The sequence below is a fragment of the Nomascus leucogenys genome, chromosome 1a, assembly GCF_006542625.1.
Source record: "Nomascus leucogenys isolate Asia chromosome 1a, Asia_NLE_v1, whole genome shotgun sequence".
Classification (NCBI taxonomy): Eukaryota; Metazoa; Chordata; class Mammalia; order Primates; family Hylobatidae; genus Nomascus; species Nomascus leucogenys.
Genome location: NC_044381.1, coordinates 49946199 through 50522914, shown reverse-complemented (window position 1 = coordinate 50522914; position 576716 = coordinate 49946199). Strand labels below are relative to the sequence as shown.

General features: G+C 40.9%; 3 protein-coding genes, 2 non-coding genes and 1 pseudogene across 11 annotated transcripts; 3 read left to right on the top strand and 3 right to left on the bottom strand.

Moving 5' to 3' along the window:
* Nucleotides 1–104539: 104539 nt before the first annotated feature.
* FRMD3 (FERM domain containing 3) lies at nt 104540–413134 on the bottom strand. Of its 3 annotated transcripts, none has more exons than XM_030809553.1 (15): nt 412718–413134; nt 256848–256952; nt 239235–239277; nt 215865–215943; nt 209423–209520; nt 201820–201943; nt 173465–173552; nt 171744–171832; nt 170342–170405; nt 169394–169482; nt 158991–159065; nt 158627–158695; nt 150518–150642; nt 109549–110010; nt 104540–104752 (listed from the first exon to the last, which is right to left on the bottom strand). In XM_030809553.1, exons 1-15 carry the CDS (start codon nt 412862–412864, stop codon nt 104739–104741), a joined length of 1671 nt encoding a protein of 556 aa, XP_030665413.1. In that variant the 5' UTR covers nt 412865–413134; the 3' UTR covers nt 104540–104738. The 3 variants fall into 3 exon arrangements, 2 of the variants coding, with proteins under 2 accessions (XP_030665413.1, XP_030665401.1); XR_004029333.1 differs by having other exon boundaries at nt 104542–104752; nt 106765–110010; XM_030809541.1 differs by lacking the exon at nt 104540–104752 and having other exon boundaries at nt 106149–110010.
* Nucleotides 135872–136079, top strand: LOC115836213 (annotated as a pseudogene).
* Nucleotides 318769–318873, top strand: LOC115836085. Its single transcript, XR_004031089.1, has one exon. It is a non-coding gene; the product is annotated as a small nucleolar RNA U13 (small nucleolar RNA).
* A 50755-nt stretch (nt 413135–463889) lies between the features above and the next one.
* LOC115836202 lies at nt 463890–464030 on the bottom strand. The gene has a single exon (XR_004031182.1). It is a non-coding gene; the product is annotated as a U4 spliceosomal RNA (small nuclear RNA).
* An 18226-nt stretch (nt 464031–482256) lies between these two features.
* On the top strand, nt 482257–501933 carry IDNK (IDNK gluconokinase). 4 transcript variants are annotated; one of them, XM_003267452.3, is made up of 5 exons: nt 482257–482460; nt 487412–487442; nt 488107–488193; nt 499341–499384; nt 501232–501933. In XM_003267452.3, exons 1-5 carry the CDS (start codon nt 482411–482413, stop codon nt 501581–501583), a joined length of 564 nt encoding a protein of 187 aa, XP_003267500.1. In that variant the 5' UTR covers nt 482257–482410; the 3' UTR covers nt 501584–501933. The 4 variants fall into 4 exon arrangements, with proteins under 4 accessions (XP_003267500.1, XP_003267502.2, XP_003267501.2 ...); XM_003267453.3 differs by lacking the exon at nt 482257–482460 and adding an exon at nt 482475–482762; XM_030809525.1 differs by lacking the exon at nt 482257–482460 and adding an exon at nt 485926–486698.
* Nucleotides 501934–517608: 15675 nt separating this feature from the next.
* UBQLN1 (ubiquilin 1) lies at nt 517609–566082 on the bottom strand. 2 transcript variants are annotated; one of them, XM_003267455.3, is made up of 11 exons: nt 565332–566082; nt 543549–543700; nt 540528–540643; nt 537381–537643; nt 536033–536191; nt 535315–535549; nt 526828–526970; nt 523968–524051; nt 522650–522765; nt 521484–521652; nt 517609–519601 (listed from the first exon to the last, which is right to left on the bottom strand). In XM_003267455.3, exons 1-11 carry the CDS (start codon nt 565509–565511, stop codon nt 519449–519451), a joined length of 1770 nt encoding a protein of 589 aa, XP_003267503.1. In that variant the 5' UTR covers nt 565512–566082; the 3' UTR covers nt 517609–519448. The 2 variants fall into 2 exon arrangements, with proteins under 2 accessions (XP_003267503.1, XP_003267504.1); XM_003267456.4 differs by lacking the exon at nt 523968–524051 and having other exon boundaries at nt 518468–519601; nt 565332–566038.
* Nucleotides 566083–576716: the final 10634 nt, after the last annotated feature.

Here is a 576716-nt window from a genome sequence, read left to right as displayed (position 1 = left end):
ATTTGCTTTGTTTTTAACGTATCATCACAAATAGTATATTATTCAATTAGATTTTCCCAGACTGATAGCCTTGGGGAAATGTATTTTAAAACAAACAAAAAGTGGAAGAGAAGACAGCAGCCTTTCTCTACAGGGAGTTAGTTATTGAAGTATAACAGGGACAAAGTTCTGTTTGTCCAGGGGTTGTTTATGCATAGAGCCTACACCTTGGTCTCCACCATTGCCAAAATGACTCCTTTTGGGTTGTCCACAAATTAGAAGCTGGCTCAAATTAAATGAATGAAAATCTTTCAACCTCAGGATCATTCCACCTCAGAAATACAAAAGAAGCCCACATTGCTTTCCATTAAGATTCTTTCTAGATGTTTCCTGCGGAGCATGGGAACAACAGCTGCTGCTCTGGCAACAGACATGGGTCTCTAATGCCACCTTATCTGAAGATTTCTCAAACCCCAGCCTGATAGAGCCAAACATCAAGTCAAAAAGAAAAGACCTCACTATTTTGTTTCTGCAGGAAACAGAACTAATACAGAGGGCAATCAGACTCTGAAATCCCATTATCTAGGTTCCCACAAGTGATCCCACTTACCACAGGTATGAAGTTAAGCAGGTCACTTGACATTACTGTGCCCAAGTTTTCTCATCAGCAAAATGAGGAAAATAATAAGAATACACATTTACCTTGTAGAGTTGTTCTGGGGGTTAAAATAATTAATACAGATACAGTATTTAGGAAGTTCCATGCACATAATAAGAAGTATTATTATTTTTAAAAACTTATTATCAATTAATGAAATGGGGGAAGGGAAGGGCAAATTTTGGTGAAGTGCCTTGTGGCTCCTTGTACAACAGCCAGCACACCCACATCCATGGCCCTGGACCAGCTCACGTCCACTGCTGTCAGTCGGCTGCAAAGGGCCCCAGCGTGGAACAGAACCTTGTCCCCTGTGAGCCCAGGACCCCTGCAGCTTTTCACGTTCAGCTCCTGTGTGGTTAAAACCAAGCAAGCATTCATTAAAAATGTTTCAGGATCTCTTTGATCAGGGCATAATCAAAAGGGGATTTAGTAACTAATAAGATAATGGGTGAGGCCGTGAGAGAAATCACCATAGAAGCCAACAGCCGAGGTGTAAGCAGCTCAGCCAAAGGAGGAGGGAGAAAATGACTGGAGCAATTAAAACTAGTATATTTCTCCATAGGCCAGCCAGTCTCCCTCCACGCCTGTGCACTGGCCCCCCCACTCCTTGTGAGGGCCCCAGATTGCGTTAGAGAGTGGGAGGTACCTTAAGAGCCATTATGGTGCTATAGGAGCTTGTCCAGACAGCCAGCCATTATGTAGCCATTAAAAATTATATTTATAAAGAGCTTTTAATTAATTGAGAAAACAAGTAAAAATAATGACTACAAAATGTTTTATATATTTTATCACCTCCATTATGTTTCTTAAATGTTATTTTAAAGTGCTCTTTAATAAATATGTATTAATTTTATAGACTAAATAATGTTTTTTGCTAACAAGGCAAGACCAATTTATAGTGCACAAACACAGCAGTGATTTATTCTGGGGGACTGAGTGTGAAGAGATGTGTGGCAGCTTTCTAGGTAGTGGCAATATTCTCTATCTGAATGGGGTGAGGTATATGCACTTGTCAAAACTCAACAAAGGGGCCAGGCGCAGTGGCTCACGCCTATAATCCCAACACTTTGGGAGGCCGAGGCAGGTGGATCACCTGAGGTCAGGAGTTCAAGATCAGCCTGCCCAACATGGTGAAACCTCATCTCTACTAAAAATACAAAAAATTAGCTGGGTGTGGTGGCGTGTGCCTGTAATCGCAGCTACTCAGGAGGCTGAGGCAGGAGAATCACTTGAACCCGGGAGGCAGAGGTTGCAGTGGGCCCAGATTGCACCTCTGCACTCCGGCCTGGGTGACAGAGCGAGACTCTGTCAAAAAAAAAAAAAAAGGCAGCCAAGAGACCGTAACAGGAACAGCGTTCTCCCTCCCAAGGTCATGCCTAACTATAAGCTGTCCTAAAGACTCCCTCTGTAGGTGACTACTGCTTTCTTACCAGTGATGCCCCAGACCCACCTTGCTGTTCCCATCTAACGCCGGGGAGACCTGCCTTGCTGTTCCCATCTAACACTGGGGATACATACCCAGCAGTTGAATTGCCCATGCCTCATATAGCACCCTTCCCTGGTTAATCCTCACTTCTCCTAATCTCACTTCAGAAACAGCAAAAGATACAGAATTGATCCTGCTTCCTCAGCTCATCCTCAGAATCACTCACAAGGAGCCCAAACCCTCCAACAGATGCTTCCCGCCTCCTTCCCACTGAGCCGTTCTCTTTGAGTCTTCTGGAGCACCCTCACCCCACCCTCTGCTATTTCAAGTCAATAAATCTGACTTCCTCAGACTACAGGCTGGTTCCTGGTCCTCTTTAACTGATCAGGCTTCCACACTATCAACATAACAGCAAGAACAGAGTTCTTTTTTGTTTATTGCAGTAACATGTATGTAACATAGAATTTATCATTTTTACTATTTTTAAGTGTACAGTTCGGTGGCATTAAGTGCAATCACACTGTTGTGCAGCTATCACCACCATCCATCTCCAGAACTTTTCATGATTCCAAACTGAAACTCTGTACCCATGAAACACGAACACTCCCTCAGCCTTGGCAAACACCTTTCTACTTTTCGTCTTGTGAATTTGACTGCTCTAGGTACCTCATGTCAGTGGGATCATACAGTATTTGTCCTTTTGTGACTGGCTTATTTCATTTGCATAATGTCTTCAAGGTTCATTCATATTGTAGCATGTGTTCGAATTTCTGTACTTTTTAAGGCTGAATAATATTCCATTGTAGGTATGTACCACATTTCGTTTCTCCATTCATCTGTTGATGGACCCTTGAGTTGCTTCTATCTTTTGGCTATTGTGAATAATGCTGCTATGAACATGGGTGTACAAATATCTTTTCAAGTTCCTGCCTTCAATTCTTTAGGGTATTACACCCAGAAGTAGAAATGCTGGATCATATGGTAATTCTGTTTAAATTTTTTTTAGGAGAATTCAGTTATTTGACCAAATTTAATACTATTCTATGTCATAATAAATGGCCCAAACCTTCCTCTGGGATGTTTCCTCAATATAAATGAGAATATCTGTAAAGGCTATAGCTGTTCTATAAATTAGTCAGAAATGCTTACTGGTGAGATTTCAGGGTTAAGATGGTAAATAAAGCTGCTGCAGTTTCTCCCTCCTTGAAGATACAATACTATGTATCAACTGAAGATTCTGGCTCAGAGAGGAGCAACTTGGTATCTGGGGACTCCAAACTACCCTCTCCCTCCTCAAGCCCTTTTGTGAGTCAGTAAAATCCTGAAACTTATCAGTTGTTACGCAAAACTGGAGAGAAACAAACTGAACGATTATCTTTTTCTTTTCTCTGACTAGTCAGCTTTGGAAAACATACATGGGGAAAAGTGGAAAAGAGGAAGGGAACAACAGATCTAACAGTCTCAGACAAAAAGCAAAGATGGCAGAGATCCATGCTGAACTGTAGGATGCATTCCAAACCCAGGGGTAGTTAGAAAAAAACCCTGCAACAGGCCATTAGCAAAACCTGGAACCAAAAGCCAAGCCGAGGTGTTATGAAAAGATTACAAACAGTCGTGTGATAGCGTCGCCAATTGCTTCTCTTCCTTGCTGCCTGCCCAATGATGTCACACTAGGAGTGTGAAATCAGCAAAGATAGAAGCATTTACACTTCAGCAAATTGTCAAATTCTACAAATAAGGCCTGGCATTTTGTTTTGTTGGATTTTTATTTTGCTTTTTTGATGGAGGGGCAGGGCAGTGGTGGGGAGAGACAGTTTCCTGGTATACCAGTATACCAGATTGTGCACTACTTCAGCTGGGCTCTCCTCCGCACGTCACCAGCCAGGTTACAGAAACAGTGGACAAGAAACATCTCACCCACAGAGGCAGGACCGTCTAGAAGCTGGACAAGGCATGAAAACAGATTCTCCTCTAGTGCTTCCAGAAGGATCACAGCCCTGTCAGCACCTTGATTTTAGCCCACTGACATGGATTTTGGACTTAGAGCTCCAGAACCTTAATATAATAAATTTGTGTTGTTTTAAGCCATTCAGAATATGGCACTTAGTTATAGCACCAGTAAGAAACTGGTATCACTGGCTTCCCACATCTAATAACTGCACAGGGATCTCACAATTTGCTAATTTTTTCTGAATTTATTTTATCATTCTTCCCAATTTTCTTCCTTAAAATTCTTATTTTGTCATATATCATTCTGAAATCCACCATTCCCCTTTTCCAACAGTGTGGGGAATAGGTAAGCAAACATGGTTAATGAAGTCATTTTTGATTCTTTAGCCCTTTATAAGAAAGACTAACAGTAGGACCCCAGGCTCTATGAACAGATGGTCCAGGAGCAGTAGCTGCACACACAGATAAGGTTTGGAAAAGTTGCAGATGGTACATCTTCCACTAGAGAGTCACTGTGTCCATTGACATATTAAAGTCTCTGAGAAGTCCTGTGGTAAAAGAAAACACTTAGTTTTGCTCAACCCAAAGTTTCTCGAGGTTCTGTGACCTCCGATTTAATTTTTCACATAGCATGTGTTGAGATCCATGAACCAGTGCTGTGAAGGCATAGCTCAGAAATGCTGGTTTAGCAGGCAGGAAGCTGGAATCTGGATGCCTGTGGAACTGGATTTATCCGGGGCCTCCCATTGAAGAGCTATGTGGCCTAGGCACATTACTTAGCATTCATATCCTTTGTTTCCTTATATATAAAAGGAGAATAATATGTAACCTATTGCTACGGAGTAAAAGTTTCTGTACCCCAAAATTCTTATGTTGAACCCTAATCCCAATGTGATGGTACTAGGAGGTAGAGCCTTTAGGAGGTAATTAGGTCATGAAGAGGTGAAGTCCTTATGATAGGATTAATGCTCTTGTAAGAAGAGATACCAGAGCTCTCTCTATCTTTATCATGTGAGGATGCACCAAGAAGGTGGCTGTTTGCAAGCCCAAAAGAGAGCCCTCATCTGGAACCAAATCAGCCTTCACTTTGGTCTTGGACTTCCCAGCCTCCAGAATTATTAGAAATAATTTTTTGCTTTTCAAGCTACCCAGTCTATAGTATTTTATTATAGTAGCCCAAGCAGACTCAGAAATCTACCTTACAGGTTTTCCCTTGAAGGTGATTATTAAGAGGACAGACAATTGTGAGTATACCTTCCCATGCCTCAGATATAGCTCTTGATTTTCATTCCTATTACTGCTTCAGGCAGTAAAGATTAAAGTTGGTGCACTATCTACAGCTTTGCACGTTCCCTGGGAGGACTCTCAGTAGCTACCTACTGACCTGGATGGCAGCTTGAACCTTCTAGAATTCAAATAACCAACATTGTCAGACATTCTCTTTTGACTATCAGCACCAAGGCATCACGTGCAATATATTTTAATTAAATATAATTTTATTAAAAACACAATTTTATTAACAAAAAACATAATTTTCTTTTAACATATCATATTACTTTTTTTAAGTTACTAGGGCTATTATGGGCCAGAAAGACACAGAAACAGACATTGGATTCCCAGCCCTGCTTGTTTTGCAGAAAAGTTTTAGATCTTTTTATGCTCTGCACTGCTTTAGCAGATTGGTAATGCCTGTGGACCTATATCAGAATAATATTTGTAAATGAATAAAATATAATACATAAATTGTAAAGAAAACCAATTATCTTCATCTACCATTACCAAAAGTTGAAAAAATAATCTGTGATATAGTAATATATGTGCATCTTTAATGCAGTAAATAATATGAGCTAGCCACTAATCCAGTGACTACCATAGTTTTGAAGTACTGATAAGCATAAAGTACATTTTGAGACTCTGCAACAACTATAATGTTAAATTAAATTAAAATAACTATGATTTCTATTGGTGACCAAGTCACAAGTTTTGCTAATACAAGATGATTGGTTGCCTATAGTCACAGTAGAAGGAGATGCTTTTTTCTGTAGGACAGAAGTAAAAATAAATGTGGTTTTTTCCTATCCATGTTTGCAGATCTCTTGAATTTTATTTAGGGTCCCCAGGAGCCCATAGTTGAAACTTTAGCTATCCTTCTGTTAGGATAAGCTGGGAAAGGAAAGTTGAAGAGAGAGAAAAAAAGAAAAGGGCTCAATGAGAGAGAATGAGATTGAGAAACTGAGATCCCAAGTAGAAGAATTCCAGTAATGCAAATGAAAGTGTCATGTAGGGGCTGCCAGTAAGAGTGGAAAAAGAAAAGGTGGGAACAAAAAAAAAAACCAAGACTGGGAGCAAGAAAGAGAGCTTTATTTCCAAAGCGCCACAGATGGGTTAGTTACAACCCTAGTCCTGGGTCCTCGGGTGGGACAGGCAATCCTTTGTCTTTTAGGAGCTCTGAAACAGGATATTAACCACAAGGATATGGGAAACCTGGCAAGTCTACCAAGATGCATACCCCAGAACCTGCAATAGCCATTGATGCCAAAACAAATTAGGGATGATTTTCCTAATTCTTCATGCATTTCAACAACAATCAAACCTGCTAGTGATGGACAATATTTCCCATGATATTTCTTAGATGAGATGATATTTGTTCCTATTCTTTGATCTAAAACTCAAGAAATAGAGCCAGAAAACACCTGCTTACAAAGGGCTTTTTCTTTTTTCTTTTTCTTTTTTTGCAAAAACTATTTGAATGATATCCAACTTCCACTTCTACTCTATAACCTCTATAACTTATGGGAGGACATACTGCTTGAATTATGAAGCATCTTAGCAATTCTTAGCAACTCTTCTTTAAAAATAATAATGATGGCTTCAATATTATAGCTTTTATTCCATGATACTTTGTTCCTTGAACCTCATAGTGACAACGGCAGAAGGCAGTCAAATGCCTAGGCAGATGGGGCAGATCCCTGGTGAAACCCGATCTTCAAGCTGAAGACAGTTCTGGGTAAATCCTCAGACTGGATTGAGAACTCGCTTCCCATTTGGTGGCTTTCCTCTGAGTGGTCCCCACCCTTCACATATTTCATATATATCTACCCTTTCCTAATTGGATTTCTACACTGTTGTGCCCACCTTTGAGTGGTGCCTTTGTTTTAGCCTTTTTTTGCATACTCACAAACCAATCAGCATGCAGTCCCCAATTCTGAGCCCATAAAAACCCTGGACCCAGACACACTGGGAAATAAACCACCCAATTTCAGGTGGGGGGGCCACTCTGTGTCCCCTCTCCACTGAGAACTGTTCCATCACTCAATAAAATTCTTCTCTGTCCTCTTCACCCTTCAATTGTCAGCATATCCTCATTCTTCTTGGACACAGGACAAGAACTCAGGAACGACCAAATATGGGTATGAGCTATAACACAAGTGGGCTGGGGCACACCTGGCTCAACCACGGGCTGAGCCAGTGCACAAGCCAGGCACAGCCCAGGCAGGCTGAATGGGTGGGCCACCTCCTGTGGCAGGTAGCATGGCCGAGTGAGGCCCAGGCAGAGACATAGTTAGTGGAGGTTTCCAGCTGACAAAGTGATCAAGAAAAATCCTGCATTAATACACTAGTAATTTGTTAATCAATATTTCACCAAAGAGCATGATGCATATAGATATTCAGAGAAAAGTGTTCAAATCAATTAATTTTATCCTCATATAGGTTAGTTATCTTTAAACAAAAACAAAGATTAAAAATTCCATTTATCTTCTGTCATAAACTATATACTCCCTTGTCAGATAACTTTCAAATAGTGCCTTTGAGGCCAAAATGGTTCTACAATAAAAATCAATAAAAGTCCATCACTAACTTTGGGAGGCCTAGGTGGGTGGATCACAAGGTCAGGAGATCGAGACCATCCTGGCTAACATGGTGAAACCCTGTCTCTACTAAAAATACAAAAAAGTTAGCTGGGCATGGTGGGGAGCACCTGTGGTCCCAGCTACTTGGGAGGCTGAGGCAGGAGAATGGCATGAACCCGGGAGGCACAGCTTGCAGTGAGCTGAGATTACACCACTGCACTCCAGCCTGGGTGACAGAGCAAGACTCTGTCTGGAAAAAAAAAAAAAGTCCATCACTAGTGTGAGAAAGAATCTAAGTAGCTTTATTTAAAGTCAATTAAAATTAACCAATTACTGCTTTAAGTTTTTGTTATAAATAGAGAGTATTTATTTCTAACAGAATTGCACTCTTCCTGTTTAAACCAAAACTTTATAGAGGACTGTGATATTAAATAGAAGCTTGATCATTAGTTTTAGAATGTGTCTCCTTAGACTAGGCTTAACCTGAAAATAAGCATTTATGGAGAACATATGGGATGAGGAAAAATATCCAGGTAGCCATTGAAGTCACTGAAAAATTTTACCCAGTTCAATGCCTTCCTCCTCAAATCCTGGACATTTGCTCACACTCTGAACTCTCCAAGTAGAGTTGCAGATGAGAGCCAAAGGCTACAGCACTGGTTTTAATTTCTGAGTAAAGCACCATACAACCATCAAAACACACTGACTTCAAAGAAATAGGCAACACAAGGAAACAATACATCCTAAAGTACATAATAGATTTTATTTTGTTATAGGAACGATTGGAAGTTCTGCAGTATACATCTGCTGTATCCATGAGGTTCCAAGGCATGATGTGACCAAATGCTTTAATGTCACCAAATGCCTTGGTATATTTTGGCTCAGAAAAATCAGTTGCCTCGGTAATACAAACTGAAGAAAGGCAGAATGAGTTCCATGCTCAGAGATGACATTCTTTAGAGCTCACATTCTTGAAGTCGGTCTTTCTATTTCCCATTTTACCGCTGAATCTGAGATACCTAAATGGCTTTTCTGGATAATCCCATCTTTTAAAATACTTTGTAATCTATCCTTGTGTAATTTTTTTAAGACTTTATCTTTTTAGAGCAGTTTTCGTTTCACAACAAAATTGAGTGGGTGGAAGGTCTAGAGACTTTACATAAATAAAGTCAGTATTGAAACCATCTGACTCACATGGGAGCAACACACTAGCTTTTATTCATTCATTCAATCAATCATTTGTTCAATACTTATTGAGTGCCTGCTGCGTGTTAAGCACTGAGCCAAGTAGTCAGCATACAAGGAAACAAGTATAATGTTCTTGTCTTCAGTGACTCACAGCCTCATGAAAGGAAACCAATACCCAACCCAGAGAGCTTACAAATGCACAGGGTGATGAGCAATGTGTATAAGTGCTACAAAACACTGACAAAGGAGCAAATACCCAGGTTGTCCTAGTTCCTCCAAAGCTGGCAGGACCATTCAAGAATAAAAGGGACTAAATCATTTTGTCACCTAATAATTGTTGAAGGCTTACCATGTGCAAAGCACTGAACAAGTGTCCTGGACTGGCATCCTAAGTTTTGGGTTCTGGTTTTAGCTCTCACACTAGCTAGCAGTGTGATGTTTCTATAACACTCTCCCTCTAGCTCCTAGTTCCTCATCTGAAAAAAAAATGAAACAATCAGATAATGTGATCTCCTGGGTCCTTTCTAACTCTGACCCTAGGGCATTTGTTCAAACAACAGGATTTGTTCACAAATGATAGGATCATCTATGTATAAAATATTTTAAATGAACAAAAAAGTCATGTGGCCAATAAGCAATTATAGAAATGTTACAGGAAACAAATACTGTACATGGCATTAAATAAATGCCAATAACAGAGAAAAAAATCATTTTGCATCTGAGGGCAAGAAAATTATGAGATAGGTTGTTAGAGAAGAGGAGGGGTATTGTTGGATTGAAAGGAAACAATTTATCCAAAAGGCTGACTTGAGGACAGTGTCACCCAGCAGGAGCTATCCTCTAACACGGTGTACCAGATTTTCAACATATGAAAGCTAGAGGGTTAGAAGACAGCTCATCACACTGAACCCCATAATCTCAAAAATAGAAAACTTATTGATAAGTCTCTCAAAATGTGGCTATACTACCAAGAAGCCATTCAATTTGATAAGGACTCATCTCGCTCGGCGAAGATTTTCCAGGGCCATTCTGGATTGCAGTGGATCACTTCTAAATCTCTTCCAGTCTAGCTATATAAATGCCAAGAGACTCCACACAGTCATTGGCACTGATGCAGGAGTTACAGCATTAACTCTCTCTGATCCATGAAAACTAAACATCTAAATGGGTATACTCTAAGCTATATAAGATTTAAAATAATGGTACCTTTTAATATAGTCAACCCAAATCATCCCTTTGTGGCTTGCATATATGGATGTCTCCAGAATTTGTAAAGACAAATCTTTTTTGATCAGTTCATCTTTCTACCTGTAGACAACTCTGGTGTCTAAAACAACATTCCCAAAGTATGTTTCATAGAACCAATATTAAATAAAAAAGAGGGTTTGGTGATAGAACACATTTTCCAAAGATGGTATTAATAACAAGACTATTTCCCATGCTACATGTTCTTCTAGAACTTTACTACTCCCTCAACAAGATGTAGAATTGGATCCCCCTGTTCTTAAACCTGGATGGGCTTGTGACCACTTGTAATAACAGAACACAATGAAAGCAGCACTGCATAACTTCCAAGATCATGTCATAGGAGTCATGGCAGCTTCTACTTGGTGAGTTGCCACACTGGCATCAGAACTCGGAGCTACCATGTAATAGTCTTACCTGGAGAAAGCCATGCTGTGAGGAAACCCAATCTAGCCTACATAGAGAAGCCACAAGGAAAAGCTCTAACATGACAGGAAGACAGATGACCAGCAAGTCTCCAGTGGCTCTTGCCACTTGTTGTTTTGGACAGCCACCTCCTAACCTCCTAACTACAATGCTTGAAACATCCTAAGCCAGAAGAAGCACCCAGGTGAATCCTTCCCAGATTCCTGACCCATGGACACTCTAGGAGATATTAAGTGATTATTATCTTATGCCTCTAACTTTTGGGGCGATTAGTTTCACAGCAATACTAAGAGGTCTCATAACAAAATTTGGGCAAAACTAGGTTAAACCAAACTCTATAGATTTTTGCTTTCCCCTTCAGAATTTTTTCAGAGCCTTTCATTTGCTAATGAACATGTTCATCTCCAAGACTGACATTAGGATGCAGTATTCCCCAATTTATTTCCCCGAGCAACTATTTCTATAGCTATTATCAAGGGATAACTTTGGAAAATGCTGGGCTAAATTAATGCTCTCTTCTCATTTGTAGATTTCTCTCTTTCCAGTGATCTGAGCGAAAGATAATGAAGATTTTACTTTACCATGGTAATAAATTGAAAAACAAACAGCTATTGGCCCAGAAAGAGCCACCTCTTGGTAACTCTTGTGTGTGACATAAACTCATTCCAGCAGTATCACAGAGCAAACAGCATAAACTCTGAATGTCACTCACTATTTGCATTGCCAATAATAGTTCCAGGATGTACTGTTCTTCCAATGGGCTTAACAAACATTTCAATGCACTGAAATTTTCATAATCCTCTGGCTCTTCTGACTATCTTACTTTCAAACTGAAAATCTCTAAGAAAAAAGAAAGAGAGATTTTGTCCCTAACCTCTTGGAGAGGAATGAAAGAATTATGCAGAAAACTCCACTCCAGTGTAGTATCAGTTCCTTACCTGGCTTCAAAATAGAGTACTTCTCCTGTCCAGAAAATCCTGGAAGACCAAGGAAAAGGACTCCACCGCTAGTGATTAGGAAGATTTTGCTCACTTTTTAATTGTTCAAAAACCAGAGACAATATTGAAAAATTTAGAAATAGTTCATTTTTTAAATCAAATATGTGAAATGGTAATTAAGCTAAAGGAGTCAAACCTTAGTAAATATATAACAAGGGAGTATCACTTACTGATTTGATAAAAGAACAGGAGTGAGGAGTTACTCATCTGATTCCCAGTTAGTCACTACATGAATACGTCGAATGATCTAACCTATGACTCAGTTTCTCCACAAATAAAATGCCACTCTGTTTTCTAGCCCCTTTACCTAAAGTCTTGTCAAAGTTAGAGCTAGGCCCGGGATGAAGACAATGAGGCACTCCCCATCAGTGCAAAACTTAAAAGGACACCAAAAATCTCAGTAACCAAGTTAAATAATATTTAGTGCAATTGTTTTTAAAAGTCAAAATAATGCAAACAAAATCTATGATTAACAAAAGGTCAAAACTTTCAATAAAAATTTATCAGTAATACTGATTTTCCCCTTTCCCTGAGGTTCCAATATGGCTCAGAATGGTGCTCTTACTGCGCTCTAAAACTCACACAAATTGAGTTCCACCAATTCATCATATACACAGTAATTATGACAAATAAGAAACCAATGCTTATTTTAGTTCCCCCATGCAATTCAGAGGTATTCTTTTACATAGAGGTCACACTTATCTATTTATCAAAGCAAATCACTTCAGCATTCTGCACTGGTCCAAATTATGATAGTCAACATTAACAGATATCAATATAGGTATGGGTATACACATAGACATACATGTAGATATGTAGATATCTGTACAGATATCAATATTAACATACGTAGGTATACACCAAATGTACTGAAGTGGAATTTTCCCACTTACATCCAGGCATTCTGATCCCTCTTCTCTCCCTCCCTACTCTCAGCCACCTGACCAAGAGAGGTGGTTTTACTGTACTTTCACAAAGAAGTATAACAGAGAATACACGGGATAGAAACTCATGTCTTGTCCAGAAAATCCTGTGGAGAACATTTAGTCCACACCTTTTACCAAAGAGCTCTCTCATTTGATCACACTGATTGTGAACAGATTCTTTCCCCCAACAAAGAATTTGTTCCTCTTTGATCACAATAGCAAATATATATATATATATCACATAAGATATATATATCACATAAGATAGGGCCTTTGTTCAGTTTAAAGACAAAGATGGTACCAAATGAAATAAAACCTCATTACACCAGGCTTGTTACCCACAGATTGGAGCTCATAGATTTTAAAAAATTACTTCTTTCTAATTATTAATATAATATATGTCCATTACAGAAGAATAAGTAAACAAAAGAAGAAAGTAAGAGCTACCTGCAATGAGGTCATAAACTAGTGCCAGCTGCTTTAGAAAACAGTCTAGCAATTCCTCAAAATATTAAACACAGAGTTATCATATGACCCAACAATTCCACTTCTAAGGGTACACCCAAGAGAATTGAAAATAAACACATGTCTACACAAAAACTTGTACATAAATGCTCATAGCAGCATTTTCACAACAGCCAAAATGTAGAAACACCCAAATGTCCATCCACCAATGGTATCTCTATATCATGAAAATATTCAGCCATAAAAAGGAATGAAGTACTGATGCATGCTACAGTATGGATGAACTTTGAAAACCTTACGCTAAGTGAAAGAAGACAGACACAGAAGGCCACATACTGTATGATTTCACTTACATGAAACGTCCCGATTAGGGAAATTCATACAGACAGAAAGTAGATTCATGATTGTTAGGAACTGAGGAGAGGGGTAATGGGGAGTAACTGCTAGGGGGTACAGGGTTTCTTTGGGGTAGTGAAAATATTCTAAAATTAGATAGTGGTGATGGTTGCACAATTCTATGAATATACTAAAAATGCATGGATGAAGCCGGAAACCATCATTCTGAGCAAACTATCGCAAGGACAGAAAACCAAACACTGTGTGTTCTCACTCATAGGTGGGAATTGAACAATGAGAACACTTGGACACAGGATGGGGAACAGCACACACCGGGGCCCGTCGTGGGGTGGGGGGAAGGGCGAGGGATAGCATTAGGAGATATATCTAATGTAAATGACAAGTTAATGGGTGCAGCAAACCAACATGGCACATGTTTACATATGTAACAAACCTGCACGTTGTGCACATGTACCCTAGAACTTAAAGTATAATTTAGAAAATAAATAAATAAATAAAAATGCTGAATTGCACACTTTAAAAGGGTGAGTTTTATAGCATTTAATTTATATCTCCATAAACCAGCTATTTTTAAAGCCACCCATAAGTCCAAGACATAAAAATAAGTACAGTTAATATTTTCAACATTGAAAATTATCTACTGGTGGATAATTACCAGTCAATCCACTTGAAAACGGTCCCATCTGTTGTTGATGCAAACACAACCTGAATGTCTCTAAGCCCCATGCTCTGTACGCAGGAACCAATACCTGCTTTGTGCTTCACAGGTATGTTAGAGGAGAATAGGCTTCAAAATAATTTCTTCCAAGGATTTCTTCAAAAGAATTGCTCCCCTTGACCCTTAGTTAAAACTGCCTTCCCATTCTCTTGTACACATTCAGTAGCAAGTATATCAATACTGTTAGTGAAAACTCTATTAGTCAATAAGTAATTATTACAGTTTCCCTGGGAGAACAACAGCTTTACCAGGCTTATGAGAATGTAAATAAAATTTGCATACATGTGTTTATGTATATATATATATATGATATATAGTAGCAGGACTCCTTTGTCTATTTTAATTAAAGCTATAATATTAAAAATATATAAAAACAATAACAGTAAGACCATAAGTCCACCACCCTCATAAAACTGCTTTTATTTCTGCATGTATGCATATTGTCTTCTATGAACTTATAGAATTCTTTATAGTTACAATCATATAATAATTTGAATTCCGTTTTTACTTAAGAAACAGTCTTCACACATCTTTAGAATTTATTTTATTTGCATGGTTTCATAGCATACCTTTGCTCAAAGTGAAAATGCATATAACCATTCCCCTAATAGTATTGCAAATAAAGTTAGATTGAACACCTTTAATGTAGAAATAGATATTGAATACAGAAATGTTAAATATTTATACCATTTAATGTGTACATATGACCTATTTAACCTTGGCTACTTCATTAAGATAAATTTATGCATGGGGGATTATTAGCTCTTATTACAAATTACCATATTACCTTCCAAAAGGTACAAACCAATTTAAAGACCCACTGCAAGAAATATGTACCAATTCTACTACAGCCTCACTGCTATTGTATGGTATAAATTAACAATGATTTCATTTGGCATATTTGAGCTGCCCAGAGTTTATTTCACATATTTATTCTTGCAATGACAAGCTTTTAAAAGTGTACTTTCTATTTGTTCCCCCTTACTCATTTAATCATTCATATTACATATCTGCTATGTGTGAAATACAAGAAAATGTTTTTTCCTTGCATAGTTTACACTTTATTTATCCTTTAAATTTAGGTGTCTTCTTTATGGGTATAACATTTAAAAAATATTAACTATGTCAGTCCCTTGGGTTTTTTTAATTATATAAAATGTTTAAACATGTCTATTTTTGAAGCTGTCAATCATCCTTTAACAATTTATTTTACTTCTTCAAAAATGAAAGTTATTCTTCTTCCACATATTGAGCAAATGTTCTATTCTTTGTCAGTTTTTATAATTGGGTGAGATTTTTGTATGTACTTCTTTATTCCATATAGATTAAGTATGAAACATGATAAAGTAGGAATTCATCTTGGTTGTTTTACTGAAATGTTATCCTATTTCTGTAATAGCCTATATTAAACAATTCTTCCTTCTTTCATCTCTTTAAACACATACAGTTTTGCCTACATATAATTGCCTTATATTGGTATTCTCCAATCTGTGGTATTAATTAGTATTCCTACTTTTATGTAGCAAAATACTCTTTGGGGATTGTTGGTTTATGGACTGAACCTGACAGTAGATATTTAAAAAGAACATAGTCACTGGATGCAAAATGAATAAGTAAGATAGTAAGTATGTAATAAAAAGATAATCATAAAAACTGGTTAATTTGGAGAAGAGAGTTAAAAGTTGTGCAATATCTGTATTAAAAGTCAATCTTGAAAAACATGGGACATCATTTAGCATACAGAAAGCAAGACAATGGTAAATGCTGACAAAGAAAGAGAAAGAGCTAGAGGCAGCAAGACAATAACAGATGGGTTCATGCTAGGAATAAGAAAAATAGAGTGCTAGAAATAATTATCAAAAGGTGTGCTGAATGAAGTCAGAAGCTAGGTCGGCTGGGGCAGGGAGCCACTGAAAGTCCTTTTATCAGAATGATATGGAAAGGCATGAAAAGGTTATTTAGGCAGAGTCTGGGATTAGGCAGAGACAGGAGACTGGACATGCAGTAGGGAGTGGTAGATCAGCCACAAGGGATTTTTTATACATGAAGTGATTGAAAAAAAAATGAATAGAAAGCGGTAAATTCTCAGAGGCAGGAGGGAGGCAAAAGGAAGGGAGTGATGGATGTGGGTTAAGCTCTTGACAAATTATGTTTCTTAAAGAGAAAGATAAAGATTCTTAAAAGATTGACTTCCTTGGTAGAGGATATACAAACTTGAACTTTACCCTCAGAAGGAGCTAATCTATTTTAAGATATAGATACAATTTAATTTTTAGATACTTTACAAATACTAGATAGTAAGATAAATTAAATAACAACAGCAACAATTTGTCCAAGTCTACAGAATTGACGTCAGTGGTACTTATGTTAATCCGCTTTTTCCAAACATCTAAGGTCTAAAACGTCCTTGGTATGTTGCTATTCTGCCTGAATCTGTTGTCCAAATAATCCCAGCAGGCTAGTTTCAGATGGCACTGTTACTGAAAATGCCACTATTATCTTTCTTTTATGTGAGGTCCCAAGTTTACTTTTTAGATATTTCCAACTAAATGCTTTGCAATTCTTAGCCACAACATAACCCATAAACTGAAATTGTCAACAATGAAAACTGTTCTCTAAAGAAAGTATTAGAATAAGGAAGTAATCATGCTGTCAAGCAGACAAGAGGATAAAAGCAATCTTATTCTGAAAATTAATTCTGATTTAAACTTGACACCATAAAAATGCCCTAATTTGCAAACAAAGAAAAAATAATGGAATCTATTTTGAGGTGTAGAAAACATAACATATCTTGCAAATCAATAGGAGCATTTTTATTGAATGCGAAAGCATCAAGTCAGCTGTTCTAGAGCAGAGCCACTTCCTTAAAAGCAGATCACTCACTGTCTTTTCCCATAGCTCTAAACACACACTTGGCTATTTTCCTATTTGAAAGACAGCTGTATTTGTTTCATAAATCCCCTTGTGGAGCTTTGAGACCTCTTGCTCTAGCCAAGGCCTCAAAGGACTGTCTGTGAATTTTTAAGATGTCACCTGCTACAAACAAACCCCACTTCAAACCCTTAGAAGCTTTATAAAAAATAAAAACTTATGATTAGTGTCATGAAAATGATAAGACTTATCTGTGGTTGCCACCTCCTTACTCTAACAGTCTCCTCCCAGATTTAAAAAAAAAACCAACCATGAGTATTTGAACATGAAATGACACACAATTATTGACAGAGCAATCATTGGTGACAGTTTCTGCTTTGAGAGCAGGGGTCACAAAACATCAGGCTCTCTGTAAGTCTAGAAATGGCAGTGTTGCAGAATTTTTCCAGTTTGTGTCTTCCTGAATGGCAATCAGAACAAGAATGATTGGACACAGCACCCCAGCTCTTCTGCCACCTTCCTTATCATAAGAGTAGGGAGCTTATTAGACAAGCAGGATATGCCTCTTAACAGGATCCCAGAGGATGCCTGTGCACATTCATGTTTGAGAAGCACTGTACATAAAAATTTGAGATTCACTGTTCTAGCACACATTCTTCCAAAACATTGCTCTCTATACATTTGACCCTTGAACAACATGGGGGCTTGGGCTCCAACCCCGGTCCCAGCATAGTCACAAATCCACATATAACTTTTAACTCCCTAAAAACTTAACTATTAATAGCCTACTATTGAGCAGAAGCCTTACTGATAACATAAACAGTTGATTAACACATATTTTGTATGTTATAGGTATTATCTACTGTATTCTTACAATAAACTAGAGAAAAAATTGTTATTCATAAAATCATAAGGAAGAGAAAATATATTTACTATTCATTAAGTAGAAGTGGATCATTAAAAAGGTCTTCACACTTGTCATCTTCACACTGAGTAGGCTGAGGAGGAGGAAGAACAGGAGGGGTTAGTCTTGCTGTCTCAGGGGTGGCAGAGGCAGAAAAAAATCCATACATAAGTGGACCCACACAGTTCAAATCTGTGTTGTCCAAGGGTCAACTGTATAAACTAGAGCAGAAAATGTATTTTTCTGAAATTTATGCTAAAAATCTTAAGGGTCATGGAAAACAACTTCTCTCTGAATATGAAAGCATCTCATCAGTTTAATCAGTATTTGGATATTTTTAGTATTTTAGCAAATACTAAATTGGTTAGCAAATACTATATTGGTTACTAATTTCTCCTCCCACTTTAAAATACCAACATGGAGGAAAAATCACAATAGCGGTGGAAACTAAGGCTATAAATCAATGATGTTTTTAATGACTGGGAGGAATTAGTACTAACTGTAATGTAGATGGACTGTACTAAGTAATGTCTTCAGTGAGCTCATGTATGGTTCTCTGAAAGAGAGCAACACAGCCAGGAAGGCTTACCATGATGATGCTAGAGACCTATTTCCTTGAAGGGGACCTTCTTTTCTGAAGGAAGTCTCCCCTAAGAATTCCTCAGTGCTTCATTACTAGACTGATGTTGAAGCCTATAATACCCAGTCATTAAACTTGGTCATCCTGTGAGTGTACTGTACGCTGTGAGGTCAAGTCATATACAGGTGGGGACAGAAACAGGAAGCAATCCACTTTAGAGACTGAACTTCCCCACATTCTACCTCTAATGCAGCAAGACCTACATGCTGATTTAAAGCTTTTAGTCATAACTACACTGGCTCATAGATAGAAAACTAGGTAATGGGAAGAAAAGTAGTCCTGCCTCTTTGGAGTAGCGTTGAATGGGATAAAAGTCTTTCAGACATGAACAACTTAAGCTAGGGGCTTGGGTATCTGCTTGACTTCCAGCTTATATTCTGAAGAAGGAACTCTGATGGTACCTTAGTGGACAGTGAGAGAATCCAAATAGAATATGTGGGTCCTATCAGCTGGCAAACACCAGAACAGAGTCACACTTTACTCAAGGTCGAGTAATCAGGAAAATTATATAAATACAACATTTGAACATCAAAGAAAGAAATTATTGCTCTAAAGATGCAGAGAAAAATTACTCTTTTTAATACTAAGGAATCAGAAAAATAATTTAGAAAGCATTTTTATTTTCAAAAGCATAGAAGAAAATAACTTTACAAAATTAAGAAAAAATTGATGGAAATAGAAGTAACTGAGGTGCAAGTCTGATATAAAAAGGTAGATAGGGGCTCACGGCTGTAGTCTCAGCACTTTGGGAGGCCAAGGTGGGCAGATAACCTTAGGTCAGGAGTTCGAGACCAGCCTTGCCAACATGACGAACCCCTGTCTCTACTAAAAATACAAAACTTAGCTGGGTGTGGTGGTGCACACCTGTAATTCCAGCTACTTGGGAGGCTGAGGCAGGAGAATCGCTTGAACCTGGGAGGCAGAGGCTGCAGTGAGCCGAGATCATGCCATTGCACTTCAGTCTGGGCAATAAGAGCAAAATTCCATCTCGAAAAAAAAAAGGTAAATAGCAAGGCCAAAACACAAGCATAAAGAACTAAACAAATGTAAAGAAACTAATACTGCAATAGCTAATGAAAATCCTCCTCTAAGACAGTGCAGGGCAGAAGATGCATCCCAGAAAGCAGAACTGGTGAGATCAGAGACCAACTAGAAAAGCCCCATGAGAAAACAGATAAAGATTACAAGATAAAAAGAGATAGCAACAGACTACAGAGCAGAAAGGTCTCATCAGCTGGTCATTGACATCCTTGAGAAAAAAAAGAAGAAAAAATTAAGGAAGAAAAGATCTAACATACATGAAAAGGCGAGACTTCTGGCTATGGCTGAGTGAGGTCAGCAAAGCCCCTTTTTGAAAACAGCTGTAAACAAGAATCTTGAAGGATTTATGCTTTAAAAACAGCTGAACTTCAAGTAAAAACTATGGGAGTCTGAGGCGTTCTTGTCCGGGGCTGCTCCAGTTCTTTCCCCAGGCTCCTCCAGCTCGGTACTCACCAAGGTCTGCCCAGGCAGGGGACAGATATTTGTGAAGATATTTGATTTGGAGTGGTAGAGATACACGTGCCCAATGGCACTGGTGAAGGTGATGGTCTTGGTGATTAGGGAGAGGGAGGGCCAATAACTAGACTTGCCCAAGGTTGAGGTCATGACTGGAAAAAGTACATTCCTGGCTTGGGCTTGCATAGAGCTAGGGGTTGGGAGTAGGGAATAACTTTAAATAAGCACAAAGGAACTTTTTTGGATGATGGAAAATTTCTGAAACCAAAAATCATTGAAGTGTACACTTACCATGGGTACGTTTTATATGACATTTATATGCCAATACAACTGTTTTTATAAAACTATGTACAAAAGGGAAAACTTTCTAGTATGAAAGAGAGTTGGAGTCTACCGCTCTAGTGAGTTCACCATGTCCCTGGCAAAAACTAATGCCACTCAGTCTTAAACCTGTCTTGGCAATAGTTTTATTTTCATGATAAAAATTTTATAAGTGATATGATCTTATTCATGCAGGAAAAGAAAGCCAGACAGATTACTTGCAAAGAAAAAGCAATCACACTGAACTCAAGCTTCCCCTGTGGAAAAGTAAATGTTATGCTCATCAAAGGAAGAAATTTTTGGAGAATTTTAATAGAACAAGTTGAGCTCTCAGAATTATATGCCACGTTAAGATGTAGCTCTTGTCAAAGCAATCGAAATATAAGCAGGTGTGCTTATTTGATGTACAAGAATTTACAGTTGATTTCTCTGAATAACAAACTACATGCATTTTAGATAGTTTAATGTGTAAACAATATTTTTCCCATAATACTTCAAAGAAATACATCTATTGCAAAAGTTAGAGCCTGAAGTTTAACTACCTTCGGTGACAGGCAAGTAACATCAATGAAGAGAGAAGGCCAGGTGTACGACCATGATATGCCAGAGTCAGCATTTCTGGGTTTGAGTGCTGCTCTTGATATTCAGCTTTTGCAACAGAGAAACTATAGGGAGTGGTGAGGACTGCAGCAAACCAGAGAGGATTCCAGGAGCTTAACACCTCTCAAGGATGGGAACTTGTGTTGGTAGATCCTTTCATTTTTTAAGAGAAATCATGTATCTCTATTTTTACATTTAAAAACTTCAGCTTACTCATCTAAAAATAAAGGAGCTTATCAAGAATCAGTGGCTTTCATGCTGTTTTAGGATATAGAAGTCTTTCTTCAAATAGAATTCTCCATAGAACACAAAAAATATAAAACAGACATAACTAGATTATCTTTTATATCTCTCAGAGTTCTCTATGATGTTATGGGATCCCGCGTAAAAGTTAGTGAAGTAATTAATGGTCTGTTATCTAGCTGGTCAGTATCTTTAATTTATGCTGATTAAACTCATCAGTTTAGTTCAATTTAACAGGTATTAAGTGACTGTTATGGACTAGATTCTGGGCCGAAGTCATGATCTGTCCTTGAAGGATTCATGATCCCACAGTTGACAGTCAAAGATATTTATTCAGGCAGGAGTGAAGAGCAGCACAGAGGCTGAAGCAAACCCTCTTGCACAATTGCAACAAAAACAAAAATTGACAAGTGGTACCTAATTAAACTGAAGAGCTTCTGCACAGCAGAAGAAATTATCAACAGTAAACAGACAACTTACAGAATGGCAGAAAATATTTGTAAACTATGCATCCGACAAAGGTCTAATATCCAGAATCTATAAGGAACTTATAGCAACAAGGAAAAAGCAAATAACTTCATTAAAAAACAGGCAAAGGTCATGAATAGACACGTCTCAAAAGAAGACATAAAACAGCCAATAAACAGATGAAAAAATGCTCATCATCACTAATCATGTGGGAAATAAAAATCAAGACCACAATTTAATAATAATAATATTTAACTTACTGCTAATATTGTTAACATTATTGTTAAGTAATAATGTTTAACAATAGCCATTCTGTGAGATGTCATCCCACACCAATCAGAATGGCTGTTATTAAAAAGTCAAAAAAACAACAGACGCTGGCAAGGCTGTGGAAAAAAGGGAACCCTTAGACACTGTTGATGAGAATGTAAATTAGTTAAGCCATTGTGGAAAGCAGTTTGAAGATTTCTCAAATAATTTAAAAGAGAGCTACCATTCGACCCAGCAATCCCATTACTGGGTATATAACCAAACGAAAGTAGATCATTATACTAAAAAGATACTTATGCTCATATGTTCATAGCTGTATTCACCATAGCAAAGACATAGAATCGACCCAGGTGCCCATCAGTGGTAGACTGGATAAAGAAAATGGTACATACACACCATGGAATAGTATGCAACCATAAAAGAGAATGAAATCCTGTCCTTTGCAGCAACATGGCTGGAGGTGGAGGCCATAATCCTAAGCGAATTAACTCAGGAACAGAAAACCAAATTCCACATGTTCTCACTCACAAGTGGGAGCTAAACGCTAAGCATACATGGACATAAACATGGCAACAATAGACACGGTGGATTACTAGAGGGGAGAAAGGGGAGTAAGGATGGGGGCAGGGGAAGGGAGGCACGCGGTTGTGGCTTGAAAAATTATCTATTGGGTACCACAGTCACTGCCTGGTGCAATATACCCATGTAACAAATCTGCACATATATCCCCTATATCTAAAATAAAAGCTGACACGAAAGAAAGAAAGAAAGAAAGACAGAAAGAAAGAAAGAAAGAAAGAAAGAAAGAAAGAAAGAAAGAGAGAGAGAGAAAGAAAGAAAGAGAAGGAAGGAAGGAAGGAGGAAAGAAAGAAGAAAGAGAAAAAAGAAAAGAGAGAAAGGAAAAAAGAAAAGAAAATGAAAAGAAAAGAAAAGAGAAAAGAAAATCCTGCTTGAGGAGGAACAAGGGGGAGATTTCAGGCAAGGTTACATTTCCACTGTGCTTTAAAGGATGGGTTGGATTTTTCCAAGCAGAGATAGGACTGGTGATGGGTATCTGGAACAAATGTGTAGGCTGAAGAACCACACACAGGTGTGAAAGAGCACAGTACATCCAGGGAAAATTAGACAGCTGGTGCACAAAAGGAAACAGCACCCAGAAATTAAACATTCACTTGCTTACTGGTAACTGAGTTACACTAACAGCCACTCCTTACAGTATTCAGCATGAAGAAGAGATAATCCAGGGCTCAGAGTGGCATGAACTAAAATGTTGGCTTACAACTATAAAACACTTAATCAGTTATACATTTTAAATCAGAATGACAAGGATAATCTGTTACTTTAATAAGCCAAATACTGTAAAATAGTGCAAATAGCTGAAACAAATATGTACACATTTTTACACAAAATATTAATATCATGGATTTTTATTCTCATAAACATCTCTAGTCTTAATTCTGAATGTTTCTAGGATTAGTCCATTAACTTGTTTAAAAAGTTTTTTAATTATCACAAACAATTTTGAAGCTACATTTTCAAGGAATCTTTGGAGTTGCCTCTTCAATTTGCTACACAAAAAATTTCTTAACAAGATAATTATTAGTTTGAATGCAGACTGAATTCTTGTTTAAAATACAGACAGGACAGAACCTATTTATAGCTATAACAAGGACTATAAAACGTATAGAAGAAGATAATCAAACATCCATGTCTCTGGAGTGGAGTTGTACCATGACAGAATTTCCAAGTCAGATTTGAGCCCAGATCCTCCTTCCAGGGTTACTATACCACTTAAGAGAATTTTGAATTAATTTCACTCTTATATTTTTAAGGAATATCGTATTTTAATATGTATTAAATATTATATTTTCCCATTTAGCTCAAGAGACCGTAGAACTCAAAATAACCCTGAGTTCGTTTCTATTTTTTCTACCCAGTAGGGCCCTAAAATTTATTTCAATACTAAAAAGACAACTATGTAGATTCTCTATCATTTTAACCTGTCTTACCACAACTTCTAAGGTTGGTCTATTGACACAGCCTAGCATGTTTTGGTGTTAAATAAATAATAGTTCCAAGGGAGATTGTTAAGCTTAATATTAAAAAGGATCTCATATAACTTTAAAATACCTACAATTCAGTAAGATAAAAATAAAGAAGAGAGAAAATAGAAATAAAGAGGGGAAAATGGGTAAAAAAAAATAAATAAAATAAGGCCACAAGTTAGGTTAGTTTACCAAATAAAAATTATAATATCCTATGTGCTATTAAGATGTTTAATTTCACAAATTTGAGTCTGGATTCCCTAGTGGCCAAGGCAAAGAAAAAAGTAGAATCCTACTTTCCATTAAGTAATATCAAACAAGTAACTCAGAAGAATAACAAATATCCCTAGGTCTGAGTTTTTTGAGAAATTTATTTTATTTATTTATTTAAATTATCATAAACAAGATAATTTAAAATGTAGTTATAAAGAAGGATCTGCCTTAAAGTTTCATAATCTATGATATGTGAAGCAAACAAATGAAGTGCTAAAAAAGCCAAAAATAGAGTTATGGGGATACTCCTCGGAGAGCCATCTAGTAGCCCACCAGGTAAGTCCTCAAAAGACATCCATATAAAAAAGCAAGAAGTCTGTTTTTCGTAAGATGTCTCAAAACAGGGCAAGGATATAAACAATCACCAGCAATTCAGTTAACCTCTGTGGGCCTCAGTATCATCACCTGAAAAAGGGAAATATAAACAGGTGGAATAGGCTAGATCATCCCTAAGGGTCCTTCTAGAACTAAAAAAGTGTGATTCTTAATTAAACTTTTACTAATCCCCTACTATGTGCTATGTTTCTCTGGATAAAAAAGATTTCTAAACCCATACATACACACATATGTCCCTTTGAGTGTTTCATAATTTTGCTATTTTGTAGAGTAGAATTGCTGCTACTTTCTTGTTATTACAGCAAGAAAGAATCCAATATTTGCACATCAATTGAACCATGAATGTCAACAGAGAGCACACAGCCTCTGCCCTCCTAAATTGTTCATCTGTGAACTTCGGTGAAAGTTGAAAACTCTTATCGAATATTCAAATCTCTTTTTGACAGCTTCTGTCTGACCGAAATTTTCAAACTAAATTGTATGGATGTATATGCTAAACAAGGAACTTAACACCCTTCTGTTTTAAAGAGTCATTGTATCTAAAATCTCAGGAACATTTCCCACCATTACAAATCCTTAACTGAAGACACAAGTATTATGTTGGGCTTCTGAAACCTCAGGAACAAAATTAGGCAGAGCAGACAGAGTCCTCAGCAACTGGATGAGAATGATGGACGTGAAGCTAACAAAAATTAACAATCTTAGTATAAATTATAAAAGGTGATAGTAGAATCTTTAGAGCATTTTACAATATGACTATGCTCTGTACCTCCCAGGAGCCACAAACATGTAACATATACCAAATGTATGTGTGTGTGTGTGTGTATGTATATATATATATATATACATATATATATATATAATATGTATATCTCATAATATTTTCAGAGAAAATATTGGTAAACCTGGATTAGAACATTTTGCAATCACATTCTTTCCACCTCAGAAAGAACAATTATGTAACAAAAAGCATTTTCAGATCATTTTTACAGTAGCAGGAGCCTGATATTTTCAGAGTGCTTTAGGTAAGTCTTCTTGGTGACAAAAATACTATGCACAGTGCTGCTAATGACATGACTTTCTAAAGACACAAACTCTTGGTAAATTTCCAAACAAATGAAAGCACATCATTTCTGCAATAAATCTGGTGGCTACATTTCTGAGAAGGTCGGCGCATATTAAAACTGTGCAAAAATTACTTTGAGTCTATATGTAAAATAGTGTTGAAATAGGAGAGTTCCCTGACCCCCTTACAGAACATGCTACAGGGGTGTGGTGCATATGTTCAGCTGCCAGGCACTCAAACCCCTTATGGGAGGGGCAGCATGCAGATGGGACGGTGTACAAGCCAGGGTGAGCACTTTTGGGCTCTGGCCCCATGGTATTGTCTAGGGGTGGGTGCCTGCAACTCCTAAAGCCCCGGTAAGCATGTGTTACAGTGCTCCTTTAGCTCTGCCATCTGCAGACAGCTTAAATGTTAACCAGCTCAGTGCCCTTTTGGTACCCAGGTCCTTGTCTGGCATCCAGGAAGAATCAGGTTACACACAGACTTGAAGGATGGTTAATTCAGGAGGTTTTATTGAGTGGTGGAGGTGGCTCTCAGCAGGATGGAGGGGGAGCTGGAAAGGGGATGGAGTGGGAAGATAATCTTCCCCTGGAGTTTGGTCGGCCAAACTCCTCTCCGACCATCCCCAGCCAAATTCCTCTCAACACTCAGACACTCCTTCTCTGCTATGCTGCTCTTCCGTTCCTCTGCTCTTCTGCTCATCTGCTTGTGGAGCCTGGGGTTTGAGGTGTATATGGGTACAGGATAGGAGGCTATGGCAGGCCAAAAGCTAACAATTGGGTGTGAAAAGAGGAATGCCCATTCCCATCTAGGTATGAGGGTTTCCAGTCTTGAGGGTGATGCCTTTGCTGGGGAAGTGCCCTCTTCTACCCAGTATTTCCTTGCCTCCTATCTGTATCGGTGTTACCCTCTATGTTCAGAAAATCATAAAGTGTTTTTTACCTGCATAAATGTCTAATCAGATATTAAAATATCATGTGAGATATGTGTTATGGGCTGAACTGTGATCCCCCAAATTCATATTTTGAAGTTTTAATTCCCAGTGTCCCAGCATGTAAGATGGGAGAATGTTGGAGTAGGGTGAGCCCTTAATCCAATATAACTGGTATCCTCATACAAAGGGAAAATTTGGATACAAGAACACTCACTGGGAGAACACCATGTGAAGATGAAGGCAGAGACTGAGGTGATGCTTTACAAGCCAACAAACGCCAGACATTGCTAACAAACTACAAGATGGGAGAGAGGCATGGAACAGATTCCCTCTCACAGCCCTCAGAAGGAACCAACCCTGCCAGGACCTTGATCTCAGATTTAGCCCCTGGAATTGTGTGACAATACATCTCTGATATTTATGCCACTCAGTTTGTGGTTCTTTGTTACAACAGCCCTTGGAAACTGATACGACGTGGGTTAGAGTGAGACTTCTCAAAGGATATCTTTTTATATTGCGTTAATTTTTTAAGCCAAGTGAATGTAGTACCCATTCAACATAGTATATTTTTTATACAATCACATGCTAATGAGATATTGTTTCACGGGGAGCTGGGGAGAAGACAGCGAGAAAACCATTCAAATCCAGTCCACATGATTCCTCTGGCAGGGAGGGCAGAGTTGTTCTATAAAGTGGTAATGCTGAGTGCCTGGAGAACATCCCTGCATTGCTAGAAAAGCCTCTTCAGCCCACCTTCTGTCACAGCTTGGCTGGCCCCACAGCAGCAATGCAGAGTGAGAGAGCGGGGCTGATGACAAGCCACAGCAACCACCCCATCATCTTCCAAGACAAGGCAGTCAGTGATCGGGATCTGCCTCCCTAGAGACTGGAAAAACAAAAACACAAAGACCTTAAAGAGCTCCCTTTGTCAACTCCTCCAGGAAAGAGCCTGATCCCAGGTGTCCTCTTACTGGCCACAAGATTATGGCACACCAGTGGGGCAGGCATTGAAGTCCCAGTGGAAATGTCACCATACAGATATTGTGCCTGTCCTCAGGCTACTTAGAATCTAGCTGTAGAAGGCTTTCAGCAATCAAATGGTCCCATGTATAGTGGCCCTTGATTAATGCTAAAGAAATACAGCATGTGGGGAGATCATAGGGAGGCTACATTGGGGAGCTGGAGAAGGCTTTCCCCAGGAAGAGACATTACACTGAAGCAGGAAGGAGGTTGGATAATACAGGATAAAGGGGAGCATGGCACCCAGGGAGACTGCCCCAGGCAAAGGAAACGGTGTGTAAGAAGGCATTGAGGCAGGAAGGCGTGGCTTAGACAGTGAGGAAGGAGTGACCCAAGATGAGGCAGCAAGGTAGGCAGGGGCAGACTGTGCGTGGCCTGAGAGGCCACAATGAGGGCTTGAACCCAGTGGCTTTGAGAAGGATCAGATCTGAGCTTTTAAAAATCTCACTCTGGCCACCCTATGAAGCTGTGACACTGCACCATCGTACTCGAAAACCATGTTGGGTACTCAACAGCCAACCGCAGCAGATTGTTTTTAACACCCCCTCTTCTACAGGGCAGTGAGCTGTTTTACTCACAGCACTTCTAACACCAAATGTTAGGGATGGGGGATTCTATACCAATGACCAATTCCTGAATTCTTTAACACCAACAAGTCATCTACAATTCAATTCAATTCTAACACTAACTACCAGGATGTCACTTTAGACTCCATAGGTTTAAGGGCTATCCCACAAGAACACCCTCATTTCAGACACGATTAGTGAGTACCAAGTCCCCAGGTTACCCACACTTCTGCCCAACTTGGCTATAAATGGGGAGTTCCCACATCCCTTCCCCCAACTTTGACAATTTGCTACAACTCACAGAAGTTGTGCAGCACTGTACTCACTATCCCAGCTTTATTATAAAGGACATAGCTCAGGAGCAGCCAAATGGAAGAGATGCACAGGACAAGGTGTGAAGAGGGAGTGTGGAGCTGCCTTGCTCTCCAGGTGCCACCCTCCAAATCCAGAAGTTCTGAAACCCATCGTTTAGGGGTTTTTATGATGGTTTCATCATGTAGGTGAGATTGATTATTAACTCATTCTCCAGCACCTCTCCCCTCCCTGGAGGTTGAAGTGTGGTACTGAAAGTTTCAGACTTCTAATCAAAGTTTGGTCTTTCTGACAACCACCCCCATAATTAAGCTATCTATGGGCCCACCAAGAGTCATCTCATTAGAACAAAGGACACTCCTATCACTCAGGGAATTCCAAGGGATTTCAGGAGCAGCTCTGTGTCAGGAACAGGAGACAAAGACCAGATATATATTTCTTATTATACCACAAGCGCAAATTATTTTCAGTAATAATCATTATTCTCTTGAATTATTTGGTTTTAAAATAATACTTTTAAAAATACTACTCTCAACTTTAAAAGCATTATTTAACTTTAGTAAATCACTTCATGTATGAACTAAAATGAGCACACACCAAAGATATTAAACCTCATAGTTTCACCATAATAAATGTTAAACATATAAAGTCTCTGTGGTTATGTGAAATAAATTTAAGTTCTGTTTATTCATCTTTATAGTCACTGTATTCTCATTGTTTATTTTGGATCTACTGATGAAATGCTAGACTGTGTAGTTCCAGAAGAATTGGAGACAAAAACTGCAACCAAAGTGAGCTCCTCTGATCCCAAAATCATCATGAACTTAACCCTCCATATGAATGTGTATATCCAAATTCACACATGTCAGCCACTATGTAACTGGTAGCTCTCTGAGTTAATTTCCATGTAAAATACCACGTGTATTAAAGGGTATTAAAAATGAACTAATTTGAAGCTGGTATATTATTAAGACTCAATAGCAACTGCAGTAATTATATAGAACTTAGACCATCAAAAGTTGTTTTTTTTTTCCAGGGGATTAGTATTTTACTGCTGAAATTGTTGAGAATTGCCAGTGCATAATGATAATAAAAACAGACTGATTTTTAACAGGTTTTATTATTGCTTTTAAATTATTTACAGTAAATGTACCCCTTCCTGGCTATATCCTGGACAGACCTCTCTTCCAGCCCAGCCCTTGAGACACCACTGATGTGGAGAATGAATTGAAAGAGAGCAAGGAATTTCCAGGAGGCCTGTTAGGGAATTTAGGTGGTGGGACTTGGTGACTGATTGAATATGCAGGTGGGACCAGAAGCGGGCTGCGTTAGCCCCCAGCTTTCTAGATGGGCCAGCAGGTAGGAGGTAGACTTCTTGGTATGTAGGTAAGGACTGAAGCCAGAGGAATGGATGCCACTGCCTGGGGAAACAGTGTTATATAATAGTTCTAAATCTTAATGAACTCCAACAGTGAAAAAAGGACACATTGGCAAATATTATCTCCATTTTGCAACTGGAAGACCAAGAGACTGAGTAGTTATGTCACTTTCCCAAAGCAAGTTAGCAGAAGAGCCAGGATTAATTTTTGGCCTCATTCTGGGCACCCAGTTATTTAATTTAAATGCATTTTAAGAAGACACCATCCTTCCTAAAACCTCTGGAAATACTGAAAAGTAACACAAAGGCTTATGGCTCTGCTGTGCCAGGGAAAAACTTCCTACAGACGTCAGTCTCTGGCAGCTGGAATTCAGACCTGAAAAGCAGGTGGTGTGAAGGAACAATAGAAACTTTTTTTTCTTCTAGATATAGATTATTTTTTTCCAGGAAGTCCCAGAAGGTTGCCAGAGATGTAAGAGAAAGCCCAAAAACACGGCGTCGCAAAACCAAGAGGGGAAGATACTTCAAGGACCAGAGGCTGTTTGTGCTGGTGTTTGTTAATATCTCCCCAGACAGTTATCTTCCCTCCCCCAGTAAGACTATGATCTCCTTGAGAACAAGACTGAATTTTATGCCTTCTGACATTCCCAGTGCCTAACGACAGAGTGTCACTCATGGTAGGTGCCCAGTAATTGTAAGAGGATAAAGTCAGATGGGACACTAGGCTTGGAATCAATTACCTAAATCTTGACCCTGCTCTAGGAAAAACTAAATGTGTGGCCTTAATCAAATGGTTTAACTATTCTGAGGTTAGTCCAAATGGCTTCTTTTAGTTCTAAAATTTTACAGAAAGGATGACCAATTCCTGAATAATTAGCATTTTGCTCTTCATTCATGACAGTGAATCACAGATTCAAAGATAAAGAGCTGGAAGGGCCCTTATACACCATCTCTCTTCTTCTAGCCCCTCATTCTAAGGAACCCCAGGTTGAGAAAGAGACCACACCTTGGTGAAGGTGAGTTAGGATTTGATACACATCTTCTCCCTCCCAGGCCTCTGCTTAAGCCTAAAAATCCATTGCTTTAATCCACTGCCTTTCTTCATGCATGGAAATAAAATGAAAATGTTGTGTGGGGGTTTTCCAGGCTTCTCTCTTTAAAAACACCAGGTGGTTCCTTCCTTGGAATTTCACATTCATGTTCTAACATACTGAAAATGATCAATGAAGGCTACTTGATTCTCTGAATATATTATGCGCATGTGCACACACACACACACACACAAACACTCAGTGTAGACAAGGCTGAGAGTTAAAAATAACTCCAGGGGACCCAGTCAAAGAGGAGCCCCCACACATGGTTGAACTTTACCTCCCGGAACTTGACAAGGTTCTCACAATAAATATCAAAGAAAAATACCCTTGTGCTTCAATTAGAAGAAGGGGAAATGTAACCATTTTGAAATATGCCAGTGTACTCTGTTCTTCTTAGCAAGGTCTGCCCACAGGAGAAACTATTTAACCAGAACCTAAACTAATATTGTTTTACCAGAGCCTAAGTGACCTGGGAGAAAAGAAATACCCAACTCCAGCCCACTGTATCCATCCTATTCCACCTAAGGAGAAGGAAAAATACTTATGAACACTTGTACAATCCACAGTCCATAGGCATGGCCTCATAAAAGACTGAAACCTAATAGCAGGACAATAAAGCACTTATCCCCCAACACACATACACCTAATCACCACACTACTAAAGGCATGTCTACAGTAGTTCTTTTTACCCAGTAACTCATGTCCAGGTATCAAGAAAAAACGACAAGACTTACAAAAAGACAGCAGACATAGTTTGAAGAGACAGAACTAGACTCAGAAATGGCAGGGATGTAGGAATTATCAGATTGGTAATATAAAACCACAATGATTAATATGATAAGGGCTCTAATGGATAAAGTAGACAGCATGCAAGAACCAATGGGCAACATAAGCAAGGAGATGAAAATTCTAAGACAACCAAAGAGAAATTCTAGAGATCAAAAACACTGAAACAGAAATGAAGAATGCCTTTGATGGGTATGAATAGACTGGAAACTGCTGAAGGGAAAATCTCTGAGAATATCTCAATCAATGCTTCCAAAACTGAACATCAAAGAGAAAACATACCAAAAACAAAGACAACAGAGTATTCAAGAACTATGGAACAACTACAAAGTGTGGAATGTCTTGTAAAGGGAATACCAGAAGGAGAAGAAAGAGAGAAAGGAGTAGAAGAAATATTTTAAACAGTAATGACTGAGAATTTCCCCAAAGTAATGTCATAACAAATTACAGATCCAGGAAGCTCAGAGAACACCAAGAAAATAAATGCTGAAAAAATTACACCTAGGTATATCATTTTTAAACTACAGAGAATCAAAGAAAAAGAAAACGCTATTTTAAAAAACAGAGAAAACAAATCTTATTTACTTGAGAGGAAAAAAACAACCATACCAACCTAGAATTCTGTAACCTACAAAACTATCCTTCAAAAACGAAGGAGAAATAAAGACTTTCTTAGACAAACAAAAATTGAGTGGATTTGTTTTCAGTAGAGCTGCCTTTTAAGAAATGTAAAAGAAGTCATTTAGAGTAGAGAGAAGGAAAATTGTATATGTCAGAAACCCATATCTATCTACATAAAGAAAGGATGAGAATCAGAGGAGGAACAAATGAAGATAAAATAAAATTTTATTTTTCTTATTCTTAATTGACCTAACAGATAATAGTTCATTCAAAAAAAATAGCGACAACGTATTCAAGTATATATATTTGTATATGTGTGTGTATATATATATATATATGTATATGTGAAATTAATGACAGCAATGATATAAGGGATGGGAGGGAGAAATTAGTATTATTTTATTATAAGGTACTCACAGTACTTGTGAGGTTTATACTGTTTTTTGAAAGTGAATATGGATTAGTTGTAAATGTATATTGCAATGTCTAGAGCAACTGATTTTAAAAGTTAAAGAAATGAAGCATAATTGGTTTACTAAGAGAGGAGAAAAAATCAAATTAGAACCACCAAGGAAAAAAAAAAGAAGACAAATTAGGAACAAACAAAAATGGTAACAGACAATGGCAATACATATGGAAAATACAATAATATCAGTAACTTTAAACATGAATGATCTAAATGTACCAATTAAAAGAGATTGTCAGAAATATCAAGCAACACACTTTAAATATAAAGATGCAAATTGATTAAAACTAAACAAATGGAGAAAAATATACCATGTTCATACTAATCAAAGGAAGTTGGAGTAGCTATATTAATTTTGGACAGAGTAGATGACAGAGCAAGAAAAGTTATCATGAACATAAAAGGACATTGCGTAATGATAAAGGGGTTGATAACACAGGAAGACATAACAATCTTTAATGTATATGTGCCTAACATCAGAGAATCAAAATACATAAGGCAAAAAATGACAGAACTACAAGGAAAAAAAATAAATGAATCCACTATTATAGTTGGAGACTTCAACACCCCTATATTACTATTTAACAGATCCATCAAGTGGAAAATCAGTATGGACACAAACTCAACAACACCACCATCACTGGATATAATGGACATTTGTTAACTACTTCACTTAACAACAGCAGAATACACATTCTTCTCAAGCACATGTGGGACATTCACCAAAAAATAGATCATATTCTGGGCCATAGAACATACCTTAATATATTTAAAAGAATAGAAATCATACAATGTTTGCTCTCAGACCACAAAGGAATTAAACCAGAAATTAATAACAGAAAGACAGCCAGGAAATCCCAAGTCTCAGAGATTGTATAACACATTTATAAATATCCACTGGTCTAAGAAGAAGCCTCAAGAGATGCTTTAAAATATTGGAAACTGAATGAAAATGAAAAGACAACTTATCAAATTTTGTTAGCCACAAACAAAGCAGTAGAAGGAAATTTATATTAATAGTATTGTAGGCTTATATTAGAAATGAAGAAATCTAAAATCAACTATCTAAGCTCCCATCTTAGGAAACCAAAGAGGAGGAAATTAAAGCCAAAGTAAGGAAAACACCTGAAATCATAAAAATTAGAGCAAGAATCAATGAAATTAACAATGGGAAATCAATACAGAGAATCAATGAAACCAAAAGCTGGTTCTGTGAAAACTTCAGTACAATAGATAAGCCTCTACCCAAAATAACTAAGAAAAAAGTGAGATGACACAAAATACTAATATCAGAAATGAAATGAAAGAGGGGACATCACTACAGGTTGCATAGACATTAAAAGGATAATCAATAAATACATTTTTTAAAAAACCCTATGGCCACAGATTTGACAACCTAGATGAAATGGGCCAATTCCTTGAATGACACAATCTGTCAAAACTCACACAGGAAAAATTGGGTAATCTGAATAGTCCTATAATTATTAAAGAAATATAATCAATAGTTTATAATCTTCTGAAAGAGAAAACATCAGGTCAAGATGGGTTTATCTGTGAATTCTACCAAACATTTAACAGAGAAAATATACAAATCCTCTATAATCTGTTTCAGAAGACAGAAGCAGAGGAAATTCTTTTTAATTCATTCTACAAGGCCAGCATTGTCCTAATAGCAAAACTAGACAAAGACATTACAAGAAATGAAAACTACAGACCAATAGTTCTAATGAACATAGCTGTGAAAGTCCCTGACAAAATATCACCAAACTGGATACAGCAATGTATTTAAAAAATTATACACTACGACCAAGTGGAATTTTTCTAGGTATGCAAGGCTGGGAAATCCAGGTAGAGACACACTAGGAGAAAGAAGCCTGTGTCTCCTGGCAAGAACTCTTAATTACACTTGACACACAGGGTTGTCAATAGAGACTGAAAGTCACAAGAAAAGCACTGTTACACCTTTAAGTCTTCTCTAAACAACCAACCAGAAAGACAAGTCCAGGGACTAGCCGAGGACTCACTCCCACGCTGATGCAGAACCCAGACAGCCTGGGTGTAAAATAACATGTGGCGGTATGGTTTCATTGGACAGAATACATACAAGCTCTGAGTATATAGAAACTCTGCAGCTCCTCCTCCTTACCGCCTACTGCACCCCCACCCCAGCCTGGTCACCTGACAGACTGACAGAGGAATGATTTGTTTAGCTAGTGCAAAGCAAACACTTCTCCTGGCTGAGCTCTTAGGCAGAGAACTCACTCAGTGACCACCATTCACCTTTGGCTGTAGTGCAGAGGAACCCAAGGCCACTGGCACACTCAGGTAGAGCCCCAGTATCAAACCTCAACACCACTAAACAGAGCAGATCTCTTTATCTCATTTTACAGTGGAAACTGAGGTCTAAGATATGAGACTTAAAGAAAGAGAATCTCTCTTTAAAAGCACGGGTTTAAAAGCAATAGGGCCTGGTTCCAGACTCTTTGAGGTGCAAACCCTAGGTTTGCCATTTGCTAGCTATGTGATCTGGGAAAATTAATCTCCATACTTCCATTTTCTCATCTGCAAATGGGATCAAAGTAGCACTTTTTTTTTTCAGAGTTTTTGTAAGGATTTAATTAGTTAATATACTTGAAGGGCTTAGAACAGTGCCTGCCACAAAATCAGACTTTCAAGTCTCAAAATCAGGCAATTTAGGCAAAGTAAATAAGGAATGAGTAGATAACCTCAGAAGAAAAAAATCTGGTATATTAGAAAGAAGACCAGGCTTGACCTGAGTGGGTGGAAACTGGCATTTCCTGGCTGTACCACAAGTTAGCCAATGTCTCGAGTAAATCACTTGAAGTCTTTAGGCCTTTCTTTTTTTTTTAACTTGATCTAGCAATAGCAATCTCTACAGGGTTGCTATAAAATCCCATGAGATGGAGACACCAGCACGTTGTAAACTGGTGTTCTACAGAGGTTGACTATAAGCCCTCTTATTTCTTTTCTTTTTAACAGTTTTATTGACATATAACTCACACACATATAACTCACTCATTAAAAGCATACCATCAGAGTTTTTTGGTATTTTCACAGAGTTACGCAACCATTACCATATCAATTTTGGAACATTTTTATCATCCTCCAGAAGAAAATCCATATTCTTTAGCAGTAATCCCATTCCTCACATTCCCCTGAGAATCTGGTAACCATTCATCTACTTTCTGTCTATACAAATTTGCCTATTCTGGACATTTCATATAGATGGAATCATACAATGCATGATCTTTTGTGACTGGACTCTCTGACAGCATAATTTTTTCAAGATTCATCATGTATCAGTACTTACCCCTTTTACTGCTGAAAGATATTCTATTATATGGAGTCATACACCACATTTTATTATGCACCCATCAGTTGATGATATTTGAATCACTTCTAATTTTTGGCTAACAAGAATAATGCCTCAATGGACATTCATGTACAAGTTTTTGTGTGGCATATGTTTTCAGTTCTCTTGAGTGTATACCTAGAAGTGGAACTGCTGGGTTGGTCAGATTCTGTTCAAAGTTGAGGAACTGCCAAAATATTTTTGAAAGAAGGGGCACCAGAATTCCTACTAGCAGTGAATGAGGGTCCCAATTTCTGCACATCCCTATCAACACTTCTTATGATTTATTTTTTATTGTAGCCAGCATAGTGAGTATGCAATGGTATTTCACTATGGTTTTGATTACCTTGATGGTTAATGATATTAGCATCTTTTCCTGTGCTTATTGGCCATTTGTGTGTCTTCTGTGGAGCAATGTCTATCCAGGTTATTTGACTACTTTAAATTGAGTTATTTGTGGTTTTTTATTTTTATGGATACAGAATAGTTGTACATATTTATGAGGTACATGTGATATTGTGATACAACCATACAATGTGTAATGATCAAAACTGAGTAATTGGGATATCCATCACCTCATTTATCATTTGGCACAGCAAAGGAAACAACCAACAAAGTGAAGAGACAACCTATGGAATAAAAGGAAATATTTTCAAATCATCCATCTGATGAGGGATTAATAACCAGAATATATAAGGAACTCTAACAACTCAATAGCAAAAAAGCAAATACTCCAATTTAAAAATGGGCAGAAGATCTGAATAGATATTGCTCAAGAGAAGGCATACACATGCTATCAGATATATGAAAAAATGCTTAACATCATTAATCATCAGGGAAATGCAAATCAAAACCACAATGAGATATCACCTCACCCCAGTTAAAATGGCTATTATTAAAAAGACAAAAGTGACAAACATTTATCATTTATTTGTACTGGGGACATTTCAAGCCTTATCTTCTAGCTATTTTGAAATATACAATAAATTATTGTTAACTATAGTCCCCTTACTTTCCTAGTGAACACTGGATTTTATTCCTTCTATCTGCCTGTTTTCTTGTGCTCATTAACCAGCCCCTTTTTATCACATCCCTCCCTACTACCCTTCCTAGCCTCTGGCAACCACCATTCTATTTGCTACCTCCAAGAGATCATTTTTTTTTTTAGCTCCTATGTGAGTGAGAGATCTTTTTTTTTTAGCTCCTATGTGAGTGAGAACACGCAATATTTGTCTTTCACTTAACATAATGTCCTCCAGTTCAATCCATGCTGCTGCAAATGACAGGGCTTCATTTTTTTATGGCTGAAAAATTTTCCATTGTGCATATAAACCAAATTTTCTTTATCCATTCATTCACTGATAGACACTTAGGTTGATTTTATGTCTTAACTATTGTGAATGTCACTGCAATAAACATGACAGTGCAAATAATATCTCTGATATACTGATTTCCATACACACACACACATACACACACAGGAGTGGGATTGTTTGATCTTATACAGTAGCTCTATTTTTAGTTTTTTTAGGAACTTCCATACTGTTTTCCATAGTGGCTGTGCTAATTTACATTGCCACCAACAGTGTAGTCTATGAGCATTTCCTTTTCTCCATATCCTCAACAGCATTTGGGTTTTTGTTTGGTTGGTTTTTTTGTTTGTTTTGTTTGTTTGTTTTGTTTTGTTTTGTTTTTGGCTTTTGAATAATAGCCATTTTAACTGTGGGGAGATGATATCTCACTGTGGTTTTGATTTGCATCTCCTTAATGATTAGTGATTTTGAGCATTTTTTCATATACCTAATGGTCATTTGTATGTCTTCTTTTGGGAAATATCTATTCAGATCCTTTGCTCATTTTTAATTAGATTATTTATCATTCTGCTATTGAGTTGTTTGAGTTTCTTATATATTCTGGTTACTAGTCCATTGTCAGATAAGTGCTTTGCAAATATTTTCTTTTTATTTGTAGATTGTACCTTCACTTTGTTGGTTGTTTCCTTTGTTGGGCATAAGCTTTTTAGCTTGATACAATCCCATTTGTCATTTTTTTCTTTTGTTGCCTGTGCTTCTAAGGTCTAACTCAATAAATCTTTGCCCAGACCAATGTCCTGAAATGGTTCCCCAATATTTTCTTCAAGTAGTTTCCTAGATTCAGATCTTACATTTAAGTCTTTAATTCATTTTGATTTGATTTTTGATTGTGGTGAGAGATAGAGATCTAGTTTCATTCTCCCGAATATGGCTATCAGTTTTCACAGCACCTATTATTGAAGAGACTGTGCTTTCCCCAATGTATGTTACTGGCACCTTTGTCAAAATGAGTTGGCTATACATGTAAGGATTTATTTCTGGGATTTCTATTCTGTTGCATTGGTCTATGTGTCTGATTCTGTGCCAGTGCCATGCTGTTTGGGTTACTACAGCTTTGTAGTATATTTGAAGGCAGGTAATATGATGCCTCCAGCTTTGTTTTTATATTCAAGATTGCTTTGACCATTTGGGTCTTTTGAAGTTAAATACAAACTTTAGATTTAAAAAATATATATTTATGTATGTCATTGGTATTTTGGAAAAGATTTCATTGAATCTATATATCTCTTTGTGTAGTATGGATGCTAAAAATATTAATTCTTCCAGTCCATGAACATGGGATATTTTTTCTTTTTTGTGTCCTCTTCAATTTCTTTCATCAGCGTTTTACAGCTTTCATTATAGAGATTTTTTATTTCTTTGGTTAAGTTTATTCCTGGGTAATTTTTGGTAGCTATTGTACAATAAATGAGATTCCTTTCTTGATTTCTTTTTTGGATAGTTCACTATTAGCTAGTATAGAAACGCTGCTGATATCTGTATGTCAATTTTGTAGCCTCCAACTTTACTGGATTCCTTTACCAATTCTAACAGTTTTCTTTTGGTGAAGTCTTTAGGATTTTTCTAAATATTAGATCATATCACCTGCAAACAAGAATAATTTGACTTTTTCCTTTCCAATTTGGTTGCCTTTTCTGTCTTTCTTTTGTTTGATTGCTCTGGCTATGACTTCTGGTACAATGCTCAATAGAAGTAGTAAAAGTGTGCATCTTTGTCTTGTTCCAGATCTTAGATTAAAAGCTTTCAATTTTTCCCCATTCAATATGGTGCTAGATGTGAGTTTGTCATATGTGACCTTTATTATTTTGAAGTATGTTCCTTCTGTACCTAGTTTTTTGAGAGATTTTATCATGAAGAGATATTAAATTTCATTGAGTGATTTATGGAATTTATTGAAATGATTTAAATATTTATTTGCCCTTGATTCTATTAATGTGATGTACCACATTTGTTGATTTGTGTATGTTGACCCATCCTTGCATTCCTAGGATGAACCCCACTTGATAATAATGAATAATCTTTTTAATGTGTGGTTGAATTCAATTTGCTGGTATTTTATTGAAGATTTTTGCAACTATGTTCATCAATGATATTGGCCTGTAGTTTTCTTTTCTGTTGTTGTTGTGTCTTTGCCTGGTTTTGGTATCAGAATGATGCTCACCTCACAAAAATGAGTTGGGAAGTATTTCTTCTTCCTCATTTATCTGAGTTCCAGTAGAATTGGCATTAGTTCTTCTTGAAATGTTTAGTAGAATTTTGCAGTGAAGGCATCAGGTCCTGGACTTTTCTATGATGGGAAAATTTTTATTACTGTTTCTTTTTATTCATTACTGGTATTGTTCAAGTGTTCTGTTTCTTCATATTTTAATCTTGGTAAGTTGTATGTGTCTAGGAACATATCCATCTCTTTTAGGTTTTGAAATGTATTGGCATATAGTTGCTCATAATAACCTCTAATGATACTTTGAATTTCTCCTTTGTAGTATCTCTTTGTTGTCTCTGGTTTTATTTAATTTGGGTCTTCTTTTTTCTTTATTAGTCTAGTTAGTGGTTTATCAATTTTGTATGTTTTCAAAATGCCAACTTTTTGTTTCATTGAATCCTTTGTCCTTTTTTTAGTTTCTATTTTGTTTAGTTCTGCTCTGATCTGTATTCTTCTACTAATTTTGGATTTGGTGTGTTCCTGATTTTCTAGTTTTTTGAGATGTATCATTAGGTTGTTATATGAAGTCTTTCTACTTTTTTGATGTAGGCATTTATTGCTATAAACTTGCCTGTTAGCACTGCTTTGTGCCATCCTATAGGTATGGTATGTTGTGTTTCCATTTTCACTTGTTTTAAGACATTTTTATTTCTTTTTTAATTTCTTCATGACCCGTTAGTCATTCAGGAGCATGTTGCGTTCTAGTTGTTTGTATAGTTTCTAAGGTTCATCTTCTTATCAATTTCTAGTTTTTTTCCCTTCTTTTCAGAAAAGGTGCTTGATACAGTTTCTATTTCTTTGAACTTGTTGAAATTGTTTTGTGGCCTTAAGAATTGGACTACTCTACATCTTTTAATTGGATAATTTAGTCCGTTTCCATTTAACATTATTATTGATGGTAAGGACTTACTACTGTCATTTTGTTATTTTTTTCTCTGGTTGTTTTGTATGTCTTCTCTTCCTTTCTTCCTTTCCTATTGTCTTCTTTTGCGGACAAGTGATTTTCACTGGTGGTATGTTTTCTTTTTCTTTTAGTATATCTATTAATAGGTTTTTGCTTTGTGCTTACCACGAAGCTTACTAAAAACACATTATAGCTGTAGCAAATTATTTTAACAGATGACACAATGAAAAGAAACAAATAATGAAAAAAACTTTAAAAATGTACACTAACTTCATTCCCCCATTTTTTGGCTTTTTGTTTTTTATATCTTTTTATATTGTCTATCTCTTAAGAAATTGTAGTTATTATTTTTGATAGATTTCTCTTTTAGTTTTCATGCTAAAGATAGCACTAGTTGATACATCACTATTATGGCATTACAGTTTAATGAATTTGTCTGCAGATTGACTTTTACTAGTCACTTTTATACCTTAAGATGATTCATTGTTGCACATTAGCATCCTTTTCTTCCAGATTGAAGAACTCTCTTTAGCATTTCTTGTAAGATAAATTCCCTCAGCTTTTGTTTGTCTGGGAAAGTCTTTATCTCTCCTTCATGTTTGAAGTAGAGCTTTGCTGGATATAGTATACTTGGTTGAATGTTTTATTTCCTTCAGCGTTTTGAATCTGTCATCCTAATTTCTTCTGGCCTGTAAGGTTTCCACTGAGAAGTCTGCTGCCAGGTATATCAAAGCCCCTTTATATGTTATCTGCTTCTTTTCAATTGCTGCTTTTAGAGTCCTGCCATTTTCCTTAACCTTTGAGAGTTTGATTATTTTATGTCTCAGAGTAGTTTTATTTGGGTTGGATCTGCTTGATGTCTTGTGGCACCTGGATATTTTTGCCTTTCTCTGGGTTTGGAAAGTTGTTATTTCTTTGAAAAAAACTTTCTATCCCAACTTCTTTTTCTCACTACATCCTCTTTATGGCCACCGACTCAAGATTTTTCCCTTTTGAGGCTATTTTCTAGAGTTTGTAAATGTACTTTATTCTTTTGCATTGTTTTTTCTCCTCTGACTGTGTATTTTCAAATAGTCTATTTTTCAGCTCACTAATTCCTTTATTCTGCTTGATCAGTTTTGCTGCTGAGACATTCTGCTGCATTTTTCTGTTTTTCAATTTGATTTTTCAGCTCCAGGATATCTGTTTGATTTCCTTATTATTATTTCAATCTCTTTGTTAAATTTCTTTGATAGCATTCTGAATTCTTTCTCTGTGTTATCTTGAAGTTCACTGAGCTTCCTCAAGATAGCAATTTTGAATTCCCTGAGAGGTGACATATCTCTGTCACTGCAGTATTTGTTACTGGTGCCTTATTTAGTCTGTTTGGTGATGTCATATTTTCCTGAAAGTTCTTGATGCTTGTGGACTTTTGTCCATTTCTGGCATAGAAAAGTTAGGTATTTATTTTAGTCTTCACAGCCTAGCCTTGTTTGTACCAATTCTTTAGAAGGTTGATTTTTCATTCTTGATAAGGTGTTTATTTCTGTAGATAGTTGTTCAATTTGATGTTCCTACAGGAAGTTCACTTGCAGGAAGGTTCTATTTGGCCATCTTGTTCTGCCTGTCTCCCATCTTGAAATTATTAAGTGGTATGGGTTCTTTTTATATTCCATACACAAATCCAATACTAGATACATAATTTGAAAATATTTTCTGTTATTCAGTAGATTGTCTTATCGCTTCCTTAATGGTGTCCTTGGAAGCACAAAAATTTTTAAATTTGATTAAGTCCAGTTAATCTATTTTTTCTTTTGTTGCTTATGATTTTAGTGACATATCTTAGTAATCTTTGTTTAGTACAAGGTCATGAAGATTTGTCATTGTTTTATTGTGAGAGTTTTAGTTCTTATGTTCATATTTTCAATCCATTTTGAGTTAATTTTTGTATATGATATGATGGAGCCCAACTTCATTATTTTGCCTGTGGATAGCCAGTTGTCATAGTGTCATTTATTTAAAAGACTATTCTTTCTTCATTGACTTGTTTTAATACTCTTGTAAAGCATCAACTAATATAAATATAATGGTTTATTTCTGGTCTCTCTGTTCTACTCCATTGATCTATATGTCTATCTTTAAGTCCATACCACACTGTCTTGTTTATTATAGCTTTATAGTAAGTTTTTAAATTGAGAAGTGTGAGTTCTCCAACTTTGTTATTTGTTTTGAACATTGTTTTGACTATTTGGGTCCCTTAACTTTCTGTGTGAATTTAAGTATCAGCTTGTCAATAAAGAAGCCAAATGACATTTTGTTGAGCATTGATTCCACTTGCCATCTTAACAATGTTAACTCTTCTGATTTATGAACATAAGATGTCTTTCCACTTATTTAGATCTTCTTTAATTTCTTTCAACAATGTTTTCTGGTTGTAATAGTCTACTTTGCATTTATTTTGTTAACTTTATTTCTAAGTATTTTATTATTTAGATGCTTTTAAAAATATAATTGTTTTCTTAATTTCATTTTTAGGTTGTTCAATGCGAGTTTATAGAAATACAACTAAATTTTGTATTGATCTTGTATCCTATCACCTTGGAAAACTCATTTATTCGTTCTACTGGGGTGTTTAATAGTAAATTCCTTAGAATTTCTACCAAAAAAAACAGAGCATGTGATCCATGAATAGAGATAGTTTTAATTCTTCCTTTTCAATCTGAATGCCTATTATTTCTTTTTTTCTGTCCTAATTGTTCTAGCTATTATAACAGAAACAGTGAGATCAGATATCCTTGTCTTGCTTCTTTCCTAGGGGAAACCCTTCAGTCTAACACTTTTGACTACTATAATAATTATGAACTTTTCATAGACATCTTTATTCAAGCTGAGGAGGTTCTCTTCTATTCCCAGTTTGTTTAATATTTTTATCATAAATGTCGTTGGACTTTATCAGTTGTTTTTCTGCATCTATAGAGATGATCATTTGCCTTTTGTCTTTATTCTATTGATACAGCATATGACTTTAACTAATTTTTTTTTCTGATGTTAACCAACCTTGCATTCCTGTGATAAACCCTAGTAGTAGTAGTGTATAATCCTTTATATATGATGCTGGATTTGTTTTACTAGTATTTTGTTGCAGATATTTTGTGCATATTAATTTCATTTCATTGTGGTTAAAACATCCTTAGTATTATTTCAATCCTTTTTTTTTTTTTAAGACAGAGTCTCACTCTGTTGCCCAGGCTGGAGTGCAGTGGTGTGATCTTGGCTCACTGCAAGCTCCTCCTCCTGGGTTCACGCCATTCTCCTGCCTCAGTCTCCCCAGCAGCTGGGACTACAGTCGCACACTGCCACGCCCAGCTAATTTTTTGTATTTTTAGTAGAGATGAGGTTTCACCGTGTTAGCCAGGATGGTCTCGATCTCCTGACCTTGTGATCCGCCTGCCTTGGCCTCCCAAAGTGCTGGGATACAGGCGTGAGCCACCGCACCCGGCCTATTTCAATCCTTTTAAATGTACTGAGGCTTGTGCAGCTTGGTTTATACCCTAATATATGGCGTATCCTGGAAATTTTTACATCTGCACTTGAGAAGAATGTGTATTCTGCTTTTGTTATGCTAGGCAGAATGTTCTATAGATGTATGTTAGGTCTAGTTTGTGTAAAGTATTGTTCAATTATTCCATTTCCTTGTTCATATTCTGCCTAGTCATTCTATCCATTTTTGAAAGTGGAGTTTTTAAGTCTTGAACTATTGTGAAATTGTTTACTTCTCATTTCAGATCTCCTGGATTCTCCTTTATGCATTTGGAGCTCTGCTGTGCATATATGTTTATAATTGTTACATCTTCCTCATAGATTGGCCCATTTATCATTATGAAATCTTGCTGTCTACTAATGTTTTTGTTTTAATATCTGTTTGTCTCATATTAGTCTAGCCACTCTAGCTTTCTTGGTATTGTGGTTTACATGAAATAACTTTTTCACCTTTTTATTTCAATCTATGTTTCTTTATGTATAGTGTGTTTCCTATAGATAGCATATAGTTGAGTCTCTTTTTCTATCCTATCTGAAAATCTCTGCATTTTGATAGGATTATTTAATTTATCCACATTTTGTTTTCTATATATCTCATTTCTCTTTTGTTCCTCTATTACTCCTTTATTGCTTTTTTCAGCACTAAATGAATATTTATTTCTAAAGTAACATTTTAATTCCTTCAATGACTTTTTCACAATATTTAATTCCTTCCATTTTTTTCACTATATTTTAAAGTTATTTTTGGTGGTTATTTTAGTGTTTGCCATATAAATCTTAACTTATCAAAATCGACTTAAGATTTATACTAAATTCAAGTGAGACATATAAATGTTACTCCTTTATAGCTCTATCACCCTTTTCCCTTTTTTGTGCTATTATCATTATACATATTAACCTATTAATTTATATATGGTACAAACCCAACATCAAATTGTAATATTTATTACTTTATATACTTGTATGTCTTGTAAAGAAGCCAAGAGAAGAGCACAAAGCAAATACGTATTAATAGTATTTATTATAGTAATCTTCTTATTATTTCTGTTTCTCTTCATTTATTCTTACTGATTTGTATTACCATCTCTTGTCATTTTCTTACTCCAATATAGCTTTATTCCCATCACCTTCTCTGTGCTTTTATTAGTAAACATTGTATTTCTATATGTCATAGATTCCACAGTACAATTATATACATATTGTTTTGTAAAGTTGCTTTTAAATCAGTTAATAAAAGGGGAATAAATGTGCATTCTCATTGTCTTTTATAATTACATAATTACCTTTACCAGTGTTCTTTATTTATGCACGTGTGAATGGGTTCAAATTACTAGGTTGGTACAAAAGTAACTGTGGTTTTTCGCAATTAAAAGGAACAGAAAAAAATGCAATTACTTTTGTACCAACCTAAAACTGTCTAGAGTCACTTACCTGAAGAATTCCCTTTAGTATTTCTTAAAAGGTGGATTTGCTATGCTAGTAACAAATTCCTCATTTTTGTTTATCTGAGAGTGTCTGTATATCATCTTCATTTTTGGAAGACTGTCTCCTGGATATAAGGTTCTTGGTTAACAGGTGTTGTTTGTTTTTATTTTTAGAACTCCAAATATGTCATCCATTGTCTTCTGGCCTCCATTGTTTCTGCTAAAAAGTTTCTGGTAAGATGCTAATCTTATTGGATTATGTGATGTGTCATTTAGTTTTTTTTTTTTTATTTGTATGGGATGTGTCATTTAGTTTTCTCTTGCTGCTTTCAAGATTTTCTGTTTATCTTTGGCTTTCAGCAATTTTACTATGATGTGTCTGTGTGTGGGTCTTTTCGTATTATCCCATTAGAGTTTGTTGAGCTTCTTGGATATGAGATGAACATTTTCTCATGAAATTTGGGAAGTTATTATTTCTTCTGGCCACTATTTCTTCTAATATTTTTTCTAGTCTTTTTTCTAGTTCTTTCTCTCCTCTTCTTCTAGCACTCCCATTACCTGTGTGCTGGCATGCTTACCGGTTTTCTTCATTCTTTCCTTTTTCTCTGCTCTTTGGATTGCATAATCTCCATCAATATTTATTCAAGCTTACTAATTCTTTCTTTTGCCAGTAAAAATTTACTGTTAGGCCCCTGTACTGATAATTTCTAGAGACTTTAAATGGTTGTTTTTTGTTTGTTTGTTTTGTTTTTTATCATTCTCACTGGCAATTATTTTTCAATGGGGAGTGAGTTCTTACAGTTGTTCATGCTGTCATTTTAGAAGTGGACTCCCCTTCTCTGCTTTTTATTGTTTACCTCTTCAGGGGCAAAATCTCTTCTCTTCTTTAGCCCATTTGACTAGCAAAAACACCACATATCTTACCCCAAGTTACTATGCAGACACCTGCTAATTGACAAATCTTGTAGATAGTTCTTGCTTCTCTCTTCTGGCACTATGGCTCACATTCATTAATATTTGAAATTCTCCCTTCCCATAGTTTCACTATTCCAGCCACTCCCAGCCATAAAATGGCTGTCTTTCTTTCCACCTACTCTTAAGTGCTGGTGCACTCAGAAAAAGGCCCTTTCACTGTCTCTCTTCTCTTGGTACTCAAGATGCCCTGGAAGCCTCATCCACATCCATTGCTTCCACTGCTATGCATGTCTTCTAACTACCAGGGCATATCTCCAAAGCTCCCCTTAAACTCCAGCACCATGAATCCAACTGCATACTAGACATTTCTGTTGAAGTGCTCACAGACACCTTGAATTTAATAAATACATCTAAGATTGAACTCCTTTTTTTCTCCAAAGTTCATTAGTTTCTCTTATATTTCATATTCTGGTTGATTACATCCAAGTGTCCAGCCACCTAAACTAGGAATTGAGGAGCTTTCCTTAGGTCCGCCTCCATTCTCAACTCACATTATATTGTTTTTAGAAATGGGTTTCCTTCCACAATGCCCCTGCCTAGTTGAAGCTTCTGCTGTTTGCCAACTAGGCTAGCATAACCTTCCATATTCCGCTACTGCCAATCCAGTCTCTACAGGGCAAACAAAGTGATCTTTCTAAACCACAAACCTGATTATTTTACCCCTCTCCAAAACTATTGCATTAGCACCAGCATTGTCTACAACTATGTTCCCCAGCTGCAGTCATTTGATTACTACCTTCGTGACTTTTGACATAACAACCATCATCATGTTTATTTGCATAGTACTTATACCATTATTTACATACTTAGATTTATAACAAAAGGATATGTGATCTTTGAATTTGAAATATCAGTATCAGTTGTCACAGGGAAAGTATAAAAATAAATTTATAGCTATTAAAAAAAATGTTTATCTGTATACCACTAAAAGCTTCTTGAATCACAGCATTAGTACACCTACCATACTTGAGAACACACACACCCAGAGAAAAGTCATAGGAATTATATATAAAGCAAGGACTCTCAAACTTTATCTTCCACTGCATACACCCTACCCTCTAGTCCCACTAAAGTACATTTTATAGTTCAAGCATCAGGCTGTTTCCTTCCTGTGTACCTTTTTACACACTATTTATTTATATCAAGGAATGAGTATCATCATTTATTTCTTTTTAAAAAAGAAAGCCTTTAGTATCTATAGCATCAAACAAGTCCAATGGGAAAGGATAACCAACAGAGATCAAACTGCATCAAGGCAAGAACCATGTGTCTTTCATTCACCACCACATATCCTATCAACCACAGTGCCTATAGTGTATTAGGTGCATAATATTTGCTGAATAAATGTGTCTAAAAAGAAGATATACTGTAATTGCAAATAAGTTTCTCTGATAAATATTTTATATTTAAAACTATCCAGATATTTTACTAAATAAAAAAGCAAGGCCTAGTGTGTACAATATGCCACCATTTGTGTAAAACACACACACGTACAGTGACTACCTAAAAATAGAGTAAAAGTGAAGACTACCTAAAAGTGACAGTAAAAGAGGGCTTAATACTTACAATGAGACAAAAAGTGTAAACAGGAGTCATCCCAGGGCAAACCAACACATAAGCTCTCCTGGCCAAAATACTACTTGAATGTATCAGAAAATGAAGCAGATAAATTCTGAGCAACAGAACAGCACATACACCCTTAGAGAGTGCATTCATTCTAGAGAGGATGGAAACTCTTTTTCACTATATGCCTGTTTATATAACTTAAATTTCTATAATGCATATGTTAATATACCATATGCAGGTGTAATTACTTTAAGAAAATGGTTTAAGCCAAGTACAAAATTTAGGAGTCCATAACTGAGAGGAAATAATTCTGTTTTTAAAAGGTCACATAACCTGTACCTGCATATTAGGATAGTTAAAAATAATATTACCCTGCATCTTGGAATCAAACAAAAAATTAAAAGCAAGTATGTCTAAGGAGGAAATTTCAGGCTGTGAGAAGCAAGCAGATGGTAAAAGAGTAACCAACTATTTTAAATTCAACCAGGTCTCTAGGTTCAGAAAAATCACAGCAATTTTATTCAAGTCAGTATCTTGCCATAGTAAATGGGGAAGCTCCCAGAAAACTAGAAATGGGTAAACATTACTTTTTTTTTTTCAAAACATGACAAAAGGGGAAATCTTTCATAAATATTTAGTCAACAAGTATGGCATGAATCACAGAAAAATTTCTAGAGCACATTAATAAATGCACCAATCATTAAAGCTAAGAAAAGGAAAGGAGCTAGCATTTATTGTATTACTGTGCGAGGCACTGTGGTGGATGTTTAATGTTCTGTTCAATTTTAAACAGTCATTGTAAGGTAAGGGGAAATGTTGCTTTGATTGGGCAGACCTGGGTCATGTATCCACCCTTGGAAATCAGGGTATACTCAACTGAAGGAGTAATGCTTCTCCAAAGAAAAATTGGGATGCAGTTACCAAATTGGAAATGAGACTAGATATGTAAGAGGAACACTCACCTACAACATTTAGCTTTAGCTACGTTAAAAAAAAATTAAAGTATGCAGATCTCAGAAAGTAAGAGTATATGTGCAGTTCTGCTGGTCAGAATTTGTCTGCCTCATTTTCTGACACATTCAAATGATATTTTGGCCAGGAGAGCTTATGCGTTGGTTTGCTCTGGGATGGTTCCTGTTTATACTTTTTGCCTCATTTTAATTATTAGGCACCCCTTTTACACTCAAATGTGTTCTAATTTTGAGAAGTAAATTATAAGGCAATACTAGATCTTGACAAACAAGAGAACATCAGAAGGTATATGTCCAGAATGGGGAAAGCCTGATCTTAAAAAAAAAAAAAAAAAAAAAAAATGTGCTGGGAAAACTAGGGATGTTTATCCAAGAGAAAGCTAACATGAGGCTTGAGAGGCGTAAGAGTCACTGAAAGAGAAGGGCGGGGATAGAATTGTTTTGTGTGAATTCAGGAGATAAACCAGTATCATGGATAGAGTTACAAGGAGCAGATTTCATCTCTATATGGGAATGAAATTTATCAGCATCAGCTGGACTTGTTCAATCATATTGAGGAAGGACCAAAATGGAAGAGATCTTTGGATTTTGAAAGGTTTTGCTAAAAGTCATGGGATGGGATTCCCATTAGACAGATCTTCAAGAGTAGGCAGTGTAGACCTAAAGCAGGGATTAGGACAAAGCAGTAGGAAATCAAGAAACAGATTTTTAAAAGAAGATTCATCATTCTCACCTCTTTTTCCAGGCCCAACAAAATTCAGTCAATTGTGAAGCAACTCTACAATTATTAAAGGATAAAAAGAGCAGGCATTTCTATGTGTTTATTCCTCTTTGCCTTTATCTTTCTATCTGACTCTTACTTTCCTTTTGTCCTGATATCATTATCTTATAAAATAAGATTTCTTTGATTTATATGTATTTATAAACACCTCAAATTGGTTTAGGAAAAAGTAGGGAGTAAATAAGTAGAAAGTAACATAATAAAAATGGCTTTAAGTGTTTATAAACCTACTTTCTTACACACTTTGGTAAACAAAATGAAAATTCTATGGTAATATCCCATGCAGACTGCTTCTCTGCATTGATCCACTTTTGGAAACAGGAAAGCACAAGTTCCCTCTTTCCAGCATCCCCTGCTCAGAACACTCCCTGGAGTCAGAGTCCCTTCTTATTTGTGGCTACTTGAATTGCATTTCAGATGAAGGAGTCTCTGGGGTGGCGCAAAGATGACCACACGTTCTCCTTGACCATCCTGTAACCACGTGATGGCTCTAAACATTTGGCCTCATCTGCAGGATGCAAGCACAAGAGTCCCTCTCACTATAAAAAATGCCATGCCCAGTGTCTCAAACACTGCTGCATCGGGTCTGAGACACAAGTGTGCTGCTTCCAGCCTTTCAGTCTTGTTAACCCAGGGAGTTAATTATTAGCTTCAAATTCCACCCTGAGACTGTCACAAAAACTGGAATCTTTGACCAGTATCAGGTGAAGTTCAGACCAATCCATCGACATTGGCACCACATCAGAAGTGCTTTGTTTATGGTCATAAATCTTCCTTTGACTGGATCATCAAAATTGGTACTTTCCCACACACATATCAGCACTGTCATTCAACAACCAAAATTACACTGTAAATCAGAGGAAATCTGTGATTAATTAACAAAATTGCAATTTAAGTATAATTTCATTAAAACATCTTCAATAAGGCTATTTAATTCAAAAGTAATTGTCTAGTAAAGAATTACATCATCAGAATTAGTGTAAACACTTAGACAAATATATCCAAATTTTGGTTTCAATTAATCAACTACATTATCAGCAGAATGGTCAAACAGACTAGTAAAATAGAATATAAAAATCTAGTAAAAAATAAATACGTGCGAGTATTTGGGTGATTTACATTTGGTGAAAAAAGATTCTCTAACTTTGGAAAGAAAGTTAAATTTTTACTTTTGGATAAACAAAATATGATATATCCATATCATGGAATGTGCCATACCTTAGCAATGAAAAGGAATGAACTACTAATATATGCAATATATGCAACAAAAGGATGAATGTCAAAATCATCATGCCAAGTGAAAGAAGACAGACACAAAAGAGTACACATAGCTGTTACTCCATTTTTATTGCCCAAGACCGGGGTGAAGGGTGGGATAGACTGCAAATGTAAACAAGGAAACTTGGGACAGTAACAGAAATGTTCTATATTTTATTTGTGATGGCGGTTCCATGAGTGTAGCTGTCAAAGCTCATCAAATTATATTCTATATCCAATGGATCCTTTAAACGGATGCATTTTTCTTTTGTTAATTGTACTTCAATAAAGTTTAAAAAGAAAAAATCATAAAACTAATATAACTTAGATCTCACAGATACACAGATTTGTGTGTGTGTGTATATATATATACATATATATATACACAAATTTGTGTTTTTGTGGAAAACAAAATTCCTACATACTCTGTATATGGCCAAGCAGTTACAATTTTACTAGAAAATAAGCAATATATTTCACATCTTTGAACAATGTAGTATTTTTAGATAAGAGTTCCTTGTAATTTTTCCAATTCTTCCTATAAGAAAGTATATAAACTAGACATGGAGTAAACAAGGCATTGGAATACTTTTGGTATGAATACACTATAAATGAACATGAGTTTTAGAAAAACGAAAGTAATCAGCAGCGTTTTTCTTCCTACTGTTAGATAGCTTGACTTCCATTAAATCATTATTATTATCCGATTTGTTACAGTAGTCCAAAGCATTCATTATCTTTGTTTGAATTATAATCATTTTAAAAAGTGGTCAGGGCATTTGTACTACTAATAAAGTCAGTGAAATGTAAAACTTATGGAGAAAACATTGTCATTTTATTTTTAAAGCAAACTGCTGAGGAAATTAAAACTGTTCATCTCATAAGAAATGCAAAATCTCAGCTCTTAAAATGGACTGTTAGCAATTAGAGAACAGAAAGCAGTCCCTCTGGGAGGGCTTTGGTGGCCATTTGCCAATAATTAGCTTTCCTCGTATAGCAGCAGCATGTATTAGAATCACCTGGAGGGTTTGTTAAAACTCAGATGGCCAGGCCCCATGCCCAGAGTTTTCCATTTAGGTCTGGAGTGGGGCATATTTGCACTTCAACAAGTTCCCAGGAAACCCAATACTGCTGGTCTATGGACCACACTTGAAGAACAGGAGTTGCCACAGAGGAAGAGCAAAGAAGAAACTAGAATTGACAGAGGATGAGTAAAGTTTGGCCACAAGTCAATGGGGGAAGGAATGACGTTCTTGTCAATGCAAGCTATTGGCTAATCACTAAGGTAGGGCTTCAGAGGGACAAGGAAGCATTTTTACTAACTGGTGGGTAGCATTTGAGCTGTACCTTATGAGACTGGTAAAGATAGGGGAAAAGTGTACATTGGTGAAGAAGACACCGGGGGCAAAGGAACAGCCTTGGGAAGTATAGAATGTTGTCAGGGAATAACGGAGGATCTGATCAAAGGGAAAGCAGGGGTAAATAAGATGGGAGGGCGGTGTTAGCTTGTGGGGAATGCCCCTCTCCATGGCTGTGGAGGGCGTGCTGCTCCGTGGAGTGAGAAGTTCCATCTTCTGCATCATACAGCCCTACGTGGTTTTATGGGGGCTTTTTCTTTCCATTGCTGTACCATTGCCCATGCTGGTCCTCTAATGAAAAGCACCTTCTCACCATCCTTCACTCTGTCACTCAAACTCAATCTTCACTTCAAAGACAAGTTCAAGCCCTATTTCAACCTGTGTTTCTCTCTAAAGACCAAATTCACTTTGAACTGTCCCACCCCGATCTATACCTTGCTAGGCATTGCCGTTTTCTCTAAGTTACATGTATTTGACATCTCTGCAACCTATCAGAAAATTATCTTGGGATAAGGACCATGTAACCCCATAATGTCCAGTTTGGTGCCAGCTGCATAATAAGAATTGAAAAAAAAAATACTTCACTGGTTGATTGGCAGGTTACTAATACATAATCAGCAACTGTTGTTGAGGTTTTGTTTACTAGAGTGGCACACAGGCAGTTCCGGAACGTGCAGCATCAGCATCCCGTGGGAATGTGTTAGAAAGGCCCAGACCCAGGCCCTGCCCCAGACCCAGGGAATCCCAAATTGTGAGGTGGGGCCAGAAATCCGTTTTAAAACAAGCCTCTCAGGTGATTCTGATACGTCGTCAAGCTTACAAACCACTGCTTTCTACAAAGCCTGAATCCCAAAACAAGTTCACGCAGCTTATAAGGGTCTGTAGATAGCACAGTGATCATTTTTATCATTATTTTTAACGATAAAAATAATTTAAATAGGAATAAAAAATGCTTCGAAGACAAAGCATGAATAGGAAAGCTTAACAGAGGCAACACTGTGCCTAGTGCAAAATAAATACCTCCAAAATCCTTTATACGTGTCAGAGGCGGACCATTAAAGGGCCCCTGTGCTTTCTTTTTCTTTCTTTCTTTCTTTTTTTTTTTTTTTAATTTTTTTGTGGAGACACTACGGTGCTCAGGCTCGTCTCAAACTCCTGGGCTCAAGTGATCCTCCTGCCTCAGCCTTCCAAAGTCCTGGGATTGGACTCTGTGCTCTCTAAAGAAGCATAGTCAATTATCAATTCGGTGCCTTGAGAAGAAAAGTCACTTTGAAGCACGATTTCTGATAGGGAGACTTCCTGGAGCATCCTCATAGAGAGATGGCTGTGTAACCTACAGTCTGATGTTCCCAACAGCAAAACACACTTGAATGTTCCCCAAAACACAATGAGTCTCCCAAGGCTGTTTCTCAATATAGCTGATGATTGATGCAGGCCAGATACAGTGCCTCTGAGGGGACTCTCTAAGGCAAGGAGATAAGCAGCTCCTGAAGATCTGAACTCGATCCAGGGACATAATCTCAGGTGCCCAGAGGAACAGATGAACTGCAAAGCCTCAACCACTCCTCCACAAGCACACTTTCTCTCAGCTGAACTTCTGACACAAAACTGCAGCAACCCCGAGATTCCACCCAGTTAAATGCTGGGGTGCAGCCATCACGGGAGATTGCCCAGCACAGTCACGTAGCCACATGCATTGAGGAATGGGTGGCGGGGGGGCAGGGGGGTGTTAATTCCTGATTTATCCCTGCATCGTTTTCCCTTTCAACTGAGTTGAGTGTGAAGCTACAGTGATAAGTATAGGGGCTGCCTGAGCAACCATTTGCATAAGAAAGATATGCTGAAACTAACGGGAGTGGCCGTGTTTCTGTAAAATTTTATTTACAAAAACAGGTGGCTTCTAAATTTGGCTAATGATCTAAGTTTAAGAACCCCTGGTTTGAGGAGTCCTGTAATTTTCCTGCTGCCTAGGGGAAAAGCTTACAACAAACACCCAGGAGTAAGCTATTTAAAAAGCAAAGTAATCTAAATTAGGAAACTCCTTTTTCACTCATCACCCAGTCCCTTGTTAGAAATGCATCCCTACATTTCATGTTGCTTCCAGATTGATCTTTCCAAACAGCCACTCCCTGCTCAAAATCCTTTAAATGCTCTCTGTTAATTAAATGTTCCCTGTTCTGCATTATCTAAAATCTAAGCTTCTTAGTATGACATTTAAGGGACTCCCTCCACAGCAAGCCCCCAGCCTCCTCCTGCATGCTGTTCCCGCACTACTTTGCACACACAGCATGCTCACTCCTCCAAGTACCCCTTCTGCCTACTGCAAACACTGCTGTGCCCAGTATCCTGCTCCTCTTCTTCCTAACAGAATCCCCATAATGTTGGGGAAGACAATAGACTCACACACAAAAAAGCCAGTATTTCCTAGCCTACCTTATAAATAGGGGTGGCCAATGGGATATAGAAAGTCATTGGATGGGAAATGACCTATTTTTTAAAGAAAATTTTTTCTCTAAAATTTAAGGAAAAACAATCTTTAAATAGAATATATGTGTATATTTTTATTTTCAATAGATTATGATGTTTTGACATCTTAAAAAAATAAAAAAACATTTCTAGCTGGGAAGAGACTGCCTCCCACCAACACCTTGGCCAATTCTTAGAGATAGCAAAGGGTTCAGCCCCAGCATGCCCACGATCTGCAAACTAACCAACCCAGAGCCCTGCCTGCTCCATCTGGCCTGTACACCCCAGGAGAAGATATTCCTTTGCCTAAATCATCCCAGGGCCAGGCACCAGGTAACTAGAGACCATGCCCATAGCTTAGATTACTCAAATGCCCCTCAGATTACTCAAACTAGCAAGCCCTAAACTCTTCACCCAGTTTTGCCTTGCTCTTCCTATGTAAACCCCAATAAAGGCTCTGGTCTAAGCCTTCTCTCTCCTGTCTTCTGCTTCCTGACTATCTGGTATCTTTCCCATGTAGTCCTGTCTGGCGTGCCCCACCTCTTGTCTCTAAGGGCAAGTGAGTATAATATTATAATATAATATACTTTTATTTTCCTGTCTTCTCTTTTGGCCACTTCTGTCTGCCATCACATAAAAAAAATTAAAAATATGGGGTTTACTCAGACGGTAGTTGCCCTTTTGCTCTTCCCTGCTTTTTTCTTTCTTTTGTTTTTTAAATCTTCTTTCTGGAACTATCACATGATGGTTGGGGCTACTGGCACCACCTTGTAGCTTTGCAGTGACCTTGATGATAAAAGTCATGATCTAAGGATGGCAAAACAAAAACAAAGAAGAAACTAGCTCCATGATGATATTAAGTCAATTAAATCAGTCCTGGACAATCTACCTCTGAATTTCATGTCATGTGAGAGAAAAATAAAATCCTTCCTAGTTTAAGTCACTGTTATTTCAGGTCTCTGTAACCAGTTAGCCAAATGTAATCTCTAGCTGATACAATGGCCCTGTGTTTTCCTCATGCTATTCAATCTCTTGAGGGTGCCCTTCTTCCCTCTACCTTCCATTTCTCCACTTTTCAAAATGCTAATCAGTCTTCAAAATGTGGCACCAATGCCACCTCCTCCTGAATTATTTCCTCCTTCCACAGCTACTCAATACTTCGCTTTTCCCCTGTGTAACAGCAACACAAGAGCTCTATAATCCATCAGCCGTGAGACTCTAAGCACATCATTAACCTCTCCAAGGCTGACTTCCTTCATCTGCAAGACGGGGGTGGAGAAAGTTCTGATTCATATTATTATTGAGATAAATAAACGAGATATAGTACATGAAAGAGTGTAATGCCTGACACATAACTAAGTACGCAATAAATGCCCCAACGGTTACTATTATTATTATTATTGCCATTATACTTGTGTCTCCATTCATTGATTTTAGGTCTGTCTCCCTGATAGCATAAAAGTATATGACAATGACTCATCCTCGTCATATTCCCCTAGCATCTAATTTACAGGTTAGGTGGATTGATGAACAAATGAATAAACAGCAGGATTGTATTAACTAATATAATAACGGCCAGGAAGGTGTAATGTACTTGCCCAAGGACTTTCTTTAGACAAAAGAAAAATTAGAAGGCAAACTTGACAACAACATATGAACATATTCCCAGTAATAGCCCATTCATTTCAAATATTGTTTTGTCTGCTTATAGAGGCTTTTGTCACTTGCAAGTTGGTGGAAGTGATAACACACTTGTGCAACCTGAGCAAGCTCCTTGTGCAACAGAAGGGAAAGTATGCAAATCCATATTTCATCAGGCAGTAGTAGCCACTGTGAGAAATTGGCATCTCTTTTGTGTGCTTGGAATGGAACAAGAGACAATGTACCATTAAAAGGCTAGTGCAGCAGGGAAAGATCACACATCTCCAAAAGAAAAGAAATGAAATGCACTGCATTTGCACAAAACACACATACCAGACAGAGACCAGGATCTCTTTTCCTCCCTTCCACCTACCGCAGCCCAGTTCACCCACAACAGAGTCCACATCCCAGCGTTTGGAAACCAAAATGAAAAACATCAGTAGAGCAGCCTAACTTAAGATTTTAAACCCCTTGAGTTCACTACTCTGTGCCATCTTATTGGTATTAGTCAACCACAGCTCAAGGTCTTCCACATCTGTCTGTGGTGTGGTACTGTCCACAAATATTACTATGTCTGGCAAGGAGAAACCCCAGCCACAGTTCTGTGGCTCCCTGTTTGACTATGTCCCCCAGCCATAGCCCAGCCCACATGAGGGGAGGCAGCCTCAGCTACTAATGCTGGACAAAACCCTTGAATTGGTCAAAGCATCTTTGTCACCAGCTGATATGGTTTGGCTGCGTCCCCAACCAAATCTCATCTTGAATTGTAGTTCCCGTAATCCCCACATGTCGTGGGAGGGGCCCAGTGGCAGGTAATTGAATCATGGGGGCAGTTACCCCCATGCTGTTCTCATGACAGTGAGTTCTAATGACATCTGAGGGCACTTCTTGCTGCTGCCATGTGAAGAAGGATGTGTTTGCTTCCACTTCTGCAATGATTCTAAGTTTCCTGAGGTCTCCCCAGCCATGCTGCACTGTGAGTCAATTAAACCTCTTTCCTGTATAAATTACCCAGTCTTGGGTATGTCTTTATTAGCAGTATAAGAACAGACTAATACACCAGCTTTCTTGCCCCTCCCAGATCAGACGTCAGGAAGCTTTTCAGACTTTCTCATTTTAGAGATCTCTCATAATGCCACACAGAACTGGGTCTCCACTGGGAACATCTAGCTCTAAACCGTGTATTCTTTGAAAAGCTGTAATCCCAATTCAATATGGTGCCCTTCTGGGTTTCAGAGTAACTAATAAAAAATGATCATATTTCATGTTTTATTGTTGGCCAGTCTATAATCTTATATATTACATAAATAAGACAGATGTGATAAACCTGTGCTCTTGTCTCAATTCTGGAATAAATCTGAAATGCTCACTTCCAATCCAGGATCCTGTATGTTAATGCAGCAAAAATGTAATTACATCTTTTCTACAGCCTGTCCCTTTCTTTCTCATTTAAATAAACATCAATTCAACCATCAAAAATAAGAGGCAATTCAAATATTTAGTGGAGTCTTTCAAAAAATATCAAAGGGAACCCAATTCCAATACAATGTTTAAAACTTCTGCTTTGCTGTTTCTCCCTCTTTCTTCTCTCACTCTGGAGTGGCCTAGGCTCTTCTTGCTGTTCTCTCTAAGCTACTCCAAATGTTCTGCTCGCCCACTTCGCTTCCCTCCCCCTGCAGTCTGGATTAATTATTTCCTTGTACTAGCTTTATTCCTTTCTAGTATAAAATCTCAGTGGCCTATACTTTCTTGAATTCTGCAGCACTTTCCCCACAATACTGTAATTAGCAACACAAATTTCTAGGATTCAAGAAGCCAGAAACACTGTATGTACTCCTGTATTTAAAATTTGTTATCCCTGTTACATGAAGCGTCTAAACTATATGTACAATATAAGCCCCATGGAAAACGTGCTCTTTAAAATAGCAGGGAAAGTACACTATATGATTCTTTCAAAAAACTAAACCATTTTAAAATATATTTGTAAATCATAAAAGAGACCTATGAGTTATCTATTTCGTTCTGGTGGATCAATGGGCATTTGTAACACACACAGAGACAAACAAGAAAACATCTGTTCTTTGATGAGCTTCCCTCTCATTTATGCACTATCTCGAGTCTTTGAGGATTCAGGTTTACACTCTTGGCTTTTTATTTTACTTATGATTATGGATTTCACAACACTCAATATTTTTACTTTATGAAAGCTGTGCTTTTTATCTTGTGCTTAATGATGCCAACATTGCATATTAGAATTTTTTAAAGGGTATCTAAATAAGAGCAGGAACACCTGGAAAAGGCATGGCTGTTTGCCAAGGTTCCCACCTGCATTAAATCACTTGTTAATATACATAATTGCCAATGATGTACTTTAAAATCATTTTCACTCCAATTGCCAGGACTCTGCTGAAGCAATGACTGGTGAAGAAAAACTCTAAAATCCTCACTTGGTTTTGGGAAAAAAAGACACAATTCACAGACTCAGCCTCTCCCATCTACCATGTCCCATGCCCAGGAAATTACCAAGTGACTTTCCTTCTCAAGCAAGGTCTTTCCCTTTTGGAAACGCTAGGATTATTCAAAATTAAATAATAATGAGATCAGGATGTTGATTATTCACTCAATGCATGGCCTGGGTACCTTATTTTCTGTCTCCACATCTTTAGGGACATTCTTACAAACGAATGTTTCAACAGAACCTAGAAGAAGAAAAGAAATTTAGCACTTAAGGCCAAACAGAGGAAACCAAACAGTGATATATCCCTCTAGTCTAATGAGAGACTATCCCTGCTACCCCAAAGAAGCTGTAAGTAACCACATTCAATTCAAAGAAAGGAAAACCTATCCTGAGAAGTTGTGACAAGTCTGCAGATTTCAAACTTTCAATCACTGAGAAAACCAATTTGCTAACAAAGACTCCAGAAAAGATCATGGCCTTTCAGCAAACAGAAGACATCTTTGATTATGTTTTCCTATTACAGAGTGATGAACTGGCAGCCACCAATTACAATGCCCTAAGGAATAGCCTCTTCCACTTCATAGTTACCCCTTTATTATTTCTTGACAGACTAAGAATAAAAGAATACCAGGCAATGAAAAGAAGAAAGCCACTGGATGGATTCCCTCATTTCATCTGACAATTGTAAGGTATATCTTGGTCAGAATATTCAGGCATCATTTTTTAAACATTTAGAGTCTATGGAAAAGATCCACATGGTCTGTGATTAGTTATATCAAAGCTACAAGCCCCTTCCACACCAAACCTTGGAGAAAATGGAAGCTCATGATGCTTAAAAGCCTTTACCTTGACCATTCTTTTGATTTGAGGGATTACCAACTTCAAAGTATCAAACTGCTGTTCACTTCCTCTCACCTCCCTCACCCGTGTCAAAAAATGTTTTGTTTACAGTGACTTGAATGAAAACATTATTTAGAGATATTAACGTTAGGGAAAGTTGGATGAATGGTACACAGGAACTTTCTGTAGTATTTTTGCAACTTTTCTGTAAATATAAAATTATTTCACAATAATTTTTTTAAAAGTTAGATATGTGGCCAAGAAGCATATTTTAAAAAGCTCAGTAGAGAGCTGTAGATGATCATTAGAGAAATGCAAATCAAAACCACATGAGATACCATCTCACACTAGTCAGAATGGCCATTATTGAAAAGTCAAAAAATAACAGATGCTGGCGAGACTGTGGAGAAAAGGGGATGCTTATATACTGTTGGTGGGAGGGTAAATTAGTTCAATCATTGTGGAAAGCAGTGTTGTGGTTCCTCAAAGACCTAAAAACAGAACTACTGTTCAACCCAGCAATCCCACTACTAGGCATATACCCAAAGGGATATAAATCATTCTATCATAAAGACACATGCATGTGTATGTTCAGTGCAGCACTATTCACAATAGCAAAGATATGGAATCAACCCAAATGCCCATCAATGGTAGACTGGATAAAGAAAACATGGTACATATACACCGTGGAATACTATGTAGCCATAAAAAGGAATAAGACTATGCCCTTTGCAAGAACATGGATGCAGACATAGGCCATTATCCTTAGCAAATTAACACAGTAACAGAAAATCAAATACCACATGTTCTCACTTACAAGTGGGAGCTAAATGATGAGAACATGTGGACACAGAAAGGTGTACAACAGACACTGTGGCCTACCAGACAGTGAAGGGTGGAAGGAGAGAGGGGAGCAGAAAAAAATAACTATTGATAACTAGGCTTAGTACCTGGGTGATAAAATAATCTATACAACAAACCCCCATGACACAAGTTTACCTGTATAACAAACCTGCACAGGTACCCCTGAACCTAAAATAATAGTAAAAAAAAATTCCATTAAAATGCTACCTTCACCAGAAAAAAAAAGACAATGACAACAGTGATAAAGATTGCTCACTACATCACAAGCAAGGAAAGCTAATTGCTCTAGATTTATTGAAACAATGAAGAGAGCAATTTCATGCTAATATGCAAACTGATATTTTATTACCATTTCTTACAAAAATGCCTTTACTGTTGAAAAACCATGAGAATGTGTGTTGGCCAATGTGCCCAGGATTCTAGCGAGCAACAGGTTACAAGCTCCAGCAGTTAAATGAATACATCCACTTCTATGCTAGACCTCTTAGAGGTTTGAAGTACAGAATGGATGTGTTTGCATGCAGAATTGTTGGGATACTTTGCCTCTGTGAACGAAGCGCAACAAGACTAGTGGCCAACAACAGAAAATGGGATAGAGTACCATCAGACTGAGCTCCCACACGCCTTCCTGGCAGGCAGCTGTAGTGCCTGTAGGTCTCTGCCCCGCCTGTCCCAATATACCGTAACCAGCATCGCACTCCTCACATAGACCTACGCTAGGGCAATAAAGAAATCCTTCCCTGCAGTGAAAGATGAGAAAAATGAAGAGTGGGTTCACATCTTTGTCTAAAGTATAACTACCTACAGCTATGTAGAATCAGAGGAAGAAGAAAATTTAAGTACTGTGGACACTCACCCCATGAATATCTTTTCCCCAGTATCACTATGACAAATGGAATTTTATGCAGAAAATTAGAATGCCAGTAACTCTGAGTACTTCAACAAGTTTTAGAGAGAAAATCTATTACTGGAGTAAGCAGAATTCAAATCCTCTGCATAATCTGGATCAAATGGAACAGTGCCTAGCACAGTTCTTGGTGCACAACAGGCATCTAATAAATGGTAGTTTTCTTCCTCTAAGTGGCCTCATAAATATGGAGATACATATTAATATCTAAATACATGCTTGTTTGCGGTATTGAATGTGGTAACTGAGACTAGGAGAATCATATATATCTTTGAAAATAAGGACAGAGAATGTAAATCAGGCAATAAATGGCTGAAGACAAATGGTCAGGGACCGAGGGACATAGCATTTGCATATACAGGTGAAACATCTAGAATAAAGCCTGACGAAATCAAAGGCATTTTTATATTAGGTCTATTCAGCCACATTCAATAAAGCTCCCCCAAGGATCAAGCAGTCAGCCTATGAAGTTCGAGGGTAAATGAGCTTAGGTGGACTGCAAGTGAAAGAGCTTGCTAATTCTTCTCTTTTTGTAATAAACTTTTTCTTACAGAATAATTTGGATGTACAGGAAAGCAGAAAAGGTAATAAAGACAGTTCCTATATACCCCTCCCTTTGTTTTTCCTGTTACCATCTTACACTACCATGGGATATTTGTCATGACTAAGAAACAAGCATTGGCAAATTACTATTTAATAAACCCCATACTGTATTCAGATTTTATTAGTGTCTTTCCTAATGTCCTTTTCCTGTTTTAGGATTCCATCCAAGATATAACATTACCTTTAGTCTTTATGTCTTCTTAGGCTCCTCTCATCAGGGACAGCCTCTCAGGCTTTTCTTGGTTTTCATGACCTTGACACTTTGAGGAGTAATAATCAGGTATTCTGTAGACTGCTCCTCAATTTGGGTTTGTCTAATGCTTTCTGCATGGTTAGACTGGGGTCAGGTGTGGGAGGGAGAAGACTACACAGGTGCTGCACCCTTCCCTACATGAGGGGTAGAAGCTTTCAACACGACTCGTCACAGATGATGTTAGCCTTGACCACCTAGCCGCCATAGCGTTTGCTAGGCTTCTCCCCTGGAAAATCACTTTTTCCCCCTTATATACTCCAATAAGACACTAACTATAGCCCACACTCAAATCAGAAAGAAAGACTAAGTTCTGCCTCTTTATTGCATACATTAACAATTAATACATAAAATATTTGGGATTCTTCTGTAGGGAAGATTTATCTTTTCTCCCCCATTTATTTAATCACTCATTCAGTCATTTGTATCAGTATGGCCTCAGGGACATTTATTTTATACTTTCGGTTATAACCTAGTACTTCATTATTTATTTTGCTGCTCAAATTGCTCCAGCTTTGATCAGCTCTTTTCAGGATTACTCCTGTGCCCCTTTGATATGCCCCACTCTTTTGCTCTTTGAGCAATTACTTATTTTCTGATACTACAGAAGGTTATAGGTCATTTTGCATATTCCTTGCCCCAGCCCTAGAATGGCCATCTCTCCAAGGAGACCTGGTTTCTTTATCAGAGAATAGTGTTAGAAAACAAGACCCCTGCACTGAGTGCTGCCCCTCACTTTCTGCGCTCAGAGATCACACTACAACTGTCTGTGACAGGCTTGGCCTTCCTCCGGAGCATGCCCTTGGGCTGCCCGCATCTTCTTTCTGAATTGAGGTCGTCATATGTCACAGGCAACCTTTATGCCTCTGGCTTCATGCAGCTCCGTGGCAGGATTTCAGTTTGTGTAATTTCCCTGCCCTCTCTCATACCCATCACTCACCCACGGGAGGTAGTGTGAATTACCTGCTTGGGGATTTTGAAAGAGGAAACTGAGTTTGCCCAACCCCTCCAGAGTTATCTCTCTCCAATATGCCTGACAGAAGAGCAGGGGCAATGATTAGTTGTCTGACAGTCCAAAGGGTCTGGGGTATCTAATAAGCTGACAATCGGGTGAGAAAGTTAATCTCATTTATGGGTGGAGACCTAGGAGGCCCACTGTGGCCATGCTGCTAAGTCAACCAATCATTCACTCATTTGTGTGTTCCTTATTCAACAAATGCTTATTTACCTCCTACACATGCCAGGCACTAGTGCAGGCACTAGCAATACAGCAGTGGAAAAACAGACAAGAAAGAAACAGATCTTCTGCCCTCATGGAGCTTACATACCAGCAGGGAATACAGATAATAAAGAAACATAGATATGTAAGTGATACATATCTATTTTTGTGTATATATGAGTGATATAAAGAGGCAAGGCAGGTTGGCTCGGGAGAGTGCCTGGGAGGACAGAGGCAGTAAGGGATGAATTCTGACAGCCACTGACTCTGAGGGACACTGGAAGCCATTAGATGACTTTTATCAGAGGAATAATATATTTCTTCTCCTTTCTTGCTTTTTAGGAATCACTTTGATTGTCAGCCATGTTCAAAACAGCCTACTGATGGGAGTAGCGGGAAGTGGGACAGCAAAAAACAAGGGTGAAAGCAGAAGCCCAGCTGGGCAGCTCCTGGAATAATCTAGGCCAGAGAGAATGGCAGCTTGGACCCGGGGGTAGCAGTGGACACGGCACACGAAGGAGAAGAAACCTCAGATTACTCCAAGGTGTTTCGCCTGAGTGACTGGCAGGTGGAGTTGGACTTCACCAAGATGGGAGAACTACAAGAGGGGCAGGTGGAAGCGGAAAGCATCAATTGGATCAAGTGGAATTGAACATACTCAATTTGAAACATGTTAAGTGAGCAATGGAGAGGAAAGGGTTAATGTCGGGCCTGCGAAAACCTGGTCTCCCTAGAAATGTTTCCTAAGAAACGGCAGAGTTAAGATAAATGGGGAGTGTCTCTTCCACCCTTTGTTGACTGGCTCTGCACCTGGGATGGGGCAGCTGTGGGCTGGCATGTAGGTCTTAGAACTGCAAATGACTTGAATAATAGAAAACATTTATAAGAAAAAGGAACTATGGCTTCTCTGTGTCAAGGTGACCCCATAAACCCTGACTCTCATCCACAGCAGCCTTGTACACCCGAAGTGGGAGACAGGACAAAAAGGTCTAGTATGTGGGCCACTACCGGGCCCCTTGATAAGATGAGGATGCTGTGCTTGCTGAATCTCCTGCTGTGTGTCTTGCTATAAAGCCATCTAAACGTAATATTACAACCTATTTGTGTCCCATGAGTCTGATGCTGACTTGAACCCATAACCACAGCTGTGCTGCTGCATAATAAAGCAGCTATTTTAATCTCTCCTTGTCTGACTGTCTGACTCGTTTAATTCTAAAACTGGGGAGGGAAGAGGATGGTATTAATTATTGACTCCCTAAATTTCCCCATCTTGGTAGGAGTTTCCTTCAGGCTGTGATTTGTGCAAATTAATCTTTATAGCAACTCAGAAGGCAAGAAGCTAACTACAGACATGAAAATCCAACACTGTCAGAACCATTAAATCTTTACCCAACACTTGGAACCACAAAATGTCTCTAGCACTGCTCCTGTAATGATGAACATATGGTTCCCTAAACAGAAAGAAAGAGCTCTTCTTCTATGCTGGTGGTCACCAAAAACACTGAACAAAACGGCCCATGGCAAAGGCCAAGACAGACCATGCAGACAATGGTCCCACCCTCTCCTTAGAAGGCTGTGCTCTCACCAGGAGCAGAACAGTCCTTGATCACAGGAGTCAATTCACCACTGCATGAACCATCTCTATTATCACATCAACACAGGCCATGGAAACCACCGAAAGACTGATCTGCAGAGAGATTTTGCAGAGGTTCTTATGGGCATGTTGATCCCTCATCACACAGAGCTATTAGAGTTGAGCCAGACACTCCCTCCTTCCTCAAGTGTCGGTAAGAAGAAGAGCAGTAAGAGCATATTATAATGCTCTCACTTCAGGGAACAACAACATAAGCTATGACTTAACTAATTCAGGTACCAAGCTCACTGAGGCCCTGCTATGAGCTAACATTGCTTTAGACCCTGGGGATACAGCAGTGAACACAACAGACAAAATCACCTCTTCCTTCATGGAGCTTACATTCCATTGGAGTGAGACAAAAAAGATGATGATTTTTTTAAAAAAATTTATTTTGAATGGCTGGTGCCATTCAATCGTGGTTCTGTAATAAGAAATCTTTGAAGTCAAGTTTTAAAAATTCCTCCTGAGACCACAGATGCCATGAGTACTCTTCCAAGAGTGATGCTAACATTTGGGCACTTGGAGAGCCATGGCTCTCAGCTCCACTTCTTCACTCCTCCTTATCAGCTCCTCCTGTATTTTACATTTTAATTGGGGCTGGCACATGCAACTGTTCCATTTTTGCTTCCGTTAGTCTGACAGATTAGGCCAGTTGGTTTATTAACGACTTGGCCACCTACCAACAGCACAAGCACCACCGGGATAAATCCCAGTGGAGGGTCTCTCCTCTGCTTCCGCTGAGCTTGGTCTTGAAATGCTTTGAGATCTACAGCAGTAAAAGCGCAAGGAAACAATTTAATTGCTCAATGGTAGCACGGCTTTGCACTTGCTTATCAGAGAGAATCATCTTTTGGAAATTAATGTGTACATCTCCTCGATGCCATGACACACTCACAAAATCTCATCACTCTGGTCTGAGAAATATGCCTAGAACAAAATGACTTATTGGATGATTTTATTCACTTCAGTTAAGAGACCACAGCTCATTAGTCCTTTAATACAGATCTACAATATCAGGACTCCCCAAATAATGTTTTCCTTACTAAATTACCCCAAAACATATAATTTAGAAATAAGAAGGCACCTGAAAACTATGACTACATAACATTTATACCAGTTTATGCTCAAAGGAAACAGACAACCTACCATACAATTTAGGTAAAGACTACTCAATAGAATTTACCCCTTTCTCTTTCTCCTTACTGTCTAAAAACTGCAATGGCAACAGTATTGTCCCCTTGAACATGCATAAGGAAACCTCTTTCCTTATACATAATTCAGTGCCTTTCATCTCCACTCTCTGCATGTCCTTACACATGGATAGACCACCTGGCCAGCTGTCTGGATGGCAGACGCCAGGGAGCGGCCCCATTTTGTTAACTCACTGGACTGACTAAGGCAGCACCACAGGGAGATACAGAAGCCAATCAAAGAGAGGACAAACAAACTCAGGTTTCCTCCTAGCACTTAACACAGGTTGTTCATCTCAGCCCTGCAACATTTCAGGCAGTCTGACTCCTGCTTCATGAGCCTGAAAAACAGAACTAGTTCCACTCTCAGCGACCACACCACAGAGCACACTGCAGTCCCTGAGCAAGCAGAGATGCAGGAGACAAAGCCCAAAGAGATGAGAAAAGGCAGAAGGAGCAGCTTTCTGTTCCCAGGCAATTTTGAAATTTATAAATAGATGAGGGGGAGGGATAAACGTAGGGAAGGGATAAATGTAGAGAAAACATTTACTATAGAAAGAAATACAAATCTTAAATATTTAGACAATGAAAGAAGCAAAAAGAACTGCCACAAAAGCCACTCTGCATACAGGCTCATACAAGACATGACAACTGTCAAATAACTATGCTAAGCAATGAAATGCCTTCATCCCCAATTACTTTTGCTATTAATTGCAATTTCACAAAGGTTTCCAAGACCTTCCACAAGAGAAAAAAGATGCAATGCTTTTTCAAAGTTTGGCAGGAGTTTTATGTCAGGAAACAAACTGGTTTGCACATTCAGAAGTTGGAAGTTAAGAAGGTTACATTTTTCCTCACATATTTTGGAGGCATCTGGACAGCCCTAATTTAAAAAAATTGTCTTTGAAAAGCTCATAAGACAAAGTCAGCTTTATTTTCTGTTAGAGATCTGCTATAAAGAGTTAAGTATTTTTAACAAAAGAATGTGCATCTGTAGCTATGGAGTTGCTCGCACCATCGCAGCCTGTTTGTAGCGGGGATTGCTAACTAACACGGCCAGCCTGCATGTTAAGACAGCATCATCCACTAGAGGCCAGAATGAGACTGTCATGTACAGGCAAATCAAATACAGACTCAGGAAGCACCAGAGCATCAGGGAGTGACACCAATACTGTAGGTGACATGCCAGCAAAATGCACTTCTAAATTCTCTTACGCAGTTTCTTTCCACATCCAAATCAGTGGGTAAATGAGGCACTAATGGACAACATCTGTCAGCAAGAGGCTGACACTGCATTGAAGACTCAGAAACTGGAACAAAAATGGACCATTCTTTCCTGAACTGAAGTTGAGAAGGAAGGAAAAGAGGAGGCAGGGCATGGGTGCTGGCGAGAGAGAGGCCAAGGACACAAATGCATATCTGACATAGGAGGCAGGAGAGGAGAGCAGAGAAATGAGCAGGGAAAATGCCTCTGGAGTTCCTGGACCTGGAACTGGACTAGGAGCTAGTCGCAGCCTTGTGCATCAGTGGAGAACTGGTTAAAAACACACAGCACAGGCACACCATGGAGCATGATGCCGCCACCTAGCAACTGAGGTAGGCCTGTCTGTTGGTATGGAAAGACCTCTAAGACATGCTTAAGTAAGAAAGTGATAGACACTATGCTCTGTAACGACGACATCTGTGTGAATTTGTTAAGGATGCATATGCACACACATATACATAAAATCCTTCTAAAGGCCGGGTGCAGTGGCTCACGTCTGTAATCCCAGCACTTTGGGAGGCCGAGGAGGGTGTGTTTTTAACCAGTTCCCCTCCTGAGGTCAGGAGTTTGAGGCCAGCCTGACTAACATGGTAAAACCCCGTCTCCACTAAAAACACAAAAATTAGCCAGGTGTAGTGGCGGTTGCCTGTAATCCCAGCTACTTGGGAGACTGAGGCAGGAGAATTGCTTGAACCCAGGAGGCGGAGGGTGCAGTGAGCCAAGATAGTGCCATTGCACTCCAGCCTGGGCAACAGAGAAAGACTTCGTCTCAAAAAACAAAAAACTCTTCTAAAAAGATGCACAAACAAAAACAAGAAGCCTCCCAATTAGAGGCCTTGCACTTGTTGCTGGCCCTGTTCAGAAAGGCCCTTTCCCAGATCAACTCCCACTGAGTTTTTTATTCATTTACCATCTCAGCGAGACACTCCGGCCACTATATTTAAAAATCAGTCCTTCCAATGCTATTGTCTCCCTTTGCTGCCTTATTTTCCTCAAAACACCTGTCATCATCATTTTTGTCTCACTCCACTGGAATGTAAGCTCCATGAAGGAAGAGGTGATTTTGTCTGTTGTGTTCACTGCTGTATCCCCAGGGTCTAAAGCGATGTCAGCTCATAGCAGGGCCTCAGTGAGCTTGCTACATGAATTAGTAAAGTCATAGCCTATGTTGTGGTTCCCTGAAGTGAGAAAAGAGCTAGGAGTTACTCAGGTTACCAAGGAAATGACCTCCAGCTGACTTTGCTCCAAAGACAAGTCCAAGCACTCCAGAGCATCTCCTTTCTCTTAAAGGGTCATAGACTCATAGACCAGGATTTTGTACATAAAGACTTTCAATATCTGGAGTGAGTTTGATCAAAGGATCTAACAGAGAAATGCAGCTAATGTAGACCTGTGAAGGCAACAGGGCTTTCCTCCTCCTAGAAAGGCCATCCACCCCACCCAGTGATACAAGTTTGGGAGAATCCTGGAGAAGCTGGGGAAGAAGGAAACCTGCCTAGCAAGTCAGAGCAGGCTGCTCTACCCTGGCTGTTGATGGCAGAACAGAAGTCACAGCCAGACTGTCCATGTGTCCCTGTCTGGAACGCAGTTCTCCTCCACACAGCCCACCACATTCAGCCTTGAACCAAAAAGGTGCTGGAGAATGACAAGCAAAAGCCCATCCAGGGTTCTTAGCAGCGGGGAAAGCATATTCCTATCATCATGTTTTGCTGAAATAATTTTGAATTATTCCTTGGACGTAGAGGATGCCAGAGTTTGGGTATTCTCTTTGCAGAGGCCTTGGTAATGGAGGAGACACTCCCAAATAGTAAGTGGATTCTGGGGGAAGCTACTTAACCAATCTAGTGCTATTTCAGAATTTTTAAAAATATAATTGTGAGAAATGTTTTTGGAGTGAAACGTATTATCACATGTGCCAATAAAGCAGTTGGACTCAATGTAAATATTAATGGGACTTTTTTCTATTTCTCTACTCCTGACTACAAATTAGTTACATGCCTGAGATCTAATTTTACTTAATATGTAGGTAAGGACTAGTGCTTGGCATGATTTCATGCTTGGAATATGTAGGTAAGGAAAATTGCTCAGCAGGATTTCATGCTTGGTTTGTTGTCTCTTCAGTTCTATTCTCAAGTAGTTTAGCATTTTGTTTTAAATGTTTTAGCTCCTAAGGGCATGAATATATATAATAATATCTCTCTTCCCAGATTATCAGACTCATAAGTCTGACCCCTTCAAGCACCCAGAAGCCAGATCAGGACACAGATGAAAATGCTAACATAACACTGCATCATGCGGATGATTTGAAAACATGGTGACTGAGAAGTGGCTCATCCCAGATGGCTGTGGGGTCAAATACATGTCCAGTCATGGCCTTCTGGACAAGTGGCAGGCCCTGCACTCATGACGGCTCCCCATGTGCTGCTCCCTCCTAATGCCCACCAATAAATCCTACTTCCTGTCCAAAAAAAAGGAAAAACCACCCATCATAGCAACATGCACTTTGCTCCTTAAGTTCTCATTCAAAGCCTTAACTATAATTTAACACATAAGCTTAATAAGTATGTTTAATTAGTTTCTATATCTATGCAGTTTAAAATGAAAATTGGCTAAAAGACATGAGTCAAGCAGCTGCAATGACCCAGAGATGTAATAGACAATGATAACAAAAGGCAAACAGAACTATAAATAATGAACATTCATAATGAAAAACAATTGTCAAGCTAATACTGAACTACAACTAACACACATTGTAATGATAGATAGCTTTCCAATGTACTTTAAAATGAATTTAATCAGAAATGGCATTAAAAGAAAGCAGTTTTTTTTTTTTTTTTTTGAGGTGGAGTGTCACTCCGTTGCCCAGGCTGGAGTGCAATGGCTTGATCTCAGCTCACTGCAAATGTGCAAATTCAGCCTCTCGGATTCAAGCGATTCTCCTGCCTCAGCCTCCCCAGTAGCTAGGATTACAGGTGCCCACCACCACGCCTGTCTTGTTTTTTTGTCTGTTTGTTTTAATTTTTAGTAGAGATGGGGTTTTGCCATGTTGGCCAGGCTGTTCTCAAACTCCTCACCTTAGGTGATCCTCCCACCTCAGCCTCCCAAAGTGCTGGGATTACAGGCTTGAGCCACCACACCCAGCCAAGAAATTAGATTTTAAGTGTTCCCACCACAGAAAAGATAAGTATGTGAGGCACTACATATGTTAAATAGCTTGATTTGGACATTCCACAAGTATACATATATCAAAACATCATGTTGTGCACCATAATATATATAATTTTTACTTGTCAATTAACAATAAGTAAATGGACAGCAGTACTTAAAAGAAAAAGATGTACTTATTTAGATTATTCTCTTATATGGACCCAACTCTCAATTCTTAAAGCTAGCAAAATGGAAGTTATTGTATATATGGAATCTATATGTATGGATATTATATGCCCCATACATACATAATCAATAGACTATAGACAGCAATCCATTAAAAATTAGTGTGGCTTCCTACAAAATTTACATTTATTTTTACATTTATTTATTCAATAAATAAATATTGAGCACTTCTAGTTCTTAGTGAGCTAGACAGACTTGGTCCTGACCTTGTAGACCCTCCTTATGTTCTATTTCAGTCCTTTTTTTTTTTTTTGAGATGGACTCTCATTCTGTCACTCAGGCTGCAGTGCAGTGGTGCCATCTCGGCTCACTGCTACCTACACCTCCCAGGTTCAAGCAATTCTCCTGCCTCAGCCTCCCAAGTAGCTGGGATTAAAGGCACTCACCACAATACCCGGCTAACTTTGTATTTTTGGTAGAGACGGGGTTTCATCATGTTGGCCAGGCTGGTCTCAATCTCTTGACCTCAAGTGATTCATCAATCTCGGCCACCTAAAGTGATGGGATTACAGGCATGAGCCACCACACCTGGCCTATTCCATTACATTTTAGGTAAGTTCCTTGAAAGTGAAAAATAGGGTGCCTTGAGAGAAAAATAGGTAAGTAGACCAGATCTGTTCTGAAGGTGGTAGGGTGGGGGGCTCCCTTGGGGTCCTAAATTTCAGATCTGAAGAATGAGTCTCACTTAAGTAAGTGAGGAGCTGGCTATGGGTGGGCACTCCAGTCAGGAGGAACAGCAAATGCAAAAGCCCTGGGGTGAGAGGGAGTGCATGGTGCTAGCGGAACTAAGGGAGGTCCTATGGCTGGAGCAAGAGGATGAGAGGCAGGGGTGGAAACACTCGGAATGCAAAACACATGCTGATGTAGATAACCTTTATTCTACGGGCAGTGGCAATTCACTGCAGAATGCCATTCTAAAATGTTTGAAAAACTCATTTTGATGGCAGTGTGGAGAACAGATCGAAGTGAGAATCTGAGTGAGCATCTGATTGCTTAAAGGGGACAAGGCAGGTGGTGTTGCAGTCTTCCAGGGAGAGCTGATGGTTAGAAGGTGAGGATGAAGATGAATAGCTGTATTCAAAAACATTTAGGAGGTAACATTGGACAGGATTTAGAGATGGACCAAATATGGATGGTGAGGAAGAGGAAGGAGTAAGAGGCCTTGGTGTTCTGGCCTGGGCCGTTGGGAGCACTACAGGGCTGGCCACTAGATGGAGGGCATGACACAGGCACAGGGATCCCACGTAGGGTGAGGCAGGGACTGATCAATGTTATTTCAACTTGCAAAGTTTGGAGTCCTGTGAAACATTCAAATGGGTATGTCAATAAAGGTGTATGTATGTATCTGAAGTTCAGAGGCCACATCTGGGTTCAAGGTATAAGGTTCAAGCCCTTCACTTACACTGGCTATGGGTCCTAAGAACCTACAAGGATAAAAGATTTCTATTGCTAAACTCATCACTGGAGGGGAAAAAAAATGTTCCCAGGGAAAAGTGCTTTTGATAAATTTTGTTTCATAGAATTGGACCACTTATACTTTCCAAAGACATTGGATGAAATAAGAAAAATGGATTCCATGTCATAAAGCTCAAAAACACCATACAAACATGTCATCTAATAGTACATGATGACTGTAATTTAACAAGAGAAAAAATCAGCATGTTTGGCACACACAGACTAAGTACATAATAAACATTCACTGATTTGATGATGCTGATACTGATAACAATGATGACATGGGACTGTTTAACAAAATGGATATAAACATATGCCAAAAATATCATTTAGTTCTAGGATAAGTTGCTATGTACCAAATAGCCATATTGTTAATACTAGTTTTGCCAATTATAATTCTCAGAGCTCTTCCATACACTGTATTTATATAATCTTCAAAATCATCCTTTAAAGCAGGTGAGACAAATATTATATCCATTTTACAGATGACAAAACTAAATCTCAAAGAGCTTAAGAAACTCAACCAAAGATATTCAGTTAACAAGTGGCAGGGCCATGATTCATCCAAATCTTTGACTTCATTTTCTGTATGCCAACACTAGTTAAAAGGATCCCAGAAGAAACACAAAACAAAGTTGATGAAATCTTTGGAGGAGTTTACTTTAAGAAATACATCTGTGGAAGATTGCCTGAGGTCAAATACAGTATGAAAGATATAAAGGTTTTTGCCATCTTGGAAGGAGAGCAAAGCGAAGAAATGGAGAAAAGTTGAGTACTGAACTGATATCACTGTGCAGAGTTGCTAGATGAAGCACAAACAGATTTTCAGATAAGCAAGCCATACATTTTTCTGTTGTCCCACTAGTTTGAGTAGTGCTTCTATCACTTGCAATCAAAATAATACTGACCAATAAATGCAATGACATTGGACATCTCACTACATTCTCAACAAAATCCATACAACCTTCCTCTATGACTATGCTCATGCTATTTCTACCAACTGGTATTGCTTTTCTCACCTGTTGAACTCCTAGCCATCCTTCAAACACCCCCTCACTATGATCTGCAAAATGAAACCTTTACTGACTCCACCAAGACAATCACTTCTCCCTCTTTTGCTCCCCAGGCAATTTATTTGCACTTCTCTTGCAGAACTGCATCCTCTGGAGTAGGCATCTCTTCTTCCCCGGTACAGTATCTTACACATGGTAGACCTTCAATACGTAATCAATTTTACCACACTGTATAAACTGGAATACTAACTAATTTCTCAGAAGATTGCCAATGTTGAAATGTTGAAATGTTTAAAATGTTAATATTATGTGACAAAACAAAAGAACGGTCAAACCTTGGATTTTCCTCTCCACGTTTACTAGATGAACACACCGTATAGACATTTCCTAGGACCTCCTATAGCTGGTCATTCTGAATATCATTTTGGGGGCAGTAGAATATAACTACCCTAAAAATATGAAATAAGAAGTTGAAAATCCTTCACTTTTCATATTAAGCACATAGATTTTATTTTGCAGATATCATCTGTTAATTGCACTAAAAAAGGAATGTTCCTCCACCTCGTAAATCTTATAAAAATATTATAGCATATTTTAATAATTTGTATCTTCCACCATTTCAGCTATTTCTCAAAATAGCTTTGAAATGTTATATTTTACTGCTGTTCATAACAAATCATGTAACCTAGTTCCAAAAAACAAGGAAAGCGAATTCAAATAAGAATATTTTTTCATTAAGATCTAGCAAAGTGTTTTATATTCCTAATCTGGGTTTATTCTATGAAAGAAAAAGGAATTAATCTTTGTTTTTAATCTACGCAGCATTTGAACTGGAAAGGCAAATTTCTATTTTCTAATGTTGGGTTATTAAAATGTATTTCAGATGAAAGGCATAAAATGCTTATTTCCATACAAACTACAAGACAGCAGAATGAATAGAATCATCATGCTCATGGAAAATGTCAGCACCTCAGAGAGAGGGAGATCCAATCAGAAAAATGCTGTAGCTTTTACCTTTCAGAATAACGACTTACTAAGATTACTTTTAACCAGCTAATGGCTTTTGGTCTGACCAAATACAACAAATATTGGCATAGCATCTTACAGTACACACTATATGCTGATAATTACCCCCATTTGGTGTTTATGGAAAATGAAGCCTAGGGGTCTTAATAACAGTGAGTACGTGATGAAGCCAGAGGCCTGGAGGCCTGTGTCTCATCCCCAGTGGCCACGTGACAGGTTATATAAGTGCCAACAAAATTGCTGCTCTTGAGACTTTTTTGCCCAGCTCTCATTTCATACCACAGTTGCCTTCAGGCTTCCAGAAGCTGTTCACCTCCAGAGCTGCCTCTTTGGCCCAGCCTCCTCCTTGGCGATGGGCGCTCCCCTCAACTTTCATGGCTGCCTTACTCCTGCTCCCTCTAGGCCGGCCCCTTCAGACCTGCCTTTCCCTCCTGGAGATGTGATAACTGACTCTGATTCAGATAGTCTAGGCCCCTGGAAAGGTAAAGAGGAATTTCCTTCTTCTGAAAAGAGACCCCTGATCTTGCTCTGCACATGCAAATAGCAGAAATACGTCTCCAGTACACCGGCCCCATGCTCTGGTTTATGGGATGGGTCATTACTCCAAGAGAGGCTATTACAGACATCCTGCTCCAAGAGAGGCTATCATGGACATCCTGGAATGGGAAGGATCCCTTCACACCAGTTGTGAAAAAGTCCCTGGAAGTGGGATAAACTGAAGGCAGAGGCTTTTCCTTTTGCTCTCGAGTTATTTCCTTGGGTCTCCGCTCAGGGTGTCTGCACTAATCTTCTGTCCATCCCAGGTGGTGGCAACTGGTGAAACCAAGTGCTGCCCCGCATATACCATGTGCATCTGCAGTGGGTTCATGGAAGTTACCAGCGCCTGAATGTATGTGAAAGGCCACATTCTCCAGGGGGCCCTCTAACATATTCAGCGAGAGGGTGGTAACTTGAGGGGCCCGATAACTTTCAGGATGTGCTAGATCAAACTGCCTCAGAGTTATCTCAGGAGGGCTGCGTTTTTTTGTTTGTTTGTTTGTTTTTTTAAGACGGAGTCTTGCTCTGTAGCCCAGGGTGGAGCGCGGTGGTGCAATCTCAGCTCACTGCAACCTCTGCCTCTCAGCTTCAAGCAATTCTCCTGCCTCAGCCTCCCAAGTAGCTAGGATTACAGGCATGCGCCACCACACTCGGCTAATTTTTATATTTTTAGTAGAGATGGGATTTCACCAGGTTGGCAAGGCTGGTCTTGATCTTCTGACATCATGATCCACCCGTCTCGGCCTCCCAAAGTGTTGGGATTACAGGCATGAACCACTGCGCCTGGCCAAGGGCTGCTTTTAACAGAACTCTGCACACAAGTGTTCTGACCGCCTCTTGGTACACTCCCCATCAGTCTCTCCTTCTGCTCTTGTAGAGGCATGTCTCCATTCATTTTTATTGTTAATATCAATCTGGGGGGACCTTAAAGTGAACGCTATATTGCCTGATTCCTTTCTCCATCCATTGGAGCTGTCGCTGTCGCAGGGGGCTGTACACTGACCTTCAGGCAGCCTCTGGATGGGGTCTTCACCTTTGCAGTTGTCAACCAGACATCCTGCTATGGCACCCTTGGGCGTCCCTGCAGGCTTTACTCTGAACTTTGCCCTGACATCCTCCCCCAGGGGCGTGTCTCCAGGAGAGGAAACACTACTTTCCAGCACAGTGATTTCTGGCACCAGTGTGCTACCCCTTGTGGGAGATAAGAAAATTCCTGGAAACTCTCTGCATTTCCTGCCTAGAACACCCCTTCTGAGAGTTCCCTTCCCTCCCCCAGGTTCATCTAAAAGTTCCTCCTCTGAGCTGTCTGTCAGTGGATTCCAGAAGTAACCATTTCTGGGTGGGCTCTGCCCAGTCTCCTCTAAAACCTTACTATCTACATAGGTGTGTCTGAGTTGTGGCTGAACCCCGACCTCTCAGGAAACATCTCATCCTCACTGGAGTTCTGAATATGTCTATTTCCTGCTCTGTCATATTGTTGTTCAGCAGACTCTTCCTGCTTAAGACTTTTAGCAGGGGGCATGGCAGCTCCTCCCTCCCTCTCATTCCTAACTATAGTTTCTTGCCGCCCACAAGACTGATAGCCAGGAAAATTCTCCAGGAAGGAATTTGAAAATTCCGAAGACAAGGCCATTTCTGACAAGTTGTTCTGGGAGCTTAAAGGGAAGCTGTGAATATCCATTTGGGTTCCAGACTGGTCTCTGAGCAGAGGGGGAGGATCAGATGATCTCAGATAACCCTTTTTCTTATTTCCTAGAGCATTTGAACTTTGGCAAAGGTTAGACCAAGGGAGTCCTACAGAAGTTTGGGGACTTTTCAACTTGTGCTTTTTGGGAGAGCTGCACAAGAACTTCTGGGCCCAATTTATAACATGACTCAGCTTCTGTGCCTCAAGGACAAAGGCATCAGCTACCATATGGAGATGCCATTCGGTCGGGCAGCAATTTCTCTTGGGCCCCCACTGGGCTCTCTGGTCCCAGTATTGCTCTGCTTCTCCGGGAGTCACTTTGGACACTTCAAGGAGCAGAGGTTTCTTTCCATTTGCTAAATAATGAGGTAAAGCCTGAAGGCCCCTCAGCCTGAAGGTCTGATGTTCTGTGGGGTTCTCTTGAGTGTCTTGGGAAGCCATCAACACTGATTGGCTGCCATTTCTGGAAGAATCACCCTTGAGGATCCCAATGCTTTCATAGTAAGTTACACACTTGGCTCGTAAGAGCTTTAGGCCATGGGATTGAGGCATGTCTGCTTCATTCTGTGGAGAATGTGGAGTCTGTATGGGAGGTAATGGATTCATCTGCAAATTTTTAAAAAAGAGACATTTTTTAAACACATGCTGTTTCAGGCAGAAGCAACAGCATGTGTGAAGGCTTCCAGATGAGCAAATTTGGCCAGAAGAAACTGGCCCAGGCCAAGGGCTGCAGACCCCTGGAGTGGAGCGAGTCACAGTTGCTGCAAGTCATTGGAGAATCCATATGTGAGCTAAAAAAAATGCCTGAATAATAAACAAATAACACTGCAATTCATGAAATACATATTCATATGCAAATGACTTCTGAACTCAGAGAAGCTTTTTGACATTGTGTATTTTCTTAATCCTTATACTAAAAGTATAATGACAAAAAGTATAATGACTGTCATGTCACTTTTGGAGAAAAAATTTCAGGATGAAACTATGACTTTATATTAAAAAAGTCATGATCCATGTTGGCCTAGACTTAGCCTGTACCCTCCCCCTTCCCTGACCCCTGTTTAGTGTTCTCAGGCTGCATTTGACTCTATGCCCAATAGGAAATCAATCTCATAAATAAATGCATGTTTAGGTGTTGCTAAATGACAAGAAGTTATAATCTTATACACATAATGCTGATACTTAATAACACTAAATAGACACTTTCTCTGAAATATGTATTTATGCACTTTGACAAATAATTTCTGAAGACATCGTGTCTGTTCTGGAAGTAACAGATATTTGCATCATGGAATTTTCCATGAGAAAAAGGAGCCATCTATCTTAGAAGGCAAAGGAGTGATTATACATGAAAAAGAAATCCTTTCTAGCCCAGTGGCTTTTGCAATGCATTCTGCAGAGCTTCACATTTGCAAGGAAAATCAGAGATCATGACAGAAGGGGTTTGGAAGGGGCCAAGGGGACTGCAGGATTTGAAACCCTTCATGCACTTCAACTAGAGCAATTCTAGTACATTTTAAATGGCAAGACTTCCTTTAAGGAAGGGATTCAACTGCCATGAAAAAGCATTTGAAATCTTCTGTACAATATTCTTATTTTGCAGAATGGGGGACCGAGGCTTAGAATGATGAAGTGACTTCTTCAAGGTCAGCCTGGTTGAGAACAGCAAGGTCATGCATGACAAGGGCCCTGTCTCCATTGCACCACAGTAGTGGGACATCCTCAGACTGGCAGCACGCCTGCAATCCCTCATGTAGTATCATCTACCGTATCTGACCATTCCAGCTCACCATGAATGACACCTTCTACCAACGATACCACTTAGTGTCTGTACATTGCTTAGAAACTATCATGTATTGCTTCTTTACTCATGCTTATTATACTGGTCATTTTAATTTTTAATTTTTGTTTCTTGAGTTATCTAATGTTTTACAAAAATACATATTTTGAAACAACTCAAATTTACAAAATGTTGTAGGTATAGTATAAATAGGGTAATCAACCATCCCTGTTTGCCTGGAACTGAGGGGTTTCCCCGACACATGGCCAACAATGCTAAAACTGAGACTATCCCAGACAAACAAAGCTGGTCAGTCACCCCAAGTAAAAAGTCATTTTGTCCCCTTGAGAGTAAGTTGCCAACCTAATAGTCCATCATCCCTGAATAATTTAGTGTAGATTTTCTACAAACAAGGACATTATCTTTCATACTTTACAATACAGCCAGCCAAACCAGGAAAGTAACATTGATACATTATGACCATCTTATCCTGATACTCCATTCAATATTCACCAGTCGTTCCAGTAATGTCCTTTCTAGCAAAGGATTCAATTCCAATTCATGCATTGCATTTAGTTGCCATGCCTCTTTAGTCTCCTTCAATCTGGACAGATCCTCAGTCTTTCCTTGACTTAATGATGTATCTAATTTTTAAGGTAGCCACATCTAGTCTCTCTGATTTAGGGCACATATAGTAGGTTATGGGTTTTTTTCTTTTATATTTTTAGAGCACCAATAACATTTTTTAACCACGTAGAATGTGCTTCATAAATAACTGATCAACAAACGTGAAGTCAGCCAGACTCCATAACTGAAGGTAGCCATGATTCCATGGGATATTGAACTGGTTGTTCTCAGCAACAACTTGAACTCCCAAAGGTCTGGTTTTCACACTCTAACAAAGCCAAAGAATGAGAAGACTCTTTACTCTTCAGCTCTTCTTTGAAGCCAAGAACATTTCATCTAGGCTGGCCCCGATCAATAATCTCAGCAGACTGGACTAACTCATCAAGGAGTGAGATATTGGGACTGTGGAAACTAGTCCAAAGACCATATGGTTTCAACTTTTTACCCTTTTCTCATTACATTGCACATTGCCTTGCACTAACCTTATTTTTTATCAAGATGCAGATAAGGGTGTCATTAGGGCCACAGTGGAGTAAAGATGACTTGGCTATTGTCTAGGCCACTTGTGCCTGTCACTTATTAGAGATGGACACTCCGATCCAGAGAGTAGGACCACAGCTATGCCCACAAGAAGTAAGTGGCCAACTTATAAAGGAACTTGTGGCTTTTGGAAGCCCAGCGCTCTTTCCACAGCTTTCTTACTATAAACAATAACAGCATGAAGAACCATTGTCAGGAAATTGTACTCATGTATAATTAGTATCACTGTATACTTAGGACCTCAGAAATCCAAAAACTAGTACTTAAATTGAAAAAAAAAAAAACCCTTAGTGTGTGGGTGTATGCATGTGTGTGTACATATATTTATATGTATGTATATATGTATATAAAATAAGGGTCCAGTGAGATATATGAAAAATGTGTAATAACAATAACAACAACAATAATAACAGTAGCTGTTAACACATAGCACTTAATGCTCTGAAAACAGAAGCACAGATAGGTTAAGTAAGTCCCAAGGTCACATAGCTGTAGATGGAAAAGCCAGAATTTCAGCCCAAGCCTACTGGTTCTTAACTCTTGTATATATTACCTCTCACTTTTAATTATTTAGCTGGCTCTGCACTGTTACAACCAATGTATAGCTCAAGTTGTATTTTTAGAACCCAAATTGATAAGCCATTAATTCAAACACAAATAAACTAGTCTGCCCATGGAAAAGAAAATATCTAAAGCCAAACAGAAAAAAAAAAAAGTTTTACAATTATGGTTTGCAATACTCAAGAGCATGGTATACAACTGACAGTGTCAGTATATATAGATAAACAGATAGTTGCTTAATAAGCCTTTATTTCATTCCTTCTTGAATGACAGAATTTCATGTTGGACCTCTGAGCTTCACTGTGTCCATAGCTGTTCCTTGCAAGACACTGAAAACTTCCAAGAAATAAGCTTTGCTTCCCAGCCCCTCTGCAGGGTGCAGTATGTACATGCCACCTACAGGCATGAAAAAGATGCTCGCTTTCTCCAGAATAGCCAATGGGACTGCTTAGTGGGCTGTAATCCCCAAAGATTGTAGCATGCAGACTAGAAGTCAAGGGAGAGGCAAAGGGAATGGTTCAGGCAAAACTGGTGACATTGAGAGAGAGAGAGTAGGGAGAAAAGCAGCAAGGGAATTTAAGGAAAGAAAACAGAAGTGTAACCACATTAAATTAAGGGCAGGGAAAACAAGAAGAATGATACATCGGTTACAAACTGGAAATAGAGGTTGTCTTTTACTAAAAGCCAAACTACCTGTACAGCGGTAAATTATTAGAACACAAAATAGTTTCTTCTTTTAGTACGATAAACCAGGAAACAATGCACAATGCACATGTTTAAAAAAAAAAAAAAGCTAGGCACAGTGGCTCACATCTGTAATCTCACACTTTGGGAGGCCAAGGCAGGTAGATCACTTGAGGTCAGGGGTTCGAGACCAGCCTGGCCAACATGGTGAAACCCCATCTCTACTAAAAATACCAAAATTAGCCGGGCATGGTGGCATGTGCCTGTAGTCCCAGCTACTTGAGAGGCTGAAGCTGGAGAATCACTTGGACCTGAGAGGCAGAGGTTGCACCTGTGACTGCACTACAGTCTGAGCAACACAGTGAGACCTCATCTTTAAATATTAGTTAATTAAGTCGGGCACAGTGGCTCACTCCTGTAACCCAGCACTCTGGGAGGCCGAGGTGGGCTGATCACCTGAGTTCGAGGCCAGCCTGGCCAACATGGGGAAACCCCATCTCTACTAAAAATACAAAAATTAGCCAGGCATGTTGGTGTGCATCTGTAATCTCAGCTACTCAAGAGACTGAGGCATGAGAATTGTTTAAAACCCTGGAGGCGGAGGTTGCAGTGAGTCAAGATCATGCCACTGCATTCCAGCCTGGGCAACAGAGCAAGACTCTGTCTCAACAAGTAAATAAATAAATATTAATTAATTTTTTAAAATATTTAAAGAGAATGTGTGGATTCTAGAGTCAGGCAAACAATTTTGGGTTTAAATCCCAGGTCTACCATGAGCTATCAATGTCCCTTTAGGTAAATGACTCAACCTGAGTCATATGGTTTGTCTGGGTCCCCACCCAAATCTCATCTTGAATTGTAGCTCCAATAATCCCCATGTGTCATGGGAGGGATGCTGTGGGAGGTAATTGAATCATGGTGGTGGGTTTTCCCATGCTGTTCTCCTGACAGTGAATAAGTCTCAAAGATCTGATGGTTTTACAAAGGGCAGTTCCCCTGCACACACTCTCTTGCCTACTGCCATGTAAGACATAGCTTTGTTCCTCCTTCGCCTTCCACCATGATTGTGAGGCCTCCCCAGCCATGTGGAACTGATACGGACAGTAGACAGGGAAACACTGGGTAGAAGAGGGTGGTTCCCTGGCAAAGGCCCCACTCTCAAGGCTAAAGACTCGCAGCCCTAAACGAGGATAGGCATTCCTGTTTTCACACCCAAAAAGTTGCTTTTTGGACTACCATGCTCTCTATCCTGTACCCATATAAACCCTGAACCCCAGGCTCCAGAGCAGACCAGCAGACAAAGAGATGAGACAAGCAGACAGACAGCAAATGATGTGGCAGAGAAAGAGAGGAGGAACGTCTGAACACCAAGAGGAGTTGGACTGGGGGTGGTTGGAGAGGAGTTAGGCCACTGGACAGCCCAACTCCAGGGGAAGATCATCTTCCCACTCCATCCCCTCCTTCCAGCTCCCCATCCATCCTGATGAGAGCCACCTCCACCACTCAGTAAAACTTTGCATTCATCCTTCAAGCCCATGTGTGACCCGATTCTTCTGGGATGCTGGGCAAGAGCTCAGAATATTAAAAGCTGTCACACTGGCCCTCTACCCTTGCAAAAAGGCAGAGGGTCCATTGAGCTGGTTAACACTCAGCCATCTGTGGATGGCAAGGGTAAGAGAGCTTTGTAACACTGGGGCCACAGACACCCACTCCTAGACAGTAGACACTACCACAGGGCTGGAGCCTATGGTGCTCCCCTGGCTCCTGCCTGTCTGCATGCTCCCTCTTGTCAGGGGCAAGCCACACTCCTGTCACACATCCTGCTAAGGGGATCAGGGAACTCTCCCATTTCAAAACTGTGAGTCCATTAAACCTCTTTTTCTTTATAAATTACCCAGTCTCAGGTATGTCTTTACTAGCCGTTTGAGAACGGACTCATACAGTAAATTGGTACTGCAGAGAGTAGGGTGCTGCGGCAAAGATATCTGACAATGTGGAAGCAAATTTGGAACTTGGTAACAGGCAGAGTTTGGAACAGTTTGAGGAGCTCAGAAGAAGACAGGAAAATATGGGAAAGTTTGGAACTTCCTAGAGACTTCTAGGGCTCAGAAGACAGGAAGATGTGGGAAAGTTTGGAACTTCCTAGAGACTTATTGAATGGTTTTGACCAAAATGTTCATAGTGATATAGACAATAACGTCCAGGCTAATGTGGTCTCAGATGGAGATAAGGAACTTGTTGGGAACTAGAATAAAGGTCACTCTTGCTATGCAAAGAGATTGGCAGCATTTTGCCCCTGCCCCAGAGATCTGTGGAACTTTGAACTTGAGAGAGATGATTTGGGGTATCTAGGGGAAGAAATTTCTAAGTAGCAAAGTGTTCAAGAGGAAGCAGAGCATAAAAGTTCAGAAAATTTGCAGCCTGGCAATGTGATGGAAAAGAAAACCCCATTTTCTGGGAGAAATTCAAGCTGGCTGCAGAAATTTGCATAAGTAACGAGGAGCTAAATGTCAATCACCAAGACAATGGGGAAAATGCCTCCAGGGCATGTCAGAGAGCTTTGTGGAAGCCCCTCCCATCACAGGCCCAGAGACCTAGGAGGGAAAAATGGTTTCCTGAGCCAGGTCCCAGGCCCCCTTGCTGTGTGTAGCCTAGGGACTTGGTGCCCTGTGTCCCAGCTGCTCCAGCCATGGCTAAAAGGGCCCAAGATACAGCTCAGGCTGTGGCTGAGGATGCAGGCCCCAATCCTTGGCAGCTTCCATGTGGTGTTGAGCCTGTGGGTACACAAAAGCCAAGAACCGAGGTTTGGAAACCACTGCCTATCTTTCAGAGGATGTATGGAAACACCTGAACGTCCAGGCAGAAGTTTGCTGGAGGAGCAGGGCCCTCATGGAGAACCTCTGCTAGGGCAGTGTGAAAGGGAAATGTGGGGTTGAAGCCACTGAAGCCCCCACACAGAGTCCCCACTGGGGCACTGCCTAGTGGAGCTATGAGAAGAGGGCCTGTAAAATCACAAGCAAGTCAGTTAATTTCTAGATACAATGGGGGGTAAAGACACTGAATAAATATACCCTTTCCAAATGGGAGAAATTGGCCAAAACAAAGGGGCTATAGGCCCCACGTGAGTCTGAAATCCAATAGGGTAGTCATTCTCTGGACCCCAGAATGGTAGATCCACTAACAGCTTACATCATGCCCTGGAAACCTGGAAACACTGCAAACACTCAACACCAACTGTGAAAGCAGCTGGGAGGGGTTCTGTACCCTACAAAGCCACACAGGCAGAGCTGTCCAAGGTTGTGGGAGCCCACCTCTTGCATCAGCATGACCTGGATGTGAGGCATAAAGTCAAAGGAGATCATTTTGGAACTTTAAGGTTTAATGACTGCCCTATTGGGTTTCAGACTTAACATGGGACTTATAGCCCCTTTGTTTTGGCCAGTTTCTTCCATTTGGAAAGGGGGTATTTATCCAATGCTTTTACCCCCCACTGTATCTAGAAATTAACTAACTTGCTTGCGATTTTACAGGCTCATTGGTGGAAGGGATTTGCCTTGTCTCAGATGAGACTTTGGACTATGGACTTTTGAGTTAATGCTGAAATGAATTAAGACTTTGGGGGACTGTTGGGAAGGCACGATTGGTTTCAGAATGTGAGGACATGAGACTTGGGAGAAGCCAGGGGCAGAATGATATGGTTTGGCTTTGTCCCCCCACAAATATCATCTTGAATTATAGCTCCCATAATCCCCACATGTCATGGAAGGGACCCAGTGGGAGGTAATTGAATCATGGGGACAGTTTCCCCCATACTGTTCTTGTGGTGGTGAATAAGTTTCTCAAGATCTGATGGTTTTATAAAGGCCAGTTCCCTTGTACACACTCTCTTGCCTGCTGCCATGTAAGACATGCCTTTGCTCCTCCTTCACCTTCCACCATGATTGTGAGGCCTCCCCAGCCATGCGGAACTGTGAGTCCATTAAACCTCTTTTTCTTTATAAATGACCCCAGTCTCAGGTATGTCTTTATCAGCAGCGTGAGAACAGACTAATACATTCAGTTTCCTCATTCATAAAGATAGAGTTGGGGAGTAGGGAAGTGGGTCTTAAACTTTTCCTATCTCATGGTACAGGAATAAAGGGGGATAAAATATCTTAGGTGCCTGGTCCAGAAAAGGTAATTATTAATGTTACTTATGTTTCCTTCTCCTCCTAATTTATCCAATAAATGCAAAAACTCTGAGGCACTCACTGTCTTTTGCTCTTTATCCATGCATCAAACTTTCCTTGGAGCCTAATCGCATGCCAGATACATAACTTCATAAAACACATGTGGTTGTCTCTGGTCCTGTGGAACTACAGTGACAGGGGAGGGGGCAGAAATGAAACAGCTTACTGATAAATGAGTGAATGAATTTGGCTAGATTAATAGGAGTGGGTGAAAGGTAGCATGAATAAACACTCCATTAGGGAAAAAGAAAATTAAGCTAAATTCAAAGTACTGAGTATGGGCGTGGAAGCCACATCCTGGGAGTTTCTGAAATTCTCTGTGCCTCCCTTTCCTCTTCTACAAAATGGAGATAGTAATAGATGGTAACTCTTTTGGGTTACTGTGAAAAGTAAAGCAACACTCCCCTCCCTCATCCTCACCAACCCAGCATATCAACCAGTTTCCTGAGATGTCCAGATTTCCATTTGGCCTCCAGCCACCTTGAACAGCCAAACTGCCCCCAAGAAAGCACCCTGAATGTGAGGTCATCCAGGGTCCTAGGATTCCATCATATCCAGTCCAAAACTAAAAGCCCACAGACCGTGGGGGTAGGACCTGACCAGCTGAAACATGCTGACCAAGCTACCTGAAGCAACTTTGAGGTATGCCCAGGCCTCAGGGCTGTCAAGCAGAAAAACCAGCACCGCCAGCCAGGTGTGTCTCTCTCATAAAGAAAGTTGAAACAGTTTTTCCTGCTTCTGAGTAGCAAGCTCACTCCCAGATGTTTCTGAGAGCACCACCCTTGCATTCCCACCAGGCCACCTGAGAACCTGGCCTCCCACATCGGGATTCGGCTGAAGCAGCAATGTTTGAGAGAAAGGTGAGACTGGACAGTCAAGAAAGGGACAGAAAGTCGACGGTCTGGGAACTATCCCAGCGTGGACAGTTAAAGAAGCCACATACCTCTATGTCCTAACTCCTCACAGGAGGACCGTGCAAAGGCAAATTGCTAGGCAAGTAGACCTCACAGATTCTCTCAGCCGGGCAGTCGGTGAGTCTGTCCAAAGCATTTGAATCTGAAGATAAAATGTTAAGAAGAAAATCTTAGAAAAACATGTCACATATATTCTCCCCACCGAACCAAACAAAAGCAACAAAGAAACACTTAAAGTTTATTTTTAACAATGGGCGCAAGAAGTACTCAAAGTAATAAACAATAATAATAATAAAAGTTACTTCTTAGCCTGACTGTCCTGGACGAGAATCCCCTCCCCACTTGCAGGTCGGGCACTGAGTGCCTGGACAGAGAGGTAGGTCCCCCGCTTACCCCGCCCTAAGGCTGCGGAACGCGGCGCCATCGGTCGCCATGGAAACCGCGGCGGGTGGGCGGATCCTGGGCAGGTTGGCGGGCGACGCCGGAGATGCAGTTGGAGGCTGCGGGAACGCAGAGGCAAGAGAGCAACTCCTGGGTTCCCTTGACTCGCAAGGGCTTGGCCCCTGCCCGGGGTCTGGGAAAGTGAAACAGAAAGTCGCCTCCCAGCGCAGAATATTCAAATTTGCCAGATGATCAGAATCACGCTGATTTAAAACCCAAACACCTCCCTAGTTTCCCACTCCTGCCCTGCTAAATCAAAATCTCCCAGCCAGGACCCGGAATCTGGATTTAACCAGGGGCCGTTTACAGAGTCGGGAGATTGGTAGATACGAGGTTCGCCTATTCTTATTTCTCAACGCCATATCACTACCCCGTAATGGTAAAAGAATTTGCACCCCGATATCCTCCCCAGCGACTCTGAAATGGAGTGCTTGGAGCTGGAAATGCGGAGCCCATTCCGCTCCTTGCAATACTGAAAGGTGTGAGCTGATTGGAAGCGTCGCTGCTTCTTGTGGGTTTCCCACTGGGGGGCAGCCTCGTCCTTCGCTCATATTCCTTCCGCAAAGCAGAGCCGACAGTGTGGTTTCTAGCTAATTACGGCTGCAGCCTGGTTAATAATATAAGCACTTCTAGAAAGCGGAGCTTGGATGCAGAGCAGAGCCTAGGGCTGTAAATGGAAGAAGCTCTGAGCACCAATTTCTAGTTTACAGTTAGGGTTCAGAACAAAGAATCCACGCTTGTGAAGCAATAATGTTCCCCTTGAGGGGAACATTACACTGCCATTCAGTTCACGTGTGTTATTTCTCAGCCCCCTGAGCTTTATCTTTTATTGGGCAATCAGGTGGGGCTTCAGGATTGATGGAGCCAAGCGCTAGCCTTGGCTGCACCCTGGGTAACTATGAGCCTCACCTGACCACCTTCAGGAGGCAGCGTGATGGTGAGACAGGACTCGCTTCTGCACTAATGGGGATCGCCATAGCTTCAATGACTATAAAATCAGGACCTGTTGTATCTGCATAGCCTCTCATAGAGGTTTATGGGACGCTCAGCTCAATAGAGTGGGATAATCTATGGGTCTCTAATACCTCATGCATTTACTATACCTTATTTTGATAACCTGTTTATAGGTCTGACTTCTGTTATTTCATGTATAGGCATTGTCAACTTAAAATCATGAGATCTTAAATTTGGAGAGAAGACTTTATTTCTTATAACGAGTTGCAGCTTGCAGGGTGACCATCCTGACAGGTAGAAGCTAGCCTCTGGCAGAGACCAATAGCAGGCACTTCAGAGGAAAAAAGGGAGAGGTTGAGATCTATGCCCAAGGAAATTAGCTATACCTACATATTCAGTAGGTTATAGGAGAATCTTACAAATATTTATGAAGGAGTCAATACATATGCACAGAATGAACATGTATGTAATATACAATACATGTTCACTTTGGGGTGGAGACAACATTAAGATACAGTAAAATTTAGGCCACGCATATCAAATGGTGAAGCAGGGGCATGAAAGTAATCAACGCTCAGCCTCTATGAATCAGCCAGAACCGGTCTGTGGTCTCTTAGGAGAAAGTTACTGAAATCAGTCTCTTGTCCAGTCAGAGCTGTAGTTATGCCTTGTGGAGCACGAGGTCAGTTAGTCAGTGTCTGGTGGTTGGTGAGCTGCAGTTGTTTCAATATTGCTTATCTGGAGACCAGTGCTTGTTTTGCTGATTGAGAAAAAGAAAAACCTTGAAGCAGTTAGAAAATAGTTTATTCTTTAACTGTGGGGGCTGTAGGACTTAACCCTTGCCTACTACCGCCTTAGGTCTTGTTTATAATTTGATATCTTATTACCACAAAGAGACCATTCCATCAGCTTATGATCTCTATTTTAGCAACACAAAATAAGAGCAGCTTTTTCTACATCATGTAGAATGCACTTCCTCCAATTCAAACTTCCGAATCATGAATTATTGCTAAAAGGAGGTGAAAGGGCTGAGAAGGTTAGGGCCAAGTGAGCAGACCACAGTATATCCTTTGGGATCATAAATGTCATTTTACATAAGAAAGAGACCCATGGTCAAATAAGTGTGTAAAATACTTGATTAAATGTATTTCTTCACCACAGGACTTTTTTTCAGAAATTTTAGAAAGCAAATATACATTGTGACTCTTCAAGTTAAAGTTACACTTACAGCATTTCTCACATTTATTTCCTGTGAAACCTTTTTTGTACAATGACTTGCAGAGCAACTATTCCACAGAACGTACTTTGGAAAACACTAAACTGGAATACCAATGACCTCCCCAAGAGGTCTGCATAAGGTAGAATGGTAGACAGCTGTTGGACACGTCTGGTTTTCAATGTGGCAAAATAGTTTTGGGCTGTCTTCCTCAGGAGGGGGATGGGAGTAGCCTTTTGAAACAGAGTAGATAAAGAATTAATTTGGCAGAGAGGACACACTTACGTTATGTTTCAGATGCTCAACATTATTTAATTCTCAAAATGGCTGTCTCAAATGGATACCTGTTATCCCCACTTTACAAGCAACAAAACTGACATTCATGAATTAGTCAAATGCCACCTCCAAGCTCACATAGCCAGGAAGTGATAGCACTGGTATTTGGAGCCAAATCTTCTTTAGTATAGTACAGTGAAGAACGCAAGCCCAGTAGCAGGGCAGCCAGCAGGGGCTCTGGAAGAACTGATTTTGTTTTCACGGTCACTTGAGTAATTGACAAAGAGTGAGAGTAGTGGGTAGTCTGCTCTCAAATAGTGAGCAGAAGAAAGTCCCCAGTATTGTCTTTTGATGATCGACAGGGGATAATCCTTCTTTGAAAGATATATGGTCAGGAAAAATTGTGAAATTCGTTTTGCTAGAAGCTCAGTTGCAAATACAGACATATCTCAAAGATGTTGTGGGTTCGGGTTCCAGACCACTGCAATAAAGTGACTGTCACAATAAAGCAAGTCACACAAATGTTATGGTTCCCCAGTGCATGTAAAAGTTAGATTTATATGATACTGTAGTTTTTTTTAAGTGTGCAATAGCATTATGTCTTTAAAAAGTACATACTTCAATTTAAAAGTAATTTCTTGCTAAAAAATGTTGATGATCATCTGAGCCTTCAGTGAGTCATAATCTTTTTGTTGGTGGAGGGTCTTGCTTCAATATTGATGGCTGCTCACTGATTATCAGAGTGGTGGTTGCTAGAAGTTGGAGCAGCTGCAGCAATTTCTTAAAATAAGACAACAATGAAGTTTGTTTCAGCTACTGACTCTTCCTTTTATGAAAGATTTCTCTGTTTGATAGCATTTTGCCCACAGTATAACTTCTTCAAAATTGGAGTCGGTCCTCCCAAATTGTGCCACTGCCGTATCAATTAGGTTTGTTGTCATTTCGACAATGTTCACAGCACCTTCACCAGGATTCCATCTCAACAAACCGTTTTCTTTGCTTCTACATAAGAAGCAGCTCCTCATCTGTTCAAGTTTTATCATGAGATAGCCACAATGCAGTGGCACCTTCAGGTTCCGCTTGTCATTCTAGTTTCCTCACTATTTCTAACGCATCTGCAGTGCTTGTCCCCACTGAAGCCTTGAACCCAAAGTCATTCAGGATGATTGGAATCCACGTCTTCCAAATTTATGTTGATGTTGAAAATTTGATCTCCTCTCATGAATCACAATGTTCATTTTTGTTATTATTTTTATTTTAGATTCAGGGGTACATGTGTAGGTTTGTTACATGGATATATTGCATGATGGTGAAGTTTGGGCTTCAAGTGAACAAATCACCCAAATATTGAACATTCTACTCAATAGGTATAACACATGAAATCAACCCTCACCAACCCCTCTTCCACCCTCCCCCATTTTGGAATCCCTGGTGTTTGTTGTTTCCAAATTTATGTGCATGTGTACCCATTGTTTAGCTCCCACTTGTAAGTGAGAAGACACAGTATTTGATTTTCTGTTTCTGAGTTATTTCACCTAGGATAATGGCCTCCAGCTCCATCCATGTTGCTGCAAAGGGCATAAGTTCATTCTTTTAAAAAGCTGTATAGTATTCCATGGTTTCTATATACCACATTTTCTTTATCCAATCAAACATTGATGGACACTTAGGTTGATTCCATGACTTTGCTATTGATGAACATAAATGTTCTCAATGGCATCTAGAATGGTAAATCCTTTCCAGAAGTTTTTCCATTTATCCAGATCCATCAGTGGAATCACTATCCATGGAAACTATACCCTTCCAAAATTTATTTATTAAATAATAAGACTTGGAATTCAAAATTACTCCTTAATCAATGGGCTACAGAATGGATGTGATGTTAGCAGGCAAGAAAACAACACTGATCTCCTTGTACATCTCCATCAGAGCTCTTGGGTGACCAAGTGCGTTGTCAATTAACAGTAATATTTTTGAAAGAAATCTTCTTTTCTGAGCAGTAGGTCTCAATGGTGTGCTTAAAATATTCAGTAAGACATGATGAAAACAGATGTGCTCACATCCAGGCTTTGTTGTTCCATTTATAGAGCACAGGCAGAGCAAATTTAGCATAATTCTTAAGGGCTCTAAGGATTTTCTAAATGGTAAACAGCTATTGGATTCAACTTAAGGTCACCAGCTGCATTAGTCCCTAACAAGAGAGTCAGCCTGTCCTCTGAAGGTTTGAAATCAGGTATTGATTTCTCCTCTCCACCTGTGAAAGTTCTAGATGGCATCTTCTTCCAATAGATGACTGTTTTGTCTACATTGAAAATTGGTTGTTTAGTGTAGCCACCTTCATCAATGACCTTAGCTAGAGATCAATAACACTTACTGCTTCACCTTGCACATTTATGTTATGGAGATGGCTTCTTCAACTTCATGAATCAAACCATTGTTAGTTTTCAACTTTTCTTCTTCAGCTTCCGCACCCCTCTCAGCCTTCATAGACTTGAAGATCTAGGTCCTTGCTCTGGATCAGGTTTTGGCTTAAGGGAATGTTGTGGCTGGTTTGACCTTCTATCCAAAACACTAAAACTTTTTCCATCTCAGCAGTAAGGCTGTTTTGCTTCCTTATCATTAGTATATTCACTGGAGTAGCACTTGCAATTTTCTTTAAGAACTTTTTCTTTGCATTCACAACTTGGCTAACTGGTGCAAGAGGCCTAGCTATTGTCCTATCTCAGTTTTCAACATGTCTTCACCACTAGGCCTAATCATTTCTAGCTTTTGTTTTAAAGTGAGAGATGTGTAACGCTTCCTTTCACTTGAACACTTAGAGAGGTCATTGTGGGATAATTACTTGGCCTAATTTCAATATTGCTGTATCTCAGGGAATAGGGAGGCCTGGGGCAAAGGAGAAAGATGGGGGAACAGCTGGCGCTGGTCAGTGAGGCAGTCAAGACACATACATTTACTAATTAAGTTCACAGTCTTCTGTGGGTTTGGTTCGTGGTTCCCCAAAACAACTACAATGGGACATCAAAGATCGTTGATCACAGACAACCATAACAGATATAATAATAAAGTTTGAAATGTTGCGAGAATTACCAAAATGTGACACAAAGACACCAAGTGAGCACATGCTATTGGAAAAATGGCGCCGACAGACTTGTTGACGCAGGGTGTGCCTTCAAAGTAAAAAACAATATCTGCAAAGCACAATAAAGCAGAGCACAGTGGAATGAAGTATGTCTGTAAAGGAAACCTGTATGCAAGCAAAGAGGCAGAGATCAAAGGGAGCCAGTCCTACTTAAATAGAAAGTAATGTCTAAGAAGAAGATAGGGCACGTGCCTTTCTCTTGTCCTTGGAGCTATTTATGGAACTCCCCCCTGGAGGAACGTAGATGCTTTCCTTCAAGCTAGAATTAGCATGTCTGCAAAAGGATTTAGATGATCTGCTGCTGGTGGAGGAGTAGGGAAGTCCTTGTGGACTCCCATGAAGGGAGCAATTTGCACCCAACTTAAATTTGATCTGGACACAACAAGCCAAACTTTTGAAAACTTAATCCTTTGGCAGGACCTGTGGGCTAGGGGCCCAAGACCTGATGGGCATGCTGTTTAGAGAAGCCAAAAATCAGCAGTTGAAAAGAGAAACTGACTTTTATTGTGGTTGGAGCTAAAGCAATGGGCCACACCAAGAGGCTCATGGGATGGCCAACAGCCGATCGGGGCAGGATTCTGAGGCTGTGTGTCAGAAGAATTGGATGTTTGCAGCCAACTAGGATACATAAAATAGTAGAATGGAGTGAAGTCATCCACCAGAGTAAATAGGGTCTTCCTAAAATGAGAGCCTCTCCTGCCATGGGGGAGGTTAGAGGTAGGCATTTGGTAACTGCAAAAAACCTGGGATCCAGACAGATAGGTGTATTTTCATTGTGAAAAACTGTAAAGCAGAACACTCTGAGAGACCCTCTGCTTAGTCCTTCTGCCCCACATTGAAGGACTTAGCATTATTCCAATTCTGAAAAATTAAAATGCAAAGTTAGCATTGGTTATTCCTGGGGAGTAAGATTATGGGCGGTTTTTATTTTGCTCTTTGTAACTTCCTTTATCAATTCTTTATCCAGCTTACTGCCATGGATTTGGATTCTTTTCATCATCAATTGTTTTAATTGGAAAGAAGGCAGAGCCTTTTTTTTAATGAAAGACCCAAGTGAAGTGAATTTTAGAGAATAAGTGATAGAAATGTCTGGACTTTTAATGTGTGTGTGTGTGTGTGTGTGTGTGTGTGTGTACACACATACATAGAAAGAGGGAAAAACAGAAAGGCAAAGAACATTCCACTTCAGGAAGACTTAGCACAGCCCAGAGAAACTATCCCATGGAAGAGGAAGGAAGTTTCAGGGCTGATTGAACCCTCTGAAAAAGTGCCAATAGAGAAAAATATTTGAAGATGGCCTTGGCTATGTTTCCTATTCTATGGTCTTCTATATCACTTCTCCAACTCATGGGAACCAACTCACACTGGCAAGACAGAAGCTAAATTTCACTATGCTGTCTATCCCCCTAAATTCCCTCCTTTGGTACATCCCCTTTTCCAAAACCTTCCCTATAGTTCCTTCTGCTTAAAACCACTTCCTCCACCGAAGAATATGTTTACCAACCTCCTTGTTCAAGGCAGGGACACCTTTATACAATACCTTTCCTGGGCCCCATAGTTGACTGAATCTCTGAGACCCAGGTTAGCCTTCTACCAACAATCCTGACATGCTCAGCAGCATGGCGGCCACTGGAATGTCCCTGCCCCCGTGTTGCCCTAGCTTGGGCCTTCCTCTCCTCCTTCAGATAGCTCTGCCACCCCCACTCCCCCTCTCCTCTGCAGCTCAATTTAAAGACCAGAGCAGGCAAGGTCTGCAGCAGCGTCCCAGTGGATAGATCTGAAAACTGGAGGGCACAAGGCTTCTCTGCCCCCGACCCACATAATCCACTACCTAATTCACCCTTATTCTGTGGACAGAAGGCCTATCTGGCTATTGCAGCTTCCCCAGTACCACCGATGTCCATTCTGCCTGTGTTAGGGCTCCCTCCTGCTGTGCCATACTCTGTGCCCAGGAGGGCTTTCCTGTGTGTTCGGTCCACAATGGCCCCTTTCGTTCTTCAGGCATTCCATCATGCTCCCCCTCAACCCTGGATGCCAATCCTCCACATGCCCACACAGTTAACTCCTGCACCCCCAAGGTTATTTTTCAACTATCACCCCTGACTTCTGGCATCCCCCATTTTGGAATCCCCGGTGTCTATTGTTTACAACTTTATGTCCATGTGTACCCATTGTTTAGCTCCCACTTACAAATGAGAACACACAGTATTTGATTTTCTGTTTCTGAGTTATTTTACTTAGAATCATGGTCTCTAGCTCACTGAAAAAGTGAGGTCTCCCCAACCACATGCCCCAGCACTTCTCTTCCCCATCCTCACTTGTTATTTCTCTTTTGCATTTATCACTATCTGATACTTTTCTTGTGTATTTTTTATGTAATGCTTTTCTCAGAAATTTCTTATTTAGTTACTGTCTGTATCCTCCCACTAGAATTTAAGCTCCATGATAGCTAGGATTTTTATCTGCTTATTCACTGTTACATGTTTTACACCCAATGGGGAATATATATATATATATATATAGAGAGAGAGAGAGAGAGAGAGAGAGAGAGATCAGTAGCCCAGCTTCTGATCTGTTTTGTTTGTACTTTTCACTCAATTTCACACAGTGACACTGACTGCCAGGTAACTGTCCCTCAGGACATTTGTGCTTTGAGTCTGTGCAACTCTGGACCATCTCTGCAGGCTAAAAGATGTGCCTGTTGCTAAGAGGAGGAGCCCTGCAGCAGGAATCCGGTGCCAGCTGACCTGGAAGCAACCTGATCTCCAGAAAGCATCCCTGTTATACTCAAATGGGCCTTCCAGATGAGCCCTGTAAGGATATGCATGATAGCAAAAGCTCAGGAGCAAGCTCCACGCACAGCCTTTTTATATTACTGTTGTTCTTAACTTTTGACTTATTCCTTTTAGGGATCCAGCCTTTACTGTTGTTTTTAACTTTTGACTTATTCTCTTTAGGGATCCAGCCTTTCTTTGACTATGAACCTAAACGTAAGAAAGAGAAGTTTCTTGACTCCCTGAAAACGAGCCATAATGCTTTCTGAAACTGAGTCTCTTCTTCTGCTTCTGGAAACTGAGTCTAAGTGCAAAGAAATCCCTCTGTATTTTCTTGATTTCCATTCTTGATTCTCTATTTTAAAGATAAAATAGCTGTTGCTTTGTGTCTGTGTAGAGTGTGGCAAAAAGAGAGGAAACAGAAAAAGATCAAATGACCATCTCTCTCACTTTTAAAATCTCTTTTCCTTAAGGCATCCTTGAATATCTCTCTTCATTATACCCTAAAACATTTTCCCTGCAACTGATGCTATCTATCCAGCCAGTGTTTTTTTAGTGGCACCTATAATTCAAATGCATATAATCCAGAATCCAGCCCTAACTTCACACTTGAGTTTCTAGACCAACTAAACATCCCACAGGTACTTCAGGCTCACTAGATCCAACTCTAACTCATTATCTTTGCACCAAAACAGTATTTTTTAATTAAAATTTTTTTTAAAAATCATAAAAAACGCTGGCTCTATTGGAACTGAGACTGGCTAATGACATTGTCTTTCCCCACTCACCCAAACTAGGCATTTAAAAATCAACTTGACTCCCCCACTCTGACTCTATGCCAATTCTATCAGTTGCTGAGTCACTGTTTGACCCTACTCCAAGCTTCCCAATCTTCTCAGGAACCATGCTGATATCAAGACCGTGTCCTGTGGAGTATCTAATATATGTGACACCCGGAGGAGTCATTTTTTAACACCTCTCTTCTCCATACAACAAAATTATTTTCAATAATGGCCGTGAGTATGATGATAATTATGTCTTTATAATGCATGTAATTCACAATATCATACATAATTATGATTTATATATACACAAATATTGCTCAGAAAAACAAAGCAGTGAAAATGTTCTATTAAACTAAATATGTATAATCTTATATATAATTATATGTTTTTAAAATAATAAAAAGGAAATGCCTACAACTATTTTTTACTAATTTTTATATCTACCTAAATAGCTGAACTTTGATCCTTTGGTTACAGTCTGATATATTAATATTTACGTAAATGACAGTCCAATAACTAGGCTTAAATAAAACTAAAATGTCTGCGGAAGTATAGCTTAGGCAATTACTTTTTAAATTTTTTTAAATGAGATGGACTCTTGCTATGATGCGCAGGCTGATCTCAAACTCCTGAGCTCAAGCCATGCTCCCACCTCGGCCTCCGAAAGTGCTGGGATTACAGGCATGAGCCACTGCGCCCAACCTAATTTAGGCAATTACTAATGTGAGATTTTGTTTTCTTATTTGTTCTTTTGTTTGAAGACAAATAATTAACAATTAAAAAGAATACATTGCCATTTTAAAATGTTATTCATATTCAGAAAATATTTCATGTATGAAATCAAATTTGCACTTATAAAACAAAAATATTACACTTCATAGTTGGCAAACATTTTAAATTTTAAATTAAAAAATTTTAAAATTGTGATTGGGTCACACTGAATGGTGAAATTAAATGAATTCAAATCCTGTTTCTTCATCTTTGCAATCACTGTGCTATCATTGTTTCTTTCTAATCTACATAGAAATAGGTCTCACCACAGGGGTTGAAGACTCAACTGCACCGAAAGCAAGATCCAGTGTTTCCAAACTGTTAGGAGCTCTTGAAATGGATGTGGGTAGCCAAGGCTATTGTGCCAAGGGGTCTGAGAATCAACTTCCACATAGAACATTTATCAAAAGATAAATAGCACAGGACAGAGGACCAGAAAAAAGAAAGTCACTCAGAGAAAGAAATCAGGAGACCTTGCATTTGTAACTTGACTATAAGTTTGCAATATATTCCCTACTTCGAACAACTTAGAAAAAAACATTTCTTTCTCACAAACACAGTATTCTATTTTCTGATGTCTTACTATTTTGGACGTGTATCCACGTTATAGGCAACAAGATGTTTTGTTTATAAATAAATGCAGAAGAAAAATAGATCTTTTTTAGAAGCAAATTCTGGTTCTTGTTATATCTTCTGAAACTTCCAAATCCAATTTTGTTATGCATTGCCACCATGATGCTATTACTTCAGTAGAACAGGATGTCCTCAAAGAGTGAAATGGTTATGATGAGTCTAGAATGACCTGGAGGTGCCAGATTATGGGCCTTAACTCCTAGCATTTCTCAAGTAGTTACTACATATCCAAGACTCTGCTAAGGGATTTGCAAATTCTAACTTATTTTTAAATTCCACAACAGCTCTGAGATAAGTGTTGTAGTTAAACATAATTTTAAAGATGAGGATGCCAAGAATTCAGGAGATCACATGAGTTACTTAAAGTTACACCTAAGAAGAACAGGAAAGCTGAGACCAGAGCCGAGGCCATCTGGCTGGAGAGCCTGAGCTCTTAGCCATCATATTACACCGACTTTCTGTTCCAGATATGCCAGCTACTTCTATCTTTATATCAGTATCTCCTAGGCAGCAACTTTATACTCTGGCCTTTTGTCATTTTTACAGAAGCACTAATAATGATGCACAAAATTATTTTGTGTAAAAAAATTAAAATTTATGTTTTTAATAGTTTTTGTAGAATTTATTAAAATATTAATATTAATAGTTCATAATAAAATATTAAGTTACTTCATAATAGCTTATCTATTAAATAAAAGATAAAAATTTATTAGAAGTAAATATCAATGGTATAAATCAAATTATTTACTCTTTATGGACAAATATTACTTATCGCTAAAACGAAACTGGGGTCAGCATTATCTATTTTTCATTTTGATAGAATTAAGTACCGACAAAACTTGCTGACAAATAGAAATGGAAAGGCTCTTGGTTATAACAAAGCTACTCAACTCGTACTCCTCATAAAATATGTTAAAAAATAACATAGTGCACCACAACAAATACAATTTTTGCTAACGGCTTTGTTGAGCTATAATTAACATACCATAAATAATGCATAAAATTCATTGGTCTTTGTTCACAGAGTCATGCAACCATCGCAACTACATAATTCAAAAAAAAATTTTATCACCCAAAAAAGAAATTCTGTGCCTATTAGCAGTCATTCTTCATTCTCCCTACCCATGGAAATCACTAATCTACTTTCTGTCTCTATAGATTTGCCTATTCTGGACATTTTATATAAATCAAATCATGCAATAGATGGCCTTTTGCTTTTGGCTTCTTTTACTTAGCATAATGTTTTCAAAGTTCATCCATGGTGTAGTGTGTACCAATACTTTATTCATTTTTATGGAATGGATACACCACATTTGTTTATGCAATTTATGAATCGATGGACATATGGGTCGTTTCCACTTCTGTGCTATTATGCAAAGTGCTGCTATGAAAATTACCCATTTTTTTGTGTAAATATATGTTTTCTGTTCTCTTGAGTATATACCTAAGAGTGGAATTGCTGGCCTGTATGGTAACCTTATGCTTAACTTTTTGAAGAACTGCGAAACTGTTTTCCAAAGTAGAGGTAAAATTTTTCTTTTTTTTTTTTTAGTCTCGCTCTTTCGCGAGTGCAGTGGCGCGATCTCGGCTCACTGCAAGCTCCGCCTCCCGGGTTCACGCCATTCTTCTGCCTCAGCCTCCCAAGTAGCTGGGACTACAGGTGCCTGCCACCGTGCCTGGCTAATTTTTTGTATTTTTAGTAGAGACGGGGTTTCACCGTGTTAGCCAGGATGGTCTCGATCTCCTGACCTCGTGATCCACCCGCCTCAGCCTCCCAAAGTGCTGGGATTACAGGCGTGAGCCACCGCGCCCAGCCTAGTAGCTGCACAATTTTACATTTTTACCAGGAATATATGAGGGTTTCAATTTCTCCACATCCTCACCAACACTTCGTGGCCTGTCTTTTTATTATAGCCATTCTTGTGGGTGTAAAGTGGAATCTCATTGTGGCACTGATTTGCATTTCTTTAATGACTAATGATATTGGACATCTTTTCGTGTGCTTACTATCCATTTGCATATTTCCTTTACCAAAATATCTATTGTGATAACATTTCCTACTTTACAAATTGGTTATGTTTTTTATTACTGAGTTGTAAGTATTCTTTATATATTATGGGTACAAATTCCTTATCGGATGTATGATTTAAAAATATTTTCATCCCTTCAGTGTTTTGTCTTTTCACTTTTCTTGACGGTGTCTTTTAAAGCACAAAAGTTTTTAAATTTATCTATTACTATCTAATTTACCTATTTTTTATTTTGTCTCTAGTGCTTTTGCTGTCCTTAGAAACCATCCTCTCTAATCAAAGGTTACAAAGATCTGATCTTATGTTTCTTCTAAAAGTTTTGTAAATTTTATGAAACACAAGGTCTATGATTTATTTTGTGCTAATTTGTGTATACAGTGTGAGAAATTGGTCCAATTTTATGATTTTGCTCTTAGATACCAGTTGTTGAAAAGACTATTCTTTCCCCTTAGAATTGTCTTGGCATCTTGTTCACAATCGATTGTTCACAAATGCATAGTTTTGATTCTGGACTCTCAGTTCTATTTTACGGTTGTATATGTCTATCCTGATGTTGGTACCACACTGTCATGATTACTGCAGCTTTGCATTAGGTTCTGAAATTGGGAAGCGCGAGTCCTTTAACTTTGTTCTTTTTCAAGATTATTTTGGTTAGTCTGGACCTTTTACATTTCCATATAAAATTTTAGGACCAATTTGTCAATTTCTACAAAACAGGAAGCTGACATCTGCTAGGGATTGCCTGGAATCTGAAAATGAATTTCGGGAGTATTGCTATCTTAACAATATTAAGTCTTCCATCCACGAACGTGTGTTGTCCTTTCATTTGTTTAGTTCTTCTTTTTTTTCAGTGAAGTTTTGTTGTTCACAATGTACAAGTCTTGTTACAGTCAGTAGCTAGTCAGACATGAACAGGGCAGGAAACACCAGGAATGTCAGGTGAACATCAGGAGATGGTCAGGTGGTTCTTAACTGTCTTTCTAAAATAATCGGTCATAGCCAGCACCAGGGAGAGATAATCTCCCAATAGAGAGAAAAAACCTGAAACTGGCTATCAGCAGCTTCCCAAAAAGATCTCAGGAGTTGGACAAATGGGCTCAATCACGCACAATAAGAGACAAAATGGTGGAGTTTAACTGGTACATGACCTTCCTCTAGAAACTGGTAAGGGAATGTCTCAAGTGAGCATGTGTGCAATTTCAGTAAACATATTGCACATGCAGCCACACTGTGCATGCAGATAGCTCATCCCAAGGGAAGACCCAGGGGAGAAGTAATGCAAGACCCTGGAAGCATGCCAATGTATAAAATCCCAAGCCAAAAGGTCAAACAGTGCACTTGATCTCTCAAGTCCCCTGCTTGGCCCTCTTCCAAGTGTACTTTACTTCCTGTCATTCCTGCTGTAAAGCTTTTAAATAAACTGCCACTCCTGCTCTAAATCTTGCTCGGTCTCTCACTCTGTCTTATGCCCCTCAGTTGAATTCAAGTATGATAGCTATGGAGTTTTCAGAGTCTTTACTAGATTGAGGATATTTTTTCTATTCATTGTTTATTTTTTTTAATTGTGAAAGAGTGTTGGATTTTGTCAAGTGCATTCTCTGCATCTGTTGAGAGGATCATGCAATTTCTGTCCTTTATTCTACTAATATGGTATATTTCACTGATTGACTTTCATGTGTTAAACAACCTTGCATTCGTGGGATAAATCCCACTTGATCAAGGTATATAATCCTTCCCATATGTTGCTGGATTCAGTTCAATTGTATTTTTTTTTTTTTTATGGATCAGTGATAATAACTCAATCCTCTATTTGACAAAGAAGAAGGAGAAGGAAAAGGAAGAAAAAGAAAGTGGGATAAAGGATCAGAAAGGGACGAAAATAGAAAAAATTAGAGTATGACTCCAGGGTAGACCTGTTTTGTTGTCACTGAGTTGGTTGGTTGGTTTGTCTGTTGTATTTTTCATGTTTTGCCATGTTGGCCAGACTGGTCTCCAACTCCTAGCCGGAAGTGATCAACCTGCCTCGGCCCCCCACAGTGTTAGGGATTTTTTTCATCTATAGTCATAGGTTACATTTGTCAGCACTTTTGTTTTCTTGTAATATCTTTGGTTTTGGCATCAGAACGATACTGACCTCAGAGCATGGGGAATTGCCCCCTCCCTTCTGTTTTTTGGCAGTTTGTGAAGTGCTGTTTGTTTTTTAAAAGTTTGGTATAATTGACCAGTGTAGCTATCATCACCTGCACTTTTCATTGAAGAAATAATTTTTTATTACTAATTCAATCTTTTACTTGTTATAGATCTATTGCAATTTTCCATCTCTTCCTAAGTTAGTTTAGTTTGTGTCCCTCAAGAAGTTTTTCTGTTTTGTCTAGGTTAAATTGTTAATACACAGCTTTTCATAGTGTTTCCTTATATTCCTTTTTATTTCTGGAAGGTCCATAATGACATCCTCTATTTCGTTCCTGGTTTTAGTAATTTTAATACTCTCTTTTTACCTTGGTTAATCTAGCTAAAGGCTTGTTCATTTTATTGACATTTTTCATTTTAAAGAACGAACTTTTGGTTTTATAGATTTTACCTATTGTTTTTCTATTCTCTTAATCCCCAATGTAACAAAATTGAGAGGTGGGACCTTTAAAACGTGATTTGGTCCTGAGGGCTCTGTTCTCAGGAATATATTCATGTTGTTATCAAAGGAGTGGTTTCCTGATAAAAGGATGATTTTGGCCCTGTTCCCTTCTCTGTCTCTCATCTGTGTGATGCCTTCAACCATGCTATGATGCAGCAAGAAGGCCCTTAACAGATGTGTCCCCTCAATATTGAACTTCCCACTTGATCACAGTATATAATCCTTCCCACGTGTTTCTGGATTCAGTTTGCTGAGTTCAGCCTCTGGAACCACGAACCAATAAATTTCTGTTCTTTAGACATTACCCAGTCTCAGGTATTCTGTTATAGCAACACAAAATGGACTAAGACAAGTAAGTGCCCTGCTCCGCAAAGTCATTCAAGGTTCTAAGTTTCTGGCAGCTCTGACATCCTCGACTGGGAGCTTAAAGGTCACTTTAAGTGTTGACATTTAGTGACAGATGGAGGCTGACAACTAGCCAAAGGCTTGGAAGCAATATAATTACTTATTCAAATTCTATTGGCCAAGACTCAGGGATATAGCCACATTGAACTAAATAGGGTAGGGGAGAACTAGGAAATGTAGTCTAATCTTATGGCAGGAAGAAGAGGAAATGGTTTGGATGATTAGCTGCCAGCCTCTGCCATAAGAAATTTGCAAAAGTGGGGGATTTGTAGTAAAATGTGTACAGTGTATCTCCAGGCCTCTTGAGACAGGCAGAGATGTGGGAACATCTGGCCTGTTGGGGCAGACTTTCTGAAAGGCAGCTTTTTAGGTGTGATTCCTTGTACTCATTGATAGTGTTTGGTTCACATTACAGCTTATGTTCTGGGAAGAGTGTGTATGGAACATTTGGCTTCAGACAAATGCCCAGAAAGCTGACACTTCTCATTATAAATGATCAAGTTGGCTTTCTGTGAAACTGAGTCTTCAGTGTATTTAGTGTGAGTCAGTTGCTCACAGTTAAGCTGATCATTAGTGTTCTGTATGTGCAGATCATAAATGTTAAATTGAGCAGTATGAATGTAAAAACAGCATTGAGATTATTCTGTCTTCCTACCTCACATTAAACAAGAAATTATGTATTATTAATGGTAAACAAATTGAGTCCGGGCATGGTGGCTTATGCCTATAATCCCAGCACTTTGAGAGGCCGAGGTGGGCAGCTCACTTGAGGTCAGGAGTTCGAGACCAGCCTGGCCAGCATGGCGAAATCCCCGTCTACTAAAAATACTAAAATTAGCTGGACATGGTGGCACACACCTGTAATCCTAGCTACTGCGGAGGCTGAGGCATGAGAATCGCTTGAACCTGGGAGGCGGAGATTGCAGTGAGCCAAGATCACACCAATGCACTCCAGCCTGGAGAACAGAGAAAGACACTGTTTCAAAAAACAAACAACAACAACAAAAAAACAAATTGAGTATGTAGCATTAATGCCAGAAGGTCACATAAAATAATCTCTGTAATTTATACTCTCACATCAAAACACGATGTAATGAATTTTGGTGAATTTTAATCTGACTCTTGATGGGAAGTAGAACAACTATAGAGCAACAATTCTTCCCTATTTTATTTTGTCAACACTATAGAGAAACATACTGCAGGAGTTTTTGAGAGAAGGCATCTAGTTAATCAGGCAAAGTCTTACAGGTCGAGTGCCTGGAACAGTCCTAGTAACACCTGTTGCTATGACATCATCATTAAAAACATCCCCTTTTACTCCCAAAAAGAGTTCAGGTTTGAATGATAAATTATATGGTAACCCTATGAGCTGGGAGCAGTGCCTTTGTGTGGCCACCCCTCTTCAGGGTCTGGTTCACAACCTTGCAGAACCAGAAAATCAGGGTGTTAGGAAACTCAGGCTGATTGAGGAGAGGATGGGAGTTGATTCACACCAAGGAAATTCCAAGAGACGGATGCTTAAATCAGAACACTAACTTCCTAACTTATGAAGAATGTAGCTGCCAAGGGAAGTAGAAACTAATGTTAGTTTGTGTGTTCTCACCCTTGAAGGGTGGTCTCCGTGGAAAGACAATGATGATAATCATAAGTCTGTGGGTGAGAGGAATCAGGCAATGGGTGTTTTCTGGAGAAGCTGCTGGAATTTGCAAGCCATGTTTCAGTACTTGGTACCCAAAGAAAGCATACTTTTGTCCTCTAAGAGTTTTCCTTTATAACAATGAAAATGGCCTCAGTTCCCTTTCCAGAGAGAAATTTGGAATAAGCATCAACTAAAGGTAAAAGAATAGGGATGTGTGATTCCAACCAACCTTCTGTTCTTTACTAATAATAACGGATAAGCTCTCTCACACATTGGCAAGAACTGTCAGGGCTGATGTCAGTGGCAGACCATCCCCTGATGCCTGAGGTTCAGCCAGGAGCATCCTTCTCCACTCTCTCCTTGCTTGTAACATTGGAGGTTGCAGAGATCCAAAATATTCACCACCATCCCTGCCACCACCCCAGTTCCCAGTAGATAATAGATACAATGGCCAGGAGAGGGTTAAAAGCAGCTTTATTAATGGATTGGAGAGCACAGCTGGGATCTGAGACCTAAGCAAGGTTCCTTTCTTCTTCTTTGAAGTGACGGCTGCTGAGCCCACTGGGTGGGGCCAACCCAGTCACAGACGGAGGCTGGAACATGGAGAGCCGAGTCTTGGCTGAGCTCACCACAGGCAGGTTCTGCTGGGTCTGTTTACTGCATGGAGACTGGAAGCCCAAATGCAGGTCCAAGAGAAAAGGAGAGAGGGAGAGAGAAAAGAAGCAGGAGGACAAGTAAGCAGCGACCTTCAGCACATTGTCTCCACCCTGTAGAGAATGGCCCAGAGGGACTCAAGCCCCATCAACCACAACCATCCCAGAAGTCACCCCAGGGGTGGAAGACTCTCCCCAGTACTTTTTCTCCAGGGTGGGAATGTTGGTGGGAGAGTCTTCCTCTATTTGGCTAAGGAGAAAATGTAGGAATAAAGCAAGAGTTTCCTCCAGGCAGTGACATTGGGTCAGGAGTTCAATGAACTGCTCAATGAGTAAGTGGCCAAGCACCATTTTGTGTGAGCCTTTTGGGTCAGCAGACACTAACCCAAACAAAGGCACTGGCTTGAGATGCTGGAGTCAGAACTATAGGTCCATAAGCTTCCTCACATCTGAATGCTAATCACTGAATTCCTTTTCTTGCCTGTAGTCTAGAGCCTGTACTTCTAAGGACTGCCGAATAAGGCATGAGGCCACCATAGCTAAGGGCCAATTCTGCTTGACTTCTATTGTATTCCTGCAATTAAGAGAATCCCCCACCCCTTTTGTTTCATTCCAAGTAACACCTTTTGGTTTAACTGGCAGGTATGGAGTTGTTAGCTTTGTGCCAAACCTAAGCAGAAGACCTGTCAAGGCTACGCTGGGCAGAGGGGAGGATAGAAGTGGAATCGTGACCAGCCTGACCAACACGGAGGAACCCAACCTCTACTGAAAATACAAAAAATTAGCTGGATGTGGTGGTGCATGCCTGTAATTCCAGCTACTCAGGAAGCTGAGGCAGGAGAATTGCTTGAACCCAGGAGGAGGAGGTTCCGGTGAGCCGTGATCACGCCATTGCACTCCAGCCTGGCAACAAGAGCAAAACTCCATCTCAAAAAAAAAAAAGAAGTGGAATCGTGAGATTCTTCCAGGCTGCATGAACAGATAGAGAAGTTTAATGGCAAGTGTCACAGAGGTGAGTCTCATGCAGCTCTCTCTGGCGCAGGAAGGCACCCTTTTCTGGCCAGTGATGATAACATATTAATTTCTAGCACTCTGAAATCCACGCTCCTATCTGTCAGTCAGAATACCCCTCTTCTATTTTTTCTGTGCTTTTCTATTTCTCTGGTTAACTTAATATCATGAATTAGATCAAGGTTTATTTTATGTTTGAGCACATTTTCAGTGCTAGTATTCTTGCTTTGGGCCTGGATGACTTCTGCAAAGGGTTAATCTAATCTATTACCTGGGATTTTTTTTTTAATACTATCACCATTATATGTTGACCTCATTTCATGGTCCTAGAGGGAATCCTTTTATAGTTTCCAACAACCTGACTATACAACTTTAAATAAAACTGAATGATTGCAAAAAATTTTACCCCAGAGTATTTTTATTAGGGATTCCTGCCACCATATTAACATATAAAACAATCTGGATGTTGACATAGAAATGCAAATTTCACTATACAAAGGTAAGGCTCCAATCACAGTAACATGGCCCCCATATCTCTAGTATTTCAATGAAATAAACTCATTGTGAATTCACCCCGAGTTGTGTTTATAAATATTAGACAAACCACAAAATATATTCCAAATACATAACATTTTACAATATTTTTCAAGCACAAATACATACTTTACCTACATTGTTTTCATGATCCAACTTGCATTAGCACTAAAGGCAATATTGTGTGTGTATATGTATTTGCCATATAAGTGTGTGTGTATTATATATATTTATTTATATCCACAAATGTACACACAGTGGCATTTATGGAAAATTTAACCCTTTCAGGCTGTGGGTTTTACCCACCACAGTATCTGAGAGGGAGAAGAACCAATAATATGTCTCAAATTCCTCAATTAGGGCAAAATAAGCACAATTATGCATGAGGGACATATATGTTATGTCCATTCAAAGACACACATATATACAGATTCATATATAAACACACATATACCAATAATATGGAATATACATATACTCACACACTTGCTTTAAACTCTGTATCTCACTCTATAATATACTGTCCATCTGTGGAAGCAGTCTTTTCCTCATTCGATTCAGGCAACTGGTGACTATCTTCTAACAAAACTTAAATGGATGTTTCTAAAAGGCTCTGATTCTATGCCAAGCAAATGGCATTTCAAGATTCCAGTTTAACTTTTGATGGCTGTTTAAATTCAGCAGACCCTATTCTGTCAACTTCTTCACTTAAAAACATTTCTATTCAACAATGAAGTTTCCACCTAAGAGAAAAGAGATGTTAGCTGGAAATGTTAAAATAATATATTTATTACTCCTTAAGATAAATCTGCATGGTTGGATTACATGTGATATTTATACTATCATATTTTTTAAGTATTTTACAATGGAAAATATATTATTTCCATAATTTAAAAAATATTATATAATATTATTTTGAAAGACTGAGGGCCAGATGATTTGTCATAGTCAGAACTTTAGAGAAAAGTATATGACGCATGATCAGAAGGGGACTAATTTTGCGCAGACTACACTGAAGTTGCCTTATGTCAGAAAGGATGACTTAGAAGTCGTATGAGAAAAGAAGGAGAAAAACACAAATTTCAATTTCAAAGCTAGCCATCTGCAAGCTTCCAAAATAAATTGCTGAGGATTCCAATCACAGAAAATATATTTCTAAATCAGTATCAAATTTCAGGTAGTAAACAATCTTTATTTAAAAAGCAAAATAAATCACTGAAAGCATACAGGAAAGGAAACCCCTCAAACTTAATGGCAAATATATATCATTTGCTCGACTGCAGGCTTCACGAACTGAGTTTCAAAACTTATTTCCAAAATTAAATGTCCAGTGAAGCACTCAGAGCTCCACTGAGTGAGTGGAAATGGAATGCCCAATTTAGAAATCATGCTAATGATAGGGTTGGAATGTCATTAGCTAGAGAGAGCGATTCCAAGTGGGCCCTGTATCTTTGTACATTAAGGCAGTGGAATGTTTTCAATCCACGGAGAAGCTCTATGCTCCATGGCATAAGCTCTAGACTCTTATCTTTCTCCCACATAACACAGTATCAGCAGGTAGTCTGCATGGGAAGGCATCAGTACGTTGCTGATGGTACAATGCTCTAGTACCTTCCTTGATACCATTAAATAGTTGGATTAAATCCTTTCCATCATGGATTTAATGGTATCAAGGAAGGTACTAGAGCACTGGTCCCCTCTACAGTCTGGTTAGGGTCATGTCACTACTTTACCCAGGCTGAACTGGTAGGTCGTCTCATGAGGCCTCTCCAGTTTCTCTATGGAAGTCAAATTTTAAAACAACTGGGAAAGGAAAAGAGTATAATGACCACCGCAAAACATGATCACGGACACGTATCAAAAAGCCATTCATATTCTCTCTCTCTGTCTCTCTCACACACACACACACACACACACTCACAAACAAACATGCTTTTGAAGTTCCTTCTACAGAATCACAACAAATGGCATGAGGGATTAAAATATTTACCTTAAAGTTTCTCCACTTTTATTTAGATCCACTTAAACATGTTCATGTTAACTTGGACAGCGAGTGCATCACTGAACGCTGGCATCACCATCACTTTCATAAAATAGACCATTCGCCTGCCACCATTTGCCTGCCAGCCTCATCAGAACTCATTTTTGCCACTTTCCATTTCTCCAGTTCCTATCTGCCTTCACTCTTGGGTTAATGTACACTGATATGCGACTGACTAGCACATCTGTTACCTTTTTTCCTTTAAACTCTCACTTTCTTTTTAAAACATCTGTTTCTCCAGCCAAAATATACGGACAGAATACAAATGAAAATAACAAGTCCTCTTGTCCAAATACTTTGAAAAATGGACCACCCTGAGTCCACTTGATGCTCTCAGTTTCTACATCCTCCAGTTCCATCCTCTGTTTTAGCAGCTTACTTACTGTAGTGCCTTTCTACCCATTTTCTATCTCCTATGCAGATCATAACAAATTATGGTATTGTTCAGCCAAAAATATTTTTAAAAACAAAGTAGCGCCAAAACATTAAAAAAATTCTGATATACCTTTTGTGCATTAGTCTTACAATCTGTACACATAAATAACTCCAGGAGGTTTCTTTTTTTTTTTTTTTGCTAAAAATTTACCAAAATAGTTTGAACACATAAAAATATTTTTAAAAAAACAGAACCAAAAACCCAGCATAAATTTAGTTGTATAGGCATTGGTTAGAGGACGCTGTTTTCACTAAGGATTATATTCAACAACTTTCTCTTGAGTTTTTACTAAAATTCTGATTCTGAACCTTATAGCTTATAATGGTGCCAACTATTAGAAATGGGAAAATCTAATCCAATGTATCATGTATTATGATATAATAGATGAAGGGTATGTCTACACTATAATAAAAAATAAACATACTTTTGGTTATTTAAAGACCATCTTCCTAACCTGTAACTAAGATAACTGTATTTGATTTAAACTTATTTAAGTGCAGTGAATTATGGAAAGCTAAAGGTTTGAATAATCAATTATGAGTAAGGAACACCTGTTGACAGCCCCGTGACCCTTCAGAACCAGGCATTTGCTGAAAAAAAAAAAAAAATCACTACCATTGAATATAGCCCTTAGTCACGTGAGAGATTAACTTCATGAGCAACCCAGCATGTAGAGGATGAGGTGGACTTTCCCAGCCACCCACTCCTTGAGGGGACAGTAGTATTCATAGTGAAACTGCTCAAACTCTGGTGTCTGGCGGATTTCGCATAAGAAGGAGAGATCAATACCTGACTCCAAAAGGAGGAGGAGCAGGGGAAATACAAAGAGCAGCAGTCCCAGGCCCACCACAAGGAGCCTGGAAAAACTCTTGACCAGTGGGTTCACCCGAATATGGCCAGTCAGAATGTCATAGCTCCACGACAAAGCACGGCGAGCCTCCTTCAGCTCCTCTTCTTCAGCAATCAAAAAGGCGTTTTCATCTGCTTCCAGATCCTCAAATGAATCTGTGTCTTCTCTTTCCAACTCAAGCCTGGAAGGACAGTCAAAGAGCATGTCAATCTCATCGTCATCCACAGGGGTGGGGAGCAAGCTGGCACTTGGGTTGTACACTAGTTCAGAGATGGTTAAAGGTTCTTCTTTTATTTTATCTTCCTCTTCACTAGGGGGATCTTCATACTCCCGGGCTGCCTTCACTGGGGAGCTGGAGATCAAGGGAGCAGAAATGTTCTCCTCTTTAGGCAATGGAACACCTGTAAAGAGACATTTTTTTTCTAAATTTAAGATTTCAGATTTTCCCACAAAAATCTGCAGGAAGAAACAGAAAAACAAAAAACTAATGGGATACAAGCAATCTATGAAATTATTCTGTGGTATCCTAAGTTTTAACAAAGTCGCATTATAGTAAAAGACCCTGTACCACAAGTTCAAAGGTCAACATGCTAAACTCAAACTAACCAACACTTCTCAAATGGTTGGCAATATTTACAACATTTAGGTGTGCAATTTTGATCTGCAAACCTTGAACCTTGGCCATGTTTGCTTGAATAAAATGACAATAAATTCACTATTATAATTATGAGCACTGTTTTTTTAGAGGTCAACAATATCACCCAATATAATATGATAGTAAAACTACAGAATCTGTCATTCAATGACAATCTCTTTATTATTCTGATGTATTGCTTTCTAGTCTTCATTCTAGACACAATTTTGTGTTCTAGTTTTATATATTTGCAATCATATTATATACCCAAGCTTAAATCATGCTCCGCTCCTTGCATTTAAAATTTTAACATAAATATTTTCTATGTTTAAACAAATTCCCATTGGTATTATTTATAGAAGCTGCCACATTTTTTATTTAGTTATGCAATAAATTAGTTGCCTATTGTCAAACATTTAGATCGCTTTGCAGTTGTAAGGAGAAAATGCTATAAGAGACATCTTTACATATAAAGCTTTTTTTCCCCTCTTGTTTTAGTTCATTTGCTATAGATAGATGCTGGAAGGGAAATTGCTTAATCAAAGGGTAAGAACTTTTTCTAATGTTTATTGAGAGAGAGGTGTTTCTCAATGCCTCATTTTACTGATGGGAAATCGAGTTACCTATGGTCTAACTCCGCTAATTTTGAGTCTTGGATCCACAGTGGGAAGTAAAGTTAGCATCAAAGAAGTGTCCTCCAGGATGGATCTACCATACAATCAAAATGGCAGCCAGGTGCATTTAGGGAATCATAAACCAGCTTTCAATGAATGTATTATGTGATTTTTCTCTCTTCAAGGTGTAGAGGCCTAACTTACTGGTTTTATCATTCAAAAATCAACAGATATTTCATGATAGCTCTAGTCTGATAGCACTGAGAAGTCCAAATGAAAAATACCATAAAAATACAAGAAATATACAAAAGGTCAACAAGCACATGAAAGTATGCTGAACATCATTAATCATTAGGGAAATGCAAGTCAAAACCACAATAAGATGCCACTTTATGCCTACTCATATGGCAACAGCTTTTTTAAAAACTGAAAATAACAAGTGTTGGTGAAGATGTGAAGACATTAGAACCCTGCATATTGCCAGTAAAACTATAAATGGTTCTGGCCATTGTGAGAAAAAAATTGACAGTTCCTCAAAAAATCAAACATAAATTTATCAGATGACCCAGCAATACCACTCCCAGGTATATACTCCAAAGACTTGAAAACAGGTACTCAGAATGCTGGGACCCAAGCTGGCCAATTAGAGGCAGCTGTGGTCTGCAGCGCTCATGGAGATGAAAAGGGGCTAGTAAATACAGCACCTTCAACTGAGATACCCAGGTTCTCACATTGGGACTGACTGGGCAAACAACTCAACCCACAGAGAATAAAGAAAAGCAAAAGAGGGGGTGATGGCCCACCTGGAAGATGCACAGAAGCAAAGGAGACCCCACCCCCACCCCCAGCCAAGTACAGTGTTGAGTGATTGTGTGACCCCACCCAGGAAACCACACTTCTCCTTTGGATCTTTGCAACCTGCGGATCAGGAGATGCCCTCGTGAGCCCAGGCCACCAGGGCCTCGGGTCTGATACACAGAGCTGTGTGGAGTCTCGGCAGAGCAGCCACTCAGGCACACACAGAGACCCAGGAGTTTTACATACTCTGGCCCCAGGATCCCTGGCAAGGCAGGAAAACTATCTGTACATATCCCTAGGAAGGTGGTTGAATCCAGGGACCCAGGTGGCCTTATTCTGTGGGCCCCACTTCCATGGCACCTCACAAGTCAAGGCCCACTGGCTTGGAATCCCAGCCAGCTAATGGCAGTAGGTTGGAGTCTGCTTGAGATGGGTCCAAGTTCCTGGGGAAAGGGATGGCTACCATCTATGCAGCTTAGTTGACTCAGCTGCTCCAGCCTGTTGGCTGTGGAGAACAGAGAGAGACCAGAAGAGGAAGGGTACCCCACAATGCAGCAATGCTGTCTTGCCAGATTGTGGCTGGACAGCTTCCTTAAGTGGGACCCCAATCCATTTCTCCTCACTGGATAGGACTTCCTTGTGGGGGCTTCACCCATTCCAGCCAGGGTTCTACAGACAGAGCTTTGCTCTCTCCCTGAGATGGAGCTCCCAGGGGAAGGGGCAGCCACCATTTCTGTGGTTTGGTCCACTCAGCTGTTCCAGCCTGCCTGCTTTGGAAATAGAGGCAGTCTGAATGAGAAAGGATCCTGGCCAATGGAGCACACATGCTCCACCAAAAACAGGTCAGACTGCTTCTTGGGGTGGGTCTGTGAGCCCAGTCCTACTGACTGAATGGGACCTCACAACAGGCGGTCTCCAGCCACCTCCTCCAGGTGCATGCAGGCCAGCAACAAGTCAGTACACCCCTGGAATGGAGGTTCCAGTGGAAGAAGCTGGCTGCCATCTTTGCTGTTACATGGCCTTCACTGGTGATACCTACAGGGATAGAAGAAACTAAGGCAACTGGAGTCTGAAGCAGAGCCCCAGCAAACTGCAGCAGCCCTAGAGTAGAGTGGCCTGACTGTTAAAAGAAAAACAAGCAAACAGAAAAGAACAACATCAACAAAAAAGACTCCACAAAAAATTCATTCAAAGGTCAGCAACCACAAAGATCAAAGATAGATAAGCCCACAAAGATGAAAAGAATCAATGCAAAAACACTGAAAACTGAAAAAAACATAATGCCTCTTCTCATCCAAATGACCGCAATACCTCTCTAGCAAGGGCACAGAACTGGGCTAAGGCTCAGATGGATGAATTGACAGAAGTAGGCTTCAGAAGGTGGGTAATAATGAACATCACTGAGCTAAAGGAGTATGTTCTAACCCAATGCAAAGAAGCTAAGACTCACGATGATACAATACAGGGGCTGATAGCCAGAATAGCCAGGTTAGAGAGGAACGTAATGGACCTGATAGAGCTGAAAAACACAACACGAGAACTTCACAATGAAATCACAAGTATCAATAGCAGAATAGACCAAGTTGAGAAAAGAATCTTAGAGCTTGAAGACTATCTTTCTGAAATAAGACATGCAGACAAGAATAGAGCAAAAGGAATAAAAAATAATGAACAAAACCTCCAAGAAATATGCGATTATGTAAAGAGCCTGAACCTATCCCTGATTCTGATTGAGGTAACTGAAAGATACAGGGAGAATGGAACCAAGTTAGAAAATATACTTCAGGATATCATCCAGGAGAACTTCCCCAACCTAGCGAGACCTGCCAACATTCAAACTCAGGAAATGCGGAGAACCCCAGTACATTACTCCACAAGAAGATCATCCCCAAGACATAGAATCAGCAGATTCTCCAAGTTCAAAATGAAAGAAGATATGTTAAGGGCAACCAGAGAGAAAGGCCGGGTCACCTACAAAGGGAAACTCATCAGACTAACAGCAGCTCAGCAGAAACCCTACAAGCAAGAAGAGATTGGGGGCCAATATTCAACATTCTGAAAGAAAAGAACTTCCAACCCAGAATTTCGTCTTTGGCCAAACTAAGCTTCATAAGTGAGGGAAAAACAAGATTCTTTTTAGAAAAGCAAATGCTGAGGGAATTTGTCACCACTGTACCAGCCTTGCAAGAGCTCCTGAAGGAAGTACTAAATATGGAAAGGAAAAACCATTTCCAGCCACTACAAAAACACACTGAACTACACAGACTGGTGACACTATGAACCAACCATATAAACAAGTCTGCAAAATAACCAACTAGCATCATGACAGGATCAAATTCACACATAACAATACTAACCTTAAATGTGGGCTAAATGCCCCAAGTAAAAGAAACTGAATGGCAAACTGGGTAAAGAGCCAAGACCCATCAATATGCTGTCTTCAAGAGACCCATCTCATGTGCAAAGACACACATAGGCTCAAAATAAAGGGATGAAGGAAAATGTACCAAGCAAATGGAAAACAGAAAAAAAGCAGGGGTTGCAATCCTAGATTCTGACAAAACAGACTTTAAACCAACAAAGATCAAAAAAGACAAAGGAGGTCATTACATAACAATAGAGTTCAACAGGAAGAGCTAACTATCCTAAATATATATGCACCCAATACAGGAGCACCCAGATTCATAAAGCAAGTGCTTAGAGACCTACAAAGAGACTTAGACTCTACACAATAATAGTGGGAGACTTTAACACTCCATTGACAATATTAGATAGATCATGGAGACAGAAAATTAACAAAGATATTCAGGACCTGAACTCAGCTCCAGATCAAGTGGACATGGTAGATATCTACAGAACTGTCCACCTAAATTAAAAAGAAGATATATTCTCATTGCCACATGAGGCTTACTCTAAAATTGATCACATAATTGGAAGTAAAACACTCCCCAGGAAATGCAAAGGAACTGAAATTGTAACAGTCTGTCAGCCCACAGTGCAATCAAATTAAAACTCAAGATTAAGAAATTCATTCAAAACCACACAACTACATGGAAATTGAACAACCTGTTACTGAATGACTCTTGGGTAAATAATGAAATTAAGGCAGAAATCAAGAAGTTCTTTGAAACTAATGAGAACAAAGAGACAATGTACTAGAATCTCTGGGATTCCAGCTAAATGTACTAGAATCTCTGGGATTCCAGCTAAAACAGCATTAAGCTGGAAATTTATAGTGCCCACATCAAAAAGCTAGAAAGATCTCAAAAACAAACAACCCCATCAAAAAGTGGGCGAAAGATATGAACAGACACTTCTCAAAAGAAGACATTAATGCAGCCAACAGACACATGAAAAAATGCTCATCATCACTGGTCATCAGAGAAATGCAAATCAAAACCACAATGAGATACCATCTCACACCAGTTAGAATGGCGATCATTAAAAAGTCAGGAAACAACAGGTGCTGAAGAGGATGTGGAGAAATAGGAACACTTTTACACTGTTGGTGGGACTGTAAGCTAATTCAACCATTGTGGAAGACAGTGTGGCAATTCCTCAAGGATCTACAACTAGAAATACCATTTGACCCAGCCATTCCATTATTGGGTATATACCCAAAGGATTATAAATCATGCTGCTATAAAGACACATGCACACATATGTTTATTGCGGCACTATTCACAGCAACAAAGACTTGGAACCAACCCAAATGTTCATCGATGATAGACTGGATTAAGAAAATGTGGCACATATACACCATGGAATACTATGCAGCCATGAAAAAGGATGAGTTCATGTCCTTTGTAGGGACATGGATGAAGCTGGAAACCATCATTCTCAGCAAACTATCACAAGGACAGAAAACCAAACACCACATGTTCTCACTCATAGGTGGGAATTGAACAACGCGAACACTTGAACACAGGAAGGGGAACATCACACACTGGGGCTTGTCATGGGGTGGGGGGAAGGGGGAGGGATAGCATTAGGAGATATACCTAATGTAAATGACAAGTTAATGGGTGCAGTACACCAACATGGCACATGTATACATATGTAACAAACCTGCATGTTGTGCACATGTACCCTAGAACTTAAAGTATGATAATAAAAAAAAAATAATAAAAGAAACTCTCAAAAACAACTGAGAGGAATCACTGGGTTTTTATGTATTTTTAATATTTTAAAAATATTTCAAATTTATAATAAAGTTGTAAGAATTGCACAATAAAATTCCAAATAGCTTTCACTTACAAAAACAAAAAACAAAAAGCTAGAAAGATCTCAAGTTAACAATGTAACATCTCGACTAAAAGAACTAGAGAACCAAGAACAAACAAACCCCAAAGCTAGCACAAGACAAGAAATAACCAAGATCAGAGAGAACTGAAGGAGACAGAGGCACAAAAAAAAATTCAAAAAGTCAACATATCTAGATGCTGAATTTTAGAAAAAAATAAACTAGATAGACTGCTAGCTAGACTAATAAAGAAGAAAAAATAGAAGAGTCAAATAAACACAATCTGAAATGGTAAGGGGGATATCACCACTGACCCCACAGAAATACAAACAACCATCAGAAAATACTACAAATACCTCTATGCACATGAACTAGAAAATCTAGAAGAAATGGATAAATTCCTGGACACATACACCTTCCCAAGACTGAACCAGGGAGAAACTGAATATCTGAACAGATCAATAACGGTTCTGAAATTGAGGCTGTAATAAGTAGCCTACCAATAAAAAACAGCCCAGGACAAGACGGATTCAGAATTGAAACTGAATTCTACCAGAGGTACAAAGAAGAGCTGGTATCATTTATACTGAAAGTATTCCTAAAAGATGAAAAGGAAAGACTTTTACCTAACTCATTTATGAGGCCAGCATCATCCTATACCAAAACCTGGCAGAGATACAATGAAAAAAGTAAACTTCAGGCCAATATCCTTGATGAACATTGATGCAAAAATCCTCAATAAAATACTGGCAAACTGAATCCAGCAGCATATCGAAAGGCTTATCCACCACAGTCAAGTTGGTTTCATTCCCAGGATGCAAGGTTGGTTCAACATACACAAATCAATAATTGTAATTCATCACATAAACAGAGCTACAGACAAAAAACACATGATTATCTCAATATATGCAGTAAAGGCCTTCAATAAAATTCAACTTTCCTTCATGTTAAAAACTCTCAATAAACTAGGTAATGAAGGAACATACCTCAAAATGATAAGAGCCATATGTGATAAACCCACAGCCAATATCATACTAAATGGGCAAAAGCTGAAAGCATTCCCCTGAAAACCAGCACAAGACAAGGATGCCCTCTTTCACCACTCCTATTTGACATAGTATTGGAAGTTCTGGCCAGTGCAATCAGGCAAGAGAAGGAAATAAAGCATATTCAAATATGAAGAGAGGAAGTCAAATTATCTTTATTTGACATGATCCTATATCTAGAAAACCCCATCGTCTCAGCCCCAAATCTCCTTAAGCTGATAAGCAACTTCAGCAAAGTCTCAGGATATAAAATCAATGTGCAAAAATAGCTAGCATTCCTATACACCAACAACAGGCAGGCAGAGAACCAAATCGTGAATAACCTCCCATTCAAAATCGCTGCAAAAAGAATAAAATACCTTGAAACACAGCTAACAAGGGAAGTGAAGGACCTCTTCAAGGAGAACTACAAACCACTGCTCAAAGAAATCAGAGATGACACAAATGGAAAAACATTCCATGCTCACGGATAGGATGACTCAATATTGTGAAAATGGCCATACTGCCCAAAGTAATTTAGAGATTCAATGCTATTCCCATTAAACTACCACTGAGATTCTTCACAGAATTAAACAAAAATATTTTAAAATTCATATGGAACCAGAAAGAGCCCAAATAGCCAAGACAATCCTAAGCAAAACGAACAAAGCTGGAGGCATCATGCTACCTGACGTCAAACTATACTACAAGGCTACAGTAACCAAAACAGCATAGTAATGGTATAAAAACAGACACATAGACCAATGGAACAGAATAGAGAACTCAGAAGTAAGACTGCACACCAACAACCACTTGATCTTCAAAAAACTTGACAAAAACAAGCAATGAGGAAAGGACTCCCTATTTAATAAATGGTGCTGGAAGTGCTGGCTAGACATATGTAGAAAATTGGAATTGGACCCCTTCCTTACACCATGTACAAAAATTAACTTAAGATGGATTAAAGACTTAAATGTAAAACCCAAAACTATAAAAAACCTAGAAGAAAATCTAGGCAACACCATTCAGGACATAGGCATGGGCAAAGATTTCATGACGAAAATGCCAAAAGCTATTGCAACAAAAGCAAAAATTGACAAATGGGATCTAATTAAACTAAAGAGCTTCTGCACAGCAAAAGAAACTATCACCAGAGTAAACAGATAACCTACCAAACGGGAGAAAATTTTTGCAATCTATCCATCTGACAAAGGTCTAATGTCCAGAGTCTACAAGGAACTTAAACAAATTTATCAGGAAAAAAAAAAAAAACCATTACAAAGTGGGCAAAGGATATAAACAGACACTTCTCAAAAGAAGACATGCATGTGGCCAACAAACATATGAAAAAAAAAAGCTCAACATCCCAGATCATTACAGAAATGCAAATCAAAACCACAGTGAGATATGAGATATCATCTCACACCAGCCAGAATTGTTTTCATTAAAATGTCAAAAAATGACAGATGCTGTCAAGGTTGCAGAGAAAAAGGAGCATTTTTACACTGTTGGTGGGAATGTAAATTGGTTCAACTATTGTGGAAGACAGTGTGGCGATTCCTCAAAGACCTGGAGGCAGAAATACCATTTGACCCAGCAATCCCATTACTGGGTTTATACCCAAAGGAATATAAATCATTCTATTATAAAGTTACATGCATGTGTATGTTCACCGCAGCACTATTCACAGTAGCAAAGACATGGAATCAAACTAAATGCCCATCCATGATAGGCTGGATAAAGAACATGTGGTACATATATACCATGGAGTACTATGCAGCCATAAAAAGGAACGAGATCATGTCCTTTGCAGGGACATGAATGGAGTTGGAAGTCATTATCCTCAGCAAACTAATGCAGAAACAGAAAACCAAACACCACATGTTCTCACTTATAAGTCGGAGCTGAATGATGAGAACACATGGACATATCGGGAGGAACAACACACACTGGGGCCTGTCGGCAGGGGGTTGGGGGAGGGAGAACATCAGGAGGAATGCATGCTGAGCCCTAGGTGATGGGATGACCTATGTAGCAAACCACCATGGCACACATTTACCTATGTAACAAACCTGCACATCCTGCACATGTACCCTTGAAATAAAAAGTTGAGGGGAAAAAAATCTTGAGTGTAAACTGTAAAACACAAGCCTTGCAAGTATTTTGAAATTAAAATGGCTTCTTTTTATATTTTCTGGTTGCTAATTCTGGATAAATTAATTAAAGCCAAATTTCTCTCTTTCTCTAAAAAAAAAAGGAATTTCCAAAGACACCAAAACATAAATTAGTAAGATTGTCTACACTGCTTCACTAAATTTAATTTACTTCATCCATATCCAAGAAGCCTCCTGAATATATTCAGAAAGCTCAGTTAATAAGTTTAATAATTTTTGTTTTAGAAGTGAAATGACAGTGATTTAGAAAAAGGAAATTGCTTTCAAATTTATATAATTATACAGCCCAATTAAAATAGATAATAGCTATGAAGTTTCTCACCCATAGAAAACACTCAATAATGTTAACTAATATTACCTTTTAGTGTGGCAATATAACTATGTTTTTATACCATTGTTGGCATTATTTAATTTGAAGAAATACTGTATAAAATGAAATTGCAATAATCAAAAGATACTGATGGAAAAGATTGCCCCTTGATGACAGAGTGCCTGCCATGTACAGTCAAGCAGGTTGGACACTGCTCATTCCCATCTGCACCACTCATGTAAGCCCCAATACAATAGCATGCCCTAAAGATATGTCAGGCATCACAACACAACCTACTCAGCAGCTACTGATAGATGCTATTACTAGAAAAGCTGTTCTTCATCTCATTACTGAAGCAAAATATAGAGACCTTTTCAGTGCACAGTAAAATTAATTGTAACTGAAAATGGAATGAGCAGTGCTCACATTCACATTCAGAAACCAGCCTCTCTGTTAACTCTGAGCATATTTGCAACAGAATCCAAATGCTACAGCTGAGGTTTCCAGCAGCTTGTACGTGCACAAAACAGCTAAAGAGCCTGGCTAACAGCCCTTGTCTAGTTTGCCTGTGGGTGATGATCTCTATGATGGAAGCAATGAAATATTGGGTGTCAGCAGAACAAATGCCTTAAAATGAGGATACTAATGACCCTTAACTATCTCACAAGGCTGTGGAAAGGATCAAAGCGTCAAGAAAAGAAAAATGAGAGAAAGCACTTTGGGGACAATATGGTGACATCAGAATATAATGAATCATCTGCAATTTGCACTTAACTTTGCTAACCTCCTAAGTAAAAACTGGAATCTGGGTGCCTTGGGGTAACTCTAAACCCATATGGCAATGTCTTTCCTATGTGAAATCTGCCACTGTCATTGCTGTCATCTGGCTGAAAACAAACTGGTTCACTTTGCAGCAGACATTTCTTCAGCCTTACTTCCTGCTCTCTCCCCCGTGAGCATGAGGCCTATCTTCAGGCTAGGAGGCTTTGGTGGGTGGCATCATTAGGAACCACCATACTAGTTCCCTTGGAGGCACCCTGAGACAGCCCATGCTGGCATCCAACTACAGAATGCCCATTAAACCAACTATGGAATACCCATTAAACCTCCAGAGCAGTGGTACAAAGAAAGCACCACCATTCAGCTGGGAGGAAGGTGTTTTAGAACATAATAGAGGCTTTTGTAGATGCCACAATGATTGGAGGGGCTAGTGTCATTTGATGGGCAGGGGTCAGGGATGGCAGACATGCTGAAATGTGTAGGATAATTTCACGAAATGAAGAATTATCTTGTATACCACACAACTTTCAAATGTCAAATATCAGATATTATCCATACAGATGAAACACCTATTTATAATGATCTGAATCTAGAATCTACCTCTGTTTTACATTTAAACAAAAAGCATTTGGGGTATGATTTTAACATATTTTAAGTTTTTCAGGTATACAACCACTGGGTAAAATGAGGGAAGATCTTTGCTGAGGATTTAGCAGTTCAGAATATCACATCATCATCGGGGATGCTAAGGAGTTGAGTTGCCTACATCATGGCACATATCACCACCCTGCATCTGTTGGGTGGTTCCCTTGATGCCCATTTCCCCCTTATTCAAAGCATCTCACACTTTGATTCTGCCTCCTAGTGAGTCATGCTTGAGAAAAACCCTTGGAAATTCTTATTATAAATAATTTTCTCCTAATTTCTCCTTATATTACAGTTAGAGCATTATTTTGACTTAGTTAAGTGTAGGTAGACTGTGTTTTCTAAAAGTTACACCTCAGGATGGTAGCGAGAACATTACAAGGTTTTTGTTTTTTAGGGGGACACTGGACCTGAAAGTGTGACAACCACAGCTCAAGCACATGTGAAATTGTCAGGTCTCTATAGATGTCTCATAGTTGTTACTAACCAGACCCATTCCTCCTGAGGTGGGCTAAACTGAGTGATCTAATGTTGATCATCTTGGCAATACTTGCTCTGGGAGGCATGCTGTACTCTTGAATTCAGGGTAAAAAGGAGAAAGGTGAAGGAAGAGTGGGAGAGGAAAAAAGAGCAGATCACCACTCCACTTCTGGAAAATACGATGGAGTGAAAAGAGCGGTGGCCTAAGACACCTGGACTCAGGTTCCCAGCTAAGCCACAGCTATCTGAACAACATTAGGCATGCCACTTCAGTTCTATAGTCTTGGACTTTTTACCTGCAAAATGGACCAGACCCTCCCCAGTCCAGCATTCTGTGGCTCCATCTTAGACTATGTCTGTCTATAAACTGTCCTACTTAAAGTTCTATGTAGAAAGAGAAAAGGAGACAAGGGCACTAAGATTTTTAATAAATGTCTACTCGGCTGGATACTTTAAATATATGAGCATGTGATATTCATAAGAGTCATGAGAAAAATGAGGCATAGGCAAGTTAAGGTCACAAAGCTAGGAAGCAACAGAGCAGAGGTTTGTATCCATGCCTGTCTGATTCTAAAGCCCATGCTTTCTCCAAACTTACCATGTTGGCTGAAGAGAAGGAGATCTGAGAAGGCCGGAGAGACTCTCACTTCTTAACTAAGGGAGAAGAAGCTTCTCTGTTACTGGCCCCATTTCATCTGCTGAACCCATGGTGTCCTTACATGTAGGGTGCCCATTCATCCCCATTTGCCTGGAAAAGTCCCACTCTATGTCTGTCGTAGCGTCAGTATGGCAGTATTGTTAAAATTCCCTTTTCACTCTCAAATAAATTTTATGATCACTTAATTATAAGTAAGCTCTCCTGTGATGGTATCACAGCCAATATAGAAGCCACACACATACACGAAAACCACTGGCTGTTGTGGGACTTAATGACTTAGGTTAGAAATAAAATAAACTTTATTACTATACTCTCTACATGTTCTATCAGTCCCTCAAATGTTTTCTATTCACAATAAGCAGCATGCAGACTTCTAAAATTTAGTAAGATAGTATACCATTAACCTCACATTTGACTCCTTTATCTCTCCTTTTTGAAAGATAAAGTTTAATACTTCAAGCGAAACTCCTGTCCCATGGGTTTAAAGAAAAATCCTAAGAATGACATTTACTTTTCTAGATGAGAGTTTTTACTTTCAGCAATGGACACTGCAGAAGATCTAATACTACAAATGTTCCTGGTGCCTCTGAATATCTTTGGGAGTCACCAATTCATTCTATTAAAAACCTATGAAGAATCATTCCAGTGACTCAGGAAAGTATCCACAAAACGAAACTTAGACACACACACACACACACACACACACACACACATAGCAGATCCTAATACTCTCCCATCGCTGCTCCCCAGCTGAAATCTGGAACACTGCCTCCCATGTAAACATCTTCTCCCGGCACTCAGGGCTGCCAGCATAGGCTGGCATTCTTCTCGTTCTTCTTTCCCCATCCTTAGGTTTCATCCTTGCAGACTAAACTCTCTCTTCTCCAAGTAGCCATCATTTGCCAGCCTCTCGGTTATGCCTCTACTTTTGCTGACCATCTTGACACCATGGTCAGTTGCTCCCCCCACCTGCTGAAATGGCTCTCACAAAGTCTCCAATGATCATCATATTGCTAAAGCCAATGAGTGTTTTCTTCTGTCCTCCTACAGATCACTCGACCTCTGAGGTTCCATACTCTCTTGGTTTCCATCCAATGATTCTAAGTTACCTCTGTCTTCACAGTCTCTTCACTACTTGTGATGGCCTAAACTCTCTGCTCTTCTTGCTCTGTACCCTCTTTCTTGGTGTTCCAACCATATTTATGGCTCCAATATGCTACTACAGTATTGTTCAACCTGGTACTACAGGTCACCAGTGTCCCTTAAGGTTCTGCCAGCTGTCCCTTGAAAAGAGTGTTCCATGGTCAGCTAAGTTTGGGAAGCTGTGCACACTCTATCACTCTTTTGGATATTACCATCAAGGTTAAAAATCCAAACTCTGAAGTCACCTTTCTGGGTTTGAATCCTGGCCTTGTACTAATTGCCACCGACAGTTTCTTAATTACCTAATTGTGCTATTCCCAGTTTCCTCATCTGTAAAATGGGGAAAATTTCAGCACATACTGCATGCGGATATTGTGTGGAGAGGAATACCTGAGTTAATACATGTAAAGTGCCTGACACTGGTAAGCACTCAATAATATTACTACTAGTATATACAAATGGCTACAAGGTCCTGAATAGAAGAAATCAGTTTCATGTAACTCAATATTTCCCAAATTAATTCTCCCAGAGAACATAGAACATAACTTAGTTTGGAAAATCCACGTTGCTGAATCTCTGGTCTATCTCAACTCAGAACCCTCCAGGGAGATTTACCAGTCAACTGTACATAGGAACATCAACTTCAATACATCCAAACCCAAATGCATCATCTCCCTCCCAACTCTTTCCCTCCAGTAACACTCACTATGTAGTAAATGGCACCATCTTTTCTTCAGTTTCTTATATCAGCAATCCAAGGATTGGCCAAATTACTTCTTCTCATGCACTGCTCACATCTGTCATTAACTTCTGCAAACTCTGCCACCTTCTTCATTTTCAAAGCTATCCCTGCCTCTCCATTCTTATCACTTCTTAACTGGATGATAGCAATGGCTTCCTAACTGGTTTCCTTGATTTCAGTCCAGCTTCTTGTAAGTTGTTTCCAGAATAATCATTTTTAAATGCCTAATTATGTATATCAGTCCTCTTCTCAAAAGGTTTCTCAGCCTTTCAGGTTAAATATTAAATTAAACTCTTTGGCCTGGTACAAAAAGCATTACTCTACCACATATGCTTCCTCCGTGCCCACCTATTGAGGGGTTCCCATATGTGTCATGCTATGTCATGCCTCTGTGTCTTTACACAGACTGCTACCTCTTCCTGGAATGTCCTCTGCACCCAGACAGCTCTTACTCATCCTCTAAGACCCTATGTGTTATGTCCTCTGGGAAGGCTCTCCTATCCCCCACTCCCAGACTGAGATATATGCTACTTATCTGGTACTTTTCGTGGTTGACCCCTTATGGCCCATTTCTCTCCAAATGATTAGTCTAAGCCAGTCATGGTAATTCCAGTCTCTTGGTCACATTTGGTTTTAAAACGGGCATATGGGCCAACTCTGAAAATAAAAATTGAAGGGGAAGAGGGGGGGCGCCTGAGGGGATGGATTTTTGAGAAAGGTTTTTACTTCTAAGAAGATCATCGTGGAACGGTACAGACTCCTCGTCTCTTGACATTGTTGTAACTGAAAGAAACAGCAGAAACTGGCAGCCATCCTATGGTGCTGACAGCAACCGCATGAGGGGAAGCTTGGCTGACTGAGAAGAGTGATGTAGAGATAAAATGAAACTGATTCTCAACCCTGGAATCCTCTCGACTCTGGACTTGTCTTGGATAATAAATCACCGTATTATTTAAACCAGTGCTAATTAGAATTCCTCATTACTTGCTGATGATGGCATCCTAACTGATGCAGCTTTCATACTGTCTTGTGGATCTCTTTATCTTCACAGTCAGTCATTACACTGTGCTGCAGATTTATTATGGGTTTTTCCATTAAAATTTTATCTCCTGAAAGGCAGGGACTTGAAATATCTACTAGAGAATTGTAGAAATCACTATATGTCATGGCAAACATTATATAATAGCAAAATGTTGGAAGAATTCCCACCAAAGTCAGGAACATTACAAAGAATTATCACCACACATCAGTATTGGCCCTAGATAGTGCAATATGATGAAGACAAAAAATAAGAAGTGTAAATATTGGAAAGTAAGGCACAAAACTCTAGTTCCAGATAATAGAATTATCTACATAGAAAAGAGATGAAAATAAAACGGGACAGTTAATAAGAGTTTTAAAAGGTGTTAGAATGCAAGATCAACATATTAAAGCAGGTGGTTTACTGCATAGAGCAGAGACAATATAAAAAATGATAATGGAAAGTATCATTCAAAATAGCCAAACGCACAAATTAAAATAGCCATATATATCCAGGAATATCCATAACAAGAAGTCTGAAAAACTTGCATGAGGACAATGTTAAAATATAACAAAGTAGCATAAAAGAAAATCTCAATAAATAGAAAAACATAATATTGTTCCTGAATAGGGGGCCTTGATACATTGAAAATTCAGCTCTCCTCTCATTAATCTAAAATTTGATGCAATTTCAATAGAAATCCCAACACACTTTCAAAAAAGACAAATGGTAAATATACACATTAATAATCAAAAACCTCTGGATAATAAATCAGTGAGCACATCCAGACAATGGAATATTATTCAGTGCTAAGAAATGCCATGAAAAGCTATAAAGGAACCTTATATGCATATTATTAAGTGAAAGAAGCCAGTCTGAAAAGACTGCATATTGTATGATTCCAACTAATTGACATTCTGAAAAAGGCAAAATTATGAATATCATAAAAAGACCAGTGGTTGCCAGGAATTAGGGGAAGAGAGAGAGAAATAGGTGGAACACAGAACTTTTAGGGCAGTCAAACTATTATGTATGATACCACAGGGGTAGATACATGCCATTAAACATTTGTCCAAACCCAAAGAATGTACACCACCAAGGTGAACCCTAACACAAACTATCAACTTTGGATAGTCATGATGTCTCAATGCAGGCTCATCAAGTGTAACAAATGTACTTCTCTCGTGTGGGATGTTGATGATGGGGGAGGCTGAGCATGTGTGAGGGAAATTCCCCATATGTGGAAAATTTCTATGCCTTCCTTTTAATTTTACTGTGAACCTAAAAATCACTCTAAAAGTATAACTTCCTTTAAAAAAAAGCAATGCAGGAGAAACCTGACCTACCTGATATTAAAACTATACTGTACAGTAATGGAGCAGGAATAATAAAAGATATAATTCAGAACTATACCACTTAATATAATGGAAAATTCGTTTATGAAAAAGTTTTGCAAAAAGTTGCTAACCAATTGTGGGGGGAGGGGGAAGGTATATCCCTATACCATGTCATGCACGTGTAAAAATTCCTAAGAAGATAAAGGGTTAAACTGAAAAAAAATTAGATACCACATGAAATTGCCAATTTTGAAGGTCATAAGCAGTTATTATCAGCAATTTCATATAGTTCAAGTAAATGCATTAATTATGAAGAATAAAAACAGGAAACACTTTTATAATCTTGGCATGGGGAAAACTAACATAAAAAAAGAAATGAAACCTAAAATATACAAAAAGCAAATAGTTTGCACATATACAAGTTCTCTGTGCATATAAAAAGTGCCTGTGTCGGCCAGGCGCGGTGGCTCATGCCTGTAATCCCAGCACTATGGGAGGCCGAGATGGGTGGATCACGAAGTCAGGAGATCGGGACCTTCCTGGCTAACACGGTGAAACCCCGTCTCTACTAAAAATACAAAAAATTAGCTGGGCGTGGTGGCAGGCGCCTGTAAACCCAGCTACTCGGGAGGCTGAGGCAGGAGAATAGTGTGAACCCGGGAGGCAGAGCTTGCAGTGAGCCAAGATGGTGCCACTGCACTCCAGCCTGGGCGACAGAGCAAGACTCTGTCAAAAAAAAAAAAAAAAAAAAAAAAAAAAAAACAAAAAACAAAAAACAAGTGCCTGTGTCATAAAGTTAACATTACATAAAAATTGAAAGCCAAGAACCAATTAGGAGAGAAAACATTAACATTTGTAAAATATAAAGGATTAATATTCACATTATAAAAGAAATACTACAATCTATAAGGAAAGGACAAAAACACAACAGAAATGTACTAAGTAAACAAATAGGCAGTTCTCCAAAGAAGAAATGAAAATACACAATTATTTGAAAAGATCCTCATCTTCACTGATAAAAACGATATGCAAATTAAAACAATGAAATCTCGTTTTTCTTTCAACCATTTTGCAAAACTTTTAAGAAACTGGCCATATCAGGGTGAGTGATTATGTGGGGGAATAGACAAGCTCATACTCACCTTGTTAGTATTTGCTTTTAGAGGATAGTTTGCCCATTTCCATTAAAAGTTACAATTCGTATATCCTTCAACCCAACAATTACACTTTGAAGCATCTATTAAAGAGAAATGCCTCTGTATACATATGCATTGCAGTACCATCTGTTACAGCCAAAAAACGAGCCATAACCATTTCCAACAATAATTTGGTAATTAAATAACTGAGTTATTATATCTTTATATTACCTAATATTATCCAGCCATTTCTAAAAAGGATGTATATTAATATGTATGGATATGGAAAGTCCTTCAAGTCATATGATAAAGTAAGAAAACTAATTCTGCAATACTATATCTTGAACAATCCCATTTATAAAAAAAAAATCCTATATCCCATGTGGCAATATTCATAGATCAACTATTGGGAGTATTAATGGAAAGCATCTATATATTTGTTCTTTTAAAAAATCTTTTATATAAGAACACATCATGTATTACTTATGTCATTATACAAATATAATCAACTTCATCACAATTCACTTAGAAGTCAGTTTCACATGTGTGCATGAGATATAGCCAATTGCAGACATTTCTCAGGTTGTATTTTGTTTTAATCAATTGGTAAAAACCACACTTACGCATATAGCCACAGCTTCTTTCTTGCTGTAAGCTCTAACTTTTTAAGTTCCTATTTCAATTCCTATTTCCCTCAAGCACCATAAAATAACAAAATATATTTACAATGAAAAGGAAATTGGCAGAAGGTCAGTTCCAATTCTTTGGCTGATATTTTGAGTAACGCTCTGCCTTGAGGATAAAGTGGCGCTCTGCCTCACCCCAGCAAGCAAGCACACCTGAGCTCAGACCCTTTCAACAATGAAAGCAGGGGGAGCGTGTTGTGATCATCCATTCTGCCTTCTCCCTAATCTTCTCACGTTACGGAACAATCTGGAGGTACACACCACCACTGCCTCCCTCTCCCTCCTGACTCACTGCTGACTAGGGTGTAATTTGTATTTATGACAACTTTATATCATTTGGAACACACCCTCCTGTTTCCCCTTTGCACTGGCTTGCTCACCCTCCTTCCCACTTGTCTCTGCTTTTCTTCCTTCCTCTCTCTCTTTTCATCCTTATCAAAAACATCTGACACCAAATTCACCCTGGGCTTCTCTCCACCAGCAGTGAGCAGGAAGCTGGAAGCCCGCACACTTCAGGCACAGGATGACAGCCCAGGGCACCACACATACCAGTGTTCCGAGCTGTGACCTTGGAGCCGAGTCTCAGCAGACGAACAAACACATTACTGTTGCAGTGGTTCACCATGTGCAATTGGAGGCTTCGTCGAGTCTGGATCTTGACCAAGCATTTTGCCATACTGGTTATTCCAATCCCCTTGGTCTCCTCGGCCTGTCATGGCCCAGGGCAGCCTTTCCCTAATGGTCCATTCTGTTTTAAAGGACCTAGGCAGGACCCACTGAATGAATCAAATGTCAGGTTCCTAATGCGGCCAACAGAAATAACTCATGAGGGATCAGCATTGGGAGGGGAGGAGGGAGGCGACGCTATTTTTAAACTTTCCACTCACTCTTCTAACAAACAATGAAAGATTATGCATCACCCTACTCTAGCCTTTCTAAACCTTCCAGACCAAAACAGAGGACCCTGTCCAAACGCCTCATGATTTCCTAAGAATCAAATGTCCCCAAAAGATGACAACTGGATAATTCCATAATGGAGAAATAACCCACTTTTTCTTCTAAAAATTGCTCCTCCAGCCTTTATTATATTCTAGAGCAGTACTGTCCAGTAAGATTATAACACAAGCCACTTCGAAGAGGGAAAAAAAGCATTTAAAAAGCAAAATAAATGTATTACAATTAATTTTAATAATGTGTTTTATTTGAAATCGAGATATTCAAATAGTATCTCAACATGTAGTAATATCAAAATTTATTAATAATTAATCAACTCTTATTAATAAAGAGTTTGCATTCTTTTTTGGGACTAAGCCTTTGGAATTAGTGTGTGTTGCACACTGCACATGTATAGCACATCTCAATTCGAACCAGCCCCAATTCATGTGTTCAGTAGCTACATATGGTTGCTGTCATGGTGAGCTCAGCTCTTTTCAAAGTGCTGAATTCCTCACATGCCTTATCTCCATCTCATAACAATGTTAATATTTTCTTCACTTTACAGATAAGGAAACAACAACTTAGAGAGAGTAACTGACCTGACCACAATCACGAAGTTAGTAAGTGGCAAAGCCATGATTTGAACCTAGGCTTCCAATTAATATCGGCTGACTAAAGTATTGTTTTAAATGCAGGTGCCATGCAACCACTACATCCTGACTTTTCATGAAAAGGATGAGAAGAAAAAATTTTCCTCACACAATTTCAACACGCCTGCATACATTCTTCTACTTTAAATATCTGTCACCAAAAGATGATTTTCTAATAATCCTCTATGAAACAAAGGTTTATTCAGAGCAGGAATTGAAATTCCATGTTGTTATGCATCAATATAAAATTGATTTAGCATTTCTGGAAAGCAAATTAGCAAAATATATGGAGTTTTATATAGCTGTGGTATTCTTTGAACCAGAAATTCCACTTTTAAGAATTAACCCTGAGAAAATAATCAGAAATGCTGACAAAAATCTTTCGACAAAGATGTTCATCAGAGTATCATTTATTATAGCCAAAAATGTTTTTTAAGTCAACCTATATTTCCAGTGAGAAAATGGTTAAATACATGTGATGAAATATTGCACAGACATTAAAATTCATGTTTAGAAGAATTTAATGATGTGAGAAAATGCTTGCAATATACTACTAAATGAAAAAAGCATCTTTATATAAATGGTGTGGCATCGACTGTGTAAAACTGAACACAGGAAAAATGTAAGACCAGACAGTAAATCCCAGAAGGGAAAAAGGGTGTTGCCAGCCATGCACTGCAGCTGAGGTGGGGCAGGCCACTTCCAGGGACCTCAATGGGCCCCCCACTCCCCTCTCCTGGGTGAGCAGCCTCCAGTGTGGCACAGGAGTTCCTACTCTCACAGGAGTTAGTTAATTTTCAACCCTGAAGACTGAAAGGAAAATATCCCTAAAAGTTCTCAAAATCTTCAACCCTTTGCAATTCCCCCTGATAATATAATTCTGAGCAGAATCCCCAGGTATAAAACAGATAGACTGATGCAAAGGTGGGGCCCAGGACTAGTACCTACTACACCTCCCTCACTAGTCACCAACAGTGGTTCTTGAAGAACTACTAAAAATCTTTAGGACACTGAAGAACAAATCTGAAAATCACTGTTCACGATAAATCACTACTTTGCAGTAACACACGATGAATTTCATAGATTAACGGGGGCTCATTTGCGTGGCAGTAGGCCATGGCTCAATACTGAGGAAATCTCCCTTTGGCCTGTCTGAAGGGAATACAGATAAATCTTTATGTTTATCATCATGTTAAAACAACATAGGACCTGACAGCTCACTTGAAACAAACAGACCTTCCAAAAACAAAAGAGAAAACAAGCAAAAAACCTGAAACAAAACTATCACCATATTTTATTTCTGTTCTTTTCTACCAGGATAGTTATTCTCCATAATTCTCAAGCTTAACATCTCACCATTGTTTCAAATGCTTCCTTCCTACCTTTCATTTTAAAAGTATTATTATCTTTGGGAGGCCGAGGCCGGCAGATCACTTGAGATCAGGAGTTCAAAACAAGCCTGACCAACATGTTGAAACTCCATCTCTATTAAAAATACAAAAAAATTAGCCAGGCATGGTGGCGGGCACCTGTAATCCCAGGTACTCGGGAGGCTGAGGCAGGAGAATTGCATAAACCCGGGAGGTGGAGGTTGCAGCAAGCCGAGATCTCACCGCCGCACTCTAGCCTGGGAGACAGAGTGAGACTCTGTCTCAAAAAACAAAAGTATTATTATTATTTTACTATAAACAAACAAAGTATTATTATTATTTTAACTATAGCCAGTCATAATATTTAGCATTTCACATGTTTTTCACTTTTCCCTCTCTTAACCCTGCTCTCACTCTTTATGCTACTTTTCAGAGATCATAAGTAGATTCCTTTACTCTTGCTTTTTATCGATCTTCTCATTTCATGGAGAAAGATAAGCTAGCAAGACAAGCATTCTATATTGCCTCAGCCATTTCTCTCTACCTTGTCTGACTCTGCCCACAGTGGTGGCTACCTTTCAAGAGGAACAAGAAAAGAGAGGTGGGAATATGGAACCAAGCCAAAGATTCTGCAGGATCCTGCACAGTGAGCATTGTTCGGGCCACTGTGCTCAACTGAACAGTATCAGTAGCACAACATTTGGATGCCCTTGAATACTGTTCCTGTTCCAATTCATTTGTTTGTTTGAGAATTGGGAATGCATGTCTGGGCAGTGACAAGAGGCCAAAGAAAGCAGAAGATGTGTGAAGAGGAGAATCGATTTTCCATAATGAGATGTCAGAAACACTGCTTGCTAAGTCAGCCTGAAACCAAAGAAGAAGAATGGCATTCAGTGATAAGAACTGTTCATGGGCCTGAATTCCATGGCTGCTCCTGCACAAACCACCGGACACAGATCCGGGGAAAGGGGACAGACTTGCCTCTGCTTTGTGAGTGGCTAGAAGTTACTGGACATCTCGGAGCCCTGGTGCCTTGACTGTAAAATGGAGACAACAACTCCTCTCATGGTTGTTATGACAAGGAAATGAGAGATACATATCAAGTGCCTAACATAGAGCTGGTTCCTATGAACCAGAACTTACTAAGCAATTGTAGAAGGCAAGATTTAAAGCACAGACTTTGGAGCAGTCCTTGGGTTCCAATCCTGGCTGCATCATTTATCATCTCTGAGCCTCAGTTTCCACATCTGTAACAAGAGCTTTCATTTTACAGATGTAAAAGCAGTGTGTACCTCCAAAGGTGGTTGTGAGGATTAATCAAGTTAATACACATGGCATTCTCAGATCAGTGCCTTACACGGCAATTTACTCAATAAATGTTAGCAATTTTTTTTCAATACATGGTCATTTTTTTTTTGGTCTCTTTTAACTGCTCAAGAGGAAGACCGTGAGGATTTTAAATAGCCTGGATTCTCTTCCTTCTGTCAACTATATGTCTTAACATACTATTATGAGTTACTCCTCCTCAATAGTAGCAGTATTGCTGGTTGTGAGGAGTTAACCCGGCCATGCCTATTACCTTGGGAAACCTACAGAAGCCTGCTGAATGCAATTTTCTATCTGCAAAATGGTAAGGATACTGGCTGTTTACATGACTGGGTTCCTGACATGGAATTTAATAAATACTAACTATAATTATATCATCATCAATATCATGCAATTTATCTACATTAGTAACCAACAGACTTGACAAGTATAGTGGAGTCAGCCATTAGTTAAAATAGTTTGTGAGATTCACTGAAATTTTAGCTAACTGCTAGCTCCAAGTGGAAAGATAATAAAATAGTATTACATTCATTAAATGTTCTTTGTAATCAGGTTAGACATTAAGTATCCATTATAAAGAGTCCTTGGGACTAACACTACCTCAGAGGACTTTTTAAAGATTGTATTAATTTAATAAAATATATAAACAATAATTTTAATAATATATTTATGATAGGAGGGGTATATTCTTGGGTATACAGTAAAAAGAAAGGGAAGCTGTTCCCAACATCACTGAGAGACAGGACCACATGGTCAGGTAATCAACCATTTGTATAATTTAATTTCCTTGTTTGGAAAGTGAGACAACAGTATCTGTTCTATCCAATTCAAAGAAATGGTCATGAGTGTCAAATTATGATAACTTACATGAAAAAAACCCTGGAAACACATAAGATGCTTTGGCATATTAGACACTGTTCCTCTTACGATTTCCCCTATCAGACTGAATGTTTCCTGCCTGTAAGCTGAGATCACTGCTCTCTGGGGCCCAGCATCACCTTGTAGAGTCAGGGGAAAGGTCAATAAAGATCCTCTGGAGAATACAGTTGCAGACAAAGTACAGTTCAAGCAGCACAGCTGGGCTTTCTTCAACACCACTGTTCTCAGTAGCTCTAAGACCTCCTTATCATGACTTACTTCCTTGTATTTTCCTGACTCTCTAACTTATTTATAAACGGAAAAGAGCACATCATTCAAAGCAGTTAGTTAACTTAGGTAAGGAAAGCCAACAAGCATGCTTGTGACTCAAGATAGTTGCTCTTGTTAAGTCACTGCTCCTATGTTATAAAGAATGCATGCAGTTCCTCACCCCTCTCCAAGAAATTGACTGTAAGATTTATGCACAAAGTGTCAAAATTATCATATTCTGCTCCAATAGGATAACATTTAAATGCAATTTAAAATAAAATTAGAACAAAAATACAAAAAAAGTCACTTCGTGTTTTTTTTTTGTTTTTTTTTTTGAGACAGGGTCTTGCTCTGTCACCCAGGCTGGAGTTCAGTGGCCCATCCATAGCTCACTGCAGCCTCGACCTCCTGGGTTTCAGAGTGATCCTCTTGCCTCAGCCTGCCAAGCAGCTAGGACTGTAAGTACACGCCATCACATTTGGATAATTTTTTACATTTTTTTATAGAGATGGCATCTCACTAGGTTTCTCAGGCTGGTCTTGAACTCCTAGCCTCAGGGATCTTCCCACCTCAGCCTCCAAAAGCACTAAGGATTACAGGCATGAGCCATCATGCCTGGCGCATTTGTTCTTTTTAAATGATATAAAAAGCCTGATGCATTATAAATATGCACAGTACTTATTATGAGTTCTCAGTGGAAGCAAATTAGAACTCTGGATTTTGTGTTTTACTCTACAATACAGGACTTATATTTAATCTTAGGGCTTTGGGTCAGGACCAGAAGAGTCAGCTAGATTGAGTCCTCTCCCTTCAGTCATCTATCCCTTATTGAGCAGTCCCCAAGGGCAGGGCACCACTTAGGCTGGACATTTAAACTGACAGTTAGAAAGAGGTGTTTTAAGTACCCTGAGGAAGAAATAAACAGAGGAGAAAACTATTAATGCCATGTCATGTCAAGAGCCAAGAAATATGTCATAGAGGAGAAGCCACTCGAGAAATCAGTATCAATTTACCTGGTGCAGCAAGGAAAAGAAAAAAGAACAGCCAGAGCAAGAGAACCAGCACGAGAAGGAAGGAATTGGCACAGACAGGTGGTGCAGGAAGGAGAAGCTTTGTCTGAGAGAGAAGGATGAGAGGGTCCAGGCAGGACAAAAGGCCTTGCAGGGAACTAAGGCTGGAGAGGAGGGTGGAGGCCAGTGTGTGAGGAACCACTGGCCCCACTGTATGGGATTGGACTCTCCATGCAGTCAATGGCCAGGTTCTAGAAACTACTTCCAGCAAAGTCTGCAGCAGGAGTTCAGGGGATGGGCTACAGGGAGATCAATAAGAAAGATGTTGCAATGTTCCAAGAAAGAGAAGAAGAGGAGATAGCAGGGAACAGGTGGTTAGGACTTCTTCTGAGATAGAATTCATAGGACTCTGGTGTCTCAGTAGACATGGAGTGTGGGGAAGGGTAACAAGGCAAGGGTGGCTTCCAGGCCTCTGGTTGGGACAGCTGTGTACACAGTGATTTAATCAACCAAGTCAGCAGGAGCAGGTTTGAGACTGGGTTTTGGAGAAAGAAGAAAGTCATGAGTGGAGTTGCAAACACATTAAGCTTGATGCGTTAAATGTGAGCTGTTATGTGCCCTCCAGGTGGAGGTGTCCAATAAGCAGCCGAAAGCACAGAGCAGTAGCATGGGACCGAGCTGTCGGCATGGAGGTCAGGATCACTTTACTCTGTGAAAACACTATGCCTGGGATTCCGACTTCCTTCTCTCCACTTCTCTGCCTTGTCTGTCTCCAAATACCAATGAAGAACAAAAACAGTATTTTGAAATACTGATCAATGAGCTTCTCCTTCCACCTGTGCTTACAAAATTCCTGAAGGCCTTCTAGTGGTCCCTAGCCTAGGCAGCAAAACTAGCCCACCCAAAAATAAAACAATGACCATGAATAGCTGATCACTAATTTCACAAGTCATTGCTCCAAGGCAGAAAGACCTCCTCCCCGATCTGCAGATGGGACAAAATAATCTGAAGGGAAAAGTGAGGAAGCCACAAGTAGAGATGGTGAGGTAAGGGACCCCCAACCTCTAAGGATCAAGCACCATATACTGTGAACATCATTACGCAACAAGCCACCCATAGACTGTGCAGCAAGATAATTGTCTATCTCCTCTCTGATTTACCTACAATAAGAAACACCCTTACACTCAACAGCCCATGGTACGCTAAACCCTCATGAATAAAACTAGGGCCTGAATACCTATGGTTTACTCCAACTATAGGGGCGGGAGTAACATGAAGGGAAACCTTCCATAGCTGTCCATGGATGAAACCAGCTGAAAAGCTCCCATAGAGACCAGACAGGGAATCTCACAACTATAATGCGTTCTTCAGAAACATGCATGAGGAATTCTCTTGTAGTATAATTTAAATTATCTCAGCTTTGCACAGTGGCAGTATTGTAGCCAGTGAGGTTTATCCGAGGCGCAATTATTGGCTAATTAAACTATCTCACTGACCAAGGCTACCTATAACTCATATAAACAAAGTGTTTTTCCTTTATCTTGGTTGAACCTAGGGCTTAAGAATTCCTTGATGTTCCATGACTTGGAAACATCAAGGAAATCTATTGATGGTAAACTTTTATCAGATGCCAATGTAGTCTCCCAAGATTTCCTGGAGGGGAAATGGATGACAATGCTGAACTTACTGACTCCAATTAGAACAGCCTGTTTTGGTTCCTGTGTAATACTCTCAAGAAAGAGTCTACTTCCCTTGTCCCCATACAGGATGAATTTGTTTCTCCATCACTTCTGCTTTATTATTTCACTCCCTCCAGACATAAGTCACAATTAAAGATAAAGCATTTTTCTCTGAGTAAAGGAAATTACATTATATTACATAAATAAATGAAGCTTTAATTTTGTTCTCCATATTTCTCAACAGCTTTGCAGATGGTATTAAGAAACAGAGCATCTGTGTCTCCCTGTGGAAAAACCCAGGCTCTTCTGGAACTGTGGGCTCCTTGTGTTGCTGTCATGTAATCAAGAAGCTAAAGGTAGCAGAACCCAATCCTTATACCCAAAACACTAGTCAAGGGCATCTTTCTGTCTTCCATCTAGCTATGACTCAAAAAGAGAAGAGCAAATGGTCACTACATGCAAAACAAGTTGCCAATCACCATAGGTTTTGTCTTTCAAATTATCAAATATATATATACATGCTGAGACAGAGTTTCACTCTTGTTGCCCAGGCTACAGTGCAATGGTGCAATTTCAGCTCACTGCAACCTCCACCTCCCAGGTTCAAGTGATTCTCATGCCTCAGCCTCCCGAGTAGCTGGGATTACAGGCGCCCGCCACCATGCATGGCTAATTTTTGCATTTTCAGTAGAGATGGGGTTTCACCATGTTAGTCAAGCTGGTCTCAAACTCCTGACCTCAGGTGATCCGCCCAAAAGTGCTGGGATTACAGGTGTGAGCCACCACACCCAGCCAAATTATCAAATATTTTTTAAAAGTGTTATATCCAGTTTTCGCAGGGCTACAATGAGAGATATTCTCAGATACAGTTCGGTGGGATGTGTGGAGGAAAGATGGTAATAAATATTTTTGCATATTTATGTGGTAGAATATTGTATGTTCATTGAATCTAAAATTATAGAAGAATATTTAATGTAATGAGAAATATTCATGTTATGTTGTGAAATGAAAAAGCAGATTATAAAATAGCATCTCTAGTATATTTTTGTTGAAATTATGAAAATTGTCAGTAATATATAGATGGATTCTACACATTGATAACAGTTTTAGTATTAGGTGGTTTTTAAATTTTTATTTGTGTTTCTGTATTTTCCAGATTTTCTACAATGACTATGGTATTTTTTTCAAGAGATGGAGTCTCACTCTGATGCCCAGCCTGAAGTGTAATGGTATGATCACGGTTTACTGTAGCCTCAAATTCCCAGGCTCAAGTGATCCTTCCACCTCAGCCTCTTGAGTAGCTGGGCCTACGGGCACATGCCATTACCCTTGGCAATTTTATTTTTGGTAGAGACAGAGTTTTGCCATGTTTCCCAGGCTGGTCTCAAACTCCTGAGCTCAAGTGATACTCCTGCCTCGGCCTCCCAAAGTGCTAGGAGTATAGGCATGAGCCATCACACTTGGTCTAGTATTGCTTTTGATTTCACACTAAAAAACATAACAAGAGAGCATGCTTGACTTCTGGCAAACCCTAATACCAGGAGAATATTCTACTTGTATGCTTTCTTTTATATAAATAAATGCTGTCCTGGTTGCATTTAGAATCCATACATTCATTCATTCATTTGTTCATTAATTCAGCAAATATTAGTTTAGCTCTTACTTTGTACCGGAATATCCCTAAATGCTGGGAACAGTGACGGAAACAAGGTAAAGTCCTTGCTCTTTTGGAGCTGGTGTTTTAGCTATGGAAGGCAGTCAACAAACAGGAAGACAATCAAACAAGTGAGACAGTGTTTGATAGCGTCAGGTGCTCTGAAGAAAATAAAACAGGGTGATAGCATGAGAGGGAGCAAACAGGTAGATTGGAGGAATTACACAGAATTAGGCACTGAGGGAAGACCTTCCAAGGAGCTGAAATTTGAGCTAAAATTTAAAGAAAAGAAATAGCCATACAAAGACCAGAGAGAAGACCCTCCTGGGTGGGGGAAACAGCTCTTGCAAAGGTCCTTGAGATTGCCCTGAGCTCAGCCTATTCAAGGGAGAATGGGAAACAGTCTGAGGGGTGGGCAGGAGGCAAAGCAAGCAGGGCTTCATAGGCCAGGGGAAGGAGCTGAGATTTTAACATAACTAGATCTGAGCTCCACTTACCAAAATAATCCCCTGGCTACTGTATGGAAAATCTGGATGAAGGAGGAGTGAATAGGAGTGAAAGCAGAGAACCCCTCAGGCGATAACTGCACATCCAGTAGACAGAGATGAGGGGCTGCACATGGCTTGGGTGGCCATGGAAATACATTTGGGTTATACCGAAAAGGTTAGGATTTTGCAGATGGATTTGACAATTCAATGTCTTATGACCACTGGGCAATGGGAGAAGTTTGATGGTAAAGGCAAGCATTTACAAGTCTGACTCTACTAAGAGCCTGTTCTGGAAACAGAACATGGCCCCAGGGGACATAAGACGTGAAGGATGACCCATGTGGACTGTCAATCAGCAAGCAGGGGCACGTCTCCAGCCACAGGGTCAGAGTCAGAAGCACGGTCTAGCCCCAGAGACAAGGGCCATCAAGGTCCTGGGGGAGCAGAGTGCTGGGGGTGGGGGCGGGGACCAGGGCAGGGACTCCGGAAAGGGAAGAAGGCAGGCATGAGAGCCAGAGAGCAGGACAGAGCAACAGAGATAGCAAACTAAGGGCCCATCCAAAGGGCTGGGCTTGGGCTTCTCAGTTCCCTCCCCAGTAAGGGTACAATTGGTCCTAGAGCTGGGGTGGGGCCAAGCCTGTATTTAAGGGCCAATTTGTTCAGCTAGGCCAAGGTGCTAGGCAGGTACTGAGAAGGCCACAGATAACAAAGGATGCTCTATTTTTTAAATATGGATAACCCTTTCCTTAATAACAAAATTTCCCGCCTATGTTCCGATTATCAAGTGAGTCATTCTGAAAACCCTGTTTATTTCTCTTTCACCCAAAGCATCTGCCCATTATCACATTTCTAATGTTGAAGTGGAGATATGAGGATTTTAAAAGTTCCCAATTGGATGCCTCTAAAGGAAGTGAGGGCTCTTTCAAGTAAGAAACACTCATTTTATATTACCTTTTAAGCTAGCTGTTATTAATTTTCAATTTTATGCTAGAAATTTGCAACTCACAAAAAGAAAGGGAAAAAGTTAAACCCTGCTTTTAAATATCATTGTTCCCCATTTTTCATGTCTCAGTTACCACACTTAAAAAGAAGATGGCACCATTTGACCAAGGAATCTCATTACTGGGTATATACCCAAAGGAATATAAATCATTCTATTATAAAGATACAGGCAAGTGTGTGTTCATTGCAGCACTATTCACAATAGCAAAAAATCAACCCAAATCCCCATCAATGAGAGACTGGATAAAAAAAAAGTGGTACATATATACCATGGAATACTATGCAGCCATAAAAAAGAACAAGATCATGTCCTTTGGAGGGACATGGACGGAGCTGGAAGCCATTAGCTTCAGAAAACTAACATGGGAACAGAAAACCCCACACCAAATGTTCTCACTTGTAAGTGGGAGCTGAACAATGAGAACACATGGACACAGAGAGGGGAACAACACACACTGGGGCCTGTCAGCAGGGGGTCGGGGGAGGGAGAGCATCAGGATAAATAGCTAATGTATGTAAGGCTTAATACCTAGGTGAGGTAATAAGGTGATAGGTGCAGCAAACCACCATGGCACACGTTTACCTATGTAACAAACATGCGCGTTCTGTACATGTATCCTGGAACTTTAAATTAAAATTTTCTAAAAAAGTAAAATAAAACTGTCTTTCACAGAATAAAAAGCAAGAAAGAAGATGGCTATACCTTTTGCTTTCAAAAGCAATGACCAATGATCTAAAACCATGTAAATAAGAACAGCAGCAATCTGGAGAAAGAATTATTAAAGAACAATCAGAGTGGAGAAGAAACTCAGAAATAATCTCATCGTGTGTTACAGAACAGAAAATAAGATCTAGGTCATATCAATGTCCAGCATGTGCCAGATAAGAAGTAAATGTTAATCAAGTGAACAAATGAATGAACAAAGCTTGGCCCTCTCATTCTCTGTCCAATGGTCTTCCCGCCACCAGAGAATCCCCATTAATATTGTATTCGGTGTCCACTGAAGTGCAGTCCAGCACCTGTATATATTGGGGACTTAGGGGGTCACCATACGATGCTTGAATGAGAGTGACACAGCACCTACCCAATAGCTTGGCAAAAGCCCTGACTGTGTTTGGGTGACTCACCCTGGTTTACCGGAGTGATAGACCAAAAGCATGTAAAATGGCATGTCACCACCGTAACTAGAGCAGACAGTTCTCACATCTATTTTGGAATCTAGGGCTTTGGCATGAACAGAGATTTCAGAGTTTCAAAAACATATCACCCCCACCCCTTTTCATTTTGGTAGACTCATCTTCAAAATCTAGAGCAGCTGTTTCCAAATCTTCTTTTGGGGAAAAAATGTTTGTACATACAAATAACTGCATATTTATTTATAAATTAGATACATGTATATCTGTCATTGTATATCTGCACATTATAAAACCTATACAATAGAAATTTTATGAAGAGGTGATAAAAATAAAATATCGGTAGAAGTCTGAATAATTTCTTCCTCCACCCCAGTGGATCATTGTATGTACCCTGCTCTGGAAGCCACAGCTCTAGGACCTCCAATTCAACATCTGCCAAACCAGGAAGGACACTGCACTCCTCTGTTTACGGCATTGAGCGTACACTCCCAAGACTCAGCCTTGAGCCAGCTGACCAGAGCCTCTTCTCTGAACCTTGCCTGCATCGCCTCAGATCTACTATAAAGAGCCCACCTAAACGAATGGTAACCAGCACACACTGCCCAACACTTTCTCTCGTTTAAGTGGCACTGGATCTTAAGAGAAGGGAGGAGACGGAGGGAGAGGCTCTGAGATCCTGTCTCAATTTAAGCTTGGGGATTGCAAAGAACATCTACTTAACACTCACTACCAACCCACTGACAAAAATGCAAGAAAATAGAACCCCATGCATCTAAAACTCAGAAAATTCTAGCTTCTGCTTTCTAGCAACAATAGGTTTAGTAATATTTTCACCTTTCCTCTTCTGTGGTTTGTTAGGGAAGTGGTGAGAGTGTTTATTTATCTAAGTCCCAAGCAAAATGTCTTCCCCTCCGCAGACCACACTCTGGCTGTCACAGCTGGTCACACAACACTCTCCTCTGGCTCAAATCCCAGCCCTCAAGGACTATGACTAGACTACTTCCTAGGACACTTGACTGACTTATTTTTTCACCCTAGCCAAGTCCTTTGAAGCAATTAATTATTATTAAGTGGGGTAGCAAAATGCTCACCTGAACAGGAGGAATGATTTGGGAAGCTCTGCTACTGAATTGCTTCCACAAAGACAGCCACTCTTAACACAGACTGTAAGCAAATGAGTAATTAGAACTAGCCCTGGAGTGAGTCATTCCTTATTTAATGAATTCAACTTTAAAATCAGAACATGATTCCCAGAAGCGAGCGAGCTTCCTGTGGGAAGTCTGTTTCCCCTGCAGCCTGGCTCTACTAAGAATTCTGTTTGCTGCAACACACTCGGTCCCCAGCCTTCTCACCACTCCTTCTAGGGTGATGGAAGTCTCTGAGGAGTCAGCAGGTCCTGGCATGCTGTGCTGGAAAACCAAAGCCTTGCACCCTGTCCTCTATACACAGGAGCTCTTCTCATTGAACCACAGAGATCACCCATACTTAAATAAAATATGTTGTCTCTTTTGATCATTCATTTGCTATAATTGAAAAATAGATGTAGTTCCTTAGTTACCCATTCTGTTTCAGCAAGAAGGAGTTGAGCCATTTTATCTGTCTTCAACGTCATCTAAGATAGCTGGGCCAGGAATCTGAGTATAAGGATGTAATCCCAGCTTTCCAGAATACTTACCCAACCATGTAACATTGGGCAAATTTTCTCACCTCTCTAGGCTTTCCCATTTGTAGAAGAATCCTGAGGGTATGTGCTAGATCAGAGGCCAGCAAACATTTTCTATGAAGGCTTAGATTGTACATTTTAAGCTTAGCTGGCGAAATTTTAAAACTTAAAAGTTGAAGGTGGTTCAAAAGAGGCAAAATGGAGGATATTATATAGGTACTTTTATCATCATCTAAAACGTAACTGTTCACTTGAAGGCCAGAAATAAATGGTGCTGGGCCCACCACAGGCTATATGTTGCTAACACTTGTGCAAGACCTTCTTCAACATTCCCTTTAACTCTCAAAAGCTATGAAAAATATTCCTGTCCCCAAGTTCCCATTCTCATAGTAAAAAGACCTCAAGCCACAGTCTTGGATTTTTTTTTTTTTTTTTTTTTTACCTTGACATTCAGCAAGAGAATCAGAGTTAAGAGCTAGAAAGCATTTGAGTGGTGCTCAAATCCAATCTTCTTGTTTTGTGGATGAGGAAAATGAAGCTCTGAAAGGTGGATAGTCTTGTCTGTGGTCACCTGGCTGCTTGGCAGAGGAGCCAACACCAGGTTTCATCTGAGACATTAATGTAGAAAGACAGGAGCCACCTGAACCACTGCTATGCTTCCACTGTGGAATGCTGTATTTCATAAAATGAACTATTTGTGGAGAATTAGCCAACTACAAAATTGAAATGATGCACACTACTGGTGTCTTAAGATGTAAAATACAAAATGTTTGCAAGATAAGGTGCACTGAGTTTGCATCAGGAACAAGGCACTGAGCTTCCTTACAACACAGTAAACACTCAAAATTTCAAAGTCCCCTTTCAAGTGATATAAACTTCTCACGAGTACTTAAGTTGTCAGTAAATACAAAAAAAAAAAAAAGAAAAAGAAAAAACCCAGAGTTCTAAAGACGAGAATAGCTCCAAAGAAAAACACAAAAGAAAAGGTAAAAAGCTTTTGAAAAGACTGCAAAATAGGAATCTGCAGAGCGTGCTCAGGCCTTTATGTTCTCAAGCTGTTCTTGGCATCTCCTACCCTAGAGGAGTTGCCGACCCAAACTGTGGTGCTGTCTTCAAGAATCCAATAGGTGTTGGCCAGGCGCGGTGGCTCACACCTGTAATCCCAGCACTTTGGGAGGCCAAGGCGGGTGGATCATGAGGTCAGGAGATCGAGACCATCCTGGCTAACATGGTGAAACCCTGTCTCTACAAAAAATACAAAAAAAATTAGTTGGGCGTGGTGGCAGGTGCCTGTAATCCCAGCTACTCAGGAAGCTGGGGCAGGAGAATGGTGTGAACCCGGGAGGCAGAGCTTGCAGTTAGCCGAGATCGCACCACTGCACTACAGCCTGGGTGACAGAGCGAGACTCCATCTCAAAATAATAATAATAATAATAATAATCCAATAGGTGTGATAATTCTGTTTATTTTGCTAATCCAATACTGCAATTATAAACAAAAACAGGAGCTGCCTTCTGTTCTGTGGAGGCATCCTAGCTCCTGCAGAAGCAACTCCAGCTACTATGTGCTTATCAGCAGCTGGAGACTATAGATGCCATTAAATGAGAATGTTCAGGATAGTCCAAGTGTGTGCAATGCGAAAATGATGCTTAAAACAGCACTTTTTATGAGTTCCTTCTAATTTAGGACATTTAACCCATTTGTCTGTATTTGTGTTAAATATGTTCCCAATTCATTGTTTGATCTCCAGTTCAATTTCTGATGTGTTTTCATGCACTAGTGTTTTCCACATTAAATAAACAAAGCAGGAATTTTAAGAATTTAGTATATTGGATAACTGCAACTGCATTAAAATGCATAGGGAAGAAATTGCTAATGCATTAACACTGATTTCCTCTACGAGGGGGCAAGCTAGGATGTTATTTTTTTTTCTCATTTATGCTTTTTTGTGATTTCTGAATTTTTTAGAAGATGATGTACTAACTTTATAATGAAAAATAAAGCAAACAGCAATCACAAAACCCTGTGGTAGGGACAAGTCTAATTAGAACTGGGGTTGGTCATCACCAGATAGCAGGAACCATAAGGGAAAAGGTGATTCCACAGGATTCGTAAACAGCTTCTGTTTCATGGGACATAACACAAAAGAAATTTCAAAAACGCCACTGCAGCCCAGGCATGGTGGTTCACTCCTGTAATCCCAGCACTTTGGGAGGCCAAGGCAGGCAGATCACAAGGTGAAGAGATCAAGACCAACCTGGCCAACGTGGTGAAACCCCATCTCTACCAAAAATACAAAAATTAGCTGGGTATGGTGGCATGTGCCTGTAGACCCAGCTACTTGGGAGGCTGAGGCAAGAGAATTGCTTGAACCCAGAAGGCAGAGGTTGCAGTGAGCTGAGATTGTGCCACTGCACTCCAGCCTGGCAACAGAGCAAGACTCCGTCTCAAAACAAACAAACAAACAAACAAAACGCAGTGCATCACTGCTAATGCATCTGTCCTGACACATCTGAGCCAAAGGGAAGAAATGGCTTAGCATCTGGGGGAAAATGGTGGGAAGAAAGACACCGAAGCAGTGAGAAAAGGGTAAATTTGTCTGAGCCATGACCATGGAACTACACAAAGGGAGAAAAGAGGGAGGAGAATGTCCATGTCAGACAGGCAGGGAGGAAGACCAAACCTGGTAGAGGGTAAGATAAGGAACTCACCATGGTATAACCACAGCAGCCTTGGGCTGTCAGAGACTTCGCCAGTGACAGATCGGAGCAACTGTGTAGTGCATGAAAGGCATACGCATAGACAATGCAGCAGCCCCACCAGTCACCTGTTATGTGTTTGGGTGGAGGGTGGGTGGGACCAAGAGTATGGCATGCCTGATGGATGAGGACAATACTCTTTTTATATGCACAAAATGCCTTTGCATGTTCACACACAGACTTTCTAGAATTTCAATGAAACCACCTTAAGCCATCTATGGTTAGGGCAAGACATTGTAAGCAACCCTTTAAACACCCCTGCCTCTGCCTTCCACACACACTTGCCATCACATGCACAACACATACATGCACTCACATATACACTTGGCACAAACACACGCAAACACAGACACAAACATTTACAGGGATGGTGCTAAAGGGTGGCTTGTGAGAGTTAGTTTTACCATTCTCTTAATTTCCATCTATTCTTCAATAAAGATACTTTCTCGATCATATGCAAAAGCAGCTTCACATGACCCTTTAATCTAACACCCATTGCAATCCCCAAGACCCTCCTTTATAAAAAGTCTGGTGTCTCCACTGTGCTTTCATTTTGCCAGTAAGGGGAAAACAAACATTTTCAACTCTTATTTATTATAGTTGTACCTACCAAGCATGGCTTTTCTACCATGTTTATGCCAGCCTGCACCACTGCTATGGCAGACACCAGTGATCTTCATTGTGTGTCTGTAATTGCCAGTTACCAAGTCTCACATGATTAATTTCACTCCCCTTCTCTACTACAATCCAGCATTCTTCCATAATGAGAACATATACTCTACCGATAAAACGCAGAAGCTCAGTGCTATCTCCACTATGGGGAACCTGCTCCATTTTGCATGTAAATTTATTCAGATTAATGACTCCTTAAAATGTCATTTTCACCTAGAACAATTCCCACTGTAATTTTTTTCTTCTCCAGAAATTCTCATAAGCTCTAAGTGGCACTCTTCAAATGGTTCGCCATTCTCATCTGAAGTTTTCCACAGCACTAGTTCTCTCAGATCCTGTAACCAAGCAACTTTTGGGTGGGCTTTGAAAACGTTCCCGTTGCCCAGTGGTGCCTAGGAACTGATTTTGTTTTTTCTCCATCCTGACACAGCCAACTTGAGACCTAATCCTCCAGCTGTCATATGGCTGAATGAGGTCACACGTTTTCCCAGAACACCACTGCATTAATCTGGGCAATAATACTCTGCCCAGCTGTCTTTGAGAAACTTGAAAAAAATGGAAAAAGCTTGTCTGATAAATGGGTGGTCATGACCCCAGAGGGCCATGGCAGTGGCAGAGATGTCCCCACTAATCACACTATTTAAGACAAGGTGACAGGACATTCCCATGACTTCATAGAAATAGAGATTCCATAAGTTAAGACTTTCTTCTCCCAATCTGATTTTTAAAAAATTTTTAATTAGAGAACACTTTTTTTTTTTTTTTTGAGACAGAGTTTTGCTCTTGTTGCCCAGGCTGGAGTGCAATGGCATGATCTCAGCTCACTGCAACCTCCACCTCCCAGGTTCAAGCAATTTTCCTGCTTCAGCCTCCCAAGTAGCTGGGATTACAGGCATGTGCCACCACGCCCAGCTAATTTTGTATTTTTAGTAAAGACGGGGTTTCACCATGTTGGTCAGGCTAGTCTCGAACTCCTGACCTCAGGTGATCCACCCGCCTCAGCCTCTGAAAGTGCTGGGATTACAGGTGTGAGCCACTGCGCCCAGCCATTAGACAACACTTTTAACAGGGCTCAACCCGCTGATCTTGACCCGTTTACAAATCTAGTTCCAAAATATGTGATTTGAAACCCCCAGACAAGAATCTGAACCAGTATATCCAGATGGGGAACAGTGATAACAAAGGTAAGTAGTGACGTTGAGTCTCCACCACTCTGTGTTTGAAGCTCTGAGAAGCAACAGTATTATGTAACTCTCTCAATGGCTCCAACAACTCAACGAAGTCATGCTGGCCATGGACTCCCTGTGTGATGCTGACACACCACGGAAACATTACTGGGTCTCTGTAGTCTCATCTTTAACATAAAGAGGTTGAAGTGTTTTCAACTCAATGTCTCTGAGAAAAGAGCAGGACCCAGACGGTAGGAGTCCACAGGCTATGTCCCTACCATGTAACCAGCGACCCTGTCTCCACAACTCTGCCTCTTACTATGCCTTGTATGCACTGCCTTCTCTCTAGTTGCATTCTCTCTGCCTGCTTCAGCCCTTGCATATCTATTCCCTGGGCTCCTCCAGTGGTTCCTGTGTAGTCTGTGCCTCCAACCCAGTGGTTTCTAACCAGAGAACTATTTTGCTCCCCAGGGGAAATTCGGCAGTATCTGGAGACATTTTTCATTGTCAAGACTGGTGGGGTCCCTCTGGCATCTACTGGGTAGAATCCTACAATGCACAGGAATCCCACAAAAAGAACTGTCTAGCTCAAGAGGTCAGTGGCTCTAAGGTTGAAAACCTCTGCTCCAGCCATATCCGCCTCTAATCCATTCTCTACACATCACCAGAGTGATATAAAATACAACTCCCATGCCACTGATATCATTCCCATACCTGAAATCCCTCAATGCCTCCCAGCTGCTCTCAGGTTAAAGTCTAAATTCTCCTGCAAGTCACATGAGGCCCATAATCTGGCCCTCTCCTACCTTTCTACCTCACCTTCACCATCCCCCAGAACGCTCTTCCCTGAAACCACACTCACACCTCGTGCAGGTGAAACAGACCACTCCATTACCAAATTTCCTGTCCATCTCTCCCATTTATTCCTTAGCCCACTGATTTTATGTCAGACACTCCAATGGGACTAAAAAGGAACAAATGCCCTCAAGGCAGCTCAAGGCACTGATATCCAGTGGGGCACACAGAAAAGTGGGCACACAATTCAATCAGCAGAGGCAGAACTTTGTCATTGCCTCTGTGATCCCACTGCCATCTCCCCAGTGGGCTGTGAGCCTCCAGAAGAGAGAGCATCTTCATGTCTTCATCTGTATAGTCCACAAGAACTTGGACATGGTAAGTGTGGTCTACAGGGTGTACAACTTGTATTTGTCACAATTGTTACATTAAGGAATGAATGAATTCCTAGCCCCTTTAAGTTTGGCTCTAGCACAGAAATAAAAAGAAATGAAATATTAAAATATAGAGATGAAACAAAATTCTTCATAGTGCATGCACTCAAAAGCCCAGAAACAAGGCCCATTCACAAAGATGAAAACATCTTCTTTGTTTAGAGCTCTAATCTGTCTCTCTTCTCTTTATAAATCTGACAAGTGTAAATCTATATAATAGGTATCTATCTAATGAAATGCCTGAATCCCACTGCTTGACACTCAAAGACAAGAGCCATGGAGCAGAATTTGACTAGTAACAGAGGTACAATGGTAACCAGAACACAGAGCTATGTCTCCAGTGGATATCATACTTTGAATTTTGTGGTACCTAAGATAATTTTGCTCTTACTCTAAATTGAGAGAATCACTGTATTTATTGAAAAATTAACAATATTGTTGTTTCTACTTCTCTTGCTTTTTAATTGAGTCCGTATCCTGAAAGTTGTTATGACTTGTCTGAACTTTAAAACCCACAAAGATGTTCTGTCAAGGGACAAATCTCCTGGAGAAAATAATTTGATTAGATATTGATAGAGCTACTGTGGACTTTTGAAGAGAGAGAGCTATCAGTTTGGCTTTACAGCTGGTAAAATAATTTAAGATGGTTCTTTAAAACAACTGGGAAAATTGAAAAGGTAGCTTATGCATTCCTATCCTGTCATGAGATTCTTTAAATTCTTTTGCAGTTAATTATAATGGTTTGTCTATTGTCCATACAGTTGCTATGTCAAAAACACACCTAGTATTTAGCAGTGGAACCTCATTATAGAAAATGGAGCAAAACAGATGTCCCTAACTGAATGGGATGAAGAGTATGGAGAAAAGTTTGACCAGGTTCCCTTTCACATCTTGGGGGATCACAAGGCAGCAGGCCTAGGCTTCCATATTCCCCATAATAATCATTCAACCCATCTGGGCCTCCAAATTGCATTCCCATCTAAGCTTCTATCTTTGCAGACAAGGTACAGTCACAATTCCAGTTGTGAGATGTCCCTTCTCTTTTCTTCTCTATTAGCCACACCCTCCTTCATTTAAACTTGGGATAATCATGACCTTCAGAAAAAACGATTTTCACTCAAAGCAATATTCCAAGCATATAGGAAGAAACTCAGAAAACCCTTAGTGATCAGAAATTAAAACTGCTTTTCTTTCATTTGCAAAACACACAAAAGCAGATAATCTGCTGAAAAACACAGACAAGCAACATGGACCCAGAGGCCCTTAGGCTAAGGAAATTAATTTGGCATGGAACTTACAGAGTTCATTGTTAAGACAGATAACAAAAGCCATTTATAACAAGAGTGTTCTCATTATCATCATCTCTTGTAGCCCAGTTGAAGACAAGTAGTGTCTTCTAAGATCCCATCTTTCATACTTTGCACACTTTTCCTCCACCCATAGAATTTTGGGCATCCAGTTGCCCAGTTCTCCTTCTAACCATCAAAGCTGCCTTTCAGGAAAAGATTTACTAGAATTTTTTATATGTCATTGCAAATTGGTTCCTGCTACCTATCTGAAGGGTATCTGCTTTCCAAGCCATACCCTTATTATAGACTAAAAAGTTTTCTCCTGTGAAATAAATTCTTGACTTGAAGCTGGTGGTGAGGGTGATCTTTTGGGGACAGAGTGATCTGCCCTCTTGAAACTGCCCAGTATCCAGATTTTCAACGATGAAACCAGAATCACAAAGTTAAGAAAAAGCATGTTTGTATCCAAAGGTGCCAAGAAGTTTATTTTGTGTGCATTTGTTTTCAATTTAATTAATTTCATCAAGTTAATTTAAACAAATCTTTGAAATTAATAAAATGTGAGATGTCTGCAGGTGTTTGTGGCAAGCATTGTGGTGAGATTCTTCCCTGAAGTGAGAGTCCTTAAAAACAAAGATGCCTAGAAACACACATATTATTATTATCTTTAAAAATATAACAAATGTGGGGGTTGCAGTGGGCACTTCACGTTTTTTTAGCTTGTATCAAAACTGCTGGACAATGTAAATGAAGGTTCAAGAACAAGAAGCCTGGTGGGAATAAATAGGATGACGAGTGTAGAGATACTTGTGAAGAACTCTTTACTGCCACCAATTTAATTGTGATTACAGTGGCAGACATCACCATCCAATAGAACTTTCAGTGATAGAGGAAATTATCTCAGTCTCAGTGTCCAGTATGGCAGCCACCAGCCACATGTGGCTATTGAGCACTGGGAATCTGGCTAGTGTGACTGAGGAAATGGCTTTTTAATTATAATGAATTTAAACTTAGTTTAATACAGCCACACATGGCTAATGGTTACCGTACTGGACTGGTGTAGGTCTAACACCATTAGTCTTTTCATATATAATTTTAGAAATACTTTATACCAGTGAACTCTCTCCAAGGGAAACTAATAGAGCTCCCAGTATAATACAGCCTTCCAGCTGCAAAAAGGTTATTTACTAAAAACATAGTTTACGGCTCACTCCACCCCATACACTAATCAATCACCCATCATATGCAGAATTGGTGCCTCCGTTGTTTTTTCCAGAGAGAGCCTGCAGCACCAGCATTTGGGATGAAGAGACAGACTTACCCTCACCCAGAGGAGGTTCTTCTTCTTGCTCACTGGGGGAAGGAAGCAGGGGCTGCAGGGGTTCCATGTTAATGATGAGCTGTTTGTTCAAGGAGTGGGAACTGCGGCTCTGAGTAATGTTGGCTCTGAAAACAGACACAAGCCAGACAGGATTGGTTTCCATCACAAATGCTGGCCTCTCCATCTCAGCGGGCCGCCCAAGCTACCACTTTGTGTCTATAAGGAACTACCTCCAGACACAGAGTGAATTGAGCCAATATTAAAGATGAGCTAACGTTCAAGATAAACGGCCCTTTCTGCTCTTAAGGTCCTGACCAAATGTCCCTATGTTCTACTGCAACCCAACGAAAGAAAATACATTTCCCAATACATCACTAGCCCTGAGCATGCTAGGTGACAGCCTGGGCGTTTTTTAAAAAAAGAAAGAAGAAACAAAAAGACATGGGAGGTAGCTAGCACTGAACTAGATATGCAGAAAGGTGAATGAAGGGCATGGCTCAGAGAAATTTAACAACCACAAACAAACAAAAACAAAAACCCCTGCCAGACAGATGGTGCAGATGTTCTACAGCTATAAGCTATCTTTGTGTTGCTGGATGTCCAATGTTTAATATCAGTGTTTAATATTCTCAAAGTTACACCCTACTAACTGGCCATGGCTCTGTTTCCTCCTCTGGAAAGGAGCATGCAGGTGTGTCTGGCTGAGACCAGCAACAGATGGCAAGGAAACTGTGCAGGTATCTCGTTAAGCCTATTGGTTGGCAGCTGGGGAGCCCGCTTGCCCTACCTGCTGCAGAGATACTAGCTACTTGCCCTAGTCTGCCTGCAGGTGGATGTTTGCTCACCCTTCCCCACTCCCCATGCTTCCTGTCAAAACCAAAACCAGTGCATACTTTAAAAAGGAGTCAAATGTTGCCTTCCCCTGGAAGCCTTCCCAGATTGCTCCTCCCAGTGCACACAGTCTCTCTCTCTCTCTCCCTTCCTCTCCCTGTCTTTGACTACTTTCTCTTCTTTCATAACTCACTGCATTTTCACCTCTGTCTCTCTCTAGTTATTGGTGTACTGATCATCCCCACCTCGATAAGCACCTTAAGGGCAGAGACTGAGCCAGCCATACTCGTGCATCTCACTTGGCATCTTGTGAAAATGTGTTCAGGTTTGAAACTGAAGTGCACCGAATGCAATCCTGGCTTGACATATGTTGCCATTTCAGCCTGGTCAGCGTGTTCCCTAGACCGGCTGACAGGACTACCTTCTAGCCTGAGTGTTTCTGTTGGGCAACAGGAGTGGGGAAAAGCAAGATGCCTGCTACCATCTTGAATTAAAAGCTCCCATGGCTGGCATGGGCTAGAAAGGAAATTTATGAGGACTTGCTTAGCCATGGAGTCCTTTTCTTCATTATTTCATTTTATAGCCATTTACTCTGCAGCTGATATATACGAATTGGACATTCTGCTTTGTTCCAGAGAACCGTAGTCCCCACCTTAAGTAACTCACTGTCTAGAACCATAATTTTTAAGCTTTCTGGTCTGAGACCTACATTAATAAATATTTTTCTCTTTTTTTTTTTGAGACAGAGTCTCGCTCCGTCACCTAGGCTGGAGTGCAGTGGTGCAATCTCGGCTCACTGCAACCTCTGCCTCCTGGGTTCAAGCGACTCTCCTGCCTCAGCCTCCCGAGTAGCTGGGACTACAGGTGTGTGCCACCACGCCCAGCTAAATTTTTGTATTTTTAGTAGAGATGGGGTTCACTGTGTTAACCAGGATGGTCTTCATCTTCTGACCTCGTGATCCGCCCATCTCGGCCTCCCAGAATGCTTGGATTACAGGCTTGAGCCACTACGCCCAGCCCCAAGAAACACATTTTATATAATCTCCCTGTACCCAAACACACACAGGAAGAAGCACAACTTAAATTAATGTCTTATGGAATAATAGTCACATATCTATGTATAATCCACTATTTTAAAATTCTACTTCATTTTAAGTCCTGGTCTTGATCACTACTTTATTTCATAACTACCCCTGACTTTTTATTTTTTTATTTTTTATTTTTGAGATGGAGTCTCACTCTGTCGCCTAGGCTGGAGTGCAATGGCGCGATCTCGGCTCACTACAACCTCCGCCTCCTGGGTTCAAGTGATTCTCCTGCCTCAGCCTCCCGAGTAGCTGGGATTACAGGCATCTACCACCATGCCCAGCTAATTTTTGTATTTTTAGTAGAGATAGTGTTTCACCATGTTGGCCAGGCTGGTCTCACACTCCTGACCTAAGGTGATCACCCACCTTAGCCTCCCAAAATGCTGGGATTACAGGCGTGAGCCACCACACCCAGCCACATGACTCCTTTATGTGCTGTAGCCACAGCTGAAACACCATGCCTCTCACGAAGGTGACTGATGGCCAGGGTCCCATGGGAGCACCAAGGAGGGGCACTTAATCCTGTGTGAGTGAGGAGAGAGCCAGGAGTGACCTCCCAAGGGAGGCGAGGCCTGCAGCTGTTCTGGTGAGCACAGTGCTTCCTACAGGGAAAGAACCCTAGATAGAGAAATCTTTACAAAAGGAAGGATGGGAGGGAGGGAGGAAGGGAGGGATAAAAATTCGCCATGAGCAGTTTCTTCTTTTATTGTGAAGGGTTCTCAGTTTTTGAGCTCTCCTGGGATTTCTTCTGGCCATGGCCACTCATGACTATGATTCTAGCTCTGCAAAGTATAACATTCTGTCATTCCTGTGTGGACTGTGTAGCTTTCTGACCTCTGAAAAGCCCATCCATCCATTCTTGCGCGTGCAATTCTGAATTGCTCTACTCCACCTCTGACCGTCCATGCCAGCTGGACTGGCTGCTGTTCCTATCCCCAGGAATCACTGCTTATGCTACAACGATGGGCCCTCGGTGAGACTTTATGAGCTTATTTTGCTCCCCATCAGACCTCCTTCCAACATTCTTCAGCTGGAGATACGAAGCATCCTGCTGCCCCCAACCCACAACATTGCAATGTCCAGACAATTGCATAGCTCTAAGACAGGCTGGGTTCACCAGGCTGATATCCCAGGTATAAGCCTGCCTTGGCATTAGATGGCCAGGAGGATGCCAGCTCGGCCCCTACATTCACAGGCTCCTGTTGCTCTATTGTAGCAGAGGCCCATGGCCAGGGACAGGGGCATAGAGGATGTGCCTTGTATTAGACCAGGTGACTCCTGCAGTGGATTACAACCCTGAGACTCTCCAATCATATGACTCAGAGAAGAACATTTCTTCCCTGATAAGTATGACTCAGATAAACTCAAAGGTGGATACAACTAGGGATTTCCCTGGAGCACAAAGAATCCAGGGCTCCCAGCCCAATGTGTGGCACTTTGACAGCCTGGGGGAAAGAGTCAGCAACATTATAAAACAACAGGCCAAGTCTCCCACCTTTCACTATTGTGATGCCCTGAATGTCTGTGTTCCCTTAAAATTCATTTGTTGAAACCTAATCTCCAATGTAATGGTATTAAGAGGAGGGGCCTTCAGGAGGTGATTAGGTCATGATCACATGAATAGAATTAGTATCCTTATAAAAGAGGTCTGAGAGAGCTTGCTTCCCCCTTCTGCCATGTGAGGACACAGCAAGAAGGCACTATCTATGAGGAAGCAGGTGTTTGCCAGATGCTGAATCTGCTGGTGTCTTGATCTTGGACTTCCCAGCTTCTAAAACTGTGAGAAATAAATTTCTGTTGTCTATAAGCCACCCGGCCTATGGTATTTTGTTATAGCAACCCAACTGGACTAATAAATCTACCAACTCCTTTAAACTAAAGATTACACCTTCTTACCTAATTCTCTCTTTAAACTTTTTAAAGGTGCCAACTGATCCTGGCTTCATTCAAAGCAAGAGACTGCCAGCCCAATTGAACTAATGACAAATATAATATCCAAATTTGAATGGCCATCTTCTTTTCATTTGCGAAGTTGTTTGTATAAACTTTACCTCATCTTTTTCTCTTAGTGTGTCTTGCCTGTAAGACAGGCAAGGTAAATATCATATTTGCAGATGAGAAAACTGAGACTCAGGGAGCTTATGTAATGTGACTAAAGATGCTTATATGGGCAAACTTAGGACTCAAAGCTCAAAGCCAGATAATCTGATTCCTGGTCCAAGGCTTTTGCTATGCTGCACACTGCCTTTCTGCATGATTTGGCCTGCAATGTCCCAAAGGAGACTCTGCTTGCTACCCCTACTGTCCTCCTGTTTCTGGCTACATGAGGTCCCACTGTGTCAGGCACTTTCTTAAGTATGTGCAGATGTCCCAGTCGGCTTCCACTCTGCCTTTCCACCTGAACTCCTGAGGTAACTGTGTTTATGCCTGAGGTCCCCCCGGGCCAGGCTAGGATACGTGCCATGTTTCTCCAGTCTCAGAATCCACCTATCAGACGACTCTGCAAAAATATGTGGTCCACTCTGCAGCCTACTCATGCATGTACTCCCAGCACAGAATGGTCTCCAAATGAAGTTGTCATTAAGAACTCTATTGAAATAGAAAGGTTTCCTTTGGGAACTACAATTATATTCTAATACTGGGGCAAATGTGGTTTGAATATATTTATCCCATTTGTTTTTCTCATTGTGTATGTAAGATGTGCAAGAAAAATACCATATTTACAGGTCAGGAAATTGACATTATGTAACTCAACTAAAAGATGCTTCTATAGGCAGACTCAGGACTCAAAAATGGTAGCATAAAATAGTGGCTCCTGGAGTTCCTATATCCCTCCTTGAAATTAAAAGAAGTAGTGCCAGCCTCTAAAAACTCCACCTGGAGGGATTTTAATGTGAATGTATCTGTCATATTCCAGTTTTTCATTTTTGGATGAGAGATGGCAGTAATATTATCAACACCTCATATTTGTATGGCACTTTAGAATTTTTAAGCACTTTATTTTAATACTCATAACAAAGCCTAGAAGTCGGGCAAAGTGATGTTGTAAATCTCACTTTATAGATGAGTAAGCTGATGATCTGAGAAGTCATTTACCCAAGGCCATACAGCTGGCAAACAACACAGCTAAGATTAGAACCCACTCGTGACCCCTACACAAGTGCTGTGTTAGGTACAAATGCTGCCTCAGAGTGTCTGCTGTGGTGGCTGCTATGCCCAGGTGGCTCACACAACCAGCCCTCGCTCACCAAGCTACAGCCCTCTGCCTCACTGGGCCTCTGGAACAGGCAGAAGATTGTCACCCAGTGGCCAGTTCAGGAGGGTTTGGCTTGGGTGTCTTGTCATCAGTGATGATCAGCAAGAAAACATCAGAGTTAGCTTCTGCTCCTCTTTTTGAAGAAGAAGAAAAATTCCAAGAAAGTGTTTTCAGTCTGCTTCTGTTTCTCCATATAAACACACACACCTCAGCAGATGTAGGAGTCTGTGAACTTGGCATTATTTGAAGAGTAGAATCTCAGAATGTGAAGAAAATTCACTAATTAAAGCCTTATCACCACCATTGTAGATTATCACCTCTGAACGCCCACCACAAGAGGAGAGCTTATTACTACATTCTCACTTTTGATAGCAGCTTCAAAGAAGCTGAAATACTTTGAAAACCAAACAATTGTCCAAGAGGAACAATTTCCTACCACACAACCAGCTACTGGGATGGAAGGAGGAGTTGCCTGAATGAAGGTTTCACACATCACTATGGCTCTGACCACAATGCTGTCTCTGGTGAGGTTGAGGTCCCCGGGGCAGCACCTTGGACAGATCTCATATCAAAGAAAATGACAGGTGCTGCTGTCATCCCATACTCCTAACTCATGCATTCATTCAACAGCTATATATTGACCTCTACTATGTGCCAAGCACTGTGTTAGGTGCTTGGGGACATAGAGATGACCAAGATAGACACGGTCCTTTCCTCTAAGAGGTTGCTTTGTAGCATTACATTAATCAAATTCTTTCTGGTGTTGTTAGAGATTTGAGAGATGCTGCAAAGAACCATGGAGGCATCCTAAGGATGTGAACTCAACAGTCTTTCATGTACCCGGGGGAGGTGGAAGAGAAAGAGCATTCAAAGCAGGTCTCAAGGGCCCCTAGGTCCTTGTTTGCAATAATATCTTGGGAGATTTTAGAAGATTCCAGAAAAGGGAAACTATGATTTGGTGGATGCCTCAGCATGTATCCACTTTCCTCGCACTCTGGGGTTCAGTCTACTCCAAGAAAAGTGCTTCACTTCAGCAAGCCTGCTCCCTTCACCCTTCCACCACCTGTTACCAAGAGTCTGGCTACTCAAAGTGTGGCCCATGGACCAGCCGCGTGGCCATCATCTGAGAAAATGTTAGAAACACAGACTCTCAAGCATCACTCCAGGCTTCTTGAATCAGAATCTGATTTTAACAGAATCCCGAGGTGATCCCTGTGCAAGTTACAATTTGATAAACCCTGAGCTAGAAAGCCTTGGTTTCCACAAATTATTCAAACCAAAATTTACAAGAGAAGCTTTTTAAAAAATTCTTTATTGACCTCATTAACTATCCAAAGATGGTAACTTTGAGACTCAAAAAGCCTTATTTTTTGGAATATGTATCTCTGAAAGTATATTGTAAAAAAAGTGTCCTGCTTTGTATTTGTGCTACCAGGAGAACTCCCTCAGCATCAAGTATTTAAGATCAAATATTTGAGCCTCAACCTGGAAGAATAAAATGCATGCTGAGCCACTTGGGGTAGTTCCACCTCCACTACCAGCTTCTAAGAAAATGCCAGGTGCTCTCAGGGTGCTACAGAGAAAAGAGCTGAGAACACAGAAGCAGGACACTGGAGTTCTAGGCTTAGGTCTGCCATCAAAAAAAGTCAGGACCTTGGATAAATGACTTAACTTGTCTGAGACTCAAGTTTCTTTGTCTACAAAACAGAAGCATCAAACTAGGCAATCCCTGAGGTCATTTCCAGTTCAAAGATTCTGAAAGGGATGAATGATATGTTTTATCATTTCCTCTTCATTTCTGCTGCATTGAATAAGTACAATTTGGGGAAGAGGAGGGAACCATAAGGACTTTTCTCATTGGTGGGCAGGCTGTACTTTCAGGATCTGCACCGACATGCCTGGAGCCAAGGTTCTCCAGCTTCTCTCATCCTGTAGTCTTCTGCTTCTTACAGTGTGATAGCCTGGTTTTGCAGACTTTCACATTACATCTCCTCACCAAGTCACCCCAAAGCAGGAACAAATTTTCTTCTGTACACATCTACATGGGATATCGTGCCAACTGCACTTCTGCTCCCCAGTGTGGAAGAGAAGTGCCATCTGGATGCTTCTCCAGGCTGGCTTAGCCACACTTCTGTGGGACCACAGCCTCCTCCTGCCCAACAACCCCAAGGGACAGGGTGGAGAGGCACCCAGCTCATTTAGTCACCCTGGAAATGCAGGAAACTGGAAAATCCAAGCATAAAGGAAATACCTCTGGGTTTCAAAGATGGGGAAGAAAGGGCAGGTGCAAACCAGTGTATGGGGGACTTCCTAAATAATTTAGCTCATGGTGATCTTTCCTTAAAAAGTGGGAGGCAAACACGTTGAGAATGTTGAGCTTTAGATATGCAGCATATTTGAGGTTTGGGATGGGCAATGATTTGTGTAAATTGTGGTAGTGTGAAGTCCAACATGTTAAGAGAATATTTAATTCTTAAGAATGACTGCATATCGTCACCTTAATGGAGGTGTGTACTCTTGAGCCAACGATGACTAAGTCCTTCATTCTTCTGCGTGGCCCTAGAGAGTAATGGCCCCATGAAAGGTCAGCCTGGAGTCCGGCCAATGGGAACGGCCAAATATGATGAATACAGGCAGGAACAGAGAACTTGTAAGAGGATGAGATGACAGAGTTTGGCCAGGCGATGGCACAGCATCCTGCTTGTTAAGGTGATGCTCCAGACCTAATCAATGACTCTCCTGAGAGCACATAACTCAAAGCGGAGCCCAGCTGTGCTCATGCCATGGCCCAGCCAAATCTGTCTGAGTGAGATGTCTAAGGAAGTGAGCATGTCCTTCTTTAATGCTGTATGTCACTACACAAAGGGATGTTATAGGGGATTTGGAAAAGCCAGCTTTTAAAGCCACCTGAACCCGCAGTGATCATCCACTCACCTGTGCACCTCAGGAGGCTCCCTCTGGATCTTGGAACTGGCCTCCACCACCTCTTTGGCAACTTTCCCACTGCGAAAGACAGAAACACATGTGTGTGCACACATACTCAGAGAAGAATGGGAGGGATATGCACAAGTGTCCTTTTGTTAACTTCGCAGGTGTCTGACCCAGCTATAGAAATCATGAGGGGGAAAATTACGGTAGAGTTTGAGGGTGCCCTGTGAGCATAAGAGAGCAATGGAGTAGAAATGGAAGACTCAAACAGAGGCAGAAGCCAAAGGCCACTTATTTGCAAGCAGAATTTTGAAATTTAAGTGGCTGCCCATCCCCACTCCCTCACTGAAATGGAACCATTGGTACCCACCTATATCGAAATCTACTTCCTTTAAAAAATATCTTGCTGCTTGATACAGTCTTGATCTGACTGGATTTTGCATACCTTTAAGAAAAAGCAAAGCACAGGTGGTTAGGACATTGGAAAGTCCACTTACAACATGCTATAGAGGTGTGGTGATGGGGTATTTTTACTGCAAGAAAGAAATGTAATTTACCTTGTGACTCAGCCTGCATTGTGCACACAAACTATAAGAAAAGCTTCACAAAAGAATAGTTACTTTCGCTACGTGTATTGTATTCTAATATTTTCTATGCTATTTCCTTTCATTCTTTTTAAATTCATGACCCACATACTGGGTTTCATAATTCATTAGCGGGTCACAACCTGTAAAAAGGACTGGGCAGTGATGATCAGAAGGAATTCTCCCCTAATTTCTATCTGAAGATATGGAGAAGAGGGAATTTTGTGACATGGCATCAGGAAGTTCGTGGTGGTTAGGGCACTTTGCTGCCTATTCCTGTATCCATAGTGAGGCAGAAAACAGCTTCCTGGCAACAGAGGTCACTGACTATGCCACGAAGAACTCACTGTGCATTGCCCAAGTGAGGGAACAAGGGTCCCGCATCACCACAGGAATGGTCACTGGCTTCTGTGTCACCATGACCCAGTGCCCTTTAAAAGAACCCACAGTGGTAGATGACTAAGATACACGGGGCAGAAGCTGTCCAGCCAAGAACTGATTCAGCACCTCTGAGCCCTACTCGTAAATAAGAACAAAACAACAACACTCTGAAAAGCAGCCTAGAGCCTGGGCTGCCGGGAGGCTGCACACAGGGCACTAAATTACTGTGACAGCTGAGGATGGCTCTACAGCAGTCATGTTAAGCCTTGTACAATTAAATCCAACAAGTTAGAAAGAACAGGTCTCAGAGAGTTCAGCATCATTCAAAATATTGATAGTCACAAAATCTTAAACACACACAGACAAAATCAGTATGATCTGTAGCATCCTGAGCAAAGACATGCACGGAGCCAGGGAAGTTTCAGCACAGTGATCCCCACCCTTGAGCCTCTTGAAGCTTCCTTTATTCACTCAGCAATTATTAACTGAGTGCCAACACTGCTCTGCACACCAAGGTAAGTACAAGAAAGACACATGGCTGATCTAGCCTGGGGGCCAGAGAAGATGCCCTGAGGAAGGGACATCTGAGCTGAGATCCAGGGGCTGGAAGGTGTTAACCAGGGCATGGTGGAAGTGGTGGTGGATATACCCAGGAGAGGGCCAGCAGGCACAAAGCCACCAGCCTAAACATCTAGAGAACTAAAAAGACTCAATTATTCTAAGTTAAGCAACTCAGGAATGGAAAACCAAAAATTCTATGTTCTCACTTCTAAGTGGGAGCTAAGCTATGCATATGCAAAGGCATACAGAGTGATATAATGGACTTTATAGACTCAGAAGGGGAGGGTAGTAGGGGTCAGGGATAAACACTACACATTATTTGCAATATACACTAATTGACAGGTGCTCCAAAATCTCAAAATTCACCACAATATAATGCATCCATGTAACTGAAAACCATTTGTATCCCAAAAGGTATTGAAATTTTTAAAAAATAAATAAAATACATTTTTAAAAGACTCAATGTGCATTTTCCCATGTTATTATTACTACACACACACATATTTTTTTCTTTTCCTAATAAAGATAAGTGAATGTACAGATGTACGAAGGAGAATAAGGCAAACTTGGACAGAGAGCCAGAATCCAATTTCCCAGGATTAGACCTTAAGTGGTCCTTGTTAAGGATCTTGGTCTTTATCGAGAGAACAATGGAAAGCCATAGGAACAATCTTTTGCAAAGAAGCCCCTTCCCACCACCTGTGTAAACAGCCCAAGATGACACAGAAGGGCACTGGCCACAAACATTAAGCAGGGAGAGTAAGATGGGCAAGGGAGGGCACAGGCCTTGGCAGGGGGATCCTGTCAGGGCAGGGCCCAGAGAAAACGGTACAGGACCCCTGAGGACACACAGAGGCACATGACAGCCATGGCCTTGGGGGGGCCCTGCAGTGTGCTGGCTGGAGCTTCCTTCCAGACCACACCCACTCACGAGGCTAGAAACCCCCAGCAAGCTGCATTGAGATGGTCCCAGCTGTGCCCCCCACCTCCTATGAGGACATGCCTGCTCTGGGCCCATCTGCACCCCCTAAAACTCCCCACTAGCCCTACAGAGCTGTGGCCTGACACTTTATCTACTGAAGCCTGAGAAAAGGATGATCACCTCTGCCCTCTCCTCATCTTCTTGGCAGGGTTGCTCCCAAGTCCTCAGAGATTGGGAGAAGAGAAAGCTTTAAAGAAGCTTCTATTTTTTATTGTCTGTGTGTTTTTTTTTTTTTTTTAATTCCAGGTTCCTAAAGATCCTTGGGACAAAGTGGTTGGCTTAAAAAAAAAAAAAAAAAGATTGAGTTTCTTAATTGGGTTTTTAAAATTCAAACTCAACACTTTGCCCATTCTACAGAAGTGACACGTGAAGCTGGTGAAGCCGGCGCAGGCGTGAGTCAACCTCCTGGCCACTCAGTGGCTCTTTTCTCACTAGTTTGGCCTTAGCTCTGGCCCTTCCAGGCCCCAGGAGGAAGCCACTATCATCGGCTTGAACCCAAACTGGCCTCTTAGAGGGAGGTCTCAGTCTCAGTACTGCTTCCCAAAAACCCTCAAAGTGACTCAAAAGAAGCAGGTCAAAAGATATATTTCACAAAGATGGCCAGTAGCTGTCTGCTCAGAATGAGCAGAGAGAAAAGACTGTGCTTCTTTCTGGCAGCGGGTTCCCCTGGAGGAGTATCTGCAGGTGATCTGATTTGCTCAGAGACAGGTGCCTGAGAGCATTCCCACGAATCCCCTTGCCCTCCCAAATGTCCAGGTGAACTCCCAGAATGTTTCAGCTGAGATTTTTAATGGAACATTAACAGGGAGTTTATTCTGAGAGCTCAAATGACACCCATGCACTGGGAATTGGTAAACAAGGCTGTAGAGGGGAGGGGAGAATGTGGCCAGGTTAAAGTACATGAATCCGGAGTACCAGTTCCCAAACCTGGTGAGGCATCAGACTCCTGGAGTAGGTATAAAAAACACAGGTTCTCAGGCTTGATCATGAGAGATTCTGATTCGGTGGGTCTGAAGAGGGGCTTGACTTTAATCAAGCACCCTAAGGGGATTCCAAGAAGTCCACTTACATTTGAGAAACTCTGTGCCCCCAAATTCTCCTAGGATGACCCAAGAGGTGACATTTCACCTGAAAGAACAGTGGTCCAGATTCCTATTCATGTCTGGTTCTGTGACCTTGGTCATGCCGTGTGGCTTTGCTGAGCCTCAGTTTCTCTACATATTATTAAAGGGGGAGGGTGTCATAATATTTCATAGTACTCTCAGGAGGGTTACACAAGAGTAAATGATTTGAAAGCACCTAGCATCATACCTGCTCACTATATAATAGTTTCCCTTCCTCCCTTCCTTCCCACCTTCCTCCCTCCCTAATATTAGTCTCAAACCTCTTCATCGCCTTCTCACTATGAAGCTACCAAAGCCAATCCTCTAAATCATGGAGGTTCCAGAAAACCATGTTAAACACTCTGGAAGCAAATAAAAGAGCTCTAACTCTAGCCAAAATGTTCTGAGTACTCTGTTTACCAGACTCTCCCATCAACGGCAAGCCCAGGGAAGAGTATTCTTCCCGCAGAAAGCAATGAATTCACAGCCTCATTGGAACAGCAATTCGCTCTCCTACAGCCTTCTGCCTTCCTTTCCACCTGCCGTCTCCCACTTCAACTTCCAATTCCCCATCAAAGTCCCAACACAAGAAGTATGACTATGCTCAAACATCTGACCTCACGAAGAAATCCAGATCGTCTCTGCAGGAGCACACCTCCCTTCTCCCCAACCTGCAATTTCTCCTCTGAAACCTGCTATTCCAGGGGCTTGGATGAAGGTCAGGATAGGTACTGGGGGACATTGGGTGGTGCTCCAAGAGGCCACCTCTAGAATTAACAACACAATTTCCCATTGAAGTCATAATTTAGAGCTCCTGCAGTAACCATAACAATAACAGCATTTACTGAGCCTTTAATATGGGCAATGCCCCATCCAAAGCACCTTTAATATACAATTCCTTTTATACTCACAGCTCTCTACTAGGACGAAGGGATCCACATTTTCACATAAGGAAAATAAGCACAGAGAGGTTTAATCACTTTACCATGGTTCCACGATAGAAGCTGCAGGAACCAGGCTATAAATCTAAGTCTGTCTGATTTCAGTATTTAAAAAATCATGCTCTAGTCGTACTAGCTCTCAAATTTTAGTGAGCAACAAATCACCTGGAAGGCTTTTTAAAACACATGTCTCTGATTCAGTAGGTCTGAGGAAGAGCCCAAGAATCTGCATTTCCAAAAAATCCCGGGAGTGATGATGCTGGTCCAGGGACCTGATGGGAGAATCACTGAACTAAAGCAATGTCTTAACCCCTCGACAGCATGTTAGCAACAACTGGGAAACTTTTAGCACTGCCAACACCTAGGTTCCTCATCCCAGATTCAGATTTCTCAAAATAACAGCTTTGTCGAGATATAATTTACATACCTTAAATTTCACCCTTTTAGATTATACATTTTGGTGGGTTTTAGTATAATTCATGAAGTTAAAAAAAGAAATTACGAAAATCAATCACCACTATCTAATACGAAAACATTTTCATCACCTCCAAAAGAAATCTGTCACTGCAATGGGTATTGGCAGTCACTCCCTGATTCCCCTCCTCATCTCACCTACTCCCAGCCCTAAGCAACCACTCATCTACTTTATATATTTGCCATTTTAGATATTTCACTTCAGTGCACTCATGCAATATGTGGTGCTTTGTAAATGGTTTCTTTCACTTAGCATACAGTTTCCAAGGCTCATCCAAGTTGTAGTATCAGTTCTGCATTCCTTTTTATGGCTGAATGATATACCATTGTATGGATATACCGCGTTTTGTTTATCCATTCATCATTTGATGGACATTGGATTGTTTCCACTTTTTGGCTATTACAACTAATGCTGCTATGAACGCTTGTGCACAGTTTTAATGAAGACCCAGATTCTGCTTTAATTGGGTCTGGGGTAGGATGCAGGGACCCATAGCACTGGTATTAATAGTTTTTAAAATCTCCTCCAGGTGATGTTAATGTAGTCAGGATTGAGAACTGCTGGTTTAGAACCTTATTACTTGGAGTGTGGTCTATGGACCCACAGCACAGTATCCCCTGGAATTTATTAAAAATATGGACCCTCATACCCACCCCAGACCTTTTGAATTAGAATGCACATTTTAACCAGCTCCCCAGCTCATTCATATATGCATTCAAGTGTGAGAGGCACTTGTTTAGGGAGCTAGTCTGGGTTCTTACCTACCAAGCATAACACTGTTCCTTTGATAAAATGTACACCAAACTCTGAATAAGAAATGTATTAGGAACTGCTTTTATCCCTTGCACACAATTCCAAAACAAATTGGGAACAGAGTGTCATACAGCCTCAACCATGTATCCAGTACACACCAAAAAGTGTGAGATAAAGATGCTGTGAAGGAAAACATCAGTGAGCCACTGAATCCCTCAATGCGTCCAGTGTGCTTTCAGTGAACCAGCACCCAGAAACAGTGAGCTCTAGGGCTGGCAGCACCATGACAGACCACACATGGTATAAAGGAAGCTCTTAAATGGTGAATACGTCTGTGTTGGAGATCCCCTGGGGTCTGGAGTAGGCGGGAAAAATCAGAGTTTCTGCGTCTGGGCTCCATTCCCAGGCAGATCTCAGAGCCAGGGCTTTCAAAACAGATCTGTGGCCCTGGGCCAGCTGACAACCAGCAGCGCATTTGCGTCCTAAAAGCACACTGGGGAATTCGCAAGCAGAGGCCCCGGGGCCTCCCCGCTCCCATGCAGGTGAAGTGAAAATGGAAGGAACAAACCATCTAGGAAACAAGATCAGGGCCTTGCTCTGCCAGCTGAAACCATTAAAATGCAGGGCCAGCAGGACAGAGCTAGAAGCAGGGCCAGGACCTCTGCCCAGGGAAGGGTGGGCACAGTGAAGGAAGCAGGCATACCCCTGAGGTTACCAGAATCAGAGTCTTCCAAATGAAAAGGAGTGGGCTCTTCATCCAACTGCTGCTCAAAATACTCTCATCATTAGCAGAGGGGGCAGTAATAGAGCAGCAGCTTCTGCTTATCAATGGTTCATATGCCTGGCAGAACTGAACACAGCAAGGCAGGTAATTCAATCTCATTTCGCAGATGAAAAATAAAGATGAGGCTCCAAGAGATTAAGAGCTTTGTTCCAGGCCACACTGCTATAAATGACAGAGTCAAGATTTAGAACCAAGCCCATTGACTTCCAAAGCTCACACTCATTACACTATGCCCCAGTGGTACAAGCAAATGCACCCAGGTCAGTCCCAGGCCCATTCATTGTACAGGTGAGGAGGCTAAGGCCAGACAGCACTAAAAGTGACCTGGCCAAGGTCCCACAGCTCGGCCAGAACAAGTGATACTTCCCCTCCTTCCTCAGGAACAAGGATGGTTATGGGATAATGGAGGAACAAAATGTTCAGGCAAATCTCAGATCGCTATAAATATTCAGGTTTAGAAGTCGAATAAGATGAGGGTAGCTTGGTTAACTATAGCCAAAGTGCCAATGCAAAGACTGGTCAACTGTATATAGTTTGTCACTTGTGCTCACAGCTAAACCCTCCAAGTCTTCTGAAGCATCCACAAGTGACTGGAAGGGACTTCTCTGACATGCCAAGTTGACCTACCTAGTTCATGATAAAATTATCAGAATACCTTCCTTACTAGCTGCCAGCTAATCTGCTTACCCAAAATGTGTAAAACACATTCTCCAGATTGCAGGTTTTTCCTCTCTCTTTCTCCTCCCAATTTTGTTTTTGCCTTTATTTAACTCTGCCTCTCAGCTGACTTCCTCATATATGATAAAATAACGTGCGTGAAATAGCAAATGAATGTCTCCAAGTTATTCTTTGATACGGACCCAGTGATTTCACTAAAGTATCTTCAAGGCTGTGCCAAAGTCCTTCCAAGCAAAACTTGCTGTGTGGCTCTAAAGGGATGCCTGTCTGCTAGGTGTTCTCCTGTATCACTCCCTCCCATAGGTCTGTCTGCACGTAAAGAATGATCAACCACACCTACTGCACCTCTGTTGCCTCTTTCGCACTGGTCAAGCCATCTGTGTCTGGCCGCAAGACCTCCTGGTCCCTTATCACCTCTATTTCTACCTCATCTACCCTCTGCTCCAACCTTGTAGCCATTCACGTCCCACAAAATGCATCCTCCACATTCCTGCCATGGTACCCTACAGGAGCTTGGATGTCCTTCCTCCACCTAAAAGAGTCTTCTACCTCCTAGCTCCCCTGGCAGCAAGACTCACCCTCTCCTCTGGATTCCTGTCTAGCTTTTTTCTTTTTTTTCATTTCCCCCTTGGTCTCTTACATGAAATAACAATCTTCTGAGGACAGGAACCATGCCTTATCAATCTGAGCTAGTAAACATGTTTTCAATGCCTGAGATCTTCAGGAAATAAAAAGAAAAGCAGAACCTAGTTCCTGCCCTCAGAGAGTTCAAACTGATTAAAGATCTGACATGTTGGTATGGAAAAATCTACAATCCAATAGAAGTCTTGGAGAAAGGAACAAGGGAGAGTAACTCCTCAGTGAGTATATAGTTTCCTTCTGGGATTGATGAAAATGTTTGGAAATAGAAATGATGGTTGGACAACATTTTAAACATACTCTGCCACTGAATTGTACACTTTAAAATAATTAATTTTATGTCACATGACTTTAACCTAAATACAAATCATGAATACAGGTTAAAAAAAATAGAAATCAGATCTAGTACAGATACATAATACAGATATATAAAATTCTGTAATAAAATCATGTTATGGTGGATCTTGTTTTTGCCTTGTTTCTTCACTCCATTTATTAATTCCCTCATATGCAAGAAAATATTCACTGAAAATAACTAACTGAACATCTCTAAGTTATCCTTTGACAGGAAACAGATGGTTTCATTCAAGAAAGAACAGAAGAGTTCCAAAAGCTTAGGCACTGAAAACAATGTGTCGGGTCCTCAAAAAGCTAAATATAGAGTTACCCTATGACCCAGCAGTTCCATCCTAGGTATATGCCCAAGAGAACTGTCCACACAAAAACTTGTATTTAATGCTCATAGCAGCATTACTCATAGTAGCTAAAAAGTGGTAACAACCCAAGTGAGCATCAAGTGAGGAATGGATAAACCAAATGTGGTCTATTGAAACAATGCAGTATCATTCAATCATAAAAAGGAATAAAGTACTGAGACATGTTATAATATGGGTGAACTTTGGAGACATTTTGTGACAACAGGCACAAAAGGCCACATCGTTTATGATTCCACTTATACACAATGTTTATAATAGGTAAATCTATAAAAACAGAAAGTAGATTAGTGGTTGCCAGAGGTTGGGGGGAGGAGGAAATGGGAAATGACTGGTAACTGGCATAAGGTTTATTTTGGGAAGGATAAAAATATTCTGGAATTAGATAGTGATAATGGCTATATCACTTTGTGAATTACACTAAAAACCACAAAACTGTATACTTTAAAAGGGTAAATTTTATGGCTTGTAAATTAGATTTCCATTTTAAAAATATTTTTTTAAAAACAAAATAAAAAATCACTGAGGCTCCAACTAAAGACTGAGAGCGTCAAACCCTCTGTGTTTCCATCTCTGAACTCTCATATGGGTGAAGGCTTCTAGACATGTAGATTTTCCAAAGGCCAACTGGTCTCCTTCCTTATCAGTCCCCAAACATGCAGGAGGCACACAAAGACCTTGAAGTGGTGGTGGTCACGGGAAGGTCTACTGGTATACATCACCTTCTCCAATCATTCCTAGTACAGCATTTTGTGCATCATCTCACCCAGTGGTGTTCAAATTATGCTCCTGGGTTTTCCCAGGGCTGATGGGTTTCCTGGGACATGGGGATGTCAGTGCTAAACCTAGGAAAGGCACAGGCAACCTGGACAACTGGTCACCCAAGCTCCTGAAGAGCAATGAACAATGTGCAAAGAGTCTTCAATCTCCAATCCCAACCAAGACCCCATCTACCACCACAACTTCTCTTTTTATCTCCTTTACATGCTGGACTTTGCCTATACTTCAGATTAAGGAAAAGTATTCTGTGGCCGAAACTGGTTTCAAAATCATTATCCAAGCCATCATTCTCCTGATGGTTCTTATTAGCCAAAGCCCAGGAGGTTCAGAGACAGCATTTTCAGGGAGATGAGTCTAATCAGTAAGACAGAATCTCACTGTATGGGGCAGTGGGACTGATCAAAAGCCACCTGGATGAGGTCCAGGGGTGTACAGTGCTGATGGCTTGAGCAGGGCTGGACTAGGCTCTTAGTTGCATCCACTACCACTGCCTTTCCAGTCAGCAAGCGTCTCTCAGAGGAGGTGTAACTCCATGCACAGATCTCAGTTTGAACTTCTTTTGAAACCTAAGAGCTTTACAGATGGTTTCTGAAGTCTTGTCCAGCGTCTACTTTCTATGATCCTAGGCTCTGACAGCATTCCACCCATAAACCTTTGGCTCTATTTTCAATACACTGAAGCCTTCTTACTATGAACACAGGTGACTGTCTGCCAGAGGTCTCTTTTTCTGGTTGTGAAAGCACATCCAACCCATACTCAGAGTAAGCCAGAAATATCAGAGAGCATTAATTCTGGCCCCTAAAGCAGGCTTCAACCAAAATAAATGGCGAATTGGTAGATAAACAGCCCCACCTCTTTGCCCATCAGCAGGAGAACTGTGAGGCATATTATACCATGTCCCAGAGCCCAGTTGTCCACAGTAGTGACCTGCTCAATAATGCATCTTATATTGCTTCCCCATCTCACCACCCCCCGCCACTCCCCTACTGGTATGTCCATTGATTACATCCCAAATAAGATACTTGTACCAAACTCTATTTCAAGGCCTGCTTTGTGGGGATGGGGGGAGGAGGGCAACCAAAAATTGATCCTGTGACATATTTTGTGGAAATAGCTATTTGAAACACACACACACACACACACACACACACACACACACACACACACAGTGGCCCACAGCCATTCCACAGGAAACATCCAACATAGAGCTCAGGACTTGGTCAGGCCAACAAGCCAACAATCACCGGGAGTCACCCTGAACAATGCACAAAATTTTAATTTACTTAAATATAACTTTTAAAACTGTATTAAAAGAAACAAATATGCAGCCATTTGCAAAACATAAAGAATTCCATGGGTGCTTTTAAAAGCTACAATTAAATGAATAAAAGCCACTTACTTATAAAAGGCCTGGTTTTCCACTCCACACTTCCAAAGATGTTTGCAGGCAGCTGGTGTTGAAGTATGGAATGCCAACATGGCTTTTTTCTAATTAAAAAATAACAAAACAAGAAAAGGCATGTAAAATACCATTTACATTTTCCGTGGGTTTTTTTTTTTCAGGTGTTTACCTCTTTGTATCCTGTCTCCTATCACACAGACTTGAAGTAACTTAACATATTGCTGTGTTATTTGCAGTGTTATTAACATGGTATTCACCCCTCCCTCACCCTTTGCAGACATCACTAATGTATCTAGGACCTGTTTCTGATCAAAATCAGCCTCACAATGCTTCTCAACACTCCAGGCATCATCTGCCTCTCTGTCACACTGGAATTAGCCTAAAAACATATTTGCCATCCTTGAGGAACTAGTGCTTGGGCTGAAAACTCATGACAAGAAAACCCACAAATTTCTAGAGCTACCTCTGAGGCTTAATATTTTGTTAATGGTCTCCGCACAAATGCATTCCCTGGTGAATCCACAATCTATATCTAGCAACTCCCTTGTTTTAAGACTCTCTGGACTAATAGGCTCTGTTTATAACACTCTAATGAGCACTGGTTGTTGAATATTTAGCTTTGTAAGTATTCTTTATTTGTTTCACATGTCTGTATCTTGGCAAAAAGAGGTAGGGAGAGGTTCCATCTTTTATTTCCAAAGTCTATCCCAGTCTGTTTTGTACATGGGGGTGTACAATCAGCATTGCTCACTGACTTTATTGTTCAATGTACAAACCCAGTACTCATTTGTTTGCCTCTAAAATATTTTTAGCATATAGCTTTCATTATCATCATACACTTCAAAGTCATGGTCTTTGGCGACTACAATACTAAAGGCATATTTTATTCCTGAATCTCTCTCATGCACACACAATAACAGGCTGTTAAAAAAAGCAGTATCTGACCTCCTTCTGGGTGCCAATCACGTAAAATGTCTTCCCTTCAAACTTCAATTTGCAGACATCTGGCCTAAGAAAAGAAAATCTCTGGGTAAGAAGAAAAAAAGTGGTGGCTAACCAAGGTACCTCGGTTTCCCATAGGAATCTGACTCAAAAATGCCAGGCAGACTGCAGTGAAACAAGGTATTATCTTATCATTGGTGACGGTCTAATGGGCAGTGAAAAGCCTCAAGTGAATTATACAGCAATTCTCTTCCCAAGAGAGGATCCGCACACAGCTCAGAATTATTTATTCTATTATTTACAGTCAGGCTGCATCGTTCTTCCAAGAAGCTCTAGTGTTTGTGAACATTAATGATCAGAACAACATCAATTGCCCAGCCCACTTAGCAAGGTGGGAAGAACGTGGTGATTTCAGATTCAGTTAATGAAATGACGCGGATTCACAGTATCTGACTTTCTCCTCCTTCTGCATCCACTTCCAAGAAGCAAATCCACCGCACTGCAAAATGTTCACTCCTGTTTTCCCTGTTTACAAAAGAATTGTGTTCTTATATATTGGAGTTCCCATTCTTCTCAGCAAGGACTGGTTTAAATAGAAACATGTGACCCAATTCTGTCCAATTAGATATATGGGAAGTCTCCTACAGGGCTTCTAAAAAATTATCCTTGTTTGAAAAGGAGACACATGGAAGGGGCTGCTCTCCTCCAGGCTCCGGGCGTTGCCATGGGGAGATGTGCAGGCCAGTCCCACACATGCCCATCTCAGGAGCAGGAGCCTCAGGACCAATGCGCCTGCCTGAGAATGGCAGAGAAAAAAAAACAACAGAGACCTAAAGCCTTCCCGGCATTTAAGTTAATAGGCAGTTAAGTTAACAGACCATGGAACTGCTCCACGTTTGCTCTGTGAGCTGATTAGTCCTCTTATTTGTAAGCCATCATGAGTAGACATTCCTGCTACCTTTTGTCAAAAGCATCTTCATGGATACACTGGATAACAAAGGGTGAGTTTGCACCCAGGATTCAACAGAGGAGGAGAGTGGAAAGAAGTGAGTTGGGGAGAGTGGATCCTGAGTTGTTCATGGGAACTCACACCTTTACCCTGCCCTGACCCATCCGTGTGCCCCCCTTGGCCACAGCAGTAGAAGCTACTGGTGAGGAAACACTGGATACCTTCTCTTTGAAGACAGAGCCCCTGAGCCCATGCCTCCTAAGTTGACTCCTCAGCTTGGCAAATCCAAGTCCCCACCAAAGGCAACCTAGATGTTACATCCCTTTATGATGAAGCTCCAAGGCAAGGAAACGGATACCAGGCATTCTACCTGACACTTGCCCAAGAAGCCAAGGAGGGGACGGAGGAATCAAGATCAAGAAAAATGGAAAGCCAGTTTTCCAAAGAGGCACTTACCATTTTATCAAATGGATTCTCTTATTTCCCTGAAACACCACAAAGCCTGCAGCTGTGAATCCTAAAAATGTTGTTGTGCCTGTTGAATCCTGAAAAAAAAAGAAAAATCTGTTGAGGAAAATAAAATAAATGATAACCAATATACTTATTCATCCTCACCCTAGGTTAATTTTAGACTAATTCCAACGACTGTAGCAATAAACTAAGTTTCTGAGATGGAACTTCTAAGAGCAGGCCTTTCGAAGTCTGGGTGAAGTTCAGGAATATGTAGCTTTTCCCTTTGAGGAGTGGACCTTCTGCCCTCTAGGAACCTCCTGGAAAAATATGAATTAGTCCCAAATCACTATGTCTACTTCCCAGTGTCTTCTGGGGCTGCCTGTATTCTAGGTCTGCTCTGTAATGTGAGCAAACTGTTCTTGCTTGCCATTAGCACTCTAACGTGATGAAACCAAAGCCCTGAGCATCTAATTTTGATTCAATCTCTCACAGGATTTCTGGAAATTTCCGCATAAAAATATCTCCAGAAAAGCTTACTGTGCTTCCAGCCTAGACCAGGAAAACTAAGCATCTTGTAGATAAGTGAAGGCAAAGGAATAACAACACAAAGATCAAGTCAGTCTCCAAGAACTAGATAAAATAGAGTTCAAATTTCTGCATAAAAGTTAATTCACTAAAATGAATAAACTAATACCATTCTAGGAAAGAGTCGCTGGTAAATATTCCAACATTTGTGTAGGCAGAACAAGAGGATGTAAATGCTAGTGTGGACACGTACCCCTGGCTCTCCGCCTTGGCTGCACATTGGAAACACCTGGGTAGCCTGGTCGCACCGCCCCCGCCCCCCTCCCCAGCAGATCCTGACGTAATTGGTGTGGGATGTGTTCTGGTCAGCAGGTGCTCATGAAGCGCTCCAGGTGTTTCTAATGAGCAGCCCAAGCTGAGAACTATAGGACTAATGCTTTACCAAATAATATTAGGCAGTCCAATCTGGGTAAAGAAATGTGCCACTAAAACTCCAAAACTTCTATTTAAGAGCCTAACTGATAAAATGCTTAGTTTGAGATTAGGACTAGTGTCTGGCTGATGCATAGTCTAATATATGGAAAGAAGAACATTGCTTCAGTGAAACATTTCTGGAAAATGTATCTGTAAGTATCACACCTTGGGAGCTTGATTAAAAAGGCAGATTCCCCAGTTGTACCCCCAGAATTCTGATTTAGTAGCTCTGGGGTGAGGTCCAGGAGATTCTGATATAAGTAGTCTGTGTTTCATCCTTGAGAGAAACACTGTCAAATATGAGTAAAGGAAAAAATAAAAACAAGTGTTCCTAATGCCAAAATGCAACTTGAAATCTTTCTTTTATTCCTTCCACTTTCCCATTTTTTAAAGACCATTCTTGCTGGCAATGGCCTTGAAAGTAAATGTGTCAGGAGCCTGTAACTCCTCAGGGGCCAAACCATCCATTTGATGAGTGAATCCATGGATGTTAATTTAGGAAAATGTGGCTACTATATGGCAATCAATGAACAACTGGAAGACTCCAATGGAGGAAATCAGTTGCCAAAACATGTAACAGCAGCCCACTGTTGTCCCTTCCAATGAGGGACTGTGGGCCAGGCTGTGGGAAAGATTTAACAAGGCTCTGCCAGGCCTGAGCACAGGTAAACTCTGTTTTGGGCAAAACAACCATTATATGGTGACCTGCTGTGAGGGGCAGTTACCTTGCATGGGTGAGGATCCACCCCATAGGTTTCCAAAGTGTGAGCTTTCAGGAGCAAGTTAAATTCAGCAACTGGTGGGCTCTGCCCCCTAAAATCACACAAGAAAAGTTGAGGAAGTTAAAATGGAAAAGAATAGAAACTCGGAATCCTTTCATTCAATAAAGTATGGTGTTCTAAGCTAAATAAAGAGAAAAACTCTGACATAAATAGCAATCAGTAAGACTGATCATTATTTCTCACCACAAGGAGTCCTTTGCTAAGGAACCCGAGCTTGTGTTCTCTAGTTAATTGTTCCATAACAAACCCACACCCACTCTGAGCGCTCCAGTGATCCGTACAGTTAATCAAGGTTATCAAGTTACCAATAAGCAGGCCCTTGCAAATTCAATCTTAATACGAAATAAAACTAATCATCTGTTCTTTCTGCTAATTTAAAAACATTATCCAGGGTAAATGGCATGCCTTCTTGCTCAGGGAAAAAAAATGCACAATCCTGTTACCCCATCAACAAGCCTAAACAGAGCCATCAGGGCCAAAAGAATTGTCAACCATCCCACAGAGAGCCCTGGACTTCAAAAGGAAATCTCAACCACTAGTCCTAGCACTGTCCTGCAAGGTAGTAAACAAGGTCTTGGCCTCAGGGAGAAAAGGGCTGCAAATATAGATGACCGCGAAGCCCTTTCAGGGCTAACATCTAAAGAAAGATTATGCAACATTTCAAAGACCCCACTTTGACTAATATTAATATCCTACATGTATTTTAGAGAATCTCAATCATTCCCCAAGGATAATTATGTAATTCTAGCAACCAAGCAGAGTTTGCTAAAGAAAACAACAGGAATTCATTTTATTTTCAAAATGTAAAATTATATTGCAATATTAAATCTATCTCCACTTAACTTCCTTCCCAAAGACGGATTGTCCCCCCACCCCCTCAAGATAGCAGAGTCATCATGCCTCTAAATCAAAACAGTATCCCATCTACTTTATTCCTAGAGCCCTTCACAATCTCTTTACCTTTAGTGCACTGGAGTTATACTGATATGTCTGAAGTCACTGTGGTATGTCTAGGGAGCATCTTTATTTATTCATCATGATCCGCACAGTGTAGATCCTTTTAATCCAACAATGCATATCTTTCTTTGACTATTTCTTGATTCTTTTCTTCCCTTCCCCACTTCCTCCACCACTCTCTGTCTCTACCACTCTCTCTCTTATCTCCTTTGAGAGGCCCTAATAAATGGGTCTTGAAACTCCTAGGTCCTAGGTCTTTTAATCTTTGTTTCATTCTTTATATCTCTGTCTTTTGGTACTATGCTCTGAATTATTTCTTAATTCAAATGTCCAGCCTGCTAATTTATTCTTCAGCTGTGCACATTCTGCTGCTTCTCTCATTGATATGTTTTTTTTTAAATATCAATGAAATATTTCATTTCCAATGTAATATCTATGTGGATCTTCAAATAGCAGCCTGTTCTCAGCTCAGAATCATGAATTCCTCTTATCCCTCTGAGGGTACCACTTCATTTCTGTTAAGGTCCAATCTTGTTGGCTGCATTAATGCTGCTTTCTTGGTGAAGGTCATTTTGTATGCTGACTCAGAGTCTGTAATTTGCAGAGCTGATGTTTCCTTAAGTGTTTGGTGATTCCTGTTGGACTCTCATTTTTATATTTGATGTATCAGCCTCCAGAGGTTGAGGGAAGAGTGGGATGTGCTGTGTGGAAGAGCATATAATATGATTTGGATTTGTGTCCCCACCCAAATCGCATGTCGAATTGTAATCCCCAATGTTGGAGGAGGGGCCTGGCGGGAGGTGATTGGATCATGGGGGCAGATTTCTCCCTTGCTGTTCTCGGGATAGTGAGTCCTCACAAGATCTGGTTGTTTACAAGTGTGTAGCACCTCCCCCTGCTCTCTCTTCCTCAGGCTCCAGCCACATAAGATGTGCCTCCTTCCTCTTTACCTTCCACCATGTTTGTAAGTTTCCTGAGGACTCTCCAGCCATGCTTCCTGTTCAGCCTGTGGTACTGTGAGCCAATTAAACCTCTTAATTACCCAGTCTCGTGTAGTTCTTTATAGCAATGCAAGAACAACTAATACAACATGTATCAGTAACTTGACTGGGGGCCGAAGGTTCTAGTTCTAGGCACACACACACTATACCTTCAGCTCAAGCCTGCTGCTGCCCATGACTCAGCACAAAGCAACCAGAGGGAGGGGTTAAAGTTGTCCACTTGCTTCAAATGTAGCTGCCCACTCACTGTGATGGCTGTTGTGTGTATTCCTGGAAGCACCCAGAAACCCAGAACCACTGCTATTCTAAGTCTGTGTTTGGTCTGGATCCCTTCTGTTTCCTATCTTCCAGAGATATTGCAGGATTTCTGATCCAAAGATGAAATTTTCTTCTATTCCTTTTCTAATGCTTTCCCTGTTATCCATAAGGACTCGGTGAAGGAAGGGAAGATTGACCTATATGCCACCTTATTCTTTTTTCTCTTTTTTTTTTTTTTTTTTGAGACAGAGTCTCACTCTATTGCCCAGGTTGGAGTGCAGTGGTGCGATCTCAGCTCACTGCAACCTCTGCCTCCCAGGTTCAAATGATTCTCTTGCCTCAAACTCTGGAGTAGCTGGGACTACTGGCGCCCACCACCACACACAGCTAATTTTTGTTTTTAGTAGAGACGGGGTTTCGCCACGTTAGCCAGGCTGGTCTTGAAGTCCTGATCTCAAGCAATCCACCTGCCTCAGCCTCCCAGAGAGCTGGGATTGCAGGCATGAGCCACTTCACCCGGCCACCTTTTTCTTTTAATAGAAAAGATCATTTTTAAAGCCATCTACAGAATACTCCTGAGGGATTAAGTCAAATTTGTGCTTTAGAAAAATAAAGTCTAAAGCTTTCCAAGATTTCCTTATTCATTTTAGTGTTCTGAAATTTCACTGTGATATATGTATATAGAGAATATCTTTATGTATTCATCCCAATCAGTACTTGTGGGCCCTTTCGATCCAGCAATTACTATCTTGGGCCATTTCTTTGATTTTTTTCTTTTCAAGACATAGTCATTATAATTTTTTTCCTTTTGATAAAGTAACAACGGACTCAGGAAAATCAACAACTATATTGACAGGGATGGGAAAAGAGATTTCTGGAAGGTTTTCTTTATCCATATGGTATCTCTCTCCATCTCTCTCTTAAGTTCTTGAAGTAATATCTTACTCTCCACCAACAAATAAACCATACAGAAAATTATTGAAGTCAGGCTTGGTGCAGTGGCTCATGCCTGTTAACCCAACACTTTGGGAGGCTAAGGCGGGAGGATCACTTGAGCCCAGAAGTTCAAAACAAGCCTGGCAACGTAGCAAGGTCTCTTCTAAAAAAAATTAGCCAGATATGGTGGTGCACTATGATCGTGCCACTGTCCTTCAGCCTGGGTGGCAGAGCAAGAAAGATCCTGCCTTAAAAAAACAAGATACAGAAAACAAACTTCTTGAATTCACATATTATTGAGCCGTCTCTCATGCATACACACACACACACACACACACACACACTCATTTGTATACTCATCTCACCTTCCCAACTAGGGACAAAGCAGTCAAAATACCCAGCATGTCACTAAGCAGCAACCCACTCTTCTGGCCCTCAATGCAAAACTTCACCCTAACGACCCAGACCAAGACCAAAGTGAACCAGGACCAGAGCCAAAGCAGCCCTGTGCCTCCCATAGCCTTGGGCAATCAGCTTTGCTCGGGGTGATCCTCCCAGTTTACTTGAAAGGCCCTCATTCTACCACCCACTAATAAGTACTCCTCTGATCTACAGAGCTAGCCATTCTCATTATTCATTGAACTGTCACCACCTTTTTAAAAGCTACATGTCATTTATTCATAAAACTCAAGTTTGTTTTCAAAGCATACCCTCTTCCATATAGCAACAAGATAATTGTGAAAGGTTATCATTTGGATGTTCACTTTGAAAAGTGAATAATTTTTCCTTGCCTAGGTGGTCTCTTTCTGACCACTTCCTTGTCCTTCCTAAATCTGATGAGCATCTAATTTCCAATCACAGCCAACCCCAGATGGCAGCAGGGTACCAGTGCTACACAGCCCCTGAGGACACACCCTTAAACTCAAGGACATCTGTTCATCAGGAGATACCAGCCAGGGTGGAAAAAGGCAAGCTACGGTATGGGAAAAGCTGTCAGCAACACGTACAACCAAAAAAGGACACCTATCTGGAATATTTTTTAAACTCCTGTAAATCAATAAAGAGCAACAAAATATGTTTCAAAACCAGTAACCACACCCCCAACCTCTGCACAATAAGCAAAAGACTTAATAGGCACTTACCAAATAGGACATCTAACTAGCCAATAACTACACGAAAATGTGCTTAGCTTCTTATGATCAAGAAAATGTAAATTATTTTACTTAATTTTTAATGTCTATTTTCTATATATTTAGGAGGTACAAGTGCAGATTTCCTATGTGCATGTATTCCATAGTGTTAAAGTCTAGGCTTTTAGTGCATCCATCACCCAAATAGTGAACATTGTAACCCTCACCTCCTCCCACCATCCCATATCTTGTAGTTTCCAATGTCTATTACTCTCCTCTATATGCGCATATGTATTCATTGTTTAGTTCCAACTTATAAGCGAGAACATGCAGTATTTGCCTTTTCTATTTCTGAGTTATTTCACTAAGGATAATAGCCTCTGGTTCTATCCATGTTACTGCAAAAGACATGATCTCATTCTTTTTATGGCTCAATAGTATTCCATGCTATATATATTATATATAATGTGTGTGTGTGTGTGTGTGTGTGTGTGTGTGTGTGTGTATATCACATTTTCCTTGTCCAGTTCTCCACTGATGGACACTTAGCTGATGCCATATATCTGCCATTGTGAATAGTGCTGTAATAAACACATGAGTGCCAGTATCTCTTTGATATGATGATTTCTTTTCCTTTGGGTAGATATATATACACAAAGGGAAAATAGCAAGATTGCTGGATCAAATAGTAGTTCTATTTTTAGTTCTTTAAGAAATCTCCGGGGTGGAGCCAAGATGGCCGAATAGGAACAGCTCCGGTCTCCAGCTCCCAGACTGAGCGACACAGAAGACGGCTGATTTCTGCATTTCTGCTTGAGGTACCGGTTTCATCTCACTAGGGAGTGCCTAACAGTGGGTACAGGACAGTCGGTGAAGTGCACTGTGCGCGAGCCGAAGCAGGGCGAGGCATTGCCTCACTCGGGAAGCGCAAGGGGTCAGGGAGTTCCCTTTCCTAGTCAAAGAAAGGGGAAACAGATGGCACCTGGAATATCGGGTCAGTCCCATCCTAATACTGCGCTTTTCCAACGGGCCTGGAAAACGGCACACTAGGAGATTGTGTCCCGCACCTGGCTCAGAGGGTCCTATGCCCACGGAGTCTTGCTGATGGCTAGCACAGCAGTCTGAGATCAAGCTGCAAGGCGGCAGCAAGGCTGGGGGAGGGGCGCCCGCCATTGCCCAGGCTTGCTTAGGTAAACAAAGCAGCCAGGAAGCTCGAACTGGGTGGAGCCCACCACAGCTCAAGGAGGCCTGCCTGCCTCTGTAGGCTCCACCTCTGGGGGCAGGGCACAGACAAACAAAAACTCAGCAGGAAACTCCACAGACTTAAATGTCCCTGTCTGACTGACAGCTTTGAAGAGAGTAGTGGTTCTCCCAGCACGCAGCTGGAGATCTGAGAACGGACAGACTGCCTCCTAAAGTGGGTCCCTCACCCCTGAGCAGCCTAACTGGGAGGCACCCCCCAGTAGGGACAGACTGACACCTCATTCAGCCGGGTACTCCTCTGAGACAAAACTTTCAGAGGAACTATCAGACAGCTGAATTTGTGGTCTCACGAAAATCCGCTGTTCTGCAGCCACCGCTGCTGACACCCAGCCAAACAGGGTCTGGAGTGGACCTCTAGTAAACTCCAACAGACCTGCAGCTGAGGGTCCTGTCTGGTAGAAGGAAAACTAACAAACAGAAAGGACATCCACACCAAAAACCCATCTGTACATCACCATCATCAAAGACAAAAAGTAGATAAAACCAAAGATGGGGAAAAAACAGAACACAAAAACCGGAAACTCTAAAAAGCAGAGCACCTCTCCTCCTCCAAAGGAACGCAGTTCCTCACCAGCAACGGAACAAAGCTGGATGGAGGATGACTTTGATGAGTTGAGAGAAGAAGGCTTCAGACGATCAAACTACTCTGAGCTACGGGAGGAAATTCAAAACAATAGCAAAGAAGTTAAAAACTTTGAAAAAAAATTAGAAGAATGGATAACTAGAATAACCAATGGAGAGAAGGGCTTAAAGGAGCTGATGGAGCTGAAAGCCAAGTTTCGAGAACTACGTGAAGATTGCAGAAGCCTCAGTAGCAGATGCGATCAACTGGAAGAAAGGGTATCGCTGATGGAAGATGAAATGAATGAAATGAAGAGAGAAGGGAAGTTTAGAGAAAAAAGAATAAAAAGAAATGAACAAAGCCTCCAAGAAATTTGGGACTATGTGAAAAGACCAAACCTACGTCTGATTGGTGTACCTGAAAATGATGGGGAGAATGGAACCAAGTTGGAAAACACTCTGCAAGATATTATCCAGGAGAACTTCCCCAATCTAGCAAAGCAGGCCAACATTCAGATTCAGGAAATACAGAGAACGCCACAAAGATACTCCTCGAGAAGAGCAACTCCAAGACACATAATTGTCAGATTCACCAAAGTTGAAATGAAGGAAAAAATGTTAAGGGCAGCCAGAGAGAAAGGTCGGGTTACCCACAAAGGGAAGCCCATCAGACTAACAGCTGATCTCTCAGCAGAAACTCTACAAGCCAGAAGAGAGTGGGGGCCGATATTCAACATTCTTAAAGAAAAGAATTTTCAACCCAGAATTTCCTATCCCGCCAAACTAAGCTTCATAAGTGAAGGAGAAATAAAATACTTTACAGACAAGCAAACGCTGAGTGATTTTGTCACCACCAGGCCTGCCCTAAAAGAGCTCCTGAAGGAAGCACTAAACATGGAAAGGAACAACCGGTACCAGCCACTGCAAAAACACGCCAAATTGTAAAGACCATCGAGGCTAGGAAGAAACTATAGCAACTAACGAGCAAAATAACCAACTAACATCATAATGACAGGATCAGATTCACACATAACAATATTAACGTTTAATGTAAATGGGCTAAATGCTCCAATCAAAAGACACAGACTGGCAAACTGGATAAGGAGTCAGGACCCATCAGTGTGCTGTATTCGGGAAACCCATCTCACATGCAGAGACACACATAGACTCAAAATAAAGGGATGGAGGAGGATCTATCAAGCAACTGGAAAACAAAAAAAGGCAGGGGTTGCAATCCTAGTCTCTGATAAAATAGACTTTAAACCAACAAAGATCAAAAGAGACAAAGAAGGCCATTACATAATGGTAAAGGGATCAATTCAACAAGAAGAGCTAACTATCCTAAATATATATGCACCCAACACAGGAGCACCCAGATTCATAAAGCAAGTCCTGAGTGACCTACAAAGGGACTTAAACTCCCACACAATAATAATGGGAGATTTTAACACCCCACTGTCAACATTAGACAGATCAACGAGACAGAAAGTTAACAAGGATATCCAGGAATTGAACTCAGCTCTACATAAAGTGGACCTAATAGACATCTATAGATCTCTTCACCCCAAGTCAACAGAATATACATTTTTTTCAGCACCACACCACACCTATTCCAAAATTGACCACATAGTTGGAAGTAAAGCTCTCCTCAGCAAATGTAAAAGAACAGAAATTATAACAAACTGTCTTTCAGACCACAGTGCAATCAAACTAGAACTCCGGATTAAGAAACTCACTCAAAACCGCTCAACTACATGGAAACTGAACAACCTGCTCCTGAATGACTATTGGGTACATAATGAAATGAAGGCAGAAATAAAGATGTTCTTTGAAACCAACGAGAACAAAGACACAACATACCAGAATCTCTGGGACACGTTCAAAGCAGTGTGTAGAGGGAAATTTATAGCACTAAATGCCCACAAGAGAAAGCAGGAAAGATCCAAAATTGACACCCTAACATCACAATTAAAAGAACTAGAAAAGCAAGAGCAAACACATTCAAAAGCTAGCAGAAGGCTAGAAATAACTAAAATCAGAGCAGAACTGAAGGAAATAGAGACACAAAAAAACCCTTCAAAAAAATTAATGAATCCAGGAGCTGGTTTTTTGAAAAGATCAACAAAATTGATGGACCGCTAGCAAGACTAATAAAGAAGAAAAGAGAGAAGAATCAAATAGATGCAATAAAAAACGAAAAAGGGGATATCACCACCGATCCCACAGAAATACAATCTACCATCAGAGAATACTACAAACACCTCTATGCAAATAAACTAGAAAATCTAGAAGAAATGGATAAATTCCTCGACAAATACACCCTCCCAAGACTAAACCAGGAAGAAGTTCAATCTCTGAATAGACCAATAACAGGTTCTGAAATTGTGGCAACAATCAATAGCTTACCAACCAAAAAGAGTCCAGGACCTGATGGATTCACAGCTGAATTCTACCAGAGGTACAAGGAGGAACTGGTACCATTCCTTCTGAAACTATTCCAATCGATAGAAAAAGAGGGAATCCTCCCTAATACATTTTACGAAGCCAGCATCGTCCTGATACCAAAGCCTGGCAGAGACATAACCAAAAAAGAGAATTTCAGACCAATATCCTTGATGAACATTGATGCAAAAATCCTCAATAAAATACTGGCAAACCGAATCCAGCAGCACATCAAAAAGCTTATCCACCATAATCAAGTGGGCTTCATCCCTGGGATGCAAGGCTGGTTCAACATACGCAAATCAATAAATGTAACCCAGCATATAAACAGAACCAAAGACAAAAACCACATGATTATCTCAATAGATGCAGAAAAGGCCTTTGACAAAATTCAACAACCCTTCATGCTAAAAACTCTCAATAAATTAGGTATTGATGGGACGTATCTCAAAATAATAAGAGCTATCTACGACAAACCCACAACCAATATCATACTGAATGGGCAAAAACTGGAAGTATTCCCTCTGAAAACTGGCACAAGACAGGGATGCCCTCTCTCACCGCTCCTATTCAACATAGTGCTGGAAGTTCTGGCCAGAGCAATCAGGCAGGAGAAGGAAATAAAGGGTATTCAATTAGGAAAAGAGGAAGGCAAATTGTCCCTGTTTGCAGATGACATGATTGTATATCTAGAAAACCCCATTGTCTCAGCCCAAAACCTCCTTAAGCTGATTAGCAACTTCAGCAAAGTCTCAGGATACAAAATTAATGTACAAAAATCACAAGCATTCTTGTACACCAATAACAGACAAACAGAGAGCCAAATCATGAGTGAACTCCCATTCACAATTGCTTCAAAGAGAATAAAATACCTAGGAATCCAACTTACAAGGGATGTGAAGGACCTCTTCAAGGAGAACTACAAACCACTGCTCAATGAAATAAAAGAGGATACAAACAAATGGAAGAACATTCCATGCTCATGGGTTGGAAGAATCAATATTGTGAAAATGGCCATACTGCCCAAGGTAATTTATAGATTCAATGCCATCCCCATCAAGCTACCAATGACTTTCTTCACAGAATTGGAAAAAACTACTTTAAAGTTCATATGGAACCAAAAAAGAGCCCGCATTGCCAAGTCAATCCTAAGCCAAAAGAACAAAGCTGGAGGCATCATGCTACCTGACTTTAAACTATACTACAGTAACCAAACAGCATGGTACTGTACCAAACAGAACATAGTCTCGCGGTCCTGCCGCAGGGTTATTCAGGATGCACCGAGAAGTAGTGAGAAGAATGAAGAAAGAAAGACACAGAAAGCGGATTAGAAGGACGGTTCCCTGATAGGGAAGCGCCGACAGCTCTGGTTTATTCAGTGCTTTTATACATGCAGGGGTCAAAGTCGGATATAATTGTTTCTGTCTTCTTTGATGCGCTCTGCAGTCTGTCTTGTGCTAACTATTAACTAGGAAAAGCATTCACAGTGCTTCACTGATCTGATAAAACAGGAAGGTACCATAACAGATCTTCAGTGGGTCTTTGCCATGCACCTACGATCTCGTGGGTCTTTGCCATGCCCTACTTTCCTGTCTGCAGGCTTTGCCAATGCATGGGAATGTGAATTTGGCTCCCCACAGTATAGATCAATGGAACAGAACAGAGCCCTCAGAAATGATGCCGCATATCTACAACTATCTGATCTTTGACAAACCTGACAAAAACAAGAAATGGGGAAAGGATTCCCTATTTAATAAATGGTGCTGGGAAAACTGGCTAGCCATATGTAGAAAGCTGAAACTGGATCCCTTCCTTACACCTTATACCAAAATTAATTCAAGATGGATTAAAGACTTACATGTTAGACCTAAAACCATTAAAATCCTACAAGAAAACCTAGGCAATACCATTCAGGACATAGGCGTGGGCAAGGACTTCATGTCTAAAACACCAAAAGCAATGGCAACAAAAGGCAAAATTGACAAATGGGATCTCATTAAACTAAAGAGCTTCTGCACAGCAAAAGAAACTACCATCAGAGTGAACAGGCAACCTACAGAATGGGAGAAAATTTTTGCAACCTACTCATCTGACAAAGGGCTAATATCCAGAATCTACAATGAACTCAAACAAATTTACAAGAAAAAAACAACCCCATCAAAAAGTGGGCAAAGGACATGAACAGACACTTCTCAAAAGAAGACATTTATGCAGCCAAAAAACACATGAAGAAATGCTCATCATCACTGGCCATCAGAGAAATGCAAATCAAAACCACAATGAGATACCATCTCACACCAGTTAGAATGGCCATCATTAAAAAATCAGGAAACAACAGGTGCTGGAGAGGATGTGGAGAAATAGGAACACTTTTACACTGTTGGTGGGACTGTAAACTAGTTCAACCATTGTGGAAGTCAGTGTGGCGATTCCTCAGGGATCTAGAACTAGAAATACCATTTGACCCAGCCATCCCATTACTGGGTATATACCCAAAGGACTATAAATCATGCTGCTATAAAGACACATGCACACGTATGTTTATTGCGGCACTATTCACAATAGCAAAGAGTTGGAACCAACCCAAATGTCCAACAACAATAGACTGGATTAAGAAAATGTGGCACATATACACCATGGAATACTATGCAGCCATAAAAAATGATGAGTTTGTGTCCTTTGTAGGGACATGGATGAAACTGGAAAACATCATTCTCAGTAAACTATCACAAGGACAAAAAACCAAACACAGCATGTTCTCACTCATAGGTGGGAATTGAACAATGAGAACTCATGGACACAGGAAGGGGAACATCACACTCCGGGGACTGTTGTGGGGTGGGGGGAGGGGGGAGGGACAGCATTAGGAGATACACCTAATGCTAAATGATGAGTTAATGGGTGCAGGAAATCAACATGGCACATGGATACATATGTAACAAACCTGCACATTGTGCACATGTACCCTAAAACCCTAAAGTATAATAAAAAAAAAAAGAAATCTCCACACTGTTCCCCCAAAAAGTTGTTTTAATTTACATTCCTACCAACAGGCTGTAAGTGTTTTCTTTTCTCTGCATCCTTGACAACATCTGTTGTTTTTTGACTTTTTAATAATAGTCTTTCTGACTGGTGTAAGATGGTCTCTCATTGTGGTTTTAATTTGCATTTCTCTGATGTTTAGTGATGTTGAGCATTTTTTTCATGTTTCTTGGCCACTTGGATGTCTTCTTTTGAAAAATGGCCTTTAATGTTCTTTGCTCATTTTTTAAGGGGGGTTTTTTTTTCTTGTTGAGTTGTTTGAGTTCCATGTAAATTCCAGATATTAGCCCTTTGTCAGACCCATAGTTTGCAAGTATTTTTTCCCATTCTGTAGGTTGTCTGTTTACTCTGTTAATTATTTCTTTTGCTGTGCAGAAGCTTTTTAGTTTAATTATGTCCCATTTGCCTATTTTTGTTTTGTTGCATTTTAGTTTAATTAAGTCCCATTTGCCTATTTTTGTTTTGTTGCATTTTAATTTGAGGAATTTGGTAACAAATTCTTTGGTGAATTTCCAGAAGAGTTTTTCCTAGGATTTCTTCTAGGATTTTTATAGTTCAAGGTCTTACGTTTAGGTCTTTAATCCATCTTGAGTTAATTTTTGTTTATGGTGAGATGTATGGGTCCAGTTTCACTCTTCTGCATGCAGCTATCAATTTTCCCAGGATTATTTATTTATTTATTTAGATGGAGTCTTGCTCTGTCACCCAGGCTGAAGTGCAATGGCACGATCTTGGCTCACTGCAACCCCCGTCTCCCAGGTTCAAGGGATTCTCCTGCCTCAGCCTCCTGAGTAGCTGGGACAACAGGCGTGTGCCACCAGGTCCAGCTAATTTTTGTACTTTTAGTAGAGATGGGGTTTCACCATGTTGGCCATGCTGGTCTTGAACTCCTGACCTCAAGTGACCATGTGTTGTGGGAGCAACCAGTGGGAGATGATTGAATCATGGGGTGGGTCTTTCCCTTGCTGTTCTGGTGATAGTGAATGAGTCACATGAGATCCAATGGTTTTAAAAATGAGAGTTTCTCTACACAAGCTCTCTCTTTGCCTGTTGCCATCCATGTAAGATGTGACTTGCTCCTCCTTGCCTTCCACCATAATTGTGAGGCCTCCCAAGCCATGTAGAACTGTAAGTCCAATAAACTTCTTTCTTTTGTAAATTTCCCAGTCTTGGATATGTCTTTATCAGCAGTGTGAAAATTGACTAATACAGTGTATAATAATACTACCGATTTCTGCATATATATTTTGTATTCTGAAACTTTACTGAATTCATTTATCAAATCTAAGAATCTTTTGGTAGCGATTTTAGGGTTTTCTAGATAGAAACCATACCATCAGCAAACAGGGATAATTTGACTTCCTTTTTTCCAACTTGGATGTCTTTTTTTTTCTCTAGTCTGATTGCTCTAGCAAGGACTTCCAGTACTATGTTGAAAAAGAGTGATGAAAGTGGGCATCTTTGTCTTCTTCCAGTTTCTTAGAGGGAATGCTTTGAAGTTTATCCTGTTAAATATGATGTTGGCTGTGGGTTTGTCATATATTGCTTTGATTATATTAAGATATGTTCCTTCTATGTCTCGGTTGTTGAGGATTTTCTCATGAAGAGATGCTGAAGTTTATCAAACACTTTTTCTTCGTCTATTGAGGTGATCATGTGGTTTTTGTCCTTAATTCTGTATGTGATGTATCACATTTATGGATTTATGTATATTGAACCATCATTGCATCCCTGGGATAAATCCCACCTGATCATGGTATATTTTCTTTTTATGTGTTGTTGGATCTGATTTGCTAGTATTTTGTTGAAGATTTTTGCATTTATGTTCATCAGGGATATTGATCTGTAATTTTCTTTTTTGTTGTGTCTTTCTCTGTTTTGGGTATCAGGGTGATACTGGCCTTGCAGAATGAGTTAAGGAGAACTCTCTCATCTTCTATTTTTTAGAACAGTTTCAGGAAGGTTGGTATTAGTTCTTCCTCGCATGTTCTCCAGAATTCAGCTGTGAATCCATCTGATCCTGGATGGATGTTGTTTTGTTGTTTTGTTGTTGTTGTTGCTGAGAGATTTTTTTTTATTACTGACTCAGTCTCACTACTCATTATTGGTCAGTTCAGAAGTTTTATTTCTTCCTGGAATTTATTCATTTCCTCTAGGTTTTCTGGTTTGTGAGTATATAGCTGTTCATAATAGTCTCTGATGATCTTTTGTATTTCTGTGGTATCAGTTGTAATGTCTCCTTTTTCACTTCTGATTGTGTTATTTGGATCTTCTCCTTTTCTTGGTTAGTCTAGGTAATGGTTTATCAATTCTGTTTATCTTTTCTCAAAACAAAAGAACCAACTTTTTGTTTGGTTGATCTTTTGTAATTTTTTGTCTCCATTTCGTTCTGCTCTGATCTTTATTGTTTCTTTTCTTCTGCTAAGTGTGTGTTTAGTTTGTTCTTGTTTTTCTAGTTACTTCAGGTACAATGTTAGGTTATTTTGTGATCTTTCTACTTTTTTGATGTAGGCGTTTAATGCTATAAATTTCCCTCTTAGCAATGCTTTTGCTGTATTCCACAGGTTTTGTTATATTGTGTTTTCATTTTCATTAATTTCAAAAAATTTTTAAATTTGTCTTAATTTCCTTATTCATCCAGTGATCATTCAGGAGCATGCTGTTTAATTTATGTGTATTGTACAGTTTCAAGCATTCCTCTTGGTAGTGATTTCTAGTTTTATTCTGCTGTGGTCTGGGAAGATATTTAATACAATTTCAATTTTTAAAAAATTTGTTAAGACATTTTCTGTGGCCTACTATATGGTCTATCTTGGAGATTTTTCCATGTACTGATGAAAAGAATGTATTTTCTGTAACTATTGGGTAGAATGTTCTGTGAATGTCTAAGTCCACATGGTCTAAAGTCCAACTTCGGTTCAAAGTTTGTTAACATTCTGTCTTGATGACCTGTCTAGTACTGTGAGTGGGGTGTTGAACTTCCCACTATTGTTGTATTTCTGTCTGTCTCTTTAGGTCTAGTAATATCTGTTTTTTGAATGGGGGTACACTGATTTTGGGTGCATATATATCTAGAATTGTTATAACCTCTTGAGTGTCGGTCCACTTGAGTCTTTATCTCACAGCAGCCCCTAGCAGAGCAGTGGGTATTGTCCTGGGTATGCAAAAGAGAGCCTAGTTTCCTTGTCCCTCCTCAACTGGATGTAGTTGCAGCCATGACGACTTGAACTCGGCCCACGGTGGAGTGCAGCCTAGTATTAAACTCTCTAAAATGACACCTAAGACTTATGACCAGAGAGACCAGGGCCCTTCCCAGGCAGGAAGTATGGACAAGAAGATGTGGATGTCCACTCACATCTCAGTCTCACAGCAGCCCATTGCAGGGCAGTGGGCATTGTCCTATATTTGATAGGAGAGCCTGGCTTCCCTGCCCCTTCTTGACCAGGTGGCAACTGCAACCACATCAACCCAAACAGTCCAAGGTCAAATGGCAGTCCATCATTAAACTCTCAAAATGATGCCTTGGGCCTGGGAACAGAGAGAGTGGGATCTCTCGCAGGCAAGGAGTGTGGACAAGAAGCTGTGGAGAGTGCAGCCCACTCACATCTCAGTCTCAACAGCAGCTCACAACAAGGTAGTAGGGATCCTCCTAGGGGTGTGTAGGAGCACCCATTCTCCTCTGCCCTCCTTGCAGCAGCTCTGCAGTAGCAACCATGTCTGTAGCTCTCCAGTATCTAGGCTCTCAAAATGTTGCCCAGCAGAGGCCACTGTAGTCTCGGATGCCTGTGGGATTCCCTGTGGGTTCTCTTTCTGGAGGAATGTGCAATCTTTAGGCAGTTTCACATGTCAGGTCCAAGGCCCTAATGGGTCAAGAGTTTCTCCCATACCCAAGATCATAAAAGCTGATCTCTGGAGGTTTCTCTCTTACTGTTTCTCCATGCCCAGGAACCTCTCCTGACTATTAGTTCCCAGCTGGGCAAGCTGCCTTGAACACTCTCCTTACTTCAAGTGCTTCCCATCTCCTCTCTGGTGAATCCCAGAAGTCTCTCCTAGACTAGCTGTTTGAAATATATCTATTTATTATTCTGGTTCCTCTCTGTGAAGGAGGTACATACTCCCATATCTAGTCAGCTATGTTCTATGCTATCAGTAAATGCAAATTAAAACTATGAGAAACCACTAACATCTCCATCTGGTAGCTACAATTAAAAAGACTAACAAAAGCAAGCACTAGTGAGAATGTACATCACAAGAAACCCTCATGTACTTCTGGTGGAAATTTGGTAGAACTAATCTGGAAAACTCTTTGGCATTATCTACTAAAGTTGAACCCTATAATATAGCAATTCCACTCGTAGTTATATACACAACAGAAATTAGTGCATGTTGCACCAAGAAATAGAATTTTCATAATAGTGTTATTTGTAATAGCAAAAACTAGAAAACAACTCAAATGTCTATCAAGAGTAGAATGAATAGGTAATGGAATACTATACAGGCATGAAAATTGCTGATTAAAGCTACACACTACGAGATGAATGAATATCACAAAAATAACATTGAACAAAAGAAGTCAAATGCTATAGTTCAAATATCTGTCCCCTCCAAAACTCATGTTGAAACTTAATCCCCAAAGTCACAGTATTAAGAGGTGAGGCTTTTAAGAGGTGACTGATTTCATGAGGGTTTTGCCTTCATGAATAGATTCAGTTTGCCATGCTCATGCCCTCTTCATGTGCTGCCTTGCACCACTTCAGGACTCTGCAGAGAGTCCCCACCAGCATGAAGGCCCTCACCAGATGCAGTCCCCAGACCTTAAACTTCCAAGCCTCCAGAACTGTAAAAAATAAATTTCTTTTCTTTATAAATTACCTAGCCTCTGGTATTCAGTTATAGCAAGAAAAAAAAAGACTAAAATACCAGATATAAATGGATATACACTGTATGATTCTATTTCTATGGCTTTCGAAAATGAGCAAAGCAAAACTAATGTGTTAAAAGTCACTGGAAACCCTGGGAACTCTCACCTATTGTTGGTGTGAACATAAGGTAGAGCAACCAAACTGCCATTTCCTAGAAAAGTTAAAGTGCAAACTCTGGCAAATTCCACACTTAGGCTTATACTTACACTAGGGAGTCCTGTACATGTACCTTAGGAGAATTATTTAAGAAGCCATAGTAGCTCTGTCTGCAATAGCAAAAACCTGGAAGCAACCCAAATGTTCATCAACAGGAGAATGGATACATAAAACATGGGAAGTTCACATGATAGAAAATTAATTACACAGAAGTGAAAATAAAGACCTATGGCTGTATGTATCACTGTGGAAGAATCTCATAAATATAATATTGATAGGGAAGAAATGAGACACGAGAATACAGTATGAGTCCATTTATATGAAAGTGAAAATAGGCAAAACTGAAGCAATACATCATTGACTAATACATATGTATAAAGTAAATTTATAAAAGCAAAACAAGAGAATAAGCAACCCATAATTCAGAATAGTGTACCTATGGGAGGAGAGAGGGAGGTGGTCTGGGAGGGGCACATAGGAGACTTCAGAACAGCTAGTGATGTTCTCATTCACAAGCAATGTTAGGGGATCATGGATGTTTTTTCAATTATTCTTTAAATCCCATACATATTGTATATACTCTGAAAATGCTCTTTTACATATTATACATTTTGTAATGATGAAAAGACACACAATTTCTGCCTTTTTAATACAGAAATCATTGGATGAAATATTATGCAGTCCACGAGGACCCCCAAACTAAAGGGTATTTATTGATCAAGAGGATAATAGATACATATGCAGAGCTATCTTGTACTAAACTCCACAATTCCAAGCAACATAACATTTTTTATATTGCCAAACATATACATATTTTTTCCCTTATTCAGAAACTTGGAATCTTTATCTTCCCTTTTGTGGATGAGAGTTCTGACATTCAAAGAGAAAAATAACTTGCTCAAGATTATTGCTCAAGGTCAATTTGCATTTGCCCTCACTAGTCATGTATGGGCAAACGCAGGACGCAAATGCAAGCTGACCTGGTTCTAAAGTGCTTGTCAGGGCTGGTGCCAACATCATCACCAATATCTTATGGTCAAGAGCCATCTGCCTGCTCTTCTGCGTGCCATGGCACAGCATTTCAAAATGACATGATTGCTATCCACCTTTTATGTTTTAAAAAAAGCAAGGCAGATGGAACTGGAGGCCATTAATAACACAGAAACAAAGTCAAATACTACATCTTCTCATTGATAAGTGGAAGCTAAATAATGTGTCACATGGACATAGAGTGTGGAATAATAGACATTGGAGACTCAGAGGGTGACAGATTGGGAGGGGGTGAGGGATGAGAAATTACTTCATGGGTACAATGTACACTATTCCAGTGATGGTTACACTAAAAGCCCACACTTCACCACTATGCAATATATCTATGTAACAAAATGGCACTTATACTTGATAAATCTATTTTTAAATTTTTTTTTAATTTAATTCGTTTATTTGAGACAGGGTCTCACTCCATCGCCCAGGCTGGAGTGCAGTGATGCTATCTCAGCTCACTGCAGCCTCGACCTCCCAGACTCAAGTGATCCTCCCACCTCAGCCTCCTATAGCTAGGACTACAGGAGCATGCCACTACATCTGGCTAATTTTTGTATTTTTTGTAGAGATGGGATTTCACCATGTTGCCCAGGCTGGTCTCAAACTCCTGGGCTCAAGTGATCCTCCCACCTCAGCCTCCCAAAGTGCAAAGATTACAGGGGTGAGCCACTGCAACCCACCTAAAAAATTCATTTAAATTGCAAATTTTTCAAATTCTAAACATTGCCATTTATCAATGATAAGGCAATTCATTCCAGGTAACTGATACTCAGATCCAATTAGAGAATAGTGATATCGCCATTTTAATCTGAAACTAAAACCTGCAGGCCAAATCTGGACTGCCTGCCGCCTGATTTTGTACAGCCCTCAAACTAAGAATGGGTTTTACATTCTTACATAGTTTAAATAAATCAAAAGAATAATATTTCATGACTCATGACAATTACATGACATTCAAATTTCAGTGTCCATAAATAAAGTTTTATTGGAACATCGTCACACCCACTTATCTGCATATTGTCTATACATGCTGTCATGCTGCAACAGTAGTAGTTGCAATGAAGGCTGTATGTTCTACAAAGCCTAAAATATTTGCTAGTTGATCTGGTATAAAAAATGGTTTTCTGAACCCTGATCTGGGTCCAGAACACAGAAACATGAAACCACAGGAAGCCATGTCTATTTGATTCTAAAAAATGAAGGTGTTTCTGTAAAAAGAGTACCTACCTCCAAGATTTGATGCAAAGATTAAGCAGGTAACAGATGTGAATCTGTTAGACTAGTGCTTAACACACAGTATGTTCTGTCCTTGCCCTCAGACTACCATGTGTTCCCCTTGCTAGCCCTACATATGGCTGAAGTCAGAAATACTGTGCTGAGGGGAATGTCAAGCAGGATGTCGAGATATTTACCACAAAGCAAAGGCCTATCTTTAAAACAATTCTCAAGTAAGCATCATTTGCTTTGGGCTTAACCTCAGATCTCCACTGGCTAAGCATTTAAAAGACTTAATTGAAAATGTCATACACAGGGAAAAGCTAACTGCAAATGCTCAGAGAAGGCAAAAAGATCAAAACCAAAGGAGAAAAGGCAGGGACCCTGATAGGACTGGAGACTCCTGAGGCCCAGACTCACCAAGGAAGAAACCATTTAATGATCCATTTTTTCAGGAAGACACTAAGATCAATTAAATAGAAAGGTTGGGGTTTTTTCCTTGAATCTCCCACTGGGCATCTGTTTCTGGCAAAAATTCTGGTAATGGAAAATAATGATTTTCTGTCCGTCAAATATTACACCAGGAAATGTTCCACTCAGATTAATAGTGTCTCTAATGAGACATTTAAAGGTAAAGACCAGTGATTAGTTGAATTCTTTTCAAAGAGCTAACAATTCTCCAAAGATAGGCTTTTCTAATATATTAGATGAGGTCAAGTAATTGTGTATTTAGCTGTATGTCTCCCTTCTGCCAGTTTTGAGTACTTTTAGACAAAAAGGAACAATCTCCCTTTTATTGATCCTCCTTTAGCATACCATTACATACAGTACAAAACCAGATAGCATCCCAGGAATAAATGTCAATTATTAGTGGACATTAATTGTGGAATAAGATGTGGATCTTGCCAGCAATAAGCTGGACTGCTTGGAACACAGTTGGCAGGGAAGGGGATGGTTCTGGTTGCCTCTGACCCATCTGAGCCTAGGAGCTCTAGAATTAAATTCATGGGCAGAAGACCAATGTAATGGTATAGAAGACCAATATAATGGTCTTCTACTTCTGAAAAACAGAATTCTCAATTTGGCTTAGATTACATTTTGCTGCAACTTGGTTGCAACTTTACTTAGATTTAGCTTTGTTGGAATAAAAGATTTTCCACATCACTGGCTTCAAATGTTTGGGAGTGCTCTCAAGACTTGCCCTTCAGCAGGGCTTGGGACTTCAGCACTCAGGGACTGCAGGGAGCTCTCTATGCTTTATAGCATTCCTGTGGAATGTGGGTTGGAGAGAGATTCCTTTGCTCTTCAGTGTCATCCCTGGCTCTCTGACTTTAGAAGACTTTTCTCCTCCCTGTCGTCCTGCCTCCTGCCATCAGCAAGGGCTCCCCCACCCAGGCTGAAGGTCTGGAGTGCCTCTGGGGGATTTCGCTCAGCTCTCGTGCTGGTTAAAAGTTTGCCTAGTTGCCCTTAGCCCTGACCTAGGGTGTAATCCTTCTCTTCTTGTCACTCCACCAGAAGTGAAAGCAGCTATGCATCTCCATTCTCCTAAGAAGGACATTCTGGATTTTAATACATTTAGGTCTATTTGCATCTTCAGCTCTCAGATGGGTTCAAAAAATATGATTTTGTAATTTAGCCAGCTTGTTGGTGTTATTTTGGTGTTAGGAGAGATCAATATCTCATGCCTTTCTACATCCTAAATGGAAAGGAAATGAGAGTTCCCAGTCTGTCATTTCCAATCTTTTACTTAGAGAGGGACATTATCTCTTGCAAATCCTTTAGGAGCCATCTTTATGCAGAGCATTAGATAAAATGCTGCAAATTTGGATAGCTGCCACGCTATGAAGGAGACAGTGGTAACACCCTGGGGCCATGCAGGGACAAGGCTTATAGGAGAGCCTCAACTTAGAAAGATATTAGCGCACAATGCACGGAAACTCAAATTTCAGGTCAAGTTCTATTGCTTCATAATTGTGTAGCCTTGGATAAGTTAATTTCTCAGAACTCTGTTTCCTTATCTGTAAAAAAAAAAAAAAATGGTGGCTGCAAACTCAATGGAAGGAGAAGGTAAGCTGGCAGAGCGGGGATGGTGGCAATTCAGAGACAAAGGATTCTTTTAAAGAGGCACTGCTGCTGAGTGTTGCCACACAGAAGTTAGGGAACCATGTGACCAAAACCCCAGTCGCAACTGAAGCCAGAACTTTATGGCAACTGGTTCCATTTTCTAGAGCTATTATTTGGCTCAAACTACATACATCTGGGTCACAGTGTAGTCCAAGAACTGTCATTTTATAACTCCTGCTTTGGACTCCAAGGATCCCTTAAGCATAGAAATTGGCTGTCAAATTTCTTTGCTGTTGGCTAGTGACCTCTTGATAGTCGAAGGCGCTAAATGGTAGTCAAAACTGTCTTTGACTAATAAAAATTAGGAGGCAAATTAATTGTTGCTTCATGAATTATTTTGTGGATAAAATCTTTCAAACCATGAGGTCATAGGGGAGTGTGGATGATGAAGGAGACCTCAGCTTGGGGACGAAATGGCTGAAAATCTGGGCTAGGCCATCCCACACTCACAAAAGGCTCACAGTGCCTCACAAAAGGCTGCTCTTCAATAAATATTAGTGGTATGAATGGATGGATGGAAAGGTGCCTGGATGTATGGATGAAATATAAATGGATAGAAGGATGGATAAATATCCTCTGGATAAATTCACTGTTATAGTCTCATTGAAAGTTCAAAGAATCTTTAGCTCTAGCGTAAGTTAGAATCACATGTGAGATATAATCAGAGAATTATATCCTACTTTCAATAATATAACCCTCTCTCCTTCTTCATGGCCACATTGCACTTTGGTAACATTGCTTTTTCCCCCTTAAGGTCATGGTAGCTATATTTCATCTGTATAAAAAACATGAATGGCTTGGACATGCATACCACTTGCCCCAGCCCATCCCTCCCTAGAAATGTCCTTTATTCTAGGCCACAAAATGCAAGGACTTCATTTTTACAGTGAACCCATTTGATCCCAAATCATCCCATCTTCCCCCTTCCTAAGAAAGGTGCTACACCAAATAGCAACAAAAAATGCAAATTGATTTGATAATCTACCAAGGAGAAAGATTCTATGAGTTTGGAAGGGACTTGGGAATGGAAATGATACAGGGAGAGAGATCAATGACAAAGAGAAAACGCATCTTAAGAAAGATTGGGGTTGTAAAATAACCAGACATTTATTTCTTGTCTTCTTTTTACACAATAAACACACTTCTCAAAACTGACAAAAACATTTCTTAAGAGGGCTCTTGTGATCTAGTCATCAGAAGCAAAGGTAGAGGATATTTTTCATGTCAGGGTATTTGTTTCTAGAAAGCTAGATGTTTTTAAAATGATAACTCCATTTTTTTAACTATAGCCATGGTGCATGATTTACAGAGAATATGACCTTTAAGAAATAGAGATAATTACTCTGTTTAAAAAACACACTGTGTCATTCTTGCTTCCAGCACAAACCTCACTGCCCTGGATCATTATAGTATGGCTAGTTGGATGATTTCCCTGCTCTTTAAGGGCAAAGAAGATACTTCATCAAAACTGCTTTACTGCCAATTGAGCCTTTTGAATATTTAAAAGCTGATGACCTATGACTGAAGTTAATGCAAATGTCTCTATCTCTAATGACAAACCTGATGAACTGGTGATGAGAGGAAGAAAAAACTAGCTGAGTAGAAACTCTAGGAAATAGCTCCAGCAAAGTTTATCAGGGTTCTTTATGGTAAAAGCAATCTTAATTCTTGATCTTAAACCCCCTCCGACCACCCTCAGGACTAATGGAATGGGTATTTCCTCTTACCCCAGGTGGCTTTGATTAAAGCTGTGGAAAACAGAAACCAAGAGGGACAAAAAGAACAGAGGACTGGCCAGGCATGGTGGCTCACACCTGTAATCCCAGCACTTTGGGAGGCAGAGGCGGGCGGATCACCTGAGGTTGGGAGTTTGAGACCAGCCTGACCAACATGGAGAAACCCCGTGTCTACTAAAAATACAAAATTAGCCCGGCATGGTGGAGCATGCCTGTAGTCCCAGCCACTCCGGAGGCTGAGGCAGGAGAATTGCTTGAACCCAGCAGGCGGAGGTTGCAGTGAGCAAAACTCCATCTCAAAAAAAAAAAACAGAGGACCATCAAGTCCTAAGGGGTTGTAGCAATGGCTTCCTCCAGTCACCAGAGGGCTGTAGAGGGAGGAATAACCTATTTCTAAATCAGTCCCAGGTAGGACCTCATCTCTGCACACCAAGCTTAAAGTCTGAAAATTACAAGAGATTATTTTTCACACATAGTTTTACAAACAAATATGGCTCCTGATAACTTAAAATTATCTACAGAGGCAGGAGAGTGAAGTAGAAATTGATTCCATACCTGGTCTGCATGTGTTTAGAACAGGAGTCAGCAAGCTAGGACCCATAGGCCAAATGTGGCCTGCCACCCATGTTGTCAATAAAGTTTTATTGAATCGTGGCCCACTCATTTATGAATTGTCTATATCTGCTTTTGCTTTACCAAAACAGAGCTGAGTCGCTGCACTAGAGACCATATGACCCAGAAAGCCAAAAATATTTAAATGGCCCTTACCTAGAAGAATCATTCAGCTCAGTGGGTTATGTAAGTGACACATCTCCATATCATCTAGTTCACATGATATTAAAAGGCCCAAAGATGCCTGTATAAAAATCTTTCTAAATGAAACTCTATTAGCTACACATCTATTAGAATGACCAAAATCCAGGACACTAACAACACCAGATGTTGGCAAGGATGTGGAGCAACAAGAACTCTCATTCACTGCTGGTGGGAATGCAAAATGCTACAGCCACTTTGGAAAACAGTGTGGTGGTGGTTTCTTATAAAACTAAACATACTCTTACCATATGATAGAGCAATCATGGTGTTTGGTATTTACCTAAATGAGTTGAAAGCTTATGTCTACACAAAAACCTACACACAGTTATTTATAGCAGCCTTATTCATAATTGCTCAAAATTGGAAGCAACCAAGATGTCTTTCAGCAGGTAAATGGATAAACTATGATACATACAGACAATGGAATATTATTTTATGCCAAAAGGAAATGAGCTCTCAAACCAAGAAAAGACATGGAGGAAACTTAAATGCATATTACTGAGTGAAAGAAGCCAATCTGAAAAGGCTACATTGTATGATGTCACACATTGTATGATTCCAACTATGACATTCCGGGTAAGGCAAAAGCTATAGAGACAGTAAAAAGATCAGTGGTTGCCAGGGGTTAGGGGAGAAGGAGGGATGATTTTTAGGACAGGGAAACTACTCTGTATGATACTATAATGGTATTGGTGTTGCAATGGAATGATACTATACATTCATCAAACCCATAGAGTGTACACCAAGAGTGAACTCTAATGTAAACTATCAACTATGAGTGATTATAATGTATCAATGTAGGCTCATCGGTTGTAATACATGTACCACTCTAGGAGGGATATTGCTACTGAGGGAGGCTATGCATGTGTGGGACAGGGGTATAGAGGAAATCTCTGTGCCTTCCTTTCAATTTTGCTGTAAACCTAAACATCTCTTTTAAAAAATAAAGTCTATTTAAAAAAGAAAAACAACTCTATTAGTCAATGAGGTTGTGAGGGCCATTAAGGGCTGGGTGCCCACTGTTTCCAGCTCCTATTACCTTCTGAACACCATAGAATTGCATTTCCTTGATCCTGGGTAAGATCTTGGGATGGGTCCTGATCAGAGAATTATAAGTAGAAGTGATATGAATTACTTCTGAAATGAAGCATGACCTTCCAGAGCTCTTTTCCTTGTGGCTCAACATCTGGCAAATCCAAGCTTCTGACTTCCCTGAGTGACAATGGTGGGCAGAGCCCCCCAGCTGGCTTCTGGTGAGCACAGAGCAGAGTAAAGAAGAAGCCTTTCTTGCTCTAAGCCACTGAGCATTGGGTGTTTGTTTCCTCAGCAAAATCTAACTGATCTTGACTGATATAGAGATGATCAATAACTATAATATGCTACTATATTTGCAAGACTGTGGCTTCTCCCTATCCTACCTCCTCCAGTACAGTGAAGGATTCAGAAGAAGAAACATTGATCCAAGCATGAACTTTTACCTTCAGTCATCAATCTAATTTAGTTCATGAAAATTCTTCATAAAATCTTGGTCTTCTTAAAACTCCAAGGAAGAGTCAGTCTCTCTCTCTCTCTCTCTCCCCACCATCCCCCAAAGAACTCTGTTATTCATGCCTATCTATCAGGCCATCTTGGTCCCACCTTCAAGCAGTCTGTAGCCTCCCAGAGAGGAAATTTCTTTTTTCTCTCTCATTAATTTTCTGCCAAGAATGGCAGTTTTTGTTCCTCTCTCCGAGATCACAGGAGCAGAATAATCCTAATCAATAAAAAGGCTGGGAGAAGGTTGTGAAACCACCCCCACCTGAGGTAAACATGTTGATCTCCCTGTAAATCATCATTTCTGCTAATATTTGAGCACCTGTTGTGTTTTATTTCTCAGCTGATTCAGAAAGCAGGAAGGAAGAAGGAGGTTATTTATTGGGTCCCTCGAACCCCAATAAAAGTCAACTGGAATCCTCTCAGGAAGTCTTCAGAACAGCAGTTCGATGGCCGCACACCATCCCTAGCTAAGTGGGAGGGTCATGGGTGTTGTGGTGACTCTGGAGAGCAGGATGGCCATGGCTTGGTGCAGCCAAGCACAGGTCTCCTCCATCCATGACTCCTTCCTGGCATGGTCAGGTTTGCAGAGTAATTCAACCAAGGCCCAATTCCTTACACAAGACAGATAACACTTTCTTGACCTGTGTATGACGGGGTGGTGGCACCCCCAGAGCACCTTCAGTCCCTGTAGCAGCTTTCCCATCAGACGCAAGAAAGCTCCTCTCCCTCTGTACTGTCAGCCTCTTCTGCTCTTCCTGTCTTACGCTCCAAACCAAAAGTATCTCTCTGCTGCACTGATGCTGAATGAAATACAGAACTGCTTAGAATGAGCAAAAATATACAGGAAAATACCCCCTGAAGCTGTCCTTGCAAGGTGATATGATTCCTGACAGGTTCATCCTTCAGGCATACAACTCCGACCTCTTCACAAAGGCTTAATGGATGTTTCAAATGTGCAGGACCACATGTGCCATAGAATGGCAGCTTTGATCAAACCACAGAACTTACTTCCAAGATTTATAAAGTGCGACTGACTGATGATCCCCTGTCTTCCCTGAGTGCATGATGACCACTTTCAGGGATCTCCACAAGCCCAGGTGCTGGCCCAGGGTCCAAGCTACAGCTTTCTGAATGTTAATAAAACAACTTGGAATCTTCTGTGATTCACTCATTTTCTCATGAAACTGTGGATCACCAAGTCTGGCTGCAACGCCTCTCGTGACTCTCTTCTTTCAATTTCCTTTACTCTTATTCTTTTTCAAGTCCTTCACGTTTCTTGTCTGAATACCAGAAATTACTAACTGGCCCTCCTGCCCTGGTTCTCCATCCTCAGGCACCGCTGACATGGTGATCACCGTGAAACACCTACCCGACTACCTGATTCCCTTTAAACACTCAACAAAGGGAGAAGAGCATGGGCATACCTTGAGCCAGGTAACCCAAGGTCCAAGTCGTGACTCCACTATTTACTCAGCACAAGTCCTTTAACCACTTCAGCTTGTACTTTCCTCATCCCACACTAGAAAGAACAATAGCGCCCATCTAATAGAGTTTGGGAGAACTGAGTGGGATAATGCACTTAAAGCTCTTAGCACAATGTTTTGGCATCTAGTAAGTAAATGCTCAATAAGTGTATATTATTATCGTATGTTCTGAGCATTAGAGGCCCTGCAAATTCAGCGCATAGAAAACCTTTCCATTCCCATCTCCTATCAATTCAAACAGTGGCTGCAACTCCTTCATCCAGGGATTCTCACCCTGTGCTCCCCAGAACACTGCTCCGCCACAAACGCCTCCACAAAAATATCGGAACTTTATTTCTACCTCTAGTACATTTGTCTCCAAAATAGCAAAAGAGTACTGAGAATTTCATGTATCTTCAACAAGGCTTTTCATTAGGAGACAATACTCTAAAATTACCCACATAGATGGCATGTTGCTTTCTGAAAGTGGTACAATGTTTTGATTGTCTAATCATCTTTATCTCTAAGACTAAGCGTCATATTTTCCCAGCTGAAATTAGCTGCCACCTTGAATGCCCTCACGTATACTCTTCCCAGACTCACCAGTAGGGGGCGCGCCTGCATAAAGGAGGGAGCTAGAACAATTTCCTCACACCGGGACAGTTGTCTGTTCCAGAATGCATAATCCAGTGATGCAATTTTCTTTATACTTACCAGAGGCCTAGAACATGGAAGCATCTCAGTTCTTGCAGTTTTTCATCAACACTTGTCATAACACTGCCCATGCTTGCTATTACCAAAATGATTTTTTTTTCTGTAGTTTGCACAGTATCTAAATTCTAGTTACAGACTAGACTACTTGAATTACCTGAATTCCAAGTTGGCAATGATCCCTACACACACTTCATTTTATTCCCAGCAGCCCACGTAGAGTGTAAGCATCACACAGTGCATAAAGGCACAGACTCTAGACCAAGACCGCCAGAATTCAAATCCCAGCTCTGATACTTACTAGCTGCGCGACCTTGGGTAAGTTGTTTAACCTCTCTGTGCCTCGGTTCCCTCATCTGTAATATGGGAATAACAATAACCTATCTCCTAGGTTGTTGTGAAGATTAAACATGTTAATACATGCAAAGTGCTTAGAACAGTGTTGGGAACGTGGTGAATGCTGTATGCAATTTTGCTTCTACCACTGCTACTATGCAGCTATCATTGAAGCATCGCAGGTGAGAAAAAGAGGATCAGACACTAAATCTGTCAGCTTGAGAGTAGCTCAGCAAAGGGAGTCTTCCCAATGGATTCTACTCTACTTGGAGTCAATGCTTCCAGCTATGGCCACCGGTAGGAAAAAGACAACACAAAATTCAAATCAGAAAGGTTTACTTATTTACCTTAGATTCCACTTTCAGAAGCTCAGCGTGTTTAAAAATCCATATGTAGAAGAAAATATATGGATCTAATAACTACTGATGGATCATAAACAGCCACTCATGGGACTCCACAATGTTGAGATTGTTATTGACGGAGGACACCAGGGTGTCCTTGACAGTGCCCAGAAAAATTGCGCTGCCACCCAAAACAGCCTACCCATACATCACAAATATTCCTCCTTCACGATGTGATTTCCACATTCCCTGCAGTAAGAATATTTTCTCACCTTTATCATTTTCACAAATGTCTACTCAGTAATTACCTGAGTTCATTTTTATGAATTTCCACTATTTTTCTTTCCAGCTTCTGTGACTGCTTGGGGAAAATCTCAAACTCACTGATGTAATTCTCAGGATGCTCATCAGGATCGTAATCACCAAGCTCAGCTGTGATGAGTGAAAAAATAAAGAGACAGAGAAAGATTAAAAACAATAACATGAGCGTGGTGCATACGGAATGCCTCCTGCCATCCAAAAGAAGAGGCTGGAATAAGCTCACCCAAAAATATGTATCTGTACCCAGAGAAAGCCTGAGTGTCTAGAGGCTCATATTCCAGTTCAGATCAAGCTGTGTGAGCTTGGGATCTTGAGAATCTTCTCTGGGTCTCGCCTTCTTTATCAGTATAATAAAGGATCTAAATTACTGTTTTTCAGTGGGGACACCATTGGCATTTTGAGGGCTGAACAATTTTATTATTTCAGATTTTCTAAGGAACTGTAGGACATTTAGTAGCTCTACCCTTCAGGTACTAGATGCTAGCAGCATACCCAGGCACTGTGACCATCAAAACTGCTCTGTCCCAGAAGTTAGTCAAAGAATACAGGATTTCAATTAGATAGAAGGAATACATTCAAGAGAGCATTGTGCAACGTGGAAACTATAGTTAGAAACAACGTACTGTATACTTAAAAACCCCTGAAAGGGTAGCTTTTAATTGTTCTCACCACAAAAACAAATGATAAGTATAAGAAGTAATGCATACATAAAGCTCGGTTTAGCCATTCCACAATGCATACATATTTCAAAACATCAGGTTGTATACCATAAATATATTTGTTTGTTGATTTAAAATGTTTTACATTTTTAAAAAATTTAATGCCCCCGCCCCAGTATTTCCAAATGCTCCCCAGGATAGGAGGTGGTACCACCTTTAGATGGAAACCAGTGGACATTCCTTGGGGTTCCATTCACAGCTAATATTCTCTGGGTCCAGGAATTCCCTGACTGGAGCTGCCTGCTCTGAGGCTTATGCAGGTGTGGCTTATTCATTGAAAAATCACTAGAAGAAACCCAGCGGGATTGCACTTAAAAACAAATTGATTGCTCTTGAAATTAAGGAATATACATCTAAAACAGAAGAGCATACTAGATTAAAGTTGTTGCTGGATTGTAATGAGAAATAAAAATAAAATCCTAAGCCCCCCAACAGACTGAACATTGCCTCCACTTGGCCAAGAGGCCCCAGAGAACTCTTAAAAACTGAGTTCCCAGACATGATGAGGTCAGACCTCATCATACCCCCCCTCATTAATTGCTGTTAGGTTTCCTACACCAAGGGTTAAACAGAAACCAGCCCTTTTGAAAGACTGCACCACTGATATCAACCAATCGCCGATGCGGCCCCTCCCTTTTGTGGTTTTGACACAGTAACTGACCAGCATTCCTTCCTGGTAAGAGACCACTGACCACAAAGTGGTTCTGGCCAGTCTATGGAGGCTGTGCACAGAGGGCCTTTGTGTCCTCTGCTTCACCTTTTGTTGTATAGGCCCTAATGATAATACATTTAAATGTTAAGTCTCCACCCAAAAGTGAACATGGGATGCAGGTTGCTTATGTGCTAGCCTACTATGCATGCCTGTGCCTTCCTTTTGTGACTATTCATAGCTCCTACTATAACCTGTTGAATATGTATACTTGGCCACCCCATTCAGCATAAATCTTTGTCTTATTCTTCCCACCCTTGAAGTGCTTGTTTCCAGCTTCTGGCCAGAATCTACATTTCCCCACCTGTCAGAATGGCCACCCTGCAAGCAGCAACCCTTTGTGAGAAATAAAGCTCTTCTTTCCAAATTTATATACTTCATGATTCTTCAGCTGACACTAACAAAGGGCACCTCCAGAGGATCTTCAAGGGTAAAAAGAGAAATGCCTACACATCTCTGAGTACCCAGAAGGCCAAGCAGAGATGCGTGTGTGAACCACAGCACAGAAGGGCAAAGGTGATGTCTGTCATCAAGAATACTTTCTATTGGTTCCACAAGCATGCTAAGGAAAATGAGCCAGAAGAAGCAAGTGTCTCTGGAAGAAACAAAAGATATGGCCCAGGAGAGTAGACTAAAGATAGTGGGAAAATTGTATTAGAAGAACCTGATCACCAATATGACTTTGAAGTAGAAAAAAAATTAGTATGCCTTGAGTGCATCTGAAAAATTACATCCAACTCTGTAATTTGTATCCACTGTCCCTTCATTGTCACATCATCCAATGACTGGAAAAGTATATAACCAGGAGGAAAGCAAAGCTCTTTAAAGCTTCTGAACAAAATTCAAATTACAGAGTTCTTAAAACAACCTAGAACATATATCACAGCAAGGGAAGACTTCTAAAATAAGACCCAAAATACTATCAGCCACAAAGGGGAAATTGATTAATTTGATCATACCAAAATTAAAATTTATTTCTGTTTAATAGAGACATCAGAGTCAAAGTAATAGAGAGATGACAACTTGAAAGAACATATTTTCACAATCTAAAGCTGATAAGGACTAATATTTAGAATAAAGAAGAAATCCCTACATATCATTTTTTTAATGGACAGGAAGACTAATAGAGAAATAGTCAAAGGATAATGAACAGACAGTTCAAAGAAGGGGAAACCCTAATGGCCAGTGTAGGGAGAGATGCTCAAACTCATGAATAATTAGAGATATGCAAACCAAAACAAGATGTTACTTTATACCTATAACATTGGCAATAAAACTAGGAAGCTAGCAGAGACACAAGAAAACAAAAATACTTGTGCACTGCTGAAGGGTTCTAGATGCATGTTGCTCCTCCAGAGAGCAAGGTGGGAGTATTTAGTCAAATATTATCACCTAGCAATCCCATTTCTGGACATTTTTCATAGAAAAACTCTAGGTGCAAAAAAAGGATATGTTCAAGGTTTTTTTAATGACAGCATTAATCATAATAGTCAGAAGCTGGAGGCCACTTGGGTGTTTATTGTTAGTGGGACAGATAGATAAGTAAAACATGGAAGACACACCCTTTGGGACACTCTGTCACAGTTAAAATCAACAAAATAGATGTACGTATGCAACATGGACAGATCCCAAAAGCAGTGTTCTGAGCATAAGAAGGAGGGAATACAATGAGTTCTACAGCATCATTTAATTTATGAAATTTAGAAGTATAGACACAAAAAACAGTATTAATCATTTTATAAGGATGGATACAAAGACAAAGATATGTATATGAACCAAGCATTGCCCTTAGGAGTGGAAATGGTGAATAATGGAAAAAGAGAAATCAATCGATCAATCCATGGGCCTAAAGGGACCAGTGATGAGAGGTGGGCCATAAACTGATGATTAACTCAACCTGTGTTCCAAAAGAAATACACATAACATGTCCACCTGCACACACATACACGCTTGTGCCCCTGTGAGCTAGTTACAGGCATTAATATTTAGGAGATGGACGATCCCAGTGCTTCCATTTTCCATAGGTGATGGGACAATGGACCACCAATATGAAACCGGGTCATCTTCAATGCAAATGTCAGCTTGCAGAGTGGTTGGTGAGGGAGGGCGTCGTTTGTCAGGGTGCACTTTTCTTTCCAGGAAATCTTGTGAGATATTATAGACTTGCAATGCTAAACACTGCAAATGTTAGAAAAGTTAGAGAAGAAATGCTATGAAGACTGCACCGGATTGCTGACAAGATTAACACTGTCCCCATCACAGGCCCTGCTCTCTGATTCCCTAAAGCTTGTCTTTAACTCTGACCTCTCCTTAAGCAGAAGGCAGGTTTTTTTAAATGAATAAAGATTTCTAGCTATTCATACCAAGAGGAGTTGGGTAAGCAGCCATGGTTCTCCCTCCTGCTCATGACTTGGAAGTTGAAGTTGTGACAAATGACATACAACTGGAGGCCCTGCTGTTTGAAACCAGCTCTAGCACTTTTCTAAAAGGATTCAATTCTAAGAGAAAAATCCAATGAGTTTGAAGTGAATGGGTGAGTAAGGTCAGAAACAGTAAGTCTAAAAAGCAACAGGCTTTCCCCTGGTTTGGAAAGGACTCATTCCAAAAGAATTTGAGATGCAGGACCTTTAGCTCCAGGGCCAACTCCTTCAGGAGCTTTCCCTGACCCACCCTTGCTAAGTCAGAAGCCCTCCTGGGACACTCACAGCAGGGACCGGGCCTGTGTGTTCCTCCATCTAACCATCAACGCAGGGTCACAATGGCCTGTGTTTCCTTAGCCATCTTCCCACAGGAACTTTGTATTGCCATGTGGCCCCCTAGCAACTGCTCAGGAAGTATTTGGAGAACACATGAACAAATGAATGAATGAGGTAGTGATAGCATCCCAGCAGGCGGCCAACCAATCTTTCCCATAGTTAAATGAATCAGGCACAATCATTTAACTAAACGTTAAATGAATCAGGCACAGTCATTTAACGAAATGTTAAATTTAACTAAACGTTAAATGGTTGTGCCTGATTCAATTAACCATGGTTAATCAGGGCATGTTTGAAGCTTCGGTAGATTCTGAGTTTATTAAAAACAGTCAATCAAGCCAGGTGTGGTGGTGCACACCTGTAATCCCAGTTACTTGGGAGGCTGAGGTAGGAGGATTGCTTGAGGTCAGAGTTTGAGACCACCCTGGGTAACATAGTGAGATCCTGCCTACAAAAATATACAAAACCTGTCAATCACCTGGAGTTCAGGCAAGTGCCCCGATTCATCTCAGGCAAGTGCCCCAATTCATTCAACATATTTAGCGGAGAACCTGCTGTGTGCCAGACACAGGAAGACTGCTGTGAAAAAGCACCCAGATCCTACTCCCATGGAATTAGATTCTATATAGGAGGAAATGCACAATAAGCCCAAAAACAACTCAAGATCTAAGTGTTTGCAAGAAAACACAACAGGGCTCTGAGAAAGAATGACATGCAGGAGGGAGCTGCTTTAGCTCTAGTGGTCCAGGTAGACTTATCAGAGGAAGTGACTTCGGGACTGAGTTCTGAATATCCAGCAGGAGTCAAGATTTCTACAGGGGTTGAACATACCAGGCAGAGGAGATAAGTTGAATTCCTCTGTGGTGCTGTTTTGTAAAAGGAACAGGAAAGATATTTTTACCAAGAAAGAATATGAATAGATCCCAAGGATTCTGTGTTTGTTTTGCAATTTGTATTATGAAAGAAAATGCATTGCATGTCTTGAATATGATTGTTGGATTTGGTATGTACAGGCAGCAAAACTCCAGGTGATTGACTGGTTTTGTATTCCTTGTGGAGACAAGGTCTTGTCTATGTTGCCCAGGCTAGTCTCAAACTCCTGGCCTCAAGAAATCCTCCTGCCTCAGCCTCCCAAGTAGCTGGAATTACAGGTGTGCACCACCACATCCAACTTGATTGACTATTTTTTATAAACTCAGAATATACTGATGCTTAAAACATACTCCTTGAAAGAGCATTAGCAAACAAGACGATGAGGGGCGACAGTACCTCCTGATTGCTAATCACTTACTCCATCTTCTCTATTACTCTGTAAGAATAAGCAGTTCTGAAATGCCCATCTATATCTGTATTTGTCAATGACCTGCAGAGCTGCTGAAGTACTCACCCAAGACTCAGACCTTTATGAACCACTTTTACTGAATTTGCTATAAATGACCACAGACAGCACTGCATTTGAGAGCCAAAAGGTCTTTTTGAGGTCTGCCAGTCCATTTCCCACTCTACTTTCTCCACAGTGTCTGTGTGTGTGTGGTCAGTAATAATAGCAATGAGGGATAAAATAGGGCCCTGATCGTCTGGATGGAGGCTCCGTGGCTTTATTTCAAACAGAAAACAGGATGGCGAGCTTTCCATTATAGATCCGTATTGAGCGTGTCCTTGGAGAATTGATGGTAATTCACTAATGCCTAAATGCATTCTGAAATCCTCATATGCTGGTCTGTTGCTTGGATTAGTATCGATTCCCTTGTCTCTTACCTAAGACAGTGCACCCTAACTCAAGATGTGCAGCCTTCACCATGGAGGAAGGGAACTATGGGATTTACAGTCCTTTCACTCCAAGGTAAGTAAGAGAGGCAGCTTTCAGAAACACATTCTCTACCTCAGTGCCGGTGAAAGGGCTGTTTCCCATCACAGTATCAACTGTAGTGCTTTAAATGGGAGAATACCCAAGGGTTTTAACACCTCTGCCAAAATCTGCTATCCAGGATGAAGCTGTTCCCAGGGAAGGAGGCGAAGAACAACACACACACCCACTTCGGAATTCTCAGAGAGACCAAACACAACTGAGAAGAGGATCAAAGGAACTATTTCACAGCACAGAGCATCCCACAGGGAGGGCGGTGGGCCACAGGGGAATCCCCAGGAGAATGAGGGGTTTCTCAATCAGTGACAAGCTCAGTGTTGTGGTAGGCAGATGATCATCATTGATGACCAGCTAATGGTCCATCAGAAGCTTCTGTGTTATTCCAGATCCATTGGAATATTGACATAGTCATCTCTCTCTCTCTCTCTTTCCCCCTGCCATGCCTTCTGTCTCATAAACATGTCATTAATGTTCATGCTACCAACAGCTGGATCATCTGAGTCCCTCCAGCTGCCTCTCAACTGGCCCAGGGGAACAGAACACCTGAGCCATTTTTACTTGGGTGTTGGGCCCATCCATGGCCATATGGTGCCTCAGGCCCTGGAGGCCTCCTTCCCTCAAACCACTTTCCTTACTAGGTGGAAACATTCAGAACCCAACCCACATCAACACATTAGCTATTTCCCCTAGGGTTTGTTCAACTGGAAAAAGAACAGTAGTCACTTCTAATGGGCCTGCGCTACCCCTGGCCTGGTGCAGAGTGGTCTCTGAAATCACATGGCCAGGAAGGGAGGATGACTACCCCATTTAATAGATGAAGAAACTGAACCCTGAAGAGCTTAGGTAACTTATCCATGGTGAATCATCCAGGAAATGGGAAGAAAGATTCAAATGGTGGTGTGACAGTTTATGAGACTTGTGCTCTCCTCACCACGCCCATAGCTAGAAGAGCTAAGGAATTAGACATGATAGACGTGTACGTATATATACACATACACACATGAATAGATAGGATGGATGGATGGATAGATAGATAGATAGATAGATAGATAGATAGATAGATAGATAGATGGATAGATGGATAGATAGATGTACACAAAAATGCTTCCAGGGATGACCCCTTTGTTTAACACCTGTCTTCCTAGATGCAGATTCCCCCTTCAATATGTCCATTAGGCCTCTCACCTAGCATTTGGAACTGAGAACATACAATACCCACATCCCTTCAGAGCTTCTTATAAACCCACCCATTCCACATTCCAGCCCCTTTGAAAGAGAGCTTCTGACTCTGACTCCTGGGATCTTGAGGGACTCTGTTTTTGCAGAGGCTCCTGTGAACATCTCAGCCCAGCCTTCCACCGGGACCCCACTGGCTTGGAAGGGAAGGTGACTTGGGGTTCTGTTGCTATGTACCCAGCCCTACATGGTCTCCAGCCACAGACACAGGCAGGATGGCCACGGGTGGGAGAGAAGGGAGGCTTGAAACAGCCGGAGCTCCACAGTGCAATGGTGGCGTGGGTGAGCTGTGGCCAGACTTACCTTGAACAATACAGGCACCCAGGTAGGCAGCATCGGAAAAGGAGCACAGCAGGCGGCCATGAAAAATGTCCCTTTTAATCTGAAGGTACAAAAGGTACCTGCAATACAAAAGGAGAAATGGTCACCCTAACTTTTGGCTGAAGTCTGGAAGAAGTAGGATTGTTCATGCTTAGCTCCCATGGCGACCAGAGCTTTTCCCAGCTCTAGGGACTGGCTTAGACATGCCCAGCCCTTTGTAGAACAAGCAGAGGAAAGCTGAGAGGGGCCCTCTGAATTCAGAAAATCAGAAGTGTCTGCCGAGCAGATCTTATCAGCCTCCAAAGCTGAGCAGGCTCGGCCTTTTCAAAGAGGCATGAGAAGAAATGAGGAAAGCCACAGGACCCAGTGGCCAGAGCTCCTGGGAGCAGCTCCTGCACGAGGACAGCCATGGCCACCGTCATCACTAGCTGCATCTCAGGTACATGCTGCCCAAGCTCTGTTTCAAATGAAGAGCCAGGAAACAGACTCAATCCGTACATAAGGCCAGCCTTATCATTTCTTAGGGGCAGAGAGACACATTAATCAACCTCAGACAGACGCAGTTATTATGAGGCCAGAAAGGCAACTAACTGATTCACAACTAGAGCTGTCATCTGTGTAAAGTCTCCCCACTCCAGGGATGGCACACTCAGATGCCTACTGAGGCCAGGCACATAGTGGCCTGTGACACGGGCAAGTCACCTGTGCTGGTGCAAGAAGTGCTGGAAACAGGATGGGACACAGCAGCTCCCTAGAAAGGGGGCAGCCACCACACAGCTCCAGCCTAGTGCTGCCACTAGAAAAGCACTTTGTCCAGTTTTTCCAGAAAAATAGCAAGGTGGGAGGCAGGCAGCAGAGCAGGGTGCCAGGTTGCAACCCCTGGCTCAGGCTCATTTTGTCTCTGTCCTTCCTGTTACTCCACACTGATCAAGCTCTCTTCCAATTTCCTCATCTTCTCAAGGTTCTTTCATTCCAGGCTCAGGCCTGGGATCTGTTGTTTCTGAGCAGAGTAACTTTACAGATGTGTGCAGATTCTTTCTGTGCTTCCTTTAGAGTTTAACTCTCAGAAACCAATGTTTTTTCTCCTTCTCATCTTCTTGGGGATTTGTGGGGAGCATCTCTCAATCAGTCCCAGTTATCACCTTGTGAGGTTAATTTTATGTGTCAACTGGATTGAGCCATGGGATACCCAGACATCTGGTTCAACATTTTTTCTGGGCGAGGGTGTTTCTGGAAGAGATTAGCATTTGACTTGGTGGACTGAGTAAAGCAGATGACCCTCCCCAGTGTGAGTGGACCTCATGCAATCCATTGAGGGACTGAATAGCACACAAAGGCAGAGGAAGCTGAATTCACTCTGCCTGACTGCTTGAGCTGGGACATCAATCTTCTATCCTCAGTGTTCCTGGTTCTCAGACCTTCAGACTTGGATTGGAATCTACACCAATCAAAGGCTCTCAGGCCTTTGAACTATACCACTGGCTTTCCTGGGTCTCCAGGTTACAGACAGCAGATCACGGAATACCTTGGCCTTCATAATCACATGGGCCAATTCCTCATAATAAATCTCATTATGTATGAAAGGGTGTGTGTGCATGTGTGTGTGTGCGTGTGTGTGTGTGTGTGTGTGTGTAGCCTATTGGTTCTATTTCTCTGGAGAACCTCAACTAATAAACATCTCTAGCGCCCAAGTAATTTAATCTTTACTCAGCCACAGGAAGAGCGACATGCGTAATCCCCATTTTAAAGGCAAAGAAATAGAGAATCAGAGAGAGTGATTAGTGTGCTAAGGTCACAGGGACGCTGTCAACCCCAGAGTACTGGAGCTCACTGTTTCTGGGCCATTGGTTCACTGAGAGCACACTGGATCCATTGAAGGAATCAGTGGCTCACTGATGTTTTCCTTCACTGTATCTTTGTCTAACATCTGCTTTATGCTGTACACTGTGCTGTGTGTGCACTGGCGGCATGGTGGAGGCTCAAATAACAATCTTCGTCCCCAGTTTAGTATTAAATTGTGTGCAGTGGATAAAGGCAGTCCCTAATAAGTTTCTAATTTGGAGTTTGCTATGCATTCTGTCAAAGGAACAATATTATACTCATTGGGTAAGGACTCAGACTAGCTGCCTAATCTAGTGCCTCTCACACTTTAATGTGCACATGAATTACTTAAAGCGTTTGTTAAAATTGATTCTGATTCAAAAGGTCTTGGATGGGCTTGAGATTCCGTAGTTCTAATAAGCTCCAGGGGGGCCGGGTGTGGTGGCTCACGCCTGTAATCCCAGCAATTTGGGAGGCTGAGTTGGGCGGATCACGAGGTCAGCAGATGGAGACCATCCTGGCTAACATGGTGAAACCCCGTCTCTACTAAAAATACAAAAAATTAGTCGAGCATGGTGGTGGGTGCCTATAATCCCAGCTACTCGGGAGGCTGAGGCAGGAGAATCACTTGAACCCAGGAGACAGAAGTTACAGTGAGCCGAGATCGCGCCACTGCACTCCAGCCTGGGTGAAAGAGCAAGACTCCATCTCAAAAAATAAATAAAAATTAATTAATTAATTAAGTTCCAGGCGATGCTGTGGTGCAGCTCCATCAGCCACACTTTGGGTAATAAGGTTCTAAACCAGTGGGCTTCTGGATCCTACCCCAGACCCAGTGAAATCAGAATCTAGGCCCTCACCAAAACTTGTACATGAATGTTCATAATAACATTATTCATTATAGCTAGAAAGTGAAAACAGGGCAGGGCACAGAGGCTCATGCCTGTACTCCCAGCATTTGGGAGGCCAAGGCAAGCGGATAGCCTGAGGTCAGGAGTTCGAGAACAGCCTGGCCAACATGGCAAAACCCAGTCTCTACTAAAAATACAAAAATTAGCCAGGCGTGGTGGCTCATGCCTGTAATCCTAGCTACTTGGGAGGTTGAGGCAGGAGAATTGCTTGAACCCAGGAGGCAGAAGCTGCAGTGAACAGAGATCACGCCACTGCACTCCAGCCTGGGCAACAGAGCAAGACTCCATCTCAAAAAAAAAAAAAAAAAAAAAGAGTGAAAACAAGCCAAATGTCCCCCAGCTGATGAATACATAAAAGAAACGTGGTATATCCATACACTGGAATATCATCCAACCATAACAAAAATGAAATGCTGAAGATGCTACGACAGGGATGAACTTTGAAAGCATTATGCTAAGTGAAAAGACGCCAGACCCAAAAGGCTACACATTGCATGCTTTGATTTATATGAAACAACCAGAATGGACCAATCTATAGAGACAGAAAACAGATAAGTGGTTGCCAGGAACTTGGGAGAAAAGAGAATACTGGATAACTACTTGGGTACAAAATTTCCTACTGGGGTGATGAAAATGTTTTGGAATCAGATCATGGTGTTAGTGGCACAAATCTGTGCACATACTAAACTATACACTTCAATATCTGTCAAAATAAACTATTTTGAAAATCCAAATTGTCTTAGAGTGGTGGTTCTCAAAATTTGGCATGCTTCAGAATTACCTGGAGGGCTTATGAAAATAGATTGCTGGACCCAACTCCCAGAGGTTTCTGATTCAGTAGGTCTTGGACAGACACCAAGAATCTGTATTTATAACAAGCTCCCAGGGGATGCTGACGCTGCTGGCCCAGGGACCACCTCACTTTGAGGACCGGCCCTAGACTATTCAGAATAGCAAGGTCACACAAATGCTTTAAATGATTAAATCTTAGCCCTTTTTAAGGACTGTAAACTACCAGGCCAAATACCATGAAGTTTCTTTTCTGTGTATTGAATGTATGCATCAAACATAAAAGCATTTCTTTCTACTTTTTGATGAGTTTGGCCATGAAAAATAGTCTCAAATAACTATTTATTGATAAATGAGAGGCTTGGTTTCTAATCCCATAACTCAGAAATCAATTTGGCAAGAGCTTCCCGAGAAAAGAAAAGCAGCTTTCACGTCAGAGTTTGGGGCTGTGCCCGTATCAGTGATCTCAGGAGATAATCAAGAATTACTGTGGATTCAACATAATCCACTGAGTCTTGTAAATGGTTTCACATTAAGGATGCTCATTTTTTTTATATAATAGCTACCAAAAAATAATGCATCTCCCTTTAGTGTCATTCCTGCATAAAAAGATTAAGCAACAAAAACCCATGAGGGTCTGAGTCATAAATTATTGTGCTGCCATTAATAAAATTGCATCTCTACATGGATTGGAAGATGGTTCTTCTAAAAAAAATTAAAATCGACATTCTTTTGGTAACATTCAATTGTATAGAGCATTTACAAAAGCCCCAGAAATCTAAAGGATTGTAAGATGATTGCTTAAATGGAGAGATAAAGGATAAAAAATGATTTAAAATATCATTTTTGTGGTTATTTTTATTATTTTGTGTTTTTAAATTTGCCTTTTTCTTAACATTTCTTTACTCTTAAGCATGGTCATGAATATGATCTTAACTTCTCACATATTAAATTCTTCTCAAACTTTAATCTTATAATAAAATAACATTTATCATATAAGAAAAACTAAATGCCTTCAAGATAGGAATTCAAACCGTAAGTACCTGGGGCATCCCACAGTTTCTCAATTCGTTTAGAATTCTAAGGACTGCGTTGACTAAGAAAAGTCCATTTCTACTTGTATAAAGGCAGTGGAACATCTTAATTACCTTTGGAAACTGAAAGGGTCACGATATTCCATTATTCATACCTGAGCTATTTAGTCAAAGGTAGGAAAATGTTAGCAAATACAATTGAGAGGGGCGAAACTAGGGTTATTAACTGAAACGCTGTACTCTTTTACTTTCAAATGGGACTTTTTTCAACAACAAAATGTCCATCCTTAATTTATATTGTGACACATACTCAATTTTTATCCTCCAGACAAAATTATAAAGAGAACAAATGACAAAAGTGAGACATTAGGATTTGATTTGATCTTCCTAATTACACTGTTAGCACCCTGAGGGCAGAAAAAATAGCTCTCCCTCTCTCTCCTCTCTCTCTCCCTCTCTCTCTTTGGCAGCTAATTTAGTCACTGCCCCCTGGGTAGTAACAGCAAGTGAGAACAAATTTATCAAATAAATAATTAAAATTTTCAATCCAAAATCAGACCAAGGCTACATACTATACCATTCCATTTACATGAAATGTCCAGAATGGGTAAATCCATAGAAACCAAAAGTAGATTACTGGTTGCCAGGGGCTTGGATGCGGACTAGGGTGGAGAATAGGGAGTGACTTCTATGGGGTACATGGTTTCTTTTGAGGGTGATGAAAACTTCTAGAACTAGATGGTGGGGAGGGTTGTCCAACACTGTGAATGTACCGAATGCCACTGCATTATACACTTTAAAATGGTGAGATACATTTATGTCATGTGAATTTTACCTCAATGAAAAGAAAAAACCAGGCCAGATTGCAAAATCCCAACCACTGCTTATAACGTCCATTATCTATTACCCTCATTTCCACACACACACACCCTCTCTCCCCATCTCCCACCCCCAGCACATTTAGTAAGCTAAATGACTGTGAGCAAATTAATAATAGAGAGCAGAACCATCTGCTCCCTCCCAAAGTCACCTCCATGCCACTAATGGTCAAGCTTACCAGAGACCCTGGATAATAACAAGGAAGCAAAATATCCAAGAACCCAAAACCTCCCCCTGCCAATGATCAGAGCAGATTACACTTGCTTTTCTGTTGCATCTCTCTGTACCTAAGCAGCTTATTTTGAGAGATGATTATAGCAAGTGATTTTTGTGGTCACCAAGCCAGAGCCTCATCTAGAGCTAAGTGCACAGCAGCGCTCTCTCTCCCATCCTCCTAGACTCCTGCTCACAACATGTGCCCAGGTTATTCAAGGAAGCTAGACCCCCAGAAGGTACACTGAAGCTGTAGCCCCAGCGGAGGGAGGTGAGAAGGGAGGAGGTACAAGGACTCAAAAATTCAGGGAGTTGGGCTGAGAAGAGTCTGAGTGGAGGGAAGCCTGCCTCCCAGTCGGTCATTCAGCAAGCGGAAGGCAGGATGACAGACAGTGCATTCTGCCAGGTGATCTTTTCCCTCCCAGAAAAGCTGAGATCCGAAAGATAGACTAGGGACTGTACTGGGTATGAATTTGCCCATGTCTCGAAGACAGACGCCTCCTATTTATTTTTAGCACCCCACTGTCAGATGTTTTCAGAGAACACCTCCCCCGTCATAGCCAGTGCTTTTTTCTGCAGTTAATTACACTCTCAATGACAATTGTTTTTTTAAAAAATCCCAAAACAATTCAGTGTAAGAGAAGCAAAAACGCTGAGTTCCAAGCCTGCAACACTGAGACGGTCAGCTCCAGACAGGAGGCCCATCTAGCCTGCAAGACCAAAGAGATTCTGGCTGGTTAAAGGCGCACGTTAAACATACAAACAAACAAAAAATACCTTGTGAGCTCTTCTTTAATCTTCAAGGGTTCATGTGGGTAGAATTTCACTCTAAAGCACATGGTGTATGGTGGATGAGCTGAAACATCATAAAGAAAAGGCATGAGAAAAGCAGCAAAAGACCATGGCCTCAAACACACACGGGAAAGGCAGCCGTGCAGCCTGACAGACTAGCCTGGGGAGTGGGGGCCAGGAGGGGGTGATTGTTTTGGAAGAAGCAGATATGATGCCCAAGAAAACAAAGCGACAGCAACAACAAAACTCAAAGAAAATGCTTGACAGGACTCCCAGAGCAAATGTAGAATACTAGCAACCTAGTCAGTGAGCTCATTTTTCCACACCACAGCTCGCCTTCATTCCTTCATTCTCTCCAGCACACAGCTCCAGAGAACACTTCTCTTCTGATTCTTCCCACCCCTTGTGACAAACAAATTGCCCATAAGCACCATTCAAGTTGCTGGGCTCACAAAAGATTTTTTTAGCCTGTGAGGTGGAAAAAAAAATGTCACTGCACATGACTAGTTTTCCCAAAATGATGGTGCCTCTGAATTAAAATTAAGATTTAAAAGATGGAGTCAGCCATGCAGACATCCTACTTTGCCGATTTTTAGTATTATCTATCTATAAAGGCAGTCACCTGTATGAAAATAAACACTGTTGGGCAGCCGGGTGTGGTGGCTCACGCCTGTAATCCCAGCACTTTGGGAGGCCAAGGCGGGCGGATCACCTGAGGTCAGACCAGCCTGACCAACATGGAGGAACCCCATCTCTACTAAAAATACAAAAAAAAATCAGCCGGGCATGGTGGCATGTGCCTGTAATCTCAGCTACTCGGGAGGCTGAGGCAGGAGAATTGCTTGAACCCAGGAGGCGGAGGTTGCAGTGAGCCGAGATTGCACCATTGCACTCCAGCCTGGGCAATAAAAGTGAAACTCCATCTCAAAAAAAAAAAAAAAAAAAAAAAAAAAAAGGAAAAGAAAAAAAAGAAAAGAAAACATTTTTATAACTTTCTGGTTTCCCTGAAGGGAAAACCCTATGTAGGCTGCAATTCTGGATGAGGTTCATGATTCTGGAGTGTTCTAATTTGCATCAAATATCCAGAACTCACCCAGCTAATGGGGATTCTACAGGACTTCCAAGACCTTCCATCATAAGATCACTACCGACTTGCAATATTACTCTGATAAATGCATACAAGTGTAGTGAGATGCATTCAGATTTCAGTTAACATATAAAATGAACATCTTAAAATCAAGGAAATAAAATAGTTAGCATTACTATTTCCATGGATCGGACATACCACTCATTTGCTTCTGTATCAGTAAAGCTACTTGGGATCAGTTTTCAGTCTACATTCAAATGTGAATATGAAACAACATCCTATTTTACCCAAATTCCTCTTTCAAGATACGCAGGGGTTAAACTGCCATCCAACTCTACAATGTCTGGACTACTCCAGATGTAAACAAATCCTTTACATAAGAAAAGCCATAGGGTTCTTGAATATGAATGTATAATAAGAATAATTTAATATGAAAAACAATTATTAAAAATGATTTGATGGCATCTAAATTACAAAATAAAGAGCAGCATCTTGCTGATGATCTCAGCAGAGAAAAACTGATCATACACATACACACACACACACACACACACACACACACACTAGAACTCTTTTCATTCAACGCCCTACTTCCCTACCAACAACTAGCAAAATTCTTAACTGAAATGAGTGCTCCTAACCTGATCCTATGTTCCCTAGATTTAAAAAAAGAACCTTTTTTTTCCTGAAGCACTAGGAGAAAATAGATACCTTCTATACAGCAAAGAAAAAGCTTAGAAAAATACATCATTCATCTTTAATGATATCTAGAAATTCAGTTCTAATACAAAATAATTTATCTTTAAACATTTCCCAGCTTTCTTTTAAGTTTGTTTAAAGTACCATCTTTAATAGAGATAGATAGAGATAGGTAGATAGATGATTGATAGATAGATACATGATAGATAGATGGATAGATAGATAGATAGATAGATAGATAGATAGATAGATAGATAGACAGGCATGCCATCCTGCTTCATTATTCACTTTGTCTCTAATCCTGCCCCATCTGTCTCAGGTGCCTACCCAACTTCATCACACCCCAAACTCTCCAACCCATGTTAACAACTTTCATCTATATTCTTCCCCTCCTTTTGCCATCCTCACACAAATATATGCCAACATGATTATATTATATATGTGGAGAGATTTTTAATTTATTCTAACAAAATAAGATCATACCGTACATGTTTCTCTCACTTTCTTCACTTAACGCTATATCCTGCCCATCCTTCCAGGCTAGTAGATAGAGATCTAACTTAATATCTATAGTAACTACAGAATAGTTCATATTATGAATACACCAGAGTGTACTCAATTATTCTCTTTTAATTGTCATTTAGGTTGTTTTCACACTTTTGCAATTCAAACTATTCTACATCAAACCATATCCATCCTTGTGCATAGATCGCTATATGCTTGTATTTTTATTTCTATAATATAGACTCTCAAAAGTTGAATTGTTGGATCAATAGGTATGGGAAAATGTTTTAAAGAGAGCAGAAAAATAAAGTTCCCTGACTATCAGCAATTTATACAAAGGAAGATCACAGAAAATGGCCCCAAACGAGAGCTGTCCTTCTCTTCTTCCTGAAGCATTAACTTCTTAGTGTCCTAAGTTGGCTTCAGTAAGCATCAGAGCTCCTCAGATACAAATAGTGACTCGCACTTGTTCCAAAGGATCAGGCAGTGAGGCCCAGAACTGCTCCCCAGTGCTCTCCTTGACCATGTCTGAGTGTAGGAAGCCTTCCCACCCAGTTCTCCTCACTCCAAGCTCTGAGGCTCCAGGAAGGTCTAGTGCTTCTCCCACATATATGAAGAGTCCTTCCATCATCTGAAGATGGCACTTGTGGGCCTTCTGAGTCTTCCCTAAAATAAACATCCCAGTCCTTTTCATTTGAAGCAGTTCTGAATGGCCTTCACCAGCCGGCCCCTCCACCCTAAGTAGATTCTTTTCTGCTCTATGCTTCCTCAAGCCTGGGGCCCTAGGATTGCCAGCCTCATTCTGGACATAATTGTCGTCTCCTGTCAATGGTCTCCTCTCAGTGTTGATTTGCCCTGAGTTTACAATAGGCCCACAGTCTTAATTCTTTTCATATCTGCTGTTGCTAAGTCACACAGAACAAGCTACTATGTTCCTGACATCTCCCTCCATGTGCTGGGATATGATCACAGGAGAAATCAATACAAGGTGCTCAAGATATGCTAACTATTGAACCCCTTGTCAGAGAAGGGATGAGAGCTGGCAGCAGGAAAAACAAGAGGAGGCACTTTTCAAGTTTACCATTTTCTATTTTTTTCTACCATCATATATGCCCTACTGCGTTTTTCTCTCATATCTAGCCAACATCATTGACCTCATGTCACCAATAAAAGAAGGGTTTCCCTGTAAGTTGGAAGAACCACTCAGTTCTGTCACAGTGATCCAGGAGTAGTCCCAGGGACCTGAACTGATGAGAAGGTCAATGTCTTCACCCAGGCCTGATGAGGCCACTGCAGTGGCGGGGGGCGGGGGGGAGGGCTTTTTCCTTAAGAAACTTACTTAAGGTTCTATTAACAGATGCAAAAATTATATTATTATTTTATAAAGTAGTACTGCTAAAGAATGTTCCTTCACAGGGCTGGAATAGGCTGAAAAGATAAATAATTTCCCCCCAATGCTGATCTAGTTATGGATGACAAGATGCATGAGGATGTAGAATAATATGTCTTGTTCAGCTTTTTATCCCCAGAGCTGATTATTGATAAAAGGTTGATTTTCTGAGTGTTTGGATAAATGAATTGGTGAATGATAAACCCCAGGCTCTGAGGCAGATGTCTAGAGGAACACTGAGGCCCTGCCATCACATTCATCCCTTGGTCCCTCTGACAGAATCAAAATACAGATCTAGAAAAGTTTGTCATCTGGATCACTACAGCAATTCCTACGATTTACATTTTGAAAGCCTCTTTTCTCAGCTTCTGTTCTTCCCACTCAACATCTGGAATAAAATTCAGGGACTCTGGAGTTGGTTACAATAGTACTTCTAGAGGCAGGATTGATTAATTCAATCAACAACTATCTATTGTTATAGGTAACAGACACAGTTTTAGATGTTGTACAAACATTCATTGCACAAATATTAGCAGCTGTGAACAGACAAAAACTCTGTCTTTTTTTTTTCTTGAGACAGAGTTTGGCTCTTGTTGCCCAGTCTGAGAGTGAAATGGAGCGATCTCAGCTCACTGCAACCTCTGCCTCCTGGGTTCAAGCAATTCTCCTGGCTCAGCCTCCTGAGTAGCTGAGAATACAGGTGCCCACCACAATGCCTGGCTAATTTTTTGTATTTTTAGTAGAGACAGGGTTTCACCATGTTGGCCAGGCTGGTCTCGAACTCCTGACCTCAGGTGATCCACCTGCCTTGGCCTCCCAAAGTGCTGGGATTACAGGCATGAGCTACTCTGCCTGGCCAAAAATTCCATCTTATGGAATCAACCTAAGTGCCCATCAATGGTGGACTGAATAAAGAAAATGTGGTATGTATACACCATTGAATACTATGCAGCCATAAAAAAGAACAAAATCACATCCTTTGCAGCAACATGAATGTAGCTGGAAGCCATTATCCTAGGAAAATTAACACAGGAGCAGAAAAACAAACACTGCATGTTCTCACTTAGAAGTGGGAGCGAAACATTGGGTACTCATGGACATAAAGATGGAAACAACAGACACTGGGGACTACTAGAAGAAGAAAGTAAAGGGGGCAAGTGTTGAAAAACTAACTATTGGGTACTATGCTTAGTAGCTGGGTAACAGGATCATTCATACCCCAAACCTCAGCATCATGAAAAATATCCAGCTAATAAACCTGTGCATGTAACCCCTGAATCTAAAATAAAAGTTAAAAAGAAATTCTGTCTTCATGGAGGACACATTCAGTAGGGATAAACAGGTATAAAAATCAAAATAAATATGTGAAATACCAGGACATTAGAGGTCATAAGTGCTATGGAAAAGAATAAAGCCAAGAAGATGTAACAGATGAGAGAAGACTGCCACCTCTGCTCCCTTTTCCCATCCCCACTCCAATCAAACCCATGAAGTACGTGCAATTCTTTTTACTACCTTGAAAAAAAATAAAACACTCAAAAATCAAATCATTTAAAATTGTAAGTCATTGAACAAGGAGGTTGGGGGTCATCTTTAACCCCAAGTGTGGTGGCAATGCTTTGGGGTCAGAAGTCCAGCATTTGAGCACTGTGGTGCACCCACACCAGCTGTATGACTGCTGGAAAAGGAGCCTCCTCAGATGCAACATGGAAGCCCCCATTTACTCCCTGCGACATGTCCAAGGTCCTGAATCCCCTTGTACAACGATGACTAACCCCTTCTCCAAGCTGCTAAGTGTCTATGCAATCCAGCTTCCATGTGTTCTTAAACTACAGGGAAAGGGGAATGACGTAAAGAAAGATCCTTATCTGTGCCAAACATTTGGTGCAGAATCAGTAGAGGAAATGTCTGATGAAGGAGCTATCTGCGCAAACCCACAGCCTGCATTGGAGCCCTTTCCCAACAGTACCATCATGAACAGCCTCTGTGCATCTTTACTAGACTGGACAGCATGGCCACCCCACGGGAGAAGACATCCTAGCCTTATCTGATGTGGTGCTCAGGCTTCAGCACCCTTAACAGGGGTACACAGGGTGGTGAAAACTCCAAATCCCCCAGAGGATAAGCCCCTGAGTTTTGAAGAGGATGTCCCAACAGTGATCTTGAGAAAGCCACCTAATTTCTCTTTCCCGCTCTACAGAGGTCACAGTGCCAGTGCCAGCCATCATGTCTACCTTCCAGATGTGGATTTGGGTGGATCCAAATGGCTCCTGGCACGTGCACACAGGGCATTATCTAAATGTGAGACTGTGTTTTGTTGAGATAAACACTCCTACCAGAAGAAGAGAAGGAAAGTGGGAGGTGGAAATAGGAGGGAGGGGATGGGGAAGACTGAATTGAACTCAACTCAACAGCTGAAAAGTATTAACTCAGCCATGTAAGTGCTAAAAACAGAGCATACCACCAGAGTAGCAGAGAAGGGGAAAAAAGTGAAATCCACTTTTAAATGCCAAGAGCTTGTAATTGCACGGAGAACAGCAGGGCTCCTCTCTCACAGCCAACTGATACCTGCCAGACAAGGGCTGGGGAGCCAAGTGTCTCCTCATGGCAGCTCAGTGGCCCCTTTTGTGTCAGCAAATCCCAGGGTAGCATCATTTTGCTGATTTGATAACACTGAGAACATGGAGAGACGTACAGCTGTTTATAAAACAGAGACAGAATTTCTCATCTCCACATTGAGCCACTGCCCAGAAATGGAATTGAGGATAGGAAACGATTAATTAAGCAGGATCCTGAGTGAAAGGGAAAAAGGGACTTTCTTTCTATTTCTGAAAAGATCAGATAGGATTTTTTGAGAGAGAAACATCACTTAGCAGCTTTTTTTTTTTTTTTTTTTTTTTTTTTGACAGAGTCTCTCTCTGTCGCCCAGACTGGAGTGCAGTGGCAGGATCTCGGCTCACTGCAAGCTCCGCCTCCCGAGTTCACACCACCCTCCTGCTTCAGCCTCCCGAGTAGCTGGGACTACAGGCACCCGCCACCATGTCCGGCTAATTCTTTTGTATTTTTAGTAGAGACGGGGTTTCACCGTGTTAGCCAGGATGGTCTCCCATCTCCTGACCTCGTGATCCGCCCGACTCGGCCTCCCAAAGTGCTGGGATTACAGGCATAAGCCACCACGCCCAGCCAACAGCTTTTTTTTTCCTTAAAACCAAACGTCTTCCTCCAGTCATCATAAAGAATCATGGGGAAATCAGAAGCATAATTTCAGGACTATGCATACAAACTCACAATGTTTCTCATATACATTCTGATTTACAGCTAGGAAAAATATCCCCAATTTCCTTTTTAACAATTTTTTTTATTTCGATAGGTTTTTGGGAAACAGGTGGTGTTTGCTTACATGAATAAGTTCTTTAGTGGTGATTTCTGGGATTTGGGTGCACCCATCACCCAAGCAGTATATACTGTAACCAATGTGTAGTCTGTTATCCCTCACCACCCCCCACTCTTTGTCCCGAGTCCCCAGAGTCTGTCATATCATTTTTATGCCTTATAGCTTAGCTCATAGCTTAGCTCCCACATACAAGTGATAACATGTGATGTTTGCTTTTCCATTCCTGAAATACTCAATTAGAGTCTTCAATTCCTGCAAATGCCATTAATTCATTCCTTTTTATGGCTGAGTAGTATTCCATGGTGTATATATATATTTATATATAATATATATATATATATATTCCATGTATGTTATATATATATTATATATAATATATAATGTTTTTATATATATATTATATATATATATATAACATACATGGAATATATATATACATATATATGTATAACATACATGGAATATATATATATATATATTACATTTTCTTTATCCACTCATTGACTGATGGGCATTTGGGCTGGTTCCATATTTTTGCAATTGCAAATTGTGCTGCTATAAACATGCATGTGCAAGTATCTCTTTCGTATAACGACTTCTTTTTCTCTGGGTACTGGATACCCAGTAGTGAAATTGCTGGATCAAATGGTAGATCTACTTTTAGTTCTTTAAGGAATCTCCACACTGTTTTCCATAGTGGTTGTACTAGTTTACAACCCCACCAATAGTGTAAAAGTGTTCCCTTTTCACCACACCCACCCCAACATTTATTATTTTTTTATTTTTAATTATGGCCATTTTTACAGTAGTAACGTATCACATTGTGGTTTTTATTTGCATTTCTCTGATCATTAGTGATGTTGAGCATTTTCTCATATGTTTGTTGCCCATTTGTATATCTTCTTTTGAGAATGGTCTATTCATGTCCTTGCCCACTTTTTGATGGGATTGCTTGTTTTTTTCTTGCTGATTTGTTGGAGTTCTTTGTAGATTCTAGATATTAGTCCTTTGTCGAATGTATAGATTGTGAAAATTTTCTCCTACTCTGTGGGTTGTCTGTTAACTCTGCTGATTATTTATTTTTTGTGCAGGAGTTTTTCAGCTTAATTAAGTCCCATATATTTATGTTTGTTTTTGTTGCATTTGCTTTTGGGTTTTTGGTCATGAAGTCTTTGCCTAACCCAATGTCTAAAAGGGTTTATCCAATGTTATCCAATGCTATCTTCTAGAATCTTAATGGTTTCAGGTCCTAGATTTAAGTCTTTGATCCATCTTGAGTTGATTTTTGTATAAGGTGAGAGATGAGAATCCAGTTTCATTCTTCTGTATGTGGCTTGCCAATTATCCCAGCACCATTTGTTGAACAGGGTGTCCTTTCCCCAGTTTACGTTTTTGTTTGCTTTGTTGATCAGTTGGCTGTAAGTATTTGGCTTTATTTCTTGGTTTTCTATTCTGTTCCATTGGTCTATGTGCCTATTTTTATACCAGTACCATGCTGTTTGTTGACTATGACCTTATAGTATATAGTTTGAAGTCGGGCAATGTGATGCCTCCAGATTTTTTCTTTTTGCATAGTCTTACTTTGTCTGTGTGGGCTCTTTTTTGGTTCCATATGGTTTTTAGAATTGTTTTTTCTAATTTTGTGAAGAATGATGGTGGTATTTTGATGGGAATTACACTGAATTTGTAGATTGCCTTTGGCAGTATGGTCATTTTCACAATATTGATTCTATCCATCCATGAGCATGGGATGTGTTTCCGTTTGTTTGTGTTGTCTATGATTTCTTTCGGCAGTGTTTTGTAGTTTCCTTTGTAGAGGTCTTTCACCTCCTTGGTTAGGTATATTCTTAAGTATGTATTTATTTATTTATTTGTAGCTATTGTGAAAGGGATTGAGCTCTTGATTTTATTCTCAGCTTGGTCACTGTTGCCTATATTCCTGTTGTGCACATGCCATGCACAGCGATGCTAATGGATTCAACTGTGCTGCATTCAATAATGATATGGTTCGAAAGCACAAACTACCTCTGCACATATGCAAAATGACGCTTGAGCACCTAAAGGGGAGCACATTGCTCACTCATTCTCCAACTGTGACTCTAGAAATATGTGTAAATAAGCCAGCCACAGAGAGTGCAGACTGCATTCACGACTGCTCTCTTCTACATGGAAATGATTATAATCATTAAACAACAACTGTTACTATCAGCATCATCAGCAACAGTGATGATCCTTCCCCCACTCTTACTGAAACAATAATCACTGTGTTTCCCCAGCTTCCAAAGCAGAGACAGGTTTTTTAAATCATGTTTAATTCATCTTCCTCTCGTTACAGTTCCCTCCTGTGCTTTTATCACACACAGGCATGCCCACCCACACACGTAGGCACTGACCAGAGTCACTCAGAGAACTCTCTTAGGGGAGATTGGAATGCTGAGTGGTTGCCTCACAAATCCTTGGTCTCTGAATTCTCTTCCTGCCTATGCCTGCTCAGGAGAAGCTTGAAAAGAGACTTTGGGGTCCAATACTTCTTTTTGAGACGGAGTCTTGCTCTGTCGCCCAGGCTGGAGTGCAGTGGCGCAATCTCGGCTCACTGCAAGCTCCGCCTCCCGGGTTCACGCCATTCTCCTGCCTCAGCCTCTCCGAGTAGCTGGGACTACAGGCGCCCGCCACCACGCCCGGCTAATTTTTTGTATATTTAGTAGAGACGGGGTTTCACCGTGGTCTCAATCTCCTGACCTCGTGATCCTCCTGCCTCGGCCTCCCAAAGTGCTGGGATTACAAGCGTGAGCCACCGCGCCCGGCCGGGGTCCAATTCTTCTAACCTCTAGTTTGTCATTCGAACAAATTGCTGTGTCCAAACTTAAAACTCCCTGCCTCCATTTCCTCATCTGTAAAATGGGAATAATAATGGAACCAACCACAGAGAGCAGGGCATCAAACTTTCTCTGTAAAGGGCTAAAGAATAAATATTTTCAACTTTGGAAGGCTTGAGTTTTCTATCTCAATGACTCCACCCAGTTGTTGTAGTGGAGAAGCAGCCACCACCAATACATAAACAAGTGCGTATAGCTGTGCTTCAATAAAATACTGAAGTTTGAATTTGTATCATTTTTGTATGCCACAAAAATCTTATATATCTTTTGGTTTTTTTCAACCATTTAAAAATGTGAAACCTATTCCTAGACCAAAGGCCATATGAACATAGGTGATGACTAGGTGTGGCCTGCGACCCGTCGTAGAGACCACAATGAGGATGACATGAGTTCATGACTGCAGAGCACTTCGCAGCCTGCTGAGACCTGTGGACTGAATGCATAGGAGCTATTGTTACTCTAAAGTGCAGGGAAGAAACCAACGTGGTTAAAGTCAAGTCCTTCAATGTTACCTTGCCTTTTACCTTCATTGAAAGAGTGAGGGGGCACTGTCATCTCCCAGGGAGGAGTGAGGAAGAAGTGGGCATGAGACAGGTGTGTATATGAAGAGATATTTGGCAGCCCTGGCATCTAAAGAACAGCTTTGCTGCCTGATCCGAGGGTACAATGACCTAAACACTTTAGCCAAAAGGTTAGCAAGAACACATGAAAGTGAAGGCAAGAGACCCAGGAACCTGTTTGCTGCTGATGTTGTATAACTAGCCAGACCCTTGGAGTCATGTTGGTAGTTGTAAATCAATATGTAGAAATAACAACTGTGACAGAAAAATTCAACTACTTATATAACTTGGTATTGAGATTTGACACTATAAAGTTGCATCCAAAAATCAGGAATTATAAAGGCTCTCTCACCAAAGGGAGACATGAACAAAGCCTTCCTACCCACTTGGCCCACACTTGAACCACCTCTAGTACTCACATACCGAGCATGGAACCTTCTGCCCATCATGGTTATCATTCAGACACTCATGCTGCCAACATGTGTAGTTTTGAGTCGTGTGGGCCCTTAAGAAAGAATGCGGGCATTCCTGAAGGAAGAAGGAAGCCCCTGAAAGTACCACCCCAGAGATATAAGGACTTCCCCCAGGAGAGGCTCCTATTCCTTCTGCTTCCTCCACTACCCCTGTCATACTACCCCCCTTCCCATGAGGAGTGCTAGGTACTCCCTGAAATCCCTGCACACACTACTGCACCCAATCAAAATGATGTCAGTGTTGCCACCAATCATTGCATAAGCATAAAGTTAAAAATTAGAAATCTATGGCTTGTCAAGTGTGCACATCATTTAGAACTGCATGCTATAAAAATAAGAGTTTTTGTCATTACTATTGTTACTGTCCTCTCCTTCCATATTGGGAAACAAAGAAAAAGCACAACATGGAAACCATTTATAGGCTCAAATTGCATTAACTTCCTGGAAGAAGGATCAAATATAAAAATTTTGATGAACAGTTGAACTTGGTAGAATAACAGATACCTGGCCCAACCTAATGAGCTGTCTCTAGAATAAGGTAAACAAACAGGTGTCCAACGCTGGAGACACTCCATGGCTGAAACAAAAATCATAGCTGCTCTTCTTGGAAAGAAGCTTTGGAAGAAGAAAACTGGGAAGAACAAAGGCATCCAAAACTAAACCATAGTACTTGGGGACTTTGTACTTTTTGATTTATGTAATGAGCTGTGTTCAGTTGTATGTTTTGCCTTTTTTGGTAAAAAAATGGCATTTGAACTTCCACCTGTGCCGTAAAAAGAGCATTTTAATTCTAGTCAGAAAGCATTTATTATGAATCAATAACATGCATAACATTTTATACAAAGCCATGAACAGGAGAAGAAATTTTCCAAACCCAGTGCTGGAGATTATGATTAGACAAGTATGGGTATACGAATGAGGATGATGGCATAGGCTGCCCCTTGCTCTGGAGGCAGGGTTACAGCCACAACAGGGATTGGAAGAAATGAATTGTGCAAAGCTTTACTGTCAAAAGCATGTGACCAAGGTCAGCAAAAAAGAACAACATACACAAAGGGGGCTAGAGGTAGTAAGCTAAAGAAAGAGGCTAAAAAAAAATGCTGAGAGTACAGGAGATCTAAAAAACACATGTCCACCTAGAACCTCAGAATGGAACCCTATTTGGAAATAGGGTCTTTGTAGATGTAATTGATTAATTAATTACAATGCACTCATATTAGGTTAGGGTGGTCCCTAAATCCATTGACTGATATCTTTATAAGAGAAAGGAGAGTGAGACTTTGACACAGGGCACAGAGAAACATAGGGAGACACCATGTGAAGATGGAGGCAGAGTGTGGAGTGAGGCACCTACAAGCCAAGGAAGGCCAAGGACTGCAGGAAACCAGCAGAAGCCAGAAGAGGCAGGAAGCATTATTCCCTAGAGCCTTCGGAGGGAGTGTGGCCCTGCTGACAACTTGGTTTCAGACTTCTGGCCTCCAGAACTGTGAGCAAGTAGATTTCTATTGTTTTAAGCCACCCAGTGTGTGATAATTTATTATGGATGCCCAAAGAAACTAACACACTCAGCAAGGGGAAAACTGGAAGGACAAGTAGAGTTCAGAGTCAAGCATCCAAGCTGGCCTCATGAGTATGAGACCTGTGGCTTTACACCAGAGCAAAATCAATGCTGTTGGTTCTCTCGATCTCTCTCTCTCGATCTCTCTCTCTCTCTCTCTCTCAGTCTCAATCTCAATTTCCTACTGACAAAAAATCATTCATTAGCAAGAGAGCTATTTGTTAGATTAGCCCCAAGGGGGACATTGGAAAGCTAATGAATGAGACATAAACATGAAGTACCAAGACTATCACCATCAAATTCAGGAATTCCACGCCATCCCAGGTTTCCAGGGAGTGCCATCACAACTTCTGAGCACCACTGTCATCAGCCAGCAACAACTTGACTCAGTACTGCTATTATGGCTGAGTTGTATGCATGTGTTATGCAGAGGCTGGGGGTTCCTGCCTACCCTGATTTGCATGCAGAAGCCATTTCCAAGCACCCCAGCCCTTTCAGGGTGCTTGGGAGCAGCACAGTCTCTGGTAAATAGGGCAAGAATAGGATCTTAACTACCTTGCTGTGCTAATCAGGCCTCAGACAGGCACCAGCCAGAATTAAGTGGAGAGCTTGTTTAGAAGAGTAAGTGGGCTTTCTTTCATCTCAGTCTGTTTCTATAGAACATGCTTAATGCATATGCACCCTGCTTCCTTCCTTCCTTTCCTCCTTCCTTCCTTACTTCCCTCCTTCCTTCCTTACTTCCCTCCTTCCTTCCTTCCTTTTTCCTTCCTTCCCTTCTTCCTTCCCTCCCTCCTTCCTTCCCTCCTTCCTCCCTTTCTTTCCTCCTTCCTTCCTTTCCTCCCTCCTTCTTTGCTTTCTTTCTTCCTTCCTTTCCTCCCTCCTTCCTCGCTTTCTTTCTTCCTTCCTTCTCTACTTCCTTCCCTCCTTCCTCCCTTCCTTCCTTGTTTTGCATAAAGATTTCTCTCCTTTTGCTTATTTTATTTTTATTACCAAGTCATATAAGAATATATTCTCATGGTAAAAGATATGAGTGTAACATAACTACATATAAGAAAATGCAAAAGCCTCGTGTCCCTATATTACGCTCTCTTCCCCAGAGGTAACCACAGTTAAGTATACATCTTTCCAGTTCTTCTTCTATGCACTATATAGTCACACAAAAAAATTCTATTTTTATATGAAAGTATCATTATTTACGTGGTCTTTTAATCTGATTTTTAAACTCAACAATATATCTAGTAGGTCTTTCCATGTCAATAATACATGTCTGCCTGTTTTTTTTAATGACTATGTATACACACATAATTTATCCTTGCAAAAATTACTGGCCTTTTTATTGCTTTCTCAATGTTATAAGCAATGCTGTAATAAACACCCTTGCATAATATATACCTGTGCATGAATAAATTTTGCTCTAGATAGATTTGTAGAAATTGATTTGCTGGACCAAGAGACATACGCATTTTTTTTTTTTTTTTTTTTTTGAGACGGAGTCTCACTGTCGCCCAGGCTGGAGTGCAGTGGCACGATCTTGGCTCACTGCAGGCTCCGCCCCCCAGGGTTCATGCCATTCTCCTGCCTCAGCCTCCCAAGTAGCTGGAACTACAGGTGCCCGCCACCCCGCCCGGCTAATTTTTTGTATTTTTAGTAGAGATGGGGTTTCACCGTGTTAGCCAGGATGGTCTCGATCTCCTGACCTCGTGATCCGCCCACCTCGGCCTCCCAAAGTGCTGGGATTACAGGCGTGAGTCACCGCGCCCGGCCGAGACATAGGCATTTTTAATCTTGAAAGATATAACCAGATTACTCTCCAAAGTGGCTTTATCAGTTTACACACTCTCACCAGAAGTGTTACCCTCATCCTCATCAACTGGATATTATCAATAGTTACAATTCTCTCAGTATAGTAAATAAAAATATCTTATTCTAATTTGCATTTCCTTTGTAGCTAATGATATTGAGCATCTGTTTGTGAGCTTCTTGGTCATTTATTTTTATTCCTTCTCTGAGTCTTCTGCATAATTTTATATTGAGCAGTTCATCTGTTGGTTTGTAGCATCATACATAATACATTCTGCATATTACTACTCGTTATATGTTTGGCAAATTTTCTTCCCATTATTTTCCCTGTGTTTTAATTTGCTTTACAGTCATTCATTCAACAAACATTTACTAAGAATCTACTCTGGCTGGGCGCGGTGGCTCACGCCTGTAATCCCAGCACTCTGGGAGCCTCAGGCGGGGGCGTCACAAGGTCAAGAGATCGAGACCATCCTGGCCTACATGGTGAAACCCCGTATCTTCTAAAAATACAAAAATTAGCTGGGCATGGTACACGCGCCTGTAGTCCCAGCTACTCAGAACCCGGGAGGCGGAGGTTGCAGTGAGCCAAGACCACACCACTGCACTCCAGCCTGGCAACAGAGCAAGACTCCATCTCCAAAAAAAAAAAAAAAAAAAAAAAAAAAATCAACTCTGTGCAAACAAACAAAGCATTCTAGTTCAAAAGTTTAGCTTTTGCACAAATTTATCAGGATTTTGCTTCATTGTTTCTGGGTTTTATATTTTCCTCAGGAAGCCCTGGGCTACCCCATGATTATAAAACATATTCTTAAATTTTTACCTAAAACTTTTATAAATTGTTAAACATATTTGGCTTTTGAGTACATCTAGAATTAATCCTGTGAATTGTGTGAGCGATGTCCTTTTTCCCATCCCCCAACAAGTGGAAAGAAAACAATCCAAAAATCATGCCTTAAAAGAATGCCTTGAATAAAAATTTATCTGCCCCTTGTATGAAATACAATATTTACCATAGCCCATATTCCATAAATAATGGATTGGCGTGGGGACTGGGAACTGCTTTTTTCTGTTCCACTGATTATTTTTGCATTTCTGGCTCTGTATCTTAATTACTATATGTGTCTCTTACTATGTCTCCTTTAATTGCTATAGCTCACAGGCCTTGGTTTACTATTCAACAGAACAAGGACCCACCAGTGGTCTTTTTATATATTTACTGGATAGCATTGAGCATGTTTCTTTTGCAAATGAGTCTTAAGAACATTGTTAAATGCCGTAAAGAATCTCACTGAATTTTTAATTTGAGAATTATTGAATGTATATATTAATTTCTGAAGAACTGACTTTATTAAGAATATTAACTGCAATATGAGATGTCTTCATTTTTTGAGCTCCTTTTTATCTACTCTACAACAATGCTACAGTAGGATTTCACATTTTCATCCTACCGATCTTGCATGAATGTGTTAACATTTATTTATAAGACATTTATTTTTACTTGTTATTGTTATTGTAAATAATAGTACTTTTTCCCCATTACATTTGAAAAACAGTTAGTACTTGTGTATAAGGCAGCTATTGTTTTAGGATATTAATCTCGTATCCAAAGAGAAAAGGCATTCGTTGTGCATAGGGCATGGCTAGGGAAGGCAAGTGGAGAGCCTGGAGAGATTTACAGAGGACAAAAGCAAGTTTAGGACACCATTTGGATCTCTGAGAAGGATCCAGCATCCCTCAACACTACCGGCTTGGCTGAACACAGTGAGGTGTAGGGGGCAAGATAAAAGGAACCCCAGGGTAGTTGCAGGAAACTCTTCTGTGTGCAACTCTGAAAATTTTACTGACATTTTTGTACTGAAGAAATGGTGGCATGGTGTGTTTAGGCAGAGAGGAAGCCTTAGATAGCGTACACAAGTTTCCCTGAGGCTGAGCAGTTCCTGCCTGCCCCAGAGGTGAATACAGATGTGCCGAGTGCCAATGAGAAAGAGACTTGGAGTGGGGGCCAAAAGAGGACAGTGTCTAGAGACTTGCATCCTAAGGCCATGGCAGGAACCACTGGCCTCAGCAGCACACACCAACCCCACTCAAAGGTCAGGTGGGACCAGTTTCATCCAGAGAGGATGCAGTGGGGAAAGATGCCAACAATCTGAGACACACCAAGGAAAACTCGAGGAATGTACATGAGAGAGAGGTCACCCTCACTACCGAGACAGTACATAAGTTTCTCTGGCCTTATGATGCCATTCTGGGGTGGAGAGAAAGGGAAAAGCTCTTCATATGGAAGAAAAAAAAACAGTATGGAGTATGGGTTTTCAAGCAATTACATTTAAATTATGTATTGACTGAGCGATTTTCTGAAAGTGATCAAATTCTACACTAGCAGATCCTAGGCCAGGCGCTGTGGCTCTCACCTGTAACCCCAGCACTTTGGGAGGCTGAGGTGGGAGGATTACCTGAGTTCAGAAGTTCAAAGCTAGCCTGACCAACATGATGAAACCCCATCTCTACTAAAAATACAAAAAAGTTATCCAGGCATGGTGGCAGGTGCCTGTAATCCCAGCTGCTCAGGAAGCTGAGGCAGGAGAATTGCTTGAACCCAGGAGGCGGAGGTTGCAGTGAGCTGAGATTGTGCCATTGTACCCCAGCCTGGGCGACAAGAGCAAATCTCTGTCTCAAAAAACAAAAACAAAAAATAAACTAGCAGATCCTGAGTTACCCTGAAGTGACAAGATTGAATGCTTTGCTCTCAAAGAAAGAAGAAAATCACAAGCAAGTTGAATTCAGTCATAGGAAAATAATATTGCATTTCTGCACATCTGAGTCATAGTGTGTAACTAAAATTTTTTTCATGCTAATATAATTTGAGCAGCTACAAAAATCCTGTAGAACATACAATATCTGTCCTCTTGATGTGTGCCACTTCATGTATACACATTGGGCCACATTCCACAGTCATGTAGTCAAGGCAAAAAACTCTAAGTGATAGCAGGGTGTGGTGGCATGTGCCTGTAATCCCAGCTATGCAGGAGGCTGAGGCACAAGAATCGCTTGAACTCAGGAGGCAGAGGTTGCAGTGAGCCAAGATCATGCCACTGCACTCCAGCCTGGTTGACAGAGTGAAGCTCTGTCTCAAAAAACAAAAAAAAAATTATAAGTGAGAAGTCACTGTTATGTTGCATAGCAACATTCCTTCATGAAACGCAAGGACTCTGCAAAACCAAACATTCAAAAATATGCAATTCAGTTAACACTTTGTTTGAAGGCAATCTGTTATCCGAGTACTCTTAAAGAAACAAAAAATGGATCAACATCTCAGTCCATATTTGTACCTATGGACATGGCAATAGCATAGGGAAATGAGAAGGGTATTCCCTCAGCACTGCCCAATCATGAAGCCTACCTGCATTTTCACCTAATAGAAAAGCAATAATTAAAAGTTTGATTTTAAGGTTTTAATTCCAAGTACAGTGGGTTAATTGCACCCCACCCCATCTCTTTCACTGAACGCAGCTATAAAACCTGGCAGAATACATGCAGCAACTATTTAAGGACTCTGAAAAGTAAATAGTAGCAAGCAGATTGGAAAAGAAGATGAGAATGCAAAGGACTCCGCTAAACTAGTGGTAAATTCACCACGATTTTCCCTCCAGTATCCTCTGGACAGAACTCAGGAGACATCTGGAAGTGAGCATCAGCTCCTAAAGAGAATACTTCAGAAGATGCTCCCAATTAAGGCTTGAGGAATAGAAAAGGAAGTGCTGGCTGCAACAGTAGGAACAGCAAATGTGCTGGAGATTTCTTTTCTGGAAAATCTCAAGCCTAATTCATTTAATAGTTGTAATAGTACTCAAGTTATATATTTTATTTTGGGTGAGTTTTGGTAAGTCATAGCTTTTGAGGAAGAGATCTATTTCATCTAAGCAATCAAATTTCTGTGCCTAGAGTTGTTCTGCAGGATCTGTAGTAGTGTCCCTTCTTTTGCTCCTGATATTGGTAATTTGTGTCTTCTCCTTTTTTTCCTCTCCTCCATTTTGCTAAAAATTCATCAATCTTCTTGATATTTTCAAAGACTAGCTTCTACTTTCACTGTGTTCTTCTATTATATATTGATAAACACAGCAACTTGGATGAACCTCAGAGTTATTATCCTGAGTAAAAGCTGATCTCAAAAATTACATCCTGTATGATATTCAAAAAAGAAAACTATACTGGCATGAAACAGACCAGTGGTTGCGAGTTGTTGGAAGGCAGTGATGTCACCACAAAGGCACAGCACAGGCAGGTTTTTGGGGTGATGAAAACCAGGACACTGTTCAGCATCCTGTCTGTGTTGGTGGTCATGAAAATCTATATGAGTAAAGCCTCACGGAACTGCACACAAAAATAAAGTCAATTTTACCATATGTTATTTTTTATTTTTTATTTTATTTTATTATTATTATTTTTCTGAGACAGAGTCTTGCCTTGTCACCCAGGCTGGACTGCAGTGGCGCCATCTCGGCTCACTGCAAGCTCCGCCTCCCGGGTTCACACCATTCTCCTGCCTCAGCCTCCCGAGTAGCTGGGACTACAGGCTGTGTTAATTTAAAAATTAAAATATTAGCATCTCTTCTAAGTTCAGAGGAGAAATAAGCCTTAGATTTAAGAAACATCTTAATGTAAAAATGTATACCAAATTAAGTAACTGTGTAATTAATTAGCTTTTCAATTAAACAGACATTTCTCTTCCTTCATAAACTTGAAAAATAAATTTAATTATCCCTATTTTCAACAAGTTTTAGGGAAAGAAGCATTCTCAGGTAACATTTGAGGGAGTCAGATTGTGTCATTTGTGTCATTAGATTTTTTGTAACATTTTGTAACATTAGATTTAAATGGCTAAAAGCTCCTTGACTAGATATTTATCACCAAGGAAATTTAAAATGTATATATCTTTAGATCTACTTATTCTATTTCTAGGAATTTCTTTTTTTAAACAGAGTTCGCTCTTGTTGCCCAGGCTGGAGTGCAGTGGCACCAACTCGACTCACTGCAACCTCTGACTTCCTTGTTCAAGCAATTCTCCTACCTCAGCCTCCTGAGGAGCTGGGGTTACAGGCACGTGCCACCACACCCAGCTAATTTTTATATTATTAGTAGAGACAGGGTTTCACCATGTTGGCCAGGATGGTCTCGATCTCCTGACCTCGTAATGCACCCACTTCGGCCATCCAAAGTGCTGGGATTACAGGCATGAGCCATGACACCTGGCCCATTTCTAGGAATTTTTAGCACAGATGTACTTTCACAAGATGCAGTACTGTATACAGCATGTTTATTGCAGTATACTTTACAATAGCAAAATACCAGAAGCCACCAAAACCACCCTGATCTCCCTTAATAAATACATTATAGGCCGGGCACAGTGGCTCACGCCTGTAATCCCAGTTCTTTGGGAGGCCAAAATGGGTGGATCACCTGAGGTCAGGAGTTCAAGACCAGCCTGGCCAATATGGCGAAACCCTGTCTCTACTAAAAATACAAAAATTAGCTGGGTGTGGTGGCACGTGCCTGTAATCCCAGCTACTCAGGGAGGCTGAGGCAGGAGAAGAGCTTGAACCAGGGAGGCAGAGGTTGCAGTGAGCCAAGATCACAAGATGGCACTGTAGCCTGGGTGACAGAGTGAGACTCTGTCTCAAAATAAATAAATAAATAAATAAATAAATAAATAAATAAATAAATAAAATACATGCATACAATTAACTCAGAAAACCACTTTTTGAATCAGGCCAATCATCAATTATGGATATTTTTAAATTTCTAAAATTAATCAAGAAAAAATAACAAGATGTAGAAAAATATATAGAGATTGATCTCATTGCTGTTTATCAAAGGACTTATATATGTTGGGGGATTATATACATTCATAAAAATCTTTGGAAGGATATACAAAATATTGTTTGCAATTGTTATTTCTTTGGGGTGAGCTTGATACAGAGGGAGGAGCAAGGAAATAGTTTTTGTTTTCATTTTAAATCTTTCTAAACTGAGAAAACATAAACATGATTTTTTTTTAACTAGTGAAAAATAATAACACCTTGTTTGTTAATCAGCATAGCTGACCTTCAGCCAACCCTGAGAAACATCATTCCTGGGAACACCCAGAGTCAGAAGGATCTTAATAGGGTCAGAGAGAAGAACCTGAAGGCCCATCATCCTCTGTGAGTAAGAAACAGTTCCTCCAAGGAATTCTGCAGCCATTGCCTACTGAAAGGTGATAGAAGCATAAAAGGATGAAGCCACTGGGGCTCTGTGACCAGACTCTTTTGATAAATTCATGGACAAGTCCCCAGGGTTGGACTTGGTTTCTCTGGATTAACAATATAAAAGCCATAGTTTAAAATTTTTCTAATTTACAGTAAAGTTAATATTTCTAGGGCCATATGTACAAGAACACAGAAATTCTTCATACTGAAAGACATCATCAACAACAACAATCAAACTAGGTTTGTGATCTTAAGAAAATTACATAATTTTTTTGTTCGGTAATGTCTTTAGCAATACAACAGGGATTGGGTGGTGGGTAAGACCCTTGCAGTCCTAGAATCAGTGAGTTGTCCTGTCTGGTTCAGACACTGAATTTTATACAATTCTATTTTCCAGATTCAGATTTCATTTGTCATTAGATTAAGACTGGCCAGTAGTCAAATGCCAATCTTTACACCATTCTAATAAAAGATTATGTGTTTTAGGGTGGGTGCAGTGGCTCACACGCCTGTAATCCCAACAGTTTGGGAGGCAGAGGCAGGCAGATCACCTAAGATCAGAAGTTTGAGACCAGCCTGGCCAACATGGTGAAACCTGGTCTCTACTAAAAATACAAAAATTAGCCAGGCACAGTAGTGTGCGCCCGTAGTTCTAGCTATCTGGGAGGCTGAGGCACAAGAATCGCTTGAACCTGCGAGGTGAGATTGCAGTGAGCCAAGATTGCACCACTGCACTAAAGCCTGGTGACAGAATGAGACCCTGCCCTAAAAAAAAAATTATACATTTTAGTTGGTTGTTCAGATTTGCTGTATTATAGAGACAATGCTCTTAAACACTAAATTTCTCACAAGTTTTAAACTTCTCGCAAAGTTTAATTTTTTGCTTCTATTAAGTATTGAAATGCCTTCAAAGATAAATTTCTATTTCAAAACTGGGTATGGCTTAAGGACAAAAGGAAAATATTGCATGGCATTTATTTAATAAGAACCAAAGTCAAAGAACCATTTATTATACTGAAAAATAGTCTAAATACTTTCAAATATATAAACAAAAATATCAACATTTTGTAGTTAAGGAATAAAAGCTAGGAATCAGCAATTTTTTTCTCAGGCATTTTAGCTCATTCTCATTATCCTGCATATCATACTATATGCAGCCTCCTGGGACCCCTGTCTTACTACTTTTTTTTTTTTTTTAGACGGAGTCCCACTCTGTGGCCCAGGCTGGAATGCAGTGGTGTGATCTCTGCTCACTGCAACCTCTACCTCCTGAGTTCAAGCGATTCTCCTGCCTCAGCCTCCTGAGTAGCTGGGACTACAGGCAACCGCCACCACACCCAGCTAATTTTTGTATTTTTAGTAAAGACGGGGTTTTAACACGTTGGCCAGGATGGTCTCAATCTCTTGACCTCGTGATCCACCCGCCTCAGCCTCCTAAAGTGCTGGGATTACAAGCGTGCGCCTGGCCTGTCCTATTACTTCTATTTGGATGCACATCCCAACTCTGTTCCAGTCTTGCCCCAATTCTGCTCCAGCCCCACCCCAACTCTGTTCCAGCCTTGCCCCAGCAGCCTGGCCTCCCTGGACTTTCCACACCCACTGCTGCACTTGTGTGATCTGAACCATCCTTCCTCACTAGCCAGACAGAGTTTGCCCTTGAAGGATGGAAGAGGGAGGGGAAGGAAAAGAAAAGGACTGAGGGAAGGAGGAATGGGAAGGGAGGAAGAGAGGGAGAAAGGGACACGGAGGCAGGGAAAAAGAAGAAAGTTAAAGAAGAGATACGCTGCGTGCTAGTTTGTAGTCCATGTTAAGTTTCTTCCTTCTTTCACCTGAAAACCCTGCCCAGAATAATTTCTTCATATTCAAAAAATGAAAGAATCCCTTGAATGATGACAAGTGACATAATATGCATTAACCTAATCTCTGATGAGAAACTGATTCATCACCTGCATTTCAGAGCCCTGGGAAAGTGGATGTGGAGGGATAAGTGGATTTGGGGGCAGGCAGTAAGTTTCTGAGGTGCATTTCAGAAGTTCTCCTCCAAACCGTAAATAAAAGCAGGTTGGCTACAGCCTGGCATGAGTGACCAGAACAAAACATCATGTCACCCAGGACTACCAGTGAACACCCTCCTCACAGGGTCCCAGGTGGATGACCAGGGGGTGCTAGAGAGATGTTGCTATCCAAGCCAACTTCCCCAAGAGCTCACTGGTTAAAAAGAGAGAAAAAAAAAAAAAAAGTTCAGAACATCGGAGATTTAAAACAATTGCCCAGAAGAAAAAAATGTTTTTCATTTTGGGGAGTTCAAGGAATGGAAAATAATGATACAGTCTTCAGCAAAGTCATTGGTAAAATTTTAGTTTCCAAACACATCTGCTTCTCCTATCTTCCTTAATACTGCACCCTCTCCCACACTTAATGACTAACTAGCAACCCTCTTAATCAAAAGGAACCAGGTACCTGGTGGCTGTGTTTAAGAGGTATTTAACCATCTAATTCCAAAGCCCCTGTTCAGATATCAAATATGAGGGCAAGATGCGGGGGAGGGAGAGAGGCCCAGGAGACTATAGGATGCTGGTGCAGATGAGGGTCATAGAAAAAGAGGGGAGAACATACACGGCTCTCCTGGGGAGAGAGAAGCCCCCACACCCCCCAACACCTCTTCAACTCTATCTATTTTTCCCCTGGCAGGAGAAAGTTTGTCAGGGAACAGTATCTATCTTTGGACACATTGTAGCAAAAGTAAAGTCACAGATTGACACTTACTTTTCATTTGCTTGAAGATGGACTTGTTAGGTTCAAGCCAGTGCTAGGGAGGAAAAAAAAAAGCAGAGATCAGGGGTCAAATTGCTGGACCATACAATGCATACCTAATAACTAAAAGGAATTCCAAAGTACAGCCTCGGTTTCCACAGATACTCTCCAGAATTCCACACTCTGAAGACCAACATAAACAACATGGCAATAATCATAGCGCAGACAAGGATATAAATTACAGAATTAACATTTTCCAAGTAATATGTGAGTCAGACAGTTGCTAGGAGAGAAAGACAAGAAAGAGAATATGCTCTCAAATGGGATGTTCTAGTACCCCTAATTGACTCCTAGGTGATTCTTTGAGCTGCATGGTTCTGTGAAAGCCGCATATGGCTAAAGACTTTTAGCATTTGACATCCACGACCTCAAAGAATCACAGTCCAAGGCAGCATCAGCATCCAGTCCTGCTTCCGGGACAAATTCCCTTAAGAGGAATATTGGGCCAAGCCGGCATTAGCCCTATCATATGCAGAGGCAATTCTTCCTTTACAGTACGGAGGAGTAAATGATCTTAAATATCTCATTTTCAGAGGCCTCAGGTCATCAAGAAGAAAAATCAGCTCTATCACAAAATAAAGAAGCCAAAAGACTGGGGGAGTTCAGAACCATGTTACTGACAGGCATTTGAAGTAGGCACCACGCTGGTCCCGTGGCTGGCCCTCTCTGCAGCACATACAAAGATCACTTCGACATGCTGAGAGCTGGGCAGCTTTTGAGATCACTAACCCATGAGGTCCCTGAAGCTGCTCAGGGAATGTCACTTAGAGTCACTTTATACACCTGTAGTTTAGAGATGATACAGGGGGTGTCCTGGGGTACCCATCCTGAGGTCAGGGAGCTCTCCTTCTGGAGGCATCCCGCCTGCTTGATGCCGGAGAGGAAATCAGAAGAGCAAACTTGCCGTCCATTGAGCTCTTGCACCTCACTCTATCTCCTTTGTGTTATCCAGTAAGCCTCAGGTCCTGCGTTATCCATATTCTTTGATGTAAATGCATAACCATAATAAGAGCTGGCATTTGTTGAGTGCTTACTAAATGCCAAGTGTCATTCAAACGTTTCCATGTGCTATCTTATGTAGTCCTCCCTACCACTCCACTTATAAATAAGAAGCCTGGGGCTCAGGATGTTAAACAGCTTGACTAAGGTCACTCTGCTGATAAACAGTGAAGCCAACCACGCAGCAGGATTCTGGTGCATGGGCCCTTAACCTCTCAACTGTATGGCCTCCTGGCTAATCATTTGCTCTAAAATGCGTATTCTTCTCGGACTCCTACTTTCTCAGGAGCTGAAAAACTGAATCGTCAAATTAGTGGTTTCTAATCTAGAAACCACTGAGGGTGTCAGATCTCTGCAGTCTTCAAAAACAATAATGGGAATATTACAAGAGTTTCAACATTATGGAAAGTCACACACACACAAAAACATATATTTACCCCTGACCAGGTTGCACAGAAAAACTGAAAAAACAAGTCTTTTTGCTTCTGGCTAAAATTATATCAATTCATTTGGGGACCCTCGTTATTGCCTTATAACCGAACAGTGGAAGACTCATTGATTATACCACTTACCAGTTATAAACCTTGTACAAGATGCTTAATCTCTCTGTGTCTCAGTTTCCTCGACTATAAAATGGGAACAGTAATCACACCCACCTCTTAAGGCTGTTGCGAGGATTTAAAAAGTTAACAAATGTAATATACATAGTGCATGAAATGTGAAAATACTCAACAAAATGATTGTTGGCCGATGCAGTTCTTATTATTTAATAGGTACAGTTTAATTGGTAGACCACATCTTTCAGTATATGTGCTTCATGGAGAAGAATAATAAAAGAGGCCCCTGGTGGTTAAATTACTTTTCTAGAAATAAATAAATAGGATCATTTAGAACTAAGGTAAGAAAACAAATAGCAGCAAAAGATCAATGCTTACTGCAATTGTTTTGCAGAGGAGAATCACCAGTTATTTTGCTAATAAAGTCTGAAATATAAATATGTTTTCCAAATTCTCCTTGTTTGGCATTCTTTCAACTCCTTGGCCCTTTCTTGCCTAACTTGATCCTGCTTCTCCAACTTGTCTCTGACTCCAAGGGTGACAAGTCAGTTTCATTTTGTGTGCCCACACCAGGGCTGTGAGGAGGATTCCAAAACCAGGTGCAGGCTCTGAGAGAATGAGTGCCATGATGGATTGGCTATGTCAGCCATGCCACTATAGATTGGTGGTGTCTGTCACGGAGGGGACAGGGAACATGTAAGGCATGCCTGAAAGGTATTTGCCATCTGTGTCCTAAATAAATTATTTACTCTAAATAAACTGGCCTCCTTTTGTCCTAAGAAATACACCTTGCAGTTTCAGATCAGTTTCTATCATCCTTTTCCTCTTAGCCTAACCACACCCTGCATTTGCCTTTCAGGCCTGGTGTATCTCAGTTACCCACTTCTACAAGGTGATCTGTACACACTTTTCCAGGACAGCTATTCTTCCCCAAAGGGAGAGTCATGAGGTATACAGTCCTAGGAAAAATAAGCCAGCAATAATGTTTCAAGGAATTACAGGAAATCATTTCTTCAAAGAGGGCCAAGTTCAACTTGTTAGTATTCATTAAACCACTAACACAGAAACAGAAAACCAAATACCAATACCATATGTTCTCACTTATAAATGGGAGCTAAATGATGAGAATACATGGGCACATAGAGGGGAATAGCACACACTGGGGCCTATCAGAGGGTGGAGGGTGGGAAGAGGGACAGGATCAGGCAAAATAACTAATTGGAACTAGGCTTAATACCTGTGTGATGAAATAAACTGTATAAAAAACCCCTATGACACAAGTTTACCTATATAACAAACCTGCACATGTACCCCTAACTTAAAAGTTAAAAAAGACCGGGCGCAGTGGCTCACACCTGTAATCCCAACATTTTGGGAGGCCAAAGTGGGTGGACGGCCTGAGGTCAGGAGTTCGAGACCAGCCTGGCCAACATAGTGAAACCCCATCTCTACTAAAAATACAAAAATTAGCGTGGCATGGTGGCAGGTGCCTGTAATCCCAGCTTCTCGGGAGGCTGAGACAGGAGAATTGCTTGAACCCAGGAGGCAAAGGTTGCAGTGAACCAAGATGGCGCCATTGCACTCCAGCCTGGGCCACAAGAGCAAGATTCCGTTTAAAAAAAAAAAAACAAAACACCTGACAGGTCCATGGCCCAGCAATTTCCTTATTCTCCAACTTACCCATATGAACAAAGAGGTACCCAACAAGAATCTTCACTGCAATATTATATAAAATTACAAAATATTAGAAATAACATTAATGGCCATCATCAAGAAAATGGGTAAATAGACTGCGATCTGTTCATATGCTGGATGATTCTGCAGCAATGTTTTCTATGAGGGAGATCTTTATGTGTAACATGAACAGATCTCTAAGGCATATTGTGGGATACAAAAAGTGAACTGAAAAATTTATCATTATACCTGCAATCAGTTCTCAAATCGTGCACTAAATGACCCCAGAGAAACACAGCCATAGTAGACACCAGTCAGCGCCATGTGAATTATGAACTCGAAGGAGTACACAGTTCCAACATTAGATTGTGCTATATTCCTTTTTTTTTTTTTTTTTGGCAGGGCTTTCTATGTTGCCCAGGCTGGTCTCAAAAGCCTGGGCTCAAGCAATCCTCCCACCTTGGTCTCCCAAAGTGCTAGGATTACAGGCATGAGCCACCACATCTGGCTGTGCTATATTCCTTTTGATGTTATATGTATATATGGTATCAAATATGTATATTTGATAAAATATATATATATACATATATATATATATATATATTGCAAAGCTTGGTTTCTAGCAGTTGCTGTGATAATAGGCAAGTACCACACAGAAATAGGTGTGCAACAAGCAATGAGCATGGTAGTGTGTCCAATATGGTCCTAGGGGTGCCCAACAGGCACCCGTTATTAAGCAATTGTTGTTTAAGAATGAAATGAAAATACTATTTTTTCTGCAATTTATATGTATAATGTTTTACATAACTAGTAAGATTTTAGGACATAACTACTTGTTTGGATCTAACTCTTATTAGATAAAACTGTCAGGTATTCTCCTGGCCTATGGAGGCCATGAAATAATCACTAAGATACTAAGAGACAGCCAGAAATTGAGAAAGTTTGGGAGGCTTTGAACTACTTTACCATATATTTAATATGTTTTCTTTCAAAATAAAAAGTACAAACATTACCATATATTCAAAAAATACATATGTAAGCATCTAAATATACTTGTAAAGATCCGAAATGATACACAGTAAAATGAGACTAATGGAAGGATAATAGGAGAGGGAAACACACATTTAGGAGTGTTAACCAAAGAAAACCATGACTTCCGTATTTTCCGTGATGTTTTAACTTTAATTTTTTACATGTACTGGTACATGATACAGTTTGGATGTGTGTCCCCAACCAAATCTCATGTTGAACTGTAATCCTCAATGTTGGAGGTGGGGCCTGATGGAGAGTGATTGGATCACGGGAGCAGATTTCTCACTAATGGTTTAGCACCTTCCTCTTGGTGCTGTCCTTGTGATAGCAAGTTCTTGCAAGATCTGGTCATGTAAAAGTGTGTGGCACCTTCCTCCTCTCTCCTGCTCCTGCTCCCACTGTGTGAGACGTCTGCTTGCCCTTTGCCGTCCACCATGACTGTAAGCTCCCTGATGCCTCCCCAGAAGCAGATGCTGGCGCCGTGGTTCCTGTACAGCCTTCAGAACCAGGAGCCAACTAAACCTGTTTTCTTATAAATTACCTAGTCTCAGGTATTTCTTCATAGCAATGCAGGAACAGCCTAACACAGTATATTACACAAATAATTAAAAATCTATTTTTAAAAAAAAAGACGGCTAATGTCTACTCAGAGGATAAAAGTAGATTTCATGTAAATTGGCCTGAAGAAGTTCATACATGATAGGCAGATATCAAACCCAGCTGAGCACCCAGGGTTGACATTGTGGTCAGACTTAGGAGCCAGCAGGCCTAGATTCAAATCCCAGCCCTAACACTGACAAGCTGTGGACTTTGAGCAAGTTCCCTGGTTTCCTCACTTAAAGCATCATGGAGAAGTTTAAATGGGTTAATTCGTGAAGAAGGCCTTAGAACAGAGCTTGGTGCATCCTGAAGGCTCAATAAGCACTGGCTGTTACCATCTTTAGGCTCCATGAAAGAGACTTCTCACTTGGTACCATGGCAGTTTCCATGAGTCTAACTGTGTCCTTCTTTTTTTTTTTTTTTTTGTTTTTGAGACGGAGTCTTGCTCTGTCGCCCAGGCTGGAGTGCAGTGGCACAATCTCAGCTCACAGTAGCCTTCAGCTCACTGCAGCCTCCGCCTCCCGGGTTCAAGCAATTCTCCTGCCTCAGCCTCCAGAGTACCTGGAACTACAGGTGCAGGCCACCATGCCTGGCTAATTTATATATGTATAAAATATATAGATATATAATTTATATAGATATTATATATGATATATTTATAGATATTATATATAATTTATAGATATATATAATATATGATTTATATATTATATAAAATATATATGATTTATATATAATATATATAAAATATATAATATATAATTTATATAAAATATATAATATATAATTTATATAAAATATATAATATATATAAATTATATATAATATATAAATTATATATTATATATATTATATTATATATAATTTATATAAAATATATAATATATATAAATTATATATAATATATAATTTATATATTATATATTATATTATATATAAATTATATATTATATATAAATTATATATAATATATAAATTATATATTATATATAATATTATATATAAATTATATATAATATATAAATTATATATTATATATATTATATTATATATAAATTATATATAATATATATATATATTATATATAAATATATATAAATTATTATATATTATATAAATATATATAAATTATATATATATATATAAACTATATATTATATATATTATATTATATATAAACTATATATAAATTATTATATATTATATATAAACTATATATAAATTATTATATATTATATATAAACTATATATAAATTATTATATATTATATATAATTTATATATAAATTATATATATTATATATAAATATATATAAATTATTATATATTATATATAAACTATATATAAATTATTATATATTATATATAAATATATATATATATTATATATATATATATTATATTATATATAAATATATATAAATTATATATATTATATATAAATATATATAAATTATTATATATTATATATAAACTATATATAATTATTATATATATATATATAATTATATATATTATATATAAATATATATAATTATATATATTATATATATTATATATTATTATATATTATATATAATTTATATATAAATTATATATATTATATATATTATATATAAATTATATATATTATATAATTTATATATAAATTATATATATTATATATATATATATTATATATATATTATATATATATATTATATATAATTTATATATTATATATAATTTAATTATATATATTATATATAATAAATTATATATAAATTATATATAAATATAATTTTTATATATTATATTAATATATAATATATATAATATATTTTATATATATATTAATATATAATATATATTATTATATAATGTATATTATATTAATTATATATATAATATATAATTATACATAACATATATTATATATTAATACATAACATATATTATATATTAATATATAATATATATTATTATATATAACATATATTATATATTATATATTATATATTATATATATTATATTATATATAATATATAATATATAATAATATATATATATTATTATATATAATAATAGAAGGAAAAAGAAGGCTGGTCTCAAACTCCTGACCTCAAGTGATCTACCTGCCTCGGCCTCCCAAAGTGCTGTGATTAACTGTGTGAGCCACCACACCCAGCCTTTGTCCTTCTCTTCCTCCCTGACTCCTCATCTCACTCTCCCTTCTGTTCAACATGAGGAGATTAATTATCTATACAATTGTAATACCAGGTGTTAGCCCTTTGCCTCTCTCTTCATCCCCTTCCTCTCTTTCCTCTCTTTTCTCATTCTTCCAATTAGAGTTACGAGTTGGCCAGTGAAGTGGAGTCTGGACTACACCAATAACTCCTGCTATTATTGGAGGTACAGATGGATTACACTTGAGGGAAAAAATAACCACCATGATGCGGCATGCTTGGTAATTAGGTATACGGCTTAGAACATTTATTGCATTGCTATTTTCCTTTTGATTGCTACTTGGAATATATGCTGTTCTGATATTTTTAAGTCTTTTTCCTTACTGGAAACTGAGTTTCCCTAAGAGAGGCAAAAAGGAGAACCTGGTAACCAAATATCTGAATTTGTGGCTAATTTACTGTAACTGAAATCTTCTTTTCCTCAACTCTCATTTAGAATAAAATTTCCAAAGACTATAAGGAAGCTAAGACCCCATCATTGATTCTACAAAATGAACTAGGGGAGTAAGATGAACCAGTGGATGCACCCCTTAGTATGATTTGAAGGTACCTGGAAGGCATCTGCAGCAGATACTGTCAAGCCCCAGCAGCCTGACGCTTTTTAGGAAGGCTGCCCTCAGTTTACTGGAGTCCACCACAGGGTAGAGAATTCAAACTTCCTACCCCACCTCACCCTCCACAAACCAGGGTAGCTCTTAACTAATGACTATCAGATGTGGTAGTATAAATACCTCTGCTCCCTCACCCCTTGGATGGCACAACTCTAAGGCATGGCCTACACTGATTCCAGAACTCCCCTATGAGATTGAGCCCAAAATACCCTCTACATGACTTTGCCCAGCATTACACACTTGCTTGGCCTCCTTTGCCTCCCTCCTGTAATCCTCTACTCCCCTACAAGTCTTTTCCTGGAAACACTTCCTAACAAATCACTTATACAGAAATTTTTATCTCAAGGTCTGCTTCTTCAAACCAGACCTAAAACAGCCTCCCTAACTCTCCACTAAAAGCTGTCTTCCATGGTGTTTAAAATCATTTCCCTGGGTATTTATTCCCTTTGCCTTAAGCTTAAACCCTGGAAACCTGCAAAGCCCCCGTGAAAGATCCCAGTTTGCAGAATTATTGAAATCCACCTGACCACATTTCAAGACTTTTCTTAGAACAGATTTATTTTGGTTGAGAGCAGTTTCAAGAGAAAGAAGATGAGCTACACAAAGGGGGTGAAAAAGCAGAGAGATTCCTAACCCTATGTTTTGGTTTCCTTATCTATAATCTTGGTGGAGATGGTGGGAGGCCAATTCCAGAACTCCTGAGATTCCTTATTCTAACAGTCCACAGTCTATGAGCCTGAAGGATGAGAATATTGCCAGTGAATGTTTCTTTCGTTTTAATTTTGCCAGGCACAACTGCACTTAGCCCTGAGAGATCATTTTTTTCTACCTCATCATACGAATGGTGCATATCTTTCATATATTCTCATTTTGGCTTGGTTGGGGAAAAAGAAGGTGGGTATGGGGTGGTAATTTGTGACTAAGAAGATTGATTTTTAATTTGGCCACTGCTAAGACAAAAAAAAATTGCATCTAAAAGTAAACAATATAGCACTTAGTTATCTTCAAATGTTTGGCCTCTGTTGAAATCGATTCAGTGTATGATTACAGAATAAATTACGCACTTCTCTGTTTACTTTCTCAAAGCCCTTGGCACCCTAAGCCAGAATAATTTGTAGCCCAGAGAAATATGTTAAATAACCCAGGAGGCTTTTAAAAAGAATGAATGCACCTCCCCAGACAAGAGATTGTTCTTCACCTCAATAGTAACCGGATCCAAAATTTGAGCAATTCCCATGATGACCCTAAAAAGATGGCCTGATTCTGGCATCCACCTAGAAAAAGCCCCAGAGTAACTTAGTCTCTGCATTATCATGCAGCCAATGTATGTCATTCCTAGCCCCTCTGTCCTCTTCTGGGGAAGAAAGAATGCCATCTGATGAATGCAGCCTTATCAGTGTTCCAGATTATAAGGCTATAGCGAGGCCTAGTTATTTAGCTGCCAATAATCACGGTTTCCATCCCAGTTTCAAGAAGATCTATGACACAACAGCAACAACAACATCAACAAACCTGTAGATCACGAACGCTCAAAAATGTTTTTCCATTTGGAAATCAATCTATGTAAGAAAATCCACTGGGCGCAGTGGTTCGTGCCTATAATCCCAGCACTTTGGGAGGCCAAGGCGGGCAGATCACCTGAGATCAGGAGATCAAGACTGTCCTGGCTAACAGGGTGAAACCCTGTCTCTACTAAAGATACAAAAAATTAGCCAGGTGTGGTGGCACACGCCTGTATTCCCAGCTACTCAGGAGGCTGAGGCAGGAGAATTGCTTGAACCCGGGAGGCAGAGGTTGCAGTGAGCCTAGATCGTGCCACTGCACTCCAGTCAGAGTGCAAAAAAAAAAGAAAAGAAAGAAAGAAAAAAGGAAATCTTCATTGTTTCACTGTAGTGTTTTTGACTCCTTTAGCCATGATGCTTTTGTATTCTAGGGTCTCAGGGATGGGCAGAAGAGAGATAACAGCCAGAAGAAGAAACACTGTACAAATCAGGGGAGGGGTCAGGAAGTCTAAAAAAAAAAGCATATGTGTCCCTTCATCCATTAAGCAACCTCCATTCCCTTCCCTATTTTGGCAATTTTTATTTTTTGTAAAGGACCAGATAGTAAATATTTTAAGCTTTGTGATCTACATGGATCTCTTTCACAACTACTCAACCCTGCTATTGGAGCATGAAAGCAGCTGCAGACAATATGTAAATAAACAGAATTAGCTGGGTTCCAATAAAACCTTCTTTATAAAAACAGTTGGAAGACCATCCTGACCCTTGCATGCCAGTCCCTACTCCCAAGAAATCTTTAATATACACTCAAAAAAAAAAAGTCATAGTTTGAAAATGCAATAGGATGTAAAAAAAAAACCATGTATTACTATTTACTTTAAAGTATGCTAGTAACTAAAATGCAATCATTTATGAAATGAAATTACGGAATTTTTTTCAAGCTTGTTACAGTAGAATTTACCACCATGTAGCATTTGCTGTCATGCCACATAAATTTAACAACATTGCCACCAAATTGTTCTGAACTCAAAGATCAGCTAGCCTCTAGATTCATGGGCCTTTTTAAAAATTTCCAACTTTTATTTTAAGTTCAAGGGTACATGTGCAGAATGTGCAGGATTGTTACATAGGTAATATGTGACTTAGGTCTTTTAAACATCTTTAAAGCATGGAACAGTAAGAAGACCAGTTACATAAATTGATAGTATGGTTAATTCATTAAAAAAATTATATTGCATAAGTAGTATTAGTATCCTTATTTAATAAATGAAGAAATTGAGACACAGAGGGTGTAAGGAACCTGCTCAAAGTGGTACAACCAGCAGGTGGCAGAGATAGGATTTGCCCTGGTCTTCATGATGCCAAAGCTTTTAGCACCTGAACAATTTCCTAAAATAGCAAAAGATATCCTGACTCATCCTTTGATCCTGCCTCCCTGCTTGGAACTGCAGCTCACTCCCTCTTATTGAGTCTATACCTATCCTTGCTCCCAGAATGTTTGTCTCTGCACATTCTTTTCTTTCGCTCTGTCTGATCTTTGTCCATCTCCTTTGCTGGTTTTGAATCTCTTCCCAGGGCTTTGAAGTCATAAAAGACTTCACTGGCTCCCAAATCCCCATCCGAGTGTAAGGGTTCCTTACACCCTCTTCTTTAATCTTCAGACCTATATTGTCATCTATACATTAAACATCTCCACCTCAACTTCTCTCATGCATCCCAAGTCAAAACGTTCAGAACTTATCACTTTTCCCCCAAAACCTGTTCTCTTTCCTGTACAACTTATTTGGTAAGTGGCTCCACCTATACTTGGAGCTCTAAGCGGCCATGTAAGAAGTACAAACACCCTGCTGGAGAGGTCATCTGGAAAGGGCCTGAAACTACATCAGAGGGAGGGGACCCCTGAGCCCTACCTTCCAGCCCTCTGCATCAAGGCACCAGGCATATGGACGAAGATGTCTTGGATCCTCCAGATCGGACTAGCTGCTAGCTAAACACCACTGAGTGATCCAGTCAACACCATGTAGGACAGAAGAATCTCCCAGCTGAGCCCTGCTCAAATCCCTGAGCCACAAAATGCTGTGATATAATAAAATTATGTTGTTTTGAGGCACAGACTTTTGGGAAGGCTCGTTAAACAGCAATAGATAATGAGAACTACTAGATCCTCATGATTAACCTCCACACATGTAACAGACAACTACTACTGAACCTTGAAGGAAATAAAATCGTCATTTTCTAACCTATACTGTTTTTATTTCTCCAAGTGATATATCATAGCCACATTCTAGTCTTCCCAGTTAGACTTAAAGATATTTTTAAGACTAATTTGAAACTTTCAAACCTGCTGGTGTCTAGCCAGCCCTGCTGTTCTTGCCTGCTGGAAGCCTCCAGTGAGTACTTTACTCTTCAATCATCACATTTAAACCTGTTTCCCTAACTGATTTCTACCAGGCTGTCCCACCACCAACAGAGGAAAAACTTCTTACCTTGGATATCTTCCTGATTTTTCCTGACTCAAACAAGGATAAAATGGCATTTTACCAGCCCCTGCCTTCTGGCTCAAATAAGATAACCAGGTCACGTGTTTGCCCCTCTCCTTCCACTATAATGTGGACATCTCCGTTGGCTAAGTGACTTCTAGATGGCAACATTTTATCAAGCATCCATTTCCCTCCTCAGGAGAGGATATTAGATGTAAACAGAGTCAATTATGAGCCATCCTTTTAGTTAAAGACCAAGTACTGCTTTCTGCTCAAGGAATCTGACAATTTCCCCAAATGCATCAGTGTTCATACCTTGAGCCACAATTGAATCACTGACAATATATTCCATGTTCAAGCTGTCACGATAGTACTGTCTTCCTTTTAACCTGAGTGCCAAAGTTCTTTCCCACAAAGCCAAGTTACTTGTACCTGTCTGCCCCCAACACACACACACAGACACCCAAGAAGTCTTGATCTTTAATACCTTTTGAAACGTAAACAAAAGAGGACTCATTGAGCAGACAAATTTGTGATCAGTGACTTGAGGCAGCAGCACAACTCTTTTCTTCAGGGCAGGGCTGCCCTAAATCTTAGGTACCACTCTTGCTCCTAGTGACGAGCATCTGTGAAGTAATTATCCCGAGAAGCAGGACGCAGCCTCTCAATGGCAGGAGCAGCTGGTGGGACATAATGCTGTCTGGCTTCCTGGCACCATCCCCAGAGTGAAACCTCCAATCACTGGGCCAGCTTTTATTCCATTCCACGTCCTCCCCAAGGTGCCTCTAGAAAAAGCAAATTGCTCTAACATAGACAAGGTCTTTTCCTGTTATTAATAAAACTTACTGATAGGCTTTCTAGTTCCTTCTGGCTACCAACATAAAAGCCTTGGGGCTGTAATTATATTAGGGTTGTGACGGTGGGGGATCAGGACTGAACATGACCTTGCATCCATGATTTCCAGCTCATCCTCCTATCAGAAAACCTATTAAATCCTCTAGTGTCTGGTAGACATTAAGACACAATGGCCTATCATTGGGCACTTGAGGAGTGTACCCCAAAAGTGTGGATTTCCAAAGTGAATCCCATATCTTTGGGTGTGAGTCAAAATCAGAAAAGTCAACGACACTGATGCAAATGGGTTAAACAGATTACTAGCAATTCCAAAGTCAAAACCAAAAGCATTGAGTACAACCTCCCTCCAGACCATAAAGCAGCATCCTACAACCCAGTCCTAATGTAATTTTTCCTCTGGCTGGGCTGGGAGCTGGGCCACTCAGCTCTAAGGCATGGGGTGAGGGGTGATTTCCTTAGCTGGATTTGGTGAAATAAAAAGGGTAGAAGAACATAAGGGGAAAACCCAGGACAATGGACACCTAAAACCATAGCTATGGAAACTAGAGCTATGAAATCCAGCTAATTATTTCGAAACTTCATCTTTCCAAAGGGAAGTTAACCAAATACATGAGCAGAAGTGGTAAAAAGAATATACTGGAGTAAAAAAAAAAATCTAAATTAAGCCAAGTACTACCTTCTTCTAGAATTACTTCTAGACTTATTGTCCCAGTTTTCTCTATCAGTAAAATGGGGAGAATACCACCCACTTTTTCTCTAATCTTAGGCAACTAAGATTATACAAGTTTCTTAGAAGACGAATGTTGTAGAAACTGAGGGGATTTTTTACTGGCCAGTATTCAACCTATCATTCCCTATATCAAATTAAAAAATAATAATGGAAATGCTGGGCCCTGGACATTAAAATAGCAAAAGATAGCCATCATTTCCTGACTCAGTGTTTCCCATTTCCAGAGCATCTGGGGCATGAGACATCTTGCCAAACATATGGTGTTCCAAATGCAATCATGCTAAATATTTAATATTCAACAATGGTTTGCTGTAAATCGAGCTGTAGGCAAATCACCAGCCCCCAAGGCAAAGGTAACTTTCACTTCAGCTTCTCTAACTCACTTGATTTTCTCATTTAATTAGCTTTCTATCCAAATAATTCATCAGTTTTACTTGCCATTAAGAAAAATACAGGAGCTGGTGAAAAAAAAATGTTGGTCAATTAATATCTGCTTAAAATGTTCATACCAGCATGTCTCTGTTTATGTCTTTGAGTCCATTTTTCTAATTATCCAAGGCCCATTTTCCACCTTCTCTCTCCAACGATCTTAATAGTAGTGCCGCCTGCCTTTAAAAGATGTTCTTATAAACATTTCTAGGTTTTAGAGGTACTAATCATGACTGTGTTTCCTCATGTCTCACCTGGACCTAGCCAATGCATAATAATTGTAAGAATAATAATAACAACCAAGAGTGAAAATAACACATACCATGTACTGAAGGTGTACCATGTGCAAAGCATTGATATACCTTATCTTTCACTCTTGTATCAACCCTACAGGTTGGTATTGTTATTTGCTTTATCCATCAGGACAGAGACTCAGAGAGGCTGCTTAGCTTGGTCAAGATCACACAGCTTACTAATCAGGAGAGATGGGATTTTTAATTCATATCTTTCTGAGTCCAAAGTCCTTGCAGTTGTGTGCAGCAACTACCCTGCAACCCAAGTGAAAGCTACACTCACATTGTATCGTCAAAATCAAAAGGCTATAACAGCTGTATAATGCAGAGAGAAGTATTCAGAAACACCTCTGAACAATTTAGTGGCTATATGAGATAAGACAGTTTTGTTCTGAGGGTGGCCCCCATCCTTTCCTTTACTCTACTACCCAAGTCTGGGCATTAAAAATTACATTAAATAGAGTCAAAATATAAAGAACAATAAACAACCTAAAGGCTTCTCTTTTATAACTTTAGTTTAAAATTTTAATAATTTTAGACATATGAAAAAAGTTGCAAAAATAGTAAAGTATAACCTTCACTCATCTTCCCCTAATGTTAGCATCCTGTGTAATCACAGTACAACTATCAAAATGAGAAGCCAATATTAGCCAATTTAGTTAATGCTATTCTACCATAGCATTAACTAAACTACAGACTTTCTGTGTTCACCCAGTTTTCCCACTACTATACTTTTCTATGTTTCAGGATCCCACATTGCCTTGAGTTGACATGTCTCTCCAATCTCTGACTGTGAATCCAGTCTGTCCTTGTCTTTCATGACCTCACACTTTTGAAGGTCAGTTATTTTGGAGAATGTCCCTCACATTGAATTTGCCTGACCTTTTCTCAATATTTGATTAAGGTTATGCATTATTGGGAAGAATGCCACAGAGATGATGCATACTTCTCAGTGCATGGTATCAGGAGGTACCTGATGTTAATATGTGTTTTTACTGGTGATGTTAATCTTGGTCTCTTGGTTAAAGTGCTATCTGTCATGTTTCTCCACTATAGAGTTATTATTTTTCCCTTTGTAATCAAAAAAATGCCTTGGGAAGGAGGGGTTACTTTGCAAATTTCCTGTTTCTCCTTAAACTTTTGCACACTAATTTTAGCTCTTGCCTGCAATAATTATTATTGTGTATGATGATTTTCTATTTCCCTCGCTCCTTCTACATTTATTAATTAAAATTCTTCTGTATGGAAGAGCTGACCCAAGTTTTCCCTTTATTTTTTATTTAATTAATTACTTATATTAGGATGGACTCATGGATATTTATTTCATTCTATGGGTTATAATCCAACACTATTGTTATTCTGTGACACCAATTGTTCCTTAATGTCTTGCCTTATGGAAGCCACTGACCGTCTCTGGGCCTTAGTTTCCCCCTTCCTTAAAGGCTTTTCAGCAAGACGAGGCTATAATGAGGAACATTCATGGTACATGATAGATGCTCAACTAAATAGTAGCTAGAATTACTTCTGCAGGTTGGCCATTTATCATTTACAATTGAATTTTGCACAAAATAACCTGTTTGCAGTGGTGACTAGAGGACTAATAGAGTCCAGAGTTTATTTGGCCCACAGGGACTTTGATCTATAATCCTAAACTCAAACACTCACTCTACCACTTACTAACTGTGAAACCTGGGACAAGTAACAACTTCTTTGAGCTTCTTTCGCTCTTATACAAGTGTAATATCTTCACAGGCTATAAAAAGTTATGGCTATGAATGTCTTTATATCACGGTCCCCAGACCAAAGCTGGCTTGGCTGCATCAAAATTAGATTAGGAATAGGCTAAGTGCATGTTGCTGGCCCTAACCCCATGGATTCCGATTTAAGACGTCTGGAATAGGGTCCACACTATGCAAACACCTAAGGTGATTTTCTTGCAGGGCCAGGTCTGGAAACCAGTGTTACTCAGTAAACACCACACACGCCCATCCCTGACGTCATGTCAGCCCCACATCCCCGCCACTGCCCTGCCACCTTCGTCTCACTCAGGTAAATGCCTGGACCATCCAACGGTTACTACGAGTACTACAGGAAACCAAAATCCTTCTGAGCTGTAATACTTCATTGCATCCCTTTATATAAACTTGGGTCCCTAGGACTCCAAGAGCAAAATAAGATTCTCTATATATCAGATGCAAATCTAATCTATTCCTTAAATATCCTCTTATTTACAGAAATACACTCTGTGAGCCTCTCCTCATGGTATTGGGTCAGTAAACACTAAACTAAGAGACAAGTGAGGTGTGGGGGTGGAAAGAGGAGACAGGAAGAAGATCAGGGACACTGAGGAGGAGGAGAGCAAATTAAAGAAGGCAGAGGGGTCCTATCTCCACTTCCAGGCTACCCCCAGGTGACCCCTTCACACACTATCTTGCTAGTAAGAAGCAAAGACCCAAGTGTGTACTGAGCCTCTGAGCCCATGGCTGGGACCTGCCCCAGGAGCCGGGGGTGGAGATCCCCAGGGGTCATTTGGATATGAAGGGCACACATCACATGGTTCTGGCATATGCTACACTGAACACACCTAGGCTGCTACACCAGCTCAAAAGGTAAGACTCCTGCTCACTCTTCCCCACCAACAGATACCAAAAAGGGTAGGTGTCTCCAGGAGCAAGAATAAAACAGGGGCTTTCAAGTTTAGTTGTGCCCAAGGAGCTGCTTCTGAAGTGACTTAAACCCTTCATCTGTCAAAACTTTGTTCAAAAAAACCGAGGTGAAATTCACATAACAAAATTAACCACTTTAAAATGTACATTTTGGTGGCAACCACCATCAATGTGAAGTTTCAAACATGTTCATCCCTCGAAAAGAAAACCCTATACCCATTAAGCAGTCATTTCTCAATTACTCTTCCTACCAACAGCTTTTTTTTTTTTTTGAGACAGGATCTTGCTCTGTAACCCAGGCTGGAGTGTAGTGGCCCCATCACAGATCACTGCAGCCTTGATCTCCCAGGCTTAAGCTATTCTGCCCCACCTCAGCCTCCCAAGTAGCTGTGACGATAGGCACGTGCCACCATGCCCAGCTAATTTTTGTATTTTTTGTAGAGGTGGAGTTTTGCCATGTTGCCAGGGCTGGTCTTGAACCCCTGGGTTCAAGTGGTCCATTCATCTAGGCCTCCCAAAGTGCTGGGATTACAGATGTGAGCCACAGAGCCCAGCCTCAATAACTTTTTATAGTGAGTGGGGTTGGGCGGGGGTGATATTCTCCATAGTGAAATTTTATGTAGCCATTGTTTGAGGGACTTTGGGAAACCCTGGGTTCAAAGGGCACAGGGACATTCTCTCCTCTAAGCAGATGGTAGCAGCCTTCTGGAAAGGCCTAGGGTAACTTTTCCCTTCTCTTGCTCCACCCAGTCCAGTGAGGACAATGCCAGCCTCTTCTGCTCACACAAGGTTTCATGTGCCCAATAATCTGTGAGAACAAGGGCATCACTAGGGCTTTGAGAGGAACCCCCACAGTGCACCACAGTCTGGGTCACTCCCTGAAAATGGCTCCAGACAGAAATCAGCTCTTACCCTTTGCTTCTCTGGGTCCACATAGCGAATGCCAAAGTAGTCCTTCTCCAGCAGGCTGTAGTAGTTGCAGATGTGGTCAATGAGAAACTGCCCTTTGGTTTCCCTCTGCAAAGGAAGCACATTTAAGTCTCAGCCAGAGCTCACCTCGTGCATTCATGTCCTCAGGGAGCCTTGTTCACCACCATGGGTCCATGCTCCGAAAAATAAATGTGCTCACTCCAGTCCCTGAAGAAGGGGCTTCCAAACTCTTGTAACCACAAATCCTCAATGATAAATACATTTGACATTATGAGCCATTACACACACGCAAACACATGCACACACATACACGGAACCAAAAGGACCCCAAAAAGAGGAGTCAAAATAATCCATATGCCATTTAATTTGTCTAATGCTATTTATGACTCAGAGTACTAATTTCACAACACAGTAACTTGTGGAGGTCCACAATTTGGAAACTCTCATGTAACACATACAACGGCCTAACTGCTTTTTCTAATTCCTCGGTACATATTCATTCATTTGGTTCTCACAACGATCCTACCAGGAACGTTCTCATTTTATATCGGAGAAAACTGAGCCACAAAGAGGTTCAGTGACTTGCCCAAAGTCACACAACTTGAATGGAGCAGGACAGGATTTGAGCCAGGCCAACTGGCTGCAGTATGTGGGCTCCTTCCGAGCCACTTTGACTCCCTGGAGCAATCAAAAGTCCACTGCAGCTCTGCCAGGAGGCAGGGTCTGGTGAGAGTGGCAATGCTGTGAGTGGTAACTAAATTCCCTGGCTCTCAGCGGGAATAGTGGGGAACCTGCTTCCTTGGTCGTCAGAGCCACTGTGTCCCTTCCATAAACCAACACAGAAAGGCAGTGTGGAAGATTCAGGGGAGCCCAGGACTAAGATCCAAAGACAGGTCTGTGTGACCTTGGGTAAACCCCTGGCTGTTTCTACTTCGGTAAAATAAGATGGTTGGACTAGATGATTTCTAAGTTGGTTAGGTTATTTTTCCTTCTAAAATTCTACGAGTGAAAGATGTAACAGCCAAATCTGATTAACATAAATACCACTGCAACAAAAACCTCTTCATAGTAAAGACCCTTCCAAGCCCTCATCAGGATATCTGATAAGATTAATTTCTGCTTCAATCAAAGTCGCTGACAGACCCATGAAATGTTTTAGAGATGTGACCTATTAAAATATATGAAGAAATTAGAGGCACTAAGTGAGCCACTTTTTCAATCCACTAAAAATAATTTTGAAAGATCAGTTTGGTCTATGTTACATAATGATCTTTTCATTAAAGACCACTACCATTAACTCAGGAAGTTGGATGGGAAAGCCACACCCTCCAGCAAGATCTCCACTGACTACTCAAGACCCTTGAGGGAAGAAAATGCTGCTGCAGACAATGCAGTGATTAGACAATGCAAGAGTGGTTGAAACGGGTCAAAGCCTTCCAAAAAGCCTGGGATGTGCTGCACTGAGTGAAGGACTGGGGCTTGTAAGCACATAGTGTGATAAGAAACCTCCATTTTCCTGAAATCACTTTTGAGTTTGATTTTGAATAAGCTTCAAGTCTTTAACTTCCTTCCTGAGAAACCATCTGATATAGCTCAAAAGAGATAAAACATAAAAATGGAATTTGTTTTTAAATGTCTGTAATTGTTTTTTAATCCAGGAGGCTCAAATGACAAAGCTATACCTAACAGCTGAATTCAATGCCCAGAAAATAATCATTGGCTTTAGCTCCTTTTACACATATACTCTGTAATCCATTCATCTTTAAAAGGTTGCAGCATTATCCCCTCACCAAATATAACATAGGAGCTCATCGTTTTATGATTGAATGGCAAAGCCCTCTTCACTAGGATTTACCATAGGGAAGTATTCCCTACCATATTCCAGATACGTGGGTCAAGGCAGTGCATTGTAATAATATGGGATTGAGCAGGCCTTGATTGTTCATGACAGATACTGCTGTCATTTTGCCCTAAAGAAGATGTACTCAACAACACAACAAAGATTTTTTTAAATGATTAAACACAGCAACCAATATACACCCTCCAGCAAGATCTCCATTGACTACTGAAGACCCTTGAGAGAAGAAAATGCTGCTGCAGACAACGCAGTGATTAGAGTAGGCAAACGTGGCTGAAACGGGGGTCAATGCCTTCCAAAAACCAGGTCAGGCCAATTCCCGTGGTTCCAGACCACCAGGTGGGTTCTAGATCTTTGCTACTGAAGGTATAGCCTACAGAGCAACACTATCACAGAGCAGCAGCCTCAGTCTCACCCAGGAGGGAGCCTGTTGGAGACAGAATCTCAGGCACTGCTCCGGCCCTGCTGCACCTGGCCTGCATTTTGGCAAGATCCCCAGTTTATTCGCATGCACATTGAAGTTTGAGAAGCATTGGTCCAGGAGGATTTCCAAAACACAGGAAAAGCACAAAATTTTACCTTTCTCCAGAGACCACCACAAAGAAAAAAAAAAAAAGCCCCTTTTCCCTTGAGAATTGTCTCTTCCTTTACTCAGAAAAATCAGTCCTTTCCTGCCTTGGGTACACAAGCTGCCTCTGCCATTGTCAGGAGACATCGATAGCCCTTTGCAGTTCTGCCCCAGCCTCTGCACGTTGCCCAGCCAGCCTCACCACCCTGAGACCCTCCATGTCTCACTGCTTGGTGCCAAGGAAGTCAGCTTATAGTCCCACATTCTCCGCCTGGAAATCCAGACAAAGTCTGTAAGCCATTTAAGTTCCTACTGTTGTCATTTTTGTGCCCTAAGCTCGGTTCTTGCACTAAACAAAAGCCTGCATAGGCCCAGTACCAAAGGTTGGAAGAGCTGGTTCAGGAGTCAGGTGCACGAGGGGCAGAAGTCCAGCTACTGCCCATATACCTCACTTCAGAAGAGAGACTGGAGAGTAAACAGTGGTTATGACCCGAACCTTCCACATGCTTCCTCCTGAGTCTCCTGAAGATAGAGGTTCCTTCCCTGCGGCCTAAACCAGTGCCTGGCATGCTGGATGTTACCAGATGAATAAGAAGGCTTTCCTTTCTTCTCATGGAAAACATGAGGTCTGGGAACAGAAGGAAGCACTTTCCACAAGCCCGCACAGCACTAACAGAGAGCCCCGGGTGAGAAAATAGTGTCCTGGTATTGGCAATTCCGCAAATGTAGTAGAATTGGCCAACTTTCATGCATCTCTCTCAAGGTCTGTGTGCAGAAGTGGTTATCAAAGATCTCAAGTAAAAGGATTTCTTTTCAATGTCAGACTTTTGTTGATTCTCCCACAGGATAGCAGTTCTACGTGCAGTACTGATTGAGTAGAGAAAAAAAATCAAGCAGCTAATTTAAATTCTTCAGAGCTGTTACCTAAATTATGTTTTATTAATCACAACAGCATTTAATACATGTGAAAAGTAGTAAGACATAAATGCGTGAGCAGGGTCTAATACAAGAATCAGTAGGATTTAATAATCTGTGCTTAAAATCCTTATGTGCCTAAGTATAGACTTTTGATGCTGTCTCTAAATGAGGTTGTATGGTCTCAGAAATGCACCGACAGGGTTGAAAGAATTTGTTCAACTACAGAACTTAACTTATGTCTCAATACTGGTCCTTATTATCTATAGTACACTGTGAATTGATTCTTTTTATAAATACTGTACTAAAATAATGTGAAGACAATTGCAATATTTTTAATGTGTTAAAATCTATAAGCCAGTGCTAGCCAAGATGTGACCCATGGACTATGCCAGAATATGAACAGTGCATGACTGGTCCTCCAAGACAGCAGTCACCATCCTTTTTGGAACCAGGGACCAGTTTCATGGAAGACAGTTTTTCCAAAGACAGGGTGGCGGGATGGTTTCAGGATGATTCAGGCACCTAACATTTATTGTACACTTTATTTCTATTATTATTATATTGTAATATATAAGGAAATAATTATACAATTCACCATAATGTAGACTCAGTGGGAGCCCTGAGCTTGTTTTCCTGCAACTAACTGGGGGTGATGGGAGACAGTGACAGATCATCAGGCATTAGATTCTCATAAGGAGTGTGCACCCTAGATCCCTTACCTGCACAGCTCACAATAGGTTTGCACTCCCATGAGAATCTAATGCCACTGCTGATCTGACAGGAGGTGGAGCTCAGGTAGTACTGCGAGTGATAGGGAGCAGCTGTAAATACAGATGAAGTTTCTTGCTTGCCCCCAGCTCACCTACTGCTATGCAGCTCAGTTCCGAGGCCCAGGGATTGGGAGCCCCTACTCCAAAAAACAAGTGCAGAAATTAAGATCAATTTAATTCTATCGTGTGTGTGTGGTTTTTTTTTTTTTTTTTTTTACAAATATTGGTCCAAAGCAGACTGAAGGAATAAAAATCTAGTACTTGTGTCTCCCCACGGAGAGTTTGAGACTCTCTGATCTAAACTGTGCCACCAGGCTTGGGGGTTCTGTTTGGGATTTCTTTAGTCCACAAGCCCCAAAGTGTAAAGGGGATTGTGTCCTCTCTCTCACCTTCTCTGCCCATTTTTCAGACAATTTTTAGTGTGTGTTAGATCGCTGAACCCCCTGCAATAATCTCATCTTCCCTCAGGGTGGGAAGTGCTAGTCTCCTGGGTATGGCAGGATACTTGGCATAATTCTGGGCATCTCAAATGGCAAATTCTCTCACTGGGCTAAAGACTCACTGATGTGGCAAACTGGATCCATTTCAAAAGAATTTGTGTAAAATAATCACATGTCTGATTAGGGATGGCTGGGCAAGAGTGGGCTAACCCTTTTGAGAGAGTGAAAAAAAGTATTTAGTTACTCTGAATCTCTATCTCCTGGTCTGTAAACTCTAAATAATGCAGTCTTTAATGGGCAACCTGAATATTAAACACAATGTTTGTAAATATCTTGTGGGACACATAGTAGCTGCTCAATAAATGACAGCTAGATACTGTTGTTGTTTGTAATATGATGATTTTGTTTCTTCTGATGCCCATAGTACCTTCTCTTCAAAGGCTGCTGAGTGGACCAGTCAGTAGTAAGTCCCACCAAACACAGATGTCAGGAGAGCTTATCATTCTCTCACAGAATGGGTTGGATTTACCCCTTTACACCCTATGGAACCTAATTTTTACAGTCACAAACTAGCCTACTTGTCAGAAAAGTCCACCTCCCCTCCCCACCCCAAAGTATGTACTAGGAAAACAGAAGACGCCACTGTGTTCTAATCTTGTTTTCACCACTCATCAGCTAAGTGGCCTTAAGAAAGTCACCAAATTCCTCTGAGACTGTTTATCCTTCTACAATGGGAGAATAATGATGGTAACTTCCAGATGTATCCCCAATTAGATATTTTAAGGCTTATTCAGGTATCTGTTAAACACCTATTATGCACCAGTCATTGAAATAGGGATTATAAATAAACAATGAGTGAAACCTAGAAATTTATCATCTCGCAGATCTTAAAACCCTGCCCTTTGTAAAATGTGAATGAATTTTGTAAACTGCAAAGTATTATACCAATGTTAGATGTCATTATTAATAATATTAAGAATAATCTTAATCTTCAATCTTTGTCTCAATTTTACATATCCTTTTAGATATAAGGAAGTTAAGTGGAATAGTCTTTGCCTCCCAGAACTGTCCTCTGTAGATTAAAAAAAAGGGGGGAACAAAAAGACAAAGAACTCAATTCTTATTTTTATTTATTTGAGTTTATTTTATGTTCATGGGTACATGTGCAGGTTCGTTATACAGGTAAACTTGTGTCATGGGGGCTTGTTGTACAGATTATCTCATCACCCAGGTATTAAGCCTAGTACCCATTAGTAATTTTTTCTGATCCTCTCCCTCCTCCCACTCTCCACCCCCAACAAGTTTCCATGTCTGTTGTTCCCCTCTTTGTGTCCATGTGTTCTTATCATTTAGCTCCCACTTATAAGCGAGAACAGGTGGTATTTGGTTTTCTGTTCCTGCTTTAGTTTGCTAAGGATAACTTTCCTTGATTCTCTGCAGCTAACTGCTAATGATGTATTCACTTCAACTCCCAAGTTCAGCAGCAAAATTAAAACAACAATAAATTTGTGCTTAAAGAAAAAGAGCAAAGAAAACAATTGCCCAAGTTAGCAATAGCTTTTCTTCAATAATAATAAAAAAAAAAGCCTGGCAGATTTCAGTCCCCAATTCCTAAAACTCCAAGCAAGGTTTTGTTCAGCCTTTTAGACACTGGTTAAGTGGAAAAAACAGTACCAACCCCAAAATACTGAATATATTGCTAAACTAGTTTAGAGTTTGAATAGCTACCTTCAGGGATGAAGGTATGAACATAGTAATAAGAACTACTATTCATTTAACACTTACTGTATTATCAAGAACTTTGCTACATATTTTGCATTTGATCTCTTGACAACCCATTGGGGTAGTTAATATTCTCCTCATGTTACAGATGAGGGAAAATGAACTCAGAAATTCTGTGTTTGTTTACAGGACTGTCAAACCGAGGTCTGACACCTATGCTGAATCTGTTCTAGGAACTCAGTTGGCCTATGTGCCCTCATTCTCTATGTGGAGATAGAGGAAAACAACAATATGAGGATTTGGAAGCAATGTCAAGTTCTCCAATTACTAGAATTTGGACACTGGCAGGAAGGAGCACTGGGTTACCCACAACAACAGCAGGCTGGGAAAAGGCAGTTTTATAAAATACAAAGCACATTCTAATAGACTTCATTTGTTAACTGCTTAGCAACCATACATCCCTTTATCTTTCTTAAAGGAACCCAGATTTTCCTCAGGTATGCATATGCGTGTACACGCATGCACGCACACACATGGTACCGGCATAAGCCTCAAGGAACTATGACCCAATCGCGTCTGAGGGCTCTAGCTTGGTTGGTATGAGGGTAACCCCACCTCTCTTGTCTGATTGGTTCAGGAAAGGACACATGATCCAGCTTAGGCCAATGAGACATGAGGAATACTTTACGAGGGCTTCTGGGATAATTCTTACTTAGTCTTCTGAAAGAGCTTCGAGAAGAGACTTGCCCTTCCCTCTGGACCATACACAGAGGTGCAGTGGGATTGAGGATGAAGCCGAAATATTCACAGAGAAATGGAGCCTATGTCTGCAGACCGTCAATCTGTTAATGTGAATTTCCTTGGAGATGCCCATGAAATTCCTTGTTATTTCAGCAAGTACAGATTGGCTTTTCTGTTTGTTGCACCCAACATTTTCGCTCCAGACAGAAGGTAAATCAATGCCTCAGGCCAAGAAGAGCTAAGAGAGAACAATAATGCTGATGTGAAACACAGTTGCAGAGATGGCTGACTGATGAGCCCGGGAGCAGAGTCCATTGACTCTGCTCTTTGTTCTGCTGTGTTCTATTCAGTCAGCATAGTGTTAACTGAGCTGATCATGGCTGACTGATGAGCCCAGGAGCAGAGTCCATTGACTGCTGTGTTCTATCAGTCAGCATAGTGTTTTGGTGTTTTTGAATGGAGAGACTGCACATAAAATCTGGATGCTAGCTGCCCTTGAAAAGCTGGAGGGTTTGGAAGCTGGACCGTAAAGGTCTGGTTGGCTTCTCCTTTCCCTGAAAAATGAACTCTGCAGTCCACCACATTTCCGCCTTCCCTGTTGTCTTCTGCTTCTTCCATTTCCCTCAATTCCCTGATCACTGGAGGTATTTGAGTTTACAATCCCTAATCTGAGACAATAACAGAGGTCTCAGAAAGCGATCCTTGAAAGAGCTTTCCTTGGGAGTACATCCTCAGAGCCAGGAAACATCCTCAGTGGACACAGCTTTGGGCTGCCCTCTAAAGTTGCCCAACAACTGGGGTCCTAGGACTCAATGGAGGAAGAAAGACCTAATACAGAACAGAGACCTGGGAGAGGCTCGCTGGAATGAGGGAAGCAGGCAAGGGCCAGAGGAGTTGGAAGCACAGCCCCAGGATGGTGGGAACAGTTTGCTCTGGGATTGGCACTGTTCCTCCAGGACCCCTCTATGATAAACAGAAGTGGGAGCTGTGAGGCCTCATTTCCTAATTATGAGGGTTGTGAGGTTCTTGTTCAAAGGGCTCTGTTGCTTGGCACCTTATGCCCGCAGAAGTTGCTTTTGAGAAGGGACAGCCTTCATAAATGTACATCTGGGAAAGAACAGAATTGTCTCTGGTGATTCCTCTACCTGGAAGGAAGAATCCAATCATCTGAATGCCCAGAAACTCCATGAGGAGCTTCTAACCAATTACAAGGCCCTTAACAACAACTAAATGCTCAGTTTGCTGCTAGGATTATGTCTTCTAGGGACAGATGGATACATTTCTCTGGTGAATTAAGGGCCTTGATTCATTTACCTTCATAGGCAGACAAATAAAGAATAGTAATGAGAAACTGGTGAACTAAATAGTTCTGCTTTTATTGTCAAGGACAAGCATTTATTAATATAAGAAAGATTGTAGCTTGATTGAACAACATAAAAATGCTGTTAATATTCTGCTATAAAAAAAACTCAAGCCTACTTGTGTAAATTCACATATTTTGTTATGTTAGGGACCACAGCTTTAACAAAAACTGCATCTCTTTAATAAGAAAACCTTTATTAAACAGCAAGTAATATATTGCTTTGTTAACAGTAACTGGTACTGTCGCTAACAGTAACTGGTATTCTTCCTATTGCAAACAGTAACTAGATATTAAGCCGTGACATATATTCAGAAAATTACATCATCCCAAGAATATGAGAGTAATATTAAAGTTATTTAAATAGGAGATAAATGTAAAGAAAAACAAGAATAGAGGAACTTCTCATGGTTGAATCTGTGGTTCTCACACAGAAATTAAAAGTTTCTTTGATTTGTGTTATCCAAATATTTTCAAATGTATGGAAGATAAACCCAAGATTTGGGAAAAATGAAATATACCTAATGTTAAATGACGAGTTAATGGGTGCAGCACACCAATATGGCACATGTATACATATGTAACGAACCTGAACGTTGTGCACATGTACCCTAAAACTTAAAGTATAATAATAATAAAATTTTTAAAAAAAGAAAGAAATATGTAATTCTGAATACATATCTGTTTTAGAGTAATAATTAGTAGCTACAGCTAAGATAATTGCAAATACAGGCAAATTTTGTTAAAGGCCTTTTTGTGCCCAGTAAGTATCCATAAGTTGGTGGAGGATTATGACTATAGTAGTGACTTAAAAAACAGAAAATAACAACAAAAACAATACCAGGGCCAGCTACCCATGGGGGAAAAAAAAATCAATAGTTGCCTGAAAGTGAGCACTGGATACAAAAATAAAGGCAAGACACAAACAGCCACCTTACCCAGCCAGGCCCAATGGTAGAGAATGAAAACCCAACTGCTTATCTAATGCCCATGGTAGCCCCTACACACTATGAGAAGACAGACATACAGTCAACATCACAGCAAGAGGCTTAATAGTATTAAAGCTAGAGAAGTCAAAAGGGTCCTAAGGAAGAAAGACAAAGAAATAGTGCATCCAGAAGATGAAGCAGCCAGAATAGATTGGTCAGTTTATCATCTGAATCCTAAACAGTGTCTTCTGAAGGAGTGTCATAGTTGAATAATCAGTCAAGGTAGCTTGGAGTTAGTAACCTTTGCCTCTTTTTGTTTTTCTTCTGGGTGTTTTCTGCCTCCATTACCTCTACTGCATTCTGTGGCTTTCATTCTAAAAGATGCCTTGTGTATCTGTTCCTAGTCATTCGGTCATTTCTGTTCTGACTGGCACACAGGTCCATCCCAATGCTTAGGGAATTATATTTGATTTGTCAGCTCTTCTTAGCAGTTTTTGCCACAGCCTAGTGCTCAAAAGGTTCTTTCTTCTCCATCTTTTTCTTCTCCTTCTTCTTCTTTCAGATTTTCATGCCAGGTCCAGCTCTTCAAAGCACTCACATCAGAATAATCTAGAAGTTTTACAAGTTGAATCTTTTCTATGATTTTAACAAAGTGAGTTTTTTTCTTCATGCTAAGGCTAAGGCTCAAAGAAGCTAATTAACTTACCCAAAGTCAACAGAGCTAGAAACTGGCAGAGTAAATATTTAAACCTGGGACTGCTATATTTGGTTATTATAACCACATTTTTAAATTGTTAAAAAGAAATAAATAACTTCCTCGACTTGATAAAGAATGTCTACCACATTTTAAAATTGTTAAAAAGAAATAATTTCCTCAACTTGATAAAGAATGTCTATTAAAACTATACAGCTAACATCATACTTAATAGTGAGAAACTAGATGTGTTTCCCTTAAACAGGGAACGAGGCAAAGATGTCCTCTCTTACCACTTCTTTTCAACACCATACTGGAAGTCCCAGCTAATGCAATAACACAAGACAAGAAAGAAAAAAGAAGAGAAAAGAAAAGACAGGAGAGGAGAAGACAGAAAAGAAAAGAAAAAGGTATGCAGATTGGGAAGAAAGAAATAAAAATTTCTTTGTCTGCAGATGACATCAGATGCTCTCATTGTCTATGTAAAAAATATCAAAGAATCTACCAAAAAAACCCACTCCTGGAATTAATAAACTAATAAGTGCAATGTTGCAGGACATAAAGCTAACATACAAAAATAAATTGTTTTCCTATAGACCAGCAATGAACAATTGAAAGTTGAAATTAAAAACAAAAGACCATTTACATTAGCACCCCAAAAAAATAAAATACTTAGGGATAACTCTAACAAAATATGTACAAAATCTATATCAGGAAAACTACCAAAATTTGGATGAAAGAAATAAAAGATCTAAATAAATGGATATTCTAGTACCCATGAACAGAATAGAAAAACTCAATATTGTCAAGATGTCAGTTCTTTTCAACTTATTCTGTAGATTCAATGCAAGCTCCATCAAAATCCCAGTGGGATATTGACAGTCAGATTCTGATGTTTTGTGAAAAGGCAAAAGATTTAGAGTGGCCAACACAGTATTGATGACAAACAATGTCAGAGGACTGATGCTACCCAGCTTCAAGACTTACTATAAAGTTACAGTGATGAAGGCAATGTGGTATCAGCAAAATAATAAGCAAATAGAACAATGAAACACAATAGAGAACCCAGAAATAGACTCACACAAATATAGTCAACTGATTTCTGACAAAAAGTCCCCAAAGGGTAAAATATATATTTTTAAGTTATCCTGATCACAGTAGCTGAGACAAGATTTTAAGCAAAGTGCTTTCAGAAATGAGCTATCTTTGTTAATCAATGCTTCCTGAACTTAAGTACATCTTCATTTAATATCTGCTTCTTTTTCTTAGTCTAGTCTATGATCTGGAATATTTGCTTCTCTAACAAGCCTTGTGAAACAGAAAGGCCAAACTCTCTGGGATTCACCATCTCCCTGAGCCACATCAGGAGATGCTAGCATCACCTCCTCTTCTTCTCAGATTCCTAATTAACAAGCATTCACTTAGAACTTCCTTAGTGCCTGGTTCTATGTACTATATTTAGATTACCTCAACTATTCATTGGATTTCATCCACATAAGCCCCAGGAGCTAATTGCGTTCCCATTTTCAAGAAGAGGAAGATAAAACTTAGGGTGGTTGAATAACTTGCCCAAGGTCACATGGCAAGCAAATGGCAAAATGCCAGGTTTGAACTCAGGTCTCTCAGAGTCCAGAAAGAAAAGACTAGAATTATTAACCGTTAGCGAGCAGTATAATGTTCAGATTTTTAAAAGTAGAATCACAGAATGTTGGAGTTGGAAGGTACTATAATCTTATCCAAACTCTTCATTTCAGAAATGGGGAAACTGAGACCCAGAGAATTTTAGATGAAATAATACAAATTAGTGCTGGAATTGAGATTTCAAATCAAGAGCTGGAGCCAGGATATATCAGTCAGGATAGGCTAGATTAAGCTGCAGTAACAAAGAATTCCAAAAGGTCAGTAAGTTAACACCACAGAGGTTTATTTCTCACTTAGTATGCATAGCCAATGAATATTGGCAGGGGAGAATTCTGCTCCTCATCTCTTTGAGACGTGAAGGGATTAAGGATTCCTCTTGACAGCTGTTTCAACAGTCAACACAGCAGCAGGAAAGGAGTGGTGAGTCCCACACTGGCTTCTAAACATTCTGCCTGGAAGTGACATGCATCACTTCAGTTTATTGGCCAAAATAAGATACATATCTTGCCTAACTTCAGAGAGGTAAGAAAGTAAAATTTCACCATGTGCCTAGAAGGATGAAATAAAGAATGCTTACAAATAATCCTAATACCGATCACACTAGGGCTCAGTCCAACACTGGGTTTAATTAGTATAGTATGCTGGATTGGCCCTCCACAAGACTGTTTTTTAAATATGCACCTAAAATAATATTGTCACCCATTTTACAATCAATACAAAGATGCCTCAGGCATTTCTATAATAAATCCTAAACTATTATGTGCATTTTAAGGCATTCCATGAGTTTAGAGTTCATGGTCTAATTGGAATTGCTTTTGGCTCATATTTTTTAAATGATTTGTGAGTATACAGCTCCAAGAAAAATATAACAACAGTCAATTAGGAGCTGACATTCACACCCAGAGAGCAAAGAGATGGTTTCTGCTTGTGGAATTCTTAATGCCCCAGGAGCCTAATAAGGAAGACAGAATTCCTCCTGAAATTGCATACAAGATGGCTACCCTGAGCTCGACAGTTAAGGAAAACAAACTAACCAACCTGTGGCTCCAATTAAGCATAGAACTTCTGCACACTCTGTCTGTCAAGAGCCTTGGGCTGAGGGATTCTCCAGTTTCTGAGAATCATCTGACAATACAGCTTTTGGCTCCACTAGGATGATGGGGCCAAGCAGCCTGACCAAGAGTGGATGAATAGTTTATGGAGAAATTTAGAAATGCATTACCATTTACACAGTTAGCTAGGCTTTGCTGAGGTAGGGGGAAAATGTCCTCATGCAAGGCTAATAAGAAAGGAAAACTAAAAAAGGGCAGAGAAATGAAGATAAGAGAAGGAGATTATATACATGCAGCCTTAAAATAACCTTGGAAGTCCACATGTATCAGCCTCAGCAGGGCTCAGACACATTTTTAAAGAGAGGTCAGTAGCAAAAATACTTGAAAAGAAATTCAAATCATTATTAGTTTTCAAGGAACATTAAAGAGAGCCTACGGTCAAAACCATAGTAACACTCCCCAAAAGCTCTTTAGCCAATTCAAATTTTCTCATAGCCTTGAGATTCTACAGAGACTCTCAATTTTCTTTCTTTCTTTCTTTCTTTCTTTCTTTCTTTCTTTCTTTCTTTCTTTTTTTTTTTTTTGAGATGGAGTTTCACTCTGTTGCCCAGGCTGGAGTACAATGGCATGATCTTGGCTCACTGCAACCTCCGCCTCCCAGGTTCAAGCAATTCTCCTGTCTTAGCCTCCTGCGTAGCTGGGATTACAGGCGCCCGCTACCATGCTCGGATAATTTTTGTATTTTTAGTAGAGACAGGGTTTCATCATATTGGTCAGGCTGGTCTCGAACTCCTGACCTCAGGTGATTCGTCTGCCTCAGCCTCCCAAAGTGCTGGAATTACAGGCATGAGCCACCACGCTCAGCAAGACTCTCAATTGTCAAAAACTCCAAATTCCCTCCCCCAGGCCAAACCCACAAGGCACTATCATTTCTCTCCACATCCCTAACTTCCCTAATGGTAGCATTTTTTGCAATAAGAAATCATCTTTCCTCTCTAGGAGAGAGAAACGGGAGGAAAGAGAAATGGGAGACAGGCAGAAGGTGGCTTGAACACGCATGTGTGCTTGAAACTGCTGGGATAATGTTTTAAAGGGGCTTCTGCAGTGCTTCAAAGCATATCTCAGTTACACTTGGTGTAGCTTGCCTAGGTAGCATCCTGAGAAGGTTGAGAGGCTGGGAGTATAACGGGCTGAGCAGGAAGAGAGGAGACCCCACGAGAAGACGGAGTTAGCTCCAGAATGTCTTCCACTTCATTGGTATACATGTGGCTCGACACAGCCACACCACAGGAAATTACAGTCTAGTGTACTTCACATAAGTAATATGACAGAGCCCATAACAATAATAGGAATAACAGCTGCAAATTACTGAGCACTAACTATAAATGAGGGCCTGTGCTAAGTGCTGCACAGAGATTATGTCATTTACCCTTCCAACAACCCTAGCACCAGCTTATTTGGTCGAATGACCTTCTAGAAATGTATGACTTCCACCCACCTTTATTGCTAATTCCTCCAAGCTACTTTTTTTCCCCTCTCAAACCCTACTCCTTATTTCCAGCCCAGCATGGCCCACAGCTCCACTCTGTGAAGGCCTAATGTCTCATTTCAATAGTGTCATACCCGAAGGTTCCCAGTAGTCAGGCAATTAGCAGGCCTGTGACCTACACAGCTTCTGGAATTCCTAAAACAACTGCTCTGTGTGCAGCGGGAATTCCTGCATACACACACACACACACACACACACACACACACACGCAGGCACACACACAAGAACAATTTGTCACAAATATTTAAAGACTGGAAGATGTAGGCTGGGCTCCCCGGCTATCACACTTACCCCTTTCTTCAAGCGATTAGTCACTAAGGAGGAAAAACATCTTGGTTATATTTACATCTCTTCTGACTACACAGCAACTCAAGCTGAGGGTGTTTCATTTTTATGAAACTAAAAATGTAGAGGAAGATTGATGTGAATTTTAATCGCCATTATCAGCTATTACAAGCCAGCTTTCTTCTTTAAGCCTCCTCTGCCTTTTTTTTACCTTTGAGGCAGACAGCAGCTTCCTGAAGGAAGGAAAACATCACATCCAATCTACCAGCTCTTTATTTCTAAAGAACATTTTCACCCATTGTTTAGAAATGCATCATGGCAGAGCCTGATGGAACTGCATAAACCCACAAGAATGTGCAGAAATGCATGCTAAAAATGGGTGTGAAATGACAGCCCCTCTCAGGGATGCACTCGTAAAAAGTTACATACATTCAAGACAAATATAAAATGAAAAAAAATAGACAGAATAAACCATTTTTGTAAAACTCAGACGTTTTATGTTTGTGTGTATATTTATATGTACACACACATACATACATATACATGTAGACAAAAAGTAAAGATTTGAAGGCTAAAAAGCTAAATGTTGATGGGGATATTTGTGAGAGTTAAGAGTTAGGTTATTTTTAGTTTTTGCTTTGTGCCTTTTTATTTGCATTTTCTAGCTTTCCTACAAACAAAAAGCATTGGGTTGCTTATCAGTGTAAAGGTAATGTGTTTCTTTTTCATGGCACAGGACACTGGCTTACTCTCTGAAGGGACACACAGCCTATATTCCCAAGGGCTGATGGACTAGAGGTATCCTTAAGACTCACAAACCAGAATTCCAGTTCTCATGTTACCCAGAAGTACTGCTTCCTTTTCATTTTGGAGAGCAGAGAAGGAAGAGATGATGGGCTGAGTGAAGACAGACCATCTCTGATCTTAAAGTTCCATTTCTGAGACCCCTTGTAGAGGCTCCCTTAAAACATTACCCCAGTAGTTTTAAGCAAAGTGCATGGTAGAGGCCCCTGCCTCTGCCAACTAATAGCCCTTGGCAATTTATTAACCTCACTGGGCTTCCCAGTGCCCAGGTGTGCAACACTGGGCTGCACTGGATAGTTGAACTCCGCCTTAGACCCAAGCTGCAGCAGTTCTGGGTTTCCACAATGCCATGTTAGCAGAGCGCCACCCTGGCTTTGTCCCAGGGCTTACAGTGATCCACTTACATCTGAACCCAATCACTGGGTCCTCTAAAAGTTGCATCATGGGATGAGGAAGGAGCGGTTCTGGGATACGGAGAGAAGGATTGAAAGTATCCATAGGGCTGGGCACAGTGGCTCACACCTGTAATCCCAGCACTTTGGGAGGCCGAGGCGGGCGGATCACCTGAGGTTGGGAGTTCGAGACCAGCCTGACAAACATGGAGAAACCCCATCTCTACTAAAAATGCAAAAAAAAAAAAAAATTTAGCCAGGCATGGTGGCGCATGCCTGTAATCTCAGCTACTCGGGAGGCTGAGGCAGGAGAATTGCTTGAACCCGGGAGGCAGAGGTTGCGGTGAGCCAAGATTGTGCCATTGCACTCCAGCCTGGGCAACAAGAGCAAAACTCAGTCAAAAAAAAAGAAAGTGTCCATCATCTCCCTCCAAGCCCATGCCTGCAGTGAGGGTGGGACCAGAGCTGGCAGAGGTTTTTAGTTTGACGGTTTGTTGGGTAGGGCTGAGCTGCATAATTGGTTCTTACTTTCTGTCCTGACGAAAATTCTGCCAATTTTACTTGGTCACAGATTAAAGCAAACAGTAACTTCTGTTTCATTTCACATAGGCAATTTCTTTTTTTTTCCAGCAATTCTATCACATTCCATTCTCCCTTCCTACTGCCCCCTAGCATACACACTGAGAATTTGGCTGTGCCACTAATGTAAGGCAGCTGGGGTTGGAAATCAGAAAGCAGATAAACAGCATTGCTAAGGAGCTGCAGGAGCCTTCGGATCTCACAGAGCACAGAAAGTAGCCCTCTGAGTCTTCTGCCTCCAGTCACTAACACCAATCTTCCCTGCTTCCCCCTCCCTCCGTCCACGCACACCTCCTAGTTCCCATCTCTTTCTGTGAAGGGCCTCCCAATCTTTCCTTCCTATCATCATGGCCAAAAGTTAGAAGATGAGAAGGAGAAAAGTCAAAGGCTACTAGAGCCAAGGAATTCCTCACAACGATCTGCAGTGTCTGGAGGACCAGTTGGGTAGCCTTACTCCGGGTCTCCACTGCAGAACTTATACATATATGCTTTGTGCACACAAAGAAAAACAGCGGCCCAAAGATTCCAGCTAGGGCTCTTAGGATGGAGCAAAGTTCCCACAGGTAACTCATTGGTTAATTTTAAAGAGCTCAGGAAAGGAAGGAAGGATGGCTTTTTCTCTTGTGAGTCAAGACAAGGTCCTGAAGATAACCCTCCCAGATCAGAACGTAACTTTCAACCCACGACTGCTGCTCCCCCAAGTTATATGCGTCATCTCAGAGAGTTGGTTCCCTGCCATTGGGCAATTAACATGTTGTCAACGGGTCCTTATTTGGTGGTCAGTAAATGTTAGCCAGCATCGGTGAGGACACAGCCCATAGAAGAGAGCAGAGAAATCCAGAAATGTAAACTGTATGTATCTCTTCTTCAAGTTGCTGGGTTTTATTTTGTTGTTGTTCCTGTTGTTGTTTTCTGTTTAATTTATTTTCCAAATTTTCCTCCAGTTTATTTTATCCCTCCAAATACTCCGCAAAATGCCCCACCATGGTTGGTTTCACTCTTGCCATTCCCCTGTGTGAATAAAGCCCTTCTCACCACCTATCAAAATTTTGTCATTGATATGTTCACCTGATCCTGGCAGAGTTCGCTGCAGATCCTGCTTCTGCATGAGAGGCCTCACAGACTCCCCACACCCTCGCTGACCTCTCTGCCCTCTGACTTCATTTGAAAATGGACGAAATACTGTCACGGTCATTTCTCATGATGGTGTAATTCCAGTTTTATCACTTATCTTAAGCTTCCTTTTCTCAACTGAACTTATTTTTCATCAAGTTTTTCATTGTACTTTACAGGATAATTTGTACACACAGTAAATACTTGGTACAAATATTCATTAAACCATAACGAAGCACCATTTTTACCTATCCACTTCCCAAATCCAAAAACTCTAAAAATGGCCAACCCCAACCAGGATATAATGGTGGAATTGCATACTACTAGAAGTCTAAATTATGGGAGAAAATTGTGTAGATATAATTTAGGGAATTTTTAATCTCTCTATTTCCCCCAGCCTCCACTCCCACTTTAAAAAGGCATTCGGCTCCACAATTCCTACCCTCCTTGGAGGCTATATGTAGCAGAGTGAAAATTAGTAGCTGGTGAGACCTCTTGGATTTTGTTTTCAAATGTCTAAATCCACTGAGAATAGAATATGAGAAGTGTTCTAGTTATCTGTTCCTGTGTAACAAGCCACTCTAAAACATAGGAGCAAAAATCAATAAGTATTCTCTCACAGTTATTTGTATTGACTGAGCTCAACTGGATGGATCTTGTCTGGGTTCCTCTATATTATTGCAGTCTGATACGGAAGCAACTGAAGATTTCTTCACTCACATGTCTAGTGCCTAGACTGGGCTGGCCAGCAGAGGAGGGGGGTTGTTGAGCCTCTCTCTCTCTCTCTCTCTCTCTCTCTCATTTTTCTCTCTCCCTCCCCTTTCTCTTTCTCTCCATGCAGCTCTCCATGTGTGTAGCTAGCTTGGGCTTCCTTACACCATGGCAGTCTCCAGGAAGCCAGACTTCTCCATCAGCAGCCAGCCTCCTGCAAGATGAGCATTCCCAAAGGGTCCAGGCAGAGGTTGCTTTTCACACATTGTCACTTCCACTGCATTCTACTGATTACAAGTGAGTCACTATGGCCAACCTGGATTCAAGGGAAAGGGAATTAAACATGTCCTTTCAATGAGATGAAAGCAAAGAATGTATGGCTATCTTTATTTAATGTACCACAGGGGAATAAAAGATTCTTCTTCAGATTAAAACGAAGAAAGGAACAAGCTGTATGAACCAAGCTTGCTCCCTGGATGTGCTCTGTGTTGGCACAAGGATATTCGGGAGGAAAAATATGGTCTATCTAGGAAAAAAAAAATATCACAAACATGGGGCTTTCTGCCCTCACCAGGTTGTCATGTCCTAAGAATCCCCACTGGGCCCAAGGGACAGGCTGATGTGGACATCTAGCCAATAATGAACATGCCTCCCTCCCATTTCTTGGCACCCAATGAGACTCCAGAAACTCGGCACAACCCCCAGCTGGGGGAAAGTTCGGAAAAGACACATGAAAATGTTTCCAGCTACCACAGAGGGAAAGGGGCTTGATATGAAAACTAGGTTGATTTGTGGAAAATAGATTACTGTATCTCTTCCAGCCTGGGTTTGGGAACTGACCTTGGTGTCAACCCCTAAATTTTATTTCTTCTCACTTGACTCTTCAGTGAAGTCATTCTGCCTCTCAGGTTGAGCCTTCTGCATCCTCTCCTTTCATCACTAATTACCAGAGCAGAGTTAAGCTGCTACCACAGGCACCCTCGGACACAATCCATGCAGAAGCACATGAACTGGAAGATTAGCCATTCAGGTGCAGGGAAGATGGTGGGGAGACCACACACAGCTCAATTTGGAAATGGATTTCCCATTGCCTCCTGAGAAAGAGGCGAGAAGGAAGAGAGCAGCAACTCTGCCAGAGCCAACATAGTGTGCAATCCATTGTCCTGAAAGTCTACCCAGGCAGCTCAAAGAATGCTGCGATAAATTACATACACCTCTCTATTGCCCCCAAAGAATCAGTTCTGTGCAGGTCAGCAGCATACTCGGGAAAGCAAAGGTTGTCCATCCCCAGGCATGGAGGTCAACCTTTTCTCCACCAGGTTCCCAGAAAGCAGCCCCTTTTGAGGTGGGATGTGAAGCAGAAGGCTCGTGAAGATGTTAAAAGCACACAGTATCAAACTCAGGACAAGAAGGAAGCCAGGCGCATTGAACTGAATGCCCGCTCTCAATATTGCATGTTACTATTCAAAAATGGGATCAGCTGCCCACTCTTCCTGTCCTTAACTTTCAAGTTCCCTTCTAGCATTTATCAAACTGGTCTTTTATTTATTAAGCTCCTAATTGCTCTCCAGATGAGGCTCTCTGCCTTGTAACCCAACTTCTGCCTTCCCTCAAAAACAAACAAACAAAAAACCGCTCCATCAGCACAGGGAAACCTTGACTAGCTTTTCCCCATGTTGGTTCAGAGGATGGACAAAAACTTTTGAAAGAGAATGTGAGACTCTTCAGAGGAAATTGGCCACAGCACATGCTTGTGTGTGATTACAACCACACAAATTTCTTAATAAGAGCAAACATTTTTAGCACATATTATGTGCCAGACACTGTGCTGAGCCATTTACATATATTAGCTCGTTAATACAGTCTCTCTGGTAGATAGTAAGATTATTATTCCCACTTTGCAGATGGGAAAATGTATGCTCAAGCAACAAATAAGAGCTGGACCCAGGACATGAACTCTCTTCTGTACCTCTTTAAAGCTTCTGTTCTTTTCCACCAAGTCACTGGTCCTCAAACATTGGTGTGCATACTCTGAGAACACTTCTTTTTCAATAAGGTCTTCCATTTCCCAACCAACCAGTCTGTCACAGTTTTCCTGAGCATTCCCTGGATCAGGTGTGAAACTGATGGACAGATACATGCATGCCCAGGCCTCAGTGCCATTTCTACCAGCAGCCTTTCCTCCAGGTCAGACGACTCCTAATCTTGCTTTCATCAGACAAGGGGCAAAATCATCCCTGTGTCTTACTGCTTTTTAGCAATATCCTTCCTTTCACACATAGAAGAACCAGGGAACCCTAAATTCTCTCTTTTTTAAATTAATTAATTTACTTTTAAAAATGATTTCCACATTTATTTTAGATTCTGGGTTTGTTACCCGGGAATATTGCATGATGCTGAGGTTTGGGGTATGACTGATCCCATCACCCAGGTACTGAGTATAGTATCCAATAAGTAGTTTTTCAACCCTTGCCCTTCTCCCTCCCTCACCCACAGTAGTCCCCAGTTTCATTGTTGCCATCATTCTGTCCATAAGTACTCAATGTTTAGCTGCCACTTATACATGCGAACATGCAGAATTTGGTTTTCTGTTCCTGCATTAATTCTATTAAGATAATGGCCTCCAGTTGCACCCATGTTGCTGCAAGGAACATGATTTCATTTTTTATGGCTGAATAGTATTCCACTGTGTATATGCACCACATTTTCTTTACCCACTCCACCACTGATGGTCACCTGGGTTGATTCCATATCTTTGCTATTGTGAGAATAGTGCTGTGATGAACATACAAGTCTATGGGTCTTTTTGGTAGAATGATTTATTTTCTTTAGGATACATACCCAGTAATGGGATTGCTGGGTTGAATGGTAGTTCTGTTTTAAGTTCTTTAAGAAATCTCCAAACTGCTTTCTACCACAGCTGAACTAATTTACATTCTCATGAAACAGTGTATAAGTGTTCCCTTTTCTCTGCAGCCTCACCAGCATCTGTTGTTTTTGACTTCCTAAATTCTTTTTCTAAAAGCAACATATTTGCTCTGACTCGTCCCCGCTCACCTCAACTACAGACCAGAATGAGGCCAGGCCAGCTCAGAAGGGTGAGTTGCTTAGTAACTGAAATCACTCATCCCTGTACCTCAGAGGCAAATGGTACATTTTGCTGCCCCTCAGGGTGTTTTGGGACATGACTCTGAATGACAGAGTTCTTTCCCAGAGTGCCGCAGAATGTTTGGGGCAAGAGCGAAGATCCTCATCTCTCACCTTTCTCTAGGGCTGGAACATCACCTGCCCCTTAGAGACCTGGCGTATTAAACAGACCATTTCCTTCTGTGCCTAAGGCTGCAGGCCATTTCCTGTCCCAGGCATTTCATAAAGTCATTTGGGAGTAGATAAGTTGGGGCTAACTATATAATTTCAGTTAATATATTAGAAGTTCACCTTCTTGGTGCTAGCCTATTTTCCCTATGAAAATGTATTCATCCTCATCTTGAACTGACTTCTGAAATATCTTAATGTGTAAGTCAGTCCTTACTGATGTGGAAAGACAATAGCTAGAGAGAAAAGGAGGGGAGATGTTATTGTTTTAGCTCAATCCACACCAACTGATTCACTCTAAAGAAGGTCTGTCCCAACTCTTGGCTCACCCTAACAATGGTTTGAAGTATTATCTACCCATCCCTTGGGGGAAGAAGGAAGGGAGGAGGTCCTCAAAAGCATAGACCATGACTCTGCTGGATACCCCTTTGTAAAACTAGAGTGTCTAATTGTCTAGGTGAGTGGAGTGGGGATTCCCCCTTGCTTGTCAGTGGTAGTGGGGTGGGGGCTACAAACCCGAGTCTCTTCATTTAATAACTTTGATGAGAAGTAACCAGTGATAGACAGAAGTATTTCACTACTGTTCACTATTATATATTATTTCATCTCATCAAAAAGGACTAAAAATTTTCGAAGTATGCAATTTTTCACCTCATTCATTCATCTGTGTTAAATTTTGAGTTTATACACAGAAAGTCCCAGTGAGCCAAACTATCCATTCACAGTTTATTTCTGGTTATTCATGATTCTTCAAAATTTGCACCATTTCTGGGATCAGTCTGCATAGAATTAGACTTTTATCAGATAATTCTCAACACATACGGCAGAAATGTTCTAGCTGCCCATCTTGTTTTTAAGGAGTTATATTATTCAGACAGCAAAGTAGACAAACCATCCATCCCTTTCAGTTATTACCTCCCCAGAAGGTACCCATACTCTGATTTTTGTCATCAGTTTTGCCTGTTTCTGATATTTAACTAAATGGAATCTTTCACTTAAATATCAACAACAGTGTTGTTCTCTTTGTGTCCTGCTTCTTTAGTTTAAAATAATTTCTGCTATTCATACGTGTTGTTGTGTGAACAGTCATTTAGTCACATTATTGCTGTGTAGTATTACCATTGTATAAATATACAATCCATTTGTCCATTCTACTGTGGGGTGGTTTCCAGTTTTTAGTAACTGCAAGTAAAGCTGCTAAGAACATATTTGTACATATCTTTGGTGAACATATATAAGTATTTCTACTAGGTATATGCCTAGAAGTGGAATTTTTAAGATATATAGTATGAGATTCTTTATAGAAGATATTGCCAGATAATTTTCTATAGTGGCTGTACGAATTTACACTTCCACTAGTAATGCATCAAAGTCTTTTTAAAACATTTAATTAATATAACTTTTGGATAAACTGGATACTATTCCACTATAATACTATTAAGACAAACAGAAAGGCAAAACTTTCCTTATGCCAGTGATACGGCTTTTGCCACAAGCAACCAGAAGAGTAGCCTTTGTGAGCAGCTGAAATTGTTGACTAAAGGATGCTTTAAAAATTCTGCATCAAAATATGGTCCTGGCCGGGCACGGTGGCTCACGCCTGTAATCCCAGCACTTTGGGAGGCAGAGGTGGGTGGATAATCTGAGGTCAGGAGTTTGAGACCAGTCTGGCCAACATGGTGAAACCTCGTCTCTACCAAAAATACAAAAATTAGCCAGGCATGATGGCATACGCCTGTAATCCCAGCTACTCAGGAGGCTGAGACAGGAGAATCACTCGAACCCGGGAGGTGGAGGTTGCAGTGAGCCGAGATCACGCCACTGCATTTAGCCTGGGCAACAGAGCAAGACTCTGTCAAAAAAAAAGAAAGAAAGAAAGAAAGAAAACAGAAAAGAAAGAAAAGAAAAAGAAAAAAATATGGTTCTAATAAAATAATTGCATTTGGAAGATATTCTTCACTATTTAGTGGGCTACAGGTAACTCTATCCAGCAAGTCAATTCATTCTGCTATGTTGAACTATATTTTGAAGATAACTGATCCTGTAAGTACATCAAAGTTTAAATTCATCTTTTGAGATGGCCAAGTGGTAACCACTCTCTCAAAATCAGGTAGGCTCCCCAAATCATTTGCTCTCAAACTTTATGGTGTAGAATCTAAAGAACCATCAGCCATCTATTTTTCCAAGTGCCTGAGCAGAATGGAAGGTCCTGTCAGTGGGGCATGTTGGCCCTTCTCACTGTCCCCCAGCATCCATACACGAGGGAGTCATGTGCCAGCCATAGATGGGCAGAAATACAAGGATGCACCCGGGCCCCTGAATGTCACAACAATATGTCAGTTCTTTCACCTGTATGGCTGGTGGCTAGACACATCATATGGATCCTACTTTTAGTAAATGATCATCGCTTTTCAGCACTTTGGGCACTCACCCATCAGAGAATCCAACTGTGAAAATTACTGTAATCTGGCCTCGCCAAAAGCCCACCTGAGATTCATGGTGTTTAACAGAACCATGCTGCCTGACCATTCTGTAGCTTTCTTATGTTCTTCCATTGTATTAATTTAGATCATCAGAAATCCATGGGCATAAATCTTAATATTGTGGCTTTTTACAAAACTGCCTTCACTAATCTCAACTAGGTGACAGACTCAACTAGATGACAAATAATTTCTTAACTCTTAGCAACAAGCAACAAGAAGAAAACTATTAGAGATTTCTACATCTCTTGCCAGAATGTAGCCAGGCATTGTCCATTATATTACCCAATGTTATAAGAATACAAATAATTATTCCAAGAAATGATAGAATTGTAGTCCTAGCAGGAACCAGCCAGGAGACCATACAAAGTGTTGAAATTCCCTTTTTGCTTCAGCTTCCAGAAAGCTTAGAGTTAACACTTGTGTTCGAATAAAATTCACGCCACACACACACACACACACACACACACACGAATTCGAGAGGCAAATCTATACCAACAGAAAGTAGATTAATGGTTGCCTGGGGCTGGGCAAAGGAAGGGGGGATGACTGCAAATGGGCACAAGGTTTATTTTCCCTGGGTGATGGAAATGTTCTAAAATTAGATTGAAGAGATGGTTGCACAACTCTGTAAATTGGCTAGGAAATCACTGAATTGTATTCTTAAATGAGTAAATTTAATGGTATGTAAATTAAACTTCAATCAAGCTGTTTTTAAAAAATCAATCCAAGATAGATCATTGACATCAATGTGAAAGGTAAAACAATTAAACTGGAAGAAAATATAAGAGTACATCATCATGAGCTTGGAGTAGACAGAGATTCCTTAAACAGAACACAGAAAGCACTAACTATATAAGAAAAAAATGATAAAATGGACTTAATTAAAATTATCATGTCTGTTAAACAGAGAATATCATTAAGGTAGTGAAGAACCAAGCTACAAGCTGGGGAGAGATATTTGCAATACTTATATCTGACAAAAGACTCATGTCCAGGATATATATTTTTTTTAACTCCTACACATAAGCAGAAAGACAAACAACCCAATTTAAAAATGAGCAAAAGACTTGAACAGGTAGTTCACAAAAGATAGCTATCCAATTGGCTGATAAATGTGTGTACCTTTTACTACACAAATATCATGGTCACAGCTCTCTCAATTTCTAGTTCTGTATCTTCATGCCTCCTGATTTGTTTAATGGTTTTTATCTCCTTGTTGTATGTTTTGATATTTGTATCTGCCAAGTCCCAACAGGAGGCAGACAGTGTGTGTAACTTAGAATAATTCAAGAAGGTTTTCTTTCCAAAGGGACTGTTTATAAAGGTCTGAGTTAAATGGAGGGGAACCACCAAAGGTGATCAAGAACCAGATGAGAAGCAGCAGAAATGTCAGTCCCCTCAATAGCCAGGTGCAATGGGATGGGGGCAGTACTGGAACCCATTGGAGAGGGTCAGGCAGAGAAGCTACCTCAGGAGGAGTGATCACTGGGCCAGGAATAAAATCAGCCTGAGGCAACCTCACACGTCAGGGCAGCCAGTGGAAAAATACTCAGGCCTCACTCTCTCTTCTCTGTGATCTCCTTGCTGGGGTTTCCATTGCTGAATCTGACTGAAAGCCAAAGGACAAGGTAGCTCTTATTCAATGTCATCCATCAGGTCAGCCATCTGGGGCAGAGAAGGCAGAGAGTGGCTCTGGAGGAGCAAATGGAAGAGATCTGGAACACCATTGCAAGCTGCCTGGAATCCCTTTTAAAATACACAGGAAATAGGTAAGTGAACAAGTACCACAACCAGTAAAACTATGTTCCTGAGACCGAGAAAGGAAATTCTGTTTTTTGTTTTTTGTTTTTTGTTTTTTTTTGAGATGGAATCTCACTCTGTCGCCCAGGCTGGAGTGCAGTGGCGCAATCTCGGCTCACTGCAAGCTCCACCTCCTGGATTCACACCATTCTCCTGCTTCAGCCTCCAGAGTAGCTGAGGCTACAGGCACCCGCCACCACGACCGACTAATTTTCTTTTTTTTTTGGATTTTTACTAGAGACAGGGTTTCACTGTGTTAGCCAGGATGGTCTCGGTCTCCTGACCTTGTGATCCACCCGCCTCGGCCTCCCAAAGTGCTGGGATTACAGGCATGAGCTACTGCGCCCGGCCTAAAAAGGAAATTCTTTAGAGACATTATATTAGCTTTTTATATGTAATTTGTGAAGCAGAAGGAAGACAGGAAAAGGTAGTGGTTCATTGTCCTATACCCAACCAAGATAATGCCCTGCATAATTTGTTTTCTATTGATTGGACATGGTGCTGACTCCTGTTCAAAAGTGAATTAGACATCCTCAGTAGTAAATGATAAGGCTTCTTCTTGCTCCACAAACTCCCTTCAGAACTGGCATCTGGGCACTTGGGAAAGGTTATGTTCCCCTAGAAATAGCAAGTAAATCTCCTCTTCAACAGGTACTTCTTGGTCTGAACAGCCTGTAAGGGACCTTCAGCCTCTCCTCTCGTTTCTCCTCCAGCACAGCACACTTCCAGAGCTGCCCTGCCCATTGCCATGAGCCAACTCTCTTCACTTTGTCACTCACCCTTACTCAGTTCTCAACCATGGTTTCCATTAGTGCAGGATCCAAGATGTTGTCTACATTGATTTTCTTAAAAGGTTTTAAAAGTGTCAATCAAGAAGCACATTGATGGATTCTTGCATTTCACAAGCCTCCATCTACAAGGTGAGCTGGGACACTGAATACTCACTTGCTTCCTATTATAAACCTCTCTGTATTATGGCACAAATCAAAACTAAGCTGTTCTATGCAGAGGCCTTCTCTGCATCTGAAATAATAACCTCGTATATTTATCAGTTTATTTGCCTATTTTCTCTCCCACTAGAACAAAGACTCGTGAACAGGGATCTTATCTGTCTTGTTCAGCAAATATCCTTACAACTCAGCAAAGGGGCTTGGCACCTAACAGGCTAAATGTATGCTAAATAAATAAGCAACTTCATGCAACTTCCTTTCTTTTACTTCTCCATTGGGACCACCTGGCCTTAAGTCTGCCATCCTCTTTAATTCAGCCAGTTTTATAGTAAGTCCACTTGTGATACATAGAGACTACAGGGTGTCCCTAAAACATTTCTCTGTCTCTCTCTCTCTCTCTCATTCTCTCTCACTCTCTCTTACTCTCTCACTCTCTCTGAAAGCTGGCTGGCCAGCAGCAGCAGTAGTGTTCACTATGTTGCTTTACATCACAAACTCAGTGTGCTAAGCCAGCCAGCTCAACAGTGAGTCCACATGCATCCATCTGAGCACACTGTTTCATCTAGCCCACTGCTTCTTCCCAACCATGTTCACCAAATTCCACTCCTTTCTCCTTTCACCCTCTCCTTTCACCCAGGCCTCTCCAATGTTCACCACACAAGCAAAAATATCAAGAGTCCTGCCGTATACCTTAACCACCGGTAAAATTGAACAATAGAGCATTGAAAAATATAACACAATCATATATTTATAATTTTTTGAGTTGAAAATATCATTAGCTTTTGGTCCAATAGCTTTCTTGACCATAACCCACAGTAGGATATACATTTTACCTCCCAAATGAGTACACATTCATTCTTTCAGTAAATATATGTTGAGCCAGTATATGTGCCAAGCACTGTTCTAGGTGCTAAAAATAAAAGAGTAAACAAAATAAAAGAGTAAACCCTGCTTGCTCTCAGGGAGCTTATATTCTAATGTAAACTCACCTGTATGTGTGTGTCTATGTGTGTGTTATTTTTTGTTTATTTGCTTGTTTGTTTTAATGCTATCACAACCCTCTAAATTATTTCCAGACTCACTAATGAGTGATGACTCATAGCTTGAAAATTACTAAGCCAGTCCTATATTTTCCTATGTTTCCTATATGGAAACAGTTCTATAGAGAGTGAAAACAGTGAGTCTGACTTTGCACCCCTTACCTGGAAGTGCCTGCAGATATCCAAGAGGAGGTGTCTAGCAGACATTTAAATATACAGATGTGAAGCTTCAGGAAGACGTTTAGAATGGAAACACAAATCTGGGAGTCAGCCAGCTGAAGCCATGGACTGAATAAAATGTTGCAAAGAAAGTGTATAAATTATTTTAAGAATCTTCTGTGGGATGCCCAGGGGAACACCAACATTTAAGGAATGTTCAGGGGAAGAAGACCAAGACATATAGAAAACCAAGGAAGAGAGGAGTGAAGGAAGTTCCAAGAAGGGTCATAGTGTTCACATTACAAAGAGGTAAATAAAAATAAGGCCAGCAAGCATGCATTAGATCTGGCAGTTAGGGACACATCTGGTGACCACTGCTTCCTAGAGAAGTTACATTAATAATTTGACATGGGCAGAAACTAGGTTGAAGATGACTGAGAAATGAATGGGAGACATTAAGTGAACACTGTGCTTTTGAAGAGCTTGCCAGGGAAAGGAAGGAGTGAGCAGCCAGTAAAATCGCTGGAAAAGGGGGAGAGACACTGGGGGGGGGTGGATATTTCAAATTAGAAAGAAGGGGACATATTCACGAAGCTAAGGGATAAAAGCCAGACAATGTTGGAAAAACTCTTCTAGACATCAACCTAGGCAAAGAATTCATGACTAAGACCCCAAAAGCAAATACAACGAAAATAAAAATAAATGAATGGGACCTAGTTAAACTAAAAAGCTTCTGCACAGAAAAAGAAATAATCAGCAGAGTAAACAGACAACCCACAGAAAGGGAGAAAATTGCAAACTATGTATCCAATGAAGGACTAGTATCCAGAATCTATAAGGAACTCAAATAGATCACCAAGAAAAAAACAAATAATCCCATTAAAAAGTGGGCAAATGTTCTGAAAAGACATTGTTCAAAAGAAGATATGCAAACAGCCAGTAAACATATGAAAAAAACGCTCAACATCACTAATCATCAGGGAATGCAGATTAAAACCACAATCATATACCACCACCTTATTCCTGCAAGAATGGCCATTATTAAAAAGTCAAAAAATAATAGATCTTGGTGTGAATATGGGGAAACGGGAACACTGTTACACTGCTGGTGGGAATGTAAACTAGTACAACCACTATGGAAAACGGTGTGACAATTCCCTAAAGAACTAAAAGTAGAACTACCATTCGATCCAGCACTCCCACTATTGGGTATCTACCCAGAGGAAAAGAGGTCATTATATGAAAAAGACATGCACATGTATGTTTAAAGCTGCACAGTTCACAATTGCGAAGCCTTTGTGAACCAACCTAAGTGCCCATCGACTAATGAGTGGAGAAATAAAATGTGTTTTTCTTATATATACACCATGGAATTCTACTCAGCCATTAAAAGGAAGAAAACAGTGTCTTTTGCAGCAACTTGGATGGAGCTGGAGGCCATTATTCTAAGTGAAGTAACACAGGAGTGGAAAATCAAAAACCATTATGTCCTCACTTGTAAGTGGGAGCTAAGCTATGAGTACACGAAGGCATACAGAGTGATATAATGGACTTTAGAGACTCCGAAGGGGAAGGGTAGGAGGGGCGCCAGGGGTTAAAAACTACATGTTAGGTACAATGTACACTACTCTAGTTACAGGGCACTAAAATCTCAGAATTCACCACTATGTAATTCATCTGTATAACCGAAAATCACTTGTACCCCAAAAACTATTAAAAAATTTTTAAAGGTTTGCCCAAATAAGATTAACCATAAAAAAAAGAAAATATTTGTTAGGAGCAGTTTTATCAGGCATTATGATGGTTCCCCAATCTCTAAAGCAAGTTAGGTGGAGAGAAGTCATTATAGGCATCATGATCTTGAGGGGCTGCTGTGAGAGAGAGAGTGTGTGTGTGTGTGTGTGTTCATGTGTGTTGAGAGTGTGTGTGTTCGTGTGTGTTCAGTGTGTGTGATATGTGTGTGTTCATGTGCGTTGAATGTGTGTGATATGTGTTCATGTGTGTTGAGTGTGTGATGTGTGTGTTCATGTGTGTTGTGTGTGTGATATGTGTGTTCATGTGTGTTGAGTGTGTGTGTGTTTACGTGTGTTGAGTGTGTGTGATGTATGTGTATGTGCTATGTACTGGGGTACAGAACAAGAAAGAGCTGGGACACACACCTTCTATTCTGTGTTCACCTAATTCTAACAAAAACCAAATCAACCACCCTAACTCTATACCTGAGTTTGTTTTACAATTGTTGTTATTATTGTCATTATTATTCTTTTAAAGCAAAGATTCATCTTTTACAACAGCTCTTGGAGGCAATTCTCCTTCAGAGATGTGGGAGAGTGAGCTGAACTATGCCACAAAACAACCTCAAGTAGACCACGGACTAGAAACCTTGCATGTTGCCTGCAAGTAAAGATTCCTCAGTAGCCTAAGATGGAAATGTACATCTCAATTTTTCTTTATAAAACAGACAACATTTGCCAAAAACATGGTTCCTTCATGGCTCTGTTCCAAAAATGATATGCCCACCTGGCACTTAGTTTCCTATAATAGCGTGTGCTCTGTTACCCTGTAAACTCTACTGCAGAAACGGGACTCTAGCAGGCAGATGGGAGAGCCTCATGGATGATGATAGAAAGTGGGAAAGTGAGTGAAGAAGAGAATAATCCCCCACATCATCCTGAACTCCCTCAAAAGGCTGAACAGCAAAAAGGGGACCAGTTGGCTTCAGGGACGTGGGTGTCAGAGGATTTACACTTCAAGGAATCAGACACTATAAACAAACACAGTTATACTCATACCTCCTACATTATTCAAATTAACAAATATACATATCCCATGATCATTCCCAAATCAGCTCAGTGCTAGGCTTTCCTAGGAATGGTGATTCCCACACCTCTCCTAACGGCAACAGCAAACCTAAAAGATGCCTTTGGATCTAGAAAGACACAGGTCCTCAGCAGCTCTAAAATGGTTGGCAGAGAGTGATGAAAATTTTTATTATTATTGATATGGTTTGGATATTTCACCCTCCCGATCTCATGTTGAAATACGAGTCCCAATGTTGGAGGTGGGCCCTGGTGGAAGATGTTTGAGTCATGGGGATAGATCCCTTGCGAACAATAATGAGTGAGTTCTTGCTCTGTTAATTTCAGTGAAATCTGATTGTTAAAAAGAGCCCGGCACCGCCTCCACTCTCTCTCACACCTCCTGTCTCACCATGTGATGTCAGCTCCCTCTCACTTTCTACCATGAGTGGAAGCAGCCTGAGGCCCTCACCAGAAGCAAATATTGGTCCCATGCTTCCTGTACAGCCTACAGACCATGAGCCATCTTTTCTTCATAAATTACCCAGCCTCAGGTATTCCTTTATAGCAACAGGAACTGGACTAAGGCAATCGTGTATAGAGGGTCTGCTGTATGCCCTGCACTCTATTCACATTTTTGCCTTGAATCCTCATCATGGCCTTGCAATTCACATTTTTGCCTTGAATCCTCATCATGGCCTGGCAAACAGGCATTATTATCCTTATATTTTTATATGCAGAAACTGAGATGCAGAAAAAATTATTTGCTAGCAGTCACACAGAAAGGGGGTAGCAGAGCACAGCTCCCAGAATAGGTTGTCAGGCTCCAAAACCCACAGAAACCATGCAATGAGCCATACTACAAGTAAGAAGATGGCCCTTCCATCCCCTGATTCATAAGATGGCAGCTGAGAGTTATTTTCCCTTATAATAACTGATGGCAGTCAGGTAAATATTCTTGCGCTCTCCTCCCTGGAGCCAGCAGTTGCCAATGGCAGAATGGTTTGGTACAAAGTTATTTCCCAGGAAATCTAACTTTTCTGAGTAGCATAATTATGCAGCAAATGTTCTGTAGGCCTTATCCTAAATGTAAGGAGTTGGAGGTCAAACTAACCACTAAAGTCAGGGGAATTCAAAAGAATAGATAGCATGCAATTCACATATGCTAATGGACTCTCTCTACACTAAACATACACACGAAACTGCTGCAATTTTAGGGGCCAGCCAGGTGCAGTGGCTCACACCTGTAATCCCAGCACTTTGGGAGGCAGAGGCAAGTGGATCACCGGAGGTCAGGTGTTCAAGACCAGCCTGGCCAACATGGTGAAACCCCGTCTCGACAAAAAATAAAAATTTAGCTGGGTGTGGTGGTGCATGCCTGTAATCCCAGCTACCAGGAGGCTGAGGCAGGAGAATCGCTGGATCCTGGGAGGCAGAGGCTGCAGTGAGCCAAGATTGTGCCACTGCACTCCAGCCTGGGCAACAGAGACTCTGTCTCAAAAAAACAAAACAAAAAAATTGTAGGGGCCCATGGGCCTCCTGAAGACCCTCAAGAGACCTATAATCAAAAGATCCAAGTTCCTAACCTGACTCTTCCACTAATTCCCAGAAAGCTCTTCATTCCTCCATACGATGAAATGACCACTCTAGCCCCTTCCCACTCTTAGGTTATGTCTAAGTGTGGGTGCCTCTTGATCAGCAGCAATATTTAAGGACAAAAATAAATATAAGGAGATGACAAGCTCCTCTACACCTGATGAAAACACATTTCTGAAGTGTAAGCAAATGGACATTTGTCAGTAAATAGTTTAATGTTAGAATAAACATTCTTTCCTCTCATAGCAAGCTTCATTTTCCTTCACCAAATGTCTCTTCAATCTCCCTCACCTCAGCAGAACCCCAGGATCACATGGTGGGAGGGAGGGACAAATGATCACAGAACTCTGCTTGGTAAAATATGAGAGTGACTCCAGCCAGAACAGATGTTTGCATCATCACTTAGCCGTGTATCACCAGTGAACAGCTGGGAAGTGTTGTGTGTTGCCAAATTTGATCAAAAGAATTTTAAGTTTGGAACAATGATTAGAGATGATCAGCATGAAGAGGCGAAAAACAAAGGAGTCTTAAAGTTACAGAACTTGCTTAAACCATCACAGTAACAAAGGTGATGTTTAGGTAGCAGAAGCCTCTGATGGAGGATTGCTTAGGCCACCAGGCCAGGGAACGAATGCTTAAGCAAAGACCTAGAAGCCAAAGTTTCTCAAGGCCTCTTCAGGGAACAGCAACTAAAATTATTTGAACTAGAGTTCTCCATGGGGACAGAGTAATATTAAAGAAGAGTAAAGCCAATAAAAAAGCACCAATTTCTATATTTTTAAGACATATACATTATACATGGAGCAAGGTAGAGCAGTATGTACTCTGATCTTCAGAAAGTTGTGGAATAATAAGAATAACACAATTACATAAGGATAGTTTTGACTGTCTTGCATTTGTTTAATGCAGGTGTTTCATTGTTCAGTTTATTTTCCTATCTAATTTTGAGACCGACCAGCTAAAATTCTCCAGAGAGGAAAGCAAGAGTGTCAGGAATGCTGAGGCTCTTGCACTCATCCCAGGGACTGTGCACAGAGCCACAGTCATAGATGAGGACCCCAGAACATGTGGTGGTAACCCTGGGCCATGCAAGGAGGACTGACTACCTCTAGGCAGGGATGGGGCACCAACATTGCCATCAGGAGAAATCCTATAAGCAAAGCCTCCTAGAGTCTCACATGGTGCTGCCCCAATTTGGTAGCCACAAACCACATGTAGCTATTTAAATTTTAATTGAAATTTTAGTTCCCTAGTTGCACTAGCCCTGTTTCTTTTTTTTTTTTTGAGACAGAGTTTCGCTCTCATCACTCAGGCTGGAGTGCAGTGGCGTGATCTTGGCTCACTGCAACCTCCGTCTGCCAGGTTCAAGCGATTCTCCTGCCTCAGCCTCAGCCTCCCGCGTAGCTGGGATTACAGGCTTGTGTCACCATGCCCAACTAATTTTTGTACTTTTGCAGACTCGGGGTTTCACCATGTTGGCCAGGCTGGTCTCGAACTCCTGACCTCACTTGCTGCTGCCTCCCAAACTGCTGGGATTACACGCATGAGCCATGGCCCCCAGCTCTGCTAGCCCTGTTCCAAGTTCTCAGCCACATATGGCTAGTGTCTACCTTATCAGATGTTGCAAATACAGAACATCTCTATCAACACAGAAAGTTCTATTGGACCATGCCAGTCAAGAGTAAATCTTCTTGAATGTTAATGTGCCTTTAAATCACTTGAAGATCTTATTAAAATGTAGCTTCTTATGGAGTAGTCTGGGGAGGGGCCTGAGTCTCTGCATTTCTAACAAGCTCCAGGTTGATGCAGACAGTCCTGGCCATGGCCCCTGCTGAGAGGCTAGGGAGGAGGCACAATGAGCCCATTCAACGCTGGCCTTGAGCCGAATGGTAAATGTTTCTCCTGCTCTTACACAAAGAGCACCTTGTACATTCAAATTGCAGTTCTATAAAGCAGTGAATGTTAGACGATACAGAATCACTTTCCCTTGTCTACCCTTCCACCCTTACACTATGTGGTTTTCAAAAATTCCAGGGCTCAAAGCAAAAATGTACAGACCACTGAATCTCCATCTTCGCTACACTATCTCCAATGGAGATTTCCTTAAGAGAAAGCCCGCCCGGTATAATTTAAGCAGCTGTGTTTCTAGAAGATAAGAGCAGCCCTTGTACATTCGGACACAATGGCATCTTAAAGAGAAACAGGCATGTGCAAAAATTCAATGTGGCTGCATTAGTACAACATATTTAGAGTAATGAAAAAGAAGAAGCTCTCCAAGCTTAAAAACAGAAAATTGCATCAGAATAGAAAAAATGCCACAAATAAATATACCAAATAATCTATCTGTAGCATTGCCACAGTTTCCAAACAGAAATAACTCACACGGTTTCATCTTTAAAAACAAGAAGACAGATATATCTGTGGTGTACATAACCCAACATTTCCAAATGATCCCAATTAATCATATAACTATCCACACAAAGTAGGTCTTACTGTTTTCATTTTTACAGGTGTGAATACCAACTCTCGGAGGAAGTAAGAAACTGCCTGGGTTTCACCCAGTTCTATCTCGCTTTGCAACTCATACTGGTTTTATTGTCCTGCGCTACTGCTCCAACTAGTATGAAAAACTAGTTTACAAGTAGATGAGAAGAGGGCAATGACACCCTGTAAGCAGAATAACTATTGCAGACTGACAGCCTCTTCTCCCAGCTAGCTACAGTTTACTCACCTGCAAGTGGAATGGCTCACCCATCTGTCCATTAAAAGATTAATTTTATCATTAGAAGATTTCTGCTAAAAGCACTGAGGGAAAACATAAACCAATATATTCATTATTTAATCTTGCTGGGTTTTACAGGATTTACAGTAATTATGGGTTAATGTAGATATATATCCTAGATTATCGAATAACCATCCAGAGAAAAATCCAAGAGTGAGCTTGTAACAAGGTCCCCTGCATGAGAATTAGCAGCCAGGGTAGAACCTGGGACGTGACAACCGGTAAGAGCATGTTCTCACAACCAAGCAACCTGGCTCAAAAGTGAGGCGTGAGGCTGTGGGGAGAGGTGGGGGACATCAGAGCATTCATCATCCTCGCTTGTGAGAGTGAATGGGGGCACTCACAGACCACAGGAGTATGCATGGACTGGCCCGGGGAAACCTGTCCAGCAGGCACCTTATTCAGAAGCCTTGATGTTAGGGAGTTGGATTTTTCTCTGAAAGGAGAGGAAGCCACCAAATGAGTGGCATAATCCAACTTTGCATTTTAGAAAGACCTTCCTATGGGCCGGGTGCAGTGGCTCACGCCTGTAATCCCAGCACTTTGGGAGGCCGAGGCAGGAGGATCACATGAGGTCAGGAGTTCGAGACCAGCCTGACCAACATGATGAAACCCCATCTCTACTAAAAATACAAAAATTAGCCAGGCGTGGTGGCACATGCCTGTAATCCTAGCTACTCGAGAGGCTGAGGCAGGAGAATTGCCTGAACCCAGGAGGCAGAGGTTGCAGTGAGCCGAGATCGTGCCACTGCACTCCAGCCTGAGCAAGAAGAGCAAAACTCTGTCTCAAAAAAACAAAACAAACAAACAAAAAAAACCTTTCTGGCCCTTGCATGGAGAACAGGGCTAGAAGAGGAAGAGATTATCAAACCTCAGAGGCTTAGTCCATAAGAAATGTGTGCATATGTGCTCACAAGTGTGAGCAAACCATCCTGAGAAAATTCAGAATCTGGAGCTAATTTTAAACCTGCTAATGTTGACCTAAATTGGACACAAAAAAAGTTGAATTCTTCCTATGCCAAAACTAACCCCCAACTCTCATGCTCCTCCCCTGGCAAGGTCTGCTGCATGGTATTATAGAAAGTGGAGCCAGCCCTTCAGGTCAGAGGGCACCACCTGGAAAAGCAACAAGCCATTGTCCTCAATAGGGAAACAGTTACCAACAGCAAAATGCAGCCAGACAAAAATCTGTCTGGATTGTTCCAGTCATTTGTTGAGCATCTCCTACATGTTGGCACTGCAAATGTAAAGATAACTGAGGCACAATTCCTGCCCTCAAGAAACATACGGACAGACAAGGCAATTATTCTGATACAGTGTGAGAGGCACGGCAGAGGCCGGCCCCGGTGCTAAAAGCACAAAAGACGAGCAGGTGATGCACGCTCTGTGTCATCGTGTCCTTTGGCACAAAGTGTGGTTCCCAGACTTAGCAACATCCTGTATTACCTGGAAGCTTGCTGGAAATGCAGAATCTCAGGCCCACCTCAGATGAGTTAGCCAAAGGAGGATAAATGGGAGGAGGCATTTAAAAGACAGGAAATGGCAGAAGCAAAATGACCGGTGTGAGAGGGATGGTTGCACATTCCCAGCTTGCAGAGATCAACATGCCTGAAGCACGGATTAACAGGCACAAGGTGGTAAACAGAGAAGTTTTGAAGGGGTGGAGAGGAAGACCAGGTAGAATCTTCTGAGTTACAGGCCTGAGACACATCACTGTACTTGGCAGAAGGGACACCAAGGAGATCAGGTGGTCCAGACAAGCTTCGGGTTGGAGGGAGCCAAGAGTTGTCTTGCACAGGCTTGAGACCTTGGAAAAGGGAACTTAGCTGGTTTTGTGAAACCAAACAAACTTATTTCCCCTTAATGACATTGCTTCCCAGCTAGATCTGTGCCAAAGAGTAAAAAGAAAAGCACTCAAAGAAACTTCACTACTCGATCTCAGTCCAGGCACAGGGCTTGGGCAGGGTTCCTTAAAGTCACCTAAGTATAGGAATTACCTGGAGCATTTGTTCAAAATTCAGGTTCCCAGACCGCAGTGTAATCTGTGGAATCAGAAACCCATGAGAATGGCCTGAGGAGTATAGGCTTGGGAAGCAGCCAGGGTGATTCCACACATCAGGAAACCTGGGGTCTCTGGGTGAGGGATGGAGAGCACCTGACTTCTAACACTGTAGGTGGTCAGCAAGTCATAGGTTCCCCTCCGTCCCTGTCACAATAACCCAAGAGGTTGGAAGGTGCTGACTCCACTCCATGTGCTCTTTATAGAGGTTGCTCAGGTCACACATCCCTTAGGGGACAGAACATGAAAAACAGTCTTGCTAGGTACCTGACCTAGAAAGGTGTCATTCTTGATGTGCTAGTCTTACATCTTTAATGGTAGACTTGTTCCTCTCTCCATATTTGATTCATTCAATACTCATCATTCAGTACCTGTTAGGTACAGGCACCTAATAGGTACAAGCAAGAAAACTTGAGTTTTCTGACAGATGAAAGTATTAGTTAATGTTAGTATGAATTGACTCTTGAACTTTGACCAATATAAGTATTTATATATAATGAATATATGTATATCTCTAACTCAGTGTCTTTATACCTTTTAAAAAGATGAATCTAGAAAAAAAATGAGCAAAAAGCATGAATAAGCATTTCACAGAAGATAAAACTTAAAAGGCCAGCAAGCATATGAAAAGATGTTCAACTGATTAGTAATTGGGAAAACAATAATTAAAAAACATTTCCTATTCATGAGCTTGGCCAACTTTTTAAAGTCTGACATTTCCAAGGTTTTGTGGGATGCAGAGAAACTGGACAGCATCCTACACTGCTGATAGGAGCATAAGTAAGCGCGACCAGTTTAGAAAACAATTTGTCATTACCTAGCAGAGGTGATGATGGACATAGTAAGTACTTCTGCTTCTAGATAGAGACCCCAGAGGAGTAGCACACATGACTAGAGAATCTGTATAAGAATGTTTATAGGCTGGGTGAGGTGGCTCACACCTGTAATCCCAGCACTTTGGGAGGCCAAGGCAGGTGGATCACCTGAGGTCAGGAGTTCAAGACCAGCCTGGCCAACATAGTGAAACCCCATCTGTACTAAAAATACAAAAAATCAGCTGGGCATGGTGGCACACACCTGTAATCCCAGCTACTTGGGAGGCTGAGGCAGAAGAATTGCTTGAACCCATGAGGCAGAGGTTGCAGTGAGCCGAGATCACACCATTGTACTCCAACCTGGGCAACAGAGCAAGACTCAGTCTCAAAAAAAAAAAAGTATGTTTATAGTAGCATAGTTTGTAATTGAATAAAACTGGAAACAATTCACACATCCATTGACAAAAGAATGGAAAGATACTTCCATATACACATATATACATATCCACACATACAAACCACACACACACACACATATATATACATGTGTGCTCATGTTGGTCTGATGTATTTTATAAATATTTAGTCCTCAGTTCATTTAGTAATTATAATAATTTTCATTATTTATACCATGTATTAAGGCACGTGCTGGGTGTTCTTTACATATCTCTAATCATCATTAAAACCTTGTAAGGTATAATCATTCCATCGCAGTTGGAGAAGATAAAGTTGGGTGATGCCTTTAGCCTAAAATCACACCACTTGGAAATACTGAAGGTCAGATTTGCACCCACTAACTCCAAAGCCCAAGTTCTTCCTACCATATCACAGGAAGTTCTTTCCAGAAAGATCTTTAACCCAATAGTGTATGTTATACTCATTATCTTGATAATGATGTAAGCATGAAAGCAAGTTAATTCCTCCTAACCTTGCCCTTGATATGTAGATCTACTCTTCATTGAAGCTAAAACACACACACACACACACACACACACACACACACACACAACTCACATGTAATAGCAACAAATAATGGATGGCATGGCCTCCTTAGGAAAAAATGAAAGCTAATTAAAATAATCTCTATTTAATGTAGGCTAAATTTATTCGTGTTGAGGTTCTATAATTCATGAGAATTAACGTGAATGATCCATAGAAGATATTCACATCAAGAGGAAATAAGCAGTTAATACTTCACAGTCATGCCATAGCAAGTGGCCATCAGCTTCCAGAGCCGATGCCTCCCGTCACATCTGAAGTTCTCCTACTGTGATGTCTCACCATTGCTTGGGGCTCAGGTACTCTGTACAATGAGAGCTTCCTTTCAGGTTCCTGTCACTCTGAAGATCCATCTTGATCCTGGCTCCAGCCCCCTGCTTGGCAACTCAGCCCTATCAATTATTAATCCATCTCCAGCTTTCATCGCCCATTTCTCCCTCTCCCTTTGATCTTTTTCCTCAGCTTACAAACATTCTCCCCAGGACATCCTTAAAAATGCCCTTTGCTTTCACTCTGATATGCTCTCATGCACTAAGCTCTCTCCCACTCCCTTCTCTGCCCACCTTGTAGAAGGAGCCCAGCCTGTCCCAAGATCCCACGCCCTTGCCACCCTCTCATCACTTAACCCTGTTTCCTCATCTACAAAATTGAGACAATCATGCTTCTTCCTGGGCCTTCGTGAGGCTTCTGTGAGAGTGTGTGCATGACACCAGGTGCTGAGTGGGAGATTATTAGTCTTCTCCTTCTTAACAATTTTTCTCTCTCTCTTGGATTCCATTTTGCCCCTTATTCTTTATCCTGGTCCTGGGTCTTCGACTCTTGTCTCTGTCATTTGTTCAGGGATCTCATTCAGCCCCCTGGCTCCAACTCTTACCTCTAGGCAGAGATGTGAATGATTCTCAAACTCAATATCCAGACTTAACCCTTCACGCATAAGTCAGCAGGTCCCAAGCCAACCCCAGATCACAGAGAACCCACTACTCACCGACTGCTTCTCCTCACCACCACCATTGCCAGTTTCTTAGAATTTGGATATCGTAACCATCATGAACTCCTTTGTTCCCCCATCACTAATCACTTATTAAAGGCTGTCTTATTCTATATTATACATAATGCTTGAATCAAGGCCTTTCTGATCATACTTTATCCCTAGCCTTGGTCTCAACACCTCTAGTTGAAACAACTTCAAGAGACACCTGCCTAACTCTTTCCCTACTCCTGTATCTCTTCCCTCCTCTTTGTCCTACAAGCCAGTGCAGAGAGACCTTCCTAAAACACAACCCTTGTCCCACACCGGCCCCTCCTTCTGCAGCCCCCTGTATCCTCCAAATAAAACCCCAAGATCGGCTCCATTTGGTAGAAACTCCATTTGGTGGAAGCTGAGTGATCTGCACCAGCCACCACATTGAGAAATTTTTATCCCTGTACATGTGTATAAGTACATGTAAATGTATATCATGTGGGTTTAGACACATGCAGATGACAAAGACCTAACGTGGACTAATGCTCAGAGTAGAAAAGAGTAATTAGTAAGCTGGCAGATCATAAGTCTCTCCACATATTTGTTCCTTAACTTGTTTAAATTATAAAACAATGACCATGATAAAAGAAAAACTTTTTATTTTCATAAAATGGCTTGCTTTTTTTTAAGAAATGTCTTTCATTTCACACCAACAAGCCAGCAAACATTCACCTATCTTTTTCACTCTAAAGTTTAAAGCCATTGGTAGCCCCACGTCCACATCTTCAATGTTTAAAAACGGATGTTTAAAAATTACAGATTTCCCTAAAATCTGAAAAGCTGGCCTCTCCTGATAACTCAGCTGACCATTTGGCACTGGCTCAGCATGGCATCACCCCTGTGCAGGGAGCTGGCTGGAGAGGAGTAACAAACGGCTATCCCTGTGGCCAGGCCACCCACCCTGCTCTCTGGCCACGTTCATGCCTGCACCACTTAATTCCTTTAGATCACCTATCTGACCCCTCTAGGAATTTGATGCTCTGGCCCCTCATATAAACAAAGAGGTCTTATTGTAATTCCGTGGTATTAGAGCCCTGTGAGAGGCAAAGCATGTCCAGGAAGTTCATTCTGAGCAAAACATCCTTTTAGGTGAGATCCATTGGCCCTTTATTGAACTCGTGGAAGGAGCGTGTTCGTTTCAGATTGTGCATTTCTAGCTTCTTGGGAATGTCCAATAGCGTGGATGTTTGAGAACATCAGCCACTTCAGATGTACGGCTTCCCTCATCTAACTAGTCTCCCTGCCATAAATGAATATGACTTTGGTATAATATATTTCATGTTTTGCACAATGAAACTAGTACCACATGTGCTTCCAAATGCTCATTATTCCCATGTGGATAATTTATTCTCCTACATTTTCAGGGGATATGAGTTAGAATGACTTGTTATGCCCTCCAAAATCATCTTCATTTTCTTAAAAATGCTAGGACAAACTGAATTAAAATCTAAAAATTTAAATTTATCTTAATTAATACTCTAACCTTTCCTTCCTTATTCTATTCTGATTTTTTTCCCTATTCTAACTTTTTACTTTGTATTTCACAAGGTATAATCTTAAACAGTTTTGTGGTTAAGTTTAGCGTTTTTTTTTTTTATGAGATGAAACATTTGACTTCTCTGCTATTTTATGTTCTGAGAGTATCAGCTTTTGCTGAAGGTATAAAGGTGTCAAAAGTGTTACTTGTCCTTCTCTTGTCTCTGATTTGTTGACCATGGGGCCCTTTTTAACTTCCCCAATCGCAGCTCCCTTACTATTTTGTCTTCTCCAGTTTTGTGCCTGCACTTGGTGTTATTTTTCCATACTCTCACCTCCTGACCTGGCCTGAGTTCCAGGTGGAAGTTTCCATTTGCCTTTCAGGAATGAGCTCTTATCAAAAGATCACTAACTCATAAACATGCTTGCTTGCCAGCTGCTGGCACAGCACTCTGCAGAGAGAGGACACTCAGTTCAGCGTGGGACTTGGGCTTCTTCAGAGAAACCCTAGCACTCTTCAGAAGGAACCCGTGGCAGCTCGAGGCATAGACAATCCTCATTAGGTACCCAATATTTATTAACTAAATGCTGCGCCCAACTCCCTTCCCTCATTGCATTCCCAATCTAGTGGCTGGAAAGGACACTGCCACACACCTGGAAGCAATGGACTTAAAACACAGCATTGCAAGACTCTTCCCCACATCCGGCCCTCTGGTTGCCTAGCCTTGTCCCAGGATGCTGGTTAACTTGTGTGATGACAGGGAAGGATGGGCTAGAGTGATATTTTAAGTGCAATCTCCTCCATAAACCACTTCAACAGCTCTGGCCTTGCCACTGAGCCAGCAGCCAAGTCTGCCAGGTCACTATGCTTCCTTTGCCCCAAGGAATCAGGAAAATACCGAGAGCACTGCCAGATGGCAAGCAGCCACCAAGCCTGCTGGGTGGCCCGGGAGGAATGTGACTGTGTGTCCTTTGTGTGGTGTGGCCCCGTCCCTCAGTCCCTCAGCCTGGCCAGCCTCTGCTCCCCAGCAGTCCACGCACATTCCAAGGTTTTATGTGTGCATTTCAATGAAGCCCAGCACCCCACCACAGAAAATGTCACCACTGCCTCAGGCCCTCTGGGATTTTCAAAGCTTTGAGCCCAGCAGGTTAAACTTATAAAACAAAGGTCATAGATCACTCATCCAATGCCTGAATAAATATCTGTTTGTAAGTTCAATATAAAAGGAATATAAGTTTAGTATGAAAGGAATTCTTCCGTTATCCTTTTTTTCTTAAATAGATTAAATAGATTTAAAAAGATTTTTTATTTCAATAGCTTTAGATGTACAAGCATTTTTGGTTATGTGGACAAATTATATAGTGCTCAAGTAGGATTTTACTGCACCTGTCACCCAAGTAATGTACATTGTACCCAATAAGTAGTTTTTCATCCTTTACCCTCCTTCTGAGTCTCCAATGTCCATTATACAACTCTGCATACCTTTGCATACCTATGGCTTAGCTTCCACTTATAAGTGAGAACTAGGTTTTTGGTTTTCCATTCCTGAGTTACTTCACTTAGAATTATGGCTTCTAGTTCCATCCAAGTTGCCAAAAAAGAAATCATTTTTTTTCTTTTTAGTGGCTGAGCAGTATTCCTTGGTGTATATATACCACATTTTCTTTATCAATGCATTCATCAGTTGATGGGCATTTAGGTTGATTCCATAACTTTGCAATTGCTTTTCATTCTTAAAATGTTTCCTTATTATAAAAAAATCTCAAGAGGCTAGGAAGGCAATTAAGGCATGCTTAGTTCATGATATTAATAAAGAACACTGGTGGAAGTGAAACTTCACCACATCATAAAATTCTGCATGCTCAGGGATCATAACGGAAGCAGGAGGTTAGGACACCATAAGAAAAAGAGAAGGGGAATTAGGCCTTCCCACAGAATTGTGCCTTGTCCCTCTCATGTTTTCCTCACAGGCAAACTCTTCAAAGCAGCAGTCCCCAACCGTTTTGGCACCAGAGACCAGTTTCATGGAAGACAATTTTTCCATGGATCAAGGTGGAAGTGGGGTGGTTTCAGGATGACTCAAGCACATCACATTTATTGTGCACTTTATTTCTATTATTATTACATTGTAATACATAATGAAATAATTATACAACTTACCACAATGTAGAATCAGTGGGAGCCCTGAGCTTGTTTTCCTGCAACTAGACAATCCAATCTGAGGGTGATGGGAGACAGTGACAGATCATCAGGCATTAGATTCTCATAGGGAGTGTGCAACCTAGATCCCTTGCATGCACAGTTCACAATAGGGTCTGCACCCCTATGAGAATCTAACGTCACCACTGATCTGACAGGTGGCAGAGCTCAGGTGGCAATGCCAGCTATGGAGAGTGGCTTTTAATACAGATGAAGCTTCACTTGATCACCCACCACTCACCTCCTGCTGTGCAGCCCGGTTCCTACTGGTCTGTGGCCCAGGGGTTGGTGACCCCTGCCTTAAAGGACTTGTGTCAAAAGTCACCATCTTGCTCTATTCTGCAAATTCCCTCTTGACCACCTCCTCTTTAGGGCAGCAGAGGGCTTCCTGTCTGGGGCTCTAAGCCTGAAAGACATCTGCAGGGAGGCACAGTATTTCTTCATAAACTTCCTTCCTCAAGCTCGCAGGCTTGGCAATTTGCTTAGTAAATATCAAATTCTCCCCAAACGAAAAAATAAAGATTGTTCCTGGCTAGGTGTACCTTGACCACTGAACTCTCAGTCCTCTGAGCCTCCGATGGAGTTTGAGGTCACTTTTAGGAGGTTGTGCCATGGTCTCCACAGGGCAGAAGAAAAAGAATGTGGCCTGTTCTGCAACGCAGTGGAGTTAGACACAGGGGAACTTCAGTTCACATCCTGGCCCTGGCCCTGGCCCTTCCTGGTTATGCCACCTGGGAAAAGCCACTTGGCTCTCTGAACCTTGGTTTCCTTGACTGTGAATGGGGACAAATGTCCAACACTAAACAAGCACACGAAGCTCCCAGCAGCCTACCTGGCCCATGGCACTCACAAGCCCAATAAACCTAAACTCACCTATCCCTTCCTGCTTACCCAGCAGTAGAACAATGGGTTTTCTGAATCATTAAGTCATTTTAACAAGCTTTTAAAAGCAAACTAGCTCAAACCAAAGGAGACACAGCCCATGCTTATCAACAGTCCTCTCCCAATGTCTTAAAGCCTCGGGATTCTTATGGTTTCCAGTGGAGGTCAAGGAGAAAAGAAGTGTTGTAACATGGTCAGAAATGTATGGCCTCCCCTTTAAAGAGGAAACTATAATTAACAGAAGATGCCAACATCTGAATCCCTCCCCTCCTCCACCCCTCTGCTTTTTTTTTTCTTTTTTTTTTTTTTTTTTTTTTGAGACAGGGTCTGGCTCTGTCACCCAGGCTGGAGTACAGTGGCACAATCTCGGCTCACTCCAGCCTCTGCCTCTTGGGTTCAAGTGATTCTCCTGCCTCAGCCTCCTGAGTAGCTGACCACAAGCACACACCACCACAGCAGGCTAATTTTTGCAGTTTTTTCTGTAGAGATGGGGTTTCACCATGTTGGTCAGGCTGGTCTCAAACTCCTGAGCTCAAGCAATCCGCCTGCCTCGGCCTCCCAAAGTGCTGGGATTACAGGCGTGAGCCACCACACCGGGCTGGAACCCCTTATTTCGTGTTCCTTGCTCAGTGTTTCTCCAGCTCTGCAGCCGCCCTTAGGGAAACTGGAACCACTCTGCTACACACATGGACTTCCATTTGATTTCCTCTTAGTCAACACACAGTGTGCAGTGTGCTTCTGAATTCAAATATCCAGGCCCACCTGGCAGATCCTTTGGTCCATCCTAGTTTGGAAAAGGGAGGATCTCATGAAATCAGGTATCCTGCTTAAGAGAAAATTTGTGCCTTTCAAAAGGGAGCTCTAAAGCCACCACAAACCAGAAAGCCAGCAAGGAGTGCTCAAGGTTCCAGATCAAGAGCTCCCTGACCACTGGCCTCACTGGGGCATCATCTGGAGTGGCAGAGTCCTATCCTAAACCACAGCCGTCGTTGAGAAGGCACAGAGTCCTTCCCTAAACCACAGCCACCACCGAGAAGGCTGTCTTTTAGCCAGTTACTTCTTGGTATGAATTATTTTAACCTGGATAGCTTAACAAGAAGCCATGTTGATTGCAATGAAAGAACCTGTTGTTTTGTTCCGGTTGTATTTGGGTTTGAGGGGCAAGGGGCGTTAGAATTAAGACAAATCCATTTTGGCGATTTAAGAATGACTTCGTTTAAAATTGACATGTTTTTAGGGGCTTGTTTCAAATGGAGATTCCCTAACCCATCCCCAGATTCTGATTCAGTAAATACGAGGTGGAAACCAAGAATATACCTTTTTCTATCAACCCTCTGCCCCAGTGACTTTAACATGGTCCTAAGACCACAATAGAGAGAAATTGGATCAGGATATGCCACTCAAAAATCCCCAGAACCTTGATTTGGCTTGAGACAAAAGTTAAATCCCCACAAACCAATTATTTATAAAAGAGAACCCAGAATATGCATATGTTCAGGAATCAGAAGCAGGAAAATTCTGGTGCATCAAAGCCTCCCTAGCAGCCCCACACAACACTGATTCTCTCTACCCACAGTCCTACCTTCACTCTTACTCCAGCTCACCCTGTCCCCATCCCAGCAATCCCTCTCCTGAGATTCTGATCTTGGACTCTGACTTTGCAGCATCCACCTTGAGATAAAGCAGCTCCAAAAGAAAGAAATGTCCGTGGAAATCCATTAAAACCATTTGTTGTTCTCTCACACTGAGGGTCAAATCATAGCTCCTGAAACATAATTAAATAAAGTCATTGACACATAAAACTGTCTGCACGGCAGGCTTTACAAAGGGCTCAAAGGGCTTTGCTATTTTTAGCTTTTTACTAAATAAGAATCTAGTGTGTCCAAATTAATCATACATTTTTCCTTTGCAAAATTTAAATTAATAAGGTGTGTGTGTGTGTGTGTGTGTGTGTGTGTGTGTGTGTGTGTCTGCATGCACAAGAGATCAACTAGCAAAGAAAATCTTGCTTCAGGAAGCAATAAAGAGATCATTTGAAACATTGCAATTCAAAAAAAATGTTGCTTATAAACTTAAAGATAAAAGAGTCATTTCTTATATTGAAACCAGTTACTTCACCGGATTCATTTAACACTCTGTCCTGTACCTAAACAAAAATACAATTTTGCTTTTAAATTATGCCATCCCAAAAATAACCATTCCATTTAAAGATATACATTTTTACTCTGTGGCTGAAGTTTTCCAACCTGGACCACGGGGGAAAAAAAAAAAAAAAAACAAGACAGCTAGACAGGAAAAGAATATCAATCCAGATGGTTTACCTAGGAGCCATATCCCTGAAAACAGTCACAACATACTCCCTAGAAAGAAAGAGGTGAGAGCAAAATGGAAGCAGTGCCCAAGCTACAGATGCCCCTGAAATATATCTCTTCAGAGTAAACATCAGCCAAGACAACAGAAAACTGTTCAGATGTTGACCACAGCAACCTCATCTGCAATGGTTCCACCATGTAAAATCCAAAATTTGGAAATAAGGCAAAAAGACAATGAGGTGCTCTTCCAAGGTGACACAGAGTCTTGTCTATCAAAGCCACATAAGGGTCACCTGATGCTTTAGGGAGGAAACTTGGGTCGACTTAATATTTGCTAATCTTTAGGGTCTAGACTGTAAAATTAGATGCTAACTTATAGAAGATTGGTAAGTTGCAAATAATTTCTGTCCTATAGAGGAAGCAACTCAACATTTATGGTTTTATCACCTTATGTCCATTATATACCTCAGCTGTGTCTCAGCAAATTTTATCTCAGCATTGTTTAGTTTCATTGACTATACAGACTTATCATAAACCAGCTTTGCCATTCCTGTTAGTTCCCTCATTGATGAGTTAAATAAATTTTTGACTCATGCTCATTCTATATTTGTATGAGAGTCATACTTTTAGTTTATTAAAAATTATACCTTGAGATTTTCTTTATCGTTTAGTCCACCTATCTCCCTGTCTTGCCACTGATGTCTGAGCTTTAAAATTAGTTCCAAAATATCACGAAGCCTAGGAAGGTTCCATTTGGCTCATATAGTTGTCACTAATCCATCATTACTGACCACAGTTACAGTGCTTCTTCCTCCAACCAATACCAAGTGGATTCCACCATTCTGACCCAGCTGAGATTCAGCCTATAAACCAGGCACACAGATGTGGGTCTTCCATGGAAGTAGAACAAAATACAAAGAAAAGAGAGACGGGACACATGTGCACCTTCCTGATCCCAGTACTTGGTTTCTCTTTTGCTCCAGGACATAAAGTTTGTATGAGATTTGTCATTTTAGAAGAACATGCGTGTCACTGGCAGTGACAGTGCAAAGCTAAGCGAGTGAAGCAGGGGGATCCTCAAGAGCACAAAAGAGAGCGCAGGATAAAAAGAGAGAAGGGGGCATGTGAGGGCACGTGCGGGAAACACACTCAGTTTTGCAGAATCAGCCTACCCTCCCACACACCGGCTGTTCTGGTGCTATAAGCAGACTCCCAGGGAGGCTGGAAGTGCCAGGAAAAGGCTAAAAATTTCTGCTAAATTACTATTAAGCATACCAAGAAAGGATCTAACTCAAGGAAATACCTTATTGGATTTTCCCCAAAAAAAGAAAAGAAAATGTATTTTCTGAAGCAAGCCACAAAAATATGGGGTAGTGAAGTGAATATAACATTACTCCAAAGAAACAGAACCCAGAAGTTCCAGCTTTTAAATTGCTGAAATAAACACCAACTATTTGGAGAAAATCATACTTGTCACTTACGGATGATGTCCTAAATAGGTCTTGACATGGTATTTAGGGGGAGTCACAAACTCTTTCTTTCTACCCACTCTACCTGTCTCAGAAGAGAGTATTTTTTGTTGTTGTTGTTGAGATGGAGTCTTACTCTCTCACCCAGGCTGGAGTGCAATGGCACAATCTTGGCTCACCACAAGCCATTCTCTTGCCTCAGCCTCCCGAGTAGCTGGGATTACAGGTGCCTGTCACCATGCCCAGCTAATTTTTGTATTTTTAGTAGAGACAGGGTTTCACCATATTGGCCAAGCTGTTCTTAAACTCCTGACCTCAGGTGATCCACCCGCCTCTGCCTCCCAAAGTGCTGAGATTACAGGTGTGAGCCACTGCACCCAGCAAAGAGAATATTTTCTCCACACAGATGTATGATCAGATCTGACCCAGGGCACAGCCCCTAAATTAGGCCAAACAACCTCGCTGGGTGCAATAGGTAGAAATAGTCTTTCCTGCTGTGTATGTTCTGTGCGTCCCACAGCTGAGAGGGCCATGAGAAGTTGTTCCTGCCTCTGTGCTGCGTCTCAGCATAGCCTTCCTCCCACAAAATGAATGGCTGCGGTAGGTCTCTCTCCAGAGAAAGAAAACCCTTCTGGAGGAAGGAAGGAGAGGCCTGAAAACCCTCACCTCTTTTGCAGGAGCTGCACCTCCATACACACATGAAGTTCCTTTAAAAAGGCATCTGTGAGGGGACACTGCTCACCTGGACATGCCTATTCTGAGTCCCAGAGTCTTGATACTCATCACCAAATGGGGGCCACACCCAGCCCAGGAAACTACATATAATAATTTATCTTTCACTTAACACTTGATGAACATAGTTAAATATTGTTTGGGCCATGAAAGCCATAAAACATTTAATGTCCATAAATGAATAGGGTCCATACAGGCTCCAGAGAGAGTTAGGACATTGGTTTCTAATTCTTCATCCTTGAGCACATGGTAACAACCCATGACCAATGGCCAAGGGAAGCTCTCTATAATGACTGAGTCTGGAGCCTTTTCTCTCAGTTACCACATGGAACATTTCTTCTTCACATCTGGTTTGCTCTGAGGAGCCTACTGGTGGCTTGCAATGGGCCAGGGAAAGCATTCAGTCTTCACTGGTTACAGCCAACTGGATGGTTACAGAACACCAAAGCACCTGTCAGCCTAATGTTACCCTTCTATGTCCACCATCTTTCTTGTAGTTGGCTTCTTTATGCAGCAGCAGCACATTGCTGAGTGGAGAGGAAAGATGAAACCCCATTTTAGCAGAAATTCTCACTTCCTATTTGGCAGGCAGTTGAAAATGGGTTATCTCTTGTGCAGAAACGTCCTGAACACATCATTAGATACATATTATGATTTTTTTATTAGTAGATACAGACAAGATCACAAAGAGCTACATGCCTTGCCCAAAGTGTGTAAACTTTCCCTGTGGGCAATGACAAGCCATCAGAAGATATTTAGCCAGTGAGTGACAGTAAGTTAGCAGTAAGCAGTAAGTAAACAAAGATAATGCTAGCAGTTATAAAATAAAATAAGGAGAAACTGGTAGAAAGATTAGATATAATACTAATCTATATTAAATATATTTCATTATATTCAGGATTTTTTCAAGCAGGGAACTGCTTTCCAAGATCCATCTCAAGGTCTCAAAACACACACTTCCAGCTTGGTGGCACTACCTCCCTGACAACAGCCATTACAAAAACCAGAAGAAGTCTTGGGCATCAGTAAGTTTGTTGGTGCAGACTGCTGCCCAAGAGGATTCTCTGGTTTCTACCAGCAGAGGAAACCAGACCCAATTTCTTTGTAGCCAGTGGTCCTATGCCTGGGTCATTTCTAAGGTCAGAAGAGCACTTCACCTATACTCTAATTCTGAAATCCAAGTCATGTTCAAGGCACTTATTGGACCAAACTGTCATTTAGATTAATAGAACACAAAGCTCCCCTTGTAAATACAAATGTAATCAATACATCAGTGATCAGTATAATAGTCATGTGGTAGTCCCCATAATCCAATGCCCAAAGAGAGCAATGGTCCAGTTTCTGACTGGTCCAGTGGATCCCTCATTCTTCTTCCATCACTTCTGGCCTCTGGACTGTCCATATCATATCTCTAAAGACATGACTCAATAGATCAGCTCCCAGCTGGACCACTCCCACGGGGCCATCAGCAATTGTCACCCCCAGCCTCCAGGGCAATATACAACACTGCATAAAAAATGATCACAGGACGAGGGTCAACATTACTATCCAATTCTTCATTTGTTCAGTTGGGGAAGAAAGGGAACACCTACGCTATCAAAGGCAGTATAACAGAGAGGGAAGCACACTCATTTTGTTAGCAGACAGACTGGATTCCAATCTGAGCCTTGTGTTTCTATGGGCAATTCGCCTGACCTCTCTGAATCCGTTTTCTTATCTATCAGATAGGAATAGGGGCCTGTGCCTTGCATAATTGAGGTAAAGATTACAGATGGTATATGTGAGGCATGTAACGCAGAGTCTGACGCCAGGAGGTGTGGGGGCCATTAGGGCTGCATTCTGGTTCTCCTCTCCTTCAGGCACAGGATGGAATTGTACTTTCCAGCTCCATTTGCAGTAGGTCTTGGCCATGAGACTTGTTTCAGCCAATGAAGCTTAAAGAGCCAATGAGAGATTCACCACACACCCTTCCCTCTACTGTGGTGGTCATGGTAGCATGCAAGATAAAGCCTCCATTCACGGTCACCATGTGACCACAGTCAGAAGAATGCCCCAACAGACCCTCATGGGACATTACAGCCCGAGCAAGAAAATCAATGTTCTATGCGGCTACTGAGCTGTGAGGGGTTCTGGTCCCTGCAGCATCACCTATCCCCTGCTGACCGAGAGACTAAGTACCCAGTGAAGTCTAGATAATGTGAATTTTGTTTTTGTTATTTCAAAATGTCACCTTTGAAAAGAACATGGGAATGCTTGAGAAGTCAGATTCTGACTGAACGGATTCCAAGGTTGATCCCAAGGCAATTCACCAGTCGAGGATCCTGACACATTAGTTATTTAGACTTAAAAGGAGAAAAAATAAATAATCTCAGCTCCTGGATCTAAACGATGCCTCCATGAATTAAGGATTTAAAAGGTCACATTGAGCCAAGTAGATAAATACACAAAAGAGTCTCTACAGATTAAAAGCTTGAGGGCACTGGACCCCAGCCAGAATGATCATAATCCAAGAATCGAGGTCAACAGCCCTGGAAAATTACTCTTAAGTATTCCAGCATTTAAAGCTCCTCGATGGACTAGAAAACATCTGTTTCCTAATCTAGTGGAAAAAAGCCTCATTGCTAAATAGTAGGCAGCACCCCCAAGCATGAAATTCATTGCCATTTTCCTGGGCAAAAACAAACACACACATTAACCCTCCCTCGGTTGTTATCTGCAGATGCCACCAGCTTTAGATGCCACGACAGAAAGGGAGGTATGTTTTCTTCCTGGCTTTACATACAAACAGAGAACAGAATCCTTTGCTTTCCTTGAAACTGCCAAAAAAAGGCCAGTATGAACTCCAAAGCACCAGCATCCATTTCTTTACAGACATTTTAGGTAGAAAATGAAATATGTTGGACTACTGAATAAATATAATCTGTTTCCTTTGGCATTGACCTAGTACAGCATAAAGAACGTGAGCACCAAAGCCCGACACATCTTTCAAATTGATAGAATTCAAATCCTGTCTTTACCACTTACTAGCCGAGTGATCTTAGATGCATCACCCTCTCTGAGACTCAGTTTGCTCAGATTTGGAATAACAGTGACAATAACAGCTACCGTTGGTGAGAGTCTACTAGTGCCAGATGTAAGAGCTTTGTGTAATTCAATCTTTAAGTCCTTACAAAAACTACATAAAGGGTGGTTTATACAGATCTTTTTTTTTTTTTTGAGACAGAATCTTGCTCTGTTGCCCAGGCTGGAGTGCAGTGGTGCGATCTCAGCTCACTGCAGCCTCCACCTCCTGGGTTCAAGCAATTCTCCTGCCTCAGCCTCCCAAGTAACTGAGACTACAGGTGTACACCACCACACCCAGCTAATTTTTGTATTTTTAGTACCGATGGGGTTTCACCATATTGGCCAGGCTGGTCTCCAACTCCTGACCTCAAGTGATCCACCCACCTCGGCCTCCCAAAGTGCTGGGATTACATATGGAACTTACACAAGAGAAAAGTAAGGTTCTAAACTAATAGGGAGGAAAGCCAACGTGTAAAATCGGATCTGTCTGACTCCTGAGCCTGAGCACTGAATCCTGGGTACATTCCCCCTCCACCACCACCCCACCCCCGACCCCAGACCACATACATCCTGTGTGTGTTACCTCCCTTTCATCTCCCCCTCTCCTCCCCATCTCATTCTGTTCCTTTCACATTTCTACCTTTTTCCAAATGCTTTGATATTCCTTCTAAACCAAAAGTCTTCAGTAGCCATAAAAAGACTTCTGCGAGATGTCTTGATGTTCATACTAAACTTTTCATTAATCTATGGAGATATGAATGTCAACATAAAAATACATATGGCCTTAGATGTGTATGTATAGATATAAATATAGAAATAGTGGAAGGAAATGTTAGCAGTGAATATCACTGTATGGGGAATCATAAATGATTCTTATTATCTTTCACGTTTTTTGTATTGTGTCTGGTGAGAGTATGTTTCTTTTTTTATTATACTTTAAGTTCTAGGGTACATAAGCACAATGTGCAGGTTTGTTACATATGTATACATGTGCCATGTTGGTTTGCAGCACCCATTAACTCGTCATTTACATTAGGTATTTCTCCTAATGCTATCCCTCCCCTACCCCCACACTCCACGACAGGCCCTGGTGTGTGATGTTCCCCACCCTGTGTCAAAGTGTTCTCATTGTTCAATTCCCACCTATGAGTGAGAACATGCGGTGTTTGGTTTTCCATCCTTGCGATAGTTTGCTCAGAATGATGGTTTCCAGCTTCACCCATGTCACTACAAAGGACATGAACTCATCCTTTTTTATGGCTGCGTAGCATTCCATGGTGCATATGTGCCACATTTTCTTAATCCAGTATATCACTGATGGACATTTGGGTTGGTTCCAAGTCTTTGCTATTGTGAATAGTGCTGCAATAAACATACATGTGCATGTGTCTTTATAGTAGCATGATTTATAATCCTTTGGGTATATACTCAGTAATGGGATCACTGGGTTAAATGGTATCTCTAGTTCCAGATCCTCGAGGAATCGCCACACTGTCCCCCACAATGGTTGAAGTAGTCTACACTCCCACCAACAGTGTAAAAGCGTTCCTATTTCTCCACATCCTCTCCAGCACCTGTTGTTTCCTGACTTTTTAATGATCGCCATTCCAACTGGTGTGACATGGCATCTCATTGTGGTGAGAGTATGTTTCTTTGGCAAGCAGGAAACACTAGATATTTTTCAAAATCATGGAAGGAGACCACTGCGTTCTTTTTAATTTTTTTCAATATTTGCATGTATTGCTTCCAGAATAAACAAGGGTCATTCAGTCACTACAATTATATTTCTTTTATTTTTGCTTCCTTTTTAACATGTTCAAACGCTACAATTAATGCACAGAAAAAAAATCTACTTCACACTTAGTGCTGATGATGTTCCTTCAACATTGTGAACAGGCAACTGTAGCCACAGTGGGCCTGTGATGACAAACATGACTCCAGCACAAGACAGGGAGACCCAGAAGCAGGGCCATTAGACCTGTTCACATGGGAGATGGGGGCTAGACCTGGGCTCAGAGCCAGGCCCAGCCAAGCTCCTCCTGACCAGCCAATGACCTCCCTGACCCCACCCTTTCCCAAAGTGGCCATTTTTACACATAAAACCAAGCTTAGGTCTGGCTTGGTTCCCACATCCCTAGTAATGGCTGGTGATTATCTCAGACAGTCGGGGCTGCCCAGATTGCCTTGGAAAATTCATGCCAGGAATAAGCTAAGTCTCCTCCTCTTCAAATCTTTCCAGCCAAAATAGAAAGCATGTGTGCTATCTTTGGAGTTTCCTTCAAAAATCATGTTTCCTTTGGCTCTGCAGAAGTGAAATTAGTTCTCCCTGTCCTGAAACAGGACAAAAAGGCCACAGAATGCTGTGTACTTGAATCACATTGACCCAAAGTGATCACCTACCAGGCTACCACCAACACCAGGTTCTAGAGGTCCTATGCCCTCAGCTTTAAGCAAGAACCTGAAAAGCAACAACAGGCTAAAAATTTGCTTCTGCTTTTGCTGTAAGATGCTCTTGAGGGTGCTGTTGATTCCATCATCTATTTTCTTGTGCAGCCCCAAGTTGGAGTTAAGACTGAGAAATCCTTGTCTTCCATGGGAACTGATGGATTTTCTCTCTCATGGATAAATTACATTTCCCTTTTGAAGTTGCTTCCAGGAAGTTCAAAGCCAAATGCATGATCCTGCAACAACTATGCCAAGTTATACAGCCTCAATACCTGCGGTTGGCTCTTTCCCATAGTCTCAACATTTCATTTACTTTATATTTACCCTTATTCTTACCTTGTATTATTTCTTAAGACTTTACTGGGCACCACCTATTAGCCAACTCAAATCCTATGTAAAATCTATTAGATATAAATTAATAAGGCTGAGCACAGTGGCTCACGCCTGTAATCCCAATGCTTTGGGAGGCCAAAGAGGTCAGATCACTTGAAGTCAGGAGTTCAAGACTAGCCTAGCCAACATGGTGAAACCCCGTCTCTACTAAAAATACAAAAATTAGCTGGGTGTGGTGACAGGTGCTTGAACCCAGGAGGTGGAGGTTGCAGTGAGCCAAGATCACACCACTGCACTCCAGCCTGGGTGACAGAGCTAGACCCTATCTCAAAAATAAATAAAGAAATAAATAAATAAATAAGATACTGCTGGCTGACACCAGCCACACCAGAGGCATGCCATCCAGAAGATATACTCCAAAGGGCACCGGAAGGGGCCTCTCTTTTTCCCACCACACTCTAGTCTCAGCTGCATGACAGCTCACATTTTAAATTCATTCATCTAGCAAAACTGGCTTTCTCCTATTCTTAGGAGTAAAGCAAATATACTTAGGAAGGATGCCTCCTTATTTATCCTTGCAAATAAGTTTATTATGATCTTGTTTAATCATACATAGCTAAGCACAGGTGTGGATTTAGGAAAATAGACACTAAGAGAAAGGACAATTGAGTTTGATGAAAGATTTAAGGAATGTTTGAGGATTAGGAATGTTTGCACTTTGAGGAATTGCTTTTCTGAGACAAGCAAGCTTGTAAGTGAAAAGGCTACTCGATACAAGAAAAAGGGTGAGAACAGAATTCACTCTACCTACTTCACAATTTGGAATAAACATCCAAACCAAAGCCCAAGAGTCTGTGATGAGGGCTTGCTGCGTATAGTAGCCAGCACTTCACAGCATTTCAGAGTTCACAAGGGGCTCTCTTCAGATATTATCTCATTTAACCTTCAAAATGACCCTGTATGTTTCTGTTATTCTCCTTATTCCATAAATATGAGAACTGCAGCTCAGAGAGGTTAGTCACTTGTCCCAAGAGTACACAACTGTTCAGTGGCAGAGGGAAGACAAAAACACAGATCCCTTCCACTAGAATATGGTCGCTAGGGCCAATCTGAGCCGTATCCATATCGTGTGTATGCAGCACAACAGCAAGAAAGAACAGCCAGGCAGCCCCCGGCCTCGAGCTTGCGGGGAGACGGAGTGTGTGAGATCTGATTCCAGCAGCCCTTCTGCCAGAGCCCAGCGGCCTTCATACCACACAGTCTGCCTTTGGGTAACCCTAACAGGTCTCCAAACAAAACTATAACTGACACTTGAAAATGAAAACCTCTGTTGGCCGGATGCGTTGGCTCACGCCTGTAATCCCAGCACTTTGGGAGGCCGAGGTGGGCGGATAACAAGGTCAGGAGATCAAGACCATCCTGGCTAACACGGTGAAACCCCGCCTCTACTAAAAATACAAAAAATTAGCCGGGCACGGTGGTGGGCACCTGTAGTCCCAGCTATTCGGGAGGCTGAGGCAGGAGAATGGCGTGAATACAGGAGGCAGAGCTTGCAGTGAGCCGAGATCGCGCCACTGCACTCCAGCCTGGGCGGCAGAGCAAGACTCTGTCTCAAAAACAAACAAAAAAAAGGAAACTTCTGTCTGCTGCAACGTCCACATGGAAGAAAAAATGAGATTTGCCAAGTAGAAAAGAAAAGATTTGCCAAGTAGGAAAGTCTTTTTCTTGTACTTTACAATTCTTCCTCCTTTACTCTGCATATATGAAAGTGTTTCTGGGGCACTTGAGTATGGCGTGCTAAATTTACGGATTCCAAATGTTCTAATTTATTTATAATCGAGTATATGTGAAACGAGAAGAAAATACAACTCTCAACAACGAATTACACCTTCCTCCCACACCACTCATCAACCTCAAAGCCCTCCTCCTCACAGACAGCAGATCAGGGTTTTTGTTTTGTTTTGTTTTGTTTGAGACAGAGTCTTGCCTTGTCACCCAGGCTTGACTGCAGTGGCACCATCTCCGCTCACTGCAAGCTCCGCCTCCCTGGTTCAAGCGATTCTCCTGCCTCAGCCTCCTGAGTAGCTGGGATTATAGGCATGAGCCACCACGCACAGCTAATTTTTTGTATTTTTAGTAGAGACAGGGTTTCATCATGTTGGCTAGGCTGGTCTCACACTCCTGACCTTGCGATCTGCCCACCTCGGCCTCCCAAAGTGCTGGGATTACAGGAGTGAGCCACCGCGCCCGGCCAGATCAGGGTTTCTAAGTCCCCATGTTTGAGGAGCTCCTGCAATGACAGCAGGGAAACTGCCCTCCCATCCAGTGTGGCCCTGTGTGGGACAGGGGCCCTAGCCAGCACCAACCAGAGATAAATCCAAACCTTGATGAGACACAATAGGCAATCAGACCTTTCAGAGGAGCCAGGCTGGATGCGGGCCAGCTGTAGGCCCAAGGTACTGTGATGGCTCAGGTGAGCTCTGTCATGGGGGCAGTGAGGGGACCTGCAGTCAGAATTGGCAGCGACCCTGGCCACCGATGACAGCCTGAAGCACAGGAGGTCAAGGGTCAGCCCAGAGCAGGCAGACAGGCCCAGGGAGGGCACTTGTTACCATCGGCAATGGAGGAGACCAGAGAGGGCACACAGGCCAGAAAATCCAGCAATAGATATTCCAGCACAGGGTAGGAGCTCCTGAACTAAAAGACAGAAGTCAGGATGTCAAATCCTAACACCACCATGTTCTGGCTGAGTCACCTCAAATAAAATATTTGTCCTCATTGTGCCCAAGTTTCTTAATTTAAAAAATAAGAGACCCAGTTCACAGGATTGCTGTGAGAATTAAATGAGGTATTATTTACTAAAATGCCAATGCATTATCTGGCACATAACAGGTGCTCCATAAATGTGTCTTTTTCTCTTAAGACTCTACTGGAAGTCCCAAGTGCTCCATGCCCCAAACTAAATACAATGCCAGATGTAGATCTGTTTTGCTTCTCTTCTTTTCTTTGTTAGTTTGAGTACCTAAAGTTGGTGCTTCAGTGTGTGAGTCCAATTTCAACATTACTTCCCCTGCTGCATCCTTCATGCCTTTCTAATCTTCCTATAGGCATTCTTAAATACACTTCTCTAAGAAACAGTATATTACCTACTTCAAAATATTATAATATTTGATGGGGCATACCCACCTCTGCCACAGTCCCTACCACTCCCTATTGTCTCACTCCTGGCCCTATCTGCACAGAGCTGAAGAGCAGCAGCACATATGGCCCATCCCAACCCTATCATGGCATCACACAGCTATGATTCCATGAGGACTACCCTACTGCTGAGGTTGAATATAGTCCCATGGCAGCAGAGCCTAACCCAGCAGAGCAGTGGTAAGTCCTCAGGTGGCACCGGGCAAGTGGTAGCCTTGGCAAGGTAGGGAGGGAAAATGGAGGTGCATCTGCAGTCTTCCAGGGGTGACCAATACAGGTAGCAAGTCAGCACCAGCTCGGTTTCCAAAGCTCCACTGTATCTCAGAAGAGAAACAATTACTCAGGAAAATCAAGGCCTGTGAGCCACTCTCTATTCCCCTCCCTAAGACCACAGAGCGGGAAAAAAAAATGCTTGAAAGCAGATCTGATTTTCAAGCTTCCACTCTGCTTTCGCTAAGGTGATTTAAGCTAGCCAAACCTTCAAAGCCTCTAGCCTCCACGAATTTCACGTTATCTTGGCAGCAGTGGGGAGGGCAGTGACCAACAGTTACGTCTTCGAATTCTTTTCAGCTTTATTGGTACGGTTGGAAGAAGTCAAGTCAGAGCACACCTAGACAGCAACCTCATTGCAAATTCCCAGGCCTCCTTCAGCCTGTGGCCTTGCTCAGCTCACTGTGATGTAGCAAAATGGGCCTTGGGTGTCTTATCTGTATGAAACATGCTGTGTTTGAGGAGTGGACAGCTTGCTGAGCCATTGCAGAGAGCAAGGAGATAAGGAAGGAAAAGAGCATTCACGGAGGGGATGTCCTAGGGGTCTCATTGGAAGCTCTCAGGGGCTAGGGATGATATTCAAATTATTTAACAACAAAGGAAGGCGAGAGAGGACCACCAAATCAAAATGATTGCCCCACCAGTCCGGACTCCGGTATGTCGCACCAACAGCCCATGGAGAAAGTAATGTTATTATCCACATTTTACAATTTTGAAAACCTAACACAGAACTCTGAACAGCTCTACAAGCTTCCATCTGGTCTGCTGAGAGGCCTGCCCACTGCCTCCGGGAAGACAGAATGAGGCCAGTGAACAGCTGTAAAATATCTTTTAGAAGAAGGACATCTGGTCTGGTCCTGGGATCACGTAAGCTTCCTGGTTGAACTCTGAGGTCATGGGGTTTATTGTATTTACATGAAGAGCCATATTTTCACCAGAAGCATAATGCCATCAAATTGGAGGACACGACTTCAGAAATCACAGTGAGGTTTCTGCAGGCTAGTGACAGAGCTGGGTCCAGAACCCAGGCCTCTGGCTCCCACTCTGAGAACCTTCAGGCCACAGATGCACCCCTGCTCAGGCCCTTCTGATGTCTGTGGCATTGCACAGTTTGCCAAGCTCAGCTTTGCCAGAGGTGAAAATAGATGCAGAGGCATCTCAGCTCTAGACTCATGTTTGTTGATTGGACATTATAACCAAGTGATGGACTTGATCCCAGAAACTCCTATGAAGATTCAGGAATTGAAAGTTGGACTGAGGGTAAGGAAAGGTGGTATGTTAAGACTGGAAACTCATGTATTTTCAAAAATGATCAAATTGAGGCACTGTACCCTGTAATGTATGGAAATACTCTCATGTTGATCCAGCTGTTCAATTAAGAGAGTGCACCTGAGGCACTTAACTGGGTGCATTTCATGCCTCAATAACTTTTTTTTAAAAAAGGCAAAGCCTTAATCTGTTTATTCTTCACATTGAATGCCCCTCTAAAAAGCCTAAGCTAAAATTTAAAGATATTTACAGAAGCACCCGTAAAAAAAAATAACCAAGCCTGCTGCCACCCAACTGACAGTTTTTTAAAGCTTAAGCAAGAAAATTATATGGCAAAGCCTAGAATGCCTGCCCCACCTCCAGGAGCACAGGCATGTGTATGTGTGCACCCGTGCGTATGCACACACACACACACACACAGACGCACACACACACACACACACAGACACACACACACACGTGCAGTTCCAGCTTCTCAGACACAGCCGCATGCACACAAGCCTATTTCCTGGATATACTGTGACAGCCACTAAGTTAATGAGATCCCAACTGTCACCCTCAGTTTTTACATCTGTTTTTAGTGTTTTCATTCCAAGACTGTTGCCCAAAAGGCAGTGAAAGACAAAATGCATATTATCAGCCTTCTTCCTCCTCCTCTTTGGAATAGCAGAGTCCCCACGTGGCAGCCTGGAACAAAGACCCTCAGCTCCCTGGAAAGGGACTCCAGGAAGATGGCAGGGCTGGAGTCTCCATGCCACTCGCACCAGGTATTGATGGGCAACCACAAAGGCTGGGCAGGGAAAACAAAACCGTTAAACTCTCTAGAAAAATACAGTGCTGCAAGCCAAGTGCCAGAGCAGCAGCGGGGACACGCAAGGGCCTGCACTGATGGAGTAACTCAAAGTTGGAGCAGTGTGAGAAACACACTATTCCAAACTGGAAGAAGGGTGATCTTTCTGAATGGATACAATGTAGGAAATGAGGCTTTAATGAATGTCTGTTTAATAAGTTCCCAAATGTGAAGTATGTATAGGTGCTCTGAGGCATCAGCAATCCACTGCAAAATTACCTTCAACCCGAGAGCAACGAACACGAGTTCCCTAAATCATGAGCAATTTGTTTTTATGACAAAAACAAAATACACCTTTTTTTTAGCCAAGTCAGTGGAATTTTTCATAAAGAGTTTTTAAACAGTGAAGGGAAATATGCTACTTCAGCGATTATGCTGAGGTGCAAGATTAAGCAAGGTTAGATTGTATTTTCCATAATACACATGTACTTATTAGAAAAGGTAGTTTTTTAACTTCTTTTCAGAGCAATAGAGATCAGTGCTGGGAGCAGGTAAATTAAAAAAAAAAAAAAAAAGAGCAATAGATAGAAATGTTAAACTGCCCCACTCCACACACACACACACAAGCACACAAATACATACATCACACACACACACGCACACACGGAAGTATTGACTAGTCCCTCCCATTCTGTCTTTATTTTAATGGGCAGCAATGATTACCTACCCAGGCGATTGTCTGCAAAACACTGTGCAGGTGACACTGCCACACTGCAGTTTAGCCTGGGGCCAAATAGCCTGACAGGGATGCTGGCATAAATTTTTCACAGAATACCCGTGGCTAGCTTGTTACAGGATGTGCTGTGACATCAGGTTGAAGGTATGACCAGGCAAGAAAGTGAAGTGGGAGCTGTCAGGGGAGAGGTGAGAAGAGTATTATCCCCTCACCCACCCAAAATGAGCTGGCCAGAGGACCAGTCCCAGCCAAGAGCACTCAAATCAGAACTTGGTCGCTTCTCTGCCTCTCACCTTAATAGATAAAACTGCTTATGAATTACTAACAACTATTAATAATCTAACAATTTAACAATTGATAACTATTATAACTAATAACTATTTAATAATTTCATAGTTCATAATAGACATCTGTAAATTATTCATAACTGTCAAGGATCCCCAGTAGATTCTTGGTGGTTTGTGAGTTTAAGAGGAAGAACTAATTCCATTTCCTATATAAACCCCAAGTCCCAGGACTTGATTCCTCTTAACAAGATGTCAACAGAGGGAGGAGACTGGCAGGCTATCAATCCTTGCCCCCTTTTCTGGGCTCTTAGAACTTTCCAGCAGCCATGCTGATGGGGGAACAAATAACTGTGGCCTTCCTCCAACAGTTCTCTTCTAGCTAACTCAATCTTTGATGCGGTAGACGCTCCATATGTACACACTATTGATATCCTCCTGTGTGATATGGGAGCTGTCAAAAATCTGGAACCAAATCTATACTCAGAATGAGTTGGCCCGATCTCTTTGTATAGTTCACAAGCATGGTGATTGGGTGCTCAAGCCCATGTGTGAGGTGTGCCTCCCGCACACCTTGTTACAACGTAGACACAGGATCATCTGACGTAAAAAAGAAAAAAATTAGTTGGCCTAATTTCAAACCCTCCAGGTTTATGTTTAGTAATTAAATTACTCATCCCCGTATGAACTAATGCTTCAGATTTTTTTTTTTTTTTTTTGAGACAGAGTCTCGCTCCGTCGCCCAGGCTGGAGTGCAGTGGAGCGATCTCGGCTCACTGCAAGCTCCGCCTCCTGGGTTCATGCCATTCTCCTGCCTCAGCCTCCCGAGTAGCTGGGACTACAGGCGCCCGCCTAATTTTTTTGTATTTTTAGTAGAGACGGGGTTTCACCGTGTTAGCCAGGATGGTCTGCATCTCCTGACCTCATGATCCACCCGTCTCGACCTCCCAAAGTGGTAGGAATACAGGCGTGAGCCACCACGCCCAGCCTACTTCTTAGATCTTTTAACCGGAGCTTAAGAATACTTGTGAAAGAATTATCCAAATTTTTATTGCCTTTTTTTTTTTTTTTTGAGACAGAGCCTCGCCCTGTCACCCAGGCTGGAGTGCAGTGGTGCAATCTCAGCTCACTGCAGCCTCCGCCTCTCGGGTTCGAGCAATTCTCGTGCCTCAGCCTCTTGAGTAGCTGGGATTACAGGCATGCACCACCACACCTGGTAAATTTTTGTATTGTTTAGTAGACACGGGGTTTCGCCATGTTGGTCAGGCTGGTCTCAAACTCCTGGCCTCAAGTGATCTGCCTGCCTCAACCTCCCTAAGTGCTGGGATTACAGGCGTAAGCCACTGCACCTGGCCTAAAATTTTATTACCTTAAATCTCAGATCTTAATTTGAGTTCTCAAAATTAAGTCCATCAAAAGGGCTGAAACACTCATTCAAAAAACTAACTTCACACAGTGCAAGATATGCATTTGTTATATTAGTTTATAAGGTTCTCAAGTGCAAGACAATGTCTACGCTTTATTATATCTCCTCAAGAGCATACTGACAAACAGATGCTCAGAATCATTAAAAAAAATCTAACATAGAAATTTATGAATAAGTTCTAACTCTGCCCTGTCCAATAGGGTAGCCACTATCACATATGATGGAATAGTTTGGATACGGGATATGTTAATCTACTTTTTCAGCTGTAAATTTTGTAAAATCTAGATACAGATCAAGTATTTCTAATGAAAATTTAGCATCCTACTGAAGATATAAAGTATGCACAGAATTTCAAAGACTTAGTCCAGATAAAAAGAATATAAAATCTCATTCCTAATTTTTTAACATTGGTTATGTATTAAAATGAAAAGTTTTTAGATTGGGTTAATTCAAATTAATTTCCACCTGTTTCCTGTTTGTTTTAATTTTTTTTTTTTTTTTTTGAGACGGAATCTCACTCTGTCACCCAGGCTGGACTGCAGTGGCACGATCTTGGCCTACTGCAAGCTCCACCTCCCAGGTTCACGCCATTCTCTTGCCTCAGCCTCCCAAGTAGCTGAGACTACAGGCATCCGCCACCACGCCTGGCTAATTTTTTGTATTTTTAGTAGAGATGGGGTTTCACCGTGTTAGCCAGGATGGTCTTGATCTCCTGACCTCGTGATCCACCTGCCTCGGCCTCCTAAAGTGCTGGGATTACAGGCATGAGCCACCACGCCCGGCTCTTTTAATGTCTTAATGTAGCTACAAGAAAATGTTAAATTATGTATGTGGCTCATGTTATAATTTTATTCAACAGCACTGCTCTAGCTTGCTAAATATGGTGGGGTAACTAACAATAATAGCATGTTATTCATTTATTGTCACTACATATTAGTACATCTTTTGTAGCTATTGTAGGATTACAATGTTAATTATTTTCCCACACTCCTTTCATTCTATGTCTAAATATTAAACAAATATAGAAACCGAATGGCTGATGGCTATCCTAAGAAACAAAGGTGATTTATTCTACCACTGCCAGTGGGCAGCAGTAAATGCCAGTCATTCCAATCACTCCCATACAACCTGGCTCTTGGCTGGGCACAGATACATGAAAGGCAGAAACAGCAATGCTAGGGGGAATCAAGAGTTACACCCACATTTGCCATCTTAACCAAATATATTCACAAAGGAGGCCATTGAGTGTGATGTATGAAGACAAAATACCAGTCTTACTGAGAGCCATGAAAAGGCCTTTTGCAAACGATGTATTCTGGAGTACAGGTAGCATCTGAATTTTATTATAGACCCAATCACATCTCTATATTTCATCTTTATTTCTGGTTGTTGAGAAATTCCCAAGTTCTTTTTTCTTACCCATCAGAAAGGTTGTAGACATCATCAGGTATGTCCCCTTCTTCTCCTGGGGTCTCATTATACAAGATGGCACACTGGAACATCACACAATCCACCAGCCACCACTTCAGTAGCTTGCAGGGCTTTTATGCCTGTCTATTCATCTTTGCAAATATTTTTTAGGGCCTACCCTCTGTCAGGCTCTGTTTTAGGTACTGGTGTAATGTGACAGAGAACAAGGAAAATACAGATCATTGATGCCTATATTGTTTCTGCATCTTTTTATCATGCCACCACACTCAGGCTTAGGCATCACAGTAAGATCCTGTCTCAAAAAAAAATTTATAAAAACAATGCAAGCTAAGAGATATAAGAAGCCTAAAGAATGAAACACCAAGTTTGTTAATAGAACTCTGCCTATATCTGACAAGTAACACTTACTAACTTTTTAATTATGCAATGTTTGAAATATGCAAGAAGATATAAAGAAAAATGTAACAATCATGTACCCATCCGTCTTGAATTCCATATCCTATTTCTTCCCACCTTGACCCCACTGAATTAATGTGTATTAGGTCTGTGCGCTTCTTTATACTTTTATTACATAGCCACATATCCCTAAGCAATATGTGGCTTGACATGTTTTTAAATTGTATATCGATATGGTTTGGCTGTGTCCCCTCCCAAATCTCAGCTTGAATTGTATCTCCCAGAATTCCCACATGTTGTGGGAGGTACCCAGGGGAAGGTAATTGAATCATGGGGGCTGGTCTTTCCCGTGCTATTCTCATGATAGTGAATTAAGTCTCACATGCTCTGATGGGCTTATCAGGGGTTGCCACTTGTGCTTCTTCCTCATTTTTTCTCTTGCCACTGCCATGTAAGAAGTGCCTTTTGCCTCCCGTGATGATTCTGAGGCCTCCCCAGCCATGTGGAACTATAAGCCCAATTAAATCTCTTTTTCTTCCCAGTCTTGGATATGTCTTTATCAGCAGCATGAAAACAGACTAATATATATATACATCAGTGTGTTTTAAATCGGTGTTTTTAAAAACTTACCTAATGTTGTGATAAGCAACTATCTCTGACTATATCAGAAACCTCAACAATTTACCAAGTTTGCTGATAAAAATATATTTTCCTTTTACTCACCACCCAACTGACATATAAATGAGTATAAATTTAAATATTGCATATGATTATATATGTGCATGTATACAGCAGACAGAGTGCACAGCTAGAATAATAAAAAAGCAGTTCAGTGTGTTCCATAATCACTAAAAATATTGAAGGAGGAACTTGGAAATCACTTGCATACATGGGGGCATTTTTCCAAAATAAACTTTAAATTAGAATTTTTGAATGCTGCAAAATATACAAAAAGGTTTACCATGGAAAGTAAGCCTCCTCCTGCCCTCACCCACAAGCCACCCAGTAACCTGCCCATAGGTAACCAGTGTAACTTCTTATGTATATATCCAGAAATATTCCACACAGACAAGCAACCATGAATATATTAATATTTTTGTCCTCTTTTTAATAGAAATGGTAGCACCTTGCTATTTTCATTTGATAGTATACTTTATAGACCTTTTTATATTGATGCATATGAGCTGCCTTGTTCTTTTTAATGGCCGCATCCATTGTATAGGTGTGCCATGCTTGATTTAGCCTATCTCGTTTATGGAGAGGTTGTTTCAAATCATTTGAAACAAACAGTGCTGCTGTGAAGACTCCCTGTATACATTTCACAATGTTCAAGAATATCCACAACACAAAACCTAGAAATGGAACTGTTGAGTCAGAGAGAGGTAAGTAGAAATAACACATTTTGGTAGCTATTACAAAAGTGTAATAGAAGTTACACAATTTAACTCCCACCAGACATTTATAAGAGCATCTTTTTCCCCACTGCCTTTGCCAACGTAATACACCATGTGTTATGTTCATCAAACTACGTGGCAAATGGTATCTCAATGAGGTTTTAATTTATGAATTTGTTTTAAATGCTTAACAAATTCTGAATTTGAAAAGGAATAAGCGTAACTTAAAACAATACAGGCCGGGCACAGTGGCTTACACCTGTAATCCCAGCACTTTGGGAGGCCAAGGTGGGCAGATTGCCTGAGCTCGGAAGTTTGAGACCAACCTGGGCAAAATGGCAAGACCCTGTCTCTACAAAAAACACAAAAATTAGCTGGGCATGGTGGCATATACCTGTAGTCCCAGCTACTCGAGGGGCTGAGGTGGGAGGATTGCTTGGACCCAGAAGGTCGAGGCTGCAGTGGGCTGTGATCATGCCACCACACTTCAGCCTGGGCATCACAGTAAGATCCTGTCTCAAAAAAAAAAATAATAAAAACAATGCAAGCTAAGAGATATAATAAGCCTAAAGAATGAAACACCGAGTTTGTTAAAAGGAAGGTGCTATAAAACTCAAGGCATGACACTATACCATAAAGAGGTTTATTAGCTTCATCTGGGCAATAAAGACAAATATCTACTTACAATATTGCCCAACCTCTTATATAAACTAATTCAGATTGTTGACACACATACACACTTTATAAAAACTCAGGATGTATTCTCGCATACAGAGAGAACCATCCAGCACTGGTCTGAAGTTCAACTACTCAGAAATATCAATACTACAGATGAGTGGCTGATTTAGGCTGTATAGCATTCCTGGACTTAACTGGTGAAAAAGGTGAAGAAAAGAAAGGAAGATGAAGGGCAAATTAAGGGTAAAAGAAAGTGGTTCTTCTCAATGTCACACACACCCTCATTGACCCCATGATTGTACTGTCCTTCAGATCAACAGTGGGGGTGGATCCTGTGGATACCAAGATCCATGAATGTTCATGTACCTGACATAGGATGGCATAGTATTTTCATATAATTTGTGGACATCCTCACACAGACTTTAAAACATCTCTAGATTCCTTAAAGTGCTTAATACCATGTAACTGCTATGTGAATAGTTGTTACACAGCATTGTTTAGGAAATAATGACAAGAAAAAAAGTCTGTACTTTTCACCACAAAGGCAATTTTTTTCTGGGTATTTTTTAATCCGTGGTTGGTTGGCTCCACAGATGCAGAACCCATGGGTATGGAGGGCTAACTGTATTCTTGAAATTTCCTAAGACCTGATCTTGAGTGTTCTCATCACAAAAAATTGTAACTATGTGAGGTGATGAGTATGTTATCTTCATTGTGGTAATCACTTCACCATGTATACATATATCAAAACATCACATTGTACACTTCAAACATATATAGTTGTTATTCCTCAAGTATACCTCAATAAAGCTGAAAAAGTAAATAAAATAAGTAACCATGAAAAAAATAAAATGAGCATATTACCTCTCAAAAAAAAAAAAAAAAAAAAACAGGAGCTGGGTCACCTAGATTGTGAACCAGGGCTTGGCTCAAGTGAATCCTGTCAAGTTGCTTGAGCCCCATGGCCACTGGCTCCTTGTCTATTAAAATGAAAAGATTGAAGTGGATTTTTAAGGTCCTTCCCAGATGAAAGACACCACTGGTACTACTGATTAATAGATGATAAGTGGCTTTTCCAAGAATGAAAATGGACAGGGGCTTCACTCACCTTCATTCTAACATGCATTTGCTGGACACAAGGCTATAGCCTGGGGGTGGTCAGTAACCACTGAAGCCAAAGAACAGAGATTTCTACAAGCATTAAGTAAAAGTACTGTAACCCCAGGATCTGGCCAAAGAGTCCATTGACAGGCATATCTGTTGGATCACATACCATGACTGAGAGGGATGAGACAAAACAATCTGAAATCTGGTATCAATAAGGCCGATGAGGATTAAAATCAGTGGGACAAGAAATTCACTCAGCTCAAGACCCTTGCAATGGTACTGGGTATTGTACATCTAATCACACCTACCATAGAGCCAAAGAGAAAACCTCCACTAAATGAGCTTCCTTCCACATCATCAGCTACAAAGCCTGTGACAGGCGAACTGGTCCTAAGGATGCCCTGCAGAGGTGTATATCCACAGAAATGAAAAGCAAGGAGATTCAGAAAACAAGAAGAGTACATCTATAAACTCAAAATCCAGCAAAATGCAAGTCATCAGAAAATATCCAAATCAAGATACAGGCATAATGGTCATTTTTATCAAATACAGAAATTCCATCAGCCAAACAACAGACACTAAATGAAAAGAGGGACTTGGTGCAGAAAAAAAATTAAAGAAACAAAACTGAAGACCTAAAATAAGAAGGTAGTCAGTTGGCCAAGCACCATTTTCTACTTATGAATTAATTACTCATTTGCTTAATATATTTTTATTATTCTAGACATTTTGTTATACTCAGCTACCTTTCTGCCACCTGTTCATCAAGTTATTTTATTGTTCATTAACTGGACCCACCCAACAGAGTAAACAGAGAGAAAAATTAAAACTCCTGGAAGTTGATCTTACTCATGTAAGTAACAACAGTAAAAGGCTGTGTGACATCACACAAGAGGCAGGAAGAAGAAAAACTGAAATTGAGTCTTGTAGAGAATCAACAGATTCCATTTGTCCATCACTTAAGAGCCTGTGTGGCTGTTAACTCCACTGACACTCCCTAGAACTCTGGCCACTTGACCTGGCCTTAATGTCCCACCAAGCATCTGGCTTGTTCACTTCCAACTTCCTACCCCGGCCTCCTGAATTCAGACTCCCCACCTGGAGCAAGTATCCACAAGCAGACACGTCTGCTACTATGACTCACATGCTCTCAGCCTCACCCCTAATTTCAGCCATGTCTGGGTGGACCATTGTGTGGAGGTTTCAGCTCACTTCAAGATGATAATATCTTACACGTACCTCGCAGCCTCGGTTCTCCCCAGGGGCGTCCCCAAGACCACAGAGGCTACTGAGAGATGCCTAGACCTGTGCACATGCACAGTTCACAAGTGCAGGAGAATGAACACTCTCAGGGCCCACACTCGACCAACAGGGGAGAGAAACTGATGACAAATGCTGCCCTGGCCTCCTGGCCTCAGGGCTGACAATTCTGAAGCCTCCTCAGAAGTCAGCTGGGATGAACTGCCATGGCCAACAGCAGTGACCTCAACCATGCATCTGTCTTAGTCGGCTCAGGCTGCCATAACAAAATATGACAGATGGGGTGGCTCAAACAGCAGAAATTAATTTTTTCACAGTTCTGGAGACTAGGAGTCCAGGGTCAAGGAGCCGGAGGATGGGGGCCTGGCCAGGGCCCTCGGTTGTCTTGCAGACAGCTGCATTCTCATTCTGTCCTCACACAGCCTTGCCTCAGTGCATGCGCACTGGAGAAGAGAAAGAGGACAAGCTCTCTGGTGTCTCTTCTCACGCGGACATTAATTCCATTGGGCAGGGCCCTACCCTCAGGACCTCATTTAACCTTAATTATTTCCTTAGAGGCTCCACATTGAGGAGTTATGACTTCAACATATCGGTTTCCTGGGGACACAAATATCTAGTCCATAACAGCATCCTTACTACTTCCCTGCCTCAGTTCTACTCTTTCCCTGCCTCAGTCTCCCCACTCCCTCATTCTGACTTCCTGGAATCACCTCCCAAATAAATCACCTGCACATAAGGCTTCTTCTCCGGCCCTGCTTTCAAGATCCCAGCTAAAACGGCACATCTCCTGACATTGCACTCTGATGCCACCTGGCCAGATGTTCTCTGCCAATCTAATACTAATCCCTCTCCCCAAGTTCATCTTCTGTTCTCAACCCTCTCCCAATTTAACCCACCTATCAACTATACTTTAAGTTCACCATCAAGTTATTCAACACATACATTTACTGGGTTCCTATTACAAGCCCAGATCCTAGTGCAAATGCCCATAGGTCTCAAGCAATTAATATGTCGGGGGTACAGGGCCAAGCGGAGCAAGATCCCTTGTGTCCTGTGTCCAGTTCCATAATTTTCACTTAAAAATGGGAACTTTTTATTTTCATTGAAAAAGGGATCTTTTTTCATTTTGTCTCATTTTAACTTAACTTTGTTTTATAATGATGTAAAACATGTACATGGTTTCAAAGTCAAATATACCAAAAAGGTACATTCAGAAAAGAGTAATTTCCATCCTTTCCATCTGTTTTCCCCTTGCCCTTCATGGGTAACTTTATTAGATTTTTTTGTTTATTCTTCCACCTAAAAATATATAAGCAAAGCAGCCCAATTTTTAAATGTTAGTAACTAATTTAAATCTATTTATTATACAATACAGATCACACCATCATCTTAGAGCTTCTAGTTTGACACATCTGTACACATTTCTGAGGAGGCAGCAGGAAACAAACACAGCCCCTGAGCTCTTAGAGTGTGGAGGTGGGGACAGCCAGGGCGAGAGGCACTTACCACACAGTGTGACAAGTGCACCAATAGGGTCGGAGGAAGAGCAATGGCCCCAAAGATGGCCATATCCTTATCCCTGCAACTCATGAATGCCCAAGGGAGAAGGAAAGTTGCAGCTGGGATTAAAGTTACTAACCCAATTACCATGGATCATACACATAGGCCCAAAGTAATCACAGGGTCCTTAGACATGGAAGAAGGGAGCAGAGGAGTTCACAGTCAGAGAGAAAATTTGAAGATGCTGGCTTTGAAGATGGAGGAAGGGGCCACAAGCCAAGGAATGCAAGTAACCTCTAGAAGCTGGAAAAGATAAGAGGTTCTCCCCTAGAGCTTCCAGAAGGAACACAGCCCTATTGACACTGTGATTTTTAGCCCACTGAGACCCACTAAGTTTCAAGCCACTAAGTTTATGGCAATTTGCTACAGCATCAGTAGAAAACTAACACATGGGATAAACCCAGGATGCCAGTCTTGAGGGAACACAGAGTATCAGGGAAGGCTTCCCAGGGAAGATGACATTTGGCTGAGTCCTAAAGGATGAACCAGGCTTGTGGGGTGGGAGGTCCAAGAGAAAGTAGCAGATGAAAAGGCCTTGTGGTATGCAGGGAATTTCAAGGCATTTAAAAGCAGCAAAAATCTTAATTCCTTCAGGAACTTCCCTTTTTTTTTTTTTTTTTTTTTTTTTGAGATGGAGTCTCACTCTGTCATCCATGCTGGAGTGCAGTGGTGCGATCTCAGCTCATTGCAACCTCCGCCTCAGGGTTCAAGCAATTCTCCTGCCTCAGCCTCCCAAGTAACTGGGATTACAGGTACCTGACACCACACCCAGCTAATTTTTGTATTTTTAGTAGAGACGGGTTTCGCCATGTTGGACAGTCTGGTCTCAAACTCCTGACTTCAAGTTATCCAACCACCTCAGACTCCCAAAGTACTGGAATTACAGGAGTAAGCCACCAATGCCTGGCAGCAATTTCTCAAAGATTCTCTTAGGAATACTATTAGCCAATTCACTTCATTTTACAGAGCCTGAATAAGAGACCTGGAGAAGTTGAAAAACCTCCAGAAGTTACACAGTCCTGGTTTGTCTGTCTTCATTTGTGAAATAAGGAAGTTAGATTAGGTGAACCATAAGCCTATCCATGACTACTTAGCAGATAAACTCAGGTGTGCAAGAAATACAACAGTTCTCATTTTTGCCATATAAACTGGCTCTGGTCCCCCATACCACTGGGCTGGAAGGAAATTTTATCTCAGTTATTACTGATGCATATACATGCCCTGTACCTTGGCCAAGGTTATGCCAAGGTCCTGCGGTCTCTGAAGCATCTAAGCATCAAGGAGGCCCCTGGGGGTCTTATCCTCTAGTCCTCCATGATTACAGCTAAGATGCCCATTTTCCCAGCTGGCATCTCAGGTCCAGTGGTTCTGATACCTTTAGGGTCCCATGCTCTGTGGCAAGGCTGGGAGTCCATATTCCTAGATCCATCCTCAGTGGAATTACTATAGTGCCATCTCCTCTGTGGTACCACCACATCCCTAGTACATTGTTTCCATGGTAACCGCTTTCCAGGTTCCTGGAACCTCCCTCCCCTTACTCCCCTCTGCATCTCAAAGGCTCTTATTTCCATCTATCAGGAACACTTGGAGATATCTCTTTCTAGAGCTTCACCTTTCACAGAAGAAAGGAAGAGCTGCCATCTTCCAGCAATTTCGGCTGCCTCCCTAATCAGATCAGAGAGGAAAACAGGGAATAGAAGACCACCACATGTTTATTCATTAATATCTCAATGAACTATCCTGGCACACCTATGTTTCAGAAACAGGATGATAACTTTTTGTTTTCCCTCAATAGGGAACAACACTACTTCAGCATTTATGGCCATAAAATTGACTTCATTAAAAAATATTATCCCCAAAATAATAATAATCTCTCAGTATTATATAATCCAAACACATGGTCATGTCTCCTTGGTGGTTGGCAAGCTACAGAAATACCCTAATCTTGCTAGATTGCGTAAGAAGGATGTAAAAATTGCACCGTGGTGTTCTGGGGATTCTCTGATAGCAAAGAGAAGGAAAGGAAATAAGAATACCGGAATGGGGGAACTCAGAGTCAGTCAGCAAGCATTTCGTTCTGAGGATTTTTCTATCTTGCTCAAGATATTGTTAACATTACACACTGAAATATTCAGGATTCCTTGTTGGTAAAACAATAAAGTAGTTTCTCCCTGTCTCTAAAAATAATAATGATAATAATGATTGTATTAGTCTATTCTCATGCTACTAATAAAGACATATATGAGACTGGGTAATTTATAAAGGAAAGAGGTTTAATTGATTCACAGTTCCACAGGACTGGTGAGGCCTCAGGAAACTTATAATCTTCGCAGAAGGGGAAGCAAACACATCCTTCTTCACATAGTGGCAGAAAAAAGAATGAGTAAAAAGGGTGGAAAGCCCCTCATAAAAGCCATCAGATCTCATGAGAACTCACTCACTATCATGAGAACAGTAGCATAGGGATAAATGCCCCCATGATTCAATTACCTCCCACCAGGTCCTTCCCACAACACATGGGGATTATGGGAACTACAATTCAAGATGAGATTTGGGTGGGACACAGCCAAACCATATCAATAATAATAATAACCATTTCGCTCTTGCCAAGAAGATCTATTCCAGCCTAGAAAGAAAGTGCTCTGCCCACCCCACATTCAGAATCAGCGCAACATTATTGACAAAGCAGCTCATCTCTGGTAGAATGCTTACCTGCTGCCCACCCCATAAAGAAATTGGACCCTTGCCCATTGATGGCCAGCATGTCATCTGAATTTTTACCTTCTGCCAGGAAGGGCAAGGAGAGAACATGTCATCTGACATGTAGACACCTCTTCCTGGTCACTACATCTCATAAGAATGGATTCAGCCTCTTCCTCCTGTTCCTCCCAGCCCTGCTGCCATCCCTCTTGTTTCAGGATTCCTGAGCTTTTCCCTGACACTTGGCATATCTGTCCAAGTACCCAACTCTAACTGTGGACACCCCCTGCGTGAATGATCATTACTCACTGGCAACAAAGGCCATCAGACTTCCTGCCATCACCTTGCCAGGAGCAGCCACCACTCTTTGAACTTCATACTGGAGCATTCCCATTGTTAATGCTGACAGTAAGCCTCATGAATTATTTAACAGCTTCTTTATCTGGGCTGGCAAAGAACGGTGTGTTCTGATCAGAGGCTGTAGTGTCCTGATCAAACAGGACTCATCCACCCACTGCCTTCCGAATTCTCTATGGGTACCAGCAGTCACCTCCAGATATAAGCTCAAATCCATGGTCACAGCTGCTGGTTCAGGAACCAGCAATATATCCCAAGGGGGCCAGCTAGGTTCTGGCTCATGCTCTGTCCCATTAGATGGTGGAGGATGGTAAGGGTCACCATCACTTTGCTCTAACAGCAAATCCTCTCACTCTCCCAAAAGGTCCAGAATCACAGTGCTTAGTACTTCCTGAGGAGGGAAGACGCAAAAAGTTGAAGCAAGCTCCCCAAACACACCACAATCTGATCCAAACTCATGATCAGTGTCAGAGAGGCAATTTAATGACCTACAACTCTTTCTGGTGGACACCTCATTCCTGGGTTGTGGGTTTTCATTCACGGTGAGAGGGTCTCTCCCACTTGGACATTTAAACTGGTCAAAGATAATTGAAGTTCCTGGCCAGGCACAGTGGCTTGCAAACGTAATCCCAGCACTTTGGGAGGCCAAGGTGGGTGGATCACTTGAGGTCAGGAATTCCAGACCAGCCTGGCGAACATAGCGAAACCTGATCTCTACTAAAAAATAAAAAAATTAGCCAGGTGTGGTGGTGTGCACCTGTAATCCCAGCTACTCGGGAGGCTGAGGCAGGAGAATTGCTTGAACCCACAAGATTGAGGTTGCAATGAGCCAAGATTGCACCTCTGCACTCCAGCCTGGGTAACAGAGAGAAACTCTGTCTCAAAAAGAAAAAAAAAAAAAAGAAGAAGCAGCTTAATGAGGTGCCTTTGAGATGGAACTAGCAGCTCCTAGGGAATCTTTTAAGCTGAACTGGCCCTTCATTCTGTATTTTACACACATCATCCATTCAATCTCACCAACATGTGAGGTTCACAGGGCAACACAGAGATGAACCATATTTTACAGATGAGGAAACTGTCATGACCCCAGGAGTGCACAGCAAGTCCACGACAGCTGTGTCCTGACTCCGGTCCCAGTACTCTTCCCAGAGCTCTAGTCCCAGGCAGGTGCAGTGGCTCATGCCTGTAAACCCAGAATTTTGGGAGGCTGAGGCAGGAGGATCACTTGAGCCCAGGAGTTTGAGACCAGCTTGGGGCAACACAGGGAGACCCTGTATCTTGTTAATTAATAAATAAATAAATAAATAAATAACAAAACTCCAGTCCCCCTTCTTTCCTTCCTCTGTCTTCCTTCTCCAGCACAGATTCCACACAAATCCTTCTCCAAATACAGAAAAACACCAGGCCTTTTGATTTTCCTTTGTTTTTCATTTTTCCAGATTTCTGTACAGTTTACATTCTCTATATGCCTGAATTTCTTGGAGAGGGCAAATCTGCACATAACTCACAGAAATAAAGGTGATATAAAGATCATATAAGACCCTAACAGTGGGACCTGTATACATGCTATACCCTGCCAGCCAGCTACGTCTGCTGCACTGAAATTAAATCTCTCAGCTTTAAAGTCAGTAGATGATAGGGAAGAAAGTACTAGAAACTATTGTTTATTTTCCATTGAATCAATTGGAGCTGTATTCAACTCATTAAAAAAATTTAATTTGAGAAAGTCTTAATCATGAGCTTTAAACTGATCAACAACAAAACTCACAATTAGGCTCTTTAGATAAATCAGGAAGTGCCTGCAAGGACCCATCTACTTAAGACTGTTCTGGGACTTTCAACAAGAAGTAGTTACCACTTGAAATGTCCTCATCTCCTTTCACATCCACCAACAGCTGGGTTTCCTGCAGCACCTAGGTTCATCAATACACCATAACAACATGAGCACCATGAGCATCCAGTCCAAGGGGAAAACAAAAAGGAACAAAATAAGAGAAGACAAGCATTGCTATCAGGACTCTGGAATTCAGTCTGGCCCTTAGTAGCCTTCCCTGTAATTACCAAGGGATCCCCGAGGGAAGCAGAACTCCTGTCTAGGAAATTACCATGATCAGTAGAGGTGGGTTAGGTTTTTCTGCATTTTACTTCTTTAAGAATTTGCACCTGACAAAGGGCTAATATCCAGAATCTACAATGAACTCAAACAAATTTACAAGAAAAAAACAAACAACCCCATCAAAAAGTGGGCAAAGGACATGAACAGACACTTCTCAAAAGAAGACATTTATGCAGCCAAAAAACACATGAAAAAATGCTCATCATCACTGGCCATCAGAGAAATGCAAATCAAAACCACAATGAGATACCATCTCACACCAGTTAGAATGGCCATCATTAAAAAGTCAGGAAACAACAGGTGCTGGAGAGGATGTGGAGAAATAGGAACACTTTTACACTGTTGGTGGGACTGTAAACTAGTTCAACCATTGTGGAAGTCAGTGTGGTGATTCCTCAGGGATCTAGAACTAGAAATACCATTTGACCCAGCCATCCCATTACTGGGTATATACCCAAAGGACTATAAATCATGCTGCTATAAAGACACATGCACACATATGTTTACTGTGGCACTATTCACAATAGCAAAGACTTGGAACCAACCCAAATGTCCAACAACAATAGACTGGATTAAGAAAATGTGGCACAGGCCGGGCGCAGTGGCTCACGCTTGTAATCCCAGCACTTTGGGAGGCCGAGACGGGCGGATCACGAGGTCAGGAGATCGAGACCACGGTGAAACCCTGTCTCTACTAAAAATACAAAAAATTAGCCAGGCGTGGTGGCGGGCGCCTGTAGTCCCAGCTACTCAGAGAGGCTGAGGCAGGAGAATGGCGTGAACCCAGGAGGCGGAGCTTGCAGTGAGCAGAGAGCAGAGATCGTGCCACTGCACTCCAGCCTGGGTGACAAAGCGAGACTCCGTCTCAAAAAAAAAAAAAGAAAATGTGGCACATATACACCATGGAATACTATGTAGCCATAAAAAATGATGAGTTCATGTCCTTTGTAGGGACATGGATGAAACTGGAAATCATCATTCTCAGTAAACTATTGCAAGGACAAAAAATCAAACACCTCACCTTCTCACTCATAGGTGGGAATTGAACAATGAGAACACATGGACACAGGAAAGGGAACATCACACTCCGGGGACTGTTGTGGGGTGGGGGGAGGGGGGAGGGGGGAGGGATAGCATTAGGAGATATACCTAATGCTAAATGACGAGTTAATGGGTGCAGCACACCAACATGGCACATGTATACATATGTAACAAACCTGCACATTGTGCACATGTACCCTAGAACTTAAAGTATAATAATAATAAAATTAAATTTAAAAAAGAATTTGCATTTTGGTTTAGGGCAAATACATCAAAAAGACATGATGCTCTTCTTCTGGCAACAAAGACTGCCTACCAGGGCGGGAAAACTGTTTTGTTTCAAATTTCTGCTGTAAACAGAAAGGCTAGGAAGCCGAGTTCCACAATCTCACTGAGCCCAAAGTCCCGGGTTTCAGTTGCACCTTTTTTGCTACACATTTCTGAGAAAGGACTCTCAGTATGTTCATCAGGAAAAATAGCAAGTTTAAACGCCATGTGCTGAGCGTTTGCCTAACAGATGCTGCATTCCACCAAGTCACTCTCTCAGAGCCAACCTTTCTAGGTACCCTAGAAAAGACTGTGAAGGAAATGTGTACCAGCTGGTGCAGGCAAATAATGAGAGCTGGAAACAGTGCCTGGAGGTGTATCATTTCAAAACAGACTTCTGCCATGTTGAACTTCAACTGTGATTCCCCGTGAGCAGTTTAGAATTCGGCAATTCCAACATCTCTCTACCTTCTTGCGCCTGTGTATAGGTCATGTGTGGGAGGTTAACTACAAAAGGTCCAGTTGCTCAGTAAGTAAGGCAAAGATGGTGAATGTCTGGGAGAATGTTTAAAATAGTAGAATCTGGACCACCCAAAAAGATGCTGGTTCTGCCGAAATAAACAAGAGGAGCTAGAAATATCACATTGCACATCTACAGGCAAGGCTCCACCTACCTTTTCCCTCACTGCAAATAAGTAACAGACACCCAGACCTAGGTCTGACAGAGGAACTGTCAGCCTTGCATCTTAATATTGAGCAGGCTCTTAAACAATCAAAAGAATTTCAAATTTGTTAATCCTTTGGAAAACCACCAAGCTATTTGCCATGCAGATAACAGAAAATAAAACATTCATGGTAAAAAGATTTCTCTTACAAATTATGGAGAAAATGGCAGGTGTTACCCAAACCAAAATAACGTTGCCTGGCCAATTTTAAATAATTACATCTTGATCTTGACCTCAGCAGGAAGCCCAGGAGTTGAGGGCTGTTGTCTGTGCTTTGGTCAGGAAAGGAACCACCTTCAGAACCATTATTACCAAAGGGATTTGGAGAAATGTGCCTCTAAGGAGAAAGATAATAAAACAGAGAGCTCTGGTTTGGTTTCTTGAAAGGCCATTAAGTGGAACTAAAAGGCTCCTCTAAGGCCGCCCCATCTGGGAAGAAGTGAGGAGCGTCTCTGCCTGGCCGCCCGGTCTGGGAAGTGAGGAGCACCTCTGCCCGGCCGCCCCGTCTGGGATGTGGGGAGCGCCTCTGCCCGACCGCCCCGTCTGGGAGGTATACCACGGAGGCCAGAAGCAATCTGGGGGCTGGACGTGGTGGCTCACGCCTGTGGTCCCGGCACTCTGGGGGGCCGAGGCGGGTTGATCACTTCGGGCTAGGAGTTCGAGACCAGTCTGGCCAACATGGCGAAACATATGAAAAATACAACAGACAAACCAACCAACCAACTCAGTGACAACAAAACAGGTCTATCCTGGAGTCATACTCTAATTTTTTCTATTTTCCTCCCTTTCTGATCCTTTATCCCACTTTCTTTTTCTTCCTCTTCCTTCTCCTTCTTCGTCAAATAGAGGATTGAGTTATTATCACTGATCCATATAAAGTCCCTCTCTCATTTATTTTGATTCCCACTCCCAATTTCTATTCCCCGTCTTCCCATGTGCAACCTTCCTAATATGTTTGATATGCATCTTTTTGTTTGTATGTATTTTTAGAAAATGTTTATTGTTTTTGTGTGCAAAAAAATTAATAAAAAAATAAATTAATTAATTAATTAAAAAATAAATAAATAAATAAATAAAATAAAAGGCTCCTCTAAGATACTGGTCAGAAGCTCTACAAAAGAGACCTTCCTGAATTTCACATCTCCTTCTAATTTGTTTCAGTGAAAATAATTCAAAACATTGCATAGTAACTCATGACATGCATTATGTTAAATAAAAGTGTACTTGAGTTGATTACATTTTAGCTGACTGACACATGCCTTTGAAAGCTTCATAAGCAGCTCTCCTTGTGCCTTGCCAAGACAAAAATGATTTGCAGTGCCGTGATCTGCTAGTGCCTTAGAATACTGCCATCTCGTCTTCTGTCTCTGGGAGCTCTAGGGCTCCAATCTAAGCTTGCTGCAGTTTGAATACTGCATTGTTTACCTATAGAGATCTTGCTGCCACCAAGATCCTATTTCCTAATTTCTGTCACAGTAAATAGGTTGATGGTTTTTTTAAAAAGTTACAAACATGAGATGCTTTTAATTGTTCAAGAACCTGCTGGATATTAAGATGCAAGCTTTTCTGTTTCTCTATCAGACAACATCAGACAGGGATGGATCATACTTAGGCCTCATTCCCAGCTCTCCTTAGGAAAATTCTAAAAAAAAAAAATCAGTGGGAATAAAGACATCAGCCAAAAAATGAGTTCATTGTTCATAACATACCTTGTTAGACAACAGGCTACAGTGGCATTGCATAGAGCTAAGCCCAATCGATTAAATATGGATATATAAGTTGATTGAATCAATTCCATAAGAAATTAAGTTACAGGTTTTATATTCATTTGAAATCATTTCTGTAAGAAACTGAAAGATAGATTCAAGGTCAGAAACCAGTCCTTTCTTACAAACTTTATCTGTATAAGAAAATAGATGTGACTTAAGTCATTCTATTTATATGTCTTATCTGGGTATATCACCCACAAAAACCAAAACAACCACCTGAAGCTGCATTCTCAAATTACGTTAAATGAATCCCTGCTATATGGAGAGAAGTAACCAAGCCAGGAATTTCAGGTGGGCAGATTTCAGAAGCAAATGATTCTGGAAGCACATGAGAGCAGTACCACAAAGAGCAGTACAGTGAGGTCAATCGGGTCGGACAGAACTTCAGGTTCCTAAACGGTTCATTTCTTCTCTTTATTAACTATGAGGAATTAATTAGGCTTATGGCCCAGACAAGTCAAGTACTGCTAGATTTAGTTCTCAGCTCTGTCACCAGCTATGTAAATCCCTACTGTCCCAGATTCCTCAGAATATTTGAGGCTTAGTAAGTTGCTCCCATCCTTCCCAATAGCAGGATTAGTAAACGTGTCCGTGGAAACTTTATGGCAATTAACAGAAAGGAAAAATTCAGCAATTTGTCACCATAGACCTTTGCTCAGCTATTGGAGAAGGGGAGGACTAGACAGCCCTGGCAACATGGGATCTGGGAGGAGGGTAGAGAAGAGCAGGGAAGCTCCTCTTTGGGGCCAAGCCCATGAGAGCAGCCAGCTAGCCATATAATGGCCATGGCTTTGACTTCCAGCTCCACCTTGAAACCCAGACAGCATCATGACCAAATGAGTGTATCCAAACACTCCAGTCAGATAAAAGGGATCAGTACTGGAATGCTCAGAGCTGGAAGGCAGCTACTATGAAAGCTAATCCAGGCATGCTGCCCCAATATGTTCTACAAATGCCCGACTACACAGTAAAGCATTCAAATGAGGTTAAACTAAAATGCGGCAAGATACAGACGAGAGCAGGGATGAAGACTTACACTGGCTGGAGACAATCCATCGCCAAGCAAATAAAGCCACCTAAATCAAAGACAGAGGCAAACAAAAATTAAATCTTATCCCCGGAGTGGTAAGTAGCAGTTCACTGCTGAGGGTCTGCTATTCAGGTCACTCTAACAGAGCTCAACTATGCCAAAATCAATCCAGTAGGGATTCACTCAAAACCTGACAAAGCCACTTCTAAGAAAGTCAGATGCTTCGTAGACAATCATTAGATGGTATACCTACAGGTCAAGGAACTTCAGGATTTCACACCTGCCAGGGAGAATTCGAATTGTCAAAATGTCAGAGTCAAATGAGAGAGTACAAGGGCAGCAGGGAAGTGCCTGGTGAGAAAAAGGAGTCATCTCTTATTCATGAGGCTATCACTCACTTGTGGAGGAGAAACTTAAAACCAAATAATTGCACCTTTTCAAAGTCATTGATAAGGATGTATGAACCACCTCATGGAAAACATGGAATTAAATAAGAGCAACAACATCCTTTTTTATTTGAGACAAAGAGAAAAAAAAAAAAAAACATTAAACTGAAGGAGAGGGAAATGCCTGAATTCAAAGCTCAGATGGGAATTAGAAACCAGCTACTGTCAGGTAAAGGCTCCATGGTCATACATAATTAAAACTCATGCATCCAGTGTCTTCTCACCAATGGGAGAGCTCAGAAAACTAAGATGGGGGGCAGGGAGAAAGCCCGCAGGAGCAGCTGCTGGTCCACTAGTTCTCAAACTCTTATGCACTTTTGAATTCCCTAGAGCTTTATAAAAGTAGAGCTTCCCAGGCTGAAGAGCTCTGGGGATAGGACCCAAGCATTTGTACTTTTTAAAGTACAGCTGATCCGGTGTGTTGGAACCATTAAATCTGGCTGAGAGGAGCTATGAACTCATAACTATTCCCAGTTTTCCAGAAGAAACTGATGTAGCAAATTTAAAAGAATTTTTTTTAAATAAAGAGAGGTTCTACCACTCAGGGAACACCTAAGCACCACAGCCCCAGATTCCAGCTGCTCTGAAGTTCCATCTGTAGTTCCCTCTCCACTGCAGCACATCTAGAAAAGCCCAGAGAAAGTTCTGGACCTCACCCCACTGCACTTACTGAACTGAACCCAAACTTCCCATTAGAGAGGGAGCGATGGCTTACACACTGACCTTAGTGTTGATCTGGGCGGCAGTCCTCACCCTGCCATTTTCTATATAAGCTTAGACAAGTTCCTTAACTTATCTGAGCCTCAGTTACCTCAGATCTCTCTCGGAGGGTTGTTTTGAGATTTGAGAGAGAATACATGTAAATCAGCTTGCAGAGTGGCACACAGGGCAGGGGGCCTAGTAAACATTTATTTGTTCATTTGTTTAAGGGACTATGCTGCTGCCAGAGGCTGGATTTGAATTGTCAGCCTCAAAAATCCCCTTGCCTTGTGATAGCTCTCCAATCCTCTGCACACCAATGTGTGCCTAACCCTGAGGCTGACCTTTGATGTCCCAGAAGAGTCCCGATCAGAAGGTCTGGATTCATGAATAGAATACACAAACTAATCTGGTAGGATGTGATACAATGATTTTTGATGTCAAAGATCTTTCCTGGTGCCTTGCACACTGCAGATGAATAATGAATGAATATTTGCAGGCTGGATTATTCAAAGAAGACTTGGAGATAACCTGTGAATTTCACTTTAGGGTGATTCTCCTTTTCCTTCACGTGCAATAAAAGTGACTGAAAAATGTGATCTTACACAAGCTGGAGCATTTTCCCCCATCTGTTTAGTTTCTAAATCTTTAAAACTAATTAATGGTTACTAACAAAACATAGAAGCAAACAGCAGTAGAGAACAATTTAATGGTCCTGCCTCAGTACTAGAGGAAAACTGCTCACAGCTAACTCTGTCTCATAAAGCTCCAATTTGAGGGGGGAGAAGGTGGCATCCCTCTGCCTCTAGACAGGTGAGAGGAAATTGAGAATAAAAGATGGACCAACACGTACTCCCTCAAGATGATATACTCAGAACAGATGTGACAGCACAGAGAACAGTTCTGGACTTCTGCTCTGCTGGTGAAACTGGCACAAATACTGAAAAGATGAAGCAGGAAAAAGAAATTGAAACATTCTGGGCAACTTGTAAATTCCTAGGTCTATCAGGGAGTCTAACAACCCATTAGGCAACTGGAAAAACAGGCAACTATCTTCACGGATCTGCTCCATTTTCTCATTTCAATATCTAGCCTTACACAATAATGCTCAGCAGATGACTGAGTTCCTCTTTGACCATTTTGAACTATCATTCACAAGGGAAGGGCATGAGGACACAGTTGCAGGTCAGTGAGGGTGGGTGGGACACCAGCTTGGGAAACTGAATGCAGGGAGGCAAGGCTGGATGAGCAGGTCCAGGAAAGCCCGTACTGCTCAGCACAAAGGAAGAGAGAGCATCAGGAAGAACAGGGACTCATCCTCTCCCTGGAAAAGGGCTAAAAACCAGTCATTGTAAATTCACCTTGTTCAAAGCTTCTTTTCTGACCGCAATGGGCTACATGGTCTCTGAGAAGACCTGGGAGGTTTATTTTACCAACAGAAACATTTGTATTTGTTTAATTGGTGAAGTATGAAACCTCTGTGATGAAACGGCTGCTGTTTTATTGACTGAACCCAAAATTCTCACCAGGGAGCTAGCAATGGCATCCCACACTGGACTTGGAGTTCATCTGGACTCCAGCTCTGGGCCTGTCATTTCCTAACTATGTAACTTTGGGCAAGTGTCCTAACTCATGTGAGCCTTGTTTCCTTAAATCCACCTAACAGGCTTGTTGAGGTTTGAATGTAAGAATACAAGCAAATCACCTGGTATAGTGACAACACAGAGCAAGGGCCTCGTGAACATTCATTTGCTCCTTCATTTAAGGGACTGGGGTGCTACCAGAGATGTCACTGGGAAAAACTCCATTTCCCAGCCCTATTTTCCCCAGAACTCACCGCTCAGATCTTAGTAAGCATAGTGCAGAAATAGTGGTCCATGGTCAAATAAGTATAGGAAAAGCTGGAGTCAACAACGTTAAACTAGCTTGTTCACTTGCCCAAGAGCCATAAATAAGCTGATGTGTGCTATGGGCTGCAGAGAAGATCAGGGTGAGAGAAATAAAACCTGCAGCATTTCTCAAGCATAATTCTGCACATGTGAAACATGCCCCCAGAGAGTTCAGGAAACACTCATCAGGAACAAAGGTTAGTAATACATGGGAGTGGGTGGCTCACCCAGTCACCCCATGGGATCTGACATTTCCTGACTGGCGTTTACCCAGGTGATAGAGGAGACATTCTGGAGCCAGGAACAATGACGATGCTACCAGGAAAGTAGAACACCACCCAGAGGAACGCCACACCAGCCCAGCCCAGCTCCTCACCAGTAGGGGCCAGCACAATATCCATTCAGTGCCTTTGATTTCATGAGAACATATCTCTAACTTTATAAGGCATATTGTCAACAGAAAAGTCAGATTTTCTTACTGAAAGAATCACTTTTTGTGTGAATGGATCGATTTTTCAAAGGGTGAAAACCTGTGCCATGAAAGTTGACTCTGCCACCGATGAGAAGAAAGGATTTGGGGTTATTTCTAAATTTCTCATATAAAATATCGTTTTCGATAGTTTTATGCCGGACTACCTCAAATGCACATAATTTATACTTGCATAAAATGCCAATAGGCTTTCCTCATAGGCAGTCAAGTCATGAGTGTCCTTTCAAAACTATTCTCTAATCTGCCTCTTCATTTCCATTCTACAGTCACCAACCCTTGCCACACTCACCAGGATTGTGGCGAAACCTCCCAGGCTCCATGCTTACAATATTTCCCCTTCCAACTCTTTCTGCATCCTGCCAGTTTAACCTCCTCAATCAATCATTATTATATTCCTCAAAGACTTAGATGTTCCCCCTTTGTATATGGAATACCCAAACTCAACCTGGCTACTGGCATTTGAGCTTTCTCTCCACCACAGGACTCCAGCCCCTAGACTCTTACACTGACATCTCAAGCCCCTGGCCCACCTTGCCTCTTCCCAACCCCCTGCCTCTGTGCATGCCAGTCTCCCTGCCAAGTTTGTCCACCCACTCTTGCCAACTCTAAATCCACAAGAACTCCCAATACTTAGGTCCACAGAATCATTCCACATGACTCTGGTCCAGTCCTCCCCTCATCTACCTTCTGCAACAGGTTCTGTGCATTCCATTTAGCCCTTTGCCTTTTATTAACTTCTGTTGCTATTTAATTGTTTCTACTAATATTTCAATGTTCATGTGTCTTTGATTTTCCCCACAAGTAAACTCCAAGTTTCTTAGAAACATAAAGTACATCATACACTTTCTATCTTAGAAACAGAAAGTACATCATACACTTTCTACAGGAAGTACATCATACACTTTCGCCAACAAGAGTAACACGGAGAGGAGGAAGAGGGCGAATGCACGGGCTAGGTAGTGAACTTAAGCAGGAAAATTCATCCCCATGAAGGAAAGCATTCATGCCAATGTCCACTTTCCAAAGACAGGGTCTCCTCCCTCATAATTACCACAAGGAATGTACCTTGCCCTCCTTCAAGTTCCAGGCTCATTACTGGAGAGAAGGAAGCAGGAAAATAAATTGGGGCAGATGTAACTATACCAGATAAGACAGTAAGGTGATGAAATCTTACAGCCATAAACTCCTGCTGAGGTTAACAACTTCTGGCTTTAAATTTTCTTTCCTTTCCTAGAGGTTGTGACTGAGGAGAACTTACATTTTTGAATTCAATGCTTTTTTGAGAAAAGGGGACACAAAACAAGGAGCTGTGTACAGTATGTACATTTATATACATACACATTATCTATGCATATATATAAATGCAGAAAAGTAACATGAAAAACACTTCAAAAAATCGCTACCGCATCCTTCAAATTTGCAACCCCTCAAAAGTACAGAGTATAGCAAAAACATCAGCATGACAAAGCCACTAGAAATCATCATGGCCTTCACTTCCTTTGTGGAAGAATTATTCTTCTTTCTTACTATCTGGAAGATGAAAATAGGGATCTGAGCCTCCTGAGTTATTGTCTCTATCATTTATTTAACCCTGTTCCCTGCTAAATAAAGCAACCATTCTACATCTGATAACATAAATAATATTCAATTCACTAATTTTCAAGTTTCCTCCTCAGAATGCAAAGCAAAAAGTTACGAAAAATCAAAGGTTCTTGTGGGATGAGCAGGGAGCAGACTAGACTGCAAGGCAAACAATGATCTCTCACCTGCACGCTTAAATGACACCTGTTTCTGGGGCACTGTGATGAATCAAAAGCAAGTCTCCTTACTTAAATTTTAAAGCCTAAAAAACAGAAAATACGTGTCTCATTCCAGCAATAATAGATAAGCATATTTCAAAAACTGGATAAAATTTAAACATTAACATCTCTTTGAGGGCATCTAGGTGTTACCAAGACAACCATAACCTGAAAGTCCAAACTTCCAGAGTAAGGACATACAGAAGCCACCCAACACTCTCTCCCCAGCACCACCACTGAGGCATTTACTGATGTGTAAATTTCACAAGCAGAAAGGGAAGCAAAGGAGAAAACAGCTGCTAGAGGGATGATAAACTAAGCACAGCTGTCCCCACTGATGAAGAGACAATAATTGGAGTACAGGGCCTACCAAAGTGGAGAGACCTGGGTATCTAATCTGGGCTTTCACTTGGGACTCCTAAAAGGCTACACCTGGGTAGGGAGATTGACTTGAGATTATAAAAATTTTAACTGCCTACCAGAAGCTCAAAAAGAACACTCCTGGGTTGAAGAATATACCATCAAGAGCCTCCATCATTTTTTATTTACAGTGCCCAACATTCACTTAAAAATTACCAGGCATACCAAGAGATAGAACCAATAGGAAAAAAAAGCAGACAACAGAAACAGATTCACAAGTGATCTAGATATTGGGATTATCAGGCATAGACTTTAAAATAATTTACATGTTTAAGAAAATGGGTGACAAGACAATTTCACCAAAGAACTAGAATATATATAATATATATATTCATATATATGAGTCAGATGGAAATTCTAGAACTGAAAAATACAAAATACAAAATACAAAAATACAAAAAAAAAAAGACATGAAGAATGCTATAGATGGGTTACAGCAAAAAGACCCAGCTGAAGAGAGAATTGGTGATCTAGAAGATAGTAGTTCAATAGAAAATGCCCAGGGTAGAACATGAAAAGGCAAAAGAAAAATACAAAGAAAACCAAAACAGAATATTTGAATCTATGAAAGGGAACTCATATGTATTGAGTACATGATGCAGGCTAGACACAGTTGTTTTAAAGTAACTAAGCTTCATTTCATCAGATACAGTTTATTAATACATTTTCAAAATTTGAGGAAAAAACATTCATAGCTAATATTTGAGAGAGCTTTTATTTTTCAAACATATTTATAATAATAAGAGTTTAGAGATCACTTTACCATGTACAAGGTATGAAGCCTAGCAAAAGAACATGATGTTCTCTGAAACTGAAAAAAACTAGGTTTACATGCTGCTATCACGCACTCTCTGGACACTCTACAAGCCTCACTTAATAAAGTTCTAGAAAGCTATTGGGAGGAATAAATGAGCTAAGATACATAAAATATCTAGCAAGAATACATGGAAAAAATGAGTGTTAGGTCCCTTTCCTCCTCCCCCCAGGCCTCACTTACGTAAATAACATTTGCTGAGTGTCTACAGTGGGCTATTTATTCAACTTAGTCACCTATGAATCAAGCAAATGCAATATACATCTATTTCAGGTCCCATATCAAAAATAAGTGCTGTATCCTTGGGCCGACAATAGTAAAGTATATAGTTAAAAGAATATGTTGGCCAGGCACCATGGCTCACACCTGTAATCCCAGCACTTTGGGAGGCCAAGGCAGGTGGGTCATCTGAGGTCAGGAGTTTGAGACCAGCCTGGCCAGCATGGCAAAACCCCGTCTCTACTAAAAATACAAAACTTAGCCGAGCATGGTGATGCGCACCTGTAATACCAGCTAATCAGGAGGCTGAGGCAGGAGAATCGCTTGAACCTGGGAAGCGGAGGTTGCAGTGGGCTGAGATCACTCCATTACACTCCAGTCTAGGAGACAGAGCAAGATTCTGTCTCAAAAAAAAAAAAAGAATATGTTTAATTTTGCCTCACTGGCTTAAAGAATGGTGGTGACACTGTCAGAAATATTGAAGAAGTGCTGGTTTAGTGAAGGTGAAGAGTTTGTCCCAGAATAGTTTGGGTTTTAGATGCTAGCATGTCCACTGGTTGGAGATGTGCCTCAATAATTAGAAACCCGAAGCTAGAGCCCAGAGGAGTGGCAGAAGTTGAGATCGGGTAGATAAAGAAAGCCAAGGAATGGCTGAGGCCACCATGGGAAAAAGTACCGCAGGAAAGAAGGGTCAATATACTAAATATAGCCAGTGCAATTGGAAGAAGTCAACGGGTTCCCACAGCCAGAGTGAGCATCAGAACATAATATGGGTCTCCTGGGGCTTTCTTTATCCCTTGAGTCATAATCATGTCCTACTAACTAGATCAAGGCTCCTTATCACAGGATTTCATAGCAGCCGACACTTTTCCTTTGTGGCCCTTACTCTAATTGTATTTAGGTAATTTTTTGGTGAAATAATGGGTTCATTGCCTTTTCTCCTAGATTTTATGATCCTTGAAGGCAGGTGGTGTCTCTTTTGTGTCCATAACCACATCCCCAGTACCTAACTAGCACAGTATCTTGCAGGTAGTAAGCACCTTTCAATAATCTGATGAATAAAACAATAAGTAAAATCAACTCATTGGTTATGAGCCTAGAATACTGCTACTCACAGTATGGTCCAGCAGCAACAGCATCACCTGAGTGCTTGTGAGAAATGCCAATTATCAGGCTGGACCTACTACATTACAGCACACAGATGCTTTGTCCGCACATAAAAGTTTGAAAAGCACCGGCTCAGTGTGGGAATTTTGACAACTAGGCCAAGAAAGCCTTCCCCTGAATGAGTGGAGGTAGATGCAAGAAATGATTCGACTCAGTAGCCTGGTTTCAACCACATTCAAAATTATTTGAGAACCAATCAGGATTGCATAATGACTGTCTGACTGCCTGCCCCTAAATCAGAGGTTCTCACTTTGGCTGCATTTCAGAGTCACCTGGAGAGCTTTAGAAAATACTAATGCCTGGTTCCCACCTCCCCTCCACAGAGATTCTGATTTAATGAGTCTGCAGCCTGTCTGGGCCACTGGGATTTGCAAAGCTCCCCAGGTAATTATAATGTGCACCCAAGGTTGAGAACCACCTCCCCAGATAACCAGCTCCTGCAATCACCAAGGCCGTCCCAAATCAAGGTTCTATTACTACTGAAGAAAAGATTTTTTGTCTCATCCCCTAGGGTTATTTGATTGATCCTGGAGAGGAAGAGTATTCTGTCTTGCTCCAGTGCTTCCAGATGTCCTCCATGACTCACTTAGCTGTTTGACTAATTGACTAATTGACTGAATCTCCAGTCTCCTTTGCCTGGGCTTCCCATCTCTGTTTTCAGGCTACCCACATTTTCCTCACTCAGCTTAGACATTCCAAGCCTTAGACCTTGCTTGGACCTTTCCTTAGGAGCATTCACATATTACTTGTCCTTTCCCAGTATGGCTTGAGCTCTTGGTTTGAAAAAAGGCAGCAGACTCTCACCTCCCTACAGGAGTTCATCCTAAAATACGAAACATTTGCCCTTCTCTGTTGTTTAGACAAACTTCCATTGAACTAGAGCCCTACTCATTTTCCCAGGACTGGCTTCCCTTCTGTCTCTTGTCTCTCACCCCAGAAACTACATCATGAAGAACAAAAGCTCCTGTGTCAAAAGACTTGCATTTCAATTTAGAAAGGTCAGTTTCTCACACATCTTAACAAAAGTTAAAACCATGCAGTTCATTCTCTTTATAGCAATGGCTTGGAGACAGCCACCTAACCACAGTGTTCCTCCCATAAGAAGGGCTCTAAACCTAGCTCAGTTGTTTTCCTATGGGCTTCAGGGGTTTGTGATGCCTTCCCCTTAGTTGTTATGCAAAATGTGGTGAACATATGCATACTTTTCTATCCAGAAACCCATAATTTTCAAGAGTCTTGCGACACATGAAATGATGCTCAACATCACTAATCAATTGGAAAAATGCAAATCAAAACCATAATGAGATACCACTTCACCCCATTAGGATAGCTATTATGAAAACAACAACAACAGCCAAAAACTACAAGTGCTGGAGAGGGTGTGGAGAAATTGTGTATTGCTGATGGGAATGTGAAATGATGCAGCCACTGTGGAAAACAGTATGGTACTTCCTCAAAAAATTAAACACAGAATTACCACAGGATCCAGCAATCCCACTTCTGGGTATATGCCCAAAAGAATTAAGAAGTGGAACTAGAAAAGATATGTGTACAGGAGTGTTCACAGCCGCATTATTCAGAAAAGCCAGTAAGTGGAAACAACACAAATATCCACTGGCAAATAAATTTTGAAATGTGGTATACACCTACAATGCAATATAATTCAGCTTTAAACAGGATTGCCTTCAAGCAGAGTAAGGCATCTCCCTCAGTTTCCCAGGGTCCCTTGGACAGAGCTTCTGCATATTATGTTGTAATTATTTATTTGTCTGTACTAGAAAGTGAACCCTGGAATACAGAGACTGTACCTATGCACTACGGGTCCCTAGCACATGGCTTAATCAATGGTCATTAACTGAATAATTGAATAAAAGAATGAATAAACTAAGATTATTTTTAAATTATATAAAAAACTATACATCAATAAGAAAAATACAAACAACACAGTACCAAAATGGGAACTAGGCACAAACAGGCACGTCACAGGAGAGGAAACAAATATGGCCAATGCAAAAAGAAAAACTAGCCAGTTGCAGTGGCTCACACCTGTAATCTGAGCACTTTAGGAGAATGAGGTGGGAGGATCTCTTGAAACCAGGAGTTTAAGACCAGCCTGGGCAACAAAGTGAGACTGTGTCTCTAAAAGAAGAAGAAGAAGAAGGAGAAGGAGAAGAAGGGGAAGAAGAGGAAGAGGGAGGAGGAAGAGAAGGAGGAGGAGGAGGAGGAAGAGGAGGAGGAGGAGAAAAGGAAGGAGGAAAGGAGGGAGGGAGGGAAGGAGGGAAGGAGGAAAGGAGGGAGGGAAGGAGGGAAGGATGAAAGGAGGGAAGGATGGAAAGAAGGAAGGGAGGGAGGGAGGGAGGGAGGAAGGAAGGAAGGAAGGAAGGAAGGAAGGAAGGAAGGAAGGAAGGAAAAGTTAGCCATCCATGGTGGTACATGCCTGTAGTCCCAGATAACTTGGGAGGCTGAGGCAGGAGGATCCTTGAGCCTGGGGGTTCGAGGCTGCAAATAGCTAGGATTGTGCCACTGTACTCCAGCCTGAGAGATAGCAAGACCCTCTTAAAGAAAGAAAGAAGAAGGGAGGGAGGGAGGGAGGGAGGAAGGAAGGAAGGAAGGAAGGAAGGAAGGAAGGAAGGAAGGAAGGGAAAATGAAAAGCTAATCACGATCAGTAGTGAGTAGGAAAATGTAAGTCAAGGCCACAGTGAGATATCACTTTAAATGATTCAATAGGCAAAAATATCAAAAGTCTCACAATACTAAGTGTTGGAGTTATGTCGATCCACAGGATCTTTTACATGCTTCTAGTAAGCATATAAATTAGTGCAACCTTTGAGGAAATGGTTTTATATTATCTCCTAAAGTAGAATATTTTCACTCTAGCAATGCCATTCCATTCTTAGATATATGCCACAAGAAATTATTGTTGAAGTACAATAGGAGACATGTACAAAAATGTTCATAGCATCACTTTCATACAGTAAAATCCTAGAAACAATCATGATGCCCATAAATAAGGTAGCAAATGAATAAACTGTAGTCTATTCATATAACAGAGTATTATTCAGCAGTCAAAACAAATGAACTAAAACAACCTGCAGCAATGTGACTGAATTGTAACAATATATTGTACAGTCAGCCCTCCATATCCCTGGTTTCTATATCCATGAATTCAACCAACCTCTAATCAAAGATATTCTGGAAAGCAAAAAATAACAATATAACAATAAAAATATGTAAATAAAAAATACAGTGTAACAGCTATTTATATAGCATTTACATTGTATTAGGTTTTATAAGTAAACTCGAGTTTTTTGGTTTTTATTTTTGAGACGGAGTTTGGCTCTTGTTACCCAGGCTGGAGTGCAATGGTGTGATCTCAGCTCACCACAACCTCCACCTCCCGGGTTCAAGTGATTCTCCTGCCTCAGACTCCCAGGTAGTTGGGATTACAGGCACCTGCCACCACACCCAGCTAATTCTGTCTTTTTAGTAGAGACAGGGTTTCTCCACGTTGGTCAGGCTGGTCTCAAGCTCCCAACCTCAGGTGATCTGCCTGCCTCGGCCTCGCAAAGTGCTGGGATTACAGGCGTGAGGCAAGAGATGATTTAAAGTATACAGGAGAATGTGCATAGGTTATATGCAGATATAACTTATTTTATATAAGGGACTTGAGCATCCTCGGATTTTGTATCTTCAGAGGTCCTGAAACAAATCTGCCACAGATGCTGAAGGACAACTGTAATATTAAGCGAAAAAAAGTTAAGTTTCAAAAGATTACATAGAGCAGGATATAGCCATTTTGTAAACTGAAAAACAACTAAATATTTAAATGCTTTACATGAAAACACATAGATGCAAGAAAATTAAATAGAAAGAAAAGCAAAGGAATGATGAACTCTGAATCATCCGAATCCAGGTTGATGGTACCCAGGTAGAAGGAAGCAAGAAGATGGGATTGTGAAGGGCACATATAGTTAGATGTCACTTTACTGTTAAGGTCCCAGCTTTTATATTAGACAGCAGGTTTCTAGATGTTTATTACATTATTATAAACAAGTAAGTAAAAGGGAGGCCTTGCATATTCCAATGATGCAAGTGTGTCGTGAACTAATGATTATGATTAATCCAATTTTGTAGCTAGAGGGATTTTAGGGAAAAATAAATAAAGAGGGAACATGACTTCTCCAGGTAGATTATTTCAAAAGTACAGATATCTCTATGAAAGAAATTCTGCTTCCAACTTTTTAGAAGGATGATTACAGAGATTTTTAGAAGGCTATCATCCATATAAAGGCAAACAAAATACTACAATAGCACCATGAAAGAACAATTAACATATGATCGTATAAACTACATTTTTAAAAATACGGAAGAGGGTACTACTCACATTAGAAAGAGTTCAATTTTAAATTTTCTAAATGGTACCATAGTTTATTTAAACCCAAATTGCATGTGTAAAACTTTAATTTGCCCAAAATCTCCAGGGTATTCAATTTAAGAATAATTCTATGGGACATTCAAATGTAACATGGAAAAGAGGGGTCACCAAACTAATAAGGAAGGGAAACTCTGAAGGCTGAATAAAATTATTTTAGTTTCTTCTTTCCAGCAGGGCTTCTCTGAGCTCCTCATATGCTAATGTGCACTGTGATCACCAAGAGGGGAACTGTAGTGTTTCCCAAAGGTACTTGACCACATAACTCTTTTTTTACTGAGCATCTAGAAAACCAACATCCTACCTACAAAATACACATAGAAAGTGCTGTTTCATAACAAAAAAAAAAAAAAACAGCAACAACAACAAAGTAAGTTTACAAGAACAATAAAGGGAAGCCTAACAAATTAGACATAAAACAAAAGAAAACAAAGGACAGCAAATTACTTTGCCAGGAAATCTTCTTTCATGGCTCTTTGCTGTCTCCACGATTACTTGGTCCTCAGCCATCACCAACAAGGCTTGTGCACAAGGAAGGCGTTCGTTTACAGCGAACTCCTACCGGGTACATTTTTGGAAGTAGCACCCCATCTGTTTGAAAACTTTGAAGAATATTTATTTGCTCAATTCCCTACCAGATGATTTCGACAAAAAACTGTGTATAATTCACAAAATAATAATGGGAAAAGAGTTTTTCTTTCTTGAAGACATTGATTGGTACTCTAGTCTGTCTGTCAGGTGGTCAACAGCATTCATTAAACATTTATTTAGAATGCCTGAGAGCGCTGTTAGGATATTCCACGAAAAATCAGACTCTGCACTTTTAGCCATTATATTTCTGTATCACTAACAGCAAATATATATATCAGTCATTACTAGTAAATTCTGCTAGGTTTAGGGGATGGAGACAGGTGTACAATGTGGGATTACAAGCTAGTCAGTAAGATAAGAAATATGAATTTTTAAAATTATTACAAGACGATGATTGGTATACACAATAAAGATGGTAGGACATTATAGAATAGGAAAGTTCCTGAAGCCAGAAGCTGCTGAGGATGGACTCTTGAAAGAAGTAAGACATCCTAGGCTATGTGCCAAGGGAGAGATGATGGCAACTCAACCAGAAGGGAAGAAATAAAGGTGCTCCAGTTAGCTAGAAGGGCATGGCAAACATACAGGCAGGAAGGAACACAGATGGCGCCAGCCAACCCATCTGAGCCAAAGAATCCAGGCATGAACACTGAGCCTACACTCTCCCCCAGGAGCCATATAAGAAGTGGAAGTTTAGAAGGTGGCAGGAAGGTATGATTCCGGACCAGGAGCTGTTGCAGGGGCATCCTGGCATGGCAGCCACCTCCTTGATGGCAGACGTGGCAGCACCATGGGTAATCTGGTTCTGGGGTGTGGTTTTGGAGTCTGATATGGTTTGACTCTATGTCCCCACACAAATCTGATTTGAATTGTAATCCCCACGTGTTGGAGGAGGGGTCTGGTGAAAGGTGATTGAATCACGGGGGCAGACTTTCCCCTTGCTGTTCTTGTGACAGTGAATGAGTTCTCACAAGATCTGGTTGTTTTTAAATTGTGTAGTGCTTCCCCCTTTGCTCTTTTCCTCCTACTCTGCCATGTGAAGGTGTTTGCTTCCCCCTTTGCCCTTCTGCCATGACTGTCAGTTTCCTGAGGCCTCCTCAACCAGGCTTCCTGTAGAGCCTGCAGAACTGTGAGTCAATTCAACCTCTTTTCTTCATAAATTACTCAGTCTCAGGTATTTCTTTATAGCAGTGTGAGAATGAACTAAAACAGAGTCATTCCCAGAGCTCAGCTCAGGATCTACATTTTCCACCCCGCCAGTGAGATGGCCAGCTATCTATACCACTGATTAAATCCTTGTGTGTTTAAATGAGCTACTGTGGGTTATAACGTCTGAAACTAAAACCTTATCTGATACAAATGTAACTTGTGCCACCATGGACAGTGAGAGGATATGGCACTTTGAGAGACCAAGATGGGAGTATCGCTTGAGACCAGGAGTTTGAGACCAGCCTGTGCAACATACTGGGACCCCATCACTACAAAAAATTAGAAAAATTAGCTGGGCATGGTGGTATGCACCTGTAGTCCTAGCTACCCAAGAGGCTGAGGTGGGAGGATCACTTGAGCCCAAGAAGTTGAGACTGCAGTGTGCTGTGATCATATCACTGCACTCCAGCCTGGATGACAGAGCAAGATCTTATCTCCAAAATAAAAATAAATGTGTTGGCTATAAGGAATCCAAGGGCACGTTCTGAGCCTGTACACTCCCTCAAGGGCCATGAGAAAAGTGTTTCAAGAAAAGCTTCTGATTCTAAGGATATATACATAATAGGCCTTCTGAGTCACTAAAGAGAATTTGCTCAGTTCTTCTCACTGAGAGAGGAAATTTCTGATAAAAATTTCAGAGCTTAAGGATAGGTGTTTATTCCTTAAAAGAATACATTTAAAGGCCAACTTAATAATCAGTGCAAATCTTTCCTCTGACATCCTTTTTCAATCTCTTTACAGAGTTTATTCAGATCAAGTGTTCCTTATGTGTTTCCACACTAGCCATGAGGGGATCTTATAGAAGTCTGGGACACACATTTCAGCATGTTTCTAAATAATATTCCTTGCCAATATATAGAATACAACATATGTACTGGAATTTTTTCTAAGTTATCAAATTCCCCCATTAATTAAGGGGAAATGTGGCAAGAGACGGGGAAGACAGATTGTGAGTCCTACATAGACGTGGGTACTTTACAAATATACTGTCAATTTTTTTCTTTTTTTGTGTGTGGCAGGGTCTCACTCTGTCACCGAGGCTGGAGTGCAGTGGTGTGATCTCGGCTCACTGTAACCTCCACCCCTCAGGCTCAAGCCATTCTCGTGCTTCAGCCTCTCGAGTAGCTGGGATTACAGGCCCACACCATCACACCTGGCTAAATTTTTTATTTTTAGTAGAGACAGGGTGTCACCATGTTGGACAGGCTGGTCTCGAGCTCCCGGCCTCAAGTGATCCACCCACCTTGGCCTCCCAAAGTGCTGGGATTACAGGCGTGAGCCACTGTGCCCAGCCTGTATTGCCAATTTTAAGGAGGAATGAAATACCAATGATTAGACATGCAAGAGTATCAAATCTAGCAAAAGAGAAATGATGCCAGCTTAGGCAATATTATCTGCATCCTAGTAAAATCAAAGAAGTTGTAAAAGGAAACAATATAGAGAAACACTCCATCTTATAGACATATAAGTCTAGAGAGACACACAGTGTGATAGTCAAAAAGGAAAACATAATAGAAAGTCCACTTCTGTGGATATTAAATAAAAACATGTCAGTGCCTTAGCTTCCCTGTGTACTGGAGGTCTATCGTAATTCTGTCCCAAAGGCCTCGGCCAGAGAAACAAATACTGATGATAGCTCTATTTGGGCCTTTCACTAATAAATTCTCTTAGAGACAACACCAGACAGGTGAACCCAAATCAAAATTCCACACCAGAGGGGCTGGGAAAGGCCATACAGACAACAAACCTGAGTTACGCTCATTTCATTGGCTTCCTGGTGTGTAGAATTCCGTATACTTATAGTTAATAATTCTGATGTTGAAATGCCCTTCAGTAATTTGATGTGGAAAATCAGCTGGTTTGCCTTCAACACAAGCATCCATCTCATTAGACCTGTAATGAGTAATTTGTAAATAATTTAGCAAGCACATGACTGATTTTCCGGTCCCTTTTTGATCTTAAAGAGATGAGAGATCTATAAACAGTGCATCGTTCTTTCCTGCTGCATAGCACTTAATTAAATTAAGTGATTTCATTAAAACTGAGAAAAATAACTTGCAAGTATTTAAGTTCTTCTGGTCATTAAATTCTGAACAAGAGACACATCATGTCTCACATCTAAAGCTGGCTTTCCTGTCAAGCCCCTTGGGTTTCTGGTACAACCTGCACTGTTTCCCCACTTCAGGGACAGAGAGAAATTACCGTCTGGAATCACTGTTTGTTTCCAGGATTCCCATGACCCAGACATGACTCAGGTCAACCAGAGAAGGGCAAAGAAGGAACAGGTTAGTATGAAGCAGTAGAAAGAATATTAGGCAAAACATCTGAAGACCCAACTCCCAACTCCAGTCAGTCACTAATGTACTGTGTCATTCACATACATATATGCACACACATGAAGATTGCTTATCTGTAAAAATTAGGCGAACATAACGAAGAGAATTTGAAATTCCCTTCCAGGTCAACGATTCTTAAACACCTTCAAAAAAATTTAAGGAAAACAAGAGCTATTTTACAGGATTCTAGTATATTAATATATATGTTGTATATCATACATCATATACATTATGTATCTATATACATATACTATGTATATATAATACATTTACTATGATATATCATTAATATGTAATATAATATATTAATGAAAAATCCTGCAGCAGATAATTAATACCTCCTTGCTCAAGAACATATTTATTTATGTTGATCAACATTGAATAATATCCTATGAATATATTCACTGAATTCCACCCAGAGGCACAATTTTGAAATTTGAGATCAATGGAGCTATAAAAACTTACTTTGCCTACTCAGGATGCTGAGACGTCACCAGGGATGACTGCCACCAAGCATCTCTTCCAAGCTGTCCACATCACAATCACCTAGGACTTGACCACCAGGGCCTCCATAGCCCCTTGGAAGATACATTTGGTAGCCAGCAGGCAGCAAAGCAAGATGTACTTTCCCAGAGATGGCACTCTCGGTGGCCGTCATTCAAATAGCCAAGCTCTTCCCCAGCCCATCACATCCGTTTATGTATTCAGTTTATATCTTTAAAAATGACAGGAGGTACCTTTCACCATAAACAAAAATGAACTTAAGATAGATCAAAGATTTCAATGTAAGACCACAAACTATAAAAATCCTAGAAGAAAACTTAGGAAATACATTTCTCAACATAAGCCTGGGCCAAGATTTATGGCTAAGTCCTCACAAGCAATTGTAACAAAAACAAAAATTGACAAGGGGGACCTAATTAAATTAAAGAGCTTTTTCATTACAAAAGAAATTATGGGTCTGGTTCCACTGGCCCATGACTTTATTTCTAAGCCATGAAAATGTGTAACATAATGGGGCTTATTCTGTTCCTTTCTATAAGGGAACATTAGTTAATGTTTCAATTCAAATGTGCACACACACACACATATACCCCACTAAGTCCTTTGATAGCAATGACTTAATATTCAACTCTATACCTCAGTTTAATAACATGAAAAATTAAACTCCTGCATTAACAGTGACATCTGGAATCAACATGAAGCCATAAACTGATTATGAATATTCTCCCATGAGCTGCTGTAAGCATGTTTTGTCTAAGCATTTGGTTAGCAAGGATCCTTGTAACATTGCTTGTATGGCAAATAGTATTATTTCCCATGTAACCCCTGCCATTCATCTCACTTGACATGCTATTTTTTTTCAGCAGAGCAAGGAAGAGAATATTAATGGTGTCACCCAAGTTATCATTATTAAGAAGTAAAATTTATGCCAGTAGTCACAAACCTGTGTGGGAAAAATACCACTAGCAATAGATTATAAAAGGCCACTGAAAAGCCAGCTTCCAAAGTGAATCAGGCAGGCTTTGTTAAAAGCATTTCTCATATTTCTCCCGTTCCTAAAAACCAAGAGTTTACCACCTCCCTTCCCTCCCCCAAAAAACAGCCTATCTCACAGAATAAGAAAGAGCTTAAGACTTTCTTATTACATTTCTCTCTACTTGTGGGAAATTTTATTTTAATATGAACCAGTTTTTCCTCATCTTAGATATCTGCTAAAAAGTCTTCTGACGCTATAGGTGGGATGAAATAACAGATCTCCAAGATACTGCTAGAGTTAGTGAACTTCAAATGCTACAGTAGTAACAGATTTAATATAACAAATATTAACTAAGCACGAAAAAGTGCCAGCCCTAGCCAGTTCCTGGGGATGCAGACATGCTAGGAGAGCCCTTATTAGTCTGGAGAGGAAGAAAGAGATTTAACCAAATATTACCCTGTGGACATGCAACAATGAAAATGTGAACTAGCACAGAGGAGAGAACAATGAAGAGTCTCAGGAAAATTCAAGAAGATGTCCCAGAGCTAACTACATATCAGAAGGCTTTAGAAGATGAATAGGCTTGGGATTTTGGTACAAGGGGTAGACTTAAGGATCCAACAACCCAAAATAATAAAATTTTTCCAAAATATCCTTAATCAGAACCTTATCATAAGTTAACTGTCCATCACAGTGATGCTAAGTCTGGCTCAAAATAAATTTTCATTCAATTTCCAAGCAAGAACAATAAAGACTACATGTTTACCAATTTTGGGTTATGGCTACAATAGAAATAGACCCCCAAGCTTTTAACTCCTACAGTTTTTCCTGTTTGCACCTATTATGGATCACATCTGGATACCTCAACATATATACTCCTTTGGCCTCCTTTTCAAAAAAAAAATTACTTAACCAGTAATGCTTGTCTGCAATCCTATTATGGCTACGTAATTTATATACAACTAAATAGTTGTCATGGAGGATGCACAACATCTGAGTGATATGCTTCCCTTCAAACTTGGTTCCTCAGAGGTAATGTGCTAATGCACAAAAAGGAAGGACAAAAATATAAGCATTTTATTCAAATCCCCTTTATAACATTGCACTCTGCATTTTGTCCTGAGAAAACATGTGAATCTCACACAGTTCCATTGATTTAGCCATCTTTAAATGTAAATTTAGTCATGAAACTCGAGTGAAAATTGAACAACAGTGAAAGGAAGCACCCAACTACTTAAAACTATGGATTAGGACAGGTGGGATTACAAAAGATGAAGTCATAAACAAAATGCCTACAATATAGAAAAGGGGATCCCGTTTTAAAAAATCGATGCCAATACTTCCACTTTCCTAATATTTGAATTATTCTCCTTTATTTCACACTCAAAATTCACTTTCTCCACAAAGACCTCCGTGGCTAATCACAAGTTTACCCACTCAGTGGTGAGGTTTTTAAGGGCAGGGACCTTGTCTCATTCATTGACAAATCTCCTTCCAAGTTCCCAGACCTAATTGGGACCCATTAAATGTTGACTGATTAATTAAAGAGCATGAATGATAAATGACTTTAGACATTGTCCACGTTAAATAATGAAGAAAATACGACAAGGAAAATGGGGGAAATAAATTAAGTAGGCTACCAGAGGCTGGGTTGATTGCCAAGTCATCAGAATGTCTCCCATTTTCCCCTCAGCTGGAGCTTAGCCCCCTATACCTTTGTGTGTGTGTGCTCACACGTGTGCACCTACACACGTGTGTATGTGTGTGTTTAAAATGACAGGAGGTATTTTTTTACCATATACAAAAGTGAATTCAATATGGATTAAATATTTCAATGTAAGACCTCAAACTATAAAAATCCTAGAAGAAAATCTAGGAAATACATTTCTTGACATCAGCCTTGGTAAAGATCAAAGATTTATGGCTACATCTCTAAAAGCAATTGCAACACAAGCAAAATTGACAAGTGAGACCTAATTAAACTAAAGAGCTTTTTCACAGCAAAAGAAACTATCATCAGAGTAAACAGACAACCTACACAGTGGAAGAAAATATTCTCAAACTATGCATCTGACAAAGACCTAATATCTGGAATCTATAAGGAACTTAAACAATTCAACAAGCAAAAAACAAACAACCCCATTAAAAAATGGAGGAAGGACATGAACTGACACTTTTCAAAACACAACACAGAAGCGACCGACAAACATGTGAAAAAATGCTCAACATCACTATTATCAGAGAAATGCAAATAAAAACCACAATGAGGATACCATCTCACACCAGTCAGATGGCTATTATTAAAATGTCAAAAAATAACAGATGCTAGCAAGGCTGTAGAGTAAAGGGAATGCTTATACACTGCTAGTGGGAATCCAAATTAGTTCAGCCATTGTGGAAAGCAGTTCGAAGATTTCTCAAAGAACTGAAAACGTTTAAGATTATTCTTTTTGAATCAAACCTCAAATATCTGTAGAAAAAATCACGTTTAATAGCTGTTATTCCCTGCCATTATCATCAGAGTAGGTAATTCACTAAGCAAAATCTCAATCAATATGGCAACCAGTACGATAAACACAGAGAAATGAAGGACCTATGACTTTTGTTCAACCTCGAGGGTCACACACGCTCAGTAGGCCAGGTCACTGAGATTTCAAACACAAGACAGCAACCAAGTTTTATTCTAATCCTAATAAATGTGATGTGTGTTTCCTGCCCTAGAGAACTTCAATTCCCCCAACTCTAATATACACTGGCGCCCAGCCCCTTTTCTGTTCTGTCACCTTGCTTTTTATCTGCTAGTTGTGCATTCCCCCAGTCATTACAGGCACTTTCCCATGGCTTGCTCATCTCAGAAACAGAACTACAAATCTGTCGAAAGCCCTAGACCATTAGCAAAAGAGTCCATTCAAAGATGGACACCCCTGGGGACGGTTGCAACGGAAAAACAAACAGGCATTTTTCTAACTTTCTTTTGTAGTCCTACATTCTTTCTTTTTAAAAATTTTTTATTTTGGGGGACAGAGTCTTGCTTTATTACCCAGGGTGGAGTGCAATGGCACTCTCAGCTCATTGCAACTTCTGCCTCCCTGGTTCAAGTGATTCTCATGCCTTAGCCTCCTGAGTAGTTGGGATTACAGGCACCCACCACCACACCCGGCTAATTTTTTGTATTTTTAGTAAAGATGGGGTTTCGCCAAGGATGGTTTTGAACTCATGACTTCAAGTGATCTGCCCACCTCAGCCTCCCAAAGTGCTGGGATTACAGGCATGAGCCATGGTGCCCAGCCTGTAGTTCTACATTCTTTAATGGAATTAACTTTTAATCTATTTGGCACAAAAAAGATTTGTAGGAAAATTGGATACTAGAAAAACAGAATACTTTGGGGGGAAAATTGCCTTTAATGAGCTTTCTATAATATACAGACTGATAGATTAAATAGCTTGTAAAAAAAATCCAGTTTTTTACTCTCTTCTCTCTCTCTCTCACACACACACACACACACACACACACACACACACCATTCCTTGTCAGTGCCAACAGCAGACATTTAGAAAGCTAACACAACAAGTGAAAATGTAAGGAAAATCAAATATTTTAATCCAGCCAATCCCAAAGTATGTCCTGAGCTCATGGTTTCACAAGATGCTTCATTTTTTAAACTTCTGTGGTCAAATGACTTTGACAACCACCACATGTATATTTCACTCTAGGATAATCACAATAAATATTAGCCTGTTGAAGTCTCTGTGAAGTCCTGCAGTTGTTGTGGTTAATGAGTTTATTTAACCCTGAGTCTCCCATAAAAATCTGTTTTTCTGTGTAATACCTAGAACACTTCCAGAAATGCAATTTCACCCATTCTGCCTCCTCTTAGCTACCTCAACTACGACATTTGAGAATCAGAACTTGAGATAAAAGGAAAACTCAGTAATTAGTTTTCTGTTCCACTATGGGTATGTAAGAAGGAAGGGTTCCAATAATAAATTGAGCCCTGATCAAGAAAAGATCATAAATGTGGTTTGAGACAATATAAAAACAGTGCCTGCTGAGTTTTCTTACTCCGTGGGCACTTAATATTCTCTGTCAGGGACCTGGGGACACAGAGCACACTGGAGAGCCTCCTCTGGCACATACCTGGGCCTTGCTGTGCCCTACCTGAGTGATGAATCCTCAGGACACAGGCAGGCCATGAGCCTTTCAACCATCTGGGAGAGAGATGCCACATGCCCAGGGGCCAGCATAGGGCACTTCAAGTCTGTGATGAGCTATCCGGAGTCACGGGTCTGGAAGATTCTGCCACATCAGCAACTCCACAGGCTTTAGTGACCCTGTCCTTCCACAAAAATCCTCACAGGGCCAGCATGATGGAAAAAGGGAAGGTTAGCCAGTAAAACCACCTCGGAGGCCTCCTGACCTGACCTCTGGTAGGAAAGGGATTATGTTACACTCGGTCAGGAAGTGGTATTTTGAGCTCTCTTCTATTTAACTGGGCATAGTTGCCTGGAAAAGTTGTCCTACTCAAAGCGTATTACAGTGATATGCATTTGCAGCACCAAATTCAGGATAGCAAGTAACCCTGGGGAGGAGAAAACAAGAAATGAGAAGAGACAGGCGTCCACAGGGGGCTGTTGATGGTGTTTGTTAATGGACTCCTTCCCAAGCCAGATGGCAGTTCATGGTGTTTGTTATTATCTACTCTTGCATGTATTTGTAAAATATACAATCTAATTTTGAATGTAAAAATGTGTGTGCATCACACCCTGGGCCCCCAAGAGAAAAAGTCCCATAGACACTAAGAGTGAATCAGGACCTTCTGTCATGCCATAGGTCATTCCAGGACACTTCAGCCCTACATTCATTAATGTCCTAACAGAGGATGATTTGATGAAAGCCTCTTTCCACTAGAACCTAAAACTGATAGAGATGACAGCGTTAAGATTAAACTACACCACGAGGCCCGGCTGATACAGAAGTGCTGCATGGAGATGATAATAAGGCACATCCATTAAGAAATCTCATTCATAACAAAAACATTATGAACTATTTTTAAAAAGAAATCTTGTCTTATTGGGCTAAAAATACAGCATGAGTTTGGGGAATTTTTTTTACCCCAAAACTGGCCCCAAATGTACTGCATCACCACCACCCATGATGGTCGCAGCACAGAATGGAAGGGTTCCTTCACACCTGCGCCTCCTTTCTGCCCGTGCTCCCCTGGGGCCGGGGCAGGCAGGAGGAACGGGGGAGCAGAACTGCAGCCCCTTTTCTCTTAGTGGCTACTGTTTATCCACCTAACCCTGTCTGGCCACCGGGGCCTCTGGGGGACAGGTGCCCCAACTTTCAGCATTAATGCAATCCTTGAAGGGTTCTGCCGGAGTCTCCTCTCCACTCAGTTCCAGCTGTGTCCACCTCGACCCAGTTCCTCAGCCTCCACCACTCACAATTTGCAGGGGTCCCCTGGCCTCACCAGCAGCCTTCTGGTGGGGTGGCAACAGTGCACTCAAGTTCAGCAACCTTCAGAGTCACTGTATGGGTTGATGGAAAATTCATCAAGCTCGTCCTCATAGCTCTCCCCTCTTCACCCCCTCCCATTCCCTTCTCCTCTACTCAGGGAGCACAGAGGTGGGGCAGCAAGTCCAGGGGCCGAGACATTCTCCAGGAAAATGAAATACCAGTCACCACTCTTGCAGATACCCCCAGCTTTACAAATGATCCTTCTAGAATCCCTCCCTTGACTTTGGGGAGGAGAAGCACCCACTGCCTCTCCCTCTGTCTGTGAACACTCCCTTCCCCAAAAAGCCGCTGACCTCACACACAAAACCCACACACATGCCTTCTTTCCATCATCTCCTTACAGTCCCAGGAGTTGGAGGGGAGGAGGGAGCACTGGGGGCTATGTTGGTGGCAGGGCCCCTTTTCTAAACTGACACTTTTCAGTAAGACCTGCAGGGAGGTGGCTGGCCCCCTCCACCAGCACTTCCTCAAGCTTAGGAAATGAAGAGCTCAATATCTTTTATCCTCAGCTTTGTTCTCCAGATCCAGGTGCAGGAAAACAAGGCAGAATCTCACTTGCATATTGTCATACAGAGAAATAGGTGATCTGTGCATTCCTCTAGTCCCTGCCATCCTCTACTCTCCAGCTAACCTAGTGCTTCCCAAAATGTCTTCCACGAAACACTGGCTCCACTGAAACCTTACAGTTGACACCTATGAAGAGGGCCCCAGTGGCCAGATATTTTTGGGAAGCTCCGAGTTAAAAACATAGTTAAGAAGTTGATAGCTAAATAGGTGGTTTTGTTTGTTTGTTTTAACTTCAGGACTTCTCAGAGCCTTTAAGATGTAAATGTGACTTGTGAGTTTCCAAGACAGGGATATGACAGGCAGCAGTTCTCAAACTTATTGCTCACAGAACCCCCATAAACATCTCAAGGATCAGATCACATGGATCAGACTTGGGAAAGGCAGCTCTTACCCAGTCCTATTAATCCCTTCACACGCAGCTCAAGTCCTTCCCTTCAGGGAATCTTCAGGAACCCTTGCACCCAGCCTCCCCATCCCCTCCTGGCCAGGCCACAGTCATGCTCTCCTTTATGGAGCACATGCTGTGATGGCGCCTCCCACCAGCCTTAGTGAACTCATAGGTACAGCTGCATAGATCTCATGCGCTACACTTATCACCCGCTGACCCAAAAGCCACTTCCAACTCTTCCCTTGTCGTTTCCACTATGGAGGCTGGAAAAACCAAATAGCCACTATCCTAGCCTCCTCCGTAGAAGAGTCCATGGGTGTAGCAGTGCCAACAATGAAATCGGCGTGACAGTCAGCTGGGGGCAACTGGGAAAGGCTAAGCCAACCCTCATTCTTCCTGCCTCACTAGTAACACATAAACGTGGGAGAACGGATGAGATGAATGCATTTCATCATTCTCTGTTCTCCACAGTGTGTGGAGGTGGTATAGTACTTTTCAGTTACTTGCATTAATGAAATGGAGGAAAATATTCTAAGATAGTGAATACTCAGAAAAATGAAGTTTTACCGCATGGATTTTTCTTCTCACATTAGAATGAAAATGTGCATAATATGCTTGAAGTTCATGCCAATCTGATTTTTTTTTAAATTAAAAGATGTGATTCGGAAAAATGTGGGATGTTTCCCCCACTGGCCCCCTGCCATACTCTTCCCTGGAAACCCACCCCATCTGAGGTCTTTCTCAGATTTTTGCAGGTTTTGCTTTCATTCTTTTTAAAAATTATTTTCTTTACAATAGTAACACATGTTCCTTTTAGAATGTTTTAAAATAGTGAACATCTGGCTGGACACAATGGCTCACACTGGTAATCCCAACACTTTGGGAACCCAAGGTGGGGAGGATTGCTTGACCCCAGGAGTTCAAGACAAGCCTGGGCAACATAGTGAGACCCCTGTCTCAACAACAACAAAAAAAATGTTTTAACTAGCTGGGCATAGTGGCATGTGCCTGTAGTCCCAGCTACATTTATACTGGTCTTTTGTCTGTGCATTTATGTGTGTGTGTGTGTGTGTGTGTATGATATTTTACAAAATCATATCATTGTATACACAGTTGTATACCCTACTTTAATAAAACAAAAGATCATACATATTTCCAATGTCATCAATTTTTCTTAGAAAATATATTTCACCAGTTGCACAATATTCTACCATATGAACATTTTTATGATTTATTTAACCATTCTCCTACTGTTTCCAATTGTTTATTTATATAAATTAGGCTACAAACCTCCCTCTACATTTATCTTTGTCATGATTGCACTCTCTTTTTCTGAGTCCAGCCCAAAAAGGAGCTGAGGAGACAAAGAGACTGGGAAGCAGAGTTGGGGGACCGAGAAGGGAGGAGGAAATTCAGGCAATGGGGAGGGTCCTGGAAGCAAGAAGAGGACAAGTTTCCAGGAGGAGCAAGTGGCCATCTGTGTCCAAAACTGCCATGGGTCAGTAAGATGAGATCCAAGAACTGACCGCTGCATTGAAGAAAGTGGAAGCCACTGGTGCCCTTGATAAGGGGACAGAGCCAGACTGGAGCAGGTTAATAAAATGTAGGAGAAGAGAAATCGTCTTTCAAGGAATTTTGTTATAATTGGAGGTAACTGAGGGGAAAGTAAGGTCAAAGGAGGGTGTTAGATAATGGCAAATACAAGAAAATAGAAAGGGGGTAGCTGTCAGCTAAGCTGGAATTATTACGTATTATTTCAAATTAACAAAAATGTCAACAGTGCATACATTTAAATTTACCTCACTGAAGCTTCCACAAAACACAGAAAATGTTCCCTGTCTGGACATAGTACCTGCATGTACTTAATGGTAGGTATAGTGAACATCTTTTCTGCGACAAAAGTCATGGTGAATGGACATAGTACTCATTAAAAAGGACCAAAAAACATGGCTATTTGAAACAGTATTTTTTGTGTGGTCACCATAAACACAGAGATGGATGCATGCAGCTCAAGGCAGGACTAACACATGAGTAAATTCACAAATTATGGTTGGAATGACCATTTATTATCAAATCTGAGTATTTATTACCATTACCAAAAACATTCTAATTTAAAACTACCTATGGCTGAAAATTGAATGTAAATTCTTGAATCTGGGCAAGCATGTTTGCCTATCTCGAGCTTACATGGCACACACAGTTCAGTCAACAAATCCATAAGCTAGTACTTTAGAAGTATGAGACCTTCTTACACTAGCATAATGAATTATTTTACACCATGTGCCTCAAATCTGGTGCCTGCTCCACAAGAAGTATCTAAAATTATTATAAGTGACACACAAATTTTTTAATGGTAAAGTCATGATTTCACATGATATTTCAAATTCAAATAAGTTGATTTATGTGAATGAAAAAATACTAAATAACTGTATAAACAGTATGAGACTATTGCAAAAATTGTGAAAATGGAAGAGTAAAAACTGAAGTTTGGGAAGCTGATGAAATACAACCTCGTTCATCAACTGTTTTTCATCAAGGACACTAGCTGGTGTTTCATCATTAACCTACTTATGTGACAAGAATCCTACTCCCCACCACTCAACCAACTTGATTACCTTAAAACAAGATGAAGTTCCCAAACTACCCCAATATTTTAAAAAATCACCAAGGAGCATTTGTTAAAATACACACTCTTAGACCCTATCTCAGATCCACTGCCAACAAGAAATCTGCACTTTTGACAAATGCCCTGGTGATTTCTAGGACTAGAGAAATCGGGGATATAACGACAGAAAGTACATCCATGTAAGTTCCCCTCGAAAGCAGATTAAAAAAAAAATGATAGCTGATGAGAGAGGAGATTTAGGAAAACATAGGTGGTTTCTCCATGTTTGCCACTTTAAATCTGGTTCTTACGAATGAACACAGTTGTTTCCCCAGGGTCTGTAGCACAAGGGTTTTACAAAACTAAAAATAAACAAAACAAATGAGTGTACTTATAAAATGTCAGTGTAGACCGGGTGCGGTGGCCCACACCTGTAATCCTAGCACTTTGGGAAGCCTAGGCAGGCGGATTACCTGAGGTCAGAAGTTCGAGACCAGCCTAACCAACACGGTGAAATCCCATCTCTACTAAAAATACAAAAATTAGCTGGGTGTGGTGGCAGGCACCTGTAATCCCAGCTACTCGGGGGGCTGAGGCAGGAGAATCACTTGAACCTGGGAGGTGGAGGTTGCAGTGAGCCAAGATTGTACCATTGCACTCCAGCCTGGGCAACAAGAGTGAAACTCTGTCTCAAAAGTAAATAAATAAATAAAATGTCAGAGTAATACCCAAATTCAGTACATGCTGAAGGGAATTGTGCACAATACTCTTTCCATTTGTATTTCAGTTCACATCCCAAAAGATGTGAACTAAAAATTGTTCAGCTAGATAATGAAACTTTTTTATTTATGAGCACCTGTGCCCAAAAGATCTCAAGGTAAATTAGCATTGTACCACCAAATGTTCAAAATGAAATGGAAGTGAAAATTACTGAGAAATAGGGTATCTGATTAAATTTCAAAGTGAGACTAAAACCTAGAAATAAAATGTTTTGCAAACCCTCTCAAATTACTTCTAAGTGGCGTAATGGAAATAGCTTAAAATTTCAAAATTATTCCAATGTATTTAAATTTTTTGAGTGTAAGGATTGGGTATGGAAAAGACGTTTACTACTTACCAAATACCCATGGGCTCTTCCACATTGCTCAGCCTTCTTGCAGTTGGCAGGGCCATCTGTCATGTACAACCAATGGGGTGTGAGCAGAAGGGACTGTGTCGTTTCTGGATCTAAACATTTATGAGCTGGTGTGCAACCTTCCACTTTCTGTTTCTCTTTTGTAGGGATTTTGGTGGCTTCCATGAAGACACAAGATGGAAACAGCCAGGATAGCTCAGTGACTGCCTGGAGGACAACTGCTCTTCACAGTTGCCCGGTTGCATCAGATGAGACTTTGGGGTGTTAAGACGCTGAGATTTTAGGATGAATTTGTTGGCCGGGAGCAATAGCTCATGCCTGTAATCCTAGCACTTTGGGAGGCCAAGGCTGGTGGATCACCTGAGGTCAGGAGTTTGAGACCAGTCTGGTCAACATGGTGAAACCTCGTCTCTACTAAAATTACAAAAATTAGCCAGGCATGGTGGTGGGCACCTGTAATCCCAGCTACTTGAGAGGCTGAGACAAGAGAATCGCTTGAACCCAGGAGGTGAAGGTTGTAGTAAGCAGAGGCAGAGGCTGCAGTGAGCTGAGAGTGTGCCACTGCACTCTCACCTGGAAGACAGAGCAAGACTCTGTCTCTAAAAAAAAAAAAAAATTTGTTGTCACAGCATAATCTAAGCAATCCTGACTAATACACTTGTCAATCACTTGACTTCTCTGGTTTCCAACTCAGAAGTCTCTCCAGAGCAGACGGAATTACTTCAATGGCTCTGCCCAGATAATATCCACTCATGTAGAGATCAAACTTGACACAGAAAATCAAATCAAGAAACATTTTTAAGGAACTATCTCAAATTCCATGATAGAAGATAATAGGCCAAAGGTTTATCCACTTTAATTTAGCACCTTCCATAAAATCTCTATCATTCTGCCAAAGGAAATAGTGCACAGTCAACAAGTAGTTCACGTGCTCCCCTACACTTCTCAGCCACTGGCTACCTGGGGCTATCAAAATTAATTTAAACTAAATAAAATGAAAAATATACTTCCTCAGTCACACTAGCTGTATTTCATATGTTCAAGAGACAAGTGTGACTAGTGACTACCATCTTGAACAGGGCAAAATATTTCCATCATCATGAACATTTCTACTGAACAGCTCTAGCTTAGAATACCCTTTCAATATCTACCCTCAAAGCTACCACCCCTTTAAAAAAAAAAAGAAAAGAAAACATATAATCAAAGAAAAAACAGTGTATTTTCCACTCAAAACATCTCTTAGACAAGACCTTCCGGCCTCTTGCCCAACTAATATTATCATTAATATTAATGAGCTAAAACTGAGTAAAGCAACACTTGAGAGAAATATCTACTAGATAAAGAAAGGCTTTACTGGGTGGAGCCAAGATGGCCAAATAGGAACAGCTCCGGTCTACAGCTCCCAGCGTGAGCGACTCAGAAGACGGGTGATTTCTGCATTTCCATCTGAGGTACCGGGTTCATCTCACTAGGGAGTGCCAAACAGTGGGTGCAGGACAGTCGGTTTAGTGTACCGTGCGCGAGCTGAGCCAAAGCAGGGCAAGGCATTGTCTCACTCGGGAAGCGCAAGGGGTCAGGGAGTTCCCTTTCCTAGTCAAAGAAAGGGGTGACAGACGGCACCTGGAAAATCGGGTCACTCCCACCCTAATACTGCATTTTTCCAACGGGCTTGGAAAACGGCACACCAGGAGATTGTGTCCCACGTCTGACTCGGAGGGTCCTACGCCCACGGAGTCTTGCTGATGGCTAGCACAGCAGTCTGAGATCAAACTGCAAGGCGGCAGCGAGCCTGGGGGAGGGGTGCCCGCCATTGCCCAGGCTTGCTTGGCTAAACAAAGCAGCCAGGAAGCTCGAACTGGGTGGAGCCCACCACAGCTCAAGGAGGCCTGCCTGCCTCTGTAGGCTCCACCTCTGGGGGCAGGGCACAGACAAACAAAAAGTCAGCAGGAACCTCTGCAGACTTAAATGTCCCTGTCTGACTGACAGCTTTGAAGAGAGTAGTGGTTCTCCGAGCACACAGCTGGAGATCTGAGAATGGGCAAACTACCTCCTAAAGTGGGTCCCTGACCCCCAAGCAGCCTAATTGGGAGGAACCCCCCAGTAGGGACAGACTGACACCTCACTTGGCCGGGTACTCCTCTGAGACAAAACTTCCAGAGGAATGATCAGACAGCTGAATTTGCGGTTCACAAAAATCTGCTGTTCTGCAGCCACTGCTGCTGACACCCAGGCAAACGGAGTCTGGAGTGGACCTCTAGCAAACTCCAACAGACCTGCAGTTGAGGGTCCTGTCTGTTAGAAGGAAAACTAACAAACGGAAAGGACACCCACACCAAAAACCCATCTGTACATCACCATCATCAAAGACCAAAAGTAGAAAAAACTACAAAGATGGGGAGAAAACAGAGCAGAAAAACTGGAAACTCTAAAAAGCAGAGCACCTCTCCTCCTCCAAAGGAACACAGTTCCTCACCAGCAACGGAACAAAGCTGGATGGAGAATGACTTTGACGAGTTGAGAGAAGAAGGCTTCAGACGATCAAACTACTCCGAGCTACAGGAGGAAATTCAAACCAATGGCAAAGAAGTTAAAAACTTTGAAAAAAAAATTAGACGAATGTATAACTAAAATGACCAATGCAGAGAAGTGCTTAAAGGAGCTGATGGAGCTGAAAGCCAAGTTTTGAGAACTACGTGAAGAATACAGAAGCCTCAGTAGCCGATGCGATCAACTGGAAGAAAGGGTATCAGTGATGGAAGATGAAATGAATGAAATGAAGCGAGAAGGGAAGTTTAGAGAAAAAAGAATAAAAAGAAATGAACAAAGCCTCCAAGAAATATGGCACTATGTGAAAAGACCAAACCTACGTCTGATTGGTGTACCTGAAAGTGACGAGGAGAATGGAACCAAGTTGGAAAACACTCTGCAAGATATTCTCCAGGAGAACTTCCCCAATCTAGCAAGGCAGGCCAACATTCAGATTCAGGAAATACAGAGAGTGCCACAAAGATACTCCTCGAGAAGAGCAACCCCAAGACACATAATTATCAGATTAACCAAAGTTGAAATGAAGGAAAAAATGTTAAGGGTGGCCAGAGAGAAAGGTCGGGTTACCCACAAAGGGAAGCCCATCAGACTAACAGCTGATCTCTCAGCAGAAACTCTACAAGCCAGAAAAGAGTGGAGGCCAATATTCAACATTCTTAAAGAAAAGAATTTTCAACCTAGAATTTCATATCCAGCCAAACTAAGCTTCATAAGTGAAGGAGAAATAAAATACTTTACAGACAAGCAAATGCTGAGAGATTTTGTCACCACCAGGCCTGCCCTAAAAGAGTTCCTGAAGGAAGCACTGAACATGGAAAGGAGCAACCAGTACCAGCCACTGCAAAAACATGCCAAATTGTAAAGACCATCGAGGCTAGGAAGAAACTGCATTAACTAACAAGCAAAATAACCAGCTAACATCATAATGACAGGATCAAATTCACACATAACAATATTAACTTTAAATGTAAACAGGCTAAATGCTCCAATTAAAAGACACAGACTGGCAAACTGGATAAGGAGTCAAGACCCATCAGTGTGCTGTATTCAGGAAACCCATCTCACATGCAGAGACACACATAGGCTCAAAATAAAGGGATGGAGGAAGATCTACCAAGCAAATGGAAAACAAAAAAAGGCAGGGGTTGCAATCCTAGTCTCTGATAAAATAGACTTTAAACCAACAAAGATCAAAGGATACAAAGAAGGCCATTACATAATGGTAAAGGGATCAATTCAACAAGAAGAGCTAACTATCCTAAATATATATGCAGCCAATACAGGAGCACCCAGATTCATAAAGCAAATCCTGAGTGACCTACAAAGAGACTTAGACTCCCACACAATAATAATGGGATATTTTAACACCCCACTATCAACATTAGACAGATCAACGAGACAGAAAGTTGACAAGGATACTCAGGAATTGAACTCAGCTCTGCACCAAGCAGACCTAATAGACATCTACAGAACTCTCCACCCGAAATCAACAGCATATACATTTTTTTTAGCACCACACCACACCTATTCCAAAATTGACCACATAGTTGGAAGTAAAGCACTCCTCAGCAAATGTAAAAGAACAGAAATTATAACAAACTGTCTCTCAGACCACAGTGCAATCAAACTAGAACTCAGGATTAAGAAACTCACTCAAAACCACTCAACCACATGGAAACTGAACAACCTGCTCCTGAATGACTACTGGGTACATAACGAAATGAAGGCAGAAATAAAGATGTTCTTTGAAACCAATGAGAACAAAGACACAACATACCAGAATCTCTGGGGCACATTCAAAGCAGTGTGCAGAGGGAAATTTATAGCACTAAATGCCCACAAGAGAAAGCAGGAAAGAACCAAAATTGACACCCTAACATCATAATTAAAAGAACTAGAAAAGCAAGAGCAAACACATTCAAAAGCTAGCAGAAGGCAAGAAATAACTAAAATCAGAGCAGAACTGAAGGAAATAGAGACACAAAAAACCCTTTAAAAAATTAATGAATCCAGGAGCTGGTTTTTTGAAAAGATCAACAAAATTGACAGACCGCTAGCAAGACTAATAAAAAAGAAAAGAGAGAAGAATCAAATAGACACAATAAGAAATGATAAAGGGGATATCACCACCGATCCCACAGAAATACAATCTACCATCAGAGAATACTACAAACACCTCTATGCAAATAAACTAGAAAATCTAGAAGAAATGGATAAATTTCTCGACACATACACCCTCTCAAGACTAAACCAGGAAGAAGTTGAATCTCTGAATAGACCAATAACAGGCTCTGAAATTGTGGCAATAATCAATAGCTTACCAACCAAAAAGAGTCCAGGACCTGATGGATTCACAGCTGAATTCTATCAGAGGTACAAGGAGGAACTGGTACCATTCCTTCTGAAACTATTCCAATCAATAGAAAAAGAGGGAATCCTCCCTAACACATTTTATGAGGCCAGCATCATCCTGATACCAAAGCCTGGCAGAGACACAACCAAAAAAGAGAATTTCAGACCAATATCCTTGATGAATATTGATGCAAAAAATCCTCAGTAAAATACTGGCAAACCAAATCCAGCAGCACATCAAAAAGCTTATCCACCATGATCAAGTGGGCTTCATCCCTGGGATGCAAGGCTGGTTCAACATACGCAAATCAATCAATGTAATCCAGCAGACAAAAACCACATGATTATCTCAATAGATGCAGAAAAAGCCTTTGACGAAATTCAACAACCCTTCATGCTAAAAACTCTCAATAAATTAGGTGTTGATGGGACATATCTCAAAATAATAACAGCTATCTATGACAAACCCACAGCCAATATCATACTGAATGGGCAAAAACTGGAAGCATTCCCTTTGAAAACTGGCACAAGACAGGGATGCCCTCTCTCACCACTCCTATTCAACATAGTGCTGGAAGTTCTGGCCAGGGCAATCAGGCAGGAGAAGGAAATAAAGGGTATTCAATTAGGAAAAGAGGAAGTCAAATTGTCCCTGTTTGCAGATGACATGATTGTATATCTAGCAAATCCCATCATCTCAGCTCAAAATCTCCTTAAGCTGATAAGCAACTTCAGCAAAGTCTCAGGATACAAAATCAATGTACAAAAATCACAAGCATTCTTGTACACCAATCACAGACAGAGAGCCAAATCATGAGTGAACTCCCATTCACAACTGCTTCAAAGAGAATAAAATACCTAGGAATCCAACTTACAAGGGATGTGAAGGACCTCTTCAAGGACAACTACAAACCACTGCTCAATGAAATAAAAGAGGATACAAACAAATGGAAGAACATTCCATGCTCATGGGTTGGAAGAATCATTATCGTGAAAATGGCCATACTGCCCAAGGTAATTTATAGATTCAATGCCATCCCCATTAAGCTACCAATGACTTTCTTCACAGAATTGGAAAAAACTACTTTAAAGTTCATATGGAACCAAAAAAGAGCCGGCATCACCAAGTCAATCCTAAACCAAAAGAACAAAGCTGGAGGCATCACGCTACCTGACTTCAAACTATACTGCAAGGCTACAGTAACCAAAACAGCATGGTACTGGTACCAAAACAGAGACATAGATCAATGGAACAGAACAGAGCCCTCAGAAATGATGCTGCATATCTACAACTATCTGATCTTTGACAAACCTGACAAAAAAAAGCAATGGGGAAAGGATTCCCTATTTAATAAATGGTGCTGGGAAAACTGGCTAGCCATATGTAGAAAGCTGAAACTGGATCCCTTCCTTACACCTTATACAAAAATTAATTGAAGATGGATTAAAGACTTAAATGTTAGACCTAAAACCATAAAAACCCTAGAAGAAAACCTAGGCAATACCATTCAGGACATAGGCATGGGCAAGGACTTCATGTCTAAAACACCAAAAGCAATGGCAACAAAAGCCAAAATTGACAAATGGGATCTAATTAAACTAAAGAGCTTCTGCACAGCAAAAGAAACTACCATCAGAGTGAACAGGCAACCTACAGAACGGGGGAAAATTTTTGCAACCTGCTCATCTGACAAAGGGCTAATATCCAGAATCTACAATGAACTCAAACAAATTTACAAGAAAAAAACAAACAACCCCATCAAAAAGTGGGCAAAGGACATGAACAGACACTTCTCAAAAGAAGACATTTATGCAGCCAAAAAACACATGAAAAAATGCTCATCATCACTGGCCATCAGAAAAACACAAATCAAAACCACAATGAGATACCATCTCACACCAGTTAGAATGGCCATCATTAAAAAGTCAGGAAACAACAGGTGCTGGAGAGGATGTGGAGAAATAGGAACACTTTTACACTGTTGGTGGGACTGTAAACTAGTTCAACCATTGTGGAAGTCAGTGTGGCGACTCCTCAGGGATCTAGAACTAGAAATACCATTTGACCCAGCCATCCCATTACTGGGTATATACCCAAAGGACTATAAATCATACTGCTATAAAGACACGTGCACACGTATGTTTATTGTGGCACTATTCACAATAGCAAAGACTTGGAACCAACCCAAATGTCCAACAACGATAGACTGGATTAAGAAAATGTGGCACATATACACCATGGAATACTATGCAGCCATAAAAAATGATGAGCTCATGTCCTTTGTAGGGACATGGATGAAACTGGAAAATATCATACTCAGTAAACTATCACAAGGACAAAAAACCAAACACCGCATGTTCTCACTCATAGGTGGGAACTGAACAATGAGAACACATGGACACACTCCGGGGACTGTTGTCGGGTGGGGGGAGCGGGGAGGGACAGCTTTAGGAGATATACCTAATGCTAAATGACGAGTTAATGGGTGCAGCACACCAACATGGCACATGGATACATATGTAACAAACCTGCACATTGTGCACATGTACCCTAAAACTTAAAGTATAATAATAATAATAATAATAATAAAATAAATAAATAAATGCACCAGAAGTATATTTTCCTTAAAAAAAAAAGGCTTTACTGTAAGATCTACCATATGATAATAGCTCTTCAGGCTTTCGAGATGAGGCATGATTTCAAAATGAGTATGTTACCTCTAATGTGGCAATATCCTTGTATTAGGTCCTTGGGTTTTGTCACCAAAATGCAAAAATCTTCCTGAAACAGGAAAAGCTGGTGAAACTGATGATCATAACTGTTGCTGACACTGACTGGCCAGGGCACCCAAGCAAACCCAACTGAGAAAATGGCATGGGAGTGTCTATCTAAACAAAAATTCTTGGTGTAGTACTGTCCAAAATGACACTAGCATACACCTGACAGATATTTTTCCCCTGAGGGCAGATCAGCTGCAATCTCACCACACTGACAAGAAGATGAAAATTCCAACAGGGCCAGTGCTTTCAAACGGAGGAGCTGTGAAGGAGAGGCTGTAGAAAAAAGAACTCCATATGAACGGGACAGCTGATGAGGGGGCCTCATCAGCTGTCTGACTCTTGACTGAAAACATCTAACTTAATGAGTAAAAATGATGATGAAAAGTATTTTCTGAAACGTGTGGGGCCCAGAAACAGAATGCATTAGTATGCGATCACTTTCCACTCCTGCCTACCTGTGCAGTGCATTTATGATGCTCAAGTGCCTCAGGTGACCTGTAAAATTATCCTACAGTACAAAAAAAATTCATCCTACAATGAGATACCATTTTACACCATTTTGTCTAAAACCCAGAATGCTGACGCCACCAAATTCTGGTGAGGATCTGGAGCAGCAGGAGCTTCATTCACTGTTGGTGGGAATGTAAAATGGTTTGGCAGTTTCTTACAAGCTAAAAATTGTCTTACCATATGATCCAGCAGTGAATTAAAATGTATGTCCACATAAGGTTTTTAAACCTACACACGAATGTTTATAGAAGCCTTATTCGTAATTGTCAAAACTTGGAAGCAATGAAGCTGTCCTTTAATAGGTGAATAGTTACACAAACTGTGGTACATCCAGACAATGGAATATTGTTCAGCAATAAAAAGAAATGAGTTATTAAGCCACAAAAAGACCTGGAGGAACCTTAAATGTGTGTTGCTAAATAAAAGAAACTAGTCTGAAAAGACTAACTTTTGATTCTAGCAATACATTACAGAAAAATATGGTGACAGTAAAAAGATCAGTGGTTTCCAGGGGTCAGTGGAGAAGAAGGGAGGGATGAATAGGTAGAGCACTAAGAATTTTTAGGGCAGAGGAACTATCCTGTATAATCCTGTAATGGTGGATACAGGACCTATTACATTTGTCAAAACCCATAGAAATGTACACTACCAAGAGTGAATTCTAATGTAAGCTATGAACTTTAGTTAATAATCATGTATTTATAATAGTTTGTCAATTACAACAAATGTATCACACTAATACAAGATGGTAATAATAGGAGAGAGGGTAGATGGGAACCCTCTGTACTCTCCATATACTTATGTACCTAATTTTTCTATATGCCTACAACTGCTCTTAAAAATATGGTATTAATTTTTTTAATCAACTTGAATATCCATTTCCTACTCTAACATATTTCAGGACTATAAGCCTGCATACAGTGCTTGGCGTGCATGCGCGCACGCGCGCGCACACACACACACACACACACACACAATGTCAATATTGAGGAGTGGCCACACTTTGAGAACCATCCGTCTATAGGATCGTTAAGAGTAAGGCTCCTCTATCTCTTTTAGAGCTTTATCTTCTCTTCATCTCTAGCACTCCAGTCTAGACACCAGGGAGCCCCAATGCATATCTGCTGAATGACAGATTCAATTAATTAGTCAATGCAAAAAAATGTTGCCAAATTAATACATCCTGTGGACTCTAACAAGATGCAAATATCTAGAGACAGCAAAATATGAGTTTGGAGGTGAGGAAAAGAGTGGAGAATAGGGGTTAGCTTCTCTGCAGCACTTTCTAACTTACAGTTTAATGCTTTATATAATCATCTGCCAGTTAATTATTAGGCACACTCTTGGGAGAGGTAACAAAGAAAGAAAGATTTAACTGAAATTCCCTGCCTAGAAGGACTGGCTCTACTTTAAAAATTAATTTGCATAATATATGTGAAATACATTATGTCCAAATCAAAGTTGCCAAAAACAAAGAAATTTAGTTATTCTGATGATTATCAATGTTAAAAGTCAATAAACAATGGTTTTCAATAATTGCTTTTCTATAGATCTTATATGATACAACTAGAGATTTTTCTTTGAAAATCCTACTTAAAAACTACACTTCCTTCTGTAGTCCCAGCTACTCGGGAGGCTGAGGCAGGAGAATGGCATGAACCCAGGAGGCGGAGCTTGCAGTGAGCCGAGATCGTGCCACTGCACTCCAGCCTGGGCGACAGAGCGAGACTCTGTCTCAAAAAAAAAAAAAAACTACACTTCTTTGCATATAGCAGGAATCAGTAAGTATCTGTTGAAAGGAGGAAAGATAAATGTCAAGAAGACAGGGCAAGACTCCTTATATACATATAAGGTACCCCATTAATTTTTCAGAGAGCAGACTACATCCTGAAATTTTTGTAAACATGGAGTGTTCTTCCACCAGAGCACTATAATACATTCAGGCTATAGAGCTGAGCTACAAAGCCAGGGGATATAATTTGTAATTTCTTACAGATATAATTACCTACATTTTTCCCACACAAAAATGATACAAATGTGTTGATAATTACATTATACAAAACTATGCATTTTAAACTGAGCCAGAACATTAGAATATTACAACGAATGCACACCATGAAAACCCGTATTTGCTGCCTCTAGGTAACAAGATGATTGGTATGTAACAAGCGGCAAGGCAACCACATCTCCTGTTTGTTCTTGAGAGGAATTTCTTATTGCTAGCAGGGCTTCATTTTCATCCCTGCAGCCAGTGCTCACATGAAGAGATGCATCTGATTAAGTGACTCCATGCATTTGAGTAGAGAGGGAAAAGGAAAGCCAACTCTACGTTTAATATCCTTTTTTCTCTGTAATGCATTTACCTCCTCCTTTCTGCTGCACCTCTAAATGAAGTACAATTTAAGTCAAGCACCAAAATTTGTTACTTATGGAAGCAACTCCTTTAAGTGCATGAATCATTAACTTGTTTTATTTATCTAGTTATGTGTCTTGTTCTGGAACAAATGTGAGACAGAAAATATTAACTGTTTTTAGGTATGGACCTGGGGTGGATCACAAGACTGGGCAGTGCCAATTAGGGAGAACACACAAATACCTAAGCATGGGCCACTTCGAATTCAGTTCCAAAGGGCAATTGCCTCCCAGTTAGTAAATATGCACTGGTCCCTGCTGTGTACCGGGCACTGTGCTAGGAGCTAAGGACACAGTGGTGAGTGCAACAGAGAAGGTTCCTGCCTTTTTGATGGAGGGTACATTCTAAAGGCATGTTCCCAGTACCAGAAGTGGAGGTGACGTGCCAGGTGCCTGCTAAAGCTAAAGTTTAGTTTGTAGAAGAGATGTTCTGAGACTTGATATCTGCCTCTAAATATCTGAATCACCGTATTTTATGAAAAGAAACAAGTTATTTGGTACAGCTATAAGCCATAAATAGGTACACTGTGCGAAAGTCAGAAGGAAACCGACATGGGCCCAATAGAAGAAAGAATTTCTTAGTAAATGGGCCTGTTAAAGAATGGAAGAGGTCACGTGAGGTGTTCCAGAATAGGAGGGCAGACAAATCATGATGGTACCTGGAAGCTGGCTGTGAGGGGAAGAAGCAGAGGCAAAGGGCAGCAGAGGTTACCTCCAACTTCATGATTCAGGGGACTCCAAATCAAACCAGAGAAATGCTTTGAAAATCTCGGCCCTCATAAGTTTAGCTTCAATGAGAAGCTTTAATGATCATATAATGATATAAAAGGCCATCATTTCCTTTGTCCTCTGCCATTCAGAGTCAGACAGAAACACTAAACACTGATTTCTGATGGTTATGCTGGGTTCCAGTGCACCATGTGGCTTCAAAATGCCAATTGCCTCTCTGGAAAAGGAGAAACCGGGGTTCTGGAAATAAAAGCACACTGTAGTAATTACTATGAGGCAAAGATAGGCCCTCATGACTGATTTACTTTGGTAATTACTACAGTGTAATTAGCAGTAGTACTGCTAATACTACTGATATTGGCTGAAAAAGACTATCAGGAAGGGCAGAAATTCTAAAATGGCCCCTTAATGATGTCCTGCCCTAACCCCCAGAACCTATCAACATGATGACAGAACCTATCCTATGATTGTGCTACGTTGCATGGCACAGTTACTGTGCTATGTTACATGGCACAATTGGCCATTAGATAGGGAAATTATCTGCATTATCCTGGTAGGTCATATACCCTATAGTCCTTAAAAGCAGAGAGCTTTCTCCAGCTGATGACAGAAGAGAATTCAGAGAGATTCAAAGCACAAGAGGGATTTCATGCATCGCTGCTGGCTTGATGTTAGAGAGGGGCACATGATAAGGACTGTGGTGACCTCTAGAAGCTGACAACCAGTAAGAAAATGGAGACATCAGTTCTACAACTGCAAAGAACTGAATTCTACCACCAACCTGAACAACCTTGGAAATAGATTCTGCCTCCCAGCTTTCAGTGAAAAGCCCAGCTCTGCTGACACCTTGAGTACAGATTTGTGATACCCTGAGTATAGAACCCAGCCAAGCCTGCCCAGACTCCTGGTCTACAGAGCTAACTAAATGGGTGTTGGTTTAAGCCACTGAGTGTGCAGTCATTTCTTACACAGCAATAGATAACCAAGGCAGAATCCAAAGGGTGACCATGAAGCACTGTAAATTAGACATTGGATCAGAAGGGCCAACACTCCAGAGCCACATCTCCACCAGCCAAGTGGGCCAGATGAGTCCAGATTCAGAGAAGCCTGAGGAAAGCAGTGCCACAGTTGAAATCATGGACAGAAAAGGCACAACTCATTCGTGCAAGAAGGAAAGGGAAGATACAGCTTGAGGAGGTCCTGTGTGATTAACACTAGCTGGAGCTCTCCTGCAACTCAGGGGAACCAGCTGCTCTGTAGCTGGTGACAAGGGCAGGAGTGGGGAGGTGGTAACGGAAGAGAATACACTCTGCATCCTGCTGCAGTTTGGGGTGTGCGCTGAGTGCTGCTGAAGCCAGATGCTACATGGCCTTGGGGTTTGTACTGCTCTGTGGTGATGGCCCTTGGAAAGGAAGAGGGATCGGCCCTTGCCAGCTTCCCCTTCAAGGCCAGGCCAGTGCTTATCATCTCCTGAGCTTGACTTTCACACAAACGGAAAGCACCACCAGTGACTACAGACATTCAAGTGGTCTTGGGCTTCCTAAAACTTCTCACTATCCAAGGGCACAGTTTTCACCTCCTAATGGGTCTCCCTGTGTTTGCTTTGCTCTCCCTAGGGCCTATTCTCAACAGAGCAAGTGGGTGATCCTCTTTAAAAACACACAATAGACCATGCCATTCTCTACCAAAACCTTCCAATGGCTTCCAAAGCTCTTCAAGTGACCTATAAGACCCTCAGGTTGTCTGCCACCCCCTCTCTTGGCTTCTTTCCCAGTCCTCTCCTCCTCCCTCACATTCCTCACACTCGCCAAGCTCCCTTCCACCTCAAGACCTTTACATCTGTTCTCTTTCTGAAATGTTCTTCTCCCAGGTATTCATTTGACATCCCCCCCACCACTTCTTTCAGGCCTCTCCTCAAATACCACCTTATCAGGGACACCTTCCCTGACCACTCTATAAAGAACAGTACCTCTTCCCTACCTCTTCATCCTCTAATTCCCCTTACTCAACTTTATTTTTCTACATAGAACTCATCACACCACCTGTGATAATTTTTATTTGTATGACTGTTTGCTTATTTTCAGCCTCTCCCTACTAGAATATAAGCTCCATGCATGTGTGTTGTTTACATCTGTATTTCAACATCTTCTCACAGTACCTTGCACAGTAAATATTGATAAATGAATGAATTAATGGCAGGGGATCTTTTGGGAGATGTTGGGTCCTCAGATTGGGTCAGCTCACATCAAACAACATGCAATGTTGGGTTCGAGGTCCCAAAATAGTGAGGTATCAGAGTTGCTACTTTCTTGATTCATTCTTATGGCAAAAAAAAATTTCATGCATTTACTCTGTGCCATGTGCCTATGCCTGTCATGAGATTTTCTTCCACACAGCAGGAAAGTCCCCCTCCTACAATAATGCATCAGGTAAAATATCAATGGGTGTTTTACAATGATTCACATAGAAGCAATGGAACAGTCTAGAAGTATCCATTCTAATGTGAAATCTTGTAAAATACAATATAAATCTGTAAACAGGTGAGAGAGCTCAGAACTGGTACTCAAAAGGCTGACTTCTCTCTTATTTTTTCCAGCCTACTAATTTTCTGTATTTATCTACTTGAAAATGCTCGAGAAGGACACTGAAGGCTACATAAGCCCCGGTTGGCAAGTCCTCTAAGATCAGCCAAGTGCTGAGGCCACCAGATTGGCAGCTGGGGCCGTTTTGTTTACTAAGAGGATTACTTACAGATGGGGGTGCTGAGTAGAGAGGCGATAGGACAGGTGGCCTGAGAGAGCTGGGAGGAAGGGGAGAGCCACCAAGGTCCTCCTAACAAAGTGATCAGATTTCCACCTCCTGACTCTACAGCTGCAAAGTGCACCTGGCCTGCAGGTTCAGCACAAGACCTGTGTTTCCAGAAAGGTCAGCTTCAAAATCATCAAAAAGTGACCTGCTCATGGTGCTGCCTGAGCACTTCATGAAGAACATTCACAAGCACAGTTTTCCCTTCTATAGGTAGATTCCATCCTGAGCTGCCTAAATAATTAAGTTCCCTCCTAGGATGAGGGAAGAAAGTGTTGTGGCCTTAGCATAATTTTCCTGCATCGCATGTTTACAGATTTGGAGAATGAAGGTCCTCCATGATCCCGGAGATCATGGCTGCAGAAGAGCTCTTGAGAGTCCAGAGGCCCCTCCACCTAGGAGCTTCATTCTGGAACAGACAGACAAGCATCTGCTAGAGAAATGCAAAAGGGAAGATGGAGTCCCCCAACAAGGACTTGTGCAAACTGCACCAATGCCCCATGAATACCCACCGCGCAGCTGGTCAGCTCTGAACTCTTGAGCTGCAGTAGGAAGAGTAGATAACTTCATCCCTGGATGAGTCGGTTGTTCTCACACATTTGCAGTTATTTTTCAAAAATTCCCAAAGCCTCTAAATATGGCTGGCACTGTACATTTAAGAGTTTATTATTTTTTTTAAAGTTAAAGCTAGCAAAGTTGTTTGTAATAGCCAAAACTAGAAGCAACCTAAATGTCTATCAATAATGTTTTAAAGAAACTAAATAATGGAATACGGTCATGTGTTATTTATCAAGGGGGTAACATTCTGAGAAATATGTTGTTAGGCAATTTCATTGTACAAACCTAGCTGGTACAGCCTACTATGCACCCAGGCTATGTGCTATGTGGTAGAGCCTATTGCTCCTGGGCTACAGATCTGTATAGCACGTGACTGTACCGAATACTGTAGGCAACTGTAACACAATGGGAAGCATTTGTGTATCTAAACATAGAAAAGGTACAGTAAAAATCGACTTAAAATGGCTCCCCTATCTAGGGCACTTACCATGAATGGAGCTTGCAGGACTGGAAGTTGCTCTGGGTGAGTGCGTGGTGACTGGGTGTGAAGGCCTAGCACATTACTCTACACCACTATAGACTTTATAAACACTGTACACTTAGGCTACACTCAATTAATTTTTTAATTTTCTTTCTTCAAAAGTAAATTAACCTTAGCTTACTGTGACATTTTTACTTTATAAGCTGTTTAACTTTTTAACTTTTTGGCTTTTGTAATAATACTTAGCTTAAAACAAAAACATTGTACAGCTGCACATATTTTCTTAATATCCTTATTCTATAAGCTTTGTTCTATTTTTATATTTTTTAACTTTTTTTCTTTTTAAACTTTTTAATTAAAATCTAAGACACAGACAAATTAGCCTAGGCCTACACAGGGTCAAGAGTGTCAATATCACTAGTCTTCCACCCCCATATTTTATCCCACTGAAAGGCCTTCAGAGGCAATAACACGCATGAAGTTGTCATCTCCTATGATAACAATATATCGACCAGGTGCGGTGGCTCACACCTGTAATCCCAGCACTCTGGGAGGCCAAGGCGGGTGGATCACTTGACGTCATGAGTTCGAGACCAGCCTGGCCAACATGGTGAAACTGAAATCCCGTCTCTACTAAAAATACAAAAATTAGCTGGGTGTGGTGGCACATGCCTGTAATCCCAGCTACTCAGGAGGCTGAGACAGGAGAATTGCTTAAACCTGGGAGGCGGAGGTTTCAGTGAGCCAAGATTGTGCCACTGCACTCCAGCCTGGGCAACAGAGCAAGACTCCGTCTCAAAAAAAAAAAAAAAAAAGGCTGGGCACGGTGGCTCACGCCTGTCATCCCAGCACTTTGGGAGGTCGAGGTGGGTGGATCACGAGGTCAGGAGATTGAGACCATCCTGGCTAACAAGGTGAAACCCCGTCTCTACCAAAAAATACAAAAAAAATTAGCCGGGCGTGTTGGCGGGCGCCTGTAGTCCCAGCTACTTGGGAGGCTGAGGCAGGAGAATGGCATTAACCCAGGAGGCAGAGCTTGCAGTGAGCCATGATCGCGCCACTGCACTCCAGCCTGGGAGACAGAGCGAGACTCCGTCTCAAAAAAAAAAATATATATATATATATGTATATACATATATACATATATATATGTGTGTATATATATATATATATATATATATATCTTCTGGAATACGTCCTGAAGGACATCCCAGGGGCTGTTTTACAGTTAACATTTTGTATATAAGTAGAAGGAGTACACTTCAAAATAACAATAAAAAGTATAGTATATTATATGTATTTATATTAAATACATAAACCAGTAACATAGTCATTTATTATCATTATCAAGTACTATGTACTGTACATAATTGTATGTGCTATATTTTGTATGACTGGCAGTGCAATAGGTTTAACACCAGGTGAGTAACACATTGAGCTACAATGTTACAGTGTCCTATATGCAGTCTGGTGCCTGACTGCATTTATAGAATCTACTCCCATACATCAGTGAGAATTAAAGAATTACAACTATAAGCAACAAGGATGAATCTCACCAATATAATGCTGAGCACAAGAAGCCAAATGTGAGAAGACAGAAGGGCATATACTGCCCAATGCTTTTTACGTAAAATTACATGAAGTTCAACAACAGGAAGCACTAACCTATGATGTCAGAAGCGAAGACAGTGGTTACTCTCAGGAAGTGGTGCCTGTGAGGAGGCATAACAGGGGCTGCCGGGGTGCTAACCATGCTGTGTTTCTGGATCTAGGTGCTGTCATCAAGAATATGCACTTTATAAAAACATCATGCTGCACGCACACGTATAACTTTGCATACTTTACTGTATGTACATCCTATGTACATACAGTACAACTCTTTAGAAAAAAAGTAGTTCATGGATTATTCTTTTAACTATTGTTAACGAACGGTTTGTGGTGCACACTGGCCTACAAACTCCCATAGAATTGGCCCTAATCATCTCTCTGACCTTGTGTCCTTCTACTCTGTTTAATGCTTGACCCTCTTTCTGTTCTTAAGCCAGCCACAGAGCCAGCTCAGGGCCTTTGCACTGGCTGTCTCTTCTGCTTGGAATGCTCTCCCTGCCCCCACCCCAGGAGACACCACAGTGCCTGGTTTCTCACCTCCCTTGCAATTTTATCCTAATGCAGGGAGTGACAAACTGCAGCACGTGCCCAATCCCAGCCTTCACCTATTTCTGTAAATCAAGTTTTACAGACATACGGCCACACTTGTTCCTTTATGCACTGTCTACAGCTGCTTTTGCACTAAATGAGTTGTTGAGTAGCTGGCTGGCCAAGTCTAAAATGTCTACTATCTGGTCTGTTACAGAAAAAGCTTGCCAACCCCTGCTCTAATGTCCCATTCCCAGGGAAGTCTTCCTTGACCACCTCATTTAAAACTGGAATCACCCCCACTGCCTTTCCTTACCCCCTCCCCTCCTTGCCTCCTCCCCCAATTTTATTCAAAGCATTTACCAACAACAGGCATACTTAATATTTTACTTATTTTTTGCCTCCCTTCAGGAGAATGTAAGCTCCATGAGGACCGGAATTCCTGTGTGTTTTGTTCCATAGCTGTATCTCTAGCACCTCAAGCAGTGCCTAACACAGAGCAGATACTCAGTCATTTGTGTGTTGAATTGATGAGCACAACAAACTCAGATGTTATACCAGGTGCTACACTGACCTATTTTACAATATTTAGCTCATTTACATTCTTTGCCTCATCTAGAAGACTTTTTCAATATGGGTTAGGTTTAAATTCAAACGAGATCTCTGGCAGGCTCAATTTCTTTCAAAAGTTCAATGGTATAGCAGCAGCAGTGGTAGCCACAGCCAAAAAGATGCAATATTAGCAAAAAAAGGAGGAAAGAGAAGGGATAACATTATTAGGTTTGTCTACTTTAAGCTGAAATAAATAACAAAGCTGAATAGCTGCTGTCAATAAGAAACCACTCCCCAGGAGCAGCTCGTTTGATTGTTTGGTCCTGTGGTCCTTATCCTGGGAAAAAGCAGGGAGCTGATGGCAACAGAAATAGTTTGGATTCCTGGCACACTTCCAGAGTTATTTTGCAGTCCTCAGTAAGTCTTCACTTTCTCCTACAACAAAACAGTTCCAAGGATGGGATCTCTTGGCATTGCTTCTTACTACTGCATGTGCATCTACAATTACCTCAAAATAGAGTTTAATTAAAACATGCACACACACACACACACACACACACACACACACACACACACACACACATACAGTTCCAAAGATTGGGCTGTAATCATTCTTTGAGAGCCTAGAAAAGATGGAAAACGCACATTCTCTGTGTGGTGGGCTTGGTGTACAGTGTCTTAAAAAAAAAAGCTCGTGACCTTAGAAACTTTCATGACTTAGGTTGTAAATATAACAGAGGATGACATCTGTAACTGACTTTTGAAAGCAATTTGCTTTAAATCTTCATTTTTCATACAGATTGTGTAATAATTAAAAATGGCCACTGGAAAGCAGGAAGCCAACCTTGAAGGTGTGAAGTTTGGGGCAGTGGTTGAGTCACAGTGTCCCCCAGCCCCGCAGATGAAAGAGGTTGAGCATGAAGATGCCCCATAGTCTTGAGGCAGCCTGGGAAGAGGAGGGCTTCAGAAGGAGTCTTCTCACTGGTTCAAATGTTAACCCCTAAAAGACCTCCCAGCTACCTAAGGAAAAAATGTATAGTCAAGATGCAGATGGAAGTTATCAGGGAAAGCCAAATCCAAACCACAATGCCAATCCACTTTACCACTTCAAATCCACTAGGATGACTACACTCAAAACGTCAGATAATAACCAGTGTTACTGATGGGGATGTGGAGATGTCAGGATCCGTATGCATGGCTGGCGGGTAAGGTAACATGATGCAGCTGCTTTAGAAAGCAGTCTGGCAGTTCCTCGAGAGGTTAAACATAGAGTTACCACATGCCCCAGCAATTCCACTCCTAGGTAAATGAAAGCATATGTCCACACAAAAACCCATACACAAAGACTCATAGCAGCACTATTCCTAGTAGTCAAAAAGTAGAAACAACTCAAATGTCCATCAACCAGTGAATGGATCAACTAACTGCGGTACATCCATACAACGAAATAGTAGCAATAAAAAGAAAGGAAATACTGATAAACACTAAACATGAGTGAACCTTGAAAATCCTATGCTAAATGGAAGAAGCCAGTCACAAAGACCACATACTGTATCATTCCATTTCCATGAAATGTCCAAGTAAAACAAATCTACAGTAACATAAGGTAGATTCCCCCTAGGACTGGGGGAAATGAAGAGGGTGGACGGAGCGACAATTAAGATCCATATGGGTTTCCTTCTGGAAGGATGAAATGTCCTAAAATTGACTGTGTTGATGGACACACAATTCTGTGAATATACTAACCACCAGGGAATTATACACTTCAGGTAAATTGTACGTTACGTGTATTAGATCCCAATAAAGCTGTTCAAAAAAAAAGATGTGGGAGGATCCCACTCACAGACTCCCAACAGCACCAACCTTCCTTAAGAAGAGGCACTTGATCCCTTTTAGAAGTTTCTCCCTGGCCAGGGCTAACTCATTAATCTATGCCTGGTGGATGTTACCAGGTTCTCCTTCCCTATTTAGTGACTTACTTAGGAAATGACTAATAAACAGAACCTGAGTCATTTTACAAAATATAATGCGCTGTACACACTCACAATAATAGGTTCTGTTGATCTCCCCAGTAGCATAACAGCCAGAGAGAAAGCAGTGAAGCTCAGAGAGGGCCCAGAGAAGGAGGGAGGCTGAGAAGGAGGGAGTTAGCTGAGCCCAGGGTGCTTGTTAGGCCTCTCCTTTCTTTCCACTTAAGCCCTCCTGGTAGGAAAATGGATCAAACGAAGTGCTCTCTGGATAGCCAGAGTGTTGAAAATGGCTCTCAGGTATTTTGCAAAATATGATACCATAAAAATAAAAATACTCACAAGCATGAAGGTGCCATTTGGAGAGCCAGGAAAGAGCGCCAAGAAGGTGAAGTATCTGGCTGATGGCTTCAGGGTTGTTTTTTCTTCCCCATTCATTAACAGAAAATAAATAAATAAAGAAGTAGCTGCTGTACCTCTTGGCTTTCATTTCAGCACGGTTTTCAGTTAGAATTCAATGCAGGGAAGCACGTCTGCCACAACACCTAAATAATTCACAACTGCTCAAAATACCAGGGATGCATGTCAGGGATGAACCCACTCCCAGGACCATGTTGACGGGGTTGTGGGGGTGTCTCCAGCTAAAATCCTGAGGAGCAGGTGGTGCCTAGTCTACTCCAGACTGTCCAGCACTAATCTGGAATGCAGAAACCTGCTTCTTTTGCAGGGCCCCTTTCTGAAGTGACTGCTTAGATTGACATCTCTAGAAATTATACCTTAATATGTTAAACTTCAAGATCTTGGACAGACTCAGGTTCAAATCTCAGTCTACTGCTTACTGGCTATGTGACCGGAGACAGGGTACCCAACAGCTCTGGGGCTCATTTTCCACACCTGTAAAATAGGGACATCAATTCCCACTTCCTAGGACTGCTTTTGAGGATTAAATGAGATGAAAGCACAGGGATTGGCACATACTAAGTGCTCAACAGATTGCTGCTATTATTATTATTTGGTAAAATGTGCGCATTTATTTATTCTTTCAGCTAACCAATATTTTTATTAAGCCCCCACAGTGTTCCAGGCACTGGGGATGTTCTAGACACTGGGGTGCAGGAACATCCCTGCCTTCATGGAGCTGCCAGTCTATGGTGAAGACAGAAAACAAACAGGTACACAAGGAATGAACAAGTTAATGAACAACCATAAAAAAGTGACAGATGGTAATGTGATGGAGAGTGGCTGGGAGTATCATTTTAGAGAGAAGACTCACATAGTGTGTGTCTTGGGGCATTAAAACTTTGTTGATTTAGTAAATGGTTACTGGCTGATCCATCCACTGATCGCAGAACCTTTCTAAACCCTAAACCCATCTGCAGAAATGACCGTAGGGACTACTGTGGTAGCATATACCCCTAGCCCGCTTGGCTGCATGTCACGCTCAGGTACCACCTGAGCAAACAAATCTCCAGCCCTTCCCTTCTGCTCACCTCTTCTTGAAGGCCAGCACTCCCTTCCCCTTATCCCTACTCTCTGGAGTCCCCTGCGTTCTGAGAAAGTCACTATTTCCTGGGAGGAATCTTACACTTCAGGTGTCTTTCAGCATCTCTGACTGTTCTTCACACATCACTGAGACAGTGGAATTTTAAACAGGGCCTTTGGGAGGAAAGGTCCACTTTGAAGACATCCTAAGTCTGCAAGACACGGAAGTGAGCAGAGAAAGGGGAGCACACAGAAGATTCTTCATGGATCCCAGTCACACTGTGAAGCAGGGAAATAAAGTGACACGATGAAAGAAGCAGTAAAGACACTCCCCAAAAACCAGGAGTGACTATCAACCATCTGTCGCAAATACAAGCCCACCAGAGAGAATAAGGGTGCTTAGAGAAACATAAATATCAAGTGGGCTCCCACATTCATAGAGGCATTAGGAGCCTGAGACAAAAACCCAACAGATCTTACCTCTAGATCTGGAAGTGTGAGCCAACCTAGCCCTACAAAGCATTTCTCCAGGTCATTTGGCCACACAAAACTATACCTCAATGGAATTAGTATTACTTCCTACTAACTGATGGCCAATATTGTTTTCTGGAAGGAAAAAGGAAATTCTGGAAGGTTCCACCCAAAATATCTGCAGAGTACTAACCTCTGAGGACCACGTCTAGGGTCAGATGTAGGAAGATGATTTACTTTTCACTGGATTACCTTTTGTATTATTTGATTTTTATTATGTTTATAATTATTATCAAAGAAGAGATTTTATCTTCAAAATAAATGAAAAAGAGAAACTGCTGATTGAGAGGTATGGTTAACTTATCAATAACTACAAGTTTGAAGAGTTAACTCCCTTTTGCTTAATCATTATATGTCCTTTATTTCTTCATACCAAGAGAAAGCATTACAACATTAACCAAAGTCATATAATAATGCCTTATCATGAAGTAGAAAGAAATATGAAAATGTGATTCCCAGGCAAGAGGGCCGAATAGGAACAGCCCCAGTCTGCAGCTCCCAGTGAGACCAACACAGAAGGTGGGTGATTTCTGCATTTCTAACTGAGGTACCCAGTCCATCTCATTGGAACTGGTTAGACAGTGGGTGCAGCCCACAGAAGGTGAGCAGAAGCAGGGTGAGGCATCACCTCACCCAGAAAACCCAAGGGGTTGGGGAACTCCCTCCCCTAGTCAAGGGAAGCCCTGAGGGACTATGCCTTGAAGAATGGTGCATTCTGGCCCAGATACTACACTTTTCCCGTGGTCTTCACAACCTGCAGACCAGGAGATTCCCTTGGGTGCCTATACCACAAGGGCCCTGGGTTTCAAGCACAAAACTGGGCAGCCATTTGGGCAGACAACCGAGCTAGCTGCAGGAGTTTGTTTTCATACTCTAGTGGCGCCTGGAGCACCAACAAGACAGAACCATTCACTCCCCTGGAAAGGAGGCTGAAGCCAGGGAGCCAACTGGTCTTGCTCAGCAGATCCCACCCCCATGGAGCCCAGCAAGCTAAGATCTACTGGCTTGAAATTCTCACTGCCAGCACAGCAGTCTGAAGTTGACCTGGAATCCTCGAGCTTGGTGGGGAGAGAGGCGTCCACCATTACTGAGGCTTGACTAGGCGATTTTCCCCTCACAGTGTAAACAAAGCGACTGGAAAGTTTGAACTGGACAGAGCCCACCAAAGCTCAGCAAAGCTTCTGTAGCTAGACTGCCTCTTTAGATTCCTCATCTCTGGGCAGGCCAACTCTGAAAGAAAGGCAGCAGCTCCAGTCAGGGGTTTATATCTAAAACTCTCATCTCCCTGGGACAGAGCACCCTGGGGAAGGGGTGGTTGTGGGCGCAGCTTCAGCAGACTTAAACTTTCCAGCCTGCCAGCTCTGAAGACAGCAGGGATGTCCCAGCACAGTGCTCGAGCTCTGCTAAGGGACAGACTGCCTCCTCAAGTAGGTCCCTGACCCCCGTGCCTACTGATGGGGAGACTCCCCCCAGCAAGGGTTGACAGACACCCTATACAGGAGAGTTCTGGCTGGCATCTGGCAGATGCCCCTCTAAGACAAAGCTTCCAGAGGAAGGAGCAAGCAGCAATCTTTGCTGTTCTGCAGCCACCACTGGTGATACCCAGGCAAACAGGGTCTAGAGCGGACCCCCAACAAACTCCAGCAGACCTGCAGGAGAGAGTCATGACTGTTAGAAGGAAAACTAACAAACAGAAAGCAATAGCATCGACATCAACAAAAAGGCTGACCTCGCAAAAACTCCATCCAAAGGTCACCAAAAGCAAAGACCAAAGATAGATAAATCCACGAAGAAGAGGAATAAACAGCACAAAAAGGCTGAAAGTTCCAAAAATCAGAATATCTCTTCTCCTCAAAAAGGATCACAACTCCTCACCAGCAAGGGCAAAAAACTGGATGGAGAATGAGTTTGACAAATTGACAGAAGTAGGCTTCAGAAGGTGGTGAGTAATAACAAACTCCTCCGAGCTAAAAGAGCATGTTCTAACCCAATGCAAGGAAGCTAAGAACGTTGATAAAAGGTTAGAAGAATTGCTAACTAGAATTACAAGTTTAGAGAATAACATAAATGACCTGATGGAGCTGAAAAACACAGCACGAAAGCTTCGTGAAGCATACACGAGAATCAATAGGTGAATCAATCAAGCGGAAAAAAGGATATCGGAGATTGAAGATCAATTTAATGAAATAAAGCATGAAGACAAGATTAAAGAAAAAAGAATGAAAAGGAATGAACAAAGCCTCCCAGAAATATGGGGCTATGTGAAAAGACCAACCTACGTTTGATTGATGTACCTGAAAGTGATGGGAGAATGGAACCAAATTAGAAAACACTCTTCAGGATATTATCCAGGAGAACTTCCCCAACCTAGCAAGACAGGCCAACATTCAAATTCAGGAAATACAGAGAATGCCACAAAGATACTCCTTAATAAGAGCAACCCCAAGACACATAATTGTCAGATTCACCAAGGTTGAAATGAAGGAAAAAATGTTAAGGGCAGCCAGAGAGAAAAGTCGGGTTACCCACAAAGGGAAGCCCATCAGACTAACAGTGGATTTATTGGCAGAAACCCCACAAGCCAGAAGAGAGTGGGGGCCAATATTCAACATTCTTAAAGAATTTTCAACCCAGAATTTCATATCCAGCCAAACTAAGCTTCATAAATGAAGGAGAAATAAAATCCTTTACAGGCAAGCAAATGCTGAAGGATTTTGTCACCCCCAGGCCTGCCTTATAAGAGCTCCTGAAGGAAGCACTAACTATGGGAAGGAAAAACCGATACCAGCCACTACAAAAACAAACCAAAATGTAAAGACCATTGATACTATGAAGAAACTGCAACAACTAATGGGCAAAATAACCAGCTAGCATCATAATGACAGCATCAAATTCACACATAACAATATAAACCTTAAATGTAAATGAGCTAAATGCCCCAACTGAAAGATACAGACTGGCAAATTTGGATAGAGTCACGACCCATCAGTGTTTTGTATTCAGGAGACCCATCTTATGTGCAAAGACACATATAGGCTCAAAAGAAAGGGATGGAGGAAGATTTACCAAGCAAATAGAAAAAAAAAAAAAGCAGGGGTTGCAATCCTAGTCTCTAATAAAACAGACTTTAAACCAACAAAGATCAAAAAAGACAAAGAACGGCATTACATAATGGTAAAGGGATCAATGCAACAAGAAGAGTTAACTATCCTTAATATATATGCACCCAATACAGGAGCACCCAGATTCATAAAGCAAGTTCTTAGAGACCTATAAAGAGACTTAGACTCCCACACAATAATAGTGGGAGACTTTAACACCGCACTGTCAATATTCAACAGTTCAACGAGACAGGAAATTAACAAGGATATTCAGGACTTGAACTCAGCTTTGGACCAAGCGAACCTAATAGACATCTTCAGAACTCTCCACCCCAAAACAACAGAATATACATTCTTCTCAGCACCACATAGCACTTATTCTAAAATCAACCACATAATTGGAAGTAAAACACTCCTCAGCAAATGAAAAAGAATGGAAATCATAACAAACACTTTCTCAGACCACAATACAATCAAATTAGAACTCAGGATTGAGAAACTCAATCAAAACTGCACAACTACATGGGAACTGAACAACCTGCTCCTGAATTTCTACTGGGTAAATAATGAAATTAAGGTAGAAATAAATAAGTTCTTTGAAACCAATAAGAACAGACACAATGTACCAGAATCTCTGGTATACAGCTAAAGCACTGTTTAGAGGGAAATTTAGAGCACTAAATGCCCACAGGAGAAAGTGGGAAAGATCTAAAATTGACACCCTAACATCACAATTAAAAGAACTAGAGAAGTAAGGGCAAACAAATTCAAAAGCTAGCAGAAGACAAGAAATGACTAAAATTAGAGCAGAACTGAAGGAGATAGAGACATGAAAAACCCTTCAAAAAAATCAATGAATCCAGGAGCTGGTTTTTTGGAAAGATCAACAAATAGATAGACCACTAGCCAGGCTAATAAAGAAGGAAAGAGAGAAGAATCAAATAGACACAATAAAAAATGATATAGGGGAGATCACCACTGATCCCACAGAAATACAAACTACTATCAGAGAATACTATAAACACCGCTATGCAAATAAACTAGAAAATCTAGCAGAAATGGACAAATTCCTGGACACATACACCCTCCCAAGGCTAAACCAGGAAGAAGTCGAATCCCTGAAGAGACCAATAACAAGTTCTGAAATTGAGGCAGTAACTAATAGCCTACCAATCAAAAAAAAAAAAAAAAACCAACCCAGGACCGATGGATTCACAGCCAAATTCTACCAGAGGTACAAAAAGCACCCGGTACCATTCCTCCTAAAACTATTCCAAGCAATAGAAAAAGAGGGACTCATCCCTAACTCAATATATGAGGCCAGCATCATCCTTACACTAAAACCTGGCAGAGGCAAGACAAAGAAAGAAAATTTCAGGCCAATATCCCTTATGAACATTGATGCGAAAACCCTCAATAAAATGCTGGCAAATTGAATCCAGCAGCACATCGAAAAGCTTATCCACCATGATCAAGTCAGCTTCATCCCTGGGATGCAACACTGATTCAACATATGCAAATCAATAAACATAATCCATCACATAAACAGAACCAATGACAAAAACTACATGATTCTCTCAAAAGATGCAGAAAAGGTCTTTGATAAAATTCAACACCCCTCCATGCTAAAAACACTCAATAAACTAGGTATTGATGGAACATATCTCAAAATAATCAGAGCTATTATTTATGACAAACACAAAGCCAATATCACACTGAATGGGCAAAAGCTGGAAGCATTCTCTTTGAAAACCTGCCCAAGACAAGGATGCCCTCTTTCACCACTCCTATTTGACATAGTATTGGAAGTTCTGGCCAGGGCAATCAGGCAAGAGAAAGAAATAAAACATGTTCGAATTGGAAGAGAGGAAGTGAAATTATCTCTGTTTGAAGATGACATGATTGTACATTTAGAAAACCCCATCATCTCAGCCCAAAAACTCCTTAAGCTGATAAGCAACTTCAACAAAGTCTCAGCATACAAAATCAATGTGCAAAGCTCACAAGCATTCCTATACACCAATAATAGACAAACTGAGAGCCAAATCATGAGCAAACTCCCATTCACAATTGCTACAAAGAAAATAACATACTTAGGAATACAGCTTATAAGGAATGTGAAGGACCTCTTGAAGGAGAACTACAAACCACTACTCAAGGAAATAAGAGAGGACACAAACAAATGGAAAAACATTCCATGCTCATGGATAGGAAGAATCAATATCGTAAAAATGGCTATACTGCCCAAAGTAATTTATAGATTCAATGCTACTCCCATCAAGCTACCATTGACTTTCTTCACAGAATTAGAAAAAACTACTTTAAATTTCATGTGGAACCAGAAAAAGAGCCTGTATAGTCAAGACAATTCTAAGCAAAAAGAACAAAGCTGGAGGCATCACGCTACCTGACTTCAAACTATACTACCAGCCTACAGTAACCAAAACAGCATGGTACTGGTACCAAAACAGACATATAGACCAATGGAACAGAACAGAGGCCTCAGAAATAACACCACACATCTACAACCATCTGATCTTTGACAAACCTGACAAAAACAAGCAACAGGGAAAGGATTCCCTATTTAATAAATGATGTTGGGAAAACTGGCTAGCCATATGCAGAAACCTGAAACTGGACCCCTTCCTTACACCTTATACAAAAATTAACTCAAAACGGATTAAAGATTTAAATGTAAGACCTAAAACCATAAAAACCCTAGAAGAAAACCTAGGCAATACCATTCAGGACATAGGCATGGGCAAAGACTTCATGACTAAAACACCAAAAGCAATGGCAACAAAAGCCAAAATTGACAAATGGGATCTAGTTAAACTAAAGCACTTCTGCATAGCAAAAGGAACTATCATCACAGTGAACAGGCAACCTACAGAATGGGAGAAAACTTTTGCAATCTATCCATCTGACAAAGGGCTAATATCCAGAATCTACAAGGAACTTAAACAAATAACAAGAAAAAAACAAACAACCCCATCAAAAAGTGGGCAAGGGATATGAACAGACACTTCTCAAAAGAAGACATTTATGCGGCCAACAAACATGAAAAAAAGCTCATCATCACTGGTCATTAGAGAAATGCAAATCAAAACCACAATGAGATACCATCTCATGCCAGTTAGAATGGTGATTATTAAAAAGTCATGAAACAACATATGCTGGAGAGGATGTGGAGAACTAGGAATGCTTTTGCACTGTTGGTGTGAGTGTAAATTAGTTCAACCATTGTGGAAGACAGTGTGATGATTCCTCAAGGATCTAGAACTAGAATATCATTTGACCCAGCAATCCCATTACTGGGTATATACCCAAAGGATTATAAATCATTCTACTATAAAGACACATGCACACATATGTTTATTTCAGCACTATTCACAATAGCAAAGACTTGGAACCAACCCAAATACCCATCAATGTTAGACTGGATAAAGAAAATGTGGCACTTATACAGTATGGAATACTATGCAGCCATAAAAAAGAATGAGTTCATGTCCTTTTCAGGGACATAGATGAAGCTGGAAACCATAATTCTTAGCAAATTAAAACACGAACAGAAAACCAAACACTGCATGTTCTCACTCATAAGTGGGAGTTGAACAATGAGAACATATGGGCACAGGGAGGGGAACATCACACACTGGGGCCTGTTGGGGGATGGGGGAAAAGGGGAAGGATAGCATTAGGAGAAATACCTAATGTGGATGACGAGTTGATGGGTGCAGCAAACCACCATGGCACATGTATACCTATGTAACAAACCTGCACGTTCTGCACATGTATCCCAGAATTTAAAGTATAATTAAAAAAAGGAAATATGAAAATGGGGTCCAGATGCCTGGGTCCCAATCTGTGTGTCACTTACCAGGCTAATCCCTTACCTCCCTGGACTTCAGATGCTCCCTGAGAAACATGCAGGCATTGGATTAAAACTCTAAAATCCTTTCCAACTTTCTAAGTTCTCTCTGAAAATAAAGGCACGTGTATTTGCTGAAAAATTTCTTATGGTCTTGAAATTATGAAAGTAACATATGCTTACCAAAGGCTCAGATGACACAGATGTATGTAATGCAAAGCTTTCCTGCATTGCCCCCACCTTTACTCAATTCCTCTCTGCTTCCAGAGTTAGCTACCATTAAGAGACTATCGCTGCACTGTCCAGTGTGGTAGCCACTAGCATGTGTAACTATGTAAACTGAAATTTTAATGAGTTAAAATTAAATAGCTATGAAAATTCAGTTCCTCAGTCATACTAGTCACATTGCAAGGGCTCGACAGCCATATGAAGCTAGTGGCTACCAAACTGAACAGCACAGATACAGAACAGTGTTACCACTGCAAAAGTTCTACCAGATAGCACTGGTCTACTATGCATAAGGAGGCCTTTCAATACTGTTTGATACTTATTTCCTGGAATTTCTGCAATTGCTTACATCAGACCCTCTCTAGCTGGGCTCATGACTACTCTAACAGCTTAATGGGGTAAGTTGCTTTGAAAAGGTCTCCGGCTGGGCACAGTGGCTTACGCCTATAATCCCAGAACTTTGGGAAGCTGAGGTGGGTGGCCCACCTGAGATCAGGAGTTTGAGACCAGCCTGGCCAACATGGTGAAACCCTGTGTCTACTAAAAATACAAAAAAAAAAAAAAAAAAAAAAGTAGCCAGGCATGGTGGTTGGCACCTGTAATCCCAGCTACTCAGGAGGCTGAGGCAGGAGAATCACTTGAACCTGGGAGATGGAGGTTGCAGTGAGCCGAGATCACACCACTGCACTCTAGTCCGGGTGACAACAGCAAGACTCCATCTCAAAAAAAAGGAAAAGGTCTCCTAATTTCCTGGCCTATATTAAGAAAGACTTGCTTCATCACTGAAGGTCACAAGTTGTGAAACTATCACCATCCCAACAGCACATAGAAATTTAAAACCTTAACTAAAGAACTGGCAAACTCAGCCTGGGCAACATAGCAAAACCCCTTCTCTACAAATAAAAGTTAAAAAGAAAATTAGCCTGGCATAGTGGCACCACTTGTAGTCCCAACTACTCATGAGGCTGGAGCAGGGGGATCACTTGAGCCCAGGAATTCAAGGCCGCAGTGAGCTATGATGGTGCCACTGCCTTCTAGCCTGGGTGAAAAAGTGAGACCCTGACACCACCTCCCCCAAAAAAAAGAACTGGCAAACACCAATTTGCCTCAGGGTGGGGCTTTTCAAAAAGCACTAAGGCATTCAAAGTCTGAAACAAAACACCCAACGAATCTTGCCCAAGTGTGAGCCAAGCTAGTCACAAACCATGACTCAATGGAGAAGTTGTCTTAATTATTCCCTAATAAACAGTGGCCATCATTGTTTTCCAGACTCTGACCCCCACTCCACTGTCTGCACAGTCTGAGCAGGTAATGTCAACTCCCCACTGCACAGTAAGGAACTCTTTCTTGATTTAGAGAAGTATAATGCATTTCTTTCAGTTCCTCATAAATGTTATGTCTTCCTCTATGCTCAACCTTTGCTAGAATGTCCTTCTTTCCCTAACTGCACGTTTTCTCAACACACTTCCCCATTTATTAGCCAGACAATGTCTACATTTTCCTTAAAGCTCATCTCAGGTATCAACTACTCCAGAAAATCTTCTTGGCCCTTCCCAGGCTGGATTAGGGCCCCTCAGTGGCTGCTCCAGCATATCTATACAGGAGACACGCTGAGGGTGAACGTCCAGTAGGAACCAAGGAAGAGGGTGTGGGACGTCTCTTGAAATCACATTTTATAGCAAGGTACAATTTTGGCTGAGACATTTGCAAGAAAAAGAACAAAGTTTTTAAAGATTCTCTTATTCACACTTGAAATGTGAGTGACAAAATATCAGTGATCCATTTCAAAGAATATCTCTTTTATAAGTAGTAACTTTGGAAGGTGATTACGGTTGCACAACAATGTGATTTACTTAATGCCACTAAACGGCACACTTAAAAATGGCTAACATGGTGTCGCCTTAAGCTTTGCCCGCCCCAAGCTCCTCTGCTCGCGGTGGCCAGAACAGAGGCGTAGAGAAGCCTTCGGCGGCTGGGGGGCAGGCAGCTGTGCCTGTCCCAGAGCTGTGCGAGGCACAGGCACCGCAAAAGAAAAAGATTTTTTTTTAATGGCTAACATGGTAAATTCTGTTACATACATTTTTTACCACAATAAAAATAAATAAGGAGAAAGAAATAAACCACAAAATATATATATATATATATATATATATATATATATATATATATGTAATTTTTTTTTTTTTTTTTTTGAGACGGAGTCTCGCTCTGTCACCTAGGCTGGAGTGCAGTGGTGCAATCTCGGCTCACTGCAAGCTCCGCCTCCCGGGTTCACACCATTCTCCTGCCTCAGCCTCCCGAGTAGCTGGGACCACAGGCGCCCACCACTGTGCCTGGCTAATCTTTTGTATTTTTAGTAGAGACGGGGTTTCACGGTGCTAGCCAGGATGATCTCGATCTCCTGACCTCGTGATCTGCCCGCCTCGGCCTTCCAAAGGGCTGAGATTACAGGCATGAGCCACCGCGTCCAGCCCGATATATTTTTTAAAGTAGTAACATTGGAGGAGAGCCACTAGAGGTTAAAGAAAGGTTATGCCTTCCCCCAAGCCACACTCTGGCTCTACTATTGGCCCCTTTATGAGCTCCAATAACATCCTAGTGTTTTTCTATCATAATAGTGCTACGCTGAATCTGTTTATGTGTCTGTCTGTCTTTTCTACTAGATTGGCAAGGATTAATTATTATTTGTCTTTTTGTATCTCTGCTATTCACAGCAGTCTGCAACAGAGGTATTCAATAAATGTTTGTTTGGTGAATGGATGGAGGATGGATGGATGGATGGATGGATGGATAGATTTACGGATGAATGGATGGAAGAGTGGATGAGTGGATGGGTGGGTTGGTGGGTGAGTGGAAGAGTGGATAAATGATGAATGAATTAACGGACAGTTGGATGGATGAATAGATAGATAGATAGACAGATAGACAGATGATAGATAGATAGATGAAAATATTTTCTTAAGTCTTCAGCTCTGTCTTCAGACTACAAGCTCACAATCTCTCCCTCTCTATCTCTCTCTCCATTTCCCAAGAAAATGTTTTATATTTTATATTTAACAACTGCTCAATACACTAAGAGAGAAAAAAGCCTGCCATTTCTAACCCAGTAAACACACTAAAGAAAGGCTGGGGAAAGGAAAAAAGTAATCTTTAACAATACATATTGGATAATAGCATTAAAAGCTTCCCTTTCTCTAATGGAGGTACAATTTGGAGATAAACCTAAACCACCTTCCTCTCTGTGGCATATGATTAAAATCTGCTTTGTCCTTCTAATTTGCTATTCTCAAATTACCACACTGCTGCTGGCACTGCAAACTCAGGCTTCACAGCTGCCCTTGAATTACTGTATAACTTTTCCTCCTTTTTTTCCTTTTAATCAGCACTGAACCAAGAAAGTGCCATCTACACATGGTGGAAAAACTATGTCTCCAAACTTGGAGGCAAAAGGTGTCACTCAAGGTGCCCCCTTGTGTCAGGATGACCCTCAGCAGAAATACTTCTCCCCTGAGGTTTGAGAACACAGGAGGTGAAGATATCCTTGATAAGGTTTCAGGTGGCATAAAATAACCTGAAGTGTATTTTCCATCCCTACTCCACAGAGTTTATTACTCTTCTGCCTGAGCCTTCAAAACAGAGAGAGCCTGACATGGCAGTGGCTAGTGCCTACGCAAAAATAATAGTAATACATTGTTTTCCTATTTTTCTAAAAGTCCTCTAAATACCATGCTCTGCATTGCTAGATTTTGACTTTCAGAGTCAATCTCAAAACTACAAGGTAAATTACCTTAAAGGGCAGATAGAACATTTCATTAGCATCACCCTTCCTTTTTCTCTTTTTACAACTTCTGGGGAGCTAATCTGAAATTTCAAACTACAAGCAATATTTGTACCATGCCAAACATGTAAAAGGAAAGGGGAGGTAGTTTTCAATTATCTACTTATGTTAGATGACAAAATACTCATATAACCATGGTAAGTTGATTGCAATTTTATTTGGATGTACATTCAGCTACAGGTTACAAAAAGAAAGTAAACATGGAAAGAATTTAGACTGTGTCCTTGGATGACAGTTCCAAGATATCAATGTGCTTTTTCTACCCAGAGGTGTGATCTGTGTATGGCTTTTCTCTTGAGCTATTAAAAAAGTTGTCAGTGTAAAGAAATTATATCATTTAGACTACCAAGAACATTCAAAAACAAAATAATGGTAGTATTTAGTGTAATAAGAGCAAATCTAAAATACAAGACACAATACCCCATCCTAATCTTGCTAAATATGAGACATTGGACCAATCCCATAACATCTCTGTTTAAATCAATCTCAATTTAATCAATTAATACATATTATCATTATTATACTCAAGGATATCAAGAGGACTATAAGTATATAGAAAGGTTGCTGCTAAACAAAGAACCAATAAATACTCCACATATCATAACATTGTAGACAATACCTACACAAGGTACAGATGACAAAGACTAGCATTATTATTTTCAGAACAATGGACAGTAATATGTGTATAGACTGGCCAAAAAATAACATTAGCTAGAAACATCAAGAAAGAATGATTAGCCAACTAGTTAATTAGGTGTTTGTCCTCTCTTCTATTAATAAGGCTAATTAGTTGCTGATTTTTTAAAGACTGCTTGATTTTTATCATTATATTCATTAGTAAATAATATTGTGTTTGAATTCTCAGTTTACGTGTAAAGACCTTGGTTTGGTTAATCTTGACTTTCCAGATTAATGTTTAGCATTAAGGACTACAGTTTTAAAGCAACAAATTATACTTGTGAGGTGAGAGATTATAAGACATACCCTGATCTGTTAACATGTTAATTGCTTTCCCCTGCTACAGAATAATCATATTTCAAACGTTAGCATAAAACATAGATATATTCAGATAAAACTCTACTGTACATTTAAGATTCAGGTCATTACATTATTAATAATAGATTATTGTTGTTTGAGCAATTTTTTAGAACTTGAATTATTTTAATTTTCACAATAACCCCCTGAAAACTATACACAAAACAAAATTTGCCATAAGAGATATCTGAGATATAAATAAATACTAAATAAAGATAAAGTATTGCAGCATAACTTGCAAAGCTGCTCCTCATATAACATGTTTAATTTTGTAGCATGTTGATAGCATTTTAAAATGTTATTATCTACTTAATGCTCCTGACACTGTCTCAAAGGGCAACTTCCCTAGAAAGAAAATCGTATGCTTTGACACTCAGAACTTGAAAACTGAGAGAAGTCTTTTTCATTTGCAAGTCCAAGCTAGGACATGAAGATTAAGGACAGAAAAACGCGTTTCCACTGACAACCCCGGTTTGGCTGCCCCATTTGTAGAAGAAAATAGAGACCAGCCCTGGTTCAGGTGAGAGCTGCCTAACAAAGGAAAAACGATCAAGTACTATTGGAAATAATTCCAGAGCTCACAGTTCATTGATCTACAAGCCTGCCCCAACCAGAAATACAGACAAAAAAGGAAGACCTGCCATGGAAGTTTTATTCATACCATATGGTTTCTGCCACCACTTGCAAGGACATTAACAACTTACTTCTGTCTCTATGTCAGACCTGTGTCTCTGGTAACTTTCATTCCTTACATCCAACTGTCTATTGAGAATTCTCCACTCAGACGCCCTACAGGCACTTCAAAATCAATGTACCCAAAATGGAACTCATTCTCTTTTCCCCTAACCTGCTTCTCCTCTAGTCTATCTCCTCGGTATCAGCTTCACAGGTGTGTGACTTGCAAATTTGCTCAGGGACCTGTGCCTAGAAGGACCCTGTACTTGGCGTAACGGTCTGCTATCACCACTTTGAAATTCTTAATAATTTCTTAACAAGGAGCTCTGCATTTTCATTTTGCACAGGACCACACAAGTTATGTGACCAGGCCTGTCTCTCCTGGAATGGCATCACCATTACCCAGTCATTGAAACTAACCATGTGGAACTCATCCCAGATTCTCCTTTCCTTAACTCCCAGATTCAGTCACCCTGTTTCATGCCTAGGGTTTTACACCAAGCAAGCAAGAGATCACTTTACTTGTAATGCCCTTTTTCTCCTTCTAAAAGAGTTTACTTCCACTTGTCCTTTAATTATTAATCAAGATTCATCTATATCAGAGATACTTACTGATGCTCCAGCCTGATCTTGGTGCCTCCCCTTAGTCCTCCACCTGCATTAACCTGTCTCTACATCCATCATTTCATCCTCGCATCACTATGTTTTCTATCTTCCCCCAACTGACTGCGAGCTTCTTGACGACGGCTGATTTTGTTTTCTTTTATATCTCTACTTCCAGCTCTGTGCTAGGAATATAGGAGATATTTAACAAATGTTTATTGAATAAGATTGATGTTGTTTCAAACAAACTTTAATTTACTTTTAAAAACCTAACTTCTTGATCAAAACAAATGCTCTTCCTTTTTAGAATAAGCTTCTTTTTTTTTTCTTTTTGCTAAAATGGTCCCCTGCTTTCCATCCTGCACCTTCAGGGAGAATTAACAAAGCAAACAGCTCAGCTCCAGAGCTTAAGTTACAACTGGAATGCATTTTGCATGACCCTCCAGGGTCATTGTCCCTCAGAGTCACTTCTGCAAGTAAGAACAGCTGGGGCCCCTATGCCTCCAGGGGCTTCCAGGCACTGCTGGCTTATACACAATGACTTGTTTGTGCCGAGATATTGCCAGAGCTTTTCAGAAATACCACCAGGAGTCCACGGTACAGGAAAGCAAGACTGGGAAGCCTGGCCCAGAGGGACGAGAAGGCAGTCACTAACCCTAGTGCCGTGTGCTCTCATGGACATCCAACACTTCATCAGATTTGCCATGGGAAATCCTGTTTGAAAAAACAATCTCTCGATTTGGTTGGAACAAATAGTCAAACAGAATCATTCCATACCCAGCAACAGTGTCTAATCAGCACCTCATTATACCTATGATAGACATACCAGGATGGATTTCTTTATTTATTCACTCACTTACCCACACTCATTAAACATCTACTGAAAGAAATGCGCCCAGTGAGGCACAATCAAGGGAGGAACAAAAGGAACATACTCCTCCACTCGAGGAACTTAACAATATTATTAGGAGAAAGGTAAACTCCACTGATGTCTGACTATTCCAGATGTGGTCCACGGACCAGCCACACAAGCACCACCTGGAAGCGTGCTAATAATGTCAAATTTCAGGGCCCTTCCCAAGACTTCCTGAATCCGAGTCTGCATTTGAACAAGAGCACAGAAAATCCACAGAAACATCCGACCGAGAAGCCCTTACACACCTCTTCTAGGGCTCAATGCTGAACTTAACTCTTCTGAGCCTGAGTCAAGTTCAAACCTCAGCTGCAAAATCTGCCCAACTGGCTCCTGACCCTAGTCCCATTATTTTTCCCACCTCTGGACTCCACATCTGGCTCTCTGCTACTTCATGAGAAGAGCAACTTGAAATTCTCCATCACAGAGTGAGAACTAAAAGAGGGCCATGTTATCTTCCCAATGCCTAACACTTATGCCATGTGAATCTCAGATTCTTATGGGATAAATGCTGATATTTCCATTCCTGCAACATTTTTCTGTTTTCCCAAAATGCCTACTCAGAAAAAGAAGTAACAACTTAATAATTCAAGTGACTAATGGGCCTGATTCAAATGGTTTACAGTTTAAACACTTGATGTTTAGCTGTATATTTTCCATGATCAAAAGAAGTGTCTCAAAACAAGACACAGCTTTATGCAATTATTAGAGTTTAAAAAGTTAGGATTCAGTTAGAGAGCAAGTGAAATTAGAAAATGCTTATTACAGTAGAGCCTGGCCTTGTCCTTCTACTCTTAATATTTTGAATATAAACGCAGACACACACACACACACACAAACACACACACACACGTGCATAGTTACTACTAAGAATTCCAAATATAATATACATATTTTCTGTGAACATGCAGTGTTTTTTATTTAATTGACATCACTACATCACTTGGGGTACTTGTAACTTATGATCTTGGAGGCAAAGAAGAAGCATATAAGTTCTATTTTGTCTTACTTAGGTTTGGGTTTTTTTTTTTAATTTTTCAGGAAGTTCAGTAAATGGACAGTCACCTAAGCCAGCAGTTGTTTTTTTTTTTTTGAGACGGAGTCTCACTGTCGCCCAGGCTGGAGTGCAGTGGCGCGATCTTGGCTCACTGCAAGCTCCGCCTCCCGGGTTCACGCCATTCTCCTGCCTCAGCCTCCCGAGTAGCTGGGACTATAGGCGCCCACCACCGCGCCCAGCTAATTTTTTGTACTTTTAGTAGAGACGGGGTTTCACCGTGGTCTCGATCTCCTGACCTCGTGATCCACCCGCCTTGGCCTCCCAAAGTGCTGGGATTATAGGCGTGAGCCACCGCGCCTGGCTTTTTTTTTTTTTTTTGAGACAGGGTCTCACTGTCACCCAGGCTGGAGTGCAGTGGCACAGTCACAGCTCACTGCAGCCTCCATCTCCCTAGCTTAAGCAATCCTCCCACCTTAGCCTCCCAAGTAGCTGGGACTACAGGCATGCAACAAGCCCAGCTAACTTTTGTATTTTTTTGTAAACACAGGGTTTCACCATGTTGCCCAGGCTGGTCTCAAGCTCCTGGGCTCATGCAATCTGCTCACCTTGGCCTCCCAAAGTGCTGGGATTACAGGCATGAGCCACTGCACCCAGCAATTCTTCAGCATGTTGGCCTCAAAACTCCTTTACCTACTGAGTATCTGTAAAACCTTTGTTTATATTATATATAGAGAGAATTATTTAAAATATTCAATTATTGATTCATTTAAAAATAACAATAAACCCACTATACATTAATGTAAATAACATATTTTTGTTTAAAAATAGCTATATTTTACAAAATAAACTAATGATAAAAGCAGCATTGTTTTGCAAATATCTTTAATGTCTGACTCAACAAAGAGGTGTATTCTCACATATGCTTCTTCATTCAATGTGTTGCAATATCACACATCTTGTAGCCTCTAGAAAATTCCACAGTACACTTCTGAAAGACTGAAAGTGGAAAAGGTAAACAACATCTCTTCAGAGTGACAAGACAATTCAATGGGGAAAAGAGTTGTTTTTTCAACAAATGGTGCTGGGACAACTGGATATCCACATGCAAAAGGATAAAGTTAGACCCCTACCTCACACCATACACAAAAATTGACTCAAAATGGATCAAAGATGGGAGTAGCTGTTAATAGGTACAGATTTATTCTGGGGTGATGAAAATGTTCTGGAATTAGGGAGTGATTGTAGTTGCAAAGTCTTATGAATATATGAAAATCAACTCAATTGTACACTTTAAAATGATGAATTTTATGGTATGCAAACTATGTATCAATTTTAAAAATGGATCAAAGTCCTAAATATAAGAGCTAAAACTATAAAACTGTTTAATGAAAACATAGGCATAAGTCCTTATTACCTTGAATTGGGCAATAGTTCTTAGCTATGGCATCACAAATACAAGCAACAAAAATTATATATAAATTGCACTTTATCAAAATTAAAAGCTTTTTTGACCCCATCAAGAAAGTAAAAGATATCCCACAGAATGGGAAAAAGTATTTGCAAATCACTTATTGTATAAAAGGTTTGTGTCCAGAATATATGAAGAACTCTTACAACTTAATAATAAAAGACAACCCAATTTTAAAATGGGCAAAGGATCTAAATGGGCAGCTGTCTGAAGAAGATATACAAATGGCTAATAGACATATGAAAAGATCTCGACTTTAGCCATCAGAGAAATGCAAATCAAAACCACAATGATATACCACTCCACACCCACTTAGGATGGTTATAATCAAACAGACAGATAATAAGAAGTATTGGAGAGGATGTGAAGAAATTGAAACCCTGCTACACTGCTGGTGGGAATGTAAAATGGTGCAGCCACTTTGAAAAACTGTTCGACAGTTATTCAAAAGATTAAACACAGAGTTATCATATGACTAGCAATTTCACTTCTAGATATACACCCAAGAGAAATGAAACATGTCTAGAGAGCAACTTTTTCAGGAATGTTCATAGCAACATTATTCATAATAGCCAAAATGGCCATCAACCCAAATGTTCATCAACTAATGAATGGATCAACAAAATGTGATATATCTATGCAAAGGACTACTATTCAACAAGAAAAAGGAAGGAAGTACTGACCCATGCTACAATATGGATAAACCTTGAAAACATTGTGCTAAATGAAAGAAGCCAGACACAAAAGTTCACATATTTTATGATTCCATTTTTATCAAATGTCCAGAATAGACAAATCTATACAGACAGGAAGTAGATTAGTGGTTGCCTAGGACTGGGAGGTCTGGAGGGAAATGGAGGTATGACTGCTAAAGGGCAAAGGTTCATTTTGGGGATGATGAAAATATTCTAATATTAATTGTGGTGATGACTGCACTACTCTCTGAATATATTAAAAATTGTATACCTTAAGTGGGTGTACTACAAGGAATGTGAACTATATCTCAATAAAACTGTTATCCAAAAAGGCAAACAGTATCTTAGTATTATTTTGAAAATAGTTTTTTTTTAACAGCATGGACTCCATGAAATGATCACAGGGACTTCCAGGATTCCCCAGACGACCCTTTGAGAACCACCTACCCTAGACAAAGCATCCAGAGTAGGTATTGTGGGTTATCTTCTTAGGAGCCATTTCCCCCTTCCTCCTATCTGATTTTAGGTATTTGCTCTTCCCCAGGCAGAACATCACCACAGGGGAAGTTGATCCCACCCTGAGTCCCAGGGTCAAGCTCTGCACCTTAAGCTAATCAGCACATTATCTTCCCCTGGTCAGGGTCACTGCTTCAGGGGTGAGCATGTGACCTGGGAGGTCCAATCAGAATGACTGCACACTTCTGTTTGGGGTGCTGAATTAGAAGTGGCTTCTCTCTTCCTCTGGAGGGTATCCTATGAAAATGTGAGAACTGGCACTACTATAACCATTTCACTACCAGTCTGAGGATAGAGCCATCCCAAATGGCAAGAAGAGGCAAACGAATCCCAGAGAAACAGAGCCACAGTCCTTGAATTAAATATATAATTCAAGACTTCTGAATATATGAGTCAGTAAATGTCCTTAATGTTAAAGCCAGTTTGAATTAGAATTTGTTGCATGTAGTTAAAAGAATTCTAGCTGATACACCGTCAAACAATGTGCAGCTAATATTTTTGTATTCTCCCTGAAGTCAATACGCTTTGCCTTTGTTTGAAAATATCAAGAGATATGATCTTAGCAGACCATTGGAATAACATTACATTTTTTTTTTAGGATATACTTAATAAAAAGAGCTGGCCCATATAATCTAGGTCTAAAAATGTCAGAGCTGTGCCACAGTATTTAACAAACTGCCTCTCTCCTCTATTCCTTTTGTGTCTGATTTTCAGTAGACTCTGAATGGCATTCCAGAAGAGCTTGGTAGAGAAAAGTGTTGAATTGTCCTTACTAGCAGAAAACTGTGGCTGCCAGCTGGACCTAGCTTGGATTTCACCAGCAGGATCATCATGGGGCCTGATATTTAGCACAGATATAGGTTTGCACATGATAATATCATTCCCATTTCAACAGATAAGAAGCTATCCTTTTTTTTCAACTAAATTGATTAGAATAGTACCCTGTATTTGGGTGATATTTTAACATTTATAACATGCTTTTACATAAACCATCTCAACAACCCAGCGGAGATTGGCAGTTTAGGAATTATTACTCTCATTTTTCAGTTGAAGAACAGGAGGCCCAGTGACTGGCTTAAGGTCTTGCACCATCAGAAAGTGATGGAGTTTAGGCTTAAAGTCATTTGATTCTAAGTCAAAGCCTTCCCACTACTTAGGATTACCTCTAATATAGTTTCACAAAGCGTTAAGATAACAGTCACTATTTTTTCAGCTCTCACTATGTGCCAGGTACTAAGCTAAGCACTTGACATATAACCCTTATTTAATCCTTACAAAAAGTCCATGAGGGCTATGTTATTATTATTTCCACTTTATAGCTGAGGAAACTGAGGCCCAATGAGGAAAAGTGACTTCCCCAAAGTCACCTGGCTAGTCAATGGCAGAGCCAGGGTTCAAACCCAAGCAAGCAGTGCTCCAGAACATATGCTCTCAACCACTTTGTGCCAGCATGCCACTTGAACAAGCATAAAGTTTGTCTGCTATAGAGAGCTGTGCCTGCTCTTAACAAGATGCCTTTTAGCTGCCCAGAACCCACCAGTTCCATAAGGGCGGAAATGATATTTAACAACACACACTACAAAGGACTCTCTCATAATTTTTCTTGTTCTAGAATTTGATCATACAAAGATTGCCTAAAAAAAGCCAGGGCTGAGATGACATCTTACTAAACTCTCATGAAAGGTTTATTGTAACAATAATTGCAACCCAATTTGACGTATTCTGAAAGACGCTCCTGCTTGATTAGCCGACAGCTGTTCCTCCCCACCACACACATGTGCATGCACACACACACACATAATTCCATTCCTTCCATAATGGCAAAGCCACCTCCCATTATAGAGAGGAAAGATGCCAGACGCATATATTCCTAGACAATTTTGCAGCTAGGGCATGGGCATATGATCCAATCCAGGCCAATGGAATCTGATGGGAAGACTGATGGGGACTCTGGGCAAGTGTTCCTCTGTGACAAAAAGGCAATGCATGAGGAAATACCTCTTCTTGGACAGTGGATGTGGTAGTGACTGACTGACATCTAAAATTACTGCAGCATCATGGAGAATATAGAGACATAGTTAATGCACTGAAGATGCCAGAGTGAAAAGATGGGAAGCAGCAACTGAGTCCAGGCAGAGCTTTGGAACAGCCCTGAAGCTGCCTTCCCTCTGGACTTTTTGCCAGCTAAGATAATAAGTGTCCTTATTATTTAGGCCACTTTAACTTGTCTACTCTTTTACTCGCAGCCAAAAGCAGCCTAATCATTCAGTCCCAAGAGGAAGTGCTCCAGAGATGAAAGAGCTCTGGATTTTGAGTCAAAGGACCTGGGTTCTGATCCACTTATTTGCTTGGTTACCCAAATTGCTAACCTCTCTGAATCTCATTTTCCATATCTAGTAATACAATATTGAGATAATACTCAGTAACACAATAACATCCATAAAATGGAGACAATGGATAGTTATGAAATTCATATGAGATAATATGTACACTACCACTTTGTCAACAGCAATGCTTCATTAAATGTAATTTATCTAGTCAATAATAAAACCACAGACTTTTTAAACTGTAGCATCCATCTAACCAAATTCTTTTGTTTTACAAAAGAAAAGAAAATTGACTCTAAATCTCAAATGACTCACTCAAGATCACACAGCTGGTTGGTAACATAACTAAACCACACATCTGATTCCCGATCCAGTGCTGGCATGCTACCTTCATGTTGACAGGTAATGAGTTAGATTAAATATTGGGAAGGTTGGCACTCATCCATTCAATTGATGTTTAACGTGCACATATTATACTATATAGAATAGTAGGCACTATTCTAAGTATCAGGGACTCTGCGGTGAACATCAAAATGTTCTTACTCTTCTGAATTTAACAGTCTAGAAAGGAAATTATTCAATCTACATCGATATTTATTGTGTTCCTACTGTATGCAAAGCACTATGCTAGGATTTTTAGTCAAATACAAATACAAATTTTCAGGCAATTCCAACTATATCAGCCACATTTACCAGCCTTTGCCAAAGTACGAATAATGTCAAAAATCTATGTAACCCAAAAAAGTCAGTATTAAAAATGGCAAGTTCATTAGCAAGAGTTGTGAATAACAATGCCAGTATCTAAAGAAAAAAAAGTAGATAGAAGATGGCTAGGACTTCACTCTAATTGAAGTAGCAAGACTGAATGAAGGGTTAGAGTCAAACCTCATCCTCCTACAAAATCCAGACTTCAAGGGTTGGCTCAATTGGAAAAGCCCAATAAGGAGCATTCGGCAACTCCTTCCCTTCCCCAGGCCTCTGTCTTGTAACCCAAACTCCCCTTTACTCCCTGTCTATTTGGAATTCCTCTATCTTCCATCCTACCTGAACATTCACAAGCAAATGATATGAAGGGACAGCATCCCAGACCCTGTGAAAAGAGACAGAGCCAGTGACTTCCACATCTCTTATTGGAACTGTCCACCAGTCAGCTGAGACTGGACCACTAGGTTGTGTGTTTGAAAGTTTTCATTGGCCAAATACTACCAAAATTATATGATTTGGAAAAGGATTATTTAAAAGCTGTTATTTTGCAAAAGCTCTTTCCTATCCTCTATGTGGTGGTAAACGCAAAGATCCTAGGGGGTGGGGAGGTAACAAGGAGAATACTCTGCCTTCTCCCCTTGTGGAAGGCACACTGAAGAGGCACAAAACACATGCCCTTTCACCATCACACCCTCTAATCAGAGCACAACCAGGCAATTCTTCATTAGTTTCTGGCTTGGTTCATCTTTTGATGCATAGGCATAATTTGGGGCTACTACTATCTGAAATATAAGGACACAGTGTATCAAACCTAACAAAGCATTTATGCATATAGTTTCTTTAAAGGCAAATACCATGTTTCTGGGGGGTGGAAATGGCTCCCAATGACATTTGGATTGTGGGATTCCAATCAGCTCTGGGATGCCAGCCTTCCTGGAAGACTCAGGACACATTAAGTTTGCAAACTGGCAAAGAGGGTCGCTTTGTCCATTCAGATCATGAATCCCAACTGGCCTTCAGTCACTGGTTTAAACTCCCCTACCTTGGATTTACCTCTTTCCATGTCTGGAAATTTCACTGAAACTTCAGCTATTTTAACTATGGGGTAATATGTCAAAGACATACATAAGCTTTGGATCCAGACAATTCCGGATTTGAATTCCAGCTGCTCATTCTCTTTTTAGAGATGTGGCCTTGAACAAGTCACTTAAGTTATTAGCTTCTCAGTTTTCTTACCCAAAAGAAGGGAATAATACCTACTCAAAGGTTGGTGGTAGAGATCAGACATAATGAGTGGAAAAGGCTGGCTCATGAGAGATGCTCAAGAAATGGCACCTAGAGCTATTCACATTGTCTCAAGCAATAGTCCTGAAGGTTTCTATCATCCCTTGCATCTACCATGTGTGGCCACTCTCCAGCACCTTGCTAGAGAAACCTGTTTGAGTGGCTCATTTTTCTTTCAATCTGGAATGCTTACCTACTAGAGAACACAGACTAATGAGCTCCCAAGGATGTGTGGCTTGAGTTTCCCCCACTTATTTTGGGGCTCCATAGGCAGCACTCCTGTAGTGAACAGGAGTGAACAACTGACACATGTCCAAGAGCTCCTGTTCCTCCTGCAGAGCCTCTAGATCCAGCTCATCCAACCCATGGCCCAGGACAGCTTTGGATGCGGCCCAACAGAAATTCATAAACTTTCTTAAAACATTGAGACTTTTTGTGATTTTTTTTTTTTTAGCTCATCAGCTATCGTTAGTGTTAGTGTATTTTATGTGTGGCCCAAGACAAAGCTTCTTCTTCCAATGTGGCCCAGGGAAGCCAGAAAATTGGACACCCCTGCTCCAGAGCCAGGCAGACACCAGGGATGAGAGCTCCTAACGCAGACAGGCAGATGTGGGCTATGGAGAGAGGGTGATATTCTGTGACAGTATATACAATCCTTTAACTTTGTAGTTCTATAGAAGGAAGGAAGCAAACACAGATGGATTCACCCAGAACAAGTGCCAGTGATTCCAAATGGTTTTGTTTCGCATTGGTTTTTTATCCTTTTGTTCTCACTCTAAGCAAATGGGAAGTCTTTATAACCTGATACCTGGAAGGGCAATTTCAATTCCTGGTCTGGAGTACTCTAGGAAAGTGTGAGGTCCAAAGTTATCCAAATAAAATATTTTAATTCATTTTAATTGGTTAAATAATAATCCTAATTTGGGGGCAGAAAGGGCAGAAGAAGACAAATCACAAAATGAAACATCATAATTTTTTAAAAATCAGTGCCCAAGCCAACATTTTGAAACATAACATTTTAACCTCTTTGGCACTAGTTGGGTCATAAGCACTGGAGTTTTTCAAACTGTTGTTAAGACTGGCTACAATTTATTGTTTCTCAAAACACAAGACAACAAATACATGTCCTCTGGGGAATATTTATTATTCTAAGGAAGACTTCATCCTGAGGAAGAGGGAAAAAAATGTCAACACCAAGTGGTACAGGGCAGAAGAGGGCTGAGAGACAGAGGAGAACTCAACAGCCTCTCTCCCTGACAGCCCCTCCATCATCTACACATTCATTATGGGTTAAAGGACCTGTACACCCACTTTAGGACTTAAAGCAAAGTGCACAGTCCACACTCTCTGGATCACAAGACTATTAGTACATGCCAGATGCTTCTGTGCAACCGTTGTGGCAGTAGAAATGCTGCCTATCCTGCTAATCCTTTTATTATTAAGTTTAGCAGTGCTGCTTAGCTCAGAATGAAATTCAAGCTCCTCCAGAAAATTCAATGGGAGGCTACTTTCTTGGGAGATCATGGGGCATCACATTCCTACCTTGACACTTGTCCGGCTGTCAGGTTACAAATTAATTGCAACTGCCCCCAACATGTCACACACTCCCACTAACAAAAATTAAATAAAAATAAAACAGGGAAAGTCCTTTCATTCCTTCATGGTTTGCACAGCCTAGAGGCTGATTCCTACTCTGGGAGATGCTGCCCCACTCACCTCCCACTGACATGGGTGGTGTGCCCTATATTTCAGTAAAAAAAAAAAAAAAAAAAAAGCTCCTTCCCAGAGCCTCAAGACTCGACTAGGGTAGGTGAGAAAGGAAATCCCAGAGACAAATAGTTAAATAGATTTGGAAGTCAGAAGTTTATTGTGCTGAGCCCTGACACAACCTTTCCTGATTGTGTGCGCACCGAGTGGGGCATCTTTGGGGTCCTGGAAGAGGGGCTCCCACCTGCCTACATACTCACCCACCGCAAATATGCACACGCACACGCACACCTTTGCATCTCAAACTAGCTCTCCTGACAGCCCAGAGGCACTTACTAACCGAGGATAGGGCTGCCAGCAAAGCTGCCTTCACCCAAACAACTCGCCTTCTCCTCCAACTTGTGCGACAGTGAATGTCCACCAAGATTCCACGGGGCTCTTTTTCCCAGGACCCAGGTTCCTGCTGGGCTCCCCACTTGCTGGCCTCACAATCCCTTTTCCTTTCTCCGAAACACTCAGATTTCACACATTCCTTTCGAGGTAGCTCCTGTCCGACGCAGCGCGCGCTCCATCCCTCAAGGCTGGCGCCCAGGGCAGCCCGGCCTCTCTCACTCTGGGGAAACTTCGCCACCGCCCCGCGCGGAAAACTAAAGACCACCGGCGGAGGGTGAGGGGGACCGACACGGAGCGGAAAGCAGGTTCCGGGACTGAGGGCGTCTCCGGAGCCTGGGCGCGGGAGAGAGAAATGAGTGAACCCGGCTGATGCATGCCTTCTCCACGTGGAGGAAGGGAGGAAATACCAGTAGGCGACATGCAGGTGCCCCTCTCAGCCCTCGGAGCTCCCATCTCCTGGCGGAGTAGGGCCCAGAGGGGCCAGAGTCCCTCCGGAGGCAGCTGCCCCGCGCCCCTAGCCTGGGCGCGGTGAGACGCGCACGCAGGATGCACGCGAGGGGAAGGAGACTGGGCGCGGATAACGCGTGCCTGGCGCTTGCAGAGCACAATGCCCCCCCACGCCAGGATAAGGCCCCCCAGCCTCAGAGAATTGAGGTATCGAAATCCGGCTTTCTAGCAGTCCCCCAATCCCCTCCGGGAGTGGGTTCCTTGTTCTCGCATGCCCACCGCAAAGGCCCCCCGCCCTGCTCCTGGCGTGTGCCCCGCGCCCTCGCCCGGTTCCACGCGCACCTGGATGTGGCAGGAGATCTCCGAGTCGTCCAGCAGCCGGATGGTGCATTTCATCTCCTGGCTGAGCGATTTAATGCTGGAGCTCCGAAAGTGGATCATTTTCATGGTCCTCCTGCCTCTCGGCACACAGTGGCAGGAGGCGAACATGCACCGCGGCCGGGGGGAGCGAGCGGGAGGCTCAGGGCCGGCGCTGTGCTCGCCTGCGCGGACACACACGCTCGCACGCACTGTCCGGGACACCTGGGCGCGGCTCAGCCCCGGGACATCGGCAGCGTCGGGCGCCTGCGGACACACATGCCCAGCGGCCGGGGCGCGGCGGGCGGGTCCCTCCCTCTGTTCGCTCGCCTCCGCCTCGCCCCCTCCTTTCCCCGCCTCCTTCTGTCGCGCGCGCTCGTGCGCCTCCCTCTGCCCGGGCTCGCTCGCTGAGGATGCCCAGAGCCTGAGACCCCCGGCGGGCTCGCGACGCACTCACTCCCACGCGCGCCGAGCAGCTGAAGGAGGAGGCGGAGGGATGGCTGGCGAGGCTGGCCTGGGTGCCCTGGTGGTGGCCTGCTCAGTCGCAGCCGCCGCTGCGTCAAGCTGGGCCCGACTGCCTTCCTCAGCCTCACCACCTCCTCCCTCCCCTGGCCGCTGTCGCTCGGGCTCCCGGTCGTGCTCGTCCCGGCCCCGGCTCCCCAACGCGCTCGACAGCGCCCTGCTATGCTCAGCTCCAGGGACCTGGAGCGGGAAGGGGACGGAGAGCGATCCTGACCCACACCGCCAGGGGGATTCCGCCTCGGGAAAGGATTGCTGGGCCCAGGGCAAGTGACAGAGAGAGAGTGACAGCCCTGACACGGCTACACCAGGAATACCGCTAATAGTAAAAATCTCTGGTACTCATGGAGATTGTTTAAGCCATTGTTTTATTTAATGCTAGCTAGGACTCAGTCTCTTTCTCCAAAAAAGAGCCTTCCATGTGCAAATCCTCCTTTAAATCTCCCAACATCTTAGTGTGATCTTTGGTAGCATACCTTTGACCCGAGCAAGAGGGATACGTTCCTATCCTACTCCCCTGCTTTACAGACCTCCTCCAGCTCCCGGTTGCTCAGGAATTAAGAGGTCTAATGGCAAAGTGGATGTGCCCCATCCCGTTTTAGTCCAGTCTCCGGGTATTGAGGACTCTGGAATTCCCCACGCGCCTCCAGGGTGTTGAAGGTAGGAGGTATCCTGCCTCTCTGTTGTCCCCAAGGTGGCTAGAGCCACTATGTCAGGTACCATAGGCCCGAGAGTGGCCAGGGGCAGCTGTTGAGTCAGGGGTATGGAGCTTGAATGTGAGCACTAGAATGTCCAGGAGCTGGGAGAGATGGAAGTCCTCTCACCCTGCTGCTCTTGCCGGAGCAGAACAGGTCATTAGGAAGGAACATTTGTTAGAAGAGGAGGTGTTGACCAGGTGTCAGCTTTTTCAAGGTTTGTGCCTGCATAGAGTCCCCTCATCCAAAGATATGCCCTTGTCCTGGGGGTCAAGAAGGAGTGGCACACAAATTTTACCTGCCCTGGACAGTCTGGTGGGCCATATATTCTCTAGGACACCTAGTGGGGTTGGCTGAGGTTTGGGGGAGTCTGCATTGCATTTGGACTTCCCTCTCTGCCTGCTCCTGCCTCCTCTCCCTGTTGATCACTAATAAATACCATACAGGACAAACTCAGTCTCAGTATCTGCTCCTGGAAATTCCAAATTGCAGCAATTTGTCAAGATAGGAGGATAGAGAATGTTTTATGTAGCACTCAATAGCTGACTACTGGCTTATGAATATTTAGATGATAGTATGGGGCATTCATGTATGCTCTTGAGCTGGGCCCTTCAAATGTTAGGGCAGAGCCTGATGGAGAGGTCACTATTGAGGGTATGGGAAGATGTGGGTTTCGTTCTTGCCCAAGCTACTGGCTAATCCTGGGGATCTTTGAAAAGTCTCTCCATTTCTTTTCTCATTTCAAAGGAGAGAACACCTGTTCATCCCACAGGTGGCTGGGAAGCTGGGATGAGACCAGGTCATCTCAGAACATCTTACAGCTGTAATCTGTAAATCCCCATATGCACATATGAGGTGGCAGGGATGGGACCTGTCCCAAGTTGAAAACTGGATCATCTCTGCTAGCCAAAAGAGCAGACAGCCCAGAGATCAAAGAAAAGTCACCAGCCAACACAGTCCATGCTTTTTTTTAAGACCACACACACACTTGTCCATCCTATTATAGTGACCGTTAGCCTCCAAAAGAGTCATATCAATACCCAAAAATTGTTACCCCAAATTTCAAGGAAGCAAAATAAGACCAACAAGGACAGTAGGGAAAAAGAATAAAGATAACCCAATGTGGGACTGTAAGAAACAGAATTTTGAAGAAATGAGAAGAACCTGAGATTGGTTGTCTGGCCTGATTAGGAATAAAGGCTGAGATTCAACTAGTATGAAAATACGGGCTCTGAAAGCACGTGGCATGACAGCTAGGTAAATTACCAAGTATGGTCACCTGGATTGAACTACCCACTGAAGACAAGGCTCTGGGAAACCAAGTGGCCATTGTTAACAATAATAATAATAATATGAAGATTAGGAAGAACTCAAAGAATGAACTCAAGGGATGAGTTTAAAACTGGACCACTTAAAGAAAAGTAGTGATGCACTAAGTCCTAAATTCTCAGCTTATGACTTTTAAACAGCTGTATTTTTACAAACAACAGAGCTCAAAGAATATCTTGTTAATTGAGCCACAAGGCCAAAACTGAAAAACCAAATTCACAATTTCATCTACAAATTGCCAAATTACAAAGTCAATTGAATTATCGGCCTGACAAGATTTTATAATTATCAGCAGGAAAGAGTGGGAATCTGGGAATAAGAATAGGACTATAAAAGAAAACTTGAATGATTCCTAGTCACTCAAGCCCCCAAACTCCCTTCGCAGCAGAAGCACGCCCTCTTCCTTATGTAACGAGGCTGTTCCTGCTTTGTTTGAAGATCCTCTTCGGAACTCACTTAAGGCAGTTACCTTGGAAAGGGAAGCCGATCTCCTCCCACCCCTCTCCCACCACCTCTGACTACTCTCACTCTTAATACTTGAACCAGATTCAGTCACACCCTAGGAGACCAACTATAAAGTCAACCCCAAGAAGAGAAAGAATTGCAAGATTCTGCTAATTTACATTGAAGAGTATATGTGTGAATAAATCTGAATCTGTCCATTTGAATTCACTTCCCAATAACTCTGGTTTCAATGTACTATCTAAATTGACTGACTGACTTCTGGACTCAGCTAAATGAAGATGAGAAAAAGGAAATTCCCTGGTACATGTACAGGAAAAGATCCAAAGAATCAAGGAGATGAAAATATTGCAGTGTATTTCCACATGTGGCCAGCTTACCTCTCTTTAACTGTGTCCCCTAAGGGGGCATCCACCAAGATTTTCAAAGAATCATTGGTGAAGGAAGGACTGCCATCTTTGAAAAGCACCAAAGTGGCATTCTTTGTGGCAAGAGATGGTTGTGAAAGACACTGCAGTCAAAAGGAGCTCCCTGACTTAAATGGGAAGGATGAGAGCCTGGGCTGGCAGAAGACAAATAGTGGTGCATGACTTAACCCTCAGTGCCAGGGAGGGCTTGGTACAATCATAAGCAGTGGTACCCAAGTAGACTTCAGAGTGGTGTGACTCATAGGGATTTTGCTGGTGGCCAAGCATCCAACTAGGACTCAATCTGATCTGTAGGACAAACAAGATTTCTAGGCCAGGTGAACAAAGGCCAGGCTAAAATCCCCCTACAAATATTCCCAAATCTGAACCTGTCCCCCAAAGACAACCAGAAACATTTTTTTATTTATTATTATTATTATGTTTACAGATTGGGTCCCACTATGTTGCTCAGGCTGGTCTCGAACTTCTGGCCCCAATCAATCCTCCTGCTTGAGCCTCCCAAGTAGCTGGGATGACAGGCAACAAACAGAGGACATTTGAGTATAGGAAAGGTGGCTCCACTTGAGGCATTAGAATGTCAGCCATAGCAGTGGCTGCGAGCCCAGTTCTTACTAAACAAGTGGCAATGGGTGAGATTAATTAGTGTCTCATGCTCAGTGATAGTAACTGATATTCTTTACCAAAAAATATGCCTAACCAATGGGTTATAACACTTTGGTAAGCCACAAATAGATAACAGGTGGCCTGGCCACAAAAGATTGATGGTTGTAAATATTGCATCTTGAATTTTTTCATTTTAAGCACTTTTACAACCATTAAAATTGATAACTTAAAAAGAAATATTTAGGTATAAATCTAACAAAATATGCACAAGATCTTTATGAGGAAAACTACAAGACTCTGGTGAAAGAAATCAAAGAACTAAATAAATGGAGAGCTATTCCATGTTCATGGATAGGAAGACTCAATACTGTTAAGATGTCAGGTCTTCCCAAATTGATCTATACGTTAAGTGCAACCCAAGTCAAAACCTGAGCTAGTTATTTTGTGGATATCAGCAAACTTTTTTTAAAGTTTATATGGTAAGGCAAAAACCCAGAGTAGCTAACACAATACCGAAGAAAAACAAAGTCAGATGACTGATATTACCTGACTTTAAGACTTAAAACCAAAGTGATCAAGGCAGTATGGTACTGGCAAAAGAATAAACAAATTGATCAGAGGAACAAAATAGAAAGGGACCAGAAAGAAACCCACACAAATACAGTCAATTGGTATTTGACAAAGAAACAAAGTCAGTCCAATGGAGAAAGGATAATCTTTTTGACAAATGGGGCTGGAAAAACTAGACAATCACATGCAAAAAAATGAGTTTAGACATAGACCACACACTGTTCACAAATTTTAAGTCAAAATAAATCATTGACTCACATGTAAACAATAAAACTTCTAGAAGATAACATGAGGGAAAATTTAGGTAATCTTCAGTTTGGTGATAAAAATCACCAAACATCAACACATCAAAAGCATAAGTTGGACTCAGTTAAAATGTAAAACTTTTAGGGCAGTTTCAAGATGGCTGACTGGAGACACTGATCACCCAATCTCCCCAAAAAAGAAGAACCAAAGTTAGAGGTGAATAATCATAACTCAAAAGATTAAGAGACAAGTGCCAAGGCCTATTGGAAAATTCACAGGCAGAAGCTAGGACACAGAAAGAAGGAGGAGGCAAGAGTTTGGCAGAAATTGAATCCTGAAGGACTTGGTGTCCCATGGAAAGGGTAAGTGGGGATGTTTTGGGTTCCCCTCACCCCTGTGACAGATTGCTGGTTTCCAAACTGTTGAAGAGCTCCTCTGCCCTCACAAGCTCATGCATTGGCGTGGGCGGCAATTTGGGAATTTCTTGAGGGCATTGCACTGGGCTGTCAGCAACCCCCAAATTTGAGCTATGGTAGCGGGCACCACACTCGGTGTGCATCCACTGTGGGACTCTATCCTGCCCAGGGAATCTCAGTTCTTGTGTCTCCACATCACCAAATCCCCTGCAGACATCCCTCAGCACCCACTGAGATTGTGGCACCCACATGGGGCCAGCTGGACCCAGGAGAGCTGAGGGTCTGACCGTCAGGGCATGCTGTTCCAAGGAAAAGGCAGAGTGCAGCATGCCAAGGGAACACCTGTTAGGACAAAAGAAACCATAGAGTGTGCTCTCCTATTCCTGAGAGCTCCCCACTTCTGTGCTGAAAGTGACTGCACTCCTTTCAACAGCGACATGGGCACTGTGCTTGGCTCTGTGGGTGAAGAGCATGGTTCTGCCATAGCAGCCAGGTGGCCCCAGTGCTTGGGCCTGGTAATGGAGATGAAGCCTCCTACTCCCCGCACAGCTGCTGCTGCCAGGGTTTGGCTTAAGCATACCTGTAGACAGCCATTCCAGGGCTACTAAGGATGATTGCATCCTTATTGGCAATGTCCCCACTGGGCCCTAGATTGTACAAAAGACAGGGCCCCTCCACCTCTGTACAGACAGTGGCAGCATTCCTGCAGCAAGAACAGCTGAGCCATAAAGCTGTCTATTTTGGGCTGAGGGAAGAGGCTCCACACCAAAGCCATTTCAGCACAGAGCCACAGGAAAGGCATTGTCCATGTCTCTCAGCTACATTGTGGCCTAAAGATAGACAGAAGTGTCTGTCTGAACTGAGTCATGAGCCTTGGGACAGAAGCATGATAGGGAAGAAGACTGCGTTTCTGCACCATGGAGCTGGTGCAGCCCCCTGACCCTCTGAGGAGACCTTTGTGCATTTCACCAGAAGCTCCCCTAAGCACCCCATCAGGGCTTGTGCTTGTGCTTGGCATTGGGTTATCCAAGAACAAGCCTGGCAGTCCAGCTTGACTCAGCTTTGTCCACTCCCCAACCCAGGGCTGAGCAGGAAACTCAGAGAACGGTGTATTCCACAGGCCAGATAATTGCCTGTGACAACACAGAGCTTATCCCAGTTGAAAAAAAAGATCAAGTATATACCCATCTGCGTCTGCCATAGAAGTTCTTACCTTCAAGTGCCACCTACTGGTCTGGAAGTCAAACTGCACAACCTAATACAAATTTGGATGACTCAGTGTACAGCACTAGGGACCGAGATAAGTTTCTGAAGACCTCTATCTCCATCTCTACAGGAGACTGAGAGCCTACTCACATTCCCAGTACACCACTACTACAACCAGCATTTGAGAAAACCACCATACTAACGTTATCTATAACCAAGGAATTCATACAGGGCCTTGGCCCCCTGAAAGCACCAAGAAGTAAAGCCAAACAATCCTATTCAACATACATTACAGTCATCCTCAAAGAAGAAATAAAAAGTCTTGTCCAAACAAAAGTAAATTCAAAAATAAGAAGTGACACCTCAGAATAAGAAAGGACCAACACAACAATTCCAGCAGCGTGAAAAAAAGAGTGTGTTATGATAACCTCAAAGGATCACACAGATATCTAACAATGGATCCTAACCAAAATGAAAATTCCAAAACGCCAGATAAAGAATTAAAAATATAGATTGTAAGGAAGCTCAATGAGATCCAAAAGAAAGTTGAAAAACAACATAAGGAAATCAGAAAACAATTCAAGATATGAATGAAAATTTTACTAAGGAAAAAGATTTAAAAAATAAAAGAACATCTGGAAATGAAACATTCATTGAAGCAATTACAAAATACAGTTGAAAGCTTTAACAATAGATTAGACCAAGAGGAAGAAAGAATTTCAGAGCTCGATGACAGGTCTTTGGAAGTAACCCAATCTGACAAAAATACAGAGAAAATAACTTTTTTTTTTTTTGAGATGGAGTCTCGCTCTTTCGCCCAGGCTGGAGTGCAGTGGTGCGATCTCAGCTCACTGCAAGATCCACCTCCTGGGTTCATGCCATTCTCCTGCCTCAGCCTCCCAAGTAGCTAGGACTACAAGCGCCCACCACCACACCCGGCTAATTTTTTGTATTTTTAGTAGAGATGCAGTTTCACCGTGTTAGCCAGGATGGTCTTGATCTCCTGACCTCATGATCTGCCTGCCTCGGCCTCCCAAAGTGCTAGGATTACAGGTGTGAGCCACCACACCCGGCTGAGAAAATAATTTTTTAAATGAACAAAGCCTTTGAGAAATATGGTATTATAAACCACCCAAACCTGTAAGTCATAGGTATCCCTGAGGGAGAAGAAGAAAACTTTAAAAGTTTGGAAAACCTATTTGAGGGAATAATTGAGGAAAACTTTACTTGTCTTGCTAGAGATTTACACATCTAGATACAAGAAGCTCAAAGAACTCCTAGGAGATATATTGCAAGACAAACATCACCAAGGTGTATAGTCACCAGACTATCCAAAGTCAACATGAAGAAAAAGAATCCTAATAGCAGCAAGAGAAAACTATCTAATCACCTGTAAAGGAAATCCCATCACACTAACAGCAGACTTCTCATCAGAAACCTTACCAGACAGAAGAGATAAGGGTCCTATTTTCAGTCTTCCAAAAAAAAAAAAAGCCAGGCATGGTGGTTCACACCTGTAATCCCAGCACTTTGGGAGGCCGAGGTGGGTGGATCACTTGAGATGAGGAGTTTGAGACCAGCCTGGACAACATTGTGAAACGCCATCTCTATCAAAAATACAAAAATTAGCCAGGCATGGTGGTAAGCCCCTATAATCCCGGTTACATAGGAGGCTGAGGCATGAAAATCACTTGAACCCAGGAGGCAGAGGTTGCAGTGAGTCAAGATTGTGCCACTGCACTCCACCCTCGGTGACAGAGCAAGACTGTGTCTCAAAAAACAAAACAAAACAAAAAAACTGTCAGCCAACAATTCTATATCCTGCAAAATTAAGCTTCATAAATGAAGGAGAAATAAACTATTTCCCAGACAAGCAAACACTAAAGGAATTTGATGCCACTAGACTGGCTCTATAAGAAATGTCAAAGAAGTTCTAAACATAGAGACAAAATGTCTTCATCATAAAAACACATAAAAAGTATAAAACTCACAAGTTGTATAAAACAATTACACAGTTGAGACTACAAAGCAACTAGGTAACAATTAACATTATGACAGGAACAAAGCTTCAAATATCAATATTAACCTTGAATGTAAATAAAATAAATGTTCCACTCCTGGCCAACATGGTGGAACCCCATCTCTACTAAAAATACAAAAATTAGCTGGGTGTGGTGGTGCATGCCTGTATCCCAGCTACTCGGGAGGCTGAAGCATGGGAATCACTTGAACCCAGGAGGTGGAGGTTGCACTGAGCCAAGATTGTGCCACTGCACTCCAGCCTAGCAATAGAGTGAGACTCTGTCCCAAAAAGAAAGAAAGAAAAGAAAAAAAAAGAGTATAGATTGGTGAAATAGATTTTTGAAAAAAAAAAAAGATCCAACAATATGTTGCTCACAAGAAACCCATCTAACTGGTAAATAAATTTAAAGACTCAAGGTAAAGGCATGGAAAAAGACATTCCCTGCAAATGGAAATCAAAAGCAGACTGGGATAGCTATACTTATATTCGATAAAACACACTTTAAATCAACAACAATAAAACAAGTTCATTATTATAGAATCAATATTTTAGGACAACTTTAAATCAATATTTTAAGTCACTTTAAATCAACAGTTAAAAAAAGACAAAGAAGGTCATTATTATTATGTAATTATTATATAGTTATATATAATGATCATATAATTATTATTATATAATGACTTTTGTCATTATATAATGTAAAATAACCAAAAAAGGTCATTATGATTATATAATATTATATATAATTATTATATAACCATTATCTAATTACCTTCTTTGTCTTTTTTTACTGTTGTTGATTTAAAGTGTCTGAAAGTATTGATTTAAAGTTGTCTTTTTTTACTGTTTGTCCCTATCATTATAAAATAAAGTGATCAATTCATCAAGAAGATATAAAAATTGTAAATATATATGCCCCCAACAATGGAATTCTCAGATTCATAAAAACAAATATTACTAGACCTAAAAAAAGAAGTATACGGCAATGCAATAATAGTGAGAGACTTCAACAATCCACTGACATCACTAGACAGATTATTGAGGCAGAAAATCAACAAAGAAACTCTGGACTTAAATCAGACTCTAGATTAAATGGACCTAACAGACATTTATACAACATTCTACCCAACAACTGCAAAACATACATTTTTTTCCCATCTGCACATGAATGATTCTTCAAAATAGACCATACTTTAAGCCACAAAACAAGTCACAATAAATTTTTAAAAATCAAAATTATATCACTTCTCAGTCTTTTGGCTAAGATCAAGTGTAAAAATCGAAATTATATCAAATATCTTCTCAGACCACAGTGGAATAAAACTAGAAATCAATACCAAAGCAGATATGCTGATGGCAAATAAGTATATGAAACAATACTCAACATCATATCTCATTACAGAATTGCAAATTAAAACAACAATGAGATACTGCAACACACCAGTTAGATGGATAAGAGCCAAAACTGACACTGACAATACCAAATGCTAGTGAGAACGTGGAGCAGAAGAACTCTCATTCATCACTGGTGGAAATGTAAAATGGTACAGCCACTTTGAAAGACAGTTTGGTAGTTTCTTACAAAACTAAACATAAGCTTAGCATATAACGTAGTACCTGTGCAACTAGGTATTCATGCAAATGAGCTGAAAACATTTTTGTCCATACAAAAACCTGCACTCAGATGTTTATAGAAGCTTTATTCATAATTGCCAAAAATTAGAAGCAACCAATAGGTCCTTTAATAGGTGAAATGGATACATGAACTGTGGTATCTCCATACAATGGGATAATACTCAATGATTAAAAGAAATGAGCTATCAAGTCATGAAGAGACATGGAAGAACATTAAATGCATATCACTAAGTGAAAGAAGCCAATATGAAAAGGCTACAGAATGTATTATTAAAATTGTATAACATGCTAGGAAAGGCAAAACTATGCAAACAGCAGTAAAAAGATTAGTAATTACCATGAGTTCAGGAGAGTAGGTGAGATGAATAGGTAGAGTACATTTTCAGAATAGTGAAACTATTATTCTGTATAATACTCCAGTGGTGAACACCTAACATTATGCATTTGTCAAAACCCATAGAACTGTGCAACATACATAGTGAACCCTAATATAAACTATAGGCTTCTGTTAATAATAATGTGTCTATATTTTGTCATCCATCATAACAAGTATACCACACTCATGCAAGGTGTTAAAATAGGGGAAACTGAGGAAACGGGTAGGATATCTGGAAACTCTTTGTACATTCTGCACAATTTTTCTGTAAACCTAAAAATGCTCTAAAAAATAGTCTATTGTCTGGTCTGAGTACAGTAGTATTTACAACTAATTGATCACAATCTGTTACAGATTTCTTTTTTTTTATTTTAAGCTTGAGGGTACATGTGAAAGTTTGTTACATAGATAATCATGTGTCATGAGGGTTTGTTGTACATACTACTACATCGCCCAAGTACTAAGCCCAGTACCCAATAGTTGTGTTTTCTGCCCTTTTCCCTCCTCTTAACCTGCCCCCTCAAGAAGACCCCAGTATCTTTTGTTTCCCTCTTTGTGTTCGTAAGTTCTTATCATTTAGCTCCCACTTGTAAGTGAGACCATGTGGTATTTGGTTTTCTGTTCCTGCATTAGTTTGCAAAGGATGATAGCCTCCAACTCCATCCATATTCTTGTAAAATATACGATATTGTTCTTTTTTATGACTGCATAATATTCCATGGTGTGTATGTTCCACATTTTGTTTATCCAGTTTGTCACTGATGGGCATTTAGGTTGATTCCATGTCTTTGCTATTGTGAACAGTACTGCCACGAATATTTGTGTACATGTGTCTTTATGGTAGAATGCTTTATATTCCTCTGGGTATACACCCAGTAATAGGATTGCTGTGTTGAATGGTAGCTTTTAGCTCTTTGAGGGATCACTATACTGCTTCTCACAATGGTTAAACTAATTTACACTCCCACCAACAGCATATAAGAGTTTCCTTTTCTTTGCAACCTTGCAAGCATCAGTTATTTTTTGACTTTTTAATAATAGCCATTTTGACTGCTGTGAGATGGTATCTCATTGTGCTTTTGACTTGCATTTGTCAAATGATCAGTGATGTTGAGCATTTTTTTCATATGCTTGTTGGCCACATATATGTCTTCTTTCAAGAAGTGTCTGTTCATGTCTTTCACCCACTTTTTGATAGGGTTCTTTTTTCTTGTAAATTTGTTTAAGTTCCTTATAGATGCTGGATATTAGACCTTTGTCAGATGCATAGTTTGCAAATATTTTCTCCCATTCTGTAAGTTGTCTGTTTATTCTGTTGATAGTTTGTTTTGCTGTGCAGAAGCTCTAAAGTTTACTTAGGTCTCATTTGTCAATTTTTACTTTTGTTGCAATTGCTTTTGGCATCTTCATCATTAAATCTTTGCCCATTCCTATGTCTGGGATAGTATTGCCTAGGTTGTCTTCCAGGATTTTTATAGTTTTGGGTTTTACATTTAAGTCTTTATTTTATCTTGAGTTGACGTTTAGGTATGATGTAAGGAATGGGTCCAGCTTCAATCTTCTGCATATGGCTAGCCAGTTATCCCAAAACCATTTATTGAATAGGAAGTCTTTTCCCCATTTGTCAGCTTTGTCAAAGATCAGACGGTCATAGATGTGTGGCCTTATTTCTGGGCTCTCTATTCTGTTCCATTGGTCTATGTCCCTGTTTTTATACCTGTACTATGCTGTTTGGGTCACTGTAGACTTGTAGTATACTTTGAAATCAGGTAACATGATTCCCCACCTTTGTTCTTTCTGCTTAGGATTGCCTTGGCTATTTGGGCTCTTTTTTGGTTCCATATAAATTTTAAGTAATTTTTCTAGTTCTGTGAAGAATGTCACTGGTATTTCGATAGAAATAGTATTAAATCTGTAAATTGCTTTGGGCAGTATAGCCATTTTAATGATGTTGATTCTTCTTATCCACGAACATGGGACGTTTTTCCACTTGTTTGCATCTTCTCTGATTACTTCGAGCAGTGTTTTGTAATACTCATTGTAGAGATCTTTCACCTCCCTAGTTAGCTGTAGTCCTAGGTAGTGTGTGTGTGTGTGCGCGCATTCATGTGTGAATTGTGAATGTAATTGCCTTTCTGATTTGGCTCTCAGTTTGGTTGTTTGTGGTGTATAAGAATGCTAGTGATTTCTGTACATTGATTTTGTATCCTGGAATTTTGCTGAAGTTGTTTGTCAGCTGAAGGAGATTTTGGGACAAGACTATGGGGTTTTCTAGATATAGAATCATATCGCTTGCAAAAGGAGATAGTTTGACTTCCTCTCTTCCTATTTGTACATCCTTTATTTCTTTCTCTTGCCTGATTGCTCTGGCTAGAACTTCCAATACTATGTTGAATAGAAGTGGTGAGAGAGGGCATCCTTCTCTTGTGCTGGTTTTCAAGGGGAATGCTTCCAGCTTTTGCCCATTCCATATAATGTTGGCTGAGTGTTTGTCATAGATGGATCTATTACTTTGGAGTATGTTCTTTCAATACTTAGTTTATTGAGAGTTTTTAAAATGAAGCGATGCTGAACTTTATCAAAAGCCTTTCCTGCATCTATTAAGATAATCATATGGTTTTTGCTTTAGTTCTGTTTATGTGATGAATCACATTTATTGATTGTTGTATGTTGAGCCAACCTTGCATCCTGGGGATGAAGCTTACTTGATCATAGTGGATTAGCTTTTTGATGTGCAGCTGGATTTGGTTTGCAAGTATTTTCTTCAGGATTTTTGTATCAATGTATACCAAGGATATTGGCCTGAAGTTTTCTTTTTTTGTTGTGTCTCTGCCAGGTTTTGATATCAAAATGACACTGGCCTCACAGAATGAGCTGGGGAGAAGTCCCTCCTCCTCAATTTTTTGGAATAGTTTCTGTAGGAATGGTACCACCTCTTCTTTGTATATCTAGTAGAATTCAGCTGTGAATCCATCAGGTCCCAAGCTTTTTTTGCTTGATAGGCTATTATTACTGATTCCATTTTGCAGCTGGTTATTGGTCTATTCAGGGAATCAATTTCTTCCTGGCTCAGTCTTGGAAAGGTGTATGTGTCCAGGAATTTATCCTTCTCTTCTAGATTTTCTAGTTTGTGTGCATAGAGGTGTTTATAGTAGTTTCTGAGGGTTGTTTTTATTTCTGTGGGGTCAGTAGTAACAGTCCCTTTGTCATTTCTAATTGTGTTTATTTGGATCTTCTCTCTTTTCTTCTTAATTAGTCTAGCTAGCAGCCTATTTCATTGATTTTTTTCAAAAAAAAAAACAACTCCTGGATTCACTGATCTTTTGAATGGTTTTTCGTGTCTCAATTTCCTTCAGCTAAGCTCTGATTTTTGTTATTTCTTGTCTTCCGCTAGCTTTGAAGTTGATTTGTTCTTGCTTCTTCAATTCTTTCAGTTGTGAGGTTAGGTTGTTACTTTGAGATCTTTCTAATTTTTTGATTTTGGACATTTAGTGCTATGAATTTTACTGTTAACACTGCCTTAGCTGTGTCCCACAGATTCTGGTATGCTGTATCTTTGTTCTCATTATCTTCAAAGAACTTCTTGATTTCTGCCTGAATTTCATTATTTACCCAAAAGTCATTCAGGGGCTTGTTGTTTAATTTCCATGTAATTGTATGGTTTTGAGAAATTTTCCTTGTGTTGATCTTTATTTTTATTGCACTGTGGTCTGACAGTGTGTTTGGTATAATTTTGGTCCTTTTACATTTGTTGAGGATTGTTTTATGTCCAATTATGTGGTCAATTTTAGAGTATGTGTCATGTGGCAATGTGAAGAATATATATTCTGTTGTTTTTGGGTGAAGACTTCTATAAAGGTCTATCAGATCCATTTGGTCCAATGTTCACTTTAGGTCCTGAATATCTTTGTTACTTTTCTGCCTCAATCTAATACTGTCAGTGGAGTGTCGAAGTCTCCCACTATTATTTTGCAGGAGTCTCTGTATCTTTGTAGGTCTCTATGAACTTGCTTTAGGAATCTGGGTGCTCCTGTGTTGGGTACATATATATCACATATATTTAGGATAGTTAGGTCTTCTTGTTGTATTGAACCTTTTGCCATTATGTAATGCCTTTCTTTGTCTTTTTTATCTTTATTAGTTTGAAAACTATTTTTCTGAAATAAGGATTGCAACTTCTGCTTTTTTCTGTTTTCCATTCACTCGCTAGATTTTCCTCCATCCCTTTATTTTGAGCCTATTAGTGTCATTTTGGGTGAGATGGGTCTCTTGAAGACAGCATACCATTGGATCTTGCTTTTTATTATTATTATTATTATTATTATTATTATTATTATTATTATTCAGGTTGTCACTCTAGTTTTTAAGCGGGACAATTAACCCATTTACATTCAAGGTTAGCATTGACATGTGTGGATTTGATCCTGCCATTATGCTGTTAGCTGGCGGTCATGTTGGCTTGTTAGTGTGGCTGCTTTACAGTTACTCTGGTCTGTATGTTTTTGTATTAGCTAGTAGCAGTTTTTCCTTTCTATATTTAGTGTTCCTTTCAAGATCTCTTATAAGGCAGGTCTGGTGATAATGAATTCCCTCAAGATTTGCTTATCTGAAAAGGATCTTATTTTTCCTTCACATAAGAAGCTTAGTTTGGCTGAATATGAAATTCTTAGTTGAAGATATTTTTCTTTAAGAATGTTGAATATAGATCCCCAATCTCTTCTGGCTTGTAGGGTTTCAGCTGAAAGATCAGCTGTTAACCTCATGGGGTTCCCTTCGTAGGGGACCTACACTTTCTCTCTAGCTGCCTTTAACATTCTTTCTCTCATTTCAACCTTGGAAAATCTGAAGATTATGTGTCTTGGGGATGATCTTCTTGTGTAGAAGAAGGTGCCCTTTCAGGGGTGCCTATGACTCATAAATTTGGCCTCCTTACATAATCCCCATACTTCTTTGAGGTTTTGTTCATTCATCTCTTTTTTCCCTTTATTTGTGTCTGATTGTCTTATTTCAGAGAACCAGTCTTCAAGTTCTGAGATTCTTTCCCCAGCTTGGTTTATTCTGCTGCTAATACTTGTGATGGCATTGTGAAATTCTTGTGTTATTCAGGTCTGTCAGACCCATTAGGATCTCTTTATACCAGCTATTTTGTCCTTCAGCTCCTGTACCACTTTATTGTGATTTCTGTTTTCCTTGGGTTGGTTTTGTCATCTTCCTGAATCTCAATGATATTTGTTCCTTTCCATATTCTGAGTTCTATTTCTGTCATTACAGCCAGTTCAGCCTGGTTAAGAACTCCTGTTGGAGAACTGGTATGGTCATCTGGAGGACATACATCTGGCCATTTGAGTTACTGGAGTTCTTGAATCGGTTCTTTCTCATCTCTGCATGTGGGTGTTCCTTTAACTGCAGTGTAGATTAAGTACAGTCAATAGACTTCTTTTCTGAATGTTTTCACTGGGCCAAGGTTTTGTGTAGTGGCTTTATTTGAAGCTGACTTCTTATCTCTAGTTTCATAGGGGGGGTATATTTTTGAGGTATTTTTGGTTTTGAAGCTTTGGGGTGTGATCCAGCAAATAACACTTAGGCTCACTGGTCAGTTTGTAGACTCTTGCTTAATTGTGTGGCTCCCCTATGTTTCCTCACAGTTGCAACTGTGTTTCCTCTCAGTGCTCTGAAAGTGTGGGTTCCTCTCCACCTTGAGTGCTGGCTGTAATCACAACTTAGCATTCGTCGGCTGCTCACTGCAGCTCTGGTGTGATCTCAGTGTTTATGTTCCTTTCCCAGCTAAGAGGCAGCAGAGGAAGAGATCTTAGTAGTGGTTGTGGCCAAGGGTCATTTTCTTGACTCCTGGGGGCTCCACCCCAGAGAGATGCTGGTCAGCAATTGCTCAATGCAGTCAGCACAAAATGAACGGTTTGTGCTGTGGGCCCAAGCCAATGGTTCCTTGTCTGGTGACAAGCCATGGAGGGTGTGTGGGACCCATGGGAGACAGACTGGCCTCCTCTTCTTGGGTCGACTGCAGCTTGATGGAGATGCGGCTAAGACACTTAAAGTCTTTGCTCCTTCGTTAGTCTGAGGGTGGCAAGGGCAGTTCCACTGCAGAAGCAGTGGAAGAGAGGCTTTTGGTTGCCTCCAGAGGCTCTGTCCAAGGAGTTGCTGAACATGGTACTGGCTTGGTAGCTCTGGTGGCGGGTGCCTGGAGGCCCAGGCCTGGAGGACCTGCCTGGTGAGGAGATATGGGATCAGGCACCCACGTCACAGTCTGGTCACTTTTCTGTAGAGCTACTGTGGTATGTTTGGGGCCCACTCCAGTCCCCAGCCACCTGGGATTTTCTAGAACCTGGAGGTATCACAAGTGAATGCTGCAAAACGACAAAAATAGCAGGCAGCCTGTCCCTCCCTCTGGGGGCTTTGTCCCAGGGAGGTACAAACCTTTTGCTGGCCCAAAGCCATCTATAAGAAATGGCTGCAGACCCCAGTTAAGAGGTCCCATCCAGTGAGGAGGAATGAGATTAGGACCCACTTAAAAAAACAATCTGGCCACGTTTTGATAGAGCAGCTGTGCTGTGCTGGGGGTCCACTTTAGCCCCCAGTCACCTCAGACACTCCAAAGCCCAAAGGCTGGAATGGCTAAGTCACTCAAACAGCAAAGATGGCGGCCCACCCCTCTCTCTGGGAATGCTGTCCCAGGGGAATTAAGATCGCTGTTGGCTGGAGAGCTTGGGTGGGAGTGGCTGAAGGCCCCAGTTGGGAGGTCCTACCCAGTGAGGGGGAATGGGATCAGGCACCCATTTAAAGCAGCAGTCTGGCCAAATTTGGTAGAGCACCTGTGCTGTGCTGGGGGACCCCTTCAACCTGGGTCGGCTCAGACTCTCCAAAGCCCAAAGGCTGGAATAGCTAAGGTGCCCAAACAGCAAAGATGGCAGCCTGCCCCTCCCCCTAGGAGCTCCTTCTCAGGGAGGCACAATGCCACTACTGGTAGCCAGCTGGAGTTCCAAACCAGTGGGTCTTATCTTGTGAAGTGTCATGGAATTAGGGCCTGCAGGCTATTACTGCTCAGGCCCCTGGATTCAGCCTCTTTCCTATGGGTAGGTACAGGAATCTAACCTCCCACTTTGCTGGAGCTGCAGCTACTTTTTCAGGAAAGCCCAAGTATCTAAGGCTCCAGGGTCTCCAGGCATGCCTGAGCAGCTGCTCTGCCAAGACTCCACATAGCTCTGTCTGTCAGACTGAGGACTGAAGGCCCTGATGGAGTGGGTTCACAGGGAGATCTCCTGACCCAAGGTTTGCAAAGATCTGTGGGAGAAGCGTGGTTTCCCGGGATTGGTCATTCACTTCTTGGTCCAGGGAGGATCCCCTGGCTCCATGTTGCTCCCAGGTGAGCTGTTGTCTTGTCTTGCTTTTCTTCATTCTCTGTGGGTCAAATTGTTTCCTTGATTAGTCCCAATGCCCAATGGACGTTTCCATTGAAGGTTTTGTATTTACTTGCCCCTTCTGTTCCTTTCCATGACAGCCACACACACACTAGCTACCTCAAGTCAGCCGTCTTGGCCACCCCACTACAGATTTCTTTGTTCCCTCTCCACTCTTCACTGCTTCACTAGCCTTTAAAAAAAAAAAAAAAAGAAAGAAAAATGGTTTATTAAAACATAACCATTGGAAATATTTTGAACATGATTTACATGGCCACCTTCTGTGAAATTCCTGAATTCAGCAAATATTGTTTTGGGTCATATAACTCCATGCATTATTGACCTACAGCCAGCAAGCTCTTGACAATAGCCATACACATAGCATATGTGTTTGGTTTGCCCATTTGATCATCCCAATTCATCTGATGGTTAATTTAGCTATAATCTGGTTATTGTCAGAGAAACTATATTTGTCTTTCAGATGAATATAAAATATTTAGTTTTCTTTCCTAATTAATTTGCTCTTTTCACATTTTTTACTAATGTAAAAGATATTTTGGTCTTTCATTCTGGATATTATTTGCTATTAAATGATGGATTTTTTATGAATTCTCTCCATTGTTGTTTCTCAGTTTTTAATTTGCTTTTGGAATTTTCAATTAGCCAATTTTAGATTCTTGTTAGAATTTATTTGTATTTCTAAAAATAATAATAATAAACATTACTTAATTCAACTTATTAAGAGATATTTGAGGCCCTTACAACATCAGGAGATTGGTTTTTCAAAATATTTTAGGATATATGAGGATTGTGATATTTATATTTTGTATAACTTTTTGAGATTTTTTCCTTATTGAATTAAGTAAAAACTAAAGTTTCAATATTTTTATTTTGTCTCTGAATATTTTATTCTTTAATTTTTGATACAGTTTATTTTACAACATTCTTAAGAATGAAAATGACTTAAAAATATATTGACCAAAAGATATTCTGAAGCTATGAAGGTCTCTAGTCCCTAGGAATATTTTATATTTAAATATTTACTTTTTATGCATATTTATGAAAAGCTTTTAAATTAAATGTTAAGAACTATCAGATTCATGAGACAGACAAAGCAATAAAAAAAAGAGTTCGAATTACCAATTAGGTAATTTATAAGGGCTGTCTCAAATTTTGATTTATCTTCCCTGATAAGTCTTCTCTTCCAAGGCATCATATTTGCAGTTATCAAATGAAGCAATGGCGCCATGCAAACTACACTGCCACCTCAGCCCTACTTCTACACATTAAACAAAAAAAATCATTTTTATGCATCTACATGCACAAAATAAGAAATAAACTTCTTTTATGATATTGGTAACAACAATACCAGAGCACTGGTTACAAAGTTACGAAAAAAAATTGCCGAAGCTAAAATGCCACACGAATGCAGAATTGTGCTTTTTATCTGCCTGCATAGAAATTGCCAACAGCCTAATTGGGACCACTGGAAGCAAAAGAAAGAGAAAGGTGTCCCCCATCAGATAATAGGATTAGCAGACACATGGATGACATTTTATATAATGTAGAAATCAAAATAACTCAGAAGATTCAGAAGATTATCAATTGATTGGTATAAGTACAGATATGAGTAACTCTATCAATTTAGAGTACTAATTAGAAGGCCCAAAGAGAAATTATTTGTTCCAGAACCAAAGTGCTAAATCAAACTATTGCAGATGAATTATTTGAGGTAAGAAATGAAGATCTGGGGGGCAAAACAAAAAGAAATATGATGGAAATACTGCAGGGGGTTGTGCACTCAGGATTTGTTTGCAGTGTCAGGAAGATGTGAAGGCCCTGTACAACATGGATTTTATCTGAAACCCTGAGATTCAAGTAACACATGTTGTTTATTCATAGAGAAGCTCTCATATGTAAATGTTTGCCTATGGCTCTAAATTGCACATTGAATGATGAAACTAAAATGGTGAATCTAACAAAATACAAGCTCTTAGGGTCCATCTGGTTTCAGCTTTCAGTGAAGCATGAGATCAGAGTATCACTCTGTTTTTTATATCAGAATGTATTGGCATTCAAGGGAAGAGAGCTGTCAAAAATACATGCACCAAAATAAGAACTTTTTGCAAACAAATCTCACCTTGTAGATTTGTTGAAGGATAGTCTTAGCTTAAATACAGTAGCTTAACTAACATTTTTGTGCATCTGCATTTAAGTTGAAAATTAAAAATTTTTTGAATTTAAAAATGTGTAAAACGCATGCACGTGTGTGTGTGTGTGTGCGCACGCAAGTGTGCATGTGTGTGCCTGTGTGTGTGAATTAACAATCCTTTATTAGGGATTGAAAGCAAAATGCCAAATTTGGAGAAATAAAGTGAAAATGGTTCACATGTGATGATTAGTCAATTTTATTAGTGAATTGTTAAGATTAGTATGCTGACATCTGTATGTGCTGAAGAAAAAAAGCTTTGACTTTATTTGTAAATACAGGCATACTTCACTTTATTGCTCTAATGGAGATATATGTGGAGACGAATGTTGTTTTCATGCCTCCTTAGACAACATCCATTCTGCCACCCACGGATCAAGGAGTAATTTAGACTTTCAAGTCTTATTATTTAAGAAATCCATTTTGTAAGGCTATTGCTGCCATAGATAGTGATTCCTCTGATGGATCTGGAATAATAAACTGGAAACTTTCTGGAAAGGATTCACCATTCTAGATGTCATTAAGAACATTTGTGATTCATGGGAGGAGGTCAAAATAGCAACATTAATAGGAATTTCAAAGAAGTTGATTTCAATCCACATGGATGACTTTGAAGAGTTCAAGACTTCAGTGGAGGAAGTAACTGCCTGTGTGGAGGAAATAGCAAGAAGAACTAGAATCAGAAGTGGAGCCTGGACATTGACTGAATTACTACAATCTCATGAGAAAACTTGATTAGATGAGGAGTTGCTTCTTACAGATGAGCAATAACAAGAAAGTGGTTGCTTGATATGGACTTTACTTCAGGTGAGGATGCTGTGACCACTGTTGAAATGACAACAAAAAATTTAGAATGTTACATAAAGTTAGCTGATAAAGCAGTAGCAGGGTTTGAGAGGATTGACTCCAGTTTTGAAAGAAGTTGTATCATGGATTAAATGCTATCAAACAGCATCACGTACTACAGAGAAATCTATCAAGAAAGGAAGAGTCCATTGATATGGCAAACTTTATAGTTGTCTTATTTTAAGAAATTGCCACAGCCACCCCAAGCTGTAGCAACCACCAGCAAAAAGATTATGACTCACTGAAGGCTCAGATAATCATTAGCATTTTTTAGCAATGAAGTAATTTCAATTAAGGTATGTACATTGTTTTTTAAACATAATGTTATTGTACATTTAATAGACTATAGTGTTCTGTAAACATAACTTTCCTATGCACTGGGAAATCAAAACATGTGTGCAGCTTGCCTTATTGCAATATTTGCTTTATTGTGGTGGTCTGGAACCAAACCCACAATATCTCCAATGTATGCCTGCACTTGACTAGACAAAATGTAACTGTGTTAAGTTGACCCATATGTAATTGCCATTTTCTAGGTGAAGGTTGCCCTAATATTGGCAGTTCCATATGTTTCAACCTATCATTTAAAATCTATCACTATACATGACAAACTTCCGCAGGACTTGAAAGTAGCCATTTCAAGTATAAATCTTGATATCTAAAAGATGTTATACATAAATTTGTCAAAAGTCATAAAATTATACACTTTAAATGATTATATTTCTATGTATAAATTATACCTCAAAAAAATAATTCAGATCATAGAAGTGAACTTGTTTCTCATTAAAAATTAAAAATATTTTATTTAGAAGTTTAATACTTGTTCAATATTTATTTCTTAATATCTTATATTTTATCTATCTTATTATAATCTTATTATAAGTATATACAGAGTTTTATCACTAAGTCCCATGCTGATGACCACAAATTCCTTCCAATGCATCCCCGTGTGCTTTACACATTCTATGAATGACAAGAAATGAAAAGGTTGGATGTGGCAGAGATTTCCAGCTGTCCACCAAAATACATTATCCCTTTCATTCATAAAATGTCAATTGAATTATGGTTCTGGATTATTCATACTCTCGCTGTATTAAAATTACACACCCATACCTTGGCAGTGTGAGTTTGCAGCAACTCCCAGAAGAACAGGCAGTGTATTTTCCCTGCCCTATTGATGTTGGACTTGGTAATGTGACTTGCTTTGGCCACCGGAATTTAAGTGAAAGTGACAGTGTGCTGTCACTTTCTGGGCTGAGTCTCCAGAGGCATCAAACATCTCTGCTCATTCTTGTGCACTTCTATTATAAGAAGAACATGCCCCAAAGAGACACTGCCCTTTCAGCCAGGGCCCCAGAACAAATGTACATGGAGCCAAACTAACACCCTGGCATCATGCCCAACCAACCTGTAGCCTTAATCGGAGCCTTCCAGTTCAGCTTAGGTTAGATCAGCTGAACGACAGCCAATGTGCACATTTGTGAGAGTGAGAATAAATGCGTGTTTTTTAAAAGCCTCCAGGTTTGTAAGTGGTTTGTTACACAGCATTAGTGCAATGACAGCTGACTTACACACATACCACTTAAGCTGTTGTTTGATACATGGCTGCCTCATCAGACTACATGTCCCTCACAGTTAGGTGTTGACATGTAACTAACTTCTTACCAATGAAATATAAGCAGAAGTGTCACATGTCACTTTCAGATTTAGGCAAGACCATTAATGTGCCTCTTCTCTCTTCCCATTGGCTAGGACCAAGATATGGAAGCCACCCAGCTTTGATAACCTATATGATGACAATGCCCTTAGGGATGATAGAACAATGACTTTGAAAGATTCTTGCTCCCTAGATGACTGCAGACCTAGACTGCTCACCTTAGAACTCAGATGAAAGAAAAGTAAGTTTATATATTCTTTGAGCCACTATATTTTGAATGTCTCTTACAGCCATTTATTTTTATCCTTAAGAATGAAGTTAGGAAACACTGCCTTCTCTGAGAAGTTCCATGGTATTATTCTTGGAAATTTAACCCCATGTTTGCTTTTCTGGCAATGACTCCCCCTGCCCAGTGATTTTGTGAGCTACACCATATTTTTTTAATGTTACCTCTTTTCTGCTAGTCAGGTTCTGGTGACATAACAAGCAAACAGAAGACATAAGGAAAGACAGAAGCACTGCGAGCCTTTCCTGTCAAATTCAGCTTTAAAAGCTTCTACCATGTGATGGCCAAGCTCTTGCTGAATTTTTTTTACATAAGGCTTTCCAGACACCACTGAGCCTCCCTTCCTCATTCTCTCTCTCTCATTCAAGCTGATCTAATCTCTTCAGCTCTTCATTCAACAACCACTTACAGGGTGGCTGCTATGCACCAGACACTGGGGTATAAATACAAATGAAAGTGTATTGGTCAGAAGTTACTAGCTATGCTGCAGTAACAAATAGCCCTTAAATTTCCATAAATCCAAAATAGCCCTGAAATCTGCAAATCCCAAACAACGATTTATTTATTGCTTATTCTATATGATGATCACATGTCAGCTTCCATTCAGGAACCAGGCGGACAGAACAACCTGGAATACTTGCTAGACATCATGGCAAAGGGCAAAATGAAAGAATATGGCAAACCATATGCTGGCTTTTAAAGCTGCTGACTCAAAATGATTCATATCACTTAATGAGCCAAAGAAAGTCTCATGGAAAACCCTGACATGAATAGGTAGGGAAATAGAGAAGAGCATGTATATTTGCAAACAAGAACAGAGTCTGCCACAAAGAAGAGCCCAGCCTGCCCTCTGTTCCTCTATGCCACCACGCATCTCCTAGATACTTCTCTATCTGCACTCTCTAAGCTGCACCACAATTCACTGTGTATGTGTCCATACCTCCTCCAGTGCCAGAAGCTCCATGAGCCAAGGATCGTGTCTTATGCATCATCCAGCCCAGCACCATGCCTAGTACAGGGTATATAATTTATTCTATTGTATATTTGGAGAATAAAGGAATAATGAGTGGATGGGATCAAATTTCTCCTGGTCTTGGGAGGGTATGAGATAGGAAAGTGAACACTCACAGAACAAGCTAGCGGGATATTTAGGGAGTAATAATGGAAGAATGACAACTTAGTTAGGTTCCTTCACCCAGAAGATAGAAGATCTCCCACGAATTGGGATTAGATTGTTTATAACAAGTAGTTCCTTAGACGTGGTATCCTTGACTACTTGAAATTTGTTGCCAATCTTTGAAAGAAGGTAAGGGAGAGGGAAAGTGAAATCGCACTAACTGTGCAAAGATGGAGATGCAAGAAGCTGACTGCAAACCCCAATTGACCAAGGTGGCTGTAGCAGCTGGAAGGACTCTCCCTTGAACGTGCAGTCAGCAAGCTTACCACTGGGAGATGATTTGAAAGATTAACAAAAATGGAACTCCTGGGCAGACTATCACAGGCCATTCAAAAACTATGCCCAAGGTGACTTCAACCAGAAATAAATGCAGGAACATACGTTTCTCGGCCGGGCCACCTGGGACTTAGCTGTCCTACACCTTAGCTGTCCTGTCCACCACACGTGGCTCCAAATCACCTTTAGCCATTTCCAGATATTGAAGCCAATCTCTCAGGGCAAGAATTTGCTGTCATCGAGCCACAGGCTCTGTGTAAGAAGGGTTTTACCCTTTTTTATGACAAGATATCAATGTTAAACTTGCAATACCAATAGAATTATGGAATGTCAGAATTGGCAGAAACTGAAAAGCCAAAGGCTTAGATCCTTCCATTTCGGAGCTCTGGATTCTAAGTTCCTTGAGGACAGAAACCATGTCTGATTGTATGGCCAATGCCCCCAGCACAGAGTTTCACCAATAAATGGTGCTCAGTAAATGTTATTGAATGAGAGAAGAGCTGAAAAGTAAGTAAAAGTGGTTAAATGAAAAAAAAAAAAGAATGAGAGGCTGAATGAATGAATGCAATGTGGAAACTGAGACGCAAAGATATGCAGTATTATGCCCAAAATTACACAATGGCTTAGAGCTGCAATTAAAAGCCAGGTCCTCTGGCATCTAGGTTAGAGTCTTTCATGACAGAAGGAGAATTAAGCACCTTCCCAGTTCAGGGGCTTCCCAAGTTGTTTTCTTTCGGGCCCCTACCCCTACACCTCCCAGGATATGTCTGAGGACTTTCCCTTCACTCCACCCTCACCTACTGCGTGTCTAAGACTCCACACCACTTCCTTCAGGCATGCAGGTGTCCTGGGTGAGTGCAGAGTGGGGGACTGTTCTCCCAGTGTGACAGTTCTGCTGAGCAACCTCTGAGTAAAGAGTTGGTGGCAATGGAAGTGAGGGCTTGACTAGACCCCAACAAAAAGCTGGGTTAGCCTAGTCGCTGGGCTCCAATGATAAATGATGCTCTCTGGAGCGTGTGGACACTGGCTGGCCTCCCAGCTGGCTTGTGGGTGCTCAGATCCAGCCCACAGTGCCCTCCAGTTGGCCCTCACAGGCAACCATCCTTCCTCTGGTTCCATTACCATCTGTTCTCTTAACACCTCCCACTCCCTCCTCCAGCTAATCTAAGAGCAGGAATCCCTCCTCACCCTCTCAAACATTTTAACTACTCCTTGAGTCCTCTCCAGCTCACGTGCGACATGCTTTTGAAATCTAAAGCCAGGAAGAAGACATCTTTCTGCTGCTTTCTACTAAAGTGGAAAAAAATAATGATGGGGCTGGGGAAGACTGGTCAAAACCTCAAAACATTATCCTACCACAAGATGCCTGGAGATTTGCAGAGTACTCTCACCTGCATTACTTTACAGGAATAAGAATATGTCTTTAGAAGGTGACTACTTCAAATGATTTGCTTGTATAAATTCAGACATGTTCCTTTAAAATTCATCTCCTGGCAGTATTCTTACCTTACAGTGCCAACTCAGTGTGCCCACCTCATCACCATGGGCCCTTCCTTCATCTTTATCAGTGTAAACTTTGTTGCCACGATATTTAAAGGAATGTTCAGATTTCAACCCCATCTTCTCCCTCCAGAAGTCCCAGAGGCTAGCCTCTGTCTAGGCCATCCTCAAGCATCTGGTAAGTATAGTGGCCATATCAAAGTGGAGACCCTTGGGAAAAGTTTGTTGACTGACTTTCTGAGAATACTGGCAATTCATCCAATTTAAAATAATAATAATAATAATAATCCCCACTGCTGTATACACCTCCAACTATCTCCACTTACTGCCTAAGCATTCCTCTCCAATTGTACTCCACCTAACTAGGAAGAAAGGGAAAGAGAGGGAGAAGAATTTTCTAAGTCCCTAATATATGCCAAGCTCTAGGGAAGTCACCAATGTCAAGGCCAGCAGCCTCAATCTCTCCTTGTTGTTTGCATATTCATGTGAATATTAAATTCTGATTACAACCACACTGTCTCGACCTGACACCTGAATATGGAAAGCCCAACTGAGAACAATATACGCATGTTTTCCTAAATAAAGGAAAGCAAAAAACTGAGTCCATTATTCTGACATCTTAGGGAAAGAGTATCTGTGGTCTGCTTCAATGATCCAAATCTTCTTGTGATGTGGTCCATGTTGAACTGCCAGATATTGGTTTGTAGAGGGAGACATATGCCCACATGTCCACTGTCCATGCTCAAGAGCTAGCCCATCAGTCATAAGATATCCCTGATTGCTGGCACAAAATACAAGTGTTTCTTAAAGAACCTCTGCTTCTCTTGCCAAGGCAGGAGGTGAGGAACCTGTACGACGTGCATCCCAGGAAACATGCAGAGCCCACCATTTGCTTTTTAACCCCAGGAGGCCATAAGATGGCATAGGCTGACCAACTTGGGGCCACTGAGCAGGCAAAAGTTCAAAAATAATCACCTCAAAAGGCAGAGGCAGCAGATGTCAGAAATACATTCTATTTAATGCTTTTTGGCTGCCTGGTGGGAGCTAACTGGCAGTCAGGCTGTCACCGCCAGTGATATTTAATTTAATTTTTCCCATGAAAACACTGTGGGGACTCATTAATCCAGAGAGCCCATTTCCTGGGAATAATAATAATAATGAGATTTTACCAGGTACACAATTGTTCCAGTTGCCTCCCTTACTTCATTATTCGCTGAAGTATTCCAGATACCACTGATGCTATTTTTGATCTGGAAGTAAGGGGCAGAGTCCACTGAGCCAATCACACAGGGAGCCACTCCTGTCCTTAAAGTGTTCTCTGGACCCTGCCAAACCAGGTCATCTCAAGCACATAAGACTTAAGGTCAGAGAGTTTCTATTGATGTGGATGCCACTTTGGTTTACTAAAGGCGCATGCTGCAGTTTCAGAATAAGACTGTGAAGAATGACGGGATCTAGAGGAAGTTGTTTATCCAGAGCTGAAACGTAAGGAAGCCAATTTCAAGGGTGGGGCATCCACCCTCAGAACAAGACTCTTCTTCTTAGACTCTCATTGTTAGCCATGAATCTTGGGCTCCACAGATGGACCCAGTCACCCATGGTTCCCTCGCCTGAGACACATTTACACCTGCAAAGATACTGCCCATAGCGCCCTGTCAAAATCTGACTGTCCCATTCCCATTTCTTCAATGTCTGCCTGGTGACTGAGAAGTCAATCAAATACACTGATTAGTAATAGAGAATTAATGGATGATAATTACTTATGTGTTGTCCTTCCAAATAAAAATAATAATATAGATTCAGCTGAAGTTTAAGTCTTAACCTGAATTTTCCAATTACGGGAATTTTAGGCAATACGGCAGGCCAATGGAGAAATATGGGAAAGGAGTTAGGAAATTGATCTCCTTTTGCATCAAATAAGCCACTAGTTATTCTGTTAACACTTAGAGCTGGCTCTGCATACTCCCATCTTGGAAAGGAGGAGAGTCTATTAAGTTGGGTGCTAAAGTATGATTTACAATAAAAAGGCCAAAAAAATTGAAATGGCCATATGTTAATCTTGGGGAAGCTTGCACAGTTACTGACATTATTATGAGGAGTGTATTAATCTGTTTTCATGCTGCTGATAGAGACATACCCGAGACTGAGAAGAAAAAGAAGTTTAATTGGTCTTATAGTTCCACATGGCTGGGGAGGCCTCAGAATCATGGCAGGAGGTGAAAGGCACTTCTTATATGGTGGCAGCAAGAGAAAATGAGGAAGAAACAAAAGCAGAAACCCCTGATAAAACCATCAGATCTCGTGAGACTTACCCACTGTCACGAGAATAGCATGGGAAAGACCAATGCCCATGGTTCAATTACCTCCTCCTGGGTCTCTCCCACAACACATGGGAATTCTGGGAGATAAAATTCAAGTTGAGATTTGAGTGGGGACACAGCCACACCATATCATTCCGCCTCTGGCCCCTGCAAATCTCACTTCCTCATATTTCAAAACCAGTCATTCCTTCCCAACAGTCCCCCAAAGTCTTAACTCATTTCAGCATTAACCCAAAAGTCCATAGTCCAAAGTCTCATCTGAGACAAAGCAAGCTAATTACTTCCTAGATACAATGGGGGTACAGTATTGGGTAAATACAGCCATTCCAAATAAGAGAAATTGGCCAAAACAAAAGGGCTACAGGGCCCATGCAAGTCCGAAATCCAGTGGGGCAGTCAAATTTTAAAGCTCCGAGATGATCTCCTTTGACTCCAGGTCTCAAATACAGGTCACACTGATGCAAGAAGTGGGTTCCCATGGTCTTGGGCAGCTCTGCCCCTGTGGCTTTGCAGGGTACAGCCTCCCACCCAGCTGCTTTCACGGGCTGGCATTGAGTGTCTGAGGCTTTTCCAGGCACACAGTGTAAGCTGTTGGTGGATCTACCATTCTGGGGTCTGGAGGACGGTGGCCGTCTTCTCACAGTTCCACTAGGAAATGCCCCAGTAGGGATTCTGTGTGGGGGCTCCAACCCCACATTCCCCTTCCACACTGCCCTAGCAGAGGTTCTCCATGAGGGCCCTGCCTCTGCAGCAAACTTTTGCCTGGGCATCCAGACATTTCCACACATCTTCTGAAATCTAGGCAGAGGTTCCCAAACCTCCATTCCTGACTTCTGTGCACCCACAGGCTCAACACCACATGGAAGCTGCCAAGGCTTGGGGCTTCCACCCTCTGAAGCCACAGTCCAAGCTACATGTTGGCCCCTTTCAGCCACAGCTGGAGCAGCTGGGACACAGGGCACCAAGTCCCTAGGCTGCACCAAGTCCCTAGGCTGGGACTCTGGGCCCGGCCTACAAAACCACTTTTTCCTCCTGGGCCTCCGGGCCTGTGCTGGGAGGGACTGCCATGAAGTTCTCTGACATGGCCCAAAGACATTTTCCCCATGGTCTTGGGGATTAACATTAGGCTGCTTGCTACTTATGCAAATTTCTGCAACTGGTTTGAATTTCTCCTCAAAAAATGGGTTTTTCTTTTCTACGGCATCATCGGGCTGCAAATTTTCCAACTTTTATGCTCTGTTTCCCTTTTAAAATGATATGCTTTTAACAGCACCCAAGTCCCCTTTTGAATGCTTTGTTGCTTAGAAATTTCTTCTGCCAGATACCCTAAAGCACCTCTCTCAAGATCAAAGTCCCAAAATCTCTAGGGCAGGGGCAAAATGCAGCCAGTCTCTTTTCTAAAACATAACAAGAGTCACCTTTGCTCCAATTCCCAACAAGTTCCTCATTTCTATATGAGACCACCTCAGCCTGGACCTTATTGTTCATATCACTATCAGCATTTTTGTCAAAGCCATTCAACAAATCTCTAGGAGATTCCAAATTTTCCCACATTTTCCTGTCTTCTTCTGAGCCCTCCAAACTGTTTCAACCTCTGCCTGTTACCCAGTTCCAAAGTCACTTCCACATTTTCAGGTATCTTTTCAGTAATGCCCCACTCTACTGGTACCAATTCACTGTATTAGTCCAAATTCACACTGCTGATAAAGACATACCTGAGACTGAGAAGAAAAAGAGGTTTAATTGGACTTACAGTTCCACATGGCTAGGGAGGCCTCAGAATCATGGTGGGAGGCGAAAGGCATTTCTACATGGCAGCAGCAAGTGAAAATGGGGAAGAAGCAAAAGCAGAAACCCCTGATAAACCCATCAGATCTCATGAGACTTACTATCATGAGAATAGCACAGGAAAGATTGGCACCCATGATTCAATTACCTCCCCTGGGTCCCTCCCACAACACTTGGGAATTCTGGGAGATACAATCCAAGTTGAGATTTGGGTGGGGACACAGACAAACCATTTCAAGGAGTATGTAGAAATATGACAAATTATGTATTAAATTAATTGGGGAGATGAAAATAATATCTATATTAAAATTGTAGCTATTTTTAAAACACATATCAAATACTACTTTGCCTTTGAAAAGAGAGAAATCTTGTCATTTGCAACAACATGGATGAATCTGGAAGATATTATGCTGAGTGAAATATGCCAGGCACAGAAAGACAAATACTGCCTGATCTTACTCATGTGTGGAATCTAAAAGAAGGTGAACTCAAAGAATTAGAGAGTAGAACAATGGTCACCAGACGCTGTGGGGTGGAGAAGAAGGGAATGGAGAATTATTGACCAAAAGGCATAAAGTTTCAGATAGACAGGAGGACTAGGTTTATTGCAATTAAGATTACTATAGTCAAAATAATGTACTATATATTTAATAATAAGTAAGAGTAAATTTCAGATGTCTCAGTGTAAAAAATGATAGGTAAGCCAGATGATGGATAAGTTAATTAGCTTAAATAGATCATGCCACATTGATCCATATATCAAAATATCACATTATACCCCATAAATGTGAACAACTACAACTTGTTAGAAAAGATGGATAGATAGATAGATAGATAGATAGATAGATAGATAGATAGATGATAGATAGATAGATAGATAGATAGATAGATAGATAGATAGATAGATGTAATAACTGGACACAATATTGGAAAATGATTTCAATAGCCAATATGAGTAAGGGATAGGATTAACCCTTCGATTTCCTGCAGTAGTCTAGATAAACTTTTCTTTGCAAAGATAATAAGCTATTTAAAAAAGGAGAATATGGACACAAAGGATATTAAATTCTAGCCTGAATGTTCCAGAGACTTTCTGAAGGTAGACTAAGAAGATATCTGTGCTCGTGTACTATACTCTGCTAAAGAAAACATGTAGATACTTAATGCCATTTTTTAAAAATGCATACCATCTACTTAAGGAAGAACATTTACCTTAGATGGACTGGGAAACTTCAATAACATTGGAAAAGATCTCTCCTCTTGCAGATGGATCTCATTTTTGATAAATAGACTCTCCCCAACCCAATCTAAAGTGTCCCAGCCCATCCACAGGCGTCTGCCTGGCCCAGGAGCTGAGGCTGAGAGCATGCTGCCCACAGAAACGGGGACTTGACGCCCAGTGCTCAGCCTCTTCTCAGAAGCTGCAGTTTCCTTCCTCCATCCTGCCATTGGCCTCAAATTGAGGAAAGAAAGCAGCCATTTGATTGCTGCTGTTTCCATTTCCAGTTCTCTAAATTTAGCTGCCAGACTTTTTGACCTGGCCTTCTGAGGCCAGGCATAATATCTTCCAGTTTCATCCATGCTGTTGCAAATGATAAGATTTGTCTCTTTTGAAAGCCAAGTAGTACTTGATACGTGTTTTCAAAATGGCTACAATTTTAATATGGGTATTATTTTGATTTCTCCACTTAATTTAATATATAATTCAGCATATTTCTACATACTCCTTGACATGGTTTGGCTGTGTCCCCACCCAAACCTCAACTTCAATTGTATTTCCCAGAATTCCTACTCTGAGAACTTTGTATGTTTCTATGTTAGTTGTTTTGTGTTGAACTGAAGGCATTTCAGCACAGAAACTGAAATTCTCCAGAATGTTGGATCCTGAAAACTCCAAAGTTTAAGGGTGAATACAGAGCTCCTGGCTTTTTCAAGTTCCCATCTGATTTTCAGTTTGAGTTTTTGTCCAACAAAGTGGTTCATGTTGCTCAAATTCCCATCTCCTCCACTTACCTTCATTCACTCATGCAACATTTGACAAACATTTACTAAGTATCTACTGTATGTCAGGCACTCCTCTAGGCACTGGGACAACAGCATGAACAAAGCAGATAGAGGTACCTGATTACCTTGCTGTGGGAAGAAACAACTTATAACCAGACTACATAAGAAAAATAGTAAACTAGATGGTGATCCAATTATTTGAGGGGAAATAAGCAGGGAAAGGAAATGGGGGTGTTGGGAGTAAAGATGACTGTTGCAATTCATTAGATAGAATCACAAGAAATTGCCATCTTGGAGGTCATATATTACTTTTGAACTACTGGCAATTTCATATGATTTAATCTGCATAGGTTTTTACTGTTGCATAACAAATTATCACACACTTAGTGTTCTCAGCAAATAATGCAATGAGTACAAAGATCCTCAGGCAGTCATATGCTTGGATTGTTGAAGAACAGCCATGAGGTCTTAGTCTTGGAGACGGAAAGTAGCAGGATTTCAAGTCAGACAGCATTGCAAAGTGAATAGATCACACAGGGACCAGTAAGCAATGGAAAGGATTTGACTTTAACTCTGAGAGTATTGGGAACTCAATAAAGAATTTTGAGCAGATTTTGACATGATCTGACTTACAAACTGACAGGATCACTTGCTGCTGTGTTGAGAACACATGAAGAGAGGCAAGGGCAGAAGCAGGGAGACCAATTAGGAATCAGCTTCCGTAATCTAGGCAAGAAATGATGGTGGTTTGGACCTGGGTAGCAAAGGAGGTGGTGAGGAGTGACTGGGTTCGGAGTATATTTTGAAAGTAGGACTGAAAAGACTGCACATAAGGTAAAAGAAAAGTCAAAAATGACTCTGCTATGTTTTGGATTTAGTCTGTCCCTGCACAAACTCACGCTGAAATTTGATTCCCAATGTGGCAGTGTAAGTCATATGGACTAGTGGGAGGTCTTTGAGTCATTGAGGCTGGGGGGGATTCCTTCATGGATATATGGTCTCCCATGGAGGTGAGCACTTGCTCTCTCAGGAATGGATTCATTCCTGCAAAAAAAGGTTCTTAAAAAGAGTCTGGCTTCCTTGGTTTCTCTTGCTTCCCCTCTCCCAATGTGATCTCTTTGCAAACTTCACTCCTCTTCACTCCACTTCTACTTTCCACCATGAGTAGAAGCAACATGAGGCCTTCACCAGAGGCAGCCTCCCAATCTTGAACCACCCAGCCTCCAGAGTCATAAGCCAAATTAGCATCTTTTCTTTATAAATTACTGAGTCTCCGGTATTCTGTTTTAGCAACACAAAACAGACTAAGATAGACTTCCAAGGTTTTTGACTTGAGCAACCAAAAGGATGCAATTGCTGTTCATGAAAATAGTGACGACTGCAGGAAGAGCAAGCATGTGAAGGAGATACCACTAGCTTTGTTTTAGTCAGATTAAATTTTAGTTGCGTGTTGACATCTGAATTGAGATTTCAAGTAGACAGTGGGGTACACAAGGCTGGGGTCAAGGAAGACATCTAGCTAAGACAGAAATTATATATTCAGCTAAACTTAAGTCCATACTGACATCTCTGACCTTAACCCAGTACCACAGAGTTCATTCTAGCCTTCCTGTCTTGCTCATCTGTAACTTTACTCTCTGACAATGAGAAACCTGGTTCCCCCAATGAAGATCATTCTTGACCTTGACAGAGGAACTTCTGTGAAACAGGGGAACCTAAAGCTTGGCTGGAGTGTGTTTCAAAGAGAATGAGAGAAGAGAAATTGGAGTCAACAACTATATGTAAACAGTGGTTCCCAACATTCAGTCTTGATCACAATCACCTGCAGGCTTGTTAAAGCACAGATTGCTGGGCCCACATCCAGAATTTTTGATTCAGTAGATTTGGAGTAAGGCCCAAGAATCTGTATTTCTTACAAGCTCCCAGATGATGCTAATGCTGCTGGTCCTTATACCACACTTTGAGAACCACTGGACTCACGGAATTTTGCTTAACAAGAAAGACAAGAAATGGAGCAATAGATAGAGGGTGAAGTTTTTTGGGGTGTGTGTGTGTGTGCATGCACACGTGTGTGTGTGTCGGCAAGTGGTAACAGCACATTTGTAGTCTAATGAGAAGAGTCCAGTAAAGAGGAAAAGAATACTGTTTCAAGAGATGGGGATAGTGGAAATGGTAGGGAATTGCTGGAGGAAAATCCTTGAGCTGGTGAGGGGATAGAATCAGTGCCGAGAAAGGACAGGCTTGAAAAAGCAGCATGTTCAGTTCATTCTTAGTAATTAGAGGGAAAGCAGAGTATATCAGAACAAACGGAGGTAGATGAGAGGCGGCACCGGGGCCTTGTGAAGTCTCTTTTCATTGCCTCTCATTTCTCGATGAAAGAATATGTAGTTATCCCCTGAGAGAGAGGCTGGAGGAGAAAGCGTCAGAGTTTGGAGGTTAAAGAATGCAAAGAATCGCCTAGGAGAAAGGAGAGTAAATAGATTAGAGAAATACAGAATGATTGCTATGCAGCATTATGGGCCTTCTTGGGGTGAGTGGTCAGGAAGTGAAAGTGAGACAGGCATGTGTGGCTGTGTTTTTCTTCCAGCCTGGTTCAGCAGCACAGGAACAGGCGTGGAATAAGAGCAGAGTTGGATTTGCGCAGGACGTGGTTTCTCAGGGAAAGGCAATGAAGCAAGAGAAAAGCCAGAGATTTGGCTTGTTGACTATAATGAAAGCACTTTCCATTTCTGTTTGGCCTTATGAAATATTCAATAAAAAATACTTTCTACATTTATCTTTTCCTGTTATTGAAGCAATAATAATAATTGCAATCTTGAAGGCTGTGACCATCATGGAAATGTGTTTATAATACAGTGTTACTGAACAAAGGTAGGATACAAAACTGGGTCTATCCTGGGATTGCAGAAAAATAAAAACGACAGAAGAATGTGGACAATGATAAGTACAGGGATGATTGAAAACAGTTTTATTCATGTAGTGGTGAGATTGTGGAGGAATTTATTTTCCTATTTATTTATGTTCAGTTTAGGCCAATAAACATTAATTGAGCATCTATTAATGCCCACCATTGTTCTAGGCTCCAAGAACACCAAAAAAAAGGAAGAAGATTCAGAAAAGAAGAAAGAGGAAGATGGGAAGAAGACGGTGGAGAACAAGGAGAAATTATAGTTTTCTTTTTCACTTAAAAAGCCTACAGGCTAAGAACGATATTGCCATGTTTTTGTTTATATAACAAATCATTATACTAAAAATTTTACCATAAATGTGGCAAATAGGATTTTAGTCTCTTTAACACACTACATTAGTTATATTCTTTTGGTTATAAGTAAGAATCTTACTAAAATTAAGTTAAGCAAAGCAGGACACCTGATTGTAAGGACTGGATCGCAAAAATCTAATGGCAAGAAATAGTGGGACCCCAGGAGCAAGCTGGAAGCAGAGACCTGAACACAACTAGTCTTTCTGCCTCTCATCTCTACTCTTCTGTGAGTGTTGCCTTCATTCCTCTCTCTTGCTGCATACAGCTCCTTCTCCTCCTCAGTCCACATGGCAGAAAATGATGACCTTGAATACCTTTACTTGTTACTGGTCCAGTAATTAGGGAAAGAATGATTCTGTCTCTCTCTCTCTCTCTCTCTCTGCTCTCTCTCTCCTCCCCCTGACCCCCCACCTTGCCACCCATAGCATTCCCAGCTTGAGTCAGACATCCATTACTAAACTGATGAAATAGTAAAAGCGTCCAAGAAAGGGATTTTGGTCAAGTTTGGGTCAGATGGCCACCTCTAAACCAATCAAAAGTGACAAAAGGGCTGTGTTGTTTTCAAAACATGGCTGCTGAGAGTTCCACCACTGTAAGCATGTGACTAAAAAACAAGGAGGCTATTCTAAAAAATAGCAAGGCTATTACCCCAATAAGTTTACATTCCTTCTCTTTTCTGCTCAACATATATACACCCTCTTCCGCTGCACATGAAATTCCAAATACGACCTTACTTTACGTAATACAACCATCTTCTCCCTAGTGGCAAAGCCACACCCAGCTACTGCACCAAAAGGAGATTTCACAGAACCACTACTCTTCATTCAGGATCTTCAGGTGATGTCCATTATTTCTTTTGTGCAATTTCCATCTACTCCAGGTATGACCCTTTCTGATTTTACAACTGGCAAACAAAATGATAAGTGTGATCAATGTAACCAACTTCTACCCTATATACAAATGTGGAGGAAAAACAAAATAACTACCAAAAAAAATCCAAATGGGCACTAGCCAAAAATACATATTTTACTCTTTTTATTAGCGATAATAAACTACATTAAATGACTGATGTATTTCATGGGTCACTGATAAGTTCCATTCGAGAAGAACTCCATTTAATAGTACTCCATGAAACAAATCTTTTCATCACCTTTAAAGTCCTAGGTCTGCTACATGGTACTCCAGGGACAAGGCCATGACCATGCAGCTTGTTTCTTAGCAGAAACATTGAGGAATTTTCTCACCTTCTTTGTATCTATTTAAGGACCTTGGTTTGGGGCCACATGTAGGAAGCTATTAATAGAATGTGGGGTAGGTTAGCAAGGTGGCTTTCCCTCAGATTACACTGGCTGATTGTCTCTGTACCTAAGGCTCTATTTTGGTCCAGGAAGCTGCATCCCTTAGTCCAACAGAGGACCTAGAAAAAGGGGTATAAGGAAATCCAGGTCCTCTAAGATTTTCCTTTCTAATTGTTGATTTTCCAACTTCCCCATAAAAACCTCAATCTTAGTTTTAGAGATGGGGAATAACAGAGAGTCCAGCTGTTATTATTTACCAGACGTGATTTTCTAGCCCAGTCTCAGTTCACTGGGTACTAACAGGGAAGATGTTTCTTCCTTGTTGCATCCTTGATCTCTCATTCTGTGTCTACTTTCATCCAGGCTCCTGGGACTGTAGCTCACCACTGACTGCAACATCACCCTGAAAACACAGAATGCAGCCTTGCTGCCTCAAGTTGAAATCATCCCTTAAGTTCTGTTACTCACAATGCCTGCTCCCTAGGACCAAGCTCTCTATTAGTCAAGATTCTATTAGTTGTATTTGAAAGACATCCTCTCAAAGAACTTAAGGGAAAAAAAAGAAGGCTGCGAAAGAGTGAAACTAGTAGCAGGAATGAAACCCAATTTCGATAATGAACTAGAACGAGGGGTTTAGTCCTAATCAAACCTCTGCCTCCCGTATGTACTCTTCCAGTCAGCTTCACTGATACCTCTTGCTGCAGAATGGTTTTCTCTATTTTTCAGGCAACATGATGTCAAATGTGGCTTCTGAGAGCTTCTGAGTTAATGGGTTACTGGCCCATGTGACTGGAGGAAAAGCAGCTCTTTCTCAACCCCCAGTTGGTCAGATGGATCAATCGAGGGTAGTTAGGAAGCCCAGCTCACTCCTTATAAATGTGGCTAGGGAATTCTGCCACTATAAACTATGGAGAATGGAGGTGGGAGAGTTCTCATATTAAGAGGGGATATACTTGTTCAATAAACACACAAAACTGTATGCCAGTGAATTGGATAACTTAGGTCAAATAAATTCCTAAAAAGATGTGAACTACTGAAACTGACTAAAGAAGAAATAGACAAATCTGAATAAACCTATAACAAATAAAGAGATTGAATTAGTAGTTTTTAAACTTCCGACAAGGAAAAGTACAGGCTCAGATAGCTTCATTGATGAATTCTTTCAAATGTTTAAGGAAGAATTAATACCAATTTTTCCACATACTCTTCTAGAAAATAGAAAAGTAGGGAATTCTTTTCAACTAATTCTATTGGGCCAGCATTACCCTGATATCAAAGCCAGACAAGCCAGGCACGTTAGCTCATGCCTATAATCTCAGTGCTTTGGAAGGCCAAGGAGGGAGGATCACTCGAAGCCAGCAGTTTGGGCAATATAGCAAGACCTCATCTCTACAAAAATAAAAATAAAAAATTTTCTAAAAGCCAGATAAAGACATCATAGGAAAAGAAAATTACAGATCAATATCTCTTATGGTTATAGACACAAAAATCCTGAACAAAATACTAGCAAACAAATACAACAACGTAAACAAGGATTAATCACCATGGCCAAGTAGAATTAATCCCAGGAGTGCAAGATTGGTTTTGTAACCAAAAATCAGTTAATGTAATATACCACATCAACATAATAAAAGACAAAACCATATGATCATCTCAATAGTTGCAAAAAAAAATTGTCAAACTCTACATTTTACCATAGTAAAACTACTCAGGAAACTAGGAACAAAAGGGAACTTCCTTCACCTAATAAAAGGTATCTACAAGAAAGCCCACAGCTAACATCATACTTTTTGTTAACTTTTATTTTAAGTTCAAGTGTACATGTGCAGGTATGTTATACAGGTAAACTTGTGTCATGGTGTTTGTTTTACATATTAATTCATCACCCAGGTATTAAGCCTACTACCCACGAGTTATTTTTCCTGATCCTCTCCCTCCTCCAACCCTTTACCCTCCAACAGGCCCAAGTGTGTGTTATTCCCCTCTATGTGTCCATCTTAATAGTAAAAGATTAAATACTCTCCCCCATGATCAATAATCAGATAAGGATGTCCATTCTTACCACTTCTATTTAACATTGTACAGGAGTTTATAGCCAAGGTAATTGGGCAAGAAAAAAATAATAAAGGGCACCCAGATTGGAAATAAGGAAATAAAACTATCTCTATTTTGACATGATTTTATATACAGAAAATCCTAATGAATCCACTAAAAAATCTATTAGAACTAATAAACAAGTTCAGCAAGGTTGCCAGCTTAATATACAAAATATTCACTATCGATTGTATTTCTCTATGCTAGGAATGAAAATCTAAACATTTAAGAATGCAGTTTCATTCACAATAGTGTCAAAAAATAAAATACTTCTTTTTAAAACAACTACAAATTCTTAAAAGTAAAAAACATTGCTAAAAGAAATTAAAAGCCTAAATAAATAGAAAGACATATTATCCCATGTTGATTTATTGGAAGAATACTATTAAGATGGCAATACCCTCAAATTGATCTATAGATTGAGTACAATCCCTATCAAAAGCCCAGCTGACTTTTTTTTTCAGAAACTGGCAAATTCTAAAATGCATATGGAAATATAAAGGACCCAGAGCAGCCAAAATCATCTTACAAATAAAATTGTAGGACGCACACTTTCCAATTTCATAAAAGCAATAGTAAATAAGACAGTGTGGTACTGGCATAAGAATAGACATGTAGAGCCATAGAATAGAATCAAAGTTCACATATAAATCTTCACATTTATGGTCAATTGATTTCAACAGAATGTCAAGACGATTCAATGAGGGAAAGAATGGTCTTTTCAACTAACAGTGCTGTGACCATTGGCTATCTATCTACACAAAAGTAAAGTTGGACCCATTCCTCACCATATATACAAACACTCCAAGTGGTTCATAGACCTAAATGCAAAAGTTAAAACTATAAAACTCTCCAGAGAAAACATAGGTATAAATCTCTGTGATCTTGGGTTAGACAAAGCCTTCTTGGATACGACAAACACAAACAAATGAAAGATATTCCACATTCATGAAGCTAAAGAATTAATATTGTTTAAAATGCCTATACTACCAAAAATTGTCTATAGATTCAATGTAATCTCTATGAAAATTCCAATGTCAGCTTTCAGAGAAATGTAAAAAAATAAATCCTTAAATTCATGTGGAACCACAAAAGAACAAAGCTGGAGACATCACACTCCCTGATTTCATAGTATGTTATAAAGCTATTGTAATCAAAACAGCATGGTAATGGCATAAAAACAGACACATCAACCAACGGAAGAGAATAGAAAGACTGTAAATAAACCCACACATATACAGTCAATTGATTTTTGACAAAGGTTCCAAGAACACACAATGGAGAAAGGATGACCTCTTCAACAAATGATGCTGGGAAAACTAGATATTCACATGCAAAAGAATAAAATTAGAAACTTATCTGACACCATGAACCAAAAACAACTCAAAATGAATTAAAGACTTAAACATAAAACCTGGAACTGTAAAACTACTAGACGAAAGCATAGGCAGAAATCTCTACAACATTAGCCTGGGCACAATGGTTTTTTAGATATGGCCCTGAAAGCTCAGGCCACAAAGGCAAAAATAGGCAAATGTAATTATATCAAACTAAAAAGCTTTGACACAGCAAAAGAAACAATTAACAAGGTGAAGAGACATCTTTGCAACTATACACCTGATAAAGGTGTATAGACACAGCAGGATTGTGAGGGAGCCAGGAAACCTCCAGGGCAGCCCTGCAGGATGCCACCGCCACAGCTCAGCCTCATTCCATGTGAAATGGAGCCCACTCAGCCAGGAGGAACAAGGTGCTTCCTGCAGCAAAGCGAGCAGCCAGGACCAAAGGCTTAAGGATCCAAAGAACCCAACCAGTAAGGGGGCAGTCTTGGAAGAAACTCTAAATATAATGCAGTAATAGAAACTCTTATTTGCCTAATCTGACATTCATTGTTTCTTCCTCTCTATTCACAGAATCCCGCTTTTGACCTGGGGCACATTGCTACCTATAAAGAGTGCATTTCCCAGGATCCTTTGGAGTTGGCTGTGGCTATGCATCTAAATTTTGACCAATGGAGTGTAAGCAGCATTGAGCTTATACTCACCTCTCTTCTTCCTTCCTGCTGCCTGGAATGCAGACTTTATGGCTGGAGCTCCAAGCAGCCATCTTGAGCCAAGAAACGCTATGTAGAGAGGCAGAGAGACAGGAGCGTGAGTCTCCTATGATTATGTGCAACTACCATCCACAGAACTTTCTACTTTCAGAGTTCTTTATGCGAGTTAGAAATAAACTTCCAACTTATTTAAGCTATTGTTATTTTTTGGTTTTCTGATACATGCACACAAATGTAATCCCAAACAACACAGAAATTCCACACAAGTATTATCTAATTAGATTTTTTTAAGTTTATGAGTGCACAGCATAATCAGGGAAACTAAATACTTTATGTTGGCTCCTTAGAAAGGGCTAGTGAATATCCCAAGTGGGATATTATTTTCCAAGTGGAAAATAAGAGATAAATAGAAACCTTACCTAATGATAAAAGAATAATGTCCACAGGAAGATTTTTTTAATCTTAAATTTGTATGCACTTAATATGACAGCTTCAAATTATGTAAAGCAAAAGCAACCAAACTGAAAAGAAAGAGAAACAAATCCACAATCAAAGTTGGAGATTTTGGCTGGGTGCGGTGGCTCACGCCTGTAATCCCAACACTTTGGGAGGCCAAGGTGGGTGGATCACTTGAGGTCAGAAGTTTGAGACCAGCCTGGCCAACAGAGTGAAACCCAATCTCTACTAAATATACAAAAATTAGCCAGGTGTGGTGGTATGTGTGTACCTGTAATCCCAGCTACTCAGGAGCCTGAGGCAGGAGAATCACTTGCACCTGGGAGGCAGAGGTTGCAGTGAGCCGAGATCATGCCACTGGACTCTAACCTGTGCAAAAAAAAAAAAGAAAGTTGGAGATTTTAACAACCTCTCCTCTATTAGTATAATAACTGTTATGGGCTGAATTGTGCCCCCCCACCAAAATTCATCTGTTGAAGTCCTAACCCCCATTCAGTCCTGCAGAGTGCAACTGTATTTGGAGACAGAGCTTTTAAAGAATTAATTCAGCTAAATGAGGTCATTAGGGCGGGCCTAATCCAACATGCAAGTTTCATGTCCTTTTGGCCTCACCTCTGGGTCACCAGCTCTGTGCACATTCCAACCAGCTTTACACAGGTGCATCTGACAGTACCCCACCTCCCCTATGCCAGGAGCCTTTCACTCCCCGCCTAACAGCTCCTCTGCTAATGCCACAGCATGAGACACCCACTGGACATTCACATATGCAACCCTGAAGTTGCATAAGGAGTTGACACGCTCAGGACAACACTTGACCAATGGAGGACAGAAACCAAAGCCCAATGTGCTTCGCTGGAGATGGTTCTGGGGCACCTTCCATTGTCCTTAGCCAGGGGTGGTGACCCACATGATAAGGCAGCGTGCATTGGCACTCCCTCCTTCCCTGCTTCACTCCCCACCCTTCACCCCTGCTCCAGGAATCACATTCCCAAATCGGCTGCTCAGACTCAAGCCCAGGCCTAGGCTGTGCTTTTAAGGGGACCCAGGAGCATGAGCCAGGGCAGCATATGACCTGTCAAGGTGTCTTCTTTTTGATAAAAAGATACCAGACACACACTAAGTCTGTATCTGCTCTTAACCAGTCACACCAACTCTCCCCCTCAAGGGGTCTGCTCGAAGACATAGTTTTGAAGGCTAAGGCTGGAATCTTACTGGCCCCTGGATGTGAGGTGTTGTCCTCATAGAGGTCCTGCAGTCTGTCCCTTCCTCCATGAGCAACCTGACCTCCGGGTCAAGCCTCACCACCCAGAGCAGGGACCAGGGGACACATTGTTTTGTCCCTTTGCAGACTGTCTTCAGTGAGCCCTACTTGCACCTCCTGCCACTGCCTGCTCCTGGGGGATGCTTAAGACAGAGCCTATGAAAATTGCTATTGAGTCATCTATGATGAAGAAATAGATGTCCTTAACATCTTACAGTGTTCCCTGTGTAAGGTCCAGTGGGGAAAACTTCTCAGGCCACAGAGGCAGGAAGGGATGTGCTCTCCTGAGGAGCCTTTTTGGGTTTACCTTACAACAAATTATTATGTTTTCCCTTCTGCCCTAGCTGCTAGGGAGCCTGCAGCCACAGCAACTCAAGAGGGCTATTGAAATGTGCTCTGTGCCCTAACCCTACCCCTGGGCTTCATCTTATTTTCCTCACTGTGCTTTCTTTTATCCCATTTTCTCAACTATTTTGTCTTCTTATACATATCCTTGGAAGCTGCCACAAGTCCTCTTTTAGGATCTAGATAAGGCATAAATAATTAAGAAGGGATATGGATGAGGGAGGCAGCCCAATGAGATAAAGAGTGCAAAAAAATAAAGGCTGAATAGGCATTACCCCAAAGATTATATACAAGTAGCCAACAAGCATATGACAAGATGTTCAATATCACTAATCAATGGAAAAATGCAAAACAAAACCACAACATCACCCTACACCCATTAGCATGTCTACTATTAAAAACAGAAAACAAAATAACAAGTGTTGGTGAGCATGTGGAGAAACTGGAACCCTTGTGTTCTGTTGGTGGAAATGTAAAATTGTGTCATTGCTATGGAAAACAATATGGCAGCTCTTCAAAAAACTAAAGATAAAATTACCATATCATCTAGCAATCCCTCATCTAGGTATATACTCAAAATAATTGAAAGCAGGGTCTCAAAGAGATATTTGCAGCTGGGTGCAGTGGCTCACGCCTGTAATCCCAACACTTTGGGAGGCCAAGGCAGGTGGATCACATAAGGTCAGAAGTTGGAGACCAGCCTGACCAACATGGTGAAACCCCGTCTCTACTAAAAATACAAAAAAATTGGCCAGGCGTGGTAGTGTGCACCTGTAGTCCCAGCTACTAGGGAGGCTGAGGCAGGAGAACCATTTGAACCTGGGAAGTGGAGGTTCCAGTGAGCCTAGATCGCGCCACTGCACTCCAGCCTGGGTGACAGAGCAAGACTCCACCTCAAAAAAACAAACAAACAAACAAACAAAAACCAAAAAACAGATATTTGCACACCTATGTCAAGAGCTGGAAGCAACCCAAGTGTCCATCAGCAGACGAATGGATAAACAAAATGTGGTACATAATATGAGAGAATATTATTTAGCCTTAAAAACGAAAGAAATTCTAACACATGTGACAACATGGATGAACACTGAGGACATTCTGCTAAATGAAATAAGCCAGTCACAAAAAAGACAAATACTGTAAGACACCACTTACATGAAGTATCTAAAGTTGTCAAATTTATAGACACAGAAACTAGAAGGGTGGTTGCCAGTAGTTGGAAGGATGGAGAAATGGAGAATTGTTTAATGGGTTTCAGTTTTACAAGATGAAAGAGTCTGGAGATTGATTGCACAACAATGTGAATGTACTTAACACTACTGAACTGTACACTCAAAATGGTTAAGATGATAAATTTCATGTTATATTTAATCACAATTTTCTTAAAGTAAAGGCAAGAAAGACAAGCTTCTTTTTTCATAATTTTTGCCCAGCATACATCCTGATGTCAAGTTGAAAGGAGCTGGTGGTTTCATTTGGAATCTGTCCCATCCCCACCCCAGCCTTTCAGGAGAGATAGGGAGTATTTTACATCCAACCAGTGAGAGTAAAAATAATCATCTAGCTTGGAGGTAAATAAACATTCAGGATTTGAACAAAGAATCCTTTCACTTTGTTAATTATTCTTAGGTGTTCTTTTTCCTAAGTAGGATTGCCCCAAAACTGTAATTGTTCATCTTGAATATGTAATCAGAACCACATTTGTGAGACACAATTTTTTTTCTTTCAACTTCTCTCTCAACATCTACTCCCTTGTTCTAATCTGCTTATGACAATGTACCTCCCACATGCAACTAAAGAAGCAAAAATGTCAAGTGAAGTGTTTTATGTTAAGGATCCAGATTACTGAACAGACTGTGTCACTAAAGCATGTTAATAGTGTAAGCAGAGGGAAATATAGGTTAGTGAGTCAACGCTTTTCTAGTTCATCAGAGGCCAAGTAGTCTTTTCAAATGATTGATATTTTGTTCAGTCTTGGCTAAGTGATTCTTCCTTTCCCTTCCAACCTAAAGGCCATGCTAATGGGAGGTTCCCATGCCATGGTTTTTGAACTTTTATATGAAGTTAAAACAAAGATAAGTTTCATTCTGATGTCTGCTTTTAATGTCATATGATAAAATCTGGAGTTAAATCAAGAAACAAAATCAAGGATAAATGTATAAAGTGAGTTTTCTGTCAAATCAAAAAGTGAAGAATGGCTTGCTACACCCAGTATACATCACCTCACACCCAAGTGTAAGAACTGAGTTAAATTTAAATGGTGATCACTTAATGACTTGCCCTGTGACCCTGGGAAACCCTCTGACTTCCATCTTATTTTTCCTACCCATAAAATTGTTATAAACAAGACATACTTTTTTTTTTGAGACAGAATTTCACTTTTGTTGTCCAGGCCGGAGTGCAATGGTGCCATCTCGGCTCACTACAACCTCCGCCTCCCAGGTTCAAGCGATTCTCCTGCCTCAGCCTGCTGAGTAGCTGGGATTACAGGCACCCGCCGCCACGCCCAGCTAATTTTTTGTGTTTTTAGTAGAGACAAGGTTTCACCATGTTGACCAGGCTGGTCTCGAACTTCTGACATCAGGTAATCCACCCGCCTCAGCCTCCCAAAGTGCTGGGATTACAGGCGTGAGCCACCGCACCCAGCCTAAATAAGACATACTTCTGATTCAAGACATCCAATGCTGTTTAAAGGAGAGATGTACCAGAAACTCTCAAAAGCCTTGAAGTAGCCATGCAATAGACTGGCAGGCTGGGAAAAGCCTCATTAAGCAGTTCTACAACCATGGCAGTCAAGAGGTCTTCTCCATTTTGGCCCATGGTGGGGAAAGATTCCATTCCATTCATGTGGGGCTGTGTTCCCACAAATGGTCCACATACACAGGTGGTCTCCAAAGGTCTATCAAGCAGTGTTTGATAGCTCAGCCATTTCAGGGGCAAATGTGATCAAATAATTTTGTTTACATAGATCTTAGAAATTTGAAATGGAATATTAAATTCTCTTAATTTTCACAGACATCATACTACATCCTTAATAGTCATTAAGGATGACGTTTTCTACATTTATAAAAGCTCTACGGGCCAGGCGTGGTGGCTCATGCCTGTAATTCCAGTACTTTGGGAAGCCAAGGCGGGCGGATCACTTGAGGTCAGAAATGAGACCAGCCCAGCCAAAATGGTGAAACCAGTCTCTACTAAAAATACAAAGATCAGCCAGGTGTGGTGGTGAGCACCTGTAGTCCCAGCTACTCAGGAGGCTGAGACAGGAGAATCACTTGAACCCAGGAGGTGGAGTTTGCAGTGAGCCAAGATCGCACCACTGCACTCCAGCTTGGGTGACAGAGCAAGACTCTGTGTTAAAAAAAAAAAGGTTTTACATACACTGCAAAGATTTTGTTGTTTAATTTATCTTGGAGCATTTTTACCTCACTAGCACATTACTATTAATGGAATATGGTAATATCTAAAATGGTGGCTAGGATGGGAATAGACTTTAAGATTAAATAATTATCATCTAATACCACCAGCACTTCTGTAGCTGTTTGCAGTTTACAATTGCTTTCACCTTCATTTTAACCACACCATGAGAGAGACAGAGCAAGTATTCTCCAATTATTAAGAAAAAACTAAGCTTTAAAAGTTTAAGTGATATGTTTCCCAAGAAGAGACAGCTTCTGGTATATTAATAGTAACTCTATTAAAATTTGGAATGTAATTTCAGGAGAGACAGAGAAGCTTTAATTCTTTTTTGCAAAAATCCATGATCAAGAGAAATTTGTTTTTATTTGTTTTTATTTTGTACTGATCATGAGGTACTGAATTCATTAAGCAGATATCAAAAAATATTTTTTGTTTTATTAACATTCTGTTAATAATTCAGAATATTCTGTTTCTGAATTATTTCAAGTATAAAAATTTCTATTTATTTTCAAAAAAAGTATCATTCCATGATATCAATAATGCAGAGTAAAGATAGTTTTTCTTATTTCAGTTGGGCCTCCTCCATGGATCTCAAATGAATTGTCTCATGTATTCATTCAGAGCCAAAATTTGTCAAGTTGTAATATGAACAAAGGACATCAGGACATCATAAGAAGAGTGGCCTGTTGTGCAAACATCAGGTCGTGGGTTGGCCCTTTCTTAAAAGTTGATGGTTTTCTTCATTGTTTCAAGAATAAAATCAACATGTGTTGTTGGGCATATTTTTACATCATATGCAAATGCTGGAAATGTTAAGAATGACTTTCCAGGGCTGAATGAAGCCAGACTGTAGTAGGAATCCTTCTCCTTCACAACATCTGTGTGATGCTGGCTAATTTAGCATCTGATGGAGCACTGAACACACTCACCAGTGAGCTATGCCCATCATTTCTGTAAAAGCCAGCACCATCTGACAGAGCTCCTCAGAGCTTGCTGCAGTTCCTCATGACTTAACATTGTGATTTGGTATTCTCAAAATTAGTAGAAGTAGGCTGGACGTGGAGGCTTATGCCTGTAATCCCAGCACTTTGGGAGGCTGAGGAGGGCAGATCACCTGAGGTCAGGAGTTCAAGACCAGCCTAGCCAACATAGTGAAACCCCATCTCTACTAAAAATACAAAAATTAGCCAGTCATGGTAGCATGCGCCAGTAATCCCAGCTACTTAGGAGGCTGAGGCAGGAGAAGCGCTTGAACCCGGGAGGCGGAGGTTGCAGTGAGCCAAGATAGCGCCATTGCACTCCAGCCTGAGCAACAAGAGCAAAACTCCGTCTCAATAAATAAATAAATAAATTAGTAGAAGTAAAGTCAAAGGAAATAAAACAATGAGGTGTTAACCTGTAATTTAAGCTTTTTTCAAGCTATACATAGACACTCTGTGAATGATTCCAAACAGTATCAACCCTCCCACTAATATGAAACCATTATCATTTTTTATGGTCAATTTTTTCATTCTGCTTTATTGTTATTATTTTAATATTTGTGACATATTTTGTAACTAACTGAATTTTTTTTTTTTTTTTGAGACAGTCTCACTCTGTCACCCAGGCTAGAGTGCAGTGGCACGACCTCGGCTCACTGTAACTTCTGCCTCCTGGTTGGTTCAAGTAATTCTCCTGCCTCAGCCTCCTGAGTAGCTGGAATTACAGGAGTGCACCACCACGCCCAGCTAATTTTTGTATTTTTAGTAGAGATGGGGTTTTACCATGTTGGCCAGGCTGGTCTCAATCTCCTGGCCTCAAGTGATTCGCCCGCCTCGGCCTCCCAAACTGCTTGGATTACAGGTGTAAACCACCACGCCCGGGCAACTGAAAGATTTTTATCCACACGTTTCTTCAAACTTTTGTATGAAGGGCCTACAGTGACAACAAAATTGAGAAATACTATATAGGGGTTTGCAAACTGGGTAACAAAGAACACTTATTTTTCCATGAGATGGACCAACATGTTTTGCACTAAAATACTACAATGGCAATTCATATTTTACGAATCCACAGAATAATAATATGTTTATAGATAGAATTTTCTCAAGATGTTTTTCTTCCATACATTTTCTAAATTTTTTGATATCTGCCAATCTTGTCTGCAAATGAGCATCACCAGTAAATGATTAAAACAATAAGCTGATAACAAAATAATATTTCCTGAATATTTTAATAATGTATTTTTTCAATTATGTATAGGTTTAAAACTTTTTTTTTTTTTTGAGTTGGGAAACTCGCTCTGTTGCCCAGGTTGGAGTACCGTGGAGCGATCTCGGCTCACTGCAACCTCCACCTCCCGGGTTCAAGCGATTCTCCTGTCTCAGCCTCCTGAGTAGCTGGGACTACAGATGCATGCCACCATGCCCAGCTAATTTTTGTATTTTTATTAGAGATGGGGTTTCACCATATTGGCCAGGCTGGTCTCGAACTCCTGACCTCGTAATTCGCCCTCCTCGACCTCCCAAAGTGCTGGGATTACAGGCGTGAACCACCGTGCCCAGCCAGATATAAAACATTTTTCTCTGGTAAAATTATTCCTAGTTGACATGACAGAAATAAATGTTAATATATTTCAGTATATTCTATAAAAATGCCAGGCTTATAGTTTCATTTTAAAAAATTATTCTAGAAATTATGCTAGGTAAAAATCTTAACCCTTTCCTGGGCAGAAAGAAAATATTATAAATAAAGTAATAAAGGATAAATTGGGGGGAAATCACAAAAAAATATACAAAGAAGTTTTTTTTTTTTTTTTGAGACGGAGTCTTGCTCTTCCGCCCAGGCCGGAGTGCAGTGGCGCTATCTGGGCTCACTGCAAGCTCCGCCTCCCGGGTTCACCCCATTCTCCTGTCTCAGCCTCCCGAGTAGTTGGGACTACAGGCGCCCACCACAGCGCCCGGCTAATTTTTTGTATTTTTAGTAGAGACGAGGTTTCACCGTGTTAGCCAGGATTGTCTCGATCTCCTGACCTCGTGACCCGCCCGCCTCGGCCTCCCAGAGTGCTGGGATTACAGGCGTGAGCCACCGCGCCCGGCCAAGGTTTTTATAATTCAGTGAGAAAAAAATGAACCAACAGAAAAAATGGAGAAGGGCATGAATAGGTATTATTACTCAGCTACAAATACACAAGTCTTCGGTGATTCCTGTAACAGAAAATAGTGAACTCGACAGAGCAATAGTGATGGCTCCTTAGAGTCTTTCATGGCTTATGGTAAATACCTACTGAGCCCATTCAATTCCTTCTCACTCTAAATCCATGTCCACCAAGCAATCTTCTGACTGATAAATTGTTAAATTGTTTTCTCAGGTTTTTGGAGCCTGAAATGAGATGGGTTGGATTGTAAATCACAAGTGCATAAATTATCTCTGAGACTTATACATCAGTCTTATATTAAAATAAAATAACACTGTATAGATATTTTTAGACAACAAAATACTTTTATCTATTGTGAGTCTGGTTTTGAATCACTTCTCTAGGCCTGAACAACACTAGATAGGCTGATAGAAATCAAGTTTATAGACTTGCAAAGCCAAGAATCAAAACTTTTACATGTTGACTACAAATATACAAAAACCACTAACCATTAAAAAATGACTGATAAATTGGACTTCATTGCAATTATGTACAAGACATATGCGAGAATGTTCATAGCAGCATTATTTTCATTAAAACCCCAAACTAGAAGCATCTGAAATGTCCATCAAGAGTAAAATGGTGCCAGGCAGGGTGGCTCACCCCTGTAATTCCAACACTTTGGGAGGCTGAGGCGGGAGGATCACTTGAGCTCAAGAGTTCAAGACCAGCCTGGGAAACACAGCCAAACCTCATTTCTATTAAAAATTTTAAAAATTAGCCTGGCATGGTGGCCCATGCCTATAGTCCCAGCTACTCAGGAGGCTGAGGCAGGAGAATCACTTGAGAGCAGAAGTTGGAGGCTGAAGCGAGCTATGATTGTGCCACTGCACTCCAGCTTGCACAACAGGGCAAGGTCCTGTCTCAAAAAAAAGAAAAGTAAAATGGATAAATTGAGGCATAGTCATACAATGAAATACTACACGACAATGAAAAAGAAGCCATTGGCCAAGCATGGTGGCTCACATCTGTAATTCCAGCATTTTGGGAGGCTGAGGTGGGTGGATCACTTGAAGTCAGAAGTTCGAGACCAGCCTGGCCAACATGGTGAAACCCCGTCTCCACCAAAAATACAAAAATTAACCAGGCTTGGTGGTGCATGCTTTTAATCCCAGCTACTTGGAAAGCTGAGGCAAGAGAATTTCTTGAACCCGGGAGGTGGAAGTTGCAGTGAGCTGAGATCGTGCCACTGCACTCCAGCCTGGGTGACAGAACAAGACTCCATCTCAAAAAAAAGAAAAAGAAACCATTGCAACTCACAGCAACAAGGACGATGTAATGTTGATCAAAAGACAGTAATCTCTAAAGATTTCATTTGTATATTTCCCCAAAACAGGCAAAAATTAACCTGCTACAGGGCAGAATAGTGGCAATCTTTTGGGAGGTATCAGCTTGGAGAGGGGGCATAAGGCAGCCATTGAAAGGTGCTATGTGATGATCTGAGTAGTGGTTAGGGCTACATCCACATATAGATTTTCACTGAGTTGTACCCTTTGGATGTGTGTTTATATAATTTGTACCTCAATAAAAGAAATTTTTAGTTTTTAAAAACTTTGAACACCTGGAATAAGGAGTTATATTGTCCATAATCATTTACCTAGTAATTTTTTTTGCTCAGTTTCCATAGAGGTGGAGGTTGCAATGAGCCAAGATCGCACTACTACACTCCAGCCTGGGCAACAGAGTGAGACGCCGTCTCAAAAAAAAAAAAAAAAAAAAAAAAAAACCTATTTTGGAAGAAAATACCTATTAAGAAGCTTGTTAAGGAAGAGAACGTAAAGACATGAATCAGGAGTCAAGGCAACCAAAGACTATTTTGCCAAGTCAAAAATTGCCAATGCCAACTATATGCCAAATCATCCTGGTGAGGTATTGGGAATAGTTTTCAATTATCAATAATCGTGCCTCAGACAAACCCCATTGGCTATGACACTGCCACTGCGCAAAGTTTGCCTAGTAAGTTTCATGTGCACGTTCACTAATGTAGAAAGTTTTGGAGATTAAGCAACTAATCATAATTATATGGTGATGTTCTACTGGGAAAACCTTGAGACTGTGAAGAGAAATGCCTCCTTTGTGTATGTTAGTGTATGGTTTAGCAGGGGAAAATTTCTAGTGAGATGCCAGTAGTCCAATCCTGCTTATATAGGAGCTACAACTTGTCTGGGAGGTGTTGGACAATGGAGGTGAAGCCAAAGGGAGATAAAGAAGCCAAAGGGGTGAGCCATGTTGTCTCTGAGAAAGAATGGACTCCATGGACTTTCCCAACCTTTCTCTTTCCAGGAAGCCTAAGCTCTGGAGGGAGGGGCTGCAGAGGCAGGTGCCTACCCAGAGGCACATCTTCCAAGTACCAGTGACTCAGAGACCTGGGGGGACTCTCAGGAACCTGAGTGTGAAGAGGGCTAGCCAGGGAAAGGTTGGAATTTGGCGCCCCCTACAGGACAAATTTATGCCCAAGAAGACACTGCTGGAAGTAAACCCAGTCACCCAGAATCTCTAGGGACATTTACTGAGGCAGGGGCAATTCTGCCAGCCGTGCATCCCCCAGGCCCAAGAACACCTGTCCAACGTGGAAGCGGCCTAATGCAGAAAGCTGGCATCCCGGAGGAGAGATGAGGAACTCACCACGGATCTAGACCTCACTGGGTGGACCTGGACAACAACACCCCAAGTAGGATTCAAAGAGGTGCCATAGCTAAATCTGCTGTTTGTCTTCTATTCACATACTTCATGGGAGATCCTTGTGGGCACTTTTGCAGGAGACTGCAAATGTTTTATTTGGGGAAAATTAATTCATTCCACATTCATCTGATACCTATTAATAACGTGCCTACTGTGTGCCAGGCACTGTTCTGGATGCTGGAGAACAAAGCAGGAAAGAAAAAAAAACCCACCCCAGGTGGCATGTACTGAAAATGTTACAATCTGAACAGATAACAACAACCACCAAACAAAAATCTATTTTGGGCCAGGCATGGTGGCTCACGCCTGTAATCCCAGCACTTTGGGAGGCCAAGGTGGGTGGATCATCTGAGGTCAAGAGTTAGAAACCAGCCTGGCCACCATGGTGAAACCGCATCTCTACTAAAAATACAAAAATTAGCCAGGTATGCTGGTGCGTACCTGTAATCCCAGCTACTCAGGAGGCTGAGGCAGGAGAATCACTTGAACCCGGGAGGCGGAGATTGCGGTGAGCCCAGATTGCACCATTGCACTCCAGCCTGGGCAACACAGCGAGACTCCATCTGAAAAAAAAAAAAATCTGCTCACATCTGTAATTCCAGCACTTTGGGAGGCCGAGGCAGGCAGATCACGAGGTCAGAAAATCAAGACCATCCTGGCCAACACGGTGAACCCCCATCTCTACTAAAAATACAAAAAAAATTATCTGGATGTGGTGACAGGTGCCTGTAATCCCAGCTACTCAGGAGGCTGAGGAAGGAGAATCGCTTGAACCTGGGAGGCGGAGATTGCAGTGAGCCAAGATCGCACCACTGCACTCCAGCCTGGCAATAGAGTGAGACTCTGTCTCAAAAAAAAAAAAAAAAAAAAATTCTATTTTGGAAGAAGATACCCATTAAGAAGCTTTTTGGGGAAGAGAACATAAAGACATGGATCAGGAGTCAAGGCAACCAAAGACTAAATTTCTCTACATGGGAAAGGAACTAGAATTTTGAGCCAAATTAGATATCTGAGCCTTCAAAATGACAGCCATGTGGAATATTATATAGTGTGAGACAGTCAAAGAAATATCCCAGTCATGGGGTAGGCCAAGGGCTGTTAGTAAAAAAGATGTCTAATACTCCGCTTTGTGTTGTTTGCATGGGCCTCTGTACCAAGTTTCTTAGTTTGCTACCACCACAAAGCCCTTATAAGGTGAACGTCTTCCTGGAAAATTGCAGAGGGGCAGAATCCCTCATCTGGGCAAGGTAGTGAAGGGGTCAGGGCCATGGGAAAGGAGGAGCCAGGGTCAGAGATGACACTGGGAAGAGAAGCTCTGAAGAGTCTACAGTCTAGAGTGAGGACAGGGATTGAGCAAACTCACAGAGCAGGAGGCCTCTGGCTTCTGCATTACACAATTTACCAAGCAATTTCACGAGCAAGGTTCACACAGCACTGACACAGTTTCCCTGCTTTCTCCTTTCTGTCTTCACATATTGAAGTATAGGAGTAGCCAGATAATTGTGGCTTTTATTTCTTCTACACTTAATAGAATTAACAGTCTTGATGTAACATAGTTCAAAGGTTCTGATGTGAGCGTTCAACTTCCTCAGGCTTCAGCGTTGAAAGAACCTTCTCCACTGAAGGAATCCTTCATAGAAGAGGCCATGGAAATATTTATGAGGCTTGCTCTCATATCAGCATTCCAAAGACTCATCTCTGTGCGGTCCTTTCCCCCACCTCGCCTGCTCCATGGAGGGAGGAGAGGGATATGTTGGAAGCAGTGAGTTCCTCTTCAAAGGTTCCTGTCTTCTATGTTCAAAGCCTAACTTCCTTGCCTCCTTGCCCCTAGTTACGGCAAACAACCTTCCAGCCATTTCCAATCTGTAATCCACATCCATTCCCAATCTGTAACCCACATCAATTCCCAATCTGTAACCCACATCTGTTCCCAATTTGTAACAACCCACATCTGTTCCTTATTTGGCATGCTTAGTTCCGAAACTGCTCTTCCTGCTGCTGTAGCCCCCACCTCTGCTCCATTTGAAGTAGCTAATCCGGATCAGCTTAGATTGTGTGGTCCAACCCCAGCCAAAGGGGACCGAACACAGTAGCAGGGACTGACTGCATTAGGGTTAAAACCCACTTCCCTCCTTTGTTTGGTGTGCTCTCACAGTGACGAGAAGAACAAGCAGCACCCTTCTGAAGAAGTAAATTTGCCTTGCTGAGTGCTCATTTTCTTTGCGACTCTTATTTCCAACACTGTCACCTTAACCAAGCCAGAGAGGCTTGAAAAAAACTATATGGAGAGTTCGACATGTGTTTCCTGGGAGGTGGGGTATGCAAGATCTAGCATCTAGTGTGAAAGTCTGAAGGTGAGCAGTTTCAGCCAGGCTCAGAGGCTAGGATGGGTGAATGGCAGCCTCTCCAGAGCCTGGCAGAATGAGGGTGCCCCACTGCTGCCCATGGGCCAGACTTAGACCTTATGGAAGACAGATGGTCATCTTAGAATGAACTAGACCAAGAAACTTTCCTGGGGAGCAAACCCTGAGAGCTAAGCTCCTGAATGCTGGAAGCTGAGGAATGAGTGGCTGGAGTCTTCGCAACCAGCAAATGGAGCAAGAAATACAAACTCTAATGAGAAGAAATACAAACTCTAACACCCACCACCCATGAAACAGCCCCAGCAGAGAACCTCCAATGCACCCAGAGACCTCTGACATCAGATGAAAGCGCAACAGCCTGTTAATACCTGGACTTTTTTCTTGAATGCCCCATCTCCTTCAGAGAGGAGGTAAAGAGAAAGACAAATGAACCAGGCCTTCCTTCCCCATGGCAGACCCACAGGATAAGTCAGGCAAGAGCCGAGAGAGGTAAGAGACTTCCATGGGAAAGGAGGCCGGGGCTTAGAGATGCATTATTTTCATCCCTTGGCTCATGGTCCCATTCCTCCATAGTCAAAACCAGTAGTAAGGTATCTTGTCTTGTTAAATAAGGTAACCTTCACAGTTCCAGAGATTAGGACTTGGATATCTTCAGAGGGCCACTATTCACCCCACCATCACGGCCTTGGTGAAAATGTTCTCAAGGTAGTAATGGGACAGGACAAACCAGGCTACAGAGAGTGGAAAACTGAAAAGTGAGCAAGTGGAGACCCCAAGTATAGTCCACTATTTCAGGACGTTGGGCTATGAAGGACAAGAGAGTGAATAAAGTCAAATGAAGGTTTCATTCAAGATGGGAGAGGTTTGTCAGGTGTGGTGGCTCATGCCTGTAATCCCAGCTACTCAGGAGGCACGTGGATCACTTGAGCCCAGGAGTTCGAGGCTCCAGTAAGCTATGATCACACCACTGCACTCTAGCCTGGCTGATAGAGCGAGGCCTTGCCTCTAAAAACAAAAAAGATGGAGAAGTTTGGGAAGTTTAAATTCCAGTGAGAATGAGCAATTCAAAGGAAACACTGGAGAGAGGAAAGAAGTGGATGGCTTGGCCCTAGATAGGAGAAGCGGAGCAGGGAGGGTGTGATGCACACAGGTTTGGTGGAAAGAAGCCGAGGTTGTTTTGTCTCTGCCCGTGGGGGACTGAAGGAAGTCATCTGTGGAGATTGAAGGAGGCTCTGGGTGGAGGGTCACCTGAGACTTGAGAAAAGGTGAGAAAGTGTGAGATGGTTTCTACAGAAAACTGGAAATGTGCTGGAAAGAGAAGGGGATGGTGCTCTCCAGGCTCCTCTAGGCTTCCTCGCGGACATCCTTTCTGATGCCAATGCCCACGTGACCTAAAACCACTGGCCCTCATGCTGTCTTCACTGTCCCAGAGGCAGGCGGAGATTCGGACTGAGACAGGATGAGGGTCTCCCACCTGAGAGCCAGCTCACCTCTGTACGAGGACTCAGGCCCAGTCCTGGAAGCCCTGGTGGGGCACACATGCTGTTCTTCCCACCACCTCCTTTGTCTATTACATGAGACGCCAAGCAGAGCTCCTCCTCCTGGTACAGCCTTGTTCTTCCTATGCATATCAGCTCTTGCAGATGGCAGCCTCGAGAGAGGGCTCACAATCCAGCAGTTCTGCATAAACAGCCGGACTCTGAATTCAATTTGGGCTTAATCTGGATCTCTCCTGCCCACAGGCCGAGGAATATTCTCCTTGCCTATGCTACAGCTTTTTCTCCTGGGCAGTGCCCTCAGACCTCTTTATGCTCCTAGAATCCTCTCTTCTTGGTTTTTTATCAGAACCTGGGAGGGCGGGGCAGGGGCACAGGAGTAATCCTCATCTGTCATGCAGTCATGCAGCTACAGTGGTGTCATCTGTTCAGTGAACACTTGTTCCCACAGCACCTTCTCTGTGCCAGGCACTGTACCGACGATTGGGATACAATTGTAAGGAAAACAGGTATATCAGGATCCACATGGAGCTGGCAGTCTAGTATGGGACAGGCATTAAACCAAACACACAAAATAAATGCCTAAGTATAAATCATGACACGTGCTATGAAGGAAAAGAGCAGATTCTATGATCAGGAGAGATGGGGGAGGGGCAGTCAGGGAAGTCCTGTCTGAGGAAGTGACAGAAGTCCCCTGTGAGCTAGGACCTGAAGTGTACACCCGAGTTAAGAGGAGTTAGTGGTGGGTCAGAGAGAGCAGCAAGTGCAAGGGCCCAGGAGAGAACACACCTGACAAATTAAAGGGCTTGAACTAAGGCCAGTGCATAGTGACAGTAAAAGACAGGGCTCGAGAGGTAGGTAAGGGCCAGATCACATGGAAAGTTGCAGGTAATGTTAAGCACTTGAATTTAATTCTAAGTGTGATGATTCCCCATCCAGCGTCTGCAGCGCAACAGCGATGATCTATTTCTAAAAGATCCTCTGGACGCCACATGTAAAATAGATCACTGGAGTGAGGAGACACAGGGTACACCAACAGTAGACGCAGGATAACAAAACGAGGCAATTGCAGCATTTCAGAGGGACCAGGTGGCTTGGACTAGAAGAGTGGTGTGGAGATGAGGGAAAATGGACATTTGGGGAATATGTTTCTCCATATCCATAGAAAGGCATGGAACTAGAGGAAGAACAGAAAGAGAAGAGAAAACCATCCAGCACTGAGTGTTCAGGAGCCCCAACACTGAGTGACAAGAGTCAGGCTGTCACAAGGTAAAGCTGGAAACCACGACCATAGTCCACAACAATACTGAGCACTTGTCCTGTGCCAAACTCTGGGCTAAATTTTTACACTTATTATCACATTGAATATTCTATGACCGTATGACAGAGCCTTGGTACCCAATGACCATGGGACCTTCCACGCCAGCCTGCACTGGCTAATTCCAAAAGTCTTCGACATGAAAAAATACAAACCTCTGCCTTATTTCAGGCACTGCTGTTTCCAGCCTGTTACAAGTAGCTGCACCAAGTCTAAACCAATAGGGGAACATGTCGAGATATCTCATGGAATCCGCAGAAGAGGTAAGCCTTCAGGTTTAGAGATGGGCCAGCACCAGGACAGCTTGGGCGCCTCAACAGGAGGCCTTGGGCTCTAGAGCGCTGCCCTTCACCTGCCTTGGCTTGGGGATCTCCCAGGGTCAGCTCCACATTCCAAATTCCCAAGAGATAATAATCTGATTGGCTCAGTCTGGGTCTCATGTCCTTCCCTGGACCAACTGGCTATGGTCTAGGGGGCAGGATTGTTCCTGGGCTCCCCACTACCACCGAAGGTCCACTGCTGACAACTAACAGAGTGACCACTGCTAACAACTAACGGGGTGGTAGCAGTGAGACTCTGCACACACACCCCAGGGCCTTTAAACATGCTCCTCCCTCTCTCTGGGTCCTCTCCCCACTATTCCTTGCCTGAGTAGCTCCTCTTATCCTTCTGATCTTGCTAAAATTGTCACTTTTTCAGGGACGCCTTTCCTACTCCACTCTCAATCCAAATTAGGTCCCTCTGTTATAGCTTCTCATCCTCTTCCTTCACATGAAGGAAAATATTTCTGGTGCGCCTTATTTCATGTTTAGGCCTGCCTCCTCCACCAGTCTGTAACCTCCTAGATGGCAAGAACCACATTTGGGCTTCCCCCAACTCCACCTGCCAAGCTTTGAACCTAATGTCTAGCACACAGTTTGTGCTCAATAAATATGTGTTGATTGAGTGAACCAGAACAAACATGTCACATTTTCAACATTCTCGATTTTCCGGAGACTGCTTTCTCAAGATACAGCCTGACTGACACCTTCAGCCTGTGGCCCACATGGGCCTGTTCTAACTTTCCTGGATGCCTTAAATTTGTGTCAGGGAGGACCCTGGTATAGTATGAGAAGCTCTGGACAAGGCAGCAGGGGATGGGGTTTGGGTCCCAGCTCTGGATAAGTCACTTCACTCAGTTGAATAACAAGTTTCCTCATTTACAAATGAGGTTTTTGGATGAGATGATTTACAAAGCTCCTCTAAATGTCTGGAATTCTGCTGACAACAATTCAATATTCTGTCCATGGCTGAAATTGCCCTGAACATGTGAAAAGAGAGAGATGTACAGTGTTTACAGAGAGAAAGAATATATGTTTCAGACAAAATCCACACCAGCTAGCTGTTCTTTAATGACAATCATTATAGATAGAAAGCGGCCAAAAAGAAATAAAAAGTACAGAGTTGAAGATAATGAGAAAAACTGCTCATGAATGGAAAAATAGGGGTTTTTCTAGTAACATAAAGTGAAAGGCCCGGGAACCTGAGTACCAGAGTGTGCAGAGCTCAACCTGCATCCCTTTGTAGAAGGATGGGAAGGAAAGGGGTGTTCCCCACCCTAACCTCCCAACTATCACCAGTTAGCTCAGCCTGCACCAAAAGAAACCTCTGTAGCTGGAGTCCTAATTTCTTAATCCAATCTCAGATGTGGCCAACAGCCAAGTAAGTTACTGTTGAGACCCACATCCTCCCCCAAGAGACGACCAACAGGCGCAAGATTTTGTGGCTATTCTATATGCATGATACACTGAAAAACAATGTCACATAAATAATGAAATGGCACACCATAGGAGTGTGTCTCTCCTGAATTGTTCAGCATGTGCTTTACCTTCATAACTTTGGCTCTTTGTGTTAAATGTAAAATCTTTTTTAACATAATCTTGTACTTACATGCATATTTCTCCCTTCAATTGCATTTAGTCATATAGATTTTTAAATAAGGTATATATTGTAAAAACAAATGGGCTTGGAATTATCCATCCCAAATTCGTAATAGGACACTATTAAAACCAAGGTCCTCGTATAAATCATCTTGAATCATGTGATGTTATGGTTAAAACTGAAAGGATTTTGGATTTTAGTGTCAGACAAGCATTTTTTCAAGCCCCCAGTTCACCATTTATTAAGTAGTTCTTCAACCTCACGGTGCCTGTTTTCTCATCTGCTAAACCCCAACCTTACAAGGTCACTGTGAAAAGTAAATGAGACGATGGATTTAAGTGCCATGCCCTGCATCTGAATCACTATAAGCCTCTCCTTTTCCCTCTCCCACTCACCAGGTGGTGGGATTTCAGGGGTCAGACCAATAGCTAGAGGCAGAGCCAGGTGTCCCAGAACCCCAGCTACTGTGTCTCAGAAGTGTAATAAAGGCTCAAGCCAAAGAGGGGCCTTAGGAATCATCTACTTCACTGACCCTCCCCCCTTGATCTAACAGATTAGAAAATTGAAGCCAACAGAACTGATTTCCTTTTTTACCTTATTTAACCAATAAGTTTATTTATTTGTTGGGCAGTTGCCATGAAAGGCACTGTGTTAGGTCACTGGCATTCAAGTACTAATTTTGAATTCAGCAGTGTGCTAGGTGCTATAAACGTGAACCATATCAAGGATGAAATATACTTAGAGACACGCCAGTCCTCTCAAAACCCCAGTCCTGGCCGGGCACGGTGGCTCACACCTGTAATCCGAGCACTTTTGGAGGCGGGTGGATCACGTGGTCAGGAGATCGAGACCAGCCTGGCTAACACGGTGAAACCCCGTCTCTACTAAGAATACAAAAAATTAGCCAGGCACGGTGACAGGCACCTGTAGTCCCAGCTACTCAGGAGGCTGAGGCAGGAGAATTGCTTGAACCTGGGAGGTGGAGGCTGCAGTGAGCCGAGATCATACCATTACACTCCAGCCTGGGCAACAGAGCAAGACTGCCTCAAAAAAAAAAAATAAAACCCAATCCTAGAGGAAGTTGGGAAGGAGGTACAGAGGGTCAGAAGAAGACTATGGAAAAGGTTATGAATGATCCTTTAAGATAGAAAAAAATAAACTAATCATCAGCATATTGTATCAAGCCAACATTATTGCTAATCATGATGGATTCATCCATATTGAATCCATCACTATCTATCTTGAACCAGGCCATTGTTAATCAATAAGCACCATCTTGCACAAAACATCACCATGGCAAACGCTTTGCCTCAGCATATTCAGTGGATGTTCTGCAGAATGTGACTGTGCTCCCCAGGAGGAAAAGGAACATTCACAGCAGTACCAGCTGCTTTCCAGAAACCCCGTGTGCAGAAACTCTTGAGGTACTTTTCATGTCTGTAATTCTGAGGGACTGTTATTCTTTTCCTGCTCATCCTCAGTGAATAGACTACTTCTGGAACCTGCTGCAGTCAACACAAACAGTAGACAGGTGTCATGACAGTGCAGAAGAAAAAACAGTGATGATATGTGAGTGTGTCTGGGAACCCGTGGGGCAGAAGTCAGAGTGGAAAAGGGCAGAACATCAGTTTGTATCAAACAACCACAAATATCAGCAACACCCAACATTCAGCATTTACTTCTCACATGGCTATGGGTTCTGCCCTCTCAGCTGAGCCCACCCAGGTATCCACAGATTGATTGGCAGTTGCCTCAGCTTGGCAGCTTGGCTTTAAGGTAAAGGTCTAACTGGTTGGGGCTACTCATAGCAGGTTGGGCTTACATCTGCTCTATGTGTGTCAATTCTGGGGGGCAGGGGACAACAGTCTCATAGGCAGCAGCAAACTCTTCTCAAGGTGATGGCAGAACCACAAGCAGTCAAGCAGAAAAAGTGGCATTTCTTAAGGCCTAGGCTCAAAACTGGCACACTGTCACCTTCGCCCTCATTCCATCAGCCAGAGTAAGTCAGATGGCCAAGCCCAAAGACAAGGGGCACAGTGCTTCATACAGAGGACTGCAGAGTCACATGGTAAGGTCAAGGGATGTTGGTACAGAGTGGAGTGAAGAAAGGGGCCACTAAGTCAGTAGACCATAGGCAGAAAGAAGTATCTAAACCAAACAGAGCACAAAATCAGGGTAATGCCGTCTACCAGTGTCTGATCGACAAGAAATACAGCTATAAGAAAGTATCCGTCCTAGCCAGAGCAATCAGACAAGAGGAAGAAATAAAGGGCATCCAAATTGGTAAAGAGGAAGTCACACTGTCACTGTTTGCTGATGACATGATCACATATCTAGAAAACCCTAAAGACTCATCCAAAAAGCCCCTGGGTACGTGAATTCAGCAAAGTTTCAGGATACAAAATTAATGTACACAAATTGGTAGCCCTGATATACACCAACAGTGACCAAGCTGAGAATCAAATCAAGAACTCAACCCCTTTTACAATAGCTGCAAAAAAATAAAATAAAATACTTAGAAATACACTTAACCAAGAAAGTGAAAGACCTCTGCAGGGAAAACTACAAAACACTGCTGAAAGAAATCATAGATGACACAAACAAGTGGAAACACATCCCATGTTCCTCGATGGGGAGAATCAATTACAAAAAATGACGATACTGCCAAAAGCAATCTATAAATTCAATGCAATTCCCATCAAAATACCATCATTCTTCACAGAACTAGAAAACAAAAATCCCAAAATTCATATGGAACCAAAAAAGAGCCTGAATAGCCAAAGCAAGACTAAGCAAAAAGAACAAATCTGGAGGTATCATATTCCCCTACTTCAGACTATACTATAAGGCCATAGTCACCAAAACAGCATGGTATTGGTATAAAAACAGGCATATAGACCAATGGAACAGAATAGAGAACCCAGAAATAAAGCCACATACTTACAGTCAAGTGATCTTCTACAAAGCAAACAAAAACATGAAGTGGGGAAAGGACATCCTAATCCACAAATGGTGCTGGGATAATTGGCAAACTACATGTAGAAGAATTAAACTGGATCCTTATCTCTCATCTTATACAAAAATCAACTCAAGATGGATAAAAGACTTAAATCTAAGACCTGAAACTATAAAGATTCTAGACGATAACATTGGAAAAAAAAAAACCCTTCTAGGCATTGACTTAGGCAAAGACTTTGTTATGGTTTGGCTGTCTCCCCACTCAAATCTCATCTTGAATTCTATCTCCCAGAATTCCCACGTATTGTAGGAGGGACCCAGAGGGAGGTAATTGAATCACGGGGGCCAATCTTTCTCATGCTATTCTCATGACAGTGAATAAGTCTCACAAAATCTGATGGGTTTATCAGGGGTTTCCCCTTTTGCTTCTTCCTCTTTTTCTCTTGCTGCTGCCATGTAAGAAGTGCCTTTTGCCTCCTGCCATGATTCTGTGGCCTCCCCAGCCATGTGGAACTGTACGTCCAATTAAACCTCTTTTTCTTCCCAGTCTTAGGTATGTCTTTTCATCAGTGTGGATACAGACTAATACAATGAATTGGTACCAGTAGAGTGGGGCATTGCTGAGAAGATACCTGAAAATGTGGAAGCGACTTTGGAACTGGGTAACAGGCAGAGGTTGAAACAGGTTGGAGGGCTCAGAAGACAGGAAAATGTGGGAAAGTTTGAAACCTCCTAGAGACTTGTTAAATGGCTTTGACAAAACTGCTGATAGTGGTATGAACAATAAGGTCCAGGCTGAAGTGGTCTCAGATGGAGATGAGGAACTTGTTGGGAACTGGAGCAAAGGTGACTCTTGTTATGTTTTTAGCAAAGAGACTGGCAGCATTTTGCCCCTGCCCTAAAGATCTGTGGAACTTTGAACTTAAGAGAGATGATTTAGGGTATCTGGCAGAAGAAATTTCTAAGCAGAAAAGCATTCAAGAGGTGACTTGGGTACTGTTAAAAAGCATTCCGGGCCAGGCGTGGTGGCTCATGCCTGTAATCCCAGCACTCTGGGAGGCCAAGGCGGGCGGATCATGAGGTCAGGAGTTCGAGACCAGCCTGGCCAACATAGTGAAACCCCCATCTCTACTAAAAATACAAAAATTAGCCAGGCGTGGTGGCACGCACCTGTGGTCCCAGCTACTCGGGAGGCTGAGGTGGGAGAATCGCTTGAACCTGGGAGGCGGCGGAGTTTGCAGTGAGCAGAGACTGCATGCCACTGCACTCCAGCCTGGGTGACAGAGTGAGATTCCGTCTCAAAAAAAAAAAAAAAAAAAAACTCCATTTTAAAAGGGAAACAGATCATAAAAGTTCGGAAAATTTGCAGCCTGATGATGCAGTAGAAAGAAAAACCCATTTTTTGAGGAGAAATTCAAGACAGCAGCAGAAATTTGCATAAGTAGCAAGGAGCCTAATGTTAATCCCCAAGACCATGGAAAATGTCTCCAGGCCATGTCAGAGAACTTCACGGCAGCCCCTCCCATCACAGGCCCAAAGGCCCAGGAGGAAAAGGTGGTTTTGTGGGCTGGGCCCAGGGTCCCCATGCTGTGTGCAGCCTAGAGACTTGTGTGTCCCAGGCCGCTCCAACCATGGCTGAAAGAAACCAAAGTATAGTGAAGTAATTCAGGAATGGAAAGCCAAACACTGTATGTTCTCACTCATAAGTGGGAGCTAAGCTATCAGCTATGAGGATGCAGAGGCATAAGAATGATACAATGGGCCAGGCACAGTGGCTCACGCCTGTAATCCCAGCACTTTGGGAGGCCAAAGTGGGTGGATCACCTGTAGTCAGGAGTTTGAGACCAGCCTTGCCAACATGGTGAAACTCCGTCTCTACTAAAAATACAAAAATTAGCCAGGCGTTGTGGTGAAATATTTGTGTACATTATATTCAAAGAGGAGGAGCAGTTGCAGCATATTTTGTATTTTGTAGGCTTTTATTTTATTTTGTATTTTTTGTTCCTAATGCTTAGTTTTCTCAAGCTTTTTACTAAATGATAATTTGAGTTGATCTGAGAGTTTACTCTTTATTTCTAGATGTCAGGATTTCAGTGGTTCTTTTAAAAATAATCAGCTCTACTGCTTACTCTGATTAATTATTTTCCCTAGGCCTCAGGATCATTCAGCTCAGCAAACAAATACCGCTGGAAGCAATGTTACTACATCATCAACTCCTGATAGTAACTCCACATCTGGTTCTGCTACTAGCAACCCTTTTGGTTAAGGTAAGTGTCTTTAGTCATTCCAACACGGATGCAAAAAAATACCCCTTTCTGTTTCTGGGTAGTTTCAGATAAAATGAGAAAATAAAACATTATGTCACTTTAACAACAAAAATCTTGAAAACTAATTTATATAGACCTACAATTGTAGATATTAAGGAAGTGGTTGGGGATATGGATGTCCTGGGTTAGCTTACATTTAATAAGTGGTCAATAATTGGCACATTTCTTTTTAATAATGAAAAAGATGCAGTGTATGTATACCTGATCTGACTACCACATAATTTAGCATGAGTAAGATTAGCTAATTGTTCATCATAAGCCAGCACCTCTGAGTAATAATTTTCTCATTTGTAAAATGAAAGGATGGGACTGCATAAGTTATTTTTGTAACTGTCCTGAATACACAAAAGGGCTGGGGCCTGGGAAGCCAGCCCAGCCTAAAACTGCTTTTACTTTTCTTATAGTAGTTTTTTTGTTTATTTGTTTTGGTTTGGTTGGTTTGGTTTTTGTTTTTTAGTTTTTTGGTTTTCTTTAAGAGAGGCAAGATCTTGCTCAGTCACTGAGGCCAGAGTGCAGTGGTGCCATGATAGCTCACTGCAACCTCAAACTCCTGACTTATGGGATCCTGTTGCCTTGGTGTCCCAACCTACAGCATCTATAATGCTGAGGTTACAGATGTGAGCCACTGCGCTTGGCCTATATTAGATTTATATATTGAGGTTCTGTGGAAGATTTTGTTGAGGATGAAAGTACTCTGAAGCTTAACAGAAGTTGAAGTAGATAGATAAATGGCTTAATGCTTCTTTTGATTCTTGTATGACTAGTATAGCACCCTGAAATGGCATATTTTATGCGCAGTTTTTACATATCAATGATCATGCCTTTTATCTCTTCCATAAGATTAATTCAGTTGTGCCATGCCAAATGTATGTTAGAGGCACTTAAGGTGTGGCATGGCTTGACATAGGTTCACATTCACTGTTAGTTTTGTTTTAAATGTTTCCTGCCCTTATTTTCCAAAAAGATCTTGTGTTAAGTCTTTTGATTGAGGAAGGTGTGTTTTAGTTGTCAAAAATTATTCATATGAACAATCTAGAGAGATTAGGATGAAATTATTTAGTGTTCAGACCTATGAAAGGTATTGTTGAGGTAATTCTCTCCTGTCTTCCTTCAAGTTATAGGCAGAGATCTTGAATCAGAAAGAGGCTTTTAGTTATTTTGTCAGAGGCTACGCAACCCCCATATCCCTTCATTTCTAGTCTCATTCCCACATCCTCCTTCTATCTCTGCAGCTTTTCTCCATCAATTAATTCATCAATTAATCTAACTTCAAAGATCATACTTTTCCTACTCTGTTAAAGGCCCTGATAATCCATTAAACAAGTGATTGACAAGAAGTGAATCAAGTCCAGGCACGGTGGCTCATGCCTGTAATCCCAGCACTTTGGGAGGCCAAGGTGGGCAGATCACTTGAGGTCAGGAGTTTGAGACCAGCCTGGCCAACATGGTGAAACCCCATCTCTACTGAAAATACAAAAATTAGCCAGGCATGGTGGCGCATGCCTGTAATCCCAGCTACTCAGGAGGCTGCGGTGGCAGGATCACTTGAACCTGGGAGGCGGAGGTTGCAGTGAACAGAGATTGTGCCACTGCACTCTGGCCTGGGTGACAGAGTGAGACCCTGTCTGTCTCAGAAAAATAATGATAATAATTTAATAAATAAATAAAATTTATTTTTATACATGTGTAAATCCAGTTGTTGTAGCACCATTTGTTGAAAAGACAGTTCTTTCCTCATTGAGTTGTCTTGTCACCCTTGTTGAAAATCAATTTCCCATAAACTTATGGATTTATTCCTGGACTCCCAGTTATGTTCCATTGGTCTGTATGTCTATCCTTATGTCAGTACCAAATTGACTTTATGAGTATATAAGTGAAGTAAGTTTTTTAAATGGGAGATGCGAATACTCCAACTTTTCTCTTTTTCAAGATTTTTCTATCTCCTTCAAATTTCCATATGAACTTCCGAATCAGCTTCTCAGTTTCTGCAAAGGAGCCAGCTGGGATTTTCATGAGGATTGTGTTGAATCTGTACAATTTGTAGGGTGTTGCCATCTCGAAAATATTGTCTTCCAAATCATGAAAACAGGCTGTCTTTCCATTTATTTAGGCCTCCTTTAATTTGTTTCAAAAATGTTTTGTTGTTTTCAGACTACCATTTTATACTTCTGTTAAATTTCTAATTATTTTGTTCTCTTTGATGCTCTTGTAAATGAAAATTTTTTTAATTTTTTCCTTGCAGATTGTTTAGAATTACAATTGATTTTATACACTGATCTTGTAACCTGTCACTTTCCTGATCTCATTTACTAATTCTAGTAGGTTTATTGTGGATTCCTTAGGTTTTCTATAAACAAGATCATGTGATCTGGAAATAGAGATAGTTTTACATATTTTTTTTCCAATCTGGATGCCTTTTATTTCTTTTTCTTATCCAATTGCCCTGGCTAGAACCTCTAGCAGAATGTAGAATAGAAGTGGTGAGAGAAGACATTCTTGCCTTGTTCCTGATCATAGGGAGAAACATTCAGTCTTTTGACCATTAAGTATGATGTTATCTGGGGTTGCATAGATACACTTTATCTAGTTGGGAATTTTGTATTCTTTGTTTGTTGAGTATTTTGATCACAAAGGGAAGTTGAATTTTGTGAGGTGCTTTTGTTTTACATCTATTGAGATAACAGATACCATTTTGCCTTTCTGCAAACTTTGTTCTGGATCTTTCAAGTGGCCCCTTTTAATTATGAAGATGTGAAGCAAGTATACAGCCATTATTTCCAGAAGAAAGTGTAACAAGCTACTTGGCTAAGACCTGGGATTTGACTTTTAAACTCTTTCATGCATCTATTTGAACTCTCAGAATTAAACTGGGATCAAGGACTCTCCAGGAAGGGAAAGGGGGAAGATCCAAACTCTTCTCAATTAGACATATCAGAGCTGTGAGGCTCCTGGTACGTGAATATCTGCCCCAACCCAGCCATCTTTGTGGATGATTTGCCTCCCAGGGAAGTGCCTGTGCGCATTAAGGTGCTCGTCACTGAGCTCTGTTTAACCCCTGTGGAAATGGGCAGCTTCATACAGGAGCACTGCCATTTCTGTTTGAGACTTACAGTACATGCTGTCCAGAATCTGGGGGTGATCTGGACTTGAGTGACTATAGAAACGCATGCAGGAAGCTGTGCCTCGCTAGGGACTCGGGGTTTCCAGAATACCATGTGTCTCAGTACAACAGTTCTTGCAGTAGACGGGACCTAAAACCAGACCAATATTCAGCCTCTGGGTTGCCCCATAGTAACAGCTGGGAAGCACCGAGACAACCAGGACCAGCAGGTGGCACTCTTTGGAAAGCAAAAATAAACGTGGACTTCAGCTCTTAGGGGCACCTTTGAAGTTCCGCTGTCCTGGAAGCAGGCACAGAGTTTCACTGACACTGGCATGCTGGGTATCTTTCATTGGTACCTCCAGATACAATCTCCACCCTTCTCTTCCCTGCTCTGAGCCCAGGAAATTGGCATGCAGGGGCACCGCCAGACTCCCTAGCTCTCCACCTTCCAATTGGGTTTGGCTGGTGGGGTTTGGCCACGAGCAGGAGATCACAGGGCAAGAGGAGGGGAGGGGAGGTTATTCATTCTCCTGATTATTTTTCTGCTGGGTCAACAAGGAATGTCTATCTCTCTCTTCCTAAGGCTACAGCCCTGTCAGACACTTCTTTCTATATGGTCTATTCTCTCTGTCTCTCTCCCTCCATTCTCTTCCCTTCCCATATAAAGGCTCCCTCTCATCAGCCCCTTTCTATTTAAGAGTGAAAACACTTCTCAGTTACTCAGATGTGGAATCTGCCCCTAGTTGCTTTTTCTGACCCTACCCACACCTGTGCAAAGAGTCCCTTTGTTAAATCCTGTTCACCTGCCCCAATTTGAGCATGCTGTTTCCTGCCACCACCCTGAGCAGCACAGCAAGTTTAAGATCCTTGGACATGTCTCGGGAAAGAAATCCAAGGAGAGGAATCAGATTTTCTGCTAATCATTCTGATTTGAACATTGAAAGAAATATGAGCTTTTTTTTTTTTTCATACTGAGCTAGCGAAGCAGGGCACCAGTTAGAGTATTTGCATACACATCTATTCCTCTTATCAAGCTTGAGAATGCCTAGAGGATAATCTTTTAAGTGAATATTAATATTATATTAACCAGCACATGGTAGATGTTCAAGAAATGTGTATTGACCATAACTGAATTGTAAGACCTGTCTCTCCAAGCCTCAATTTCTTCATCTGTACAGCCCCCATCCAGATTGAAATCTCACCTACTCAGGCGAAGTATATGAAAAACAAAGGCAGTGCAGGGGTAATTGAACTATTCATTAGATAAATGCTTTTATGTCACTTTTATTGTTTTCTAGGCCTAATTTCTAATACCTACGACCTTGGTTAACAAAAGACCAAAGGAGGTGATGCCAAATGCGGTTAGAAGTGCTTTTAATCAAATAGTTCAAACGACACATAATTAACACATTGTTTTAAAGCAAATAGACACTTCAAAGTGGTGCTCCTTCCTCTTAAAGTCCCAACAAGAGCTGGATTTAAGAGCAGAGCCATACAGCCATGACATATGGTGCTATGGTCAACACTCAACCCTAAGTTTGACACCAAAAGATGGCCGCCATTTATTATTGTGACAAAAGGCCAGATTACAAAACGCTGTGTACGGCCTGATCCCAGTTTTACAAAATATTCATCCCCATCTATCTACGAGGGGGCGCGGGGAAAGGGGAGTCGTTTTAGGAAGTGCTGCTTATTGCTGCCTGGTGTGGGAAAGTATGAGTCTTATTTTCTGTTTGTTCTTTTTAAAAGAACATTTTTATAAATGAATGAATGAATGCTTTCCATGGGTGGATGAGGATCCGGCCTGCCAGGCTGAGGCTCCTCTGGAACCAAGAGGGGCAGCAGGACGACAGGTGGCGGGGCTTTGGGCGGCTCCCTCCAGCCCACGGAGACGCGAGTGCCAGACCGGGCGCGCGCTTCACTTCCGCGAAGAGGAAAGAGGGAGGGGAGGGGAGAGGAAAAGAAGGGGCAGGAGAGAGAGGCGGGGAGGTTGGGAAAGGGAGGCGGAAAGCATTGAAAACGGCCGCGGGAAAACGGGGAGCTCGCAGAGGGGCACGGCCCTCACTGCCCCGGCCGGGGCGAGGGCGGCTCCGCCCCTCGGGTGCGGGGTAGGCCGGGGCCGGCGGGGCCCGGAAGGCGACGGGAAGGACCCGAGCTCGGGTCATGGCGGCGCCGGGCGCGGTGCTGGTGATGGGCGTGAGCGGCTCGGGGAAGTAGGTCCGGGAGAAGGCGGGGGGCGCCCGGGACAGGTGTTGCGGGCGCGGCGGGGGCCGGACGCGTCGCCGTCCCTGCCGGTGGACTGGGGTCTTGGGGACCCCCCACCCTTCCCTTTGCAGATGAAGAAACCGAGGCCCGCGGCTGCCGCGCCCTCTCCCCGCCCTCCAGCCTGCTCGCGGGGAGCCCATCCTGGGACCGCATCCGAGCTCCGGGTTCCCGTTCTAAGACGGGGAGGCTGCGGCGACCGCAGGCTCAGGGAAGAAGCCGCTCCTGAAGAGGCGGCTGCGGGGCCGCGCAGGTGGAGGCCTAGCGAGCGGCGCGGGGCTAGGTTTCGGGGCGCCTTGTCGGGGCCAGGAGGGAGGGCGCACGGCCTCTAGCGAGAGGACGCAAACCACGGCCCAGGCTCTCACAGACCTTTGGCCATCTGGACACACAGCGGCCTCCTCCTGTGAGGCCCTGGACTTCTCCGATTCGATTTTGGAAAGTGAATCGTTTTCCCCTTCCTTTCATCAGCTTAACCTGGAAGGAGACAGCGTTAATATGGAGGGTGGCTCCTGAGGGTTTGGAAAGAAAGAAGAGAATTGTGGAAACCACACAGGTGGCCCAGTGTGCTAACTTGGAGACTGAGGAGTTAACATTTGGCTTTCTGTTTAAACCAAAGTCTAACTGTGCCCTTTATCAGAAAAGACAGCTACTATAGCATTCGACCACAGGCAGCAAAGGACAGAACCTAATCAGCTAAAACATCATAACCTTCAAGGGCCTATAGGACCCTTCTAGAATTTTCTGAATCAGGAACGGCCCATGTTGTGGCCTGTGTAGTCAGGTGTATATTAAAGATTTACTCCAGGTAGATGGGTTTTGCTTTCCAAAATTATTGTAGTGTTCTCAGCCACAAAGATAAGAAATCTTGAACTGAAATTGAAAGAAAACATGGAGCCCCCAAATCCCTAGCTGCCATATGATTTGAATCAGTTGGAGAATGTAAAATCATTGCCATGGTATGATGTAACAGGAGTGAAGAGCCCTAGGTCTTGGTTCTGTTGCTGTCTGGCTGTGTGAGCCTGGGCAGTTCATGTACCCCCTCTGAGTCTTGGATCAGATGAGGGAGGCCTAATCCCTATGATGTATAGCTTGTGATATTCATGTACTCAGTAATTATTGAGCTCAATCCTTACTCTATGTCATTGTCATATAGCAAACAGGACAGATAAAATCCCTGCCCTCAAAGGATTTACATTCTGGTATGGGAGACAGTAAATGAATATATGTAGTGTGTGAGTTGGTGATAGATGCTCTGGAGTAAGTGGAACAGAGTGCCAGGCAGAGTGGTCAGGGAAGGCTCCTCTGGGGGACTGGCGTTTCAGCAAAGACCTGCAAGACTTGAGGAATCCGCCATGTGGATAGCTGAGGAAAGGGCAGGAGAGGCAGAGGGAATGGCAGGTGCAAAGGTTCTGAGGCTTAGCTTCTTTTGTTTTTGTTTTTTGTTTTTTGTTTGAGACGGAGCTTCACTCCTGTTGCCCAGGCTAGAGTGCAGTGGTGCAATCTTGGCTCACTGCAACCTCCGCCTCCCGGGTTCAAGCAATTCTCCTGCCTCAGGCTCCTGAGTAGCTGGGATTATAGGCGCCCGCCACCATGCACAGCTAATTTTTTGTATTTTTACTAGAGACAGGGTTTCATCATGTTGGCGAGGCTGGTCTCAAACTCCTGACCTCAGGTTATCCACGCGTCTCAGCCTTCCAAAGTGCAGGGATTACAGGCGTGAGCCACCGCGCCCAGCTAAGGCTTGGCTTCTTTAAGGAGCAGGAAGGAAGCCATTGTGGCTGAGTGAGGGGAAGCATGATGGGAGATGAAGTCAGAAACAATTCAGGAGAAGAGAATGTGGTCATATGCTGGCAATATTTTGAAGGTAGAGTCAGAAAGATGTGTTTGTGGACTGGACGTTCGGTGTAAGAAGACGAGAGAGAAGTCAAGGATGATTCAAGATTTTAGGCCTGGGTAATTGGAAGGAGGGAGTTGCCACAAACTGAGATGGGGAAGCAGTAGATAGAGCAGATTTGGAAGACAACCTCAGAAGCTCAGTGTGGGATATGGTGACTTGGACAAGCCAATCAGTCGTTAAGTGGGTGGTGGTTGGATGTCCAAGTCTGAAGTTCAGAGGAGAGGGACTTTAGATCTAACTGTGGAATCACTGTTGTGTGGGTGTGCTTAAAGATCTAAGGTGTTGAGATCACCAAATGAGTGCGTGTAGATAAAGAAGCTGGCCAAGAACTGAACCCTGGGGTCTTTCAGTGGCACAGGGTCAGGGAGATGTGTCCAATGTTATTGACTAGCTGAGTAATAAAAAGACTGGGACTTGATTATATTCATCATTGGATGTAGCAACATGAAGTTCTTTAGTGACTTTGTGAACCCCTGTTGGAGCCCTACAGGATTTTTTAATTATACTCCATAGCATTTAGAAAAATATTTACCACAGCCTAATGGCTGAAGAGAACAATAGTCTCAAAACAGAAAGATTCCATTTAGAACACTGTTAAAACACAGTGACCTCAAGCACTAAGTTTGTTACTGTCTTCCCCCACCTGAATGTAAAGGATCATTTTCCTTTTTATTTACTGATACATGTGTCTAGAACAGTTCCTGGCATTTCATAGATACTCACTAAATACTTGTTGACTTAATGAATGGATGGATGGATGGAAGATGGCAGGCATTTGAGTGGGTGGCAGTGTTAATTTTCTTTATATTTTCACAATCTTAGTGAAGCCACCCTTAACATCTCCTTCCAGGTTTCCTTCCCTTTGCTGATGAAACAAGCTCAGACCTTTTGAATACCTTTCTCATTATTCTGCATCCCTTCCTTCTCCCCCATTGGTCTGTGTTGTCTTTTTAAGTCCCTTGCTCCTGATTTAGACCAACCCACTGGGAGACATATGGACCCCAAATCTTGATTTGTAATCCTGGGTCTGACTAGTATTTTTGGGCCCAGCACTGTGCCTTATTTCTGCCAGGGTCTTTGGTGCATATTCAAGAGTCCAGGTGTTCTCTGGTTTAGACAGACAGTGGTTTTTCTTTTCCCATCTTCTTCCTGACAGTCTACACCCACATCTCTTTACCTCTGCTTTCAAATTATGAGTGCTGGCTGGCATGTTCATTCATGGCTAATCTAACTTGTTTTTTGTTTGTTTGTTTTTTGTTGTTTTTTTTTTTGAGACAGACTCACTCTGTCGCCCAGGCTGGAGTACAGTGGCGTGATCTCGGCTCACTACAACCTCTGCCTCCTGAGTTCAAGCGATTGTCATGCCTCAGCCTCCGGAGTAACTGAGGTTACAGGCGTGCACCACCATGCCCAGCTAAGTTTTGTATTTTTAGTTGAGACGGGGTTTTGCCATGTTGGCCGAGCTGGTCCCGAACTCCTGGCCTCAAGTGATCCGCCTGCCTCAGCCTCCCAAAGTGCTGGGATTATAGGCGTGAGCCACAGGGTCCAACCTAACTTGGTCTTAAGTGTGATTTCTGCTGTGCACACTTCTGACTTAACCAGCCATGGACTTTGGCCAGGATGGTCTATTCATCCGTAGGCTGCATGTCTCCCTGCGCAGCCTTCAATAGAATGAACATAATGGGAAAGGTTTCACTGCTCTCGCAACCTTTGGTTACATCCAGGAGCAGATCTCAGTTTGGTACAAGTGTGTCTAACACCTCTCTGATAGCTTTTTAGTGAAAGAAAGAGGACCTTTGTTAGGCAACAGTATCCAGCTAGAATTTAATCACATTGTTCTGTTTTCATTATATACAGCTTTTCAGGTACCTTCTATTCAAGGCAAGTGATGATAGCTTCTTGTGCAAGGGAATGAAAGAAAGTTTCCTTCTTTAACACACTTATTTAATTTTTAAAAGTGAAGCAATTAAATAAAAACATCAAAATGTTGAGGTGATATGCAAAATTTAAGAGGGCATGATAAAATAGTAAGGGGATAGGTAGAAATTAGGAAGATGGTGCTTAAATAATTGGCATTTGGGCAACACTTTAAACATTGAAAGTGAGAAAGCACTTTATGGGTCATTGTCTGCTGGCCTCCACCCCTACCCTATGGTACTAGACTGTTTAGGATGGCTGAGGCCATGTGTCAGTGAGCTTACCATTACATCCTGGGAACTGGTAGGTGCTCAATATAGAAATGAAATGTAGGTGGATGGATACATCATGTGGCTCAGATCCCTTGTTTTGCAGGTGAGAAAACTGAGGTTTAAAGGAACAGGTGACTTGGCTGGGAGCACTCATTTAGTGGCAGAAGGCAACTGTGGCCCCATCTCCAGTACTGAGTCCCGAGCCCCTTTCATAGCACATGCTGCCTGGTAGAGTATGAACAGATAGTTACCAAATGCTCTACACAGAGAACATTTAACTCCCAGTCTTAACAAGTGCCGGTGATTCGTGAGATATTGACCCATGTCCCTTATTTTAGGAGTGTGTCTCTTTTAAACTCCAAAAATGTTTTTATGCTTTTATGAGTGTCCTGAACTTTACATGGGTGCTGCTGGAGATTAAATCCTCCATCAGACCCCTCCATTCAATATTTTCAGCAGAATTTTATCACTTTATGAATTCAACATCCCCACCACAAAAAAAAAAAAAAAAAAATTACACAACAGGGACCAAAAACTGATTACTGAAGAAAAAACTTGGGTTTGATGAGATCTTATATATTGCCTTTTGAGAAAGAAATAGTGTTAACTAATTATTTCTTCATTGACATTCGTGGGGATCAGCTAAGGCCAGTCTCCAGACTCCACGGTCACGGGCATCACTGCTTTAGGATTACACGGTGGTTGGTGTTTAAATTCCCGCTAAGGCGGCCGTCCCTTTCCCAGACATCCTTGCACAGAAGGAAGCTCCACACATTGGGCAGGGCAGTAACGGGAACATCTGTGTCCTCTCCACAGATCCACCGTGGGCGCCCTGCTGGCATCTGAGGTTAGTAACCTGTCCTAATGCCTTCCGAGTGCTTGTCCCATTGTGTTCTGTTCTCCTTGCATCTCTGCCTTTTATCTGCTTTGTACAGATACTTCCACATGGCTTTGAACCCCATTGGAGCAATTTTGTTTTTCTCCTTGGTGATTACAAATAGTGATGAATAGGCAGGGCGCGGTGGCTCACGCCTGTAATCCCCACACTTTGGGAGGTGGGCAGATCATGAGGTTAAGAGTTCAAGACCATCCTGGCCAATATAGTGAAACCCCGTCTCTACTAAAAATACAAAAATTAGCCGGGCATGGTGGCACACGCCTACTGTAGTCCCAGCTACTCAGGAGGCTGAGGCAGGGGAATCACTTGAACCCGGGAGGTGGAGGTTGCAGTGAGACAAGATTGCGCCACTGTACTCCAGCCTGGTGACAGAGTGAGACTACATTTCAAAAAAAAAAAAAAAAAAGTAATGAATTAAAGGAGGCTGTGGTAGCCCAGTCATGGGGGTTGTGAAATGGCATGACAAGGTGCTTCCCTCCTGGGGGTTGTCCTTGGGGTTGAAGGGAACCAGGCGGGTGGTATTGTTTCTACACCTGCCTGTTAGTAACCCCACAATGACTATCACATTGGCCCATCTGCCTGCCACATACACTCTTTCACTTTGTTCTTAAAGCTGGGATGGAAATTCTATGATGCTGATGACTATCACCCGGAGGAAAACCGAAGGAAGATGGGAAAAGGCATACCGCTCAATGACCAGGTAACAATTGTCTGTGTCCATCACACATATTCCACCTGGGTGACAGGATGAGATCTCTACAGCACTTGCTGTGGTAGAGTTCCTGAGTCCTAAGGTCACTGTACAGGGGCTACAAAGAGCCAGGTGCCCAGTAGATCCACTACATATGTTAGCTCCAGTCCTGAACAACTGTCTGAACATGGCCCCAGGAACAACGGCACCCTCTGCCCCAGCCTGAACAGGCTCTGCCAAAACACCTTGTTGTGGGATTTTAACCTGCAGAATGTAATTCCTGAGAGGTCAGAGGCTCCCTGTGCCTCATACATGGGGAAGTCCTCATCTTCTCTTCCCAGGTGCTGTCAGCCTACCACCATCACCGTACTCTAGCATTCACCCCAAAGCCAGAGTGATCTTTGAGAACTCAAAGCTGGCCATGTTTCTTCTGCCTGTGACCCTTTAGAAGCTTCCCACTAACCTCAGGATCAAGACCAAACACTTACACTGCTAAGCATGCATGGCATGGCCTCCACATGGCTCCAGCCTCTTTAGGAGCCATGCACCTCCATATCTCCACAGGAGCTCCCTGGCCTCTTCCAGTCCCTCCCACTGCAACGCTTCTCCCATGGGGCCTTTGTATCCCTGTTCCCTTCTTCCCTGAGCTAGCCCTTCTCATCCTTTGATCTCAGCACCCATGCCGCTTCCTCAGGGAAGTGAAACCTCCATGACGGACTCTCATGGTGCCATTTCACGGTTGCACTTGTCCCTGTGGCAGCTCAACAACTGACGGTCTGAGAATTTGATTAATGTTTGTCTCTGCAACTAGACTTTACCCCTAAAAGGGCAGGGACTGTGGCTGTTTCTGTTAACCATTGTACCCCCTAGGCCTGACACACAGTAAACAGAAAATAGTTGTGGCATGTTTTCGAGTGAATGAATGGATGAATAGCACTCTCCTGTGTGCAGGCCATGAGGCCATTCCCTAGAGTGTCTCACACCAGAGTTACAAACTGTCCTCGCTGGCATAACTGGCCATAGCTCAGGAGAGATGAGGGCAGGTCAAAGGCTGGGGCCACGCACCAAGTGTGTCCAAAGGGCAAGAACGAATGGAACTGGCCACAGACCAACACTGTTGTTTTCACTTTCAGTGGGTCTGGGCTCACCCCCAGGTGTCCTTTCCCTAGCTCACTGTCTTTTCTTTTTTGTGCCTTGAGCCATTAAACCATTATTAGGTCTATTCTAGAGCACGCCAAGAGTGCACTTCTCTTTGTTATTGGGGGTACAGCTTGAGTTTGCAGTGCTTCAGGCCTTGAATCATCACAGGTTTGCAACATTTGATTTTAGAAGATAGGGCAACAGAACTATAAAAGAGAGAGTAATAATAATGAGAGTAATGATAGTATAATATAGTAATAAAAAAGAGTAGTAATAATGTTGATACTAAACTAGAGATAATAAACATAGGCAACCTGGTTCCACCACTAGGCTTGTATGAGCTTGACAAAGGGCTTAGTCTCTCTGTGCTCCATTTTTCTCCTGTGAGGTAGGAATGGTAACAGGATCTATTTGATTGGATTCTTGGGAGTATTAAATGAGATAATACAAAAAATATGCACAGAAAAGTGCCTGTAGCATTCAATAAACATCACATTTTAAAATTATTGCTAACCATACGCATACAACATAAATCATATATACACGCCAATAACCATTTCTAAGGGAGTGTATAAAATGTGACTGCCAGTGTTATTTTAGGTTTCTCTTTGGTGACTGCAAATAAAAGGTAAGTTAAATAACAAAATAAAGCAACCAAAATTGATAGATTTTAAAATGGAATTTCTGTAGTCTTCCTCTTCTTCACAAGTGATGCTTGCTAAGTGGACTCTATGGATTGGGGGGTAGAATTCAGAAGAGAAATTTATGTACAGGAGAAAAGATTACTGGAAGAGACACAAGTTACTTACTAAATTTTTTCAGAAAAAAAAACTACAAGCTAGGCAGACCTTAGAGATAACCAAAACAGAGAGATAAGGAGGTAGAACGACAGATGGTTTACATTCTCAAGAGGTAGAATGACAGATGATTTTCATTCTTGATAAGAATCCAACAAGTCTAAGACTGAAGATATGGGTCACAGCTGGGCTGGCACCAACACAGCTCCTGGTTGCCCCAGTAACCAGTCCCCACCCTCCCCACACTGCGCCCATGCTACAGAGCTGAGGAAAGCCCCCTGTGGATGGATCAACGTGTGTCTGTGTCCAAGTCAGAGGCCCTGGTTCTCCCTTGAGGAAGAGTCTAGGGAGGACATGGACAGAGTTTTGTGTTCAGAGGGCTCAGAGCTGCAGTCTGTGTAGAACATGTTAAGGGCTCCCTAAGGCTATTTAAATGTAAATTATTAGGCCAGGCTCAGTGGCTCAAGCCTATTATCTCAGCGCTCCAGGAGGCAGAGGCTGAAGGCCAGGAGCTTGAGACCAGCCTGGGCAACATAGCAAGTCCCTGTCTCTACAAAAACTGAAAAAAAAAAAAAAAGCTGGTGGTGCATGCCTGTAGTCCCAGCTACTTGGGAGGCTAAGGTGGGAGGATGGCCTAGGCCCAGGAGTTCGAGGGTACAGTGAGCTGTGATTGCACCACTGCACTCCAGCCTGGGGGACAGAGTGAGACCCTGTCTGAAAAAAATGTATACAAATTAATTAAAATAGATAAAATGCAAAATCTAGTCCCTGGGTTATACCAGCCACATTTCAAAAGCTCAGTAGCCATCAGTGGCTACTGGCTACCTTATTGGACAGCACAGCTATAGAACATCATTGCAGAAAGCTGTGTTGGACAGTGCCAGTCTAGAAACATTCTACCCAAGCTGTAATAAATTATTAGCATTATGATGATATTAATAATAAAGAATTTCAGGCCGGGCGCGGTGGCTCACGCCTGTAATCTCAGCACTTTGGGAGGCCGAGGCGGGCAGATCATGAGGTCAGGAGATCGAGACCATCCTGGCTAACATGGTGAAACCACGTCTCTACTAAAAAATACAAAAAATTAGCCGGGTGAGGTGGCAGGCGCCTGTAGTCCCAGCTTCGCGGGAGGCTGCGGCAGGAGAATGGCATGAACCCCGGGGGGCGGGGCCTGCAGTGAGCCGAGATCGCGCCACTGCACTCCAGCCTGGGTGAAAGAGCGAGACTCCATCTCAAAAAAAAAAAAGTATTTCAAAGCTACCAGTCAGTGAGTCTCCCCTAGGTGCCCGGCCCACAGTGTCCTATCTGAGCCTGCAGTGGCACCTGAATAGTCTTCAACTTCAAAGTCTATTTTAAAAAGAGGGCTTTTTTTGGAAAAAAAAAAAATCCTGAAAAAAATCTGATTATAATTGTAATATTTGCCCTGTATAGAAAATTTGGAAAGTACTAAAAAAATTTTTCACAAAATATATCACTCTTGGTCTCATCTTCCAAAAATATCTATGAATTGAATTTTGGAATTCTTGTTTTTGGAGGGGGTCAGTATATAACATTCTATATACTTAACTTTTGCATCAGGTAAAACACACCCATCTCCCCACCATTCCCACTCCCCACCTTCCTTCCTGTCTCTCTCCACCCATATTCTACCATTATCTGTTCTCTCTTTACCCATCATCCCCTTCCAAAAGACACTTAATTTCTCGAGATGTTTCCATAGGTCAAGAAAGCTTTCTCTAGCCTCATGACATTCTGATTTCACTCTTGGTAGAGCATTCATTATGCTCACCTCCGAGCACTGGGCTGGGAGTCGGGAGTGCACTGCCTTCCCCATCTTTGTGTGTAGGGACTATCTAGAGCAGGGGTGTCCAGTTGTTTGGCTACCCTGGGCCACACTGGAAGAAGAACTGTCTTGGGCCACACATAAAATACACTAACATTAACGACAGCTGATGAGCCAAAAAAATCACCAAAAAAATCTCATAATGTTTTAAGGAAGTTTACGAATTTATGTTGGGCCACATTCAAAGCCGTAGTAGGGCTTGCGGGCTGTGTGTTGTACAAGCTTGATCTAGAGTGTGAAAACCTTGAACATCAGAGCCATAGGCAGAGATGCTAATTTGGATTGTCTCATCTCTTTCCTCTAAAACTTTTGTGTGTGTGATTTTCATAATTTATTACATTGTCCACAGTAACTGTTTGGAAGGCACAGAGCTCAGTGAATTTGCTCTAATATCTCCTTGTTCCAATTTCTTCACTGTAGAGAGATCTCAATTCCCTCCTTTCTTCATTATGAACATAAAATTTAGAGCTCATATGTCTAGGTCCTTCCTAGCACCTTTACAATAAGGTCCACACTCCTTAGCAGGCCAGTCAAGGTCTTGAAATTATCTTTATCTTTCAAGATTTACTCTTTCCAAGGCCTGATCAAGATTGGCCTGTCCTCCGGGCGCAGTTGCTCACGCCTGTAATCCCAGCACTTTGGGAGGCCGAGACCGGCAGATCACGAGGTCAGGAGATCAAGACCATCCTGGCTAACACGGTGAAATCCCATCTCTACTAAAAATACACAAACAAAATTAGCCAGGCGTGGTGGCAGGCGCCTGTAGTCCCAGCTACTCGGGAGGCTGGAGGCGGGAGAATGGCGTGAACCCAGGAGGTGGAGCTTGCAGTGAGCCGAGATCAAACCACTGCACTCTAGCCTGGGTGACAGAGCGAGACTATGTCTCAAAAATAAAAAATAAAATAAAATAAGATTGGCCTGTCCTCCTGCTGTGTTATCATAGCCCTTCTTAGTATATCTCCCACAGCCCTCATCACTGCCCTGTGGGTGACTTGATAGATTACTCATTTGCCTCTTCTCTTTGAGGACAGGAACCACACCATTCATATTTATCCCCAGTGCTCACTCAGTATGGTGCTTTGCATGTATTAACATTTAGTGTTTGTGGAATTAAGGTCCAGTGCCTACCAAATTCATGAATTTAAACTCTTTCAAAAATTCAGAGTTGGAAATAAGTACTGTTTATTTCAACTGTTAAATCAACCAAAAAATAGTTTATTCCTTTTCTTATTTAAATCCCAGAGCAGCTCAATGAATTATATACGATCCCCACTTTACAAATGAACAAAGAGAGGCTCAGAGAAATTAAGTAACTTGAGCAAAGCCACACAGCAAAGGGAGTCTTTCTAACTTCAAAGATCATACTTTTCCTACTGTGTTAAAGGCCCTGGTCATCCAACAATTACACAAATGATTCACAAGAAGTGAATCAAGGTTGGTTAAATTGAGAGAAAAGGGTTAGAGAGAGGGTGAGAATGACGGCAGGAATTAGAGGGGCAGTTCCCCACAAGCACATCCATGGTAGGGGTTAGGCCTTAAGGATGTTTGAGGCACTGACTTAAAGGGTGGTCATGATGGCACTGACATGGTGGCCTGGCTTGAAGCAGGTCAGGCACTAGAACTTGAATTTACACACTGGCGCTGCCTTGGAAAACACCTTTCTCCTTGTTAGTTTATGGAAATCTCCAAAGAAAGTTCATAATCATTTAATTATCATTCACTATTTGGAAATTTCAGAAGTAATGTTCAAAGTGCTGCTCTTCTATTTCCAACCCTCTCTGTTGTTTTTATGACTGATGGACACAGTCCTTACTGGTGCATGGTCATTAGTCTGGTCTGCCATAAATTCCAATAGGGTGGATGTCTAAAAGCACCTATTTTTGTTTAAATAGTTTTATATTTATGTTTACTATGGCTTTTATAGTTGAGATTCTGAAAAATTTTATTATGACTAGATGAAGCAATGTGCTTTATTATTGACTAAAGCATCCATTAAGGCACTATTAAAACAATGAAAAAACATGTATTCAAAGTAAAGCTCTATTTCTTTGTACACAAGATAGAAAACTTATTACCCAAATATGTTTTCTGTAATTTTTAATTTGTTTCATTCTTATGAAATATTTCAGGCACATAGAAAGTATAATGAATAAGATAGTCAACACTCAGCTTAATGAAAAGTATATTTGTTTCCTAAGCCATAAAATAATCAGAGATTGATCTCCATTTCCACAGCACAAGTAAATAGAAATATTTGTGCAGATGGAATGGCGGAATGTATAATCTGAGCAAAATAGCAAAATGCAAGTTTGTGCCTCTGCTAATAAGAAAGAAATTCTGGTATTTAAACAAATTGTCCTCTCTCTTTGGTTCACCCCAAACTCATGAACATTTACTCATGCCAAAAAAAATTAATTTTTTTCTGTGTATTTCATCTCTGAGTCAGTTCTAATTCATAGTTCGAATTGCCCCTTAACTCTAAGTAGATATGTGATCATGTAAATTAGCATTCAGCCCTCCGAACTTTCCAATCACTTCCTCTTCTAAAGCATTCTTCTTGCTGAATGGAGATTCACAGCCCACGGCACTAGTCTTAAATAAAGTCTTAAAGTCCCATCCAGAGACTTCTACAATGACAAGGGGTGCACCTTGGAAAAGGCTGGTTGACTACCCAGCTGGGACTCCAGGGCTGGCTCTGTCTTGCAGGCCCAGCCCCCTTGATATTGTCAACACATTGAACATGGATTCATCTGTCATGTGAGACCCCTACTAATCAGGTTTACAAGTTCCTGCATAAACCAAAATGCCAGTTGATTAATGTACCAAAAGAAATACAACTGTCACGTGAACTGTAACAATCACATTAGTACCCACATTTTCAGAAACCAACATACAGAGGTTTCTTAGTGAACATGGGGGAGTTAGGACCAAAGAATCTGGTGGCTCAAGACCATGCATTAGTAGGGAAAGGCTTGCTAATGAGAATACGATGTTCAAAGGCCAATGGCCAAGGCACCATGTCCGCTGGACAGTGCTTCACATTTCACTCTACAGTGCCCTGCTCTGGCCTTCTTGCCTACCCAGCCTGCCTGGGACAGACATGCTTCCTCTAGGTATGCGAAAATATTAAGATGGATCACAGTGATGTCTTGCTAGCCTGGGAGTCATTCTAACTCCTTCACATGACCTTACACATTGCTGCCCCTTCCTTTTAACTGTTGATCTTTAAATTTAACCCTTAGAGAACAATCTTATTTCCTTCTTTTCCAAGTCCTTAGGAAAGCACCTCGCTGTGGCCCTCATTTTCTCAAAGAAGATAAATCCTGTATAAGAAATGGCCTGAGCCCAGGGGAGATACCCAGGAGCTAAAGGTGGTTACCCAGAGCTGGAGAGCTTAAAAGGCTCCTCATGGAAAAGATCAAAGGAAAATGAAAATGGCCAAAGTCCAAAGCAAAATGAGAACATCTCATGTGCCAAAATTAAAGTGTGGCAAGGCTGAACTAAACCAGAATAACCCACTCCCCCACATTTTTTGACTGTATAAAAGCCAGGAGAGCAGGAGGCTGAGGCTTTGATGAGCCTGTAGAGATGGGAGATAAGATTGTAAGCCTGTATGAAGCATGGAGCTGGACCTGAGTATCTTACATAAAGTCTTGTTGTTGTTGTTAGCATTGATGTCAAGCAGTAGAATATAAAGTCCTTATGTAAGGGCTGTCTTTGAATGAGGACTAAAAATATTGCCACCCACTGAACTCAAAAGGAGCAAAAAATCTAGCTGCCTCCCTGGGCCACAGGTGGGAAAAAACAATCATCCTTGAGAAACCTGAGCCCCGGCTACACCCAAATTCACATTATATGACAAAGAGGCACCAAGCTTATAAACTGACATAAAACTGTTCTAGAATTGGTGAAACTGCCTGTGAAAGTGTTTCCAAAACTTAGGACTCCCACAAAGGAAAAAAAAAATCCTTTGCTGAAGATGAAACTACAATCAAAAACTATAAACTGTGTGGGAAAATGGACCACTATGAGAGAGAATCAGCAAAAACACTAATGGTAAGATGTTGCACTCCAAGAACTAGACATAATAGAATCAAATGGAAGACAAGAACAGGAAAATTTGAAAAAGAATGAAATAAAAATATTAGAAATAAAACATAATCAATAGATGGATTAAACAATAAACTAGTACAGCTGAAGAGAGAACTAGTGAATTAGAAGAAAAGCAGATTGGAAGATATTACCCAGGATAAAGAAGAGAGCTAAACAGAAAATATTCAAGAAAAATGAATAGATGTGTATGATAAAATGTCAAACTTCCCGTATAGCTGAAAGGAACCCAAGTAAATAGGAGAAAGGCTATATTCAAATAGGTAGTAACAACTTTCCAGGGTATGAGTACTCACACTAAATATGCAAAATAAGTCCTGAGCAGGACAAGAATAAAACTGCAAAGCCGCTCAAAGACAAAGAGGCTTTTTCCTACCTAAAGCTACCAGAGATAAGATATATTTTCTAAAGGATTGCCTAATACACTAAAAGAGACTTCTCAACAATAAAGGCCCAAACAAAATGAAATAATTATTCAAACTATTGAAAAATAATGGTCAACCAAGAATTCTTCACCAACTAACAAAATCTTATTCACAAGTAAGCACAAAATAAAGACATTTTCTAACATACACAAAGACAGAAGGGTGGACTGTCAACTTCTCAGTCTAATGGAGGAATTTCAAATAACTTGAAAAATTGATACATAAAGTAGACAAAAGAAATTATTAGTAAGAATATAGAAGATTTGAATAACTGCATCAAGCCTGACATAGGCATTAATGAAAAATAATATTCTTCTTAAGTACATGTGGGACATTTATAAAAATTGACATGTACTAGACCACAAAGAGTATTGCCACAAATTTCAAAGAATCAGTATCACACCACTCACATTTTTTACTATAATGAACTGTAAATCAATAATAAAAATGCACACACATCACCAAAATGGTTGGGAACTCTAAATAAGCAAATTTTTTAAAAAATTAACATTCATATAAATAATTTGTTAAAAGTCATAATGGAAATTATAGAATACTAAGTAATATACAACAAAAGTACTATCAATTAAAATTTGTGGGATGCAGTTACAACATTACTTAGAGGGTAACTAGCCTCTAAATACATTTTTGGGAAATAACAAGAATGAAAAGTAATGAGCTAGTTGCTCAGTTCAAGTAGAAAAAAATAAATGCAGGAAATAATAGAAATGAATGCTAGTGAAAACAAACTGGGCACATGTTCTCAGGATCTCCTGAGGGCTGTGTCACAGAAAAAAATAAACTATGAACAAAAGCTAGTTGTTTGACAAAATAAAAATAGATCTCTGGTGAGACTGAAAGAAGAAAGAAGCACAATTGACATGAATAATGAAAAGAGGGATGTGGAAAACCTAATGCCAGTAAATTTGAAGACTTAGACAAAATTGGATAATTTCAATGAAAAATATCAAGACTGGGGAAAATGGGGTTGGATGGCAGTGATCTAGTGGCAGATACTGCTTAGGGACATCTGCTTTTTCCACAGTGAAATTGTGACCATTCTGGTGCTGCATTTGGCTTAAGCAGCAGAAGGTCCAGAGAGCTGTATAATTTATAGTAAGGGCATGGATTGTTTATGTTACTCCTTTGAAGTAATGACAAAGGTGATAAAAAGTGACTATCTTGTACAGCAAGTGTAACCTACAGATATGAACTGTGTTCAAGGTTCTGGAGGCCTGGAAGCTGGGCTGAAATGAGCTGAATCTGCTCCTGCTGTGTGGCTGCCTGGCTTCCACCAAGTTCCTGATTCTTTAGCCAAGTAAGAGGATGCAGTAAGAGATGGGAAGGGCAGGGAGGGTGGCTCACCTGTCTAAGTGTGGTCTCTTCCTGCCATCATAAATGTTGTAGCTACCAAAAGTGAATCAAGAATAGAAAACCTGAATACAATACAATGCTCATTAAAGAAACTGAATCTGTAATGAAAGATCTCCCCTCAAAAAAGGCCCCAGGCCCAGAGGGTTTTTCAGATGTTTTATCAAACATAATATATTATATACAAGCTGTTTGAAAGAACAGGACAAAAGGGAAAACTATCCTACTCATTTTATAAAGCTAGTAAAGCCTTGATACCGACACTTAATATGGACCATATTTTTAAAATATAGGCCCATCTCAAGTATATAAAATCAAAAATTCTAAATAAAATGGTAGTAATCAAATGCCTGAAAGCAAGGACTTATAAAAACACATCATGTTTCTGGAATCAGCTTCAAAATAATCTAGGATGGGATTATTTGGGATGTGGGATGTGGTCGGGGGCATACGTATAACAAGACTAATAGTGGGTTGAAAATAGCTGAAGCTGGCCGGGCGCAGTGGCTCACACCTGTAATCCCAGAACTTTGGGAGGCCAAGGCGGGTGGATCACCTGAGGTCAGGAGTTCGAGACTAGCCTGACCAACATGGAGAAACCCCATCTTTACTAAAAATACAAAATTAATTAGTCGGGCATGGTGGTGCATGCCTGTAATCCCAGCTACTCAGGAGGCTGAGGCAGGAGAATCACTTGAATCCAGAAGGCAGAGGTTGCAGTGAGCCGAGATCGTGCCTGGGCAACAAGAGCGGAACTCCATCCCAAAAGAAAATTGCTGAAGCTGGGTATTGGTATACAGAGGTTTGCTTTGTACTGTTTTGTCTGCTTTTCAGTGTGTTTAAATTTTTCAATAATAGAAAGTTTTTTTGTTTTGTTTTCCAATGCATTATGGCCAATAATCAGGATTTGCGCCAGGAAGGAGAGAATTTACTTGTCTCAGGAGGATTTCTTTGTGAAACACTGTAGCATATGCTACGTAAATTTCATCTGTCTTTGGCAAAAATATAAATTTCTTAAAATAATTTTATCTGAGGGGAATTTTGTTCTTTGGAGGGTTTGAAGAATAGGACCAGGGGACAGCTGACATAAGGGTTTATGTGAGTATCTCTCTGCATTTGAGATCAGAGATACCTAAAGAATACATGCAGTACAATAAAAGATTTGTAAACATATCAGAACCAGGGAGGACACATGTAAAATGGGGAGATTAAGATGGGGAGATACATACTGGTACTTTAGGGCAATTTTTATTATTATAAAAAGAGCCACTGACACCAGCTGAAAGAAAATGTTTCTGCCCAGCAGCTGGCCCCTCAGCCTTGTGATGGCCCACTTCTCACACCACTGAGCTCTCGCTGGACCTTAACATTTGCGAACATGATATAACTATGTTTCTCTACGAACAAACAATACCTGGAGAAGTCACGTTGTGTCTGGGTTTTTGGTTTTGTTTTTGTTTTTTTCAGGACCGGATTCCATGGCTCTGTAACTTGCATGACATTTTACTAAGGTAAGAGACCACTGGGCCTTGGCATAAGCCAAAGCCAGCAGGTAAAGAAAACCCTCAGAAAAGACAGGGAAAAAAAATACACTCCTGAAATCACAACTGACTGATGGTAAAGGATTCTAGAAACTGACTGCACTTCTATCAAGTAACCACAATAATTTCAACCAGCCACAGGCAGGATGGAGTTTAGTCAGGCTCTGGAGACAAACCTTCTAGACAGCTCCACACAGTTACTAGCTAGCAGTCTTGATCAGCCACTTGGTTTCCATAAGTCTGTTTCTTCATCAGTAAAACGGGAATTAATATAGTTCCTACTCACAGATTATTGTAAGGAGTAAGTGAGTTGGTGAGTGGGCAACAGAACAGTATCTGATACATAGTAAGTGCTCAAAAAGTGTCCACTGATGCCACTTCTGTTATTGCCTATCTCAGTCCTCAATTTTTCTTCCCTTTACTTCAAGCTGTGACTACCAGGAAGGCCTGAGGTCATTTGTGAGTGAACAGGTAATTAGCCACCAGGATTAGAATCCACATTGCCCAGCTCTGCAGCATGCCCCTGAGCGAACAGGGTCCCCAACAGCACCCATCTGTGGGTCTGACCCCAGTGGAAATCCTGGTCGGGACGTGGAGAAGGATAAGGAAAAGGCAGGGAGTGGGTTACGGATATTGCTTTCTAAGATGAAGTCATATTTTATCCATCTAAAACCATCTGGGCCATACGAAGTTAGAATATACTTAAATGAACATAAATTCAGTTTGCTTTTTTCACACCCGTTGACATGCTGGCAGCCCTGTCTTTGCATGGGCTGAGTTTTGATTTAGGGGTTTATGGTTCTGGGTTTCAAGGTTTGAAAATTTTTGCCTACCTGGGTCTCTAACATAATACACTCATGAGAGTCTGTTTTTATAGTACTGTCATTTCATAGTCATAAAAAGGAGTATTTTTTATATTTGCTAGCCATGTATTGGCTGCCAAAAAAAAAAAAAAAAAAAAAACAGCAGGGGAGGCCCCTTCCTTCAGAACTTTCATTCCGAAGAGAACTTTATACTGGATCCCCAAGCCAGCCCCAAGCCAGAATTTATGCACCACCTCTTAACTCTAGAATCCTGTCCTGACCCCAGGATGACTGCCTCCCACACTCAGCAGCCAAGTGGAAGCTGTGGCTCACTCTCCTGTGTGGTCTCTGGCCACACTGGTTTCCCCTTATTGCTGCTGTGTCTGCCTCTGTTTCTGGCTGGAGTTTTTTCCTTAGTGCATCCCTAGGAACCTCTCATATTCTGCTCACCTTGCCCACAGAAAGGCTGATGCTCCCTTCTCTCCCACTTTCTCCAGCTCTGCATTGCACCTGGCAACTCCTCCAGATACTGTAGAGTAGGAATGAGGAGAATCCAGTTGTAGAACGCAGATCCCTGAACATCCTGCAGAGGACATGAGCTTAGCTGTTTGCATGGCACAGGGGCGTGCCGGCAGCCCTGTGTCCACAGGCTGAGACAGAGTAACGTCAGGCATCCATCAAAGCAGAACTAACACTTCCTGAGCATATCTGTGTATCAGATATCTCGAAGTGTTTTCCTTTTGACAGATCTATGGGCAAGTACCCTAGGTAGCCCCACTTAACAGATGATGAACTGACGCTCAGAGAGGTAAATGCCTTCACCCAAGATTGTTCACTTTACTAGCAGAAGATCTTTAACTCGATGCTAGGACTGGCTGATGCTTAAACACCATTTTCTAATGCCTTCCACTGGCAGGAAGTAGGACTAGAGTCCTGCACCTAGAACTGACAGAGGTTACTTTAAATGCCTTCAGTCTTTAGCCTCCTTTTTTTTTTTTTTCTTTTTCTAAACAGAGATGTAGCCTCGGGACAGCATGTGGTTCTAGCCTGTTCAGCCCTGAAGAAAATGTACAGAGACATATTAACACAAGGAAAAGATGGTGTAGCTCTGAAGTGTGAGGAGTCGGGAAAGGAAGCAAAGCAGGCTGAGATGCAGCTCCTGGTGGTCCATCTGAGTGGGTCGTTTGAGGTCATCTCTGGACGCTTACTCAAAAGAGAGGGACATTTTATGCCCCCTGAATTATTGCAGTCCCAGTTCGAGACTCTGGAGCCCCCAGAAGCTCCAGAAAACTTTATCCAAATAAGTGTGGACAAAAATGTTTCAGAGATAATTGCTACAATTATGGAAACCCTAAAAATGAAATAAGAATCATTTTGTATCAGTGGTCCAAACAGAATTAAGCATAAATCATTGTGCCATCCCAAACCTCGTTCCAGCCGCCTTGCCCATACTAGATTCTAAATGTTTCTAAAGGCAAACCCCAATGTGTCAAGACAGACTTGTTTAGGTGTAATTTTAGGAATTATGCTGGTTCATCGGGAAGCAGAGGGGGAGTTTTAAAAGTCAAGCTTAAATTGAAGTTTAAATTCATCTGTAACCAAATCAAATGATCGGAGGAAATTCTGTAATCGATGGTGGAAATCGTTACATTGTTTAGAACATTCTTGCTCATGCCCATATTTGCACAAATAAATGAAACTTGGCTGTCCTTGGCATTCCCTGGAAATTGATGTTGGGAGTATAAACATGTACATAATGTACCCACCACCCAGCACACCACACACCTCCTAATCGTCTCTCTGTCCTGGAGCTGTGGTTCAGAATAGTGGCTGTTAAGCTAAGGTCTCAAAAGGTAGTCATTGCAGAACAAGCAAACTTTGTTCAGTTCCTTAAATGGCATAATGCAAACATACTTACCAGTAGCAATACCAAGTTTCTTGCCTTTTGCCTAAAATTATGTCAACTCAAATTGTCTCTGCTGATCACCAGCTCTGTGCTGAGTGGTTGTGTGTTACGTATCTGTGTGTAATTTAAATGTAGAAACTTAAATAACTGCTACTTAAAAAGCAGAGTTTGGGCCCAGCGTGGTAGCTCACGCCTGTAATCCCAGCACTTTGGGAGGCTGAGGCAGGTGGATCACTTGAGGTCAGTAGTTCAAGACCAGCCTGCCCAACATTGCGAAACCCCCCTCTACTAAAAATAAAAAAAATTAGCCAGGCATGGTAGCAGGTGCCTGTAATCCCAGTTACTCGGGAGGCTGAGGTAGGAAAATTGCTTGAATTCAGGAGGCAGAGGTTGCAGTGAGCCAAGATTGTGCCACTGCACTCCAGCCTGGGTGACACAATGAGACTCCGTTTCGATTTTTAAAAAATTAGAGTTTGGTCAACAAAATTTGATTTTTTTTTTCTTTTTTAGAGACGAGGTCTTGCTCTGTCACCCAGGCTGGAGTGCAGTGGCATGATCATAGCACACTGCAGCTTTGAACTCCTGGGCTCAAGTGAGCCTCCCACTTCAGCCTCCCAAGTAGCTAGGACTACAGGCATGCGCCACCACGCCCAGCTAATTAAAAAAAAAAAAAAATTAAGATATAGTGTGTTGCTATGTTGCCTAGGCTGGTCTCAAACTCCTGAACTCAAGTGATCCTCCCACCTCAGCCTCCCAAGTTGCTGTGATTTGAAGCATGAGACAGTGCCCAGCTCAACAAAATTTGATATAACAAAAAGCATCATTTTGGTGGAATAAAGATTGAAAACAATTATTTTAGCGGAAAAAAAAAACATTGCTTTTCAAGTAGGGGAGCTGTCCTCATAGATCATTTGAGAAGGCCCTACTCCACTCTGTCTGTGAATTTGCAGATATCAGAACTGGAGACAGATCTCAGCAGTTAGTCTGAAGTGTGTGGCAGCGCTGCTGGGAATATACAAGGCACGTGATTTCAGATGTCAGTGATTTCAGGTGTGGCTTTAAATAATACGACACATGTGATCAGAAGGGATCCCCCTAATATTTCTCTGTTGCTCTGCCTGTCTGTGACATGGGGAATGTCTGTTTCGTATGAGTGTCTTCACCCCTTTCCAGCACTTGTCAAGCTTCCTTTTCAACAAAGAGAGCAGCCGCAGGCTCAGACCCCTGGCAGACACACGGTCTCCCCACAATTTAATCACTTTATCTGGTTCTTGTTTCTGTTTTTACTTTCCTTCTGTGTAAGGTAAGTGTCCATTTTCCATTGAAAGTAGTGACATTACAGTTTTTGAAAACGAAACATTTTTATATAAATTGGGTCACTTCAAGATAAATAAAAAGTACATGATCCATTACAAAATTGCCAAGGTGGAACTCAGGCGAATGAAGTGAGAGACTCGCTGACCCAGTGTATCCCTCATTCTACAAAGAGGAACCAGAGGTCTCTAAAAGACCTCCGTGAGCCTAGGCTGATGTCCACCTGCTTGCTGTCCTGTGTAAAAGTCATCAGCAATGGACGCTAGGCAGGTGAAGAAAAAGCACTAGAGCAGCTATGGCCAAGACATGAAATGAAACTTTCCAATGGGCAGTGATGTGTCACTAGCACCGCGGCAGCAGGGCTGGGGGATGCGGAGCAGGAGGGGAGAAGTGCCAGTGTCCTCCTGGCATGCAGCTTACCTGGACACCAGCTGTGCAGGCCAAAATCTGACCAACATGGACCAGGTTTGAGCCCTTCCCCATACTGTGCTCCAGGAAGATGCTTTATCCTTTTGTCCCAACCAGGGCCACAGGACCTGGCCACCTTGTGGGCCCACTGGTTAGCTCTGGCCAGAGATTGAGTTTTAGAACCGATTTACCTGTTTCTATTCACCAGGGTATGTCATACTTGACTCAAGAACTACAGCCAGGTGCAGTGGCTTGTGCCTGTAATCCCAGTGACCCTGGAGGCCAAGAGAGAGGATCACTTGAGCCCAGGAGTTTGAGGCCAGGTTGGGCAACATAGCAAGACCCCATCTGTGAAAAAAAATAAATTAGCCAGGCATGGAGGAATGCACATTTAGTCCCAGCTACTCAGGAGGCACTGAGGTTGGAGGATTGCTTGAGCCAAGAAGTTTGCTACGATTGCATCACTGTACTCCTGTGCGGGCAATGGGGAGATCCCATCAAGAAAGAAAAGAAAGAAGGGAAGGGAAGGGGGAAGGGGGAAGGGAAGAGGGGAGGGGAGGGGGGAGGGAACGGGGAAGAAGGGAAAGAAGAGGGGAGGGGAGAGGGAAGGGGGAAAAGGGAAGGGAAGGGAAGAGGGAGGGAGGAAGGGAGGAAGGGAGGAAGGGAGGAAGGGAGGAAGGAAGGAAGGAAGGAAGGAAGGAAGGAAGGAAGGAAGGAAGGAAATAAATCATATGCCAGTGGAATAAAAGGGCTGTATTGGTGGATGGTCCTTGCCTAAGAAAATGTGGAGCCCTTGATTTTCCTCTTTGCCAAGATATTTGGAGTAGCTTCTGGCTGGCTTTGGTTTACATCAACCCTCATATTTGGGGGCCAGGCACTTGAAGTTGTCAAATTAACACATCCCAGCTGGGTAAGTCCCCCTGCCGTGTGGAGGGAGAAATCAACCAATCCATTGTACTTAGTAGTGAGTCCAGACTATGTGACAGGCACCATGGAGGGTTTGAGGCTTATGACACAAAGTCCTGGCTGTCAGGTGATTCCAGCTGGGGTGAAAGATAAGGCATTGCGTATTCTCTGGCACCAGCTAGAGTCCTGGGACAGAAAGGATGCAACAAGGCCCTTGACCATGGGGACTTAGAACTGCTGAAAAGCATCCGTTCTGGCTGGATCGTGCCCCTGTCCCAGCTCTCTCCCCATAATGAATGCCAAAGCACATTCCTTGGCTAAAGACCCCCACAGCTGCTCCACAGCTGGACTAGCCTTTGGCCTCCCCTTTGTCATGGTGACAGGAAACAGGAAAAATTGAGGAAGGCAGTGATTCTCAACCTCGACTGCTTGTTAGAGTCACCTGAGGAACTGAAAAGCACAGACCTGTTCCTGCTTCCTCCAAGCCCACTGAAGCAGCATCTGTCATGAGGGGCCCTGGCCTCACCTCTGAAAGCTCCACAGCTGACTCTAGTGAGCAGCCAGGGGTGGGAGCCTCAGGGTAAGGTCTGACGACCAGGACCTCGTTGGGATCCCCTGCTCATGCTGAGCGCACTTAGATGGCAGCAGGGAGAATCTTGACGAAGGTGAAGTTTAGGAGTGGATTAGTTCTCGCCAAAGGCCCATTGGACAACTCACGAAAAGCCAGGGATAAAGTGCAGTCTCTAAAGTGGTGCTTTGGGCTGGTGATAGGCTGGGGAGAACTGTGTAAAGTGTGTAAAGCGGCTGATTGACTTAGCAGGGATAGCAGGTAGCAGGTAGAAGGGAACAAAGAGATGGGTGTGCCTCTCAAGTGTTTCTCTTGGTGTAACAGCAAGGAATAGTCAATGAGGCATTCAGATGAAGTGAACAAACAGAGAGAGAAGGGAAAAGGTGTCCAGAATAGAAGAATCCACAGAGACAGATGGATGGGTTGCCGGGGATGGGGAAGGCGGGACTTGGGACTGGCTGCTAACAGGTACACAGTTTCTTTTGCGGGTGATGGACATATTCCGGAGTTACACAGTAGTGATGTTTGCACAGCACAGTGAAATACACTAAATCCACTGATTTAAATTTCAAATGAATTTTATGGTGTATAAATTTTTATCTGCCATTTTTTGATACTGGCATTTTTTTATCTCTATAAAAAAATCAATGCAGTGAATGCACCACTGTGAGGAGGGCCGCAACCCCAGCGCCTCCCCACCATCATCACACTTGGAGAAAGTCTATGAGTGGAAGGGTAGGCCTGCGTCTAGCTCCCATGCACCTGACACCTAACAATGAGTGCTGGGTTTGAAGAGAGTTTTCTTTTTTCCTTTTTTGAGACAGAGTCTCACTCTGTTGTCCAGGCTGGAGTACAGTGGCCCAATCTCAGCTCACTGCAGCCTCCGCCTCCCAGGTTCAAGTGATTCTCCTGCCTCAGCCTCCCGAGTAGCTGGTGCATGCTGCCACGCCCGGCTAGTTTTTGTATTTTTAGTAGCAATGGGGTTTCCCCATGTTGGTCAGGCTGGTCTCAAACTCCTGACCTCAAGGGATCTGCCCGCCTCAGCCTCCCAAAGTGCTGGGATTACAGGCGTGAGCCATTGTGCCTGGCCCCCATTTTATTTTTTAACTTTACCAAGAATTGTTTACCATTTTAGAAAATCGTGATGTGTCTGTCACCGACACAACATACCCACATGCACTTGCATTCTTTCAGGGGTGACCCCACAATGGGCACAAGCATATAATGACTCCATCGTGTTCATTTAGTGTAGTCGTGCTCAAGAAGTACACACTGAAAGTTTATTCGTACTTTTTGAGACGGAATCTCGCTCTGTCACCCAGGCTGGAGTGCAGTGGCGCGATCTTGGCTCACTGCAAGCTCCGCCTCCCGGGTTCACGCCATTCTCCTGCCTCAGCCTCTCTGAGTAGCTGGGACTACAGGCGCCCACCACCACGTCCGGCTAATTTTTTGTATTTTTAGTGGAGACGGGGTTTCACCGTGGTCTCGATCTCCTGACCTCGTGATCCGCCAGCCTCGGCCTCCCAAAGTGCTGGGATTACAAGCGTGAGCCACCAGGCCCGGCCCTTATTCATACTTTCATGTGTCCTTTACATTAGAGCTAAGGCATTATGTTTATTAATTGCTTAGGTACGTTTTGTTAGCAATCGTATTTTGTGATAGTAAAGGAGCATTAGAAAATAGTTGTTAAAAAGCAGGTGTTGAAAAGGAGTCTGGTGGGTTCAGAGCACTGTTCTGATCTTCCCAAACATGGTCCCGGGGAGGCCGAGGTGTGGACCGGTACTGCCCTCTGGTGGCCGGGGTGGGAGAGACCCAGCAAGCACAACGAGCCCAGGGAAGAAGGGCCAGATGGTTTGCAGTGGCTCAAAATGGATGGAGATAAGAGTCACCTTCTCCTCTGGCAGGATTCTCCACCATCCGCACCCCCTAGTCTCCATTCCCACCACCAGAAAAATTTCAGATTAAACATTTTTCTCTCCTGTAAAGTGAGGGTATCACTGCCTCATAAGAATGAAGTCTTTTGGCTCTGATAGCTTAGCCCCCCCAGAGTCTGTCTTTCCACACCCCTTTCCCCAGCCCTTGGGCAGGTTACATCAGGCAGGTCCTAGGATGAGGTCCCTGAAGCATGGGATGACCCAGCAATCAGCTGAGCAGCCGGCTCTGGAATCAGGACCCAGAAAAACATGGGCTCAAGGCACAGCACTGGCGTAAACTCGCTGGGTGACAGATAAGGCAGCCCTAGGGGATGTCACTAGATGCTGCCAAGGTCCAGTGCTCACATCTGTGCCTCTCTAGAGTCTGCTCTGATAAGCAAACTATTTTTCAGTGGACGGAGTACAAGAACCAGGAGGAAACTATAACAAGCTGACTTTAATCAAAGACACCATCCACCAGGGATTTTAATTTTCTGAAACTGTAATATGCAAGTTTATTATCCCTTCACTGAACAGCACATCTGTTCACTCAAAGATATATTCAAGATCAGGGTATTAACTGTATCATGGGCCAGCAATTACCAAGGAATTAGGATCTGATTAGGCATTCAGCCAATAAGCTGTGTTGAGCCTCAGTGTGTGGAGTTGTTTCAGCCCAGCTTCACAGAATCTCATGTGTGAAATGTGAGCTGGTGCTGATTTCCTGATGATCATCATTCCCTCCAGCAGTTTCCCCCCAGCAACCTACCCTGGATGCTGCGCAAACTGAAGTCCACTTTGTGGGAGGTTGAAGTCACTGGTCATCACTTAGGAGGACCCCAGACCTGATGTTGAGTATCTAACACATACTTTAATCAAGGACCCAATCAGATGGTGCCTAAGGAAATGCCCTCAACCCATGACAGTCCATGGCAAGACTTGCAAATTTGATGGCCAAAGAATGTGACCAACACTAGTGGGATATGGGAGACTGTGAAGACTGACAAAATTAAAAATGCACTCTATCTGAATAGGGCAACAACTATGCAGCTCCAGACCAGATAACACAGGAACACAATCTGCCCTGAACAAGTTGGGTTGACTGCTCACTGTATAAGGAAGAACACACACCTCCAAAACTGCGCAAAAGACTCAGTAAGATGTCAGAAAGGATTTAAGGTTTGGATGCATGATAGGTAGTCCTGAGTAGGGTTCCAGGAAGCAGTGTTCTCTAAATGGATGCTGTCAGGAAGTGGGGGATAACTGGTTATCTTAAGAAAATACGCCGGGCGCGGTGGCTCACGCCTGTAATCCCAGCACTTTGGGAGGCCAAGGCGGGCGGATCACAAGGTTAAGAGATAAAGACCATCCTGGCCAACATGCTGAAACCCCATCTCTACTAAAAATACAAAAATTAGCTGGGCATGGTGACGGATGCCTGTAATCCCAGCTGCTCGGGAGGCTGAGGCAGGAGAATTGCTTGAACCTGGGAGGCGGAGGTTGCAGTGAGCCAAGATTGTGCCACTGCACTCCAGCCTGGTGAAGAGACTCCGTCTCAAAAAAAAAAAAAAGTAAAGTGTGAAGAAGGAAGTGAAGCTAAAGCTATAACTGGTTAAGAAGCACATTAACTAGGACAGGGAGATGTTTGGTCATTTTCGCATCTGGGAAAATGCTCATGTTTTTCGGTGTTGACATGACTAAAGAAATGTTCCTTTGTCTTGACCCACCATGGCTGAAAAGCAGTCTTGTTCTGATGTAGGTGTCCTGTGAAATTGTGTATGCTTAGCAGGACATGAAGGCCTAACTTTTAGTACCAGGCCAGCATCTGGATGACAGGAACTACTTTTCTTTTTCTCACTGTCAGATATCATTGTCACTGTCACTAAGATCTTTTAGGCCTCAATTTGAAAGTTTGGGACACATTATCTTTAGAATCACCAAGAGTTCAGATGGGAGGATTTAACTTCCCTTCTCAAAAAATTAGAATTTGGTAGGTTTTCCACCCAAGGGCCAGGTTACAGTAGTTGACCTCTACCCCAAGGCCAGATGGTTGAGTGACATGGACTAGTGGACTAATGTCCCAGTATATATACCACTTCCCGTTCCATCACTTGGCCTCTTGTGGTTAACCTGTGTGGAAGTGAAGACCTTGAGAAGTTATCCCATCTCACCCAACTCCAGCCAACATATTTGTCCAAGAAGTGCCCAGGGCCTATGTAAGAATGTCTGTCCCTGCTTTAGCGTGTATTAGTACTTCATTTCCTTTTTGTTGCTGAATAATATTCCACTGCATGGATATACCACATTTTATAAAAATTGATTCACCAGTTCATGGATATTCGGGTTTCCACATTTTTGATATTAAGAATAATGCTGCCATGAACATTCATTCATGTACACGTTTTTTGTGGGGACATATTATTTTCATGTTTCTTGGGTATATACATACCAGTGAAATTGCTGGGTCAAATGCTAACTATGCAGTTAAATCTTTTGAGAAACTGCTGAATTGTTTTCCAAGTAGCTGCCCCATTTTACATTCCCACCCGCAATGTTAAGAAGCTTCCAATTTCTCCACGTTCACCAACACTTGTTATTGGTCTGTCTTCATGATTACAGCCATCCCAGTGAGTGTGAAGTGGTATCTTCTTAAGATTTTGATTCGCATTTCCCTAGTGATGAAGAGCATCTTTTCACATGCTTATTGGTGATTTGTTCATCTTCCTTGGAGACATGTCTATTCAAATTCTTTGTATTTTTAAAAGTGTCTCTTCATCGTTGAGTTGTAGAAGTTCTTTATCAGATACATCACTCGCAAATGTTATCTTGTGTTCTGTGAATTGGATTGTCTTTGTACTTTCTTCATCATTTCCTTTGAAGTAAAAACTCTAAAGTTTGATGAAGTCCAATTTACCTATTTCTCATTGGTTGTTTGTGCTTTTGGTGTCCTATCTAAAAAACCACTGCCTTACCCAAGGTCACAAAGATTTACACCTATGTTTTCTTCTAAGAGTTTTTTGCTTTAGCTCATGTCTTGGCTCCATTCTGGGTTACTTTTCGAATAAGAATATGCATTTTAACAAGGTCCCAGGTGATCTGTATGCACAATTGAAGCTGAAAACCAGTGCCTAAGTCACACTCTGGCAGCACTTTACAATCACTTTAAGAGCTTTTAAAATGTATGCATGAGCCTCACCCAGATACAATTCCACTTAGTCTGAGGTGGCCTTATTTTTTAATCTTTTTAGTTGATTCTAATGTGAAGCAAGGGTTGAGAATTACCACCTCTTTGCTGATTAACATTTTCTGTAGCCCTCAACTAATTCTTCAATTCAATGAGGATGTACACAAAGTTATCACTTGCCTCACTGTCTAATCAATGTTTTCCGTCTTTAACTTATTTAGCAAATGATGTCTTTAACATCATTTATACATTCTTTCCATATGGATTTCACCCACATGCTTTTGTTACGCTGGTTTGTACCCACTGCTTATATGTGATACTGAGACTTCTAACAGTGCTACATTAAAATTGGGATCAGCGTTCACAGTGCACATGGTACAAGAGTATGAAGTAGGCTTAGTATCTGCGGATATGATACAAATCACACCTTCATTAAGACTAGAGAATGGAAGCCATACTGGGTGATAGTGTATGAGGGTGGAGAAGACATAGAAATGAGAAGAAGAAGTATAGAACTTCAACAATTTCCTGGGAAAACCAAAGATCTCAGTTGGTCAAGAGCATGGTCTACAATCAGCAACATTTTAGTATCTAGTATCATGTTACCTTTAAGCCATAATTTGTCCTTGGTCTTTCTAGGTTTTGTTTTTATTATTTTCTTAAATGAGAAGGGTGGGAATGGGTAAAACATTCTGGTCTTCCTTTTGCAAATCTAGAACCACAAAACCAATTACAAATTGCGACTTGCCATAAACAAAAATAACTCCAATTTATCAGTGACCTAAATAGAAGAGCTAAAACCAAAAAACTCTTAGAAGAAAATATAGGAGGACGCAATGTATTCTTTTTTTGCAGGGGAGCAGGGGACGGAGTTTCACTATTGTCACCCAGGCTGGAGTGCAGTGGTGCGATCTTGACTCACTGCAACCTCTGCCTCCCAGGTTCAAACGATTCTCCTGCCTCAGCCCCCCAAGTAGCTGGGATTACAGGCATGCACCACCAGGCCCAGCTAATTTTGTATTTTTAGTAGAAACAGGGTTTCACTATGTTGGCCAGGCTGGTCTCAAACTCTGACCTCAGGTGATCCACCCACCTCAGCCTCTCAAAGTGCTGGGATTACAGGTGTGAGTCACAGCACCCAGCCTAGCAATGTATTCTTAGCTGCAACACCAAAAGCACAAGCAACAAAAGAAAAATAGAAAAAGACTTCATTTCTCCAAAGGTATGCAAATGGCCAATAACATATGAAAAGATGCTCATCATCATTAAGTCATTATGGGAATAAAAATCAAAACCACAATGAGGCCTGGTGCTGCTCACACCTATAATCCCAGCACTTTGGGAGGCTAAGGTGGGCAGATCACCTGAGGTTAGGAGTTCGAGACCAGCCTGGCCAACATGTTGAAACCCCGTCTCTACTAAAAATACAAAAAATTAGCTGGGTGTGGTGGCACAGGCCTGTAGTCCCAGCTACTCAGGAGGCTGAGGTAGAAGAATCATTTGAACCTGGGAAGTGGAGGTTGCAGTGAGCTGAGATCACACCACCGCACTCTAGCCTGGGCAACAGAGCGAGGCTCTTGTCTCAAAAACAACAAGAAAACAAATGAGATCCCACTTCACACCTACCACGATGGCAGTAATTTAAAAAACAAGGAAGGGAAGTGGAGGAGGAATGAAGTGTTGGCAAGATGTAAACTGGAACCCAAACAACGCCGGTGGGAATGTAAAATGGTACAGCCACTATGGAAACCATTCAGTAGTTCCACAAAAAGTTAACAATGGAATTACCATTATGACCCAGCAATTCCACTCCTACATATATCCCCAAAAGAAATTGTGAAAGGAAAATAAATCTTACAGCCCCAAAACTACTAAGCTAAAGGGAAAGTCAAGCAGGGGAACTGCTTAGGGCAAACCTGCCTCCCATTCTATTTAAAGTCACCCGTCTGCTCACTGAGATAAATGCCTATCTGATTGCCTCCTTTGGAGAGGCTAATCAGAAACTCAAACGAATGCAACCATTTGTCTCTCACCTACCTGTGACCTGGAAGCCCCCTCCCCACTTGAGTTGTCCCACCTTTCTAGACGGAACCAATGTACATCTTACATATATTGATTGATGTCTCATGTTTCCCTAAAATGTATAAAATGAAGCTGTGCCCCAACCACCTTGGGCACATGTTGTCAGGACTTCCTGAGGCTGCGTCATGGGCGTGCATCCCCAACCCTGGCAGAATAAACTTTCTAAATGAACTGAGATCTGTCTTAGATTTTTCAGGTTCACAAACTGAAAACGGAAACTCAAACTTGTAGGCCAATATTCATTGCAACATTGTTCACAATAGGAAAATGGTGAAAAGGGTCCATCAACAGATGAATGAATCAAATGTGGCATAAACATACAGAGGAACATTATTCAGCCATAAAAAGGAATGAGATTACACAGTACAAAATGGATGGACCTTGAAAACATAAGTCAAGGAAGCCAGACACAAAAGGCCACATATTAAATGATTCCAGTTATATAAAATGTCCAGAATAGGTAAATCCATAGAGAGACAGAAAACAGATTTTGCAGTTGCCAGGGGTTGGGTGAGGAGGGAATAGGGATTGAATGCTTACTGGCTACAAGATTTCCTTTTGGGGTGATAAGAAAGTTCTGAACGATGGCGATGGTTATACAACATTATGAATATACTTAATGGCAGTGCATTGTACCCTTTAAAATGGTTACAATGGTAAATTTTATGATATGTATACTTTACCACAGTTAAAAAAAAAAAAAAAAAAACCCATAGGGGTCAAGCCTATCTCACTAACCTTGTGGCAGGAAGTAGACTAGCATGCATGCTTCCCTTTGGACAGTTTCCCAAACGGGTTCATAGTTATGCTTAGTTCCTTCTACACTATTCAACGAGCAGCCATGTCACTACTTCCCTTAGAAAGGGAGGCACAGTGGAGAAGAAATGTGTACCCCTCCAACATTTTCCTCCTTCTGGGATTGCAGTGTGTGATAGACTAAGATGGTCACAAATTATTTGACATTCTTCCCAACAAGCAGTGGGGTCTTCGAATGCTCCTCTTAAATTTGGGCAAGCTAAGACTGCTTGGACAATAGAATACTGGAGATATGACACTGGGCCAGTTAGGAGCCCAGAACTTAAAAAAAACAGCACTTGTCATTTTTCTTAAAATACTTATTTTTGAAACCCACCAGTCATGTTGTAAGGAAGCACAGTAGCCCTATTGGAAGGCCCATGTGGAGAGGAACTAAGACCCTGAGTGCACTCCCAGATAAAAGCAGGCACTAATTTAACACCCATGTGCATAAGCCCTCTTGAAAGTAAATTCTCCAGACTCAGTCAAGTTGGTCCAGCTGTATTCACCAAGCCCTGACAAAATTGCTCACTCATGAACAAAATGAATGATTTTGTTCTAAGCCACCAAGCTGGGTATAGTTTTGTTATAAAGCATTAGATAACCACAACACAGTGCAAATTCCCTCCCCTCTCTGTAAAATATAAGGAATTGAAAATGTGTCTGAAATACCTTTTTTTAAAAATCTGGCTTGAATACCCAAGTGTCTACTATGTATCCCATTAAAGAATTAGGCTACCACACTTAGCTTTGGTCTTTGAGGGAAACTACTGAGTTCCTATATGTGTCTAGCCTTGTCTAAGCATAAAGTGATAAGCAAGACAGCTGACTGGAAGTCAGAAATACTCATGTTATCAGGCACAGGCTGGAATTACAAACTGAGGGTGTGCTTCACCACTGTCCAAGCTTAGAGGAAATCTCAATTTTGTTCAATGAGATCTTACCCAAGCAAAAAAGCTGGGAGGGGTGCTTTTCCTCTACTTCTGAAAGGGCTGACCATGAAGTGTAGTTCAGATGGGCTGGGCAGGTGCCACTTCTACTGGTGGGAAAAGGCAGACCCAGCTGAGGCAAATGATGGCTGGAAAGACAAAGAAACCCTCTCTCTCACATCTCAGCCCATGTAACAAAGGTGCCGATTTTATTTTTTAAAACCTCTTCTGGGAATCAAAAGCTGGCAGTAACTCGTTTCTCTCTGTACATTTCTCTCTTTTGGTAGAAAATAATTACCTGGGCAAGTCCCCTCCCCCATGCCCCACACACTGGTCATTACAATTAAAATAAAAACATGCTGTAGTATTTCCCATCTTAAAAAAAAAAAAAAAAGGCAAATTTCTACACCACCACCACAGCACCCTCCCCACCACTACTGCCCTGTTTCTCTCTCTTCCAAACTGTGCCTCCTGCCAGTCCACTCTAACCACAATTTTACCCCAACACTCTAAACCGCTATAGTCATAGTCATGAGGGTCTTTCCTTTACTAAAGGCAAAGGGTTAACGCTCAATCCATGATGAGAACCTGAGGCAGCAGTGTATTGAACCGCTCTCCTTCTTAATAAGTTTCATCATCTGCTTTCAGGACCTCTCTTAGCTCTCACCTTATGACCTATCTGTTCCTCTCCTTTGGAGCTCCTCCACTTGCCTCAATGTCTTCACTTAAATGTTCCATCAAGTACATTCAACTTAATATGTCAACACCAAAATCCTGATTTCCACTCCTTCTCCTGTCTTTCTACCTTGTTTGCCTTGCTTGACTCCTCTCTTGCTCTAAACTTCACACCTCTATTATCAGTCAATCCTATTGGCTCTACCTTCAGAACACACCCCAAATCCAACTTCTTATCACCTCCACTGTCACCAGCCCAGTCCAAGTCCTTGTGATCTCTCACTAGATTATAACCTCCGAAAAGCCTGCCTGCTTTCACCCTGGTTCCTGTAGTGCAGTGGTTTTCATTAGTTGTTTCATTAGTTGTTCAACCTAGGAACTTGTTAGACATGCAAATTCTTCCCCAACTCCATAACTATTAATCACAAACTCTGGGGGTGGGTCATAAAGATTTGTGTATTACCAAGTCCTCCATGTCAAACACCTGAACCACCCTATCTCTCTCCTATTTTCTACCCTGCTTTCCCCCCTCGTTCATCTTGCCCACCCACACTGGATTCCTTGTGTTCTACAAACATACTGAGAAAGAAACAAAAGTTTTTATCTGAGGAATGCAAACCCCTTTAAATTCTCAGGCTCAGAGAGGCATTTAAAATGTGACATCAGTCACATCTCATTCCCTCTTCAGCTAAATAATTACCTCTTGAAGCAACTGACTATGTGGGCTCTGGACTGACACCAAGTAGCCATTAAGATGTCATACAGTAGACATCATAACTTTTACCCTACGTTCAACAGCATACAGCCAATGGCTAATCAATATTATCTCTGGAAACCAATGAGAATACCTGTCAAAACTTATCAGCCCACTCCTTATTCCCCTTTGCCTTTAAAAACCTGCTTGTACCAAACAGAGTACTCCCCAAGGCAACCTGAAATGGGTCCCTGGCAGCTGTTCTCACTTTGGCTCAAGTAAACTCTTTCAAAATTGTATTTTGTGCCTCCGCTTCTTCCCTTTAGGTTGACATACACTCAAGGACACTATTTCAGGGCCTTTTCATTAGTTGTCCTTCTTCCTGGAAAAGTTGTTCACCCCTCCAGATAATTCAAGTCTCTGTTCAAATGTCACCTCCTCAATGAGCTGAGGCTTTCTCTGACAACCTTATATAAAATAAGAACACCACCTTCCTGACCTAGTCTCCTCACTATGCAGAATTTTTCACCAAAGCACTGATTACCTGGCAGGCAATCTGTATGTTTTGCTATCTCCCTACATTCTACTATGTAAACCCCATGTGGACAGAATCTTGTTTTATTTGCTGCTATACTCTGAGCAATTGGAAAAGAACCTGGCACTCAGTAGATGTTCAATAATTTGACTTTCTGACATAATAGTTGCCTATGAGAAAAGATACAGAGAAGTTGAAGAGGAACAACTGATGTTACTTAGGTAATTGCCAAGACAACTTTAGAGCAGAAAAATAAAACAAAAACAAAACAAAATGGTACAAGGTGAATGGGAGGAGCAAAATGCAGCAATTGACAGTAAAGACTAAGTACGAACAGTTAAGAGTTTACCAAACACTGGATCAGCAAAGTTTAGGACGCCTTCAGAACTGAGCCCAGAAAAAATGGCAGGCTTTATAGGAGCCAAAGTAGATAAACACCATGTGCAACACCAGAGAAGGGTAGATACACGAAGTATAGGAAGTGTGTTCATTGTATACAGCATCACCTTAAAGAATAATTAAGAGATGGTCTAGTGAGACTGGAAAAAGTTGATAAAACTTTAAATAGACTTCTTTCATGTAAGACTTCCTGTTGACTGTAATATGTTTAATATTAATCTCTATGAGAAGTACAATATGCAGTATTTCCCTGCATTAATCACAGTCTTTTTTTTGTTAATCGTGTGTATGTCATTGCACACACGGCTTAGCTTCACTTTTGTCACTAGCATATTGTTATCCATTGTTATATTTTATTGTGATATATGCCTATTAAATTAACATAGTTAAGAATAAAAGACTCTTTTCATTATTATATTTTAACCAAGTCTGAAACTCAAGATTCTAAATACACACAGAGGCCAGGTGTCATTTATCTGATTTTTCAATATTTGCTAGACTTTGTTTAGGATATCGCAAATATTATAACTGGGAAATAAAATCCTGAAATGCTATTTTCACTACCCCATTCTTTATTCAATTTGTACTAAATATTATCACTCAATATGAGAACAATTTAAGCCTACAGTATTTTAAACATCATTTTAGTGCTGATAAGAATTTTAAGTATTTTGAGCCCCTTAAGATGTAGATATTTATCTTTAGACTTAGACCTAAAGGTAAACATATTAAAAACAAAAACCATACCACTGCAGTAGCTTAAAGGTACTTCAGAGCCTATCGCCCAGTCCAGCGCACCTATAAGGCTCACCATCACATGTATAATAAAGAAATCATGACGTCTCAATGTCACATAACTAGTCAAGTACCAAGATCAAAAGTGGAGCTCAAGTCACCTACCTTCCCAGTGTGCTATCTTTTTATCACACCACAAAAGACTGTGACATTTTAATTGGAAAACCTGAAAAATAAAGAATGTAAAATGTGACAAAATCTGGGGTAAATCAACTCCAATAGCCTTTAAAACACATGGTTAACAAAAGTTAAAGACTTTTTTTCTTTCTACAAAAGAGGCAAGACAAATCAAGTGTAAAAGCTAGAGATTTATTGTTATTTTGTGATTAATAAATTGTCAAATTAGTTATGACACTATCCCACATTGAATACCACCATTTGCCAGTACAGAAGTTTTTAAACCAAACTGAGGCATAAAGCAGAAAGAGCAAAGACACATGAATACCCTTCTTAACAATCTCCTCTACTCATGCCTCCACTGTAACCTTTGTACTTGTTTTCCTCCTAGGGAAAGTGTCAGAACAGTGCATGGACTGGTGGGTAACCTGGCCTCTTAACCTTTTTAATAGCAAGCAACGTACAGAAGTAATGCAATCAACTTGTATTTCCCTTGATTTTATTGGTCTGAATTCATTTTAGGTTACTTTAACATTTTAATTTCCTGTAACTGTACATGAAAGAATATAATCACCTAAGAGAATACTGAACCAGAGTCAGCCAAATGTATCACTGACCCTCAATTATGTTTTAATTGGTCCTAAAGGAATGTACCACCCCAACAGTTTGGGAGTTAGGCAAACAGAATTCTTTGGGGAGGGAAGAAAAAGGCTATAAAACAGCCAAATGTACTCAACATTATTAAAACGGCTCTTTGTTTTTCACCCCTGAATGATACTTCTTTACTACACTATATGCACAGAAATCCTAACAGAATCTTGGTTGCCAGTATTATTTAAGCTGGCCCCATCCAGGACAGATTCCGCTGCCCCGCCCCCCCCCACCCCGTCCCCCTTTCTCTGAGGCTCTGAAAAGCACAATATTTAACTATTTCTTAATAGAACTACCAAAACACTTCAGAAACAATTGGCTCACAACTCATTTTAAATTTGTGTATTGCCTGTGCATGAGAAAACAGACAAATCCAAAAGATAGTTCTATTTTTTTATGGCGATTAAAAATAACTGAAACATCAAGACACTTTTTCAGTGAAAGCAACATTTCAATTACAAATTTTAATGCCTGTTAAACTACCTATGGGAGAAGCTGAGAAGTCCTAGGCAAATGCACTTTGGGGTATACTACAGTGTTCCTTCAGTCTGCACAAAGATTAAGGTAATTTACAGTCAATCTGTGAATGAATGTTGAGACAATGTTACATTATGTGTCTGTACAATTAATTGTCCTTAAAGAGATAACCAGAATCAGCTTTTCTATTATATTTTCAACAAACCTGACTAACCGGCACTTTTGCTGGGAGATGTTTGTCAAAGATGCTGTAAGATTCTATACAATTAGGAAATACTCAGCTTTAAGAGTATTTTCTTAACTTCACTTTTTTGGTTACAGGTGTTTTGCTCAGATAGCCTATTGCAGTATGTTTCCAGAAATGCAGTCCCAAATGTGCATACTCTATATTGTATACAAATAAAACAAAATTATCAGTAGTATAAATCTTACAGCATTTTGTTTGCAAAAATGCATGCCAAAGTCACAATAAGCAATATTGTACCACAAATTATAGAGTGCAAATGATCTGCTTCTTTTTAATGCTTTTATTCTACATAAATTACTACCATAGGCTAATGTTTAAAAAGCAAATAAATTGGACAGATGCAGGACAAAATCTGGTCACCCAACTATAAAAGGTGATTTTTAAAAAAATTACAATAAATGCAGAAGTGATGCATGCAGTAGCCTTAAATGAAAAGCACTGATTCCCACTGTTCCAGAAAAGAAAAATACAGAAAAACCCACACATCTTACTGTACTCCACCTTAAAATGCATCATATTGGGTTTGTTTATAACAGCACAGAATTCCAAGAGTCAAAATGAAATAAAGCAGGTATTTTAAAGTTTAAGAGCCGTTATCAAAAATAAATTACATTTTTTCAAGATACAGAAATGCTGCTATGATGGCTGGGAGCCCAGTAACCTTTCAATAGCTGCATTGATATCACCTCCTGTTGCTATTAGAGCTTGCAAGTTTGCTTCACGGTTCAAAAATCCCATTGCACTGAGTTGTTCCAGTTGTTGCTGAAATCTGACTTCTGGATTCTGTAGCTATTAAAGAAAAAAAAAAATTAATCCAACTCTAAAGGAAGCCAGTCCCTGCCACACATGACTGACTTTTAAAATTTTTTAATTGCTTTTTTATAACATATGCTGATCTACTGAGCTTTAAAAACACTGCCCACCTCTTGAAACTTATCCAACATATTTAAAAGTCCATTAGCACTTTATTTTAAATAGTCTAGTTTATACCTAAATAATCATGTCAAATAGATCACGACTCTACTTTGGGGGAGGGGGAAAAAAGCTTAATAAACATCAACCATTATTTTAGAGGATCATGTACATGCAGAAAAACCTGTATGTATATATATATACACACAAATAGTTCAGAATTAGATGATTTGTGTAGCTACTCACCAACTGAGTAACTATAAAAGCTGGTATCCTCATGTATAAAATCCTAAAGCTTCAATGATTCTTCGAATGAATGTGAGTTTAACTTTTGCACTGGACAGTCAATTCTTAGAAAAGAGCTTCAGTTTCAGGCCCAAAATTATACTCTTAATTCTGAGAATTCAGCAGCATCAAATCTTTTCTTCAGAAATGAAGTTAAAAAAAAAATCCCCATATAAATGACCATTCAATCCTAGGCCTACTTGATAATTTGGAGGCTTGTAAGTTAACTTATGTAACAATTAATTCTAATACTCCAAATCCTTCTTTCTTATTTATTCCATGAATATTTACTGAGTACCTACCACGAGCCAGAAACTATGCTACACTAGCTTATCGGGAATACAGATATGTATGAGACAGAACCCTACCCTATTTATAATATTTAGTAAGGCTTGAAAACAGAAAGCAGGCCGGGCACAGTGGCTCACGCCTGTAATCCCAGCACTTTGGGAGTCCAAGGCGGGTGAGATCGCTTGAGCTCAGGAGTTTGAGACCAACCTGGGCAACATGGTGAAACCCCAGCTCTACAAAAAATACAAAAATTAGCCAGGTGTGGTGATCTGCGCCTGTAATCCCAGCTACTCCGGAGGCTGAGGTGGGAACATTGCTGGAGCCCAGGAGGTGCAGGTTGCAGTGAGCTGTGATTGCACCCAGCCTGGGCACTTTGTCGAAAGGGAAAGGGAAAGAATAAAAAAAAGGAAAGGCAAAGAGGGGAAAGGGGAAAAAGGGGAAAGGTGGAAGGGGAAGAGGAAAGGGAAAAGGGAACAGGAAGGAGGAAAAGGAAAGGGGAAAGGGAAAGAAAAAAGAAACCCAGAAAAGAAAACAGAAAGCACCTAACAGACCTTGAGACATTAAGAAGTTTGGGGACAACCTAATAAAACAGGTTTAAACTGGCGATCATCTTTATATAATGGCACACTATTAGTAAAGCCAATGTATGTTTGTAGATGCAAGCACATTATTAGGGGGTCCATATTCTTTAGCCATATTTACGAGATATATATATATGTAACACAAGCTACCGCAGGAGGTGGTGTCATGGGTGGAGTAAGGTAGTTAGGACTTTTTTCCAGTCAAAAGACAGACTAGAATACAGTTGCCCTGGAGGTACTTGGGATAATCAAGTTTCCATTCCTCCCTAAGAACTTTTTTAAAGCAAAATCTATTTCAAATGATTTTCAAATAGGAACAAAAAAAAATGCATTTTTAAAGGCAATTTCTAAAAAATAAGACTTTAGGTTGTAGCATGTCTTCTCTATAACCGTAACAATGTTTCCTTTAGTGCCTCAGCACCAAAGTCAACAATTTTTGTAATGCCTGTTTTCTTATTCAATATCCTTAAGACTGTATTTTTCATTAATCTAAACACCTAAGAACTACTGCTTTCCTTTTTTCCCCCTTTTTCCTTCTTCTTGGAAATTTCTAAATTTCCAACATTAAGGAATACAAAACCTGAATGGAAAAGAACCGATACCTGAGGATTTACTCCAGCAAGAGCCTGCAGCATCTGCTGAATAAACTGCTGATGTCCAGGTTCAGTGGTTCCTGCTGTGGGACTTGTGTTTTCACTAGGTGTGGCGTTAGATCCATTAGTTCCCGAAGAGCCTCCAGTGCTTCCTAATGCCCCCAAGCCAGGAGTAAACCTAAAGAAAGCACAAATAGGAAATATCCTAAAGTCCTGCAAAACCAGAAGCCAGTCCGTATATCAGTTACATTTTAATATAATATAAGCTAAGCCATCTTCTTAAAATAAGCCCTTTTGGCCTGGTACAGTGGCTCATTTTGGGAGACCGATGATCCCAGCAGCCCAGGAATTTGAGATCAGCCTAGGCAACATTGTTGAGACTTCATCTCTACAAAAAATAAAAACAAAATTAGCTGGGTGTGCTGGTGCACACCTGTAGTATCAGTTACTTGGCAGGCTGAGGTAAGAGGATTGCTTTAGCCCAGGAGGTAGAGGCTGAAGTAAGCTGAGATTGGGCCACTGCACTCCAGTCTGGTCGATGGAGTGAGACTATCTCTAAAAGGAACTTAAAAAATAATAATAATCATTTTTAACTTTGAAAACCCTGACTTAAAAACAATCATAGCCAGGCACTGTGTCCCAGCTACTGGGGAGGCTGAGGTGGGAGGATCACCTGAGCTTAGAAGTTCAAGTTCAGCCAGGGTAAAAGAACAAAAACCCATCTCTAAATAAATAAATAAGTAAGTAAATAAATAAATAAAAACGGTGGGGGAGAACCAGGTGCTATGGCTCATGCCTCTGATCCCACTTTGGGAGGCCAAATCGCTTGAGCCCAGAAGTTTGAGACCAGCCTGGATAACATGGCAAAATCCCATCTCTAAAAACAATAACAACAACAAAATATATATATAAATTAGCTGGGTGTGGTGGTGCACACCTGCAGTCCCAGCTACTTGGGAGGCTGAGGTGAGAGAATCCCTTGAGCCCAAGAGGTCGAGGCTGTAGTGAGTCACGACTGTGCCACCACACTCATAGCCTAGGTGAAGGGCGAGACTCTGTCTCCCACAAAAAAAAAAAAAAAAAAAAAAAAAAGGCAGGCAGAATAATACTAAATCTGAAATTCTCAGAGAAAGTAACCATTATACACTTTCATTATCTTCCCCAAATAAGCGTACCCTGGGATGAGGCCCGGGGCTTCCGTTGCTAATGTCTGTAAACCCTGCTGAATCTGTAACAAGGCCTGCATTGCTCTAGGGTTTGACATTGCTGATAGTGTATCAGGATTCTGCATCTAAGGAAGAAAGAAAACTAGTGGTTACAAAGGAATTAAAATCAGTGAAGGTAAATTTTTAAATCTTTTGTTATGCTTCTGGAGAAAATCTAAAACCTTACTCCTGGACACTGGTAATCCATAATTTCTTTCCCAAAATAAACACAAGTATCTCCTCTTTGACAGCAAACCTAGTGTGCAAATCATTACTTGACCTCCTCCTAAATCCATTATGAAAGCCATTTTCGTAATGGAAGAAAATCAGGAGCTACTTTGGAAGCCACAACTATTCCCCTTCTCCAACAGAAGATAAAGTATTATTTCTAAGACACAACCTCCAAAGACACAATTCTTACGACATGGATATGGTAAAAAGCCACATATTCCACCTAACCAAGTGTTATCTGTTACTGATGTAACAATTTTACCAGTAAGGTACACTCTAAAACAACAGTTCCAAATTTGACATTAATACATGTATCCTGAGTTTAGCTTTACTACTTCCAAATATACACCACCTGACTAACCAAAGATAGGCTTACATCATTACAATAGATCAAGGACACCAACCTTGGAAAACGGTTTACAGGTCTCAGAGTCATTTGCATAACATATGAAGCCCTAGAACTACCAGTTTCAAAACACCAAGACTGACTTCTCTTTTGTCGTTTTAAATAATAAAATACCATGGCAATCTCAAGTACTTGTTTATAATATAACCTTCCTTACTTCCTTATATGACAACACTATCTTAATCTTACTAATCCCGAGTTTGAGGAAATGAGATCTACCCCTTGGAAAGAAAAAAAAAAAATTCTACTAATTTGGAAGAAAACAACCTATAAAATAGAATAGGGTAGCTCTTTCCTGTTACTCAAAATTAGTTAAACCATAAAGCGTAACATGACACAAGGAAGCACATCAAAGTTAGTACAATGAAAGGAAATGGTTTATGGTATTAACAAAGCATTCAAAATCCTAGGTCCTCAGAAGCAAAAACAAAATGTTCTTTCCTGAGAATTTATGTTTAAGAAACACAAGCAAAAGGTCAGCAGTGAAATGGGACTCAGTGAAGATCAAGCTGAATTCTCTACGAATTGACAGCATTATTGGTCTCTATTCTATGTTTTGCTATCAGCCAGAGAAGAGCAAGGAAAATGTTTATCATCAAATTTTTTCAAGCAAATCATTACCCAAGATAGCTAACATCTTGTCTTACTCACTTGTTGGAGGAAAGTTGGGAGCTGTTGTCTCATTTGTTCTTGAAGCTGAGGATTTCCAGCAAATAGGGGATTATTCAGCATCATCTATGGGGCAAGTGTTCAAACAATTTTAACTGGAAATATCTGAAACAAGTAATGTACCTTGTTTTATTCTATCTTCCCCCAAGCGCCTAAACTGGCATTTAAAAGGGAGGAAGGTAGAACATAAATTAAAAAAGGAAAAGGGAAGATACTGTCCACAAGAGGGATCTCCAGAAGAACAAAAACAAAAAAATGAGGCATATTCTCTCTCAATGAGAATGGTGGTTATGATAATGACATGCAATATCCTAAAAAATAAAAGCAATCATTTTCTTAGGCTTTTCCTTGAACAAACGTGAATATATGCCATTCAAAGAAAAATGGGAGTAACTGGCATTCATGAAGATATATTTTCTACTACACTGACAGAATAAACATAAACATCAATACATGAACTATGTAACATGGCTTGCTTAGAAACCTCAACACACAAGTGGCAGGCACAGAGAAAATCTAGATCTGAAAAGGACCACTACATCTACCTGCCTACTACAAAACAGCTAATATTAGGTCCAAAAAAATAACACCGCAAAACAGCAACCAACTTGCCAGAGAAATGGAGCTGCTAGGTGAAAATCAGTCAGGCCTAGCACCAACAGTCCTCTGGGAAAAGTATTAAAATGATTTAAGACCTAAAAGATGTAAATCCATTTGAGAACACCAAGATTAGCATCTGGATTTCACCTCACTACCGCCAGAGATGAGAAAAGTGGCATCTCCTAAACTTCAAATAAACGTTAAGAATTTAAAAATCAGGATCATTATTAGTATAATGTCATATACCTGAAAATAAGATTAAAATACACAATGAGCATAACCAGAGCTAATAAATTCTCGTAGCTTCAAAAGACACGTTTTATATCATTTTCCCCAGACGGAGTAAAAAGTCAACTAACAAGGATTTACTGATAGCCTATTTATCTATCCAAAGTCTGGAGAGGAAATGATCCTCGCCCTCAAGTAGTTAACCGTATTTAAGAGCAATGTAAATGCTGGTAGAGAAAATTTGCCCCAATTCTTGCAAAGTGATCTTTTAGTTAATTTCAATACAATAACCAAAACAGATGTCAGACAACCTTTCAGGAACATACAGTATTTATTTCAAAGTGACCAGTAAGTTCACAGTAAGTAAACTAATACCGGCTTAAGGTCAACAAACCTGCTTCTTTATTGGTTCCAAATACTTCTTTATCATTAACATATTAATGAGGTTATCACACATCTTTTGGAATTCACTTCATTTAATCTTAAAAAAGCATGTCATCTTAAACGTATCCTGTCACAGATAATCATCTTATTTGATTAGGTATTTCTTATAACTTACCTGAGTGCTTATACCACAAGTTTTTACACTCAAGAGTCTTTTTAAATATTTAAAAATCAAAATAGAAAAAACACAAATTTTAATCTGCAGATAACAAGAACATTGTAATAGTTTCTAAATTACCTGTAATAAAAGACATGCCAATCTAGTATTAGCCACATTTTGTTTTAGAGTAAAAAAATGGTATGTGAGTGCTCAAGTCACTTTACTAAAGTAAGATTATTACAAAATTGCTACGTATGTGCTTGTTAAAGTCAAATTTTAAAAGCAAGATGCATATTCAGTATTAGCCAAATACACACTTAAAATGGCTTATTATGGTAAACTGAGGCATTTAATACTAACAACTCAGTCTGGTAAGTTTCATATGCATAAATCAATCTTCCATAAAATGTACCTCCAATATACAGAATCACAGACACAAAAATTCTTCTTAAAATTTGTTATCTCCAATTCCACAAATCTGGTGAGGGCCTAAGTTATTACTGAGAATTATACATCAAAGATACTTGAATCAATATAGTTTTAGAATTTAGAAAATAAAAACCATTCATTTGACTTAAAGCTTTTAAAATTTAAGGGATGAGATTAACTATAAAGTCTTCCAAATTCCTGACACACTACAGAAGCCGTTTTTAACAAACAGCAAATATAAACTACAGATGATCAAGGTTTATTTCACATTTTCCGTGGTTTTTCAAGCCCTATGGTATGGAAACTAGACAGTACCTAGGGAACTTGAGGGAGAAGGGGTTATCAGATGCAATTATCTCAAAATCTCTAAGGATAGGGCCCAACCATCGGTACTGTCTATCGGTGTGGTCTATAAAGCTTCCCAAGTGATCCTGAGTGTTCAGCCAGCATTAAGATCCCCAATTTTCTTAGTTGTGGTCTCTTTAGAAACAAATTAGAAAAAGGAATACGTTAATAAGGGACCAGTATACGATCTTCAGCAGGGGAATCAACAGTTGAAAGAATGAGAACATTGTTCTGACAAATCCCCGTCTTTAATAAATGACTTCATGCTATTTTACAACTGCCATTTTGAGCATGACTATTATAATCTGAGTGATCTACTAAATAAAAGTATTTCAAATGTATTAACATTGCTCTTAATTGCTTTCAAGATTTACATTTCATTAAGTAGTTTATCTTCAAAAGAGTGGGCATTCCACAACTTTGTACTTGTCTCCTAACTCAACCTACATAGAAACAAACTAAACCTGCACTTCTTTCTAGTCAATGAATGGCAGAGATAAAGTTGTTTTAATTACATATAAAGTATGAATTTACTGCAAAGAAACACATGGTCTAAAAAATTGGAGACACAGTTTACTTATTTTTCTAGTGTATTAAGATATCATACACAACACAAATGTGCCAAAATCACAATTACTAGATTAGGTTATTCTAATTCACACTGCACAGTCTTTTTCAATACAATTACAAACTCACCTGTGCAGCAAGGTCAGGATTCTGGCTTAGTGACTGCATCATGCTTCTCATGTAGGGGGCAGACAACATGTTTTGCATAAGTTGTGGGTTTTCAGTTATTTGTTGCAACAAGCTCTGCATTCCTGGTGTGTTGAACATACTAGCTGAAAGTTTGTTTTAAAAAAAGGCATATTAAGAAAAAATACTTAAAAGTTGAAGCTTTAAAATGTAATATGCGCTGTGTTTAATTTCACCAAGTACAAATGATTATACATATTATGTATCAACTGAACTACGAAAGAACTTTAAAACTAAAACATCTCTAAAAGTATATGCCCAACATATACGAGGAAAAGAGGACTTAAGAGTTTAAACATTCTGCATTTACAGTAAAATCTTGTCTAATGAAGAGGCTAGCTTCTGAAGTCAACTTAAGGCAAAAATTATGTATGGTCAAAATTACTGCTGAAAAATTCCATAAAGTGAAAAGGACTGAGCCAACTTTTCCTCCAAGACTGCAAAGAATTAATTAGAATCATATTCGGCACTTAATATTGCCCACCCTTATGAAAGCAGGAAGCCTTCGTGCCCGAGGGAACAAAAGATGTAACGCCTCCACCCATTTTCACTGTGTACTGCCACTCACTGAGTAAAATGGTAGGCACATTTAACATTTGAAACCATAGAGCACAGTGACACCAAGCAGTATCAGGAGCCTGATTACCTGGGTTCAAATCTAACCTAACCCATGTGATCTTGGGCAAGTTATCTAGCGTCTTCATACTTCAGGTTCCCCATCTGTAAAATGGAGAAAGCAGTATCTACTTCATAGGGTGGTTGTAAGAAAATTAATGTACAAAGCACTTGTTATGATTATTGTTTTTCCTTTTATTGCCAAGGGCTACAGCTGAATTTATGTGAATTCCATATGTGATGACAATTGTATATTTAGGTAAATTTTCTTTGAAAACTAAGTTAATTTGCTTGACTTACACCTAGATTTTCAACTGCCAACTAGATACACTCAAACTCAAATATATTCTCAAACTTACTATGCCAAGTCAACTCATTAGGTTTTTCACTTCCCTTCTGCTATTCCATCCAGTTATATCAGGCTTAAGACATCTGACTCTTCTCACTTATCTTTCTAGTTTATTATAATTTTGTTTTTAATAGTTCTTGTTTTTCCTATTTTCTCATGTTGTAAATTTTAACTTAGTTTTTTTTTCACATCCTAGAGTCCAACCTTGGAGATACTGTGGGTTTGGTTCCAGACTGCTGTGCAATAAAGCAAGTCACATACATTTTTTGGTTTCCCAGTGCATACAAAAGTTGTTTGTATGATACTGTAGTCTATTAAGTATGCATGCCACAGCCTTCAGTCTAAAAAAAACTCTGTACACAAATATAAAAATACTTTATTGCCGAAAGCTGCTAACAGTGAGTCAGCTGGTGGTCGCTAAAGGTTGGGGTGGCTGTGGCAATTTCTTAAAATAAGACAACAATGAAGTTTGCCACATCAGGAAAACTCTGTTGCACTCTATGCTGTTTGACAGCATTTGCCACAGTAGAACTTTCAAAATTGGAGCCAATCCTCTCAAACCCTGCCACTGCTTTATCAACTAAGTTTATAAAACATTCTGAATTCGTTGCTGTCATTTCAACAATGTTCATAGCATCTTCACTTACAGCAGACTCTATCTCAAGAAACCACTCTTTGCTCATCTACAAAAAGCAACTCCTCATCTGTTCAAGTTTTTTCATGGCATTGTAGCAACGCAGTCAGTGTTCATGCTCCACCTCTTTTTTTCTTTTTAAATTGAGATGGAGTCTCGCTTTTGTCACCCAGGCTGGAGTGAGGGGAGTGGCACGAACATAGCTCACTGCTGCCTCCAATTCCTAGGCTCAAGGGATCCTCCTGCCCGAACCTTCCAAATTGCCGTGATTACAGGTATGAGCCAACACACCTGGCAGGCTCCACTTTACATTCTAATTCTCTTGCTATTTCCACTATTTCTACAGTCCCCTCCTCCACAGAAGTCTTGAACCCCTCAAAGGCATCCATGAGGGATAGAATAAACTTCTTCCAAACTCCTGTTCATGTTGATATTTTGACATCCTCTCCATGAATTAGGAATGTTCTTAATGACATTGAGAATGGTGAATGAATCCTTTCCAGAAGGTTTTCAATTTACTTTGCCCAAATCCATTAGAGGACTCACTATCTAAGGCAGCTATAGTCTTATTAAATGTATTTCTTAAATAAGACTTGTAAGTTGAAAGTGCTCCTTGATCCATGGGCAGAATGCAGAATGAATGTTGTGTTAGTTAACAGGCATAAAAACAACATTAATCTCATTGCACATCTCCATCAAAGCTCTTGGGTGACTACATGCACTGTCAATGAGCACTAATATTTTGAAAGGAATCTTTTCCTTAGCAATGTCTCACCAGTAGACTTAAAATATTAAGTAAACCATGCTGTAAACAGATGTGCTGTCATCCAGGCTTTTTTTTTCCCCCTATTTACAGAGCATAGGCAGAATAGATCTAGCATCATTTTTAAGGCCCTAGGATTACTGGAATAATAAATGAGCACTGGCTTCAACTCAGTCATCAGACACATTAGCCCCAACAGTCAGCCTTTCCTTTGAAGTACTGAAGCTAAGAATTGACTTCTCTCTAGAAATGAAAATTCTAGATGATATTTTCTTCCAATAGAAGGCTGCTTTTCACCTACATTAAAAACTGGTCGTTTCATGTAGCCACGTTCCTTGATGATCTTAGGAGATCTTCTGGATAACTTGCTGCAGCTTCTACAACAGCACCTGCTACCTCACCTTGTACTTTTATGTTATGGAGATGGCTTCTTTCCTTAAACCTAAGCTAGTCAACCTCAGCTACTTTTCCAACTTTTCTTCTGCAGATTCCTTACCTCTCAGCTTTCATAGAATTAAAGAGTTAGGGCCTTGCTCTGGATTAGGCTTTGGCTTAAGGGAATGGTGTGGCTGGTGTGATCGCCTATCCAGATCACAACAATTTTCTCCACATCAGCAATAAAGTTGTTTCGCTTTCTTGTCATTCATGTCTTCACTGGAGTAGCACTTATAATTTTCTTCAAGAACTTTTCCTTCGCATTCACAACTTGGCTGTTTGGTGCAAGAGGCCTAGCTTTTGGCCTATCTTAGCTTCTGATATGCCTCCATCACTAAACAAGATTATTTCTAGCTTTTGATTTAAAGTAAGAGATGCAGGAGTCTTTTTTTATACTTGAATACTTAGAGGCCACTGAAGAGTTATTAACTGACCCAATTTCAATGTTGTGTCTCAGAGAATAGGGTGACCCAAGAAGAGGAAGAGAGACAAGGGGAACAGCCAGTCAGTTGAACAGTCAGAACACATACATTTACTGATTAAGTTCGCCAGGTACAAGGTGGTTCCTGGTACCCCAAAACAATTACTAAAGTAACATCAAAGATCACTGATTACAGAATCACCAAAACCGAATAATGAAAAAGCCTGAAATATTGTGAGAATTATCAAAATGTGACATAGAGACATGAAGTGGGCACATGCTGTTGGAAAAATGGTACTAACAGACTTGCTCAATGCAGGGTCACCGCAAACCTTCAAACTGTGAAAATCACACTATCTGTGAAGCCTAACAAAATGAGGTATGTCTGTATTCTAAGATAGGTTAGCAAATTACAACCTGCAGGACAAATCTGGCCTACAACATGTTTCTGCTAAGCCAATGAGTTAAAAATTGCTTTTACGTTTCAAGGCCAGGCATGGTGGTTCACACCTGTAATTCCAGCACTTTGGGAGGCTGAGGCGGGTGAATCATTTGAGGTCAGGAGTTCAAGCAGCCTGGCCAACATGGCGAAACCCCGTCTCCACTAAAGATACAAAAATCAGCTGGGTGTGGTGGTACACACCTGTAATCCCAGCTACTGGAGAGGCTAAGAAGGGAGAATCGTTTGAACCCAGGAGAAGAAGGTTGCAGTGAGTCAAGATCATACCACTGCACTCCAGCCTGGGTGACGACTCTGTCTCAAACAAAACAAACCAAAACAATTTTTGGTCAGGCGCAGTGACTCACACCTGTAATCCTAGCACTTTGGGGGGCCGAGGCAGACAGATCTCCCAAGGTCGGGAGTTTGAGACCAGCCTGGCCAACATGGTGAAACACTGTCTCTACTAAGAAAAAAATACAAAGAAATTAGCCAGGTGTGGTGGTGGGTGCCTGTAATCCCAGCTACTCAGGAGGCTGAGGCACAAGAATCACTAGAAACTGGGAGGCGGAGGTTGCAGTGAGCCGTGATCATGCTACTGCACTCCAGCCTGGGTGACAGGTCGAGAATCGGTCTTTAAAAAAAAGAAAAAAAAAATCTGCTTTTACGTTTTTATTTTTAAATAGTTAAGGGAAAAAAAATCCAAGATAAATATTTTGTGAAATGTGAAAACTATCTGAAATTCAAATTTCAATGTCCATGAATACCATTTTATTGGAACAGTCATTCTCACTTACTGTCTATGGGTGTTTTGCACTTTTACAAAAGCAGTGAGTACTTGCAACAGAAACTGTCTATGGTACTGTCACTCCTCCATACTGTTATTTGTTTTGTTTTGAGACAGGGTCTCGCTCCGTCTCCCAGGCTGGAGTGTGGTGACGCCATCACAGCTCACTGCAGCCTCAACCCCCCTAAGCACAGGTAATCCTCCCACGTCAGCCTCCCAAGTAGCTGTACTACAGCTTGCACACCATGCCCGGCTACTCTTTGTCTTCTTTGTACAGATGAGGTTTCACCATGTTGGCTAGGCTGGTCTCAAACTACTGCGCTCAAGCAATCCACCCACCTTAGCCTCCCAAAGTCCTGGGATAACAAGTATGAGCCACCATGCCACACCTGGCCTCCTTCATACTGTTGTTCAGTATACTACTACAAAACACAGTGAATCAGTTATACTCATGCAGCACAAAATCACTGCAGCATTAAAAAAAAATAATAACCAGTATATACCAATCATGCCAGAACAAGAAGGAAGGGGAGTTACAAATGTCAGGTTTTTAAGGCATAGTGGAATATATTTTATTAAATGAGATGGCAAAACTTGTGTTTCTTATGCAATGACACTAAAAGAATACAACATATATAAGCACTGCCGGACCAACCACTCATCACAATACTCCCCACTCACAGAAAAGCAATGGTCAGAAGAAATACAAACTTTAGAATGAAATACCTCATCATAGCCACTTTTTCACAAAAAAATAAAAATGAAAATAAGACTGCAACCAAAGTTAAGTTTCCAAGTGGCTTGTTAGCCAAAGAAAGCCAAGTACTAGTGATGACTAATTTAACAGTTAATTAAATCTTGACTGCAGTAACCAAATGTGTCGAGAAAATAAACTCGCTGAAGTCTACTCGGCTCTCAGGAAGAACAGTTTTTCTCAGAGTTAAGGGTATCAATATTCAATTTAAAAACAACACAAATGATTCTGAGTGCTATTTCTAAGTTCTTGATGAGCTGACAGATGTTACTGATACTGCTCAATTGTATGAGGAGTCAATGGCAAGTTTGAAGTGACCGGAAAATTACCCCCTATAAATAGTCTGAATGGAACAACCAGGGTAAGACCATTTTTTAAAAAGTTGAGAAATAAGAATTTGGTACTACTTGAAGTAGAATCTGCTAAGATGTGCTACATCTCATGGCAGCAAAAACATGCAGAATTAAAAGGACTTAGTTGGACATATTTTCAAAGCATATAAAAATGTAAGGTATTTAAAGACTATAGTTATTCACTGTCTTATTCATCAGTAGGTACTCTGGAAAATATTTGGATCTATCATGTTACTGAACCAGGAGTATCAATGAGGAGCACTGTTCACTCCTGTAAACTTAACCACAGTCAACTTCATGAATTTTTATTAACAATAGCTCAATATTCTGACATGCCTAACCACACAGAAGGTTGATAGTGGCTTAGCAGAGGTAAAGTTTCATTGCATTATTTTATTAGCTCATGCCAAAGATTAAAATTTTAGTAAACGAGAACCACTACCCTGCCAACCCTCCAACAACCAAACATTGAATTACTATATGAATTCGTTTTTGTTAGACTTGGTAATGCTTATGCGTGAATTCAACCTAAAACTACAAAGCAAAACAGCATTTATGTGTGATCATACTAAAGTCATTTTGACAACTAAAATTGTTTGAATCACAAGCAATGTCAAGGTGCTTTGCAGACTTCCTATGCCGTCAAAAAAAAAAAAAAAAAAAATCACAAGAAGCAAGATCTCCATTCTCACAAATTTGCAGATTTACTTTTGAGCTCATACTACCAGCAACATTTTTCAGACCTCAATGCAAATGCAAAGGCAACTGACATTTCAAAGTTCAATTAACTGTGCAATTGAGGAGCTACTAACCTAACTTTCACTTTGAAGTGATTAATCTGAATGTAATGGCATGTTAAAAACAACATTATCTAATGGAATTCTATAAATGCCTTCCACACTGATAAACATGCTATTAAAATCAAATGCTTTTGGAATGAGTACGTATTTTGAATAAAGTCAGTCAAGTCTCACCACGTATAACAGATGAACTTTGCAATTTTGGTAAACAGAACACTGAACCCCAATTATGCAAAATGTTATTCCCCCAAAAAAGTCCCATTCCTCTTATCAGTAGATACAAGGAAAATATTGTAACTAAATATTACCAAATTTTTTATTTTTTCAATTAAAAAGTTTGTGGGAATTTGTTTTGTCTCTTGATGTAATACATTCTCCATTTTGCCTCTTGGCCAGCAATACCTAAAGTATTATCTGACCCTTCACATGAAAAATCTGTCAACTCCTGCTCTAACGCTTCCTTACATTCTAGAGCAGGTGCTTACAGGACCAAAGAAGAGTCAAGAATTTCATCTTTACATGTGTATGTGTGCATATATGTATGCATCAAATGTCACAGTTGAGTAAGAATCATAATACTGTACAAATACGCTGACAATCTGATAGGCCAGGAGAGTAAGTTCATTCTTGCTATTTCTTGTTTTCCCTTGATGGAAATATTAACATGAAATGTTAAAGTATCAAACCATTAAGTATCTGAGTAAAAGGTTGCAAAACTGATTTTTGGTTTTTGGTTTTTTAGACAAAAGTTATTACTGTAGACAACCATGGTAAAGGGAAAGAAAACAACAGCTTAACCAGTCAGGAAATATGATTAAATCTTTGCCTGCTCTATACCCTTTAAAGTAAGAACAATGCAACTCTCTCAAAAGATTGTTAGTATCAAGTAAGAATTAAGTAGAATATAGAACAGAATATTTTTTATTGATTTAAAAATGGTATTACTTCAGTTTTTACAAAACCTATATTATAAACATAAATCTCAAGATATCCACTGTATTCTATAAAATATGTATCAACTGTGATCATTAATTACTCTTCCCATTATGATTCTTCTTTCAGCAATTAATTTTAAAAAATTCTTCATCCAGCACCTCATCTTTCCAATTCCTCTGCCAAAGTACAGGCATCTTTTAAAACATACCCAGTCTGTCTCATCTTAGAGAAGTGCTCCCATGTCTCCATTTCTTCCTACTTATATGCCAAGTATTAGGACTAAAGTTGTCACTATGGCTAATGATCTTGGACCTAATTCACGGACAAAACATCCGCATGTAGTATCTGAATAGCTTAAAGGAAGACATCTATTTACTGAGTCCAGTCTACAGAAAAGTGGACAAAAGTAAATTTCTAACCTGTTCACACATGAGAATCTGCTTTACACAAACACAGATCTTAACCCCACTATGAAAGATTTGGCTCCACAAAGTCTGAGGGTAAGATCTGGGAATCTGATTTTTAACAAACCTGGCAGGTTCTCTGATGCAGCCAGTATAGCCTTGACCTCAAGACAGGTGCTTCACAATCTACTGATCTAAAATACAAAACCAGGCTAAAGACAGCAAACATGTGCTCTAGTAACAACTACACAGGTAAATAAGCGTTCTCTCTACATTTAAAGCTTCCTTTAAAAAACAAAGTGTGACCAGGTGCAGTGGCTCACACCTATAATCCCAGCAATTTGGGAGGCCGAGGCAGGCGGATCACCTGAGGTCAGGAGTTCAACACCAGCCTGACCAACATGGAGAAACCCTGTCTCTACTAAAAATACAAAATTAGCCGGGCATGGTGGCAGGCGCCTGTAATCCCAGCTACTCGGGAGGCTGAGGCAGAAGAATCACTTGAACCCAGGAGGCGGAGGTTGCGGTGAGCTGAGATCGTGCCATTGTACTCCAGCCCGGGCAACAAGAGTGAAGCTCTATCTCAAAAAAACAAAACAAAACAAAAGCAACATGAAAAAGATAGTTTATAAAAGATACCATACATACACACAAAAGCACAAAGAATGAGAGTATAAACAATGTCTTAATTATGTAAATGAGGACAAAAAAGAAAAAAGCCTGAGTTGTTAAAAGCATACCTCCTACTCCAGGCACCAAATTTGGCGCAGTAGTACTCTGCCCAGAAGTGCCACTGGCAGTACTACCAGTAGTGCCACCCACAGTGCTGGCAGTGCCGCTGGAAGCTGATGAACTCTGGGAAGTCTGTGGAGCCCATGGATTGGGTAGTGGATCTCTATTTTCTGTACGGGAAGGTTGACTACCTTCACCAGAGGATGTATTGCTCACCAAGGAAGCAAATGGATTACCACCAAACTGTAATAAAAGACATAAAAATCACAAAGAATAAGCTTTTGTTTTAAATAAGATACGAAACTTTCTTTTTTTTTTTTTTTTTTTGAGATGGAGTCTCGCTGTCACCCAGGCTGGAGTGCAGTGGCGTGATCTCGGCTCACTGCAAGCTCTGCCTCCTGGGTTCACACCATTCTCCTGCCTCAGCCTCCTGAGTAGCTGGGACTACAGGCGCCCACCACCACACCCAGCTAATTTTTTGTATTTTTAGTAGAGACGGGGTTTCACCGTGTTAGCTAGGACGGTCTCGATCTCCTGACCCTGGGATCCACCCGCCTCAACCTCCCAAAGTGCTGGGATTACAGGCGTGAGCCACAGCACCCGGCCACTGAACTTTTTAAAAATTGAAAACCACATTCCTCATATAAAAGCTACCCTCAATCATACACATATTTGTGTTAAAACAGAAGCTACTCTTTGGCCTGAACCTTGGAGCCAGTGGATCACCTGCTCTTGTGCAGCACTCAGCATTGGTTCCTGAATATCTGTGTACATGCGCCTTAAAGCATTATATCCCCCTGGGATGCTTTCTAGGTTGCTCAAGGCTCGGTCCTGGTTCCTCATCATCTCCTGCATCATTGCTGGATTCCTGGCAAGTTCCAACGTCTAAGAAAAAGATTTCCGAAAAAATAAAGAGAAAAAAAAAGGCATTGAAATACACATGAATTACATTAATTACTTTATTAACTGCCATTAAACAAAGTTTATGGGAGGCCACTGTTTTGTTTTGTTTTGTTTTGTTTTTTTAACTTTTTTGAGACAGAGTCTTGCTTTGTCTCCCAGGCTGGAGTGCAGTGGCATGATCTTGGTTCACTGCAAGCTCCGCCTCCCGGGTTCACACCCATTCTCCTGCCTCAGCCTCCCGAGTAGCTGGGACTACAGGGACCTGCCACCACACCCGGCTAATTTTTTTTGTATTTTTTAGTAGAGACAGGGTTTCGCCATGTTAGCCAGGATGGTCTTGATCTCCTGACCTCGTGATCCACCCGCCTTGGCTTCCCACAGTGCTGGGATTACAGGCGTGAGCCACCGCGCCCAGCCAGGAGGCCACTGTTTTGGACCAGCCTCCTGCACCATGCCCCAGCAGACCACACCAAACCAAAATAGAGCCACTTGTGCCAAATGCCACGTAATCAAAGTGAACTATGAAAAGGGCCAGTTTTTCCCCCAAAACCATAGTAAGCTGCAGTCAATGTGAGTCACTGTAACAAGAAAGAGTTCCCTCCATTTTAACCCTATTAGGAAAGTAACTTTGAAATGACCCAGCTGCTTTTTGTTCGTTTTTGCTTTCTTCAGCCGTTTTATGCCTATAAAGCCAACCTCTTCTGCTCAGCTCATGAGAACACTCTATTTTATAAAATGAGGTGTTGTCTTGATTCTACAATCACAAATAAAAACCAATTAAAGCTTTAAAGTTGTTGCAATTTGTATTCAATATATAAGGCAGGAGATTATTTTAAATAATCCCTGGTATATTTCACCTCAAAAAAGCAACTTAGCATTCAAATAACATAATGAAGGAAGCACTTTGTTATGCGTGAATTTCCCATCTCCAGCATTGGACTTTTTGATTCTTAAGCCTTCAAAATAAACTATTTACAAAGATCCTTCAATTTAACAGAAAATTCAGAGTTCAAATAGCCAAATTAGTGCTTTGTTGAGTTTTCTTAAACAAAGATAAGGACTTCTCTCTTTAGCTTAACCATACATACAGGACAATCTCGTTAACCACAGAAAATTAAATAACAAATATATCATTCTTTAGCTAAACGAACTGAAAGAACTTTCTACATACTTGTCTCATTATATCTGGATTATTCAACATATGACTAATTTCTGGATTTCTCTGTATCAACTGCTGCATTTGTGGATTGGCCATAATTAATTGTCTCATCAGGTCAGGATTTGAGAGCATGCTCTGAACAAAGGGATTTTCCATGATCTGGACCATCATTTCAGGGTTAGACAAAAGTTGTCGCTGCATCTGACTCTGTAGTTCAGAGAAGTTGGTAGTATTCAAACCCAAGCTACTCAGACCTGCAAGTCCCCCAAGGCCACCTAAGAGGATAAAGGGCAAAAACATACAAATCAAAGTCAGAAAATTTATCATTAACATGACATAAAATATGAAGATGCAAAAAAGTATTAGTTGACCCAATAGTCTATTACAAGAAATCATTTAAAAACAAATCGAATACCTATTACTAATATTTAATTCCTATCATTGAAATTAGCCAAAAATTTATACTTTGGTTATTAAATTTAAGTAATAAAATCAACAAAATATATTTTCATGTGTGTAGTATAATACATAAATATATTTGGTCTTTCTCCTTCATCCTGAGTTACTAAAACTTCGGAATTTTCTGAGTGACAGGAGCATCTTTTATTATTCATTACAAGCCCTGTTGATCATTATGCTAATGAAGTGACTTAGGCCCCTGGATAGCCTCAGAAAGGAGCTGGTCACCAGAAAGACAAAGTGATTAAAGGGCTAAAACTTTCAGCCCCACCCACCAAGAAAGTAAGGGTAGGGAGGTGGAGATAGAGCTCTATGCAAATTCTTCAACAAGATTAAGAAAACTCAAAATGAAAAGCACATCTGAGTGTTAGGAGGGTTGTGCGCTGAGGAGACCTGGATGGAACCTTTGAGCCCAACTTCCATCCCCCACAGACCCATACCTTGTGCCCTAATAATTATCTTCCAAGCATGTGTCTGTTTCTGAGTTGTATCCTTTATAATAAACAGGTAAACATAAGTGTTTCCTTGAGTTCTAGGTGTGATTCTAGCAATTATTAAACCTGAGGAGGTGGTCAGGGGAACCCCCAATTTAGAGCTGGTCAGTCAGAAGTACAGGTAGCCTAGAACTTGTGACCAGTATCTGAAGTAGGGGCAGTCTTGCAGGACTGAGTCTGCTAACTTGTGAGATTGGATACTAACTGTAGGTAGGTAGTAACAGAAATGAAGCTGAATCTTGGACACAGAGCTGGTATTGGACAATTGGCTGGTGTCAGAAAAAACACTCCAGATTATGCCAGCTAAAGGGAGAAATAATAAATACACACACCAGACTATACTTCTAATAATCTTTCCAAAAGACTAGCTTTTTATTAACAGGAAGCAGAATTCACCTATAAACACTGGGTACAAGAGGGCTGATACTGCCAGTCAAGGAGACAGAAAGCCAGGGAATACCTGGAAATAGATTTCTCTTTGGAGGACTTAAATCAAGGAGAAACCTAACAGAGCAACAGGATGACCAAGTGCTTATCACAAAGTGTTTACTTTGTAAAATTACATAACCAACCAAATGCATTCATTTCTCACTTACTGAGCACTTTTTATATATGTCAGAGACTATATTACATATGTATTGAGAATAAGGCAACAAGAAAGACATCCTCAGAACTCAATCTAGTGGGAAAGACAGACAAGAAAATAAATGTCTCTACAGATGTTAAATACTTCAGTAAAGAATATTCACAGGATATTATGGTAATATAACCCAAGTGGAATGGCTACTTTCAGAAGAAGAGATGACACTTAATGAGTCTGGAACATAAATACTTTGGCAAGGAAACGTGAAGAAGGTTAGGAGGGGGACTGAATACTAGGCACAATGAACACCATATACGAAAAGCACAAAGATAAATGTATTAATGCATTCTTAAAACCACAAAAACTTCAGTATGACTAACTACAGTAGCAGACAGCAGTGCTCACCAAACATTTCATTTTGCAGCCTTATTATTTCTTTTGCACTTGGACAGGCCTATGTGAAATGCCAAAGGACTACAAGAAATGATATGTGCCACTTCTGGCCAAAGTATAGCAGGTTCAACTTAAAACCCTGTAACTGTCTCTTCTGCCATGTTCCAAATGGTAGAGTTATAATACAGCAGAATGAAAAATGACTTTCATTAGCTTGAGTCTCTGAGGGACTATACGGATGGGCACCTTACAAACCGGTAAAAAGCAAGCAGCATGCAGAAAAATGTAGCAAGAAATGAAGCTTTGTTGTAATAAGCCGCTGAGTTTGGCTATTATCAAAAGAAAATGGATAACAGCACTTTGGCAGATCACAAATTCAGGACATCTATAACATCCTGGCTAACACGGTGAAACCCAGTCTCTACTAAAAATACAAAAAAATTAGCCAGGCGTGGTGGCACACTCCTATAATCCCAGCTACTCGGGAGGCTGAGGTAGGAGAATCGCTTGAACCTGGGAGGTGGAGGTTGCAGTGAGCCGAGATCACGCCACTGCACTCCAGCCTGGGCGACAGAGCAAGACTCTGTCTCAAAAAAAAAAAAAAAAAAAAAATTCCACAAAACCTCAATATGTAAATCTAATATAGGCCAGGCACAGTGGCTTTCATCTGTAACCCCAGCATTCTGGGACGCCAGCAGGACACCGTAAGCCAGGAATTTGAGGCTGCAGTGAGCTATGGATGGCATCATTGCACTCTAGCCTCAGTGACTGAGCAAGATCCTGCCTCTCTTAAAAAACAAACTAATATAAGAAAAACAAAAGCAGTTTTAGGCTAGGCTGGCTTCCCAGACCCCCTTCCATGTGTTCAGGACGGTTACAAAATAACTAATGCAGTCTGATCCCTTCCTTTTACAAATGAAAAAATTATTCAGGGACGCTGGCTTACGGTTAATAACCAGCTAATCTTACTCATACTAAATTATGTGGTAGTCAGATCAGGTATACACAAACTACATCTCTTTCATTATTAAAAAGAAAGGCGCCAACTGATATGTAAGAATATCCATATCCCTAACTACTTCCTTAATATCTACAATTATAGGAATATGGTTTTTTTAAATTTTTGTTGTTAAAGTGACAATGTTTTATTTTCTCATTTTATCTGAAACTACCCAGGAAAGGAAAAGAGTATTTTTTCCCATCCCTACTGGAATGACTAAAGACACTTACCTAAACCAAAAGGGTTGCTAGTAGCAGAACCAGATGTGGAGTTACTATTAGGAGTTGATGACATAGTGACATTGCTTCCAGCTGTATTTGTTTGCTGAGCTGAATGATCCTGAGGCCTAGGGAAAATAATTAATCACAGAGTAAGCAGTAGAGCTGATTATTTTTAAAAGAACGACTGAAGGCCAAGCACGGTGGCTCACTCCTGTAATTCCAGCACTTTGGGAGGCCGAGGTTGGCCGATCACGAGGTCAAGAGATCGAGACCATCCTGGCTAACACGGTGAAACCCCGTCTCTACTAAACATACAAAAAATTAGCCGGGCGTGATGGCGAGCGCCTGTAGTCCCAGCTACTTGGGAGGCTGAGGCGGGAGAATGGCAAGAACCCGGGAGGCGGAGCTTGCAGTGAGCGAGATCGCGCCACTGCACTCCTTCCAGCCTGGGCAACAGAGCGAGACTCCGTCTCAAAAAAAAAAAAAAAAAAGAACCACTGAAATCCTGACATCTAGAAATAAAGGGTAAACTCTCGGACCAAATCAAATTATCATTTAGTAAAAAGCCTGAGAAAACTAAGCATTAGAAACAAAAAATACAAAATAAAATAAAACCCTACAAAATACAAAATATGCTGCAACTGCCCCTCCTCTCTGAGTATAATGTACACAAATATTTCATTAGTTTCAATCATATTGCTTATGTAAGAGAGGGAGGTAGGTTATCTCATAAGAGGGAAGCCAATTACCAGTTACACCCACAAAGCTTGACTATATAAAAAACTTTTTTATCTTGGCCAGGCGCGGTGGCTCACGCCTGTAATCCCAGCACTCTGTGAGGCCGAGGCAGGCGATCACCTGAGGTCAGGAGTTCAAGACCAGCCTGGCCAACATGGTAAAACCCTGTCTCTACTAAAAATACAAAAATCAGCCGGGCAAGATGGCACATGCCTGTAATCCCAGCTACTCAGGAGGCTGAGGCAGGAGGATTGCTTGAACCCAGGAGGCGGAGGTTGTAGTGAGCCAAGATTGCGCCACTGCACTCCAGCCTGGGTGACAGAGCGAGACTCTCGAAAAACAAACAAACAAAAAAAACCCACAACTTTTTTATCTATCCCCTTCTAGTTCTTGAGGGTTATAAGCCAGTTTTACTCTGGCCCTTGAAATTCTTGAAAACAATAAAAAGCGAGAGACTTCACCAAAATAAAGCCAACAAATCAATATGATTAATAATTATTACTTTATTAATTTATTTTTTTTAAAGACAGAGTCTTGCTCTGTCACCCAGGCTGGAAGTGCATGGCATGATCTCGGCTCACTGTAACCTCCGCCTCCCAGGTTCAAGCGATTCTCCTGCCTCAGCCTCCTGAGTAGCTGGAACTATAGGTGCACACCACTGTGCTGGGCTATTTTTTGTATTTTTAGTAGAGACAGGGTTTCACCATGTTGACCATGCTGCTCTGGAACTCCTGACGTCAGGTGATCTGCCCACCTCACTCTCCCAAAGTGCTCAGATTCCAGGTGTGAGCCACCAGGCCTGGCCTGATTATTAGTTAGTATTATCTCTAAAAGGAAATAAGTCAGGCAAGGTGGCTCATGCCTGTAATCCCAGCACTTTGGGAGGCCAAGGCTGGCGGATCACCTGAGTTCAGGAGTTCATGACCAGCCCGGCCAACATGAGGAAATCCCGTCTCTATTAAAAATACAAAATTAGCCGGGCGTGGTGGTGCATGCCTGTAATTCCAGCTACTTGGGAGGCTGAAGCAGGAGAATCGCTTGAACCCGGAGGCAGACGTTGCAGTGAGCTGAGATCGCGCCGTTGCACTCCAGCCTGGGTGACAAGAGTGAAAATCTGTCTCAAAAAAAAAGTAAGGAAATAAAAAAACCCTTCCAGATGATACCAGGTAAGAGCTTTGAATCCCACTCATTGCTTCTTTCCCTGAATTTAGCTAAGGCACACATTTTTCCATTTTAACGTCTCTGAAATCAGGATCTGTCTTACAATTGCTGACAGCCAGGCATCAACTACATGCCTGCACATGTAGTCTACATGACTTCAACTGAATGCCTGGATACACTGTTGTATCATACGTAATGGGCTTAGTTACCACATTAAGTGTCTTCAAAATAATTACACTATTAATTGGTACTGATAGAAGTTACCATGTATTCAGAATAGCACCAAAATAGAAGGAATATTTTGAATGAGTAAAGCAAGTATTTGCTGTTGGTGAATACCAGCATAAAAACTTACAGAATGAGTGTTAATGGCTTGGAACAAAACCCTGGAGAAAATACTGGAAAGCTCTTTTAAGCAATGCTACACTACCAACACTCTTGACAGAACAGAGTTTGATACTGTATGAAAAAATATGGACACTGACAACTAAGTCTTTGTATGTTACGCAAGAGTGAGATGATAAAATTCCATACCCATGTAAGTCTAAAGGAGCTCTTTCACTAAGTATAAAATAAACATTTTAAGTGACAAGAAAACATCAATTCAGTTAGCAGTATTCTTTCTTAGTGATATACAAAGGTATCTCTTTAAACAGCTGGACACTGTGGCATGCACCTACAGTCCCAGGCTGACATGGGAGCATCACTTGAGCCCAACCTGGGCAACATGGCATGACTCTGTCTCTTTAAAAAAAAAAAAAGTTCCTTAGACTTAATGAAATATGATTATCAATTTGTGGTTTGCTAAGGAGATAAGTTACTCATGATCTTTGTCTAAAAATTTCCTTACTAAAAGAAAAGCTAAAAACTTGCTTGTTCTAATGCAAATAAGTTAGATATGAAAACTAAATACCAATGAACCTTGTAAAATATGAAATGGTTATCTGACAATCGTGTAAGCATTAACATGGAATCACTTTTTTAAAAAAAATTGTTATCGACAGCAAAGAAAGAATTTTAACTATTTAAATATTAATGACAGGGAAAGTAATTTACAGCCAACACTAGTTACTTTCAGAAGTATGAACATTTATCCACGATTTTAAAGCTGCACATCTTCCAAAACCATACCTGTTTTGTGTTTTAATGACAAGGTGAACAGTAAGTCCATCATGAATTCCATGCTGACTCAAGGTATCTTGATCTTTCAAAATTTTTCCAGCAAATATCAACACAAGTTGGTCAGTATGCGATTTAAAACGTTTAGAGATTTCTTCCTTAAACTAAATAAAAATAAAATAAGTATGTATTACAGTTGTTTGCACAGCACCATACAGTCTAGTTTCTACAGGTACCTCATAGAGGCCCCTACTACAGACACTACAATTCAAACACCGTAATCCCAGTGTTCCAGGAGGCTGAGGCAGGAGGACTGCTTGAGTCCAGGAGTTCGAGGCTGCAGTGAGCTATTATCACACCACTACACTCCAGCCTGGGTGACAGAGTGATAGCCCACCTCTAAAAACAAAACAAAACAAAAAATCCCCAATTCAAACAATATAGAGGTGCATCCTTTTTATGTCAGTATCTTGATCTTAGTAAGAAATTATTATTACTTCATCTCTAAAACAAAGGTCCTACTATAGGTGCATATATCCTATATTCGATCCTCTGCTAAGGCCTAACAATGCATTGCTTCCCAATATCCTTATTCTTGTTATGTGAGACCAAATTTAGTTCGAGCCACAATTAGCTCTTACCACGTCCAAAATAATCCATTCCTCAGACTTCTATCTTCAGTCCTGTTCCTTTCTTTCTAGTTGAATACAGTATACACAGCCAATCTCATATTCTTGGCCTAGGGGTGGAGTATCTCTAATGCAAATACCCCAAATCTGAAATGCACCAACATCCAAAACTTTTGAGTATCCATGACACTCAAAGGAAATGCTCACTGGAGCATTTCAAACTTTGGATTTTCAAATTAGGAATGCTGAACCAGTAAGTATGTAAGGCAAATATCCCGAAAAAAAAAAAAAAAAAAAAAATCTGAAATCTGAGACACTCCTGGTCCCAACTCTGTCTGTTTAAAAAAAAAAAAAAAAAAGTTTTTGGATAAAGTATACTTAATCTGTATTATACTGACCATCCTTCCCACTTACTTTATTCAGTATTTATTAACAAGCAGTACTATGGAAAATCAAAGATAAAAGACACAACTCTTTCCCTGAAGGTGAACAGTCCAATGAGAGTCAAGTAAAACCATGAAGTCCAAAGGAAGCATAAAGGGAAGTCAGGGAAGGCTTTCCATAAGTGAAAACTAAAGAAAGACAACTAAAGAAAGTAACCGATAAAACGTGAAGAAAGGCTTTCCAGGTACCAGACACATAAAACCAGACAAGAGAAAAGAGCATCGTGCTATAAAGAAAAACTTACTTATACTATTCTCAGATCTTTACCAAAATCACCAGTATGCTTAGGCTTTACCAGACTGTCCAAATAGGAAAGCTTCAGAGTGGGCCCAGGAATCTACATTAAAAGACTGGCTCAAGACATCAGTCCAAATTCAGAAAAGAATCACAACTTCAAACCACTCTATCTCACTGTCCCACAGCAGTGTATCTCAATAGATGAGGAAACTGCTGCCAAGAAGGTGTTTTGGAAATATATAGGGGTATTTTTCTGGTTGTCACGATAAATGGAAAGACATTAAATGACAAAATGTCTGAGATTTAAAAAATCTTGTGGGAACAAGGAAGGGAAGGCATATATAAAAAACATGATAAGCTACATATAATTGTTGAGAATCAGAGATAGGTGCATGAAAGTTCCTAACACTCTACATTTGTGTCTGAATAAAATTTTCCATAATCAAGTTACAACAGCCAATGTAAACAACTGGTTTTTAAAAAATCTGTTTTACCTTTGTCAACTCCCATACACATTGCTAACATTTTGAAAAATACCAAAAAAAGCATAAAGATAACACAAAACTATACTTCAGTAAATATTCTGAAGCTTTTCCGTCTGCATTTTCTTTCCTTTATTTGAAATCCTATGATACATAATCCTTTTATCTAAGATAAGCAATTTCCAAGTAACAGAAAATCTTCATAGAACACCATTTGCATGATATTCTATATCTAGAAACGGGTCATAATTTAACTATCCTCCCATTATTAGACATCTCGTTTTCCCTTTAGTACCTATCCAAAATAATAATATAATGAATGGCAGAACACATGGTTTGTAAGAATTAAACGAGAATGTATATAAATGCAAACATCAGGTATATAGGCAGTAGTCAATAAATGGTAGCTACTACTATGCCAGTTCTCTTAATACTCAACAATTTTGTGAGGAAGAGAGTTTTTAATCCTATTTCAGACACAGAAAAAGAGGTTACAGATGTCTCCCCTCCCCCACACTGACACAGCTAATAAACTGGTAGTTAGGATTCAAACCTAGATTTGACTTCAAAGACAAACCTACCCAGATTAACTATTTTTCATATGCAAAATGAGAGGGTAAGACTAGATTTGTGTTTCTTAACCTTAAACTCAGAAATCCTTTCCAAAATCTTTGATATCCCTCGTTATTCTGAAATAAATGACTTAATTATTTAACATACAGTTATATAGCATTTTCATATTTTAGGATTTGAAGGTAAGATGCTAGATTAAACACATGCATCTGGCCGGGCGCGGTGGCTCACGCCTGTAATCCCAGCACTTTGGGAGGCCAAGGTGGGCGGATCACAAGGTCAGGAGATAGAGAACATCTTGGCCAACATGGTGAAACCCTGTCTCTACTAAAAATACAAAACTTAGCTGGGCATGGTGGTGCATGTCTGTAATCCCAGCTACTCAGGAGGCTGAGGCAGGAGAGTCACTTGAACCTGGGAGGCAGAGGTTGCAGTGAGCTGAGATTGCACCATTGCACTCCAGCCTGGGCGATGAGAGAGAAACTCCGTCTCAAAAAAAAAAAAAAAAAAAAAAAGACATGTATCTATTCTTACATCCTCTCAAATACCTACAAAAAAAACAGTATTTTTTAAACTTTATGGAGACATAACTCATACCACGTAATTCACTCATTTAAAGTATACGATTCAATGGTTTCTGGAGTATTCACAGATATGTGTTACAATCAATTTCAGAACATTTTCTTTACCTCAAAAAAAATCTATACCCTACAGCTATCACCCACCTATGGCTCATCACTTCCAACCATAAGAAACCAGTAATTTATACTTTCTGTTTCCATACGAGTATTTCATATAAATGCAATATTATAACATATGGTCTTTGTGACTAGCTTCTTATACTTGGCACGTTTTCAAGATTCACCCATGTCACAGCATGTGTCAATACTTCATCCCTGTGGCCAAACAGTATTCCATTGTATAGATATACCACCTATTTTGCTTATCCACTCATCAGGCGATGAGCATTTGGGTTGTTTTTACCTTTTGGCTATTATAAACAATGTGATACATTTATCTCAGAGAAATCGACAGACTAAATGGGCAAAAATGAATTAGTAAAAATAGAAAAGATATGAACAATTAACATACGACCTAACTGGGCATACATAGACCACCAAACCCAACAACTACAGAATAAGCATTATTTTTAAGTGCCTTTACTAAATTAGACTACATATGCTGGGCCATAAAGAAAGTCAACATATTTCAAAAAATTAAAATCTGACCAAGTTGTACTCTGTGACCACATGCAATTAAACTACCAAAAAGATAACAAGAAATCAAGTGTTGATCAACTGGAAAAGATGACCTAAGTGGGATACAAAAAGACCTAACCATTGTTTTAAAGGGGCACCATATACTGGACTATCACTAGCAGAGTAAAAAGATAAGCCCTTAAAGAGACAATTTGCAACACAACCAGCACAGCTCAAATCCAGATTTCATAATCTCTACAAATCACCAAGAAACACAACCCAACTGAAAAATGGCCAAGAAACTGAAACAGGAATTTCACAAAAATGAAATCCTTTACATTTAAATGGCAAACAACACAGGTAACTTTAAATTAAAACCAGTGGCAAATGTGCACTGAATGGTTCAGCTTAAGACTGTTAAAGAGTGTTACACAGGATGCAGAGCAACTGGAAACCACACACACTGCGGGTACAAGTATAAATCAGTACATTCTGGAATAATATTTTGCAACAGAAGTTGAACATATGCTTACCCTATGACCCAACAATTCCACTATTTAACAAATTACATGTCCACAAAAAATACAATCAACATTCGAACCAGTACTACTTGTATTAGCCAAAAACTGCAAACAATCCAAATGTCCCTCAACTGTAAAATAAACTATAGTATAGTCATTTAATAGATTACCCCCAATGACAACAAATGAACTACTGCCACATATCATCACGGATACCTCAACACAGAGCGAAAAAGCCAATCACAAATGAATATAAATTGTATGATTTCATTTATATGAGTTTTTTTTGTTTTTTTAAGGGTTGGGGACAAAATCCATGGTGTCCAAAGTGAGAATAGTGGTTACTTTAAGTTTGCAAGTGACTTCTTGGGAGTTGGTATCATGTTGTACTTTCTCGACCTTTAGGCTAAAACACGAACCTGTACGTTTATGACACATGTTTTCTTCTATACTGTACTTTAATAAAAATAGTTTTAAAAGTTGACTGTGAACTTTTAAGCTGCAGCAGGGGCTGGGCGTGGTGGTTCATGACTGTAACCTCAGCACTTTGGGAGGCCAACATGGGAGGACTGCTTGAGCCCAGGAGTTGGAGGCTGCAGTGAGCTATGATCGTGCCACTGCACTCCAGCTTGGTCAACAGCTTGGTCAACAGAACCAGACCCTGTCTCAAAAAAAAAAGAACAGAAACATCAAGAAGTCGAAACACAGCCAGCTCTCCTGAGTATTTCAATTTCAAATTATTCCCTTCCCCAAAGCTAAAATATGTCTCACTGGGAGTGGGTGCAGTGGCTCACGCTTGTAATCCCAACACTTTGGGAGGCCAAGGTGGGTGGATCACCTGAGGTCAGGAATTCGAGACTAGCCTGGCCAACATGGCGAAACCCCGTCTCTGCTAAAAATACAAAAATTAGCCGGGTGTCGTGGCACACATCTGTAATCCCAGCTACTCGGGAGGCTAAGGCACGAGAATCACTTGAACCCAGGAGGCAGAGGTTGCAGTGAACCAAAATCGCGCCACTGCACTCCAGCCTGGGTGACAGAGAGGGACTCATCTCAAAAAAATAAAAAATAAAATAAAATAAAATATATATATATACACATATAATACATATATATATGCCTCATCTTGGGCAGGTCAACTGAAAGGAAATGGAATGAAGAGAACTTAGTTTTAGGTAGCAGACCAGACTGGATATAAGACATGAAAATGACAACAGAGGTAATCACCGAAGGCTAACAAGATGATCCGTTAACACTGTATGTGGCAGAGACAATTAAAACCTGATATCCAAAACAGCTGTAATCTCAAAATCTAATAGAACAGCAATGAATATAGCTCAGTTGAACTTCTGGTAACATTTAAAGACAGGAGTCTCCTAACCATGAGTTGTCAGTATCAGTATCTGAAGGATAATCAGGGCTTTCTGGACAGACTAAGGGCTTCTCTACAATGTACTAGATGCAGTAGAGTAGGACACTACAGTACACATTCAAAAATTACCTCCATTAATCATTATTATACAGCTATGCTGTACCTGGCACCACACACACATTTTCACATTCACTCCTTACAACAAAACCTCAAGAAACCAAACCAAAGTCCTGACAGACATGTGAGAAATCATGTTCACTCGCAAAATTACAGAGCTGTTGACAATTAATGTCATAGATACTGGGATCCTCCAACCTCATGGGACTCTTGGTTCTGGAGGGGTATCTTAAGTCTTGAAGTATGAATTTATGGCAGTTCATGCTAAAAGTTGGAAACATGTTAAAAATGGTGATAGCATACAGTACAGTTCTAGGGAACTACAGACAACTGCATATGACTACCATTTATAATTCAGTTCTTATAAATTTCAAACCATCAATGTCACCTAATTTAGATATTAGAACCACTTCCAAGTAGAAGGCTACTGTTAAATTGATTTGTTCTGAGTGAAAAATACACAAAACTTGGAACAAGCAAGCAAAAACCAAGAGATAAGCAACTTTGTAAGTTCAGCTGTCTGCCATTCTATTTGAAACAAAGGTAAATGAATCTTAAGTTTAATTGTACCGTGCCAGATATGGTACACTTTTCCAAATAAACCATATCTTAGAAAATTAAATCAAGTTAAATAATGTAGTGTTTTTATCTAAATGGAATTTGTTCTACAGCTAAAAATTCTGCACATACTTCAAATATCTTTTACTTCTATTCTGCTTCCTATAGAATAAAAAGTTTTCAGATTACACTGTCTTCAAAATTTCTAGAAATTTTCTCTCTAACATTTGAACGTAACTTCCTTGTCTGTTTAATCTACACTTTTATCATACAACAGCAAAAATCAGAAGCTAAATAGTATTGATATAGAAAAACTTAATTAGCCATCTTAGAAAATCTCAAAGCTGTTTAGACAGAGGTAGCTCACTGACACTATTTCTCTGCACAAAAATAAAACTTACTACAATTATACAAAATATTTTCGGCCAGGCGCAGTGGCTCACATCTGTAATCCCAGCACTTTGGGAGGCCGAGGCAGGCGGATCACCTGAGGTCAGCAGTTTGAGACTCGCCTGACCAACATGGAGAAACCCCGTCTCTACTAAAAATACAAAATTATCCTGGCATGGTGGCACATGCCTGTAATCCCAGCTACTTGGGAGGCTGGGGCAGGAGAATCGCTTGAACCCGGGAGGTGGAGGTTGTGGTGAGCTGAGATCATGCCACTGCACTCCAGCCTGGGCAACAAGAGCAAAACTTTGTTTTAAAAATAATAATAATAACAATAATAATAATTAATAAATATTTTCATCTAGGGAATAGCCAGAACCATAAAGGAAGAATTTTTGTAATTTCCATTAAAAAGATTACCTAGATTAACTTATTTTTATCCTTAAGCCTATGTGGTCACTATTAACTCAAAATGAAAGATACATGATAGAATGGGCCTCAAAGTATCCATATTTCCTACGAATGTACATCCAACTCTGGTCTTGCACTGATAACCTACAATAACTACAGGCCAGAGAACTGAAAGCTGAGAATTACTAAACTCTTTCTCAACAACCATAAGAATCAAAATTCTAATGCACCTTGAATAAGCAATTTAATGATTTCAAAATGAACCCAGCACAGACAAAACAACTTTCAGTAACCCCTCATTTTTTTCAACATCATCCAAAAGCCAGGTGTTACACATGAGTGGATTCTCCAGCTAACTGAAGGTTACCCCTGTGTGAGCACCAAAATTGTTTTCCATTCTACTGAATGTAATTTTAACTTTTGATAATGCTGAGTTACTGGTGTGAATATCAACTGCAGTTCTGCAATATAGTGATAACTGTTCCAGACTCTCAAGGTATCCTGTATCTGCCTTTTTCTTTTTCTTATTTTTTTTTAACCAGACTGTCAAGTTCTTGTCTTGAAAGCACACCTTCTTTCTCCCCTAAATTTTCTATTTTTAATCTGAGGAAGAAGCAGCAAATAATTAAGAGAAGTTAGAAAACCATATCAAATAGAGTGCGCAAAGAATGTGAAATGCTGTCCTGAAATGAAAATGTGTCAAGATTTAGTGTATGAACTTTTATGGTGCCAATCTCAGCTGCTGAGGGCTGACTTTGCTTACTCCCTGTTCTCGATTGTTTTCGAGAAGAAAATAAGACACACATATGGAGGAAAGAGAGGAGAATCAAGGTTAGGAAAGAATATTTTTGAAACATGTAGGCCTGAATTCAAATCTTGGTTTTGCTACATATTAGTTGTGTGACCTGGAGGATGTTACCTGTCTCTGAGCTTTGGTTTCTTCATCAGAAATAGAGATATTTATTCTGCAGGGCTGATGGGAGAATTAAGAGACATATGGAAATTTCCTGGGCACAATTCACTCACTAAGACATTCAAATATTGCTAACCTAATTATGCAAGGATAAACTCTTAACTGTAAACACTCTGAAAATGGAGTTAATCTGACTTTAAAAGCAACATTGTCACCCTTTACAAACATTCCAAAATCCAACCATCCAAACTTGCTTTTAAACAACCATTCTCTATCTCACCTATTAAACATCCGGGGGTTTGGGAATCAACCTATCCAAAAGTAAAATTTACTTCAGCTCTGAAGATAAAACATACACAATTTCATTTCCTGCAGAATCACATATTAACAGCATTTAGCAAGGATTCTCTAAATAGTTATCTGAATACTGTATTCAAATCTTTGCTATTTCAGTATTTTAAGGCAGAGATCCTTCAAGAGTCTATTTTTGAATTAGCTCCTTACTCAATATTGCTAATAATATTTGAAAAAATGTCCATAAATCATCCATATACATGGTTCTGTCAGTTATCACTCTCCAAGAGTCTGATGTTTAACCTTAAAGTTAGTAGTCTTATTTAAAACACTGCATAACCCTTTATACAAGGATGCCAAGTATCAGAAACAACTACACTGAATATGTAACACATATGAGAAAGAGGCACTCTCATAAAACTGTACACAGCCACAAATGTTAGTGTATCGTTTAGAAAATTTATTTTTTAGATTCTCTCTGATTTAAATCTGACAAGAATAACAAACTAAATGTTTCACTATTCACATGCTAGGATAGATATACTTCCTTCTATTGCAAAAACTTAAAACTCAATTCACCAGTGAACAAAAGGCTGCAGGGAAAGAAACCAATATAAGTAAATCATATAAACTCTGAGTCAGGTGCTTTATGCATACGATGTCACGAAATCCTCCAAACAATCTACTGAAGCAGGTATTACACGGTATGTTAAAAATGTAGCCAGTGAGGCTGAGATGATTAAAGCTCCTTACCCATCATCAGATTTCTCTAATTCTAAGGTTCATGCTCTCCTTACTCAAAATAGTAATAAGCAAACCAAAACAATAAATCATAAAAATAATAAGTAATAGTCTAATGAGCTAGTTCTACATGGAAAGACTACCAAGGTAATACAAGTAGAAAGAGTAAGATAAAGAAAATTGTGGGTGGTTGACCCCATTTGCTTAACAAAAGTCAAAAATTATATGTGAACATATAAATACCTTTCTGGACAGAATCACCAAAAAAAAAAAAGTTAACTTTACCTTTTATCCTGAATGGGCCCCCCCACCTTTTTTTTGAGACTAAGTCTCACTCTGTCGCCCAGGCTGGAGTACAGTGTGCCATCTTGGCTCACTGCAACCTCCACCTCCCGGGTTCAAGTGATTCTCCTGCCTCAGCCTCCCGAGTGGCTGGGACTACAGGTGCGCCCCACCACACTGGCTAATTTTTTTATTTTTTAGTACAGATGGGGTTTCACTATATTGGCCAGGCTGGTCTTGAACTCCTGACCTTGTGATCTGCCCGCCTCAGCCTCCCGAAGTGAGGCACCGCACCCAGTCCCCTTTTTTACACTTTTCAACATCATTTGAATTTCTTAATTTTAAAGTAAAAATATGTATAAGGTATTTTTTTAATGTAAAAGTTATATCCTTTAAGAAAACTGGAGAGAGCTGTAAAGAGTAAAAAAAAAAAAAAAAAAAATTACCCCCAAGTTTTAGACATCTGTATAAGCAGCTGCTTAACCAGTAAACCAGGCAGACTGTTGCCGTATCTATAGGACATCAAACTAACTCAGTTGTATACATTTACCTGGAAAAAACAGAGCTCAGGTCTAGCAACAATATTTTGCAAATACACACATATATTTTCATGCCTAATAAATGGAATCTGTGAAGTATGCTAATCCAATAGTCTCTGCAAACAGCAGATTTAAGTATCAACTTCAGTCTCTAAAAAAAGCTCCTAATCTCAATTTAATGGTATTTGTATAGTTTAACTTCACTTTTCAAATTAATTTTTTTTTTGAGTCGGAGTCTCACTCTGTTGCCAGGATAGAGTGCAGTCACACGATCTCAGCTCACTGCAACCTCCACCTCCCGAGTTCAAGCGATTCTCCTGCCTCAGCCTCTCGAGTAGCTGGGACTACAGGTGCACACCACCACACCCAGCTAATTTTTGTATTCTTAGTAGAGACAGGGTTTCACCATGTTGGCCAGGATGGTCTCCAACTCTTGACCTCATAATCCGCCTGCCATCATGATTGTATACACTTATGAAGTACAACATGATGTCTTGATATATGTAAACAATGTGGAGTGATTAAATCAAGCTAATATATCTATCACCTCTCTTATCTTTTTTGTAGTAGCAGCTGCTGGTACAGGAAAGTAACTGTAATAATGCCATCATACATTTAAGTTGACTAAGAATAAACACATTTTTTCAAAATCACATTGTTAAAATATTCCTAATACCACTATTTTCTTTCCGTCTGGGCAACACGGCAAAATCTTGTCTCTATAAAAACAAACAAAAAAATAAAAAACAAAAAAAAAGTACGAAAAATAGCTGGGCGCGGTGATGCACGCCTGTAGTCCCAGCTTCTCCAGAAGCTGAAGTGGGAGAATCGCTTGAGCCCAGGAGGTCAAGGTCACAGTGAGCTGTGACTGCACTACTGCACTTCAGGTTGGGTGATAGAACAAGACTCTGTCTAAAAAAGGAAAAAAAAAAAAAAATCCCAACTAGGTACAAAATATTGCAGATAAATATTTAAAACACTATTTGGTCATTTAATAAATACTTGTCTACTCAGTGTGTGCCCAGGACACAATGCTAGGCAACATGGGATTAGAAAGTAAGCAAAACAGTCCCTGCCCCTGAAGTTCTTACAGTACTTGGGGGCGGGGGGGGGGGGGGGGGGGGTGGGTGAAGGAGACAATCGATATAATCACAAAATGGTATCAGAGATTACAATCAATGATCTGATATAGACTGATGAGTCCAATTACCCTCTGATGAACTAACATTTAAATAAACTTTTTAAAAAAAGATACAGAGTAGGGCCGGGCGCAGTGGCTCACGCTTGTAATCCCAGCACTTTGGGAGGCCGAGGCGGGCGGATCACGAGGTCAGGAGATCGAGACCAGGGTGAAACCCCGTCTCTACTAAAAATACAAAAAATTAGCCAGGCGTGGTGGCGGGCGCCTGTAGTCCCAGCTACTCGGAGAGGCTGAGGCAGGAGAATGGCGTGAACCCGGGAGGCGGAGGTTGCAGTGAGCGGAGATCGCGCCACTGCACTCCAGCCTGGGTGACAGAGCGAGACTCCGTCTCAAAACAAACAAAAAAAAAAAGATACAGAGTATTGCTATGTTGCCCAGGCTGGCGTGGAACTCCTGGGCTCAAGTAATTCTCCCACCTCAGCCTCCCAAGTAGCTGGGACTACAGGCTTGCACCACCATACCTAGCTCTTCAATCAACTTCTAAAGACTGAAAAGCCAGTCAAAGGAAAGTCAAGGCAGTTTGGGGCAGTGGATCGGTGAGGCCTCCCAAGTTTGTACTGGGTTTGAATCTAGAGTCTACTACTTAATATGTGTATGAATTTGATCACATTATTATTATGAGTCTCAGTATCTTTTTTTTTTTTTTTTTAAAGACAGAGTTAGGCCAGGTGCGGTGGCTCACGCCTGTAATTCTAGCACTTTTGGGAGGCAAAGGCGGGCGAATAATGAGGTCAGGAGTTCGAGACCAGTCTGGCCAACATAATGAAATACCGTCTCTACTAAAACTACAAAAAATTAGCTGGGTGTGGTGGTGTGCACCTGTAATCCCATCTACTCAGGAGGCTGAGGCAAAAGAATCGCGTGAACCCAGGAGGCAGAGGTTGCAGTGAGCTGAGATTGCACCACTGCACTCCAGCCGGGGCAACGGTGCAAGACACAGTCTCAAAAAAAAAAAAAAAAAAAAAAAAAAAAAAGACAGTTTCCCTCTGTCGCCAAGGCTGGACTGCAGTGGCAAGACCTCGGCTAGCTGCAACCTCTGCCTCACAGATTCAAGCAATTCTCCCACCTCAGCTTCCCGAGTAGCTGGGACCACAGGCGTGCACCACCACACCCGGCTATTTTTTGTACCTTTTTTTTTTTTTTTTGAGACGAAGTCTCACTCTTATCCCACAGGCTGGAGTGCGATGGCATGATCTCGGCTCACTGCAACCTCCACCTCAGCCTTCCAAGTAGCTGGGATTACAGGCATGCACCACCACGCCTGGCTAATCTCGTATTTTTAGTAGAGACGGAGTTTATCCATGTTGGTCATGCTGGTCTCAAACTCCTGACCTCATGTGATCCCCCCACCTTGGCCTCCCAGAGTGCTGGGATTAGCGGCATGAGCCACCATGCCTGGCCAGCATATTCATTTTTTAAAAAAGGATAATAATAGTGCTTTCAGCATAAAGTTGTGTGACATTTTAAAAAAATATGATGCATCATGCCTTATAAATCATGCCTGCAATAAATATTGGCCATTATGTCATTGTCATTAGGAGCATTTGCAAAGGTTCAAAAAGGGGAAGAAAGAGCCAGTGATATTTGAGGGTAGGGGAAGAGACAATACAAACTGGCTGAAACGCAACGAAAACAGGAGAAAAGGTAGGTGGAAGCACATCCTGAAAGCTTTATTAGCTGTGCTAATTCAGTAGTCACTAGCTACATATATGGCTATTAAGCACTTGAAATGTGGCTACTTTAAAGTGAGATATGCCTAAGTGTAAATTACAAAATATATTTCAAAGACTTAGTATTTCAAAACGCAAGACATTTTATAGTCTTTATATCAATTGCACCTTAAAATATTTTAGACATATTGGGTTAAATAAACATATTAAAATTACAATAGCCAAAAGGTGGAAGCAACCCAAGCAACCAGCAACAAATCAATGGATTTTTAAAATATGGTACATACATATAATGGAATATTATTCAGTCGTACACAGTAAATTCTGGCTGGGTGCGGTGGCTCACACCTGTATAATCCTAGCACTTTGGGAGACCAAGGGGGCAGATTGCTTGAGCTCAGGAGTTTGAGACCAACCTGGGCAACATGGTGAAACCCTGTCTCTACAAAAAAATACAAAGTAGCCAAGCATGGTGATGTGAGCTTGCAGTCCCAGCTACTTGGGGGGCTAAGGCAGGAGGATCACTTGAACTTCAGGAGGTGGAGGCTGCAGCGAGCCATGATTGTGCCACTGCACTCCAGCCTGGATGACAAAGTGAGACCTGTCTCAAAAAAAAAAAAAAAAAGTAAATTCTGACACATGCTACAACATAAATGAACCTTGTGGACATCATACTAAGAGAAATAAGTTAATCACAAAAGGCCAAACACTGTCTTATTCCACTTATATGAAATACCTAGAGTAGTCAAATTCAGAGACAGAAAGAAGAATGGTGGTTGCTAGCAGTGGGGGAATGGGGAAAGTGGGGAGTTATTGTTTAAACAGTACGGGGTTTCAGTTTTGCAAGATGAGTTCTGGAAAGGGATGGTGGTAACGATTGTACAACAATGTGAATGTACTTAATGTCACTGAAGTGAACCCTTAAAAATGGTTAACATGATAAATTTTGTTATGTGAGTCACCACTATCGAAAAATTAACTTCAGTCCTTCCTTTTCATTAAAGTGGCTAATAGGAAAATTACATACGTGGCTCATACTGTTTTTTGTTTTTAAGAGACCAAGTCTCATTCTGTCACCACAGCTGGAATGCAGCAGTGCAATCATAGCTCACTGTAACCTCCAAACTCCTGGGCTCAACCTTGCTGGACTAGCTGGGACTACAGGTGTGTGCCACCACACCTAGCTAAATTTTTATTTTTTTGTAGACAGGCTGGTCTCGAATTCCAGGAGGTGGGGACTGCAGTGAGCCATGATCACTGAGCCATGGTGCTCAAGCAATCCTGCCACCTTGGCCCCGCAAAGTGTTAGGATTACAAGCATGAACCACTGAGCCCTGCTCACACTGTATTTCTATAAAAAATAAGTCATGGTAAAAATTTCCAATGAGAAGTGTTTTGATGAACGAGATATGAGTAACAGGAAGCCCTAATACCAGGGTAAGCAAACTTTCTGTTACAGGCTAGACAGTAAATATTTTTGGCTCTACCAGCCACATGGTCTATTCTGAAAGGAGCTATAGATAACACATAAGCAAATGGGCACAGCAGATTTCGACTACCAGTTTGCTGGCCCCTGCCCTAAAGCACCCATTATAAGCAATGGCTCTTAAATTTTCATAAATGTTGTGAGCCAGTTTAATAACGGTATCTTGAAATCTGCCAGTGAGAATATTTACATCATGGAAATCCAGCAAACACTACAAATCAGTGTTTTTCCTGAAGAACGGGTTGATAAACCAGCATTTACCAGCGAACCACTCACTTAGTAATGAATTAACTTCTCTCCTATACATCTAAAATTATATTCATTATGAACCATCCTTGAAAGAAATGGATAGCTATTCATATCACTTTCTGTGCTCTGTGGTTCAGATGAGAATCTCCAGCTAAGAAGGGTGGTTCTAGAAGAGTAAGAGTCTCTGCCTCTTCCAGGCAGAGAAGCAAGAGTGAACATCATGAAGCAGTCAAGAGTTGTGCCTGGAGAGTGGTGACCTGGGGGGACAGCTTAAGAGGAAGCTTCCACAAGAGGGCTGGGAGCTACGAGATTATGTACATACTATACTCAGTAAAGGTTCAACAATAAGTAGTTATTACTGAATATGTATTATTGTACATAATGGACTAGATTCATCTGTGAACAATTTATTGAGCCCTACGCTCTGGTAACACAATGGTGAACAATCACAGCCCCTCTCTAAAGAGAAGGAATCACATAAATATACAATTTTAAGTTGTGATGAATTCTTATTAAAAACAGGCTACTGTGAGAAATCCAACAGGGGATCCCAATCTAGTCTCGACAATCAGAAATAGATACTACCTGGAGAAACTGACCTTTGCATTAAGATTTAAAGATGGAACAGGAATGAGCAGAGTGTTCTTGCATTCTAGGTAGCAAGAACAAACTGTACAGAAGTCCTCGGGCAGGAAAAAAAGTATTAACAGATCAGGGAACTAGAAGGTCAATGTAGTCAGCCAAGCAAGCAAAGAAAGAAGGCATCTGCAAAAAATGGAGAGGGCATGGAACCGTATTACAAAGGGCCTCACTACTCCATTATACATTCTAAGACCAATAGGGAGCCATTAGCTTTACACAGAGGGTGGCTTGCTCCGATTAACATTTTTCAGAGATCACTCTTGGAATGGCTGGTGAGAGAGTTATAGAAAAGTCAGGCAACTGACCAGTAGGCTACTGCAGTTTCTAGGCAAGAGGTAATGGCAACTTAGTGGAGCCACTACCCGATATTTTAAGTATGTAATCTATTAAACACACAGAAGTTTTTGCTCTCAGGACACCATTTTACAACTTCAGAACTCCAAAGAGTTTTGTTTATTTAGGTTATAGCTGTTGATATTTATAATATTAGAAATTAAAACTGAATAATCTTTAAAAATAAATTCATTTAAAAATAATACATTATATATTGATAAAAATAACATCCTTATGAAAAATAACTACTTTCTCAGTGATAAGAGTGGCATTATTTTAAATTTTTGGAAATCACTTTAGTCTTATAATAGAAGACCGCTGGATTTTCATATCTGTTGTCATACCCCACACCTTAAAGACTCTAGCCAAGTGCACTGCCCAGTTTCGAGAAAATTAGACTGAAAAATAAAAATAACATCTCAGAATTACTATGAAAATAGTTTCATCTCATGGTCCCCTTAACAGGGTATGGGGACCCCCCAAACCACACTGAGAACTACTGCTCAAATAATAAAAAGCAAATTTATCTAGCAGGCTTTCCAGTTTTCCTCAGAATGCCCCCAGCAAAAATAATAATGAAAATAAAAAGCAAAATAATCACAGTAAGATATCATTTCACAGCCAGTAAGATGGCTATAATCACAAAGACAGTAATAAATGCTACTGAGAATGTGGTTATCGGAATCCTCATGCATTGCTAGTGGAAATGTAAAATGGTACAGACACCTTGGAAAACAATTTGGCAGCTCCTCATAAAGTTCAACATAGAGCTTTGACCCAGCAATTTCCACTCCAAGATCTACACCCAAGAAAAATGAAAACGTATGTCCCCACAAAAACTTATACATGAGTATTCAGAGGCATTAGTCATAATAGCCAGAAAGTAGAAACAACCCAATGTCCACCACGTGACAGAAAAATAAAATGTGGAATGCTGTTGGCAACACGATGGAATGTTATTCGGCAATAAAAAGGAAGGAAGTACCGGCACATGCTTCAACAGGGATGAACCTTGAAAACATTATGCTAAGTGAAAGCCAATCACAAAAGACCACATGATTCCACTTACAACAAATGTCCAGAACAAGCAAATCTATAGACAAAAAATAGATCAGTAGTTGCCTAAGGCTGGGGGGCCCAGGGAGAAACGAAGGGCAACTGCTAAAGGGTACAGCGTTTCTTTTTGAGGGTTCTAAACGTTCCAAAATTGACTACACGACCCAGTGAATGTATTACATCAATTACAGACTTTAAAATGGTGAACTGTATGATAGGCAAATTATACTTCAATTATGCTGTTTCTTAAAAAAAAGCTAAGCAATCTCTGTTAATCAGAATCATTAAATAACGAGTTTTTCAGCTGTCCAGTATTAGAATAAAGCAAATAAGAAAACAGTCATCTCATAGACATTTTTTTTCTCAGATATCTTACTATACTGATTCAATCCAACCTTCTGGATAAGATGTTGTCCAGCAGAAATATATATAAGCCACAAGTAATTTAAAAATTTTAAGCAGCCATACTGAAAAAAAGTTTTTAATAAAAGGTCAAATTAATTTTGCTATTTTACTTAACTCATGATCTGCAAAATACTATTTCAACACAGAATATATCAAAACTATTAAGATATTTAAGTTATTTTGTTCATACCAAATTTTCAAAATCTGGTGTAAATTTTACACTTAACACATCTCACTTCAGTCCAACCACATTTTAAGTACTTAACCACATGTGGGTGATGGTATCAAAGTGGACAGTATAGTTCTAGATCCACACTATACAGTATAATGTTAAATGATGTGTGTGATGATGACCCTAAGGCAATTTCCCTTATCAAAGAAAGGCTCAATTTGACTCAATACATTTAAATTATGTCTAAGTATATTAATATTTTCTCAGAAGTTTGCACTGACAGAAGGCACTTTCTAAAACCAGAGTATATACTGCCTGAACATTTCAAGTAAATGTATTTCAAAATTTTACACATAACCTAACAGTCTATGAAATCCCAAAATAAGCTAATTAGAAGTTATACAGAAACTCCCCTCTATTATCTGCACTAATGTCTCACATATATAACTCTCCATTCTTCTAGATGTTATCTTGCTCATGGATGTTTGGAAATCCTCAAAGCTCTTTTCAATAGTTGATGATGAATAATTAACAAAAAAAAAAAATATCATACACGGGGACTTTGTGCCACTACACATTTATGCTTTTGTATCTATTTAATTACATACAGGTTGAGCATCCCCAATCCAAAAATATGAAATCTGAAATGCTCCAAAATCTGAAATTTTTTAACACCATGATACCACACTTGGAAAAATCCCGTATGTAACGCCTTTGCTTTCTTATGGTTCAATGTATACAGTTTGTTTCACTCACAAAATTATTTAAAATATTGTATAAAATTACCTTTAGACTCTGTGCATAAAATGTACATGAAATATAACTGAATTTCATGTTTATATTTAGGTGCCATCCCCAAGATATCTCATTATGTATATACAAATATTCCAAAATCCCAAAAAAAAAAAAAGAAAATCCAAAATCCCAAACACTTCTGATACCAAGCATTTCCCATAATGGATACTCAGCCTGTATTACAAAAATCTCTATTAATGGCAGCACCTTGGAATATACACAGTGCAGTTTATATTCTCACTACCTATTCCAGCTACCTGTAAGTAAAAATTTACGTTACTCACTTGATTCTGAGTGCTCCATGAATAATAAATTTCACTCTAAATTGGAAAAAAGCTTAAGCTTTATTAGTAACCTTGAACAAGTAACATTATTAAATACCAAATGTATATAGCACTGTAAAAAATTAAGGCAACCTGTTTCTGCCTGTCGGTACTCACGACCAGAAACCAACGGAAAAACAGGAAAATAAATGACCACCTTACAATTTACCCAAGAAGTTTAACGTAATTTCATCTAATCAATTATTACAACATATTCATATAAACAGCATTTTGGTATAATGTGTTAAGGAATCTACATTACATAGAAATACTTATTGAAAGAAATTTTAACTTATAGAAAACGGAATTTGCCTGATACAGAGCATAAGCCTTCAGTATTATCCTCTGGAGGTCTTCAGCTTACCCTCTGACCCTCCAAAATTAGGTACAAATTTTAAAGACTAAATATTTCCCAATTTCTAACTGGACATTTTCAGTGTAATTTTAATGTCATTAAGTATTTTTTAATGACAAATTTTCATTTGTAACAAACAGTTTCAATCAAACCCTTTAAAATTTTTAAATTATAAAATGGCATATCTTTTGTGCTTCAAGTAGATTTTACAAATAAGTCATTTGAAAACTGCTTTTCTTTTTTTTCCACATTTTCCTGTATCTGTTTCCCTTGCATATACAAGCCCAACTTGTCTTCAGGTTCTCTGGTGTGGTGGTAAGCGTCAATTTTTATCACATTTTCTGCTTCAACATAAAACAATGATCAAGAATCTAAAAATTAACTGCCATCAGAAAAGGCTACTTCAGAGAAGACTTTAATTTTATCTATTAACAATTCGTACTGGGCCAGGTACCCTGTGGTTCACGCCTGTAATCCCAGCACTTTGGGAGGCCGAGGCAGGCGGATCACGAGATCAGGAGTTCAAGACCAGCCTGGCCAACATGGTGAAACCCTGTCTCTACTACAAATACAAAAATTAGCCAGGTGTGGTGTGGCACCTGCCTGTAGTCCCAGCTACTAGGGAAGCTGAGGCGGGAGAATCCTTGAACCCGGGAAGCGGAGGTTGCAGTGAGCCGACACCATGCCATTGCACTCCAGCCTGGGGGGTGACAGAGACTCCATCTCAAAAAAAAAAAAAAAAAAAAAAAACTCACTTTGGTTACAGCAGAGTAAAATAAAAGCGTTCACAGAATTTATAATTTTAATTTTAACATCACAAAAAAAGCAAAAACATCCTCATAGCTATAACACCATATATTGACTGAAAGGAATTTTTCTATTTATAAAATACTATTTCTAATCTTTTGCAGTAAAATGCTGAAAGCACCCAGGATGGTGGAGGCATGAATTAGGAATCCTAGAAAAGAGACCCGAGAGCTTTAAAACTTAATATGGCTACACACCCACTAAAATAGCTAAAATTACAGAGACTGACAATATCGAAATGTTAGCAGGGATATGGAGCAACAGGAACTCCCATGTATCTTCGTTGGTGGGATGGTAAAATGATAACAAGCATTTTTCAGTATATGTGCTGCTGAAGCCAGCACTACTTTTTTTTTTTTTTTTTTTTGAGACGGAGTTTCGCTCTTGTTGCCCAGGCTGGACTGCAATGGCGCAATCTTGGCTCACTGTAACCTCCCTCTCCCAGGTTCAAGCCATGATTCTCCTGCCTCAGCCTCCCCAGTAGCTGGGATTACAGGCACCTGCCACCACACCCAGCTAATTTTTGTATTTTCAGTAGAGACGGGGTTTCACCACGTTGGCCAGGCTGGTCTCAAACCTCAGGCGATCCACCCGCCTCGGCCTCACAAAGTGCTGGGATTACAGGTGTGAGCCATCGCACCCGGCCCAGAAGCATTTTTTAAAACATAGTTTCTCACAAAACTGAAACATACAATTGCCCTATGACCTACTCAAACCAAGTCTAAGTATATAACCATGAAAGATAAAAGAGTAAGACCACAAAAAGACTTGTGTAAGACTGTTCATAGTAACTAACTGGAAACAGCCCAGGTGACCTTCAACAGTGAATAGATTAATTATGGTATATACATACAGTGGAAAACCACACACCAATAAAAAGGATCTACTGATACACGCAACAAAAACGAAACTCAAAAACATTATGCGGAGTGGGAAAAAAAAGCCTTAGCCAGAAAAATACACACAGTACTATAGACTCTATGGGATCCCACTTAATGTTAAGTTCTAAAACAGGCAACTCTAACTTATGGCATTAAAAAAAAAAATGTGGGTGGTTGATGGAAAGGCCGAGGGACTGAAATGACTGGGAAAAGGCAAAAAAAACTTTCTAGTCAATTATAATGTTCTATATCTTGATAAGAGCTTGGGCTACACAGGTGTAAGCATTTGTGAAAACTCACGGAATGGCAACCATATGCATTTCAGTGCTGCCAAAATTACGTCAAAAAACGTAAAAAATGAAGTTGAATTTAGGCAAATAAGTTCACAATGCTGAAGTGACACGTACTGGTGTCATCTACTGATACGTGCAACTTACTGTGAATTGCTCCCCAAAATTAAATGAACTTGATAATCGATTATAATGCCGTAAAATGCTAATTGTAGATGATCGACATATGTGTATCCACTGCCCAATTCTTTCAACTTTCCGCATGCTTGAAAATACAAAAATGGTAAGGAAAATTTTTACAAGCACTGGGAGACAAAAAAAAAGTGATAATTCCGTTGGTGGTAAAAGTTTCTCTCATTTGATGTTTCACACCTCACTGCCTCACAAACAACACTACCTTTGGAACTCGCTAAACCAATACCCCAATCACCTACTGTCCCTGGGGAAACTGATAGGTACGTTTCAGGAACTGTTGTTTCCTGTCACAAACTGTTCACGTTGTTTGCGATCTTCAGAGATTGTCAGTAATTATGGAAAATACGACGTATTCAACAATACACTAAAATTATTTGTTAAATTCCACCAAGAATCTTAATTAACTGCAAGATTTGTATTCCTGAACCAAGTTTAATATTCTGCATTAACTCCAATTTTCTTTTATTTGATTGCAACCGCTAATATCAACATCGCTATCGCCCCTCTAAAATCAAACAAAAACCTACCCAATGATTGGCATCTAAGAGATGATAAACATACTAAAAGGGAAAGAGCAAGTCATCAATGAAAGTCATTCACTTTTCTCCTTAAACCTAGTACTATTACTATTACTTAAGATGGAGCTAAAAACAGTTTCTACGTCATAATTTTTTTTTAAAGGTTGCAAGGTGAGAAAGATTTCAGGAGTTAAAATGCAGAACTAAATACACACGTGCACCTCACCCCCAAACCTACCTTAACAAGCAGGCACGTAAAACAACGAGGATCCCACCCACCCCCTTTTTTAATTCATGAAACAAAACCGCAGCCTGAGTTAAAGCGAACCCTCGCCCCCGCCCAGCCTCCACCCCGCCCAGAGCCTGGCAGTGGGTCCCTTTCCTTTGTGAGGAGTTGGAGGGGAGGCGACGGAGGGCGGGGAACAGGGGGAGGAGGCTGAGGGTCGGCGGATACCAGAGAAGGCAGGCTCCGAGAAAAGCGGCATCGGCCCGTCCCACAAACAGGCCGCGCCGCCACGCCACAAACCATTGCGGTGTCCCAAGGCGCAAACCCACGAACTTGGGTGTGATCTAATTTGGGACGACGCCCGGGAGAATGGCCGAGGGCACCTGGGAGGACGACCCCTCTCTCAGGCCCTTCCAAAAGGTCTCCTGGGGCGGCGGGCGGAGGTTCTGCCGCCACCCCCATCCCGGCCCGCGCCCCAGGCGGCCTCACCTGCTGGACGGAGCTATTCTCGGGCACGGCGAATTCCTCCTTTTCCTTCGGGGTCTTCACGGTGACTTTCATGATTTTGGGCTCCGCGGAGGCAGCGGCCGCGGGGGCGCCAGCACCTTCGGCTCCTGCGGCGCTATCCTGGGAGCCCGGAGGACCGCCGCTTTCACCACTCTCGGCCATGGCTGTGGCGGCGGCGGCGGCGGCGGTGACTCAGGCAAGCAGGAGGGAGCAGGCGAGCAAGGAGGAGCCAGCAGACACCAGAGCCGGCAGGCCTGGACAGCGAAGAATGCAGAGCACGCCGCCTCAGTAGCAACGGGCGCAGGGCCACCCTAGCGGGTGTGGGGCCCCGGAGCTCGGTGCAGGCTCTGGCGCAGGCCCGGGTCAGGCGCTCAGCAGCCGCCGTGTGTTCAGGCGCCGCTCGCTCACACCGACATCCGCCGCAGCCACCGCTTCCTCCTCCCTGCCCCTTCCCCCACGTCCCTTCGCCGGCGCCGCGCGGAGCACTCCGGGTAGCGCGCCTGGCGGCGTCGCCGAGTCATCCCCGGCTGGCGCCGCTTTGAGCTCAGCCTACGTGCGTTTTCCTTTCCCGCTCCATTGCCCAAAGTGCAGGCGAAGCCAGTATGAAGGACTAAAAGCAAAATGGGGTGGGGTAGGTCAGTTCATGGTTTTTTTCCACTCTTTTCACCAAAAACTAAATCGCAGTTTCCAGTTAAGCGCTGTAAGGGCGCACCGAGATGACGTCACGGTTAGCGAAATTACTAGAAAGGGACCAGTGGGCCCTGCGGCCGCAGATGCGCCTGCGCGCTCGCTGTCCAGGTAGTCTCCCCACCTTACCTCATGCCCGGCTGGGCCGTGCTCACTCCTCCGCGCTGTCACAATCGCCTTTCCCTCCCTTGCCTCTCTGTCTACTCTGCGTTCTCCGCTGGGAGGAGGGTCTGGTGATAAAATAGCGGCGAGGTATTTTGTTGTTATTTTAATATGCTTAGCGTTTGATATTTTGAAGGGGTCGTATTGCCCTATGCGGGGGAGTTGGGGTAAGTTAATGGCGGAAAGATCCTCAGCACAACGAACAGAAAATGGAGTAAACGCCCGTGACTGCCCTGCGCAATCCTGCGGAGTCATTGCTTCATGGCCAGAGCTTATTTACTGCCCTCGGGTTAGCCCGGTTTGGTCAGACGATCAGTCAGGCGACCTGTATTGACAGTGGCCTCTGCTGCTACGATGACAGCTGTGCGCGAGCGCCCCCAGATTATCTGTGTGTAGGGCGGAACAGGGTGCCCGAGGAGTATCCACCCAAATGGGACAATTTAATATAGTTGAGGTGTTCACTTTATATTCTATCAAATTAAGTTACTGGTCAGTTTCAGGCTTTAAGTGGCATTAAGGATAGTTCCAAAATTATTTTCAGTGTAATACAGAGAGAAATTATCTCTGAGAATCCTAATTTGAAATGACGTCATTTGCTTTTAAAGATGACTTGCAAGGAATGTACAAACCAGCCCATTATTAATCAATGCACAATTTAAATCCTGACAGCCCACTGTGACCCAAATCCGCGAAGATACATTCTGCGTTTCTGCTCCTAAGCCGTCCAACCCTGTTCTGAGAATAAATACTGTTACATAAACACGACTTTTTAGCAGAGCGCTATGGAATCTGGGTCTGACAGAATTCTGAGGGTATCGATTTCAGTACAGACATCATTTGATATCACCTAAATTTCTGACAGCGTGGCTCAATAACAAGGCCTTCTGCTTAATGAAGGATGACTACTTGGTTATGTCCAGGTGTGAGGTAATCACTGCTTCTAAAGCTAGAAAGTGCCACAACTGGACAACCAATCATTTGGAATTTCTTCCATATGTCTAAATAAAATTTCTCCTCAACTTCATTATCTCCTCATTACCTGTTTTTCCCTGTCATGCTATGTCTTACCTGCATGCTTTGCCTAGGCCGTCTTCCTCTACCTAGAATGACTTTCCCCTTGCCTTCACCTGTCTAACCTCTACTCATCCTGTATCACATGCCCCAGGAAGACTTCACTCCCTACCATTTAGAGATAGGGTTTTTCCCTTGATTCTCCAACAAATACCATGTGTGTGTCTGTGTCTGTCTGTCTGTCTCCCTGCATTTATGGACTTTGCAATTTTCTGTGTCTACATTATTGTCTAAAAATGTTTGATGTGTGTGAAACTATAAGGTAATAAGATTTACCTGTAAGAAGATACCATATAGTTATTCATTGTTATGGCACTTTTTAGATATAATCCTGACCTGTATGAGAATCGGAGGTAGGGGGACTATGGTGTAAATCAGAGATTAGTGAACTTTCTGGGAGGGCTAGATAGTAAATATTAGGTTGGTGCCAAAAAAAAATTTGCAAAAACCGCAATTATTTATGCATCAACCTAATATTTTAGGCGTTGTGAGCCACAAAATCTCAGTCTAAAACACTAAGCTATGCCGTTGTATCACAGAGTAACCATAGACAATACATACATGAATAATCATAGCTGTGTTTACTAAAAACTCTACTTGCAAAACAAAAACAGACATAGGATCTGATTTGGCCTACAGAAGATAGTTTGCCAACCCCAGGTCTAGATGTTTATTTGTGACATTTTCTTCCGAATGGTTTTTGTTTGTTAAATGGTCTGGAGAAAATTTTAAGAGCATATTTTATCACAGTATCCTAATACTGTATAATACTGTATTGAGCATACAAGAATAATAAGACTCAGTTTCTGCTGTCAAAAAACTTGAAGTGATAGTTGGATGGTGGGGGTGAGGGATAGGAGGGAGACTGGCAGTGATGTCCTGGTAAATGACTAGTAACCAGTCCTCCTGAAAATAAACTTTGATTTATTACATTTGCCAATTTCCTTGATGTAAATACTTGCAAATGGTTACCAACTTGAGATCATCTGCCTCACAAAACACGTGAAATTTTACCAGTAAGACCTCACAAGCCAGTATGAGCCAGCTCCAACTGAAGAAGTCCCATTTTGAGAAAATCCATTATTCAGAGTTCAAGTATATTGATAGAAGGTTATTATTCACATGATAGAATAATTCTTTTTTGACAATTCAGTCAACTCAATAAGAATTCACTGAGTATCCTCTGACAAACTTTAATCCTCTAATCTTGTGTCCAGGAACATACCTTTAATACGAGGTAGTACATATGTCATGTAAGTGCTATAAATAACATGCCTTCATCATGTTACTAGGCTACTGAAAAATCGATCATAAGTTTCCCACTGCCTAGAAAATAAAGCCAAAGCTTTTTTTTTTTTTTTTGGAGACAGTTTTTTTCTGTCGCCCAGGCTGGAGGGCAATGGCATGATCTTGGCCTACTGCAACCTCCGCCTCCTGGGTTCAAGCGATTCTCCTGCCTCAGCCTCCTGAGTAGCTGGGATTACAGGCATGCACCACCACACCCAGCTAATTTTTGTATTTTTAGTAGAAACAGAGTTTGACCATGTGGGCCAGGCTGGTCTCAAACTCCTGACCTCAGGTGATCCACCCACCTCAGCCTCCCAAAGTGCTGAGATTACAGGTGTGAGCCACTGCGCCCAGCCCAGAGCTTCTTAACTAGGCCTTCCACAGCTAACTCCTAGTGTTGACTCCTGTTGCTCTCAATATATATGCTCCATTCCAGTGAAATACCTTTATTACCATCTCTAGAAGCACTTGTACATTATACTTTTCTTACTTCTGATCATTCCTTCAAGTCATTACACCCACCTTCTTGTACTCATTATTGCTACCTGCTTTCTGAAACTCCTTGAATACCCAAGCTTACAGAATCTGACCTTCCGTCGTAATTACCTGCACATTTCACTTGACCATTCATCACTTGTAGCACAGCTTCTATTATCTGAAACTTTCTCCTGCTACCAGTCTAGTTTACACCCTCATTAGCTCTGGCCTAGATTACAGCAATAACCTCCTACAGATTCCTCTGCCTCAATCTAAAGTCTCCATCCTCAACTCTTATTTTCCAGTGATGCCATATGTTATCCTAGAACGAAGCTTTGATTATGACACCTGCTTGAAAATTTCCAGTCACTGTCACCAAAGTGTTAAGAGTAATGTCTAAACTTTGTGGCATGGTGTCCAGGGTCTTCTGTAAACCAAAGACCTTGCTCCTCACTCATATCATATCCTCAACCAAACTGGTCAGCTAAGCTCTCCAAGCATGTCTTGCACTTTCCAGCTTCAACTGCAAGTAGAAATTCTTCACCCTTACTTTGACCCCATCATTTTACCCATCCTGCAAGACTCAAATGTGACATTCCCTAATAACCCTTTTTGGATCCGAAATAGTCTTTAAATCCTCTCTATTCCCATATAGCTTTATTACCTTTTTGATGTCACTTACCACATTCTGTCTTGTATCATATGTCTGTTCATATCTTGTTTATTAGATAAAGGCCTTGAAAACAGGGATCAAGTCTTAATCATCATTTATACCAGAGGTCCCCAACCCCTGGGCCATGGACCAGTACCAGTCTGTGGCCTGTTAGGAACTGGGCTACACAGCAGGAGGTGGTGAGTGACAGGCAAGCAAGCATTACTGCCTGAGCTCCACCTCCTATCAGATCAGCAGCAGCAGCGCATTAGATTCTGATAGGAGCGTGATCCCTATTGTGAACTGGGCATTTGAGGGATCTAGGTTGTGTGCTCCTTAAGAGAATCTAATGCCTGATGATCTGAGATGGAAGAGTTTCATCCTAAAACCATCTCCCCCAACCCCCAGTCCATGGAAAAATTGTCTTCCACAAAACCAGTCCCTGGTGCCAAAAAGGTTGGGGAACTGCTGGTCGGTACAAAAGTAATTGTGGTTTTGCACTGTTGGAATTTGTCATTTGATATTGGAATACATTTTTAAATAAATGTGGTTATGTTATACATCATTTTAATGTGCATTTCTTTTTTTTTGCTAATGACATTGCTGTTTGTTTTATATTTATTTTAGACTATGGAAATGATGTTAGACAAAAAGCAAATTCAAGCAATTTTCTTATTCAAGTTCAAAATGGGTCATAAAGCAGCGGAGACAACTCACAACATCAACAACACATTTGGCCCAGGAACTGCTAATGAACACACAGTGCAGTGTGGTTCAAGAAGTTTCACAAAGGAGAGGAGAACCTTGAAGATAAGGAGCATAGTGGCCAGCCCTCAGAAGTTGACAGTGACCGATTGAGAGCAATCATCGAATCTGATCCTCTTATAACTACACCTGAAGTTGCCGAAGAACTCAACATTGACCATTCTACAGTCGTTCAGCATTTGAAGCAAATTGGAAAGGTGAAAAAGCTTGGTAAGTGGGTGCCTCGTGAACTAAGCGAAAAACAAAAAAATTGTCGTTTTGAAGTGTCATCGTCTCTTATTCTGTGCAACAACAGTGAACCATTTCTCAATCGGATTGTGATGTGCCACAAAAAGTGGATTTTATATGACAGCCGGTGACAGCCAGCTCAGTGGTTGGACCAGGAAGCTCCAAAGCATTTCCCAAAGCCAGACTTGCACCAGAATAAGGTCATGGTCACTGTTTGGTGGTCTGCTGCTGGTCTGATCCACTACAACTTTCCGAATCCTGGCGAAACCCTTATATCTGAGAAGTATGCTCAATAAATTGATGAGCTGCACCAAAAACTGCAACGCCTGCCGCTGGCATTGGTCAACAGAAAGGGCCCAATTCTTCTCCACGACAGTGCCCAACCGCACATTGCACAACCAGCACTTGGGAAGTTGAACGAATTGGGCTACGAAGTTTTGCCTCATCCTCCATATTCACCTGACCTCTCGCCAACCGACTACCACTTCTTCAAGCGTCTTGACAACTTTTTGCAGGGAAAATGCTTCCACAACCAGCAGGATGCAGAACATGCTTTCCAATACTTCATCGAATCCCGAAGCACGGATTTTTATGCTACAGGAATAAACAAACTTATTTCTCATTGGCAAAAATGTGTTGATTGTAATCGTTCCTATTTTGATTAATAAGATGCATTTGAGCCTAGTTGTAATGATTTAAAATTCACAGTCCAAAACCACAATTACTTTTGCACCAAGCTAATACCACGCAGTGCCCAGTGTGATTTCTTGGCATGAGAGCATTTATTGTTGAAATGAATTATTGAACCATCCTGTTTTCCACCACAGAGGAAACTCCTTTAGAGCAGTAGATCGTATTTTATACTCCTTTGTCTTTCCCGAAGTTTATAGTATAGTGACATAGATAGAAGATTGATTAATTCAAAGAAAGATAGATGTATACATACATGCCTTAGAACATATTTGCTTTACAATAGAAGTTCAAAGAAATAAAACATTGGGGCAGGAGAAGGTGGAAAAGTCAGAGGCTTTTGAAGGAAATGATTTTGAGCCAGCCCATAAGGAATGGATATGATTTTAAGCATGTTGAGAGGGACGACGTCTTGAGAAAGAGTTCATAATGGGGAATAGAAACTCTCCTAGAACACCAGTCTCAAATTGGGTCCATAGCCTAGGAACAATGGGAACACTTCATAAATATCTCTAGGGCTACTTCAAAATCAAAGGGAATAAAGTGTTCCAGTTGTTTCTGAGTCTTCGGGCTGGAGAAGAGGTGGTGGTAAAGATGGGTGCTTATTAATTTGCCAACTAAAACTTTAGACACTGGGTAGAAGGAGCAAATATTAGGTTGGTGCAAAGGTAACTGCAGTTTTTGCCATATTTTAATGACATAGGTTTGCATATAGGTTTTGCACCAACCTAATACATGTACAGCCACTACAAACTTTGGATAAAAGTTGCTAAGTAGGTTCCCACAGTTCTCTTGGTGCTGTACCAAGCACTGCATAACACACAGAAGCAAAGGGGGCTGGCAGCGGCACAAGGGAAGGAGACATAGCAGCCTCTTTGAAGAACATGGCTGGCGCTCTATTTGTTTTTTCGCTTTTTATTTTGAAGTAATTACAGGAAGTTGCAAAAATATAACAGAGTCCTGTGTACCCTTGCTTCCCCCAGTGGTGGCATTTGATATTGTTGCATAATATCAAAATTAGGAAATTGACATGTTAACTAGACTACAGACCTTACTGGTTGTATCATATTTTTAACCTGCATTTATTTGCATGTGTGTGTGTGTATGCATGTAGCTGTATGCAAAATTCCATACATAAATTTATGTTACCCTCACTGCAGTCAAGATACAGAATTACAGGGTTTTTCAACCTTGATACTGTTGACATTTGGGGTCAGATCATTTTATGTTGTGGGGGGCTTTTCTGTGCATTGTAGGATGTTTAGCAGAATCCCTACTCACTAGATATCAGTAGCAGTCCCACCCTACCCATCATGACAATAGAAAATGTCTCTAGACTGCGCCAGATGTCACATAGGAGGCAAAATTGCTCCTGGTTGAGAACCACTGCTGTACAGAGAGCTGGTGGAATCATCCTTACCATCTGCATCTTTCCTCTTATTTCCCCTCTTACAAAGTGGAGTAGCAAATGTTATCAAGTATCAAAGAATGATACTTCAAAGTCTTTTTAATTCTGAGTCTATTAGAATACTCAAGATAAACTTCACTGTGAATTTTTCCCAGTAGGTGCTAAGTCTTGCCAGGATTCCATTATAAACTTAATCTCAATTACTGCATCTCACCTACTCATCCCTTATCAAGAGTCTGGAATTTACTCGGGTCTTATGAAAATGCCTGAAAATATTTGAAGACTATTCTCCTTTGACCTCTCTTACAAACAGGTTACTGCTGATAACCTAAGACACAGTCCCTAAGGCAAGCATTGAATATCTTGCAGAAGTGTTAAGACTCGTTCTCCTGGAAACATATGAATAGAAAGATATATATTTTGATAAGTAGACTCAGGTTTGGTCTTATTTTGTGTAAAACTCTAAGCCTGGTGATTTCAGTGGACAAATGTATTCAAAACAAACATACTTGGAATGTGTTTCTTGACCTTAGGAGGTTAGCTTATGTGAAGAGTCTGCCGTCATGTATAAACTAAGCAAATGAGCCATGGGGAAATTTTAGGTGATTACTGAGGACGCAGAAAAGAAGGTTAGAAATTTTCAAAATCTGAAGTATGATGCCAGTCATCCAAGAATTCCAGAGGATACTAATGCTTCTGGGGGGAAAAATATAAAGCTTCCAGAAGCTGAGAGGTGTTTAAAGAAGAAAGTATTGTCTTCCCATCATTCATTGCACTTGAATAATTCTTACAGCCTTTTTTCCCATTTGAGAATGGTCAATGAGTTGAAAGGTCAAGGCAGAACCTGTGGCTTATCCAAGTTCTATAATATGTCAAATAACTGTGAAGGATCTGAGTCCCCACTTACAAGCTATCAGTTTCAAGCTGTAAACACAAGACTCCTACATGAGAAACAAAGGTCTTTGTTACTCACAGCAGTATCAGTGGCTGCCGTGTCACCATTTTCTTGCACCAGTTACCCAAGCCCTAATTTCCACAAGGTGATACAAAGAGAGCTAGGTGACACCAGTACACACAGTGGTTTGCAGATTGGATAGGAAATCCAAACATGGGGAACCCAAATCTTTTATAATGGGCAGTAAGCATGACTTCCCTTTGCTTTGTAGGAAGATACTTTATCTTCTAAGACTGTTCACTATAGAAATACCCTTGAAAAAAATAGTCCAGGCCAGGTTTGGTGGCTCACACCTATAATCCCAGCACTTTGGGAGGCTGAAGCGGGCAGACTGCTTGAGCTCAGGAGACCAAGACCAGCCTGGGCAATGTGGCGAAACCCCATCTCTACATAAAATGCAAAAGTTAGCCAGGTGTGGTGGCACCCACCTGCTGTCCCAGCTACTCAGGAGGCTGAGATGGGAGCATTGTTTGCACCCAGAGGTTGAGGCTGCAGTGAGCTGTGATTGTGCCACTGCACTCCAGCCTGGGCAACAGACAAGACCCTATCTCAAAAAAAAAAAAAAAAAGACAATTGTCCAGAAGAAACACAATGTATTAGTTTGCTGTTGCTGTTGTAACAAATTACCATGAACTTAGTGGCTTAAAGCAACAGAGATTTATTAACTTACAGTTCTGGGGATCAGGAGTCCAAAATTGACTGAAAAGGCTAAAATCAAAGTCTGTGTTTCTTCTGGAAGCTGTAAGGGAGAATCGATTGCCTTTTGCAGTTTCTAGAGGCTGCCTGCCTTCCTTGACTTGTGGCCACATCACTCCAACCTCTACTTTCATTGTCATATCTCCTCTGACTCTCTGCCTCCCTCTTTCCTTCATAAGGATCTTTGTGATGATGTTGGACCCACTCAGATAATCCAAGATTCTCTCCCCATCTTAATATTCTTAATTGCATCCTGCAGAGTCACTTTTGCATGTAAGGTAACATATTTTCAAAGGTTATTTTTTTCTTTTTTCCTTTTTTTTTTTTTTTTTTTTTGAGAGGGAGTCTCACTCTGTCACCCAGGCTGAAGTGCAGTGGCGTGATCTCGGCTCACTGCAAGCTCTGCCTCCCAGGTTCACGCCATTCTCCTGCCTCAGCCTCCCAAGTAGCTGGGAGTATAGGTGCCCACCACCACGCCTGGCTAATTTTTTGTATTTTTAGTAGAGATGGGTTTCACTGTATTAGCCAGGACGGTCTCGATCTCCTGACCTCGTGATGTGCCTGCCTTGGCCTCCCAAAGTGCTAGGATTACAGGCGTGAGCCACCGCACCCAGCCAGTTTATTTTTTTCTTTTTCTTTTTTTTTTTTTTTTTTAAGAGATAGGATCTCACTCAGTCACCCAGGCTGGAGTGCAATGGCACGATCACAGCTCACTGCAGCCTAACCTCCTGGGATCAAGCAGTCCTCCCACCTCAGCCTCCCCAGTAGCTGGGATTACAGGTACACACCACCACGCCTAGCTAATTTTTTTTTTTTTTTGGTAGAGATGCGTTCTCCCTGTGTTTCACAGGATGGTCTCAAAATCCTGGGCTCAAGTGATCCTCCCACCTCAGCCTCCTAAAGTGCCAGGATAATAGGCCTGTGCCACTGTGCCCAGTCTCAAAGATTCTACAGATTAAAATATGGACATTTTTGGGCAGCCATTGTTCTATCCACTATAGCCTGGCAGTGCCTCTATTCATCAGATGTGCAGAATCATGAAAGACCTGTAAAGAATTGTCTTTCAACATCCACCCCTTGTTTCTGTACTTTCTTGACTTCTGGCAAACTTTCCCATGAGTATGCCACACTGTTAGCCACTCTGATGAATCTTCACCAGAGGCTGAAACCAAATCTATTCAATTTGTTTCATACAGCATTAATAAGGCTATTGTCAACAAGACTACTGGTAGCAAGATAAGGCCAACCTGCAATATTAATAACCATGTTTTCCAGGGTTCCAGGCACAATCGGCTGAACAAATCTTATAAAGCTTTAGGATCTACTTCGGCTGCCTCCTTGGCATTATGTATTGATTTTTTTCCACTTGGCCCAAGGAATATATCCAAGTACAGCAAGATGTATTAGCATTTGCACATATTTCATCATGGCCTGCAAGGAGGAAATCTAGGGCAGTTATATCAATCAACAACCCTAAGCAGTGAAGTGAGGTGGATTTGAATCCCTTCCAGAGCCAATATATCACTGGTCATTTCAGCTAAAGTTAGGAAAAATTTTGTTTTCATTCTTTTAATTGGCGGGCTCACATTGTAGGAATAATTGGCACAGGTGCATATATACATAGCAAGTCAGCTATCCCTCTGAGAAAATCCTCTGAGTAATCTAGAGTAGCCTCATTTGCATAGTTCTCCCAGTTATCTACTGATGGTGTTTCCTTAAACACTTGAAGCTTTCTTATGACCACTCCTACAGCGTAAGTCACTGTAAGGTGTTTTGGGGTTTGGTTTGGTTTTGAGACGGAGTCTTAATCTGTCACCCAGGCTGGAGTGCAGCGGTGCAGTCACGGCTCACTGCAATCTCCACCTCTTAGGTTCAAGTGATTCTCCTGCCTCAGCCTCCTTAGTAGCTGGTGCTACAGGTGCATGCCATCACGCCCTGTGAATTTTTGTATTTTTAGTAGAGATGGGGTTTCCCCATGTTAGCCAGGCCGGTCTCGAACTCCCGACCTCAAGTGATCTGTCTGCCTCAGCCTCCCAAAGTGCTGGGATTACCGGCGTGAGCCACCGCACCCAGCCTGTAAGGTGTTTTTAAGATAAGGCAAGTTACTGGCTGACTTCTACATAAGAAATTCATGAGGCAGACGGATCACTTGAGGTCAGGAGTTCAAGACCAGCCTGGCCAACGTAGTGAAACCTTGTCTCTACTAAAAATAAAAAAATTAGCTGGGTATGGTGGTGTGTGCCTGTAGTCCCAGCTACTCTGGAGGCTGAGGCAGGAGAATCACTTGAA

Bases quoted from the DNA above. Each gene is read 5' to 3' on its own strand.
- IDNK (XM_003267453.3), top strand. From the start codon at position 482,584: ATGAAGAAACCGAGGCCCGCGGCTGCCGCGCCCTCTCCCCGCCCTCCA. The intron at 487,443-488,106 runs GTTAGTAACCTG...TTGTTCTTAAAG, and splicing joins GCGCCCTGCTGGCATCTGAG to CTGGGATGGAAATTCTATGA. The intron at 488,194-499,340 runs GTAACAATTGTC...TGTTTTTTTCAG, and splicing joins GCATACCGCTCAATGACCAG to GACCGGATTCCATGGCTCTG.
- FRMD3 (XM_030809541.1), bottom strand. From the start codon at position 412,864: ATGTTCGCCTCCTGCCACTGTGTGCCGAGAGGCAGGAGGACCATGAAA. The intron at 256,953-412,717 runs GTGCGCGTGGAA...CTTCCTTTGCAG, and splicing joins AGATCTCCTGCCACATCCAG to AGGGAAACCAAAGGGCAGTT. The intron at 239,278-256,847 runs GTAAGAGCTGAT...TTTCCTCCCTAG, and splicing joins TGGACCCAGAGAAGCAAAGG to CACTGGCTTGAACCTAACAA.
- UBQLN1 (XM_003267455.3), bottom strand. From the start codon at position 565,511: ATGGCCGAGAGTGGTGAAAGCGGCGGTCCTCCGGGCTCCCAGGATAGC. The intron at 543,701-565,331 runs GTGAGGCCGCCT...ATTTTTATTTAG, and splicing joins AGAATAGCTCCGTCCAGCAG to TTTAAGGAAGAAATCTCTAA. The intron at 524,052-526,827 runs GTGAGTTTGTAA...CTTGCCCCATAG, and splicing joins ATCCTGACCTTGCTGCACAG to ATGATGCTGAATAATCCCCT.